The 424,329-nt window shown below is 40.4% G+C and overlaps 6 protein-coding genes across 12 annotated transcripts in view; 1 reads left to right on the forward strand and 5 right to left on the reverse strand.

The window, feature by feature from the left end:
- The window catches only part of ZPR1 (ZPR1 zinc finger), a 16,810-nt gene extending 14,510 nt beyond the window's left edge, over positions 1 to 2,300 (reverse strand). Inside the window, exons 1-2 of the mRNA XM_043998501.1 lie at positions 1,295 to 2,300; positions 60 to 221 (exon numbers count right to left, since the gene is read on the reverse strand). Coding sequence (XP_043854436.1) covers positions 60 to 221; positions 1,295 to 1,486 — 354 coding nt within the window. The 5' untranslated portion in view covers positions 1,487 to 2,300. The remainder of the gene's footprint in view (positions 1 to 59; positions 222 to 1,294) is intronic.
- A 7,373-nt stretch (positions 2,301 to 9,673) lies between these two features.
- APOA5 (apolipoprotein A5) lies at positions 9,674 to 14,643 on the reverse strand. Of its 4 annotated transcripts, none has more exons than XM_043993013.1 (4): positions 14,577 to 14,643; positions 13,990 to 14,046; positions 12,604 to 12,715; positions 9,674 to 11,848 (listed from the first exon to the last, which is right to left on the reverse strand). In XM_043993013.1, exons 2-4 carry the CDS (start codon positions 14,036 to 14,038, stop codon positions 10,888 to 10,890), a joined length of 1,122 nt encoding a protein of 373 aa, XP_043848948.1. In that variant the 5' UTR covers positions 14,039 to 14,046; positions 14,577 to 14,643; the 3' UTR covers positions 9,674 to 10,887. The 4 variants fall into 4 exon arrangements, with proteins under 4 accessions (XP_043848948.1, XP_043848951.1, XP_043848949.1 ...); XM_043993016.1 differs by having other exon boundaries at positions 14,565 to 14,609; XM_043993014.1 differs by lacking the exon at positions 14,577 to 14,643 and adding an exon at positions 14,516 to 14,563.
- A 19,381-nt stretch (positions 14,644 to 34,024) lies between these two features.
- APOA4 (apolipoprotein A4) lies at positions 34,025 to 44,080 on the reverse strand. The gene is made up of 3 exons (XM_043993691.1): positions 43,994 to 44,080; positions 35,591 to 35,717; positions 34,025 to 34,964 (listed from the first exon to the last, which is right to left on the reverse strand). The coding sequence occupies exons 1-3, from the start codon at positions 44,043 to 44,045 to the stop codon at positions 34,025 to 34,027; spliced, it is 1,119 nt and encodes a 372-aa protein (XP_043849626.1). The 5' UTR covers positions 44,046 to 44,080.
- A 2,006-nt stretch (positions 44,081 to 46,086) lies between these two features.
- APOC3 (apolipoprotein C3) lies at positions 46,087 to 50,442 on the forward strand. Its single transcript, XM_043997442.1, has 5 exons — positions 46,087 to 46,195; positions 46,942 to 47,070; positions 47,533 to 47,600; positions 48,538 to 48,655; positions 50,172 to 50,442. The coding sequence occupies exons 1-5, from the start codon at positions 46,101 to 46,103 to the stop codon at positions 50,296 to 50,298; spliced, it is 537 nt and encodes a 178-aa protein (XP_043853377.1). The 5' UTR covers positions 46,087 to 46,100; the 3' UTR covers positions 50,299 to 50,442.
- A 5,252-nt stretch (positions 50,443 to 55,694) lies between these two features.
- Positions 55,695 to 58,894, reverse strand: APOA1 (apolipoprotein A1). Its single transcript, XM_043994725.1, has 4 exons — positions 58,800 to 58,894; positions 58,424 to 58,488; positions 58,025 to 58,178; positions 55,695 to 56,726 (listed from the first exon to the last, which is right to left on the reverse strand). Exons 2-4 carry the CDS (start codon positions 58,464 to 58,466, stop codon positions 56,123 to 56,125), a joined length of 801 nt encoding a protein of 266 aa, XP_043850660.1. The 5' UTR covers positions 58,467 to 58,488; positions 58,800 to 58,894; the 3' UTR covers positions 55,695 to 56,122.
- Positions 58,895 to 66,180: 7,286 nt separating this feature from the next.
- Positions 66,181 to 363,837, reverse strand: SIK3 (SIK family kinase 3). 4 transcript variants are annotated; one of them, XM_043994326.1, is made up of 25 exons: positions 363,536 to 363,837; positions 205,033 to 205,149; positions 194,367 to 194,430; positions 175,088 to 175,249; positions 125,578 to 125,702; positions 124,928 to 125,051; positions 110,657 to 110,775; positions 110,006 to 110,116; positions 109,760 to 109,903; positions 109,205 to 109,282; positions 102,435 to 102,544; positions 100,512 to 100,665; positions 100,092 to 100,247; positions 98,624 to 98,694; positions 96,043 to 96,186; positions 91,559 to 91,709; positions 90,683 to 90,808; positions 90,272 to 90,357; positions 89,641 to 89,750; positions 88,880 to 89,210; positions 87,333 to 88,231; positions 75,214 to 75,377; positions 74,178 to 74,310; positions 69,370 to 69,540; positions 66,181 to 68,517 (listed from the first exon to the last, which is right to left on the reverse strand). In XM_043994326.1, the coding sequence occupies exons 1-24, from the start codon at positions 363,803 to 363,805 to the stop codon at positions 69,383 to 69,385; spliced, it is 4,107 nt and encodes a 1,368-aa protein (XP_043850261.1). In that variant the 5' UTR covers positions 363,806 to 363,837; the 3' UTR covers positions 66,181 to 68,517; positions 69,370 to 69,382. The 4 variants fall into 4 exon arrangements, with proteins under 4 accessions (XP_043850261.1, XP_043850260.1, XP_043850263.1 ...); XM_043994325.1 differs by having other exon boundaries at positions 100,032 to 100,247; XM_043994328.1 differs by lacking the exon at positions 96,043 to 96,186.
- Positions 363,838 to 424,329: the final 60,492 nt, after the last annotated feature.

Below are 424,329 nucleotides of genomic sequence, written 5' to 3' on the forward strand. Positions count from 1 at the left end.
AAGGCCCTTTCTAGGACACAATGTTCACCATAAGCATCTGCCCTCCCAATTCACCTTACCTCAGGGACCCTGACAGACAAGGTATAGCGCACACCCTGTTCCTGGATCCTGCCTGCAGACTGAATCTCTGTGTTGGACCAGCCACAATGCTCACAGGAAAAAGAGCTCACGATGATCTCTTTGAAGAAGGGAATCTTAGTTAGCAGAAGGCGAGTCATCCCCTAGATAGATTAGACACCAGACAAAGAAAAGTGAGGCCCCTTGCCCAAATTTCCTTTCCTCTCATATCTCCGGATTGGACCCCCAGGAAGCAGTCCTCAAAATAATCTCCCACCTCCACTCCACTGTCTTCTAAAATCTCTAATTTCTTCCATATCTTAATAAACAGGAATTTAAACCCTACCTCTCCCTCAAGCTATGCTCTGATACTTCTCTTTCACAGCAAAAGTCATAGGAAAAAATGTCTCAACTCATCACTTCTACCCAACCACTCTCTATTTCTCAACCCCTTGCAATCTGGCTTGTGACTTCTGTCCAAAATCATCAATAATCTCTTTATTGCTAAATCTAATGGCCCCATCTTACTTGCACATCTATCCTACACTTTTGGCAACACCTGACCCTGTATGTAGTCCCATACATTGTAGGCTACACATTTTAAAACATTCTTTTGAGGAGTCCATTGACTGTCAAAAGAACACGTAACACAAGAAAAGTTAAGAACCTCTACTGTAGGATAAAATGCAAACTCCTCTGTAAGGAATTTTGAACTCTTCAACAGGTGTGTTCAGACCGCCTTTCCAGGCTGATCATCCATCATTGTTCCTCATACACTCTGTCCTTCGGCCAAACTCCCTTTTTTGCTTGTTTTAGGTCCCATCCCTGTACCTTTGCCAGGGTTGCCCCCTCCCCAAACCCTCTCCCTGCCCACCTCCGATTCTACGAATTCCCGGTCCCCTCTTCTCAAAAGTCACTTCCTCGAAGAAGATGTCTTTCCAGACTCCCCTAGTTAATGCCAAACACAGACTCTCACACACCCCATTGTTTTGAATTTGTTTTGTAGAGACCTGTGTTTACTTAGGCATGACATACTTCCTTTGCGGACACCGCGCGTAGCACACAGCAACTGCTTAATAAATACACCTATGACCGCTCCCTTCTAACACCACCCAGACCCCGGCTACTACAGGGTTAGTCTCGGCACAGACGGAGGAGAGGGCGGGGACGATGCCTCTCTCTTTCGAAGCCTGGCCCTGGCCCCTGACCCCAAGCCGCCCCCAGCCCCGTGCCTCACGTTGCCATAGCAATTCATGCACAAGGACTCGATCTCCGTAGGCTGCTGCTCCTCATCCTCGGCGCTGATGGGCTGGAACAGATTCCCGGAGGCGAGGGAGGGATCCCCGGGAGGGCCGGAGGTGGCGGTGGTCGCGGACCCCGGCCTTACCCCGGCCCCGACACCAGGATCCAGAGCCCTGAGCGCCGACATCGTCACCACGTTGGTCCCAGCCACCTCCACTTCCGGCTTCCGCCCCGGGGCGTGGCCACACCCCCTCTTTTACCGAAACTTCCGGCGTGTGAAGGCACCGCCCCCTCTTAAAGGGCCCGCTAACATCTAAAAGCTTTTGACGAGGCGAGAGAAAAATACGTGTGTCCGCCGGAAGTGCCTGGGGGGGGGTGGGTGGAGAAGAAGGAAGCGGAAAGTGTAGGACAGCTCCGCCCAAAGCGGAGCCGAGCTCACCGCTTTTATCCGTCCACCAAGCATTTACCTCGTTCACCCCGATTCTGCCTCCAGTCCTGTGCCTCTTCCTGGCCTCCGCTTCCCTCTGGGGCTGCCCCCTCTCCCCGTCTCTGCCCTCGACTGTTGCCCTCACGAATAAAGGGGGGGTCCCCCTTTCACCCCCGCACTCCTTACGTTCAGGTTCTGGCCTGGCTTTTTCCTAAGGCCTCATCTCCAGATGTTCTTTCCCACGCCTGTGCCCAGCCCGGTGCAGGGCCGGGAGGGAGGAGCGGCGGCCTCCTCGCGCCCTCCTTCCGTTGTGCTTCTGACTTTATCAGTTAAGAGCCCACCCCTCCAGCCGCAGGTAGGCTGCTCCCTTCCGCGCTAGGCATCACAGCGAAGGGAATCGTGGATGGGACATGAGAAAGAGCTGAGTTCAAATCCTACCCATCTCAAAGGGTTATTGTAGGGATTTAAATGAGACTGGATTCTCCCTGCCTGCATTCATCTTTGATGGTTATCCTTTGCATGGGGGCACCCGTTCTCAATCTTGCAGGTCCTTGACACACAAACCCCCTCCCCCATCCTGTCTGCATCTCTTCTCCTCAATACCTCGGAGCTTCTCTATATCCCCACCCTCCTGCTCCTTCCCCTCCGTCAGGATGAGGACTTTGAAGCAGCCATCCTTCTTCCTGGGATCCTCTCCCTGTTTATTGGTTCCTTTCTTGCCCCCTTACGAATACGCTCAAGCCTTGCCCGTCCTCTCAAAACAAGGGGGGGAACCAAATTTCCCTTCCCTCTCAGCGGAATCCCTAGAAAGAGAAGGCTGCATTCTGTGCTTCTACCAGATATCAGACCATGGATTCAAGCCTCAGCTGCTTGGATTTTAAGCTTCCAGTCGGATCCCTCCAGCAGAACCACTCTCTCAGAGCCGCAGGCACCCCTTCTTTTCTCAATCAGACAGCTTTTTCTCAGGCTTCATTCTCTTTGACTTTTTCATGCCGAAGATGGTGATGCTATACGTCATAGCCAAAACGGCTAGAACACTGTCAGGTTTGTAAAGCATTTGATATATAATATCTTATCGGAGCTTCACCACAATCCAGTGAGGTGGGTAGTACAGATGGTTCCATTTTAGAGATGAAAAAACTGAGGCTCAGGGAGCTTGTGACTTACCCATGATCACATTGTTTCTTATAAGTTTCTTCTAAGTTTCTTATCTCGCTCTCGAAGTGAGATATAAGCCCTGTTCTCTCCTGACTCTATATTCTCCTTTCCTTTGGTTTCAAGCACATTTCTCAGACTAGTTTGTTAGTTCAGTAGCTTCACCCTATAAGTCTCAGCATCCCTAAAGACCCTGTCCTAGGCACTCTTCTTTATACTCTGACCCTTGGCCATCTTATCCAATGCCATCGGTCCACTATAAGCACTATGTGTCCGACCCCATTACAGATAACCTTATATCTGCAAATCCAGCCCTGATTTCTCTCCTGCACTCCAAGTCCTTCATTGTCATCTGCTTGCTGGACATCTCCATCTGAATGTCCTGGCATCACCTCAAGGCACAACATTTTTTTAACTGAAGTTATCTGTTCTTAAATCACCTTTTCCTGTCATCTTTGCTATTTCTGTTGATGGCACTCTGTTCTTCCTCCACCCCCACTTACCTACACTCCAGATTTGAGTCAGCTTTGACTCTCACTTCTCCTACTCTGCTCAAAGGGTTTCTTAAGTTCTATTAGCATAACTTCTCTTGAATCTATGCCTTTTCCATTCATATTGATGTTCAGGGCTTTATCATCTCTTGCTTATACTCTTGAAGCAAGTTCTTCACTATAGTGCCTCTCCAGTTTCTTTCCCTTTTTGACCCATCCTTCACAGAGGAGCCAAAATAAATTTCCTAAGGTACAGATCTGACTCTATCACTCTGACCCTAAAGCCTTCACTTTCTCCCTAATATTGTCAACTATGTAGCATTGTACAATAGAAAAAGGAGTGGGTTTGGAGTCCTAGGATCTGGGTTCAAATGTTGTTTCTCACCTGATACTTTGGTCCAGTCTCTTTCCCACTCTTGACCTCGGTTATCCCATTTGTAAAATGAGGGAGTAAGGCTGGATGACCTCCAAGGCACCTAGATATCCAAAGTGGTGAAGTGGGTAGAAGCTAGGGACCTCACTTCAGGAAGACCTGAGTTCAAACATGACCTCACACATTTACTAGCTGTGTGACCCTGGGCAAGTCATTTAACCTCTGTCTCCCTCAGTTTTCTCAACTGTAAAATGAGGATAATAGGGGCAGCTAGGTGGTGCAGTGGATAGAGCACCAGCCCTGGATTCAGGAGGACCTGGGTTCAAATCTGGCCTCAGACACTTAACACTTACTAGCTGTATGACCCTGGGCAAGTCACTTAACCCTCATTGCCTCACAAAAAAAAAAAATGAGGATAATAATAGTGCCATCTTCTCAGAGTTGTTGCAAAGATCAAATGAGATAATATTTGTTTGTGTTTGGGTTGGGTTTTTTTGCCAGGCAATGAGGGTTAAGTGACTTTTCCAGGGTCACACAGCTAGTAAGTGTCAAGTGTCTGAGACCAGATCTGAACTCAGGTCCTCCTGAATCCAAGGCCAGTGCTTTATCTACTGCACGACCTAGCTGCCCCAAAATGAGATAATATTTGTAAAGCACTTAGTACAATACCTGGCACATAGTAGGTGCTATATAAATGTCTTCCCCCCACTTTTTCCAGCTCAAAAGTCCATGAGCCCAATAATTGACTTATCCCTTAAAGACTTGCAAAGTTCTTATATGTATATATATATATATATATATACATACACATACATATATATATATAATCTCATTAGCTTGGAATTTATGGCCCTGCACAATCTGGTTCCAATCTACCTCTCCAGCCTTGTTCTATACTTCTCTTCCCTTGTGTACTCTGTGTTTCAACTGAACAGGGCTACTCCCAAACTCAACATGCCACTTCCCACCTTCATGCCATCTTTTTTTTTTTTTTTAATAAGGCAGTAGGGGTTAAGTGACTTACCCAGGGTTACACAGCTAGTAAGTGTCTGAGGCCGGATTTGAACTCAGATACTCCTGAATCCAGGGCCAGTGCTTTATCCACTACGCCACCTAGCTGCCCCCCATGCCATCTTTAGACATAGTCTCTAGTGGAGTCCTTCACAAATTTGTCCTTGGCCCTGTGCTTATCATTCATTTCAATTCCCCTGACTATGGTTATTCCCTTAGGTCCTAAACCATCTTCTCTTCCCTTCTATACCTTTTCATTCTTGGTAACCTCTTTAATTACCATAGGTTAGCTTGAATTAACATAGGTTTAATTTTCTCAGATACTTTCCCCATTTTTAGAATGTACAGCTTCCTTATCTCTTCATTTCAATATCCTTAAATTCCTTCAGTTCCCTAGCTGAAAGAACATGTTCTTTACCCTCTTAAATTTTCTTTACACACTTTGGATCTCTCCTTCGCACAGGTTTTATACTCATCTGTGTACATTTGGCATGTGCCAATTCAATTATTTAACAAGCATCTATTAAATATATGCTATGTGCGAAATACTGCAAAGAAAACTGTTAGCTCTGTAAAGGTAGGGACTATCAAGTGTTATTTTGTATTCCTAGCACCTAGTACACCTTATACATACATACTTATAGATGTCCTTCATTCTCCTTGCTCTAGCCTCAATTTCTCTCAATAAAGGGATTTGTTATAGGATTATTTATCAGGGTAGATGGGACATTAACAGACAATATGACAAGAAGATAGAAGTTTGCCACTTTTTCTGTGTCTAGCAACACAGTCCTGTTAAGGATGATCCTTGACCTAGGAAGGATAGATCATAAATGATTAACGGGAATTTGATACCTAAGATAACTGAGGAGATAGTAAGAGAAAAACTAGTTGCCCTCTGTGACTTGGAACCAACAGATTAGAAAGAACTTTGGTCCCAGGGCAGATATAAGTAAAGAGCTCCAGTAAATAATCCTTTGAATAATCCTGGGAAACAATAGAGTGCTTCAGGAAGAAGGACAAGCAAATGTTTTCCTAGTTTTCAAAAAGAGAAGTCAAATTATTGACAAGTGAGCTTAACTTCCAATCCTGGCAAAAATCTAGAACATATTATTAAAGCAATAGTTTGTGAAAGTATAAAGAGATAAATGTTGATTGCTCATAAGACTACATGGTTTTATTAAAAAATGGTCACGTCAGACTCATTTCCTTTTTTGACAGTTCGTAGATTAGAGGGGTTCCCTAGACCGAATATAATTGAATTTTAGCAAAATATTAGACAAAGTTATATGTTATCCTTGTGGACAATACTGGAGACACACCACAGTAAGATAGAAAAAGGCACTGGATTTGGAGTCAAAAGACCTGGATTCAAATTCTACCTCTGCCACTTTAACTTTTGTCGTACCTTTGGGTAAATCAATTAGTTCTCTGGGTTATTAGTTTCCTCTTCTATAAAATCAGGAAGTTGTACTAAATGCCCTCTAACACCCCTTCAAGCTCCAAATCTATGATCCTATGGAAAGATGAACTACAGTTAAATGGATTCAGAGTTGGTCGAATGACCCAAACTCATTAATGAGTATCTTTAGAACTACTCTCTAGTGAAGTCCTTCAGGAACTTGTCCTTGGCCCTATGCTGCTTATCATTCATGTCAAATCTTCTAACTGTGGGTATACCCCAAGGTTCTATCCTATACCCTCTCTTCTCACTCCAAACTCTCACTTTTATTAGCTTCCATGGATGGATCTCCATGGATCTCTATGCAGATGACTCCCAGATCTTTATATCAAGCCCTGGTCTTTCCCCTGACCTTCATTCACACATCACCAATTACCCATTAGATATTGCAAACAAGATGTCTCAAAGATATCTCACATTCAAAATGTGCCAAACCAACTCATTATTTTTCCCCTCAATAACTGCCCCTTTTCCAAACTTCACTACTGCTGTCAATGGCACCACCATCCTTCCAGTGTCTTCAGTTTGTAATCTTGTATTATCGTTAACTCCTCACCCTCCCTCACCCCAAATAGCAAATAAGTTGCCAGATCTTGTTATTTCTATTTCCACAATATCTCTTGCATCTAACACCATCTCTCTTCTCACACAACTACCTTAATTCAGGCCCTCATTTCCTCTTTCCTAGATTATTTCAACAGCTCAGTCTCCCTGTCTCCAGTTTCTCCCCATACCAGTCCATCCTAAACACTGCCACAAGAATGATTTTTCTTAAGGACAAATCTGACCATGTGACACCCCTAGTTAATTAGCACCAATGACTTCCCAGTTCCTCTAGGTATGGTAGTGTCAAACTCAAATAGAAACAGATCCCTCCTTCAGGCTTCATATTGATATGGTGAAGATGGCGGTGGTAGTTTGGTGTTTGACTCTTCATGACTCCATTTGGAGTTTTCTTGGCAAAGATACTGGAATGGTTTGCCATTTCCTTCTCCAGCTCATTTGACAATTGAGGAAACTGAGGCAAACAGGATTAAGTGACTTGCCCAAGGTCACACAGCTAGGAAGTGTCTGAGGCCAGATTTGAACTCAGGTCTTTGTGACTCCAAGCCCAGTGTTCTATCTACTGTGCCACCTACCTGCATATTGATTTAGAAAATCACAAATTAGCATTATGTTGTACTATATTTTTATTAAATATTTTCAATTATATTTTAACCTGGTTCCACTAATTTTTCTGGCTATATGCAGGCCACTGGGCCACAAGTTTGACATCTCTGTTCTGGGATAAAATATAAACTCCTCTGTTAGGCTATTAAAGCTCCACGAAACCTAGCCCCCACCTGTCTAGCCTTTCTGGTCATTACTCCCCTTCCCCCACTCTGTGGTCCAAATAAACTGACCTCTCTATTAACCAACACTCTATCCCCCATCTCCACGAATTTGCTCTGGACCCTATGCTAGATACACATACCTTCCTTACCTCTGCCTCATAAAGTCCCTCTCTTTGTCTAAGATGCAATTCAAGCACTATATTCTGCATGAAGTCTTTCCTGATCCCCCATCTGCTAGGACCTTCCCTCCCAAACTACCTTGCATTCAACTATTTTGTACTACTTTGTATTTTGGGAGGTTATTTATTAACTTTATATGTGTGTTTTATATACACACTTATAAAGCATGTGTGTATATATGTACGCACATATATTTACATATATATGTATATTATCCTAGAAGTAAAAAGGGATGAGTGGACAATAGGAGAGACAGTAATGATGTTAGTGCATTCATATAGTAACAAAACTCACAACATGAACAAATAAGCTTACATCATAAAAATATATACATATATATGTGCATATATATACATATGTGTGTATATAAATATATATGCATTATGTATGTGTGTCTTTGTTATTTTTCCTAATAGAAAAAAAGGTCATTTCGAGAAGAGTTTTTTTCATTCTTCAGTCTTGTAATCTCAGTTCCTAGTACAGTGCATGGCACACAGGAGTCACTTAATAAATGCTTGTTAATTGATTGATTGATGCAGAAACTGAAAATAAGAAGTTAAGACTTGCCCATGGTTGCATAGCTAGTGAGTGTGTGAAACCAGAGTCAAACATAGATCTTCTTGACACCAAATCCATTACCTCACCTACTAGGTACCCTGCTGCCTCTTTCAATAGCAGATAATACGTCCCTTTTGAACTCCCCTGGAAAAATGTTTTTCTGTCTCTGCTCCTCACCTGCTAGGACCCTAAGTGGGTGCTATTGAAAGTGGCTAAACTCAAATTCTCTGGGGCAAGGTTTAGTTTGGAGGATGGTCAGCAAGTTTCTTGTGGTAGCCCCAAGCCCCTAGAAACAAGACATAGAGGCATTCAGTCTGAAATAAAGGAACCAGAAATGAAATCTAAGGCCCAGAGTGTACAAAAACGGGTCTTAGGGCCAAATGCCAACTACTCTATCTTCTAGTACAGCCCATCAAAAACTGTCCCTAAATCTTTAAAGATGTTTTGCTTGATTAGCTAGCTGCAATGAATTAATAGATCAAAAGCCTAAAACCCCTAACTGCACTTACTGTAGTAACCAAGTGCCACCAGGTGGCGTACTAGCAGCCTTGGATCAGTATACTTATATAAATATTTGTGGCATATTCCCATTCCCATTCTGCATCAGTAGAGGGAATCTCTTGCCTGGAAGTTCCTCACACCAATAAAATTCCAGGTCTGGTCCAAAAACAAAAATAAATGTGTTATTCATGTGTCCCAAACACATGTATTTTTTGCTATTGTAGCATGTTTAAAAAACAACAACTTGGAAGCTTTTGCTCTGAGGATAAGAAGCTGGGGTTGGTTTCTACAGTCTTTGCTTCCCTCCACCAGCGTAACTGCTTTCAGGTTGGTCTATAAGGACCACCATGATGGTCCTGAGCAGAAGCTGGCGGGGGGGGGCAGGGAGACTTGAGGAGAGTCTTGAGAAGGTGCAATGGGACTTGATGGAGAACTAGGAATAGAGTCCTGGGTTCTAGTGAGAGCTCATCCACACTAACTAGCTAGCTTTTCTTCCCTGGGTGTCAGTTTCCTCCTCTCTATATTGAGGTATGGGGACAGATGGAGATGGCCTCTAAGTTCCTTTCTCTTCTAATCTCTAGTTCTGTGATACCTAAGAAGCTAAGGATGTTGAGAGGGGAACACAAGGACTAGGGAGATGAAGAGGGGACAGTCACCAAGAGTGGCCTAAGATACAATCACGATATAGGGGGACTGACTGTTTATGTTGCTGAGGAGAGCAATAATGGAGGATGCTACTTTTATCCAAGGGCAGCCCTAGGAAAGTACAGAAAATCCAGGAAGTACATACAGATCCTCTCTGAGGGCTATTGATTTGATTGCTATAAAGTATTATCAAGTCTTAGCACAGTGCCTTGGGTGTAGTAATCACCTAATAAAGGATTTTTTCATTCACTGATAGGATTTTATTGCAAATAACCACAATGAACAACAGGAAGAGAAGAGATAACTGCAGTCAAGACTGAGGGCCCTCTATGGTCCAGCCAGGAGTTTTTCCGGGCTGTATCAGACCACTCTGACATAGAAGGGACTCTGGGGGAAGCAAGAGAGTCATTATGGTACTATGGGAAGAACACTGGATTTGGGCTCAGAATCCCTGCTTTACCAGTAACTGGCTGTATATTGCCAAAGCTAGTCACAATTCTCTAAGCCTCAGTTGCCTTATCTGTAAAATGAGGGAGTTGCACTAGGTCATCTCTAATGTCTTTTCCCCACTAAATTTGTAATCCTAGGGTAAGAGGGGATGAGTAGACAAGAGGAGAGACAGTGATGATTTCAGTGCTTTCTTATATTAACAAAACTTATAACATGAAAAAAATAAGCTTATATCATAGGATATATTTCCTTGTAATGGAACCCAGATAGGGCATACAGTCTGTAACCCAAAAGGTTAACTAGTCCCAGGCAGCATACCAGGGGCTCAGTGACAGAATAGAAGTCCAGCTTCAGTTGTCTTTGAAATATCCAGGGCCCTTTTTATGTACAGAAATTAGGTCCATGCTGATCACCTTCAAATCCAACAGGGCTCATATGCAAACATATGGACACACACACACACACACACACACACACACACACACGCAAACCCATTCTCTTCTTCTTTAATTCTCCTAGAGCATCAATTTTCATTAAAGTCATCAAGTCAGTCCTGTGGACCAGTGGTGGCTAGAATCTGGCTAAAGGCAAGCATGCTGATCCAAGATGATCCCACTTAGGTAACACCTACCAACCGGGGGCTTAGCAAGCAGGCTTTCAGCTAAGCAGAAATCTTCAAGTAGCTGTTGTTAACAGCTCCCTCGGCTGAGACATCACTCCTGATTCATAAGTGGGGAGATGGAAAACATGGATTTGCAAAGCCTGACAACTGAAATGCATCTGGGCAAGAGAACCAGATGAAAGGATACTGATCCCACAGGTAAGGGCAACCTTCTAGGCTGAGGCCATAGCCTCAGACATTGGGATACATCTGTGTCTTGCTTAGAGTCAGCCACGTTTGGTCCCAACAATGGGATTGTTGAGAACTGAGTGGATACTGGAGACTTGGGTTTGACAACTCCCTACAAGAAGCAAAAGCTCCTGGGGCCTAGGGAAGGTCTTCAGGGAGCCCCTGACAGGCTATGCCCCTGATCTTGGAGATTATAATAAATGTCTTCCCAAAGATCATCAAGGCGGGATCTTAGCTCTCCCAGTACCTTCCTGCCCTCATCCCCTTGCTGCTCTAGAGAAAAGGCATTATGGGCAGGGGGAGGTGGAGCCAGCTGCTGTTGCAATTCTTCTGTTTCCCGGTCAATGGCTCTAGTGAAATCGGCAATCTCCTGGAAGGTATCCATCCGAAAGGCCTCCAGCCGCCGTTGTACCTCCTTTGTCAGCTCCTCTGAGGCCAGTCGGGACTCTTGCCCCAACCCTTCCACATCCTCCTCCTCCCCGGCCCCAGCATAGGCACTGAGCTCATCCCGTAGCTGGTCCAGGTTGTGCTGGATACGGGTGTGCAGGGCCTGGGCTTTAAGAGTCAGCTTTTTGGACAGAGCCTGGATATAGCGGCTGAGGCGAGCTGGGCTGGTGGCAGCATGTGGGGCCACATTGCGATGCAGTTCCTGGACATGCTGCCCAATTCCTGTCACCAGCCTCTCAGCATAGGGGTGGAACAATGCTTTTACCCTCCCTGTGTGATGAGCCACTTGGTGCTGAAATTCCTGAAGCAAGCCTCGGGCCTCATTCATACCCCCCAGAAATTGGTTCTTGGTGTCCTCCTTAACCACTTGCAGCTGCTCCTGCAGCTCCTGAACCCCTAGGGCCAGTTGCTCCATCAGCTCCATGGTATAAGGTTTGAGCTGCCTCCTCAGCCCCTCCAGATTCCAGCCTACACGCCGATGGACCTCCTGGGTGTAAGGAGCCAGCCTGGTCCTCACCTCCTCCAGCTCCTTATGAAGCTGGTGCTGCAGCGTTGTTGAGTCCAGAAAAGGTAGAAGAGGTTTTCCCTGTCCAGCCGAGAGCCCTAGCTTCTCCAAGAAAGCATCCGCATTACTGAGGTCTTGTTCAATGTTGGCTTTCAGGTTCCTGGAGAGGAGGAATACAAACATACACTGGCCCAGACTGCTGGTGTTCTGGGCATTTCTAACATATATACATATACCTGACCTCCACCTGCCAGGATCGAGTTCGTCTATCTCCCCCAGGGAGATTGCAATACCAAGCAGGAAAGGAAGTTGGCTCTAGAACCAATCTGACCTAGTCAGACTCCCCAGTCTGATTTTTTTTTTGGAACACAGATACAGATATAGACATATAAACACATGCCACAACCCTCTGAGGTTGTCCTTTTTCTTGCATTCTCACTATCATAGCTGCTGATGATCTGGGACAGAGAAATTGGTTGTTCAACTCCTCCAGCATTATGGCACTCGGACTAATGGGTAGGGGAAGGCTGTGTGGTCAGAGCTGAATAAGGTTTCAGTCCCAAAGAATTGATTCTTTGCTACCTATAATGTGTGACTGATTAAAGTCTAGGCACTTGGGTAGAATGGTGCTAGTGGGCCCAGAATGAGAGAGGGATGGCAGAAAACATTAGGTCATTAGCCAGGTTTGGGTTTGGGGGTGCAGGAAATCTGCTTTGACCTAAGGAGTTGGTTGAAGGGTGGAAAATACGATGGATTTAGTATCAGCCATCAGTGGAGAAGTGGGCAAGATGGGAAACAACAATCAATTATACCATTGAGGGATCTTCAATGTAGCTACCAAGGGTTTCCTTTCCTCTTCCCTCTCCTCTACCATCTGACCCTAACTTCTTAGAGCTCCTACCCCTGGTCACTCACGGGGGCTCCTTGCTGAGCTTCTGCTGCTCAATCTGTTCTATCCGGCCCTTCTCCTGGCCACTCTGGATGAAGTATTCCCAGAAGCCTTTGTGTTCCTTAGCTGTTGTTGACACTGTGGAGAAATCGGAATTGAGGATGGGTTGGGGAGGAGACACAGCATGGATCCCTTAACGTCATCCCTTCTTTCATAGAGGTCTACCCTCCCTTGAAGTCCTAGGAGGGAGAGAGTTTATAGGATAGGAAGAGAAAGAAAGAAGAGAAAGAGGCCACATTCATAAAATTATAGAATTTAGTGCTGGAAGGGAACTTAGAAGTCTAGTCCAGCCCTCTCATTTTACAGGGAAGGAAACTGAGGTTCAGATTAGGGGAAGTGACTTGCCCAAGGTCATAGAGTTAATAAGTGGCAGAGTCAGGATTTGAAGTCAGATTTTCTGATTCTCCACCAGTGTTCATTTCAGGCCCAGGAGCCAAAAACTCATACCTGGGATCTCTTCTTGTATCCTGACAGCAACATGGCAAATGATTTGATTCAATTCAATTTAGTTCAGGAGCTAGGGATCCAAAGACGTGGTACCCCCTGCCCTCAAGGAGTATATGTTGTAGTAGGGGAGATGAAACACACACACACACACACACACACACACACACACACACACACCCCATTTATGTAAGGCACACAACAAGGAAGACAAAAGCTTATTAGAGAGCACAGGGAGAGGTTCATTAACAAGTGCCTAAATCTGGGGTAGCTAGGTGGTGCAGTGGATAAAACACTGGTCCTGGATTCAAGAGGACCTGAGTTCAAATCTGGCCTCAGACACTTGACACTTACTAGCTGTGTAACCCTGGGCAAGTCACTTAACGCTCATTGCCCTGCAAAAAAATGTTTTAATTAAAATTTAAAAATAAAAACAAGTGCCTAAATCCAAACTAAAAGGGATTAAACCGAGCTGAATAGTCAAGTGAATTGAACTCACTTCTAAATGATTGGGATCCATGGAAGCTCCAAAGTGGAGCACTGACTTGATACTCCAGGACCCTTGGGAACAGACCCAATCATACATAATGTGTCAGACACTGTGCTCAATGCTGCAGATACAAAAAGAAATAAAAGACGGTCCCTGCCTTCAAGGAGCTTACAGTCTTGTGTATTAACCAACCAATAAGCATTTAGTAAGCTTTAGAATGAGGCACCATGCTAAGCCTAGAGGGAAAAAAGAAGTGAAAGAGTCCTTGCCTTCGAGGAATTTACATTCTAATAGGAGAGACACATGAGAACACACAGAGCATTAACACAAGGTAGTTTGGGGAGGGGGCGCCCTGGCAGAGGAACAAAGGAGGCACTTGTACCTCACCTCATCATTGTAGTCAGAAAGGAGCACCCACCTGAGAGGAGGGCCAGAACCAAGGCCAAGACTGTTGTTATCACTGCCATGATCCACCCTGAGAAGGAGGAAAAGTAAATGGAGTCAGAAGGAGAAGAGGGGACTAAAAATCAATGAATGTCAGAACAGAAAGGGTCCTTCAAGATCACCTAGCCCTAGAGCTCATCCAGAGAGCTGCTTGTAACCCTTCCCAGGGCCACAGGACATGGAGTTTCCTCCTCATTCCCATCCCAGAGCTACAGTCCTGAGAGGAGAACATCATGGGCAAGATGATGGAAAGGAAGAGGGTTTTCCCCAGAGATGAAGATGGCTTACCCACACAGAAAAGATTCACTTTGTAAACTATCTTACCATGGCAGGAGCCCCAAGAAAAGAAATAGACCTAGTTGGAAAGCTCTACTTGTGCCATTTACTCATCCGTCCTCTCACCCCAGCCTCCCATTTCACAGATGGAGAAGCTGAGGCATGAGGAAAGGGACAAAAGTACTGGGGGCCCAATTTCCTTGTTCCTGCCCCCGTTTCTTTACCATAACCACCTCCCTTGATCTTTCTCTCCTAAGATGCTGGGACACCAACCTTCCTTCTCACCTGCCCAAAATACCAGTTCTGGACATAAGGAGCAAGCATCCAGCTTTATATCCCAGTGACCTATGCCTTTGGCAACAGCTACTTCAGGCAAACACCACGTGGAGGTCTAAAGAAAAATGACCTCGACTACTGTCCAGCACTCATCTGCCATCCATGGAAAGTGCCAGTTAATTCTCCCCTGCCCAGAGATGAACTGACACTCACTCTGTGGCCCATTTCCATAACCCTAGCTTCTTTAAGGTTAATTGGCACCAACCCTTACTCTTTCTGGAAAGTCTGTTCTAGGGAAAAGACACATCATGGAAATTTTCACTCGTGGCAAGGACTGAGCTCCCTACCTAAGTTTCTCTATCTTTTTTTTCTGTTTCTCTAAACCCTAGGACCTTTAACCTTCCCTAATGACATCCTACTCAGCCATACATGCTGTACCCAGGCCCCAGTCTTACTCAACAGACTAAGTCACTGTGTCCCTAGAACAAACAAGTGACAAATTATCCCCACCCTCCCCCCAAGCCCCAGCAAAATGGGAAAGAAGGAAGGAAGGAAAAAAAAGGAAAGAAGGAAAGAAGGATGGATGAACAAGAATGTATAGAATTGAAAATCCTTCTTTCTCCTTCATGAAATGATCCCAGAACAAAAATAGGAAGTCAAGGGCCACATGACAGACTTTCTAATGAGAAGATAGTTGAGCATTTGAGATGGGAATTATGACTCTAAGAAGATGTAGCAGAAGTCCTCCTCCCCCGCCCAGATGAAAGCTAATTTCTACCCACAGAGCATCTCAGGGGAAGCCACCATGGCCAGGGATTCTCCAGCCCCATCCTCCTAGTCCCAACGGTGTCTTAAATTTATATGGGGATTGGCATCTTCTCCTTTCTCCCCCAAATCCCCCACTCTAGCCTTTTTCTACCTAAACTTGACTGAGGAAATCTGACAGTCAAAAAGGTTTAGTCACCTGCTTAAAATGACGGGGGAGGTAGAGAGGCACCTTGGATAGAGCACTGGATTTGGAGTCAGGAAGACTTGAGTTTGAATCTAACCTCAGATACTTACTAGCTGTGTGACCCTGGGCAAGTCACTTAACCCTGCTTGCCTCAGTTTTCTCCTCTGTAAAATAAACTGGAGAAGGAAATGACAAATCACTCCAGTATCTTTGCCCAAAAAACCCTAAATGGGGTCATGAAGAATCAGATGTGACTGAAAATGATCGAACGTGTTTGGGTAAGTCAAGATTTATGTCTGATTTATCTCAGATCGGGTGTGTGTGTGTGTGTGTGTGTGTGTGTGTGTGTGTGTGAGAGAGAGAGAGAGAGAGAGAGAGAGAGAGAGAGAGAGAAATAGAACAAAGACACTCCATTGAGAGACAAAGGACAGTTAGAAAGGAAAAGAAATGTAGGTATTTCTATAGCCTGGGCACCACAAAGAGTAAGAAGGCAAAATCATAGAGAATCTGAGCTTCTTGGCCAGAAGACTAATTCTAGGAGAATTCATTAGTGTTTGCCTGAATTGGGGCACTGCTGAATAGCTTCTCCCAACACTTAGTATTGAACTCATCTTTCTGGGTCTTGTATTGTAGCTCTTTGTGTCTTATGTCTCTAGACCACAGGCTCTTTAATGGCAGAGACCACATCTTTGTGGTATAGTAGCTAACACAAAGTCTTGAATTGCCTAGGTACTTGAATTGAATTGAGTCATTCACTGTGTGATTGATTGGCAGGACTCAAGAAGGGAGCCCAGGACTGAACTGTTGGCTCCTTGACTTGGAAACGATGTGAGTTTGGGGATCAAAAGATCTGGCCACAGTCCCGGATCTACCCAATGACCTTGAGTCAGATGCTGCACTTCTCTAGGGCTCAGTTTCTTTGTCTCTAAAATAAAGTAGTTGAACCAGATGACCTATAATGTTCCTTCCAGCTCCAAAATCTTATGAATAGACCTGCTGTTTTGAGAGCCAGGGAAAGCTAGGTCTTCGGTAGGATGTGGAAACCAGGAACTAGCTTTGTTTGGCAGGCTTCTACTCAAGAATTTTTGTGCCCATGACAAGTACTACAAACCACATACTGAACACTCCCTCATTCGAAGCTGCTGGTGTGCCTAGGACATCATTCTGGGATAGTAAAGCATAGATGTTGGGACTGTGGTATGAAGAATGTCATGGAGAGGCTACCATGCAGGGGTTGAGGGAGAGTGAGGAAGGAGCTCATCCTAATCTGATACATGGTAGCTTCCTATTTTAACTAATTATTCTTGCTAACTAGGTCCTCTGGTGTTGTTGTTGTTGTTTTTTAATATAGCTGATAAGATGCCCATTCTGTCAGCACCCACTAAACTTGACACCCTATAAATCTGGAACTGAGGCACACTCCCCAGTGGCTCTGCTGTTTGGGCAGCCAAGAGAGATAAACTTAGCCTTCACAGTGAGTAAGGAAGAATATTAGCTTCTCAGAAAGTCATAGAAGGGACAAGATGGTGGAGTAACAGGAAGTATAGCCTAGCTCCCCTAACACAACTCCCCTACAACAATCTAGAGAATCCATCAGACTGAGTCCTGATTGGGAAATCAAAGAAAAAAATCACAGTCACTTTTCTAGCCCAGACTGGCATAAGGAGATAGAGAGGTCTTTGGACACTGAGTACGGGGTCTAGCCAGAAACACAGGATCAAGCAAATAGCTTAGGTATTCAGGGACTAAAAGAGGACCAAAGCTGTGTACCAGGAAAGGAAGCACCAAAGCAAAACTAACACAGGGTGTGCGAATGGATGCCAACTGGCTTCTCTGTTGCTTACTACTCCTTCTGAGTCACAAATACAGGGCAGACTAAGAAGAGGACCTATGCCTAGGTGTGGCATGCCAGGATCGAGCAAGGAGCAAGTTCAGAGGCAAATAGTAGTTGTGTGGCTCTGACCCCAGCAGTAGAGCAAGGACTCTGTTGTAGCCCAGTTTGAAGACTACAGTGGAATAACCAGGAATCTCAGACCATTCTCAGGAATCGATGGAGCCTGTAGATCTGTCACTCTGAACCTACAGAGCTTTTCATGTGGCTGATAGTGATGGAGTCCAGCAGTAGTCTACAGGAACTTTCACTCAGGGACAAGCCCACAGGCATGTTCCTTATACCCTAACAGAGGTCAGGAACTTGCTAAATTCAGAACAAGAGGGCACTGATCCTTGAATCAGATAACTTTGGAAGCATTGAAAGCTCTCAGGTCCTTAGTCTGAGCTATCCTTAAAATCCTGGAATAGCACAATACTCAATACCTCAGGAAAGTAGCAGAAGAACCCAAAAGGACAAAAGCTCAACCCAGACATTCTCCATGGAATTATACAAAACCTGGCCCTAATATGAACTCCAAAGTCAAGAAGTAGGTTGGAATAATGAGCAAACAAAAACAGAATCCCACTATGATGAGATATTATGGTGACAGGGAAGCTCAAAACACAAACCCAAAAGAAGAGCATGACTCCAAAACATATACAAACAAAACCTCAAAGAAAAATGCAGTATTGACACAAATCCAACAAGAATTTCTGGAAGAAATAAAGCAAGTTAAAAAAAATACCTAAAGAGTTATTTTTAAAAAGAAAGGAGGGGGGCAACTAGGTGGTGCAGTGGATAAAGCACCTGCCTTGGATTCAGGAGGACCTGAGTTCAAATCTGGCCTCAGACACTTGACACATACAAGCTGTGTGACCCTGGGCAAGTCACTTAACCCCCATTGTCCCACCAAAAAGAAAAAAGAAAAAAGAAATGAGAGTGCTAGAAGAAAAAATAGGAGAAGTGAGAGCTACAGAAGAAAGAAATGGAAAAGAAATTAACCACTTGGAACAAGAGATTAAAAAAAAAAACTATACCAAAGAAAAAACTCCCTGAAAATCAGTACCAACCAAATGGAAGATAACAACTCCATGAAATAGCAATAAATATTAAAACAAAATCAAAAATCCTAAAAGAATAGAAGGAAATGTAAGGTATCCCATAGCAAATATAGCTCACCTAGAAAATAGATCAAGGAGAGGTAAACTAATAATCACTGGACAACCTGAAAGCCATGACCAAAAAACAAAAAGAATCTAGATATCATATTTCAAGAAACCATAAAAGAAATTGCCCACATCTCTTAGAACAAGAGAGTAAAGCAGAATTAGAAAGAATCCTTTGGTTATCTCCTTTTTTTTTTTTTTTTGGTGGAGCAATGAGGGTTAAGTGACTTGCCCAGGGTCACACAGCTAGTGTCAAGTGTCTGAGGCCAGATTTGAACTCAGGTCCTCCTGAATCCAGGGCCAGTGCTTTATCCACTGCACCATGTAGCTGTCCCCACCTTTGGTTATCTCTTGAAAGAAATTAAAAAATGAAAACTTTCAGGAATATTTTAAAATTCTAGTTTCCAGGTCAAAGAGAAAGCCCTGGAAGAAGGGAAGCAGTAGTGTAAAACACAATAGTACATTGTTCATCTTTTGTTCTTGAAGAGGACTTCATAGGATAATGGCTTGACTTGCTCTTGAATTGTACTTAAGTGAGGCAGAGTTGCACAGAGTTGTCAGCCTCCCTCTCTCTTCCAGAGTCATCAAAATCCAGGGGCAGGACAAAAGTCAGGATGACTGGCAATGGCCTGAGATGCAATGGATGACTTTGGTGTCTTCGATGTCTGACCAGGCTTTAAGTGCTCCACAGCACATGCTTCAGATGCTTTCATGGCTGCCTTTTCCAACATGAGAAGTGTTCATGTACTTGAAGTAGGCATCTTCCTAATTCAACAACAGGTTTGAATCCTGTCAGTTACTCTCAACCTAGCTTAGTTCATCTGCTGACCAGGGTGTGGCCACTGTGCATGCTACAGCTTCTTAGAGCCACAGGTGAGAGTTGGGGGACAGGGGTTCCCCAAAGGGGAATGAGTAACCCTGAAAAGGGCTTGACAAAACCTTACACCAGAGGTTCTTGTTTACCCTGAATACCCTATACTCCCCAAAACACATTAAATTGGGAATGAGAAGACCCAGATCTATCACTAACTTGCTGTGTCTCCTTGGGCAAGTGATTTTACTTCTTTGGGACTCATTTCCCTTATATGAATAATGAGGGTAGTATTAGATTAGATGATAATGATAATGATGATGTAATCTCCTTGAGGGCAGGGACTTTTGCCTCTTTTTATATCCCCAAAACTTAGCACGGTGCCTAGCACATAGTAGGTGCTTAATCAATGTTGATTGATTGATTGATGTCATGTTTCTATAAGTTTTCAAAGCACTTTCCTCGCAACAACCCTAATAAAAGCTTTTTTTGTATCAATAATTAGTAATAGCAGATAGTCACATAGCAGATTATGGCAATCAAATACATCCTGCACATCATTTTATTTAGTCATCATGATAGCCCTGAAAGGTAAGACAGGCACTGTGATCCTCTGGTGAGGGAGGGAGAAGTAGACCCAGAGAACAGAAATGACTTGCCCAATGTAACGATTGGAATGTCGCCACCTGCTGGAGACTTACTGTAGGAAAGCTCCACCATGAGGAGGAGGCCTCTGAGGGCAAGACCATGCAGCTTTTCTTTGGCATCAGGAAGTGACGTTGGCTTGGGGGCAGAAGAGGGGGTGAGGTTGGGCTCTCGCTCTCTTTCGACAGGATTCTCATGGAGAGCAGAGCAGGAGAACTGTAGCTCCCCAAGATAGATAGAGGAATGTAGGCCTTTCTCTCTCTCTTTCCCAAATTCTTATTCTCCTTAATAAATGCTTAAAAGTCTCACTCTTGCTAAAGCTTATAATTTATTGGCGACCACTTATGAGATATTTTAGACAGATTAGCTAGAATTTTAGCCCCTTACAGCAAGGCCATTCTGGGTGGGACACAGACTCAGATCTCTTGACTTGGAGCGCAGTGTTCTTTCTATAATGTCTAAGCACTCCTGTTCTGTGCTGGACCAGAAGCATCCAGAATGAACAGGGACTCAGACTTAATCCAGATCCCTAACTCACCCATGGTTGCAGGGTGGAGGAGGAAGGCTTTTGTTTGTACCCTCAGCACTTAGTACTGCTTCACACATAATAAGCACTTAATATATTATTTTTCATACATTCATCCATTTGAGTCACTAACCATTGCTTCCTTCCAGTGTCTTAGCTCTTCCTCAGATCTAGCCCCATAGCTCCTGGGCTGCCATTCCCCTGGGGTATCATCACTTCAATGTCCCTCTCTCTCTGGATGCCTTTTCCATCAGCCCAGGTGTAGGGGTTAGTAAGGGCCAACCCCTAGGTCAGGGATTCTTATCTGAGGTCCACTGAACCCCAAGGAGTCCACAAAAAAATTGCAGGAGATCCATGAAATTGAAAATGAAAATATTTCATCTTCATTTTGCTATAAGTGATCCCCTTTGAAATCCTCTATATTTTGTCATAGACACTAAAAAATATTCTGATAAAGGGTCCATACATAGGTTCCTCCAGAATGTTGAAGGGGTCCATGACACAAAAAAGATTAAGCACCCCTGCCCTAGGGGCATGAAGCAGCTCTATTGTCCTTTGAGCCACTGTGAGGCCTCCCTACTTTCTCCTCCCTTACCCCACTCAACTGGTCCTCAGCATACTTACAGATGCTTCCTGTAATTGCAACCTATAGAGTCTGTAGCTTCATAGGTCCACTTACAAATAGTAAGGGACTCTCTCATGCTTTTTTAAAAAAAATAGTTCCAGGGATATATTTCAAGTGGAATTATTGCAAGGAGAGGCCCAGTAAGTACAGAAGGGCTATGTTCTCCAGGTGCTAACTACCAGAAAGAGGCCCTAAAAAAAAGGGAATGCAGGGGAGGGATCCCACTCTGCAACCATACCGGAGCCATCTCTAATAGCTACCTGGTTGTCTAACAGATTCCGGGAAAGCCGGGTGACTGTAGTCATGACCTTAAGAACAAGATCCTGAAGGGGAAAGGGCAGCCAAGCCTAGAATGTTTTGGCCGATACACCCCCTCCACACACACACCCTGGAGTAGAGTCCAAACCACCCCCACCCCAACCCATATCAACTCCGCCCATTCAGTCTGGCCTCTATCAGCTTCCCTGACTTAGCCTCTGCATCCTCTGCGTGCAAATCCAATTGGCCTTGAGCTCTTCGTGCCCCAGGGCACGGGGGCTCTGGCCTCTGTCCTGGTGTTATGACTACATTTCCACATGGTGCCACTCTTTTCCCCTTTGATAAATAAAAGCAAACAAATCAAGTCATCCACCGCATGGATGCCTAGGATGGGAAACACTTGCTGGTGGCCTCCTATCCATAGGCAGAATAGAAAGTAGGCAAAAGGAGTAAGAACACGGAGCTTGGTGTGTCTCCAAGACCTAGGTTTGAATTCAAACTCCTTCATTTACTATGGGCAGGTCATTCAAAAAGATGCAGTATCATGGGCTTTGTGGATGCCCTGGAAGGACAACGTAACCTTTCTGTCTGATTTACAGCTGATGCCATGTATTGTCTCTCTTTTTCAAGAGCAAGGATGGTCTTGCTTTTCTATTTTTGCATTCCCACCATTTAGCAAAGTGATTTCTACAGTAGATAGAGCACCAGCCCTGGAGTCAGGAGGACCTGAGTTCAAATATGGCCTCTGACTTACTAGGTGTGTGACCTTGGGCAAGTCACTTAACCCCATTGCCTCACCCCTCTCAAAAAAAAAAAGATTTGTACATAATAAAGGCTTAATATTTGCTTTTTTTCATTCATTTACTCATTCATCCATTTAATTCATTAGCCAGTCCTAGTCTTGGAGTCAGTAGACCTGGATTTGACACTAGGGCTCATTTATCTACAAATTGTATGGTTGTGGGCAAATCATTTAACATCGTGAAAGTTCAGTTTCTAAATCCTAAAAAATGGGAATATTAATATTTGAGAGGTAATATGGGGGCAGCTAGATGGCGCAGTGGATAAACACCGGCCCTGGATTCAGGAGAACCTGAGTTCAAATCCGGCCTCAGACACTTGACACTTACTAGCTGTGTGACCCTGGGCAAGTCACTTAACCTCCACTGCCTTGCCAAAAAAAAGAGAGAGGTAATATGGCATAATTGCAGAAAAGCTGGCTTCTGAGTAAGGAAGATCTGGGTTTGAGTACTACCAGATATATACTATGATGGCTGTGTGACACCTGGCAAGTCACTTAATGCCCCCAGACAATTCTCTAAGATGCTAAATTCAGAACAGTTGATGTTCTCATTTGATGGAGGGAGTTTCCTCACTGAGAGCGCCCTACACCAATGACAGCACAACTCCAAACCCAAAGAAAATATTTACACTGTTACCCCACCAGGTGATTGTGAGGCAAATGCTTTGTAAACCTGAATAGGTCAATACAACAAGGACTTGGGATTTCATCAACCTGGGAATTTCCTCTATCCATCTGCAAAGCTTATGATCTTAGCTGCCTGAGGTTCAAAGACTTTAGGACCTAAGGTATAGCTGGTGAGAATTAGATTTGAACCCAGGTCTTCTTGACTCTAGGTCCCATATTCTATCCAATAAAACCACACTTCATCTCTATGAATTTCAAAGCATAATAAAAATGTAAGTTATTATTATTATTATTATTAAGCCTCAATCTGCTCATCTGTAAAATGGGGGTGATATTGTACTGGTGAAATTACATGAAGTGAAAACATATGTACTGACATATTGTAAAAGTACTTTGTAGAACATAAAATGTTATTTAAAGCTAAAATGTTCTTATAATTGCTTCTAATACCACAGTCCTGTAACAGTCACTGTTGTCTTGAATTCTGATGGAATAGCAAGATTTTATAATGGACTTGGAATCAGGAGAGACTGGGGTCTCCACCTTACCCCTACTCTACTCCTACCTACCTTGTGGCCATATGCAAGTCAGTGTCTCTGACGTTCACTTTCCTTAAAGGAATAATAATACCCAGAGTATCCACCTCATAGGGCTGTTATGAGAGTCAAATGAAATTGTGTTTGTAAAGCATTTTGCAAACCAGGAAAACTGGTGTATAAATGTGGTTTGGGTAAGCAATGCCCCTGATTGTTTCCTCTATCCTCATTCCCCTGTGACTATGACTCAGATAATTAGTGTTTGTATCAGGGTCACATTCTAGACTCGGACTCCTCAAAGCCATCAGGTCCTCCCTGCCCGATCATCACGTCATGTCATCTCAGGCCACAGACTCCTTTGACAAGCTACTTGCAGGTTTCTCTTCCTGGGGTTGGTTGTTGTAGGGATCCTCCCCTCTCTTGGAAGCACAGTACACCCAGAGATACACAAGAGGACACTGAGTTCCAAGCCCTGACTAAAGGTGCCTAGAAAAACCCAGGTCTTGAAGTCAGATGACTTGGGTTGGAATCTTTTTTTTTTTTCAATTGAAATAATTTTTAAAAGCAAGTGGAGCAATCACACTCTCTTCTTACCCCAAATACTTGGAGCATAAACTTGGAGATCTTGAACATCTTTCTGGTTTGCCCTACTTCATTTCACCCTCAACTGGACTGAACACAAAGACAGAGATAACATAGCACATCATAAGCTAAACCATGCCACAAGAAACGAATATCTCTACTTTAGAATTTTCAACAAGAGAGGCGTAGTCTGGCAGGAATTTTTAATTTCAGCTCTGTGAATTTGTTTAAAAATGTGTTTTTTATAACTTTAATTTTTTAATTTAATTTTTGTTTTTTCTCAATTACATGTAAGCAAAAATTTTAACATTCATTTAAAAAAATTTTGAGTTCCAAATTCTTTCCCTCTCTACCTTTCCCTCTCTTTGAAAAGGCAAGCAATTTGTTGGTTATACATGTGTCATATAAAACATTTCCATAATCACCATGTTGCAAAAGAAAATGCAGACCTTAAAAAACAAGAATAAAGAAAGTAAGAAAAGTATGCTTCAGGCTGCATTCAGTTCTTTCTCTGGAGGTGGATAGCATTTTTCACTGTAGGTTCTTTGGAATTTTCTTGGATCATTATATTGCTGAGAATAGCTAAATCTTTCACAGTTGATGATCATATAATACTGCTCTTACTGTGTATAATGTTCTCTTATTTCTGCTTATCTCACTTTGTATCAGTCCATGTAAGTCTTCCTGGGTTTTTCTGAAAGCATCTTGTTCATTTTTTATATCACAATAATATTCCATCACAATCATATACCACAACTTATTCAATCATTCCCCAATTCCCCATTCTCCTCAATTTCCAATTCTTTGCCGCCAGTACATATAGGTCCTTTTCCTTTTCCTTTGATTTCTTTCAGGTACAGATCTAGCAATGGTGAACACAATTTTATAACCCTTGGGCATAGTTCCAAATTGCTCTCCAGAATAGATGGATCAGTTCACAATTCCACCAACAATGCATTAGTGATCCAGTTTTTCCCCATTCCCCTCCAACATTTGTCATCTTTCTTGTCTGTCATATTAGCCAATTTAATAGGTATAAGGTGATACCTCAGCATTGTTTTTATTTTTATTTCTCTAATTAATAGTGATTTAGATAATTTTTTCATATGACTATACATAGCTTTAATTTCTTCTTCTGAAAACTGCCTGTTAATGTCCTTTGACCATTTATCAATTGGGAAATGACTCATTCTTATAATTTGACTCAGTTCTCTATATATTTGAGAAATGAAGCCTTTATCAGAGAAACTTGCTATAAAAATTATTTCTTCTGCTTCCCTTCTAATCTTGGTTTCATTGGTCTTGTTTCTGCAAAAACTTTAAAATTTAATATAATCAAAATTATCCATTTTACATCCTGTAGTGTTCTCTATCTCTAATTTGGTCCTAAATTCTTCCTTTCTCTATAGATGTAACAGGTAGACTATTCTTTGCTCTCCTTATGATCACCACTTTGTAACAGTTTGAGATGTGGCATAACTAAGTCACCTTCACTTTTTTTTTTCATTAATTCCTTTGATATTCTTTGGATTTTACCGCTATTTACTGCCTGTAGGATTTTTGTCTCTTTACCTCTCTAGGTTTCGTTTTCCTTTTCTGAATAGTGAGAGAATTGTGCTAGATTGCATTCTAGCCCTATGATCCTTGGCCCCTGCATGTTGCTTTTCCCTCTTCAGTAACAAGAAACCATAGGTGTGCTGGAGAAAAAACTCTACCCTACCTCCCACTCTATTGGTTTTATCAGGGCTCTTTCTCACAGAAAACAGCTTCTGAGTGAGTAGCACCCTAAATCTGGTCAGTCGGGGGCAGCTAGGTAGCACGGTAGATAAAGCACTGGCCCTGGATTCAGGAGGACCTGAGTTCAAATCCAGTCTCAGATACTTGACACTAGCTGTATGACCCTGGGCAAGTCACTTAACCCTCATTGCCCCGCAAAACAAAACAAAACAAAACAAATCTTGTCGGTCTACAGACTCATAGAATTTGAGAGTACTATGGGAGGGGCTTGGGAGGTCATCAAATTTGGCCCATCAAAAGAACACCTTGAAGACCCCACCCCCACCCCCAGACTGTAGACTGTGTGGGCTAGGTGCTGTAACAAGAACTGGGGATAGAGATGCAAACAAGCCCAGCAGTTCCTGCCTTCAAGGATCTTACATTTTGACAGGGAGCTGAAAGAACCCATCTGTATCATACCAACTACTATCCAACCTGACTAAGTCAGTCAGTCAATTTATTAAGTGCTAGGCACCGTGCAAAGTGCTGGCTTACAAAGAAAGGCAAAAAAAACCCCACAAAACAAACAAACAAACAAAACCAGTCCCTACCCTTCAAGGAGCTCACGATCTAATGAGGCAAACAATAGGTACAAACAAGCTATACACAGAACAGGAAAGAATTAACAGGGAGAAGGCACTAGATAATTTAAAAAGGATTGGGAAAGGCTGGGGTTTTGGTTGAGACTTGAAAGAAGGGAGGGAAGCCAGGAGGCAAAGGAGGGACATTGAAGGCATCTGGGACAGCCAGTGCTTTAGGAAAATCACTTGGGCAGCTGAGTGGACTCGTTCTCCAGTATCTGTCCTTTTAACATGTTGTCAGTCAGGCCTGACTTAGGTCATTCTCATAGTTGAAGTTTGAGATTGGAACGAAGTGATATATGTGTAATCCACTTAACAGTCAACAGAAAGAACTTACTTAGATGTAGCATAGAAAGGATTTTCAGCACCGGTTCAGATAGAAGTAGCTGCTCTCATCTCTATAGTCAGCATCAGCACAGTGTGATGATACAGAAGCTGGGCAGCTACCAAGTCTAAGGGATGCTGATTCCTTAGGAGTTGGCATCTTTTGTCTCCTTAGACAACCAGAAAGCTCCATCTGCATCTTAGGCTTTAGCCCCCTGGACCAATCAAGTTTTGGGGATAGCTGCCCTGACTTATTCGGAGGAAAAAGCCAGCCTAACTGACAAGTTAGAAACTCTAGTATTTATTACTCCTGTCATATGTTGAAGGATGTTAAGGGGTCCCCTGAACATGTCTTTTTAAGTCTCCACATTTTCCAGAAACACTGCACTCAGATCATGCAGGAGGCCCTGTATGTATCAAGGATGAAACTCCCCCTGAGTTGACATAATTTTCTGTTTCACCCCAAGCTAGACTCCCTGTGTGTCCTTGGGAGGCAAGACAGGTACCAGTCAATCTGTGCCAGGTTGGGATAATGCTTGTGCAGCTGAGGTCCTTTGCAGATAAGAGGATCCTCCTATCTTCATAGTTTAGCAGTTCCCAAGGTAGGGGCACAGCTAGTTAGTACAGTGGATAAAGCACTAGCCCTGGATTCAGGAGGACCTGAGTTTGAATCTGACCTCAGATGCTTGACACTAGCTGTGTGACCCTGGGCAAGTCACTTAACCCTCATTGCCCCACAAAAAATAAAATAACTGTGGACATCATAAAATATTTTAGAATCTACCTGCCAAGACACACACAGGAATTATATGAACACCATTGCAAAATGCTCTTCATACAAATATGGATCAAAGTAATTGGAGAAATATTATTTTGCTCAAGGGTAGGCCAAACCAGTATGATGAAAATAACAAATGCTACCTAAATTCAATTATTTATTGGGTGCTACACCAACATTTACTTATTCAGAGTGTGATAAAATAATGGGATTTGGCAGACACCCAGGGGCCCCACCTGAAGATTGATTTGGAATTGATTGAATTGGGTGAGACTGAGAAACTGACTGAGAACCTACTTTAAGAATGATTAAATTGAGACCACACCTGGCTGGCCCTGAGTGGGGTGATGTTCTCAGAGGCTGTGGACTACAACATCCCTTTTGGGGAGGGAGACAGGAAGTAGGAAGTTGAGGCTGGCTCACAGGATCTCTCTCTCTTTTCCTCTAGGAATTCGGTGTGGTGGCGGCAGAGGCAGAACAGAGTAAAAAGATCTACTCAATGTGTTCTCTATAGAAGAGTGGATAGCTAAATAAAGGTGGCTTTCTCAACTTCTCTCTCTTAACCAACTTCTAATATATTTTAATAAATCCTTAAAAGCCTAAACTCTTGCTGGATTTATCAGTAACCTTAGGCAGTTCCCCCCCCAAAACTGGAGGGTTTGCAGTTTAGGACCCACATTTAGATTTTAAACATCACAAGTGTCAATGACAATACTGAAGAATTATTTTATAGAATTAGAAAAAAATAACAAAGTGTGAATCTGCAGATTTAATGTGTGCTATTGGTACTTTTATATGACATTGTTTGAAGTGTGTGTGTGTGTGTGTGTGTGTAGAGGACAGGACCATTTTCCATAGGATTATGTATTTAGGGGTAGGAAGGATCTTAGAGGTCATTGATCCAAACTCTTCATTTTACAGTTGAGAAAACTGAGATCCAGAGAAGTGAAGTGAGGCTTGGCCAGGGTCATCAGCAAGAAAGTGACAGTGACCAGACTCAAAACCAGGCGATTCCACACCCTTTCTATTGCACCATCCTGCATTGAACCATTAGTGGCTCCTCTCAGGGCTCAGGATTCATCTTGCTCCCAATCTACCTAATTATTCTATCTGGACCATCATGGTATGTCTTTTCAGAGGAGTAGCATGAAAAACTTGGTCAAATACCTTGCCAAATTCTAGGCACGTGATGACTACAATACTTTCATGATCAACCAGTCTAGTAGGCTCACTGTCAAGAAAGGAGGTGGTGTGAGTCTGGTGTGACCAATTCTTTTTTTTTTTTTTTTGTGAATCAATTGGGGTTAAGTGTCTTTTTTGTTTGTTTGTTTGTTTGTTTTTTTGGTGGGGCAATGAGGGTTAAGTGACTTGCCCAGGGTCACACAGTTTGTAAGTGTTAAGTGTCTGAGGCCGGATTTGAACTCAGGTCCTCCTGAATCCAGGGCTGGTGCTCTACCCACTGCGCCACCGAGCTGCCCCTGGTGTGACCAATTCTTGATGAAGCCATGCTGGTTCTTTTTGACAATTGCTTCTAGATGCTCATTACCTATCCTTTTAATAATATATTTTAGCACCTCTAGAGAAAAAACATATATAGAAGTATGCTGTATATGGTTTCACATATACACACACAACACACACATAGACATGTATAATATATATTTGTATAGATACAAATAAACATATACAGCTAGGTAGCACAGTGGATAGAGCACTGGCCCTGGAGTCAGGAGGACCTGAGTTCAAATCCAGCCTCAGACACTTGACATATACTAGCTGTGTGACACTGGGTAAGTCACTTAATCCTGAATGCTTCAAACAACTGGGGCCATCTCCTGGTGTATATCTTGCCACTGGACTCCTATGACTCTGGAGGAGACAGTGAGATTGGTGACTTTGCATAGCACTCCATCACTTAAATCTGGTCAACTGTGAGTCATGACATTCCCTCCCAATGTCATGGTCCTATTTTGGAACAAAGGACAGACAACACACACACACACATACATACATACACACATATATACACACATATATAATTTGCATCAAATGGTGGCCTTCTCTGGTGTGAAGTAGGGAGAAAGGGAAGGAGGGACACAGTTCAGAACTTAAAATGTAACCAAAAAAATTAAATTAAATTTTAAAATAATAATACATTTTAGAATTTACCAGTAATCAAAGTCACTGGCCTATAGTATTCAGAAACCAAGACATCTGCACTAATCTAGTCTTCAAGCCCTTCCCTTGCTCACTACAGCCACTTAGAGATCATGAAATGAGGCTCACAGAATCTTAGAGACCTCAGAAGTGACCTGTGACATCTGAATTTAAGGAGACAAGACCTGGGCTCCCAGCCTCCAAAATGGCCTCTGGCTCTCCCATTCTAGGGATGTGGCACAGTGGAAAGAGCAATTTATTCTCAGTTCAGAAGATCTGTTATCAGACCCCTCACCCCCCAATAATTACTGTTTTTGTGACCTTGGGAAAGTTAGCATCCCTGTACTTTAGACTCTCCCTCTAGAGAATGAGGCAGGATGGGACCAGCTGGCCTCTGAGGCCCTGTCCAGCTTGAAATCCAGCTTCCTATGACTAATCTACCATCCAGACCAGGTGATCTTGGCGCCCTCAATTCTTCAAGCTCTTTTATGAGTCTCTTAGTGAAAATGGACTTTTCTCCGGGCCAGGCTAGTATAGGGAAGGGATCAGTGATGCCCTAGAAATTGGCAATGACAGGGCCCACACCAATTCAGTTTAATTCAGCAACATTTAAAGGATAATTGTATACAGTAGAGTAGCTAGCTTTAGATCCTAGAAAGGGCTGGAAGCTGGAGGAAAATAGTTGGAAGCCCCACAAAAAAATGAAGTTTAAAAAATGGAGCTGTGAAGGACAAGGACCACTAGATTTGGAGTCGGAAGACCTGGATTCCAATCCTGCCTGTTGTCTTTTTTTTTACTAGGTAAAAGAGGCCTTCCCAATTGATACTGAATCCAGGGCTCTTTCCCTTACTTTAATTATTCTGGGAGAAAATGAGGATCCCACCAGTCCTGGTAATGGTACCAGCCCAGACCTACCCTAAGCTAAGCTAGCCTTAATCACTGAATGGGTGTTGCCTTAGACAAACTGAGACTTGGGAAAGGCCTTATCTTAAAAGGCCAAGGTCTCCCACCACGTCTAGGACCATCTCCAGTCATCCGGATCTGTATCTTCCCACTGGACTCAGATGGCTCTGGAGGAGACAGTGAGGCTTGTGACTTTGCACAGCCTTCACTCACTCACATCCAATTCACTGAAAGTCATCACATCACCTCCCTGATGTCATGGTCCTCTTCGAGACCATAGGACAAAAGAAAACCAATTTAATGAGTCACCTTGGGCAGGTCCTTCATCTCTGAGTCTTATTCTCATCTGTATAATAAGAAGAATGACCTAGCTGTTTCTCAGGTGCTTCTGGCTCTGAATCATCCTATGATATTTGTCACCAGGAGCAAGTTTGGGGCCTAAGGTCTTTGGGTTATGCTTGATCCCATGCTGAGCTATGGAAGAGCTATCTAAAGATGTTTGTTTGGACTGAGCAATGATTGTGAAGGAACACTTCTCTCTCTCCTTACTCTTGTAGGGAATTATGTACATAGAAAAATCAATTTGATAGCTCTCCACAAGTATTTGAAAGACTGTTCTGTGGAAAAGAGATTAGTCTGTCTTGCTTGGGCTCAAAGTACAGAATGAAGTCCCAGAACAGCAATGGATGGAGGTTGCAGAGGGGCAGATTTTGACTCAACATAAAGAAAAACCTCCTATACTTAAAAAGGTATCCCAAAATAAAACAGGATGCTTTTGGAAATAGTGAATTCCCCATCACTGAAGGTCTTCAAAGAAAAGCTGGATGACCACTTGTCAGGTACCTTGTAGAGGCGATTATTGATGATAATAATAATAATTAATAATAATAACAATAGCTAGCATTTATAGAATGCTTTACAAATACTAACTCATTTGATCCTCACAATAATCCTCGGAGGTAGGTGCTATTATTATCCCCATTTTACAGATGAGAAAATTTAGAGGTTGAATGACTTCCTCTGAGTCACACAGCTAATAAGTATCTGAGCTCATCTTCCTGACTCTAAGTTCTGGGCTCTAGCTTTTCTGCCACACCTAGCTGCCTCTGGGGTCCCTTTCAACTCTAAGATTCTAAGATTGTGTTACATGTTTATAGAACCTTGGTGTTATAAAACAATCATAAAGAAGATTCTGAGAAGGCATCTATCCCCATTGGGGCCATTTGGGGTTAACAGTCATAAGAAAATATCAAGCATTGTGGTACAGTGGAAATAATTCTGAATTTAGAATCATGGGCTCTGAGTTCATGATCCCAGTTCAACCATTTATCGGCTATGTGACCTTGTTCTTCAATTCCCTTGGCCCCAGTTTCTTCTAGAAGGGATGACTTCTAAGATGCTTTCTACCAGTATAGTGGTTCAGTTCTATTCACTAGCCACCCAGCTATGACTTCAGATAAAGAGGGAGAGTTATTAATCTAGAATCAATCAAAGGATTTAGAAGTAGAAGGGTCCTTATAGACCATGAAGTCTAACCCCCCTCATTATACAGATGAGGAAACTGAGTTCCATAGACAAAAAGGAAATGACAGACCCAAGATTAGATATCCAGGCTAGACTATGGGGACTAGAATATGAGTATCCCAATTGATACTGAACCCAGGGCTCTTTCCCTTACTTTAATTATTCTGAGAGAAAATGAGGATCCCACCAGTCCTGGTAATGGTACCAGCCCAGACCTACCCTAAGCTAAATTTCAGAGCCTTCAGAGCTTCCTGAAGCAAGCTCACCTCCCTGGTGCCAGGCCTCTAGCTAAGCAGCCAAGGACTTTACAGCCTCCCCACTCCTGAAAATACAGCTCAACTCAACAAACACCAATGAAGTGTATGTGATATGCATGGGAAGGGGGATAAAATAGGCTGGTTGGTTCTCTCATGAGTCCTGAGGCAAAAATCCAAACTCTTCAGGGGAATCCCCCTACAGTTTCCAGATCTTCTTTACTCAGATATTGAGATTCCGATCAATAATTTTAGAAGAAACATGGAAAGATTTGCACGAAATAATGACGAGCAAAATGAGCAGAACCAAGAGAACATTGTATATACAGTAACAGTAACATTGTTCTAAGAACAACTTTGAGCAAACAAGTTATTTTATTGGGTATTATAAATACCCAAATTAAGGATAAAGGACATTTAAGAAAGATGCTATCTGCATTCAGAGAAAGGACTAATAAGTAGAAGTATGTATAGAACGATTTTACATATATATATATATATATATATATATATATATATATTCAGTGGTAGTCATCTCTAGGGTAGGCAGGAGGGAGGGGGAGAGGAAAAGAAAAAAAAGAAATTTACACAATAATTTTGTTGCATATTTAAAAGGAAAAAAGGAAAAGCAAAAAAAGGAATAGCAAGTTGTGCATAGATGATTTGCAGTTTCATGTTTCATTTGCAGTTTCATGTGCAATCACCTTTTTATTATACTATGTTATGGAAATACTTGTTTTATTCCATAAATTCTAATTTTTAAAAACATTTATTCCATAAATTAAAAATAAATTTTATCCAAAAAACCAAAACCACCACCACCACCACCATAACAAAAACCCAGCAAGTTCTAGCAGTGAGGACTAGGAAAAGGACAATGCCAACAAGAGAGAACAATAGAATTTCTGGGTCCTTCTTCTCCCACCTCAATCAAGGCACATAACCCTCTAATCCTACCGTATTCTCATTTTCTCCTAGAATACCATCCCTCCACTCTTTCAAATACAAGGCTTCCTTCTCCCACTCCACACACACACAGAAATAGACACAGACAGACTGACAGACAGACACACACACACACACACACACACATACACACAGAGTTATTTTGCCTTAGGGACCACTATACCTTCTCTTTTCTTCTCTCCCATGACTGAGAGACACTGAAGTCAGGCTAGGATAGTTGTTTGTTTTTGCTTTTTTTGTATTTAAAATAAAATTTTGTTGATGTATTATTTTTATAACATTTAAACTTCTCCACGTATCCCTCCCTTTCTGCTCTCCTGAGGAACCATCCCTTAAATGTAGGCAAGGAGGTACTTTAATGGATTCTCTTGGCCTCTCTCAGTTTCCTCATCTGCAAAATGAGGATAATAATAAATAGCACCTACCTTTCAGGGTTGTTGTGAGGCTCAAATGAGATAACAAACCAAGAATCATTTTGCAAATCTTAAGGACACGAAATAAATGCTAACTGTTGTTATTCTAACGAAGGATTTAAAAGGAGAAAGAAAAGAATTCAAAAAAACTGCTCCATACACGGGATAGTTGAGGTTGTTCTTTTTTTTTTTTAGTTTTATTCAGCAAGGACCATGAATGCTACTTTTCACCACAGCAACAGTGCCAGGGCTACTTGGGGTGACTGGGCAGACTGGTGGGTGGACAGAAAGCCCTGGGTGGAGATCTGAAGTCGGGAGGCAGTGGTGGTCTAAGGAAAGCTGAGAAAGGCTGCTCAGACATGGGGGCAGGGAGGGCGCCTAGGGCTTAGGGAAACAGAACATCTCCTCCTGGGTCTCCTTCAGGGTGTTGAAGAAGGAGTTGACCTTCTCCCTCAAGCCCTTCTCTAATAAGCTCAGGTGGTCCTCCACATCGCATGGGCGGGGTGGCCCGAGTTTCCGCTTGAGTTCTTCCAGATGCTGCACCAAGGCCTTGTTGAACTCCCCAAAGGGCCCCATATTCTTGCAGAACTCTTCGATCTCCTGGTCCACCTGACAGTTCAGTTTGGTCAGGGACTGGTGCAGCTCCTCGCAGCTTTTAGGCATCTTCCCCCGCACCTCCTCGGCAAAGGGCGTCAGCTTCTGCTTCAGGTCCTCTGTGTTGTCTGAGATCCTGGCCCTCAGTTGATCCACATTCTTCTTCATTTGGAAGGCCAGGCATTCGAGCTGGCGATTGAGCTGGTCCTGGGCACCCTTGGCAAAGGGCGTGAGGATCTTCTGAAGCTCTGCGATGTGCTGGTCGATCTTGTCCTGGAGCTGGTCTGCATAGGGGGTGAGCTGACATTTCATCTTGTCCACGTGCTGGTTGACCTTGTCCTTGAATTCACAAGCAAAGGGGGCCAGGGCCTTCTGCACGCAGTTGATGTTCTCCTTCATGGCTGCCTCCAGCTGATGGGAAAGAGGGGCCAGCTGCTGCCGGAGCTGCTCCGCATTGTCATTGAGGCTTTTTTGGAGCCCATTGGTGCAGGGCCCCAGGCACTGCTTCAGGACCTGCATGTTCTCATTCATCTTCTGGCAGACCTGATCTGAATTGGGCTGGAGCTGGAGTCTCAGTTCCTCCAGCTCCTGCCGGATCTGCTCCTTAAGTTTTTCCGAGTCCTGCACCAGACAGTCGGGCAATTCCATGGCAAAAGGCACTACCTTCTTCTTTATTTCGTCAGTCTGTGTGCTGGCTTCCCCACACTTATCCTGGAAAAGGGTGCTGCCCAGGGGAAGGAGAAGAAGGTGGTTGCTATTGTTATATGAGATAGTTATTTATAAAATACATTATATATCATATAATGATATATGACATTATAATATAGAATAATGTAGAATGTAATACATATTATCATTATAGTATTATATTACCAAAAATACTTCACTAAAGTTCACTGATGCCTCATCATGGTCTGGGGCCACCCCTGGGTTCCCCTAGGCTTTGCTAGCAAAACACAAACTCTAACAAGTCCTACCAGATTGAACCCCCTTCAAGTATGGGCCTACTAGTAATATATATGTGTATGGGGGGGCGGAAGGGGCTGGTGATGGGGTGACATGAAGCCCTCAGTATGTTAGTGGCCCAGGCAACATGGTAGTTCCTTTCTTTAAGTTTTATCCCCAAAGGTCAGAAGGGTCCCCAAATGTCTAGATGTAAAACTATGCTCTTGTGATTCCCTACCTCCCCTCTAAAAACTCAGCTAGGAATCTGCTTTAAATAAAGTGACCCAAGCCCTCATCCAGGACCCCTTTAGAACCTCCTAAAAGAGCTAAATCAGCTTTCTGTAGGAAGGGCCCCAGCCTCTTCCTGCCCATGACAGCCCCTCTCCCTAGGCCACCCCCTCATACTTGAGCTGCTGGCTGAGATCCGACTTCTGTAGCTGTTCCATGGCATCCTTGGCATTGGTGCTCAGCTTGTTGAAGTAGTCCCATACTAGCTTGGATACTTGGTCAGGCTGCATCTCAGCCTGGATACCTGGGGGGGGGGGGGGAAGAAGGACAGAAGCTAAGCACCAAGGATCAGACAGAGGCTGCCCCTTGAATCAGTTACATGGTCCAGGCTAGATTTAATGGAGGCAAACCCAACCAATTGTTTTTCTGGGCGGGGCCTTGCCCATTCTGATGTAGGGAGGGAGTGGAGGGGATTGGGGGAGCTGTTAGCCTGGGCAGGGAAAAAGCTTGGGTCAGAGATATTTCTCTAGTTTTAACATGAAATGAATACTGAACAGCATGTAAATGACATGCATACCTAATACAAAGGGTCCCACCATTGAGGCCACAGACCAGATTAACTAGGCAGTAGAAAAGAAGCACTTCTACCCTATCTCTCAACCTCCCCCCAACCACAAGCCCTTTCCAACATCCTCAGGAACCCTATCAGCCCCATCAGAATCCAATGGGGATAAAGAATCGCCAAGCCTGCCCTGTCACCTTAGCAGCCCTCCCTTTCCATTCAAAGCTTGGCCCAGAATCTCTGGCCTCATCTGGGGTTGTGTTCATTTACTGGCGATAGCCACAAAGGCCAGAGAGAAACATCTTGGCGTCTGTGCTGAGTCTGAACTGAGCCCCCTAGCACTGGATCCTAGGGGAAGAGAGAAAAAAGAGGAGGGAGTTCCACCTTGTTCCCTTTCTACCTTCTAAGCTCTCCCCCGACCAGCTCCATGGCGCTCGAGTCCCTCCCCCACCTACAGTAGAATATTCCACCAGCCAAAGTTCTAGGGAAGGGGCCAGCCGGGGCCAGAGAAGATGCCCTCCAGAGGCACCTAGGGAGAGCTCGCCAGGTCTGAGCTATCTGACTCCAGGATCCCCTCCCCATTCTGGTAACTCCACACTAGAATGCTGCTTGGACTCTGGTGACCCCACGACATGAAAATGATCAATCCTGTGGTTTGGGGTGGGGGGTCTGGGTAAGCCCTTATCCTCCCTGAGCCTTTGGGGAAGGAACATAATGGAGGTACTCCAGTTAGAGACTCAGAGCTTCCTAAATTCGGAGGAGAGAGACAGCTAGAGCCCCACCCATAGGTAGCCTTGGGTCCTAGCCGAGAGTGTCAAGGACAGAATCCATTCCCTCACTCCTGAGTGTAGAAAAAGAGAAGACCCCCCCCCAACTCCACACCCCACCCTCAACCCTAGACCTCATACCCTCAGCCTCTTTCCTCAACTTTTAGAACTAGGTAAGGGGTGCAGCTAGGTGGATAAAGCATTAGCCCTGGATTCAGGAGGACCTGAGTTCAAATCTGGTCTCAGACACTTGACACTTACTAATTTTGTGACCCTGGGCAAATCACTTAACCCTCATTGCCCCCCGGGGCGGGGGGGGGGAGAATTGGTTGAGGATGATGACCTCTCAGTCCAGATGTCGGTCCCCTGGATTACATCCAGAAAGCCAGGGTCTTGGTCAAAGCTCAAAGTTTGACTTGAAGGGGATGGGAAAAGGATAGAGACACAAAGACTTTTTCATTAAAGTGGGCAAAGAAGGAGGGGCTACTTGACTGGCACCGGATAGTGGGGGTGGTACGGGGGAGTTCTTCTTAAACTCACCAGCCCATCTTTCGGCACAGATTGCCCAGGACCAGAGGTGGGGGCGAGGGGAGGGTGGGGGTGATACCCTGCTAGGCTGCTTCTCTGTGGAGAGGGAAATAGCTCCATTAGGAGCTATTTCTTCTTCCCTTTTACCCCGCCAGGTTAAAAGTGACTTGCGAGATAAGGGTCACAAAGCTAGGAAATGTTCTTTCTGCCCTCCCTCTCCCCCAGTCCAGTTCTCCATCCACTTCTCCACAGTCTTCTCATATCCCATCCTACCCCACTTTCCCAACTAAGGGGCAAGTCCTGCCTGAACCCTCTATCAGTAGGGACAGGGGAGCTTCTCTCCATGTGGATCCTTGTAAAGAAAGGCAGCTCAGTGTCAGCAATCAAAAAGCAGGACAGTGGTGGGGCAGCATGGTTTTTTCTTCTCGTGTCCCTCTGAGGAGTCAGGTTTCCTGACTCTGGGGGTCTCCCCTATAGAAAGCCAACAGCCCAGCATGGTGGGAAGTCTCAGAGGTCACCCAGGCCCCTCTCCTGCCTCCCTCCACTCCAAGATGGTGGCTTCTCCCTCCTTGGAGATGTGCACGGCAAAATGAGATGAACACTGGGCAGGGATGGGTTAGTCTGGATGGCCCCTGACGGCTCTTCTAGCTTTGAGGTTCTGCGATTCTGGCCTCCTCAACTCCAGGAAGGTATAGCACAGAATGGTGCTTTGGAGTTAGGGCACCTAGGTTCAAATCTCACCTCTGATACTTAATACCTGTGTGACCTTGGGCAAATTACTTCCTGGGCCTCCGTTTCCTTATATGTTAAATGAGGGAATTTATTCAGGTATCTGATTGGTATAATGGATAGAGTGCTGAGCTTGAGTCAGGAAGACCTGAGTTCTAATCCTACCTCAGTTGCTTACCAGCTGTGCGACCCTGGGTAAATCACTTAACCTCTGTCTGCCTCAATTTCCTCAACTAGACAATGGAGACGATAATAACACCTACCTTACATGCTTTTTCCCCAAGGATCAAATGAAATAATTCACCTGCTGCCCCTGTTACCAGGCTTCTGGGGGGGGGGGCAGATTCCCTACTGACCTGCCTCTGAATTGCTCTGTGTGTGTGTGTGTGTGTGTGTGTGTGTGTGTAGAAGGGATAGGGTAGATAGGATAGATAAGTTAGATTCAGAGTATTGGCCTGGAGAAGCAGGAGGACAGGGGTCAGGGGGGCAGTAAGGAAAGTCCTAACAGCTAGATGCTTTACCCACAGACCAGTGGGGGACAGTATGGACACGTTTGTGTGTCTATATCTATCTGGATCCTTCTATCTTCATTGTATATGTCTTTGTGTACACATTCTTGTCTGCAATGATGTGTCTAAATGCATATATACCAACAGAGGAGATGGGCATCCTTATCTCTGAATAGGCTGTCTATCTCTGCATGTCTCGGAGCACACATGTAGACCTTAGACCTAGAGTGAGAAGGTGGGGGGTGGGGGTGAAGGCAGGGGACGATCTCTTGGAAGTACTAGGCACCTCGGATGTATGCCCTCTCCCTCCTGCAGAAGGCAATAATAACTGTAACAAACTCCTTTACAATGCTTTCAAGTTGACAAAGTGCTTAACATATAGTATCTCCTTTGATTCTCCCAACAACTCCTGAGGCCACTGCTATTATTATCCCCATTTTACAGATGAGAGATTGAGGCTGAGAAAGTTTAAGTGGTTTGCCCAGGGTGACACAACTAATGAAACACCTGAGCTAAGATCTGAACTCTTCCCAAATCCAAGACCTAGACACTATATCATGCTGCCTTCAAAGATGTCAGTCTGAGCTCTCTGAAGCCCCAATACCGGCAGAAAAGAAGTAAAATACCACTACTTTGGGTCTTCCTGCCTCTAGGCTCTTCCTTCTCCAAAGTATCATTTGCAAGGACTCAGGGAAGAATGCGACATTTATTATATATGTATATAAATGCATGTGTATACATATGTATTGACACGTACTCATATTAATATATAAGTATATGTGAGTATATATACATATATATGTCTGTATATCTTCGAACATGACTGATGCAGAGATTTGTTTTGCTTGACAATACGTGGTTGTAATAGGGATTTCATTTTTCATTCATTCTCTGTTCAAGGAGAGAGAAGGCAAATTTTTGCTGATTGAAAAAAGTTATGTATTTATTTAAATATATATTTAATTTTTATATATACATACACATTTATTTAAGCACCCTTCATAGAAGTACCAGGGGAATTTTCCTACTGCACAACTCAAAGCAATCACATTGCTCCCTGCCTCAGATACCTTCACTAGCTTTCCATGCCTTCCAGATGCCCTTAGCACAAAAGGCAGACAGAAACACTTCCTGCTCTCATAAACTCATACATTATCTCTGCCCATCCGGACAACATTCTCCCATGTCTGAAATGGACTCTTATTTTCAGCTCTACTTACATAGATCCTTTCCATTCTTCAAGGCCCAGGTGAGGGGCCACTACTTCCATGAAATCTTTCCTATTTTCCCCAAATATAAATGATCTCTCATGTCTTTCTGACTTCTCTTATCTATTTACCACAGGTTAACCTAGATTATAGTTATTTCTACTAAGATGTAAGTTCCCTGAGGGTAAGAACTATGTTTTTTTCTGTTCATATCCACCAACCCGCCATAGTGCTTTACATATATTGTAACTGCTTAATGAATGTTCCTTTAATTGATTTGAAAATTTCCACTAGGCGTTCCTTCATGGTTATCCTTAGCCCAGGTGATCCTAGCACTGAAGCAGAAGAGGAAGGAAAAAGTAGAGATGAGAAAATAGCCCCAGTGGAGGACAGACTCACATCTGCATGGCTCACACAGAATGTCCGAACTAAGGGAAGTGGGTAAACTATGCAGCCACTCAAAGCCTTTGGATTTATGCAGTTTACAGTACTTTCCTATTTGTGATTTGTCTTTGACCAAGAATCCTAGAATGAGAGAATAACCCCCATCCTCCGTTACAGGGAAGATTCTGAGAAATCCCAAAATCACACAGGCAGTTGAGGCAATTGATGTCTCCTTCTCTAGAGATGAGAAAGAATGAGAGGGGGCAGGGGGAGAGAGAGAGACAGAGAGAGAGAGAGACAGAGAGAGAGACAGAGAGAGAGAGAGAGAGAGAGAGAGAGAGAGAGAGAGAGAGAGAGAGAGAGAGAGAGAGAGAGAGAGAGAGAGATTCCTCTGGTTGGTCTGGGCTACTCTGCCCAGATAGGCAGGGGGAGAAATAAGATAGATTCTGGATTCTATGACTCTCCTGAACTCCATAACCAAGTTAATGCAGGGCTGGTGCTTACTCTTCTTCCCAAGATTAAACAGCCTCTTTCCCTTGTCGACGGATCTGGGGAGTATAGAAGAGCTAAGGGTAGGAATGGTCTGTGGAGAGAGAAGGGAGGATGAGCCTTTTTAATACTAGCCAGTGGAGGTAGCTTCTCCCATACTAAGTGCCCCTCTGAATCCATGCCCTGGCTCCTCTGTGAACTCAAAAGTGCTCCACATCCTATGTTTTAGCCAAATCTATCAGCCACAATGTTCTCTCAAGCACCAGCTTTCTGCTTGCTTGCAAAGAGGCTCTGGTTTACAAGAACTTCTGCTAATTCAGAGGACCTTCTGGCAAGCAATTTTCAATTCACGGTTCATAGTAATCACAGAACAAAAGATAAATTCAGGCAGGTTGTAACCCTAAGGTACAAGGTTTAAGTTGGGGGGGTTTCTGTTTACCAAGTGGAACAATGGTCATGGTAATGTTGACATATTCTTGGGGGAGAGATCTGTTTTCCATTGGGAAGCTTATAGTAAACAGAAGGAAGACAAAGGAGCTCTTTGGTTCATAGTAAATTAAGAAAATCGTGACTTTTTGGACTTTGACACCATAAGTCAGCTGCCTTTTCACCTGGGAACTACCCTCCCAGCCTGCAATATCCCTTTGCCCTGCCAGCCTCCCCCTTCTCTCATTGCTGAGTTTCTTCCAGGGCCTTCATTTTGGGGATGGGCCCAGGCCAGCCACATTTCACTCTCCTGCCAGCTGGGCTTCTTGACTTTGGGGATTTTGACACCACCTCCCCAGGTCTCCTCTCCCCCCACTCCACTGAATACTCGATCCACTTGAACAGCTCCTTTTCCAGTTCCCTTTTATGTATATCTTTCCCCATTAGATTGTAAGCCCCTAGAGGGTAAGGACTGTCATTTGGGAGGGGGGAGCTTGCATTTGTATCCCCAGTAGTTAACAATACAGTGTCTAGCTCATAGTAAGTGTTTGGTGGCCGGCCTGCCACTCTTGTTCTGGTTAATAAAAAGACCATCTAAGTGCTAGTTCTGACTTCTTTGGGAAATTAAATCACCCTCTGTCTTGATAAAGTCTCAGATTCAAGGGGGATTAGGATGACCAGACTGAGGATACTGTTATAACCTTAATTCTTAGTTTTTATAATATGAAGGAAGCCTTTTTGCTATTGGTATTTGCTATCTACACCTGCAAAGGGGAGAGAGGAAGTGAGGGAAGGGGAGGAATAAAGTGCAGAATATAGAATTTGGAAGCTAGAATGGATTTCAGAGGTCCAGAACAGGAATCCTCTACTTTGGTACAAACCTTGAGTTATTTTCCCATCTACTAAACAGTAGGGGCAGCTAAGTGGCACAGTGGATAGAGCACTCAGGAAGACCTGAGTTCAAATGTGGCCTCAGACACTTCCTAGCTGTGTGACCCTGGACAAATCACTTAATCCTCTTTGCCTCGGTGTCCTTATCTGTAAAAATGAGCTGGAGAAAGAAATGGCAAACCATTCCAGTACCTTTGCCAAGAAAACCCCAAATGTGGGCATGACTGAACAACAACAAACACTAGTGACATTTCTGCTGGGTGGGGAATAAGAGTTGGGGAATAGGAGGGGATGAACAGCAAGTGAGCGTGAAGGAAGGAATGCCTTCCACTCAATTCCCAATTGTCCTCCCAGGAGGTCTTCAAGCAGAGGTTTGACAGGGATCTCAAAAATACGCTCAAATGATGCCTTTTGTTGTACATCACAATGGACTGTGACTATAGACCTCCTCTCTCACCCTGAGCCCAGCTGCCCTATGGTCCTAGTGCCCAACCACTGGAATTGAACCCTCCCAACTCTGGATGTCACCTATCAGCATGTTGTCCACAGGATTCCTGTTGAGGTATGTTCTGGACAAGCTGATTTCTGAGCTCTTTCCCGGCTCTGAGCCTCTGGGATTCTAATAGGCGTGAAGGTCCTTTGAAAAACATTCAACAGCAATCGCAAGGGTTGGATGCTATTGGTAACAATGGCTAACATTTGTATAGCCCTTTAGGGTTTGCAAACCTTTTTCATAGATTATCTTATTTGAATTAATCAAACACACAATAACCCTGTGTGGAATCTGCTCTTAATTATTCCCCTAGCTGAAATTGTGAGGTTGACTTGCCCACAGTCTGACAACTAATAATAACATTTATATAGCACTTTAAGGTTTGCAACATGCTTTACAAATATCTTATTTGATACAATGATCCTGAGAGGTAGGTACTTATTATCTCTGTGTTACAGATGAGGAAATAGAGGTTAAGAAAACTTGTCCAAACTCCCACAGCTAGCAACGTTTAAGGCAGGACTTGAACTCAGATAGACCTGACCCCAAAGAATAGCACTCCATCCATTTGAACACCTAGATATCCCTAAAACATTTCACTGGTATGTTGCAACTACTAGCCTGGGAGTATAGAGACCTGGGTTTGATACTGAGCTTTGACACTACCTTGGCTATGTAACCATGGGCAAACCATGGAAGCCTCCACTTCCTTATAGGTCCAATGAAAATAGTCATTCTTAACACTACCTACTTCACAGGGTTCTCGTGAGGAAAACACACTGAACACTTTAAGATGTTGTTGAAATGTGAGCTATTCATTGTATATACTGTTAGCCTCCTTTATATCCATCACCTGTGTTAAAATGCTTTTTTTTCTTATTTCTTTTTCTCCTTTATTACAAGGAAGGGGAGGGAGATATTAGGAAATGAAAGCAACATAAAGGCAAAAGATGATAAAGTTTTTAAAAAGAAATAGAAATTGTTGTAACTATATGTTGTTTGAGAGAGAGAAGGGGGAGAGGGGGAGAGGGGGAGAGAGAGGGAGAGAGAGGGAGAGAGAGAGAGAGGGAGGGAGGGAGGGAGAGAGAGAGAGAGAGGGAGGGAGGGAGGGAGGGAGGGAGGGAGAGAGAGAGAGAGAGAGAGAGAGAGAGAGAGAGAGAGAGAGAGAGAGAGAGAGAGAGAGAGAGAGAGAGAGAGAGAGAGAGAGAGAGAGAGAGAGAGAGAGAGAGAGTTGTTGGCTAGCACAGTGGATAGAGTGCTGGGTCTAGAGTCAGGAACACCTGAGTTCAAATCCAGCCTCAGACATCTCTTGTGTAAGACAGACACTTAACCTCTGTTTGTTTTAGTTACCTTGACTGATGAAACTATCAAATGAGGATAATAATAATGCCTACCTTCCAGGACTGTGATGAGGATTAAATAAGAGGAACTTTGTAAAATCATTTAGCACAGTGCCTAGTACTTAGTAGGTGCTACATAAATGCTTCTCCCCCATCCCTTATAAGGATGGATTTGGTGCCTATGTACATATTAGCAAGAAGACTGCATGTTGGTTTAGGACCCCAGATACCTCCGTTTTCAAGTTCCCACTTACCATGACCCTGGGCAAAGGAACTAATCTCCCTGTTCCCCCTCTTCTCTACCATTGGGAGAAGGAGCCAGTTTCTTCACCAATTTCCCAATCTTTTGGGAGGAAAAATGAGATCAGAGATCAGAAAGTGCTTTGAGCTGCTAAACTCGTGGGGATGTGGCTTTGGGTGGTTCCCTCTTTCTTGTGCCTATCCTGGTTTTTGATTGTGGGGGAAGATGGCCTTCATACTCCTCTTAGGTCAGGTGGGTAGGCTCTACTGTCCTAGCAATGTGACCCTCCTTTCAGTCAATCAGTTAGTCAATAAGCATTTATTACACTCTTACTGTGTGCCAGGTGCTGGGCTAAGTGCTGGGGATACAAATAAAGGAAAAACTAGTCCTCATTCTCAAGGAGCACACATTCTAAAAGAGGAGGCTACCTGTAAACAGCTATGTACATACAGCAGAAATGAGAAGTTGTTGTTCGTCCTTCATTTTCAAAGAGAACCAATGATATCACAGGGTGATGGCTTGACTCGTGTGAATTGGATTTAAGTGAGGCAGAGAAAAGTCATCAGTTTCAATGTCTCTTCTAGTGGCTGAACAAAAGTCAAGATGACCAGTGATGGCTGGAATGCTGCTTCATTGTCTGACCAAGTGCCTGCTTTAGCCGCCTTCATGGTCATTGGAACAAATTGTTCTCATCCACCCATTCCACCAAGGGGATGCTTGGTGTAGACATCCTCCTAACTCACTGATGGGTTACCCTCAACCTGGTTTAGCCTGTCTGTCAAGATGGTTTTACCAGGGTGTGACCATTGTACATGCTTCTTGGAGCCACAGGTGACAGGTGGACACAAAGGTGGATGAGCAGCCCTGAAATGGGCTAGGAAGCCTGTCTCAAAGGGAAGGCACTAGCATTAGGGGGACTAGGAAAGGCCTCTTACCTAAAGTGGGATGTTAACTGAGAGTACCTGAAAATGACATATTTTTCATCCTCCTTGAGACTTGAGCACCTCCTTCCTCTACAACCCCCAAAGCTCCCCAGTGACTTCTCACCCTTTCTTCTCCCCTTTTCCAAACTTTCTCTCATGAAAGGATTAGAGAAATCCATTTGCACCAAGGGATCAGTAAGCAATAATACTTTTGGCTCATAGATTTAGAGCTGTAAGGGACTTGAGAAATTAAAGCCATCAGAGCTCAAGTGACTTGCCCAATGTCACAAAGGTTGCCTGACTCCTGATCCATTGCTCCTTCCATGAGGCCGCACTACCTACCACTTAATTTACTCCTCCATAGAGGATTTATATTTTCAGCAGGGGGAAAATCTCCAACTAAAGGAAAAAAGTTCTAAATTGTTGAGTTGAGGCAGTTGTTTGTGTGTGGGAGGGAAGCTCTAAACCCTCCTGAAATCATTTGTTGTTTCTGCTTTTGTGTTAGGCTTTGGACTAATTACTCCTGACCTCCTCAGGAAACTCCTCTCACCCTTTAGACTATTGACTCTAGTTGGGGCAGGAACTGTGGGTCCTGTTACCTTAGCCAGCATAGGGCACTTAAGACCTGGGTGAAGGGTTCTAAGTCTAGACACTGCCCTTACACGGTGAATGAATTTTTCCTTGTCTCCTCTACCCACCCCCCTCTATCCCATGGGGTTTTACTTGGAAACCTGCTTCCTGGGATGTGTTGATTGGGATAGGAAGACCCCCTGCGGCCTGTTTTATATTGCCCCCTGGGTGAAGATAAGGATGCCCCCCAGACCTTCTTCAGGACTCAGTTGTCCTCCACAGAAGCCCTTCCCCTTTGATTAGGGGATAAAATAGCTATTGTCTTCTTAGTAATACATGACCTCCATGAATTTATTTGATTGTGCTGAGACTCCTGTCAAGCAAACCTGATATCAACCTTTTACAAGTCCATTAATCTAAGTGAGGTAACTGAGCACAGAGGGAAAGATTTGGGCCCCATATTCTTTAAGAGTAGTGGGCAGGAATCTGGAATCCGGAATTCCAGCTTGGCTGGGATTTTCCTTTGCCACGAGTTGGATTCCTGCTGGGGAACACCTTATCACTCAGTCCAGAGGGCAAGGTGAGGAGGATCAATTGTTTGTGGTGACAAAGAGGAAGGGGGGACACATGGCTGGTAATGAAGGACTCGGGTTATCTATCAGACTGGCCTCCTCCACCTCCTACCCCCATCTCACTTGGGTTCAGCTAGTAAAGGTTTCTGGGTAAGAGGTACCACTCCAAGAAAGCACAGAGGAGGAGGGGAGGGGGAAAGAGGAGGGATGCTGAGGGTGTGGGGTGGGAGGTGGAAAGGTGAGTGTGTCGTGTGCCTACATCTCTGCCTCTCCACAGTCACAGGAATACTAGGCTACAGGCCTGATGGAGCAGGGCCTGGGACTGGAACACTGTCTCCCCTAATATCTCCTCTCTGAACTCACTGACCTCCTCCTTTCCCAGCCCTGGGAGATGGGAGGAAAAAGGAACGAAGGAGCAGCTCCCAATCTTCCAAACATATAGGTCCATAGATGATCCAGTGTCCCCTAGAACACCGCTGGGACCCAGTCTCTGTCCCAAAGTAGTCACTGAAGGCAAGTCCCTCCCCCCACCTTTGCTCCCCTTGACAATAGGAATTCTAGGAACAATATTTGAGGGATATCCCACAACACCCTCTCCCTCCCTCACCAGCAAGTTTGGCCTAAAACTTGACCCTATCTCCTGGATAGAAGGGAAGATGCTCTCCTCCCTCATCCTTAAGAAAACCGGGTTGCCATGGGGCATGGGAGTGAGGTCTTAAAAGGCCCTATCTCTGACACTGGCTCTGAGCCCAGCCAATAAGGAGCTAAAGGGATGGTGGGGGGCAGATGGCTTGTGTCTCTGTTTCACTTGGGATTTCCTAACTTAGCTGGCTTACCCTGGAAACTTCCATCCAGAGCTGGCTGCCTGGCTCTCTATTCTAACCCTATCTGGACAGGTCAACAGGTGACCTTTGCCCAGCTCCCTGGGCCTCCAGTGCCCACTGCCCAGCGGACAATATAAAACAGGCCACACAGTATTGGATCTTCCTATCCCAATCAGCACATCCCAGGAAGCAGCTTTTCAGGTGAAGCCCCCAGGGATGGAGGGGGGTGGGCAGAGGAGAGGAGGAAAAATTCATCCACCATGGAAGGGCAGGGCCTAGACTTTTAAACCTTGAGCTCTGAGTCCCTTTGGGGGAATGAGGTGGGGAGGGAAGGGAATACTCCTAGGGAGAGCATAGCATGGGACCCAAAATCTCCCCATTTCCTCTGCTAGACGGTGTCCCCAACCCTTAGAATGTCAGAGCAAGTATAAATTCTTAGTATCAGATTATCATCGTACTAGGATCCATCCACCTTAGTAATCGGCATAGCAGGAGTCAAGGTGCCTGGGTTCTGTTCTCTTTGGTCCTTTTTGGCTTTTGATCCTGCTTCAGTCTCTCCAGAAGAGGGCTGAGTTGACACAGATTGTGGAGCTGCTAATGCAGGGAGGTGGAAGGATTCCAAGGAATTGGGGGTCTCCACTCATCCGGGTCGTTTTCTCTCAGACGCAGAGTGGCCATGCAGCGCCGAGTTTTCTTTGCTTCTGTGTTCCTGACCCTGCTGGTCTTTGCTCGTAAGACCCTCTGGCACAGGGTGGGGGGTTGGACATGGGGGTGGGACTCTGGAAAGCATATAGGGAAGAAGGAAGAGAGTCCAGGGCATCCCTCCTTTCTACCTGGTCCTACTGTAACTCATAGATGAGGCTCAACAAAGCTATTGATATTTGCAGCCAAGGCAAGTACTACAATGGAGGGCAAATGCACTTCAGTTGATTGATGGTTGAGGAAGAATGAGGCACTGCTCCATCATGAGAGAGGATTGCAGAAGTTCTGGGACACCAGTGAAAAAAGACCATCACCAGGGATGGGGCAGGGAACAGCATGGGGAGGAGATAAAGACAACCCTGCATTTTGATGAATTATTCTTATTTGTTTTTTATTTGTTTATTTGTTTTTTTGGGTTTGGGTGAGGCAATTGGGGTTAAGTGACTTGTCCAGGGTCACACAGCTAGTAAGCATCAAGTGTCTGAGGTTGGATTTGAACTCAGGTCCTCCTGAATCCAGGGCCAGTGCTTTATCCACTGTGCCACCTAGCTGTCCCTTGATGAATTATTCTTGCTAAGTATGTGCTAAGCTCTGTTGTTCCTAGGGGATTGTCAATACCCTACAAATTCCAAGCCCTAGCACAGATGCACAATGGCCTCACCCTAGGTATAGCTCTGAGGATTGGGTTTATGTAGGGAAGGCACCAATTCTCCCCAAGGAGGGGCCTCCTGCCTGTGTCTCTTACTCCCTGTTTCCCACCACAACTATCCTTAGGGTCCTTCCTATCCTCATTCTCATGTGGGACGCCAAGAGAGAGCTAGAGAATGGTAGGAAAAGTACCTGGGATGGTTCTCAGCACCGTCTCTCCCTCTTAACAATTTCCCTAGTCAAAGGAAGGCTGCTTTCCCCCCATGGCCTGATTTCCAGACTCATGCCACTTCCCCTCCCCCATTTCCTTCCATGCAGATGCCCAGGCAGAGGAGACATTCTTGGACCGGGTCCAAGACTATGTGCAGCAGGCGGCCCAACAAGCCCAGGACGCGCTGACCTCGGTGCAGGAATCTCAAGTGGCCAAGCAGGCCAAGTATGCCAGGCCTTTCTCACCTCTCACAAACTTCCAATTCCTGGAAGACCTTCTTTCTTCCCCTTCCCGCCCCCCTCCCCCCACCACATCTCCTTTCTCTTTCCCTCTTTTTCATTTCTACCTCTTTCCTTCTCCACATCTGCCTCTCTTCTCCCCTCTGCATCCTCTAACCCCAATCTCTTTCATCCCTACCACTCTTTCTCTTGTCCCCTTCTTTCCCTCTTTTATTCTTCCTGCTCCTCATCCTTTCCCCCCCCACCTCTCCCTCTGTCTTTCTCCTTCCTTTCCCACTATCCTCATATCTTAATCTTTTTCTTCTTTCTGCCTCTGTCTCTTCTTCCTCATGTCAAAATTCTCCCTAATCCTTCCCTCCCTACCTATTCTTCCCCTTATTTTGGCTCCCCTCCTCTTTTCTAGCCTTATTCCCCTTTCTCTGGTTTTTCTCCCTTCTCACTTTATTCCTCCCTTGGAGGAAGCTTGAACCCTAATCTAGGTCATTAGGAAGCAGGAGCCCAGATCATGGAGATAATTTTTTTCAGGGGGGGGGGATTTCATACCTTAAATGCTGGTGAGAATATGCGTGGGAAGGCCTACTTTCTCTCTCCTTCTCTCTCTCCTCACCTCTTTTTCCAAGTGTCTCCTCCTCCCTTGTCCTTTTCTGCTTTTGTCCTCATCTACAATCTTTCTGCCCCTCTTCTACCATTGCCTTTTTCTTCTTTCTAAGGGCCCCCCGGAAACTTTCCCAATTTTTACTACTTATGAGCCATATATAGGCTTAAGAATAAAAATGCTTCGACTGTTGACTAAACTCCCTACACACCCCTCCCACTTTCCCCTGACCCCCCACTACATAAATTTGCTTCTGTTAAAAAAGGTGAGGACTAGAAAGTACCTTAGAGGTCCATCCACTCATATTACAGATGAGGATACTGTGGCCCAGAGAGCTTAAGTCACTGTTCAAAGTCACACAGCTAGTTAGTTGGCTCCTTCAATAATGAATGGCCAGTTAAGCAAAAACCCATCCATTGCCCCTGCTGTGTTAGGAGAACCTGTCTCAACAAGGGAAAATGGTAGCCCTCTTTGAGCTCCAATCCACATTTTCCTGAGCCCCTTCCCTTAGCTTCTACTCTGCTAGCGGATTCTGTGTGGTCTGGCAAAGTTGCCTAGGCAACCTTCCAGCCCCTTGTCCCTGTTCTGTCCAACACTCCCATAATTTCCTTTTCACTCCTAGTCCCCAGTCTTTCTCCTAGGACCTAGGAACTCAAGTCTCTGTTTTAGGAATAAGCCAGAGGAAATCACAGTGAGGCCGGTGGAATAGGATAAGACATCCCACCATCATCTACCCTCCTTCCAGATGGTTCTAACTATGACAGAAATGGGTCTATGGGGAGACTATTGAGGTGTGATAGGTTGGAAAGAAGGATAGGGGGAGAGGGCAAGGTGTTGAGTCCCAAAGTGGATTTCTCATACCTTTGGCCCTTCCACAAAGGTTTCCCCTTTCTGTTTAACCCCTTAGGGGCTGGATGGCTGAAGGCTTCACTTCCCTGCATGATTATTGGAGTACTTGGACAGACAAGTTCTCTGGCCTATGGGAGAAAAGTGAAAAGGCAGTGAAAGAAATTCCTGAAAGAGACGCACCTTGAAGACTCAACTCCATCATCTTCTGTATCCATCTGCCCATCTTCCTGCCTTCTTCCAGGGTTTTCTGGACTTTTCCACTATGTCTCAGGAAAAGCACTTGCCCCCTAGCCAAGCACTGCCCTTAAAATAAAGCCAGATGAAAAATACTGATGGTGTCGTGAATACCACATGGACTACTTTTGTTTGGGGTGTGGGAATGGCAATTGTGGGGGAGGGCTGGGGCTGAGAATTTCTAATCCATTTCATATTTCCCAAAGAAAGGGGGATTGGTACCCCTAGGAGGGGATGGGGCTAGTCCCTCCTGGGGGCTTAGGGATGGTTAACCAATGCCCTGAGAAATTTGAAGAAAAGCCAGAGAGTGACAAAAAAAGAGGGTCCTCTCCTGCCTTTTTAGCTTAGCAGAAAGGACTAAGGAATCTAAAAAATAGGGTTCTAGTCTTGCTATCTGTGGACCTTTTGGCAAACAATTTTCTCTATTGGGTCCTCAATTCCTTCATTTTTCAAAGAAAGGGTTTGGACTAAGTTATCTTTATGGGCCATTCCAGGTATAATATTCTGAGTCTGAGACTTCTGTCCATCATTACCAGCTGAGTCTAGAGGGGCTTTCTTCTTTACATCCCACCTTTGGATGCATCATTAAACCTCAAAGGATCTTAGAGGTGGAAGGATTGTCAGCTATCAGAACCAAGTAGATCATGCTCTAGTGGATAGAATCCTGGGCTTAGAGTCAGAAGTTGTTGTGTTCAGTCATTTTTCAGGCATGTCCAGTTCTTTGTGTCCCCATTTGGGGCTTTCTTGGCAAAGATACTGGAGTGGTTTGCTATTTCCTTCTCCACTTCATTTTTACAGATGAGGAAACTGAGGTAGACAGTGTTAAGTGACTTGCCCAGGGTCACACAGCTAGTAAATGTCTGAGGTCAGATTTGAACTCAGGAAAATGAAATCTTCCTGTCTTCAGGCCCCACACTGCACCACCTGGCTGCCTGAACTTGAGTTCAAATTCTACCTTTGCTATAAACTGTGTGATCTTAGGTGAATCACTTAAGCTCTGTGGGTCTCAATTTTCTCGTCTGTCAAACAAGGCAGTTGAATTCAGATCATTGCTCAAGACCAAAATTGATCTCTCAGGCCCCTCCAGCTGCAAATGCTATAAACCACACCCTCTTCCTCTCCCACCTCATTTTGTAAATGAGTTAACTGAGACCCAAAGATAGTATAACTTGCCCAAGATCACATGGCTAATAAGTGATGGAGCTGCCCCTTTGAACCCACATCTCTTGACTCCTCATCCTGAACTCTGAGTCAGATGTATAGTATCTAACAAATATCAAGTCAGGTTGGGCTGCATACAACGCAATGGGGTCCTGGCCCAGGACCTTTTTGGCTGGACTTCTCAGCCAGACTATTTCTACCCTGCTCCTCCTTTCTGTTCTGGCCTTAGCAACTTCCCATTGCCTCTAGGATAAAAGGTGAAACCCTCAAACTCCATCTGGCATTTAAGGCTCTCCGAAATCTGACCCCCACCCATTTCTGCAACCTTCATTCACATGACTACCCTTCACTTATTCTATATTTCATTCAAGTTGGACTGTTAGGTATTTCCCACACTCAGCCTTCTACCTCCCTTCCACAAGGAAAGAGAAGGGGAAAGGAACGGGCACTTATTAGTCACCTACTATGTACCAGTTACTTATGTACTAAGCACTTTACAAATATAATCTCATTTGATTCTCACAACACTGTGGGGTAGGTACTATGATGCTCATTCTACAGTTGAGGAAACTGAGGCAGAGAGAGGTTAATGACTTATCTAGGGTCACACAGCTAGTAAATGCCCGAGGCAGTATTAGAACTCAGGTCTTCCTGACTCCAGGCACAGTGCTGTATCCACAGTGCCCCTTAGCTGCCTCCTACCTCCCAGTACTGTCCTCCCCCATGTTTGGAATGCATGGTCCCTCCTCATTTCTTCATTTCTGAATCCTTATGCCCTTCAAGTCTTGGCTCAAAGACGTTGGTCCTCTCTCCTCCTCAAATCTCCTTTTATTTCTATATCCATGTCCATCATGCCATCAGATAACTCTACTTCTCTGGGTGCCATTTCCTTGAGGTTAGAGGTTAGAGGGCTTTTGTATTTCCTCAGGGCCTCCATGAGAGACCTGCGCAATATGTCTGGGGACTTGAATTTTCAAGGCCATAAGTATTAAGCTAAACGTTCAGTTCCTTTGAAGGAGGTTGTCAGACTCTTCATAAGATTTCCATCTTCATCCTCTCCCACAGAGGATGGCATGTAAGCTATAGTTATCTTTATGGCAATCGGTTTGCTGATGTTCATGAGCTGGGCAAGGTATCTTCTGATCAAGTGTTCTGTGAAATGATATCTTTGTTTCTTTTGGGTGTTCACCAAAACAGCTTTTCCCATCCCTTCATTCACCTCTTTGTTATTATTTTTTTGCAGGGCAATGAGGGTTAAGTGACTTGCCCAGGGTCACACAGCTAGTGTCAAGTGTCTGAGGCCAGATTTGAACTCAGGTCCTCCTGAATCCAGGGCCAGTGTTCTATCTACTGCTCCACCTAGCTGCCCCTATTCACCTCTTTGGAAGAACATGTGAGCCGTTCTTCAACCAATCGATCAATTGACAAGCAGTTATTAAGCACCTACTCTTTGCTGGGCACCATGCTAGAACATTGGAGATACAAATAAAGACAAAAATGAAGCAGTCCCTTTTTCATTCTATGGGGGAGACATTTTCATGGATATGCAAAATTTATATTAAAATAATCCAAGGTAATGGGGAGAAGGAATAGCTGGGAGAATCAAAGGCTTAATTCTTCCATTTAGTTACAATATCTTTACATCTTCTGGTTCCATTTAGAGTAAGAATGTTAGGGGCAGCTAGGTGGCACAGTGGATAAAGCATTGGCCCTGGATTCAGGAGGACCTGAGTTCAAATCTGGTTTCAGACACTTAACACTTACTAGTTGTGTGACCCTGGGCAAGTCACTTAATCATTATTGTCCTGGAAAAAAAGGTAAGAATGTTAATATGTATTCAATTTAATTGTCCAGTAGCATACATATCTGTTGGCCATCAGACAAAAGTTTCACATTTATTTAGAGTGTTAAGAATTATGTTAGTATTTGTGACTCCTGGCAACTTTTTTCCCCTTTTCTACCTCTCTAGCATCATCACTGTGAAATGAAAGGGAGCTGAGGAGGACTGAGGGTCATGTTTTATTTTTCTGATGAGCGAATTCCTGGATGTGAGCCTTTGCCTAGAGGGGAAAGAAGGAAGAAAGAGAGTCCAATACAAACCCCAAAGTTCTTTCTCAGTCTCCCAATTCCCTCAGCAGCAGTAAGCACTCCTCCCTATCTATAGGAAAGATTGTCATGAGTCACAGTCAGCTGTATGTGTATCTTGATGCTATACTTGATATATAAACTTTATACTTGATGTATAAACCCCATGAGGACAAGGGACAGTGTCTAGATTTTACATCTCCCTCAAAACTAAGCACAGTGTTCTAGACACAGGAGCCTAATAGACATTTGTTGATTTGAACTCAACCAAACTGAACTTATAGGGGTGTTACAAACATGGCAAATTCAGCATGTCTAAAGTGGAACTCATTATCTTTTCCACATACTCTCATCTCTTTTCCTTTTTCTTTCTTTCTTTTGTTTTTTTTTTTTTTTTTTGCAGGGCAATGAGGGTTAAGTTACTTGCCCAGGGTCACACAGCTAGTAAGTGTCAAGTGTCTGAATCCAGATTTGAATTCAGGTCCTCCTGAATCCAGGGCTGGTGCTTTATCCACTGCACCACCTAGCTGCCCCTGCTCATCTCTTTTTCAAAATTCCCTCTTTCTGTTGAAGCCACCACCATCCTAGTCACTGAAGTTTGAAACCTTAGGCTCTCCCTCAACCAAGCAATCACTAAATTTGGTTGATTCTACCTATACAACTCTCTTAGGTCTGTGGTGCTCTTCCCTCTCTCCCTTAGACTCTCATCACCTCCTGTCTGGATTATTTAAATAATTGGCTTCCCAGTTTCCGTTTTTCTATTCTTTCCTTTCTCCAATCCATTCTCTATTCAGTTCCCAAGATAATTTCCCTAAAGCACAGGTCTGAGTCTCTAATTCTGCTGCTCAAGATTTTTCAGTGGTTTCCTCCTGCTTTTAGGACCAAAGGAAATGCCTCAGTTTATAAGCAGTCTCTAATATACATGATCATCCCTAATCATCATTATTATACACCATTTTTATTCAGTCTATATTCCAGTTTAGCTGTTCCCTGAATTTCCTACCTCTTTGTACAGGCTATCTTTTATGCCTGGAAAGAATTTCCTTTTCAGATCTATCCCTTAGAATCCATTTCTTAGCTTCTTCAAGACTCCTAACTGTTAGTATTCTCTCTCCTCAAATTATCTTATATGTACTTATCTGTTTAGTTGTTTATATCTTCCAGTAGAAGTCAACTCCTTATAAGGTAGACACGGTTTTTAATGTCTTGTCTTTTTATCTCCAATGGGTAGCATAGTGCCTTTTGTTATAGTAGGCCCAAATATTTATTGAAGTAAATTGTTTAAATTTTATTATCCCTGTTTTTATAGTTAAGGAAACTGAGGCACAGAGAGTTAAAGGGACTTTCCCAAGGTCAAACATATAGTGTCAGAGGCAGGATTTTAATCCAGGGTTTCCTGACTATAAATTAGGGCTTTTCCTACTATATTATAATCTCTGTGTTAATTAGCATCTGATTATATGGTTTTAAAATTTTTAAACATTTTATTATTTCCCAATTACATGTAAAAAACCAATTTTAGCCTTTTTTCCCCCACAATTTTGAGTTCCAAATTCTCTCCCACCCTCTGTCCTCTCCCCCGTCATTGAGAAGGCAAGCAATTTGATGAAGATTATACATGAGCAGTCATGTCAAATATATTTCCATTATATGTGGTTTTGTCTAATTGTTTCGTATTCCTTCATCTTGTCTTTTCAGATCCACTGGATAGTCTTGCCTTTCAAGGACTGTTTCCCCTGCTTCTTTTGTGGCTCCCCTGGTGCCTAGCCCAGGGGTGGCCTCACAGTGGTCAGTTGGTTGTCATTGGTTGATTACCAAGAGCCAGAATGCTTGGGGTGATTGCAGAGCATGGAAATACATGATAAGTCTTTAGCAGAGTTATTTGGATTGGATTGAATCCTGAAGATCATAGAGCACAGAGAACATCTACTTCTTCCCTTGACCTGAACTCCTATCTGAAGCTGGATCAGACAAGAAGAGAACCCACCTGTGTCCAGGTCCTACCGCATAGCTCCTCCCCAACATTGCCCATGCTTCCCCTACCTCTCCTCCCTCCAGAGAGACATAACATCTGCAAAGCTCTCCAGTAAAGACACAGGCATTGCTTGATAACTTAGACATCTTTTATTCCACAAAATCAAGAGAGAAAAAAAAAAACCAAGCCTGAGAAAGGCAGAAAGGGACACTGAAGAGCCAGGAGAGAGGGTCACCCCCATCCCTCTCTCCCCACCGCATGTGCACACACAGCAACCTAGGGATGTGTCGGTCTCCATGAATTCCTCTCCAAATCCATCACTTCCCTGTGTTCCCAGAAATAAGGGAAACAAAGGAGTGAGAGGAACGCCGCTGGGGGCGCCGTGTGGCACTGATGGCAGGAGTAGAGTGGTAGCTAGTTGCGGCCTGCATTGGAAGCCTTATTTGTTTTTTGGCCGTGGCTCCCTGTCCAGATGTGGCCTACAGCTTTAAAAGGGGGAGTAATTTGGATTGGAGCTGGTCACTGAGGCAGTATTGAGGGGGAGGGGGATGTCCTCACTGGCTGCTCAAGGACTTCCGGGCTTCCTCCACCATGGTCAGAAACTCAGATTTGAATTTCTGTGAAACAGGCCCAGCACTTTGCTTGAGGTCCTCCAGGAAAGGCAAGACCTTCTCCTTAATGGTTTTCAGCTGCTGGGCCATCTTGGCTTGATAGTCAGAGGCAGAGGGAAGACCTTTCTCCCGGAGTTCCTGCAGCTTCTGGCTCAGGTTGGTCTTGAGCTTCTCTTGGTAGGGACTCACGTACTCCCGAAGGGTCTCAATGTGGCTCTGGGCACGATCCCGGATTTCTTGGCCCAAGGGGCTCAGCTTCTCATGGAGCTCACTGAACTTCTTCTGGGCGCCTTCCTTCAGCTCCAGGGTCATTGGGACGACCTTCTTGTGGTAGGTTTCTAAATCCTCTTGCCACTTCTTCTCAAACTCTTCCAGGTGGGGCTGGATGTTCTTCTTCACTTCTTCCAGGCCCTTTGTCATCTCCTGCCGTAGCTCCTCTGTTTCCTTAATGATGCTGTCCCTGAGTTCCTGGTAATTAGGACTGAGTTCATGATAGAAAGCAGTGAAAGCCGAGCCCAGGGAACTCAGTGTGTCTGAAATCTTCAGGCTGCAGGGAGGAGAGGAGAGAAAGGATGGGATGCTATCACACCTTGAGCAGGTCACTTCCCGGCTGCCTGCCTCTGTTTCCCCATTTGTAAAATAGGGATCAAAGTAGCACCTATCTCCAGGGGTTGTTGCAAGGATCAGATGAGACAATCATTGTAAATTGCTTAGCACAGTGTCTTGGCCCATAGCAAGTGCTACATCTGTGCTAGCTACCATTATTATGCTTATTAGCTATGCTAACCAGCTAGCCACAAAGCTCGGGTCTGACCATGTCACTTCCTTGCTTGGAGTATCAATGGCTCCTAATTACTTCTAGGATAAATTATCAACTCTCAAGCAACTTCCCAAGCTTCCAATTTATCTCTCTAGCCTGACTTTCCATGACTTTCCTTTTCCACATTCTACAACCCAGACAAAGAGGGCTCCTTTATGTTTCTCACACCTGGTGCCCTATCTCCTGTCCCTAGACACACTTAGAATCCCCTCCCTCCTCCCAGCGGCCTCTTGGCATCCCTACTTCCCTTCTAGGCTCTACTCAAGTGTCACCTCCTAGACATCTGTCCTTGTTTCTCCAATTGTTAGTGCCCCCCCCCCCCAAACCTACATTGTTTATCTTCTAAATACCATGTATTTACTTCTCCGAGTTTCTGTTTGTTTCTTCCCAGTAGAATCAAGATTCCTTGAAGGAAGGGACTATTTTTCTCTTTGGGTTCCCAGATTCTAGCCCCTTGCCCAGTACTCAATAGGTGTTTGTTGAATTGAAGTGAATTGAATTGCTTCCCAAATGAGGACTAGGGATTGGGGAGAAAGGGAAGAGTGGGGTGAAGCCCCAGGCACACTGCGCTCAGGCAGGTGTCTGACACCCTCGTTGTATCATCCCTTTTCCTGTTCAAGTCAGGTTTCTCCTAACTCAAGCTTCCCTTCTTTAGGATTAAAAAAATGCCCAGAAGAGGAAGCTGGCCTTGAGAGAAGCCTTGGAGGAAAGAAGGGGAGGAGACAACCTATCAAAGTGAGGCAGGGAGGCACCCCTGGATGATGCAGAGGTCCAGCAGTCCCACTTGGGGAAAGTGAGGACCCAGCAGTTTCCCCCCACTACCACAGCACCACAAGACAGACTGCACTCTGAGTCCTCCTCCCCCCCAAACAAGGCGTGGCGTCCTATGGTGTCCCGTCCTTCTTTGAGCCTGGATATTCTGAGTTTCTGTAAGCTGGGCAGCAAACCATCTAGAAGAGCATTCAGTCCTGAGTACCCCACCCCCACCCCAGCCCTAGGACAAGCCTACCCTTCTTTCCACTTACTCCAGTTCTTTGCCCATAGAGGAGGACTCGAGCTGAGTCATGTAATCCTTGCCAGTGTCCTTGAGGTTGTTCAGGTAGACCGTTAAGACATCCTTCATCTGCTCCAGGGGTGACTGGGGTTCATCGCGCTGCCAGAAATGGTTGGCCTGGCTCCCTTGAGGAAAGGAAGAAGACGGAGCCGGGTCAGTACCACCCTTTGTCCTGACCCTGCTCAGTCCTTTCTGGGTGGTTCCAGAGTGTCTATGGGGGTAGAGTTGCCCAGCTCAGCCCCAGGCCAATGGGAGCTAATCTTGTATTAAGTATTCCTGCCACCCCCACCCCCACCCCGTCCCGTCCCATCCAGTGTATTCTGAATAAAGGGGGAGTAAGGTACCTGACTTACTTGGTGTGGGCACCTACCTGTGAGGAAGACCAGGGCAAGGGTCAAAACCACCGCTTTCATCCTGAGGACTTTTTCCTATGACCTGTGGAGAGAGGAGAGAGGTTTAAACTGCGGAAGAGGAGGAGGAAGAAGGTACAAACATCAAGCAAGGCTAACCACATAGGATGGGGAAGGAATCCTGGGCTTCTGTTGACTCGTCTGGAAAATGAGGGGGTTGGATGAGACGGCCTCTGTGGTCCCGTCCAGGTCTGGACCTAGGATACCTCTGGTCCTTCCCGACATTAGCTGCATCCCTGGACATCCTACCTGGAGGTCAGCCAACCTCTAAGGCTTGGCCAAGCTCGTCCCAGTCAGGGCCAGCCAAATGGCCAACATGGGCTTGGCAGATCTTACCTGAATGCTCTCTCCAGGTGATCTGTTCGGGGTTGTAGCTCTCCTCAGGAGCTGGTATTTATGCTCCCAGTGGGGGCTGGGCTAACGCAGGGAGATAAGATGAACCTTCAGAAGGACATGTGGAGCTTAGAGTTCAAGGGTCAAACTTGCCTCTCCTCCCCCCACTCCCTGAAACACTGGGCCTAAGCAGGTCGGCAAACAGAAAGTGGGGGCAGTGATTGCCCAAGGGGGCCCAGCTCGGACTCTGCAATCCCCAACGGTCCATTGGGCAAGGGATAGACTGGAGGCAAACAAGAGTAGCCCCTGAAGGCAGTGCTGTCAGTCCTGCAGAGCTAGCTGGGGTTAGGGGGAACACAGCCTGGGCTCCTTTGGGGCCCGGCCTCCCTCTTCAAAACCTTGGGTGAGAAGCAAGAAAGACCCTGTCATCCTTCCCTTGATTAGTCCCATTACCCACTTAATCTCAAACACAGAAGGGAGGGGCTCACGCACAGAATGGGGGAGGAGGGAGATTATTTTGGCACAGGGGGATGGCTGTGTGGACATGACCCAAACCCAGATTTCTCCAATTAGGAGGGAAGAGGCACGCCCTGATCAGTTCCCACAAAGTCTCAGAAGGCACCCTGTATGCCAACCCTCCCCCTTCCCTCTTTCAGAAGCCGGGAATCTCTGCAAGAAGCACAGTTTTTGTCTCCAGACCTCTCATCCACCCCCACCCCAAAATCAAGGAAAGGGGAAAGGGAAACATTCTGGAGTCCAAAGCCAGGGAAAGTTGTAGCAGTGGGTTTTGAGTGGTTTCTCTCTAACTAACTAGTCCTGGTGGTTTGCAAACCTGACTCAAACACCTATCTTCGAGGAAATCTTCACCGACTGACTCATTGAACTCTGACTCAGAGTCCAGCTAATAACTCAGACTGACTTGTCACTAGCTGTGTGACCATAAGCAAATCACTTCACCTAAGTCTCAGTTTCCTCATCTGGGGAAAGCCCTACACGTAATACCTAATGAAGACTCCAAAAGACATCATGTATGTAATATGTTTTGCAAAGTTTGAAGGTGCTGTCAGTTGTCTTTCCCCCTCCTCATTTCTACGATGACCAAATGACCAAAGCCCTTGAGGGTCATTACCTAGGACCTTCACATCACAGCATCTAAACTTTCATCTTGTTCTGCCTACCTGCACTTAGGGAGTTAGTCCCCATAATGGGGATGGAGGAGTAGAAGAGAGAGCTGGGTTGCTTTGGGAAGTTAAAAGAAGGGGCTTATTGTATGGAATAATATGGTGAGTGGTGGAAAGAGAGCCACAAGACCTGGCTCTGACTTGGCGCTGTTCTATCTAGGTGACCTTGGGCCAATCATGTCACCTGTTAGGGCTTCAGTGACTTCATCAGTACAATGTAGGAACTGTCCTAGCTCAAAATGGATAACCCTGCGTGTCTCGTACAGCAAGGCATACTGTCGTCTGCCGTTATCTGTCTAGATTTCTCTACTGATTTTTAAGTGTCTTTCTCATGGACTAATTCCAACTAGATGGAAGGTACAGACGGTGTCTTCCCTCCTCCACGCCCTCCCTAGTATCCGGTAGCAACCTTTGTACACAACAGGTAACTTCATTAATGGTGTTGACAGCTGATTGCACGACTGGATGCTGGAGAAAACAACTTCCTGGGGGGAATTGTAGGGGCAAGACCAGCTAGGTGAGAAAAGCTCTTGGTTTGGAATCCAGAAGAACTGGAGTCTAGTAGCTGCTCGTTATATACTAGTCATGTGACCTTGCGAAAATTACTTATGCTCTCTGGGCCTCAGTTTCTTCTTCTTCTTCTTTTTTTGGTGAGGCAGTTGGGGTTAAGTGACTTGCCCAGGGTCACACAGCTAGTAAGTGTTAAGTGTCTGAGGCCGGATTTGAACTCAGGTCCTCCTGAACCCAGGGCCGGTGCTCTATCCACTGTGCCACCTAACTGTCCCTGGGCCTCAGTTTCTTCACCTGTAAAATGTCAGTAAGAATACCTGTCATCCACCTCACAGGGTTTCTGGGAAGATAAAATGGGATAGTATATGTAGTTAGGGCTCCAGACTGAGAATTTGCCCAAGACATTTCTCTTTGATGGAGGAATTAACAGTTAATACTATGTATCTACAAGAAAGCTCCCTAGGGAAAAGAAGCTGAGGTGGAGAGGAAGCAGCCAGTGCCACAAGCATCTTCCCAAATTCTTTCTCTCTCCCTTTTTCAGAGGCCTTTCCCTGAGGAGAACCTGGAGCCATGAGTCTGGAAGGCCAAATCCAGAAGAAGCAATCTCTCCTCTCCCAATTTCTAAACAACTCTCCCCCTCATCCAGCCACAGAGCATACAGTGAGGAAAGTCTGGATGCAAACACATTATTTCTGGCTTACATACAGATAACAAAAGCTCAGAATTCAAAGGAACATTGGAAGTCTTGGAATTCAACCTCATAGTGGTTATAGAGCTTCTGCTTGAATTCCAATGACAGGGAGTTCACTTTCTTTCAAGGTAACCTATTCCACTGGACAGAAGGAGGGAGATCCTCCTTATACAGGGTGTTCAAAAAAAATCTTAAGCTACTAAAGCACCAAGACTTTGGGAATGCCCTGCATTAAGCTAAAATCTGCTTCCCTGTATCTTTTACCCTCTGGAGCCAAGCAAAGCAAGTCTAATCTTATTTCTACGTGGCAGCCCTTTGAACAATAGTTTTTTTGTTTTGTTTTGTTTTGTTTTGTTTTTTGCGGGGCAATGGGGGTTAAGTAACTTGCCCAGGGTCACACAGCTAGTAAGTGTTAAGTGTCTGAGGCTGGATTTGAACTCAGGTACTCCTGAATCCAGGGCCAGCGCTTTAACCACTGCGCCATCTAGCTGCCCCTGAACAATAGTTTTAAAGACAGCCATAGTGTTCCACCTAAAGAAAGCTGCTCTCTTTAGGTTACATATTCTCAGTTCTTCCCCCCATTACTTATAGAACACAGTAGTCAGTCCTCTCACCACACAGGCCTGCTTCCCATCCCATGACAGGAAGTCTTCACTGCCCCTCCTAAAATGTGTTACCCAGAATTATATCCAGAGCAAAACCAGAGGGTCTACTACAGCCCACAGCTGCCTGGGAAGGAAAGCTGACTCGAGATCCATGGGAGTACCCAGAGAAGCTGACTCCTTTGGAAACTCCCATAGATCTTAAGAGTCAGAACAACCCCATCCAAGTGCTCTGTGTCAGCGCCAACGTTTATCTGTGCTAAGTGACTAGAGGGTAAGGGTTAGGTAAGGATGGATGAGTGGAAGTCTTGGTTCAGCTAAACAACTTGGGGGCAGAGGGAAACATGTGACAGTGTAGGGTGGGGAAGATGGAGAGGGACAGAAGGAAAGCAGGGGTAGTTGGAAGGTTAGGTGGAAGGAAATTTGGAAGATAGGAACTGGTTAGGATTATAAATATGAAGCAAAAAGAAAGACTAGTCCAGTTCCCTAATTTTTTTTTTCTCCAATTCTCTAACTTGACAAAAATAGGGCAGCTAGGACCTGGAGTCAGGAAGACTCATCTTCATGTGTTCAAATCCAGCTTCAGACACTTCCTAGCTGTGTGACCCTGAGCAAGTCACTTCACCTTGTTTGTCTCGGTTTCCTCATCTGGAAAAGGAGCTGGAGAAGGAAATGGCAAAACTACTCTAGAATCTCTGCCAAGAAAACCCCAAATGGGGTAATAGTTAGGCATGATGGAAACAACTGAACAATTTGACAAATGAGGAAACTGAAGGACTTGCCCAGTGTAACACAGGTAGTAAGCATCAAAGACAGGATTTGAAACAAGGTTTTTGTTTTTTATTTAAAAAAATTTTTTTTTTACTCCAAGAACTAGTGCTTTTTTCCACTGTACCTTGATGAACAGGAAGCCTGCAACCTGAACATTGCACAGCATTTTGGGCAACGGACATGGTCTTCTCACATAAGTCTAGAGATACTTTCTCTTTAGCACCAATTCATAGCATTGGAAGGGATCTTACTGATCATGTAGTGAGTGACTAGATTCTGGTCCAACTCCTTTTTATAGATGATGAAACTCTTGCCCAGGAAAGTGACTTAGTGACTTGTCCCAGGTCACCCTGATATGTATGTATGTATGTATATACCTATACAGACACATATATCTGCATGTATATATACAACATACATACACACATTTGCTCTGTATATACACATGTGCCTATTCCCAGATTTGCAGTACAATGTCAGACATATACATACATGTACATGTGTATGTGTGTATCTATATATCTCCTACTGCAGATCTGGGAGGTTTTCAAACACAGCATGGTGTAATTTCTACCTTACTATGCTGCCTCTCAGTTCAGTAGCTTGCATATACCACCACCACCACCATCACTCCACCCTTCTTCCTTGGGCTCTTGGGCAGCCACTGGAATGGGTCTCAGTAGTAACCTTTAGGGAAATGGGTGCACAGCTGATAGGCTGACTGTGGGTACTGACAACCAGCTAGTTGATGGAGTAGTCTACTGCTTAAAAATACCTCCCTCTTCCCCAATGTATATTTCATAGATTAGAGATTCATTTGGATGAACAAATTCCGTTAAAAAGATAAATCCTATTATATCCCGTACCAGTCAAATGCACCAGGACTGTTTACTCAGTTCTGGGCACCACATTTTAAGATGGAAATTGACAAACTACAGAACACGTAGAGGTGCTGGATCAGGATGGAGGGCTCAGGAAGTGATCCCGCAATAGTGAAAGGAACTCCAGATGTTTAGCTTGAAGATTCAGGAGAGTACACTCATAGCTGCTTTCAAATATTTGAAGGTTTGTGCTCTGGAAGTGATTTAACCTCTACTCTTCTACATGAAATAGGCTCCCTTCTGAAATACTGAGCATCTTCCTTCGCTGAAAATATTTAAATATAGGCTAAATGGGTATTCAAGCTTCTGATAGGGGTCACATTAGATATCTTCTGAGGTCTTCTCAATGACACAATCCTTGGAAGAAAGGACCACATTGTTTCAATCAGATAATCTCACAGAATGAATGGGAGATGGCACTGGGGCAGATTTTGATCAGGTTGAGTAAGAAATCTGTGTATGTGGAGGAGGGGTGCAGGAGAGAAGGTAGAGGAATTTTTTTTTTTTGGTGAGGCAATTGGGGTTAAGTGACTTGCCCAGGGTCACACAGCTAGTAAATGTCAAGTGTCTGAGGCCGGATTTGAACTCAGGTCCTCCTGAATCCAGGGCCGTTACTCTATCCACTGTGCCACCAAGCTGCCCCAGGAATTTTTTTTTTAAAGGCCAGGGGCTTTTAAACCATAGGAAATGAGTCAAGAGAAGGGGAGGAGGGGTTCTGAGCAGCTCTGGAGCACCAGCTATCATGGGTCAGGTAAGAGGGAGGAAGGGAGGTATATAGATAGTCACAAAGAACAAGATTTACTTCCCTGTAAGCTTTATGTTGAATCCTGGCAACGCGGAGGCTTGGGTCCCATGCTAGGCTCCCAAGAAGGCATTGTTCTTAGCACAAAATGAGGGTATCCCAAGGTAAGAAAAGTTCAGGCTTTGACCCAAGAGACTACAGGGAAGAGCAACCAATGTGGTCTGTCTGAATGCATGAGCTAGATTCAAGGAATGGGGTAAGAGGGGCAGCTAGGTAGCACAGTGGATAGAGCACCGGCCCTGGATTCAGGAGGACCTGAGTTCAAATCCAGTTTCAGATACTTAACACTTACTAGCTTTGTGACCCTGGGCAAATCACTTAACCCCAACTCTGCCTCACCAAAAAAAAAAAAAAAAATAGGGAATGGAGTAAGAGGGTCTAATAATGGACAGAAAGAGCCAGGGAACAGACCTGTAATTTCATTGGTACAGAGAACTTCTGGAAAGGAAACCCAGTAGAGACCAGTATGGGTCAGGGCCTGCTCTACAACTTCAGTCTTTTGGGAGTATTGAAAAGTTAAGTCATCTGCACAAGGTCATACAACCAGCACATGTCAAAGTTGGAACATTTACCCAGGTCTTCCGGGCTTGGGAGTGCAACTTTCTTCCCATTGTTCCATGCTACTTTTATATAAGGGACTTCTCAGAATTCTGGGATGTATGTTGTTTATTCTCCAAGCCGATTCTCCCCAGTCTCCAAGCAATTTGGGAGTGAGCCTTTGAGGAACTACTGGTCCATCTTAGAAATGACAGAAAAATCCCAGGCTAGGAAGGTCCTACATAGAGGGCATTTCTCATAAAGGAACAGGGCTGAACTAGTCCAGACTAGATATATAACAACAACAATAATAATAAATAAATGAGTAAATAATTTATATCTGATGTTTAGCAGAGCACCTCACCTGGTAGGTGCTTGATAAAGGTTTATTGAATTTATATAGTACTTTGGGATTTCTTTTATGTTCTTTGAGATCCCTAAGGGAAAGAGCAGTCCATCCTGACAGCTGCAATACAACTCATGCTTTTTCCCTGGCTTCATTCCCAGTTCCAGCAGTTTATTTTCCTATTGATCTTATTAATTTTTTTAAACCTTTGCTTAGAAACCTCTTGAAGTTCTCTGTGGCTCTCTGAAGTCTAGGTGCAGAAAGACCCCCTGGTTATCAAATAAAAATAGCTTTATGGTTCAAAGACAATGTTTAAGGTTGAAATATTTTCCTCCAAATCACTCCCTGAGGTAGTTGGTATATCATCACCCGCATTTTACAGATGAGGAAATTAATGGCAATGTAAGGAAACAATTCACTACAGTGCCAACTGAGCCCTCTGAATGGTCCCTCATAAGTCTATGGTGAGAACCAGTAGGGCAGCTAGTTGGCATGGTGGATAGAGCACTGGTCCTGAAGTTGGGAGGACCTGAGTTCAAATCTTACCTCACACACTTACTAGCTGTGTGACCCTGGACAAGTCACTTAACCCCAATCTGGGGCCATCTTCAGTCATCCTGATATCTATTTTGCCACAGGACCCAGATGGCTCTGGAGGAGAGAGTGAGGTTAGTGCCTTTGCACAGCCCTGCTTCACTTAAATCCAATTCACTGCAAAGTCATAACATCATGGTCCTCTTTGAGAACAACAATGGGGAGGACCCTCTGCCCCCTCACCCTCCAAGTGAGCATCCTCTTGAGGAGCCTCTTTTCTATTAAGCTGAACCATTTGAAACCATCTTTTCAGAAGGAAAAGCCCACTCTGAGTGTGGAAGACTCAGGATAAAGCTGAGTTCTGGCATCTCCAGACAGCACGTTTCCAAGGGCAGTGTGAAAGAATAGACTGAATATGCCCTGCCTTGTGGCAATGGCCACATATTCAGCCGCCTTGGTCTAACCTTGAGTACTGGCGCCACTGTGAAAGGTTCTTTCTCTAAATCACAAGGCAAACAAGAGACTGACATAAGATCATAACCAGGTTTTTATTTATCACGGTTCCCCATTGTTCAACTAGGTTATTAGTTGTAAGTGTCCCACAAAAAAACCAGTGGACTAAAGGTCTTCTGACTGCAACTTGGGTCTGGGGGTGGGTTTTGCTCAAATCTTTTTTTTTTTTCCTTTTTCAGTCCAACATAAATGAGAAAGAAAAAAATACTCATGACATTTCCAAATAACAGAAGTAATAGCAAAGTATATCAATATACATTCAACATATACTGCGCATATTGGTTACTACAATACAAAGCAATGATTAAAAAAAAAGTGTGGTATGCAAGATGGCACAGTTAATAAACTCACTGGCTTTCATCTGGATTTGCTAGAGGGGGGCAGTTTGCTTTCCCAGAAATACAATATCATGTAAACAAAACAGAGTGGGGGGGTGGAGGGGGAGAGGAACTACGAGAGAGAGAGAGAGAGAGAGAGAGAGAGAGAGAGAGAGAGAGAGAGAGAGAGAGAAAACAAACACAGATATGGAAAAGTCAAACAAATGCTTTCAGTGTTTTCTTGGTACCTTCCTGCTGGGCAGGCAAAGAAGTCACAATTAAGAGTAGAAACTGGGATCTCACTCCTGGACAGGTCAAAGAAATGGAACACGTGAGATACCCAAAGAAACTCCCCAAGCTGGAGAAATCCACCTGTGGGGAGATATTGCTAGGGCTCCAGGGTGTCCAATGTTCTTTTTCTACCTGAAGAATGGTTCAGTGCTGGCTAAAGGTGGAAGGGCGTGAAGGAGCAGGCAGGCAGGTTTGAGATTTGAAATGGGAGTGAGGAGAGGTAACCTGTCAGCAGCATTGCATCAGCCACGCTGGTCTCACATTTCCTTCTGTGCAAAGTCAGGAGAAGGTCTTGGGAAGGGACTAGGGATGTTTTCCTCTCCTTTCCCCGGAGGGAAAAAAATAACAGGATCAAGAGTCAAGTCTCCTTAAAAAAAAAATGATCCCCCCCCCCGAAATGTTCAAAAGGAGATGAGCCCATATACTCTCCCAGCCCCCGCCAGCGGAGAAGGCTTTGGTTTCTAATAGTAAAGCGAAGAGAAGAGGAGAAGGATGAACGGGAGCCACGGCGTATGTACTGTGTCCGCGGAGGGCACCAGTAAGAAGTGCTCACGATTACAGTGTCGTTAAAAGGAAATAAAAATACTTTTGAACAAAGGTGCAAGTCACAATTCAAATAGAACAGAATCTAGTTAAACATTTCTCTTTTAAACAGAAATTCCTTTTGTCTTTATTAATAATAATAACAATAATAATAATAATAACAATAACAACATTTACCAAAAACAATTCCTACATGATCAAGAAGAAAAGGGGGCTGAGGATGGTAGGAGGTAGGGACTGAGGAGGGATCCAAGAGAACCTCCTGTTCTTGCTGTGGCAAGGAGGCTGGAGGGAGGGCAGAGTTTGAAAGGAAAAGGTAAATATATATGTATATATACATATATGTATGTATATGCATGTACACACACATATATACATACATGTATATGTATGGAAAAACAATCCTTTTAGAGCAATAAAAAATAAGGAGAACAAAAGATGCCACAAAAAGCGGATTGCACCACTTCTGGGTGTTCTAACTGTCTGTGGGTAGAAGGGATGGTTTATCAAAGGGATGGATGGTAAAGACAACCAGCTCTGAAGGTGACAAGAGGGGTTCTGTGTGCCACAAACATGCCCCCTGAAGGAGGTGAAGTGAGGCTACCCCCAGCCTCAATACCAGGACTGTGGTAGGACTTTGGCTTTCTGTTAATAGCCTGCCAGGCTGGGCAAATCTTTTTGGAGGGTCTCAGCAGTGAAGACTCACAGGGCGAGGGTTGCCTAAGTTTTGCTTATTGCTTGCCAATGCTAGATCCCGCCCTGTTCCCCCTTCCCATCCATCCCCTAACATGTAGACTGTAGAGGTGGCTGTCCTCCATATTTGTTCCTGGCGTCTGACGACGCTGGCCAGGATGAGGGGGCCTCTTGGAGGACTGCTTTGGGCGGTGGCTCAGAGACCCTCGGCGTCCATCCACACCCCAATCATCCCTCCTGTCTCTGAGAAGGCAGAAAAGAAGAACCTCCGAAAGAAAACACCAAACTCAGATACGCATTTGCCAGGAGCGGAGAACTCGCATTTCCCATTTATTTCCTCGGTGGCGGGGTCATACAGGCAAACATGACAGAACACCCTCTGAACCCCAAGGAACAGCACACGGATGGACTGGATAGCCGGGGAAAAATACAATGGCAATTTGGCGCGATGCTGCTAGATACTGTGGGTTTAAAATGAAATTTTAAAATTCCCAAGCTGTACACAAAACCTGCAACAGAGAAGAAACAAAGACAAGTCAGAGTTGGTGTAAGAACCTGCAGTTTGTGGGCTCGCTTTGACCATCCAAGAAGCTTGCTGTGTGTGTCCACGGCACTGCCCCTGGGGTGTGCATGCCCGTGTTCTGGCTGCGATTCTCACACAGACCCCACCGGTGACCTTCCCCAAACCTCCTAGGCCTGCTCCTGCTTTCTCTAGAAATAAACTCAGACTGGTAAACTTACTGACTTTTGAAACATTAGCTGCCCCTGTTCCAGGCAAACTGTTCTACCCACTGCGTCTTACTCTTTTTCACTTCTGTATCTCCTCTACACAATAGATCTCCCTGGCATGAAACAGAATCCCTCCCCACTGTCATTGCCTAGCCAGACACTACCTATCTTTCAATGCAGGGACCAAATCTACCTCCTCCCTGACCAACCACCACCAGTTAAAATGTTGGTCAACCTCCTCTGAATGAGTATAGAATTCACTATCCACAAGCCACTCGTTTGGCACTTAGCACAATGCACTGATTACAATTCTAAGTTCTATTCAAGGGCCTGTATCTTGTCTCCCCCTAACCAGCAACTGGGGGGCAGGGAATGTGCCATCACCCCTTCTGTATCCCCCAAAGCACTTCATACAGCCTTGGGTGCCGAGTAGGCACTTAATCAATATTTGTGGATTGATTGTGAGAATGTGGAGAGGATGTGGGAAAGCTAGGGCGGGCCAGCCACGCAGGACGAGGACTCATTTCATTCTAAGTGATTCCGGCAAGACTCCAGTGAACACATACTTTAAACCTTGGGGGAGCAGGAGAGCTGCCAAATGCCAATCCTATGCTTGTCAGGATGATACTCACACCTAGCTTCCTGTTACACCCCAGCCTGCTCCATGCTGAAGGAGACCTCTGGATGCTTGTAGCTCAGCAGGATGTCTGTAATACATGTAGATGGATAACAAGAGTTGGGTAAGTGCTGGTTGCCGTCGGTCAGGTCTGAGGGCTCTTGACCTTCCAAACTCTCCCTACAGCCTGAAAGACCAAAAGGAACATTTGAGATTGTCAAGGAGGAAGAAGCATAAGGAAGAAGGACCCTTTTTTTGGGACCCAGGAGCTTACCTTCCACAACTGGGAGTTCTGAGGACCTCTAAAGAGGGAGCTAGACCTGAAGATTTAGGCCTGGGCTTGATGATTATGATAATTTTTCCTACTCCTTTGGGTATTAAAAAGATCTCTCTCTCCAAAAAAGAAAAAAAAAGAGAAAAGAAAAAAAGTGTTTCCAACTATTTCAGATACTATCACTTCTTTCTCTGTAGATGGGTTGCCATTTTCATAGTCCTTCAGGGTTATATTGGACCATTGCCTTGCTGAAAATAACCACATGCTTCCCAGCTTCTCTCTCTCTCTCTCTCTCTCTCTCTCTCTCTCTCTCTCTCTCTCTCACACACACACACACACACACACACACACACACACACACACACACAGATTGATCACTGGTATCTACACGCCCAGCAAAGAGCTGTCATTTTAGAAAAAAAAAATAGGGGCAGCTAGGTGGCGCAGTGGATAAAGCACCAACCCTGGATTCAGGAGGACTTGAGTTCAAATCCGACCTCAAACACTTGACACTAATTAGTTGTGTGACCCTGGGCAAGTCACTTAACCCTCATTACCCCCCAAAAAGAAAGAAAGACCGTCTTGGTATCCTACTGGTTTGTGAACATTTTATCTCCCTACTAGATTATAGACTCTTTGAAGGGAAGAACCATGTCCATTTCTAACAGCATGAAACTGTTCACTACAAATTTGCTCAGATAATCTCAAATGGGCCCTCATTGAGGCAAGGTAATCTTTTCATACTCCTTTATGTGATTCACCCTCCCATCCACCACATCAACTTTTTCAAACCTTTCTAAACCTTCTCAAGCCTCCCATGGTACGCTCTATATCTTCTTAGCTAAGTACCTCATCTCAGAAAGAATCAAGGTCATTTACTAAGAGCCCCCACTTCTCCTCATCTCACATCCCTCAGATGTCTTTTTTTTTGGGGGGGGTGCAGGGCAATAAGGGTTAAGTGACTTGCCCAGGGTCACACAGCTAGTAAGTGTTAAGTGTCTGAGTCCAGATCTGAACTCAGGTTCTCCTGAATCCAGGGCTGGTGCTTTATCCACTGCGCCACCTAGCTGCCCGCAAGATGTCTTTATCTTCACCTGTCTCACACATAGAGATTGCCATTCTCCTAGCCAAGGCAAACTTCCGCAACATATTCCTTTGATCTGATCCCCTCTATCAGATCCATTCTCTTCCTGATCTTGATCTTTAATCTCTCCCAATCTACTGACTACTTCCCTACCTCCTACAAACATACCCATTCTAAAAAAACCAAACCAAATCAACAAAAAACCCTACTTGGTCCAACCACCTCTGCTGGAGATTATTCTATGCTTCACATCATTTTGGTGGCTAAACCCTTTGAGAAAGCTGTTCATAGCAGGGGACTCTGTGTTCTTGCTTCTCCTTGGAATCTAAACCCTTTGCAGTCTGGTTTCCGGCTTCATCACTGAACTGAAGCTTCTCACTCCAAAGTCACCAGCGATGTCACAAGTCTCCCTGCCTTTGCTTTGACCATCTCCCATGCTGGGAACACACTCCCTCCTCACCTTAACTTCACAGAATGTGATCGATAAGCCAAAATACCGCCTTCTGTATGAAGTGTTTCCTCATTCCCTCCCAGCCTGTGGTAGAAGGGCAGTTTCTGTTACTCTGATACAGCTTCCTTCCCACATACAACTTTCTTTGGCCCCAGCTTCCCCAGTGACTTCCCCGGTGTCCCTTCCTACCACAAAACCTGATTGGGCCTACCTCTTAGACACAGCTTCCGGGCCTAGGGTCACTGAAAAGGCCCAGACACACAGAACCCTGCCTCTCAGACACAGTGGGTACTCAATACCACAGAACTGACTGACCAGACATGCCCCTGCATCCACATTTGCCGTGTTAGGACGAAGTAAATTCCCTCCTTTATTAAATGTTCAGTGACTTGCTAATGCCTCATTTTGTCTGAAGAGCAGAAAAAGAACTAAGAAGGTACTGGCTTAGGGAAATGCCGATAACACAGCCCCAGGTATTATTACTCTCCCATCTAAAGGAATTTGTATTTAACTCCTCCATATTGCCTTGCATTTCTTCACTTTCAATTTATTGTGTATATAATTATATATGTATTTGTTGTCTCCCCCCTTAAAATTTAAGTTATTTCATTCTGTAATTGTATTTCTAGCACTTAGCACGGTTCCTGGTACATAGAAGGTGCTGGTTAATTGAACTAAAGTACGTCCATGACACAAACAACCCCCCACCCCCAAACCACCACCAGGCACCAGTGATCCTCTGCATGGCAAAATCCCATGGCCCATTCTCCATCTGTGGCCACAGACCCTGCTGACTGCCCTCTTCTCTCCCAGTGGTGGGGAGAATGCTCTCTCCAAGTTCTCCTTGTACCTGACTGCTCCCAATATATCTTTGCTGGAGCTCCATCCAGATCATGCTCACTAACCAGGTGTCCTCTGAGGCACTGTGCTGGGCTCTCTGCTGTTCTCATTCTATACTCTCTTGTTTGCTGATAGCATAAGCTCCCGTGGAGTCAATCATCATTTCTATATGGATGATCCTCAAATCTATTTATTCACACCAAATAGGCAGCCCTAGAAGCAGCAAGTGATACACTGGGCCTGGAGTCAGGAAGAACTGAGTTCAAATTTAACCTTAGACACTGACTAGCTGTGTGACCCTGGGCTATCTCTTAGAGTTGTCACGATGATCATATAAGATAATATTTGTAAAACGCTTATATGGTGCTTGGCACACAGTAGGTGTTTCCTTCCTTCCTTAACCTTTCCACTGTCTCACATCACCAACTGCCTACTAGACATCTCAAAATGGATTATCCCATAGACACCTTAAACTCGATATGTCTAAAGCAACCCATTCTTTCTCACTCCAAACTCTTTCCCACCCTCCCACCCTCCCAGCCCCAATTTACCTATTATTGTTAAGGGCACAGCTATCCTCCCAATCACTCAGGCTTACAGTAGCTATCCTAAACTCCTCACTCACTTCACATGTTCAATCCCCTGATAAATCTTGTTGTTTCTATCTTCCTAACATCTCTTGATGCATCCCATTCTGTCAACTCACAGAGCAGCCAGCCTGCTAGAAATGCTCACCATCTCAAACCTAGACCATTAGCTCTCACCTTGGGAGTAAATAAACCCTAAGCCTCCTGGTCTGTCTTTCTGACTCAAGTCTCTCCCCTCCACTCAGCTGACCCTGTCATGCCCCTACTCCCAATAACCTCCCCAGTGCCTCTGGGATTAGATATAAAAGCAACCTTCACAACCTGGCCCCTTCCTATCTTCCAAGTCTTTGTTTCTCTCTAAATCCTTTGCCATTCAACTAAAGGGGCCTTCTTGCTGTTGCCTGCACACAACAGACCACTCGTGATTCTGTGTCTTTTCTTTTCACTGGCTCTCCTCCATTCCTGGAATACTCTTGACTCTCCCCTCTGTCTCCTGGTTTCCCTGGATTCCTTCACAACTCAGTTCAAATCCCACCTTCTGGAAGGTCTTTCACAATCCCTGACCTCCTCCCACTGCAAATGCCTTCCCTCTGGCATTCCTTCCCAGTTATGCTGCACATATCTTCTGGAAGCAGAGTTGTTTGCATACTGTCTTCTTCCAACTGTGGCCTTCCTGAGGGCAGGACCAGGTTTTTTCCTTTCTCCATATCCTAGCACTGATCAGAGTGCTTTGCACAAAGTGATAAAAACAGCCAACATTTAAATAATACTTCAAAGTTTATAAAAAGTGTTCACAAAGATCCCATTTTGTCCTCACAACAACCCTGCTAGGTAAGTACCATTATCACCAACATCCCCGAATTACAGACGAGGAAACTGAAGTAGACAGAAAACAAGTGACTTGCCCAGGGTCATACAGCTAGTAATTCTCTCAGGTCTTCTCGACTTTCAGTTTATTAATCCATTATTATCATTTACTTGCCTATGGACACTAAATCATTTGTTAATCTGAATTGAATTGAATCAAGTTCCTTTCCCATGAAAAAATCCAGAGCAGAAAAAATCCGAGATGTTGCCATGCCTAAGTGTCCTCCTTGCTCAGCTCTCTGAATTCTAAGAGAGTGGTCATCCTTGCCAGACACGGACAGAGGTCCTTATCTTGGTCTAGGTTACCATCATTAATAACAACTACAAAGACTCAGATTTTTACATTCCCCATCAAAGGGTCTGCCTCACAATAAACCTGTGAAGAAGAGCATGCAAGTACAATCACTCCACTTTACAGATGAGTAAACTGAAGCTTGAAGAGGTAAAGTGGTCTGTCAGATTTAGAGCTGGGAGCAGCAGAGCAGGGACACCGACCCAGCTCCCTGACTGTCTCCAAGTTCAGGGCTTCCCTCACTACCTGCTAGCAGTCTCTCTGTGTATTGGCTGGAGAATTTCTGACCAGGTGCTTGGCCTACAGCTTTGGCTTCTGAACATACTGTAACCCACAAAGAGAGAGTTGGCCCATGCACCCACCAGATCCAAAGCAAACCCGTGGGCTCCAAATGACAACTGTTGCCTAGGACCTCCAGAGGCCCCTTACCCTCACTTTCCCTGTCCTGAAGCTGCTGGCTCCCCATGAGTGAAGACTGACTGAGGACAGCATCAGACATCCGAGCAGAGCTTAGTGCTTTTCCAGCCATGAGACTCATTCCAGGCAGGTTATCCAGCTGCACCTGCAGGAGGCAATGATCCAGGTATGTAAGAACTGTTAGAAAAGAAGAACTCCTGGCCGGTAGGTGCTGAAAGAGTTAAGGACTCTAATCCCAAGTAACACCCCGCCCCCCTCAGACCCTGCATCTGTAAATCCCACAGGAGGGGCAGGTAGCTTGTTCTTCCAGAGACTTAGACTTTCCCCTCTACCCACTGACCATCAAAGCTCCACTGGCACTAACGATGCACATTTATGTTGCACCAGAAGGGTTTCAAAGGGCTTTTAAAAATAACCCTTTGAGGAAGGTATTGCAAGTATTATTAGGCCCATTTTACAGATGAGGCTCAGAGGGATTAAGTGCCAAGGCCATGGTCACTAACTCCAAGTGTAGTGGTCTTTCCATGCTTCCTGAGGGTCACTGAGGGGGTCAGTCACAGGATTAGATAGGGATAAGCCCTCTTAAAACATGGTCTTTCTAAAACCAGACCTCCCCAGCTCAAATCATGCTCAGAGTTTGCTCCTTTCAAAGGAAACCTGATGGTTACGACTATTTAGTCTAGAGTTGTGAGTTCAGATTTAGCTAAAGGGACAAACTCAAGGTGGCCATCAGGTTTCTCTGGTCAATGGACCCAAGTACCCTGTGGAGCTTAATGTAGTCAAGATGTCACATTAAAAAGCCAAAGCCTGGGTGAAACATCTGACACTTGTGTCCTTAGCTTGGAATTTGGAATAGGGAGCTCAGCAAGTTAATCTGTTAGAATCCTACTCTGTTAACTTCCTATGGGTGCCACCAGATGAGGTTGGACAGTCGATGAGGGAAACAGGCATTGCCTAGCACTGGTGCTAACGTGCTGCTTTTCAGAGTTCTCCAAGTTTCCAAGTGACTTTTAGGAACCCTTCCAAGGCAGGAAGGGTACAAACGTACATAGGCGTCATCGCTGTTCTGGATAGTGTGATGTCTCTGTAGGGTCCGGGGCCTGTGATGTTCATTGACAGGGGAGCGTGTTGAATAACCCAACCCGTTATGATCAGGCAGCTCCATAGCTTGTCCGGGAGAACTCCTGTCCATACAGTTCCCTATGACAGATTCTGGGGAGATAGAGTAAAAGAGGAGTCAGCAGCACCAGAGTTTCTCCCAGTAACACAAGCCTCTCCCATCACAAGCACCTAGCAGAGGACAATGTCGTAGTAAATATACACATTGGAGTAAAAGATTAATTGATGACACCCAACTGACCCATAACATCGCTGTGAGGGAAACTAGGCTTTAACTGACCCTCCATTCCCTGGCATTTGAGCTTCTTCTCTCAGTCTGTGAGGGCCCACTAAGAAGGAGTCTTGGTACTGGTTACCTTTTCCCTCGAAATGAGCCCATAGGAGGGAATCACAGAATGTTAGAACAAAGCCCACAAAATCCAACCCCCTCATTTTATAGATAAGGAAACTGAGGAACAAAAGAAGTTAATTGACTGCTCTGAGGTCACAGAATTACAGTTGAGGCTCCAGTTCTCTATTATACCATGCTAATGCTTACCCATTAATCTGGACTGGATTATTCTAAAAGTCAGTGATTCAGGGACCTCAGGGTCCAAGGTCCCGAGCTGAAGAGGGACAGTTAGTAGAAATCTATTTCTCTGTTCTCAGGGACAACCAGGAAGAATCTTGGTAGATGGAAGAACACCTGGACATACCTTTAATTTTCACCATCATAAGACTGGAATATTTTATTTGTTTTAAAATGTTAGATTCCTATGACACTTGTTAGGTCTTTTCTCTGAAGAATTAACTCCACTGACTAGGCTGATACTTTTAAACTTTCATATAAAACATTTGAATATGCAAAATATCTATGATTTCATCAGTTTGGGGAACTGCCAATGTGGGAAATCCCTCCACCAATAGACTGTAACCCATCGATGATTTAGGGGACAGTGAGCAGGCACTGCTCAGTCACACAGACAAGTATTGGGTATAGGATTCAAACCCAAGTCTTCCTAACTCTCTATTTCAAATAAAATATGGGGAAAAAATTAACTTTAATTCTAAACGGATGGTATCAAACAGCTATTTGATCAATGCAAGTGACCAACTGTACTGCACAAATGGTAAAGGCTGAGGTCCGTTAAAATGTAAGGTCATGGAAGGCAAATACAGTTTCTGCCTTTTCTTTGTGTTCCCAGTGCTTGACACAGTACTTGGCACACAGTAAGCATTTAAGAAATGCCTGTTGATTGATTAATGAGAACCATTCATTGGAATCAGGTTAGGGGTTAAACTAAGCGACCTTTTAAGAGCCTGAATCTGCCACTTACTACACGTGTACGACTTTGGGCAAGTCAACTCTGGGTCTGAGCTTTCTCATCTTAAAAATAAAGGGATCGAACTAAACAATTTCTAGTGTCCTTTTAGTCTTAAATTATAAAATGTCTTCCATAGAATCATGGATTCCATGATTCTAAGGCCTGGGTCCTTCTAATAGCGGGGTAGTAGAGAAGTTGCACCAGCTACTAATGCAGTTAATGATACAAAAATAATCTTGAAAAAGAATGCACTGTAGAAAACACACTGAGAGAGAAACTCCCAGCTAACCTCTATTTAAAATTGATTTGAAAAGTATTATCGAATGCCTACTATGTGCAGTTACTGTGCACAAATAAGGCTGGTTATGCAATTCAGATTGTGTTAATAAGGGATTTGGAAACCTTTCAATACTACATCAGTGAGTCATTTATAGCTAGATTTCTCTGTAAAGAAATCAAGTTTTGGGAGTTGGGGGGGGGAGGATGTAGGAAGATGGGTTTAGGGGAAAAGAAAAGAATAAAGCAGTAGATGGGAAGATTAAGAGTATGCAGAATTGTCCTGTAGAACCAGCAAACTCATTCCCTCAAAGTAGGCAGAGTCAAGAGATTCCAAACAAAGCAAAGTGGCCCAACATTGGAAGTGTGAAGCTGGAAACTAACCCTCCCTGTTCTGCTCTGCCAACAAATAACCCCATGCCATAATACTCTAGATTTGAAAAGCAGTTCATATTTTTCAAAGACTGTTTATCTTTGGCTTCAGGAAAAGGTAAGTGGAGATGTTTGCTATTTGATAAGTGAGGGAACAAAGAGACTGAATAACCTGTCTAAAGTCACAAGCTGGCTCATGGAATAGTTATGGCTAAAAAACTCATGCTCCGGACTCCTAGGCCCAAGTGGTGTTGTTTTGTTTATTCTATTAGCTCTCATTGCCTTATGCAGATGACTTATATCTGTTGCAATCACATGTTCAAATGCTATAATTATGTTAATGCCAGTCTATGAAAAAAACTACCAGAGAACCAACTGAATCATAGGAGCCTAATCCAGTGACAGCACTGATGCATTTGCACATGAACAAAAAGTATTTTGATATTTTAGTTTTCAGGAGAATAGCCTAGGACAGACACACACACAGACGACCTAAGAAAGTGTTTAAATAGAGGGTAAGCAAACAAATCGCCACGGCTATCTCTGTTCAAGCCTCAGGACATTCAGAAGGGCTGGTGTGTAATTTCTGTGCTTGGAAATTGGGAGTATAAATAAGGTGGGTTTTTGTTGTTGTTTTTTTGGTGGGGAGAAAGAATATCAAACCTTGAGAAAACAGTACCCATGGGACCAAAGTTGATAAGACTTCCTGGAAAATTACTGAGCAGTCATCAGATAAAAATATTAACTAATGAAAGGGAATGAAATTTGAACCCCAATCAATAAACATTTATTAAGAGCATACTATGAAGCAGTTTCTACCCTAGAGGAATTTACATTCTATCAGGAGAGATAACATGTATATCTAGAAGCATATAGTGGGGAGGGAAGGAGGGAGAGGGAGAGGGGGAGAGGGAGAGAGAATGAATATGAGGTAATTCTTTGGGGGAGGAGGACATTAACAGCTGGGATGAGCAGGAAAGGCTTCGGGTAGAAGGGATTGCTGAGAATTGAAGGTGTTTTTTTTTTTGGTGGTGCATTGAGGGTTAAGTGACATGCCCAGGGTCACACAGCTAACAAGTGTCAAATATCTAAGGCCAGATTGAACTCAGGTCTTCCTGAACCCAGGGCTGGTGCTTTATCCACTATGTCACCTAGCTGCCCCAGAATTGAAGGGATTTATGCAGTGGATCAGGTCCTGGAGTGAGGAAGACTTGAGTTCAAATCCTGCCTCAGGCAGGTCTGGGCAAATTACTTAACGCCTGTTTTCCTCAGTTTCCTTATCTGTATACTTCCTAGGGTCATTGTGAGGATCAAAGGAAATAATAATTGTAAAGCACTTGACACAATGCCTGGCACATAGTAAGTACTATATAAATATTAATTACTATTATTTGAAAAGAAGGAGCTAAGGAAGGAGTATACTCTGGACAAGCAAAGGTATGGAGATGAGGAGTAAGTGTTTGAGGATCAGCAAGGAAACCAGTTTGGCTACAATGTGAAGTGCATAAAGAGGAATAATGTATAAGGTTACAGCCAGGTTGCAAAGGGCTTCCCCTGCCCCCTGCCCTTTTTTTGTGGGGCAATGAGGGTTAAGTGACTTGCCCAGTTGTCAAGTTTGAACTCAGGTCCTCCTGAATCCAGAGCTGGTGCTTTATCCACTGCGCCACCTAGCTGCCCCACAAAGGGCTTTTAAAAGGAGTTTATTTTTGATAATAGAGGTAACAGAACTACTAGAATTTTGGGGGTAGGGTAATGATATGGTCAAACCTTCACTTCAGGATAATCATTTGTCAGCTGTGTGGAGAATGGAGTGGAGAGGACAGACCCTTGAGGAGCAGAGCCCCCTTGAAGGCCACTATAGCAGAGCTGGCTGAGGGTACGGAGGGCAGGGAATAGGGTAGTGGCCATGTGATAAGTGAAGGGGATGCATGAAGGTAGAATTAACAAGACTCAGCAACTGACTAACTATGGGGGCCTGAAGGTGAGGTGAAAGTAATGGCACCAAGGAAGTGGACCTGGGTGACCAGGAGGAGGGTGGGACCTTCAGGAGACGTGAGCATGTGGAGGCTGGGAAGAAGAGAATGAGGTCCATTTTAGACACACTGCAGTCAGTTAGAAACATCAGGGAAGCAGCCAGTGAAGCAGAACTGGAGCCTTCATCAGGACAGACAAGGGCTGGGCCTTACCTGCATAGAGTTGCAATAAAATAAACCCAGAGGAGTTGATGATGATGTCACTATTCTTTTAGAAAGGATGCCATTCCAAAGGCCTTCTTCTACTGAGAAAGTACAAGGCAAAGCATTAGAGGGAAGTGGATAATTCAGTAAAGGATACTGGAAGAGAGGTCAGGCAGGTAGGAAAAGGAGAGCAAAAATCATGAAAACTCAGAGCATATCCAGTAAAAAGTGGGCAACAATGTCGGTCAAGAAGAATGAGGGCTGAGAAAAGGCCCACAGACCTGGCGATGAAGACACTGATTACTTGGAAGAGAGTAATTCTAGTTTACTCATGAGGTCAGAAGCCAGATCACAAAGGGTTGAGGAATGAAGACAGAGACAGAGCCACTGCATATTGAGAGCCTTTTCTAGGCAATTGGTTGTGAAAGGAAAGGGGGATTTAGGGCTTGAGGTAATGCTACAATGAACTGAAGATTTCTTAAGGATGGGGAATAGGTAGCACAGAAGGATTCAGTAGACAGCCAGAGAATAAAGATTCAAAAGAGAAGGCATGACTGAAAATGATTGGGAGAGAATAAACTCAGCAGTAAGGAAACTGTTCAATCCTGGTTTGAAGACAGTTTGGGTCTAACTTTTTTATTGGTCTTTCCATGACTTCAAAGATCACCAAGGCAAACGTTTTAAATGAAGAGAAATGGCTAATGGAGTACAATGGCAGGTGTCTGCCTGAGCGAACTGAGAACATGCAGAGGCTGGAATGATCAGGAGGTGACCACACAATGGAAAAAATGATTGGCTGCCCTAATTCCACTTGAGAAATCACTATATATACCACCCACCTAGTGTATTAACTGGGGCAGCTTGCACAATGCCCTGTTGCATTTGTCAATGTTGACTTGTCTTTGTTCATTTGCAGAGTCTTCAAAAGCTGCTCTGGCCAAGGATATGACATGGGTACTTAACCCTTTTAGGGGATGTTAGTTAAATCTAATCTGTTACCGTTTTTTTCTTGCACCAAGCCCAGTAGTCCGTCCAAGTTGGAAGGACTAGTGATAACACAGCACAGTTCAATTAAAAAGAGAACGTGGCTTCTTCTAGAACATGACAAGCTGACAAAAATCACAGTGTGGACTAGTACTTCATAACAAGATAAAGAAACATGTAATTCAGTTGAAAATATGTACTGTAGTTCCTTGGCTGTGCCATCCCCAGAGAGGTGTACTGAAAAGGTAGGTCTATGCCCAGAGTCCCTGTTTGCCCACCCTTTTAGAAAGAATCTTCTAAAGAGGAAGCTCACAGACTCAGAGAGATGGAAGCAACCCCAGAAGTCATCTAGTTTAATTCATCCCTGCATGAGTGTTCTCTACAGCACCCTGACAAGTGGTCATCCAGCCTTTACTTGAAAAGCTTCAGTGCTGGGGAACTTACTCCTTTCTGAACCTGCTCAGTCCACTTCTGGACAGGTTTCACTATTACAAAGAATTTCCTTATACTGAAACAAAATCTGTCTCTGCCACTTCTATGTGGCAGGCTCCTGGTGCTACCCACTAAGGCCACCCAAACAAGATTATACCCAGCATTCCATACTATCTGATTAGATTTTTTTTTTTTTTGCTGGGCAATGGGGGTTAAGTGACTTGCCCAGGGTCACACAGCTAGTAAGTGTCAAGTGTCTGAGGCCGGATTTGAACTCAGGTCCTCCTGACTCCAGGGCCGGTGCTTTATCCACTGCGCCACCTAGCCGCCCCCTGATTAGATTTTTATAGTTGGGAATATAACAAAAAAAGAAAGTCTTTGAGCAAAGAAATAAACAACCCCTTTTTTTTGTTGGATCATTTCCTCCCTCCCAACTCCCAGCCTTGCCCCATTTGTCAGATATCTGGCCCAAAGTAATTCCTCTCCCAAAGTGAGGGCTCAGAAATATAGAAATCCATGTCATCCCATTGGCCAGGAAGTGAAACCCAAAGTTTCTATGTTACAATGTGGGTTTTTGTTTTTTTAAAGCATTTTAAATATTTAAGGGATCACCACTGTGAAATTTTCCAGTGTAAAAATGGGGGTTAGCCTAAATCTGTACAGATATACTATGAATCTGAGAATGGTATTATTAAAAAGCAAAGATAGCTATTGCCTTCCAAGGCCCTGAATGCCTATTATACTAGATTCCAGACTTACGTGAACAGTGTCACTGTTGTCAAAAGAATAAGGTGAACTGCATCTGAGTAGGAGAATACAGTCTAGGAGTAAAGTGGAAGGGGAAGGGAAAAGAAGACAACTAGAAGACTAGATTAGGTAGAGAGAACACCTGGAAGCTGAGGGCTGAGAGGCCAGCCTGTGTCAGTGGCCAGAAGGATGAAAGAGAACTTGGATTCCTAGATGGTGCCAGTGAGATAGCAAGTTACTGAGGGAGATGGCTACAAAGACACCAGTTGTGTCTAGAATCTAATAGAGGTAAAAACTGAGGCTAAAATAGGAAAGGCTCTAAATCCTTCATAGACCAAAGAGAAAACTAAAGACAAAGGCTCAACTTGAAGCAGGAGAGAAAAAGGAAGGTGGGAAGGTCAAAAGGACTCTACCCCTGTGGGTTAGAATTAGAGAAAGGGTAAATGAATTTAGAGAAAACTACTGGCAGGGAAGATTTGAAAAGGACTGTTAGTGCTCTAAACCTGTGCCAATAGAATTGAATAATGTGAACTGCAGTCAAGATCTCTCAACTGGATATAGTATGTACTCTGAAATTCATAGAATCTATGGGCTGACTCAGACCTAAGGTCATTTACAACATCCTTGCAGGTGATTAGTCAGCTGCTGATCAAATACTTACACCAACAACAATCCTATTATTTCATAAGGCAGCCACGGTTCTAGTTGCTAGAAAATCCTTCCTGGTACTGAGCTGAAACCTTTCACAGTCACTTCTATCCACTGGGACTCTCTAGAGTCATATGGAAATAGGTCTACTCCATTTTTCCAGGACAACTCTTCAAATAGTCTAACATAACTGCTCCTCAAAGCCAGTATGGTCCCATATATCTCTTCCTCTTCACAGCTAAACTTAAAAAAGTTGTCTACCTCCACTTCTAAGACTCTTGTCTAAATCTTTTGCAATCTGACTTCTGACCTCATCATACAACTGGAACTGCTCTATCCAAAGTCCCCCAATGATCCAATCTAATGGCCTCTTCTTGGTCCTCACTCTTCTCCACTTCTCAAAAGAACCTGATACTGTGAAGCACCTCACCTCCTAGATACTCTATTCTCCAGATTTTCATGACTGATTTTTCTTGGTCCTCCATACTTGCCTCACCACTCCTTCGCAGTCTTTATTAATACATCTCCATGTGATGCCCATAATTTTGACTGTGCTGTAAGTTCTGTCACGGGTCTTCTCTTTTCTCTCCATACAATCACTTGGTGATCTTATCAGCTGCCATTGGTTCAATTATCATTGCTATCTAGATGATTCCGGATCTATTACCTAACACCCAGTATTTGTAATGAGCTCTACTCCTGCATCACTAAGGGTCAACTGGACATTTTTAACTGGATGCCTCATAGGATCTCAAACTGAATATGTCTAAAACAAAACTCCCTTCTTCTGAACTTCTCTATGACTGTCAAGATCACCATCACCCTTCTGGTCATTCGGATTCATAGCCTGCATGAGGTACTTGACTCTGCTCTGTGGCCCACAGTTGCCAATATGAAAACCAATTAGTTGTGGAATCTTGTAATTTATTTCTCTATAATCTCTCTCTCCTGTGTGTCCCCTCTCTACTCACAAAGCCACCACCCTAGGTCAAGCCCTCATCACCTCTTCTCTGGACTAGTGCAATAGCTTTCTAATGGGTCATTCTGCTCTAAAGCTCTTCCTACTCCAATTGTTTTCCACACAACTGCTAAAGTAATTTGCCAGAAGTGTACATCTGACGACATCACCCTCCCATCCTCCACTCAATAATTAATACTATGATCGAACAAGAAGGAAGGTCCTTTGGCATTTAAACCTCTTCACAACATGGTCCCTTGTTTCCTTTCTCTCCTTCTTATTTTCTATTATACTCCTCAAGCTCTACAATCCAACTCTACTGGCCTGACTGCTATGCCTTACACTAGCTACTCCAAAACCCATGTCCATGGATGGAATGTGATCCTCTCTACGCTATCTTCCATAACTGGAATGCTCATTTCCCATGCCTGTAATGCTATCCCCTCTACTAGCCTCTGAAATGACTTTGAATCACTGACTTTCTTTAGGACTCATCTTAAATATACCATTCTCCAGGAGGCCTTTCCTGGTCCTCCCAGCTGCTAATGCCATCTCTTCTAAGGTTACCTTCCATTTACTCTGTCTTCGACTTGTATATTCTAATTTACATATGTTGTCTCCTGCATTAGAATGTAAGCTACTTGAGGACAGGAATGATTTTTGCTTTTGATTTGTAATCTAGTGCTTAGCACAGTGTTAGGCTGATAGAAAGCACTTACCGAAAGCTTGTTGATAGACTGATTTTCTCCTACAGTCTAAAAATCCCCAGTTTTCTTAGGGGTGCTTAAAGCAGCATGATTTCCAGATGCACCACTTTTTGGTCACCTTCCTTTGGACAAAATCAGTTTTTCAGTGTTCCTCTTAAGAAGTGGTGCTGGGAACTCACAATAGTACTCCGTGTGTTTCTGCATCCTGCATACTACATTACCTCCAGGTATGGGTAATCTGCTGCTGCTGCAGCCTCAGCCTGCATCACATACTTTCACAGCCATCTCATACTAAAGGCTCATGGTCAGTCTTATCACCAGTCAGCCTCGATAAATCTTTTCACGCGAATGCATTCACTTTGGCCAGCCCCATCCTTCACTTGTACAACTGACTTTTTTAAACCCGATTCCCTCACAAGTTTAGTTGTATCATTTGAACCAATGGTGCATGAGTCTGCAATGGACAGGAGAAAAAAAAATGGAAGCTACCTAAGAAGAGAGAGCGGGAAAGGCTAGGGTCCAGGGGCACGATTTTTGATAACACTATCTCCTCTACATTTATCTTTGACTGATGATAGCAGAAAGTTATTGGGGAGCATGGGGCAAAGGGGCCACAGGTCTTCTGCTACTGTATGAAGGCTATAACCAATAATCAAGAGAGAACATCATGTTTCAGCACTAGCCAACGAGAATAAATTCTTTCATTGTTTTAGGGAAGAGGGGAAGAGTAAAGCAACTGTCCTTTTTTAATGTCAGAGAAAAGAACATTTTCCCATAAGTGATAGAAAATGACACTGAGCCCTGTCAGATCCTCTGCTATTTGGTGTCTAACTTCCAAATCTCAGTCATATCATCTTCTATTTGTAAAGCACCTTAGAGTTTACCCAACATTTTCAATAGATATTATCCCAGTTAATCCTCCCAACAACCCTGTCAAGTAGATAAAAAAGATATCGTATCCTTCTTATTGAACTCTTCATGTTTGGTCTTTAAAGTCCTTTATAACATGGCTTCAACTTAGCTTTCCAGCCTTGTTGTACATTATCCCTCTTCCTGCAGTCTATGCTCTAGCCAAAACTGCCTTCACCCATGACACACTTATCTCCTGGGCCTCTGCACTATTATGCTTGGAATATACTTCTTACCTCAGCCTCAAACATACCCTCTCTTCTATCAAGACACAGCTTAAGCACCACCATTTTCATGGAGTCTTTCCTGATTCTCCCCAATTGTTAATTGCCCTCCCTCTCAAATTATCTTGCATTTATTCTCTACACATTGATTTTATTATTATTATTATTTTTTTTTTGGTGAGGCAATTGGGGTTAAGTGACTTGTCCAGGGTCACACAGCTAGTATGTGTTAAGTGTCTGAGGCCAGATTTGAACTCAGGTACTCCTGAATCCAGGGTCAGTGCTCTATCTACTGCGCCACCTAGCTGCCCCTCTACACATTGATTTTAACGATGTACCTTTGTCTCCCTGATAGAATGTAATCCATACTCGAAAGTAGGGATTGTTTCATTCTCTGCATGTGTATCTCGAGTCCCCTGCACAATGTCCGGCACATAGTAGTTGCTTACTATGTGCTCGTGTATCACTGTTGTTGTTTTAAATAGCTGGGAAAACTAAGGCTTGGTGAAGTTACAGACTCATCAAATCTCAGGGATTTCAGAGGTCATCTAGTCTAAACTGTACTGAAAACACACAATCCCCTCTTAAAATACCCCTGACGTGTAGTCAAAGGCCTCTAGTCGTGGGGAGCTAACTCCCAGTACAATCTATTTTCTCACAGCTCTGAGAAAGCTTTGCCTTCTGTTGGGTCACAATTGGTCTCCTCGTGACATCTTCCCAGCTTTGTCCTTGGGGAACGTGGAGAACAAGTCTAATTCCTCTTTATACCTGACAACACTTCAGATATCTAGAAACAATGATAATGTTCTCCCAAGTCTTTTCTTCTCCAGGCTATTGTCATAATGGTTTGCCTTCCCAATGCCTCTTTTATACTGCAATGCCCAGCACTGCATACCATATTTCAGATGATGTCTGACCAGGGTAGAGTGAATCGATAACTTCCCTTGTTCTGGCTGCCATATTTAAGTAAACTAACCAAGGTCACAGAAAGTCGAGGAGCCAGAATTAGAACTGAAATAGGCCTACTGACTTAGTCCAGCACTTTTCCATACTCCTCAGATCTCCTTTATAATGTTCATCTCCCTCACCCCTACTACTGAACCTAATGCGTCTTTTATCCTTGCAAATGCCATTCTTCTGGACTGAGGAATACAGGGCTAACATACAAATCCTTCAGTGTTGTATTTAAGGATCTCTACCATCTGGTTCTGACTTAGACCAATTCTGCCCTATTTCATACTACACTCCCTTCACAAAAATTTTCATTTCAGCCACCTCTGATTACTGGTTTCCCCTCGATCTCTATTCTTCTCTCTTGCATTCACAAAGAGGTCTTCCATGTCTTTCCTGATTCCCACTTCTGAGAATCCTTGTCTTACCTTCAAGGTTCAGTTCAGGTCTATATTATACATGAATTCTTTCCTGTTCTCTCCCATTGTTGTCACTTCCATATTAAATTGCCTTGTATTTACTTATCTTGGAATATGTCATATCTTTCCCAGTAGAAACTAAGTTCCTTGAAGGCAAAGATTATTTTATTTTTGTCTTTGTGGCTCCAGAGCTTTGCACAGTGTCTAACACAGAGCAGGTACATTATAAATGTTAACTGGGATGAATAGACTTGTATGTTGACATCCTTCCCAGGGATGTGTGATGGATATTCTATAGGGGGAGAAGGCAACAGAGCCAGTAAAGTGCAATCAATGGGATCTGGATAGGCTCTGATCATCTCTTAAAGTAAAATGCTATTTTATCTCAAAACCCAACTGGGCAGTTTGGGCAATTCCAGCAACAACTGAAATGTTGAGGCTCAGCTTTCTATTTCCACTCCTGGTTTACTTATAGGTATAAAAGAGAACTGAAATGAGAACTGTACAAGGAAAGGAACTTGAATTATTTCAAACCAGTCTTTTACTGATATGCTGTTTTCCATGGTCTTCTCTCACCAAAGATGGGAGTTCTAAGCTTTAGCACTACACCCATTTAATACTTATAACATTTGGGGTTTTTTTGGTGGGGGAAATGAGGGCTAAGTGACTTGCCCAGGGTCACACAACTAGTAGGTGTCAAGTGTCTGAGGTCAGATTTGAATTCAGGTCTTCCTGAATCCAAGGCTGGATCCACTGCGCCAGATAGCTGCCCCATACACCCATTTAATACTAAAGTATCTCCCAAAACCTTTCTTTGAATCAGCAACACAAGAGACTACCTGTCAACCCTGCTAACAATCAAAATCATGCCCAAGACTGGGCTTGCACGGATGGGGCATGGTGAACATAACTACTTTTCCATGAAGAAGGGGGGTCTTACCTCTGCTGGGCACTTTATTTCTACTGAATCCAGTCACTGGCTGATGTCGATATGGATGCACCCCCATTTCCTGTGCATGGCTTACAGTTCCTAGCAAAGATTCGGGGTCTCCAGGCCCACCTGTATTCAATAGCAGGGGGCTCTCATGGCAACCTTTGGTCAAAGTGTTTGAACTCTTACTGTCTGGAAAGCAATCCCTGGCCCCTTCACATGAACAGTCCTCCTCCATGCTCTCTGAGTGGATCAGCGCCGGCTGGTGTGCGTACCCATGAGCCGGGGTGGGCGAGGGAACCTGTGAGATACATTCTTGTGCCCTGATTTGTAAGAGATGCTGGGGGCTGGTATGGTGGTGGTGGTGGTGATGATGGTGGTGGTGATAAGAGTCAGTGTTCTGATAAGGCAAAGACAAAGCCTGACACTCTGACATACTCTGTCCCCCTAGGCTGGAAGTCAGGCTCCCAGCGTCCCCTTGGTTCATATGCCTGAACAATTCTTGTAATTCTTGCTGTTGCTGTCGCTGTTGCTGCCTTTTAATGAGCTGTGCAAACTCTGCCGGAGGCAGCCGAACGTCCGAGTGGCCTGTGAGCGAGTGCCGGGGAGATAGCAGTCCTTGGAGGATGTGGGGGACCTGCTGGTGTCTTGGATAGTCAGGCGGTGTTGGGGACAGCAGGGCCTGCTGCAGTGCCGATGTGGTGTAGTGCTGCTGCTGCTGATGTGCGCTTGAAGGGAAAGTAGGGAACTGGTCAAGTGCAGGGACTTTCAGGGCTTGGGTTGGAGGAAAGCCCACTCCTGTGGATGGGCTGTAGCTGGTGGGAGAGGCCCGGGACTGGTCCGAAAACAGTTGGGGGTGTAAATGTGCCTGGTCATAATTAGCAGGGGAAAACCGATTCATGTTCAAGCTGCAAATACAAAAGAAAGTAAACATACAAGATCCACGCTAGGAGTCAGAGATCTCAAAGGATGGCTATTATATTCCTTCAGCAGGGAGCATCTAGGGAGCAGGGCTACAATGCAAGATGGACCCCTGGGCTTGAAGTATCATTCTCCCTCAGCCACTTCTATTTTGTCACATTCTAGGCGATGGTCAAAAGGTACTATGGGGGCTAGAGACATAGGACCAGCTCCAGTGGGAGGAAGCTGTCGGTTTGTTTTGAAATGTCTTCTGGGTAAATAAGAAGCACTGGTTTCTTGAGAGAATGACAGATGGGATGGGAAGCTAGAAGAGATATAGCCCAAAGCCTTCTGAAAAGATGTCACTGCTGTTTTTTTCTTCTTGGGCAAAAAGGAATGTAGTGGTGCCATTTTCTCCCTTGATCTCATTAGAACCTTGACTCTGGATCACTAAACAATTTACAAGGAACCTCCTAAGCCTCTGGCCTGATCTTAGAACATACTGGGAGAATTTGGTCCAGGGGCATAGCTCAGTCAGATTCCCCCTTCCCCCTAATCATGCTGTCAGTAGGAGGTGAGGGGGGAAAGAGGGTTAAGGAGAAGAGTCTTCTCAAGTCATTCTAGGCCACCAGTTGGGTGGCCCTGAAGGGCCTTACCTGTGGGCCTCTGCACTGTCGGCACTCAGTTGCTTGGACAATGGGCGGTGCCCATATGTGAGGGAGGCCATCAGGTTGGCACGGTGCTGCATCTGAATCTGACTGGCACAGGAGTTGAGGGACATGCCCCGCCCAGTTGCTGATGCCCCTGGCATGTTGCTGAGCATGTCAGGTGGCTCTTGTACCTGGATGGTCACCTGCTGAGACTGGGCAGGCTGCTGTAGGCCCATGCAGGTCAGTGTCACATTGGGGGGAGGAGAACAGTTCCCAGGCTGCTGGAAGATTGCACTTCGGGATGGCAAGCCTTGAAACTGGGAAGGAGAGGCAGCACCTAGGGAGAAGGTACCTTCTAAGTATCTCAGCAACTAGGCTAGCAGTCAGATAGGAGAAATTGGGAGCTAATAAAGAATCCTAGTCTGACATCACCTAAAAATTTAGGTTTTTCCTAGATGCTGCTAAGGGGGTAAAGCTGTGTTGTTATTAAAGGACTAACATTTTTTGTAAAAACAAATCCTTAAGGGTTTTTATACCTGAAGCTAGTCAGAACAATGACCCCTCACCTCTCTCCAAAGTCTGACAGAATGTGGAATCAAATTGAGCCACGGAGAGGTGTGCTATGGCATAAACATCTTATTTCACAGAGCAAGTTGGGGTTTTGTTTTTAAAAACGGACACTAGTGTTCTTGGCCTAGAATTAACGAGAAATTCTGTCTCTCCTTTCCATGTGACACACAATGGGTCTGCCCAACTCTCCCACTCACCATGAGACTGGAGGATGGTACTGCTGACTGGGGGAGGGCTATTACTGGGCTGCCTGAAGAGATGGTTGTTGGGGTGGCTGGGGGGAGGACTTGAGGGCTGAATCCGTAACCTTCCAAAAGAGAAGCACACACATCACAATCATGAAGTTGACCTCAATCACTCAATAACACGACAGACAGAAGTTGCTTAGCTTTTTTAAGGCTTATGGCAGACACACATCATCTGGAGTGTACTCCAACCAATCACTTTCCCTAATTTACCAGACCCCTCAAAAAAGACAGTAGCAGAGTCCAAAGGAGGACTATGTTCAGTCTCTTGCACCAAGTCATCAAATTACCCATTTAATGGGAATAAGTAGAAATAAAGCTGCACAAAAGGCTGTAACTTCAAGGATACAAGTAGAAGAGTGTCTTGAACATAGTAGGCACTGAATAAGTAATTGTTCAATTGAACTAAAGGAGTCTGCTCTTTGAAATTTAAACAAATACCGTGTTAGCCACTCAGCTTTTAAAATGGAAACTTTCAGGGGGAATGCCTTAGAAAGCTAACAGTTTCTCCATGACAAATCAGTTAGCTCTAGAGGTCTTTACTGTTGAGATATCTTGGGTTTAAAGCAAAACAATCTGTCACCTCTGGAGCTGGTGGGTCAGAAGGGCTGGCTGGTTTTCACATGTAGCCTGAAGAGGTGGAGAGGGTTGAGGAGGACAGATACAATCCTAAAATCAATGAAGAAAAATCATTTTGAATTATAACATTACTGTGAGCTGTTCTCCTGGAACGAAAAGGTAGAAATCTCTGTGACTAAGATTTCTGCCTATCCCAGTTTAGTTACTAAAGGTTTTGCATCTCATCACACATGTCAACTCTTAAAATGTCACTAAAACGAGATGCTACATGTAACACACTCTGCAAACCTTAAAAGGGATATATAAATGTTAGCTATTGTTAATATGCCTCTAAAAAACTTCATTCAATGTTGATAGACAAATCAGCCGGAAATCAAAGCCCTCCTAAACCTGGTGGAAGCTTGGAGAGGCCTACCTGAATTTGCTGCTGGAGAATCTGATGATGTTGCTCCTGCTGGTATAACATATGTTGCTGCTGGGTCTTCTCAAGTGTTCTCTCATCAATCTGCCCCCCATACATCTTCTGCAGCTGCTCACACTCCTATAATGAATGCAGTTAATATGGATTCAATGGAGCCAATCCCATGCCATGCACTGATCACAACAGATGCTCCACAGTCCCATGGGTAGAAAGAGTCACAGGAGATGAAGTGTCCTTGTACAGAGAAACTGATATGTTTATATTTGTGTGCTAAATATAGTCCATCAGGTTCTGTCATACAGAAACATATGGAAAAAGCTACGCAAGTCCCCTCTTTCAGCCTGGATATCCCATGATAACTCAGGTAGCAGTAGAGATTATGGTCTGCTGTAAAACACATGCACAGCTCATGTGCTGTTCAAAGCTCGGTCATTTCGAAGGCTGAGGTTAAATCAGGGCCTTGTGTTGAATCTAAAAGCACATTTCTTAACTGAAGGAGCACCAAGGCTGGCCGGCTGGAGAGTGTGCCAGGCAGTAACCACAGGCTCACGCAGACCACTGACCAGTAGGGGAATGCCAGGGTTATTTGGAAGAAAAAAGTACAACCCAAATTCAAGCTATTCTCTCGGGAATCCTAGAGACAGTCACAGAGTTTTGTCTCTTGGTAGTGTTAGATGGCAAGGGGGTTATTAATTAGAGAGCAGAGACCCCTAACAAGAAACCTCTTATCTTCTTAAGCCATTAGCTGCAATCCTACTAAGGTGTATGGCAGGAAGGCCCCTGCATCCGTGTTTAACAGCCCTGGGGATACTGTCTGGGCGCCCTGTACTAATCACACTTCTCCAGGGGCACCTGCAGCCTTTCCTTTACCTGCTGCAACTGTTTGATGCTGCTGTGGTTGCCCATCTTCTCCAGGTGAGCTTTGAAGGCCTGGATGCTTGCTGCCCCATCCGAAAACCGGCGCACGGGGGAGAAACGCTCTGTGGGAAGGTGTAGGGTGTTGGAGTCCTTGTAGACAGAGCTGAGCACAAGGGAAAAGAAGGTTAGGTACTGAGTGTCTCCAAAGGCCCTGAAAATATCGTTTAGGTGGATGGTCTATCCCAGAGCATCTCAAATGCTCATCCAGGCACCAGGACGGCAGGTGGTCCGTAGGTGTCCCAGAGATAAGAACATTTCACAGGTGTGTAGTACACACCCCAGGAGCTGCCGTGCCCTTTCTGCAGGCTGAGTCGTCCTTCCAGAGGACGTTTACGCAGCTTCCTTTTCAACTTACCTGTGATGGGAATCAATAAGCATTTATTAAGTGGCTGCCCTACCAGGCCCAGAGCTAAGGGTCGGGGACACTGAGAATGGCAAGCTCATCCTTTCCCATTTGAGCCTCAGGATGCTGATAACGGTAACTTTCCCTTTACAGAGTAAAGCTCAGGCCTCCCAACAGCGCTGGGGGGCAGACAGCACAAATCCAATTATGCCCACCTTACAGATGAAGACTCCAAAGTCCAGAGACCTAAGCGGCCTCCTGGGGACCAGGGCCGGGACTCTGCCTTGGGCCTCGATTCTGAAACTCCGGCCTGCAAACTCTAGCAAGATTGGGATCGTGTGAAGACCAAATGGACCCAGTCTCTGCAAATCCCTGTGCCAGGGCCCTTGAGGGCGTGACTTCTGAATGTCCCCAGGTTCAACTGAGCTCAGGAGCTCTCGCTTCTATGACCAGGTCACTCAAGCAGTGTCTTCACACTGACTTGGCCACAAATTCTCTCAGAAATAGGTTCTGCAGTAAGAGGTCAGGGTCAGAGAACCGGAGTCAGCCATGTGTTTCGCATGGAATTTTTAAGTTCTTTTTTGGGGCTGGGGTAGTACTTGCCTCCCCCTTTAAGCACCTACTATGTACCAGGCCTTGTGCTGAGGGCTTTACAAACATTATCTCATTTGAGCTTCACAACATCCCTAGGAAGTAGGTGTTGTTATCCCCATTTTACAGATGGGGAAAGAAAAGCAGACAGGGGTTGACTTACCAGGGTCACACTCACACAGCCTGGATTTGAACTCAGGTCTTCCTGACTCCACGCCCAGCACTATACCCACTGTACCCTTTAGCTGCCTTAAGTATATATATATATATATATATATATATATATTTGTTTTGTTTTTTGCAGGGCAATGAGGGTTAAGGGACTTGCCTAGGGTCACACAGCTAGTAAGTGTCAAGTGTCTGAGGCCTTAAGTATATTTTAAGCACTTCCCATTTAGTGATTCTACCACACCATCCAGATAACTCAACTTCATTAAAACTATTGCCAAAGCTGAATGAAAAGCCAATAATTTCCTATGGGATTCAAGGCTGTGTACACAGCTCAAAGAAAGCTAGCCATGGGCTAAAACATTTGGCCCCTCAAAAAAGAAACCTCTCAGAGAAGGAGCAGGGCTCCTCTTCGTTCTCCAACCCTCCCCATTCTCTCCCCACAAAAGAAGGGGTCGCAGTGATGCGACTACTCTGCAAAGACAGGTACAGCTCCTGTGAGAGCCAGGCCTTCAGAATGAAGACAGACAAGAGCCTGGCTGGTGATGTCTGTCTAAGACAACATCGGGCTGAAGTGAATACCAACTCTTATTACCTAATCAGAAAGAGATGTTTATGAGTTTGAGGCATGCAGATAAAAGACTGCCGAGGCAGCATTCCAGCAGCCCATGGATGGGATCGGGTTTCCTAACTGAGGGCAGGGATGACACCATGCTGAACTCAGTGATATGATGCACTGCCTTGCCAATTACTCTTTCTGGACGGAAACAAAGCCACAGCCGAGGAGGCAGGTTAACAAGAGTTCAAGTACACTCCAGACAAGGGAGGGGCCAGGAATATGAAGACTATGAAGAGGTGTAAAGGGGATAGGCTTGGCAGGAACGGAAATCCCCTTCCCCTCTCAGTATGGACTTCTATTTAGACAATCTCTACCTGAAGCTTGATACTGCTGTGCAAATCAAATGTGAGTGAAGATCAGCTTTAGTATCATTACAAACACGATGTTTACCAGTGACAAAGTCCAGTTCTTTCCAAAATGATATCCTTAGTCAATTTTTATTTTCATTTTAACTTCAGAAAGAGGCTATGTCAAACTTACTAAGACAACTTCATGCATTTAACTGTATTTTTACTTCCTTCCAAAACTTTTATTAATTTATGACTCCTCAAAGTTATTTAATGATCAAACAAGTCTTATTCAGGAAGAAGGCCTACCTTTACTGAGTCAGGAGAGACCAAATCAGTCTTGCTGTAATAAGTGTTCTCTACCACCCATGAAGCCAGTCTGAAGATGCATTCTTTTGGAGCCTGAGATCAGCTGTTCAGGTGATGAACAGACTGAAACTCAAGTTCAACAGTCAACTTTAGACAAATCACTACTCTGGATTCCACGAGACTTGGGATGTTGTTCATTTTACTTACTTATTTTTCAATTATGTTTGAATGTGTAAGAAAGAATGAGGTTGAGTTAAGGGCACCTTTCTCCACTGGACAGTAGGCACACAAGGTTAGAAAAACAAACAAATCACAGACTTTCATGACAGAGTTCAATCAGACCCTTTCTTCTACCTCCAAGATGAACTACACCTAGATGATTCCAAAGAGATAGATGTGTAAAGTTGTCTTAAGATCTTTGACGGAGATCTCTTACTGACTGTTCACTTGAGTGTTCAGTAATTCTGGAATGTGTTTTTTTCTGATATCTAACCTCAATACCCTCTCTCTGATGTCATATTTCTCTGGTGACTCAATCCAAATTTGCACCCCTCTCCCCAATTCAAACTGATTTAGCTGCAAAAATCTCTTGAAATATTCTAAAAAGAATGTTTGTATTAGAGCAGGCAGTTTTCTAGAAGGCAAGGCTCTGGCACTGCTTTTAAGTACGGTGTAAACCAAATAAAAGTACCCCATGGTGTACTCTGAGTCCATGTGATTTTCCTCAAATAATATGAAAAGTCTATGGGAATTTGGACAGGCACCACCTGTAAGTAAATATAGGCTAATTTTCATAATTTCCTAATAAGGATACCTTCTCGGGAATTCAGAGAATCCAACTTGGATCTTGAAGTGCCCACGCTAAATGCAGTGATTTGATGGTAAAAGAGAAAAGAAGTTAACACATCTTTTTGGTAATGATAGAGGTTGAAGCTGATGAGTGAGGGGGTTGATGGAAAAAAGTAGCTACCCAACAAATCACTTCAAAGACTCCTAAGCGATTTTATGAAAAGTTATTGCCAGGAATGGGAGAGCTTATCGTTCTTCCGGAGTTCCAGCGTGGCAATAAGTCTGTCTTGGTCTGCTCAGAGTTCACCTGTTTCTGCTGATAACATCAGTGTTCAGCTCAGTACAGCACAGCACAGCAGCTCTCTCTTTATAATAAAAAACACTTTTCCAAGCTTGCTAGTGTGAACTGGTTGGAAGATTTCATAGCAACGGGTACGTCAACCTCATCTCCTTGGTAACTGTCTTGACCTAACCAAGGAAGAATGCCAGATAAATCTTGCAAATGAGACTTAGGCAAAATAAAAAGCTAGAGGCCTGAAGTTGGTTTTTAAAGCTTTGTCCATTTGTCTTGAGGCTGCCTCTTGGGTACACAATGCTATCGAGAAGAGAGATGGCCTTTCCGGAGGATCCTTCATTAGTCAAAGTCACTCATCTAGACAGTGTGTCTTGTCCTCCTCCTATCCCCTAAATTTGACTTGAATGTAAGTCTGTGAAGCTCTCTTAGAAAGGTGAATCCAATCAGTGCTTAAAAAAAAAATAATCCCAAGGAAACTGATCACAAATGAAAAGAGATGTGATTAAGGAGCTTTTCCTTCCAGAATACTGACATGATGATTTTGTGAATATGTAACAATGAGCAGGTGTCACAGTTCTGTTTTCCAAAGAGGAGTTGGTCTCGAAGTACAGTGTAACACTGTGAGATGACTGAAATCCTTGTTTTTCTGCTGGAGAATGGTCATTAAAAGTCAGGTCTGTTGATATTGCCATCAAACTTCCTGTATCAGGCAGATTTTCTGGGTGCTTCTCTGGTTGGCAGGTCTTAAGTTTAAACTCATCTCTGAGTCACTAGCTAGCATGTCAGAAATCAGCTGAAGACAATAAGGAGCTGTGCAAAGTACTTAGGAAAAATGAAGCTCACAGGTCCAAGGACCAGCTGGAAAACTTTGCCCTTTTCACTATTTAAAGAAGGGGACTGATCCCATTTCAGTTGAGGATGGCAGGTGGCTTCTATTTGAAGCCCTGCTGTTTGACACCATCTGTTCCAAACTCAGTTGGATGGTGCCTGTCAGCTGAGCCTCAAGGGTCTCACACAGCTCATGTGGCTACTCACCGATGCTGATCAGGTACCAGGTGAGGCGGCCAGACCCGGGCACGGAAAGGCTGCTGTCCTAGCTGCCGCTGCAGGTCCGAAGGGATCTCAGCTGTTGGGTTGGTCATGGCCAGTGTATGTCTTTTGGACCTATTTGCCAAGTATCTGCAACAAGCAGGAGCACATTTCATAATGAAAAAGAGAGATAGGAATACTCTCCAGCAAGAAGCATTAGAAGTTAATCCAGAGCACTCACAAGGAAAAAAAAATCGTGCTCTTTACTGCTCAAAAAAGGCTCCATGGCACAGATCTCTGAACTAGATGAAAGCAGAATGCACAGCTGGCCAAGCAAAAGTTGGCTCAATAGCTAAGTGGCTGTAGAACAGCAGCCACAGAAAGAAATATAGTGAGTAAGCCTAGTAGCAAGACAAGAGAATCTGTTTCTCTCTTTTATTTTGCCCAATAAAAAGAAACTTCTTCTTTGATTTTTAGCTTCCTTTCTGTTTTCCCTCCAACCTTTCAAAAGGCTTGGTGAACAGAAGCATCTAAGAAAGAATAAGTCCTTAATGGATATGGTTTCCAGATATGAGTATAGAGGGAAAGCTGAGAAAGACCCAACACAAGTCCATTTGATCAATAAGGCTCTGTGCCTTTACTCATAGAAAACTCATGGTTATATTTCACTAAGCTACAGAAAGCAGGTTGATGGTAAAGACTCCTTTATATGAGGTTAAAAGAGATGCTACTTCACATTTAAATCTTGTATTTGTTTCTGGATGTGTAGAGAAGAAAGTGGTGTTACACTCAAAAAACAACCACTTTCTCGATGAGAAGGAAATAAAGACATGGTTGGATTATGAGCACTGTCCATTTTTTAAAAAGAAAGTTTAAAAGTGAAAGGTTTTCAAAAGGTGGGGAAGCCCCCAACCTCATTAAGTTTTTTCTCAAGGTCTTTAAGGGCCACCATTAAGATGAAAGCATAATGAAGTAGATCCCTTACAGCAAATTAAAGGTTTTCTCCAACTCTACTGTAGATTTGAGGGTTGGAGTTTTTTCAAACTGACAGGCATGTTTTCCTGCAAAAAGTGTGAATAAAGAAGAAAGAAAGTCAGGAAGCAGAAAATGAAGTCCAAGACAGAGGGGATGACAGGACAATAGATGAAAGTATTTTAAGGAAGGAAGACAGCAGGTCCCCTAATTTCTCTTCTATAATCGAGTTAGTATGACCTGTCTGTGTGTGTCTCTGTTGGGTGGCAATTGTTTGCAACGTCCCCACACACACAAAAAGAAGAAAACCAAAAGTTGCAAAGATTGCCTTTTGATAGCAGGGATCCCCAATGATTTCTACACTACAGTAAAGAACTGCCTCACTCTGTGTTCTCTTTATTTTTCCTTTTCAACTTCAGACACAGGACAATCTTGTCTTTGCATTGCAATTCTCAAACACATACACTAGGAAGGTGGAAATGTGCACTAGCTACCAGTGGTCAGTCTCCATGAAAAATGGCCTTCTTTCATTTTTAGTTACTTTGTCTTTTTAAGCTAGAAAGCAATCAGTTAACAGACAGCAGGGTAATTAGTGGTGGGGTAACTTGCCAAAAGGAGCAAGCCATTAACAGTCTAATATTCAGTTTGATAAAAGGCACCCAAGCTTTCCCCAAGAGCTTAAGAAAATTATTTTGCACCAATTTCCCTTAGGGAAAACCACACAATCTTGAAAATCAGCTGTATCTCCAGAAAAAAAAGGAAGTGTATTAGCCATGTCCCATTCTCTAAGGGAAAAAAGCAACTTCAAGAGTTGGCACCAAAATAAAACAAATTAGAGTACAGTGTACATGATGGCCACAGTAGGCTTTCTGTGATGAAGCATCTAATCCGAGCTTACAAGCAACAAAGGTCTGTATCCCTTTCTTTTTTGGGGGGCGGGGCAATAAGGGTTAAGTGACCTGCCCAGGGTCACAGAGCTAGTAAGTGTCAAGGGTCTGAGGCAGGATTTGAACTCAGGTCCTCCTGAATCCAGGGCTGGTGCTTTATCCACTGTGCCACCTAGCAGCGCCCCCCCCCCCCCGTATCCCTTTCTGGGACTTTTTTTGGGGGTTATCTTTCATGGTATAAAGGGACAAAGAGAGCCCACTGAAAATATCACAAGGGGTATGCTTGCCCTTTGTATAGAAAACACTAATGCCATGGACACCATGAACACACAGATAGGATTCACCTAATCCAACACCTCCCTTTTGTGTTAGCAAATATACAGGTTACTGATATGTGGCAGGGGTCCTTTTGAGCCTTCTGAACAAGGCTGATGATACATTCAGAAGGTGGAAGGAAAAAGAAAGTGGGACAGCAGAGGCAGGCATAGTAAGGTGCTTATGGGTTATGGCTGTCAAAGAAGGAACTTCTAATGGCTCTTGTGGAAATGACATTTCCTGGGTAGTCGTCTGCTGCTTTCAGTGTCAGGAGGAGCATGCCATCTTGCACACACAGAGGCCACATTAGTGTTGAAGGCTGCACTGCACCACGACCTTGGGCAGAGGTGGCTGTTCATTGCCTCCCAGGAGAGGCTGCCCAAGGATGTCCTGCAAGCCAGATGTCACATTACCTCTGTACAGCTTCCTGATCTGGCTCCCCATCAGAGCTTTCCTCATCCACAGGGGTAACTGCTGGCACTGCCTAAAGAGAAATGGGAATGATAAGCACAAGAGAGATTATTTAGCAATTTTTCTTATTCTCCAAAACCTGACTCCTTGGGTAGCTCTTCCATTAAATTTCTAGGCTAAAACTTTTTGGGGGACTTCTGAGTCCCCTTTCCCCTGCACACTTTTTGTGTACACTTAACTTAAGCCCTTCTTAAAGGAAACATCCAAATCATTATTTTAGATCTAAACTCAGTGAGAGAGATCCACAGGATGAGGATAATCAGCAACAAATATAGAATAATATGACAACTCCTAACCATCAAGCACTTTATAGTTCACTAAGTGCTTTCCTCACAACACTTTACAGATAAAGAAACTGAGGTCCAGAGATTTTTAGACAACTTGTCTGTCACACACAACTAGTGAGCAGCAGAGCCTAGATGCAAATCCAAGACTCCTTACTCTCTTCCCCATATCACACTGTAAGAAAGGGGAAACAAAAAAGAAACTAAATGGTCTGGCCAAGAAACAACCAGATTTGTTGATTCATTTTTTGTTGACCCTTCACATCACTGTTCATCTTTCTCTCCTTTGGAACCCTAAGAATCCACAGTCCCCATTTGGACAAATAACCATCTATAGCTTTACATTGTATTTTAAAAGCTTCATTTATGTTCTTGTCTGCCCACCTTGATTATAAGGACAGTGGTGAGGCTTAGACCTCTTTTGTAGCCTCTATAGCTCTTAGCATAGTACTTTGCAGAAAGTTAACAGTCAGATATTTCCTGAATGAGATTACATGCCAGGAAAATGATTAAACAAAACTAGAGTTTAAAGGAGAAAAACAATTTGAAGGAGAAAATGCTAAAAACAAAGGAATTGCGGGGGCAAGAGAATTAGGGAGAAGATTATAATGAGAACGGAGGAATCATGTGATTCTAAATTCTATCACAGGGTGAAGTGTTACTGAAAAAGGAGAAAATGCATTTTCAGAAATCAATTTAAAAAACAAGTGGAGGGAACTACTGAGTTCAACTTGCTTTTACTGAAAAGCTGACTCCCAGCCAAGGGCCGTGAGCTGAGCTGCTGTTGATACTTGGAATGGAAAAAGACAGGTATGTAACACAAACTGACCTGGTACATCAGGAACAGGTTCACAGCTCACAGAACCAAGATGGGACTCTCCCAGGCAGGGTTCGGTTTAGGAAAATGTTGGGCAATAATCAGCAAGAAATGATTGGGTTAAAAGAGAAAGAGGATCGAGAATCATCTAAGAAATTCCAATCATCTTAAGAAAATTGGAAAGACATTCATCTTAAACCTAGGAAAAGGAACTCAGAAAAGCTGATTGGGAGGTTTCTGGAACACTACCTTTGTACGGAAGACCTCTGAAAAAGTCAGTGATCCGCCTGGCTCTGTACTACTACTCACTGGTGTCATGGTGACCAGAGGGGAGGGTCCCCTTGGGCGCTTCAGCAGTTGTTGGGCATGCAGCTGGATGTTAGCACCTCCATCTGATGCCCTCCGGCCAAGGGGGCCCATCCCATTCAGCAGTTGTAGAGTAGGAGGCTGCAGCAGGGACTGCTCCTGCCAGGGAGAAGGGAAGAACCATATGAAACTAAAGGTTCTTTTGATCACGGTCTAGAGGGAATTCTAGCCCCATCCCATATTCCTTACAGAGCTTTCTCAACCCAGCCACTAAGAAAGGAAAATCCTCCTTCTCCAATGGAAAACCATCTAAGTCTCAGTGATGTTAAGAGCCCACAGGAGTCTCAAAGGATGCCCTAGCTGGTTTTTCTGGGGTACTTCTCTTCAGTGTCTTAGACATTCACTTTTCCCTTGTTCACGTACCTTGTACTCTAACTGCCCAGTTGGTTGCAGATTTTGCATAGGGAGTAGGTTGTGCACGAAATTCATGTTAGGGGCTACTTGGAGGAATGGAGCCTGGGGGCTGACTCGAGGAAAGCCCGGAAGGAGCTTTTGAAGATCTTCTGTGACTTCCGTGCTGACAGCAAACAAAATAAAAGAGAGGTTCAGTTAGGCCCTTATTCAGAGGACCTTCTATGAGAGGTAGCATGGTATACTGGAAAAAGCTAAGCCTGGAATTAGGAAGACTTGGGTTCAAACCCACCTCTGCTCCTATCTCTTTGAACCTCCAAGCCTCAGTCTATTCAACAGTAAAAGTGATGCTTCTAATACCTATCTCATAGTGGTGTTGTGAGGAACAAATGCACTATGGGATGTGAAGGGCTTTGAGAACCTTAAAGTTCTAGCTAAATGTCAGCTATCATCACTATCTCCAAATCAGAAGGAGGCTAAATTCAGTTCGATTTCCTGTGGCTTTTGTCAGTTCTTTCCAGGGCAATGTGGAAACCCAAAGGGAGAAGTCTTTGGGCCTGGGGATTGTCATTCGCTGTCCAGTACTCATACATAACCAGCCTTCCTTACCCAAGAAAAAACCCTGGCAGCAGCCAGCATCAGGTTCATTTCTAAAGCCTCAGAGGTGAATAGAAGCTTTCTGGAGGATGCAGGCCATTCACTGGAAACAATGGTTACCCTACGTTGGGGCTGATCTACCAGGGGAAGAATGTAATTATGCTTGTCAGTGAGGCTGGGGAAGAGAAGCACTGCATATTTGGGGCTGTCATGCGACAATAGAAGCTTTTACAACAAACTTTAAAATAAGAAATCTTTCCACCTAAGAGAATGACATAGGGCTCCACCTCTTTGCAGCTGACATAGTTTGTGGAACCAGAATATGTCTCTGCTGACTGTTCAATCACAGCAATGTAGGCTAGGGACTAGAACAGGCAACATGGCAGTATGGAGAGGGTACTTCTTTGAAAATCTATTTGTAGAAAGAGAGTTGAAATTTTCAAAGACAAGCATGTCTTAGCTCTATGACCTCTGTGCTATGAAGAAAAAAGGAGAGAACTCAGATCCTCAGACTGCAGGGTGGAAGAAGACAGAGCTGATCACTGGGGTATTCAGGGTTAGGACTATACCTCAGATGTATGCCCCACTCTGGGGGGGTTCATAAGCAACCCTAACTCTCATCTATGTTTGCACCTCTTATTCAGTGAGTTACAAATTCTGAATGTGAGAACTTAATAGTGTCATGAGGGGGTGTCAAACTCACTTGAACATTGTGGGCAGAGGAGGGATGGGAAGGAAAGGAAATACTGATGAATTTTATGGATAACAGTAATCCTATGGTAATAAAAGAAAGGGACATGTGGCATTTCTAGTGGTAAGACACAGGAAGTTGGCATAAAGTGGTAGGATAGATGGAACGAGTATGCTATTCTCCACATGATTCCTTTGACATGCAACAGGACAAGATGACATCTTTCCAGCTTAATGTTTAAAACAGAACACAGTAGTGACTACCCACCCACAATCAACTAGACTGAGTTCAATATTAGATCAGTAAATTGTCTATAAGTCCTGCCTTAGATTAAAACTGGATTCGTGCATCCTAGCATAGATCTTTCCTGGAGGACACTATAGAAGAATGTTCATTGAAAAACAGCAATGTGGGGCAGCTAGGTGGCGCAGTGGATAAAACACCGGTCCTGGATTCAGGAGGACCTGAGTTCAAATCTGACCTCAGACACTTAACACTTACTAGCTGTGTGACCCTGGGCAAGTCACTTAACCCCAATTGCCTCACACACCCCCTCCCCCTCCCAAAAAAAAAGAGAGAAGAAAAATGGCAATGTAAGGAAAAATCCATTGTCCTGATGTGTATCTCTATACTAGTGAAATACTCACCGAGGGTCAGCTACGCCCACTGTGTGCCTCCTCATTGAAAGGTACCGGACCAGAGCTTCAGGAGATGGCTCCTCACCTTCATCACTGTCCAAGTTCATTGTCCCATCCGTCTAAACCAGAAAGGATAATCAAATTGAAAGAGCAAAAGGCTTGGTATACACCCCTTCTTACGAAGACATACACAATAATTATACAAATATAGTCAGTTACTGAGTACTTAGTATGTGCCAAGCACTGTGCTAAGTGCTAGAAGTATAAATATTTACATACAAGATACAGAAGCAGTGAAGGAGGGAATAGTGGATGGAGGAGAGACTGGAAAAGGCCTCTTGCAGAAGGTGGGATTTGAACTCAATACTGAAGGAGGCAAGAGAAGTCAGAGGGAAGAGGTGAGGAGGGAGAGAATTTTTTTTTTTTGGTGAGGCAATTGGGGTTAAGTGACTTGCCTAGGGTCACACAGCTAGTAAGTGTCAAGTGTCTGAGGCCGGATTTGAACTCAGGTCCTCCTGAATCCAGGGCCAGTGCTCTATCTACTGCGCCACCTAGCTGCCCCAAGGGAGAGAATTTTAGGCATAGGCCAGCCTATAGGAAAGCCAGTAAAAAGGCAGAGGCAGGAAATGAATTGTCCTGTGAAAGAAATTTCAAGCAGGCCAGTGTAGCTAAACTGTAGACTACGTATCAGGGAGAGACATGCAAGATGGGAAAGGTAGGAAGAGGCCAAATGGTTTAAAAAAACAGATAGACTATTTCATATTTCATCCTTGAGGTAACAGGTAGCTCCTGGAGTTTACATGATAGAATGCTTTAATGAAATCACTTTGGCAACTGAATAGAGGAATTGATTAGAGTGGGGAAGAGACCAACCAAAAGGCTGCAGCAACAATCTGGGTGTGAGGTGATGAGGACCTATGCCCGAGGGGTATCCCTGTGAATGGGGAGAAAGGGACAAGTGCATTGCAATGACAAGATCTGACAGCAGACTGGATATATGGGATGAGCATGAGGGATGCTGAAATTATAAGCTTGTGTGACTAGAAGGATGGTGGTACCCTCAATAATAAGAACATTTGGAAGAGCAGAGGGCTTTGAGTGAAAGATACTAAGTTCTATTTTGGACATGCTGAGTTTGAGATCCTAAGGAATAGCTTGTTCAAGATGTCCAAAAGGCAATGTTGGAGGGGATGTGGGAAAACTGGGACACTAATGCACTGTAGGTCGAGTTGTGACCTGATCTAGCCACTCTGGAGAACAATTTTGAACTATGCCCAAAGGGCTATAAAACTGCATATCCTTTGATCCAGCCATACCACTGCTGGGTCAATATCCCAAAGAGATCATAAAAAAAGGAAAAGGATCCTCATGTACAAAAATATTTATAGCTGCTCTTTTTGAGGTGGCAAATTGGAAATTGGGGGGATGCCCATCAGTTGGGGAATGGCTAAACAGGCTGTGGTATATGATTGTGACAGAATATTATTGTGCTATAAGAAATAACAAGCAGGATGATTTCAGAAAACCTGGAAAGATTTACATGAACTGTTGCAAAGTACAGTGAAACAGAACCAGGAGAATGTTGTACACAGTAACACAATATTGTTTGATGAAGAACTGTGAAAGACTTAACTACTCACAGCAATACAATGATCCAAGACAATCTCAAAGGACTAATGATGAAGCATACTATCTGCTTTGATATTGATTGAACACAGACAGGCTGAAGCATGCTATTTTTCACTTTCTTTTTCTTTTTCTCTTATTCAAGTCTTCTTATACAAAATGACTAATATCTAAATGTTTTACATAACTATACGGGTATAACCTATATCTGATTGCTTACCACCTGGGGGGGAGGGAGGGATAGAACTTGGAACTCAAAATGTTAAATAAAAATGTTTGTTTCTGTTTGTTTTGTTTTTGTGGGGCAATGGGGGTTAAGTGACTTGCCCAGGGTCACACAGCTAGTGTTAAGTGTCTGAGGCCGGATTTGAACTCAGGTCCTCCTGAATCCAGGGCCGGTGCTTTATCCACTGCGCCATCTAGCTGCCCCCAATAAAAATGTTAAAAACAAAATAAAAAGTGTGTTTCAACACAAACACACACACACACACATGGCAGCTGGTGATGCAAGACTCAAGTTCAGGAGAGACTAGGGCTAGGTATCTATCAATAGCCATAAAGATCTGTCTCATCCTTCTTGTAATCATTGGCCAAGAAATGATAACTGAACTCATGGGGGCTGATGAGATTGCTAAGTGAGATGGTACAGAGCAGAATTTATTAAGTTCTATTGTATCATGGATGCCTTTGGAAGTCTTTCTGAAGCCTTAGGAACCTTTTCTCAGAACCATGCTTTTAAATTATTGAAGGAAATGTTAAATTTCAATTAGAGGTTAAGTGAAAATAAAGTTGTAGTCCCCCCCGCTGCCCCTTGCAAGTTCAAGGACTCCAGGTGAAGAATGCCTGATATAGAGGAAGAAGAAGGGCCAGGACAGAGTGCAGTTAATTGTCATGAGCTAAATGAAGATCTAGGGAAGGAAACTGCGAGAGTGGTAAGACAGGTAAGAGGAGAATCAGAACAAGGGCAGTGCTGTGAAAACCTGGAGAAGTATCCCACAGGAAAGGACACTGAGGGCTTAACCAAAGACAAGAAGGATGAGGGCTAAGAAAAGAACATCATATTTGCCAGTGAAAGCAATGGTGTCAAAAATAGAAGTGGTTTCCCGAGGGCTCCATAATAACTTAGAAAACCACAAATTGGCATTACCTATGTTGAACTGTATATGAGCTGTACTTGGGAGCTATTCTAGCAGTGTAAGACATCTCTGAATAAAAAGATCAGTGATAACTTTGGGGAGAGGGGGAGAGAGAGAGAGATTGAGATTTAGTAAAGGCACCTAGCGTAGACAGTTTTTGCAAGGAGTTTAGTCACAAGGGGAAGACAAAAATTACAAATTGCATCAATTGAGGGTTTTTTTTAAAGGATGGGGGAAGCAGTGGAATGTTTGTAGGCAGCAGAAAGGCTCTAGTATATAGGGAAATATTAACAATTGGAGAGACAGTGGGGATGGTAGAGGAGAAATCTGATGGCAAAGATGGTATGGAATCAAGATTACATGTAGAAATTGCTACTTCTTGGCCAGGAGAATCGCTACTTCTTTAAGTGAGCTAGGGGAAAAAAGATGGTGGGAAAAAGTTATTAGAGTGATGAAAGATGAGGAGGAGGGAAGAAGAGGGAACTCTCAGAAAATGATAAAAATTTTTTCAGTGACATCTGTGGTGAAGTCCCCAAGCTGAGAAGGCAGGGGTAAGTGATACCACAGGAGGCTTGAGAAGGTTTGAAAGAGTCAGTGTGGTGAGTGGGATATTGAATTAATTAAAAAGGTATGAAAAGATATCCTTGCTGCTGTAAGGGCCCAGCTTAAACTATGTAACACAAATTTGTAATGGACCAAGTCATTGTTGTTTCATAACGTTCTCCAGCTCTGTTCAACACATGAATAGGAGTGAAGGAAGTGCAATAAAATTACAAAATATTCCTTACAGAAATAAATGAAAACTCAAATAAATAAATGAATGGATCATGACAGATCCATGCCAACATAATAAAAATGACAATGTCGGGGCAGCTGGGTGGTGCAGTGGATAGAATACCGGCCCTGGAGTCAGGAGGATCTGGGTTCAAATCTGGCCTTAGACACTTGACACTTACTAGCTGTGTGACCCTGGGCAAGTCACTTAACCCCAATTGCCTCTCTCTCTCTCTCTCTCTCACACACACACACACAAATTAAAATTAAAATAAATAAATAAAAAAGACAATGCTATCGACCTTTATCTCCTGTTGACCATCCTCTCCTCTTTGGGTTTTCTTGCCACTGCATTCTAGTTTTCTTCTTGTCTGACTGCTCCTTCTCAGTTGGGGAGATCTGGGCCCTCTGTTCTTCTCCTTTTATACTCTTGGTACATTCAATGTGAAATGTCCAACAAGCACTTAGTGATGCTTATAGGCGAGATGTCTGACCACATAGATAGACAGATATGTAGATATCTATCTATATAGGTAACTCCCAAATATAAAGACATCTTAAAATCAACATATCTACTAAACTCATTATCTTTCCCTTAAAGCCTCCCCTCTTCCAGATTTCACTATTGCTCTCAATAGTACAACCAACCTTTCCAGTGCTGAATTAATCTCAGTGTTAATTCTCAGCTTCTCATTCTCCCTCACCATATATATCCAATTAGTTGCCAAATCCCACAGTTTCTTCTTCCATAATATCTCTTGAAGCCACTTTCTTTTTTCCACTCACACAACTGCCCCCTTAATTCTGTTCCTCATCACTTATCTCCTCACATACTCCAACAGTACTAACTGGCCTCCTAATTGACCCCTTTGCTTCATGTGTTTCACCACTTCAGTTCAACTTACGCACTACGGCCAAAGTAATTTTCCATTAGCTTATATCAGGCCATGTGACTCTCTTGTTCAACCAACTCCAATGGTTTCCTATTGCCTCTAAGATGAAATAAAGACTCCTTTGTTTAGTTTTTAAAACCCCAACAACTTCTCCTTATTCCTGCTCTCCCCCTCTTCGATGCAGGCAAACTGTCCATCTATCTGCTCCTTACTCATGGCATGCTATCTCCTGTCTCTTTTCCTTTGTACGATCTGCGTCCCATGCATGCCTGAAACGCTCTCCTTCCTCATCTCTGCCTCTGCATAAGATGCAGCTCAGGCACCAACTTCTGCAGGAAGCCTTTCCTGATCCTGCCAACTGCCTGTGCTTTCCCTCTCACACTACCTTGGATTTAGCTACTTTGTATTTGCTAATTTTATAATGATACTATATCTATTTTTACGTGTACCTACTGTCTCTCCTATAAGCTCACTGCAAGTAGGTTATATCCTTTGCATTTGCATCCCCAGTGACTACCACAGTGCCTGGCACACAGTATGTGCTTAATAAAAATTTATTGATTGACTGATGGGTAAATATATGCTACCTATTGAGGCACTAGGAGATGGCAGGAATCACCTTCCTCCAGAAGGTGAGATTTATGTGGAGAAATGTGATGAGGGCTGTGTGGCTGTGTGGGTAAAGAGAAGGGAATGCATATACAAGATGTTGTCAAGACAGAAATGACAACACTTAACGATGGTTTAGTTTTATACGGTGATGACAAGTACAATTGTCAAGGATGACACTGAGGTTGTGGTCCTGGGGAAACACTGGAGAGTAAGAGGGAAGTAGGCAAGATGGGAGGGTTTGGAAAAAAGGATAATTTCTGCTTTGAACATAAGGACTTTGAGATGTCTATAGCACATCCAGCATTTAATCAGCAGCTGGTGAAGAGAAAGGTATGGGTAGGGTAAGTAAATCTGAAAATCATCTGCATAGAGAAGATGACAGAGTCTCTGGAAGTTAATGAGATCATGAGGTAAGATGATATAGAGCAGTCAGAAAGCTAGGAAGACAGGAGAAGACAGTGTCACAAAAGGCCAAAGAGAAGAGAGTATCCAGGAGAAGGTGATGAACAGCACCAAATTCTGCAGAGAGGGAAAGAAGGATCAGGATGGAGAAGATCACTCAACCTTCCCGTTAAGAGGTCATTAGTAAGATCAGAAGTCAGAATGCAGAGAAAAGCGAGGAAGTGGAAGCGCCCAATGCACATGACTTTCTCAAGGAATTTCAATCCAAGGGGAGAAGCTGTGAATTGGTCCATCCATTCTTCAAATTAATTAGGACCAGTACTTAAAAGTAGCTAAAATGTGCATATCCTTTGACTCTGCACTTCCTCAAAAGAGATCAATTACAGGGGAAAAGGACCCATGTGTCGAAAAGTATTTGTAACAACACTTCTATGAGAGCAACTAACTGGAGACAATGTGAGCACTCATCAACTGGGATGACTGAAACAAATCATGGTATATAAAGGTAGTAGAATATTTTCCTTCTCTAAGAAATGATGAAAGGGATAAATTCGGAGACATCTGGGATGACTTATATACAGATGCAGAACAAAGTAGACAGAACTAGGAAAATAACTTATCCAATGACAATAACTACAGTATTGTAAGGCAAAACTATAAAAGACAACTCAAGAGGAAGAGTATAGTGTTCTGGAACTGGAGTTAGGAAGATCTGGATTCAAACCTCGCCTTATTTACCTTAATAGCTATGTGACCCTAGGCAAGTCGTATAATTTCTCTACACTTTCCCCCATTTTTAAAGTGAGTGGGTTAGACTAGGTCCCATCCAGTTCCTAAATCCTGATCCTATAATAACAAATGCAACAATCAAACATGACACCAGAAGACTGATGATGTGAGCATGCCTCCCACCTCTTGGAAGAATAGAGATCAATTCAATGTACAAAATGAGACACCTTTTTGGATACAACCAATGTGAATTTGTTTTGCTTAACAATACTTATGTAGTAAAAGGGAGTGCTCTTGCTTCTGGAGGGAGAGTTATGGGATTAGGGGGATGTGAAAAAAATATTCAGAAGAGAAGGAAGGCCAAAAAGGTGGTAGTAGTATTGGTACTATTATGTTAAACTTCATATGTACTTAAAATGATAGACTAAGAGCAACAGTGATTCAGTTTCCTGTTTGTTTTGTATATGGCAATGCCCATGTTTGTTGCTGTTTGTCAAGATAATAATTTTTTTTAAAAAAGAAAAGGAAATTTGGGGAAAAAAAAAGGAAAGGTATAAGGGTGAGGGAGGAGGGCTCCTGCTGGAGTAGGCCAGGGATAGTTACTTGCCTCCACAATTTGGTTTTCTGGGTTGATAAGCTGCACCTGGGGAACGTTGATGCTTACAGTGGTACCTGCTTGCTCCGCCTAGAAAATAGGGGACACACGTTTGAGTGCATACACATATCCAAGTGTGCACACACACCATAATTAGTGGAGGAAATGAATACATTGTTCCTAAAGCTTTTGTTAGTGTCTAACCCTCTTGCTACTCAAAACCTGCAAGCTAGAAGCTACTGAAAAGAAATTCTCTTTAGGAGGTGAATCTCTTCCATTGAAAACAATATCCTGTAACCAAATATAATGCCGGCTGTCTAGCCTTTAACCCCCCTCCTTCGAAAGAGCACCAGCTCTCTCGACCTCTGAAAAGGAAGAGATGGTCTATGGCTTGGAGGGTGGGAGTGGAAGAAAAGGGAGAGGTAGGACAAGGGAGGGAAAAAAGATCTAACTGATTATAGCTGATTGTAGCTCTATTGGCTCTTCTCTTAGGCAGAAAGGACCTAACCTTACTCTTGGGATAGGTGTTGTCTATTCTAGACCAAGAACACTATGGTTGCTGCTCACCTGGATAGTAGCTGGTGCTGGGAAGGTCATGGTTCTAGGTACACTGGGAGGCGCTCCAATACGCAGATTCTTATGTCTCTTAAGCCGATCACACAGTAGGCTATAGATCGCACTGTAGTGATCATAGGCATCTGTCCTTAATGACTGTCAAGGGAACAGGAAAAGGCCCAGTAAAATATCATGTCATTGTCTAACCTCTTTATGTAAAACATATACCTCAGCCTATTTTCCATTCCCTGGAGTTACCTGTAGTGTTCGTTCCTTATCCAGTCCCATTTCCACCATGGCCAACAAAACGTCTTCATTCAGAGGTTCCATTTGTCTTTCTACCTTCAGATGCTGGCATTCAGTTATTAACTGCAAGGCATAGAGAAAGGCAAGTTACAAACCTTAAATTGTTCAGATAAGCACTCTAAACAAGAGTGCCCTTCATGCCACTTGATAGCGAAATTTGCTAGTTTGGCATATTTAGCCTCGGATAATGTTGAAATGAGAAACCTCTGCAAATAACAGTTTCCAGTTGTGGACAGTTTGTCCTGTGGCCTATTTTTTTTTGAAGGGGGTCCAAAGAGGATGTTTATGTATAAGTCATTTTTGACTGAAATGATGGAAATAAAGGGGAGATGGACTTGGTGAAGAACTCAGACAAGAGGCTGTATACCCCATCAAGTGTCAGGGAACTAGAATTAGGAGCTTAATGTAGGGAGCAAGAAGTCCTATCTTGAACTTCAGCAGCTCTGCTGTTTGAATGTCCTTTAATATCCTATCTTGCCAGCTCTCCTTGGCTTCCCCATGTCACACAATAGTTTAATTCCACTTCCTACCTTTTCAGGTCATGGCCTGATTACAAAAACATAGTGAGGAAACTGCAGCCACCCCTAGGCAGATGGTGCTCACCCTGTCGAAGTTGGGATCAGCCTCTCCCAGTTTCATCCATTTGTGCTTGCAGATCTGCTCCATTGAGAGGCGCTTACTTGGGTCTAACACCAGCATGTGGCGGATCAAGTGCTCACATTCTGCAAGACAGAAACAGCAGGCTATTTATTCTTTGGTCAACGAATTGAGGAACTATAGTCAAGCTCAATTTATGAAACTGTCAAGGTCCTTTGCTTTTCAACTTACTCCAAGACTGTTGCCATTTCACTGCTTACTCCATTCAAAGGGGTGAAATTCAAATTAGTCAATTTGGTTACTTGTTAGTATTTTCATTAAAAGTCTATTTGGGGAGGTTTAAATCTACTGGCTATAATGAGGTTGGGTAATAATCTTTAGACATTCTATTTTTTCATGCTTTCTCTGGCTCCATTCAATCCAGACAATGTAGGGTCTCATGAGTGTCCTCTGGAGATCTCTGGTCTCTTAACATTTCTCAAAATATCCATACATCTATTGTTTTGAACAGTATCAAACTTCTGGCTCAGCAATTTATTAGTTTCTCACGCTATATTAATCTTAAAACACAGGGATTTAAAGATTTGTGATGGGACACTGTGGAGTAAATGTGCAAGGTCAGAGAGAAGCAGTGAATTAATTCCCAAGCTACAGGATACTACCCCAGAACTCATAAAGACTCTAAGTATTCCAGTCAAAGTATTTTTAAAAAGATGCATATATTATTCTGTGCTGTGTAGCATGCAGTAGAGGTAAATAGACACCCTGACTCTTTAGGGCATTTTATTATAAATGATTTGGAAGAACAAAAATTGGCTGAAGAATCTGAGTTAAGTTCTACTGCTCAGGTTCTGAGTGAAAATGAGCAAATCACAGCCTCTGTGGGCCTCGGTTTCTTCATCTTTAATATGCAGGTACTATATAACCTTTCTCACAAGGATTACTATGAGAAATCTCATTTAACAGAATTCATCTATTTATTGTCTATTACTGTAAAATGAGAAAGCATGTGAAAGTGTGTTTTTTTTTAATTATTTTTTTTTAGTGAGGCAATTGGGGTTAAGTGACTTGCCCAGGGTCACACAGCTAGTAAGTAAGTGTTAAGTGTCTGAGGCTGGATTTGAACTCAGGTACTCCTGACTCCAGGGCCGGTGCTCTATCCACTGCGCCACCTAGCTGCCCCTTGAAAGTGTTTTGAGAAGTAATAACAGCATTAACAAAAACTAACATTTATAGAGTGCTTACTAGTTTCCAGACACTACACTAAGCTCTTTACAATTATTATCTCAATTGATCTTCACAACAACCCTGGGAGGTAGGTGCTATTATTATCCCTGTTTTTTTACAGATGAGGAAACTGAGACAAAAAAAGATTAAGTGACATGGCCAGGGTCATAGACCTAGTGTCTGAGACTGGATTTGAACTCTGGTCTTCCTAACTCCAGGTCTGGTCCTCTATCTACTGCACCAACTAGTACTCCTCCCACCCCCCACCCCCAATATACTCACTTACTCACTCACACACACACACACACACACACACACACACACACACACACACACACACACACACACACAAGCATGTAATAAATGAATGACATTATTTCATTAAAATAGACTGGTCCTCAGGGGGCAGCTAGGTGGCGCAGTGGACAGAGCACTGGCCCTGGAGTCAGGAGTACCTGAGTTCAAATCTGGCCTCAGACACTTAACACTTACTAGCTGTGTGACCCTGGGCAAGTCACTTAACCCCAATTGCCTCACTAAAAAAATAAACAAACAAAATAGGCTGGTCCTCTATTTTATTTGAAACAAAGCCCTAATGGGCTTTATATGGACACACGCACCCACTTGTCCATTCCACCTTCAGATCTCATGTCCATCCTGTTCCCTTTACTCACATGGCCACCACCTTAATTCAGGCCCTCATCACCTTTCACCTGGATTACTACAACAGCTTTCTGACTCGTCTCTTGGCCTCCAGCCCCTCTTTATTTTATCCAGTCCACCATACAGAACGATACCAAAGTAATTTCCCTTAAGTGCAAACTTGACCATCTGACCCCCCATTCAACCAACTTCAGTGCTTTCTTAATGTCTCTGTTGAGCTTTTAAAAGCCCACACAAACACAGTTCCAACTTATTTTTCCAGGCTCACTGAGCATTACTCCCCCTCCTATACTCAGCAATCCAGGCAAACTGGCCTTTCTGTTCCTCATTCACGGCACTCTATCTCCTATCAAATGAGATAATATTTTTTAAAGTGCTTAGGACAGTATCTGGCACATAGTAAGCACTTCATAAAAGCTTATTCCCTTCCTTCCCTTGTTCCTTTGCATAGGCTGCCCCCCAACTCCTTCTTTACCTATGTCTCACAGAGCCTCTTTCTTGGCTAAAGATGCAGCTCAGGCACCATCTTCTACATGAAAAGCCTTTCCTTATGCTCCCAACTCTTCACACCCCAAACCACGCCGTCCTCACCTAGTTTGTATATATTTCAATTGATCATTTTTATATTTATGCTGTATACATTTCTATATGTATTTGCTGTCTTTGCTATTAGAATATAAGCTCACAGCATGCAGGGATTGTTTCTTTCTTAGTTTTTGTATCCGTGGTGTCTAGCAAGGTAGCTGGCTCACAGCAGGTGTTTAATAAAGATTACTGACTGACTGCCTCTGTTGGGTATTCAAAGTCCCTCCCCAGCCTGGCTACAGGCTACTGCTTACACACCACCCTCCTTTCTACAACTCCAATGTCCAGTCAAACCAGCCTCCTTGTACATCTTCATTTATGACATTCCATTCCTTCTGAGCACAGGCTGTCCCCTAGGCCTGGAACACTCTTCTTTGTGAAGGCCACCCCTTAGAAGCTTCAGCCATACTTCAAAGCTCAGGTCAAGGACCACTTTCTGCATGAGGTCTTTCCTTATCTCCTCAGAGGTCAGTGCCACCCCCCCACACTTTATCTTTATTTCATATTTACATAAACACTAAATATGTATATTGCTTTCCAGCTAGAATCAAAGCTCCTTGAGGCAAAAGACTGTTTTATTTTTGTCTTTGTACATTCCTGGCACATAATAGCAACCTGATGACTGCTGATTGTCTTTTGTTTTTGAGATGAAATCATCTATGCAGTAGAATCACTTTTCATACTGCACTGTAAACACTGTATACAATTATCTTCAAAAGAATGGAAGAGGACATTACCTCTAATTTTTAATTTACTCTAACCTTAAATAATAAAAACATTTTTTAAAAGCCCACAAAGCTTTATTACACTGCTTGCATACCAGGCATCTGAAACTTGCCCTTGCTCTGGGATTTAAAATACAGTTCTGGTCACTAGGACTGTAGTTCTTACATTCCTACAGAATAGAGTAATTGCCTTTTCCTGCAACATTAAGCTTTTATTCCCACTTCTATTATGTTTCTGGGCCAGCCAATCTAAAACCCACAATTACAGCTTCTCTCTATATGGATGAGAAATGCCATTGACAGGCATATTCTGGGGTATGCAATTATTTGGGAGAAAATACTGTATTTCATTTGGCTAAAGTAGCGCATATGTATTTTAAACCTCTAGATGGCGCCCCTCGATTTTCTTTCAACTTGAGTCCAGAATTTCACACCTTAGGGCTAAATCTCACTAGCTTCAGCGAAATGACCAAATACAGACTTATGGCTGGAAGTGAAATTTCCCAAGCAACATCCCCATAAAAAATAAACACCATTACTCTCTTAATTTCTCATTTGTGACATATTCCATTTCAGAGATTTCATATCTAAAGGGCAAGATCCTTTGTTTCATTCGACATTCAGCACACTGGTGATCCATAGGAACCTAACGCTTTTCATAATGAATAAGAAAATGAAATACAGCAGGATGTAGAAGGATGTCACCGTCAAAAAGTAAATGATCGTTATCAATTTATATTTCCTGTTGGACAGTATATGAACTCAGCCTCTTTTTGAATGTACTTTTCTAATATGAAATATGGTTAAAAAGGTTAAAATGGAGAATAAACTACAGCTAAAAATGAAAATTCTGCTTAGAACAAAATTAGTCTATAAGATACACAATCCAAATAGGTGAAAAGAAACTGGAGTTTAGGATCAAAGAGAACAAAACACCAGCTTTTCCAGATGCTAAGGAAAGGCCCCCACACTGGCTTCCTCCCTGAGGGCAGGGCCTAGACTAGGAATAAAAGTGAAAAGCTCCCTCCGCAAGGGAGGGCCAAAGCACAGTGCTCCTTCAGAGGGCTGCTTTCATCCTTTCTGTGTGAGGCGCCAAGCTTTCTCTGTAGAGAAAATCACCATGGCTCCACCGAAACCCAATATACCAGCAGACTGCGCCCTGCCTCAATCTCCTCACAGGCATCTGGATGGCTGAGGAGAGAGCTGGCCTTGGTAGTGTCTTCAAGTTGGAGAGTTCCTGGGGTTAGAATTCAAGATGGAGGGAGGAGGGCTAGGTAGACAAGGGTTTGAGAGAATCTAGGATCCTGAGACTTGTTTCTTCATGAGTCTGACTATTTAGCCTGGAAAAGGAAAAATCTGAAAGGAAGGTAGGAGTAGGAAAAAAAACAACTCTTAAAAGCCCAGACCAGTGATTTTAATGGCATGGGGAGCAACGTGCATTAATGCAGATCCATAAGGTAGCTGTAACTCATAGTTACATAATGAGAGGTTAAGGGCCTTCCTTGTGGTCACACTGCTAGTGTGGGTCAGACTTGGACTCAACCCTGTTTTTCCAAATTCCAAGGTGATCCTCTATCCATTATACCAAGCAGCCTCCAAATTCAATTAGGACTGGAAGGTAAAAATATGCTGATAGTTCCTAATTTCCATAAGGAAGGGAGAAAATTGCTCTAAGAGCTTCCTGAGGGTAAACCTGAAACCCTATCACCTGAGAAATAGCTACAAGACGTTTAGCCTCAAAAAGTAAAGAGGGAAAGGAAAGGCATGATCGCTATCTTCAAAGATTTGAAGGGCTGTCATGTACAAGTAGAGAATGTATTCCGAGTTACTCCCAGAGGGCAGACTAGGACAAATAAGGAAAATTTATAGGAAAAAAGGTTTTGATTCAATATGAAGGAACTTCCTGATAACTGAATCTAATAATGGAATCTCATAAATTATTAAATGGAAATGCTCAAGCAGAGGCTACAAGATTATCATGAATAATATGGAGCTTATTCCTCTCTCAGATGGGCAGTCAGATTAAATAACCTCTAGAGTTTTGCCCAAACCTTGAAGAGGCTACCAAGTGATTATCTCTGAGCAAAGACAGGCCAGACAATCATCTGTCTATCTTAGAAGGGTTCTTAGAGGCACAAGACTGGACCAGATGACCTTGGTGTCCCCTACAGGAGTGAGAACTCTTTGACTAGACTGTTGCTATTCTGAGGCCTTATCGAAGGAATCTGTGAGCAACACTGACATCTGATAAAATGTCTGCAAGTGGTCACAGAATAACAGTTATCATGTGGTGAACTGAAACAACCTTTGGCAATGAAAAACGTCTCTCTAAAAACCATGCCCTCCAAATGCTAAAGGAAACAGAGCTGGGGAGAGACACAAAAGGGAAAAGTAAAAAGACTGGGAAGAAACATTCTGGAGAAAGGAATTCAAAGTCTATATGTTCATAGAAGACTATAATTTTAGGTGGCAGCTAACACAGAGGCAATTCCATTCAATGCAGCAAGCCTTTATTAAGCACCTACTAGATGCTAGGAACTCTGCTGGGTGCTAGGGATAGAAATGCAAAAAAATGAAGCCACCCCTGCTCCCCAAGGAATTTACATTATACTGGGCCAGAATATGCCTATAATAATATACAGTTTCCTTCTGACACAATATTTTTGGTCTTCCTTTGAGACTCTGATCCTCAGCTACCATTTCTGTGAAGTCTTTCCCTATTTGCTTCGGTTGCCAGGTGCTTTCTTACTTTTCAAATCATACCATATTGCACATACTGTAATTTCTTCCTAAGAATATAAAACTCTGGGGGCAGCTGGATGGCGCAGTGACCTGAGTTCAAATCCAGCCACAGCCACTTGACACTTACTAGTTGTGTGACCCTGGGTAAGTCACTTAACCCTCATTGCCCCGAAAAATAAATAAATAAATAGATGAGGCTCCTTTGCATATTCATCAACTAGTATCCTAAAAAATTCTTATTTACCTATTGATGGGACAAGGTCCCTATATTACAGTCATGCAAACCAGATTTGGAATTGGGAGATGTAGGTCTCCCAATGGGAGATCCAAAGATGGCCCATTCTTTGACACTAACTAGTGGTGTGACATTAGCCAAATTATTTAAACTTTTTGGTGTTCGATTTCTCATTTTGTAAAATGCAGGTGCTGGGCTCTATGATTGCTAAGGTCTTTTTTAGTTTCAAGATCCTAGAAAATAAAATGTAGACTGGGTAAGCTGGGTAGCTTTGGGACTAGCTAGCAAGTCTAGCTCCAAGGTAGGTGAATAATGGAGCTAAAAGCCACAATGAGAAAACAAGCAGGATTCTGCTGGGTTGGCAAGTTAGTTATCTGGGGAGAGATACACATGCTAAAAAGAAAAAAAATTGGCTTATGTAGTCTACTGAATGAGTGATGAAGGAAGTAATGGAAGACTGGAAACAGCAGGTTTTCCTCCTGAAAAATAATAAGGAAAAGGGGGTAATAGAAATTTGGGAAATACAACCACAAGATTCCTGAAGCTGATTCCTATGATGGAGTGAGAGGCCAACTGTCCTTCAAACCTTTTATGTGCTGCCAACTAATGGGACCTGGCACAGAAACTATTTCTAGCTCTGTGGGTAGAGGGAGTGGCCTTGGAAGAAATAGAGTCATAGATTCTTTTAGGCCACATGAAACTACTCAGGGTTGAGGGAAGCACTAGGCATCTGTTTGTCAGGAGAAATGAAAGGGGAGGCAAGTAAGAGGTAATTACCCAGCAAATTCAAACTTCTTACTTGGAAGAAGGGGGAAGACGAGCTTCTCAAGAGCTCTCTCCAGTAACTACCAAATTTATTTTAAAAAATTATTCCAGAGACCTCAGCTCAAGACTTCTACATCTATATTTTTTAATAAACTTCCTAGCAATGTGTTCTCTTCAAAGTGGCTCAGACATCAAAGAGGGCTCTAGTCTGAAAAAACACACAGAAGGAAACAGAAATAAAGCGGCTAATAAATCTCTGAAACATCTGTTCCTATGGAAAATGGATTGTTTATAAAATGAAAAAAAGGTATAAATAGCATTAACAGTTTAGATGATGAGAATATTTAATTATTGACTACTCCTGTATTCTCAGTTTACTCTAAAGCCTAGGCATTAGAAAGGAAAAAACAACATAATATGCTTGACAAATAAAAGACAACAGTCAAACCCATATTGGATGATGAACTCAGGACAAGGAGGGTCCTGCTATGGAGTTTACCTGTTGCATTAAGTATAATCATGTCTAATTTTTGTAAATATCCAGGTAAAATAAAAGAAATATTATTTACAGGTCAAATTTCATGACCATAAAGCCTGAGAGACTGCCTACATTCCTTAGTTGTACTGGCTATCACTTGAAACAATGGCAGCCATTGTCTGGGGCCTTAAAATCTTCTTATCACTCAAAAATTTAGGTAATAAAAATATTTTGGATTTGACCATTATATTGAAAATCTCCCAAGTCAAAGCTGATAGATTCATTACTCCAAGTAAAGTAACAGAAAGGTTTGAGTAGTACCTTACATTTTTTTGGGGGGGGGGTAGTACCTTATAATTTGTGTAAAGGAATTTGACCTTTAGTCTTAAAATGTGCCAGTATGTTGGCAAGTGAAATGTAAGTATATTATTTATATGCACTCATGTCTCTGTATTAAGAACACATGCTTACTTTGTTTAGATGTCAGAACAGTGACCACATGGAAGAGGTTTGACTTTAACAGATGGCTGACGTCAATAGCTTACTTTTATTGGATGTGCACTGAGGGTTCCACTGAAGACCATTTCCAGCTCTCTCTGCCCACAGGCATAGGATAAGACCTCTTTAGTTACTGAGGAAAGTGACACTTCCTAGCTCTGACCAAACCTCTTTCCATAGAACACTTACGAACTTGGTTTAAAAAAAAAAACAACAAACCAAAATCTACCTTTATTTCCTTGTGATTTACCTTTTAATCCTTTCAGCAATGAAAGATCTATCAAAACATAATCATGGGGATATTTTGATTGTGGCAGGATCAGGGCATTCTTTTTGTTAAAAAAAAAGTTGCCTTCTTTATAATTGGTTTTTATATTTGGAAAAGATAGGCAACATTAAAGAGGAACTTGGATGCAAGTGAGTGTTGGCACTGAGTAAAGTCTAAACACAAACACAAACACAAAACTCCACAATGTAAAAACTAACCCTCATTATATTTTGTTCTCAGCTTCTTGCAGGGAAAAAGAAAAATCCAAATCAAATACACACTAAGGTAAAACAAATTTTAACAGGACAGTTCCCAGCATAAAGCAGATAAGTTGGCCTATGATTTAATTTTAAGACCTAATACTTCTGTTTTCCACCATGGTATACATAGCCAGAACTTTCTGGAATAGAATATGAAAAAAAAAAAAAACTTTCTCATGAATTTGATAGACAGGCATAGTAGAAAAGAGAATTCTTGGGGACCTAGTTCTGGAGCTTTTGGCAAATAAGGATGGGGCTGAGGACAAAAGTTCCTGTTAAAATCCCAACAATTCAAGCTGAAATTACATTCCAAACCCCAACTACCCCATACCCATACCCACCCCTATGCCTCCCAGCCACCAGTGTGGAAGTCACTGAGGGGTAAATTGCTTGGCCCAGCAATCTCTACTTATTTGAAAAATGAAACTTGTTCCTTTTAAATGTCTATGTTTTCAATCAATTCCACTGTGTGATCCCAGCACAGTGAGCTAAGAAGGCTTGGAAAGACCCTTGCCATACTAGAAAACAGTCTTTTAGAAGACTGATCATTATACCGTGCCTGGATACTCTAAGCAAACATCTTCATGTTCTCATTTGAAGATGTGTTTTTTGGTGTTTGGTTTTGTTTTTTTTTTAAGTCCTATTCAGCTTATGGCAGTAGAGCAAAATCTAGGTTAAAGATACAGTCCAGAAGGTTCAATGAGGTACACTGGGCTACCCACCTAGCCGCATCTTTCTGCTATGGAAAATAATCCAGTAATGCCTGGGAAAAGACTCCTTTTGCCTAGCTGTTTCCTAAAACAAGCTGCTTTATCTTTCTGAGCTGAGAATGACAGAGTTAAAAGACAGGAGGAACAAAGACACAGGCTTTTCTCTACTTCTCTTCTCCCTTCCCTTATTATCTCTATCAGTTCTTATCAACTCTTCCATGAGACATTTCACTGGAAAACACACCAGGGTAACACCCTGAGGCCGTGCTCACCTATGACCATCTAGCTCTGGGAGCAGCACTGTGGCTCGCTAAGTGGAGCTGGATCCTTCTGTCATAACTGCTTTCACTGGGTAGGATTTATAGCCTCTGACTTTTCTCCTAGGTGTAGGGCATACACTAAAGGGCAGAAGAGAACTGGTGTGAAAACTCTAAATAGTGGTTATTGCATGTCTTTTTCTGTTCTAAGAGTCTACAAGCCTCCACTTACTATATGAGATTGAAGGGGTGACAACTTGATTTTTCCCAGTTCTCTCTAAAGAAAGTGATTTTAGCCATGAAGAATGCTGTGGTTCCTAATGAATGGACAAATCAAAGCCGAGCTGTTTTTCTCTAAGTGGAGGCTTTCTGGCAGTAGTACATTCTGCATTGTGCATTCTCCAGAAGCATTATATAAGGCTAAGTCTTGCATTCCCAGTAATAAAATGCTTATGTAGCATTAGAATTAATTAAGTCACAATGAAGTCTAATCAATAACGACTCAACAATATTGTCCACAAGAGATCTCTATGCACTCAGGCATTACAGTTTTTCACTGTAAATTAATTTTCCTTTAGCTAAATGGCTGCCTTCACTATATTTGCTTACAGGTGGTTCTCTGGGCAAAGGAACAAGCTAAGCTTTCAGAAGCAGGCTTCTGACGGTTGCTTTCATGTATCATAAGTGAGTTTAATGCTCAAGAAGAAAATATGCTTGCAAAAGAAACTGAGAAAGCTTCCTCACTATTCTTTGCAGCTGTATGAGTCGTTATCCTAATGTTGATCTCATGTAGAAACTTTAGCTAATACCAATTTTGATTTGTAATACCCAGAGAGATCTGGGCCCAATGGGTACTTTAAGGACTGTAATACTACAAAAAAAGAAATGTAATGAGATCGCCACACTACTTTATTTGGGGGCTCAAAGTCAAGCTTGAACCAAAAAAGTAACTTTTTAAACTCATTTATTTGGCCCTGTGACATATATAAAATAGAGGAATTAATCTTTAGCGTGTTATATGCACATAACACTTAAGTTTGTTAAACCAATCCTGAGACAAGTAGTATTACTGAAGGAAAAGAGTCTTGGACCAAAAGTCCAAATCTGGGTTCATTATTGCCTCTCTCACAAACTTTGGGATTCAGCTTCTTTGCAAGTAAAATTTGGGTTTAGTTCAAACTAATGATAGATGACTTTTAAGGTACTTTCCAGCTCTCAGTGTATAGATTAGTCAGTCAGTCACTAAGTAATCTTTACTATGTGCCAGGTACTGTGCTACCAGCTGCATTATTATAGAATTAAATTATCAGTGAAACCTCAGTACCAAAACAACCGAGATTAATTCTATTAAAAGTATAGTTTCTGCTTAACATTGAGTCTGATGTAAGCTTTCAAGAAGTGATGGTTGGTGTAATAAGTCATTTTTCAATAAGTAGTTATTGAGTATATGTTACTATTACTAGTATTATTAATAATACACATTTACATAATGACTGATCATTATACCGTGCCTGGATACTCTAAGCAAACATCTTCATGTTCTCATTTGACTCTTGTCCAAGTTCTCCCATAAATTTTCCAAAGAGATTCTATCCAACATACTGGAAACCTTCTTGACATTAAGTGAATACCAGTGAAGGATCTGACAAAACCTTGTTCTCATGATAGAACCAATCCAATTATTTTTCTTATGATACATCTCTTTGATGCTAACCTTTACAACACCTATCTTCTGTAGTTCTTTACTAACATAGTCAAGCAAAACAGATTCCTGCATGCTTATGTCTAAAAGATATCTTATTATGCACCTAAAGTCCATCACTTTTCTGTAGTAAATGAGCATCATACTTCATCATCACTGGTTCTCTGAAATCCTAGTTGGTCACTGTGTTGAACAAAATTCTTAAGTCTTTCAGAGTTGTTTTTCTTTATCATGTTATTGAATAAATTGCCCTAGAATCCTCTGAAAATGTCTTTTTTAGTAATTTCTTTTTTTTTCCCCTTTTTTTTCCCCAGGGCAATGAGGGTTAAGTGACTTGCCCAGGGTCACACAGCTAGTAAGTGTCAAGTGTCTGAAGCTGGATTTGAACTCAGGTACTCCTGAATCCAGTACCGGCACTTTATTTACTGGAACACCTAGCTGCCCCCTCTTTTAGTCATTTCTTACAGCAAAATAATATTCCATTATAATCATATAGTTATCATTTATCGAACTGTTATCTGATAGTTTGGAAACTTTTCATTTTAGGGTTTCTTTTTTCTTTTTGCGGGGCAATGAGGGTTAAGTGACTTGCCCAAGGTTACACAGCTAGTAAGTGTCAAGTGTCTGAGGCCGAATTTGAACTCAGGTCCTTCTGAATTCAGGGCTGGTGCTTTATCCACTGTGCCACCTAGCTGCCCCCAGGGTTTCTTGTGCTTTACTTTTTTTTTTTTTTTTTTGCAGGGCAATGGGGGTTAAGTGACTTGCCCAGGGTCACACAGCTAGTAATTGTCAAGTGTCTGAGGCTGGATTTGAACTCAGGTCCTCCTGAATCCAGGGCCAGTGCTTTATCCACTGTGCCACCTAGCTGCCCCCCCAGGGTTTCTTTAAACTTGTTGCTTCTCTTGGTTTTTACTTTACCCTTTGGTTCTAATGGATTAGGGCAGTTTTCATTTATGCTTTCACAAAATATGAACAATGCAAACATTTAGTTCCCTCTAAGTGAAAGAAGTGCAGTGTTAATCTTGATTGGTCCATAGGGAGGTCAACTGCACAATTACTTAGTCATTTCACTAAGACAAACCATTATGAGTGAATTCTAGTGATTGGTCAGACCAGAATACTTTACTGGATGAGCACGTTTTGGCGTGAGGAACTGAAGGCACCTCTGACTTATGAGTGAAGTTGTACAGCAAGGATTCTTAGCCTGGGGTCTACAGATAAATTTCAGGGGGTCCACGAACGTGGATTGGAAAACCATTATACCTTTATTTCAGCATAACGGGTTTCTTTTTAATCGAATGCATTTTGTGCAGTTAAAAGGATTCTTCTGAGAAGTGTCCATAGTCTTCACAAGAACACCAAGAGTCTGTAATACAGACACAATTAAAAGGCCGTGGTCCAGAAGGCCACTGAAGGACTAGGCCTAAAGGAATTCTCACACCCTCATGAAGCTCCGGCCACAAAGTCTTCTCCTGCCTTAGGAGCTTCCGCTGTACAAATTGTAGCAGAATCTATAAGCTCTGGCCAAAATAGACCACAACGGGCTTTGAACAGAGCAAAATGGGGCTGTCACCTATTTCTTTGTACTACCAATGTCTCACATGCTGAAGGTGCATTTACTAAATGGAATTAAATTTATAGTCATGTAATATAAATCTTTATCACACACTCTCCTGCAGTGTAGATACCTGTGCACATGACAATGACCAGAGGGCACAGTAGAGAGAGCATGGGACTTAAGAGCAAGAAAGACCTGAGTGAATCCAGTCTCACAAACTTCCAAGCTGTGTGACCCTGGATAAGTCACTTAACCTCTCTCAACTTCAGTTTCTTCAACTGTAAATGAGGATAATAATAGCACCTACCTCCCAGGCTTGTTGCAAGGATCAAATGAGTTAACATATTTAAAGTGTTTTGCAAACCTTAAAGTACAATATGCAGTTAATGCTAGCTCAATTCTCTATCCTTCACAACACACTGCACATAAAACGAGTGCTTGGTAAATATTTACTGAATGAAAGAAATGGAGGACAGAAAATCCAATTAAACTTTGGAAATAAGTTGAGAAGAATAAGAAAAATTCTAGATGCCTACATAGGGTATGACCCCAACCAGAGCAGTTTGCCACTTTGTCCCATTATTATGACCTTTCTTTTCAGGAGTAAAGTAGCTCAAAGAAGAGAAGATAGCATAATTCACTTGGGATACTACAGGGACCAGACAAGTAGAGAAAAAGTTGTTCTTTTATGCTTTTTCTACAAGTATCCTTGAAAGAGGCTGATCCCTGATGATCTTAAGAAACTAGGGCAGTTAAACCTGCCTCACCTTTCACAAAGAAGAATCAAAATAGGAAAGCTATCCTTCCCTTGCTCAGCAAAGATCCACATTTTTCAGTCATTAACTCCAGGGAAATAGCATTTCATTAAAAGTGAAACACGGCTAATTTTTTTCTACTTACTCCTATAGGGGCTCCATACCTGTCTTGACCTTTGTGTCTGAGTCAATAGGTATGGACATGTATCTTCTATGTTCTTTTTTAAAATGAACACAGATTATTCAGCAGAACTAAAAATATCTCTCGCAGCAACTCCTCTGGAACCCTTCCATATTTAATGTAAACATAAATGGTAAAATGCTTTAGATTCCAGGCACTGTTTTCAGTCTTAAAACCTTCCAAAAGCTCTTCACCTTCCTGCCCACTTACCCCAAACATCCATCCATCCATCCATCCATCCATCCATCCATCCATCCATCCATCCATCCATCCATCCATCCATCCATCCATCCATCCACATCCATCCATCCATCCATCCATCCATCCATCCATCCATCCATCCATCCATCCATCCATCCATCCATCCATCCATCCATCCATCCATCCGCTTGTTTATTTGAGCAGGGAGCAAGAAGATGAGAAATCCCAGGTTTCTGCAGGAATTTTCAGTGGAAAACTCACACATAAAGTCAGCTGACACCCTCAGCTTCAAACCAGGTTTCAGTGAATAGCAGTTGCTGACCAGTCACTATGAATATGAAAAGCGTCACATTGCTGGCGACAAATAAGCCAGCAAACTGGGATCTGAGGAAAGTTTGCTGTCAACTCTGCCCCACTGCTGGGCTCTTGATGCTAGTCAGAAGCCTGTGTGGTGTGTGCAGCCTTACCTGTGGACATGAAAAATGGAATCCGGAACTTTCCACTGAGCACCCGGGCCCGAAGATTCTGGAGGGTGCTCCCATCAAATGGCAGGGCACCACAGACGAGCACATATAAGACTACTCCAAGGCTCTGCATCCCAAACACAAAGTACACATCATTAGCCCACAACAAAGGAAACAAGATAGACCAATATAATATGAGTGTGAAGATGCTGGTCAGTGAGGTATGTGACAATGGAACATTCGTTCTTTCTTGGAGAAATAAAACTATTACTATGGGTCTGTGTGAATTTTCAGAACATGTTAACTCTCCTTCACTGATGTATTTCCATTTCAATGTAATAATCCAAACATTTCTCTAGCTATTACCCTTCTTAAGTATGGAGTGTGGCAACAAAAGGAAGAATGCTTTGTTCTAGGCAGAGCAATCACTCAAGCTAATTAGAATTTGTGGTATTTATGCAATTGTAAGGGAATTTCCATATGGTAGCTCATCATATGTGATGTCTATTAGGAGGCAAGCCCCATGGGGTGAAGATTTAACCAAGATTCTGCTGCTTCTATAAGCACAGAATTTGTAGGGTACTCTAAGGCGAGGCTACTATCACGAAAGATTCATTTGTGTCACATGTTAATTATACAAAATGACAACTTACCCAAATATCCACTTTGGGCCCATCATATTCCTTTCCTTCAAAGAGCTCAGGGGCAGCATATGGGGGACTCCCACACCAGGTCTTCAGTAACTGCCCTGGGGTAAAGATGTTACTGAACCCAAAATCTGGAAAGTAATTGAGAGGAGAAACCACTGTTAACTTTGGCTCTAGAAACAAACTCCAGTTTCTCTAAGAGAATACTTTACCCTGGTAAATCTGAAAGTCATCTGATAAAGATAAGGTTTAAAGAAGCCAAAGCCATCTCATTATGACAGTCAATCACTTAAACTAAAGGCTGAAGGATAAATGGAGAAATGTAGACCACAAGACTGCAGACTTCAAGATGGAAATACAGAGGATATCTGATCTAACCCCCTCTTTTAATAGTGGAGGAAACTGAGGCCTATAGAGACTGTGACTTGCCCAAGATCACATGGGCATCAATCATTCATTAACTGATCAGTGGAAATAAGCATTTATTAAGTGCCTGTGTGTCAGACACTGTTGGGTGATGGGTTAGAGGTAACAATGAAAAGTCCCTGCCACTGAGGAGCTTGCCTTCAGTCAAGGGAAAGAAGAACACACAAAATCTACAAATAATTGGATAATTTTAGGAGGGGAATCAGTAGCAGATGGGACTTGGGGAATGAAGAAAGGCCTCCATTATAAAGTGGCATTTAAGGTCAGATTAGTAGGAAAGTGGGGATTTTATGAAGAGGAGGCAAGGAGGGAACACTTTCACGGCATGGGAGACACAGTGTGTCACAGCACACTTACAGGAAAAGGAATGTCGTGTGAAGAGCAGCATGACAGAAAGTAAGAGGAGGAAAGAGGACTTGGACTGGGATCCTCTGATTCCAGATCCAGCACACATTCCACTGTGCCATGACCCCCAGGGTCATGTGAAAATGGATGCCTGCTATCTACATCTGCACAAGTGAATTCTATAAAGAATAACTTAATTCCAATATTCTATAAACTATTTGTAATACTGATAAAAGGAGGTACCCTTCTGAATTACTTCTACAGGACATATGGGATCTTGATACCCAAGCCAAGGAGAGACAAAGCAAAGAAAATTACAAACCAATACCCCTAATGGACAGTGATGCAAAGATTTCTAAATAAAATATTAGCAAGTAGGCTACAACACATTAAAATTTTTTCAATGACTGAATGAACAAGGTATTTATTACACATGACATTTATTAGTATGTGTAAATCACTGTGGATACAGATAGAGAAGTCAGACTGTCCCGCTCCCCAGGAGCTCACATTCTAATGGAGAAGACAACAAACACATAGTTCCAGCTGCAAGTCAGATGGAAAGGTCCCATGGTCCCTAGGGTACACACAGTACATGGCAATGACTCTTTCTTTAATTTCATTTCCACTGATAAAATCCTATCAGTTCTGAGACTGAACCATTTGACAGTACCAAGGGCTTTGGTGACAGGAATTTTCTTCTATGGGAGCAGTTGCCAGGATGGCTGTGAAGCAATGGGCTGGAAGCACTGCCACTCCCAAGGTTCTATCTCCATCGGGGATCAGGGTTTGAAAAGAGGTGATGACCAGGGCAGTAGTGGTGGTGGTCTGACTTGCCTGACATATGTTGCTTCCTGTCTCTCCCCTGGGGTGCCCCATGTGGCTTTACTAGGTTGGCTTGTCTGCTCTGACTGGCACCTGGTGGTGATGGCTGGCCCTTTGGCCAAAGGATTTCCTTCTCCAGATGATAGCTCTGAGGGCTGAGCTAGAAAAGGGGAGAACTGTTCTGGGGGGTGCCATTCATCCCTGGGCTCTTGTGCTTATCCGCCTGCTGGCAGTAGCTAGTTAGCAGTTATTACTGCTGCTGCTGCTGAGGAAAGTGAACCCCTTCTCCACAGTGATTTTTCACCTCATTGAAGACTACCAGGGAGGGGGAAGCTGGGCTGGAAGCAAATCTGGTAATCTGGAAGACAACGCTATTCATAAAGCTCTTGGGTTAGCAGAGTGTAAAGGGAAACAGTGGTCATGGTGGTGGTAGTGATAGTGCTTTAAACACCAAGAAAATGTTGCCTCCTGTGTGTCCCACAGGATGCTCTACTGCTTCACCACTATGTCCAGGCTGGGTTTACATCAGGAATGAAGGGTTGGTTCAACATAAGGAAAACTATAAATATAATAAACCACATTAATAATATAAATGAAAAGATTTCAAGAGAGTCTAAAAAGGGTTTTGATAGAATTTTATACCTATTTCTATTAAGAACTCTAGAAATCACGGGGAAAATGCTTTTCTTTAATATAGAAAATAATATCTATCTAAACCTAAGAGTTAACATTATAATATAATGGAGAAAAGTTAGAAACCTTTCCAATAAAATTGGAGGCAAAACAAAGATGCCCATTATTATCATTACTATTTAAAACAGTGTTAGAAATACTAGTAATAGCAATAAGACAAAGAAAAAATTGAGGAAATAAGTATAGGCATATGCTCATGTAAGCAAGCATATAAACCATCAGCATATGAGCTAAAAGAAGAAATTCCATTCAAAATAACTATCAAAGATATACAATATTTGGGAGTGCATCTTCTAGTATTTACCCAGGGGCTATTTAAATCTAACTATAAAACTGTCTTGGCAGAACTAAGATAGACATAAATAGCTGAAGGGGATGGGGGTGGAGGAGAAGTGACCATTAATTATTTATGGTTAGGTTGATTGGGTAAAAGAAAAATGAAAATACCATCTAAATAAATTATTTATTCAGTCCTGTACCAATCAAACCACCAAATTATTATTTTATATGCCTAGAAAAATAATGAAATCCATATGGAAGGACAAAAAAGTCAAGAATTTCAAGGGTAATAATGCAGGGAAAAGTGGGAATGATGCAGGGATAGGGGGAGGTTATCAGTACCAATTTTCAAAGCAGTAGTCATTACAATGATTCGTCACTGGTTGTAAAAGAGAAAGGTCAATCAGCAGAACAGATTAGATACATAACATACTGAAGCAAAAAACCCAACAGTATAGTGTTAGATAAACCAAAGACCTCAGTTACTGGCAAAAGGACTCACTAGTTGACAAAAACTGAAGGGAAAACTGGACAGTAGTTGGGCAGAAATTAGGTTTAGACCAACACCTCACATCAAACACCAAGATAAGCTCCAAATAGGTAACATAACCTACATATAAAAGGTAACATAATAAAGAAGTTAAAGGAACAAGGAAGAAATTACTATTTGGATCTATGAATGCATTTTCCAAATACAAGAGTCAATGACTTGCACAAGCAACTGAGAAGATGACACAAATTAAAATAGGCAATTTTGTTTATATAAAATTTAAAAGTTTTTGCACAAACTGAATGAAGTAAAATTAGAATGGAAACAAGTTATTGGGGGAAAATCTTTGCAGCAAGTTTCTATAATAAAGGTCTCAGATCCAATATATATTGAAATTATTAAAACTTATAAAACTAAGGACCATTCTCAAATTTATAAAACTAAGAGTCATTCTCAAATGGATAAAGATGGTTTGAACATAGAGTTTGTAAAGTAAGAAACCAAACTACCAACAACAATATGAAAAAAAAGCTCTAAATCACAAATAACTAAGGAATTGCAGGTTAAATAACTTTGAAGTTCCACCTCATAGCATTAGACCACCAAAAATGACAAAAGAGGAAAATGGCAAATTTTACAGGAATTATGGGGAAACAGGCACACTAGTGCATTACTGATGGAGCTGTGAATTGGTTCAACAATTCTGGAAAGGAATTTGGAACTATGTTCCCCCAAATTAATAAAATGTATATGCCCTTTGACCCAGATTATGCTGTTACTAAGCCTAAACCCCAACGAAATCAAAATGGAAAAGGATGTGTGTATGTGTATATATATATATATACACATATATATATATACACATATATACACATATATATACATATATATATACATATATATATATACACACACACATTATTAGGTCTAATATGAAAAAATTGCTATATTTTCATATATATATATATATATAATATAGCAATGTTTTCATATTAGACCTAAGTTAGAAAACTAAAGGGATGTCATATTGGAGAAAACAAATGCTGGCATGAGAATGTAATGGAATATTATTGTACCATAGGAAATGATAGCATGGACATTTTCAGGGGAAACTGAGAAGACCTCTATGAACTGATGGAGTGAAGTGAGCAGAACCAGAACAATTTATACAATGATAGTAACATTCTAGACAAAAACATTTTAAAAGACTCTAGAAATCTAACCAAAACAATTATAGCACACAAGTCCAAAAGAATGAAGATAAAATTAAATACTTAATTCCTGCAGAGACATGATAAACTTAAAATACAGAAAGGGATATTTTTCAGACCAAGTCAGCGTGAGAATTTGGCTTGTTGGACTATTCAGCTATGCACTGAAGGCTTTATTTATTTATTTTTGCTTGTTTTTAAAATTGTATTTACTCAGTGGGGGAGGGGAGAAGTGCAAGAGAAAGATTACTTTTAAAATAAATTTACATGTAAATATATTTATATGTAAAAAAACTTAACATTTTTTAAAAATTGAGTTTTAAATTCTCTTTCTTCTTCTCTACCCTTCCCCTCATTGAGAAAGCAAACAATTTTCTATAGGTTATACATATGCAGTTATAGAATACACATTTCCATATTAGGCATGAAAGAAAACAAACAGGAAAAAAACCTCAAACAAGCAAAATAAAATTAAAAAAAAAAAAAAGGATGCTTCAATTTGCATTCAGACTCCATCAGTTCTTTCCCTGGAGATAGATGGCATTTTTTAGCTTAAGTCCTTTGGGATTGTCTTGGATCATAGTATTGCTAAGAAAAAGCTAAGTTTTTCACAGTTGATCATTGTACAATATTGTTATTTTGTACAGCGGCCTTCTGGTTCTGTTCATCTCACTTTGTATCAGTTCATGTAAGTCTGAGAAAGATTAATTTTTTAAAAGAAGGAAAAAAGAATACTTATACTATCATAAACCACATATATTTCAATATAATTTATTGCTGTGGCATGACGTTGCTCTGAATTAAAATTCAGGCACTGAACCTCACTGCCAAAGAAGAATGGTGAAAACATACTGCTTTATCTGGTTGTTTTAAAAATATATTTCAAAGCATTGCTATTGATATTACTGATGAGAAATAAATGTAGAGTAGTTATTGAAAAAAATAATGTATTAAGTGATTGGGATTTTAATGGGATATCTGTATTTATTGTAGTGCTGATATCTATAAAGTATAATAAAATAATATTTAAGGAAAAGAAAAAAGGCAAATGGAGTAAAACTCTATTACATAAAACTGAAAAGTTCTGCTTCAACAAAATTGATGCAGTTAAAACTGTGATTGCCTGTTGACAAAACTAAAAGGAAAATAATTAATTGGGGAATAAATCTTTGCATTACATTTTGCTGGTAAACATCTGATATTAAAGATGTGTAGGGAACAAACTCAAATGTATAAGAATAAGACCCAAAGGTATGAACATGCAGTTATCAAGGAGGGAAAATCCAAACTATCAAAAGCTTCATACATGTTTCAAATCACCAATAATTGGACAAATATATATTAAAGCATTCCTAAGGTTCCATTTCATTCCCATCAGATTGCTAAAGTTTATGACAAAGGGAAATGACAGTGGGTGGAGGAGTTGTGGGAAGACAGACATATTAGAGCACTAGTCATGGAGCCATGAATTGGTCCAGGCATTGTGGAAAGAGATTTGTAACTATGTTTAAAAAGGGGGTACAGTAGATAAAACACTGGCCCTGGATTCGGGAGGAACTGAGTTCAAATCCAGCTTCAGACACTTGACACTTACTAGCTGTGTGACCCTAGGCAAGTCACTTAACCCGCATTGCCCTCTCCAAAAAAAAAAAAGTTCCTTAACTGTACATACCTTATGACACAGTGATATCACCACTGAGCCTATATCCCAAAGAAATTTTTGAAAAGGGGGAAAAAGACCAATATGTAAAAAAATTTTTTAACAGTTCTTTTTGTTGTAGCAAAGAAGCAGAAACAAAAGGGTTAATCATCATTTGGAGAATGACTGAACAAATTATGATATATAAATGTGATGTAAAATAGTTTAAACTTTAATAGCTTAAAACTACTCTAAGACTTTTGGGATACCCTGTATCACTGCATCATAAGAAATGTTTAAAAAGGTGGTTTCAAAAAAAGAAAGAAAGAAAAAAAGCTGGTTTCAAAGAAACCTGGGAACATTTTATGAAGTGATGCAGGATTAAGTGAAGAGAAGTAGTAGAACAATTTATACAGTAATAATACCTATAAAGAAAAACAACTTTGATCCACATAAGAATTATGATCAATTCAGTGAGCAAGCATGACTCCAGAGGTCTCGCTAGGGAAGCATGCCTATCTTCCTCTTGGAAAAAAGATGGCAGACTACAAATATGGAATGAAGCATATGTTATCCAAAGTGTTAATCTGTTATAAGGAAGGGTTCTCCAGAGATGGGCAAGGTGAAGGAGAAAAGACATTAGGAAATGACAATGATACATACACAAGAAAACTTCAATAAAATATTTGTTAAAAAAGTTACATCAGATTACCTCCAAGTTCTTTTCTGGGAGTTATTAAACTTGTAAATCAGTGAAATCTTGTAGATATAGTTAGCTTAGACTCAAGTAAAGCACTTGATAGAAGTTTCTCATACTATTTTTGGGAAAAACTTGGAGAGATTTGACCTAGATGACAGCACAATTAGCTGATTGAAAGGCTGAACACAAAAAATGGTTCAATGCCAAACGGAAAAGAAGTCTCCAATGGAATACTTTAGTGATCTGGGTTTAACCCTATGCTGATTAGCATTGTTAGTGACCTACCAGGTTTAGCTTCACCAAATATCAAGGCATATGTCACCACACCTGGCAGTCAGGCTCTTATTTAATCAAATAGTGCACTTGTTTTGTAAAGTCCACACAGTAGGGAGGGGGACTAATGGTGGTGAAGGGGGGTGGGTCCTTTTGTTTGTTTATTTTCTTGAAGAAAAGATTGTGACAGGCTGCACTAAGAAGTTAACAGAAGCACTTAAAGATTTTCCTAATAAACAGGTAAAAAATATACAAGATTTTTATTGTTAAATGAACCAGAAGAAAATCTATCCATTACTACTTGTTTTTCTTTAAGCAAGGAAGAAATTCAATTACATAAGATTTTCTTGTCCTCCAAATAGAAAATCTTTATAAATGAAACAGTTAACAAAGGGAAGAAGCTTCAGAAATGACTGAGTTTTGATTACTATTATGTATTTATACAAGAAATCTATGTTATAAAAGAAAGACATAATTATGGCAAGAGGACTGGGGGTGTGTATGTGGGGGGAGCACATCTGGGAAACCACATGGTTTCCATATTACTTTTCAGCTTAGCAGCTGCCTATCCAGGCTGGAAAAATTGAAAAAGACCAAGAAAGGCTAAATTTTTATGGGAACCTTGGGAAGCCTGGAACAACCAGGTGTTAATCAAAATTCTATCAGCTTACACTACCCTCTCTCCACTCTTTTCTCCTATACTACATGTCAATAGGAATTTATGCAAGTCAAGCTGGTCTTCTGTGGTTATCTCCAGCCTTATTCTTAATCCCATTTTCAAAACTTTGCCCAAGTATTCTTCCTCCAATCTGTCATGTCACATAACTTTTTCTTTTAGAATCACTTCCACGAAAAATCTCTTTTGGAATAATGTGCAATTTATTGGGTTTGTTTTGGTCTGCTTCAAAAACTTCCCAATAACTTTCAATTATGCCTCTTCTTAATCAAAGTAATTTTATGATATAATCTCTCCCCCTTTGAATCTTCCCCTTATAACAAAGTAACATTTGAGTAAAACCCAATTGATAAAGTGACTGTGTTTAACAACATATGCATATTTCCATACTCTCAGTCTCTACCAGAGTTATAATTCCCCTTCATTTTTCTCTGAGATCAAGATTGGTCTCTACAACTAATCCAAGTCTGATAGTATTTCAGTGTTGTTTCTGTTTATAGTATCCTAGTCATTTCATACATTGTTCTCTTAGTTCTACTCTCTCTTCTACCTCCATTTACACAAATGTTCCTACGTTTCTCTGAATCCCTCAATTTAGCACTTCTTATGGTGTAATAATATTCCATTATATTTATATACCATAATATTTTCAGTCCTTCCCCAACAGATGGGCACCCAATTTATTTTTAGTTTTTTGCTACCACAAAGAGTATTACTATGACTACTTTGCTACAATATGGGGACTTCTGTTTTGTAATTGACCTCCCTAAAATATATGCACAATACTAGGATTGCTCTGTCAAAGCATAAATACAACTTAGTGTTTTTTGTTGAATAATCACAAAGATATATACAACATGCACACATACACACAACACCTCCAATAATAATTTCTTTTTTTTTGTTTGTTTTGTTGTTTGTTTGTTTGTTTTAGTGAGGCAATTGGGGTTAAGTGACTTGCTCAGGGTCATACAGCTAGTAAGTGTTAAGTGTCTGAGACCAGATTTGAACTCAGGTAGTCCTGACTCCAGGGCTGGTGCTCTATCCACTGCGCCACCTAGCTGCCCCATCAATAGTAATTTCAATACAAGACAAAAAGGAATTTAGGAAATAAGCAATTCTAGCCTAGGCAAGAAATTATATTCTTAGCTGATATCTGAAGGATTAATATTAAGTGAATTCATTTGTAATTGTTTAATAATAATAAGAGCTAACATTTACATAGCCCCTGCTATGTGCCAGGCACTGTACTAAGTGTTTTATAAATATTATCTCATTTGATCTTCATAAGAACCCTGGGAGTTTGGAATTGTAATTATTCCTTTTTTACAGATGAGAAAACTAAGGTAAAGGAAAGGATAACTGACTTGCCAGAGTCACACCATTATGAAGTATCTGATAAGGCTGCATTTGAAAACAGGTCTTCCTGATTCCCAGCCTGGCACTCTATCCACTGTACCACCTAGCTTCAAAGTCAAGCAGTAAACATCAAAATAAAAAACAATCAACTTGGAGTCACACAAAGAATTTATATGAACTGCATTCTCCCAATCTAAAGAACTTAGAAGTCATCTTGAGTAATAAGAAATGAACAATAGGCTGCTTTCAGAGAACTCTCAGGAACACAAATATCCACTTATCAATTAATCAACAAGCATTTATAAAGTCATATGGCAGGCGCAGGGAAACAAAGACAAAAGCCAAAAAATCCCTGCCATGTAGGAATTTATATTCATACTTGCATGTATGGGATATCTACATTTCCTATTTATAATCTTATTTGTTTTACAGTAAGAATAAAGACTTATGATCCAAAGACATGGGAAAACCCATATAGACAATGAAAGGAAAGAAGAGATGAGAAATTCATTAAAATCAGTATTCTTCCTCAGACAACAGAAGCCATGATAGTGGTATATATTTTGTTCATGGAGCCTGAATTTATTTATCTCCTTCCTCACAAGTAGCTCTTAACATGATCTGTTAGATCTCTTTTCTAACTGCCAACATTTTGGTTGGTTAGGATTAGATTACAGGCTGAAATGGCAACTTGTGTTCTTTGCTCTTAATTCAGAGAAGTTAGCTCTAATTTGAATCACATTTCTATCTTCTAGGGATGATTTCAATACCAAAGAATTACCATCAATTTCAGAAGTTGGAGTTCTTTGTTAAAATCAAGAGTTTGATGCTATTAAGTACGTTAAGATCGGGAACTAAGTAGTAAAAATACATAAAAATTGTGGGGTGGGGAGGAAGAGGGAGAGGAGGGTGGTCTTGGTAGAGGAGGCAATGGTATGGAAAACAGGAGATCTCCAACAGGAAATTTTATTACTTGGTCTGCCACTTCAGGATTCCACTGATTCCATTCTGGGCTCATCAGGCTCAAATGGAATGGGACCAGCAAAGATGGCCAAGTAAGAGAAAGATCACCAGACCAAGTGATGATTGGGAAATGCAAGGAGAAATCACAGTGCAACATCATTCTAGTACAGGTCAGCACAAGAAGACAGGCAAAGACCTCTGGGCATTGGGTAGAAGAGCCATGAAGGTCTAGGCTAGGCCTTGTAGCCATACATACACACACACACACACACACACACACACACACACACACACACACACACACACACACACACGGCAGGGAGCAGTAACAGGTGTGAGGCTGCAGCTATGTTGCTCTGACCCAAAAGTGGAGTCAGGGATTCAGCTCCAAATCAGGCTGGGACATGATGCTATGTACCAGGGAAAGGGGCGCATACCAGTGGCAAGCTATAGTTCTGTCCCTCAAAGCCCTAAGCAGGATCTTGGATTTAGCACACAGCCAAGGGCTAGTGATAACTGAATCATCAGTGCAGGGAGCTCAGACTAGAAGTAAGTCTGCAGTTCTGTTGCTCTGAACCTGTATCATCTTCAAGTTAGCTCTTCGGGGATAGAGCCAAGCAGCTGTCTACTGGAGTTCCAAACGGGGTCAAGTCTGTACTTCTGTTGTCATGTACCAAAATAAGGCAGGTAACCTGCAAAGCGCAGGTCAAGAGGGCAGGAATAAGACTACATCCAAAAAAAAAAAAAAAAAAGACTGTATCCTAGAGCCAACTACTGATCAAAGTGCCTGGCAAGCATGCAGCTTTCTGAGATCCCTGAAGAACACAGATTCCCCACAGGACCCCAGATAATACAGATCAGGACCAAACAAGGGCCCAACATTCCTTCCAGAAGGAAGAAGACCATGACCTGAACACAAAGTTCTAGTTCCTAGAGTATGACTGGAGGAATAAGTAAAAGAAAAGAGAGACCAAAAATGAAGAGGTATTATATATCAATGGATGTCCAAGACACAAATCCAGGAAAGAGAATAACTCTACAACTCTACAAGCAAAGTCTCTAACAAAAATACAGTTTGACCACAAGACTAACTAGAATTCTTGCATGAGACAAAAGAAAAGAGTTTAGAAAAGTGATGTTAGAAGTAAAACAAGTCCAATTCAAGGGGAATGGACTAGAAATGAGAGCACTGGAGAAAAGAGAACTCACATTAAGACAAGAGGTACAGAATCTAATTCCATGAAAATCAGAATAGATCAAACAGAAATTAATGACTCCATAAAATAACAAGAAATATTAAAGACAAAAGACTGAAAAATATGAGATGTAATCTATCTCCTATCAAAAACAACTGTCACAGAAAACAGGCCAAGAAGGAAAAAAATTAAGTATTGATGGACCACCTGAAAGCCATGACACCACCACCTGGATAACATATTTCAAGAAATCATAAAAGAAAATTGCACAGACCAATCAAAATCACAGGACAAAGCGCCCCCCCCCATCTACTGCTTGCCTCCAGACAGAAACAACAAAATGAAAATGTCAAAGAATGTTATTAGCTAAAATGGAGAGCATCTAGGTCAAAGAAAAAATACTACAAGCAACCAGAAAGAGTCAAAGTACCAAGGATCGTCCCACATGTGGCAACTACAACTATTTAAGAATCCAAGAGCTTGGAATATGATATCCAAAAGGCAAAAGGTTTACAAAAGGCAACTTTCATTTACAACAAAGAAAAACTCACCCACTAAAATAGACTACAGTCCTATAGAAGAAAAAGGGATAATTAATGAAGTATAAATCTTCCAAGCATTATTGATGAAAAGAAATAAGCAGAATCCTTGAAATGAAAATAAAAACAATAATAAAAAGTCAAGAGAAGTTAAGTAAAAATACTGAAACAATTGGAAGGAATTATATAAGGATGAAGTGTTTACATTCTGATAGGGAAAGAAGAAACAAGTCTCTCCTCAGAAGCCTAAGGGATCACAGGGGAAGGTAAGGAAGACAGAGAATCTGGGGTTAATTTTTATTTGTTTTGATGACATTAAAATAAGAAAGGGAAGGGGAAAGAAAGAAAGGAAGCTTACTAACTCAAACAACTGAGGTGTATAAGTAGAAGACTATAGAAACAAGGAGACAGAAGTCCAGGCAGTAGATATTACTCAACTTTCACTTAAACTCACTAAACCTCAGACCCAGCAATACCATTATTAAGTCTGTAACCTAAAGAGAAAAAAGGAAAAGACTGTTATGTACAAAAATTGTGTAGCAGTTCTTTTTGTAATAGCAAAGAAGTGGAAACAAAGTACATACCTATCAAGTGAGAATAGATGAAGAAATTGTGATGTATTAATATAATGGAATATTACTGCATCATAAGGATTGATAGAATGGACCATTTTTTTTTTGTGGGGCAATGGGGGTTAAGTGACTTGCCCAGGGTCACACCTCTAGTAAGTGTCAAGTGTCTGAAGCCAGATTTGAACTCAGGCCCTCCTGAATCCAGGGCCAGTGCTTTATCCACCGCACCATCTAGCTGCCCCCAGAATGGACCATTTGAAAGAAAAATTGAAAGAACTGTATGAATTGATATAAAGTGAGCAGATCCAAGAAAACTATTTATATAATAACAATATCACAAAAACACAATTTTGAAAAACTTGAGAATTCTAAAAACATAATGGCAAACCAAGATTCCAAAGGACAATGATGCGTGCTACTCCACTTTGTACTAGAGAAAAGACAGAATCAAATTGCAGAATGAAATATATATTTTGGATACTGCCAATGCAAGAATTTGTTTTGCTTGAAGATACACATTTGTTATTTTATTTTTATTTTTCTTCAATTGAGGGAAGAAGGGAAGTGGTAAAGAGGAAATAAATGCTTGTTAACTGGAAAAAAAGTGAAAATTAAAAAAAAACAAAAACAAATTGAACTGGTCTAAAGAAGGTAGTGTATGTGTATGAATATACACAGAAATACATTTAAAAATGAACAGTAACAGTTTAAATTATTGGAGATTCTTTTCTTCATGGAGAAGTGTGGTCAAAGCTAAAGTATATCCTTACTTCTACTTTTAACACTTTCTGAGTGAACCTCCTGTTTGTGTTCAGTAAAATTATTACTGCCATCTGGTTCCAGGATATTGCCAATCTGGCATTTCAGGAGTCTGGAAGGAAGTAGCAACCATTCTCAAGTATCTTCAATATCATCACTGAAATGATATTCAGACTCATGCTACAGGCCCTTTTCATGATGTAGGGAATACTTATAAGTCAATTCTCAACCCATCTTGTTGGCCAATTGATCAGTCTCCAGCACATATCCTTTTCTCTACTTGCTCTGTTATCTTCATCATTGGTTCAACAAAGAGATTTAAAGGTACCAGCAATTATCCAATATTGAAAATAATTGGCCTCACTGCTTTCTAATTGATCTGCTCTTGTCCTTCCTCATAGCAATGAAGTCTGTTAACATCATCATTAGGAGGCAGCTAAGTAGCTTGGTGGATATAGAACTGGGGCTAGTGTCAGCAAGACCTGAGTTCAAATCCAGCCTCAGACTCTTAATAAGCTGTGTGACTTAAGCAAGTCACTTAACTTCTGTTTACCTTAATCCACTAGAGAAGGAAATGGCAAACCACTCCAAGTATCTTTGCTAAGAAAATCCAATGGACAGTATGGTCCACGGGGTCAGGAAGAGTTGGATGTGACTGAATGATTAAACAACATCAACAGCATCACCACCGCTCATCATCTGAGTAAATGAAGACTCCTCCCTCTTCCTCCTCTTCTTGGTGGTCTACTTGAGCAACAGACTCCTTCACAAGATGGTCTGCTCTAAGCAATTCAATCATTGCTGAGAAACTCCCTTCCCTACACATCACTTGCCAAACTGAAGGCTGCTATACTCTGTGAGCTTTCTCCAAAGGAGATGGGTTTGAGGAAGAGGGACCTGATATGCCAAGGGCCCTTTACACATTCTGGAATTTTATTATCTTGTGAGTATAGGCCAGAATCTTTTTGACACCAATGTGTTTATTTTTAACACCAATGCAAGTCTGAAATGACCATAGATTTTACTATAACTGTTTTTAAAGCATTTATCAGTTTCTATATTAATTTGAATACTTTGCTTATCTTCTTATCCCATTCCTCTCTTCCTCCTTTTCCTCTCTACCATCCTTGATGAATGGATTTTATAAATTCAACCGTTATGTTTTTGTGAGATTCACACATTTGATATAAATGGGAAGTAACGTAGCAATTCCAAATTACTTCCTTCTGTAGCCTTCACTGTCCATTTCTCCCTTCCTGCTTCATTGCTAGAAACAGAAAAGAGCCCAAAGATGTGGGACAAAGTAGGGAGTACACTTCACAGCGAGATATATTGGTTTGGGGAGGTGATATTTTCCCATTCCTTTGTTTTCAGGGAAGGAGCTCAGGGAAGGGGTGGATCACAAGAAAGGAGAGTTCTTATCACTGGTCCATTTCAGGTTTCCTAATCTTCAGGGAAATTATCAGCTCTGGATAAGTGCCACCATTAACACAGGATACCCTGAAAAGTCAAACTTTTCCTAAGCACCAAGTACAGCTCTGTCACTAAACAGTCAGAGATCTGAAATTGACTATGTCAGGGCCACTGCTAGTTATATCCCTTACTTTAAGGGGATTGCTAGGTGCTATGCATGACCAGGAAGTGCTATAGAAAACTTGGTGAAAAAATTCAAACTGGTTGGATTCAAATTGGGTTTTCCCCCCTAGTAAGATAGGAGGTCTAGGGCATGTCAAAAAATGTGTAATTTGAAAGAAGAAAGAAGTTAAACATATGGAAACCTGGTTTCTCATGGAACAAATGGGTACTGATTGGTAGAAATCATAAATTTTATAACAGTATTCAAGGAACATAAAGTCCTGTTTTGGATCAGAAAAAAAGGGAATTCAAAGTAAATGGGGGGGGGGGCAGCTAGATGGCGCAGTGGATAGAGCACCGGCCCTGGAGTCAAGAGTATCTGAGTTCAGGTCTGGCCTCAGACACTTAACACTTACTAGCTGTGTGACCCTGGGCAAGTCACTTAACCCCAATTGCCTCACTTAAAAAAAAAAAAAGTAAATGGGCAGTTTATTGTACTAAGCATAATTGGTTAGGAGATGGTTCTGCAAAGTATTCTTAAACTCAAATCTCATCTCTTTCATGGTTTATAGAGGAAGATTGGCTTATGTCCACTCATTCAATGGCTGGTCCTCAAAAAAGTGCTTTGAGAGTTTGGAACTGGTGAATTTGCCTTTGTCCATATAAAATGTATTTATGTATTTACATCTCAGCTATAGGCGTTTCATGAAGAAAGATCAATCTAGATTCCAGACAGAGTGTTCTTCATGCATTAAAAATGCACAAGGGAAGAGAAAGAGAGAAGCAGTTTTATGAAAAGCATTAAGAAAGCCTTCGGGGATGGAGATCTGTAACCACTGTTGACTAGCAATGAAGAATTAACTTATCTGTTATTTTCACAAGAAAATGTTAAAGAAACATTGTCATCCACAATTATGGATAGGAGATTACTAGTCTGTTTCACAGGGGAAGCACCAACTAGATAAAAAACTGTACACGATGAAAATCTGTTATGGGTACAAAAATTACCTCTATCCTTTATAAGTGTGTATGTATGTATACATAATACATAATAATACATGTATAATGTCTCTCTGTGTGTGTATATAAATGTATGTATGGATAATTACTTATAAAGTATATGGCTGAAAGACCTGTTGAGCTATTTAAGTACCTCTGATATACTCAAATAAGATCTTTTGTAGTTTTGACAAAACATTTTATATCAAACAGCATTACAAAGAACCTCTTCCAGGACTTTCCTAGCAGCTATCTGGCAGTCTGAGGGAAGAAAGTTTAAATAAATGTGCATTTTGTTAATTTAAAAATCATAATATAAATAAAAAGAACCCCTTTGGGGGAAAAGGTAATTAATTAGAGACTAAATAACTTAATTAATGAAATTTGTAGATCAAAGAACAAATCATATTTTCACCAAAGGAAATGACAGCAATGAAACAACATACCAAATTTTGGGGATGCAGTCAAAGCAATGATTAGGAGAAAACTTCTCTCTCTTAAATACTACTTCAATGAATTGTGCATGCAAGTAAAAAACAAACAACCATAAAGCCAAAAAACTAAAGTTCCCCAGCTAAACACCAAAACATAAATTCTGAAAATCAAAGAAGAGACTAATAATTTGGAAAAAGAAAAAGAACATAAAAAATACTGAATTAAAAATTACAATTAGTTACTGGCTTTTTGAGGTTAAAAACATCAATAATAGATATAACATTAGCCAATTTTATTTTAATGAAGGGAAAAACCTTGTTTAGTCTTCAGCTAATTCCAATTCCCCCTCATCTGTAATTTAGGGATGATACTTGTCCTACCTATCTCAGAAGTTCATGAAGAACACTTTCTAAATTGTAAAATCACATATAAATGTGAAGTATCATAGCATAACCAGACAAAGACTGAGATTAGAAATACTTACCTTTTTTGATTTTTTGAAAAACAAGAACTAGAAGAATGTGTTCCAAATATTTTTCCATCTATTTATCAGGTATCCTTGACAGACATGACTCGGGCAAAGATAAATTCTGGCATAAGGATACTATAACAGGATTATTAAAGTGAACATGACTAGTAAGATCTAGTTCCAATTTTTAAGGCACAGCGCTGCCTGCCTAAGAATCATGTAATTTAAAGCCTTTTTCACACTTCCATTTCATTGTAGTTCACAGAAGTGGGATGGTAGAAAGAATGTTTTTTCCTTGAAAACTGGAAAGGTAGGAAGGAGCCAGGTTGGGAAGAGCTCTAAAAGAGAAACAGGGGATTTTATATTTGATCTTGGAGGAAGCCACTGAATTTTATTAAGGTGTGAGGTGTGGGGGGTGGGAAGGGTATTGGAGAGAGAGGGTGACATGTTCACACCTATGCTTTAGGAAGATAGTTGAGTACTGGATGGACTGAAGTGGTGAGAGATCTAAGACAGGAAGACCAACTAGAAGGCTACTGCTATAGTACAGATGTGAGATGATGAGGGCTCACACCAAAGTAGAGGCATTGTTAGAGGAGAAAAGGGAACATATGCAAGAGATGATGTGACGGTAGAATCAATAGGAATTGAGAACCAACTGGATCTGAGTTGAGGATGACACCTAGGTTTTAAGCCTGGAGGGATGAGAGAATGGTAGTATCTAAAACAGTAATGGGGGAATTAAGAAGAAGGAAGAGTTTTGGAGTAAAAATAATGAGTTCAATTTTGGACATGTTGAATTTTAAATGACTAAGATATCCAATCTGAGAAGTCTAATAGACAGAGATGTGAGATTGGTGGTAGGGAGAAAGGTTAGGTCTAGACAAATAGATTTGAGAGTCATTTGCATAGAGATTATAATTGAAACCATGGGAGCTGATGAGGTCAAGAAGGACAGTAGAAAACAATGACATCCAAAGGATTAAAATAATGTCTGCTTTTTGGAAGAAGACAAGTAGAAACAGATTAGGACATGGCTTTTTTTTTTTGGGGGGGGGGAACTATTATTCTGCCATAAATGAGGCCCTCCCTAGAAGCCACAATCTTGACAGGATCCCTTAACTGTAACAGATCACATATACACCACAAGTATTATCTTCATGGAAAAGGGAAAGTCAATAAAAGATGTTTTGCCTGTAAAGAAGTAATTTCTTTCCATTAATGATTCCTATATTCCTTAACACAAAGATTTTTTTGACAACATTCAAATTGAAACACTCTTCTCCCTTCAACTATTTAACAATGAAATATTTTTAAAGTACTACTGACCACCTTTACATACAAACTAAAAGAAAAACTGAAATGCAAGATAACTTTAGTTTTTAAATCTTTAAACAGTATATTTAAATTATTTAACTTACAAAAATTCTAATCACCTAATTCAAGATAGCTTTTCTTCAAAAATAGTATTATATAGAAGGATCAAGGAAAAGGACTTTACCAGGATGGAATCTAGTCATTCCTTTGGGCACCTGATCTTCTGGAACTAACCAAAGCAATTATGTGTGAAGTGAGAAAAGCTGAGGTTGTGGTTCTGCATCTCAGTACTTAAGGTAAAAGAACAAAGAAGGGTATGTGTTGCTAATATGGATATACATACTATAATACGTGTTGTTGTCTCTTATATCAAATTAAATCAAAAACCTTCAAACCTTCTCAGAACAGACACTATGGATACAAAAGTGTTAGTCTTGAGCAGGCTCCACATAACAGAGTAAAAGGCTTCCTCAGACCTAGCATAAAGCAGTGCCCTGAGTGAAATGTCTTCTTTTCGACAATATATATGCTTTACAGATAAGCTGAAACACTTTGACCCAGATTCTGCAAACACTTTAAAAGGTGGCTCTGGTTCTATCCAAGAGAATGGTATTCTCTATTAAGAAGAAAGATACACAGAAGAGAAAGAAGGAAAACTAGGTTAAAAGAGATTTAGAGCTCAAAAAAAAGAAAAGAAAATACAGAAAGACAGCCCTCTTGCTGTTATTTGTTTTTTGAGTCTGAGTCTCACTCCCATGCCTGGGGTAGAAATGCAGTGGCCACTCACAACCCAATCCCGGTAACAACTGGTCCCAAAGCATTAACAAGATCTGTTTTCCAACCTGACCCTCCTTAGGACAATCTGGCGGCCATCTGCTCCCTCGGGGCTAACTGAATTGGTGCTAGACTTAGTGTAGACACCTGATAGGCCTTAGCCTACTGCAGCTCAGAACCCCAGCGGCCTCAAACTCCTCAAAAGCAAGGACTACCATGCCACCAAGTCTGGCTCTAAATGAGTTTAAATAAAGCTACTGACACAAATTACGTCTCACAGCACTGAACTTGTGCACCGTTTAAATCAGTCATCTAGATGAAGACGCTGATCTCACACCTATCAAAACTGGGAAAGAGAATGAAAAGCATAGGTTGATAAAAAATCAGTATCTACAAAGATTTGGAGTAATGGGCAACTCTAACAAGATGACATCAAAGAAAAACCATGCATTCAGATTTAAACAAGTAATTGCGTAAGTACAAGAAAAGAGATCTGGTTTAAGAGTAGTACACATGAAAAAAGATTTGGGGGTAGGTATCAATAAATCAACGAGATATGACTAATAAAGTGACAGCCAGAATTTGAACCCTCAGATTTTTAACTTCAAATCCAGTGTTTTTTAAACTATGTTACTCTACCTAAAAAAAAGCAGGTACTTACTTAATAAATATGGCTTTTAAAAATAAAACACGTGGTATAAAAACATATAGGCAACAAGCAAGATAAACCAGAGATCCTAATGCAGAGGCAAATTTAACTTCATAGATTTTGCTGAGACAGGGTACAATGAGATTTATGGCTAAATTATGACTTTAGATGGGCATAGCCATCTCTAGTTATACTGATCTGTCTTGTTGCTGGACCCAGATGGCTCTAGAGGAGAGTGAGGCTGGGGACTTTGCACAGCTCTGCCTAGCTTAAATTCAATTCACTTGCAAGTCAAGACATCATGCAGTCCTCCTGAGATCACCTGCCTGATGTCATTGGTTCTCTTAGAAAAGGACAACTGCCAAGTTCTTTTGAACAACATTGTTGATGTTGTTTGTCCTTCCTTTTCTAAGAGAACCAATGACATCAGGCAGGTGATCTCAGGAGGACTGCATGATGTCATGTCTTGTGTGTGAATTAGATTTAAGTAAGGCAGAGTTGTATAAAGTCATCAGCCTCACTCTCTCTTCCAGAGTCATCAAAATTCAGTGGCAGGACAAAAGGCAAGATGACTGGTGATGGTCAGGGATGCTGTGGGTGACCCTGGCATCTTCAATGTCTTACTCAAAAGAACTAGAATAGGCAAAAAAGGAGCACTGTAGATGAAGCTCTACTTATGTGGGAAAATAAAAGAATCAGAATGGAGAAGCATCTTGGAGAGCATTTGGTTGAAGATCAGTGTAGTTAGAAACACTGCTAATATTTTGTCAACAGAATAGAAAGAATAGACAAAGAGTCACTAGTCAACAGATTAGCTCCTACTAGCAGATACTATGCTAAACAGCAGGGATACAAAGGAAAGTTTAAAAATAAAAACAAACTAACAAACAAAACCAGTTCCTGACCTCAAGGAGAACAACTTCATTTAATTTAAGGATAATATGCTTCAAAAGGTAGAGAAACCAAAAGAAGAAAATTCAATTCTGAATGGAATTCTCACCAATTACTAGAATGTAAACTATAACTAACTTCATGAAGAATGATTGCTCCATCATAGAATTTGTTATAGAAGAGGAGAGGAAAGCCAGACCAATTCTGACATATAGCCTAGAATTTTAGAGAATAAATTTTATTTTTATTTTATTTTATTTTTTGGTGAGGCCACTGGGGTTAAGTGACTTGCCCAGGGTCGCACAGCTAGTAAGTGTCTGAGGCCGGATTTGAACTCAAGTACTCCTGAATCCAGGACCACCTAGCTTCCCTGAGAATAAATTTTAAAGAGTTGAGAAGATAAGTAGACAATTGTGGATTAAAATCCTAACAAAGAAGTTAGCATAGATTGGATAGGAAGTTCTCAAGCATGAAATTCTGAAAACACAAAGAGAAAAAATTTGGATGAGAAAAAGGAGATAACAAAAGACACTCAAGTGGAACTGCAGGAAATTCACCAACCAGTGAAAATATTAAAAAGGCATTTACAAAAGATAGAATTAAGAACTGATAACAGAGGATGAAAACAAAAGCCTACTACTCCTGAAAAAGTTCAGAATAGGTTGATAAACAAGCAAGGAAAGCTAAAAACATCACAAAGATTTTAAAAATAAATTATACTATGTAAAAAGAAGAGTAAAAAAAAAGAAAGGATACGATCATTGCTCAAAGTAGATATTGCTGACAAGCAATAACTGAAAAAAGGGAAAACTGTTCAATTCTGATTTTGCTTTTGATTTTTCTGCAGAGTTTGGTTTTTGGTCTTTGGACCAGAAAAGGCAGAAGTGGTTAGCTAATATGCAATTGATAACAAAGATAAGTAAGGAGATAGTAAAGAGATACTTAGCTGATTGTGAGAAATTCAAGTTACTGTCCTAGATGAACTATAATGGAGGGTGCTGACAGAAGTGAGAAGTATGATTAGAGTCACTATCTGTGACATTTAAAATATAGTGAAAAATAAGAACTCTAAGACTAGAGAAGGGCTAATGTTCAAAAGGGGAAGAGAATAGAATCTGCAAACTAGAGGCCCATGACCTTGACTTGAATTCCTAAAAACTTCTGGTGTCTATTGTTAAAAAGATTTCTAACAACTAAAATAATAATCTGTGAGAACAAAGAGCCACAAGAGCAGATAACATCCAAAAGCCAGAGCTAAGAAATGCAAAGGAAACCCTAGTGTCTCTAATCCTCTCTAATCTATCATTTCCGTGGCTCTCAAATTGATAGCCCCAAAACAGGCCTGATTTTTTTCATTTGCCTCTAGAATAAAATACAACTCCTCCAACTAGGCATTTAAAGCCCTTCATGATAAAGATTCTCACCTCCTATCTTTCCAGTCTTATTTCATGTTATTTCCCTTGAGTTGCATGAGATTCTAGTTAAACTGGCCTATTAGCTGTTCCTCACACATGACATTCCAAGTTGTCCCATGCTTCCTATTCAACCTCATCAATAAAATATTTCCCCCCCCCCCAAGTTAGCACTCGTTTACTTTTTTTGGGGGGTGGGGGCAGGGCAATGAGGATTAAGTGACTTGCCCAGGGTCACACAGCTAGTAAATGTCAAGTGTCTGATGCTGGATTTGAACTCAGGGCCTCTTAAATCCAGGTCCAGTGCTTTATCCACTGTGCCACCTAGCTGCCCCCTCACTCATTTACTTTTGAAACTTTTACACTTTGTTTTTACTTGTATGAATGAGTTATATCACTCCAGAAGAATGTACATTTCCCGAGGGCAGGGAGTACTGGTTTTATTTTTGTTGTTGTTTTATCTTATACTCATATAATGTTTAACTGAATCAAAATACCAAATACTCTAAGTAACTAATAAGAGAAATGCAAATGAAAACATTTCTAAAGTCTTCCTTCACATTTGAATAGGCAAAGATTAAAACTGATGAAAAGAATTATGAAGGGACTATGAGACAGCAGTGAGACTAATAAAATATTGGAGGTGAGGTGAGGAATGGGAGTTGTGAACTGATTCAATCGTTATAGAAAACAACTGTGCATTTTGTGAGAAAAGTCACCAAACCATTTGTTCTCAAACTTTTGGGTTTCAGGACTCCTATGTACACTTAAAATTACTGTGTAACCCCCCTAAACATCTTTTATATGTCTGGGTTCTATCTATCAATATTTATTATATTAGAAATTAAAAAGTATTCATCTGAACAAACAAAAGGTCAAGAATATCAAGGGAACTAAAACAAATGCACAGGAAAGTGGTCTATTTAAAACTATACTATATAAAAAAAACTATACTATAAAGCAGGAGTCATCAAAACTATTTGGTTCTGTTTAAGAAATAGAGAAGTGGATAGGTTAGGTTCAGGAGACATAGTAGTAAATGACTATGATAAACCCAAAGACTCCAGCTTCTGGGATAAGAACGTACTATATGACAAAACCTGCTGGAAAAAACTGGAAGACAGTACAGCAGAAACTGGGCATAGACCAACATCTTACACTGTATATCAAAATAAGGTCAAAATGGGTACATGATTTAGACATAAAGGGTGATAGCATGGGCAAATTAGGAGAGGAAGACTAGTTTACCTCTCAGATCTATGGAAAGGAGAAGAATTTATGAACAAACAAGAGACAGAGAATATTAAGAAATGTAAAATGGATAATTTTGATTACATCAAATTAAAAAGGTTTTGTACAGACAAAATCAATGTAGTCAAGATTAGAGGGAAAGCAGAAAGTTGGGAAATAATTTTTATAGCCAGTGTTTCCAATACAGGCATAATTTCTAAATAAGTTCTATAGAGAACTAAATCAAATTTATAAGAATACATGTCATTCCCCAATTGAGAAATGGTCAAAGGATGTGAACAGGCAGTTTTCAGATGAAGAAATCAAAGCTATCTATTGCCATATGAAAAAACTACTGATTAGAGAAATGCAAATTAAAACAACTCTGAGGTACCACCTATCAGATTGGCTAATATGACAGAAAAGGACAATGATAAATGTTGGAGGGGAAAGAACTGGAAAGTGCCTTCTGATTGATAGGAGAATGGCTGAACAAACTCTGTTACATGAAAGAATGTAGTTAATATACCATAAGAAGTGAAGAATGAGGGGCAGCTAGGTGGCGCAGTGGATAGAGCACCGGCCCTGGATTCAGGAGGACTTGAGTTCAAATCCGGCCTCAGACACTTGACACATTAGCTGTGTGACCCTGAGCAAGTCACTTAACCCCAATTGCCTCACCAAAAAAAAAAAAAAAAAAGAAGTGAAGAATGAGTTCAGAAAAACAAAGGAAGAATAACAGAATTTCAGGAATGGAAAGGACATTAGAGGATATCTAGGTCAAACCATACCAGAAAAAGAATCCCTCTGAAGCACACTTGCTAAGTTGTCATCCAGCCTTTACATGAAGTCCTCTGATGAAGGATCACATTTTCTGCCAAGGCAGCCCATTCTACTTAGGGAGAGTGTTGATTGCTCCTAAGCTTACCCATTAGACCTGCCTAAATTGACTCTCTGAAACGTCTATTCACTGTTCTCAGTCTTAACTTCTAAAGCCCAAGAATTCGAGTCTAATCGTTCATCTATGTATCCATCCAAGTATTTGACTAGCTTTTGCCTTGTTCCCTCTTGGGGCCTCTCTTCTCCAAACTAAAGACCTTTAACCTTCTTTAACTGATCTTCATTTGAAATTAATTCAAAGGCCATCACAAATCCAGCTGCCGATTTCGGTAGACTAATCAGTTTATCAATAAACTGTGGAAGTCAGCTCCAAAGACAATATTCCAGATATGATCTGACCATGTTAGAATACAAAAGGATCGTTACCTCCTTAGTCTTCATTTCTTTCAATGGAGACCAAGATAAAAACCACCCTTTTTGACTGCTACATCACACTGTTGAATCATACTGAGCTTGAAATCCCATTATTATATCTTTTTCCATAAAAATTCTAACGTCTTCTTTTTTTCTCTAGTTGTGGGGTTTATTTTATTTTTTTAACCAGCCGTAAAAGTTTACCTTTGAACACTCGTGGATTGTACATATATAACCTGATTGCGATCTTGTGGAGGGGGGGAGGAAAGGGAGGGAGGGAGAGAGAAAAATTTGGAACTCTAAATCTTATGAAAATGAATGTTGAAAACTACCCTTACATGTAAATGGAAAATAAAATAAATGTTTGTTGAAAGAAAAAAAAAGTTTACCTTTGAGTTTTTAAATGTTATTTTATGATATCTCGTCCAATGATCTACACTTTTTAGATGGCTGTCATCCAATGTGCTTACAATTTATGTCATCTCTAAATATGATCAGCAAGCCATCTCTGATTTTATCCAAGTCAATTATAAGAATGTCCAACAGGCATAAGGCCAAGCACAGATCACTAAGGAATTCCCCTCAAGACTTCCTTTTAAAATGACACTGGACTATTAATAATTAATTCTTTGGGTTTGGCAATTAATCTTGTTCTAAATCCAAATGAATATTGTCTATCCCAGTGGTTTCTAAACTTTTGTAATCACACATTCTTCCTATTAGTAAAAATTTTTGATCAAGTACTATCAATATATTAATACAAATTTATTTATGTTATATATAGATATTGCTATACTCATATATTCTGTACTTTATAAAGCATACAAAAATATGGAAATTAAAAGAAATTAGAGAAAAATATAAAAATATTTTGAAAAACTATTATTTGTTAGTGGTACAAAAATTTTTGTTCACACTAAAAGTGTTGCTAATGATATTTTTGGTGAATGCAGTGTGATTTATTAAGCTTCACAGTTTGTGTCTTTATATTTTACTTGTTTTGGTATGAGTGTGAAGAATAGCAAAAAAAAAGTGGATTTGTTTAGAGTGCTGGAAGGGGAATAATGTAAAATAAGGCTGGACATGAGGAGACAGAAAAAGAAATTCCATTCAAAATAACTATAGAATGTATAATAGTATTCTTTTTTTTTTTTTTAGTGAGGCAATTGGGGTTAAGTGACTTGCCCAGGGTCACACAGCTACTAAGTGTTAAGTGTCTGAGGCCGCATTTGAACTCAGGTCCTCCCAACTCCAGGGCTGGTGCTCTATCCACTGCACCACCTAGCTGCCCCTATAGAATGTATAATAAATCTGGGACCTGACAGAAACTATATAAATACAAATTACAAAACACTCCAGAAAAAAAGACAGAAGTAAATAATTAGAGAGATACTAGCTGCTAATGGTTGGACAAAATGACAACGCTATTGTCCCTCTCTCTCCCTCCCTCCATCTCTCTCTCTCTCTCTCTCACACTCACACTCACACACACACACACCACACCACACACACACAATTTATTTATTTATTCAGTACTATACCAAACTGCCAATAAATAATTTTAGACAGCAAGAAATAATAACAAAATTTTCCTGGAAGAATAAAAGATCAAGAATCACAAGCAATGTTAATATTGCTACATAATAATGCTGCACAAAATTGCTGACCATTTCTGACCTCCTGAATTTTCTCTCTTCTATGGTGTTTTTTCAACACTACTTTTTCCTGGTTCTTTACCTACCTTTCTGACCATTTCTTTGTCTCCTTTGTTGACTCATCATCCACATCATGCTCCCTAACTGTGGGTATCCCCCATGGTTCTATCTTGGTCTTTCTTTTCTTCTGCCGCTACATTCACTCTCAGTAGAATATCAGCTTTTACTGATTTAACTAACATTTCTATGCAGATGATTCATGGAGGGATATAGATATATACATACATACATACATAGATATAATATATGTGCATATACACACACATATAGAAAGAAATGCCTACTTATAGCCATCTAGTGTCAATATCTCCCTTGAGCTTCAATCTCCCATCACTAATTGCCTATTAGACACTTCAAAAAGGATATCCAGGAGATAACTTCCATTCGATACATCTAAAACTGAACTTACTCACTGAACCTTCTGAACCCTTTCCTCTTTCCAAACTTCTATTTCTGTTGAAGAAACCACCATTCTAACTCTAGTTCATAATCTCAGCATTCCATTAGAATTCTCATTCTCTCACCCCATATATCCACTCAGTTACTAAATCTTGTTCCTGCTTCCCCAATATCTCCTGCATCAAAACCCTTCTTACTACTCACAGAGATACTCCCATAGTTCAGGCTCTCATCACCTCTTGTTGGGATTGTCTTGTTTCAAGTCTTTCTGCCACCCCAATCTTCCCTATATACTGCTGCCAAAATTATTTTCCTTAAACACAGATCTGATAGTGTGACTCCCCTAACTTAAATCTAGTGACTTTCTACTGCTAGTACAATAAAATATAAACCCTCTGGTTTAGCTTTTAAAGCTAAATTCCTCATTGGAATTATTTAATCTCTATTTTCAGAAACTCATTCTTGAAAACTGACTTTTTAATTTCAATTGACTTTTCCTGTAGAATTTTGTTTCATGGAATTCGACCTATCCTTGCTCTGAATACTCAGTTCTGCTCTCTTGATATCTGGGATGTAAGTCCGATCATTCCCAGGGTTCTTCACCTTCTCTGTAACAAATTATAAGAGAGAATGGTCAGTTACTTCTCTTGCAAAGATCCCATCATATTTACCCCAGTAACTATCCACACCTTTTCATTTTTATAATCCTATTCGGAATGAAACTCTTCCTTGTTCAATCTTCTGCTTTTTGAAGGATGAAAATATCATTAAAACCAAGTCAAGAAAGTATTTTCTGCCATGCTTTTAGTAAAAAGACAATTCCAGCAAAGTCCCCCATAACTATTTTATCAAGCTTCTGTTCTATTATCTATTCTTTTTTGTTTTGTTTTGTCTTTTTGGTGAGGCAATTGGGGTTAAGTGACTTGCCCAGGGTCACACAGCTAGTAAGTGTCAAGTGTCTGAGGCTGGATTTGAACTCAGGTCTTCCTGACTCCAGGGCCGGTGCTCTATCCACTGTGCCACTTAGCTGCCCCTCTCTATTATCTATTCTGATCATTTCCTCTACCTGTCCAGATGGAACATTGTATTGTTTGATGATTAAGTCTCTTCTTTTTTTTGCCTAAATTGATCTTAACCTAAATACTATGCTTTCCCCTTCTGGATTCTGGATTTCTTTAAGTAGAACTTATTAAAATATAATACTATGTAGAAAGATTTATATAAAATGACAAGCAGAAATTACAGTAAGCAGAACCAAGAAAATATACATGACTATAACAATATAATCTGCAAAAGAACAAAACTGAACCATTAGTAACTAGAATGAACAAGGCTTAGACCTGGAGAAGACTTTAGAAAATGTACCTTCCTCCCTTCATTGCAGAGCTGAGGGACTATGGCAACGAAATATTGCATATACTGTCAGATATGCTTGTTGTGTTGGTTTTACTGAATTTCTTACCCCCCACTCCACCCTTTTAAAATCTTCAGTTCCAAGGGATGGTTAGCTGGGTAGGAGAAAGGGGAATGACATATTTAGAAACTAATGTGACGTAAAACAAAAATGTTTAAGAAGGTATTTTTAAAAATATACATAATCCTATACCCCTATACCCGGTTTTATATACGCAGTGGGGGTTCTTTGTTTTTGAAAGAAGGTATAACCCATCCAAAGCCCCATTGTAGTCACAGGCCTCATCTACCAAGTCACAGTGATACCAATAATGTCAAATTTGATTTTCTTGAAATAAGACCTCTAGTTCCTACTGCTCATTGCCTGCATGTTGTGCATTTGTATATAAGACGTTTGAGGTCGTACTTTTCACTCTGGGTTCCTTTCTTCAGTTTTGTGTCCTCTAAATCTGAGTGTTTTAACTGCTCTTTTCCTTTCTACACTGTAGCTATTTGCTACGGTTAATCAATCAACAAGCATTTATGAAGCACTTATTATGTGGTTAAGGGTTGGGGACACAGAGAAAGGCAAAAAAAATATGGTTCTTGACTTCAAAGAACTATTTTAATGAAGGCACATGAATGACGGGAAGGACTAGGAAAGGCCTTCCACAGAAGGTAGAATTTGGAGTGACTGAAGGAAGCTAGCAAAGCCAGCAGGCAGAGGTGAAGTGAAAGAGCATTTCAGGCATGGGGAATAGCCAGTGAAAAGGCACAGAGTCAGGAGATGGGGAGTCGTGTGCAAGGAACTACATGGCTAACAAATATTGTTAGATGTGAGAGTACGGTGTAAGAAGACTAGAGAAACAGGAAAGGGTCAGATTGAGAAAAGCTTTAAAAGCTAAGGGGTGGGGGAGAGAAGATTCTGAATCTGCTTACCACTGGAGTTTACTGGGGAGGCAGGAGTATAGGAGGGGGGACATGAAATAGTATAACATGATCAGAAGTACACTTTGGGAAAATTTCCAGCTTGGCAGCTGGAGAATAAATTGGAGTATAGAGAGACAAGGCTGAGACACCAACTGCTTAAGGATATGAGGCCCTGCCCCAGGGTGGTGACTGTGTTTAAGTGTAAAAAAGGGCCTGCAGACAAGAGATGTTGTAAAAGTAGAAATGACAAAACTTGTCCACAGATAGGATATGTAGTGAGGGAAGGGTAGAAGATGACAACAAGGCTATAAGCCCAGATAACTAAGAGAATAACTAAGAGTAGCACTTCTATAGTAATAGGAAAGTTTCAAAGAGTAGTGGGTGTGGAAGGGAAAGATAACATTCTCTGTTCTTGACAAGTTGAGTCAGAGATGCTTAAAGAACATAGAGTTCAAGATGTTCACAAAGTAGTCAGTGATACACTCAAGATCGAAGCTAAGAAAAGAGGCTATGACTGGGTATACAGAGGTTATAACACTTGCATAGAGATGACAATTGAATCCATGAGAGCCGATAAGATTATCAAGTGAGATAATATTGAGGAAGAAGAGTAGAGGGCTCAAGACAGAACCTCTGTAGGACTTCCACAATTAGAGTGTGACATGGATGGAGATCCACCATAGAAGACAGAGAGAAAGTGAACAGACGTGTAGGAGAAGAACTAGGAGAGAACAGTCAAAAAAACCTATGGAGGAGATAACATCCAGGAAAAGAGGGTGCTTGCCAATGAGAGAGGCTGTAAAGAGGTCAAGAAGAGAACAGGATATTCAACTTGACAACTAAAAGATCTCTTGTGATGGTAGTGAGTGGAGACAGTTGGACCAAGTGAAGATTTTTTTGAAGGATATGGGAGACAGAGGTATTCGCAGGCAGCAGGGATGGAGCCAGTAAATAGAGAGAGAGAGAGAGAGAGAGAGAAAATGGGAATGATGGAGGGGACAATCTAGCAGAAGCTGGAAAGGGATCAAGGCTGCATTATGATGGGTTTATCTTACAAAGAGAATGGCCACCTCTTCATGTGAGACAGAGGTGAAGGAAGATATAGCAGGGGTACATGAGAGCTGTTTCCAGACATCTGAAAGCTTGTGGCATGGAAGAACGATTAGACTTACTGTGCAGATGTCATAAAAAATAGAGTTAACAGATTCTCTGGGGAGGCAGCAGGTTCTCCTTCATTGGAGATCTTCTAGCAAAAGCCCCATGATTACCTGTCTGGTATATATTAGAGGGAATTTTTTTTGCAAGTATAGTTTAATCTACAGATGGCCACTAATCTAGGTCTCTGTTAAACTAGCGTACTCTCCATCCCATTTTTGTGTTGTCCTCCCTCTCCTTTCTGTAGGCCTTTGCTCATTCTGACCACCATATTTGGATAAGACCCTCTGCCTTTACTCATCTCCCATCCCCAGTAAAAGTCCCTCCCCCTTCCATGGCCAATTCAGATGTCACATCTCCCACAAAGTCTTACTTCTCTCCTCCCTCCCCCCATCCTCAAATGGACAAAAACCAATTGCTCTCTCCTCAAATTTTTCATAGCACTTTCTCTGGCTTTCCTTTGACCCATTCCACCTTGTAACATCTTGTAATATCTCATCTCTGCCCACCTTCCTGATCACCTTAATCCAAGAAACTTCTCCAGGACAGTGGGTCATTATTGTTTAATGGTTTTCTTTCTCTCATTCTTGTTAGATGGTTAGTTCAATTTTTTTTCCTGGTCACAAATATCTTGAACAATAAATCCTTTACTCCACTCCTTACATGAAAATCATCACTGGTATTTCATGATAGCCTTCCTATTCCTACCATATGTCCTTTTCATTGCCCTTTGAGTTGTTTGTAATATCCTACATCATGGTATCACTCTCAAGTTATAGCAACAATTTTCTGTATCTTAAAAAAGTAAGCGCTTGGAATACTCTTCACAGCAAACTGGCTTTTCTGCGGCTGTGCTTTAAACTTCAGCTGCTAACTTATTGCCAACCAAAACAATAATACCAGAGTGGGAACTATCTCATGGAGACCATTCTGGGAGCCGACATTTAGGGAGAATAGTTTCCAACTTCCTTGGGTTTTAAAAAAAAGTTTCCATCATTTTCAAAACATTCGCATAACTTCTCTGTGTTTGCAAGAACATTTCTTCAGGGAACAACCTACATTTAGGCTTTTTCCTAAGTAATTATTTTTTCTTTTTAATGTGGGAATTTCACCATTTCATCTTTGGATACAGGATTACAATTACTTTAAACTAGAAGAGAATAAGTCATTTAAAAACATAAGTAAAATGAGCACATTAATAATTTTCTTTGATAACTCCATCAACATAAGAGAATGTAACAATATCAATAAAGCTATTGTTTATTTTGTTATTACTGACAACAAACATTTATTTCATTTTTTCCAGTTACATGTAAGGGTAGCTTTCAACATTCATTTTCATAAGATTTAGAGTTCCAAATTTTTCTCCCTCCCTCCCTTTCCTCCTCTCTCCACAAGACCACAACCAGGTTATATATGTACAATCCACAAGTGCTCTTTTTTATCAGTTCTTTCTATGGGGGTGGAGAGTAAGCTGCATCATTAGTCCTTTGGGATTGTCTTGGATCGCTGCATTGTTGAGAGTAGTTAAGTCATTCACAATTGCTCATAGAACAATACTGCTGTCACTATGCACAATGTCCTCCCAACTCTGCTTACTTCACTATACATCAGTTCATGAGCCTTTCCAGGTTCTTCTGGGATCATCCTGTATTTTGTTATTACTGACAATGAGAACATGACTTCTCTTCTCCTGGAGTGATTTTAATCATCGATCATTCTTGTCAATTATCCTCATCTTATCCATTCTACCTTTACCATATCTTCCCAATTTATCTCTTCACTTTTCTTCTTAATTCCACCATCTGGGTTCCATAATCACTTAATCCACCTCTAATTCATAGTGCATTTCACTGTGAGATGGCACCCATGTGGAATGTCCTCTTTCAACCTTTCAAACTACTATCCCTTTCAAGAAATAGCCTGAAACTCACTTATTACATGTCTTCCCTTACTATACTGGCCTCAAAGTGACCTCTTTCCTCCTCTAAACCACAGTAACATTTATTTTCTATACAGATCATTTGGGAGTTAATCATGTACTACCTTGTGACATCTCTTTTGTTGGGTTTTTTTTGGGGGGGGGTGAGGCAATTGGGGTTAAGTGACTTGTCCAGGGTCACACAGCTAGTAAGTGTTAAGTGTCTGAGGCCGGATTTGAACTCAGGTCCTCCTGACTCCAGGGCCGGTGCTTTATCCACTGCGCCATCTAGCTGCCCTTTTTGTTGTTATTTTAAAAGTCTATTATTGCTATTTAGTTTTATGTTTTAGCTTGTGGTGCAAACTGGACTATATGATTTTAAAGGTCAGGAGTCATGTCTCACTTATACTTTTAACATAATAATAACAACTGCTGAATCTTAAACATCAAATAAAATTCTCCATTCTCTAATAATTTCATTTTTCAAAAGATTGATCTGTGATCTTATTATTGATTGTTTTCCCTCTACTGGTACGAATTGCAACTCCTTCATGACTTCCTATTTTGCAAGATTTCTGTCCGTGTTAGTCTGTAAATCTTCCATAAGACAGCCATGCTGGAGGTCTTCCTCTGGATCTTTTAATATTAAATAATCAGTATTTCTCTTACTGCTGATAGGTGTAGCTGTTTATATTTTCTTTGCTTAATTTAAAACAATTTCCTTCTCATGTCTAAGAAGACAGACTAATTCCATTAAGATAACATCACATATGCATGTTACATGGAAATTTATGTTTTCTAACCCAACATCTGCTTTGATCTCATAGCACCTGAAATATTCAAGAAAGCAAAGATGGGTAGCTAGTTGTGGATTAGTTTAACCTTTACAGGAAGAAGTAGGAAACTAGTACTGTTTCAGGAGTACTTGATGAGGCCTTCATAATAGCCTGATCTCACGATTTTCAAAAATAAGGAACTTTCATATGAAATATAAACTGTGATGCGAAATTCTCATTTGCAAGTAACACATAGCAAAAATGAAGGACTACAAACATAGACATCCTGAAAGCATTATCAACATATTCGAATTTTACAAACTCTACAAAGACAGCAAAACCATTTAGGCAAATGCTGGCAATAGGAAACGGCTTTCCCCCCCTTCCTATTTTGAATGTATATTAGTTGTAAGTTTATTTGTAATTGTTGTTTGGAGTAAAAATGCTTTGAGAAAATGATAAAATTTTCCTTTTTCTCTTATGTGATTTTCATATATCCTCTCCAGAATTTTTTGATTATAGGATATAATAGTTAATCAGACAAGTCAAAGCAGAATGTTACTTTCAACTGGAGAATTTACAATTGTCATTCTCCTGGCTACTGAATTCATCAAAAAAGCCCCTACTCTCTCTTTCTAGGGAAAATAGCTTAGCTATGATCGGCAAGAATGACAAAAAATATTACTTGTGCCTCTGAGCTCTTCAGGTTTGTGCGCAGAAATTCATAATCCCTAGTAGTAACCTTGATAGGTTACCAACATCAGGATCACTTGACTGGTAAATCTAACCTTTTCTAAATCTTTATTCCACTTGATGATCTCTCACCTCTCTGAAGTGTTTGTCACGGATAACCACCCCATCACCCTGGAAGTTCTCTTTCCTTGGCTTCTACAACATCACTGTCTCCTGGTTCTCTTCAACCTCTCTGACTCCTGCTTCTCAGTCTCATTGCCCAGAACATCATCTATCTCTGGCCATAGAGACAGGGTGCCCCTCAGTGCTCTGTCCTGGATTTTCTTCTCTCTATATACTTATTTCGTTATCTCAGAAACTTCCCACTGGTTCAATTATCATCGCTACACAAATTGCCAGGTCTCAGCTAAAATTCTCCCTTCTGCAAGAAGTCTTTCCTAGTCCCTCTTCATGGTAGTTAGTGCCTTCCCTCTGAGATTATTACCTCTCATGATATACTGTCTACACTGTGAAAAACAGCTCTGAAAGCTATAAGAACTGAATTACAGGGGCAGCTAGGTGGTGCAGTGGATAGAGCACCGGCCCTGGAGTCAGGAGTACCTGAGTTCAAATCCGGCCTCAGACACTTAACACTTACTAGCTGTGTGACCCTGGGCAAGTCACTTAACCCCAATTGCCTCACTTTAAAAAAAAAAAAAAGAACTGAATTACAAGCAATACAATGGAATTTGTTTTGTTTTTACTTTTTGAAAATTTTGAATTTTTTAAAATTAGATTTCTGTTCATTCAAAAATAAGGAAGTGGGGTATACTCTACAGAAAGGGAATGTTGCATGCACTTTCAGACAAGGTCACTGTATTGTTAGTTTTGCTTATTTTACTTTGTTACAAGGGATCTCTCATGGAGTGTGGATGATCTTCAACTGTTTGTAACAAAATAAAACACATCAACAAAATTTTAAAAAATGTAACGTACATATTGTTTATACTTTTTTGTATTCTGTCTCTCCTATTAGATGGTGAACTCTTTGAGGACAAGGATTGTTTTTGCCTTTCTTTGTATCTCCAGAACCTAGCACAATGCCGGCACGTAGTAGGCACTTAAAAAATTCTTGTTAACTTGACTTTCTCTCTGTGTCTGTCTGTCTGTCTGTCTCTCTAGGCTTCATGTCAGAAGTGAGATGTAAGCTAATGCTTGAAGGAAATTAGGGATTCTGAGAAAGGTGGCTTGGCACCATGGAGGAGAGCTTGGCTTGATCTCCAGAAAGAGGAGGTAAAATCCTTCTTGTGACATTTACTACTTGTTTGGTGAAAGTAATTTCACTCCTCAGAAGCTGTTTCCTCATCTGTAACAAGAATAATAATAGTCCTCTCCAGGGCTATTGTAAGGATTAAATAAGCAACTGTGTTTAACATACTTTGCAAACTTTAAATGTTATATAAATATCAGCTGATTTGTTATTAAGAGGAGATGAGGAGGGCGGGGGTGCGTTCAATTGAGGACAGCCCTCAAAGGCAAAGAGATAGAGGGAACATCAAACTGAGGAACTAGCGAGGAGGCCAGTCTAACTGTAACATCAAGTTCATAAAAGGGGTTAATACAAAATCAGTCTGGGAAGGTGGGTGAGAATGAGATTGTACAGAGTTTGAAATGCCAGCGTGGGCTCCACTCCATCCCCACATAGATGTCTCATCTCCATCTCAAACTCAACATGTCAAAAAACCAATTCATCATCACCCCCCTAAGCTGACATCTCCTCCAAATGTCTCTATTTCTGGGGAGGGTAGCATCATCATTCCAATCACCCAAGTTTGCCATTTCAATTCATCTTTTATTCTTTCCTCTCACTCATTCCCTGAATCAGTAAGATGTCAAGTGTTTCCAAATAGCTGCTGTTATCTGTCCCCTTTGCTCTACTTACATGACTTCCCCCCTCGTTCAGTCCCTCACCCCCTCTTACCTAAACTTTTTCAACAACTTCTTAGTTGGTCTGATTTTGGTCTCTCATCACTTCAGTTCATCCTCTACCTAGCTGCAAATTAATATTCCCAAGATATTTGTCTGACCATGATGTTCTTTTGCTCAAAGAGTTTCAAAGGTTACCTACTACCTCCAGGACAAAATGCAAATTTATCAGTCTGAAATCCTCTTAAAAATCTGGCTCCCACCTATCTTTCTAAACTAATTTCATATTACTCACCTTCAAACAATCTAATGTTCCAGACAAATTGACTACTGTTTTCTGAAGTTGACATTCTTATCTTTCACACAGGTTATGTATTATGCGTGGAATGCACTCCCATTAGTTTTCCTAGGTTCCTTTACTGTGTCACATTCTTCTACACTCTTTTAAAAATATATTAATATTTATTTTTAGCATTCTTTTCTTTTTAAAATTTGAGTTCCAAATTCTCTCCCTCCTCCCACTCTCTCCCCCACCCAACAAAAAGGCAAAGCAACATGATAGCAATTATACATGTGAAATCACGCAAAGCACAGTTTCTACATTCTGGTAGCATTTCTTCCATTCTCTTCTTTGTGATGAGCTAGATGAGGTACCGGCAGGCCTCCAGCCTTGTTCTCCTTCCCCTAGCAAGGAGATCACCCTACTTTTTGTTTATTCACAGTTGTTGCTTAGCGCTGATGGAAGCACACCACCAGGATTTCTGCAGATCACTTTTCTATACTTGCTGTAACCAAGACCCCCAGTTCTCCTTGGTCCTGGCTTCTAAATGCCAGGTCTACTTGGTGCACTGGTGGATGGGCTGGCTTAAGCCTCTACAGAGGCTTTTCTTCCCATGATTTTCTGAGACTTTCCAGATTTTTCTGACTGTACCTGGCAAAACTTGCTCAAGTACTTTTGGACTACAATTAGCACATTTTCCCAACAGCTTAACACAAACAGTAACTACCTTAAGCTGTTAATTGTGAGAAACTCTCCTGGAAATCTAACTTCCAGCCACTTTTGTTTGTTTCTTCTTGTCTCTTCTGCAACTGCTCATCAAAAATCAGAAGCTGTCTGCCTCTGTTTTCTGTACATGACTTCGTCTATGTAGGTACTAACTCCTTTGTTTCAACAACTACCTTATACAACTGGATGACCAATATATGTGGCTGCTCTATCAATACATAAATACTGATCAAACATTCCAAACGGACAATGAGCTGGTCCCAGAACTGAACAGGAAAAAAGAAAACTAAATTACTTTTGAGAACATACACAGATTCTTTAATGATCACCAAAACTTTGAAACAAAGGCTCGTGTTTTTACTAGCAATATTCTGTCAGGGGTAATAAACAGCTGAAAATCAGGGAATACCAACATCTCCAAATACAGAAAACTAAAGGTCACTGAAAGGGCAATGGAGAATTGCATGGTGGGCATGTATAGGCTGAAAAATCTTGTAGACATCAACCACCTAGACAAAGGAGAACATGAAAAATGTATCACTAGAAAAAAAATAGAGATCAGTCCCATAGAAGAAGTGGTATAAACATAATGTCAACAGATCTAGAGGAAGGCTCCCAGAATTCTCCAGGGAAACTGGGGTGGATTTTCAGAAGGATATGGATAAGAATTGCACATGGTCAGGGATTGATGGGATGTGATCTACACCTTTGCAGGGAGTACTTCCAATATTGAGATCACAGATTCATTAGTCTCAAAGAGAGTTCCACCACCCATGTGCATGTGCCTGTCATGTCTTAATAAAAAGTCTTCATGCATTTCTGTGTCTAACATTCTAGTGATGAGTCAGACAGCTCCAAACTGAGCTCCCTTTGCATTAAGTGACATCTGATTTTTCTCCCTGTAACATCATATTCCTCAAAGTTTCCTGAAAGTCACTCTTCCAGATGCAGGAGAAGCTTGGAGGAATCTGTGTATGAGTCTTTTCCTCTGGTGTTTGTGCCATCTAATTATACCATGATTCCCCATCCCTGCCCCCCATATCAATTCTATCATTACCATTCTTCAGGATATTCTCTCCTTTTATTTTTCTTTCTTTCTTTCTTTCTTTTTTTTTTGGTAAGACAATTGGGGTTAAGTGACTTGCCCAGGATCACACAGCTAGTAAGTGTCAAGTATCTGAGGCTGGATTTGAATTTAGGTCCTCCTGAATCCAGGGCCAGTGCTTTATCCACTGCGCCACCTAGCTGCCCTCTCCTTTTCTTTATTAACAAAAGCACCTATTTCACAGAAGTTTTCTCTCTACACTATACTGTGCTTTCATTCTCACATACACATGTGTGTATACACACATACACATATACACAAATATGCATATATGTATGCTATCAAACCCTGATTTTAGAACTCTTCATGAATATGCTTCTGTTACACCTCAGACCACTTAGGACTATAATAACTTCAAGGAACTAGATATTAAAATTTTCTTTTCCAACCTTCTATTCCTGCTCCTACCCCCATTTGAACCTGATTTTTATCTCCATCATGACCTCTAGCTCCTTGATTTCTCTTGGATTCTTCTCCTGCTTCCTTATCCAGCCTGAAACCCATAGTTAGCCACTACAGTGACTCATGATTGCTATTCTAGATTGCCTTGAACACTTGAAATTCTCACCCTGAGTGATGGAAACTGTCGCCATCTATTTTCTATGTTCTTCCATTCCCTTCTTGGCTCTGTTTCTGGCTTCTAGGCTTCCACACTAGGCTGGCTCATCCTGAACTTACCACACCTGGCTTCTCCTCCTCCTCAGAACATCCAATGACCCCATCGCATTCTCAACATGAAAAACTCCTCTTTGAGACGGTCTCTTCTCTGGCTGGTGAGTTTCTCCCACAGCCTCCATATGTAGAGGGGCACAGGATGTCTTTCATTTCCTCCTGACCCTGTCCCTGGTTTCTAACATTATCTCATCTCATCCTCACAACAATCCTGCAAGCCAGATGTTACTGTTATTCCTATTTTACACTAGAAGAAACTGAGCCAGAGATAAAGTTACTCGCCTAGGGCTACACAACCAGCAAGTATCTAAGGCAGGATTTGAACTCAGGTCTTCCTCACTCCAAGTCTAGTGCTCTAGCCATTATGTCAGCTTAGCAAAGTCTGCAGTAGTAAAATTTCTGACAAACCTAAAAAGGAGCCCAGAACACAATTAATGTATTTGTTAATCCATGAGGTTTTACCATGTTAAATGCTCGAAAGTTTTATCTAAAGATTTACTACTTATTTTGACTATTTACTACTTATTTTTAACTATTTGTGTTTGTTTGTGGACATTAAATTTATCTAAAATATATTTAAAAAGGAATGACTGTTGCTTGACCTGCCCTGGGTTCTCACTGATGCCTAGAAATTCTTTCACTACAATTTTCCTGATCTTCTTTCTCACACCAAATTTTACAAACCTGTTCCATACCACCCAAACTGCACTCTGAACACTCTCAGTCTGTCAGTCCATCCACACTGATTAAGCAGCCACTATGAGCCAGGCTCTGTGCTAAGCCCTGGGGAGACAAAGAAGGGCAAAAAGACAGGCCCTACCCTCAAGGAGCTCACAGTCTATTAGAGGAGACATACAAACATGCTCAAAAGAGTCATATACAGGATTTTATATGTGAACCTGGAAAAAATAAGAAATCAATGGAGTTTAGTGATTAGAGCAGTAAGGGGGTCAGTTCTTCACTTCAGGAGTAGAGAGGGAGACTAGGAGAGGGAGAGATTTGAAAATGAGAGACCAACCAGCAGGTCACTGCAACAGTCTAGACATTTCTATGGGATCTGGCAATGTACTTGACATGTGGGTTGTGAGTTTGAGGACCTGAAGATGTCACCGAGGTATAGGCCTGAATGACTGGGAAGCTGATGAGGCCCTTGACAATAATAGCGAAATTAAGAAGAGTTTAGGGTGTGGGCATAAAGATGATTAGTTTTCTTTTGGATATGATTAAGTTTGAAATTCCTATGGGCTTTCCAGTTTGAAATGACTAACAAGTAGTTGGTTATATAAGGCTGGAGCTTAGAAGAGAGGTTATGACTGGATACATAGATCTGGAAATCATTTGCATATAGATAATAACTGAACCTATGAAGATGATGAAATCCCTAAGCAAGAGAGGGAGGAAAAAGGAGCCAGTAGAAGTTTGAAGGACAGCCACATTTAGTGGGTATGACAAGGATAAAGATACAACAAAGGAAACTGAGGAAGAATAGACAGACTGGTGAAGAGAACCAGGACAGAACAATGTCATGAAGACCCAAAGAGGAGAGTGTCAGGGGATCAATAGTTTCAAAGGCTGCATAAGGGTCAAGAAAGACAAGGACTGAGAAAAGGCCATCAAATTTGGCAATTAAGAAATCATTCGTAATTAAAGAGAAGAAAGTATTGGCTAAAGGATGAATTTGGAAGCCAGATTTCAGAAAGTTTGGAATCAACTGAGAGGAAGAAAGTAGAAGCACTGAGTGTAGGCAGCTTTCTCTAGAAATTTATTAGCTCAGAGGACAATACAGATACAAGACAAAAGCTAGCACAGACAGGAGGATCAAGACTATGTTTTTTTAAGAATGTGAGAGACGTGGATATATTTATAAGCAGTAAAGAAGGAGCCAGTGGACAGGCGGAGACTGAAGATTAGAGAAAGAATAGAGATGGGGGGGGGAGGACAATCTGATAGAAAAGATGAGAGGGGATGGGATGGAGAGTACATGTTGTGGAATTTGCCTTATTAAAGAGAAAGCCCACCTTTTCATCAGAAATGGGAGGAAGATGCCTGAGTGATGTGAGATAAGGAGGGAAAAGAGGAAAAATTCTCAGTGAAAGGCCTATTTTTTGAGGGAAGTATGAAGCAGATCCTCAGCTACAAGGGAGGGATTCCAGGTACAGTGACTTAAAGAGGGATGAAATAGTTTGCAACAGCCCCTGTGTTAAGTGAAGAGAAAGGCAGGTAAGAAAATGTCTTGTTGCACTGATGGCCCAGTTGAAATTACACAACATGAATTTGTAGTGGATTAACTCAGTATAGTTTCACGATTTTCTCCAGCTCCACTTGACAGCACATGAATAGGAGGGAAAGAGGCAAATGGTAGGCAATCCAGGGTTAGGGTTGGGCAAGATGTGACCGAAACCAGAACAAGGAAGCAGGGTTTCCAGAGAAGAAGATAGTGTAGATTTGATCTGGGTCAACAAATGGTCAATACAAGAAAGGGAGAACTGATATCCTGAAAAAGTATTTTCATGTTGAAGGAATTGAGATTGCTATAAAGATAAAAAATAGGGTTAGGAGTCATAAGGTATAAGGAGAGACAGAATGAACAAATATGACCAGACAAAGGAATTATATAGTTCATGAACATGCAAGTGGATGACTTGTGGATTAATAGCAAGATCAAAGCTAGGACGTCTCTGTGTGCAGCTCAAGTGAAGTTGAGGAGTAGGCATTAAATGCATCAAGAAAGGAAAGAGAATGTCCTAGGGGGCTAGAAATCACAACTACCAGATTCCTAATTGAGTTAATTAATGTGAATGGAATGATCCTTAATGAAAAAGGGATTGCTGAATGATGGTAGTAGAAGGAGAGTCTGGAAGGGGCAATGGGGAGGTGTGGAAATTTATTTTGATTTGGGGACCCTACCTTTAGGCTGAGATTAGAAAGCCTTAGGCCCTCAGGGTCTCTTCCCCTCCTCCTCAGCTTCAGCTGAGCGAAAAAGCCCCGTGGGCTGTACAAGACACCAGGTCAGACAGCTGGGGGTAAAAAAAGCCCCCAGCCTCCTCCGACCTGAGCGGAGCTATCTGAAAGATCCCTGATAGCCTGTGCTGAGGCACGGGATGCTATCGCACCCCCACCCCCCACCAGCCGCAGCCCTGGCTAGCGGATTAGCTTGGTCTGTGGGGGTGCAGAAAGCCCTAAGATTTGAGTGGAGAGAAGAAAAGGTATATATAGACCTGGGAGTTGGGGGGGGGCGGACAAGGACGGAGGGGTTGGGTTGGACAAGGACTGATGAGAGAGGCTGAGAAGAGATTAGAAAGGAGAGACAGGGGGACGAGACGAACAGCAATGCAGGACTAGGAGCAAAGGCAGCAGAAGACTGAACAGGAGGCAGCGGAGAGCACAGAAGCGGTGAGCACAGGGTACAGGTTAGTGAAAGTGAAGATTAAGAGGAGTTAGAATAAAGTACCTGAGTGCCCTGAGGAGAGAGGTGGCTAAGGCCCTTATTGTATTCAAGAAGTTAGTGCAGCAGGTGGGAAAGAGACCCAGTGGAAAGCAGTCAGGTTGTACATTTTATTTCCCTGTATTCTTAATTTGAAATAGTATCTCATAAATAAACTCTGCTTTGATTATTTAGTTAAGAGGCTTCTTAATATTTTGCTTATCAATTTGAGAGTGGAGCAGTGTGGTGGAACTTTATATAAACGGCCCACATTAAATTAATAGCAGTCAGTAGCCAATTAGGCAACAGTCCTCAGACTAGTCCTCCAGTCAGATTAGCCCCAAAATTAGGCTAGTCATTCAAAAATATTCTTACAGAGGTAAGCAGAGATCTTCCACTATGGCTGTAGGGGGGATAGGGTTTGGCACAGGCTATGAGTGAAAGTGGAATCACTGCTAGAAGGTGACCAAGAGCTGGTTCCCTGGCATAGTCATCAGAACAGTGAAGATCATAGGGAGTACAGTCTGGAGGTGGCTGGGTCTGGTCCTGGGGATGACCACAGTGGTGCTAGAGAAAGTCCTAGAATAAAAGATTGAAGCCAGAAACCAGGAGGCACCGAACAAGAACCTGGGGCAAAGGGCCATTGCTTTCAGTTCTGCTTTTGCCTTCTGGAGCCAAGAAGAACAAGTCTAATCATTCCTTCTTTCACCTGACATCCCCTCATATGCTTAAAGATAACTATCATGCCCCTTCCTGAATATTTTCTTTACCTAGTTAAATATCCCTAATTACCTCAACAGATCCTTTTATGGCATGGACTCACTATCCTTTACCATCTTAGTTGTCAGCCTTGAAACATTCTCCAGTTTATTAATGGTCTTCCTAAAATGTGGGAACTCAATATTCCAGATATCGTCTGACCAAAGCAGAGTTCAGTAGTCCTATCACTTCCTTATTCCTGCAACCAGGGCCTTTTCTTAATACAGTCCAAGATCAAAGTAGTTTTTTGCCTGTTGTAGCAGTAACAATCCATATCAAGCCTGCAATTCACCAAGACCTTCCCGATTTTCACACCATGTTGCTTTAGCAAGCCTCCACCAATCCTGTACTTGTAAAACTGATCTTTTAAAACCGAAGCATAAGACATTACATTTAGCCCTATTACATTTCATGTTAGTAGATTTGACTCAACGTTCTATCTTGTCATGCCCTTTCTGGATTCTGGATTCACCACCCAGTGTGTTAGGTATCCCTCCCAGCTTTTCTTTATTTGCAGATATGAAAAACATATCATCTTGATCCATGTCACTGTGAAAAAATGTTAAAATGTCCAAAACCAAAGTCATCATCTTTTCCTCAATCTAGCTCCTCATAATGACTTTCTTATTTTCTTGTTAATGGTACCATCATTTTCTTAGTCCCCTAAACTCAAAACCTTAACCTTACCTCTGGTTTCTGCCTTTCCTTCCCACTCCTAATCTAACTGCCAAGTCCTTTCAATTTTATCTGCTTATGGTCACTGACAGTCTCCTATTTCACACACACACACACACACACACACACACACACACACACACACACACGTACCAATTCAACTTAAACGTTTATTAAACACATAACTACATACAAACCATTGTCCCAAATAACAACCTTACTATAGGTCTTCAAAATACCATCCTAATTCACATTCTTAATCCCTTCCAACTCTGAGATTCTGTGAACAATTTTCACCTACTACTGCCTCCTAACCAGTTTGTTCCCTTTCTAATCCATGCCATACATAGAGGCCAGTCAAACTAATTCACTTATTACTTATTATTATTACTACTACTCAAATCAAGTATTCTATCCTTGAGCTAAACTAGAAGACTTTCTTATCTCTATCTCCTTGCTCATATTGTTCTTTACATCAAGAATGTTGGCAGTCTCATCTCATTTAAATACTCTAAGACTGGTTTAAACTCCATTTCCTTGGAAAAACCTTTTCTCATGCAGGAATTTGTCCCTTTCTCATGCACTTCTATTCTAATTTACATCACAGTTATTTGTGTAAATCTCTTAACCCCCTACTGGATCATAAGTTTCTCGAAGGTAAGGATTGTCTTTATTTACTTATCATTCTCCACTGCCTGTCACAGTGCTTGGTACAAAGCAGGTGTCTAACGAATATTTTAAGAGCTGAATTTTATTGAATAATGCAATTTACTTCTTTAACATCAAATACACTTTTGATATATATGCTTCAATGGGAAACATTTCTTATACTATTCTAGCTGATTCAAAGAATAGAGAGGTAAGAATTCAATCTAATTTATGTGCAAATAGATTAGTCTGGATAGGAATTATGAGACTTTAATGACAGAATACAGGAGCAAAGGCAAAATTACAAAGCCAGGATTACTCAAGTGTCATATAATATATGCAATAAGATGACAAAGCACGTGTTACTCTGCTCATACTGCTTGCTAAGGTGTGTTTTGGCAGGTGAAGAGCCATAGGCTGGTTGCCAACAACCACTAGGAGTGTGTAATTACACACCAGCACGTGTCCTGGAGCATCTTGTTGTGACTACTTTGCTTTGTTTTAAATATTAACAAAGAAAAAACATTTAGAAACCTCTTACCCAAATCCCTTCGTCTGTAGAGATGCCAACCTTTAATTACCAATGATTGCTGCCTCCATGTTTGGTTTCTCAATGCAATAACTAAGGCCATAGAAATGTTCCTAATTAATTCAAAATGTTTCCTAAGTTCAAAAACAAGAATGGGGAAGCAAAAATAAAAATTTTAAGTTCTGGTCAATGGTGGGGGGGGGGGTAATAAAATTATACTATTTTCCACACACTTTCACATGTATTATCTAATTTGATCCTAACAACAACCCTTCAAAGTAAATGGGCAGGGATTCCCATTTTACAGACCAGAAACCTGGTACAGTTAAGTGAAATGCCAAAGGTCAAATAACTAAAAGGTATTAGAGCCAAAATGAAAACTCCACTCTGGTTTTCCAAGTCTGGGGCCCTTGTCACTCATCAAACATACTATCTTTCTGCCTACAAGGGAACCTTGTAATGGGGAAAGGGCTTTCCCAGAATCCCCTTCCCCAAAATTAAAAGAACCCAGGGAAATATCTCTTATATTGCATTTTTTAAAAAAGATTTTATCTTTTTTTTTTTTTTTTTTGCAGGGCAATGTGGGTTAAGTGACTTGCCCAGGGTCACACAGCTAGTGTCAAGTGTCTGAGGCCGGATTTGAACTCAGGTACTCCTGAATCCAGGGCCAGTGCTTTATCCACTGTGCCACCTAGCCACCCCCTCTTATATTGCATTTGTAACGATTGGAATAACGCCACCTGCTGGATACTTACTGTAGAAGAGTTCTGCCCATGAAGGGAAGGTCTTTGAGGGCAAGACCAGGAGTCTTTTCTTCAGGAGTCAGGAAGTGACGCGGACTAGTGGGAGGAGGAAGGAAGAGACTGGCGCTCAGTCTCGCGCTTTTTCCTTTGGACTCTGGTGGAGAGCGGAGCTAGAAATGTGCTCTCCCTTTAACAGATAGGAATCTAGGCCTTTCTCTCTCTTTACCAAAATTCTTATTCTCCTTAATAAATGCTTAAAAGTCTAACTCTTGCTAAAGCTTATAATTTATTGGCGACCACTCATTAGATATTTTAGACAGTTTAGCTAGAATTTTAACCCTTAACAGATGGCTGACCACGAAGAGGAAAGCTAACCCTCAGTCTTCTGATCTTCTGGTTGGGTAAGAAATTTCCCCTCCCTCTCCCTTTAACTGCTAAGTACTGGCGTACTGGCTGTGTTTTACCTTTAAATTTTTTCAAATGGACCTTTTAAACTCCCTAATTATCCTATTTTTGATTTTAGTCTGTTTAACCAGACAAATGGGAGATAAGATCATGTTAATGCTTTGTTTTTGTGGATTTTCTATTTTTCTTTTTATTTTTGTTAAAAGAGCCAGCAACTTACTCACACAAGGAAATATCACTCCCTCTCCCAACCATGCTTTTTCAGAGAAACCTGAAGAGATTCCTGCAGCTTTTCCCAATTCTAACACTAATTGTTGCTCTAATTTTGCATGCCTGGAGGCAATGACCCACCCTCTAGAAGCTTTTAATCCCCTAGCGCCTGGAGGCAAAGTGGGGGAAGAGGAATCCAGGCCTGAGTTCAAAATCAAGTCTGATTCAAATTGCGCTGGTCCCTCCCCTCCTCTCCAAACCCCACCCTCTACTCCTCCCATGGCCAAGCCCATTGCTTCCCCTGCCTGGGAAGTCCAGAGAACTGATGCGCATGCTCAACTTTCTCTAACTACATTTGCAGCTTCAGGCTCAGCTCTTCCCCAGCCTGGCTGTGCTTCTGAGACAACCTTAGAAAGCCCTTTAAATTCCAGATATGCTTGTTTTGTTCATAATTTTGCTAACCTGCTTTTGTCTTTAATTAGTAATCTTATAAAGCATTTGTATGGTGAAAAGCCCGACAGACAATATAGAGGGGTTAAAGAAGAAAAACTTAAGCTGAATAAGAATGACAATCAACATAGTTCAAGACTCTGCTTCTTTTGCCATGGAAGGGTATATATTTTACAGAAATGTAGAAGTAAGCAGCAAGGTATTGATATGAGTATTGGGGATTTTAGATATTGGAATCAAGAGTGTTCTGAATTCACTCAGATTATTAATGTCAGTTCAGAGGTTACATAGGATTTCTATGCTATTACATATACATTTTGAAATTAATGGTATGGGTTTATTTTCATAGAGATTTTCATGCTTTTGAGATTGTGTCATACTTAGTTTTTAAAACAAGGAGAATATTTGTAAAAGCTTTTTATAGTCATGTGATCAAGTTTATATTTTATAATACTCTTATTAATATTAAATTCATGCTCATTTAGATTTCCTTAGTTTGAATTTCACTGTTTTTTTATTGTTCCATGTGTATTTTCTTCTATTCATTTATCTAATTTAAAAAAAAATTGAGAGATGGTTTTGATTTCATAATACAATGTTAATTCTAGGAGTATTGTGCTCCCATATTCTGAGGAGTTTGTTTTTGTTATTTTTTCTCAACTGATTATTTGATCAAACTCTTTAAAGCATTTCCCTGGCAAATTGGTTGCCATGGCAAGTGTAAATTGATTCTAGAAGTATTATTTTTGATAAGCATATTCAAAAAAAAAAAAAAAAAGAGGGGAACATTTGTAAAAGTTGTATTTGAGATTGTGTTGTGCTTTAACTTGTATTTAAATATGTTCAGATTTTTCAAAAAAGTAATTGTATACTAAGTTAAAAAAAGGGGTATCATTTGAAATTGTTGCATAATTATATATTGTGTTCTGAGTCAAGATGTATTCACATTTTTTGCAATCATTTATTATCCTCAATTTAAAATCCATATGAGACTTGGATTATGGGAACTTATCATTTAAGACATTAATTGCCTTTATTCTGAGTTATCAGATGCCAGTTGGCCAAGATGCCATCCAATCACAAGAGGAATACATGCAAGAGCAGACACTGAACTGTCACATGAGGGGAGACATGCATGAAGTCAAGGTATGGCCGAGGGAACGGCTTTTGACAAATGTTGAGGTTGGATTCTCTTGGTTTAATATTTTATTTTATTTTTCCCCACAATATTGTACAGATGGCTGGAAGTATTCATCCCACCCATCTCACTTCTACACCTGGCTTCTATGCTCCCTCCTATATGCCTGATGCCATGGACATCTCAATCCCATGCATCTGATTAAGTCTGACTCAGTTTCCTCCAATATGTTCGGTGGCATGGACATATATTCCATCCACCTATTTTAAGCCTGGCATACTGCATGGACAGTACATATTGCTCAAGTGTGGGAATGCTCATATCCCATCATTTCTCTGTTCTTTTATGGTAACCCCCATAATTATCTCAGGTGTCATGATAAATAACAGTGTTGAATTTGGCCTTGACACCTGTTACCAATTATATTAGATTTTCTAATTTCTCATAATGGCATGAGGATAATTAGGCAGATGATGCAAAAAGTGATGAAACAAAGATAAAAATTATTTTTAATAATTAATATTGCAGCAATTGTCTTCTCAATTACCCTCCATAAGGGGGGGACTATAGTAATATTATAATTTTAAAGAATGTTTCAATTTTTGTTTTATTATATGTTTCATGTGTAACAACTAAGATTCTGTATTCCCTTAGACATGTTTTTGAGAACTTTCATTGTTTGATTTTATTATTGACAAAGCTATTTTAAAGTTGTGTTAAGCTCAATTTTGTAGGAAATTTCCTGGCTGATTACCAGCATCCACACATCAACCCCTGAAAAGACTTCCATTCCACGACTACACCTAGAGGACATCTGAGAAAAGGCTTTCAGAGACTTTAAATGAACAGTTTTGATTTGTTGTTTTTGTTGTTTTTTTCTCTTTCTGTTATAATATACACCATCTGTAACGTGTATTCTCTGCAGAGGCCCTCCCTTTGCAAGACTAATGTCAAAGCGTCGGTTCATGAGGACAAAAAAAAAAAAAATCGCCCCTCTGGACAAAACTTTCCTCTCTTCCTTTTCTATATTGTTGTTCACATATTATTAGTTAGCAATAGTTATTATATTCTACTGTTCCGTCAAGGAAACATTTTGTTTCTTGAGGAACAACAGGGGGGACTGTAACGATTGGAATAACGCCACCTGCTGGATACTTACTGTAGAAGAGTTCTGCCCATGAAGGGAAGGTCTTTGAGGGCAAGACCAGGAGTCTTTTCTTCAGGAGTCAGGAAGTGACGCGGACTAGTGGGAGGAGGAAGGAAGAGACTGGCGCTCAGTCTCGCGCTTTTTCCTTTGGACTCTGGTGGAGAGCGGAGCTAGAAATGTGCTCTCCCTTTAACAGATAGGAATCTAGGCCTTTCTCTCTCTTTACCAAAATTCTTATTCTCCTTAATAAATGCTTAAAAGTCTAACTCTTGCTAAAGCTTATAATTTATTGGCGACCACTCATTAGATATTTTAGACAGTTTAGCTAGAATTTTAACCCTTAACACATTTTTACAAATTTTAACCAGATACACAGGGTCAAGTTGTGAGGGAAATTACATTAACAGTGGTTATAAAGACACACAAAAAAAATAAGTTGGAATAAAAACAGTGAAGAGATTATTTAGCACCCATTTCTGCCACCACTGAGCTAGCTATGAAAAATCACAGTAGAGAAGAAGTGAACAGATTTGGGGGGAGGGTTAAACAAAAAGGCCTTTAAATCTATATTCTGAGCATCAGACCAAATAAGCAGCATGAGAAACTACAAAGAAGATGACACCCTGAGAGAGTTGATAATTTCAGTCACAATTCTAAGCAAAGAATGTACATATTAGCTTAACTCAAGTCAAGACTAAGTTCTGTACCTTTCATGTGAATGCAACACAAGGTGAGAAGTGAATCAGTAGCCAAAAATGATCAGCTGACTCCTTACTCCCCTTCCCCACCAAAATATTACTAATTATCACTAACCTAGATGGAAAAGAACTTCGCATGTTTCTTAACTCTAGAGAGCAATATGATTACAATAAAAAAAGACCTTTTCTCCAAAATAATGTCCTTCCCTATATCATCTAACAAACACCTCTCCCCAGTTTTCCCCACACAGCTCCATTCAAATATTTATTAAGTTCCTATCATCTACGCAGCATTGTGGTAGACAGTGTGGAAATACTAAGATGTACAATACCGGGCACAGACCCTTCTCTCAAGGAGCTTAAATTGGAGCTACCAAAGATGTTGTTTAAGTGAAGAATCACCAACTACAGTCATGGTTTTCTTCCTTCCTACTTTTTACAACAAATAATTTCTGGAACCGTGCAGAAACCAAATCCCAGAAAATGTTCCATTTCTCCCCGCATTCTGAAGAGTCACTTTAAAATTACCTCTTTTTTTTGGTAACTGATATGCCCATATTGGGAATGATGACTGGCTTTTTCCTGGGGGACTACTGAAGATATATCAAGGCAGTGAAAACGCAATAGAGATGATGTACTATTTTTAAGCACTGTTGGAAAATAGTTCTGTTGGACAAATAGATGAGCAAAATTTGAGTTTGGGGGGAAAAAGTGAAGATTCAAGTCTGAATCCATCTCCATCAGAGGAGGTTTGTTGATCCCAGTCTCTCTAGCAGTTTTACAGCTGAAACCTCCACCTTAAACCTCATTAACCAAAAGGTTCCCTGCCTCCCCAAACAGGAGGATTTCAAGCACCAATCTTTTCTTTCTCACATGTGCCCTAGCTCATACCTTTGTCGTGAGTTACGCAAAAGAGAACATTTTGTTTTAAACCTTACTATGGGCTGTGGGTCATACAGAAATCTTAAAATTTCCTCTAACTGCTCCTCATTTTCTCTTTCTGAACAGCTGGAACTGTGTTAGGGCCCAAAGGAAAATCTCCCTCATTATCACTCTTATGAGCCCTCTCACCTGCTATCTTGATGTTCAGATTGGCATCCAGAAGCAGGTTTTCTGCTTTCAAGTCCCTGTGAACAATGTTCCGGCAATGGCAGAAATGGACAGCAGCCACAATCTGCTTGAACTTCCGACGAGCTTCTTTCTCTGCCATTCGACCATGGGCAACCAAGTGATCTGTAAAAGAAGAACAAGGGCCCTTTTCATTTGGGGAACTGGGACAGCTTCTGTACTTGAGTGGGTTTGGGAGAGGGTTCTCCCATCCAAATTTGAAAGAATCCAACAGAAGTCATGTTTAGAGGCAGCACCAAATTTTTCCTTTTCTGAAAACCCAAATCTACAATTTCTTATGTGGAAGGAACTTCCAACAAAAAAACTTCTACCAAAACTTATCAATATGTGTTCTACAAATTTCAGTATTAGAGGTTTGCCTGTGGCACCAAGAGATTAAGCAGCCTTTAATCAGAGTCATGCAAGCAAATGTGTCAAGTTTGGACTTGAACTCGTCTCCTTGGGCCCAGGGCCATCTCTCTATCCTTTACATCACACTGCCTGACTCTCAGTTTTGTTCCTAGATATATTTATTGAGATATCTTAAATGAAGTTCCTTAATGATTAAGTCTTAGATAAATGAATATTTTTCAAATGAGATAAAAATTGTAAATCATTACCACAATGCCTGGCACAGATTAAAGGCTATATAAATGTTAGTAGTTATTATTATTATAATTATTTTGGGGGGGCAGGGCAATGAGGGTTAAGTGACTTGCCCAGGGTCACACAGCTAGTAAGTGACAAGTGTCTGAGGCCAGATTTTATTATTACTACTATCATTATTATTCTATCCTAAAATGTGTTTACTCTACTAGAACAGAGTTCTGAGGTGTGTAAAGATAGTCCTTTCAGACACCATAAAGTTAAATACTTTCTCTTTCATGTTCTTGCATAGGTATGTGTATATTTCATATGCACTTAATATTTATATATGTGTATACATACATAATACATACATACACACATACATAGGTGTTAGTACCCTGTGCTAAAGCATAAGTCAAATAATGAACTAAAATAGTCCATTTTAATGAAGAGATGTACAATGGGGATTAGTAGTTGCAAAGAAAATCCTGTAGTTAGTTCTGCTATAATGCAACATATGTATTTCCAAAAAGCATCACGACGTACACAATATACACAATATAAAACTATAAGGGAAATGGGTTTATGAGTATATAATAAAAAACATTGTCAGTGAAACACAAAAATGATAGGAACCTAATAAAAATAATAGCATAATTTAAAAAATGTCAAATGGTTAAAAATACATAAATGCTACAATAAATAGTAATTAATAAATTGTCCATGGCTTAGGCTGCTGCTCCTGACCCTGGAACAGGCAAAGTCTTGTATAAGTTGGGCAAGCTGCAACCGTGGTAAGAGGTATATTGGGGGAAGGGGGAAGAGAATGTGCCACATGCACATGGAGGAGGGGGGAAAGACAATCCTTCTCTACCCATAGCTCCAACTACACCAAAAGATAGATGTACAATAAATATGGCCCTTTACTCTTAGGAATGGGCCTAGAAAGGGGTGTGAATTATTGTAAAATAGTACAGTTTTCTGCATTCTCATTGTTTCTTACAGAAGAAATTGTACACAAGCTGACTGAAATCTGTCTTATGCTGAAAATATTTCCTAATATATCAATCATGTTGGAACAAATTTATTTATGCCTTCAAAACAAGTGTTAGGGCAGAACTGACTGTATTTGATGGGACACTTAGGTTGAGGTCTACTTTGACTACCAAAAAGATCTATAATCTGATCATTAAAATAGCTATAAATAAATATAACCTGGAGGGAATTGAATTTCTCATATATGTGCATATATGTATGTGTATATATACATAATACATACATACACACACATACAAACTGATAGGGGTTTTAAAGCTAGGAAACTATGTTCCCTTTTTTTTGAGCAGTAACAGAGTCAAATATACCCGCTATTAGTTGCAATTCAAGGTACAAGGTTGGTAAATATTTGTAAAGATCTTTTCTTATCAACTAAAATATTTCAAAAGAGGTCTGCAGGTGATACATTCTTTAATGATACAAAAATGATCCTACTGACCCACTATCAAAAGGATTAGGATGTTCACTTGTTTTTCCAACTGTGGGGATGGTTTACTAAAAGCTATACACCTAAATTCATTTTATGATAATAAATGTCTCCCTTATGACAACAAATAGCATTTATTGATACCTGGTAGTTGAATTGCAGCTATAGCAAATAGCCACGAAATAGTTTTTCCCCTGTACTAAGCTTAGCTTAACCTCATTACCATCTCATTTTAACTGAGCTAGTCCTGTGCAGATAAGGATATATAAAGTACTGTTGAAAACAAGGTTAATATTTTCAAGGTGTATTTTATGCAAGTAGAAAAGGACTAGCCGAAGCAACAAGTTCAGGTTGGCACCTTCTCTGCAACTGAGTCTTAGAGAGATTTCTAGAGTACTGACAAGTTGGGTGAATTGTCCAGGGTCTTATAGCCAACATATATCAAGGAAAAGATTTGAACCCAGGTCTGTCTGGTGTGGAGGACACTTTCTTATGCTGCCTCTCTTACACAGATAAGTATGCCATTATTAATGCCACCCTGCATCAATCCATCACTAAAATAGGTTAATGAAAATGAAATATAAAAACACCCCTACTATCCTAGTATTTAATAAACACAGAACACAGGGCAAAACCCCATTTTTTTTTTTAAAAAAGAGGGGTTTGGGGCAGGTAGATAGGACAAACCAGGGACATAATGAAAAGAGGTGATTCGAAATGCATCCTGACCCTAAAGAATATAAAAAACTGGTAGCAGAAATACTATTGTTAGTTGTAGGAGCATTAGTAACAAATCAACAGACTAACAAACAATAATACATTAAAGAAGGTCTACAACTCTATCCTACAATGCACATGTCTTTCTTAGCATTTTCCCTTTGAAGAGAAATAAACATCTATTGCACCAAATTAACAAGAAAAGAAGAAAAACAACTAAGTTTCCAGCTCAGTGTCCAAAACAACAGTTTCCTGAGGAATTGTGGGATGGTGACAAATGGACTCCCCAAATGGAATGCTGAAGTTTCTCCTATGACATGTCCGATGAAGCCTCCAACCAAAGAAGAGGCGCCTATGAGCTGTGGCACCGAGCCGGGCTGGCCAAGAACGCCAAACTCACCTTTGACCGGACATTCCTTTTCACTTCAAGAAACCATTAACTGTTGTTGCTCTGACCCTTGATTTTCCCTTTACCCAAGGCCTAATTATTCTAATCACATGTTTTAGTTGGTAAACTTTTTAATTAAAGATCTTTGAAGAGACAGCTATTCTTGAGAAACACAAAAATAAGCCTTTATGAAGGTTTATCATCAGGAGTTAATTTGGCCAAGCTACCCATTAATTAAAATGCCCAAGTGACAATTGTCTTGTAGTAAATACTAATTAGCAACAGACATCAAAATCTTTCTTGCTTGGGATTTCCTGATTTCTAAAATAATGAGAGAATTAAAAAAAAATCTCTTTATGCTTTCTATGTATCTCACCTTCCAAAGAGCTTCGAAAGGTCGCAAAATTGCTTACGTGGTTCAGTCACTAGTAACACTCCATGCTTAGCTCAATATTGATTCATTGGGTAACCTTGGAATAGTCACTACCCCTAACTCACCTCTCCTCAATCTGTTAAACAGAAAGAATAAAACAAACTCTGTTGTATGATACAGTTAGGAAATGGAGTACCATCCTTCTAATCTAATTTAATAATGGAGGTAAATTTTAAAAGAATCCTTATAAAATACATGACACTTAAAGAAAGACACCTGAATTTTTCTTTCATGTTTAGGAAGCATTTAAGAATGTGGCATTGCTTCAAGGTGACCATTCTGAATCTCAATTATCATTCAAGTACAGCCATGGTTAGTAGTGATTTGTGTTTGACAGATTGCTGGGAAACAAGGCTGTATCCCAGGAACCATAGGTGATATTTATACACCACTTTCCCAATTCTATAATTAAGGTGTTAATTACCAAGTATTAAGAAGAAGCTCTCTCTTAGACAATCTTCAGTGATATAATGTTCAAAATACCTTCATGTGGAGAAAAGTATTCTTCTCCAAGGATATGACATCATGTTAACTCAATATTTCTTATGTTGTAAATTCTACCTTTTTTCAAATCTAGTCACTTCACAATTCATCAGCTTTCTGCCCAAGGCTCCAGCCTGGTGGGTGTTTTAGGAAAGCAAACAGCCTACAGTGGTTTTCAGTCCCAGTTGAAAATGTCCTTTCAGCCACCCCTTGACAAATGGCTGGTTGTATTCATATATATTCTGTAGGCAGGATATAAAAATTCCTCAAGTTTAGATATGAAATTGGAAGAAAATTCAAGTGGTGGTCCAGATTAAGACTTAACACAGAGCACATCAGTTAAAAAAAAATCCGGGGCACTTTCTGGACAAGTTCTGAAAGTAATTAAAATTAAAACAATGTAACTACTAAATACCACTCCACACTGATGGTACTTGTGATCTAAAAATTGTCAGAAGACCCCTGAAGAGTTGGTTTGGCTACTGCAGGCAGACCAAGTGGGCTGGTTGAAAGACAGGATAGAAATGCTATTCAATGCCCTAAGTTCAAATTACTGTACCCAGAAGTTGTACTTCTTGTTCCCTACACTTCTATGGATTCTGGTGGGCCCTCTCAGTTCAATCCTCAATTAGACATCTGTTCTATAATGCTTCTCTCAACGGTGATTTTTTTTTCCATCAATAAATGTTTCTTTTTTAATCATCAATGGTTAATTACCATAAGATTAAAATTTTTCCACTAGTACTGCATACTCCCCAAAATATCTTATCAGTTAAAATATACATTAAACACAGTGCCAGTGCTAAGTGCTAGGAATACAAAAAGAAGTAAAAGATATAGTCCTGAAGAGAGATGAAGTTAATAATCAGTCATTTTAAAAATCTACCAATTTTTGTGGCATTTTCAGGTCAAATTTCTAAACAGGGACCACCTCAATTTTCTCTATCATTGTCTAATCCCTATAAACATTTAATGAATGAATGAATAAATAAATACGAATCTATTTCTCTAACTCTTTCTCATCATTCATTTCATTACAACTTCATAACATATTTTTCAATTACAATTGAAACCTCAGTATGAATGTTATTGGAGATTTGGGATAACTATTATGGCGGCAACAACAACAACAACAACAACACACACACACACACACACACGAACGACAAGGTCACTCAGTATTTCCCAGATGGAGGGAATGCATTTCATTTAAGTAAAGTAGTCCACAACGGGTATTTTGTCTTCATCAACAGGAGACTGGGAGAGAAACACCCTATTGGATAAGCAGACTGTTTTCTTTCAAAGAGGCCAAAAATAGGCAAACAGAGATGTATCAGTGTCAAAATCTTGCCATAAATGGGATAGTGTGGTATTGGGGAGCTCACTTTATTTCTTAAAATAATTCATTTTTCTACTAGAAACAGTGTCGTGAAAATGAACAGAAGACTAGCACATAGGTCAAATTCTGAGGGGATGTGGGAAGGGGGGGGTAGAGAATGGTAGAGGAATTCCTGCCCATTTTAAATGACAGCCTGAAATGAGGATTTCTGTCAATTCCCAGATTAACAACAGCAGGTAGTTAGTTCCTTACTAATCACTTGGTTCAACCATTTATTCTTTTTGCACCCATGGAAACAACTTCCTGTTTATCAAACAAATATTTCTTTCCAGAAGAGCAAGGGTGAGGCCAAGGTAACTCAGGTTCCTGATGAGCAAGTTAGGAAGAGCATACTCAATTGATACCACATTGTCCTTACATACACGCCCCATGTTGGCAATGCTGGGACTGCTGGCACTGCCTAAAGGAAGATTTGTTGCTTTCCTTCTTTGCCAAGAAACTCAGCCACCCCACAGCAGAGTTCTCTAGTTGTTGCTGCTCAGCGGTACCATCTTTCCACCTCTTGATCCTGATCCTGACTTTCTAAAATGGTCTTCTTGAACCTAGAGTCCACAGGTCAAGTCAATCCTGAACTGATTTTTACTCCTTGCCACAAGCAGTTTATACTTCCTTCTTCCTTCTTCTTCTTCTAGCAGGGCAATGAGGGTTAAGTGACTTGCCCAGGGTCACACAGCTAGTAAGTGTGTCAAGTGTCTGAGGTCGAATTTGAACTCAGGTCCTCCTGAATCCAAGGCCAGTGCTCTATCCACTGCGCCACCTAGCTGCCCCCACTTTATACTTCTTCAATGTAATCCAGGTTTCAAACTAACATTTACTTTACCAAGTACAAATGGTGCTCTGCTAGGTGTGAAACAATAGGAATAATTAAAAATTCTTTTTAAAAAAAAAAAACCTTTGTCTTTTTAATTCTTTTTATCTTGGGGAGGGGCGGGGCAATGGGGGTTAAGTGACTTGCCCGAGGTCACACAGCTAGTGTCAAGTGTCTGAGTTCAAATTTGAACTCAGGTCCTCGTGAATCCAGGGCTGGTGCTTTATCCACTGCGCCACCTAGCTGCCCCCTATTCTTTTTCTCTTAATCAGAACACTGTCTTATTAAGGGGAGATGATAGTGACATGGGGGGGGGGGGAGATAGAAATTTTATTTGTTAATAGTTACTAAGAGGCAATGTAATATAATGGAAAGAACTTGTCTTGGGACCATGGGCAAGTAACTCCACCTCTGAGGTTCAGTTTCTTTATCAGTAAAAATGGGGATAATAAAACTTGCATTACCTACACATAGTGTTATTATTTTAAAAGCACTCTGGGGGCAGCTAGGTGGTGCAGTGGATAGAGCACCGGCCCTGGATTCAGGAGGACCTGAGTTCAAATTCGGCCTCAGATACTTGACACTTAGTAGCTGTGTGGCCCTGGGCAAGTCACTTGACCCCAATTGCCTCACCAAAAAAAAAAAAAAAAAAGGCACTTTGAAAACCTTGAAGTACTATATAAATGTGATCTATCATTATGTCATATCACTTTTTTTTCATTCTTTTGGATCTTTCCCTTTCCCTGTGCTATCTTGCAAAATAAGCCCCTCAACATTTTCAAGAACTGTGCTTCCTCCTGCACAGATTTTCTCTGCATTTTTCCAGATGTTTTGGTCTAGTCAGTCAATGAACATTTATTACGTGTTAATTATGTACCAGTCACTGTGCTAAGAACTGGGGATACAAAGAAAGGTAAAAACAGGGTCCCTGCCTCCCATTCTAATGGGGAAGACAAGATGAAAATAACTAAATACACGAGATATACAGGACACAGAGAAGATAACCTCAGAAAGAAAGCGCTGGTTTGTTGAGGGGGGAACCACCAGGAAATCTTTTACAAAAGGTGGGAGCTGAGCTTGGTCTTACAAGAAGCCAGAGACAACAGAGATGAGTAGAGGGTGGATTCTGGGAATGGTGGCCAGTCAGTGAAAAGGCACGATCAAGAGATGTCATGTCTTGGGGCAGCTAGGTGGCGCAGTGGATAGAGCACCGGCCCTGGATTCAGGAGTACCTGAGTTCAAATCCGGCCTCAGACACTTAACACTTAATAGCTGTGTGACCCTGGGTAAGTCACTTAACCCCCATTGTCCCCCCCCCCCCAAAACCCAAAAAACAAAAAAAGAGAGATGTCATGTCTTGTGCAGAGAAAAGCAAGAAGTGCTTTAGTGTTGTGAGATCACAGGGTATGTGGGAGGGAGTAAAAATATAAGACTGGAAAGGTAGAAGGGGCCATTGTGTATTTAGTGTAGAGATGACAGATTTAGCCACTCCAGTCTTGAGTGCCAGTTTCACTTCCTCATTTAGCATCCTCCAATTCTTATCTCTCTTTTGGGTTCCAACCTAGCACCTACAATTATCTATGGAACATCTCTACCTGGAGGTTCCATCTACATTAAACATAACAGGGCCAAGAAGAAACTCATTACTTTTCGCTGAAAACCCAACCCACATTCCAACTTTCCTATTCAGTTGAGAGGCCTGCCATTCTTCTAGTCACCCAAGTTTGTAAAATAGGAGCCATCTCTGACTCTTCATTCTTTTACCTGCCATATACAAATCGTTTCCAAGAACAGTTGATTCCACCTCAATATCTCTCATTTCACTTCTGCATCACATGGCCAAACAAGATGGAAGACTAGACTTCTGTAATCCTCATGACCTCTCAAACCTCTCCAAAATTATACACCAAAGATAAAGTAATTTCAGTTGTCTTACTGGTCTAGGACAACAAGAACCCAAAGAAGGCAAAAAATTCCATGAACAAAATCTTAATTCAAGCTCACTAAGCACCCTCTCTCCCAACTACAGACAGCTAGATGGTTTAGTGGACAGAATGCTTGGTCAAGAATACCTGATTTCAAATCTGGCCTCAGAAACTTAGCTGTGTGGCCCTGAGCAAGTCACTGAACCTCTGTTTGCCTCAGTTTTGTCATTTATAAAATGGGAATAATAAAAGTACCTACCTAGCAGGTTTGTGAGGATCAAATAGATAATATTTGTAAAGCACTTAGCTCAATGCCTAGCACATAGTAGGCACTATAAATGTTTATTCCTTCTGTCACAACTATCCACCATGCTTCAACATGAAGGCCGCATAAGTTGTCTGAACCCATAAGCTTGCAAAAGACTGCAACACCACATGCTGACACCCACTCACCCTCAATCCTGTCCCAATCCATCTGGTGTCACGGAGATCCAAACTGCAGACTACAGAAATTTGCTGAGGTTGTGATAGGCCAGGGCACAGCATTCTGTGCTACAACAATGCAGGCATTCTGGTACGGTGGAGAGAACACTGGGTTTGGAATCTAAGGATTTGGCTACATGCTATATAAACCTAGCATCAAGATGAGAGAAACAGTTAATTTTGGAGGGGCTGCAAAAGAGCAGGTATACTAATATACAACTATTCTATCTGTGAAGTGGTCCAACCATTCTGGTAAAGCAACTTAGAATTTTGCTAAGAAATTAGCAAAAATGAAAATGTCTAGATCTCTTAGTCCAAAGGTCCTACTGATAGGCACAGACCCTCGAGAGGCAAAAGACAGAAATAAAGGTCTCATGTACCACAAAACATTCACGGAAGCACTTTTTTAAAAATAGTACAAAAGAACTATAAGTTAAGAAGATAATTCATTGATTCATGAATGATTGAACAGATTGTAGAAAACGAATGGCATGGGTAACCGCAACATAAGAAATGATAAAAATGAAGAATTCAGAAAAGCATAAGTACACATGATGCAGAGTGAAAAAAACCGAATTCAGAAAGTAATGTATGCATATCCTTAGATATGTCCAGAGTGTCTGTAGTGTCCAAAAGTTCTAGTGTGGTTTTAAGCTTTATGTATGTATGTATAAATAATTAGTACAACAATACGTGGGAAAGAACAGGAATAGAAAAAAGAGTTTGGTTATAAAGTATAACTGAATACTGTGTAATTAAAATGACCAAACTCGGCCCCTTACAAGAGCTGAGAAAATGTGCGCTTGCGCACACTCTCTCCCTCTCTCTATCCTCCCTCCCTCTTCTCTCTCTCAACTTTGCAGAGATAAGGGACTATGACTGTTGAACATTTCCTATGCTGTCAGACTCGAATGTATTAGTTTTGATGAACTATTTTTCTTTCTTCTTTCTAACAAGGGATGGTTTTCTGAGTAGGGGAGGAAAAGGGACATATTTGAAAATAAAGATATCAGTAAATATTTAAATGTATATAAAAACCTGTACAACCTGGGACAAATGACTTATCTTTTCTGGTCCTCAATTTCTCCACTTGTAAAATGAGAGGGTTGGGTCAAATGAAGTTTCTAAATTTCAAAAGATGCCAGGATGCAAAATCTTATAGTATCATAAATTAAAACCTTTGGAGTCATCTCATCGAACTCTCATCATGAGGAAAGTGAAGGGAACCTTGCCTGATAGGAAATCTGAAGGCCTGAAGGGGTTAAATACCTTGCCAGAGGTCAATAGGTGAGTGGTAGAACAAAGATTCATATCTTGCTTCTTATGGCAGCTCCCTTCTCAAGTATTTTTCCCACTCTAATCAGTGTAGAAGGAGATTTTTGTTCTGATCACTTCAGACAAAGACTCTCAAGGATCATATGGACCAGGAAGATCAGAAAGCCAATGCCCAACATTCCCCGGGGGGAATGACATTCTGACTCCACTCATGTAATGTGTGTGAGATTTCTCTGATCCTAGACAGAGTTCTGTGGGGGCACAGGCAGACGGTTTCACTCTTTTCCCCTAGTTTCTAGACATTTTGTTGGTTTCAAATCTAAACAAAGTAAAATACTTCTTTTTAGGTCTTAATCAAACTGTTGCAGTCTTTGTATGGGATGATAAAGATGTGATGGACAAAAACCATCACATTTCTTGAGGACGAGAAAAATGCTAAATGAGGTAGAAGATGATTCTGAGATACTGCCTTGGCTACTCTAATGCTCCCTAATCATACTCTGTTTTGGGGCTATTCTTGTTTTCCAAAGTTCCAAACTCTGAAACAGCAAATCAGTTCTGAAAATGATGACTTCTTCAACTCAAAGGTCAATCAACACATATGCAATGTGGGTCTCCGATTACATATTCTTTGACATACAAACCAATCACTATAAATAATATCATATTATATTAAAGATAAGCAACAAGTGAGTTTGTGTGAGTAGTAGCTTATGAAACTCACTCTGCCTCTTCTTTCCAAGGCATTTCAGTTCTTCATTATCTTTAAATGAAGAAACATTTGCTGTGGTGGCCATCACCACCAATAGCTTCCCCCTCTCCCCCCAGGGCAATGAGGGTTAAGTGACTTGCCCAGGGTCACACAGCTAGTAAGTGTTGTGTCTGAGGCCAGATTTGAACTCAGGTCCTCCTGAATCCAGGGCCGGTGCTCTATCCACTGTGCCGCTTAGCTGCCCTGGAATAGCTTTTTTTTAGTTGAGCTATGTGGGGAGATAATTTTCTAGTTTTGATAACTTATCACTGGATTCAAAAGGGCTCCAGTCTTATACTCTGATAAGGAAAAAATGAAATGGCAAATAAAATACTAAAGTAAGTAGAAGTTAAGTAGACAAAAAAATTAAATAGGTATCAATAGGTATTCTTATACATCTGTGACACAAGCCACAAATTTACAAGACTGGAGTGAAAAAGGTTTCATTAGGGCACTTAGGGGGCGCAGTAGATAGAGCACTGGCCCTGGATTCAGGAGGACCTGAGTTCAAATCCAGCCTCAGACACTTGACACTTAGTAGCTGTGTGACCCTGGGCAAGTCACTTAACCCCAATTGCCTCACCAAAAAGAAAAAGAAAAAGAAAAAAGTTTCGTTAAGGACTCCCTTAAGTTCTATGTAATGGCCACCAAGAGATATTAAAGACAGCATTGATCGAAAAAGGTTAGATTTAGATTATGTTGATCTTCTTATCTCATACTATCAGTGTAATCTAGGTTAACTTTTTTAAACTATGGGATGGCAAATTTTGGTGCTTGTTAGTTACTTTAGTAACAGTTGTTGATGGAAACAGAAATGTAGTAGATTCCCTCAACAGTTATCAGGAGCACCCAGTTGGCTAGTAACAGCCGCTAAAGCAAGATGAGAAATAGAGGCAGGCAAGTGAGAAAAATACTAGCCTTTTAGAAATACTTTATCAATGAATTAATTAACCCACCTCCCGAAAGCCTTAATAACTTTACAAGAACATTCTAATAATTTTTTAATTTAAAATTTTTAAAAATTATATATTACTAAATTTTTGTACCTTTAGTCAAAAGATAAACCTTTAGATTTATATTTTCCTCCAGCATTCAAAGCCTATAAAAAGGTCAGATAAATAAATGTAAATCACCTTAAATACAATGAACCTTTTCAAGTTGCCAAAATCTGACATGAAACATGTCTAAAGGCTGTCAAAAATTAAAATTATGCAAGTAATCCTTATATACATCAATTTCTCACCAAGTATTTTTTTTACTAGAATATTAGGATTATATTTTTCTCTTCCTGGAACCAATCTGAGTAGAGAAATTGAATTAACCAAAGAAGGTAGAGGAAAAATCCGCAGAGAACCTTTGATATCCACCCCCAAAAAAATGCTAATCACCGATATGTCTTTGGTGAGTATGTCTTGTCTTCTCTCTCTCTCTCTCTCTCTCTCTCTCTGAGGCAATTGGGGTTAAGTGGCTTGCCCAGGGTCACACAGCTAGTAAGTGTTAAGTGTCTGAGGCCAGATTTGAACTCAGGTCCTCCTGACTCCAGCCGGTGCTTCATCCACTGTGCCACCTAGCTGCCCCCTACTCTCTTAATAATATAATAGACTCGGGCATGTTACCTGGCACCTTCAGTTTTAAGCCCCTTTGGAGCTGACATGATAAATAGATACTTCTATGAATGGAAATTTTACCAGAGAGGTAATGGTAACAACCTAGAAGCTCTGTATCTCTTAAGAAGAGACATGTGGGGGGCAGCGAGGTAGTACAGTGGATAAAGCACCAGCCCTGAATTCAGAAGGACCTGAGTTCAAATATGACCATAGACACTTGAGACTTACTAGCTGTGTGACCCTGGGCAAATCACTGAACCCTCGTTACCCCGCAAAGAGAGAACGGGGTGGGATGGGGGGGGGGCACATAGGCAGAGACATGTGGATAGCTTGTCCAGATAAACTGATTAGATTACAAAGAGAAGTTTAAAGTAATTTCAAATATTGAGCAAATGAATTATCCCCAAAAAAGGGGTGGCAGAAAGAAAGCAAAAATTTAATAGATTTTCACAGTAGGTTTTATATGAATGATGAAAAATTGTTCTACAGTGGCAATGAATGTTAAGGTTCTTTATTTATAGAAATAAAATTTTAATAGAAATAAACCTTTAGGAAAAAGCTAGAGAAATAATCTCCAATCAATATTTAGGCAGCACAGACATATAGTAATCTGAAACTGAATTCTCAGTCCTTGGGTATACCACAGGTGCAATGTTGATGCCATTAGAAGAAAAAATATTTGAAATACTAAGAATACTAATGATCAATCATGAATACAAATACCTAAACAGACTCTAAATGCCCTCATAATAACTTTAAAAACTTTAGACAGCATTCCTGCTTGCTTGCTACTCAGGAAATATTCTTTTGATAAAATACTCTCAGGTCTTTAAATGGAAACCTTGGGATGTGTATCTAGAGGAATTAGCCTATGCAAGTTGAAAGTTATTACCTGAATGGTAAATGAATCGATCAGTTTTCCATTTTTATTTATGACATAATGTGCCCATATTTCCATGGTCAGCCTTTGATAATATACAACATGCTAGTAATAAATTGTCCCAATGAACTCAATTTTTCAACAGATAAAATGCTTTATATGCATTATTTTTAACATTTTTATGCAAAATGAATACTCAGACAAATAGGTTTCTTTCCAAGGCAAAAATGTATTTAAGAACACGTTATGGGAAACAGAGTAAAATATGAATTATATTAGGAGTGCTAAAGCCAGCAAACTGAGACTAGAAATGAATGCTAAGGACAACAAAAAGATTTTATAACCTAACAATAACAAGAAGTGGATCAAAGAAGGACAGGACCAAGACTCAGGATACAGGGGATAGTAATTGTCCAGGGGATATGGGAAGAGGTAAAGGTCTGAAATACTAACATTACTATCCTTTAAAATTTTCTGGCAAAGAAAATTATCTTTGGACTACAAAAAAATGCTTTTTAAAAATTGGTCACAGGGAATAGAAACCCAAGATAAGTGACAAGATGACTAGATTGAGCTGTGCTCAATAAGTTCAATTAATTAGGCCAATATCAACTATATACTGGGGTAAAAAAAAAAAAAAAAACTAGAAAATGTGATTGCTAATCTACTGGCAATGAAAGACCATGGAGAATGGAAAAGGACTAGGGTAGAGTAATTGCCCTGGTTTACAAGAGTTTGAGTGCAAGTGAAAGCCTAGTGAGCCTGACTTTTTTTCCTGGCAAATTCCAGTACTTAGGGATGTAGTGATCAATAAAAGCTTTATGACATCACCACGAATAATGCAAGCCAAGCTAACAAAAAAGTCCCGCAACCTGAAAGGAATGGGGTAGACAAAGGGTCATCAAAGAATAGACCTGGGAAGGGCCTTCAAGTTCATCAACTACTCCAACCTCCATCATTTTCCATAGTGAGGTGAGGTGCTTTAACTATGGCCACACACGCAGTAAATGGCGGAGCAGAACTCAAGCCCATGTCCTCTGGCTCCAAATCCAGTGTTTTTCCCATTGTGTTAATGCTAGCCCTGTATAATATACTTACCCTTCAGCAATGTATGTTACAGTCTTTATGTAAAAGATGAAGACACGGGCTAGATGACAATACAGTTATATAGATTTAGAAAGAGTTGAGTGGCGACACCCCAAAAAGCAGTAAATAATGGGTCAATGTCAACTTGGAATAAATAGGATCTATATACTGGAAATAATTCAAATTATTTTCAGTATTTCACAGAGTTCTTTGGGGCTTAATTAAGAATGCATTTTTGCAAATATTCAAGTGCTATATAAGTATCAGTGCTATATAATCATTACTATTATTTTTATTCTATCTCTAGCAGGATGACTCATGTATCTGTCTTTAACCCAGTGCTATTAATTTTAAAAACAATGATCTAGGGGCGGCTAGGTGGCACAGTAGATAAAGCACAGGTCCTGGATTCAGGAGGACCTGAGTTCAAATCTAGCCTCAGACACTTGACACTTACTAGCTGTGTGACCTTGGGCAAGTCACTTAACCCTCATTGCCCTGCCCCCCCAAAAAATCTAGAAAAAAGAAATAGGTGGCATGCTTTGTCAAATTTGCAGATGACAAAACTTGATGGAATTGCAAACACAGATGGAAAAGTTCAATCACAGAAAGATCTTTGATAAGCCTGAACAGGAAGAACCTAATAAGATAAAATTTAATAAGGAGAGATGCAAAATTCTATACTTGGACTTAAAAAAAATCAATTTTATAAGTACAAGATAGAGGTTATGGGGTGGTGGAACCACTATTTTCCAGAATAGTACACATCTGACTTGATAGAGTGAGTTTCTTTATAAGGAGTTGCCTACTCTGATGAAATCACAAATTTGGTCCAGAAAAAAGAAAAAAGAAAAGTCATGAAAGGATTATTTTATGATTCTGTTTTACTGTAGCAGATATACGACTCGCTCATTTCCATTCTTGCACATGCCATTCCCCACACCTGAAAGACCCTCCTCTTCTCTTTTTTCAAGAGTCCTGTGATCTCAAATCATAAGTAAGATTTTATAAGTACACCTGAACCCGATCACTCTTCTATTCTGGGTTCTTTCAGTAGATAGATTCAGTTATATTACACTTGTCGCTTTCTTTTGGCATGTGTATTAGATGTCAGCCTCCTAATTTACAGGGCAAGAGGCAGGGCGCTTTTTGTGAAAAGAGAGCCTCACAATAAGGAGTCCTGCCTCTCGCTGCGATTCTTATCACCCTAGGAAACTTACTTTCTTTTTAACCTATGTTTTAAAACATTCTTTTTCTTTTCATTGGAATTCCAAATTCTCTCCCTCTCTCTAGCCCTGCCCCTACTCATTGGGAAGGCAAGTAATATGATAGCCATTATACATGGGAAGTTATACAAAACAAATTTCCACATTAACCACGTTGTTAAAAAAAAGATCACGGTATTGATTAGAACAGCTAAGTCATTCATATAGGATCATGATACAGGGTTGCTGTAACTGTGTCCAATGTTCTGGTTCTGCTCACTTCATATTGCATCATGTAGGTCTTCCCAAGTTTTTCCAAAACCATCCCCCATCATCATTTCTTACAACATAAAAGTATTTCATCACAATCACATATTACAACTTATTTAGCAATTCCCCAAATGAAGGGCATCCCTTCAAATTCCAATTCTTGGCCATGAAAAAAAGAGCTGCTATACATATTTTTGGTACCTTTAGATCATATACCTTTCTCTTTGATTTCTTTAGGATATAAACCAAGCACACACTTGCTGGGTCAAAGGGTATGTACAGTTTCATAGCCCTTTGCAAATAGTTACACAAATTGTTTTCCAGAATGGCTGGACCAATCCTAGGAAACTTTCTATATAAGTTACAAAACATATTTAGAGCAGAAGTGAATTGATAAAGGAAATTTCCTCGACTGGGAAATCCCTATGCCAATGAAATCACAGATCCAACTCTTCTCTCCATCTACCCTCCTCCCAAACTCACATCAATAAAAAAACTGGTAAACTCTCAAAAGAAAAGGACTGTATATTTTTGCTCTACCATACAGAATATATTCCAGTGCTTATAGAATGTTTAAAATTAATGCTTTTTCAGTACTTTGAACGATTTGCAATTCTGCTTGGCTGTACCCTTTCTCCCCCTCAATTATGCATATGACAACCCATCTATGATTTAATAAGATGTCCTTGAAAGTTGCTATGGCCAAAAAATAAGTCAACCTCTAGCTAACTCAATGACTAATGCCCAAGGACTTCTCACTCCCTTCTCCAGCTCAAAATGACTTCAGTTCTTATCATGTCCTTATCACATTTCAATTCTCACCTGGATGCTGGCTGACTCTCCTCATGGCAACCCAAAGCCCTCTCTACCCTTACCCTTGGGGTCACTATCTCTGCTCCCATTAGGCACTATTTTGGCACTATCTTCCCTGCCATTGTTCACCATGTTTACCAAAGTCCATGGTACCTTACCATCAGTCCTGCAATGTTTTGCCTATTGAGCCCCATCACCTAGCTTTTATATCTACCATGAAAATTACCCCTACTCTGTTCTTTCTCCCTTAATTAGAATGTGAGCTCCTTGAGAACAAATATTGTCCTCACTTTTCTATTTGTAATGAAGCCATGAATTTCATCCATCATAGGGCCCATATTCAAAGCCATTCCTGCTTGGTAGGATCTACCTGAGATAGCACAACATTGGCACAACTTTCAAGAACCTCTGCCATGAAGGAGCACCAAAGGAGGGCTAGAGTAAAATAGATTAAAGTCTTAGTAATGATACTCTCCTAAGAGAATGTTAGCCTTGGCTTTTATACTATCGATCAGAAGACTGAAGATTTGAAAATATTTCTACAGATTACTGTCAATTACTTCTAATTAGCTCTTAAAATTTAAAAACCATTAAAATATGTATAATTAATTGAAAAACAAATGGTGAATGAAATTAATTCCATGACACTAACAATCACGATGCTTAACTAGCAGTAAGCATTTTAAACAGTAAGCAAAAATTAAAACTTTTTATTCCAAATTATGTAACAAAGGTGCCACATAAATCTATTAAACATGTAAACTTTATTTTTTATTAAAGGATTTTTAAAATATCTTTTGCTTTATTTTAGAAGTGGTAATAAATGGTTAAAGATATGAACAATTAGTTTACCAAGCAAGAAATTCAAACTATTGACAGATGTGAAAATGTTCCAAATCCCTAATTAGAGAAATGCAAATTAAAGCAAATGAGGTTCCCCATCACAGCTATCAGATTGGGAAAGTTGAAAAAAAAGAAAAATAACAAATGCTTGGAGAGGCCATAGGAAAACAAGAACATTAATGGACTTCTGGAGAAGCTATTAATTGGTCCAGCCATTCTATAAAGCAATTTGACAGTTTGTCCAAAAAGTTACTAAACTGTAAATACCCTTTGACACAGCTATACTGGTATACCCTAAAGAGATCAAAGAAAAAAGAACACATATGTGCAAAAAATTTTTATAAGAGTTCTTTTGTAGAGACAAAAACTGAAAACAATTGTACCACAGGAAAAAAAGATATGGAAAAAGGAAGATTTGTATGAAATAACAAAGAGTGAAGTGAGCAAAACCAAGAGAACAATTTATACAGTAATAACAGCATTGTAAAAATCAACAATTCTGAAACATTTTAAAACTCCAATCAACACAATGACCAACCACAATTTCAGAAGGCTGATGAGGAAATATGCTGTGTACCTCCTGACAAAAAGATGATAGATTCAGGGGGCATTAATCCAAAGTGTAAGCACAAGGGTATCATCAAAAGAACTGCCTTTCCTATCCATCACAAAAGTCAGAAGAGCAAACAAGTATGGACACTGATTCTATCTGTCCAGCTGAGGGTACAGTAAGACAACCAGTTAGAATCTGGCCAAAAGGATGCTGCTTTCTCTATAGGGTAATGATGATGTTCAGAGGTAAAAGCTTCCTATATAAGAACTTAGGAGAAAATGCAAACAATTAAAAGTCCATATAGCCACAAAGAAAACCTCCCTTTCAAATTCACATCACTTAAAATAGTTTGAACTCGTAATCTATCTATATCTATAAACTAATAGAAATATATTCCTATGATCCACATTCAAACAAAAACAAAAACTCTCCAAAAAAATTTTAAAGTCTAATATACAAAAAAAGATAATTTTTTCCAATAATGGATTAAAAAAAGATATTTATACTAGTCTACTTTTGTTTGCTTCACCTTTACTCCTTATTACTGGTGTTAAAAATATTTGTTTAATCACAGCTTTCTCCTCAAAAAACCAGACTTTCCTGTAACTATCACAGTCTCCTGTTTATTTCTGAGCTAGTAGTGCACAACATCCCTTTGTGACAGTGTCACTGAAATAGCTGGGGAAAGCCTCATTGTGAGGAAGGAAAACAGTTGCTAAAGGGGAAAAGAAAATCTTGAAAATTAGCAAGAGTCAAGGAAAACTGTGAACACATGGTAGAGAATATGGCTTTATGTTTAAATATAACATAGCTAAATGTTTCTGAGATTGACTGCTTCCAGTCTCTCATTCTCATTCATGTATTCTCTCCCTCAGCCTCTTCTTTCTCCCTATCCCTCTCTCCTCCACTCCCCTGTCTGTGCATGCACTCAACATGCACACGCATACACACATGCGCACATGTAAACACAACAGGAAGGGCTCTGAGCAGCTGTTAGAATGTATGCTTGGTTTTGGATGTGTTTAACCCAGATTGCTAAAAGCTGGCTGAAAGACCTAGATTCCATCATCAGGGAGATGTTGTGAGGCTGACAAAATGATTTTTCAGGTTGAATCAAAGATATTTTATACTGTACAGAAACCAACAACACTGAAGGGCAGTGTCAAGTGACACCTGCACTAAAGGGCCAAAGGCAGTGAGTATTACATCTATCCAATGCAATTTTTAATCAAAGAATGTAAAAAGGTACTTACCAAATATTTCTCCTCCACTAGCATATTCTGTCACCAAATAAATCATCCGCTCTGTTTCCATAACCTGGGTACAAAAGTAAGAAAATGACAATGACATAAATGATGAGGTGGTATGATGGGAAGGCAAACTAATGATTCCTCTTTAGCCATATGGAAGGCTGACAACCATTACTACTTGCAAGAAATTTGAAACACTTGTCTTTTTTTTCCAGAGATATAAATGCTGGTAAGAAGCAAGGGTTGTTGCCGGGTTGGGGTGGCGGGGGGGTTGTTGAGCTTCGTTCCTCAAAGTTGTTAAGTATGGAAAATTTATTAAAACTTACTAATTGAGAGAAACAGTCTCTCTCACCCTTGTTCCCATGAATGTAAAATTCCAGAGGATTGAGAAACACAAACTGCCAAGAAACAAAGCAGAAAGTTCCTATCCAACATCAATCACTCAATCTCAGAAATGCTAAAAGAGGAAAAAAAAAACTTAAAAAAACCCAGGAACTATAATTTTGTGCCTTTTCTAAGTGGAAATGACCATTTACTTCCAAACTATTAATTTATCTCCCAGCACAAGTTTAATGTAATTGGACAAGGTCTTGTTTTTGAAATGCCTTTCCCTCAGCAATCTATCTTGTCACATTGGTCTCCTTAAATGCCAAGTGTTGAGGCATCCAGCAGCCAAAAAATTTAATGGGATTTTTAAGCTTCCTTAGGAGAGACAGTGTTCAGCAACGGACAGGTGATAGTCCTGGTGTGTCTATACCACACCATGGTCCAATCATACATGGAAACACTGAATTCAGTTCTAGGTGTCACATTTTAAGAAAGATACAGACAACTGGAAGAGTGTCCCAGAAAATAACCACCAAGATACTGAAGAGTCTCTGGATTCTCACATCACTAAGAATTGGGAATGTTAAGGAGAAATCTGAGGAGGGACATAATAATAGGTCTAGTATTAGACATGTCATGCTTGGTCCCAAAAGGAGGAACAAGAAATGGGGTTAAAAAAGGCAGATTGGGGCAGCTAGGTGGCACAGTGGATAGAGCACCAGCTCTGGAGTCAGGAGGTCCTGAGTTCAAATCAGACCTCAGACACTTAACACTTACTAGCTATGTGACCCTAGGCAAGTCACTTAACCCCAATTGCCTCACCCCCCCCCCAAAAAGGGCAGATTTAGGCTTGGTGTAATGACAAACTTCCTAATAATTAAAGTTATCCAAAGTCTCCCACTGAAAGTTGGAAGACCACTTCTCAGGCACACTGGAGAGTAGACCCTTTTTCAGGTTCAGGTATGATTGTAAGGTCCTTTGCCACTGCTGGCCATTTTTCATTGAATTCTAGGGAACTCAACCAATACAATGGCAGCTGCCAGAGGGGATAAAATGAAAGCACCCAAAAAGATAAAGAGGGGAATTAAAATGTAACTAATATTGCATGTAAAATTTGGGAATATGGTTATGCGTTTAAAAATTTGGTGAGGTGATAAAATTGTGGGCAAGGTGGAAAGATTTTACAATTAAGATACAAGGCTGACCTACTTAAATCAATTTTCTGAGAAAGATCAAAAGAGGCTATATTATGGATTTAAGAGTAGTTTTGTTTTATTTTATTTTTAAAGATAAATTCAAAAAGTATAGATGGCTTGTCAGTAGAGAAGAGACAAACTGAGTCCTATGAAAGTTTAGAAAAAGTTCTTCCTTCAGAAGGCACCAGAAAAACAAAACCTCAGAGTGAGATTTACTTCTAGGGCAAGGAATGGGTGGGAACAAGCATAATTTAACCTGACCAATTTCAACAGGCCAATTCCTGCAAACATAATCTATTTCTCTTTGTAGGGATTAATCCTCATAAGAAGCCGTCTATATTGAAGTTTTAACAACATATACTATTAAAACATGGCCTTTCTTTAAAGTTGGAGCATTGTGCCCTGAATTTGCTTAAGTCTTAAACATTTCCTTCAGTCAAGCACATGCCTGGACCAGTAACAAGCAAGTATTACAGGATAATGATGACAAAGCTACTCATTTTAACTGAGAGTGGGGGTGCAGTAGAGGTGGAGGGGGTGTCCTATCCTTCATTACTAGGGAAGAACTGTTCTGACATACAGGCTTTTAAGTATGGCTGTTCTCTATTCCCATGGGGCAGCTAGGTGGCACAGTGGATAGGGTGCTGGGCCTATCATCAGGAAAACTCATATTCCTAAATTCAAATTCAGCCTCAGACACTTATGAGTTATGTGACCTTGGACAAGTCACTTAATCCTGTTTGCCTCAGTTTCCTCATCTATAAAAATGAGTTGGAGAAGGAAATGGCAAACTATTCCAGCATCTTTTTCAAGAAAATCCCAAATGGTGTCACAAAGAATCAGACACAACTGAAAAATAACAACAAAAACAACAAGCTCCCTATTCAAACAAAATATATGTTTGCCTATATAATTCAATGTCATAGGTTTCAAAAATGCCTTTTGTAAGCCAATGATAGAATTTTGTCCTCCACTTATACCTGGTCTGAAATTCCTGCCATTAGAGTCACTAAATTGAGTTGGGGTAGTGCTGTATCCAGAATATCATCGTTAAAATAAGGATTAAAATAAAGACTTGGAGGAGCAAAGCAGATAATGCAGCTTGTTGTCATTAAGACAATGATACAGAACCACAGAGTTTTAGAGCTGGAAGAAACCTTCGTGGTGATCTAGCATGATCTTTGTATTTTAAAAATGAGGAAAATGACTTTTAGAGAGGTTAAGGAATGTCCTAAAATGGCATGTGTAAGGAAACAACAAAGCTGGGATATGAACCCAGGAGAGGCGATATACTGGAGTAGAAAGTACTGGATTTGGAATAATAAGACAGCATTTTACTTTGGTTCTTCTACTTACAGTGCAAACCAGAAAATACAGTAAAGGGATACCAAGGAAACAGCTTCTTTTAATATGGGAAATAACATTACTGCTATGGAGTGTAGTTTGAGAGGTTCCAAAAGGCCCTGTCTCAGAAGCCTTCCCAGTGACTCTGGGCAACTGGTTTAACTCTGTTTGCCTCAGTTTCCTCATCTATAAAATGAGCTGGAGAAGGACATGGCAAACCCCTCCAGTATTGGTGCCAAGAAAACCCCGAATGAAGTCACGAAGAGGAGAACAAAACCGAAAATTGACTGAATTGATCACTAACAGCCAGCCCAGTTTAAGAGTCAGGGAGTGACAAACAACATGCTCTCTTTGCAAATCACTATGAAATTCTTCCAACTGTAAAAAATAAAACAAAATAAAATAAAATAAGGGGTCAGGGAGTTGGGGGAATAGCAGGAGTAGGAGAGAGCCCTTCAATTAGAAAATGGCTAAATACAAAAGATAAATATAAATTGTATAAGAATGATACATGAATGGGACAGGACGGAACATTATTGCACTGTAAGAAAGGAAAAATATGAAGAATTAAGAAAAGCACAGGGTCACATCTCCTGCCCAAAGCTGTGAATGGTGTATAATATGATTTTCTTCTAATTATTTTTAAATTGTTATCTTGTTTTTCCAACATCAGAATTTCTCCCAGTTTTGCTCTTTCTATTCTACTGCAGAGTCGTCCCATATAACAAATAATATATATTTTAAAGGAAACAAAAGATGACCAAAAATCCCTCACAAGCCCAACCAACATATTAAAAGAGTTTTGGGGGGGGAAAAGTTTGGCCTGTGGGTGTCCTACTTCTGCAAAGGAGTGGGCAAAGGTGTCTTCTCATTTTTCTTCTTTGGTTCCATACCTGTTATCTGTAATTTGAAAATATTAACTTTTGAGTATTTTGTGGTTGTTCTTTCCATTTTATATTGTTCTAGTCATTGCACAAGTTATTTCCTTGGCTGTACTTACAACAGTCTACATCAAATCATGGAAATTTTTCCATGCTTCTCCATATTCATCATGTTTCTTACTTTTAAAAGTAGAGTAATACTGTTACATTCATGTGACACCATTTGTTTAGACATACTCCAACTGATGGGCATCTACTTTGTATCCATTCATTTCTTTGCTACCACAAAAAAAACCACTACCATAAATATTTTGGTGTATGGGGACTTTCTTCTTATTCATGACCTCCTCAGGGTACAAGCCTAGTAGTATAATCTCTGAGTCAAAAGATATGGGCAATTTAGTCACTTTAGTTCCACAATTCTAAATTGCTGTCCAAAAGGGTAATACTGATTTAGAGCTACACCAAACATTGACTATGCCCATCTTTTGTCATATTTGCCAATTTGCTGGTTATGATGTTGTTTTTTCTTTGCATTTCTCTTCTTATTAATGACTTGAAGTATTCTTTCATTTGTAGGTTATAAATAATTTTTTGAGAATTATTTGTTCATCCTGCCTGACGATTTTTCTACTAGGGAATAAGAAAGGCTTTTGATATATATGTATATGTGCATATACATATATAAATGTGTGTATGTATATATTAAAAATAAATACATGATTTTAAATATTAAACATCAACTAAGACCTAGTCATGTCTTTGTATATGCATCATATATACAAGCATGCATAAACATACATATATAAATGCATATATATGTTCTTTTTATCTTGTATACTCAGCTCTTCTTATGCAAAGATTTTTATTCTCATTTGATCACTTTGCTTCTTATCCTAGATACATTAATTTTGTTTGTGCAAACACATACAACTGTGTGCATATATACACCTATAAATGTACATATCTGTTCCTTGTCTATTTATTGTGAATATTCAATTCTTATCTGAGAAATATGATACAAAATTTTTTTATTTGATAATTTTGCTTCAAATATAGATGAATTAATTTTGTTTATGTAAAAGCTGTTGTTTCATGTATTCACTGTTACATATTTTATCTTTTCTAATTGCTTTTATTTCTCATTTGGTTAAGAATATACTTCCTATATTCAGTGCCATACTGATCAGACCACCTAAAAATTATTTTATAGAGCTAGAAAAAATAATAACAAAATTCATCTGGAAGAACAAAAGGTCAAGAATATCAAAAGAACTAATGAAAAAAATGCACAGGAAGGTAGGCTAGCCATACCAAATCTGAAGCTATACTATAATGCACCAGTCATCAAAACTATTAGTACTGGCTAAGAAATAGATTGTTGGTTCAATGGAATAGATTAGGCACAGGAGACACAGTAGTAAATGACTATAGTAACCTACTGTTTGATAAACCCAAAGACTCCAGCTTCTGGGATAAGAACTCACTATTTGACAAAAACTGCTAGGAAAACTGGAAGATAGTATGGCAGAAACTAGGCATAGACCAACATCTTACACCATATACCAAAATAAGGTCAAAATGGATACAGATTTAGACATAAAGGATAATAACATAGGTAAATTAGGAGAGGAAGGGATAGTTTACCTCTCAGACTTATGGACAAGAAAACAATTTACGTCCAAACAAGAGATAGAGAATATTATGAAATGCAAAATGGATCATTTTGATTACATTAAATTACAAAGGTTTTACACAAACAGAAGCAATGCAGCCAAAATTAGAAGGGAGGCAGAAAGATGTGAAACAATTGTTACAGCCAGTGTTTCTAATAAAGGTCTCATTTCTAAAATATATAGGGAATAAAATCAAATTTATAAGAATGCAAGTCATTCCCCAATTGAGAAATGGTTGAAGGATATGAACAGGCAGTTTTTAGATGAAGAAATCAAGCTACTATCTATTGCCATATGAAGAAATGTCCTAAATCACTACTGATTAGAGAAATGGAAATTAAAACAACTTTGAGTTACCACCTCATACCTATCAGATTGTCAAATAGGACAAAAAAAGGAAAATAATAAATGTTGGAGAAGATGTGGAAAAATTGGAAGACTAATATAATGCATTGTTGGTGGAGTTGTAAACTGATGCAATCATTCTGGAGAGCAATTTGGAATTATGCCCAAAGGGCTATGGGACTGGGCATACCCTTTGACCCAGCAATAACACTACCAGGTCTGTATCCCAAAGAGATCATAGAAAAGGGAAAAGGACCGACATGTACAAAAAATATTTATAGCAGCTCTCTTTGTGGTGGCAAAGAATTGGAAATCGAGGGAACATCCATCAGTTGGGGAATGGCTGAACAAATTGTGGTATATGAATGTAACGGAATACTATTGTGTTATAAGAAATGATGAACAGCCAGACTTCAGAAAAAGCTGGAAAGACTTAAATGGACTGATGCTGAGTGAAGTGAGCAGAACCAGGAGAACATTGTACACAGTGTCAACAACATTGTATGTTGATCAACTGTGACAGACTTAACTCTTCTCAGCAATACAATGGTCCAAGCTAATTACAAAGGACTCATGATGGAAAATATCCTCCACATCCAGAAAAAAGAACTGTGGAATCAAGATGCAGACTGAACCATACTTTTCTACTTTTTTATTTTTCTTTTTTCTATTTTGAGGTTTTCCCCTTGTGTTCTGATTCTTCTTTCACAACATGACTAATGAAGAAATATGTTTAATGTGATTGTACATATATAACCTATATCAGATTGCTTTCTGTCTTGGGGAGGGCGGAGGTAAGGGAGGGAGGGGGAAAATTTGGAACTAAAAATCTTATGAAAACAAACGTTGAAAACTATCTTTCCATGTAACTGGAAAATAATAAAATAAAATACTTTTATGATTTAAATAAATAAATAAATGGGAAAAGAATGTACTTCCTAGAACAATTTGGAATTAGGCTCAAAGAGCTATAAAACAGTGCATATCCTTTGACCCAACAATACTATTACTAGGTCTGTATATCCCAAAGAGATCAAAGGAAAATGAACCACATGTACAAAAATATTTATAGCAGTTCTTTTTATGGTGGAAAAGAATTGGAAATCAAGGGGATGCTCATCAATTGAAGAATGACTGGACAAAAGTTGTGACATGTATTAGTGATGGAGTACTATTGTGCTTTGTGAAATGACAAAGGGGAAAATCAGAAAAACATGGCAGGACCTATATGAATTAATGCAAAGTGAAGTCAGAAGAACAAGGAGATCACTGTGAATATCAACAGTCAAGGTTGTAATGATAATCACCTGTGAAAGACTTAGCAACTCTAATCAAGACAAGGATCCAAGACAATTCCAAAGGACCCACGATGAACAAAGCTCTCCACCTCCAGAGAGAAAACTCATGAACTCTGAATGCAGACTAAAGTATGATTTTTTTTCACTTTCTTATTTTTCTTGCTTTTTTGGGAATGTGGCTAATATGAAAATATGTTTTGCATAATTTCACATGTATAATTGATATCACATTGGTTGCTTCCTCAGTGAGTGGGGTAGGGATGGGAAGGAAGAAGAGAATTTGGAATTCAAAATTTTAGAAGAAAAGAATCTTTAAAAAATATATCTACTATGTAGTCCTACTTCTGTCACATACTATTTCTGGCCATGGAAAAGTCACTTAACCTCTCAGTGCAACCAGGCAACTTTGTAAGACGATAAGTTATAGATAAAGTGATAATTTCTTTCAGGAGAGGTGGTTTCCACACTGAGAAACAATCAAAAATCAAAAAAACAAGCTTTATGTTTATTATGGATATTAGGTGAAATAAAGTATTGCAAGGGTATTCAAAACCAAAACACCTCCTACACAAGTATATGATCTGTTTCTTTTCTAAATTAATTAATTTCTAATTAAAACAATTTAGTTATTTTAATAATCTACACTTTACTTCCTTATTTATTGTGAAAAATTCTAGTTTATTCCCACTGAATATGATGCTTGCTTTTGGTTTTAGATGTTTTTTTCCCCACAAAATCTCACTAAGCATATATTTTGTAGGATTTTGATAATAAAGTAGAATTGTATTTTGTGAAAGACTTTTTCTGCACATTTTGAAATGATCATGTGGTCTTGGATGTTTGTTTTTAACACTATTAATTGCTTTGATTGCTTTCCTAATGATAAACTATCGCTATCCTTACATCAAGGATCCAATTTTTTTATAACATATGGTTTCTTGTATGAACTGCTATAGTCCATTTGACAAGATTTTCTTCCATATGTATGGGTATGAGTAACAAAAGGACAGAGTTGATTACAAAAGATAAAACAGATTAACTGATCACATGAAAATTAAAAACTTCAGCACAAATAAAATGTTAATGCATCTAGGATAAGAAGGGAAGTGATTAAATGGGGAAAAAAAGTTTTATCAAATTTCTCAGATAATCCAAGGTATCCAAGTTATAGAGACAAAGAAATATGTACATATGTGTGTGCACATACATGTTAATGACCAAAAGCCATTCCACAAGAGAAAAGTGGTCAAAATATTTCTCAAAATAGCAAACTATTAACCATTTGGAAAAACTACTGGGGGCAGCTTGGTGGCGCAGTGGAGAAAGCACCGGCCCTGGATTCAGGAGGACCTGAGTTCAAATCCGGCCTCAGACATTTGACACTTACTAGCTGTGTGACCCTGGGCAAGTCACTTAACCCTCACTGCCCCGCAAAAAACCAAAAACAAAAACTGCTCTAAATAACTAATAATGCACCATGGATAGAGCATTGTGCCTGAAATCAGGAAGCTCTGAGTTCAAATATAGTCTCAGCTACTCATAGTTGTGTGACTCTAGGCAAATTACTTAACTTCCATGTACCTCAGTTTCCTCAAGTGGGGAGGTGGGGGTGGGGAAGAGGAGAGAAGAAGAGGATAACAGGGTTTCCATGAGATTTATAAATTTCTTAACAGAGTGCCATGTAAATTTTAGAAATTGTTACTATTATCATGATTACTATCATTGTTATTATAAGGTTTACCTTGCACCCAGCAAATACACAAAGATGATGAAAGATGTAAATAATCAATCTGGGAGGGTCAGTAGTGAATTTCTGGTGGAGTTGTGAGTCAGTGAAGCTATTTTGGCAAACAAGTTAGAATTATATAAATAAAGTTACTACTCTAAATAAAGTCCATACATTAAGAATGATGTGGGGGCAGCTAGGTGGCACAGTGGATAAAGCACCGGTCCTGGATTCAGGAAGACATGAGTCCAAATCTGGCCTCAGACACTTGACACTTACTGGCTGTGTGACCCTGGGCAAGTCACTTGATCCTCATTGCCCCGCAATTAAAAAAAAAAATAATGCTGTGCTTGCCAGTAATCCCTGCTACTAGAAAGAACAAAGCTCGTGGAATTCTTGAACCTGGGGCTTGAAGATTTTAGTATGGATAAAGCTGATCAAGTGTCTGTGCACTCTGTAATATGGTGAGCCCCTGGGCAGAAGGTGTCACCAAGCTGGCTAAAGAGTGGTGAACCAGCCTACATCAAAAACAAAACAAGTCAAAGATTCTGTGCCATTCAGTGGGAAGGGGCCTATGAATGCTTTCTTTGAGTCTAGGCCAGATAGGAAGATCCAGTCTCAGAAAAATTAAGATAAAAGACACCTCCCCCTACTCTTCTGCAGAAGTGGAAGGTCCATGTTCATCATATAAAGGATGTATTTTCAGACTCTTTCAATGCACTGATTGAGTTTGCTAAAAATTTTTTGGTCTTTTCTTCCATGTTGTGTGTTTTTCTTCTAAAAAGTATGTTATTTGTTATATAGGATGGCTCGCTGGAGTGGAATAGAGGGAACAAAACTAGGAGAAATTCTGGTGATATAAAAAACAAAAGATAACAATAAAATGTATTAAAAACAAAAGCATGGGAATTTCTAGGACACAATATGAAAATGATGCAGAATAAAGTAAAGAGTAGAAAATATAGACTACAATGGCATAAATATAAAGATAAATAACACTGAAAAGTAGCTAATGACTGCTTAATTTTAATAACCAATCTTGGCCTCTCAGAGTGGAAGTGAGAAAAAAGTGAAAATTACATAAACTAAGATTTTGTTATGATATAAACAAAAGCTTACAATTTGAGTCAACAATGATATGTTCTACACTGGGAGGCAGAAAGTTTCTTGCAAATACTGAATGCTTAAGTGTCATAAGATTCCTGCTTGGATACAGTTGAACCAGAGGACCCCAGAGGTTCAGTCAACATTGAGATTCAAAGGACAGGTATACAGGGAGTTAAGTAACAAAATAACTTAATCCATAACAATCACCAACACAGAATGATGAATTCACAAGATCTCTGACTTTGTATAGAATCTCAAGGCATTACTTGGCCAAAATAAGATGTCTAAGTTTTCATCAAATTCTGAGCAACTGTAAAATTCATGCTATGAGGAGAAAATCATATTAAGAATTAAATACAACTGTAAACATTTCCAAAAATTTAGTAAAGGCCTAGGTAGGCTGAAGACCAAGACAAGCATGCTACTGAGAAGGCCACTGAGAAGGAAATGGCAAGCCATTCCAGTATCTTTGCAGAGAAAACCCCAAATGGGGTCACAGAGTCAGATACAACTGAACAACAAAAAGGAGCAAACGTTCAATAATAAGAATAATAATGATAGCTAGCATTTATATAATGACTGCTCTGTGTCCAGCATTTAGCTAAGTACTTTACAAATATTATCTCATTGGACCCTCACAACAATCCCAGCTGGACGAATACTTCAAATGTCTATGCTATTTGTTATCCACCTTTTTTCTTCAAAGGTGGCAGCAGTGCTAGGTGGCTCTTCTTGGAGCTCTGAGGAAAAACACTGTGATTGTTTGTACCTGGTACAGCCTGATGATATGTGGGTGACAGAGCATCTTCATAATCTGAACTTCCCGGAAAATCTTCTTGAGGTTTTCTTCATCCAGCTGCGTCTTATCTATGATCTTTATAGCAACCTTTAAAAAAACACACACATAGGAGGAAAATTTACTCTAAAGTATTATTAAAAGTAGTTGATTTAGGGGCAGCTAGATGGCGCAGTGGATAGAGCACCGGCCCTGGAGTCAGGAGTACCTGAGTTCAAATCCGGCCTCAGACACTTAACACTTACTAGCTGTGTGACCCTGGGCAAGTCACTTAACCCCAATTGCCTCACTAAAAAAAAAAAAAAAAAGTAGTTGATTTAACGGCAGAGCCAAGATAATGTAGAAACATTAAGAAATGCAGTGAGCGCTTATTCTCCTACCCTCCACTGCTCCAAACAGATCTAGGAAACACAACAAATCAAACCCTGATGAGGAAATCCAATAAAACATCAGAATGTGTCATTTTTTTCAGTCCAGGTCAACATAGACAGCCAAAGAGGTCTATGGACACTGGCGATGGGACCTGGTCAGAAGTGCTGGCCTTGGAAGGGTCAGTGGGATTGAATACAGTGGGGTCATTTAGAATCTTGAGGAGAATTCTAGGCCAGGGAAAAGCTGTACACCAGGACAAGAGGCGATCCTAGATGCAATACAAATAAGTCCAAATCTCTATAGGGGGCAGAAAGAGGCACACATAATAGCTCTGTCAATCACCATCAGGTCACAGATCAAGGGAGGAAGGAACCTGAGGTGACAGACAGTACAGGATAAGATAACTCAAGTTCTACCCTGTATATCAAGCAAGGAGCAAGTTCAGAATCAAGCAATAGCTGTGTGGTTCTGACTCCAGGAGCAGAGTGGGATCTCAGTTCTAGCTTCTACATCAACCTGAAGCACATAAGGAATACAGAGGGCAGGAATCCCAGACTAAAGGGAAGCCTACAATTCTGTCCCTCTGAACCAGCAGATCTTTCCAGCTGGCTTAGCTGACAGGGGTTGGGTCCAGTAGCTATCTGCTATTGTTTAGACACAAATGCAGCTCAGGAACTTGGAGAGCTCTGATCAGGGTGGCAATGATCATATGTTGTCCTGAATCAGACCACTCTGAAAATACTGAAAGCTTGCAGATCCAGAACCTGAGCTGCCACTGGGATCTTGGAATAACATAACACCCAATATGCCAAGAAAACAGTAGAAGGACTAATCCAGACATTCCCTCCAAAAGTACAAAAAGCCTGGCCCTTGGGGCAACTAGGTGGCACAGTGGATAAAGCACTGGCCCTGGATTCAGGAGGACCTGAGTTCAAATCCGGACTCAGACACTACATTTACTAGCTATGTGACCCTGAGCAAGTCACTTAACCCTCATTGCCCCGCAAAAAAAAAAAAAAAAAAAAAAAAAAACCAGAAAACAAAAAAGCCTGGCCCTAACATCAAGTCCTAAGTCAGGAAGTAGGATAAAAGAATGAGCAAACAAAAAAGAATCCCACCATAGAAAGCAATTGTAGTAAAAGGGACACTTAAGACACAAAACCAGAAGACAAATCATCTACAAGCAAAGCCTCAAAGAAAACATAACTTGAACGGAAATTTAACTAGAATTATTGGAAGAAATGAAACAAGAGTTTAAAAAGGAGTTTAAATAATTTTTAAATAAATTATATGAATGCTGTAGAAGAAAATATTGGAAAAGAAATGAGAGCAATGGAAAAGAAATAACAGCTTGTCACAAGAGTCACAACCTGGCTTAAGCAGCCAACTCCCTGAAACATTTGAATGGACCAAACAGAAGTTCTTGATTCCATTAAGACAAAAAGAAATGTTAAAAACAAGTCAGAGGACTACAAAATAGAAGAAAATGTATGATATCTCAGAGCCAAACATAGTCAAAACAAATCACCTGAAAAACAGATTGGGATAAGAATTTTAAGAAAAATTGGACTAAGGGAAGGGTAGCCAATGATCTCAGACAAAGTAAAAAGAAAAACCAGCCTAATTAAAAGAGATAATCAGGGAAACTACATTTTGCTAAAAGGTACTGTAAATAATGAACATCAAAAATTTTTATACCAAGTTTCTCTGCTAAAGGCCCCATTTATCAAATACGTAGGTAACTGAATTAAACTTAAAAATAAGAACCAATAGGGGGCAGTCAGGTGGCGCAGTGGATAAAGCACCAGCCCTGGATTCAGGGGAACCTGAGTTCAAATCCCGCCACAGACACTTGACATATACTAGCTGTGTGACCCTGGGCAAGTCACTTAACCCTCACTGGCCCACAGAAAGAAAGAAAGAAAGGAAGGAAGGAAGGAAGGAAGGAAGGAAGGAAGGAAGGAAGGAAGGAAGGAAGGAAGGAAGGAAGGAAGGAAGGAAGGAAGGAAGGAAGGAAGGAAGGAAAGAAGGAAAGAGAAAAGAAAAGAACCATTCCCCAATTGATAAATGGTCAGGGGATATGAACAAGAAGTTTTCAAATGAAATCAAAGCTATCTACAGACATTTAAAAATGCTCTAAATCGCTACTGATAGATATTTAAATTAAAACAACTCTTAAGATACCACCTCATACCTATCAGAAATGACAACTGCTGGATGGAGGGAATGTGGGAAAATAAGCACACTAATAAACAGTTGGTGGAAATGCAAACCTGTCCAACCATTCTGGAGAGTAATTTGGAACTATGCCCAAAGGGCTATAAAACTGTGCATATCCTTCGACCCAGCAATATTATTACTAAGTCTGCATCCCAAAGAGACCAAAGGGGGAAAGGTTCTATATATTTTTTAAAATTTATATCAGTTCTCTTTGTAGTGGCATATATTGGAAATTGAGGGAATGCCCATCAACTGGGGAATGGCTGAACAACTTGTAGTCTATGATTGTGATGGAACATTATTGTGCTATAAGTAATAGGGGAGTGTGGCTTCCCAGAAAAACCTAGGCAGATCTATATGAGCTGATGCAAAGTGAAGTGAGCAGAATGAGGAGATCACTGTACACAGTAACACAAAGTTATAATAATGAACAACTGTGAAAGACTTAGCTACTCTGATTAATACAAAGATCCAAGACAATTCAGAAGGACTCATAAGGAAAATTGCCATCCACCTCCAGAGAGAGAACTGATACTGAGAGCAAACTGAACTATAATTTTCTCTTTATTTTTCTTGCTTTTCTTTGCAACAAAGCTAATATGGAAATAATTTTGTGTGATTTCACATGTATAATTGCTATCATATTGCTTGTCTTCTCAGTAGGTGGGGAAGGGAGTGAGAAGGAGAGAAAATTTAGGGTTCAAAATTTTTTTAATTCTTAAAAAGAAATAATAAAAAATTTAAAAGGAAAGAAAAAAAAAGAGTTATTGGGGTAGTCTCACTGCTGTAATCCTGTAGGGCAGGCAAGTAGGCCACCAGAGCAGCAGGAAGGGCACAGAAGAATGTCAGAGCCCACTGGACACCACTTCTATGAACCCTTCAATGGGCATAAATTTAGTGCCCTTGGGAAGACCCTAGAAGCAAAATGGAGATGGTCACAGGGCAGCAGCTGCCCAACCTGGAGAACACAGAGGACATGTTGCTGGGCCTTTAGTGACAATTCAGTGTGACATTTGTGAAATAGGCCCTATATCTAGAAACATAAGGGCCAGGGGAAGGGGCCATAACCTTTGGGCAAAGGCACTGCCCGGTCATCTTCTCAACGAGAAGCTCAGAATGGATGGAGTCAGCAAATGCCCATAAAGGACAATGGCTGCTGCCTAAGTGGACACTGAGCCCTCCACTGACATCCCCATGACATCTGCTTCACAGTACATAATATTCAACTGTACCTCAGCCTATCTTAACACTAGGAACCTGAAGTGACTGCTGAAATCCAGGAGATTAACAAGAGGCCCAGTATAGGCTAGACCTTCTTGTACCTTAACCTGCTAACTCACAGGAAAAGAAACTTTGACCAAGGCCTTTAATTGGCTACCAGCATTTCTAATCAGGAAATGTGTGGACAACTGCTAACCCCATTCCCCACCCAATCCCTGTTACCGCCCCCTCCCCACTGCCAGATGAGTCTCTAAAGAAACTGCCTTCCTAATTCTCCTGTGCCCCACCCCACCCCACTCCACCCCACCCCACCTCCATAGAATATAGGAAAGAAACTTGTTTGCCCTTCATTCTAACAGAGTACCATGACAGACAGATGTCATGACTTGCAATGAATTGGATTTAAGTGAGGGAGGGCTGTGCAAGGTCACTAGCCCCACTCTCTCTTCCAGAGCCAGGGTCCAGTGGCAAGATATACATGTTTTAAAGGCAATTGGGGTTAAGTGTCTTGCCCAGAGTCACACACCTAGTAAGTGTCTAAAGGTGAGATTTGTACTCAGATCCTCCTGACTCCAGGGCCACCCAGCCGCCCTATGACTTGGGTGCTCCCTCCAGCCCCTCAAGTGCCCTCACCAGATCCCTACAATCCCCATGATGTGCCTAGATTCTTACTCAACCCCCACTCTCTGCCAGGTTCATGTGGAAAGAAGGACACCCCCTAGAAACACTCGGTTAAAATCCTTGAGGAATAACCCTTATGAAAAATTATAGAAAATGAATCATTCAAATAAGACATTCTTCTCTAAATAAGAAATTAAAACATAACAACACAAGAATTGGACTACCTGAAAGCCAGGCCCCAAAAAGGGCCTAGACATAGTTCAACAATTCATAAAAGAAAGCTCCCAAGAGCTCTCAGAACCATTAGGCAAAGTGGAAAAAGAAAGAATACACTAGTCACCTACTGAAAAAATGTTAAGATTTTTTTTTAAAAAAACTCCCAAGAAATCCAGAAAAATCCAGAGCTTCCAAATTAAAGGGGGGGGGGGGAATCTGCAAGCATCTAGGGGGAAAAAAATTAAGTAACAAGGAACCATAGTCAAGCTCACACATGATTTATTAGCCACTAGTAAATATGAATGGAGAACTGAGAATATGATAGTCCAGAAGGCAAAACATAAAGGCTTGCAACCAATCCTAACTTACTTAGCAAACTGAGTATAATCTTAATGGGGAGGAGGGAGGGGTACTGTATCTTTAATGAAATAAGGACCTCAAAGCATTCCTGATGAAAAATAACAAAGCTGTGTAAAAACTCTGAAGCTCAAACACAGAGAAACATAAAAAGGAAAACGAGTGAACTAACATCAGGGACTAAGCAAGGATAAACTGCTTACATTCTAAAATGGGGAGATGATACATGTGTCCTCACTGAATCCTATCATCCTTGGGGCCATAGAGGACATCTAATTAGGCAGAAGGCATGGGAGTGGTTTGGTTATGTCTGGATGATCCTGAAGAATGGAAAGGGAGGGGATGAGGAATAGGCCCGGGGGAGGGGGGGGGGTGCAGGCAAAAGAGGCTTAGGGAAGATTATATCACAAAATCAGGGTGCAAATAGAAGTCTATACAAGGAGAAAAGGATGGGAGAAGAGGCCTATGCTTAAACATCTCTCTCATCTGAATTAGTCAAAGGAAGGAAGACACCCCCCCACACACACACACACATTTTACTCAACAGGGAAAGAGAACAAAAAGAGAAGAGAAAATTAGAAAGAGGGTCTAGTAAGCAAAACAAAATCTAAGGATATACAAAAAATGTTTTGAGCTTTTTTGAGGTGGCAAAGAATTGGGGAGTGGCTGAACAAATTATGATTATATAAATGTGATGAAATATTATTGCACTATACAAAATAACAAACATCTCGGAAAAACTTGGGAACACAAAGAAGATTGAGGCAGAGCAAAATGAGCAGAAGCAGAACAATTAATACAATGACAAAAATGATTAAAAACAATTTTGAGAGAATTAGGAACTCTAAAAAGTATAATGATGAACCACAATTCCAAAGGACTAATGATGAAACATGGCTACCCAGCTCTCAAGAGAGAAGTGAAAGATTTGGAGTACAAAATCAGAAACACACGCACGCACACGCGCGCGCGCGCGCGCGCACACACACACACACACACACACACACACACACACACACACACACACACCCCTTGGTCAATGCAGAAATTTATTTTGCTTAACTACACATATATGGAACAGGAATGCTATTTTCTTTCACTCTCAACTGAGGGGGAGAGCAGTTGAATTTTTGCTTATTAAAAAAATTCAAAATTTAATTTTGAAAAGTATTAAAAATTATATTAATTCTTAAAATTATAACATGAAATACATATAGCTGTTACACTGTTCCCCACTACCACCAAAAAAAACCCAGTATGACAAGTGAATTCATTTTTTTTTTAAAGAAAAGTTGGCAAGTTGGTCTCAAAGGGGGAAAAAAAATCTATGAATAGATCTTCTACCATTTCTTCAAACTCTGATACTATAAAATCACAATAAAAACTTGTGATTGGGGGCAGCTAGGTGGCACAGTGGATAGAGCACTGGCCCTGGAGTCAGGAGTACCTGGGTTCAAATCCGGCCTCAGACACTTAACACTTACTAGCTGTGTGACCCTGGGCAAGTCACTTAACCCCAATTGCCTCACTTAAAAAAAAAAAAAAAAACCTTGTGATTATTCTTCATCCTCACAGATCCTTGGGCTCAATCCTACCCTTGAATATATAGTGATGGTAAGAAAGAACACTCACATATGAACATTGCCCCTGTTGCCAGAACAACTGAGGTTATCTAAATCTGGAGGGATTATAAGGGCCATTCCTCATTTCATAAAATGAGTAATTTGCAAAGGGAAAAATCCAAGCTATCAATGGTCATATGAAAAAAATGCTCCAAATTACTAATAATTCTCTGAAATTTTATCTCACACCTAATCAGACTGGTAAAGATGTCAAAAAAGGAAAACGACAAATGGAGGTGCCAAGAGCTGTGAATTGGACCAGCTATTAATTAAGCAAGACACTATTCCAAAAAATTCAGCCAATGATACAATGAGGCTTATACCCGAAAAAAAGAAAGAGAAAACAGAGAAAACAGAACAATGTGTACAAAAATATTTGGAGCTGCTTTTTAGTAATGGAAAAAGGCGCTGGGTGCAGCGGATAAAGCACTGGCCCTGTAGTCAGGAAGACCTGAGTTCAAATGCGATTTCAGACAATTACTAGCTGTGTGGTGCTGGGCAAGTCACTTAATTTCTCTGTGCCTCGGTTTTCTCAAGTGTAAAAGAGGGGAAATAACAGCACCTTCCTTACAGGGTTGTTGAGATGAAGAAAGAAATGTTGTGCTAATCCAATGGGCAGCTAACAGGAAAGTGACAGGAATAGCCAATACACTGGATAACTGGGATTCCAAAAATGTTCTGACAATACAGAACAGTGGGTCAAAATTAACAAAATATAGTTTGATATGGGTCAGCATAAATTTCTATATCTGGTTTTAGGAAACCAGCTACACTAACACAAGATGGCCAGAGAGCATTATTCTATAGCTTTTGAGTACTGGATCCAATTTGGGTCCGACATTTTTGAAGGCACCTTACAAACCTTAACATACCCGGTGTAGATGATGATACTGAGAAGCCTTAAACCATGTCATACAAAGAGTGCAAGAAGGAGGTGCCTGAAGAGAAATCTAAGGAAGGGTGGATATACAAAGAGAATATTTAAGGGAGAAGGATACAGAAAAGATATTTGATACCTGTCGTCAGAGGCATAAAGGATTGTATCGTGGAAGGGAATTAAACTTGTTCTTTGCCTTACAAGTGAAACTGGGACACAAAAGGAGGAAATTACAAGAAAGATGATTTCAGCTTAATTTTTTTAAACTGGAGCAAAGATGACTATAAATGGAATGAACATGATCACTTATAATGGCTATTCTAGTTAGTATTCCTGCTTTGAGTCTTACAGTCTACAATAATACAATGCATTCCAGACCACTGAAAGATTGCCCCTCCATCTACACCATAAGAACGCCTGAGCCTTTCCATCAGTTCCACAGCTGAACCTTCCTATGTATATTACTTGTCCCAGTTAGAATATGAGCTCCCTGAGGTCAGGGACAGTCTCATTTTTCTATTTCTATCCCCAGCACTTGCCCATTTCCTGGTATATAAATGCTTATTAAATGCTTTTTCATTCATTCATCTGGGCAGGGTTTGGGACCAGATAACTTTTAAGATCCCTTCTAAATGTGAGTGTATGTTTACTTTGGAGGAACATTTAACATTCCATTTAACATAGAGGTCAAAGTCAGTCAGTCAACAAGCATTGTTAAGTACCTACTATGTGCCAGGCACTGGACAAAGCTCTGCAAGAGAAAATCCTCTATTCTTATCCACTTTTCTAGAATCCAGTCATAAATTACAAATACTTATTATAAAGCTTAAATTTGCTTTAAAAAGCAATGTCATACCACAGATGTTGAAACACTGATATTTCCCTACACTAGAGAAAGCTGGAGAGCCAACTGGATACCCATCAATTTGTGGGTGTTTTTCAGAAACCAATGCTTTTTGCCAGCTGATGTGGGAAGATCAGGAAAGGATGGTAGCTGGAAAACATGCATTCCATTGAGGAGAGTCAGACTGAGCCACAGGATAGAACACATGGCATAATTTGCCCTAAGTTGGCTGGACCAGAAGGCAATGAGCTTTTTTCTTTACAAGAGAGATAGGCTTTTTCCCACCACCACCCCTCTAAAAAACAGACATGTGAAGACCAGCTAACTTATAAAAGCATAAAGATGCTATCTGGAAAAGGAAATGCCTAAACCTCACTAACTGGTTCACTTCAACAACGAACATTTATTAAACTTACTATGTGCAAGACAATATGTATGCTAAGTGCTAAAGATACAAAGATACAATAAGATTAGTTTTCATATGATGATAATGCATATTATTATTAAATAGTATATATTATATAATACACATATATATCCACACACCACTACCCCCCCCAAAAAAAGAGGGGGAGAGAGAATTACACCGACAGGGATATGTAAGACATAAACCCAAAAGAAGACAAAGAATTCAAATTATTTTACAAATAAAGCCTCAAAGAAAAAGACAACTGGGCACAGACTCAACTAGAATTCCTGGAAGATATAAAGCAAGAGTTAAAAACAAAGTTAAAAAATGTTTTTGTAAATGGAATGTGAGTGCTTGAGGGAAAAATTAGAAAAGAAGTGGAAGCTATGAACGAAAGAATTGGAAAGGGAATTAAGTTGAAACAAGAAGTATAAAATCTGGCCCAAGCAACAAACAAACTCCCTGAAAATTCAAATGGACCAATGAGATAAGAAGTATCAAAACTGTCAAAACATTGAAAAAAAATAGGAGAAAATGTAAAATATCTCACAGAAAAAAGCAAACTGACCTAGAAAACAGATTAAAGAGAAAAAAAACCTTAAGAAATACTGGACTATCAGAACATGAAGGTGATAAAAAATAAAGTCTAGACACCTTGTTTCAAGAACTCTTAAAAGAAAATTGCCCAGATCTCAAAAAAACAGAAGATAAAGTGGAACATCAACAACAACAATCTGCCATCGCTTTAAAGAAACCCACAGGGGCAGCTAGGTGGCGCAGTGGATAAAGCACTGGCCCTGGATTCAGGAGGACCTGAGTTCAAATCCAGCCTCAGACACTTGACACTTAATAGCTGTGTGACTCTGGGCGAGTCACTTAACCCTCACTGCCCCACAAAAAACCAAAACAAAACAAAAGAAATAGAAGACTTCTAAGTTTTCCTGATGAAAAGAACAGAACTGCAGAGAAACTATGATGTTCAAACAAAGGAGTGAAGAGAAACATAAAAAGGTGTGTAAGGTGCTCAACAAATATAAAATACATCCAACTATAGGGCAATGATATATGTGTGTCCTCTGAAACCTATGAGCATCACAGTTCACAAAGGGAGTACAATTGGGCTAGGCCTGGAAGTGTTTCTGTTAATGGGCCCCCCCCCCAAAAGGAAGGTTAGGGAAAACTGTCACATAAACAGTATGCAAATGGAAACCTATACTAGCAAAAAGGAGTGGTAGGAGACTGACCAGCTGACACTTTAACCTCATTCTAATCTGAATTGGTTCAGTGAAGAAGAATACATGCAAACCCACACAGTCAGGTATAGGAATGCATTCTATTTAACAGGAGGGAAGGGGGAAAGGACTAAAAGGGACAGCAGATTAAAGGAAGAATTATTCCTAAACAAAGCAAATTGCAATAATATACAAAAATATTGATAGCTCTTTTTCCTAGGGATTTTTTTTTTTTTTTTGCGGGGCAATGAGGGTTAAGTGACTTGCCCAGGGTCACATAGCTATTAAATGTCAAATGTCTGAAACTGGATTTGAACTCAGGTCCTCCTGAATCCAGGGCCAGTGCCTTATCCACTGTGCCACCTAGCTGCCCCCGATAGCTCTTTTTAAAGGAACAGGAATCTGAGGGGGTTCTCACAAACTGGAGAATGGATGAACAAATTATCCTATGTAATTGTCATGAATGTTATTGAACTGTAAGAAATGACAATGGTGATGGTTTTAAAGAAACCTGGGAAAACTCGCATGACCTGATGTATGGTGGAAGGAACAGAATCTAGAAAACAGTGTATATGATGATAACAGCATGGTAATGGTAAACAACTCTAAAAGAATCAAGAACTCATAGCAGTGAAATAATCAACCAGCATTCCAGAGGACTAATCATGAAACATGTTACCCACCTCCAGGTGAAAAGGCTCACTACAGAATGAGATCAATATTTTTTGGACATGGCTACAGGAAACATTTATTTCTACTGACTACATGTGTTTGTAAAAGGTTTTATTTTTTTATTTCTCAAATGGGGGGGGGGAGTCAGAAGGGTGATAAGGCAGATTTTTGCTAATTGAGAAAAATAAAATAAGATTTTTTAAATTAACTTATGAATTTCTTAGATAGGGGCTCTGGAAAAACAACAAGATGATGATGCTATGGAAAATATCCTCAAATTCAAATACTAGAAAACAGTATGAAAGAATTTGGCTTTATCAAGGTGGGGGAATGTTCTTGGGTCATTCAAATATCCAATTCCTGCTCTGCCAGGATGCCATATCACATTTTAACAAAAGAGGGAACTAGCACAGTCCAACCTACTCCATCTGAAAAAAAAAAAGTGTAACAAAAGACTGTTTGGAGCATTAAAGAGGGGTAATAGAACCTTTGTTTCAGAGAAAGGAAATAAGGGAAAGGGAAGGGGATACACATTTTTACAGAGCCTACTATGTATGAGGCACTTAACTAAGCATTTTTTGCAAATATTATCTCATTTGATCCTCACAACAAACTTTGAGGTAGGTACTATTCATATCTCCATCCTACAGTTGAAGAAACTGAGGCAAGCACAGGTTAAATGACTTTTCCACAGTATAACTGTCTGAAGCCATACTTGAAATCAGAACTTTTTAATTCCGGAGGAATTAAATTAAATTTTTAATTCCAGGTTCAGCTATATTTCCCTAGTTGGGGTTAATACATGTACAAGATTCCTTGAAAATGACCGACACTATGACTGTAACAAGAAAATTAATTCATGGCCAAACAGAGGAAATAGCTGATTTTTAAAAAGAGTTGGAAGTCACTAAGACTTCAAAACATTACATTCCAAATATTTATTCCCAGAACCTTAACTAGGGTACAGCAACTGGAGTTCTGGCACCAGGCACCAAAATTTAGAAGGTGCTGGCTGAACTTAAACTCCTTCAGTAGCACAGAAATAACTGAGCTTAGCACCTAGTTAACAAGAATAATGATTTGAAACAGAAAGCTACCAGATGGCTTGTACTTCCTCCCCTGGGCTGCCAGTGGTCCTGGGGTCTTGGCTCCCCCACCAAAGTGAATCTGTTTCTAAAAAATTGATTTAGCAATGCCTGTACTGTTACTTGCCTCAGTAAAGTTTTGTAAAACTTCCTGCAGAAATTTAAAATGTAAAGTATAGTCCAGTAATTAATGATTTGGAGTTAAGCTTAACCTTGTAAATTATACTAAGAAATAATACTCTGCATGCTTGCTCATGTAGAAGTTAAATACATTGCAGTATAGTGTCTATATTTATTATTTTGCTTTGGATTCCTTCCTAACAAACTTGGCTACCTTAACTGAGTTGCTTTATTGGCTCCTCTGTGTCTTTGAGAACAAAGTAAAAAACTAACTGCTAAAGAGAACTGGATTTTATTCTAAATCATAAATTACCTGGAAAAAAGGAGGGAAATTCTGACAGTGGCAGATATAACAAAACATACAGTAGATAATGCAAGAGGCCTCCATTTTTTCTTTCATAGAGATTAAGAACTTTTAGTTCTTTTTAGCGACGAAACTTAATTCTTAATTTCCTCTGGTCCTTGTAGCCACTAAGAAATGTTAGACGACATCTATTTCCCTCTAAGTTGGATTTTGAAAATATGTAAGCACCATACCAGCAATGATAGTCAACTCTTTATGACAAATCAGTTAGGCAAATCAGTCGACCTTTCTGGGGCTAAGCGTCCTTATCTACAAAAATGAAGAAGTTAGACTAGATGATTTCCAAGGTCTTTTTCATCTCTAACATCTGTGACTCTATGAATTTCTAAAACAATATTGAAAAACTTCCTACAGATATTTTTTCATATAAATCAGCCCTGATGTGTACTTTTTAATGATGTTACATACAGTCCTCTAAAAAAAAAAAGTTTCGTTCAGCCTATAGCCACCCTATTTCCATTCTCCCCATCAGTTTACTGAAGCAAATAGCTCATTTTGAACAAAGAAGTTCTAAATATGGCTTAATAATACTATGAAATATTTTGTTTCTGATAACTAAGCCATAAAATATGCCTATTGTGGACAATGACCCACTTTTTTTAAATTCAAAAATTCAAAACTGCCCAAGGAAATCTGAAGCCAAATGAAGTTGACCTGATTTGTAATTCCATCCCATTGGATTTCCAAATTCTAAACCTCAGTGTAAACTTCTATTTTAAGTAAATATAATTTCTGTCAGTACAAAATTCTAAATTAGATTAAGTTGGTAAGTGCAGAGTATATTAATTTTATAATAATAGTTGTGAACTTAATCTATTTCCAATTCAAATAATACCAAATTTTAAAAATTAGATTGGCAGTTTTTCAGGAACACAAAATATAGATTTAAAGAATCTAGATGGAAACTTTGTCATCTAACAAATAGAAAATTTCTCTACCAAGTAGTTTTTCTGTTTATTGATGTTTGCACTGGCTGTATATTTGTTCATGTAGAACAAATGACTGACGAATGAAAATAGAAATCACAAGGATAAGAGCTGTGGTGTAATGTGTAGTGGCCAGTGCACCAAAAATTCTAGTAAGCTGTATTAAAAGAGTAGGCTATTTCTGGATCAAGGACTTCCCTTTATGTATCTTTTTCAGGTATGTCAGAAAATTCCTTAGACTTTTTATATTATTTTTATCATATGTGGATTTTTTAAAAAAAGGTACCAATGGGGCAGCTAGGTGGCGCAGTGGATAAAGCACTGGCCCTGGATTCAGGAGTACCTGAGTTCAAATCCGGCCTCAGACACTTGACACTTACTAGCTGTGTGACCCTGGGCAATTCACTTAACCCCCATTGCCCAGCAAAAAAATAAAAAAAAATTTAAATAAAAAAAAAAGGTACCATGATTTATACTGAATTTAGTCCTTATGTAAAATGTATCTAAGACCACAATAAAAATACATTTTTTCTTATGCTGTATATCACGTTTATAGGGGTCCTAGGTTGGCTTTAAGATCCAAATGTTTACCAAGTCCTGAAATGAGCTAACTGGAACGGCTTAAGGAATCTTTAGCTCTGCTCTCAACATAGAAGAGTCTCATGCTTCTGCTTGGTAAATTATCTTTGCCATGCTTCTACTCTCTGACTCCACTAGAAACATAAGACTTTATCCCTAACCTCACTTGCCTGAAGTCTCCTCACCATGGCCCTACTCCCTGACCACCTCTACTTCCCCAGCTCTAATAGGTCAGTATTATCTTGAGGAAAAAGCCATACCCTCAGCATGCCCCTACCCCACCCCCCACCATGGTAAGTGTTGTTGTTTTGGGGTTTTCTTCATACTCAAAGAGGACCTTGACATTGAGGTGGTGTTATGACTTGCACTGAACTGGATTTAAATGAGGCAGGGCTGTGCAAGGTCACTAATCTCACTCTCTCCTCAGGAGCCATCTGGGTTCCAGTGGCCAAGGATCACACAGCTAGTAAGTGTCTGACATGAGATTTGCTCTTGGACCCTCTTGACTCCAGGGCCAGTGCTCTATCCACTGTGCCACCTAGCTACCCCTCCTGTGGTAAAAATCTAGAAAACAGACCAGCCCAAATTTTGATTGGGAAATCCAAGAAAAAGTCACAGTGAAACATTTTTCTGACTCTGGTTGGTTTAGGAAGACAGATAGGTCTGTATACATACAATGGGGAGAGGGTCTTGCTATGTGAAGCTGCTAGCATAGTATTCCAGAGCCCAGGAACTTAAAGAGTTAGTACTGAGCAACAAGGCAGGAAATACTGGGGCAGGAAGAGATCCTGAGAGACACCTGAACTCAAGAAGGGTGAAGGAATGGGTGCCATCTAGCAGCTCTAAGCCATTATCTAGTGTAGGTCAGACTTGGGGGGGAGGGGGCAGAGAACAATGGGGGAATCTGCACCTATGGTTGGAGGGAATGAGCAGTTGCAAAAGTGTGTCCTGGTGCACTCTAGCAAGGAGCAAATGCAGAAGCAGTTCAGAAGCAAACAGCAGCTGTGTGTGGCTCTAATCCCAAGACCAAAGCCTACAGTAGAATAAGCAGGACGGGAGTCCAAGACCTAAGAAGAGCCTAAAGGTAAGTTGTTCTGAATCTACAAAGCACCCCCACCCCCACCCCAGTAGGCTAACAGCGGCTGAGTCCATTAGTAGTCTTCTGAAACTCCCAACCAAACACAAGATAGTAGACCCAAACCCAAGTCAGGAACATGCAGAACTCAGACCAGGAGGGCAATGAGTAGACTTCACCCTAGATTATATCACCTGGAGGACACTGAAAGCTTGTCAAAAAAAAAAAAAAGTTACATACAGTCCTGAGCTGTGAAAGCTGCAAGACACAAGTGGACAGAAGAAGCTTAGAACAGATAGTCAGAATTGTGCAGAGTCTAGTCCAAAGATAAGAAGTAGGCTGGAAGAATGAGGAAAAAATAAAAGGAATCCCATGATAAAAAAAAACAAAAACAAAAACAAAACAATTACAGTGACAGAAAAGCTAAAGACATAGACCCAGAAGAGAATGACTCAAAAAGATCTACAAGCAAAGTTTCAAAGAAAAATGCATCTTGTACAGTAATCTAACTAGAATTCCTAAAAGAGTTAAAGCAAGAAGTTGTCATTATTGTTGTCGTTTGAAGAGCTTTAAAAAAAATCTTTAAAACCAAATGAAAGTTATATAAGAAAAAATGAAAAAAGAATTAATCGCTATAGAAGAAAGATGAAAAGATAAAGCCTTAAACACGAGTTACAAAACTTTGCCCAAGAAAGTTAACTCCCTGAAAATTAGAATTCTACAAATAAAAGCTAAAGACTACATGAGACATCAAGAAACATTTTTTAAAAATAAAAAAACTGAAATATTAGAAGAAAATGTAAGGTATCTCACAGCAAAAACAATGACTTGGAAAACAGACCAAAGGAGGCTTATTTACGCTCCTTGGAATACTTGAAAATTTTGACCAGCTATGAACCTGGACATCACATTTCAAGAAATCATAAAAGAAAATGTCCATCAGTTTTATTTTTAAGAAAAGAGGAAAAGAGGGGCAGCTAGGTGGCGCAGTGGATAAGCACCAGCCCTGGATTCAGGAGGACCTGAGCTCAAATTTGACCTCAGACACTTTATACTAACTAGATATGTTGACCCTGGGCAAGTCACTGCCCAGCAAAAACAAAACAAAACAAAACAAAAAACAAGAAAAGAGGAAAAGAAAAGAAAAATCTACTAATCACCTCTTAGGGGAAAAAAAAGAAAGAAGACACCTAGATATATTATATCCAAAGCTGCCAGGTAAAATAAAAAATACTCTAAGTAAGCCAAGATCAAGATCACCTAGGATTTAGCAGCCACAACTACAAATCAAAGAGAACTATGAAATTGCAGAAGGAAAAATACCTAGGCTTACAACCAAGAAAAACTGACCCAGAAAAACTGAGTACAATGCTATAGGAGGGAAAATGGACCTTGAATTGAAACAGAGGTCTTCCAAGAAAAGGCCAGACACAAATGCAGAAGTCAAGAGAATTATAAGAAGATAAATACAAACAAGTAATTATAAGGTAACAAACAAGGTAAAAACTGTCTACATTCCAACCAGATCTCAAAATACTATAATGCCAGAATCATCAAAACAATTTGGTACTAGTAAGAAATAGAAAGGTTAATAAATAGAATAGGTATATAATTACAGAAAGAAATGAATATAATAGCCTAGAGTTTGATAAACCTAAAGATTACAACTACTAAAGATTCCAATTATCAAGCACAGTTCCAGGAGACTGATAAAGTAACACATGTACTCACCTTCAGATAGAGAAGTGATAGATTCAGAATGCTGATTGAATGAATCACTGAGGCCAGGGAAGTGAGGAGAGGGGTGGTGGGAAGGAATGTCTAATAGAAGAATTTGCTTTGCTTGACTATAGATATTTGTAATAGGTTTTGTTTTATCATGCATTCTCGATAGGGAAAAAGTGAGGTAGAAGGGAAAGAATTCATAATTGAAAATAAAACCATTTATATATATACACATACACACATACACATATATACACATATACATATAAATATACATATAAACTATTTGAGGGCCAGAGGCTGCCCTGCTCAATTGTATTTCTATCTTCAGTGCTTAGCACAGTGCTTGCCACATGGTAAGCACTTTTAAAAAATGCTTTATCTATTTATCTATCTGAATGACTTTTCAACTCTGAAATTCTGTAAAGGTCATAAGTAGCGTATATAAAAACCTCTGTTTATTCAGGGCTGGATTTACAACAATGACGATATTCACCAAGTAAATCTGAGAAATGAATGCACACTGCAGAAAATGCTGGGCAAACAGCAGGAATTCACAGTAGGAATAGCATTAGAAAATGAGTACAGAAAAAGGCTTAAATTATAAGGAAATAGAAACTGGAAAAAATGCAAATAAGTTCCACCTTAAGGAAGTTTAACTGTGATATGTCTTACACTATAGCACAATGCATCTACTTGTTCATCTACAAGTAGATTGGGGGGGGGGGCAATGAGGGTTAAGTGACTTGCCCAGGGTCACACAGCTAGTGTCAAGTATCTGAGACCAAATTTGAACTCAGGTCCTCCTGAATCCAGAGGCGGTGCTTTATCCACTGTGCCACCTAGCTGCCCCCTAGAAGTAGATTCTTTAATTGGAAATATCTTACAATTAGGAAACAACTCATCTCTATTCTCTCAACTTTCTATTTCCAAAGTGAGGCGGCTGCCCCCTTCTCTTACTGAACTTTTTAACAAACCCAAACCAGAAGAGTAGCCAAAGAATAGTTGATACATTTGAAGAAATTTTAGATGTTATATTTAACATGATTGTAATATAAGTTGCTTCTGGCTTCAGGAGTGGGGAGGGAAGAGAGCGTGGGAGAAAAATTTGGAACTCAAAAAATATCTTTACATGTAATTGAGAAAAATTAAAAATAAAAATAAAGAAATTTTAGATGAGGGTATAATCACAGCTGAAATGTTTCTGAATGTCAGTATCAGAGAACAAGCAGGCAGATTCCTTCAATGCGGGCTAATAAAGCTCAGGCTCCAAATGTCAGGACAGCATTGTGTTACCTAGCAAAGCTGTTGGATTCACCACTAATGACCCCAGTCAAACCTTGTAGAGAGCAGATATTGTCAATAAATTCCAACACTTGGGCTCATTCTCTATTCGCCACATGCCAATAAAACTTTCCATCCACCCTCTTTGGGTATCATAAACAATGCTTGGTGGAATATCCTTTAGAGGCCACCCAACATCAATACCTAGCTTGGATCTATCCATTTAATTTAGCCTTTCCCTTTTGTCTGATGACAGAACATAATTCATAACCATTTATTAAAGCTCACGATTGTTGTCCATCTGAAACTAAATGCAAAGTAAGAAGTGGAATGAGGAATGGGAAGAAAAAAATATTTAGCACCAAACTAGTCACCTGAAATAAACCTTAACACCAGATAAAGGTTTTAAATATCAAATGTTAAGCCAAAATTAAAGAAAGGGGGCTGGGAGTAGGAATCACATCTGTTACATAACCCAAGTAGACCAGTTACCCATTTCCTATTTTCCCCATTCATGATAATGAGACTGTTACCTTAAAAGAAGCTTGACTATTATATTTTAACTGGTGAAACTGATGCCCAGAACTGTACCTTTTTTTAACTCCTTTTTAAAAATAATGTGATTTGTTTCTTTTTCCCCATGTTCTACATAAGACATCACACACACACACACACACACACACACTACACACTACACATACATATCATATTTATTCCTGGATCTGAACTATCATTAGTTGATTAAAAATAAAATTTCCCAAAATTCAGTACAGAAGACACACAACTTAAACCCTACAGATTAGATCCAGTTAATTCTAAAGGGGTTTAAAAAATAGACTCCCGAATGCTTAGTTTGAAATAAAACACTATGATTTTATTAAAATTATCCTAAATTAAATACCACATATGGGCTTTTCCCACCTTTAGCTTAATAATAGACCCTGTGCTCACTAAAAAAAAAAAAAAAAGTATGGGGGCAGCTAGGTGGCGCAGTGGATAGAGCACCGGTCCTGGAGTCAAGAGTACCCGAGTTCAAATCCGGCCTCAGACACTTAACACTTACTAGCTGTGTGACCCTGGGCAAGTCACTTAACCCCAATTGCCCCCACTAAAAAAAATAAATAATAGACCCTGTGTCTTTATATTAAGTGACAGTTTTCCATTCATCCAGCCATATTTGTGAAGCATATGCTGGTATAACCATGTTATTAGCTTGGCTACAGAATGGCATTATCTAAAATCAGCAAGGCTAACAGCATACCAAAATTCAAAGAAGTAACTTATTTCATACATTCTGATAACTGGTGACTAAAGATGCCTGAAAACATAATCTATTTCACAGCTCAAGCCACACTAAATGGAGCAACTCTGTGACCTCTTTTTGATCATCAAAAAGAGGGAGAAATCCACTCTGTTCTAGGTAATACCACAGATTAAAGAAAGAAAAGTAAGTAGAACATGAGGCTCTACTTCTACTACTTTGGACTGAAAAGTCACTGCCAAGTCTGTACATCATTTGAGTCATTTGTTATTTAAGTAAAGATTTTGTTCAATGTGAATATTATAAGAAAAACATGGGCAAAGGCTCTTTAACATGAGCAGTTAAAGAGCAAATGAACTTTGGAAGTAAAGCTGACATTGGTCTGGGCAGGTGCCAATTTAAAGTTCTGCCTTCATAGCTCTTTGCAATTATTTACATCTTCAGAAATTCCAGATTAAATAGTAACCCTATGACTACTTCCTAAACTAAACAGGGATGAGGCCACACCACATAACTACAAACTGTCTAAAGTGAGCCATGGAAACATTCCAAAAGACGGTGATCTGATTCAATATTGTTCAGTCATGTCTGACTCTTCATGACCCCATTTGAGATTTTCTTGGCAAAGATACAAGGGTGGTTTGCCATTTCCTTCTCTAGCTCATTTTACAGATGAGGAAACTGAGGCAAACAGGGTTAAGTGATTTGCCTGGGGTAAAACAGCTAGTAAGTGTTTGAGGCCAGATTTGAACTCAGGAAGTCTTTCTGATTCCAAGACCAGTGTTCTATCCAGTGTATCACCTAGCATACTATTTGATTCAATATATCCAATAATAAACAGATCATTTAAATTGCCTTAGATTAATACATTGGAGATGGAAACAAAGGAAAGATTCTCCTATGGATTCTCCTAAGTCTTTTAAGTCCCAACTAAGATGACAAATGAGGCTTTTACTAAGTTATACAAAAGGCCACGGTAGACTACAACAGGACAATGAACATCAGCAAATCATAACACAATTTTTGAAAGTAACAAATTCAAAACATGTAAAAAGTAGTACACAGTTTGAAACTTATAAAACTGGGAATCCCCTACACAACACCTATCCATACAGTCATTTTTTAGTCCGTTTTTTTGTCTTTGTAAATCCCCACACACACACACACACACACACACACACTCCCAGTGCATAGCAAGGTGCCTCAGACAGAGTAGGCGTGTAATAAATGCTTATCAGATTGAGGTGGGCCCAATGCTGCTTAAACCTGAATTTTAATTTTTCAATCTTTGACAAGACATTTCTTTTTCTTGTTTTGGAAATATGGGGTAATTTGTAGAAAAGGGACCAAGAGATTTTCTTGTTGGTATTTTGTATCTGCTTTAAGTATCTATTTGTATACACGTGATTCTCCCCACTGCCCTTAAAAAGTAAACTCCTCTTTGTATTTTCAAGAGGATGTTCTGAGTTCTGCTCCATGTCTAGTAACTTCTTCTCAGCCTCCTTCACTGGCATAGAGTGTAGACTCCAAGGTTCTGTCCTGGGCTCACTTTCTCACTGGGCTTTCATTTTTCGCTCAAGAGATCTCACTTTGAGTTCCAGTTATCATCTCTATGAAGATGATTCCTAGAGCTATATATACAGCACTAATCTCTCTCCTAAACTCCAGTCCCACATCAGCAGCAGCCTAGTTGATATTTCAAAATAGATAGACCATAAGAGTCTCAAACTCAACATATCAAAAACCAGAAGTCATTCTCTTGTATCTACCTAATAATTGTTTACATGTTGTCGCCCCAATTAGAATGTGAGTTCCTTGAGAGCAAGGACTTTTTTGCCTTTCTTTGTATCCTCAGAGCCTAATGAATTCTTGTTGCTAATTTACCTTTCCCCTAAGCCCAACCCTCTCTATTTCTGTTGAGGCACCACAATCTTGTCAATCACCCTAGTTTTCTACTTGGTGTCTTAACTCCTCACTCTCACTCAATCCACATATTGGGATTTGACAGTTGCCAAATCCCATCATTTCTAGTTCCACAACTAACTCTTCATTCACACAACCCTACTTCATTTCATCTCCTCTCACCCTTGCAATTAATATTTCCCTGCCTCGTGTTTCTTCCCACTCCAATATATTATCCACACAGATGCCAAAGGGCTTTTTATAAAACACATTTGACCATAGAACATCCCATCCTCCCAACCAACAAATCCCAGTGACTCTCTATTACCTCTGAAATAAAATAGAAACTTCTCTGCTTGTTACTTACAGTTCTTTACAAGCTAGTCTCTTCCCATCTTTCTAATCTTCCTCCTACACACATTCAGCTCAGTCATATTGTGCTACTAGCTGCTCCTCACACCTAAGGCTCCATCATACATCACAGCACCTTTGCATCAGCTGTCCTTCATGTGTGAATGACCCTTTCCTTCATTTTCTTCAGTTTCTTAGAATCCCTGACTTCCTTCAAGACCTAACTCAAATGGCCCTTTCTGCAGAAGCCCTTTCACAAATCCCTTCCTCTTGCCCCTAGATGCCAGGCCTTTCCCCTCCCCACCCCAAGTTTGCCAGGCACATGATAAGTCCTTAATACTGGCTGGCTGGCTGGCTGGCTGGCTGGCTGACTGACTAGTGACTTCATTCAAGTCTCAGCTAAAGTTCCACTGTCTGCAAGAAGCTTTTCCTATTCTTTTTTAATCTTAAAGACTTCTCTGAGGCTATTCCCAAATTATCCTATAGGCCCGGTTTGTTTATGGTCTGTTTGTATATAGTTGTTTAGTGTTAGCTCACCTCCACTACACTCTAAGCTCCTGAAGAATGAATGGGGACTGTTTTGTGCGTTTCTTGCGATCCCCAGCACTTAGCTGTGCCTGACACACAGTAAGCACTTAATAAAGGTTCGTTGACTTGATTTGGTGACATTAATACACAGGAAAAGACTGTAACTGAATATAGTAACTATGTAATCACACACCAGCAACAAAATGTTTGCCTATACCAATTATTTTTATGACCTTGCCTAATTCAATTCAATAAGCATTTATCAAGAGCCTATTTGGTGCCAAGCTGCTAGAAACACAAAGAGAACATTTTTGTTTTGTTTTTTGAGAGGCAATGAGGGTTAAGTGACTTGCCCAAGGTCACACAGCTAATAAGTGTCAAGTGTCTAAGGCTGGGTTTGAACTCAGGTTTTCCTAAATCCAGGGCTGGTGCTTTATCTACTCTGCCACCTAGCTGCCCCTAAGAAAACATTTTAAATAGTCCCTACCCTCAAGGAGCTCACATTCTGTTAGATCTAGACAATTAGTATCAGATTTACAGCATCTCCTGAAGGATGTATAAGTTTTCCTGAATAAAACTGCTACAAACATCAATAATGACTACATTTACATAGAACCCACTATGTGTACATGTGGTACAAAGTACTTTATTTTAACATCTGATCCACACAACAACCCTGGGAGGTAGGTGCTATTATCATATCCATTTTACAGTTGAGGAAACTGAAGCATACAGAGGTTAAGTGACTTTCCCAGAGTCACACAGTTAAGTGTCTGAGGAGCGACTTGAATTTAGGTCTTTCTGACACCAGGCCCAGTGTTCTATTCATTTGTATGCTAGCCCCTAGCTGGGAGGAATCCTTCCAGCTTTTGGAAACATGTCTGGTCCAAAAGGTAAACTTTCACCTTCTTTAAAGGGAAGAAATCCTAGGGGCATGCGTCTGATCAAACAAACAAGCCAGAAGGTTCAACATCAGAAATGGATATGATTTCCTCTTGTATCCTCAGCACTTAAGCATAGTGCTCTGCACATTTTTACTTAATAAAATGCTTTTTATTCATTCAAGGCTTTGGAAAGTAAAAAATGTAATATGCAAACACTAAGCAGGGAAATTAAAAAAAAAACCTCATTCATAATGGTTCCATTCAGCACATTATAATTAGGGCCCAAGGATCATTCCTGTAGAGTCAGAAACGATTTTATAATATCTTGTTCCCTTCTTTTTAGGGGAGAAAAGTGAATGAATGCCAGAATTGAAGAGACTGACACAAGGTAACTTGGCCATAAGGCAAAGCCAATACTCAGTTTCTCTGAATCCCAGTTGAGTGCTCTTTATCCTAGGCTGTACCAATACCTTTATCTAATACTAGTAGAGTATTCCTGATTCTCATTTACGTTTTTCAAAGGTTAACAAAATAAAGACCAAAATTCCATCCATCCTCTCAGTGTCTAGAGCACTTTACAGCCATTATCTCATCTGGGCCTCACAATTCTAAGATACATATGATGGTCTCCATTTTAAAGATTAGGGAAGAAACTGGGACATGGGGGATTGAAGTACTTGCCTACAATTCTCTAGCTCCTGGACTAGGTGACAGTCCAAAACCAAATCTACCTGCCTCAAGTCCAATACTCATTACCTTAATTAATTAATTACAATAATCATTACACCGTGGAATATTATTGTGTTGAAAGAAATTATGAGCAGGTGGATTTCAGAGAAATCTGAAAGGACTTACATGAACTGATGCTGAGTGAGATGAGCAGAACCAAGAGAACATTGTACCCAGTATCAAAAACACTGCGTGTTCTCAGGCAGTCTTTTGCGACTTCCTTTCTTCTTTAAGAATTCCCTTATTTGTGGAAATGTTTTGCATGATGACACATGTATAACATATTGAATTGCTTGAGTTGTTAAGGGAGGGGGGAGGGAGGGAGGAAGAGAATTTGGAACACAAAGTTTTAAAAACCAATCTTAAATTTTGTTTTTACATGTAATTTGGGAAAAAATAAAATCCTAAATAAGAAAAAAAAAAAAACATTGTGTGTTGATCAACTGTGATAGACTTGACTTTTCTCAGCAAGATACTTCCAAAGGACTCATGATGGAAAATGCTCTCCAGGGGCAGCTAGATGGCGCAGTGGATAGAGCACCAGCCCTGGATTCAGTAGTACCTGAGTTAAAATCTGACCTCAGACACTTAACACTTACTAGCTGTGTGATCGTGGGCAAGTCACTTAACCCCAATTGCCTCACTTAAAAAAAAAAAAAATCTCTCCAAATCCAGAAAAAAAGAACTGTGACATCTAGATGCAAACTGAACCATATTATTTCTATTTGTTTTTTGTTTTTCTTTTCTGAAGTTTTTCCCTTTTTCTCTGATTCTTCTTTCACAGCATTACTAATGCAGAAATATGTTTAATGTGATTGTACATATATAACCTATATCAGATTGCTTGCTGTCTTGGGGAGGGGGGAGGAGGGAAGGGAGAGAGAAAAATTTGAAACTAGAAATCTTATAGACAAATGTGGAAAACTATCTCTACATGTAACTAGAAAATAATAAAATCCACTGCGAGGTGGCACAGTGGATAGAGCACTGGCCCTGGAGTCAGGAGGACCTGAGTTCAAATCCGGCCTCGGACACTTAACACTTACTAGCTGTGTGACCCTGGGCAAGTCACTTAACCGCAACTGCCTCACTAAAAAAAAAAAAATCATTACAACATACTCCCCTCCTTATGGTAAACAAAATAACAGTCAGTAACCAGAGCAAAGAGGAGAAAACCAAAGACAAAAGGAAACTTAGTAAAGCTGCTTCCACATGTAATTGTATAGGTGGAGAATTGGGGAAAAGAGTAAAGCTAGGCTCTTGTTGAGGAAATAAAAAGTCCAGACTTTTTACCACAACTTTACTCTCCTGCCCCAGTATATCCATTATCCACTTGTATACGCGTATACCTCCCTACCAGCAGTACGGTACAGTGGATAGAGTGCCAGGCCTTGAGTCAGGAGGCCCCGAGTTAAAATCTGGCCTCAGACACTTACTAGCTGGGTGACCCTGGGCAAGTCACTTCACCCTGTTTGCCTCAGTTTCCTTTATCTGTAAAATGAGCTAGAGAAGGAAATGGCAAACCGCTCTAGGATCATTGCAAAGAAAACCCCAAATGCAGTCACCAAGAGTTGGGACACAATTACACAACAACATGCCTCCTTATGAATGTGCATATATACAAAAAGGTATTTGTGTATGTATGTCTATAGCATATTGTTATTGTTCCTGACTCTATTCCTTTCCTATATTAAATATATTTTAAATTTAGGAAAATATTTCTAGACATTGCAAGCAATGCAAAATACTTGTTTTAAGCAAATGCTCTGGCAACCAGCCCCAAAGGTATAAATCAGAATACTATAGTTTGCAGACACCTAACAAATATTTGGTGCTGCTAGTTATTTATTTCTATTTACCTGGAAAACACTGGGGGTAGGGGAAAACAAGTAGACAAATGCTGGGTTAGAATGATGCTGTATCTCTACAATATATTTAAATAAATCCACTAGAGGAAGATTTTTTGAGACTCAAAAGACTTAGGTGCTTACTATTATCAGGCACTAGGGATACAAAAAAATGCAAAAAAACAGTCCCTCCCCTGAAGGAGACAACAAATAATTAGGTACATACAAGATATAAAAATAGAGGAAGGCACCACATCTTGGCTGAGAGGAAAAGGCTTCCTGCAAGCAGTAAGTAGGTGGGACTTTAGTTAAGTCTAGAAGACAGCCAGCAAAACTAAGAGGTGGAAGTAAGGGGGAAAAGTATTCCGGGCATGGAATATGCCAGGGCAAAGGCACAGAGACAGAAGGTGGAGTGTCATGTGCCAGGAATAGCAAGTAAGCAAGTGTTGCTGTAGTCTCGAATGCATGGGGGCACACAAGCACTGGGCGGTGTTTTTAGAAGATTGGAAAAGTAGGAAGGAGATTTGAATGTTAGGAGTTTATATGTGATCGTGGAGGTAAAGGGGAGATACTGGAGTTAAGCACAGTGAGGGGGAGTGGGGGAGACAAACACAATTGCCCAGGAACTGACTGATCCTGACCTGGTTTAGATTCCCAGGCCAGTGAATTGCCTGGCCTAACCAGATGCTATTACTCTGTCATTATTCTGTAATACCCCCAAACTCTCCCCTCCCAAGCTTTCTTTAAGTACATTAGTTTGTTATGCAAAAGAACTTATCTGGTGAACCTAGGAGGTATTTACCCCTCCCAAAGGCAGTATGGTCACTCTCTCTTAGTACCCTGAGTAAACTTAGTCCCCTTTTGGGGTACTCCAGTGCATGCTTTGCAGTACTAGGAGCTGCAACTCCCTCTGCCCTGATTAAAGATCTCAAGTTTGCTGTAACAAATGTTTTCATTAAAAATTTCAGGTTGACAGGGACACCATCGAACCTGTGATGTAGAAAAATAATTTTTGTAGAGATGGGATTAGAGTTGAGAGAAACTTAAGCCTGGAAAATCAACCAAAAAGCTTTAGCCCTGAGGAGGGTCTTGATCAGGGTGACAGCTGTGGGAGGAAGAGAAACTATAAAGAAAAGATATTGTGGGGGACAGTGGATAGAGCACCGGCCCTGCATTCAGGAGGACCTGAGTTCAAATCCAGCCTCAGACACTTGACACTTACTAGCTGTGTGACCCTGGGCAAGTCACTTAACCACCATTGCCCCGCCCAAAAAAAAAAAAAAGATATTGTGATGGCAGAAAGGACAAAATTTGGCGTTAACTCTTATAGCAACCTCATGTAACCTCAGTTTATTAAATTGTAAGTAAAAAGCAACAACGTTTGCACTATTCTACAGGGTCTCAAAAGAAATATTTTGCAATCTTTGAAACACTTTACTCATGATCAGTGTGCTCCTATGCTGTAAATATGAATTACTGTTAAGTGTGGTAAGTGATTAATGAAAAACGATCAGGGGGATTTCAGAAAAACTGGACTTACATGAACTGATACAAAGTGAAGGGAGCAGAACCAGAACACTGTACACAGTAATAGCAATATCCTATGATGATCAACTATGATAATTTAGCAATTTTCAGCAAAACAAAGATTCAAGACAATTCCAAAGGACTCAAGATGAAAAATGCTATGTGGTTATACATATATAACCTATATCTGATTGCTTGCTGTCTTGGGGAAGGGGGAAGGAGGAAAGGGAGGGAGAAAAATTTGAAATTAGAAATCTTAAAAAAACAAATGAAAACTATCTCTAAATGTAACTGGAAAATAATTAAATACTCTTATAGGAAAAAAAAAACAACAAAAAATGCAAAATGCTATCCACATCCAGAGAAGGAACTGATGGACTCTGAATGCAGATTGAAGCATATTATTTTTCCCGTGTTTTTGTGTTCTTGGGGTTTTTTTTGGAGGGGGGGGAATCTGTTACTTCTTTCACAACATGACCAATATGGAAATGTTTTATATGACTACACACACACACACACACACACACACACATATAAAATCTTTACTTTGGTAGCCACGTTAAGAAGGCTATGAAAGCAATTAGTAAGATACTATGACAGACCAGATTAGAGACCATTTCTCCTTTCACTCCAACTTATAGGTCCCCAAAAGCTTAGCTTTAGGATACCTGTCTTAAATTAAGAAAATTCTGGGCATTAAACTAAAACTAGCTGTATGGACAACAGAAAAAATATAGTCTTTCATGGTGACATTACAATTTCACCAAAAACAAAGAAACTTCTATAAGTGAGTTCTCTTTTCACTTAGTTTTCCAATAAGAAAGAAGTATGTTCTCATATCTTTAACCCAAAAGCAGCAAAGGAAAAGTGCTAAAGTAAGCAGGTGGGAAGGAAGAGGGGCTAGAAAGACGTCAGCAAGGTGCTATGGGAGGCCAGGTTGCTTGGAAACCAAAACATGAAGCATAGAAGAAAAGCCATTAGTTGGAAAAGCTATGAAATGTTTTCAAAAGAGTAGAATCTCTAGCCCTAAGAGAAGAGAGAACAGCTATCGTATATAACAAAGAAAACCTAGTGCACGAATAACCATATGACCACATTTTCTGTAAATTATGTAATGTATACTACATGTTATTGTGGCCAAATTAAAGCACCAGAATAAGAAAACAATGCTGGGGCTTAAAACAAGTAACCCTCTCTATTAGCTATGAAAAGGGAATTACAGATATGAGAGAGTCCATATCAGCTGAGTTGGTGTTACATTCAATCAAATACATAAACTGTATTCACTTGCAAATCATAACATCACCTTCCTAATGTCATTGGTGCTCTAGGAGAAGAAAGCACAAATAATCTGTGAGTAGTAGTAGCTGACCCACTGGGGACCCAACCGACCAGTTCCAGTTGGGCATTGCTCTCTTCTTCCCTCCCTCCTTCTTTCTTTCCTTGCTTCCCTCCCTCTTTCCCTCCTGTCTTCCTTCTCTCTCTCCTCTCCTTCCTCTTCCTCTGTCCACATAGGGAATCATATCTGGGGGTGCTGTGCCCAAAGTCATTTAAATTTTGATCACTGAAACCTCACAAGATAATCTTGGGGTTTACAGGCTAGATTTCTTTTAAGAACCAAGCCACTTTTGGGTCTTTTCCCCAAAGAGATCATAAAAAAGGGAAAGGGATCCACATGTACCAAAATATTTATAGCTGCTCTTTTTGTGGTGGCAAGGAATTGGAAATTGAGGGGATGTCCATCAATTGAGAAATGGCTGAACAAGCTGTGGTATATGAATGTAATGGAATTCTATTGTGCTTTAAGAAACGATGAGCAGGAGGAGTTCATAGAAACCTGTAAGGACTTGCATAAACTGATGATGAATGAGATGAGCAAAACCAGAAGAACATTATACACAGTATCATCAACATTATGTGTTGATCAACTGTGATAGACTAGATTCTTCTCACCAATCCAATGGTACAAGAAAGTTCAAAAGGACTCATGATGGAAAAGGCTCTCCAAATCCAGGGAGAAAAAAAAAAACTGTTGAATATGGATGCTGATTGGACCATAGTATTTCTTTTGGTTTTGGTGCTGTTGGTTTTCTGTTTTGAGGTTTTTCCTTTTTGCTCTGATTCTTCTCTTATAACATGACTAATGCCGAAATATGTTTAATGTTATTATGTATATATAACCTATATCAGATTACCTGCTGTCTAGGGGAGGGGGGAGGGAGGGGGGAAGGAAGGGAGGGGAGGGAGAGAGAAAAATTTGAAATTGGAAATCTTATATAAATAAATGTTGAAAACTATGTAACTGGAAAATAATAAAATACTTTTATTAAAAAAATAAAAGAACCAAGCCTTAAAAACCAAATCACTGGGGCTCTCATAGACTGGCCAACAATAGATCCCAGGCCAAGCCTCACTTGGTCACTGTTTGGCATCTGATGACTCAAAGTCTGTGTAAATAGCAATCCTGTCTGTTTTAACCAGAAGCCCTGAAGGTCCTCCCCTTCCAGATTGATTATTTCTTTGCTGGGGTGGGGAGTAGAGTGGGGTGAGACTAGGTAAAAGAGGCCATTCTTTGCCTCATTTCTTACCTAGCCTTAAGGTCATCTAGGTGGCAAAGTGGACAGATAGAACACTGAAGTTGGGAGGTCCTGAGCTCAAATCTCACCTCAGACACTAGCTGTGTGACCCTGGGCAAGTCAATTAACCCCAACTGCCTTAAACATTCAGGGCCATCTCCAGTCCTCCAGATATAGATTTTGCCACTGGACCCAGATGGCTCTAAAGGAGAGAGTGAGGTTGGTGACTTTGTACTGCCCTGGTTCACTTAAATCCAATTCACTTGCAAGCCATGACATCACCTTTCTCATGTCATGGTCCTCTTCAAGAATGAAGGACAATAAATTGAATAGTTTTCATTTGTAACCACCATATGGATGCCAAAATTGAAAAATGAGTATGCTAGAAAAGTCTATAATACTGGTGTAGCCTCAAGTCATTGCCTTCTTTCTCTAAATTTTAAAATATGATTGAAAATGTTTTCCATCCTTTGTAGCTTATAGGATAATGTTTTGATAAGACTTGTCCTTGTACTAAGTCAATACAGAAACCAGTGGTCACTAAGGTCATGCTTTACCATAAAAGTAGAAAGAGATTATGACAGAAATTCTCAAGGTGAGATTCAGTCAAGGCTTCTACTAAAAACATATAGCACAAGTGAAGACTTTTTCTTTCATATCTAAAGATATTAGAAGGAAGGGAGGTGGAGTGAAGATGGCAGAGTGAAACCAGGAAGCTGCCTGAGCTCTCCCAAAATTCCTTCAGAAACAAGAAAGAAAATGTAAAATGCCTCTTCAGATAAACAACAGACTTGGAAAACAGATCCAGGAGGGACAACATAAGAATAATTGGACTACCTGAGGATCATGATAAAAAAAATAGCCTAGACAGACTATTTCAGGACATTATTATTGGGGGGGGGGGGGAGAGAATAAGAGCTAAGTGACTTGCCTAGGGTCACACAGCTAGTAAGTGTCAAGTGTCTGAGGCCAAATTTGAATTCAGGTCCTCCTGACTCCTGGGCCAGTGCTTTATCCACTGCGCCACCAAGCTGCCCCCATTTCAGGACATTATTAAGGAGAACTGCCCAGACATCTTACCATCAGAGAAAAAATTAGTCACTGAAAGAATCCACATATAATCTCCTGAAAGAGACCCCAAAAAGAAAACACCAAGGAATATCATTTCTAAATTCCAGAACTATCAAGTAAAGGAGAAAATACTGCAAGCAGCCAGAAAGAAACAATTTAAATATCAAGGAACAACACTAAGAATTACACAGGACTTGGCAGCTTCAACATTAAAAGATTGGAGGGCTTGGAATATGATAATCTGCTGTACATATATAATCTATATCAGATTGTTTTATGTCTTGGGGAGGGGGAAGAGAAGGGAGGGTGGGAGAAAAATTTGGAACTAAAAATCTTAAATGTTGAAAACTATTTTTACATGTAAAAGGAAAATAATAAAATGCTTTTATGATTAAATTTTTAAAAAATATATATGATAATATGGAAGGCAAAAGAACTGGGATTACAACTGTAAGGGGGGTTTTAAAAGGTCCCCCAGGTTTGTTAAGCCCCATACAGGCCACCAATCTGTAAGGGCCAAATTTAGTATGGGAAGAACTGCCCCCTCCCCCAACTGTCCCTCCCAGACTGATGAGAAACAAGATTAAAAAGCTGCTTTTCAAATAAACAAACAAACAAAAAAACAACAACAGGGTTTATTGATGGAAAAATATATAGAGAAATAAGGACAAAGAAAAGTAGGACATATGACCTATAAACTCGCCCACCGGATTCAGCTGCTTTCTATCCCCCTGCATGTCCACATTTCTCCCTCTCCTTCTCCCCACTCCTCGTCTCTTCTCATCTCCTCCTCCCGTCTTATCTCCCAGTCTCCACACCCCCTCTTCTCTACCCCCCAAATAAAAAACCCTTCTTTCACAGGAAACCTGGGCCAACCACGCACACACCCCAAGCCATTTCGCTGGCGTCTCTAGGGGCAGTGCCCAAGGCCGGCTGGAGTGTGGGGTTTCCTTGTGTACCCTCGCTTGGCAGAGCGAGCTGGCACTTAGGTTTTCCATGCATACCCCCGCTGGGCGGAGGAAGCCATGCGAGGCGCGCCCAAGGTTTGCGTGCCCAGGGCAGAGGGAGCCATACAGGGCACACCCGAGGATTTCTAATTTTAGCCAAAGATGGGGTCCCCAAATCACAATAAATTCTTACACAACCAAGAATGTACTACTCAGTAAAATTATGTATACTCTTTTAGGGAAAAAGATGGACATTCAATGAAATAGGAGATTTTAAAACTTTCTTAATGAAAAGTCCAGAACTGAACAGAAAATTCAATCTACAAATACAAGACTCAGGTGACACATGAAAATGTAAAAAGTGGAGGGGAAACCCCACGTAATTCAATAAGGTTAAAGTGTTTGCAACCCTACACTGGAAGAAGATACTTGTAATTCTTGAGAATTGTGTCTTGGGGGGGGGGGCGGCAGGGCAATAAGGGTTAAGTGACTTGCCCAGGGTCACACAGCTAGTAAGTGTGTCAAGTGTCTGAGGCCGCATTTGAACTCAGGTCCTCCTGAATCCAGGGCCGGTGCTTTATCCACTGCACCACCTAGCTGCCCCCGAGAATTGTATCTTTATTAAGGCAGATAGGTATGGGTCTAAGTAGATTCTGATGTGATGATATTAAATAAAGATACTTATCCACAGAGGAAAGACGAACAGTAAGGGTCACACATAAGAAAAGGACAATTAAATTACTTGTTTTGAGAGAGAAATATAGAATCATATATTTTAGACATTCAAAGAAATTTACAAATTATCTTCCTTCAATCCATTCATTTCATAAATGAGGAAACTAAGTTTTGAGGCATAATGAAGTAATAAAAATCATAAAAACTTTATACAGAATGGTTACAACATAAAAAGAAAGAACAAAAAAGAAACTAAATATTGTGTAATTGTAATGACCAAGTTTACCCCTAGAAAAGATTAAAAACTGTACCTCTGATCTTTCTTTGGAGAAGTAAGGAACTATACACATACTGTCACATTCAGTTCATATGTTGGTTAATTTCACTTAATTGTTTTTTCCTTCTTGCTTTTTTATAAGGATAGCTCTCAGGTTAAAAGAGGAAGAAGGAATATATTTGGAAATAATTGTGATCTAAAAGCAGAAGGTATTAATAAACACATTTTTTTAAAAAGCATCCTAAATATTTAACTATCAAAATAGTATTCCCAAATTTCTGCTCTCAGCACTCCCATTATTCAGGGTCAGTGTTTCTCCACTGCCTACCACATCAAACACAATCGCTTTGGCCTACATAAATACAATCATCAGCTCTAGTTCCCTTCTACATTTCTGACCAGTACACTAGCACCCTTTCAGTCACTCAACTCAGTCATCTTGTCACCCTTGTCTCACCATCAATATCCAATTAGTCGCCTAGTCTTGTTGATATTATGTCCCCATATTTCTCATTCATCTCCTTTTTCTCCATTCGCATAGCCATAACCCTCTGAGTTTCTCATCACCACTAGCCAGGCCTACTGCTACCACCTTCTGCTTTCTAATTATTTTTTCTCCTACAGAGTGTGCATCCTCTAAACAACTGCCAAAGGGCTATGTTAAAGCACAGCTCTAAGGCCATATAACTCCCTTGCTCAAATAATATCACAAATTCCCTCTTGCCTCTAAGATAGAATTAAAACTATTTGAAAGGTAAGGTTTTTCAAAGTCTGGATCCAACTTAGTCTACATTCCAAACAAGCTAGCTACTTGATGCTCCTTGTAGAAGACATCCCACCACCTGCCTCAGTGCCGTGTGAAGGAGGTGCTAGACACCTGGAATGTACTTCCTCCTCATTTTTGCCTTTTGGATTCCATGCCTCTATTCAGGATTCACATCAAGGGTCATGTTTTACAAAAGGCTTTTCCTGATCCTATCAGAGATCCCATCCACACTCCATGAAATTATTTTATATATAACTTTTCTCTTTGTATCTCCAGATTCAAGCAGTAGCTGGCACAGTAGACACTTTGTAAAATGACTACTGAATTGAACTAGGGCCCTATTAAATAGTATAGACAATAGTTCAAAGTTATTAATCAAATGTGCAAAATAATAGAAAATCCCTTTAAAAAAGAGAGGTAATACCACCCTTTCCCAAACCAAACTTAGTTCTAGATGTAAATAAGATTGTGGCCTTTTAAAAATTCCATTTGAATTAGGCATGCAGATAAGGTCTTATCCCATAGTCACATAATTCTGAATCACAAATCATCTGAAAATGAAAGCAGAAGCTATAAACAGCATCATTCTTAATTTTGGTATGTTACTCTCCAAATATCAGTTCTCTTCATAGCTCTTCACTGCTCAATGATAAGCATGTCCCTTAAAAAAAATTAATTATTTGACAAGATTGTTTTGAAGAAAGAACTTTATAAACCTTAAAAATACTGTGAAAATGTGGTTACCATTGTTATAGGACAGGACTTGAGAGTTCCCTGGTGTACAGAGCTTCCAGATGAACGAATTCCCTCTCCCAATTCAAGTTAGCACATTCTTTGCAACTTCTAGTATTAGAAGGTAGCCCAGAAAGATTAGGTGACTTGCTCAGAGGACATAACTAATACATTTTAGAGCAGCACTTGGACTCAGTTCTTCCTGTCTCCAAGGTCAGTTCTCTATCTAGCCTCTCTATTTATCATTATTAATAGTAATTCCAAAACAATCAATGCCAAAAAAATTAAACTATTCCCTGGTCAAGGTTTCTGCATTTTATATATATTAATATTTATTAAAGGAATAAATATGCCACATAGTAACACCTATGTTGGTACTATCCTGGGTACTATCCATTAAAAACAAACTTTAGGCAAGATAATTGTTTTTGCTACCTGCCTCCCATTATAAAAATAAACACAGGAAAGAATGAATAATATCCTGAATAATTAAATTATTTGCAATTTACCATGTGTGATTAAAGCTTATAGATTAGATCAGTCCGCTTGGGATTTTTATGTTTGTTTTTAACTACCTTCTTTTTTTTTTTTTTTTTTTTTTTGCGGGGCAATGGGGGGTTAAGTGACTTGCCCAGGGTCACACAGCTAGTAATTGTCAAGTGTCTGAGGCCAGATTTGAACTCAGGTACTCCTGAATCCAGGGCTGGTGCTTTATCCACTGCGCCACCTAGCCGCCCCCCTAACTACCTTCTTAAATATTCTTTTAAAAATCTTACATATATTTTAATACGGTACTGTGAAGAAGTCAAGGAATAATAAAATGAGGGAGTAAATTCTCTTTCAGGCTGTCAAATCTTACTAAAAACATTCATGATAAAGCACCATATTGAAGATTTATATCTTATTAAAGTAATCAGAACCCACTGAATTAGAATGAATTCATTCATTGCTTTGCCCAAGGCAACAGAAAGATGAAAAACTCCCATACAGAAGACTTTCCCTAATATGTTATATTTATTAAGCACTGCAAAATCCTGCTCACAAGTGTTCACCGGGCTGTTGAAGAACATGTTTCTTAAAGAATTCTAATTCAGTGGCTAATGTCAGCATGGCAGGAAGGGAGATAACTGGCTCAATGAGACCATAAGTCATTGACATTGTTTTAGAGTAACACCAAGTTACCACCAGGTTGCTATGCAGCAATTCTGCAAATGGGTCCACAGGAAAGAACAGATTCATTCTCATTGATGGTCAAGTACTAAGGTACTAGAAAATCAGAAGGAACTTAACGCCCACAGAATATGATCCTAAGTTTGAAAGCATAAACTCAGTATGTGATGATCACCAAAGGAAAACAAATTCATACATGTCAGGATTTAAAGAATCTTTTACGTCTTAGTAAACTAACCCCCTGAACATGTGAGTTGTATAAGAATGGGAAGAATGAAAAAAAGATAACAGATCTTACTTAAAACACAGATTCCAGTATATATTACATACCTCTCAGAATCCAATTTATATTAAAAAAGACGGTGAGTTTTCTTACTGCCAAATCTTAGTTTTTCATAGATGTTCCCAAGATTCTAAGACAAAATTTATTTTTTTTCTTTAGAGTATATATGTCTTGCTCCAAAGTGACTTTGTAACCTACCCATAGAGATTTAACAAAACCTTCCTAAATAAAATATACAAATCGTACAAATTATGACATGTTCAGATCTGCACTTTATGCTTTAATTTAAAGTTTGTTTTCTGAATGCTAATTAAATGTTAACTAAAAGTTGCACAGGAAAAGCTAACTCATGGGAAGATGGGAGAGAGGAAAGGAGAGAAAGAAGGAGGAAGGGAGAGAGGAAGAGAGGGTAGAAGAAAGAGAAGGAGGGAAGGAAGGAGGGAAGGGAGAAAATCAAGACTGCAAAGCAGGATGCTATAGCAAGAGAAATAAGAATAATCTTTTCTAAAACCTTGAAAAGATCAGTCTTGAGACAGAAAGGGAGGTACCTACAACAACCCTCTGGATTCTTGAGTTTTTAAATAAAAAGAAAAGCCTTTTATTAAAAAGTGGTTAGAGATCATAATTCCACATGGTTAGAGCAATGCTAGTAATATTTAACCATTTCCCTAGGTGCCATTAACCAGAAACTTCTACACAAACTGCTAAGACAACAAAACATTTATTCATCCATTTTTTCCTCCCTCTGGTAAGGCCACACACACTATGAAGCCCATAAAGAACCGAAGATTTGGTCATTCACTTCCAAAAAGTTGCTTTAATGTGGAAGCAGGTCATTGCCCCCAAGGAGATCAAAGAGAGAAGGAAAGGTTCCACATAGCCAAAAATATTTATCAAAGCAATTCCTGCACTATCGAAGAACTGTAAGGAAAATGAGTGCCCATAGATTTAGGAATGGCTGAATAAACTGTGAAATAGGAAAGAAGGAGAAATCATTGAGCCAGAAGAAATGATAGCTATGGATATTACAGAAAAATTTAAGGAAACTTGTATGTAATGAAGAGCAAAGTAAAAAGAACCAGAAGAACAATTTCTAGGATGACCACAATAATGTAAAGAAAAACAATATTAAGAGACTTCAGGACTCTTATCAATATAGCGACCAAAGCTGATTTCAGAAGAATAATGGTGCAGCATGTCTCAGTCTCTCTCTGTCTCTGTCTCTCTGTATGTCTGTCACACATACACACACACACACACACACACACACACACACACACACACATAGTGTGTGTGTGAGAACTATAAATGTAGAATGAAGGAATCATTTTTAGATATAGCCAATGTGTTGACCATTTTGCTTAACTATACTTATTTGTCACAAGGGAAAGCTCCTTGGGGGAAATGAGAAAGGGATAAGAGGAAGTGACAATGATATAAAAATAAGCATCAATAGAACATTTTAAAATCAGGAAAAGGAGTATCCACCAATTTTGAGAATGGCTGAGGAATTGTGTTAGATCAATGTAATGGCATGTTATTGCACCTTGAAAAATGACAAAAGTGATGGCTCCACTGAAAGCTGAGAGGGGGGTGCGGTGGAGGGTGGTCCTCAACTAATGTATAAACTAATTCTGAGTGAAATGAGCAGAGAAACAATTTATACAATAACAATATTGTAAAGACAAACAATTTGATCAATGGTGATGTGATCAACCATAATTCCAGAGGACTCCCAATAAAGCATACTACCCACCTCCTAGCATACAGGTGAGAGATTCAAAATACAAAATGAACCAAAAAGGCCATGGCCATGGCCAAGGTGAGAATTTGTTTTGTTGATTATGGACATTTTTAACAAGGGTTACCCCCCACCCCCAGCTCTGCTGGCCCCAACCCCACTGGGATGGAGGAAGGTAAAAGGAAGAAAAAAAATTAATGAGTACTAATTGAAAAAATCAAAATTTAAAAGCCAAAAAGGAAAAAAAAAATGGATCTTTAGAAAGTAGAATAAAACTGGCTTAACTAAATCAAATATATATTTTTAATATGCCAACAATTTAGTAATAGTTTAATTTTAACTAATTATGGGGGTTTATTTCTGGTATGTTCAATTTCTTTTTCTAAGACAGAATTATTTATTCTATTTCCTGTTCTATTAATCCGGGCAGTTTATATTTTTGTAAATATTCACCTACTTCATTTAGATTACCAGTTTTATCGGCATACAGATGGGCAAAAATAGCTCCTATAGCTCTGAAAAACTGATCATATCATTTCTTCCTTGGTTGTAAATAAACCTTTTTCATTTTTGACACTGGTAATTTGGTATCCTTTTTTAAAAATCAAATTAGCTTAATGGTTTATATATTTTATTAGTTTTGTAAAAGAATCAGCTCCTAGTTTTATTATTGGGTGAATGTTTTTTTGTTTTGTTTTTACTTTCTACTTGCTAAATCTCTCCTTAGAGTTTCAGGATTCCTATTTTGGTATTTAATTGGGGGGTTTTAATGTGTTGGCTTCCTAATTTTTTTAGTTGCATGCCCAATTTACTGATCTGTTTTTTCTCTTTTACTGATGGAAGGATTTGGGGACATAAATTTCCCCTAAGTACTGCTTTGTATGCAGCCTATAACTTTTGTTATGTTGTCTCACTGTTAATTATTGTTTCTGTGATTTGTTCTTTCATCCACCCATTTTTTTGGATTAAGTCATTTCATTTCCAATTGATTTTTATTCTATGGTTAAAAAGCTCTCTACTGAATGCAATCTTTATTGCATTAATATAAAAAACTATTTCATATTTCTCCTTTTCTGAATTTGTTAGTGAGGTTTTTATGTCTCTAATGCTTGATCAATTTTTGTGAAAGTGCTATGCACAGCTGAGAAATATATACACCTTTCTATTCCTAGTCAATATTCTTCAGATACCTATCATAGCTAATTTTCCTAAAATGATATTTATCTCCTTATCTTCTTTCTTATTTATTTTATGGTTAGATTTATCTAGATCTGCGGGGAGACTAAATTGAGGTCCCAAACTATTATACTTCTACTGTCCTAATTTCTATATATGTTCAATATTTATATTATTTGTCCATATTTTAGAAAAATGTAGTTTCCATATTTATCTCTTTTAATTAGGTCTATTTTTGCTTTTCCTTTGTCTGAGATCATGATTGCCACACTTGCCTTTTTCACTTTAGCTGAAGCTCCAGTTCTTTTTTTTTTTTTTAAACTCGATATATATCTATTTCAAATATGTTCTTGTAAACAACATATTACTAAATTCTGGTTTCTAATCCATTCTACTGCCCTCTTCTGTTTTGTGGGTAAGTTCAACCCATTGATATTCACTGTTATTATAAATTGTGTGTTTCCTCCCATCTTATTCTTTTAAACTTATCTTTCTCTTTTTTACCTTATCCTCTCTTTAAGAGTCTGTTTTACATCTAACCACTATCTCCCTTAAAAAACCCTCTGGCTTAATTTCCTCCCCTATCCTTTTCTCTTAGCCCTCCTGCATCTCTGTTGTATAAGCTGAGTTTTTGTACCCACCATGGGTATGTATGTTTATTCTTCCCTCCTTAAGTCAGTCAGATGAAAGTGAAGTTGCAGGTCCCTCCCTTCCCCACATACACCCCACTGCCTCCTCCACTGTATAAACTTTTCCTTAAGTGACCTATTTATGTGAGATATATTTTTTTGCCATTCTTCCTTACCATATTCATCCCTCTTCCCCACCCTACAATTCTTCTTTTGCGATCATCCAATAATAACAGAAGCCAAGACACTCTAATTAAACTCCTTCTCCTTGATGATGATAAAGTTCCAAGGGGACTTGTAGAATCTCCCCATATAAAAATGTAAACAGTTTAATCTCATTTAGTCCCTCATGATTTCTCACTGGTGTTTACCTTTTTATGATTCTCTTGAGCCCTTTGTCTAAATGTCAAATGTTTTATTGTACTCTGGTCTTTTTTTTTTTTTTTTGAGGCAATTAGGGCTAAGGGACTTGCCCAGGGTTACACAGCTATTAAGTGTCAAAGGTCTGAGGCCAGATTTAAACTCAGGGTCTCCTGAATCCAGGGTCGGTGCTCTATCCACTGTACCACCTAGCTGCCCCTACTACTCTGGTATTTTCATCAAAAATGCTTGAAAGTCCCCTATCTCATTAAAGGTTCATTTTTTCCCCCTGTAGGATTATACTCAGTTTTGCTGGGTAGGTTACTCTTTGGCTGTAATTCTAGATCCTTTACTTTCCAGGATATCATATTCCAAGGCCTCCTTTCTATATACTTGAATTCTTTCTTTCTGGCTGCTTTCAGTATTTTTTCTTTGACCTAGGAGCACTAGATTTTGGCTATCTATAATATTCCTGACAGTTTCCAATTGGGAGGTTTTTTCCAAGGGGGGAAAGGGGAGGGGGAGGAAGGTTAACCAGAAGATTCTACTTTGTCTTCTTGTTCTGAGATATCTGGGCAGTTTTACTTTATACTTTCTTTTCTTTCTTTCTTTCTTTTTTTTTTTTAGCAGGGCTATGGGGGGTTAAGTGACTTGCCCAGGGTCACACAGCTAGTAAGTGTCAAGTGTTTGAGGCCGAATTTGAACTCAGGTCCTCCTGAATCCAGGGCCGGTGCTTTATCCACTGCGCTACCTAGCTGCCCTCATACTTTATACTTTCTTAAAATGAATGATGTCTATGTGCTTTTTTTGTTCATGGCTTTCAGTAAGTCCAATGATTCTTAAATTATCTCTACTCAATCTATTTTTAAATCAGTTGGTTTTCTTGATATCGCTCTCACATTTTCTTCTATTTTTTCATCCTTTGACTTTGGTTTTATTTCTTAATTTTTGTGGAGTAATTAGCTTCTACTTGGTCAATTCTAAATTTCAAAGAATCATCTTCAGTAAGGTTTTGTACTTCTACCAAACTGTTAATTCTTTTCGTATTTTTCTTCCATCGTTCTCATTTGTCTTTTAAAATCATTTTTATTAGCTTTTTAAAAACTCTTCCAGAAATTCTAGCTGGGATTGTGTTCAATCTACACTTTCTTTGAGATTTTGCTTGTAGATATTTTCAAGTATCTTCTGTATTTGAGTTTTGTGTAACCAAATTGCTGTTTATGGCCAGGTTCTTTTTTTGTTTGCTCATTCTTCCAATCTACTTCTTGACTTTGTACTTTATGTTAGTGTTGGGTTCTGTACACTTCTGGGGAAGGGGGGAGGGGTGCCTAGCCTGAGCTTCTGTCCTTTTATGTCCTTCTACTGCCTTCACAATTCAATCTGGAAGCTGGCAAGTTTCCAGTGTTTTATAAAGTGATGTGATCTAAGAAATGGTCTGTTCACTGCCCTCCTGTTCTGAACTCTGCAAGTTCCTGATCCAGGTTTGGGTCTGTTGGCTTATGTGTTATTGAGCTTCAGGAGACTGCTGCTAGACTAAGTCATTTACCTCCTGGGAGGTTCTGCAAATGAACTGCAGTTTCCCCTTTGGTGCTGGTCTCCTCCCCTGGTTATTCCACTGCATGCTTATGTTCCGGGTTAAAGGTTATAAGTGAATTGCTGTTCTACCGCAGGGCTCAGAGCAACACAGTTCAGTTTCTGGAATTCGTTCTGTGCTAAGTACTTAGCCAGAGCCCTGCTTGTTCATGACTATTCCTCTCGGACCTAGGCCTGTGACTAGGAATGGGTGACAGAGCTACCAGATGGCATCTGTTCTTGCTCCCAGTGCCAGTTCAAGGGCACCCTAATTTTTCTGTCTTTATACTTTCTGCCCCTGTGCTCTGTCTTGAATCACTGCCCATACCCAGTTGCTAGAATGTTCTGTGGCCCCACTTCCACTGAACACTCCTGGTTAGCCCCTGCCCCAGTGTCCAAAGACTTCTCAACCTTCCTAAGCTGCCCTGGAATAGAAAAATAATGCATTCTAACTTTTTCTTAGCTTTCCTATAGAGACAGTCTGAGGTATTTTCTAGGTTGTTCTGAAGAAGGTATATGGGGAGCTAAGGCAAAAATGCTTCCAATCACTCTACCATTTTGACTCTGTCCCTAAATTATTTAATTATGACTAATACAAATGCTTCCATTAAAGTCTTACTTCAATGCTGTCTCTTGACAGGGGGCTAAATTTTCAAAAGATATGTCAACAGAAAACTGGTATTTTCTACCAAGCTGAAAAGGCTTTAAGCACAGTAACAGACTATGCCTATTTTCCAACCAACTTAAGTTTGAAGATGATTATCACCAAAATTAACCACCAAGTGATAGATGTTTTTGGTCATAAAAACTCATAAAACTATCCTTTGAGGACTATAGATTTGCATCTGGCAAAGACCTCTAGGAAATGGACCTATAATTCAATCCCTTCATTATACAGTTGGGAAAACCTGAGACCCAAGAAGTTAAGTGACCTGTCCAAGGGCACAGTGCTCTTTTTACTTTATCATACTTTCTCTCCCATGGAGGGGTTGTGATCTGCATTGGGTGAAGGAACACTCATGTGCATAAAATTGTGGATCCTTGTATTCTCTATTAATAATCATAACAAACTAGGTTAACTTTTTTGTAGTTTGAATAAATGTTGATAAAAGGAGATAAGGCAGTAAAAAATCACTCCAATTAGGAAAAAAATGCTTTTTTCCTACAGTAATCTACAAATGTAAGTACTAAAGGAGTTAAGAGTACAAAAAGATACAAAATTACAATAGAATGTAAGCTCCATGAAGACAAACATTTTATTATCCCCAGAGATAGTAAAGTACCTTGTAAACATTTAACAAATGTTTGACTGAATTTACCACAGTAAATAAACATTTCCAACTAACAAAATCCTTGTTTTTATTTAGCAGAATAATACAAAATGCTATTAAGGTAAAAAGAAAATTAGAGGAAGGAAAAGCATTATTTTAATAAAATGTATTAAGCAAGCAAAACAAAAATTTTAGAGTTATGTCACTCACAATATCAAGAAAAGGGTTCATCATTTAGTGGGAAGTGGTCTGAACTCATGGTTGTCAAATGCTTTTTGTTCCAAACAGTACAATACTTTACGTATATAAATTGCACATGTCAATTCCATATAATTCAAGTTAAAATTAGAGTGCAACTCTGGACACATGTTTGAGGCACTGGGGACACCGCTAGAGAGAAAAGTTTTCATCTTAGCTCTCTGTCACTCAGCTAGCTTTCTGACCTTGAGGCAAGTCACTCCCCTTCAACAGGCCTCAGTTTTCTCACCTCTAAAGTAAAGGGTTGGACTACATGAATTTTATCTACCATATGCATATTGGTCAAGGAAACATATAACTATTCCTTTTACTAAAGAGAATAATATCACCTTACAATTATATAATGTTTCACACCTTACAAAATGGTTTCATAAACATGATCTTATTTGAACCTCATAGCAATCTTATAAGATACATAAACAGAAGCACCGGCTCTGGATTCAGGAGTACCTGAGTTCAAATTTGACCTCAGACACTTGACACTCACTAGCTGTGTGATTCTGGGCAAGTCACTTAACCCCCATTGACCCACAAAAAAAAAGAAAAGAAAAAAGAAAAGATACATAAACAGAAAGACTTCATTTTAGAGATGAAGAAACTGAAGTTCTAAAAGATCAGCTAGATAACAAAAATGAAAGAAGGAATACAGGTCAGATGGACATAGATTTGAGGTCCCACTTGCCAGTAATTATTTGTGTTACCTTGGGCAAACCACCTAACAACTTAAGGTTTCAGATCCTTCAACTATAACATAAAGGCCTTGGATGAAATTATCTATAAAGTTCCTTTCAGTTCTAGAGGGTGGGCCAAAAGTCACTAAAGGGGTCTCAATATTTAATAACTCCTTTACTTTTTATTTTTAATTTATAAGACCACAGCATCATATATAGTATATAGGAAATAAATACACACATATAGGAAATAAAGGAAAAATAATTTTCAAAAAGTTATTAAGGGGCGGCTAGGTGGCGTAGTGGATAAAGCACCGGCCTTGAATTCAGGAGGACCTGAGTTCAAATCCGGCCTCAGACACTTGACACTTACTAGCTGTGTGACCTTGGACAAGTCACTTAACCCCAAATGCCCCGCAAAAAAAAAAAAGTTATTAAAACAGTAGACCTCTTCGTGACTTTTGGCCCACCCTGTAGAATTATTTTGTAGTTCACAGTAATTGTTAATTATTCCATTGTACTAAAGAAAATCAGCATCCTAAATTCTCTACCTAACCATTTTTCTTATATCTAGGAGGTGACATTCCCATATAGTACATAAATCAAAAAAGCCTTGGACTTGAGTCAAGGCAGACCTGTATTTAAGACCTCTAACTTATGCTAATTGTGACCATGAACAAATCTAAGACTCAGTTTTTGTCATATGTAAAATAGTATCTGTAGTGCTTTACCTTGTGGTATTGTGATAACAGCGCACTCATTGCCACTCTCTAAAAGATGTCTTCAGAAAACTACTACACAACGTTTGTAGACTCTGAGTTGGCTCCTAAGGTTTTTAGTATGAGTTCGTATCCTGGCCACCTTCTTGTCAAGTGGTAGAAAAAAATAATTCTGCTTAACTTTTTTTAACCAAGGTCCACTTGTATAGCCTTCCTGTATTTTCTTGGTACTTTGGGCTATAAATGTGAAAGATGCGCCATTTTGAGAATAAAGTTTAATAATATTCCCATCATCTACAGTATTCCTAAATATGCGATAATATTATTATTAGGGGGGCAGGGCAATGAGGGTCACACCAGCTAGTAAGCATCAAGTGTCTGAGGCCAAATCTGAACTCAGGTCCTCCTGAATCCAGGACCAGTGCTTTATCTACTGTGCCACCTAGCTGCCCCCTAATAATATTAAGCAGATTTCTTTCAACATCACAAAAAGCATGGCTTTTATGAATGTACAAGAGAAATGTTCATAATATATCATGTAATCATTAGTCTTAGAATCAGAAGCATGCAGCAGAAAAATGACAACTAACCTCACCAAAACACAAGTATCCCTAAATGAACTCTACTCAAAGGGAGGTGGAAGTTGTATTTTTCCTGTTCTAAAATCCAGTGTGCACACATTCCTTACAGGTAGCCAGAATTAGTAAAGTTAGGACTTGCCAGAATGAAAAGCAGTCAGTGTTCTACCTTAAAATATACCCTAGTTGTCATATAAATGCTGCCTTTGTAGTTTAAAGGAGAACTTAACAAAAATGAAGACAAGGAAGCCTACCATAGCATCGTCTCATCTTGAAGGCTGCTTGTTATGTTCTTGCTACATTATGTTCTTAATGCAGAAAGAAAGAAAGCCCACAAGTGGTTTACCAGGCCTGGTTCACTCAGGCTGCTGACATGTTTGACACAGAACCAAGTTTGACACATGCCCAATAATCAGTTTTGCTTCAAGAGTTTCATACTAAACCAGAACATTAACAGAAGACTTAATTCTGATTCTTGAATAGTTACATTAACTAGAAGGAAAGGAATCTGGGACACGGTTGTCTTCTGACCTTAGAAACAGTATATCTATTAATTTCTTGGTTTTAAATAAAAAGTCTCACAGTTCAAATTCTTCAAGTAGGAAAACCTCCATGAGCAACTTTTGACAATTTAAGTTTTTTTCTTAATACTTTAGGAACCATTCAGGAAATCTCCTTTGGGAAGGATTATTTAAGTGCAACAATGATTTGGAGAAAAAAATCCAGCTACCAATTTTATAAAAATCAGTTTAAAATTAAAACTACCAATAAAGGAATAAAAAGAAAAGGTATACATAGTGCCTACTTTTATGGGCAGAGACCATCTTAAACCTAATCTTGTCTTAAGAGGACTCTCACCTTGGCTACAGATTGATTATTACTGATTCCATGTGTTCTAAGGTTGCAGGAAATCAGTGAGTGAGCAACAAAAGGCAACAGGTAAAGTCAGAGGAAAAATCGGCAGCAAATAGTGCCACCTCCTTGTATCAGTAATCTTCTCTTAATATTATACATAAATTAAAAATATAGGGGGCAGCTAGGTGGCGCAGTGGAATCAGGAGGACCTGAGTTCAAATCTGACCTCAGACACTTAACACTTACCAGCTGTGTGACCCTGGGCAAGTCACTTAACCCCAATTGCCTCACTTAAAAAAATTTTATATATATATATATATATGTATATATATATATATATAAAATTCCATGGAAAGACCATAAACTAAACTTATTAAAGTTAAAAAAGGAATTGGCTCTTGATTAAACAGTGGGGGAAAAAATTAAGTCACACTTGGAAGTGACAAGATCAATACTGATGGGTCAGGAAGCTGACAACAGTAACGGTAACAATTATTTTATAGTAACTGACTAGGAACACTGAAAATATTTTGTAGATTGTTGAGGTGCTTATGACCAGATATTATCTAGGCATCCCAACAGAAAGAACTAAACAGTAAGCAAATGAAGAAAATTGTATATAAGCAGCTCCCAAATTATGAATACCCACCTTAATTATGTTTCTCAAACTGAAACAGTATGGGTTGCTGCTACAACACTTCTTCCTTACATCCACAACCACTAGGTATCTCCATTTCCTTTCCCCTTGCTCAGCAGATGCTGCCTTCAAACCCATCCTTGCCCTGTCAGGATCCCCACTCATCACTTATCACAGTCTTCCCCAAATCTCACTTTCACTTTTAATAATCTAAAAAACTGAAGAACTGTTGGATGAGTGAGTCCTTCACTAAGATGCTTCTATAACTGAAGCTTAGAATCAAGACTTTAATGGGGGAAATGACTAAAGAGATCATCTACTCCAGGGCTTCTTTAACTTTTTCTACTCATGACCCCTTTTCACTAGAGAAATTTTCATGCAACCCTGGTTACATAGGTATATAAAATAAGTATACATAATCTTTTATTGTTGCCAAAATTTTGTGACCCTTACATTCACTTACACGACCCCACATAGGTTGGTGACCCACAGTTTAAGAAGCTTTGATTTAATCTAGGGGTTAACCTTGTTTATATCAGATTTCTGTTGCAGTCTGGTAAAGCCTACTAAATCCTTAGACTGATGTGTTTAAATCTCAATGTGAACAATATACAAAGAGATAGGTTAACAACTCCCTGAAGAAATCCATCTCCTTCATTTTATAAATAAGGAAACTGACAGAGGTTAAATGATTTCCTTATTGTAACATAGCAAGGTAGCACCAGATTCCCATAGCAGAGTATTCTAATATCTCAACGGGTTGATTTTGTAAATCTCTTAAAGGATCATAACATTACGAACAGTTTTTGTTTTAATTATGTCCTTTATAGTATGCTTCCTTTCTTTGTAAAATGAATTAAGGGATCAGATCAGTACCTTCTTACCCTTATTACTGAAGATAAATGACTTTAAGAGGAATAATAGAATGAAGGGGGGGAGGGAGAGGGAGAGGGAGAGGGAGAGGGAGAAAGAAATGAAAATATAACATCAGATAAACAATTCCCAAATATGTCCCTTTTCAAAAACACAATCTTAAAGCCACAATTGTACTCTCTTAGAAGTGTATTTTAATACTACATTCATTGCTTGGTCTATGATCCTACTAAAACTAGTAACTATGGTCTCTGGCTTTGTTAGACAAGAGCTAAAATAGTTAAATAACTGACAAGAACACATATAACTCTGCTCCACTGTTGGATTATCATTTCCAATTTTAATCTCAAGAATGATGCTGGGGGGGGGGGATCTATTATCCTCCATTTTGCTTTCCTTTCTTTCACTTTCCTTACCCTATTTCTCTTTCATTTTCATTCCTAACCAGTAGAACTGATGACATGTAGAAAGCTGCAGCAAACAAGGTCCATTTAGAAATCTCATGGTTCTCTAAAAACTGAATCCAATTCCAGAGTCTTCACCATATACAGAGTGTTTTCAAATCCAATTCACAGGGCTTCTGTTGCCTTAGAGCACACGACTTCAAAACTGTCTTACAAAATTAAGTGGAAATGTTGAGAATGGCAGCCAACACCAGATCACAAGGAATATAATCCACAATGTGTTAACCCTCACAAGCCAACACTGAAATTCCAGAGAACTTAGACTCAGTCAGAACCATATATCTCAATGTGCTTCAAATTTAAAAGGGTCATATTAAGAATCTCAAGCCTTTACCCTGGAAAGACTTTATGAAAGTGACTGACATTCCAGCCACGTAGATATTTGTTTTTACTTAAACTGGCCCAACAGTCATATTTTCCAAGTCTATTAAATCAGTGGTCTTGAAACCCCAGAAAATTTACCATTACTTCAAAGTAGTAGAGTAATAAGGTAAAATTAAGATTCTATTGAATATAGAAATAAGTTTTAGATGACGTAGAAACAACTTTAAACCACAATGTGTCATTTAACTGCCTAGTCTTTAACTGCTCTGTACTTCAACCATACAAATACATAATTTAAAAGGACTTTGAGGGTTCATTTAGTTTTGCTTTCAGGAAGTCAACCCTAAATTACTATAGCCATCCATCAAGTGACTCTGACTTCTTTGCTGTTCCTTACACAGGACCACTTAATCTCCCTGGTCCAGGTATTTTCACTTACTATCCCCCATGCCTTCAATTCTCTTCCTCTACTTCCTCATCTTTGCCTCCTGGACTCCCAAGCTTCCTTAAAATCTCAGATAAAATGCAAACTTCTACAAAACGCTTTTTCCTGATCTCATTCAATGCTAGTGCCTTCCTTCTATTGATTATCTCCAAATTACCCTGCATTCATTTTGTTTGCACATAGGAGTTGGTATGTTTTCTACACCCATTATCAGACTGTGAGCTCCTTGAGAATATGGGGAGGGGGGCAGCTTGGTTGTTGTTTTTTCTGTTATCTCCAGCACTTTAGCTCACAGCCTAGCACACAATCTGTACTTAATAAGTGCTTTCTGACTAAAATTGTTTCTAAGCCCAGCAACTAGGTTTTTTTTTCCCCCAGCAACTAGTTCTTAATTCAAAGATCTCAAATAAACTGAATTAGTTATGCTTCTTTTTTGAATGAACTTTCTGTTAAATATCGATAGGCATTTATGCCTGTGGGAAATTTTTAACATCTGTTATAGTTGAATAAAATTGGGAGTAGGTTTCCAAAGAGTTTCATAAAGTGCTTATTTATTTACCAAAATGCTGATGTAAATCAATAAGAAGGCCCCAATTTGTAGATGGAAAAATTGAAATACTAGTCTCAATAATACATAATAGTCAGAGAGCATATCAAGGCAGAATTTTGGAAATATAGATAGATGGGTAGGTTCACCAGATGGACGCTGCTTCTAAAAATCTGAGTCCTCTCTCTCTCTCTCTCTCTCTCTCTCTCTCTCTCTCTCTTTCTCTCCTTCTCGAAATTAGACTAGATATCAAGTTGGTGAAATGATAACTGTTGATTCAAAGAAGGAAACAAACCCTACAGGGGAGCTGGTGGAAGAAGGAAGAGAGAAGCTTAAGGAAAAGAAATAGTCTTCATATTTGACTCCAGCTAACCTAATCAACCCTTGGATTTTTTTTTTCAATGATAACCTACCATTATTTTTTTTTACAGGGAAAAAAAAGGAATAGCTTAAGAACCAAAGTGGGAAATTCTTACCCCACCTATAGATGCTTAGGTCAGCACCTATGAACTAAAAGGTTCTGTGGAAAACAATAATGGAAGCTCTACCAGTACAGAAAACTAGAGGGAATTTCTTAGTACTTCTGTGCAGGGGAGAAGGGAGAGAGAATGTTCAACGGATGTTTTCATCCTAAAAGGCCAAAGTTTCCTCCTGGAGTCAACAGCAATAAGTCCAGGTAAGTCTAAAAAATGAGTATGCCTGGCCAACCCTGGCCTGGAATTTGTTCAGTGCTGCTCCTTATAAAAAACCCTCTTGCTCAGGGCCTGTTCAGGACAAAGCCCCTTTATGTGAGGCAAAGGAGAAAGGGGAAAAGGGAATGAAGTTTAAGAAACAGGATTTGACGTTTTCATAAAATAACTTTAAAATGCTAAAACTCTGGCACATAGCGTTTGTTACCCCTGAGCAATACAGACATTTAACTGAAGATATGTTAACACCTCACTTACCTAGTTTTTTAAAAGTAAATTTTAAAAAATGCACAGTTGGTGTTCTGTTCTTTCTTTTCCAGATTAACAAGAACAACTTTCATAGAAAAGCCCTTGTCCCAGATTAATCTTGTTATGGAATATAACATAGTGATAGTAAAGGGAAGAGAACTAAATAGACAATAACCTCAGAAAAGTCACCCCAGCAGCAAAATTAATCTATTACAAGGAGGAACAATGAATTGGGGACTTCAATCTCAAAAACGGATTATCCTATGCAATTCAATATAATGGCATTTTCCTTAACACTCCATCTGTTTCAATTAATTTTTGTCAAAAGGAAGAAAAACAATTTACTTTATGCTAAAGACCCAAATATCAGTGATATACCTTCAGGTTTACTAAATTCCAATCTGCTTTTTCTTCACCTAAATAGTTATTCTTACCCCTCCCCTTATCATTTAATTATGTAAAATGCTCAGATGTAAAGACCTCCCCCATTTTGAGCATGTATTTGCCTACTGTACAATGTCCCAGATGTATTGTAGTTGTCCCAGATACATCTCAAATTCAACTCATTAATCCTTCCTCCCTCCTCACCCCCAAAATACTTCCAAACTCTCCTGTTTCTGTCAAAGGCACCCCCACCAACCTTCCTGTATCCCAGGTTCATAACTTTGGCATTATCCTCAACTCCTCACTCCCCCTCACCCCACATATCCAACCAGTTGCCAAATCATGTCATTTCTACATCCACAACATCTCACACACCCACCCCGTTCTCTACACTCCCATGGCAACCACCTTAGTTCCCTTGTCCCCTTTCCACCTGAAATATTACAGTAGCCTCCTGACTATTCTTTCCCTGCCTCAAGTCTCTCCCCCACTCCAGTCAATTGTAAAACCGGAAGCCAAAATGATTTTCCTTAAACAAAGATCTGACCATGGAGCCTCCTCTACTCAATCAACTTCAGTGGATTCCTATTACCCCTAGGATAAAACATAAATTCCTTTGCTTAGTTCTTAAAGGCCTACACAACTGGGCCTCAACCTATCTTTCCAGCTCCGGCCGATATAGCTCCCCCCTTCCCTTAGTCTGTGATCTAACCAAACTGGCCTCCTTTCTCTTCCTCACATACTAGACTCCATCTCCCATCTCCGTGCCTTTGTACTGGCTTCCCACCAGGCCTGCAATGCAGTCCCTGCCCATCTGTCTCACAGAGTCTGTCTTCCTTCTGGGGGTTCCCCTGTTCCCTCTCTACCACACACACACACCCATACTATAGCTAGCACCCTCCCCGCCAGCACCCTTATATTTAACTGTGTTGCATTTATTACTATTTATCCTGTTTCTATTTCGGCTGCATGGACTGTTCTATGTACTTGTCTCCTCCATTAGAATGGGAGCTCTTTGTGAACAGTGGCTTCTTCCCTCTTGTACTGTGATCACCAGTGCCTAGTGCTATGCCTGGCACAAGGTTAAACAAGAAATGCTTGTTGGTTTATTGATGTGATGTAACCTATGGCAGCTACATGGGAAAGTGCTGTCGACGTTTCAAACACAGTCCTTTCTCAGCACTGCCTCCCAATAGCTATCTTTGCTCTACAAAGGGAGAAACTTCTCTTAGTCATATGCAGATACTACCTCCTTGTCACTTAGATGGGGGGAAAAAAACTTGAGGTAGGAGAAAGTTTAGCAAAAACAAACTCTCAGGTGTCAAGAAAGAAAAACTCTTAGGAGTCAATCAACTAAATTGTTCTAGATGACCCACAGGATTCCTATCCTCTTTGAGCTTTTCAGCTTAAATAGCTGCCAAAGCAAAGAAAACTTGTACTTAAGAAAACAAGGGGAAGAGGAATATAAGAAGAAAGGAAAATGCAAGACTCTATATGTTGTTTTTTAAATCCCCAATTCAGCAGCTCTGTGCAAAGGGTCAGACCCCCTGAATTCATTGTCAACCACACTGTGCACACATGGACATTCAATCACAAGACTTTGCTGCATAAATGGAATTGTGGTTTCAATTCTGTTTCTAAAAAGGATATTAATGCCAAACTCAAGGGTTACTTCAAAGCCCTGTTGACAAAGAGTTTAACTCTACATAGCTAAAGTACTTGAAAATTTTTTGGCAGGATAAATCAGAGCAGATATAGCTGAAATGGGCAAACTGAAACCCAGCAAATAGCTCTGGCTCTTAGACCAGAAGACTAAATTGCAGTGGTCTTACATTTGGTTAAATTAACTTCCCACATCATGAGTATGAGTGAGTCTGCAGTCACTCTAGTAAGCAAAAGAAGCAACCCAGCATTAAATTATTGCAAGCTGTCTATCTGTGTGTGTCTGTACCAAAACCTCAGATGAAATGACCTGAAAGGACCAGAAGATACAGGCCCTTTAACTGCAATTTTCAGGAAACTGTTATAAAGAATTCTAAGACTTAGCACACAAGAGGAACTAATTTTAGAAATATTAAATGTCATCACTGCTTTACTCACCTAATCCAAAGACAGTGATTGCTATACACCAATGTTTTTATCTAGGCCCCCAATTACGAAGCATAACAATCACTTCACAGATAACCAGGTAACATTTCCCATTCTTCCTCTGAGAGCTATTACTAAATTTTACAGCTCCTATAATTCAATCCACTCCTTCTGTCTTTTCTATAAGATCAGTAAAGGGTTTTTTTCCCACTCCGATTTTGCCCCAATTTTATTTCAAGGTGGATTCAACAGATCAAGAGTCTTAACTTTTTCATGCCTGCGGAAGACCCCTTGGTAATCTACTGAAGTTTATGGAGCACTTTAATGAAATGTTTTTTAAATAATTTAAGGAAATGCTAAACTTCAATTGCCAAGCATTCCCCAACAACCCACTTTTTTTCAAATCTACAACATTTGTTACATAGTCAGTGGAGAAGCAGCCCTGACCATCTTTCTCCTCTGTATTCTCTCAGGGCATTTCTTATACCACCTCTAACAGTGACCACCACATTTTCACTTGGACTGTGTTTATCTGTGTCCCACACTAGATGTAAACAGCCTGGGGAAAGGGAAGTGGGAGAATAATGAGTTCAGTTTTGGACATTGTAATGATTGGAATGACGCCACCTGCTGGATACTTACTGTAGAAGAGTTCTGCCCATGAAGCGAAGGTCTTTGAGGGCAAGACCAGGAGTCTTTTCTTTGGTGTCAGGAAGTGACGCGGACTAGTGGGGGGAGCAAGGAAGAGACGGGCGCTCAGTCTCGGGCTTTCCTTTGGACTCTGGTGGAGAGCGGAGCTAGAAATGTGCTCTCCCTTTAATAGATAGGAATCTAGGCCTTTCTCTCTCTTTACCAAATTCTTATTCTCCTTAATAAATGCTTAAAAGTCTAACTCTTGCTAAAGCTTATAATTGATTGGCGACCACTCATTAGATATTTTAGACAGTTTAGCTAGAATTTTAACCCTTAACAACATGTTGAGTTTCAGACATCAAACTCTGGGACATCCCATTTGAAATGTACTATAGGGGAAGGGGGAAAGGGGAAGGAACAAGGAGACACAGAAGAGAACCTTTGAGTGTACCCATAGTGAGGGTGAGTGATGCAGATGACAAGCTAACAAAGTAAATGGAGAAAGTACAGTTAAAAAAGAACCGAGGGGGAGCCATGTCATGAAATCCCAGAAAAGACAGAGTATCTGTCAGAGGGGCAGACAGTCATGTCAAAGATAGCAGAGTGGCCCAGAAGGGGTCAGCTAAGAAAATGCCATCAGCTGTGGCAATGAAGCAATGATGAGTAAGTAAAGAGAAGGCAGTTCCGCTTTAGTGATGAGGTGAGAAGCCAGACCACAGAGGCCAGTGCCGAGGAGAGGAACATGGGATGGAGGCAGTGACACCAGACAGCTTTCTCAAGGACTCTGGCTGAGAAAGGATAATTTGATGAGATGGCAGGGTGTAGGTAAGATCTGTATAAGGATGGGGGCACCACGTGGGAAAGAAGTTAGATTAGCACATAGTGTAATGAACTAACAGAAATGAGTTTCCTAAACACTGTCTGTGGGTTGGGGGGGGGGCACTTAGGGAGTAATAAAGTACAAGAATCCTCTGAGCACAGCCAGAACTAATTAAATAGGAGCCTCAAAAACCCCACCCAATTTTCAGAGCAACCACACTATAGATCACTAGTCTTATGTAAGGAGCAGTGAGGGTAAGGCCAACCCTCTTGGCACACAGAGAGTGCTCAATGAAGTAACCTGCAGGAATCTCCTATCATATTTCTGTCCTCCTCTACTCATTCATTTGGATCATTCTGCTGTGACTTTGGTCTACAGGGACAGATATTACTAGAAGCAGACACACATAATTTCTATTGACCTAAAACTATATCACTAACAAAATCTCAGGCTTAGTATGCTGGAGCACATTAATATTACTTCATTCTTTTATACAGAAAAAACGGCATTTCTTTAGTTGACTACAATAAAACTGATGATTACTGTTATCGGCACTACAATGGGAAAATCTGAAAATAATATCCCCAAACATATAATATAGTATCTGTTAGTAAAAAATTTAGTGTCTTTTTGTCATCCTTAAGGAAGATAAAATGTAAACCTGAACTTTGGAGGCCACTTCCTCTTCTTAGGAGTTCAAAGTGGGGCTTGCTTAAGGAAAAGCCCTGTTCTGCCGTACCAATTTCTAGCTGGCAAGCAGTATGCAAAACAATCCACACACTGGTGGGATATCTAGTGAGCTGAATTTAAGCTGAATATTCATTTGCTCAGAAAATGTAATGCCTAACAGCCAATCTGGTTCCATTCTTGCATAGCATATGTCCCTGAGAATGGCCTGGTTCACCCATGGTTATTTGGGCAAAGTTTCTACACAGTGAGAACAAGCCTGTTCTAAGTGTGGTGAAATACAAACATTAAACATCCAGAAATATTTGCACAAAAGAAAAATGGAACTAAGAGTCAAAATTAAAAGGGATGGTGCTAGTGACAAAGTTCACTTGGTGTAAATTTGCTCAATAACCCAAAGGAAAACTGCAGAGCACACATACAGAACCAAGATTCCTTATATAGCACTTTGCAAACATTAACTAACAAGTGCTAACAACAACCTTGTGACAGTTGGTAATATTTTACAGCTTGAGGAACTGAGTCTTAGATATGCAAAGGAAAAGCAATCCCAAACTCAGTGCTTAAAGTTAGCTCATCTTTTAAACTGGCATTTGGCCAAATTTTAAAAGACTGTGATAAGGGTCATTCAGTTTAAAAAGCATCTGTGGTAACCTATGTCCTAAGGAAAGTCCTCTCAACTCACCATCAGAAAACCTGCTTTTATACTGCTTATCTCAATTCCTTCACACTCACTTCTCAATGCCCTGCATTCCCACTATTCAACCTAAACTGTTATCTCCAAGATTACCAATGATCTATTAAATACAAAGACCTTTTTCTAATTTCTCATCCTCTGATGTTTCTCCACAGCTTTTGACATTGTTGGCCACTCCATTCTAGACTTTCTCAATTTACTCATTTCTCATGACCTACTCCTCCATCCCACCTCAGCCATACAAAACAGACAGTTATACCCTTGATCTTGACATTACCCATAAATGCTACACTTCCAATGTTCATGAAATTTAAATTCTCCTATCTGATCACAATCTATTGTCTTTCCACTTCACTCTCTGCCTTACACCCCCAAACCTTGTTCTTCTTCTATACCCTGACCTCCAATCCTTCAATCCCTCAGTTTTTTCCCCACACCATCATTCTTGCACTAACTATACTCTCCTCCTTTCCCCCATCATGACCCCTTGGTTAAAGAGTTCAACTCAACACTGTCCTCTTGTCTTGGGTCCTTGGCTCTTATCACCAAATTAACTTGGGCAAACCTCAGACTTGGATAACTCCCACTATCTGCTGCCTTCTTCCTGCATACATGCTCCTTAACAAAGATGAGAAAATCATAAAACTAGACTGAATGGGTCCACTACAAATTTAAGTTACATAACCTCAAGTGGGCTGTCACTATGGCAAAGCAATGCTTTGCCACATTCCTAATAAACTTACTATCCCCCTTACCTCAATGGCTCTTCCAATCCCTTTTCATCCATCTTCAGACCTTTAATAACTCCCCCTCTCACCACTCTCTAAGCTGAGAGATTTGTCTCACATTTCACTGAAAAAAATAAAGCTATTCACCAAGAACTACTCACTCTTCCCTTTCCTCCTTGTTTTATATCACTCGTTTGCCTTGTCACTATTTCCTCCTCCTCTTCCTCTCTACTGTAAGCAGGTATGATCCAATTCCATCCTGTCTTCTCCAGCCCCCTCTATCATCCCCACTCTCATTTATCTTCAATCTCCCTATCTACTGGTTGCTTCTCTACTGCCTGCAAGAATGCCTCTGTTTTCCACATCCTTTTACAACTCTCCTCCCCCTTCAAAAAAAGCCAACCCTCTCACTTGATCCATCTATCCCTGCTAACTAATGTTCTATATCTCTCCTCTCTTTTGTGGCTAAATTCCTTGAAAAGGCCACCCCAATAGATGCCTTCACTTTCTTTAATCACATTATCTTCTTTTCTTTTTAATCATAAAAGTATTTTTTTATTTTCTAGTTACATGTAGAGATAGTTTTCAACGTTTATTTTTATAAGACTTCTAGTTAAAAAAAAAGATTTCTAGTTTCAATTTTTTCTCCCTCCCTCCCCAAGACAGCAAGCAATCTGATATTGGTTATATATGTACAATCACATTAAACATATTTCTGCATTAGTCATGCTATGAAAGAAGAATCAGAGCAAAAGGGAAAAACAAAAACAAAAAAAAGTAGAAATAGTATGGTTCAATCTGCATCTAGATTCCACAGTTCTTTTTTTCTGGATTTGGAGAACATTTTCCGTCATGAATCCTTTGGAACTATCTTGGACCATTGTATTGCTGAGAAGAGTCAAGTCTATGACAGTTGATCAACACATAATGTTGTTGATACTGTGTACAATGTTCTCCTGGTTCTGCTCATCTCACTCTGCATCCGTTCATGTAAGTTCTTCCAGATTTCTCTGAAATCCACCTGCTCATCATTTCTTACAGCACAATAGTATTCCATTACATTCATATACCACAACTTGTTCAGCCATTCCCCAATTGATGGGCAACCCCTCAATTTCCAATTCCATGCCACCACAAAAAGAGCAGCTATAAATATTTTTGTATTTGTGGGTCCTTTTCCCTCTTTTATGATCTCTTTGGGGAAATGACCTAATAGAATCTCATTATCTTCTTAACCATTTAACAGCTAACAGCTTTTGACACTGTTGATCACCTCATTCTCCTTGACAGCCTCTTCTGTCTAGATCTCTGTAACACTAACCATCCTGGTTGTCTGCCTAAATGTCTGACCATTCTTCCTCAATCTTCTCTGCTAGATTTCTCATCTCCTGTCCTTCATTTGGCTTAATCACCTCTACTCACACAACCAACACTAATCCAGAGGGCCTCATCACCTGCCATTTGAAGTACTACAATAGCCTCTCAAGTCAACTCCTTGCCTCTAAGTTTGACCGCTCTCCAATTCAGCCTTCACACAGGTGACAAAATGATCTCCCTAAATGAGAGGTCTGAGGACACATCGCTTCAGTAGCTTCCTATTGCCTCTAAGATAACATACAAATTCTTCTGTTTGGCACTTAACACCCTTATAATCTAGTTCTAGACATCTTTCTGGCTGGCTTCACAATTCCCCTTCCCAATGCACTCTAACTCTGCCCAAAATGATCTACTTGTTTTGGGAAATTCCATTTCCCACTTCTATGTGTTTGCATAGACTAACCCCTCACTCCCCACAAAACAGGAAATGTGTATACTTTCAGATGAGGTGTTATGAGTTTTACTTTACTTTACTTTGATACAAGAGACCCCTCGTAATGTAGGAGTAATCTGTAACTATATGCAATGTAGAAACAAAACTGAAAATAAGTAACAAAAAAAGAAAGTCCAGCTCAAGTGTCAGAGCCTGCAGGTACTCTTTCCTGAGGTCTCCGAAGATTTCGTCCCCTATATGCAGTCTGTACTTATTCTTTTTATTTATTTATTTATTTTTAAGTGAGGCAATTGGGGTTAAGTGACTTGCCCAGGGTCACACAGCTAGTAAGTGTTAAGTGTCTGAGCCAGGATTTGAACTCAGGTCCTCCTGACTCCAGGGCCAGTGCTCTATCCACTGCACCACCTAGCTGCCCCTGTACTTATTCTTGTGCATATTTTGCATATGTTTACATGGATAAGGGATCCATCCCCTCAGGAGACTGGAAGGGCAGAGACTATTGATTTTTGTCTTTGTATCTACAGCAGCTAGTGCATGCCTACTTAGTAGATAGTCAACAAATACATGCAGAAGAAAATTTAATTCTACCATACAAAGTTTAACATTCAGGTGGTTGGTCTGTTTCCTTTGCTTCCATTGTGCCTACCACAAAAGGAAGCAGTGACAGGAAAGCACTGCTTCTTACAGGAGCCACACTTCCCACTACCTTTCTTCCTTTACTTAAAAGGCTGCCAATGTCAATGTACAAAGGTAATTAAGTATACTGCCAATCACAGAAAGGAAAGGTTTGGTCCTTCTGGTCTTGCTAAATGTAAATACATTTTTTACTCAAAGGAGTCAAGGTTTAAGTTCAAATCCTTAAGTAATGAAGTCCTTTTCAGAAGTAAACCCCAAAGTGACAAAGTGACAAAAGTTCCAATTAAAACATCAGCCTTTCCTGCTTTTGCCTGTTATCTTCAGTCTCACTCTCATCAAACTGCTACACACTAATTCTTTTTTATTTTAATTTTTTTCATAATAAATATTTTTATTTGAAGTTTTGTGTTCCAAATTCTATCCCTACTTCCCTCCCCTCCCCCCCCTTCCTGAGGGGGTAAGCAATCAAATATAGGTTATATGTGTGCAGTTATGTAAAACATTACCATATTAGTCATTTTGTATAAGAAAACTTGAAAAAAGAAAAAAATGAAAGAAAATGAAAAATAGCATGCTTCAGTCTGTGCTCAATCAATATCAGTTTTTTTTTTTAAGTGAGGCAATTGGGGTTAAGTGACTTGCCCAGGGTCACACAGCTAGTAAGTGTTAAGTGTCTGAGGCTGGATTTGAACTCAGGTACTCCTGACTCCAGGGCCGGTGCTCTATCCACTGCGCCATCTAGCTGCCCCAATATCAGTTCTTTCTTTGGAGTCCTTTGGGGTTGTCTTAGATCACTGTATTGCTGAGAATAGCCAAATCATTCACAATTCTTCGTCTAATAATATTGCTGGAACAATATTCCAGGTCTTTCTGAAATCATTCTGCTTGTTGCTTCTTATAGCACTATAATATTCCATCACCATCATATACCACAGCTTGTTTAGCCATTCCCCAATTTATGGGCATTCCTTTGATTTCCAATTCTTAGCCACTACAAAAAGAGTTGCTAGAAATAGTTTCATACAAATAGGTCTTTTTTTCTTTTGGGAGATGTCTTTGCTACACACTAATTCTTAAGGAAACATTTTCCTATGGAAGTATTTGAAACCTTTTGCCTCTCCCAAATAAAAAGGGGTACAAATATTAGTCTTGAGATTCCCTGGTAGATTCATAGGCAGAAGCCTATGAGAGCATGAAACCAAAAGCTATCAACTTCAATCGCATTGTCCTCAAACATCAACAAAACTAACGCCCTATTCATGTTACAAAGTCACATTGGAAAAGTCACCAGCTGGCATTTCCTGTGAGGGGTGAAAGGAAATTCCCTGAAATCTTCCTGACAAATAAATGGAGTAAATGACAAGTGCAGTTCCACAGTTCAATCTAATTATCTCTTTGTTAATGAAGCCATTCATATATGTCAATTAGAAATTTGTCATGGGGGAGGGGGAAGAATTTCATGGGGAAATCCACAGTGGCATATATAGAATTTATATTATGAAAGACAAATGCCACCTTCACTGGCTTTTAAGAAAGCTCCTAATTACTTCAGTCACACTAGACTGCTTTATTCAAGAAGAAATAATATTTTTTAAAAAGGGTGGTGGGTTACAAAAAAAAAAGTTCCTAAATATGGTCTCTGACTCTGGAGGAAATAAGCACTACTTGGTGATGGAATGCTGGGTTTAACCACTGGCAGAAAGACTGCAGAAAACAACAACACCCAAGATAACGAGTGTAGGCTCAAGTACAGCATGTTCGCTTTTTAAAATAACCACAGCGCAACTCTAAAGTAAGTCACTCTTGCTAATAGATCTTACAAAAAATGCATTTCCAGAAACTACCAAATGAAATATACTGCCAATGCTTATTTATGACATTTTGACTCTTTTCTCTAAAGAAAAGTAAATACAGCCTCCTTAGGGAGGAATGCAAAAATGATTTTTGAAAGACTCACAAGACTGCCTTGGTGCCCTGGGGGTCTAAAATGATGTAAAGTTGCAAGGAGTATATATAAAACTACTATGGATTTCTGGTAGCCCTTTCAAAGTTCAGATAACACTATTCACAAAAATCACGAAATTTTATGGCACAGAGATCAAGACCAAATTCCTCCTCATTTCAAAAATGAGGTAACTGAGACCCGGAAGTGAAAAGGGTAGCATGGCACTAGCGGAAAGAACAATGCACAAGGTGCCAAAAGACCTAATTTGTATGTCAGCTACAGCCACTGAACCTTGGCAAATCTGCCTGTGTCCTTACCTATAAAATGAGAACACCATCTACCCTGTCTCCTTCCTAGTATAGTTTGGAAGGGTTACATAGATGAAAATTATTTTTAATTGTTAAGTATGAAATAAATGTAAAGGAATATCAGGAACATTATATTATAGTTTCCCATAATCAATTCTACGGCTAGTGGCAGCCAGAATTAGAACCTAAGTCTTCTGACTTCCATTCCTTTGTCAAAAATTGCTTATACTCAAATAATTTTCTATAACTTAAAAAACACCCAAATAGAACAGTATAAATAAAATATAAATTAAAATATCTGATATCATAAAATAAATGTGTCAAAATAATTTTCCACTAAATTTAGTCTTACACTCCAATTGTGATATGGAAATAAGTGGGTTCTACAAGGCCCTACAACAATCTGCTCTATTACTGAAAGTTTCAATATACCATGAAATGTGTTATGAAATCATTCTCCTAACATTTTACTCCAATTGCAATATAAATTAAGTGATTATCTTGAGTTCTGGCATGTCTGACAAGCAAGAAGAGGTTCATCATCAGGAAACTATATACCAAGTGATTGTACCAAGTGTAGAAGGTAGACCAGATTACCAAAATCAATAAAACCACAGTTCTTTCTGAAGTATTAAGTATACAGGCTACAAAATATAAAGAAAATATAAATCATAAAAAGAATAAATACAAACTAACTGGAAGGGATGGGTAGATAAGAACTGCTGAAGTAATTAGAAACAGTTTCCTACAGAAGAAAAAATGTGTATTGAGACTTAAAAGGGAGGGAAGGAAGAAGAATATTTCAAATGCAAGGATCAATCTGTTCAAAAGCATGGAGGCCAAATACTGAATAATGTTAAGATAAATCAACCTAGAAAGTTAGTATTGATTCTGATTATAAAGGGAAGTCTTTCTTGATATTCCTACTCCTTAATGCTAGCATCTTCCCTCAACTGATAATCTACAATTTATCCTATCTATATTTTGTTTGTATATAACATTCTTTGTGTTGTTGTCTCTCTCATTAGACTATAAGAATCTTGTGGGCAGGGACTGTCTTCTGCCTTTCTCCTCTCCAGTGCTTAGCACAGTACCTAGCACACAGTTGGTACTTACGATGTGCTTATATAGACTGAATAACCAAGCAGAGGTGTGTATATTGTATACTAGAGAACAATAGGGAGATACTGGGGATCCTTGAGCATTTGAAATGAGCACAACCTCAGACCTATACAATAGTGATATCAATTTAAGAACTATGTGGAAAACAGATTCAAGGAAATCTTGGAAATGGAAGGAAAAAAGAAGAGAATAAACATTTATTAAGCACTTACTAGGCACTAGGCACTGTGAGAAGCACTTTATAAATATGATCTTATTTGAGAGATATTTTTAAAAAGGGAGAACAATTGGGAGCACATTGCAATAGTCTAGATGAGAAGTAATGGGGTTTTGAATTAGGGAAGCAGCCACGTAAATTAAAAGAAGGGAACAAATTCAAGAGATGGTGTAAAAGCAGATTTGACAGGATTTAGCAACTAAATGGATGAGGAAGAGTTAAGAATTAAAGATCAGTTAATTAATCAACCTGGCAACTAAGTAGCACAGTGGGTGGAGTGCTGGGACTGAAGTCAGGAAGACTCATCTTTCTGAGTTAAAATCTGACCTCAAGGGGCAGCTAGGTGGCACAGTGGATAGAGCACATGCCCTGGATTCAGGAGAACGTGAGTTCAAATCTGACCTCAGACACTTACTAGCTGTGTGACCCTGGGCAAGTCACTTAATCCCAATTGCCTCCCAAAAAACAAAACAAAACAAAAACCTGACCTCAGACACTTACTAGCTATGTGACCTTGGGCAAGTCACTTAACCCTGTTTGCCTCAGTCCCTGATCTCCAAAAAGAGCTACAGAAGGAAAAGACAAACCACTCCAGTATCTGTGCCAAGAAAACCCCAAAATGGAATCATGGAAGAGTCAGACATGACTGAAACAACTGAAGAACAACAATTAATCAACATTCATTTATTAAGCCCCAACTATATGCTAGGCATTGTGCCCAGCATCAGAGATATAAAAATGGAAACAGGGCTTGCAAGGATCTTTTTGTTTGTTTGTTTTGTTTTGTTTTTTGCAGGGCAATGAGGGTTAAATGACTTGCCCATAGTCACACAGCTAGTAAGTGTCAAGAGTCTGAGGCTGGATTTGAACTCAGGTCCTCCTGAATCCAGGGCCGGTGCTTTATCCACTGTGCCACCTAGCTGCCCCTGTTGGATCTTGCATTATTTTTTTAAAGTATATACAAGATTAACACACGAAATAGACACAATGTCCCCTCAGAGAAGGCAGTGGGGATGTGGGGGGAGGGAGAGAAGGTCAGGAGGACCAGAAATATTCCCCTACATAGGTGATATTTAAGCTAAGTCTAAAATAAAGCCAGGGATTCTAAAAGATAGAGGTAAGGAAGAAGAATGGATTCAAATTGGGGCGGGGGAGAAGAGATTACCAATGCAAAAGCACAAAAATAGGAGATAGATCATCGTACATGAGCAACAGCAAACCAGAACTGCTGACCTATAGTGTGTATACAGGGGGATTATTTGCCAAAAGATCTAAATAGAAAGGGGTCAGGTAGTGAAGAGTTTTAAATGCCTAACCGTTTTTATTTGTTCCTGAAGGTAATAAGGAGTCAACTGTGTAAGGGGGCACATATTCACACGTACAACAGTATGCATCACATGGGTGAAGATCCAGCAAAGGAAACCAATTCTTGGAAAAGGAGCAATAAGAGGTAAGAGAAGCAAGGAGCAATGATCTCGGGAAAATCCAGGGAAGAGTTTCTACAAAGGATAGATGGTAAATAATGTCAAATGCTGCAGAGGTCAATAAGAATGAGGACTGGAAAAAGGCTATTAGACTTGGCAATTAAGAGATCACTGCTAATTTAGGAAAGAGTGAGCAGATTCAAATGAATGATGAGATCAGAAGTCAGATTTCACATGGTTTAGAAAAGAGTAAGAGGAGCACTTGAAGAGTTTAGCTGAAAAGGGAAGGAAAGATATAGGACAAGAGCTTGAAGGGATGACAGGCTCTAGTGGGGGGTTTTAAAGAGTGGGGCTAGAGAGAAATTAATGTGTTTGTAGATAGCAAAATAACCAGTAGCAACAGACACTGAAGATCAGAGAGAAGAGATAACAGTGGAGACAATATGCTAGAAAAGATGGGAGTGGGTGGCATCAAGGGGTTGGCAAGGAGAAGGCTTCTCTCTTCATCAGACTTGAATGAAGGAGGTAATGACGGATGATATTGAGGGTATATAAAATGAAGAGAAAGGGAGAAAAGGGACCTCTCCAAGAACAGCCTCAATTTTTCCATGAAATATGAGGTGAGGATCTCAGCTAAGAGGGTGGAGGGCAGAATGAGAAGAGGTCTGAAACAGCAGTTGTAGTGAGTAGGATAAAGAATAGCTGAATTAAGAAGTAAAAGGATTGCCTGGCTGCAGTGAGACCCAGCTGAGATTAGATATCAAACTTGTAGTGGACCCAAGCAAGCACAGTTTCATGACTTCCCCCAACCTCCATGCAACAGCAAAGGGAGATTTGTAGACTAGCTGGAAGGACAGTGGTGCCCTTAACAGAAAAAGGTTAGTCAGAAGAAAGTGTATGTTTAGAGAGAAGGATAATGAGTTCTATTATGCATTCTATCTTCTATATATGCATTCTCTATTACCTACAAAAGTATGAATGCTCAATAGGTATCAAGGAACTAATATACTAATTTGTTACTATCTTGGGCAATTATCACAAAAACATTAATGCATTGGGACAAAGAAAAAAAAAAGCTATAGTGTTTACATGGCAACTTGAAATTCCACTTGGCAGTCATGGCTCAGCCTTGATTTTTAACAAATACAACTCCCAAAGTTAGGTTAAAATCCCAGGTCAAATGCAAAAACAATCTGAAAATGCAGACTAACCTATAAATGATGTGCTAAGAAAACTTCCCAAAGACCCAGTGAGCACATCTTTGGCAAAGGCCCCTGTCAAACAATGAACAAGAGAGGGCTGGATGCTGGCACGGCATTTCACTTTGGCAGTTCACTGAAGTCGTGTCTACAATGTCTCTCCAGTCAAGCTCTATCTTCCCCATTCATCTCTCTGTAAAGTGAGACGTCTCAGTTTTGTCTGTCTAAAGGAAAGCTGGCTCTGAGCTAAGGAGAGGAAAAAAAATATAAAAAAACAATGCACCAAGAAACTGGAGAGAGAAAAGGAAGGGGAAAATAAAGCCACAGACATCACTAAAATGGAATCCAACTTAAAAAAAAAAACCTATTTGAAAGAATTCTAGGGCCAACAGAAACCTGATTTTTACAGAAGACGTCGAAAATAGCATTGCTTTCATTTCAGACTGCAAGAATCTCCCAAAAAGTCAAGTTTATAAAGTCCATGCATTTCCATAAAATGGTGCATTTTGTAGGAATAAAGAATCATAAAAATTCAACGAAAGAAGTTACAGTTTAAAATGTTCAATCTTATCTACTCAGACTTCCTGAAAGTATATCAGTTATCATGTTTTAAACATAGAACTCTGTAAATAAGACAAAGAAATAAAAGCACTTAATAGTACACAACTCAGTCACTAGAAATAGCTTAAAAAAAAAAGTCAAACCTCATTAAGATAACATAGTACTCTACTAGGATCTACATACTTGCCCCCCTTGGAAAATTTATTTCCCTAGGCTACAAGAAGTATCTGCAAGGACTGTTTCGAGACAGGCTTTTTTCTGCCGAATACTAGAAAGCTATTTCTTCCTACCCTGACCCCTCTTCAAGGGTTGAATGAACCAAAGCTGCAGTAAGTAGGCAACAAGCTAATTCTGCAGACAAATTCTAACAAAGCTGGATATCTGGGTAAAGCATTAATGTATGTCAATAAAAAAGCTCTAACTGTGGTGCAGTGTTAAAGGAAGGTTTAAATGCCAACAACACTCTCCTGTTCCAGTGATATCAAAGTACGTACATGAACATAGCACATTTTCATTTGGATATTGTTTTTTAAGGATTCTTTGGTCCAGGTCAATGTCATTGCTAAATGTCTCTTTTCTTTTTTAATTTGAAGCCCTTTCATGCCATCCACTACAGGATAGTTAAGGAAATTATCATAATTATCATCTTAGTATTTTACATATTTTTTCAAGGTAAATGGCACTGATGGGGTACTACAGGGATTTTATGTGAGTAACAATAAGTCACAGTCCCTGCTCTCAAGGACTTTTTTAACATCAAGAACTATGGAAAAGATACAGGGTAGTGATCTGAACAAAAGCCAGATGGAGGAATAAAGTAAACTGAAAGCCACAACTATCTGATGGCTATTTATGGCATGAAATCACCTCCTGAAAGGATAAGAGAATTAGTGTTTGGAGATATGAAAGACTATAGGGAGGGGCAGCTAGGTGGCGTAGTGGATAGAGCACTGGCCCTGGATTTAGAAGGACCTGAGTTCAAATCAGACCTCAGACACTTAACACTTACTAGCTGTGTGACCCTGGGCAAGTCACTTAACCCCAACTGCCTCATGGAAGGAAGGAAGGAAGGAAGGAAGGAAGGAAGGAAGGAAGGAAGGAAGGAAGGAAGGAAGGAAGGAAGGAAGGAAGGAAGGAAAGAAAGAAAGAAAGAAAGAAAGAAAGAAAGAAAGAAAGAAAGAAAGAAAGAAAGAAAGAAAGAAAGAAAGAAAGAAAGAAAGAAAGAAAGAAAGAAAGAAAGAAAGAAAGAGATTATAGGAAAGGCATAAAGAGAAACATGTGATTTGTTTAGCAATACTACCATGTTGATATCAACAACCAAAGAACACAACTAATTTCCCACCATAAAAGATAAGCAGTTCTGGCAGATGAAATCTGAAGAGAAAAATTGTTCTCTATTCCAAGCAAATAAAATACTATTTTCCAGCAGTGCTAAATTCAGCTTAGAGCAAATTGGATAATTTCTACCAAATCAGCACTGTCATGAGGTCAGCATATTTACTCCTTTCCCTTTATTTTATTTTATTTGGTTGGGGTTTTTTTGTTGGGGGGGGCAATGAGGGTTAAATGACTTGCCCAGGGTCATACAGCTAGTGTCAAGTGTCTGAGGTCAGATTTGAACTCAGGTCCTCCTGAATCCAGGGCCAGTGCTTTATCTACTGCGCCACCTAGCTGCCCTGTCTCCTTTCCCTTTATAATATCCTTCCCTAGCAATATGTCTCCAGAAGCAACATCTATGCAAACTCTGATTTTGAAAAACTGGTAACCTCCTAAACTGAAAAGCAGGATTGTAGACCTGATTGTAAACTCCCCAATGGCAATGATCATATCAAATAATCAAAGATTAAGGGATTAGTGTCAGTGGAGATGGAGGCCTTTAGTGGTATATCACAAGACTCTCCTAGGGGGCAGCTAGGTGGCGCAGTGGATAGAGCATCAGCCCTGGATTCAGGAGGACCTGAGTTCAAATCCAGCCTCAGACACTTAACACTTACTAGCTGTGTGAACCTGGGCAAGTCACTTAACCCCAATTGCCTCACCAATTAAAAAAAAAAAACCTCTCCTTGGACAATCCTATACAGAACTTTTAACAATGACTCAAATGAAGCCTATGATAATCTGGTTTATTTAACCTGACTATACAAAACTAGAAAGTATAGCTAATAACTAACACACCAGATGCCAGAATCAGTATCCAGAAAGATCTCAGCACACCAGAATAATGAGCTAAATCTATTTAGGTTAAACTTAATGATAAGCATAAGGCGTGTGTGTGTGTGTGTGTGTGTGTGTGTGTGTAACAATAGACACACACACACACACACACACAGGAAATTAGACAATGTGTCCTTAAGAACTGTACCTTTTAAATACTTTATAAACTTTTCTTATGCCCTCTAGTTCTACTGTCCTCTGGCCTTTCAGCCCCGTATTTTAAGCCTCCTCAGAATTAGTTTACCTTCAAAGCAGCAATGGAAAAACAATTTAGGTAAGTCAAGAGAATTCTTCTTCATTTGAAAAGGACAAATTTAGAATAACTAGCCATGCTCAGGCCCATAATGGACTAAAAAAGCCTTTGTATACCTAATAGTTGTCATTGCTAAAATGCCTGGGATAGGCCTACTGAGAGGTCCCTCCCAGATCGATCAATCGATCTATCTGTGTGTGTGTGTGTGTGTGTGTGTGTGTGTGTGTGTGTGTGTGTGTGTGTGTGTAAAGTTAGAAAAGGAATTATTGGGTTTGGGATGGCTTTTTGGAAATGACAATGTAAGTAAACCGATGATACTCAGATCTATCCGGCAGTTAAGGGTAGACATAAGGGACCCCAATGGTGAGTGAATGCAAACCAGGGTAGTCTTTGGAATGTGAGGTGGTTTTTGTTTTGAGGTTTTTTGTTTTGGCTTGGTTTGGGTTTTGGCGAGGCAATTGGGATTGTGACTTGCCCAGGGTCACACAGCTAGTAAGTGTTAAGTGTCTGAGGCTGGATTTGAACTCAGGTCCTCCTGAATCCAGGGTTCCCCTGGAGTCCCACAATGATGCCAACTGTACCCCATTTAATATTCTAATGACAATCAGGGGTACAGCATCAGTGTAAAGAGTTTCCATTGTGCAGAACTTGTGAAGTCTGTCTGTCTGTCTGTCTCTCTCTCTCTGAAGTTTCTTGTGAGGGCCCCTGCAAAGGCCCCAGGCAGAAATGACTATTCCTTGCACATGGCAAATGTACCAGCCTAGAAGAACACATGGCTTTGTTGCTTTTTGTGCTGCTTTGTGATTAATATTCCCTGAGCACAGGTGAGCAGCCCTAAAATGGACATTTCAAAGTAGCAGGGAAGGAATCTTTGCATTGGAGAAGATGACCAAGGACAGGAAGAGAGACGCCCCCAACCCCCCACCCCCTAGGCTTGGCATGATTAGTCAGAACACTTCATCTCGCCTGTGGTGGGTCCTGATCTCATCAAATAAGGAGGCCCAGCCAGGGGAAGCCAAGTCCCAGCAGCAGCAGCATCACCCACAACCCCCCTAGGGAGCACAGTGTGGAAATTTATTTTGATTTGGAGACCCTAACCTTTGGGCTGAGATTAGAAAGCCTTAGGCCCTCAGGGTCTCTTCTGTGTGGGAGGTACTAGTGCCCCTCCTCCTCAGCTTCAGCTGAGTCAAAAAGCCCCGTGGGCTGTACAAGAAGCCAGGTCAGACAGCTGGGGGGTGGGGGGGGGAAGCCCCCAGCTCCCTCCGACCTGAGCAGAGGTATCTGAGAGATGCTGGGCTCTGGCATGGCCTGAGGCACATGAGGCTCGAGTGCACCCCCCCCCCCACCAGCCGCAGCCCTGGCTAGCAGATTAGCTTGGTCTGTGTGGGCGCAGGAAGCCCCGAGATTTGAGTGGAGAGAAGAAAAGGTATATATAGACCTGGGAGTAAGACAGCAAGGGGGTTCCGAGAAGGGATGAGATGAGGGGGAGAAGAAGTCAAGAGGAGGCTGACGAGATTAGAAAGGTTGGAGCGCGGCAGACTAGAGATGGCGCTACAAGGACGCAGGAGAAGATGAGAAGGACTAGGAGCAGGGAAAAGAGAGGCCGAACGGCAGACTGAAAGAGCAGACAGACAGACAGAAGGTCGGTGAGAGAGAAACACAGGGGTTCAGCAGTGGCAGTAAGGAGAGGAAAGTTAGAAGTGAGGGGATTTACAAAGTGAAAGGGGCTCAGAGTTAGAATAAAGAACCTGAGTGCCCTGAGGCACGAGGTGGCTAAGGCCCTTATTGTATTCAAAAAAGTTCAAAGCGCAGCAGGTGGGAAAGAGACCACAGGAACTCAGTCAGGTTGTACATTTTATTTCCCTGTATTCTTAATTTTAAATAGTATCTCACAAATAAACTCTGCTTTGATTATTTAGTTAAGAGCCTTCTTAATAGTTTGCTTATCAATTTGGGAGTGTGGTGGAACTTTATAAACGGCCCATATTAAATTAAAAGCAGTCAAATAGCTAGCCAAATAGTCAAGAGTCCCCAGATAAGTCCTCCACAGTTTAGTCCCCCAAAATTTAGGCTAGTTCATTTAAAAATTTTTCCACAACAGGAAGGCAGTGACAAACACAGGCACCCAGCAGCCCTCTGCACAAGGAGCCAGTCAGGCCTGACACAGGGGAGGCAGTTATCCCCCAGCAGTGGCAATGGACTAGTACTCAGGCTTACAAGTAACAATCTGCCCTAGCATAGGGCCAAAGAACTCAGGCTCTAGTAGTGGCAGCTATCCTACTCTGCTGATGGGGTAGAGCAAGCAGCACACACAGATGTGCCCAGCAATGGTGGGAAGAGGGCACTGGGCAGAGATGTGCATCCCAGCAGCCACTGAAGCAGCTCCCAGAGGCAAGGGCAACCCAGGCACAAAAGAGTGTCACTGGAATGTGCAGCAAATCAAAAGCAAGCCCCCCCCCCCAGCCTACTGCAATTTAAAGTGGACCGTCCCTCCCTGTTGCCAGTACAACACAGTGTACACAGTGTGACAATAGTCGCACACCTCTTCCCCAAGGAGGGTTTAGAGTCTATAATATACCTAAGGAGGGCCACCTGCCCAATGTCTGTTTTGTAAGCGCCCAGCTAAAAATATTTTTATATTTTTAAAAACAACAAAACTTTATTTGAAAATGTAAAAACCATTCTTAGCTCAAAGCCCTACAAAAAACAGCCAGTTGTTTGCTGACCCCTGGCTTAGAGGAACAAAAGTGGCATTGTTGGGAAGGGACTTGGTTTCTGGCAACAAGGGAGAGGTGAACGTGTCTAACCAGCCTCCACAAAATAAGGGGACAGTTCCTCAGAGGCTTTTCATTGGGCACATAGTTTGTATTTCTCCCTCCACCACGGGGCTCCAAAGGAGCCTATTATCTCTTTTGTGTTTCATAGTTAAACTCCTAGAAAAGGGGCTTCTTCCACGGTCTCTCCTCCCACTCTCTTCTTAGAATCTGGCTTCCAGTACCATCACTCCACCAAAACTGGTTCTCCAAAGTTACTAATGCTCTCTTAGTCGCCAAATCCAATGGCCTTTTCTCTGAAGCCTTTCACACTGTTGAATCACTCTATCCTTGATACTCTCTTCTCTCTAGGTTTTTAGGACACCACTCTCTCCTTCTCTGTCTCCTTTGCTGTATACTCTTACAGATCACAACTTCTAACCATAGGTATCCCTCACATTTCTGTCCTGAGTCCCCTTTTCTTCTCCCTCTAGACTACTTCATTTGGTGATCTCATCAGCTCCCATGGAGTTTATAACTATCTATGCTGATGATTCTCAAATCTACCTAGCCTACCCTCATCTCTCTGCTGACCTCCAATATCCAACTGCCTTTCAGACATCTTGAACTGAATATCCAACAGATATTTTAAACTCAACACATCCAAAACAAGATTCATGAGCTTTCCCCCTAAACTCTTCCCCACTCTTACCTTCCCTATTACGCTCATAACCTAGACTCCTCACTAAGAGTCTAGACTCCTCACTGTATCACCCATATCCAATCTGTTGCCAAGGCCTATTAATTTCACCTTCACAACATCTCTAAAATATGCCCCCTTCTCTCCTCTGACATCACCACTGCCCTCATCAGACCCTCATCTCCTCAAGCCTGAACTACTGCAATGGCCTACTGGTGGGTCCAATTGGCATTTAAACTCCTTCATAACCTAGCCCCCTCCTACATTTTCAGTCTTCTTACACCTTACTCCCTGACATATAATCTCTGATCCAGTGACACTGGCCTCCTGGCTGTTCCATGAACAAAAACCAACATATCCCAGATCTAGGTATTTTCTCTGGCCCTCATGCCTGAAACATTCTCCCTCCTCTGCTCCAACTACTGACTGCCCTGACTTCCTTTAAGTACCAACTAAAATCCTTCCTTCAACAGGAAGCCTTCCTCAATCTCTCTTAATTCCAGTGTTTTCCCTCTGCTAATTATTTACTATTTATCTTGCTTATAGCTTGCTTTATATAGATTTGTTTGCATGTTGTCTCCCCTACTAGACTATAAGCTCCTTGAGGGCGGCTGGCTTTTGCCTTTTCTTGTATCCCCAAAACTTAGCACAGTGCCTAGCACATAGTAGCCACTTAGTAAATGTTTGTCGATTAACTGATTGATTTGTTGGAGCACCAGGGAACACTAAGTAGGTGGGAAGATGGGAAATTCTCCTGATGAGGATCAGAAGCTATGAAAGAAGTGTCATCATCTTTGTTGTAGCCCTAATATCCCTGGTGCTGCTATTGTTTATGGGTATTTTTTTTACACTTAAGAGACCTCCTGTGAATTACAAAGATTTGACATCACTTACCATGTAGACCTGATTATTTAGCTATGGAATTTGGGTCTTCCTGGCACTCTCCCAAATTTGGTCTATCCTTCAGATGTTACATGTTTTATTGTCTGGACTAGTCATGTTTTAACTTCATTTCTCCTTTAGATTTTCTTTTTCCTCCTTTAATGCTGCCTTATTCAGGCTTCTTCAATACCTGAAGGTCAGAGTTAACCTTTAACAGCCCTAAAGTCATTTAAATGGTGGAAGGCCCTCTAGGACAATAGTATCAAACATGCTGCCAAAAACACTCCAGGTTGCTACTAAACCAGATTAAAATGTAATTGGGAAATATTTAACAAAATGAATAAAAACACAGCAGAACATAAATGATGTTAAAATGGGGTTTTCCAAGTCAATATAAATCCTTATAAAAATTTAGAAGGAAGCCAGCCTCCTTTTCTATCTGAGTTTGACACCACTTCTCTGGAAGACCTTCCTTAAGGCCTTTTCCACCAAGGAGTAGAATACAGTAGATGTGATAGCCTAACCTCTGCCCCCCATACAAGCTACGCTAGTTTCTCCTTAAAAAATATTAAGACTATCCTGAAGACTGGGTTGGCTATCGGGATTAAAGGCTCAAGCTGTTAATGTCACTTCCACTTTGCCTAGGGACAAAATAGTCATGAGATGCTCCACAGGTCAATATATCACAGAGGTCAATGGAAAAGCGCTCTCTGATGCTTGGCTGGTGGGAAATGATGGACTACTCAGGCAAGGTAGCTTCATTTAGCTGAATCAGTTTGAAGTATCCTCCATGCCTGTCCTTCCTGAAAGTCCTTCTCCTGCTATAGCTAAGTAAATCCCCTTCTGTCAATTGCTGAGTGAGTACATTGTCCATCAATGAAGATCTAAGCCAAACAACTTGAAGTTGTGAAGGTTTCTACTCCAGGATAGGCTGGACTACATGACCTCTTCAGCTCTGAGATTCTATGAGTCTAAAGACTCCTGAGACTAATCCGACTTAAGTCACTCAAGATTTTCTGATTCTTTTGTGTAATTAAGAGGACATATTCTTTCATATTCTGGAATGGCAGATAATACCTTCAGAGAAAGGTCCTTTGCCATAAATCTTCTTCACATTAAATTGAAACTAAAAATATTTTCTTTAGGGCCAGATGTATCCAGTAGAAATCCTGTGCAAAATAAAAATCTAAAGCCTTAAACAATACACACACACACACACACACACACACACACACCAGTATTACTATATCCTAGCATCAGATCCCTTTGGGGATCTCTCAACAGTCCATAATTCTACTGACAATCCAACAACATATTCTCAAGATTCTTGTCAAGAGAAAGGTTTAAACAGATCAACCAAACCGCTTACCAAACCTAGGCAAGGTAGGCCTAAAATGAGGCGGCTATCAAGCATCACACACAACCCATAACTTCCCCAAAAAGTCAGCATATGTTAAGAACACCCAAACATTTTCACCTCTGCTCTTTGCAATTAAACATGTGTTCTACACTCAGGCTGAAGAAAAAGTTCAAAGAGACAATCCTCATCTCCCCAAATCTTTTTACCTTATCAATCAGATTAATGAACTAAAGACTAATATAGTTTTACAAATTTTTCCTTTTTTATGTCATATTAACTATGTGCCTCCGTTATCTTACATGGAAAGTCATAAAAAGCTAGACCGCCTGCCAGAAATTAAAAACTTCCTTAATAACACTAAACTTTTCCCTGAAACAAAAACTCATCTTTTAAGGATCAACATTATACCACTCTCACTGTATGTCTGAGACAAGGAAAACGAGTTTTTGAAGAAATGATTATCACAAAATATCACAGAGGTCAATGGAAAAGCAAATGGTGAATGGGATTCAACTTCAGAGAATAAGAGCAAAAGATGTCATCAGGGAAATGTAGATGGGCTAGTTACATGTAAAGGAAATATGCCTGAACCCTGCATTAGTGTCCATGTGCATGATGTCAGTACTTAAAGAGGGCCTTTAAGCACAAGAAGCAGACCATCTGTGGCAAGCTTATGAGAAGACATGAACAAGCGTCACACAGGATGGACTTGCATGAAGTCAAAGAGAACACGCACTGATGAGATCAAAGATCCATATGAGTCATGAAATGCCTTATGGCAATACACAGCAACAGTCTGAAGTACAACAGTATTAGATCCAAGAGCTTACGGAGGGAGGAGAAGTGGGGAGTAGAGGAGACTGAAGTTCATATTATCTTATTGCCTTTACCACTGATTCCTTTTGGCCTATCCTTTGATTATTTTGGCCTATGCTGATTTGCATGGCTGGATGATACACAGATAAGTAATTCTAATTCCCAGGAAAATTACTATCAACATCAGCATCAAGTGTCAAAAGCAAAGCCCCAAACCAGTTTTCCTGATTCCAAGTGTAATAATAATTTAGCACAATAATACTACTTAGCAGAGTGATACCATATTTACATAACTTACTTAGTATAGTAATACCATATTTCTACCAAGAGATGCCCCAGAAAACAGAAGAAAAGGTCTATGGCAAATCAAAAGAAATTTCACAAAATCCAAGCACTTTATTCATAGGAAGAGTCCCTATGGCCTTTTCCCTCAGCACTTATTCTTGGTTAGCCAACTTCCCAGCCCACCTGGGAACCGAAATCAGCATATTCTTTTCTTCAGGGATAGGAAAAGATTCTTAGGTGGAGGCACACTAACTAGCAAAGTGACAGCTGACAATGGAAGAAATTAAAAAAAAAAACTTTTTAAAAACAGAAACAGTACTCAGAAGCATGAGTCCAAACCCATTTATTTTAGGGATTCAACAAAGTTTGAGGGCAACATAGGTGGTAACTGACACTCATAATAATTGTGAGCAATCAGATAATGGCAAAATGATAGTCAGTATAATCTGTTAAATAAGGGAAGAAAGTATAATACATTTCGGGAGGCTTTCCATTCCACATACTTAAACTTTTTTAAAAAATATTCTAAAAACAATAAGCTTCAGTTGTGAGAAAATCTACTTAAGTGGCACACCTTATGTCCAAATGAGACTGAAATTTAAGTGTTTTTGAAAATAGCTTTCTCAAGAAACAATGGCCATTATTGGTATTAACCTTATTAGGCTCTCACAAACATTTAAGTGAACAATTAGGTTTTAATTTGATTATAACTACTTTTTATTTCATTGTTATATACAGTTTTAAATCTCCAAAAGGAAAGAAAAAGTTTTCAAACTATAGAGACCCACAGCCTGCCCCTACAATTAATCCCTTGCTTGGAATTCTCTGTTCACTTAAGAACTAGAGTACTTTAAAGGTCAAGTAAAACCTAGTTCCTGCTCCAGGTGCTAAAAATCTTCTCCAGCTGGAGTTGAACATTACTGAATATTGAAAGAACACTGTAAACCATAAAGCTCTCTACACATTGCTTATTCCCTTCCCCCTCCAAGTCTATGCACTTACTTCAACTGTTAAGATTTACCTTGGGGGGCAACTAGGTAGCACAGTGGATAGAGCACTGGCCCTGGAGTCAGGAGTACCTAAGTTCAAATCTGGCCTCAGACACTTAACACTTACTAGCTGTGTGACCCTGGGCAAGTCGCTTAACCCCAATTGCCACACACACACACACACACACACACACACACACACACACACACACACACACACACACACACACACTATTTACCTTGGTTTCCAAAGCAGTTGTCCAGTCCATACTCCAGACAGCTTCAAAAGTCATTGTCCTTAAGCACAGAAAGATCTGACTGTTTCATTATCCTACTCAAACTCTATTGGGTCCTACTGCCTTTAGAATAAACTATAAAGTCCGGTTCAGCTTTTAAAGCCCTTCACAACTCTGCCCCAACCTATCTTTCCAGTCTGATGGGATATTACCCCTCACACACACCTCCTATCCAACAGGACCCAGCCCAACTGCCCTTCTTTCCATTCCTCACACCAGGTACTGTGTCCTCCTTCCACATTCCACAAATGTGCTCCCTCTTCACTATAAAACACAGAAGTCCTCTTTTCCAATGCCCTAAGTACCCTATATTTATTCTCTTTATAATTATTCTGTATATATTTATATGTGTCCTTGCTGATTCCCCAATTTAAATATAAGATAGGGAGTGGGGACTGTTACATACTTTTTATTTGTGAAGGTCCTTAATAACTGCTGATTAATAAAGTATTCTTCTTACTGTGTGTGCACTTACATGAAGCGCTGAAACTCATGCTATGTTGAATATTGGCAAGACGACTTTTCTTAAAGCAAACATATTCCAGGTCAAAAGTAACCATGACCAACAATTTTTGGCCCATTAAAAAGGGTCTTAACAACTCCCCGAGCTAAATAATGACTAAGGATTCTCAGAGCTCTAAAAAGATTCACAAAGGGTTTATGAACTCAGGATTCAGATTTTGGTAATCAGCTATTTCTAAGCACCTCTTTGGAAACAGCACTTCCAAAAACAACACAAAAAGTTATGAAAAATAAAAGGAATGTTCCCCCCCCCCAACCCTCCACAACCTGGTACCCCACAAACAGCAAGGTGTAATGATGATAAAGTGGAAAGGCCACTGACTCTGTAGTCAGAGGGCCAGGATTCAAATCCTGCCTCTGACGATTTTTAATCCAGTCTTCCTGGTCTATATCTTGCCACCAGACCTGGACATGCCCTGATTTTCTCTCTGATTTTTTTTTTTTTTGGCGAGGCAATTGGGGTTAAGTGACTTTCCCAGGGTCACACAGCTAGTAAGTGTTAAGTGTCTGAGAACAGATTTGAACTCAGGTCCTCCTGACTCCAGGGCCGGTGTTCTATCCACTGTGCCACCTAGCTGCCCCTACCTCTGATTTTTAATCATGCTGTTCCTTATGATCAGAATGCTCTCCCTACCTATCCAATAAAGCCTCATTTTGTCAAGGAAATCTTCCCTCATATCCTAGCTAATAATGACCTTTCTCCCTTAGGGACTCACACAGCATTCTATTTGCAACTCTATGTAAATATGGAATATATACATTCTTCTATGTCAAAGTTAATAATACATGTTATGGGGGCAGCAGCTAGGTGGCGGAGTGGATAAAGCACCAGCCCTGGATTTGGGAGTACCTGAGTTGAAATCCGGCCTCAGACACTTGACACTTACTAGCTGTGTGATCCTGGGCAAGTCACTTAACCCCCATTGTCCCCCCCCAATAAAATTAAATTAATAATATGTGTTATGTTCCCCATTAGACTTTATAAAATAAACTGAGTATGGAGGAACCATTTCCTACCTACAACCTTTATATCTCACCCAGGTTTTTGCACTTGGTATGTGTGGTAAAAAAAAATATGAAAGTTTTTTAACAGTCAGTTAGGATAACTGAAAGACGCCAGTTTTTTTTTTAAGGACCACCCTTTCGGGGAAGAGACCAACAGCATGAGCTACGCACACTAGTCCGCCTGCTGCGCACGTCAGACTGCCTGCTACGCACTCGACTTCCGGGGTGCGAGCTTAAAAGGCAAGGAGAGAACAGAAGTGGGGCTTTTTTCCTGCTCTGCTGGTCTCCTGACTGCGCTGCACAGGCTGATGCTGATGAGAGTTTCGACTGGGCCCAGCTCGAGATTAGCAGCAGCACACGGTCTCTCTCTCCCCAAAGGTGGCCTTCGGTTTTGGTGAGTTTTATACGGAATATAGACTAAGCTTAGACTTAAGACGATTTGTATTGTGTTTCTACTTTCCTATCCTTCTAATCAACATCACCTTGTGACCACCATACAATAAAAGCTCTATCTAGAAAACCAGAAGCTTCTTCCATTTACTAGTCTGGGAGATAAATTAAGGGAAAGGTTAAAGAGGGGAGATTTATGATCTAATATCCAATTTTAAATCTCACATATGACAAGGATCTGTGATAACATTAATATGGGAACTCCCTCCATGAAAGCAAAAACATATATGGGCCATTAGTAGTTGTCTTTCAGAGCCAGAGGCTAAGTGACTTATTCACGGTCATGGAACCAAATAAGTGCCAGGTTCCAAAAAGATTTGTCTAGTGTAAAGCATTCAGCTGAATCTAATAAAATAAAATTCAAAAGGGATAAACAAAGTCTTACACTGGCTACCAAAAAGTCACTTTCATCTGAGTATACAAGCTATGTATAAATATACTCCTCTGAGATCCTAAAATAGTTCCCTTTAAATGCAATTTTAGACTTTTTTCCCCTCCTCAAACAATAAAAAAAGCTGGTAATGTTTCCCTCACAACCAAACTGTATTCAATCTTAGTTCCTTTGGAGTCGTTACAAGCCAACGCATCAAATCCAATATGGAAAACACTACCAAAGTGGTTAGATAGCAAACTGTCTGAAAAAGATCCAGGGCAGAGGTTCCCAAACTTTTTCCATCCTGGTGCCATTGGTGTCTCCGTCATTTTTTTTTCCACAATGGCTATAGACTAAAAAGTATTATTAAATACTTAAGATGCAACTTAAAAATATCCCATGGTGGCCTGCGTTCCCTGTGACCCCCTACGGGGCCAGGGCACATAGTTTGGGAACTACAGACCTAGTGGTTTTAGCGGACGGCCGCCAACAGCAGTCTTGCTTGGCTGCATTATGAAAGAGGTAGCTCCAAGACTAAGGAGAGAATAGTTACTCAGTAACCTGCCTTTGTCAGTCAGACTCATTTAGAATACTGTGCTCACTTCTGGGGAACTCCGTTTAAGAAGGATATTGATAAGAGAGTGCACAGAGGACAACCAGGATGGAGAAGGGCCTTTAGTCCCGAGTCCTAAGAGGCTCAGCAGAAGGAAATAACCATGTTTAAACTTAGAGATAAGGAGAATCAGGGAGTGCCATCAAGAAGGGCCATCTAGTAGGAAAGGAATAAGCCTCATTCTTCTGTTTGGCTCCCCCAGGGACAGAAAAGGGAGCAGACAGGACGGAGTCAGGAAAAACTGGCTACAAATGAGCACTAGACAAGTTTCCCAAGAGGGGCTGGGTTCCCATTAAGCAGAGGCTTATCCATCAGTCATATTACAGTGGGGATTCCTTTGGGGTACAGCATGAGCTGGATGGACACTGAGGTCCCTTTTAACTCTAAAAGTCTGTGACCCTGTGACTCCAAGACTAGTACCCTGCACACTACACCACACCACACCACGCCATGCCATAGCTTACCACGCCACCTTTCTGTTCTGCTCTACACATAGTAGGCAGAAATGTTTGTTGAAATGCAATTGAATGGGGCAGCTAGGTGGCGCAGTGGATAAAGCACTGGCCTTGGATTCAGGAGGACCTGAGTTCAAATCCAGCCTCAGACACTTGACACAACTAAGCTGTGTGACCCTGGGCAAGTCACTTAACCCTCATTACCCTGAAGAAGAAAAAAGAAAGAAAGAAAAAGAAATGCAATTGAATGAAAATTAAGTGAAAATTTTTCACTGATAAAAGAGATAGGAAATGGCCATGGGATTTCATTGGTACTGAGAGGTCCCAAGTGAACAAGCTCATTCATTCTACCCCACTAGCTGTCACCTTCTCTGCAATTGATGGTTTTAGAGTTGTTTAGAGCACTGAAAGGTTAAGGGACTGCTCAGTCACACAAACAGTAAGAATATGTCAGAGGTGGGATCTGAACTCAGGTCTTTGTAGCTTTGAGGCCAACATTTTATACACTGTGGTACAGGTGTATCTCTAAGAGAGTCAAGTCAAAAGGCATTTATTAAGCACCTGCCACGGGCCAGACACTGTACAAAGCACTAGGGATACAAAGACAGACTAAGAACAGTCTTCAAAGAGCTCACGTTTTAACCAGGGAGACAACATGAAAACAGCTGTGTGTGTGCCAAACAAATATGAGCACTGAGCAGAGAGAAAGAAAGGATTCTTGCAGAAGGTGGGAGTTTAGCTGAGACTGTCACAGGGGAGAAGTGGGAGTCCTTAGGTCGTCCTCAGCAAAGAATGACACTGGCACACAGGCCAATTAGAATTTAAAAGTCTTTTATTTGGCACCAAGGAAAGTGACCTAGTGGGAAGTCAAAGACTTCACTCCTAGGGAGGAGGCTTAGAAACATTCTTCTGGAAGAGAAGGAAGGCAAAAGTTTTTATGGAGGATAGATGGAGCGTCCACTTGGAAATTGGAAATTTCCCTTTTGGGGTGGGGAAGGGAAAGCCTGGATGCTTGTCATATTCCTGAGAGTCAAAGGGGAATTTTTTGAAATGATGGTCCTGACCTTTGGGGTTATGTCAGACAGGTCAGGTAGTAGCCATGCCTGATTGACTTTCCTGCTTTAGAATTTTATCTCCTCATACTTCTCAGGTGTGTCTGTCCTGATATCTGGTAGGTCAATCTAAACTTTAATAGTCCCTTGATTCCTCAATATGTCTGTTGGTCCTGTTATCTGGTCATCTTTGGTTTTGCTTCTCACAGGAGAAACTTCTGATTTACCCTAAGCGCCATGCCATCTTGGAAAAAAAAAAAAAAACGAGAAGGAAAAGGTGAGAAAGAGCATCCCAAGCAAGGGGAACAGCCAGTAACAAGGCTTGGGTTGGTAGCAATAGCAAAGAGACCAGACCAGTATCACTGGATCATAGAGCATATAGCAGGGAATACAGTGTAAGAAAACTAGAAAGTAGGAGGTGGTCAGATTGGTTGTTTGTTTTTTTTTAATTAATTTTTTTTTTCAAACAAGAATCAGCCTTCTCTCCCTCCCATTCCCCTTTCCCAACGCTCTATTCTCATTGAGAAGCAGGAAAAACAAAACTCCTGTTACAAACATATACTCAAGCAAAATAAATTTTTAGCGCTGGTCATGTCTAGAAAAAATGTTTCAAACTGCACCGAGTCCCTGACCTTTCTATCAGGAGGTGGGCAATATGTTTCATCCTGAGTCCGCAGGAATTGTGGCTCATCACTGTGTACATCAGAATTCCCAAGCTGTTGTATATATGTTTGTATATATGTATATACGTGTGCATGTATGTGCATGTATAGACACATACATATATAAACACATTATTTTAATCAGACAAGATCTACCTCCTCACCCTCCCATCCCACTCCCACCCACTCAGAACACAAAGAAAAACAAAATCCAGTTCAAACATATATAATCAATCAAAAGAAATAGTATGGGGGGCAGCTAGGTGGCGCAGTGGTTAAAGCACCGGCCCTGGATTCAGGAGTACCTGAATTCAAATGCGGCCTCAGACACTTGAAACTTACCAGCTGTGTGACTCTAGGCAAGTCACTTAACCCCCATTGCCTGCAAAAAAAAAAAAAAAATAGTATGGGAACTCCCTTAACCTCTATGGCTCTGTACAACAACTGCAAATGGATTGCGGATACTTTTGCTTTCATGGAGGGAGCTCCCATACTAAATTGGCCATGTCCAAAAAAAATGTGTCTCATTTTGCATTCGGAGTCCTTCACCTCTCTATCAGGAAGTGGATATAGTGTCTTTCATCACTAGTCCTCTACAATGCTGGTAAGTCATTACACTGGTAAGAGTTCAGCATCATAGTATTCTAGTATATTTATATACAATAATTTGTAAAACAATTCACCAATTTAGGGGCACTCTCTCAGATTCCCATTCTTTGTGGCCTCAAAGAGAGCTATCAATATTTTTGTATATCCTTAGAGGTTGATTTAAGACTAATTTCTCCCTTAATCTAGTCTCCTAATTCCCACTCCCCCTTCTCCTGTTCCCCTCATCTTTCCTGGTAGCATGAAATATATTTCTGTACCCAACTCTAGGGGAGTGTGTGTGTGTGTGTGTGTGTGTGTGTGTGTGTGTGTGTGTGTGTGTGTGTGTGCGCGCGCGCGCGCGCTCATGCTTCCCTTGTTTTGATCAGTTCGAATGTGAATGAAGTTTAAATGTCAAGTCACTGAGGGTAGCTAGGTGGCACAATGGATAAAGCACCAGTCCTGGATTCAGGAGGACCTGAGTTCAAATCCGGCCTCAGACACTTGACACTTACTAGCTGTGTGACCCTGGGCAAGTCACTTAACCCCCATTACCCCACCAAAAAAAAAAAAAAAAGTTGACAAAAATGTCAGTCATTCCCCCAAACCCCTTCTTCCTTATCTGTATCGTTTTCTACTTATGTACCTTGATTATATGGTATATCCCAGCTTTCCTTTCCCTTTACCATCAGTGTAGTTCTCCTTGAGCTCTTTTCATGCTTTTCTCAAGCTCAAGACATAGCAAATGACTATCAAGCCTTGACTAATTATACTCCCAACAGCACCCCATGTAGAAGGGACCCATGTATCAACTCTCCATATCTGAATGTACACATTTTATCTTTGTTTAGTCCTTTATGATTATTCATTTATGTTTACCTTTTTATGTTTCTCTTCATTCCTTTGTTTTAACTTCAAAATTTCTCCACAGCTCTGGTCTTTTCATCAGGGATACTTAAAAGTCTTCTATTTCATTAAAGCTCCATTTTTCCCCTGTAGCATTAAACTCAGTTTTGCTCATTAAATTGTTCTTTTCTACTTAAGCCCATATACTTTGCTTTCTAAAATAATAATAACTAATGACAGCTAACATTGATAAAGTATTGACTATGTGCCAGGTACCGTGCTAATAATAAGCACATTACATTTATTATCTCATCTGATCCTCGCCACAGCCCTAGAACATAAGTGCTATTACATCCATACTGGTTAAGTGACTTGCCCATGGTCAACTCAGACACTTACTAGAATCCAAGTCTTCCTGAATCCAAGTCTGGCACTCTATGCACTGTACTATGTATCTGTCTAGAATATCATTTTCTAAGTTCTTTTATTCCTTTAAAGTGATGGCTGCTGGATTGTATGTGACCCTGACTATGGTTTTTTGGTACTTGAATTCTTTTTTTCTAACTGTTTGCATTTTTTCTTCTTTGATCAGGAAACTCTAGATTTTGGCTATAATGTTCCTGGGAGTTTTCATTTTGGAGTTTCTTTTGGGAGATGACAAGTAGATTCTTTCAGTTTCCACTCTGCCCTCTGGTTCTATGAGCTCTGGGCAATTTTCTTTTAGTGTTTCTTAAAATAGGATGCCTAGGATTCTTTTTTGGTTCATGGTATTTAGATAGTGCAATAATTCTTCATTTTTTTTTTCGTTTTGATCTGTTTTCCAGGTCATTTGTTTCTGCTGAGATATTTGACATTTTCTTCTATTTTTTTTAGCCTTTTGACTCTGCTTTAACTTTTTTTGTTACCTCATAAAGTCATTGGTTTCTACTTGGTCCATTCAAATTTTCAGGAAGTTTGTTGTTGGGGAACATTTTTTAGTTTAGTTTAGTTTTGGGGTTTTTTTAACCCTTGCTTCATTTTGTCCAAGAATGCTAGTTGAGCTCATGCCCAAGCTGTGTTTATCTTTGAGGCAATGCTAAAGGATATTTTGGAGTCATTTTCTTCTTCTCTGTCTGTGTCTTGAGCATCTCTGCTCCCATAATAGCTCATCACATTCAAGTTATTTTTTTGTTTGCCTATTCCTTCAGCCTACCTCCTGACTTTGGACTTGATGTTAGGGCTGGGCTCTCCCACACTTCTGAAGAGGTCAGGGCTTGTTCTGTTATTACTTTCTTAGGGTACTGAGAGTTGTGTTATTCCAAAATCTCAGTGCCAGGCTGGGGACTTGCAAGCATTCAATGCTCCCAAAGTGGTCTGATTGAGGGTAAAGTCTGACTAAAGCCCCCTCTGTCTGAACTCTGCAAATTACTGGCCTGGGTTTCTGTCTGTTCAAAAGTGGATTGTTGTTGGATTCCACACCCTATAGTCAGCTGAAAAGCCCTGTTGGCTTAAAGAGGCAGAATTGTAAGCTTTCTTTTAGTCTGGGATTCCTGCCTTGGTTATTATTCTGCAGGCTGTGCTAGATGCTGGAAGTGAGACCCTGCTTCCCCTGAGTTCTTGGCCTTACTCCTGTTGCTGGCTTCTGAATTTCTTCCTTTCTCCAAACACAGCTCAAGGCCTCCCTAGCCAGAATACCACTCTGCCACATTCCCTTCTTAGTCTGCCCTGGACCTGTGACTGGGTAGTGGGCATCTGCCCCTGCCACAGTGCCCCAGGATGGATCTGGGCACTCCTCTGGCTATGGTGCACAGCTTTTCCCTGGGTGTGCTCTTGGCCTGACCTATCCCCAGTGTCCACAGATCTCCCTGTTTCCTTATGCCAACTTGGGTTAGTCTTTAGGCTCCCTATGATTTTATATGGATTCAGTCTAGTGAATTTTGTACATGTCTAGCAGAGTTTGTGAGGAGCAACTCACCTATACTGCTGCCTATCACTATACCATATGGCCACTCCCGCCCCTTTGTTAAGGGTTTTAAAAGCCAAAGAAAAGATTTTCTATTTGATTCTGGGGATAATGAGGAGCAAATGAAGTTTACTGAGTATGGAGTGATATGGTCACCCCTGAATTTTAGAAAGATCACTTGGGCAACTGAAGTGGGGAGAAATCTATGGCAGGAAGACCAACCAGAAGGCCACAGCAATAGTCTAGGCATGAGATGATAAGAGTCTCTAAGGAGTAGTGGCTGTGTCAAAGAAGAAAAGGAAGAGTACACAAAAGATTTTGCAATAGAGGATAAGTAAGGGTGAGGAGTCAAGGATGACAGGTATGTTGTATGCATGGGTGATGATGTCCTTGAAAGTAATAAGGAAGTTTGGAAGAAGTTAGGATTTGGGGTGAAAGATAAGGAGCCGTTTTGAACATGCTACGTTTAAGGTGTCTATAGGAAAAAGAATGAAGTGAAAAGATAACAATGAAAGCAAAATCAAGATTTCAATGGTTAACAGTTCACATTTATACAACCCTTTACATTTTATATTTTTATAAAGTATTTTCTTCACAAGAGCCTGCTAAGGTAGGTAGTACAAGCATTTTCATGCCCGTTTTATAGATAAGACCAAGGCTCTGAATAACTATGTTCCTTTCCCACAGCTATAGGCAAAAGCAGCACTCAAATCAACCCTCTTGCCATCATGCCAGGCTGCCATTAATAAGTTAAAAAACCACAAACACACACACACACACACACACACACACACACACACACACTCCCTCTCTCGTTACAAGCATTTTTCTACGTTTCTCTAAATTTCTAAAGGAGCTCTTAATGACGTTCACCAACAAAATTCTACTCCTGCCTCTGAAGATAATTAGCCATGAAGCAAAGGAGGGCTACTTTATGACAACACAACAAGCAGGGCTGTGGTTACTACTACTTTTAACCTTAGAGTCTGGTTTCTCTTCTTAAGGTATTATTTGAGAAGATCACTCAGCTTCTGTTTACTAAAGAGGCAGAGCTGGTGAAGAAAAAGTTGCTAGAATTGTAAGATACCAACTGCCCTAAAAGAGTTTTTTAAGTTACAATTATAATTCAGCATCTATATATTCTCCTCAAATTGTTAAAAATGAAATTTGTTTTGTTAAAATAAATACTCTTTCAGGAGCTTCTTATAGTTTCTTAGAAATAGGGTAGAGCCAAGATGGCAGATTAGAGTCAGTCACCCAAATGAACTCTCCCAACATTCCCCTCCAAACAACTTTAAAATAACACCTCAAATCAAATTTTGGAGCAGTAAAGCCAGGAAAAAAGTCGGGGTGACAGATTTTTCTAGCTGAAGAAAACTTAGGAGACTAGCAGAAGTCTAAAACACTGGAGTGGAGGTCTGGTAGAGTAGCCACAGCAGCAGCAGCAGCTTCAGTAACTCTAAGCTCAGGGACAGTAAGGGGGTCAGACAATTGGTCATAAAGAGATTACAGGGGACTGTTTGTTGGCACAGGGTACATTTCTATAAGAAATGACAAGGGGAGTGGTTTCAGAAAAACATGGCAAGACCTATAATAACTGATGGGAAGTGAAGTGAAAAGAACCAAGATATCATTGTGCACAGTAACAGTGATGCTGTAATGATGATCAACTGTGAAAGACTTGACTACTCTGATCGATGCAATGATCCAAGACAATCTTAAAGAACTTATGATGGAAAAAAGCTATCTATCTCCAGAGACAGATGTGATATGTCAAATCCAATGTAAAATATACTACTTAATGGATCTTTGGCAAGACAAATGGCTGGCTCTCAGTAGGATAATGAAGAACAAAAAGAACAGTGATTAAGGTGGGAATGTTGTAATGAAAGGTTAATGATTTGGCTTTTTTTGTGTGTGTGTGTGTGTGTGTGTTTTTCTTTTAAAACAAGAGAGAGCCATTTTACTACTAAATAACTTATAGAGGTTTGGGTTTCAAGGGAAATTTTAGTCAAGGTCTTAACTTACAAAGAGTAAGAATAGGGGCAGCTAGGCGGCACAGTGGATAGAGCGCCGACCCTGGAGTCAGAAGCGCCTGAGTTCAAATCCGTTCTCAGACACTTAACACTTACTAGCTGTGTGACCCTGGGCAAGTCACTTAACCCCAATTGCCTCACTAAAAAAAATAAAAATAAAAAATAAAAACAGAGAGTAAGAATATAAGCCCTAATAGCAGAGACTGTCTTGCTTGGATTTGTATCCCCAGGTGTTAGCATTTCAGCCAGGCTTAACAAATGCTGGTCTCCTTCCTTTCTCCTAATGGTTGGTCCCTCTTTACCGTAAGAAAAAAAGATGAGACTGAAAAGGGCTGCACAGCGCCTGGCATATAATAGGTGTTTAATAAATGCTTACTGACTTGCTTATGTCACACAATTTTTTTAAATTCTGGATGTTTTGCTTTGATGGTTATCCAATTTCATAGATAAAGGTATTATTCCCTCCCAAAGAACAAATTGAAATTCATGCATGTCTTTTCAACATGTAAAATTATTGTTCATATGTTCCATAAATCATCTATCAAGGAGCTACCCAATATGCTGAATTTTAAATACTGAAAATAAAATCTACCCCATGAGTAATTACTGCATTATCTTTAGGAAAGGAGAGAAAGGAAAGGGAGGAGAAGGAGAGCTCTTAGAGCTATTTTCAGATTATAATTGAATATGGCAGTTTAAGTGCCCTGCCAAAGGTTAACAACCTCTGATATCTTCTCTCCAAACAAAAAATCTACTCAAGCTAGAAGAGATCTGGGGAGACCATGGTATCTAATCTTTAGCAGAACCTTGGTCATTCATATGCCTTAAAAGATACATATATTTTTTAAAACTACTTGCAGTGCTTGCTTACATGAGAATTCTGAGCATAGAAACTGAGTTTTTAGGAAAGGTATAGGAACCATGATTTATTTTTTTTTTAAGTAAGCCCTAGGCTAAGTTCACAGGACGTAGAGTCACTATGAAATATATTAGTATAATTTAAGAGTATAGAAAGAAAAACTACAGTGAAAACCAAGGACCCCAGTGCAAATGCACTATGCTCTTTACACACTTTTGGGCAGATAAGCATCCAATAAACTTAGAAATTCCTTTATAATCAAGAAAGCTTTCTTTTTTTCTTTTAAAATAATAAAGTTTTATTTGTAGTTTTGAGTTCCAATTTTTATACCTCTTTCCCTCCTTCCCCTGCCCCCTCCCTGAAGGGGTAAGCAATCAAATATGGGTCATACATGTGCAATTATGTAAAACATTACCATATTAGTCATTTTGTAGAAGAAAACAAATAAAAGGAAAAAATGAAAGGAAGTGAAAATAGCATCCTTCAGTCTGTTCCATCAATATCAGTTTTTTCTTTGGAGGTGGATAGTATGTATCATCAATAGCCCTGTGGGGTTGTCTTGGATCACTGTATTGCTGAGAGTAGTTAAGTCAGTCACAGTTCTTCATCTAACAATATTGCTGTCTCTGTGTGCAATGTTCTCTTGGTTCTGCTCACTTCACTATATATGAGCTCAGATAAGTCTTTCCAGGCATTTCTAAAATCAACTTGTTTGTCATTTCTTATAGCACAATAATATTCCATCACCATGATATACCACAGCTTGCTTGTTTAGCCATTCCCCAATTGATGGACATTCCTTTGATTTCTAATTCTTAGCCACTACAAAAAGAGCTCCTAGAAATACTTTTGTACAAATAGGTCTTTTTCTCTTTTGAGGAATACAAGGAAGCTTTCAAGAAGAGCCTCAGCAAAGTGTTTAAAAAGCAATACATCGGGGCGGCTAGGTAGCACAGTGGATAGAGCACCGGCCCTGGATTCAGGAGTACCTGAGTTCAAATCCGGCCTCAGACACTTAATACTTACTGGCTGTGTGACCCTGGGCAAGTCACTTAACCCCAATTGCCTCACTAAAAAAAAAAAAAAAAAAAAAAGCAATACATCCACCCAATTTCACTGAGCTAGTATTTGAATGCCAACCTCTAGATTCAAAGTCAGAAGACTGTGAGAAGTGCAGTTCTTTTTTATGAACAGAGACTGTCCATAACTGACAATCAAAATTTTATTATTTAATGTGCTTTTACTGTATAAAAGGCACTATGCTCGATGCTGTGAAGGACCCAAAAATGAGATCTCTCTCAAGAATCTTAGAACTTAACCGGGGAAACAAGGCATAAATATATAAAAAGCTAAATGTTACAAAAGTTTAAAATAACAATATAGTACAACAGAACAAAAGATATCACAGAACAGTGAATCATTTGCCAAATGAGTAGTATAAGTAAGAAATGCTTTAAGTTCAGAGGGACAGATCACTGTGGGCTGGGAAGGCTTCATGGGGGGGGGGGGGAGCCAATAAACAAGGCCTTGCTGAATAGGGAATATTTGGGTAAGGAGAAAAGAGAGGAGAAAGGCATTCCATTCAAAGTTACAAAAGGAATAACTTACAAAGCAATTATTACCCATCCTTCTCCAGGCAGAAAACTTGGCCATCAGTCCAAAAACAAAATAAAGTGGAGTAAGGCTTTACTCCTATCACCTGGCTGATCACTGTCTTTTGGAACATTTAATCTAAAGACTGTGAATTTAAGAGTTTTCTCCAGGCCTGAAAACTCTATTAAAGAAAGAAGAAAAAAAAATAATCCAAAGCACAATTTCTGTCACTCCCACACAAGAAAGAAAGGTAATCATCAAGATATATAGTGAAGAAAATAAACTCCACTGACTTCAAAGCTGTTTTGGTAAAAACAAATCTACTGGATTTGCATTTTCCTTCTGTTTTATAAGTGTCCCACATAATAAGAAACTTTTAGAGCCGAAATACTGATGATGAAGACCAAGCTGCTGGAAAAAGAACATCCCACTTACACCACCACTACGATGTCAGTGATTTAAGTGCTGCCTCTACTCATTCACCTGGCAAGGCACAAATTTATTCCTATAGCCAGTGCAAATGAAACATTAAGTGCTTACTATGTACATGGAGTTGTACTAGGCACAGGAAAGAAAAAAATTAAAAATAGGCAATCCTGTTCCCAAGGAGCTTATACTCCGATGGAGATCAGGGCATATACTAAGGACAAAGAGGAGGTCTAGACCAAAGCTTCTTAAACTATGGGTCACAACCTCACGTGGGATTGTGTAACTGAATGTGGGGGTCACAAAAAAAATGGCAGCAATAAAACATTACGTATACCTATTTTACCTATTATTATATACCTTAATTATTATTTATCTTATTACATACCTTATTTATACCTATATACCCGGGGTCATGTAAAAGTTTCTCGGGAGAAAAGAGAGTGGAAAAAGTTCGAGAAGCCATGGTCTAGACAAAATCCTATGTAAACAGGGGCAGCTAGGTGGCACAGTGGCTAGAGCCACCAGCCCTGGAGTCAGGAGTACCTGAGTTCAAATCCAGTCTCAGACACTTAACACTTACTAGCCGTGTGACCCTGGACAAGTCATTTAACCCCAATTGCCTCACTAAAAACAAAAACAAAAAACAAAATCCTATGTAAATCTTGAAGAAAACAAAACTAGTTTCACCAAGGAAGTATCAGGAAAGATTTCACAGTACATGTAACAGGAACTTAAGTAGATGAGCTGGGCCTTAATTCGAGAGGAATTTCAAAAGATAAGAATGAGATAGTATAAACCAGATATGGAAAAGAACCTGCACAAACACCTAGAAGAAGGCAGGGTAAGATCCAGTAATAGATAATAATAGTCCAATTTGGCTAGAATGTAGAGCACATGAAAGGGAATAGAATGAAAAGAGTCTGGAAAGGTAAACTGGTGCCCAAATGTGCAAGGATTCAAATACCTAACTAAGGGAGCTTGTTATCCTACAGACAAAGTAAAATCAGAGCAGGTTTCTAAGCAGAGATGGAGGCTTCAAAGAGTCCATAAAAGTCAACTAGTCTAATACATACCTAACTGGACTTCCCTCTTTAACATTAATTAGTAGTCACTCATCCTTTGATAGAAGACCTCTAATGAGAGGGCACCCATTATTCCCCAGGAAAATCTGTAAATAACTGTTAAAATAATTTTCCTGGCATAAAGACTAAATCTTGCTCTTTGCTAATTCCACCTACCACTACCCTTAGTTCTGCCCTCTAGGGACAAAGACAATCAGTTTAATCCCTTAATTTTTTTTTCTATGTGACAGCCCTTCAAATACATGAAGCCAGCTATCAAGTTCTGTTCCCCCTAAACCCTTTAGTCTTCTCTTCTCCAGGCTAACCATTCCCAGTTCCTCATATCACACAGTCTCCAGCCTCTTACCATCTTGGAGGACCTCCTTTTAACCCTCAATAGCTTATCAATGTCCTCTCTAAAATGTGGTGCCCAGAGCTGAAGTCCATTTGTGATCTGACCAGGGTAGAGCAGAGTGGTATAACCACCCTCATTTTGAACCCCACCTTCTTAATGTAACGTCATAACCTCATTAGTTTTCTGGCTGCTATACTGATTCATATTAGTATTCCTAGAGCTTTTGAGATTCACTGTTATCCAGCCATGCCTCCCCTATCTTGAGGTTAGTTTTTTAATCTTAACTTTTCTTACTTATCCCTATAATAACTTTATCTTTTTTGATTTGGCTCATACCTAAGCATTAAAATTAAAATTAAAATCTGGCAACTGTATGAAGAATAGCTTGTTGAAAGAAGAGACTAGAAGCAGAAAGACCAGTTAGTACGGTATTACAATAACTAAACCAGGTGGCAGCAGCATGTGAAAAGAACAGAATTGACTGTGATAGATGTTGTGAAGGAAGAATTGCCAGACCTTAGTTATTGATTAGATATTGATTAGATGTAAGAGATGGGAGAATACAAGATGACTAAGGTTTTCAAGTGTAGCTATCTAGGAGAATGGTAGCTTGAACAGAAATAAGTTTGCTGGAAGGAAGAACAGGTTTAGGGGTGAGGTCCTGAGTTCAGATCAGGACAAAATGAGTTTGAAGTGCCAGCAGACAATCCAGATGGAAATGCCCAAAAGGCAGTCAGAAATGCATAACTGGGGGCAGCTAGGTGGTGCAGTGGATAAAGCACCAGCCCTGGATTTAGGAGGACCTGAGTTCAAATCCGGCCTCAGACACTTGACACTTACTAGCTGTGTGACCCTGGACAAGTCACTTAACCCTCATTGCCCTGCAAAAGAAACAAAAAAGAAAGAAAGAAAGAAAGAAAAAAGAAATGCATAACTGAGGTTCAAAGGCTAAAAACATCAACTTTATAGATTTGGGAGTCATCTGTCCAAGTGTGATGAATGTAGCCCTGAGAGTGGATCAAGTCACCAAGAAAGAAGAATAATGATAAAACAAACTTTTACAAAGTGCCTATAATATACAACGTTTCTTCTGTATTTTGATATCATTTTCTCAACTGTTCTTTTTCTTCAAGAAAACATCTACAAACTTAAAGAAAAGTCTTGCAATTCCTTTCTCTCCTCTTGCTGTATATACTGGGGAAAAGAAATGTTACATCTTGTTTTACTCATCTTAAAAGTGCAACTGCAAACAAAATGAATTCCACCAGACGTGTGAATTAATATAACAAATAATATGTTTAAAAGTAGAAAGATCCAGTCTGGGAAGTCTCCTTATAGGATTTTGCTCATCTGCTTTGGCCTTCTCTCCCAGCACAGCATGCTATGAACCTGCTCAACTTAATACAGAATCATTCAAAGGAATCTTCACTAAATAGAAAGATGAATGATTTATAGTTTACATAAGCTGGATATTTGGGATATTGGGTTGCCACAAATCTTTTTTGTGGAGTCCATTTTTCTTGCTAGGTGGCACAGTGGATAGAGTATTGGGCCTAGAATCAGGAAGACCCATATTCCTGAGTTGAAATCTGACCTCAGACACTTATTAGCTGGGTGATCCTAGGCAAGTCACTCAATCCTGTTTGCCTCAGTTTCCTCATCTGTAAAATGAGGTAGAAAAGCAAATGACAAACCACCACAGTATTTTTGCCAAGAAAACCTCAAATAGGGTCACAAAGATTTGGACATGACTGAAATAACTCAATAACAACAAAATCTTTCTTGTCAGCCCCATTGTTATCAATACTAATTAACATAAACATTTTAGCTAAGGGGAGGCTAGGTGGTGCCAAGCCTGAAATCAGGAAGACCTGAGTTCAATTCTGACTGAAGAGACTTACTAGCTGGGTGACCCTGGGCAAGTCACTTAACTGTATTTTCCTCAGTTTCCTCATCTGTAAAATGAATTGGAAAAAGAAATGGCAAACCACTCCAGTATCTTTACCAAGAAAACCTCAAGCAGGGTCACAGAATTAGAGACATGATTGAAATGACTCAACAACAAAAATATTAAAGATTCACTCACGGTTCCTAAAATCAATCTACATCTGGGAAATTGAAATGGGGTTAAGTAATATCACCCAGTGTCACATAGAGAGAAAATGAAAAGGAATTTTTTAAATTAAAGTTTAGGGTTCATATTCCAATATTCAAACTATAACACTTATTGCCATGGGTAAGAATTTTTAACATTGGAACAATGCCTTCCCAAGAGAAAAAGGAAATGGACTTTGAAATGGAACCAAAATTGGTCATTTAGCCAGGAGGTAAAGAAAACCCAAGTTCAAAAAGCAGATCTTTACAGAAAGAAGAAATACTTACATTCAAAAGAATGTACCAAGTTTCTGAGGCTATCACCCATCATAATGGACATTCTCTGTCAACAAGGAAGGCAACAGCTTTTAAGTGTGTCAATGATCCTACAGTCTGCTTCAGGGGGCAACTCATCCCATGCAAGAAACCTTGCACTAGAAACAATTCTATTTTCATTTTCCTTTGCTGCTGCGGATTTACTTGTCATTTCTGTTGTTACTTCCAAAAAAGCTAAGATCATTTCCACCTAAGGGGAATCAGGGAAGGCTTCATGAAGGAAATGACATTTGATTTATGGCTAAAGGATAAGATTTTAGAAGAAGGAAGGAAAGAAGAAAGAAAGCATTCTAGAAAGAGGTTATGTTATCAATAAACAACCATTCCCTCATCACCTCCTATGTATAAACAAGAGATATAAAGGAATGACTAAACAGTCCCTGCCAAAAAGTATCTTACACTATAATGGGGAAGATAAAATGTGCATATAGAGATATATAAAAGATATATGCAAAGTAGATACAAGGTAATCTTGGAGGGAAAGATATTAGCAGCAGAGGATATACCAGGAAAGAAGCTTCTGTAGAAGGAGTTTGAATTGAGTCTTGAAGAAAACTAGGGTGATGTAGGGAGGTTAAGAAAAAATTGGCCCTACTGGTTATGTAGGATGAAATCCAGGATTACAATCCAGGATGACTGAAATGAGGGTGAAGCCTTTAACAGTAATTAATTCAAAAAGGGAAGATCTGGGGAAAAGATAACTAACAAAGGTATGGATTTGGAAGGTGGGAAGCAAGCCACTTTAGTTAGAATAAAAGGTTAGGTAGAAGACAGAAGGAAAAAGATAGGGATCAGATTTCAGAGAGCCTTGAACATCAGACAAAATATTTTCAATCCTAAAAACATGTGGAAAACAAATATTTATATTTCTAAGGTATTTTATAACAAGATTCAAATTAAATATAATAGCCAATGCTGGTTTCAGATAGGTGTGGTTAAAGCTTACAAACTATAATAGTGGAGAAAGTTACTTGAGCTATTTACAGTACTATATTATATAGTTTTACTTGACTTTTTTATGGGAAGACTGTGAGAGTGGGTTGTTTATTGAGAATTATAAATTCTCTCTTTCACACTCTATCACTTCAAAGTAGATAATATTACCCCTATTTTAATCATAGTGAAATTAAGTGAAATCATCACAGTGAAATTAAGAGATCTGGAAAGACAGGAAACAAGTAACCCCAAACGACAAAGCAAGTGAAAGGTCAGGCAAGGAAAAGAGACAAGACTTTCTGTTTCCTAGCATACATCTGACAATATTTCTCTCATAAAAAGAGGGAATGGATACAACTACTCCAAAACTACCTCTACAAGGAAAAGTAAGAAGAAAGTAAACTATTGGGGCAGCTAGGTGGCACAGTGGATAAAGTGCCAGCCCTGGATTCAAGAGGACCCGAGTTCAAATCCAACCTCAGACACTTGACACTTACTAGCTGTGTGACCCTGGGCAAGTCACTTAACCCTCACTGCCCCACACACACACAAAAGAAAAAAATACACCCAATGTTAAAAAAAAATAACTATTCCTGTTCTCAACTCCAATCTATTCTTCTCTTAGATGAGAACTATCAATATAGGTAGCCACTAAACCAGCAGCATCTTAAGGGCTTGAAATGGATAAAGCAAATGATCTCCTCTTCTGAAAAGCTTATATGGAACAGACATACAGACTGACATAATCAACCCAAAAGTTAAACACAACAAAAAGAAAATTCTACTAAGAAGAAAAGGCAAAAATCCTTGCCCTACAAAAAATATATATAACTAAATGAGTGCACCAATGGTAGGGCAGATTCAGTGAAGTTGAAATAAAGACTAGCCCTGCTCCCTGCAATTTTCTGTCAACCCTGAAAGAATCACAACATCTCAGAAAGGACCTCAGGGGCTATGTAGTCTTGCCCACACCTGAATAAGAAAGCCAACTACAACACACACACGAGTGGTCATTTAGATTCTACTTGAGGACTTCTAGTGACAATAACAAAAAGAAAGATCTCAATGTACCCAAATATTCAAAACAACACTATTTATAATAGCACAACACAGAAACAAATAATGTTCCCTACCATTAGGAATACCTGAACAAGTTGTGGTATATAAAAGTAATAGAATATCATAACACTGCAAGTAACAACTATAAGGAATTCTGACAACATAAACATAAGAAGACTTATGAATTAATGAGAAATAAAGAAAGCAGAATTTGATAAAATACACACGATTACAGTAATGTAAGCAAAGACATCATTAAAAGGCACAAATTCAAATCAAATACAACATCCAGTGTTGGTTTCAGATAAGTAGGGTGAAAACATACTTTCCAATCAGTTGCTAAATCCTGTTGATGCTATCTTCATAACATCTTCTATACAACCCCTTTTCTCCTCTAACATTGTCACCACCCTGGTTGTAGGCGCTCATTATTAGTGCAGTCTGCCATCTCATCTCCAGGCCTCAAAGTTCTGCCTACTCCAGCCTATCCTCCATTCAGAAGTCAAATTAATCTTCCTAAAACACTAACATGACCATGTGACCCCCACCTCTTCCCCTTCCCGCATTCAAAAAATTCCAGTAGCTCCTATTTCCTTTAGGATCAAATATGAAAAATCCCATTTGGCTTATAAAGCCCTTCAGAACTTGGTCTTCTTACACTATACTGTCTGCTGTAGTGGTGGTGGTAGTAGTAGTAGTAGTAGTAGTAGTAGTAGTAGTAGTAGTAGTAGTAGTAGTAGTAGTAGCAGGAGTAGCAGGAGTAGCAGCAGAAGAAGCAATTTGGAGCATTTTTTTCATCTGGCTATGAATACTTTGCAGTTAAGAATTGTTTCACATCCTTTGACCATTTATCTGCTAGAGAATGACAGCTATTTAATTTGGGGGGGGGGTAAGGCAATTGGGGTTGACTTGCCCATGGTCACACAGCTAGTAAGTGTCAAGTGTCTGCGGCCAGATTGGAACTCAGGTCCTTCTGAATCCAGGGCTGGTGCTTTATCCACTGTGCCACCTAGCTGCCCATAGCTTTTTAATTTTAAAAGCAAGTCACATAATCACGTGAATCTCTTTTTCAACTTACTTGAGACCACAAAAGTTTAATTCAGGTGATTAACTAGTCAATGATAAAAAATTTCTAGCTCAGGTTTACTAACTCTTATAACACCAGAAGGAATGTTATATTCCTCCTTCCCCCTGCCCCCACTGACCATGTTACTGAAGATAAGTAGCAGACAATACAACCAGAAGAGAGGAATAAAAGATACAACAAAGACAAACACTGAGGCAGATGGAGAAGGATAGCCACTCAAAGGATAAAGCAACTTTAGGGAGTATCACACACACCCACACACCCTAATGGCAAAGAGAAGTACAAACTATGGACCCTACAAAGACACTGACTCTTGGAGTCCAGCAGAAAGCTACAACTAATGGGAACCTCTTAAGGACTTTACAGAAGGAGAAAAGGACTTTGATGCTATAACTTCCAAAGTATTCTTCTGCCACCTGAATTCCCTATTGCCTTTGTACTTTAAGTTTGAACCTATTCTAATCAGAAACCTTGTCTGTATCGTAGCAAAGGTATCCCTCTGGTTTGGAAGGAATGTTTTGTACCAATTATTCTTATTATACCATCTTAGTAAATACCTTCTAAAAATTAATGAGGAGATTACCAAGAGAATACAGAGAAAAAAGGAGAAGAGGGCCTAACTCAGAACCTTAGGACCTAGTTGAGGACACAATATGAGTGATGAACCAGGAATGAGAATGGAAAAAAATGTCAGAGGTCCCAGGTCATGAAAACTTGGAAAGAAGAAAGTATTCAGAAGAGGATAGTAAACAGTTAAATGCTTCAAAGGTTTGGAAGAATGAGAACTAAAAATAGACCATGAGAATTGGTCATTAAGAAATTATGGAAGGTGGGGGTGCAGCTAGGTGGTGCCATGAATAAAGCACCAGCCCTGGATTCAGGAGGACCTGAGTTCAAATCCAACCTCAGACACTTGACACTTACTAGCTGTGGGACTCTGGGCAAGTCACTTAACCCTCATTGCCCTGAAAAAAACAAACAAAAAACGGAAGGAAGGAAGGAAGGAAGGAAGGAAGGAAGGAAGGAAGGAAGGAAGGAAGGAAGGAAGGAAGGAAGGAAGGAAGGAAGGAAGGAAGGAAGGAAGGAAGGAAGGAAGGAAGGAAGGAAGGAAGGAAGGAAGGAAGGAAGGAAGGAAGGAAGGAAGGAAGGAAGGGAGGGAGGGAGGGAGGGAGGGAGGGAGGGAGGGAGGGAGGGAGGAAGGAAGGAAGGAAGGGAGGAAGGGAGGAAGGAAGGGAGGGAGGAAGGGAGGAAGGGAGGGAGGAAGAAGGGAGGGAGGAAGGAAGAAGGGAGGGAGGAAGGAAGGAGGGAGGGAGGGAGGGAGGGAGGAAGGAGGGAGGGAGGGAGGGAGGGAGGGAGGGAGGGAGGGAGGGAGGAAGGGAGGGAGGGAGGGAGGGAGGAAGGAAGGAAGGAAGGAAGGAAGGAAGGAAGGAAGGAAGGAAGGAAGGAAGGAAGGAAGGAAGGAAGGAAGGAAGGAAGGAAGGAAGGAAGGAAGGAAGGAAGGAAGGAAGGAGGGAGGGAGGGAACCACTGGTAATATCTGAGTGAGCAGTTTCGGTTGAGTGATACAACCAATTAAGAAGAGAATAAAGAGTATCATGGGACCACAGTATCATAGATTTAAACCTGAAAGGAACTTTGGAGGTCATCTAAGGCTAACCCTTTCATTTTATAGATGCTACAGTGTTTAGAGGTCTGGGTCTGGAGCCAGGAAGACCTGAGCTCAAATCCAGCTTCAGACATTTACTATCTATTTGACCTTGGGCAAGTCACTTAACCTCTCTCTGCTTCAGTTTCTTCAATGCAAAAACGGGAATAATAATAACAGCACCTATCTCCCAAGGCTGTTGTGTGGATTAATTGACATAACTGTAAAGTGCTTTAGCACAGTGCCAGCAGCAAGTAAGTGCTATATACATGTTAGCTATGATTAGATATGATTGAATCTCCAGAGAGATTAGGAGACTTGCCTGGGATCACATAGCTAGTATCAGAGGCTAGATATGAACCTATGTCTTCCTAACTCCAAAATTATTCACTATACCATCTTCTACAGGGAAGTGGGAACAAGGTAGGAGGATAAAAGTACACATAAAGAAAATGAAGTACCATTAACACAGTACAGAGGCTGTTCACTGGTTTAACCATTGTGGAAAATAATTTTAAATTATGTGACAAAAAGTAATTAAAATGCCCACACCCTTTGATACTGAAATCCTACTGCCAAGGATACATTCCAAGGCCCCATTTATCCAAAAAAAAAAGTCATAGCAGCCTTATTTATGGTAGCAAAGAACTGAAGACAATGGACAATGACTCAACAAATTATGGTACCTAAATGAAATATAATATCAGTACTCTGGAAGACGAAAATGAGGAATTCAGAAAAAATTCAGAAGGTTTAAATGAACTAGAACAAAGAAGGAAAGATATACATACGGTAGTGAAGTGGGGAGAAACAGAACGTACACAGTGACACCAATATTGTTAGATGAAGAAATGTGAATAACTTAACTGTTCTCAGCAATACAATGACCCAAGACAACCCCAAAGGACTAATGATGAAGCATACTGTTCACCTCCAAAGAAAGAACTGATATTGATGGAACACAGACTGAAGCGTGCTATTTTTTACTTTCTTTCATTTTTTCATTTATTCAAGTCTTCTTATACAAAATTACTAATATGGTAATATTTTACATAATGCACATGTATAACCTATATCTGATTGCTAACTGCCTCAGGGGAGGGAAGGAGGGATAGAATTTGGAACTCAAAACTTTAAATAAAAATGTTTATTAAAATATAAAGGTGGGGCGGGAGAGGCGGGATAGCTTCCAGAATGTTTGGATAGACCTCTACTCTGCAGGACTTATAGGAAGGCATGGACAAGAAATGTATAGGATGAAAAAGGCATGGATGGGCTACAATCTGCACTCTTAGAGAGCATGCCCATACTGAGTTCCAGGAGCCAATGAAGTACTGAAGATATTAAAATAACGGGAAGAGAAAAGAAAGCTATATCTACACAAGGATTACAACAATGGAAATTAAATTCAAAGAAGGAGAAAACAAAACTAAACAGCGTATGATGACGATGACCAAGTTTGATTGGGGAACAGAGGTGAGAAAATGCATCTCCCTCCTTTCATTTCAGAGAAAGGACTATGGACGGGAAATACTGGCAATGCCGTCAAACACAGTTTTTGCTGAATTGTTGGGTTTAACGTTATAAAGGAAGATATTCAGAAAATGGAAGGAGAAATGGAAGGAAGGAATGATGAGGGATGGTCAATGAATTCCAGCCCAACCTCTAGAACCTGATGTAGACAGTAGAGGAGAGGAAAGAAATCTAGAGTTACAGACTCCACTGCAGGAGGATTGGATATTCTATAGATAGAAAAGGGAACAATTATTGATCCTTTTAACAGATTTATTTTCCTCATTTTCCCCTCAGTATCTCATAAATAAGATCAGAGACAAATAACTAATCATTCACCACACTATAGGCTCTATTCTCCACTTTAGAAATCAAAGAATGACCTTAGACACTAATACAACTAACTAATTTTCTTTCCTTTATAAGTCAGAGAATTATATAGGCAGAAATATTTTCCTTTAACATATCAAGAAAAGATGTCTGGTATAACCAGTTTATCCTTATTCTTAATGCTTCCCTCTCTAATCCTTATAGCTTTTGCCATTGTTATGCACTCTTTTCAATCGCCCAGGCAACATGTTCCCTTTCCTGGTTTGCCCGAATTTCTTGACTTTTCTTCTCTCCAGTGATGATTAAAATCTAATGCATGGGGCAGCTAGGTGGCACAGTGGATAAAGCACCAGCCCTGGATTCAGGAGTACCTGAGTTCAAATCTGGCCTCAGACCCTTGACACTTACTAGCTGTGTGACCCTGGGCAAGTCACTTAACCCCAATTGCCTCACCAAAAAAAAAAACACAAAACCAACTAATGTGTGTGTCCTTACCTGCCCCCCCCCCCACTGGGGGGGGGGGGACTAGCTAGGAATTACTTATAAATTAGGAGCTTCAGTTGAGGCTTTTAAGTATTTATTAAAGTATATTAGGGGTTAGCAAAGAGAGAGAGAGAGAGAGAGAGAGAGAGAGAGAGAGAGAGAGAGAGAGAGAGAGAGAGAGAAAGCCGCCTTCATCTAGGTATCCAAGAGACCAAATCCCCACTCAGTTCCATTGGAAGCCCCCTGTTGAACCAGAAGAGGGGCAGTCCCCACACAGTTCCAAGCTAATTGGCTGGTAGCATTCAAGTCCATTGATTGACATGACTTAAAGGAGGTCCATGAACTTCCCGGATGCCAGGATGACCTTAGAAAGGTCATGCTTTCTCAATTCTCACACTCCTTGTTGTCTCTCATCTTCAGACAGCTTTACAGCACTGACTACTATTATTATATAAGAAAGAATTCAACTAATAATACTCTGAACTATCTTACTTGAATCATTTAGGTTCTAACAGTTGAACTAAGAAATGCATCTACAAAGAGATCCTTCTACTTACTGAGTTGCTTAGGCAGAGAGCACATGATGTCAAGTACATGATGTCAAGTAAGGCCAGAAGACAATCTCACTGATGATTTTTACAAGAGTCTATTTTTTAAATGACAGCACACATATCAGAAACACTAAATATATCACCAAGCCATTTGTTAAAAATTCAGTATTACAGCCAAGAGACCCTTATTTATTTAACATACATCAGGGAGAATAAAAACGAGATACATTTTAACTAACTCACTTTCAAAGAACATGCCAACCCTGTATGCCCAGATGTTCATGGGAAATAATTCACTGTAAATTCTCCTTGGGCTAGTTCCCATCTATAAATGATCTAAATTCCCAATTAAAGAAATTCAAATAGCTTAGTTGCTATGATATCATGCCTTATTTCAGTTGATCAACTGAAACTTTCCTTTCTCTGCTCAACCAAGTGTAGAGATGGCAAAAATTGAGTCATAGGTGCTATAAAACCAATGCATAAGGCAGGCAAGCTGGACAAGCCAAATCAACAAGGTACCTTGAGGGAGAGACAGGATGCAAACCTGTCAAGTCAAACCACCACCATCACCTTGATTCCCATATATATCTTCAGATCCAAGTGGAGACAAACCAAGAGCCTTGGAAATAGCAACGTCCCCCAACCAGAAGACCTGCTTCCAGTCCAGCCCTTGTAACCATCACTGATTCTCTACGATTGTGTCATTGTAGAGAAGGGGACCACCTTCCTCACCAGCAACAACTGCTGGCCAACCGCCACACAAGTGGCTGAAGTAAAAAGGTACCATGAGAGAGACAGGAGATAGTATGTGCATGGCAATGAAACCAAACCAGCTTGACCTTGACCACTATCTCCCCTCAAATAGTGATGGAGATAGCCCAGAACTCTGAACCCAAGAGTTTGGGAAACAGCAATGCTTCCAACCCAGTGCCCTCAGACATCAGCCTGGAAAGGAACCCCTGTAAGAGATGTACAAGTAGCCATGGCTCCAGCAAGTGCTGAAGCCACAGCTACAGAAGAGTAAGAAAAGACAGTTCCTGTCCCCAAAGTCTCTGGTACACCAAATGATTCAACATCAGAAATTTATCTGATTTTATCACTGGAAGTAACATTAAAGAAAAGGCATTCCCAGCTCCTTTGCAGCAGCACCCTAAGAACCAGAAGATCTTTTCATCTGACTTGCAGCTAAAACCTTCCATGTGTGTTAGTTAACTCCCTCATTACAGTGTGAACAACTTGATAGTAGGGGCTGTTTTACTTTCCCATTGGTGTTCCAGAGCTTGGCCCAGTGCTTTGCACATAGTAAGTGCTTAATAAATGTGCTAATCATTCATTCATTCATCCACCCATCTACTCATGCTAATAAAGATTCAAAAATAAGAAATCTGTATTTTCTTATTAGACTCCAAGTCCTATATGGAAAATAACTATTGATGCAGTTGTGTAGCTTTGTCTCTCATTAGCTAATGAAGTGGCAGGTTATTTATTGTGCTGGGGTGCTATTTTGTTGAGCCAATAAAATATGAAATGATTGTCCTAAAGATGTATTTTGTAGACCTCCCAGAACTCAAAACCTTTTCTCTTCTAATACCAAGATAAGGGGCAGCTAGGTGGCGCAGTGGATAGAGCACCGACCCTGGAGTCAGGAGTACCTGAGTTCAAATCCAGCCTCAGACACTAAACTTACTAGCTGGGTGACCCTGGGCAAGTCACTTAACCCCAATTGCCTCACTAAAATAAAAAAAAAAAAAACTAATACCAAGATAAGCCCACAAGATTTTTTAAATCTTCAAATACACATAAATTGTTTTCTTAGTGACATTTTTTATTACACTTGCCATAGCTGAAAACAGTTTTTGATTCATCAGAAGGCATCACCCACACTGAAGGTATGTCATAAAACTACTCTTGAAACCAGAGGTAGGGAAATGTTAATGACTAAGTGAAAAAAAATTTTTGAAGAAAAGAATAAGAAGAATTTCTGAACAACATTTCACTTCTATTACTTAAATCCCAATGTTATAATCTACATTTACCATCTAACAAAAATTCCCTGAATCACATAAAAATATAATTAATGTTCAACCCTTGATTTAGGTATTATTCAGAAATCGATTCACTTTTAAATGAAGACAATGTAAAGTAATGTTAATTTGATCTCCAACTCAATAAATTATATATTCCAGAGCTGAAAAGTGTTATCACCTACAAAATCTACCCTAAATGACTTTTTTGGAGAGGCGATTGGGGGTTCCAAAAAGTGTGAATACTGTCAACTAAGAATTAATGTAGCTTAATCTTGTGCATTATATATAGCTATTATATTTCACTGCCAAGGTCAGCTGCTAAAAAAAAGAATTTTCTTTTACCATAAAAGGATGTATATCTCAGCTTAGTTCTGGATCAGAGAAACATTTTGCATCAAATCTTTGAAGCCAATCAACAAGTATTTATTGTTTGCCAATGTTGCTCTAGGCACTATCATGCAAAGACAAAAAAGATCTCTTCCCGCAAGAAGCTTACATTTTATCAGGGAAACATATATACAAAAATTGGGGGGAGGGGGATGTTGGAATAAGAGCATGGTAACTATAAAAACAAACTAGGAACCAAATGTCCTGAGTTAATGTGTTTGTTACTCCTAGTTCTGTGCAATTTTTCAAATAGCTTGGTACTTATTGACTAGCCTTTATTTCTTAAAAAAAAAATTAGCTCAAAATAACAACATAGCTGAGGACGTCTTGTTTCAAGCACTAGGGCTGTGATTTATGCATAAAGATGAAAAGCACCATCAGTGGCTTGGATTTAAGAGTGTAACTCTAATTTCATCTCCATTAAAGTTCTGCTGCAATGACCCCACATCCTAGAGGCTATACTTCCAAAGCATAAGCACTACAGGTCCTGACAAGCTGGAAAAGTTGAGTCCTGGTCCACTGACTGCTCTAGGTCGACTGTCTGAGGACCGGCTAAACCAGCTAAATTCAAAGAGGATTATTACACTTTAGGGTGATATGTTTTTTGACTACTTCAACTCCTGAGGAGGATGGAAATCTCTGTCGGGGGAGGGAGAAGAGGAGTCTCCACATCAACCAAAATACAGTTATTCAATAATGAAATAACTCAAATACTATTTTTTTTACTTTGTCTTGAAAAAAAAAATTTAGACTTTCACTTAAAACTCATCTCACTAATCATAGAATTACCAAATGTTACAACTGGAAACAAAGTAAATGTCTATCAATTGTGGAATGGCTAAATAAACCGTGGTGTAATGAAGCGTTTCTACATAGTAAGAAATAATGAATATGAAGAATTCAGGGGAGCAAGAGAACCCAAGTGAACTAATGGAAAGTGAAGTAAGCAGAATCAGGAAAGCAATAGAGTGTACACAATGTAAGCCTGAATACTGTAATATTATAACGACCAGGCTTGGTCCTAAAAAAGATACATAAAATTGCATCTCCCTCTCTTCTTTTCAGAAATGAAGGAATATGTATACAAAACATAGCATATCTGGCTGTTGTGTTGTTTCATTTTGATAAATCGTTTTTCCTTACTTCTTTTTTTCCTCTTTCTTACAGGTGATGGGTCTCTGAGTGAGAGAAGAAATATTTGGAACTGAAAGTGATTTTTAAAAAACCAAAGGGATCAATAAAATCCTTAAATTAGGAGCAGGGTTTATTTTATTTTATTTTTGCGGGGCAATGGGAGTTAAGTGACTCGCCCAGGATCACACAGCTAGTAAGTGTCAAGTGTCTGAGGCTGGATTTGAACTCAGGTACTCCTGAATCCAGGGCTGGTGCTTTATTCATGGCACCACCTAGCTGCCCCACCAGGGATTAAAAAAAAAAAACCTGAAAGATCATCTATTCCAATTCCCTTGTTTTACACTAAAGAAAACTTAAGTCCAGAGAACAGGAATGATTTGCCCAAGGTCACCTTGCTTGGAAATGGGACTAAAATACTAGTCTTTCCACACCGCAAAGTCCATCTATGCCACCTTAATATTGAATGTGGCAGGGTTCTCTATATTTTAAATCCTGTTTAGACAAGAGTATCTACTCCAATGACTATATGTTTTAATTATGAGTCACTCAGACAAGCCAAGACATATTACTAGACTAAAAGTAAAATGCCAACTTAAGAAATGTGCAGATAGAAAAACATAATAAAGTCTTCCAGGAAATAGTGTATTCTTCTTGAGTGTCAAAAGGCAATCCGGTCACTGGATATACTTCTTTATAAACACTGAAGGTTACCAAAAGTGAAAAATAAAAAGAAAGAGTCCTACCTAATCAGCCAGTTTCAGTGTCAACCTGGAATTTGTTCATAAAAAAATAGTAATACAGTCAAAACTACCTGATTTGGAGGACAGTAAATAGAAGATATCTCCAATACTCACTAAACTTTTCAGGAACCAAAAATAAAACAAAATGTTCAGGATTAAATATGGCAAATACAAAACAGGTAAACAAGAGCTGTATAATCAGCATTTGTATATTTTGTTTTATCCACATGCTGATCTTACAAAATTCAAGTTTCCTCTCATCTCCAAAGGCACAAAACAGAAGCACAGGAAGATTTATCAGTAACTAATCAAATTCTGCATACTGATAGAGAAAATCTGTTCACCTGCCAAGGGGCCTGAGAGAACGAGAGCTGCAGACTCTCATCACTGGCCTCCTAATCCCACTTCATCGTCATCCTTGAACTACAATGGCATCTGTTTCAGAATGTAAGCCTCAAAAGTCCCCTAAAGCCTTCCCAGTGGAATAAATCCAAAGAATGACACTTTAGTTCCCTAAAGAACATAAGAGGCACAATCCATGACAAGAGTGAATATAGTAATTCCTGTATCAACTTCTACCTTTGGCCTAGAAAGACTTAAGCCTGGAGCTGTCTGTAATCTAGAATCCATTGTAATGTCCTTATAAAATCCTGGGGGGAGGGGGATAGGGGGGAGAAGGGCTACTGGAGGCATCATCATGAAGCTAACTGAAAGCAGTCTGGTTCTCAACCCAATAACCCAACAGTGAAAAGACTAAATGAGACTCTCATTTCTTGAATAAAAAGCAGGTAAGGCAATGCCCCCAGAGTACAGAAGGCTTTTGGCCATCCTATTGCTACAAATACACCACTTTTTCTTTCAAAGATGAATCTTTGAACTGGAATGAGTCTCAGGATCGTTAGAATATCTACAATTTTTGCAAAATGCAATCCACCTGCTCTTAAACCATCTTTCTAATCAATTTTGTACCCAATTCATTGCCCATCTGTTCTGCCTATTTTTGATGTACTGACTCAGGCAGCAAGCTACACTTCAGAGTGAGGAAGACTTACTGATGAGAGTTACTTAGCCGTGTAGTCAAACAGCAAGTCACTTAGCCACTGTGAACCTTGGTTCCCTCATATATAAAGTGGCAACAAGCAAACCAGTTCTGCTTATCTCACAGGGTCAAATGAAGTCATTTGTGTAAAATGTGTTGCAACCTTAAAATGATCTATGTCGTTTTTTATGGATTGGCCATCCGCTAGAATATCATAATCCACACAATAGGTATTTTGGGTCCATTTAATTTTTCCTATCTGGATTATAAAGCCCATATCATTTGAATAATCACAGATGTCATTCTCAAGATCCTGTAATAATAAACACAGTATTATCCAAAAAAAGCCTCCATCTATAAGGAATCCCGGGATCACCACCCATGTTATACTTACTAATGGTGGCTATACCCTAACAGTGCCTGGACCCTCCTCTCTTTTCTCCCTGTGTTCTCATTTGATCGCATCAGCTGCCATAGGATAAATTATCTTCACATCTCCAACTGTCTTTCAAACATCTCCAACTGGATTTAAAGTAAATATGTACAAAACAGGACTCATTATCTCTCCCCCTAAACCTTCCCCAACTCTACCCCTATTATTGGAGAGGGTAACACTACTCTCCCAGTCCCTGAGGCTAACAACCTGGGAGTCACCCTGGACTCCTCACTATCTCACCCTCCATATCCAATCTGTTGCCAAGGCCTATAGATCTTACCTTTGTAACATTTCTCTCCTCTGACACTACCATCATCATCATGCAAACCCTCATCATCTCACCCCTAGACTATTACAATAACCTAACGGAGGGTCTGCTTGCCTAGTCTCTCCCCACTCCAATCCAAAAAGCCATCAAAGTGATTTTCCTAAAACAAATGTCTGGCCATCCCACTCCCCTACTCAATAAACTCCCTTTCACCTCCAGGCATCAAATAAAATGCTAGTTGGCATTCAAAGCCCTCATAACCTAGTCCCTTCTACTTTTCCAGGCTTCTTACACATCATTCCCCATTATACGATGTAAAACTCTTCATTCCACTGACACTAACCTCTTGGCTATTTCACAAACAAGACACTAGCTCTCAACCCTGAGCATTCTCTGACTGTCCCCTATGCCTGTGATGTCCCTCTTCTTCTCCACATTACATTCCAACTAAAATCCCATCTCTTCCAACCCCTCTTCATTCAAGTGCGCTCCCTCTGTTAACTGTATCCCATTTAGCCTGTATATTGCTTATTCTGGATAGATTTGTTTGCATGTTGTCTCCCCCATTAGAGTTTTGTTTTGTTTTTTGGCGAGGCAATTGGGGTAAAGTGACTTGCCCAGGGTCAGACAGCTAGTAAATGTCAAGTGTCTGAGCCCGAATTTGAACTCAGGTCCTCCTGATTCCAGGGCTGGTGCTCTATCCACTGCGCCACCTAGCTGCCCCCTCCCCCATTAGATTTTAAGCTCCTCAAGGGCAGGGACTATCTTTTGCCTCTTTCTGTATCTCCCTTACTTAGCACAGTGCCTGGCACATAGTAAGCACTTAATAAATGTTTACTGAATTGAACTTAATGAAAAAGACTCCAAGATCAATATACCCAGCCAGAGTTGTTCTCTTCATACACTACTAAACATTTTGAACCAATGTCCAATCAGCAACTCAAACTACCCATGTCCAAAATAAAAATCATTAGGTTTTCCACAAAACCTTACCCCTCTTCAAGTTTCCCTATTACTGGTGGGCACCAACATCCTTCCCAGTCCCTTGGGTTCATAACATCAGTGTTATCCTCAACTCATTCCTCTCTTCTTTCATCCAGTCAGGGGCTAAATCTTGTTATTTCTTTCTTTTTTTTAAATGGGGGGGGGCAGGGGAATGAGAGTTAAGTGACTTGCCCAGGGTCACACAGCTAGTGTCAAGTGTCTAAGGTCACATTTGAACTCAGGTCCTCCTGAATCCAGTGCAGGTGCTTTATCCACTGCACCACCTAGCTACCCCGTAAATCTTGTCATTTCTTGATCCACAATTTCTCTCATACATCTCCTCCACTCCACTCATACAACTACCCCTCTGGTTCAGACTTTTATCACTTCGGACCGTGACTATCACAATAACCTTCTAGGTAGTCCTCTCTCAGCTAGGGCAGCTAGATAACACTGGATAAAGTGCCAGCCCTGAAATCAAGAAGATTCATCTTCCTGAGTTCAAATCTGGCCTCAGACACTCACTAGATGTGTGACCCTGAGTGAGTCACCTCACCCAGTTTGCTTCAGTTTCTTCATCTGTAACATGAGCTGGAGAAGGAAATGGAATGCCACTCTTTGCCAAGAAAACTCTAAATGAGGTCATGGAGAGTCAGACACAACTAAAAAATGACCAACCAACAATCCCTCCCTCAAGTCTCTCCCCAATCCTACCTATTCTCCACACAGCTGCCAAAGTGATTTTCCTAAAGCCTAAGTCTCACTACTTAACCCTCCTACTCAAACATAAGTAACCCCCTATTGCCTCTAGGATTAAATATAAATGCTGTTTGGCATTTACAACTCTTCACAACCTGACCACTTCCAACCTTCCTTTTCCAATCTTAGCTATTTCTTCTACCCTCACACTTTACAATCCCCCCAGGTTGGCTTTCTCTGGGTTCTTCATATGAGACTCCACTCCTATCTCCCTATCTTTGCACTGACCATCTGCCATATCTAGAATCCACTCTCTCTTCACCTCTGTCTCATAGAATCCCTCTTCTCCATTAGTCAGTCAGTCAATAAGCATTCCCAGGCACTGTGCTAAGCACTGAGGATACAAAGAAAGGCAAAAGACATTGCCTGCCCTCAAGGAGCTCAGTCAGAGGAGGGAAACAACATGTAAACAACTATTTACAAACAAGCCATGTTTACAGAATAAATGGAAAGAACCAACAGAAAGAAGGCCTAAGCATTAAGAGTTATCAGGAAAGAGTTCCTGTAGAAGGAAGAATTTCAACTGGGAGTTCAGAAAAAAGCCAGGAGGCAGAGATGAGAGAGAGAGAATTCAGGCACTGGGGCAGGGATGATTAAGACAAGCCAGTCTTATTGGCCAGTCTTATTCAAGGAGCAGCAAGGAGGTCAGTGTCACTGAACTGCAGGGTATATGAGTAAGTGTAAGGTAAGTAAGTATAAGGACTGGGGAAGGTCCAAGTTTATGAAAGTCCTTGACAACCAAACAGATTATATTTAATCTTGGAAGTGACAGCAAGTCATTGGATCGAACTGATGGGAAGATCACTTTGACGGCTGAGTGGCATATGGAGGGGAGTGGAGACTTGAAGCAAGCAGACAAACCAGCAGGCTATTACAATACTCCAGGTATGAGGTGATGGGGGCCTGCACTAGGATGGCGATGTTAGATGAAAGGTATATTCAAGAGATGTTACAAAGGTAAAAATCAACAGGACCTGAGGGCAGATTGGATTGGGTGAGGGGTTGGGTAGGGTTAAAAGAGTGAAGAGTAGGTTTCAAGCCTGGAAGACTAGGACCACAATGGTACCCTGAACAGTAATAAGGATGTTAGAAAAGGAGAAAGTTTGAGAGAAAAGAGAAAGTCCAATTTTGGACATGTTGAATTTGAGATGTCTATGGTACATCAAGTATCTCTTGAGATGTTCAATAGGTAGTTGGAGATGTGAGCCTGGAGGTAAACAGAGACACATCTTTAAGACCTTTCAGAGGAAAGCACCATCATCTAAACAAAGCCTTTCTTGATCCCCTCAACATTCTAACTGTTATGTATTTATTTTGTATCATATACACATACACACATACACACATGCATGCACTGCCATCTCAAATTGAACATAAGCTCCCTGAGTAAAGATTATCTCATTCTTTGTATTTGTGCACCATGCCTAGAACATAGCAGGCCTTTAACAAATGGTTATTGACATCAATTGATTGGTTGAACGAGTCATGTGGCACAAGTTAAATACAACCCAAGTGCTCCTCTGCTATCTTTAAAATGTTGAAAGTCCTAAAGCAATACAACTGGCATGTCTGATAGATTCCACTGTGGAGGATTTATAAAAAACATGAACAAGATTCATTGTTGTTCAGTCGTGTCAGACTATCTATGACCCCATTTGGGGTTTTCTTGGCAAAGATACTGTAGTGGTTTACCATTTCTTTCTCCAGCTCATTTTACAGATGAGGAAGAACTGGAGCAAACAGGGTTAAGTGACTTGCCCAGGGTTACCCAGCTATTAAGTGTCTAAGATCGGATTTGAACTCAGGAAGATAAGTCTTCCAGATTCCAGGTCCAGTGTTCTATCCACTTCACCACCTAGCTGCCCAAGATTCATAGAAAGCTAGTATGGGTTATAATTATGGAAGGGATACCAACTTGAATGAGATCACAGAGCCATCAAATTATCAAAACAATCACCCAGAAATCAATGAATATTGAAAGAATTTAAAGGAATTAGGTGCATAGAGACACCTATTTATCAGTGTTGAGTGCAAAAGGCATTGTCAAGAGGTCTTTTGTCCATCTGGCCCTTAAAACAGATAATTCCTTTATACTGTGAGAATTGGAATGACACCCCCTGCTGGGGACATTGTGAGCTCTGGCCTGAAAAGATAGGGAAGTGATGTCTGCTACCTGTGGGTCCTGTCAATCAGTGTTACCAGCCAATTAGCTTGGAGCTGTGTGTGTGTGTGTGTGTGTGTGTGTGTGTGTGTGTGTGTGTGTGTGTGTGTGTGTGTGTGTACGGCCCTGTTTCCTGTTTCACAGGAGGCTTCTGAGAGAAGCCAAAGAGAAGCAAGGTCCTTTCGTTTCCAGACTTTGGCGTGGTGGGAGACTTCACATGGGAAGGTTTTTTTTTTCTCTCTGGCTATACCGAATAGATCTAAACTAGGATTTCCCATGCTATAAGGAATCTGTTCTCAATCTCTCTCTCTCTCTCTCTTCACTAACTTCTAATGCACTTTAATAAATACTTAAAGCTTCTAATTTAAGGTGACTACTCATTAGATTGTAGACATCACAGATAGAATTTTAGGCCCTTACAATACTCTAGATAAATGTTTATAGAAATGTTTCCTCACTTTACAAATGAGGAAACTGTGGCAAACAGAGTAAAGTGATTTGCCCAAAGTCACACAGCTAATAAGTGTCAGAGGACAAATTTGAACTCAGGTCTTCCAGCATTCTCTCTACTGATGCCCTCTATAACTTGAGACAATTCCTTTAATTTTGTTCAAATAAATGTACAATGTTTCACACATGGCAATATGATCTACTTGAAAACATATGCAAAGGTCATCTTGTTAAACAGAATCATACTCAAAAGTCACTATGCTTCACCTGATCCCATATCTATAATCATTTGCTATTCCAAACATGTAAGTCAATTTCAGACTTCATGTCTTGGCCAAAGAAGGAAGAAATTATCTCTTAAAAGCACATTTTTGGGGGGCAGCTAGGTGGCGCAGTGGATAGAGCACCGGCCCTGGAGTCAGGAGTACCTGAGTTCAAATCCGGCCTCAGACACTTAACACTTACTAGCTGTGTGACCCTGGGCAAGTCACTTAACCCCAATTGCCTCACTAAAATAAATAAATAAATAAATAAAAGCACATTTTGGGGGCAGCTGGGTGGCTCAGTGGATAAAGCACCGGCCTTGGATTCAGGAGGACGTGAGTTCAAATCCAGCATCAGACACTTGACACTTACTAGCTGTGTGAACCTGGGCAAGTCACTTAACCCTCATTGCCCTGCAAAAAAAAAAAAAATTTAAAAAAACGACAACACATTTTTAACACGTATGTGTGGGTCTAAGGCACAATGATTGACTTAGAGATGATAAAAAAAAAACAATTAAGGAACAGGATAAAAAAATGTTTAGTTATTATAAGACAAACTTCCTCCTCCCAAAAACCTAATTCAGAATACTGAAAAAACTTCAGTTTTTTCTATTGGGTCTAACAGTAAAACCTCCTTCAAGGTTTCTCAATGGGTAAAAAGTTTCAGCAGAATCAGAAAACAAACTTTTTGAGTCCACATAACTTTTAAAAAAATAGATACTTTCAATACATAGCAACTTCCTCCCAATAACCTGCTCTCTTAAATACTCACTATGAAAAACAGGGTCTGCTCAGCTTTACTTAGGTATTAGTTAAATTGATTTTTTTTATGCTAAAGACCATTCTTTCATGGTTTGTAATCCCTCTCCTTCCCCACTTCCAACCATACGATAGTTTAGGTTCTGCGCATATTAACTGCATCATAAAATTTTTGGAGCAATCTAATCTGATTTGTTTCATCTGCTATCCAGCCCAATGCTAGGCTTTCTGTGGCACTCAGCTGTTTCCATAGTATAAAACCTGACGCAAACATACCATTTTCCCACTAATGTTTTGCCCCAAGTGGAGCTAAGAAGGTATGAAACCATCCCCACATGTCCATCAAGTTCTGCCAAACAGGTACTTATATGCTGAACTGCATCCAAAAAAAAAAAAAATTTTGAATACAGCCTACCACGGAATAATTATTATAATAATTTCTTTCTTTCCATATCTTCAGCCTTCCTTAAATAAATGAGTTTGGAGAAACTATCTTCACAGCCTAACAACTTTAACATAATCTGAGAGCAACACATTTTAATAAAACATGCATTTTCCATAAACCTGATGTAAATATATTCCAGGCAAAAAGAATAGTGCAGGAAAATACATGGAGGCAAGAAAATGCAATATATGTTCAGAAAGGAAAGAATAATCTAAATTGGCTGGAACTTTGAATTCATATTGGAGAGTAGTAGGAGACAATGCTGGAAAGGCAGGCTGAGGACAGGCTCTTAATAGGATCATTTTTTAAAAATCAACTTACCATCTGTCTATGTCTATAGAACCGATACTCGAGGTATAAAGGAGTATTACCCCAAAAATTAAACCCTGCAACTCAGACAATTTAAGAGTGAAACCAAAAAAAAAAGAAAAGAGTGAAACCAGGGGGCAGCTAGGTGGTGCAGTGGATAGAGCACTGGCCCTGGATTCAGGAGGACCTGAGTTCAAATCGGACCTCAGACACTTGACACTTACTAGCTGTGTGACTCTGGGCAAGTCACTTAACTCCAATTGCCTCAGCAAAAAAAAAAAAAAAAAAAAGAGTGAAACCAGGAGGCAAGTCCTTCAAAACCTTTCATGGCTCTCCATTGCCTAAAGAATAAAACCTAAACTCCTCAAGCAGACATCCAAGGCCCTATATGATATGGCTCCACAAGCCAACCAACCTTTTCAGAATGAAATTCTGACTCTAGCCAATTTAAGCTAATCTCCCTTTCAACATATACAATTTAAGGAGTAATCTAAATTAAGAACCGGCCTTGAATGCCTGGATTAAAATAAAGGATGTGTATGGTCAGTGTTTGTTTGCCCCACTTGCTACTGGGAAACCTTGAAAGCATTTGATAAGAAAATGATCCAAAGTAGTATTTTAAAGAGATTAAAAGTTGTAGAAGAGATTAGGAGTAGTGGAGAAAAAGGGCCGATGAGGAATGCATACTAATAATAGGGTGTGCCAAGAGTAGGTATAGAGAAGGACTGGGATCACAGATCATGGAAGATCATCAAGAAAGCCTGGAAGGCCAGTAGTTGGAGAAAATTTGTGGGTGGTTTTAAAATTCGAAATGATACAAAATCTCTTCACCAAAGCAGCACACAATCCAACCTGTTTTCTATGCCAAATATTTATTTTTTTGAAATTTCCACCAGGAAAAACTAACTTTTTTTGTATTACACTAAAGCAAAAATAAGTCGCCCCCGATTCAATAAACTGCATGCAGTGACTCCTTATTTCTCCAGGATTAAATATTTTTTAAATCCTCTGGCATCTAAAACCCTCCAGAACCTTGGCCACCTCCTTCCACATATTTTATGATCCGGTGGCAATGGCCTCCTTGCTGTTCCTCATACAAAACACTCCCATCTCCCCTCTCCAGACATTCTCACTGACTGTCCCCCATACCTGGAATTCTTTCCCTCTCCTCAGCTCTGCCCCCCAGTTTCCTTCAAGTCTCAGCTAAGATCCCCCATTCTGCAAGAAGCCATCCCTAATCCCACTTAATGCTAGTGCCTTTCCTGGAAGACTACTCCCAATATATCCTGACCATTATCCTGTTTGGGCAGTTGTTTCCATGCAGTCTGCCCCATTAGACTGGGAGCTCCTAGAGAGCAAGGCCTGGTTTTTGCCTTTCTTAGTATTCCCAGCATTGAGCACAGTGCCTGGTACGTAACTGGTGCTTAATGTTTACTGATGGGGCTTCCTTGGATAATTATTTCACCTCAAAACACAAGTGAAACTTAGAACACGGAATCCTCGTCCATCAGAAAACAGCTGACTTCTCCTTAGATCGCTCCCTCTCCAAAAGGTCTTCTCAACTCAAATCTCCAAGGTCTCCCTGACAAGTTCTGATTCCAGCCTAATTCCAAGAAAAGGATGGGACCAATCCAGTGAGTCAACAACACTGTGACACACAGAGCTGGCCCAAACAGGACCAGCATGCCCCAGTGTGTCTTCTGTATGTCAACAGAAAACATTCAGGAAGCCAGGGCATTGTGGCTATCACTCTAATGTCACTTCAATTTAAACTACAAATGGCTTCTCAGTCACAGTCACCCTGAATAACATTCCAAACCATTTGTTACTTCTTACCAGATGCAAGCTTCCTTTTACAAATCATCAAGTGTGGGAGAAGTTACATCCTCATCAACAAATCTGCCAATATAAGAAGGGTTTCTCCAGAGAGGATGGTACACCCACACAGGCAAGAATCTTATGGAAATAATTCAGCTACTACTTTAATTCCCCAAACCAATTTGGAAATTATTTTAAATAAATGAGTAAAATCTAAAGAATATAACATAACATGGAAAGATCACACACTTATCAGAGGCATACACGACAGTTTAAGTTAAAAAGAAAAAGTCTTTTGCTAAAAATGGAAAATTAAATTCTTATGGTTCAAGATGAATCAAAAATAAGTTTTACTGGTTTCCCATTAAAAAAAAAACTTAGAAACTTTAAACTGCTAATTACATACACACTTTCTACTAAAAGTCTAAAGATATAATAATGTGGCCAGGTCTTCACACCACCTACTTGCTCTTAGACAAAAACTTATTTAAAAAAAAAAGGTAGAGGGTAGCTAGGTGGCTCAGTGGATAAAGCACCAGCCTTGGATTCAGGAGGACCTAAGTTCAAATCCGGCCTTGGACACTTGACACTAGATGTGTGACCCTGGCCAAGTCACTTAACCCTCATTGCCCCGCAAAAGCAAAACAAAACAAAACCCCCAAAAAGTGAATAGTTAAAAACTATAAACAGCACTAAACACCATTCCCTTAAATTATTCATTTAGAGTTAAAACTAAATGAATCTGCAACATGTCTCAGAAGATCAGTGACTGACTATGCTCAAGCCATTAAATTGGAATATTCCCCCAACCCAGATGAGAACCCAATAAAACCACTTTATTATTATCTATTACCCTTTCTAAGTTGTAGTGCTTAGGTTCCCAAAGCAACAATGCTTCAGAAGCTATCTCCTCAGCAGCACCCTCTCTCCAGCTCAAACACTAACTGGCAGGAAGTCTACAACAGAAATGCGACTTTAGGACCTAGTTTCTTTTCCAATAAATAAGCAACCCCTCTGGCATGGCCTACCAGTAGAACCAGATATATACCAGGCAAAGAGCATACCCAGGTCTAACCCTGTGCCTGAATATTACTCATCTTAAAAAGGGAAGCAAACCTGCTTGGGAATTATGCCATTGACTACTAAAGTATATCTGTTATACTTCATTCAGGAGATAACAATGGTTCTTCAGGATAGCTGATAACCTCCCCAAATGTCAATGAATGTAAAACAAGGCAGAGCCAGAATAACCCTGCCAATATAACAGCGTGGTACTAAGAATTTGCACAAACTTTATGAAAAAAAAGTAGGTTCAAAGCTAATGCTAAGACAGTTCAGTTCCGTCTCAGACATGACTAGCTCAAGAAGAAATTGTCAGTCATATAATAACAGCCAAGAGATTTTTAAAAGGCATTATTTGAAGTGGTTATTTATGACATTTTTAATTAGAAGTTTCATACTAACCCAATTCTAAAGAAGCAGGAAGGAAGGAAGGAAGGAAGGAAGGAAGAGAGGAAGGGAGGGAGGGAGGGAGGGAGGGAGGGAAGGAGGGGAGGAAGGGAAAGAGGGGAGGGGAGGAGGAGGGGAAGGGGAAGGAAATAAACAAACCTCAATCTCTCTACCATTCTGTGAAGGCCTCTTCTTGAAGATTTTAAGGATTTCACCTTACTCTCATTTTTAGCTCCTCCTCTTGATCCCAGAAGCCTCTCTAGTACTAAAGACTGGTCCAGTATTACTCTATTCACTTCAAAGATGTATTTGACTGGAACTGGTATGGTTTTTAAATCCAGGTCACATTTCTTTTCTCCTGATCAGGTCTGCCACAAATAAGAATTAACACTATAATTTAGCATATTATATTATCAACTTTTACTTTGCACATAATTATCCACTGTTATCCAGATTTTCATTTGTCAAGGAATATTCTTACAAAAGCTCATTTTTTTAAAAAAGACACCTTAAAATTTGAATTTAAATTTATTTTTGAGGCCTTTCAAGAAAATCAAAGTGTTTTACATATATTGTTTCATTTGATACAACAACAACAACAATAGGTGCTCTTATATACCCATTTTACAGATAGAAAAAGAGGGTGGATATTAAGTAAATTACTCAGGCTGGACACAAACTCAAGTTTTCTTGACATTAAGTTACACTCTCCAAGGTCAGTTCACTAGACAAACACCTGAATGACACTATACTTAGCAACTTTAAGGCTTCAAGAAACTGGCTCTCTCTTAATAAAACACAAGTAAATAATTAAGTTAGGAAATATACTTAAACTACATTACTATGACTAAAAAAAATGAACAAAAAATAATGAAGCAATGGGGTGGGGGGATGGAAGCACCAGCTTATTAACAAAAAACCATTGTTTCTTTCTAGAGCCTTACCCAATAAAAAAATGGAATGAAACCAGATCACAGATGCTCAGGATAGGCATTCTTTCACCCATACTTATTAAATCTTATTATGGCAAAGAACTAAACTAAAAGGGATTGCTAAATGAAAAAACACAAACTGACGGTTCAAATGATTTTAAATGGTAAGCAAAAACTCACTGTGAAGCTTTGGGCAAATAATTTCATCTCTCCACAGTTTCTGTTTGCAAAATGAGGGATGAAAGCTGAATAATAGCTAGAGATCTTTCCAGTTCTAACAGTCCATAAGAAGCATACTTTTAAGATAATCATAATAAATAACTGGTTACTTGGCCAAAGAAATATATTTTTACCCCACTTTATCATCAGGCTACCTAATACCTATTTGTAATAATCCATGAAAAACAATTCCATTCATCCTTAAATTCTGCTTTATTTGACAGTAAAGGAACTTAAGTATTTCAAAGAAGAAAAATATCTTTGGAAAGGATATTAATATTTCATGTGACCATAGGATTCAGAGTTGGTAAGAATCATCTAGTTTAACCCCTTCCTTTGACAGATTAGGAAAACAAAGCCCAGTTAATTCAGTGGTTTGCCACGGTCATACAGGTGGTAAATGTTAATGCATAGACTAAAACCTAGGTCCTCTGAAACTGAACCCAGTCCAAAAAGAACCACAATTGAAGATAGAGCTTCCAACTATTTGAAAATTGAAAGCTGGAAGACAGAAAAAAATTAAGAAAAGGTTTATATCCATACCAATAATAAAATCATCCCCACAATATACACATACTGTCAAAAATGTTCATAACAACTGAAGTAAGGTTACCCATGAGAAGCAGATGTCCTTAATAATTCAATACTGATCCAGTCAAGCTATGAGTATCCCATAAAATTGCTTTACTATTGTTTTGAAAGAACTTAACACACAAAAACCATCCCATTAAATAAGTATAATGCTTTTGAACAAGATTTCCTTGAACAAATAAGAAAGAGAAAGCCTTTTAGAAAATTAAATGTGAATACAAGATATCTTTTGTGAGAGGGAAAAGTTTATGTGGTCTTTATAAGCATTTTTTAAAGTGAAACCATGAATCAACTACTTGAATGTGTTCATTTGGGTTTAAATGGAATTTATTAGTTTGATGATGAATCAATATTCAAGCACTTTAAGAGTTTTCTTGCCAAAAGTCCTATCATATTACCTTCATATATAACATTAAATTCTCAAGGTTAGTAATTAATTGTGCAGATTCTCAAGAGCCTGGTTTTGCATTCATTTAGAGCTTGTTTTGCTTCCTCTAATTTAGTAAGTTATAAACACACCATGTAAGCAAGTCAATGCAAGCAATCAAGCAATGTAACTTTCTCCTTTAAAAATGTTTATACCTACAAAAACACATAGCTCCAAAATACTCATAATCCTAGTGCCTCAGTATTTAATGCTGGAAGTATAAGTACTTCAGCTTTCCTTATGGACTGGAAGAGTCAAATATTGCTGGTTCTAAGAGAAAGTGATCTGGGTAGACTAGAATTATGACTTACTTTTTCAAGTCCCCTAGTGCTGGGCAGCTAGGTGATTCAGTGGAAAAGCACCAGCCCTGGATTCGAGAGGACCTGAGTTCAAATCCAGCCTCAGACATTGGACATTTACTAGCTGTGTGACCCTGAGCAAGTCAGTTAAACCCTCACTGCGGCAAAAATTAATTAATTGATTGATTGATTAATTAATTAATTAAAATAAAGTCCTGTAGTGTAAAGGAAGGGGCTTTCGAGTCTTCAAGCTATCTTTAAGACAACTCATGGAATTACAACACAAATTCCAAATAAAGGTTTTTAGCAGAAAAAGAAAGAAAAGTAGTTGTTTCCTATAATACTTGTATTGAAAAGGCTTCACAGACCTCTTTCCAAAAAATTCCCTAATTAGTGCCCATCCCAGTGCAAATAGGGATCGAAGGAAAAACAGGGATGGGATAGCTTTTACCAGAAAAATGGTAAACAGGCCAAAAGGCAGATAGACAGTAGGCAACCTGGGCCTCAGGCAACTCTCTAAGGCAATAATAAGTTACAGATGAGGTGCAGATCTGCATCGGTAGAGTTCCCACAATGGAAACTTCCCTATACCAAAGGAAATCAATCAACAAAGATTTATTAAGTGCCTTCTATGCCAAGCACTGTGCTAAGTGCTAGGAATATCAAGGGGGAAAAAAAAAGCAAAAAAAGAGTCCCTCCTTTCAAGAAGCTTACAGTTTAACAGGAGAGACAACATGCAAACAGCTATGTACAAAGAGGGCCTAACAGGTTAAGTTGGAGATCATCGCAGAGCAAAGGCACTCAGATTAAGCAGGACTGGAAAGGGCTTCCTGCAGAAGGTGGGATGTGAGCTGAGATCTGAAAGAAGCCAGGAGGAAAGCAGAACCTTCCAGGCATGATAGTAAAAACGACCAAAGTTTTGTTTAAGGAACAGTAAGGAAGCCAGAATATTTTGGGGGTGGGTAAGAAGGCTATAAGGCATAAGAAGACTGGAAAAGTTGGAAGGGGCAGGTTTTGAAGGGCTTTAAAAGCCAGACAGAGAATTTTATATCTGATCCTGGAGGCAATAAGGAAGCAGTGGGGGAGACTTAGTAAGACCATTCTGACAACTGAGTGAAGGATGAACTGGACTGGGGGTTGGGGGAATTGGTTTCAGGGAGCCCAATGAACAGGCTACCTTCAATAGTCCAGATATGAGGCAGATAAGAGCGTACACCAAGGGGTGACAGTGTCAAAGGAAAGAAGGTCTTTATGAGATATGAGGAAAGGAGAAGTGACAGGACTTGACAACGGACTAGATATGGTGGAAGGGAGACTGAGGAGTCAAGGATGACACTTATATTTTGAGCCTAGGGAATGGGAAGATGGAGGTATCCTCCACAGAAGCAGGGAGGGGAGTTGTGGGGAAAAATACTGACTTGGACATGTTGAGTTGAAGATGTCCAATGCGCAGTCAGAGATGGGAGACTGGACATCAGCAGAGAGCACAGCAGTGGGTAAGTCAATTTGAGAATCATTACTAGCGCTGAGATGAGCATTTGGGAGCTGATGATTTCACCAGATGAAACTGTACAGAGGGGAAAGAGAACAGACTAGAGCACTGGGGAATACCTACAGTTAGCAGGTGTGAACTAGAGGAAGAGCCAGCAAAGGAGACTGAGAAGAAACAGTCAAACAGGGAGGAGAACCAGGATAGAGGAACCTAGAGAGATTAAAGGAGTTATTAATGCATCATGACTTTTGCACCTCCCCCCCCAACCCCCATGTAAGGAAGTAGGGGATTCAAGAGAAGAGGACATCTTGGATCATTGTATTGCTCAGAGTGGCTGGGACATTCACGGTTGATCATTGTACAGTTTGCTGTTATTGTGTACAGTGTTCTCCTGGTTCTGCTCACTTCATCCTGCATCAGTTCATGAAAGTTTTCCCACATTTTTCTAAAATCATCCTGCTTGTCATTTCTTATGGCACAATAGTATTCCATCACAATCATGTACCACACTTGTTCGGTCATTCCCCAGTTGATGGGCATCCCCTCAATTTCCAATTTTTGCTACCACAAAAAGAGCAGCAATAAATATTTTCATACAAAAAAAAAAAGAGAAGAGGACAGTGTAGAGCTGAAATGGTTCACCAAGGAGTCAAGAAGAAAAGAAGGGAAGTATAGAGAGGGCCAGACCAAAAAGATTAAAAAGACATTCTGCAAATTTAGAGAACAAAGTAGGGAATACAAGGGCAAACGAGGGGCACTACACCTAGCTGGTTTTATGGGCCTAGAATCTATAATAACTAAAAAGAAACAATGATTCCAAGAAAAGAAGGGGGGAGACTATCTAGTACTGCTAAGAAATCTAACTGGGGGGGGGGGGGCAGCTAGGTGGTGCAGTGGATAAAGCACTGGCTTTGGATTCAGGAGAACCTGACTTCAAATCTGCTTCAGACACTTGACACTTACTAGCTGTGTGACCCTGAGTAAGTCACTTAATCCTCATTGCCCCACCAAAAAAACAAACCAAAAAAAAAAACCCTCTAACTGGGACATCATAATAGATGAAAGGAAATACAAGTTGCAGAGAAGAGCAGGAATGAAAAAATAATTAACATAATATTTATGCAACATTTTGCAATTTTACAAAAAAAAAACTACAATATTTATGTAACATTTTACAATTTACAAAACACTTCCCTCACAACTACCCCATCTGGTAGAAGATATAAGAATTACAGTTTGTAAATATCAGAACTAGAACTACCTGTATCTGCTGATAACATTGTCTTATACCATATTGTCCTCTACACATATAACACCTTAAATAGAAAGAAAATTAGTAAAATCAAAAGCTGGTAGTATGGTTAAGTCGAAAGTTTTGGAATCAAGAAACATGATTCCATACAGTCACAGTTTTCCCACTGAATCACTAACTTGAGTGCCTAAGTTTCCTATTTTGTAAAACAGTAATAAAAATTTCTACTCAGATACAACCCTCTAGAAACATTTCAGACTAATGAGGTGAGATATGCAAAATTTTGTGTGACAAGAACAAAAGTAAGTTATTGGGGGGGGGGAGTTAATTTTTTAAAAAACTGACAAAATTATACTGCCAAGTTATCATTAGATAAAATTGACAAATAGTTCCCTCTGACTACAAGAACAATCCAAATCCCTGTTTTGGCACCCTAAGCCTTAACTCAATAGATTTCTACCTTTGATTCATTTCCCACTAATCTCCAACATCAATGCTCCAATCCAGTCAGGCATTTCTACTATACTCCTGAAATAATTTGTTCTTTGCAAATGTTACTTTTTTCCACCTTGAAAGTCCTTTTCACTCTTTGCCACAATTCAAATCCTTCCTTTTGTTAAAAGTCCAACTCAATTCATAGGATCAGAATAGAAGTCAGGTCATCTAGCCCCACATCCTCATGTTACAGAGGAGGAAAATGAGACCTGGAAAGATAAAATGGGGGCAGCTAGGTGGTGCAGTGGATAAAGCACCGGCCCTGGATTCAGGAGGACCCGAGTTCAAATCCAGCCTCAGACACTTGACACTTACTGGCTTTGTGACCCTGGGCAAGTCACTTAACCCTCACTGCCCAGAAAAAAACAAAAAGAAAGAAAGATGAAATGATTTGCCTAATGCCACAAAGTCAAGTGACAGTGCCAATGATTAAACTCAGGTCCTCTGACTCCAAATCCAGCCATCCAGTACAGTAAGGGTTAAAATCTGTTTGTAAGGCGTTCCCACACTATGTTTATAAAGGTTCCCACCATTGTGAATTCTCCAATGTTCCATAAAGGTTGAGCTCTACTTGAAGACTTTGCCCCATTTATCACATTCTACAGTTTCCCTCCTGAATGAATTCTGTGATGGTCAATATGGGCCAATATCAATCAACAAGAATTTATTAAGCAACTATGTGCTTAATAAGACACTTAAAGACACTCTGCTGAGCTCTGAACATACAAAAACAACAGTGAAACAACTGCCCGTGGGGCACAGTGGAAAGAGCACTAACTGGTTCAAGTCCTTCTCTGACAATCGCCAAATACATCACCTTGCAAAATCACTTAATTTCCCAGGTCCTCAGTTTCCTCCTGTACAAAGAAGTGTTAGATTATATAGCTTCTAAGATCCATTCCAACTCAAGACCTACAGTCATACATATCCCTCAAGGAGCTTATCTTGCTTTAGAGGTAGACAACATGTTCACAGATAAATGACATAAATTAAAAATTAAAAAATGTTTAAAGCACAGTGACAGGGAGTGGAGGCTAACCTGGGGAAGTCAAGAAAGGACGCTTAAAGGAGGTAGCACTAGAACTAAGCCCTAAAGGGAGGCAGAATCAAGAAGGAAGAGCAAGCATGGGGGACAGCCTACATAAATACACAGAGGCAGAGATGGAATGTCACAGACTGTGAGTAGTGTGTGTGTGTGTGTGTGATGTGGAGTAATGTGTAATCAGTGTACAAAGTCAGGCTGGAGCCAGATAATCAAAGGCTTTACATGCCAAACAGACAGTTCTATTTTAACTTAAAAGCAATGGGGAGCCACCAAAGGTGCTTGAACAGGAGTGGCAAGGGCAGATCTACACTTTGGGAACACCAATTTGGCAGCTGCATAGAGGATAGAATGAAGAGGGAAGATGGGATACACGGAAGCTAATTAGGAGGTGATTGCAACAATCCCGGCAAAAGGGGACAAAGAGGGCCTGGACCAGGATGGTCATGGTGTGAGTAAAAAGAAGGGTTGGATTCAAAACCTATGACATGAACTTGAAAGCTCTGTGACACATATGATATCCATGGAGTCTGTTTCCAGTAGGAATTCTGTGATGCCTAACCAGAGAAGAGATGTTAGCGAAAATTTTGTCCCATGAATTCTATCCCTAGGGCTTCTCAGTTGCAGGTTTAAGTCTGAAAGGCACTGAGGCCATGAAATCCAACCCCTTCACTTTACAGGTGAGGAAACTTGTCCAAGGTTTCCTAAGCAGGAAGTGCCTACATTCATCCTGGGGCCCTTACTTTACTATCCTAAACCACAGTGACTTTCTCCTCTGAATTGTACTACGTGAATTTAATAGGGCATAGAGACTTCCAATTTCATCAGAGGAGGAACTTCTACCAATGCAGATGGATACCCGAGAGTGTAAGTGATTTGCCCAGGGTCACAAAGAGAGCATATGAACCTAGAGCTCCCTAGTTTCAAAGCCAGCTCTCTAACCACTACCCACACTGCCCCTCTAGCTCAAACATTCCATCATTTTTAAGGAATTTACTAGTTTTGCTATTTATTTCTACATATGCAACTTTCATAAACAGAGCTAGAGGGGAGCCTTAAAGGTCTTCCAGTCTGGCAGTCACATGTTATGGGTTAAGACACCTGTGCAGAGTCACACAGGTCATAAGTGGGTGGGAGGGCACCGAGGTCCCTAGTACTCTGCCTTGAGATGCCAGAGACCATAGAAAACCCTAAGGATCCAGCATTCTGGAACTCCAAGATCCAAGAAACCTACCTCTGGAAGGGAAGTCCAACACTGAGGCAGAACCAGCCACCCCGCACAAAAGTGCAGCAGGCAACGGAGCCTGACCCTGGCACAAAGTCCCAAATGAGAAACCAAAGAACACTCCAAACAGCAGAATAGAAAATTACTAGAGACCTAGAGAGATCCCTAAAAAGTAGAAAATAAATTATAAACATCAAACTGAAGCAAAGGATAAAAATAAAATAAAACTCTAGAGGAAAGAAGAGGAAAGAGAATAAGCTGAACTAGGCAGCTTGTAAGGTCCCTCTCAGCTCCAGACTGATAATTCTCGGACCATCCCAAGATGTGTACACATCTAAATGCTAAAAATAACTTGGGCTATTCCCCCCACATTTTATTCAGTCTCTCCCTCTTAAGGAGGACTCATTATGAACATAAAAAAACAAAAAACAAACAAACAACAACAAAAAAAGACATTTTCCCCCCAACAGATTTTTTTAAGCCCCAAACCCGGAGGTACACTGGCTTTCCCCCAGCGATATTACAGGTAGCCAAAATGTCTAACTGATCTCTGGGTGGAGGCTACACAGCAGCACTCAGGACAGGCCCTCTGTCAGCTGCCTAACAAAGCTGCTGAGACTTAGCCACAAGGACTGAGACCACAAAATCAGCTCCAGGACAGCAGCCAATAACTAACAGTGAATCACAGCTCCCAAGTACTTATTTTACCAAAGTGTTTACATCTCACATTATAATTCCCCTTCCAATGGCAGCAGAGTTGAAAATACATCAAAGGAAACCTCCCCAGAAATGGTACACACTGGTTTTTAGCAGAAAGTAGGTAATGGAGTGGAGGAATATGGTCTAGTGGGGGCTGAAGTTTATAAGACAGCATTTGGACAGTGAGAAAATGGATCCTTCCTATCAGGCACTGGGAGCAGGAGTGAAAGGAGCAAGAACTTAGCACAGAAGAAGAACTCATATTTACACTGACTTCCTCAGTGTTACCTAGAAGTCATCTAGTCCAACCCCCCTTTTTATTTTTACAAAGAAGGAAAGTGAGACCCAGAGACGTTTCGTTACTTAACCAAGCACACACAGGAAAGTAGGAAGTGGTAAAGCAGGGACTCAAACCCAGGTCTTCTGACTCCACATACCATATCATCTCCCTAGTGGTAAATCAAAAATATTTGTTACATTGGGTTAAAAGTAAATCCAACCCTCCCTAATACTAGACAAGTAAAACCACAGTTCTCTAGAAACAAGATAGAATCACTTAGTAAAAAAGTCTGGGGGCAGCTAGAAGGCGCAGTGGATAGAGCACCAGCCCTGGAGTCAGGAGTACCTGAGTTCAAATCCAGCCTCAGACACTTAACACTTACTAGCTGTGTGTCCCTGGGCAAGTCACTTAACCCCAATTGCCTCACTTTAAAAAAAAAAAGTCTATATGTGCCATAACCTGAGACAAAACAAAGGTCTCCCATGGCTTTCCACCTTGTCTCTGTCCTCATGGGTTCTCTGTCAAGTCTCTCTGTGTCTTTGTCTCTTCTCTCTCGCCCTACCTCCACTCTTCCTTTTCCCATCTCTCTTCTGCTTGTCTCTCTCTTTCTCTTTTTATTCTCTCTCTCCCTCCTTCCTCTTTTCATTCCACTACTGACAAGACAAGAGGGCCTTTTCTTTCTTAAAGCCAAGGTCTGGGTTGTAGTCTCCCTTTTTCCACAACTCTTCACTAATGTACAACCACATTTTTACCAAGAAAGTGAGGAGATTCAAGGTCTGGCCTACTAACTCTGCTGATTAGGGTTAGTCCATTTGATTTTATTAAGGTTGCCAAACAATATTACTAGTCCTACAAGCATGAATTAGCCTCACAGGCATTACCTGTCTTCACTTTTTTAGCCCATCTTCGCCCCTACTTTCAGGCTTGAGTGAAGATATCCTTCTGTAATTCTTGAATCTGAAGAAGGAAAATTATTTCCAGCACTCATCTTTAGCCTTCAAAATAATAACCATACCCTACCATCAACTGTAAATCCCTGGTCTCAGCCCTTTAGGAAGTCCTGTCCTTCCCACTACTTCCTATCTCTTTAGCCCATGCCTCTTCATGGAATTGATGCAAGCTGCTAAATTCCACTAGAGTTAAATACATTGTATTTAGTGTTAAATCCCTACCCCACCCCATACTATACAATGTGCTTTGTAAGCTTAACAAATGTTTATTCAACGACTGAGTAAAGCACTCTGAATACTTGATCTGAAGTTTGTCCATCCTGTGGGGTTTAGCCCACAACCTAGGCTTATGGAATCACTATGCTCTAAGATGTGTCATATTATTTTCCTCCATTTTTCCCTCAGTCCAAACTATTCTTTTTTTTTTGGGGGGGGGGGAGGGCAATGAGGGTTAAGTGACTTGCCCAGGGTCACACAGCTAGTACATGTCAAGTGTCTGAGGTAGGATTTGAACTCAGGTCCTACTGAATCCAGGGCCGGTGCTTTATCCACTATGCCACCTAGCTGCCCTCCAAACTATTCTTCTTGTCTCATAAAGCTCCTGTCTGCCCTGCCCTCCAACCTAAAATCTTACAGCCCAGTTAGAGTCCACGTCCTGGAATGGCCACGTGTCTCAATCCTACTTTATCCCATTTTTCCTTCTCCTTACTCTATTTGCATTTTGACAGCAGATTTTCATTAGATCCTCATGTAGACATGATAGCTCTAAGACTTATACAAAGAGCTTTTCCTCATATTAGAAGTCTTAAAATCTTCAGTATCTTGTCAGTAAAGACAACAAATCCACTTCCTAGGCCAGTCTCAACATTCCAAAAAATACCACCTAAAGCAAACTATGTTGGCTTCCATGATCTCATTCTGTCAAGTGACTCAAGTTACTATATTGCTTCTATTCAAATTTGCAGGCTTGCTAATTATGCGTCTATCTGCTATGCTATTCCACATCCAATGCTATTTATAACTTTTAAATTCATTGTCACTAGGGTTTTACTGAAGCCTTTAAGGACTCTCTGAACCATACCATTTCACCCTTCAGCACAGGTCAGGGACTCAATCTAAAGCTAACTCCCAAGGCCAACAATGTAATGAACTAAAGGGTCTGTCTTTCACAACACGACCTAAGCAAATCATTAGTTTGTGTCACATCTAAAAAATTAGTATAAATGAAGACCCAGATAAATCAAGGCAAACACTAATCGAACAGTCCATTTTTTACCTTCTAGTAGACAGAAGATGGGACAGTTAGGAGGCACAGTCAGGAAGATTCATCTTCCTGAGTTCAAAGGCAATCTAGCTTGGTGACCCTGGGCAAGTCACTTTACCCTGATTGTCTCAGTTTCCTTATTTGTAAAATGAGCTGGAGAAGAAAATGGCTCTCCAGTGTCGAAAGATACTCCAGTATCTTCACCAAGAAAACCCCAAATGGGGTCATGAAGAGTCAACATGACTGAAAACCTACAGGAGACAGTTCTAACTCTACTATGAGAGGCAATTAAGACTTATCCAAACAACAATTAGTAAGCGCCTACTATTTACCAGGCAATATGTTCAGCACTGCAGATATAAAGACAAAAATAAAAGTTGTTCAAAGTTTGCTGTGTCCACCAAACCCAAATTTAAAGAGGCATTACTGAGGACAGGTTTTTTAATAATGTCAGACTGTCATAAAAATGGTCCACAAGCCTTACTCAAAAGAGCAACTATGTTCCCTCCCCTCTTGCCTTCCTACAAGTTATTTCTGGAATTGGCCTATGAAGCAGCACTTTGTGGACTATGAGTTTCACTCACACTCCCAGCCCTCCCCAATATTCCCTTCACATGCAAGCCTGGTCCTTTCTGGCTGAGAGCTCCAAAACCTCAATGGAATACTTAATGAAATGCTGGGTTACTTTAGAGCAAAAAGGTCAAATCTAGAAAAGCTTTAGAACTGGGTAATCCATTCACTGAAAACACACAGAATTCGACTAAACTTATTTTTCCCCACTTTCCCCTTTTCCAGAAGGTTTCTCCAACTACTTTCATCAGAGCAAAGCTTCAGCCCAGCTACCTAACAAAGCTCAAACACACCAACAGGTGTTCTGCACGCACAAATCTCAAAGGTAAGACGTAAACAAGAGATAACATCTACTAACAAGCTACCATTAGTGGCTCTGTGATAGGTAACTGTCTGAAAACCCTCTCCATTAAGATGAGGACTGAGAAAAGTAAGATTTGAAGCCAGAAAACAAATGACCACCTAGTCTTCTATCTAAAAGCCCATTTTCTACATTTTTCCCCTCAAGGCACTTAATTATTGGGTGGAATCCAGAGATAATCTAAAGAACATAAGTAAGAAATTCGGGGAAGAGTTCTATACAAACCTATATGTATATATGTATATGTCCTGATAACTCTAAATTCACAACCAAAATTAACATTTGTTAAAAGGTAATCAAAATGGACAAAACTTTACACACATGTGTGATGTTTAAAATCTAAATTGTGGTCGCCTTAAGTTAGAAGCTTTAGCACCAGTCTTTGGGCATTAAACATTTATTAAAGCATACAGGTATTAACATGGAGTTCAGAAAGTTAAGAAAAGGCCTATCTCCAATAGAGTTCTAGCCTGGTTGGGTTCTTCCTCAAGTCCTCCTCCACGAGCCTGCTTTAATCAGGAACTCTTTAGCAAACTGACTGTGGAAGCTTTTTATAAGTCTGGAACAGAGGCGGTCCTTACACACTGCTTCAAGCTGATTGGTTGGCATCTTCCAAATCCATTAAGGACTAGCCAGGTGTGATTACAATCTAGTTAACTTTGAAGTAGGCTAATCAGCAGTCAATCACTCTCACTTGATTCAATCAGTTTAGATTAATTCCAGGTGGGTCTTTGAGTATCTGCTAAATCCCATTATTTCATCACACATGGAAACAAACATCTGAAAATATACTGTCTCAGAAAGTAGTCTAGAAAAGTGTTGCAATTGTGAAGAAAATAGTACCAGTCTACAAATGGTCTTGACTCTTTCAAGTCAGCCTCACTTTCTATCAAGCCAAGAAACTTCTCCAATAGGTGGCTGACCAATCAATGGCAGTTCTTGTCCCTAATGGAAATCTCTCCGGCCTCTTCTCCTTCTCCTTCTCCTGACTTCCTCCAAGTCTCAGCTAAAAGCCTAGCCTATAGAGGCCTTTTCCTTCATCCTTCAATGCTCAAAGTGCCTTCCCTCTAAAAGCTTATCCAATTGATCCTGCATCCATTTGATTTTTATTTTGTTTTCTACCCTTTAGGCTGTGAGCTCCCAAAGAGCAGGAACTATTTTGTCTTTCTGTCTATCCCCAGCACCTAGCATGGTGCCTGGCATATAGTAGGTCCTAAAGAAATGCCTAATGATTTGTCATGAATAATATTTCAATACATGACAAGTTAAACTGCCAATCAAATCTTAAGAATTCATAGTGGTCAAAAGAGAAAGTTAAAAGTGTACACTTAAGGGGCAGCTAGGTGGTGCAGTAGATGAAGCAACGGCCCTGGATTCAGGAGGACCTGAGTTAAAATCTGGTCTCAGATACTTGATACTTTCCTAGCTGTGTGACCCTGGTCAAGTCACTTAACCCTCATTGCCCCCCCCCCAAAAAGTGTACACTTAAGAAAAACTAGTGAAGGGGCAGCTAGGTGGCACAGTGGATAGAGCACTGGCCCTGGAGTCAGGAGTACCTGAGTTCAAATCCGGCCTCAGACATTTAACACTTACTAGCTGTGTGACCCTGGGCAAGTCACTTAACCCCAACTGCCTCACTAAAAATTAAAAAAAAAAAACTAGTGAAAAGAAAAATAAACATGCTTGATATCCTTCATTAACAAATTAGTAAAAATTTTAATATCAGTCTGGAGTAGTTTGGTGGCACAGTGGATAAAGCACTGGGCCTGGAGTCAGGAAGACCCAAGTTCGAATCTGGTCTCGGACACTTACTAGCTGTGTAACCCTAGACAATTCGCTTTACCCTGTCTGCCTCAGTTTCCTCATCTCTAAAATAAGCTGGAGAAGGAAACAGCAAACCACTCCCTCTGCCAAGACCATCCCAAATGCGATCACGAAGAATCAGACACAGAACCAGTCTGGTACTGTGTGTAGCAGGAAGGAAATGTATGCACAAGGTGGAGCAATTCAGGCACGTTGAAAAGAGCTATAACCTCTTTTCCACTGCATTATTTACAGTCTGGAGTCAGCTGGTTGTCAGGCTTCTGACCTCCCCACTGCAAAAAGAGTCTCCACATTTCTGCCACCCAGCCCTCTTGCCCACTTTCTGCAGTGGAGACACTCTGATCTAAGTGTTGTGACATGTTTTCTGAGGATAACTAAATTTTAAAATGAGAAGGATAAAAGGGACCTTGAAGTCACACCAAACCAAAAGCATTATGTTTTATAAAAACTCTCCTGCTACAGGGTTGCATCTTTCCCCACTGCTCAGAGCATCTCAGGCTCTGTTAAAGCTTTTTTTTTTTTTGCAGGGCTGTGGGGGTTAAGTGACTTGCCCAGGGTCACACAGCTAGTGTCAAGTGTCTGAGGCCAGATTTGAACTCAGGTACTCCTGAATCCAGGGCTGGTGTTTTTATTCATTGCGCCACCTAGCTGCCCCCTCTGTTAAAGCTTTAAGTAACTAAGGGCAGGGCAGGGCAGCAGGTGGTACAGTGGATAGAGCACTGGCCTGGAGTCAGGAAGACTCATCTTCCTGAGTGCAAATCTGGCCTCAGACACTTAACTAGTTGGGGGACCCTGTGCAAGTCACTTAACCCTGTTTGCCTCAGTTTCCTCATCTGTCAAATGAGTTAGAGAAGGAAATGCCAACCCACTTCAGGATCTTTGCCAAGAAAACACCAAATGGGATCATGAAGAATAAGACACAGCTACAATGACTCAACAACAACTATGGTCAAGAAGCCAGAATATTAATTTGCAGTGGTCTGGGACCACTTATTTCTTCTTCAAGTTCACTAATTTAATCTCAAATATTCAATTGGATCCGTGATCTCACTGTGGGCTTTCTCTAAAACTTGCCTATCCTATGAAGCTAGGTGGTGGAGTAGATAGAGCACTGACCCTAAAGTTGAGAGGACCTGAGTTCAGATCTCACCTCAGACACTAGCTGTGTGACCCTGGGCAAGTCACTTAATCCCAACTGCCTCAAACATCTGGGCCCATCTCCATTCATCCAGATGTACATCTTGCCAGTGGACCCACATGGCTCTGGAGGAGAGAATGAGGCTAGTGACTTTGCACAGCCTTCCCTCACTCAAATCCAATTCACTGCAAGTCATGACATCACCCTGATGTCATGGTCCTCTTCAGAACAAAAGAGAAACAACAGTTTACCCTATGGGATTAATGTTCATGCCCTCCCTCCCTTAGGTTCTCCAAAGAAGGTCTGCCTAATGTGCTGAAGGCCTTCATCTTGTTCTCCTGGCATCAAAAGGAGAATCCAGAGTAGTAGTGGAGTTTGCAAGATTTTCACTGGTTATCCCCTGTGACTAATTTTCTTTTTTTCTTTTTTTTTTTTTTAAGTGAGGCAATTGGGGTTAAGTGACTTGCCCAGGGTCACACAGCTAGTAAGTGTTAAGTGTCTGAGGCCGGATTTGAAGTCAGGTACTCCTGACTCCAGGGCCGGTGCTCTATCCACTGCGCCACCTAGCTGCCCCATTTTCTTTTTTTAATCATACTTTTCCTTAATGATATCTTTTATATCACTTCTATGTCCTTATTTGTAATGCCTTGCAACTCATTCCCACCCTCTCCACTGCCCTCTCAATCTGATTCTCTATTTAAGTTTCTTCACAGACTATGGTGTTCCATAAGTCATGGCCAATACTGGAAAGATAACTGTTATCAAAAATACCATATGGACTTTTGTCTCAAAAAGAGGTTTGAGTCATGAAAAGAACTCAGGAATCTCCCTCAAGAAATTGAGGCTGCTCTTCTTCAAATCTGGCTCCAGCTCACTCTCCATCTGCAGTGTCTCACCGATAAATAAGTTCTATAGGCTGTCCATTCTAATGTATATCAAAGTCTAGGCAACAGTCATGCTTTTTCCACTTGGTTTTTCCTATGTGGTTAGTGAGTTCAAACTGCTATAAGTGATTATGGATCTCATTGAAGAGTGTTGCAATTTCCTGAACTTAATGCAATCAATCCAATGTTAACTGTAAACAGGAACATTTGGATGACCTCATCATCCATAAGACATTCCTTTTTGGTTTGGATTTTAGTACTGAATCTGCTTCACAAGAATGGTAAACAACTTTACTAAGCATTTCTCTTCCTGTTTTAAGGCATTGCTAAATATCAGTCATCAAAGGGTCATCGAACAAGGTTGCTTTTGTTGTCCTATCTTGCAAAGAATCTTGCATAATTTTAACATCTTATGGGAGAGAAATTATCGGAGAAGAGAATTTAAGGCAGCACTGTTCATTAAAGTATCAAATGCTTTTCTATAACCAACAAATAAATACAGTGGAATCCTGTATTCTCCACATCTTTCAGCTATTTGAGGGATAGGAAGATGCAGTCTACTGTGGACTGTGACTTGGAAAAAAGCCTGCCTGTTTTTTTCAAATACACTCATCAAGGATGCCCGGGATATGAGATTATTCTTATAAAATGCTATATAGGTGAGAAAAGTAGGCATATAGATCGACGTATAGGTTCTATTTTTATTGGTATTCTCCCAGTTGACTTTTTTTGGGGGGTAATAAACAATCCAAGACTGTTCCACACCTTGGGTATTTTCCCTTTTCTACAAATACCTCATTCCCTCACCTCAAGCAAAATTGTGTCAGCCCAGACTGCCTTTGTCTCTACTTGGTCTAGTCCAGCTGCTTTTCCCATCTTTCCTTCAGTGCCATTTCCACTTCTTCTATAAATAAATTAAAGGCTGTGATATTAGAATACAAAATGTTCCGCTGTTCTTAGGAGTGAAAAGAGTTTGTTATAAAAACCTTTGTAGATCATTTCCACCTTTGCTGTTCTTCTTCCAATTTCATCCTTAAATGTTCTCTAGATCATTTTGCTTAGCTGGTTCTCCCATCAAGCTTTCTTTACACTGGTTTTTCTCTTCATTGCTTCTCATGGTAAGCTCACCTGACAAAAATCAATTCACATCCAAACTGATTTACACTTATTGGTTCCACCTCTCTCGGTCACTCTCAATTCTTGCAATTTGGCTGCTGGCCTCATCAATGAGCTAAAACTGCTCTTTCAGGGCAGCTAGATGGCACAATGGATAAAGCACCAGCCCTGGATTCAGGAGGACCTGAGTTCAAATCTGGCCTCAGACACTTGACACTTACTAGCTGTGTGACCCTGGGCAAGTCACATAACCCTCAATGCCCTGGGGGGGGGGAGTAAAACTGCTCTTTCCAGAGTTACCAATTAAATGTCTTAAAATTTTAATTGTTTTCAATTAATATTCACTAGCTTTCATAGCAAAGTGCTTTGCAAATATTATCTCATTTGATCCTCACAATAACCCTAGGAGGTAGGGGCTGTGATTATTGCCAATAAATAAGGAAACTGAGGTAAACAGAGGTTGACTTGACCAGAGTCACACAGCAAAAAAGTATCTGAAGCCTAATTTGAACTTGGGTTTTCCTGACTCCAGGTCCCTATCCACTCAACTACTACTTACCTGCCTCTTTGTCTCACACATTAGAGGGGAGGGAAACCCTTTTACAATTATGCCTGTGCAAAGAAAACGAATTCTTACACCGGCCATAAATGTCTCAATCTGCCTCCTAAGTCCACTACTTCTCTGTTAGAAAATTGGTAAAATGTTTCATCATAGGTCCTCTGGAATCATCAATGATCACTGTTGATCAGATTTTTTAAGGCTTTCAAAGTTGTCTTTATAATGTTGCTATTGTATAAACTGTTCTTATTCTGCTCAATTCCCTCTGCATCAGTTCATTCAAATCTTCCAAGGTTTACCTGAAACTGTCCTTTTAATAATTTCTTAGGACACAAAAGTATTTATTACATTCATTGACCACAATGTATTGTTCAGCCTTTCCCCAAATGCTAAGCACTCCCTTGGTTTCTGGTACTTTACCACCACAAAAATTGCCGCTATTAATATTTCTGTACATACAGGTCCTTTTCTAATAGTGGTAAAGCTAAGTCAAAGGGTATTCACAGGGGCAGCTGGGTGGTGCAGTGGATAAAGCACCGGCCCTGGATTCAGAGGGAACTGAATTCAAATACAGCCTCAGACACTTGACACTTACTAGCTGTGTGACCCTGGGCAAGTCACTTAACCCTCATTGCCCTGCCCCCACACCCACACCTCCCAAAAAAAAGGGTATTCATTCACAGGTTAGTAACTTTGGGGGCATAATTCCAAATTGTTCTCCAGAATGGCTGGGACAATTCACTGTTCCACTAACAGTGCCTTAATGTTTCTGTTTTCCCACAGCCCTTCCAACAGATCATATTCCTTTTTTCACAACTTTACCAATCTAATGGGTGTGGAGTGGAATCTCAGAGTTGCTTTCACTTGCATTTCTCTCTAGTTATTAGTGATTTGGAGTATTTTTTCATATGACTATTAATAATTTGGATTTATTCCTTTAAAAACTGCCTATTCATATCCCTGGAACATTTATCAATTGAGGAATGAGTCTTACTGTTATAAATTGGAATCGGTTCCTTTCCTTACATGTCTTAAAAATGAGGCCCTTATCAAAGAAACTTTCTATAAAGATTTCTTTTCCCTTTTACCTGCTTCCCTTCTCATTTTACCTTCATTGATTTTGTCTGTACAAAAACTTTTAACATTATGTAACAAAATTGTTCTTTTTATCTTCTGTGACATATTCTCTCTCTTGTTTGGTCATTAACTCTTTCCTTGTCCATACAACCAAAAGGTAATTTTTTTTCCTTGTTCTGTGGATTTGATTATAATGCCACTCTTTACATCCAGGCAATGATCTCTTAGCAGCCAAATCTGGTAGTCTTTCCTCAGGTGTCAGCCTTCTGTACCTGTCCACTGCGTGACTGCTGATGACCTTCCCACCCTGGATACTCTCTCCTCTCCGGGCTTTTGCCCTGCTTTTCCTGCTTCTCCAACCTGACTGTTCCTTCTCAGTCTCCTCTGCTGGTGCATCATTTATATCCTGCCTTGTTAAGAGGCACGCATATATATGCACAAATATATCCTAAGGTTTTGTCCCAGGCATGCTTCTCTTTCTACATTCTCTTAGTGACTTCATGGACTCCCAAGGCTTGAATTATCTCAATGCAGATAACACAGAGATCTACATAAATAGCCCTAATCTCTGCAGAACTCCAACCCCACTTTATCAAATATCTATTTGACATTTCAAAATAAATTAACCAAGAGCCATTTCAAACTCGATATACCAATAACAGAACTCATCTTTCCCCCAAAACCCTTCTAACAGTCTTCCCTATTTCTGTTGAGGATACCTCAATTCTTCCAGTTTTCTAGGTTTTTTAATCTCAGCATAACCTTCAATTCCTTACTCTCATCGTACATTTCTAATCAGTTGCCAAAATTTGTTCTTTCTATCTCCAAAACATCTCTCATTATCTGACCCTTTCTACTTACACAATCACCAACTTAGTTCAGGCACTCTCACCTGTACTACTGCATGGACTCCTAGTTGGTCTCCCTGCCACAAGTCTCTCACCACTCCAAACCATCCTACATATGCTGCCAAAATAATTTTCCTTAAGCACAGATCTTACTATGTCACTCCTGTATTCAATAAACTTCAATGGCTCCCTATTGCCTCTAAGATAAAATATAAGTCCCTCTGATTAGCTTTTTTGTTTGGTTGGTTTTTTTGTTTTGTTTTGTTTTTTGCTGGGCAATGAGGGTTAAGTGACTTGCCCAGGGTCACACAGCTAGTAAGTGTCAAGTGTCAAGTGTCAAGTGTCTGTGTCTGAGGCCGGATTTGAACTCAGGTCCTCCTGAATCCAGGGCTGGTGCTTTAGCTACTGTACTACCTAGCTGCCCTCTCTGGTTAGCTTTTAAAAAGACCTTCACAATCTGGCCCAAATCTATCTTTCTGTGTTCTTTCTTTCTTTCTTTTTTTTTTTTAGTGAGGCAATTGGGGTTAAGTGACTTGCCCAGGGTCACACAGCTAGTAAGTGTTAAGTGTCTGAGGCAGGATTTGAACCCAGGTACTCCTGACTCCAGGGCCAGTGCTCTATCCACTGCACCACTTATCTGCCCCTCTGTGTTCTTTCTCTATTACCCTTTCCCTCCTAACTAGGCAAACTGGCCTTCTCCCTCTTCCTCACATATGCCATGCCATCTCCTGTTTCTATGCCTTTGTACTGGCCCTGGTGCTCAAGGACCACCTTCCACATGAAGTCTTTACTGTTTCCCCCAGCTCCTCATGCTTTCCTTCCCTTACCACCCTGTATGAATTTTGTATTTCTTCTATATAGATTTACTTCTGTACATGTTGTCTCCCCAGACAGAAGGTAAGCTTCCTTGAAAGCAGAGACTTTCGTTTTTATGTCCCCAGTAGTAAGGCCAAGTGATTCATTTAGGAGTCTTCAAAGTTAGAAAGTACCCCTGGAAGGTAGGGCTCGGGGCCTGAGATGGAAGCCAAAGCAGGGTAAGAAATAGAAAGACAAACACTCAATGGAAAGTAAAATCATAGATTTGTAGAGCTAAAAGCATTATGGGAGAAGGCGGGGTAGATCTGTTCTACCCTCCTCATTTTATAGACAAGGAAAGAGAAACCCCAAACGTTAAAACGACCTGTAATCACAAAATCGTCACTCGGACAACTAGGGCAAGGGCCTAAGGTGGACCATGGTCTAGTGGAAAGAACACTGGCTGAGAAGTCAAAAACCTATCTCTGGCTCCTACACCTGCTAACTGTGTAATCTTGAATAAGTCACAACCTTTCTACAACTTAGTTTCTTCAGCTGTTAAAATGAAAGTAATACCTGCTCTATCCGATTCATTGAACTGTTAAGGGAAGCATTTTACAAACCATAAAATTATATGTGAGCTATTATTTTTGCTGTTGTTAGTGGCAAAGTTGAACTGGAACTCAGGTCTCCTCACTTCCCTGTCCCAAGTGCTGACAAAAGAGGAAAAGCTGGAGCATGTCTAAATCAACATAAAAGGAAAGAAACATTGGTTTTAGGACAGGAATAGAAGAGAAATTAGGTATCAAAACTAAACTGGGACCTTAAAATACAGTCTGCTACCCAAAGGGGTTCTTGGTAAAACAAAACCAAACCAAACCAAAACCCAGTATGAAAACCATTGGTATAGACAGTGGTATAGGCAGTGCAATGGAACCTCTTGTACTTGGGATTATTTAGAATAAAGCACTGCATACAGCTGCTGACTCAAATGGAAGCAGCAAAATGAGCACACAGGAGGAACAAGCTAAAATCACTACCTACTCCTTCAGATTTTCCATAGACGATGATAAGCAACATGTAGTAAACAAATTCATTTCCTTCTTTAAAAATCCTTTAAGCCATCCTGAAATATACAATCTCAACTTCAGTTAGGAGAGGCAGAGGGAAAGACAGAAAAACAAAGAAACACAGAAAGAGACAGAGACACAGAGAGACCTACACTGTTAGTACACAGCTACACCATTTGAACAGAATAACAATACAACTAGTGATGTAGAAATGGGAAGTATGCCAAAAGCATAAAATAACTAAAAACATTTTAAGAATTAAAAAGAAAGCATTTGGAGGGAGAACTACTAAAATACTCATCCACTGTTGGTCCATTGCTTGCAAAACAAGAATATTTTGACAGAAAGAAGCAGCAACAGGACCTAGGAATCAGAAAAAGAAAGAAGTAGAAAAAAAGAGACCTTGCAAGTGACTAATGCTAATAAGAAACATACCACATCTTTCCTGTCCTCCACAATGAAAATTGATTCTCAAGCACATAAACGAAGATCTTTACCACCAGGAACAGAAAACTACAACATGAAAAGGTCCAATTGTTCCATGGAACAACCATACTTACAGTCTACAGACACAAAACCTTTTCAACTCTAGGGCTCTTATTTCCTTCTGTGGTTTTAACGTTGAATTTACCAATTCAGTCAAACAGAGCTGCAACTGGAGTGGGACAATCGAGGCTCTGCCCCAACTCAAGAAATTTAAATAGCAAAAATTTAACAAGTGCACTCCTTCAGCTACCGGCTGAGTAGTGAGGAAGAGGAGGTTCAGGTTATGGGAAGCTTTAATGAAAGATTTTTTTCAATCTTTTCCTCCCACCTATAAAGAAACTCTCAACTTGCCCCACCTATACCAGCCCCCACCAGGGTTTCACCTTCCTTCCATCCTTTCCAGATACAACCGCCTTTTTCTGGCCCTCCCTCAGATAATCCTGCAACCCTCCTCCTCCCAAAAGACTAATAACTCTACTACTAACTTTTATGTCTCACACTGTGTGAAAGGGAGGCTCGCCACCAAGGCAACTCTAATAAAATAGAATAGAAAGAACATAGGGGAAAAAAAAAAAGCTGAAAAGAAAGAACACAGGACCCTAAATCCTATGGGTTGGTTGATTCCTCTTAACTTCAAAATTCTATCTCCCCAAAATACTACAATAGCTAATCCTCTCTCCTCTCAATTGAATTTATCTTAATCACTTCTAGTATTATTTTTATATGATGCACTACAAAGTTGATTTGAGGATTCATTTGGTGTTGCTTGCCCCAGGTGCTAGGCTGTAATTGTTCTATAAATGCAAATTAGAATTTAGGTAATCAAAGATGACTCAATTATATATACCATAAATTGTCATATTCTATCAAATGCCATCAAATTTCTAGTAAATATGACCATTCCCAATTCAAAGCAGCTTTAAAAATTGTAACCAGGGGGCAGCTAGGTGGAGCAGTGGATAGAGCACCGACCCTGGATTCTGGAGTACCTGAGTTCAAATCTGGCCTCAGACACTTTTGACACTTACTAATGAACGGTGTGACCCTGGGCAAGTCACTTAACCCTCATTGCCCCAGAAAGGAAGGAAGGAAGGAAGGAAGGAAGGAAGGAAGGAAGGAAGGAAGGAAGGAAGGAAGGAAGGAAGGAAGGAAGGAAGGAAGGAAGGAAGGAAGGAAGGAAGGAAGGAAGGAAGGAAGGAAGGAAGGAAGGAGGGAAGGAGGGAAGGAAGGAAGGAAAAGAAAGAAAGAGAGAGAAAGAGAAAAATTGTAACAAAAATATAATTATCTTTGTAAGGTAAGGCTAAAATGGTATAAGAAGAATGCTATTTACTAATATCAGTTTCTTTATTTTTTGCTATCCTCAAAAAAGGTAAGGGAAATTATACAAACTTATCAATTTCAACAACTTTCATGCATCTTTGAGATAGAGTAGACTTGCCTACTAAAAAACTCAAGTTACAGAGCAATCAGAGGCAATTAATTGAAATGTAGATCTCAGCACTTCTTTCCTTCAGCAAATTCTCCAGCTCAGGTTTGTGCATATTAATTTGTGAAATGCTAGGATAGAAATATGATTTACTAATTACTGGAAGTAAAGTGTAATCATATGCTTCTATAAAAAAGCAATACTTCAATTCTGAGGCTTTGGTGCAGAGAAAAAAAAGGATACTTCTCATACAAAAGACAACTACTTTTGTCATACAACCCTGTACCTCCAAACCAGGAAAAGATGGGCAAAAAATATTGTAAGAACAAAACAAGTGGTGTGAGGCACCTTAGGAGGGAATAAAAGAAATGGACACTGATTTCACCTTGTTTCCCAGAGAACCAATGCATGATACCCACCTCTTGAGAGAGAGATAATGGAATCAAGTTGCAGAAAGAAACACATTTTCAAACAGAGTTACTATGGACAGTTGTTTTGCTTGTCTAGACATATTTGTTGTTTTTTATTTTTTCTCCTCAATAGGGAGAATAGGAAAAAGAAAAGAAAAGGAAAGAGTTACTGAAACATGTTTTAGAAATACCTAAAAAAGGTCAGAAGGAAGCATAATCAGGACAGCTCTGAAAGTAACAAGTTGAATTAATTATATACTTAAAAAGAAAAAAGCAAGCTGTAGATAACAGAGATGCAGTTTCATGTACAACTCTCCATTCTACCACATAAATAAAAGTGTTTGCATTAGTTAATTTTTTAAATGAGAATTTTTTTTAATTTTAGAATTTTTTTTTAAATGAGGTGAAAAATTAATCAGAAACCTTCTTATATTTCTCCACTGGGACCAAACTTGGTCAATATAATTAACAATAATAACAATACCTAAAATTTATATAGGCATTAAGGCTTATAAAGTGCTTATATATTATCTACTTTGTTTACACATCATTCAGTTTTTAAAAGTTTAAATAAATAATTGAAAGGAGTAGGTATTAACAATTACCCCTCTCTTCCCAACTGGTGCTAGTTATGGAAAAAAAAAAAGTCACTTGCTCCTTTAACCCTAACCCTTGGTCTAGGCAAGAACAAAATGTATTCTTCTCTAAAGTAGTTGCTGTTTAACTGCCCATGGTTAGGTCATGTCAATATAACAAAATTACAACACTACCCAAATTGATTTACAGATTCAGTGCTATACCAAAGTACCAAAAGATTACATCTCAGAACTAGGAAAAAAATAACAAAATTAACGTGGAGGAAGAAAAGGTCAAAACTCTCAAAGAAAATTATGAAAAAATAATGAGAAAGGACCTACCAGTACCAGATCTCAAAACTGTTTGCTATCATTTAAGGAATGTAAAAGGACATCAGTAGAACAGATTAGGTACCCCTACAAGTAATCAAACAGTAGTACATGTTCAATAAACCCAAGGATCCCAACTACTGGAATAAGGACTCACACTATTCAACAAAAACCATAGGGAAAGTGGAAAAGCAATCCAGCTGCAATTAGATTTAGAACAACACCTCATACCACATAGCATCAGAAGCTCCAAATGGATATAAGACCTAAAGATAAAAGGTCCTATCATAAACAGATTAGGAAAAGAAATGGTGACAACTTCTTGCAACTGTAGATAGGAGAGAGTTCTTGACAAGACAAAGGATAGAATCACAGGATATAAAATTGACAATTTTGATTACATAAAATCAGAAAGTTTCTGCAAAAAAGAAAATCAATGCAGTTAGAATTAAAAAGGAAAGTTAACGAAGGGGAAAAAAATCTGTGTAGCAAATTTCTCGTATGATTGACGTCCAAGATAAATAGAAAATTCAGGGAGAAAGAATTAATAATAGGAGCCATTCCACAATAGATAAATGGTCAAAGGACATTAAGAGGAAGTTCTTAAAAGACAGACAAGGAACTGCCATATGCAAAAAATACTTGAAAACACTAATAATAAAGATGCAAATTAAAACAACTGAGTTTCCACCTCACAACGATTAAATTGACAAAGATGAGAAAAATGACATCTATTAAGGGGTTGTGTGAGGCACTGTAATTTAATGCCTTTGATGGATCTTTGAAGTGGTACAACCACTCTGAAAACCATGCAATTGTACCCAAAATGTTACCAAACTGTGTATACCCTTTGACCCAGCAAATAATACCACTGGGCTTATACGTCAAAGAGATAAGTGAAAGAGGGGGATATCTCATATGTACAAAAATATTTATGGCAGCACTTTTTGTTACAGCAAAGAACTAGAAACAAAGTGGGTGCTCATCAACTGGGGAATGGCTGAACAAATTATGCCAGAGGAACATAATGAAATACTACTATGAAAAAAGGGGCAGATTCAGAGAGATCTGGGAGCCTTTTATAAATTAACTCAGAGTGAAAATGGAAGAAACAGCTGAACAATTTATATAATGACTATAACATTGTAAAGGAAAACAATCGTGAAAGACTTAAGTTCTGTGATTACCATAATGACCAATCATGACTCCAAAAGGATGATGATGAATCATCTTTCCCACCTCCTGACAGAAATGTGATGGACTAGAAGCACAAAATGAGACACCTTTTCAGACATGGTCAGTGTGTGAATTTGTTTTGTGAGATTCTACATATCTGTTACAAGGGAAGGCTTTAATTTTTTTTATTGAGGGGGGAGTTATTTAGGGGGATAGTGATAGTTACTAAAATAGGAAGAAAAAAGTAGAAATGAATCATTACAAATAAACAGTAGAGAACAGAAGGAAGTTCAGAAGGGGCCATAGACAAACAAGGAAGTATAAAACTATATCAAATCTGACATACCCACTTCTCCACCAATCAAATAAAACTCCAAGATTTACATAATAAAGAAAAAAACTATAGATAACAGTTCAGAGTTTCATCAATAATCCCTTTTTTAAAATTTATATATTGGGGCAGCTAGGTGGCGCAGTGGATAAAGCACCAGCCCTGGATTCAGGAGGACCTGAGTTCAAATCCAGCCTCAGACACTTGACACTTACTAGCTGTGTAACCCTGGGCAAGTCACTAATCCTCATTGCCCTGCAAAAAATTTTTAATTAAAATTTATATATTGAAATCATGTTGATTGATGTTTAAGTTTGTAATAAAAAAATGAAAATTTTAAAAAGCAGGTGCTATTTTGGGGGTGAAGAACAGGGACAGGATTATTCAAGCAAAATATTTCACTTGATTTTCTTCTCCAAATGGGGGGGGCCGAGGCGAGATGGGGGTACAATAGATAAGCACTGGCCCTGGATTCAGGAGGACCTGAGTTCTAATCGGCCTTCAGACACTTGACACTTACTAACTATGTGACTGACCCTGGGCAAGTCACTTAACCCTGATTGCCTCACCCAAAAAATAAAAATAAAAAATAAAAAACACACACAAATGTAATGGGGGGAAAATACAAAAGAGGAGAATAGAATACACAAGTAAATATAGTATTGTATTATAGACACCAACAAAGCCAAATAAAGATAACCTGAGTTATGTAGCATTATTCTTCCCCTACCAACCCTAAAACTACTCCATGCCCTACCTCAGCAGCCACAAAGCTCCCCTAGACAGATAGGATAACCAGAAGATCGACACAAGGAACTGCCTAACCCTGATATTCCTTACTATCTCTTTTATCACCCCTCAGAAGGATGGTATATAATTCCCACACTCTACCTTTCTTATCTTGCAAAGTTTAGTTAATTGACGTCTGGTAAAATTTTTCATACATCAACAGCCAGAAGCAACTAAATGACACAGTGGAGAGAGCATGGAACTTAAAAGTCAGGAAGAACTCAGTTCAAATCCTGTCTCAGATACTTACTGGCTATGTGCCCCATGGCAAGTCACTTAACCTTTCTTGGTCTCAGTTTCCTCATCTGTGAAATGGAGATAATAATAGCACTTATTTCCCAGAATTGCTGTGAGGACCAAATGAGATTGTATACGTATATATAAAACTTTACAAACTTTAAAGTGTTACAGAAATGCCAATTAACACTTTTATGATTAAATATCCTTTTTCTTTCACTGTCCTTCAACAGTTGCCCAATTACATTGAAAAACTTTCTCCTTTTTTTTCATTTTTAGCTCAAAATGACCCTAATCATGGCTTTTAAACATAATAATGCTAGTAATATAGCTACATAAAGGAAAAGAAAAATCAAGTAAATTAGACATGATAAAAAACCTATGTCACTAAACTCGAAAGTCCTGGAAAATATCCACCTGTCTCCTCCTGAATCTTTATAGAAAGCTCCTTTTACCTGTACATCATTAAGCACCAGAACTCAAGATAAATAAAAATACATTTCTATTTAATCTTTTTTAAATTTTGTTTAATTACTAATGTTACAATGGTACTGCTTTCTACTACTTTTCATTACAAACATGGTACTTCAGTCATGCTAGAGAGGCCTTTCAAGGCTAGCTTGGGATCCAATCCACCACTTTCTTATAACAATATGTCTATGGGAAAATAAAGACAACATAAATTTCTGGAACAAAAACTATTTGTAGGGCTGGACTTTTTTGTACAAATGGTTTCCATTTTTTAAGTAAAAAATTTTAAGGTGAAAGTCTAAGTGGGCATATGCTGCCTTTGAAGATTCAAAGACCCCATGAAATGAGAAAGTAAAGCCTGGAAGAAAGAAGTTTTTAAACAAACAAACAAAAAAAAAAAGCTGGGGGTGGGTGGGGCAGCTAGGTAGCACAATGGATAAAGCACTGGCCCTGGATTCAAGAGGACCTGAGTTCAAATCCAGCCTCAGAAACTTGACACTTTACACTTACTAGCTATGTGATCCTGGGCAAGTCACTTAACCCTCATTGCCCCTCAAAAAAAACAAAACCAAAAACCAAAAAGCTGGTGGAGGCTGGGGGAGTTGGGGGGAGTCACGGTTATTCATCTGCAGTTAAAGAGTACTGTTTAATTCTGGGTTCCACAACTAAAGGAGGACAAAAACTTAGAAAGTTTCCAGGAGAAGTTTCAAAGACAACTAAAGAGTTCAAATAAGTGCAGGGAGAAAAAGTTAAAGAAAAGAGGATGATTAAAATTAAAGGGAAAAAAGGAGCTTTCACTTTCTCACCTGTCTTCAAGGTCATTTCAAGTGACTCTGGCAACAACCCAAGCAACCTCGAGGTTGCTGTCCAGTGGGAAGCACTTTGTATGTCTGTGGCACATACTCAGACACTCGCTGTTTAAAACTCAGACGCTGTCTTATACAAAGGAGTTGTCTATTTCCAGTAAGGATACAATAAGTTAAGTGAATTTTAACTACTACATTTTTAATAGGAATAGTGAACTTTCTAATGCCAGGAGGTGAATAGGATGAAAATGCACTGCTAAAGAGTTTGTTAAGTCTCCTTCTCTGAAACATTTCAGGAAAAGGGTTAACAGTTTTCCGTATAGTTCTGTCAGGAAATGGGAATAGATGGATTTCTTGAGTTGCCTTCCAATAGAATGATCATATGGTGTATTGAGTAGAAATACAAAGTAGTTCTATAAGCACTAAAAATACTGAAAGTACATTTAAGTTATAATATCTTGGCATACTAAAGATAAGGAAAAGGCACATATTTTGAAGCTTTTTAACGTGATTGTTTCTTGGGAGAAACTCACAGTCAAAGCATTAGCAAGAAAACAAACAAGCTTCCTCTCAAAAAAGGTCAAGGAGTCTCAGATTTCAGTAACTAACCTACATTTTCTCAATACATGTTGCTTCTGGGGAGTTGTGAAAAGAAAGGGCCATCGCTGATAAACATGCTAAGTGCTACTAAATCTAGCCACAATTTGATAAAGTTATACAGACTTTCCTAATCAAAATCTAAATTTATCTTCAGATAACTGGCCAGCAGTATACAACTGAGTAGTCTACATACACAGACAGCCTAGGCAGGTGGTGGGTTTGCTTTTTTCATCTGTTCTTGAAAATGTGACTAAGTTATCTGAATTCTATTTCTTAGCACCAGAGAAATTCTGAAATGAATCCCTAGATCAGTAACCAGTTATCTTCTTGTTCAAACAGGGATAAGTTCCTGGATAGACTAGATGACAATAGCTGGGCATCCAATAGCTGGTCTACTAGCTGCTGAAATCTGATTCAGGGCAGATCCTGAATGGAAACACACATAATAAGGCACTTGAGGCTTCTTAAAGGCTCTGTTTGTAGTTCTTATTTGGCCTTTACCTACCATTTACTTACATGTGTATACACACACACACACATACACACACACACACACACACACACACACTTCTCCAATAAGATTACGAGCTCTTTGAGGGCAAGGACCACATCTTATAGTTACTTCAATTCAACATTTATTAAGCCTATTATGTGTAAAATATTCCATTGGGCACTGGGATATAAATATTTTTTAAATGACAATCCTCCCTTCAGGAACTTCACATTCTCCTGGAGGGAGGGAAGGAGTTACAACATATACACAAATAAGTAGAACACTATGTACAGAATAATAGGACATAAATCCCTAGATCAATAACCACTATCTCCATGTTCAAACAGGGGTATGTTCCAGCTAAACTAGATGACAACTCATCCAAAAGCTGTTCTACTAGCCACTGGAATTGGATTCAGGCTTGTGCTAGATGATCCGACAGAAAAACGAGAAGTGAGATCACACTTTCAGTCAGGGAGATCCCATAGTTTTAGGATGAAAAAATGGAGTAAAGTAAAAAGCACTGGACTGGGAGTAAGAAAACCTGGGTATGTCACTAACTAGAAGTATGACCCTGAGCTAGGCATTTACCTTCTCTAGACTACAACTTACTCATTTGTAAATTTAAGACATTAAATGAAATGATCTCTACAGTAAGTCCTCCTTACATTTCCAACAACTCCCAGAGAACCCACCAAAAAAAATATTTGGGGGACTAGCTAATCATTTATACATGAAAAGGCCAGATTAGAGGGGTAATTCCTCTTTTTCCTACTCAAGGCCTATTTTCCATTCCTCTTTATGCCCAAGTCTAGAAAACATTAGATTGCTGAAAGAAAATAAGCAGCACTTCTAATAAAAATGAATAAACTGGTTACTCTCAGCTTGAACAAGCCAGATATGCAACTTTCTAGGGACCTGGTAAAGAAAAGAGAAGGCCTTTTTTGAGGGGGAGAGGGGTAACATAGCTTCAGTGATTAAAGTGAATATTACAGTTTTGCCTTTGTAGATTCTAATTCAAACAGATCTCAGTTTATCGAAAGTTTTTCCAATCACAACCATATTTAAATGCAGTTATTCACATTATTCTCCTAGGAGAAATGTATATTAAAGCAAATACTGAGATTTTACCTCATGCCCAGCAAATTGAATTGGCAAAGATGATAAAACATGGAAAATCAATCTTGGAAGGACTGCAGAAAGATGGGCATACAGATGCTTTGTTGGTGGACTTATAAATGGTTTCATCCATTCAGAAAAGCAACTTGGAATCATATAAAGAGAGCAGTAAAATACACATATACTTTAACCCACAAATTTCACTGGATGAATGAATGAAGAATTTAAGCGCTTAATATGTGCAAAGCAACTCTGCTAAGCTCTGAGGATAAACAGAAAAACAAGACAGTTCCTGGTCTAAAGGAGCTCACATTCTACACACATTTGGAAGATTTTAGCTGCAAATCAGATGGAAAGATCCCATGGTCCTTAATGTGCAGCGAAGGGGGTGGTAATACCTCTTCTTTAATGTTATTTCCACCAATAAAATCATATAAAGTTCTGATTTTGAACCGTCCGACAGTGTCAAGTACTCTGATGATTGAAACATTCTTTTCCTGGTCTTCAAAAGATGTGGCAGTAAGAACCTGCAGGAGTATTTGCCAAGCTGCATCTCTACAAGGGTTGCTTGCCAAGATGATGTCTCAGGGCACTGGCCTGGAAGCACTGCTATTCCAAAAGTCCTTGAATCTGTATGCCCATCTGTATGTTCCTGAGCTGTGTCCATTGGCGTCTGAGCGGAGATGTTGGTCAAAGTAGTGCTGGTGGTAGTGTGACTTGCCCTACACAGGTTGCCTCCTGTCACACTCAAACTGCCTTGCTACTTCAGCTAGGGTGGTTTGCCTGCTCTGCGTTTGACAACTGGTTGGCAATCAGTAAGAATGGCTAGCCCCTTTTCCACAGGAACCACTTCCTTCAATGATGGCTGTGAGGGCTGGGCTAGAAACAGGGCCAGTGGTATGTGGGGTGATGCTACACTCAAAACCCCTGAGTCTATTTGCCTCTTGGTAGCAGTTGATCAGCAGTTGGTGGTGGTGATGAGAAAATCCAGGCTCCTTCTCCAAAATGATTTCAACATTCAATAGTGGCTACAAGATGTGGGGCAGACCAGTGATAAAGTCTCATATACACCAAAATATCTATAGCAGTAATGTTTGTGGTAACAAAGAACTGGAAACAAAGTAGATACCTATCAATTGAAGACAGGCTATAAACAAACGGTGGTACATGAATCACTATGCTGTAAGAACAATGATTATGATGAATAAAGAAAAATATGGAAAAGACTTCTACAAACTGATTCAGAGTGAAGTAGAGCCAAAAACACAACAAAGACAATAACAACAGTGTACATGAAAAGCATAACACCCCCCCAAAAAAAAAACCCCAAACTGAATGCACTGAAAAGTATAATGATCAAGGTTAACCCCTAGGAAAAGAAATGAGAAGACACTACCCCCTGCTTCTCTGAAGAAGTGACCCATGGTCCTTATTTCTTAGGATGGCTCTCTTGGAGAGAATAGAGAAGGGGTTCGATGGGAATTAAAATAGAAGATGAACAGATCATAGTAATAGATGATAAATGCAAAGTATTAGCAGTCTTTTTTTTTTTTTTGCGGGTCAATGGGAATTAAGTGACTTGCCCAGGGTCAAGTGTCTGCGGTCATATTTGAACTTGGGTCCTCCTGAATCCAGGGCCAGTGCTTTATTCACTGCGCCACCTAGCTGCTCCCCAGAGTCTTTTTTTTTTTTAAGTGAGGCAATTGGGGTTAAGTGACTTGCCCAGGGTCACACAGCTAGTAAGTGTTAAGTGTCTGAGGCCGGATTTGAACTCAGGTACTCCTGAATCCAAGGCCAGTGCTCTATCCACTGCGCCATCTAGCTGTCCCGTCTTTTTTTAATTAATGTTTTTCAATCAGTAAAAATCTGCCTTCTCTCCCTCTCATCTCCCTCTTAACTGAGAAAGAAAAACAAAATACCTGTTTATAAACATTCATCATCAAATAAAACAAATTTCTACATTGGCTATTTTCCCCCATCACCACCAAAAAAAAACAACCTTTCATTCTGCACTCTGAGTCTTTCACCTATCAAGAAATAGATGAAGGGGGGCAGCTAGGTGGCGCAGTGGATAAAGCACCAGCCCTGGATTCAGGAGGAGCTGAGTTCAAATCCAGCCTCAGACACTTGACACTTACTAGCTGTGTGACCCTGGGCAAGTCACTTAACCACAACTGCCTCACCAACACACAACCCCCCCCAAAAAAAGAAATAGATAACATGTTTCATCATTAGTATTTTGGAATCATGGTTGGTCATTAACACTGATCAGAGTTCCTAAATCTTTTCATGATTTTACAATGTTGTTGTCATTATGTACATTGTTCTCCAGGTTCCTGCAGCTTCACTATGCATCAGCTCATAAAGTCTCCTGTGGTTTCTCTGAGACGATCCCCTTCATTCCCTTCCTCCCTCACACACATATCTTTTATGGTCATCAAGACATAACAGAACCCATCCCAGGCCTTCTGTCTAATCAGACTCCTACACATTGCTGATGATAATTAATTTCAGTGGGGACATATACCTCCCCATATTAAAATGGAAACACTTTATCCTAACAGTCCCTTATGATTGTTTATGATCTCTTTATACTTCTTTTTTTCTGCTAGGTTTCATAATGGATACAAATGTACAAAAATATTCAAATCAGAAATGTTTTAGGAATGTGTACCACAGAAGTCAATACTCCTCACTGAGTATGTAAAAGTCTTTATATTTCTCTTGACTCTCATGTTTGCATTTCAAAGTTATTACACAGCTTTGGTCTTTTCATCAGGAATGATTGGAAGCATTCTACTTCATTAAAAATCTACTTTACATCTGTAGAATTATACTCACTTTTCCTGCATAAGTTATCTTTGGCTATAAACCTGGGTTCCGGGCTCTCCATTACTGCATAATGTTGGATGCTAAATCATGTGTGATACTAACTGTAGCTCCTTGGTACCTGAACTTGTTCTTTCTGGATGCTCCCATTATTTTTTCCTTCACCTGGAAGATCTAGATCTTGGCCATAACATTCCTGAAAGTATTCACTTTGGGGTTTCTTTCAAGAAGTGACTGTTGGGGGCAGCTAGGTGGCGCAGTGGATAGAGCACCAGCCCTGGATTCAGGAGGACCTGAGTTCAAATCTGGCATCAGACACTTAACACTTACTAGCTGTATGACCCTGAGCAAGTCACTTAACCCCAATTGCCTCACCAAAAAAAAAAAAAGAAGTGACTGTCAGTCAGACCTATTTCCAGTCTCAGACATGTGATAGTTGTATGGCCCTGGGCAAGTCACTTGTCCTTTGTTTTCCTCAGTGTCCAGCATCTACCTCCCAGTTATGACAATAAAATGAAATAATATTTGAAAAGTGCCTTACGAACCTTAAAGCACCATACAGGTACTAGCTATTATTATTGTTGTTGTTATTCCTTTAATCAATCTACACACAACATGGATTTGAGGCCCTTTACCATTCTGATTGCTCTCATTTGGACACTCTCCAAAGTATTCAACATTAATTCATTAAGCAAACATTTATTAAGCACCTACCTTTGCAAAATACTGCATTAGGTGGTGGTTGTTTGGGGTAGGAAGAAGGTAAGGATATTAAAATTTAACTAAGATAGGATTCCCAACCTCAAAGAACTTAAAATCTAGTGGTAAATAAGATACCAATAGCAATAACTAAAATGTGCACATTTACATGATTCATGATTCAATTTGACAAACATTAAGTACCTACTATGTGTCGGGCATTCTGCCAGGTGCTGGGGATACTGGCATTTACTTCCCAGGGTTGTTGTGAAAAACAAATGATCTGTAAGTATCTGTGAAATACTTAGCATAGTGCCTAGCACATACACAGTAGGTGTTTAATAAATGCTTGCATCCTTCCCTCTAGTTCTAAGAGGTATGAGCAATTTTCTTTTAGTATTTCTTGACATTTTAACTCTGCTCCGGTGACAATGAGCCTTCTCGATGTTCCACGTGTACAAGACCCTGCACGTCTCATCTCCAGGCACCTTCTCTGGCTGTCCCCAATGCCTGGAATGCTCTCCCTCCTCATCACCACTTCCTGACTTCCCTGGATTCAAGCTCCAACTAAAACCTCATTTTCTACAGGGAGCCTTTTCCACTCCTCTGAATTCTAGTGCTTTCTTTCTGTTCTCTATTTCCTATTTATCCTATAGGTTTTTTGTTTGTACACATTTGCTTGTTGTGTCCCCCATCAGATTCTGAGCTCCCTGAGGGGAAAAGACTTTCTTCTACCTCTTTTTGTCTCCCCAACACTTAGGTGCCTAGCACTGGAGACACTCAATAAATGCTTGTTGACTGATTGAAATAAAATGTCTAGGCTCTTTTTTTTTGGTCATGTCTTTCAGGGTCTTTCAGGTAGTCTAACCCTTCTTAAATTATCTTATCTTGATATGTTTCTATTTTGAGATGTTTCATATTTTCTCCTATTTTTTCAGCATTTTGACTGTCTTCTTGTCTCAGTAAGTCATTAGCTTCTATTTGGCCCACTGTTTTTTGTTTTTTTTTGCAATGAGGGTTAAGTGACTTGCCCAGGGTCACACAGCTAGTAAGTGTCAAGTGTCTGAGGCCAGATTTGAACTCAGGTCCTCCTGTATCCAGGGCCAGTGCTTTATCCACTGTGCCACCTAGCTGCCCCAAGCCCATTGCACTTTTTAAGGAGTTGTTGCTTGGGCAAAGTTTTATACTTGTTATGCCAAATTTTAATTCCTTTTCTTCCATGGCTTACATTTCTTTTTCAACTTTTTTTCCTCTAGAGTTCATTTTCATTTACAAAAACATTTAATTTTTTTTGACTCTCGCTTTATCTCTTTTAGCAATTCTAGTTGAATATGCCCAAGTCATATTTTTCTTTAAGGCTTTGCTTACAGATGTTTTGAAGTCACTATATTTCTTCTGGGTTGGTATCTTAAGTGTCCCTGTTACCAAAATAGCTTCTTATGGTGCATTCCTTCTTTCGTTTGCTCACTCTTCCAACTTACTTCCTGACTTCTGACCTGATATTCAAGCCAGGCAAACTTCTGGAGAGAATGTCTGGGATGGTCCTACTGTTGCTTTCTTGGGACACTGAGTGTTGTGTTAGTCCAACATCTCAAGGACAATGAAGGATGGAGACCTGCAAATTGCCTGGCATAGGGCAAAATCTGATCACCATCCTCCCCTTCACCCCTGAGCTCTGCAAGTTCTTGACTTGAGGTCCTAAGCAACAGGCCCATGAGCTTGCCCTGTTTGGAGTTTCAGGAAAACTGCTGTTAGAATCAGGCACTATCAGTCAGTTGAAAGTTCTGTTGATTCAGAGTCACAGAACTGTAGACTTCCACTTGGTCCCAGATTCCTGCTCTTGTTATTGTGATGTAAGTTTTGAACTAGAAGTTGGAATTGAGAGCCCACTCCACTCCTAAGACCCAAACCACACAGCTGCTGCTTGCTTCTAAATTTGCTTTTAGGTCAGTACACAGCTAAGGGGCTATAACTGCTCCTCACCCTGGAATGCCATCCCTAGGAGTAGGCCTACTCCTCAGTCCACCCTGGATCTGTGACCTGGAATTGGATAGTGTCACAGCTGCCAGTTGGCACCTGTTGCTTCACCCTGAACAAGTTTAAGCCCCTCTAAGTTAGATCTGGGACCTCCTCTTACCCTGATACCCAGCCTCACCCTAAGCTGGAATGATACACTCCTGACCAGACCCAGTTCCCAGTGTCCAAACACCTATCTCTCTATCATTCTTTGCCTACCTGGGCTGGAAAAATGATACTATGAGTATTTTTCTTGGATTTACTAATCAAGATTTGCTGTGGTACATTTTCTAGATCCATCTGGAGTTGGGGGAAGTTCACTGTACTTTCTCCTGATTAGCCACCATTTTGGCTCCATCCTCTAAAAGTGGTCTAGGCTTTTGATATGGTGTCAGGATCCCCAAAGTCATAGCTGTAACTGGCATAGGGCAAACTAAAATTTGAACCAGGGTGTCAAACTTGGGGAGTGCTGAAATCAATCAACAAACATTTATTGAGTACCAAGCATTGTGCTAAGGACTAGTAGAATACAGAAGTGATGCAATCTCTGGACCTTACATTCTACTTGGAGGATACAACATATTCACAAATAAATAGATAGAGGATATAAGCAAAATAAAATTACAGAGAGAAGGGAGGCAACAAGGAGATACCCTCAGCTGATTAAAAAAATAACAGGGGGATGTAAAAACAAAAGATAAAAATATAAATGTATTTTTAAAAATAAATGCATTGGGGGCAGCTAGGTGGCACAGTGGATAAAGCACCAACCCTGGATTCAGGAGGACCTGAGTTCAAATCTGGCTTCAGACACTTGACATTTACTAGCTGTGTGACCCTGGGCAAGTCAGTTAACCCTCACTGCCCCACAAAAATGAATGAATAAATAAATAAATAATGAATAAATAGATGCATGCATGCAGTTATTTATCTTTTCAACACAGCCAAATTTGTATTATCTACCCTTTTTGCAATTTATCCAAAATTTGCTTTTAACTTCTTCCTGACATAATGACCTCTTCCTTGTTTTATCCACAAGTATACCACAACTCATTTGCTTCAGTCAGCTATTCTTCATAGATAAAGATGATACTTACTAAGTCATCCATGCTGTAAGGTCACATTACCTCTGAAATTCACATCTCAGTATCCCCTTTGACTGGAGAGGGTGGAAGGTGGAGAATGAACACTGGAAAGTTCCTCCCAGATTCTCCACTTAAGAAGGGGGTCCAGGATAGCCATTTCACATGGCTGAAGGACTTCATCATGTCCCCTCCCTTCCTCCACCTCTTTCAGGTGTTTTTTTTTTTTAATGTGTTTTCCCTTATGAGAGCACAAGTTCCATGAGGCAAAGACTGTCTTTTGTCTCACTTTGTATCCCCAGGGCTTAGTAGTAGGCACTTTGTGTTTACTGATTAGCTAACTTCACATGTCAGTGGAGCATTTGAGTTGATTCTCTAATACAGTATATAGCTGTGTTTGCTCTGAACCTTCAATTCTCTTCCTAACCTGTTATAACTAGTGACAGTTTAAAGTGTAGTTTGTGGCTAAGAAATAGAATGAATCTCTGTTCTTAACTAAAGCTAAGAATGTATGACCTGGACCTGGAACTGGATAGTAAGTGTCACAGCTGCCAGTGGCCACCTGTTGCTTCACCCTGAACAAGTTTACACCCCCTCCCCACATTAGAGATAGGACCTCCCTTTACCCTGGTACCCAGCCTCACCCTGAACTAGAATGATGCACTTCTGACAAGACCCAGTCTCTAGTGTCTAGCAGCCTTTCAGTCTGTCACCCTATGCCCACTTAGGCTGGAAAAATGACTCGAAATTATTTTTCTCCTTGAAGTTACCAATCAGGATTTGGTCTGGTACATTGTCTAGATATGTTTGGAGGCTTGCCATACCTAGTACTATGTTCTAACAACTGAACTAGCCAACCCAAACAAAAATATGTTCTTAATTCTGTTAATAAATCTTTCCCATTTACCACTAACTAAAACAACTTTTTCTTTTGGTTCACCTATCAACAACAAATGATATAATAGTACTATTGCAAACTAGCTCAAACGAGAACTCAGTTGGGGCAGCTAGGTGGCACAGTGGATAGAGCACTGGCCCTGAAGTCAGAAGGACCTGAGTTCAAATCCGGCCTCAGACACTTGACACTTACTAGCTGTGTGAACCTGGACAAGTCACTAACCCCAATTGCCTCAACAAAAAAAAAGAAAAGAAAAAGAGAGCCCAGTGTCTAAGAAGCAGTCATTGTTAAGTTTTCATCAGATACTTTTTATTGTCAGACCTGAATTTTGTTAATAGCAAAGTAAAAAAAAAACCTGATATAATTAAAAAACTAACAGTTAACAATCTAATACAATTATACTAAATGTCTCGTATATGCAAAGAACTTGGGGGAAAATTCAATGCAGTGCCTACAATTACAATCAATCAAATAACTGGTAAATCAAAAGATGAAATCTAATTGAAAAGTATTTAACAGATAGCCTTATTTGGAGGAAAGAAGGAAGTCCGTCTAATTTATTAAATAACAAAATCTAATTACTCCTTCTTTAGTCCCAAAACTCAAAGGATCATTGGATCAGATATTAGTTGGAAGGGACCTTCATGGTTGTCCAGTCCAAACTCATTTTACAGATAAGCAGCCTGAGGCCCAGAAAGGTTAAGTGACCTGCCAGAGGGTCAGACAGCTAATAACTAAAAAGCACCCAAAGCAGGAGTCAAACCCAGGTCATTCTGACTCAAGGCCAGTGTTCTATCCACTACACAAAGTTGCCTCTCAATTTATTCCTACTGATCCATAAGGTTAAAAAAAAAAATTAGGCCCCAGATATTAGAGCACAAGCTAACTCTCCCTGAGGGAAAGGACCATATATTTTCCATTATTCTTATGCCTTTATGGTGACATGCTGTAAGGTGATGCTCAATAAGTATCTACTCATATTGCTGCACCTAGAGAGCCTCAGGCCTAAAGTCCTAGAGGAGGAGGAGGAATAATGGAGACAGGCAGGGCGAATGGCCAAAGCAATGTCCCCTGATGGGCATCCCCTCCTACCGGTCTTTCTACATGGACACTAAGCTCTATAGTCTTGGTTCCATTAAGTCTAGTCTAATAAATGCTGTGCTGCAAAAGGAACCTGCAGATGTGGGAAGGACCCATCTGCTCAGCTGATTTTATTCCTCACAGTGTCTCCAATCTAGGAACTGTGAGAGTTAACATAATAAATTAAGAAAGGTCTAGACTAACTTTTCTTTGTTCTGTGTAATGCCATGGTTTAAGCAATAAATTAAGCTTATTTTAGCTTCTTGTCCTCTACAATGAGCAATGCGTTCCTGAAATGTGAGAACAAAAATAATTCCACAGTTCAGAAAATAAATACTTATACCTGCCCCCTCTCAGAATAAGCTCTTTTCAACTGAGAACCAAAGTTCAATTGTTATACATGAAATCTACCAAAAAGTCTAAACTGCTCACCTCCAATTCTGGCCACATGAAAAAAAGAGAGAAAAGCCCTCACATGCTACATGAACTTCTCAAAGCCCAGACTAATTTAGGGAAAGATTATACAAATGCAGACCTAAAAAAAATGGCTATTTTTCATTCTGGGTTTCCTGACTAGGCAATTTGCTGCAGTGTATAGATAAAAATCTATCCACTTGAATAACACAAGCAGTAGTTTCTTCAACTTTTAATACCTGTGCACCTTTGATACCACTATATAACCATGGCCATAACAGGATATTATACTATAGATCAACATCTAAGTTGTCAACATTTGAAATCCCTTTCTAAGGTGAATTCAGATAGATGAGGAACAAGCCAAAATACATTCATCTTTTCCCTTAAATACATGGCAATCCTAAGGAAATACAATTCATCTATATCTTCAGAATAATTTAAGCAACAAAGGATAGGTCACTTGTAACAGTAACTCGGAAATTACTAGCTGCTATAGAAACACAAGGCTTACTGGTGTGGTCCTATCAAAGTATGCAAAACAGTGTCCAAGTCACTTAGGTCTCATTCAAGACTTTTAATATTTCCATACATAGGAATTGCTTAACTCTACACTACAAATAAGCAGAGATAAAAACCAATATAAACAATGACACCCATTTACAAATAATCTAATGTTTAAAATGTTTCGGACTTCTAAAAGATACCAAGGACTTAGAGTACAAAGAAAAAAAAAATACTGGAAAATTAGAAAGCAAGGAGACCAGTGATAATTGGCCTCCAGCTTTGCTGACTACTGAAGCCAGAAATGCCCATTATAAAAAAAAGAATAGCATATCTGCAAATATGTTTATGACATTTGACCCTGTTGTCACTGATTTAATCAATATTGAGGCATACCCAAAAGCTAGAAGATACAAAAATTTTTTAAATCGCATATACCATGGAACAAATTAGTTCACAGAGTTTACCCCACAAGGGCCAACAGAGTACAATATACTTGTTTAAGAGTGAAAAAAAGGAAATACTGAAACAAAATAACTGGGTATAAACTGCTAAAATTGTTTGTAAACATTGGGTTAGTAGGTGGTAAAGGAAACAATTGAGTTTAATTGGTCAGTTTCCCTGACCTGGGTTGCAACTCAAGTAAACCCTCCACTTAGAGAAATATCGTTAGGATTTCATTCTACTCTGACCTCAAGGGCCTATGGCCCAAGGATGAAAAGGAAGAAAAAGTTTGAAGGGAGTCCCCTAGAGGAAGTGAAACTGACCAATCAATTCTCTCCCAGCTATACACCCTGGAGAGGAAGGGCTCTTGTATTCTTTGACAGGAAAAAGAAAAAAAAAGGAACTTCAAGGTTGCAAGGGAGCTAGAGAGAAAAGGCCCAGATAAACCACTAATTCCTGAAAATAAACGTCCTCACTACACTAATAAGTAGAGAGAGAAAACAAGTGATGAGCCGAAGGGGATAGAGGAAAACTAGGCTTTGGCAGAAGAGTCAGCAGCCATGGGAGTATAACCAAGTCACAAGTCAAACCAGAGAAAAATAACAAACAGAATGACTTTCTATATTCAAAAGACCACTAGAAGTCAGGAAATTTGGACTCTGTCAAGTTATAGGACCTTAGGCAAATCATTCGGGTTTCTTTGGGTCTTAGTTTCCTCATCTCTAAAATTAAAGAGTTGGCCTAGATCAGGGATTTTTTACCTTTTTTGTGTGTCATGGACCCCTGTCAGTCTGGCCCTTCTCAAAATGCTTTTAAATGTGTAAAATCAAACACACTGGCTCAGAAGGGAAACCAATTGTACTGAAACACGATTTTCAATATATTAAAAGTTTTAAGTTCACAGATCCCCTGAAATGTATCCGCAAACCCTTTGGGGATTCATGGACTCAAGGATAAGAACCCCTGGCCTAGATTATCGACAAGGTCCTTTCATATGCTGAAATTATCTGCAGCAGAAAATTCAAGTGAGAATGACCCAGGAAAATGAGGACCTAGGAGACTGAGAGCCTCGGAGAAAAACAACAGGCTGTTTCCTGGCAACAGAAAAGATGGAGTTTGTAAGCTCTATCAAATTCAAAAAAATCCACCTGATTTCAGATTCAAACAATGCCCAAGAGAGGAGGCTGCAGGAAGGTGCTGCTCCTCCTTTCTCCAAGAGAGACAAGAAGAAAAAAAAAAGAAAACGTCAACCTAGAGGAGGTGATACCCGCAACACCAATACCCCTCTTCTTACAAATAGCCAAATACCTTGGTCTCGGTGAAACGATACTTCCCCCTACTAATACGCACCTCAACCCCAATGCCTATCTTCTCCAAGATTTCCTTTTCCATTCGACCCTGGAAGAGCCTTTCCTTCTCAAATTCCACCGCTATCTTCCCAGGCACAATCTCCTTGGGAAATCAAGAACCTATTGAGTGCCATTTCCACATTCCCTATCTCTGGGTTCTTCAGGAAGTGGTTACCCCCTTTCCAGACTGGTACAGTCAGGTACATCTCAAAACAGTGTAGTACCCCTCCATGAACCTAATCCCCACACCTATGCTTGACACCCACAAGGAGCTGACATTTTGGGTCTCCCCAAACCTCTTATCCCCTGAACCCGACTATATTGACATCACCCCAGATCCAGGGTCATGCCTCCCAATTCCCCAGAGTATGTATGATCCCCCATTCCCCACCACCCCATCACGACAAGGTCCAAGTTGCCCTGGGTGTCAGTCTCCCACCCCAATCACTTTTCAGGCTGGGGTGACCCCGGTACTGCCCCAGAGTCCCAGGGCCCCGTGGGGGGGATCTCCTCATTTTCTACTTGCCCTGGGAGAACATCCAACAGCCCCGCTGGTCTGGCTGTCCTCATCTCCTTCTCCCAGCCCCAGCCACCCGGTGGTCCTCTCGGTACCCCCCCGCCCCCCGCCCGGAGGAGTTCCCGGGCGCCTAGGCGTCAGCAGCCCCCTGGGGCTCCTGTGTGGACGCGTCTGCCGGCCCCCCGGGCTTCCCCGCTTCCTGGTCCCCAGTGACTTCCCCCTCGCGTCCCTGCAGCCGGCGTCTCTCTCGGTCTCTCCGTCTCTCGCTACCTCCCCCCACCCCCCCAGCCACGAGCGCCCCTGCTGCCCCCTGGCCGGCGCCTGCCCTTCACACCTCCGGCCGCTCGCCCCGTCCCCGCTGCCCGCCGCCCCCCGCCCCGGGGCGGGAGCGCCCCTGCCCCCGCCGGTTCTTCGCCGCTCCCCGCTTGCTCCGCCGACATTCGCTGGCCGGCTGCCCCAGCCGGCCCGGCCCGGCTGCACGCCCCGCACCGCCCCACGCCGCTCGCTACCTTGGCCTTGGTGACGAGGTGCGTGGCCCGCTTGACCACGGCGAAGTTGCCCTTGCCGATGGTGCGGTCGATCTCGTAGTAGCCGATGCGGGCAGGCATCGGCCCGCGGGGGGCCGGGGCTGGGGGGCGCGGGGGGCCAGCCGAAGGCACCGGGGCGGGCGCGGCCGGGGGTCCGGCAGCGGGCGGGGGCAGCAGGCGGGCAGCCGGACCGACTCCCCCGGCCCCGGCCCCCGCAGCCCCGCCAGCTCCGCTTGCCGCCGCCGCCGCCATCTTGTTGTGCAGAGAAACCTCCGGGACCGCGGGGAGCCGGGAGGGGGGCAGGGGGGCGGGAAAGGAGGGGGAAGCGGGGAATACGTCACTGGGGAGGCGGGGCACCCGCGCCGCCCGGCGCCCAGCGCCATGGCAACCGCGCGTCACGTGCCGATTCGCGTCACTGCCCGGAGCCATGGCAACCGTGACGTCACCGGCGCGCTCTGCCTTCCCGCGTGGGCCCAGATTCACCGGGCTCTTGCTCCCAAGCGCCCTCCTCTGGGGCCGAGGCTGCGGCTACCCGGAGCTTGCCAGCCAAGTTCGAGTTCCAGTCCGGCCTGTCCACGTGACCAGGCTTCTCCCAAAGCCCTCCCTCACCTCTTCCCCGACCCCACCACTCTTCCTGAAATCACACCAGTGTTTGACGCTGGTTACCACCCTCTCCTCCACGTGTGCCCTAGATTTCTTCGGGATCCTGCTGAGGCTTCTCAGAGTGATGTTTTGACTAGTGCACCGTCAGCGGAGGTTACACACCTTGGCCACTAGACTAGCCGTGTGACAGTGGGCAATTTATTTCGGCCCTCAGTTTCCTCATCCGTAAAATAAGAGAGTTGGAGGAGATGACCTCTAAGTTCCCTTCCTGTTCTAAAAATTCTGTCTCTCCTCCAGTGACTCACGACCCACTCACTCCTTAACCCCCTTGCAATCTCACTACCGCCCCCACCACTCTACTGAAACTGCTTTCTTTGAGGTCACCAGTGACCTAATTGCCAAATCCAATTACCTTTTCTCAGAGCGAACAGCATGATGTAATGGAAAGGGCTCTGTCACTTCACTAGCTTTGTGACCTTGGGAAAGTAACTACCTCTGATCTCAGCCTGTTTCTTCATCCGTAAAATGAGGACTATATTTAAGGGTCCTTCTATGTAGCCTACACCTCTGCATTACTTGACTCCGTTGACCATTACTCCCTGAAACTCCTCTCCCCCCTTAACTTCAAGAGCTGGCTCTTTTTCCTTCTCCTAATCCCTAAATGAATATATTTTCCAAAGACTCTCCCTCCCTCTTCCATTTTATTTGCTTACAGGTTCCAATTACGCCTTCCGTGGTATATGACTCCTCCCTTCATCTATAGTTTAATCTCTCCCCTGAGCTATATAACCTCACATTTTCTACAAAACACCTCTACCCGGTGGTCCCACTAGCACCTCAGATTCAAAATGTCCCAAAGGCATCATCTTCCCTATAAAACCACCTCCTGAATTCTGTTTCTGTTAATGTCATTTTCATACCCTTCGTCAGGAGACTCCAAATCATTCTTCACTCCGCTTCACATCTCTATAATCAGTTGACAAGTTCTGTCGATTTCACCTCTGCGATGCATCTCACAGCTATTTCTTCTTTTCCATTACTATTGTCATCATCCAAGCTAGATCTTCATCATCTCTCACCTGGATTGTCACCACTGGATCCTAACTGGTCTCCCTACAAATAATGTCTCCTTCCTTCAAGTCATCCTGCACCCAGATGTCAGAGTAATACTTTTTTTTTTAAGTGAGGCAATTGGGGTAAAGTGACTTGCCCAGGGTCACACAGCTAGTAAGTGTTAAGCGTCTGAGGGCGGATTTGAACTCAGGTACTCCTGACTCCAGGGCCGGTGCTCTGTCCACTGCGCCACCTAGCTGCCCCCAGAGTAATACTTTTTAAAGTACAATTCTGATCATGTAACTCTCTTCATATCTGCTCATGTTCTCTCAATAGTTTGCTAACTCATCTTCCTCAGTTCAAATCTGGCACTTTCTAGCTGTGTGACCCTGAGCAAGTCACTTCATCCTGTTTGCCTCTGTTTTCTCATGTGTAAAATGAGCTGGAGAAGGAAATGGCAAACCACTCCAGCATCTTTGCCAAGAAAACCCCAAAATGGGATCACAGAAGAGTCAGACATGACTGAAAACAACTAAGCAACAACAAAGCAAGGTAATTACTGCATGAGGAAATGAAATTGTGAGACACTAGGGATTAACAAGACCTTTATAAAGGAGCAGCAGGGATTCCCTATTTCCTTTTCCTTGGCCATGACAGAAACCATTGACCATCCAAGAACAAAGAGCCACTACAACTGGAGATGTTCCCTGAGCAGCGGCTGGTTTTGTTCATTAGAATACTGGGTTGCCATGTGAGAGACAGGAAGCAATAAGCTGCTGAGGTCAAGTTAAGCCTCTGAGACCAGTCTCCTGGGAGGTGCCGGCAGCCCCAGCTGCTTCTCCTCCTCCTCCTCTTTCTTATTCTTCCCCCTATCATGCCTATTTACTGAACAAACAGAGGACAAGACTATCCTCCAGGACCTCCTGCTGGACTCACTCACCAATCATGGCCTGAATTCCCTATTTCTCCTCTAAATATTAGTTTCTAAACTCTCTGACATCTGGTTTCTGACTTCATCATGAGAATGAAAGCACCCTCTCTCTCCAAAGTTCTATGTCACTTAATTACCAAATCAAGAGATGTCAACCTTCTTGATCACTTTGTAACATTTGATATTAACTACTTTTTTCCCCCTGTATATTCCCTCATCTCTTGGTTTTCATGAGCCTGCTCTCAGTTCTACTACCTGACTCTTTCTCTGTCTCCTTTGCTGGATTTTCATCTAAATCAAGCCCACTGTGGATGTCCCCCAAGGTTCTCTTTTGGGCCCTCCTTTTTTTCTCTCTATACTCCCTCATGATGATCACATTCATTCCATGGATTCCATTATTCTCTCTATGCAGATGATTCTCAGATCTACATTTGCAATCCTAGTCTGTCTCCTAAATTATAGTCCCACATTACGAAGTGCCCTATTAGTATTTCAAGTTGGGTATCTCTAAGGATCTCAAACTCAATATATCTAAAACAAAACTCATTCTTTCTCACAAAACCCAGGAGTAGCATCATCATCCTTCTAGTCCCTCAGACTCATAGTCTTAGTATCATTCTTGACTCCCCACTCTTCTTCATTTCTAATCAGGTGCCAATTGATATGATTTCTTTCTCAAAATCTCTCTTGTGTGCCCTCTACTCTTCATTAATACAGCATCCACCTTGGTTCAGGCCGTTATTACTTCTCACCTAAACTACCACAATAATCTTCTTTTTTTTTTTTTTACTGAGGCAATTGGGGTTAAGTGACTTGCCCAGGGTCACACAGCTAGTAAGTGTTAAGTGTCTGAGGCTGGATTTGAACTCAGGTACTCCTGAATTCAAGGCTGGTGCTCTATCCACCACACCACCTAGCTGCCCCCACAATAATCTTCTAATAGAATTCCCTGCCTCAAGTCCCTCCCTACTCCCATCCATCCAGAATATAGCTATTGAAACGGTTTTCCTAAAGCATGAGTCTGACCATGTCACCTTCTCCCCAACCCAATAACCCCCAATGGCTTTCCATTATGGTACCTCTAGGATCAAATATTAAGAAGTTTGTTTAGCATTATGAAGCTATTTACCACCCAGCCCCTTCCTATATTTCTGCTTATTCATCACTCCCCACCACAGACTATATAGTTCAGCCATATTGACCAACTTGCTGTACCTCACATGCAAGGCTCCATCTCCCTTATCCATGACTTGGGACTGTTTGTGCCCTATCCTGGATCCCTTCTCTCCCATCCTGTCCCCTTTAGAATTCCTAGCTTCCTTTCTTTTCCTTGTTCTCCCTCACCTCTACTTTCTAGTGTCTTCCCTTTAAGACTACCTTCCATCTATTCTGTTTGTATGTACCAAATTATGTATATGTGAAGTGCAAGACATTAAACTCACATTTCTAACCCACATAGATGCTAAAATAGCACCATAATGCAAAGAGGACTGGATCTGAAGTCAGAAAGATGCATCTTCCTGAGTTCACATCTGGCCTCAAACACTTGTATGTCCCTGGGCAGGTCACGTAACCCCGTTTGCCTCAGTTTCCTCTTCTGTAAAATGAACTGGAAAAGGAAATGGCAAACCACTCCAGTGTCTTTGCCACAACAACAACAACAACAAAACCAAAAAACAAGGGCAGCTAGGTGTCACAGTGGATAAAGCACTGGCCTTGGATTCAGGAGGACCTGAGTTCAAATCCAGCCTCAGACACTTGACACTTAACTAGCTGTGTGACCTTGGGCAAGTCACTTAACCCTTATTGCCCTGCGTATGTGCACGTGCGTGCACGCACACACACACACACACACACACAAACCCACAGGGATAGTTTCACAATGTCAGACACGACTGAAAAAAATAACTGAACTGAGTTATTGTCTCCATTATGTCATCAATACCATTAATTAGTTCCTCTATATCATTTAATCAATTTGTTTTTTAAAAGAGATATTTACTGAAAAGATATAGCAAAAATAGAAATAGAAACCATTCCCACACACACACCTAAAACCACACTCTCTCCTATATTTATTTGTTGGGTATCCCCTGGTAGGATATAAATCCCCTAAGGGCAGGGACCATTTATTTGTTTTGTTGTTGTATCCCTGGTGCCTACCATGATAAATGCTTATTGAATTTCACCCCTTCATCTCTTTCCACATCCTCTCCTACCAGTTCTGGTTCTTCTTTCTCTTTGTTCTTTTAACAATAGAATGTAAGTTCCATGCTCCTAGAAAACAAGATTGTTTTCATCTTGTCTTTGTTTTGTTTTTTTTAAATGCCTAGAGTCTAGCACTTCAGGCCCAGTACTCCATCCACTTACCCACCTTAGTATCCATGTGGGTTAGAAATACCAAGTGGCAGGAACCTTGATTCCTGGGGAGAATAGACTCAAACTTAATCTACAAAGCATTTGTCCCGCTACTTCGCTTGTTTTTTTTAGGAGGCAATCAGGGTTAAGTGACTTGCCCAGGTTCACAGAAATAGGAAGTGTCTGAGGATAGATTTGAACTCAGGTCCTCCTGACTCCAGGTCCAGTATCCTATCCACTGTGTCACCTGGCTGGCCTACCACTTTACTTTTTGTTTTGTTTTGTTTTGTGGGGCAATGAGGGTTAAGTGACTTGCCCAGGGTCATACAGCTAGTAAGTGTCAAGTGTCTGAGGTCGGATTTGAACTCAGGTCTTCCTGAATCCAAGGCCGGTGCTTTATCCACTGTGCCACCTAACTGCCCCCTACCACTTTACTTTTTTTTTTGCACAACCTATGCACAAATTGTCACTCCCTCTTGGCTGCCTTAGATCCACTGAATTTCCAGTAGGCTCAACTGTCAACAAAATATAGCATGGATACCAGCTCATACTTCTGGTGACTCACTTTCCCAACCATTCTAAGCTCATAAAATTACAGCCTATTTTAATATGCCTTCACCTAAGATAAGGAAAGATAAGAAACAGGGATACAGAAGATACCTATGCACACACATGGCCTGTATGTCAGAGACCTGAGTAGGGAAATAAAGGCCCAAGGCCTGCCCCTCCCTCTGCCCCTGTCTCTGTCTCTGTCTCTTCCTCCCTGCCCCCCTCCCCCTAAAACCTGGAGACTTACAGTACTACTCCTCATTGGAATGCAACCAGGAAGAAAAGAGATGGAATCATCTAGTTGATACCTTTTGCAAGTAACCTCAGTTCCAGTTCAAGAGTTGTTTAAAAGCCTTCTCTTCTTCATGTGGTAAGCACCCTAGAAATAATACCAGCATATATTCCAAAATTCACATGAGAACTTCATCAGGCATAGTATGCTGCATGTGCTCATGATGCCTAGGTTCTCCATAGCCAATCCCAGTCCTGTGTTACATACATGTTGTCTCCTCCATTAGAAGCTTGGGGGCAGCTAGGTGGCGCAGTGGATAAAGCACCAGCCCTGGATTCAGGAGGACCTGAGTTCAAATCCAGCCTCAGACACTCGACACTAGCTATGTGACCCTGGGCAAGTCACTTAACCCTCATTGCCTCCCCACACTCACAAAAAAGAATATAAGCTGCTTAAGGGAAATGACTGTCCTTGTTTTTAATTTATCCCCAGCCCTTCGAACAGTAGTAAGTAATTAATAAATGCTTATTGATTAAATGATTGATTGAGTCCACACACTAATGTTGGCCCTGGCCACAATTGTCCTATTATCTATCACCACTTCATCAGGAAGGGAAGTCAGGACAAATCCTTCTGTCCACTCTGGAGGCTGGGGGAGTGCAACCGTAGTCAGGTTTCCTAGCAACTGAACAGCCTCCCTTTTTCTCTTCAAGGGTAATTTAAACATCAGCTATCAGAATTTTTATGCTTTCCTGGAAATGATTAGAAATCAAGGCGCCTCTGGAAGAAAACAAAAGCAGGGAGTGCACGTCTAGTCTCCAAATAAAGGACACAGATAAGTTTGTCTCCTCCACCACCACCACTGTATGAACTGGGATGTATGATCATTTTTGGATAGGGGCATTTATGCCTGGTATCCTTATGTAATGAGAGTGGTAGGCAATGAGCTTGATTGTGACATATAAAACTAGGAGATATCTCCTGACCTCCTTAAGAAAAGGCCTTTCAATTCAATTGCATAAGCATTTATTGAGTACCTACCAGTCCGGGAGGCACTGTGCCAGACTCTAGACATTTTAAAAGACAAAACAAAAATAAAGTGAAATCAATCTTGTCTTATAGGAGAATTTACATACTACTGTTAGAGAGGGGGAGAGAGAGAGAGAGAGAGAGAGAGAGAGAAGAACCATAACTGGTAGGAGAGGATGTGGAAAGAGATGAAGGGGTGAAATTCAATAAGCATTTATTATGGTAGGCACCAGGGATACAACAACAAAACAAATAAATGGTCCCTGCCCTTAGGGGGTATATATTCTCCTGGGGGATACCCACAAATAAACAGAAAAGTAAAAATAAGATAATTTGAGTAGTGAGCAAGCACTAGGGACTAAGGGGATCAGGAGAGCCTCCTGAAAGAGGTGGAGCCTGGGCAAGAATCTTGAAGGAAGGTAAGAATTCTAAGAGGCAAGAGGTGAGTCTGTAAGCTCTGGGAACGGAGTTTGGCTGGGGAAGCAGGAAATGTTCAAAAAGAACAGTGAGAGAAATATAAAAGAGTTTAGATCACAAGAGAACTGGGACTGATAAGGAGTGATTTGTCAAGCATCTCAGGGAAAGGAAGCCCAGTTTAGACCCAGAGAGGGAAAATTATAAACTTTTTTGGAAACAGGATAGAGCTATCCTGTTCTTAGTTGTTGAAGAAAACATGTGAGAACTGCTGCCAGAATTGGGCACCATCTCCTGTGTATGTGGTTTTCTTAAGCTGTCACCAATGGACGTACCATCTACCCTCATTGGAGGCTTGAAGTAAGTAGGTATTGTTGAATTCGCTGTAGCAGCAGAGTGAGCCCTGATTGTCCAGTGAAAAGGAGTCAGGTTCAAAATTGAGCTGTTGCTCTTTTTTTTTTTTTTTTTTTGCAGGGCAATGAGGGCTAACTGACTTGCCCAGGGTCACACGGCTAGTAAGTGTCTGAGGCAAGATTTGAACTCAGATCCTCCTAAATCCAGGGCTGGTGCTTTATCCACTGTGCCACCTAACTTGCCCTGAACTCTTGCATCTTACTAGCTACATGACTCTGGGCAAGTCACTGCATCTCAGTTTTGTTTTCTATAATGTATTACCACCTCTAAATCCTAATCTAAATATTTCCTGAAACTGGCCTCTGTGTGTGTGTGTGTGTGTGTGTGTGTTGCTATCTTGACAACACTAAAAGAAATCACAGAAGATATAAGGGGAGTTAAGTGAGATAGTGGGGCATGAAGGATAAAGCACTAGACCCAAGGGGGAGTCAGGAGATCTGGGTTGAAATTCAACCTTAAATGCTTTTGAGTGATATGATTGTGAAAAAAGTCAATGTATGGGGGGCGCAGCTAGGTAGCCCAGTGGATAAAGCACCAGCCCTGGAGTCAGGAGTACCTGAGTTCAAATCCGGCCTCAGACACTTAACACTTACTAGCTGTGTGACCCTGGGCAAGTCACGTAACCCCAATTGGCTCACTAAAAGAAAAAAAAAAAGGCAATGTATGGGGGACTCATTTTCATCATCTGTAGAATGGAAGTGATAATAATTAAACTGCCTAATTGCATGAAGTTGTTATAAGGAAAGCACTTTACAAATCTTAAAGCACCGTCTAATTGTGAGTTACCTTTGTTTGTTGTTGTTTTTGGAGGAGGTGTGATGGTGTTAGTCTCTGACTTGTGATTTCATCCATATACTGAACTCCCTAAATATGGAAAGTTTATTTATTCAAGTGGAAATCATTGATTCCTTTTAACTTATGGTCTTAGAAAGTTGACTACTATAGTTTCCTAAGGAAGAAATCCCAACTATCAATAGCCACCTTTAAGAAAAATACTCCAAATCATTAATAATTAGATAAATGAAAATTTAAGAAACACTAAGGTTATACCTCACATTCCAAATTGACAAAAAAAGGAAAATGACAAGTGCTGAAGGGGCTATGGGAAAAATTAGGCACATTAATATACTTTACATGAAGCTGCGAAGTGGTCCAACCATTCTCTTTTTTTTTTTTTTTTTGCAGGGCAATGAGGGTTAAGTGACTTGCCCAGGGTCACACAGCTAGTTGAGTGTCAAGTGTCTGAGGCCGGATTTGAACTCAGGGGGTCCTGAATCCAGGGCCAGTGCTTTATCCACTGCACCACCTAGCTGCCCGGTCCAACCATTTTCAAAAGCAAATGGAACTATGTCCAAAAAGTTCCTAACCTGTGCATACCCTTTGATCTAATGATATCACTACCAGGTTTATATCCCCAAAGAGATCAAAGAAAGAAGAAAAGAACCATAAGTGTAAAAATGTTTATAGCAGAACAATTTGACAGCTGAGTGGAAGATGGACTAGAGTAGGGAAAGACTTGAGGCAGGGAGATCAACCAGCAGGTTTTGCAATCATTAGTTCAGGTGTGAAGTAATGAGAGCCTACACCAAGATGGCGGCAACATAAGAGAAGAAATATAAGAAAAATGTTATGAAGGTAAAATCAACAAGACGTGGCGAGAAATTGGAACAGGTCAGGGTGGAAAGTAAGGAGTAGAGGATTACCCCAGGTTGCAAGCCTGGCTGACTGGGAAATATATGGAAGCAAGGAAAGCATATAGAAATAACTTTACAAAAGCTCACCATTGCCAGAATTCATGGTCATAAAAGTATACATATGCTATGTATCCTCTAATACAGAATTTATTTGCTATTTGTAAATTCTATAATGAAATAAATCAGGAAATTAATTTATACATGTCTGAAAACATTCTTCCCAGGGAGAGATAGGTAGATAGACAGATGAATGGACAGACAGACAGACAGGTAGAGTTAAACTTCCTCCACAGAAACAGATGGATAGATGAGTAGATAACGTAATCTTGCTGTTATCCTTAACTCCTCATTCTCTCTCACTTCAAATAACCAATGAGTTTCTGAATTATGTTATTTCTACTGCTACAATTTCTGTTGCATCTGTCCCCTTTTCTCTTTTTACAGAACCACCATCAGGTCTCATCACTTCTGGCCTAGACAACTGCCCTGATCTCTATGGTCTGGCCAAGCTGACTTGTTTCCCACACAATTCCTTCTCCTTACACACTGATCCTCCACACAAAACTCAAAGTGATTCCTAAAGCACAGGCCTGACCATGATATTGCATATTCAATTAACTCCAGTGCCCCCCCCCCATTGCTTTCAGAGTCAAATAGAAACTCTGCTGTTTAGCCTTGAAAGCTCTTCACATCCTGACTCTAAGCTCCATTTCTTATTTTCTTACATGTTACTCACTTTCATGTGCTCTACATTATGGTCAAAGTGCCTTCTTGCTATTCCTCATTCATTTTATCTCCTGCCTCTGCTGCTCCTTTGTAATGTCTGTCTTCCATGTTTAGAATGGGCTCTAACTTCAACTCCATCTCTTAGAATTACTTATTTCCTTCAGAACTCTGCTCAAGAGAGACTTTCTGCATACTTTTCCTGAGCCCTATCGCTGCTAGTGCCCTCCCTCCTAAAATGTTACCTTGCAATACTTCCTTATATAAATGTTGTCTTCCTCAAGATAATGGATACTCCTTTAAAACGGAGTGTTTTTTTTTTCATTTTTGTCTTTGAATCCCCAACACCCCATGCTAGACTGTGCTATGGTAGGTACTGATAAAGACTTGTTGATTAATTGAGATAAATAAGTAGAAAGAAAGAAAATTCTCTTCACATAATTAGATCAATTATATAACCCTGGTTTCAAGTCAAGCATGGTATATTTTACATATGTGTGACTCCAAATTGGTGGAAAGAATACTGAGCACAAAGTGATGAGGAGGGTGGGTGTGACTACAAGAGCTTTGGGGGAAGAAAAGCATCCTTTCTTTGTGAGAGGAAAGGTTTGGTTCTAGACTCTCTTGGAGATTAACTCCAGACAAAGAGAGAGAAAAAGATGGGCTTTGGAAGCAATAGACATGTACGGGAAACTGGCTCCTCAACCTGTGCTTGAATTTCCAGCTTGCCTCTCTAGAGACTTTGGGGAAGTTCCCTTTGGGTGAGATCAGGGCTTCTCTGTTGGTTGAGATGAGATCTCATCTCATTCCCCTCTAACGAGTTAATTAACTATTTTCTAATCTGTATAACTTCTCTGGTTTCTGTTTACTATTGGCTTGGATACATGGGTTCATTTTTTTTGTTTTTGTTTTTGTTTTTGCAGGGCAATGAGGGTTAAGTGACTTGCCCAGGGTCACACAGCTAGTAAGTGTCAAGTGTCTGAAGCCAGATTTGAACTCAGGTACTCCTGAATCCAGGGCCGGTACTTTACCACTGCACCATCTAGCTGCTCCCATGGGTTCATTTTATATTTGCTATTTTTGATGTCCTTTTATATAACCAGCATTTGGTGGGAAGGGACAAATTGGTGGCTACTAGCTTTGGGTACCCTCCCCAAACCTTTAAGAGAAAGTGAACAAAGAAACATTTTTCTGAACCTAGATAAGTGATAGTTAGAGGGGAAATATATATAATTTTAGTCCAGTACCTCTCTAAGAAATTAAAGGTGACCATCCCTGTGATGCTGGAACTTGCCTACCCTTCCTCCAACTATTATAATGACTCTAGCTCAGGAATACATAGACATATCTTTTTTTTTTTAATTTTTTTTGGCTGGGCAATGAGGGTTAAGTGACTTGCCCAGGGTCACACAGCTAGTACGTGTCAAATGTCTGAGGCTGGATTTGAACTCAGGTACTCCTGAATCCAGGGCCAGTGCTTTATCCACTGCACCACCTAGCTGCCCCATACATAGACATATCTTAACACCATAGAGAGAGAGAGATTAGATGACATTAAATAAACACTATATTTTTTGGCGGAAAAATGAGGGTTAAGTGACTTGCCTAGGGTCACACAGCTAGTAAGTGTCAAGTGTCTGAGAACGGATTTGAACTCAGGTCCTCCTGAATCCAGGGCTGGTGCTTTATCCACTGCACCATGTAGCTGCCCCCTCATTATTTATTTACTGATCAGTTTTTATTTGTTACTTCAATTCAATTCAGTATTTCTACATAAGTTGTTGCCTTCAGCCCAGATCAAACTATCCATGTCTAAGAGCAGCGACTTCCCTATAGCACTAGGAAACAGATATGAGCAACCAAATAGTCTGCATGTCCTATTGCTATAAAATATCTTAGGCAGAGGGTTTGAGAGAAATGAAATGATTTTTCAGTCCAATGTTTACTGTTCAGTTAATCTTCAGTCATTGCCTTCCCTTTAAACTATTGAACCATATGCAAAGATTATATGCTCCCTGCTATTCATACATATTTTCTAACTCATTTTGAGCATTATTTTTATTTGATCATAAAATCATTTCCCCTTAGATCCATATGCCGTAAATATGTGATTTTTTCATAGCTAGTTCCTAGTGTAGGATAACAATTTGCATCTATAAATACCTGGCTTTTAAAAGACTTTTCTGATTTTATTTATTACTTCAACCTAACATTTCCCCCAGAGGAACATATTTCTGTTTTTGTGGAGGTTTTTTAAGATTAGTGAGAAAATAAGATATTATATATATTCTCTCATTTGATTTGATACTCACTACAAGCCTGTGAGGTGCTATTATAATCTCCATCATATAGATGAGGAAATGAACCTGAGAGAGATTAAGTGATTTGCTTAAAGTTATACAACTAGTAGGTGACTAAGGGAGGGCAGATCTTCATAATTCCAAGGTCAGCATTCCATCCACTACACAACTTAGAATAGATAACCTATTACACTGATCAGTGAATTAGATGACCAATGTACATTTTAGTTAATTCACTTTTTTTTTTTTGGTGACGCAATTGGGGTTAAGTGACTTGCCCAGGGTCACACAGCTAGTAAGTGTTATGTGTCTGAGGCCAGATTTGAACTCAGGTACTCCTGACTCCAGGGCCGGTGCTCTATCCACTGCGCCACCTAGCTGCCCCTAGTTAATTCACTTTCATACTAATGGAGTGAATTTCTTTTAAGTTTCCTCTTTTCCCTAAAAGCAAAATTGAGAGAATGTATAGAGATTTTGATTAGTGGAATATTCCAATTAGCTGAGCTATATTTCAAAGTTGGAAGAGATCTCAAAGGCCAACTAGTCCAACTTGTATCTGACTGACAGTGGCCTCCACAATATCCCACCTTCACTTGAAGAGCTCTAGTGAGAAGGGAACCTACAACTTCCCACGGCATCCCTTTGTTCTTTTAGATTGCTATAATTATTAGGAAGTTTTTCTTGCTCTTAAAGCCCTTTATCTTCCTTCAGCAACTTCTGCTCAGTGCTCCTAATTCTATATTTGATGAAAAGAAATTATCATGCTGCAGCCAACCTGGTGATGGTCCTTGAACCACAGACATAAAATTCATTGCTGGCCACACCAGAAGTATTTTCACTTTGATAGGGCCTGCTAGAGCTTACCCTCCATTGGCATAGCTTTTGGAGAACCCATACTATAATGAGACATCATAACAGGACTTTGATGGAGGCAAAATTGAAACTATTTCAAACAGAATTATACATTTATACTTTGAATATAGGCCTCAAGAAGCAGTTTCTACTTTTTAAAGTCTCATTTCTATCCATACTTTAAAGCCCAGTCCAAATGTCATCTCCTTCTCCTTCCCTGGTTCACCCAACCAGAAAGAATCTCCTTCCCCTTGGAACTAATATAGGGTTTTTAAATCTCTTATACTGGGCTTTCATGCTCTGCCTTGTATTATGTAAAATAACAATTAGTATCCATGTTTTATCTCTTTTATTAGGTTGTAAGCTCTGTGAAGATGGGAACCCTGTCTTAATCTTTGTAACTTCAATAGCACCAGGTAAAATGCCTTATTTGTAATAGATACCCACTAAATATTTTCTGAATTTAATTTAATTCTGTCCCTTCTTTGAAATCTCTCCCTTTTTTGTCCCTCTCTCAATGGATCCAAATGCCCCCTACAGGGACTGTCCCTGGGGATGGCCCATCTATTCCCATTAGTTTTTCTTTAGTCTCTGGGCTAGCCCAAATTTGGAGTGTGCCCTTTCAACAATCTCTGTCCTGAAGATTCTCTTTCCAACTCCCACTGACTTCTGCAGCGAAAGAACCTCTCTAACTTTTGTCCAGAATGCATTTTTACTATTAGAGTCCATTTTAATAACCAGCTATTCTGTGATTGTTTCAGTTCTCTCCTGTTCATAATTTCCTCTTGCTAATTTGGAGTTCAACTCTGTCTTCTAGTGAAGGTTTCCTAGTAACTCTCTCCTTTGTCGACAGTGACACCTAGTGCTAAAGATCCTGGACTACAGCATTTCTAGCTATGAATTCTGGGTTTTCCCTCTTCAATAAGCTTTTCCTTCCTGATTACACAACCCACACGCATACTAGAATAGAATTTAAAGCTGATAGAAACCTTAGAGTTCATCTAGGCTAACCTACTCCCTTTATAGATGAAGAAACTTAAGCCAACTCAAGAAGTGACTTGCCCAAGGTCAGTAACACAGCTCAAAGCCCAGGAATTAAACCCAGAAAGAAGTTGAAACAAACCAGAGATGAAACCCAAAAAGGAATCCAGCCATAAGGAGCTGGCTTTCTTTATAGAACACAAAGGGATATGGGTTAAGATGGTGTTTCCAAGCCACGATTTTGTACCAAACCAAGACTTTTTCCAAAAACTTTCAAAGCCAAATTAATTCTTATTGATTTAAATTTTAAAATAAATAGATTATATTACTAGATATAGAATAAAAGTCTCAGATGTCACACAAAACAAATTTTTTTTTGTTTTTTGCGGGGCAATAGGGGTTAAGTGACTTGCCCAGGGTCACACAGCTAGTAAGTGTCAAGTGTCTGAGACTGGATTTGAACTCAGGTACTCCTGAATCCAGGGCTGGTGCTTTATCCACTGCGCCACCTAGCTGCCCCAAAAAAAATGTTTTTTAACTGAAAATTACTAGAGATTAGGGCGAAGTGGCAGAAAAACGTAAAGAAGCCAGTAAAAATTAAAGGCTTTTTGCACCATCAATTAGAATTTTTAATTGTTGCTACTCTAAATATGAGAACTTTGCCCAGTGAATGAATTAATACATTTCTAGAGAAATTGATATGTCAACATTTTCATTCATTTATCACAGTCTTGTCAAATCTTCCCAGAATGAACATTTGACAAAGAAAAACAATTAAGCAAAATGTGAGAAGAGGCTCTGGCCTCCTCTAAAAAAGGAAGAGGTTTAAGTTTAGAGACTCAAGCTTGGGTCAAGTGTAACTTCCCTGAGATAATGCCAGGACATGGTAACATGAGACAATCCCAGTGGAAGAGGACTTAGAAGGAAGGAGAACGTGCAAAACCAATGAACTGAGAAATATTCTAAATTGATTGGATAGTAACAGATAGGATAATTATGTAAGTAGGTTTTCTAAATGTACCTTTTGACTCGCTAGACTTCAGAACCAGATTGTAACCTCTCTAGTAACTGGCCAACTAGGGAGGGACTTAATATGTGTTAGAGAAATAGGACAAAAGGAACTTGCATGGTCCTACTCTGCACTCACCTGCTTCAACACTGAATCACTGCTCGAGGTGGGTGTCCTTTCTCTGGAGAAACAAATAAAAGAGCCTTTGACACTTTGCTGCTGAGTTCCAGAAAATTATTGAGTAGGGGTCGTTTTCCTCTCACAAAAGCATTTGATAGTGTCTACATTCGAGAATTATACAACATTTTATCCTACTAGTCCAGTGCTAAATCATCAATATTGACATTTTCACTATAAATGTGTAGTGCCCTGGGCCCTGTTCACATGTAGGCCCCTAAAAGCTATCTGTTTGGGGCAGCTAGATGGCGCAGTGGATAGAGCACTGGCCCTTGATTCAGGAGTACCTGAGTTCAAATCCGGCCTCAGACATTTAACACTTCCTAGCTGTGTGACCCTGGGCAAGTCACTTAACCCCAATTGCCTCACCAAAAAAAAAAAAAAAAAAGCTATCCGTTTCCCAAGGCAGTTTATAGTTCTGAATCTCTCAAAACCATAGTTCATGAGATGCATTAATGTGTTGTTTTGTTTTGATTTGTTTTTCTAACTAGGTAAAACAAAGAATTCATCAGTTCAAAGCAAAATGCATTTGATCCAATGGTATAGCAAAATAAGTGGCATAGATCTCCTTTCCTCATATACATAGGAGTTCACTCTCCCACTGGTTAACACCCCACCAGTTGGAAGTGGATGTACTCTGGAAATACAAGTGGGCAAAGAATATATATGACCAAAACAATTCATATGTTTAATGTTACAAGGAGGTAGATTCTGTAATATTATTTTTTGCCTCTCTGAGGCTCTCCATGGAAAACTTACTTGAACTGCTACTTTACTAAACCACTATTAATTTCATCTCTGAAAAATGTAATGCTCCAGCTCTTTTGAGACTGATACCCCAGTCAGATGCACATAGTCAGCTACCTAGAAAAAAAAAACCCTTAGGATTTTGAACTCCTTTGTTCCTGGTATTGTTCAGATGATCTCATTCTGTACTTTTTATTTGACTTAGAGTGAGAAAATTCACTTTAACATCCCATGATGCCAATTAATTTTTGTAGATCACAGGAGCTGGGTGATGAAGACTCAAGGGGGCTGATAACTTTTGCCCTACTTCTCCCTGAAGCCAAACCACTTAACTGTACAAAAAGAAAGCAGAAGATGTAAAGAAGTTGCAGCTAAATGAAAGGGTGGCTCACTTGAGAACAGAAAGTCTTGATGTGTCTATTATTAATTGCAAAAAAAAGGCATTTAGCTTGATAGAGCATATCTGAGTCTTAAAAGTTTTCTTTCAACAAGGTGTCTCTCTCTGAAAAAGTAAATAAGGGACATGGCAGAATTAGTTTCACCTTGCATACAAAGGCAACAAAAAATATCACTGCATAGGTTACTTGATCATCTGACTTTGCAATGGTCATGATGAACACAAGGGGGAAAAAAACATGAAAATAATTGCAGCTTATGCCAACATCTGTTGCAGATATAAACAATTAGCTTGTTTTGACCCTAGGGACAATAGGTCCTTGTACCTATCTCTTCTACTGCTTTAGACAATCACAATTATTCTGAGGCCTTATTTAGGAAAACACTTTACATTTCCATAGATGTTTAGTTCTAGCCAAACATCTCTTTGTGGTAGTGGCAAAATTCAAGTTACTGGAACTGTTTGGGTAAAGGAGCAACAAATCCTATTACAGTGTCTGTTGATAGATACTTGGATGGAAATTTGGGAAATTTTTGTAACTTCCGTTTGTCCTTGAAAAGGTAAATACAGCTGGTGGTGTTCACCTGAATTTTCTGATCTAAACTTAGTGTAGGGCCAATGTTCCTTTCCTACATCTCCCTTCTCCACCATATCTCAATCTTACTTTCCCTTTCTCCTTTTTCTAGCTGCCTCTGTGATGCTGATTCTGAATCATTTTGATGTTTCTACTCCTTCCTTTCTTCCACTAGGCCCTTAAAATCTGAACCAGCTAGGGGCAGCTAGGTGGCACAGTGGATAAAGCACCAGCCCTGGATTCAGGAGGACCTGAGTTCAAATGCAGCCTCAGACACTTGACATTTACTAGCTATGTGATCCTGGGCAAGTCACTTAACCCTCATTGCCCTGCAAAAAGAGAGAGAGAGAGAGAGAGAGAGAGAGAGAGAGAGAGAGAGAGAGAGAGAGAGAGAGAGAGAGAGAGAGAAAATCTGAACCAGCTCTGATTTTATACAAGCTGTCCTGGATATAACTACATCCTTCTACCAATCAGAACAGATTTCCTGTCACTCTAATTAAAATCTATTTCATTTAAAGTGCCTGGGCTTTGTTTACACCCAGGTCTGACTGACAGATTCAATCAAGAAGTGTTCTTACCTAACAAAGGTAGTAACTATTAAGTGGAATGGGGTAATCGATGGATATCCCACCTTTATACAAAGCATGAAGAAAAAGAAAAATTATGCAAAGACTTTGGTGAGCTCCTTTAAACAAGTCAATATATACTCAGTGCCTTCAATGGAAGATGGGCACAGAAGAAGACAATGAAAAATATGTTAGAAAATGTGATTCGGGATTAAGAAAAGAGACTTAAAGTCTTTTACACTACTTATGTTTCATGGATACTTTCTTCTTTAAGAGAGGCAGAAGGCATGATGAACATCAAATATTCCCCCCCCCCCAATGAAACTGACTTCAGCTTAACAGACAGGAAACAACTAGATCCTGACATGAGAGGCATTTCCAAATCAACTGTCTTTGTGTGATCAGAACATTGACTCAGTGCAAAGGTCAAAATCAACAACAAAAATAAGGATAACAATGAGAAAAGGTCACTATATGCAATTACAGTGGTTCCAACCTGACCTATTTAAATAACTTGTTGGTACTAAAAATTGGAAATGGTTATAAGAGAAGATACCATTTCTAGGCCTTAATTTCTACATATATAAAATGAGGAGGTTGTACTCAGTGACCAAAGGAAGGTCCCTTCAAGTTCTAAATCTACAATCCTATGATATAACTTAGAAGTTTAATTGATTAAAAATATTTCTACAATCAGGACTTCAAAACATTCCAGAAGCTACTTTAGCCAGCACACACTTGATCTCCTTGCCACACTGTAAGACATGGCAATGACACTGATTTATAGCAGAGTTGTCAAACATGTATCCCAGGTGCATGTTCTCACTTGCAAAATTCCCAAGTGCTGCCAGAAGCAGATTAAAATGTAGTTGGGAAATGTTTAACAAAAGAAATAAAAATACAATAAAAATAGATAATGTTAATTTGTGGTTTTCTAAGTCAATATGTAGCCTGCAGGTATTCATTTCTCTTTGCTGACATCAGTGATTTATGGTACAAACCATTTGTAATACATTGCATAGAAAGATGGTGGAAGATTATTAACAGCTTTGCCTTACAAAATAGCAAAAAGCAATAAAGGGGAAAATGATTTTGAAGAAGGCTTGTCATGAGACCTAACTAAAGTACATCATCCCAAGAGAAATTATACATAAAACTAGGACAAGTAGAAAGAAAATAGAAGAAATTTTCCATATTTCTATAGCAATGCATTCTCATCATTAATGACAGCAGAACCACTTATACATAAGGAAGTAGACATGGCATTTAAAAGATGAGGAGTAGCTGGAACAAACCAAGTACACGGGAGAAATCTATGCTGGACATGACCCAATTTTGGAAGCACTGAAGGATCCAAGCTCATATCTCAAAGATGACATGAAATAACTGGGGGGAAAATATGAATAGTTTTACCAAAAAAGGCAACTGAGAAGCTATCAGCAACTAGTGTCCCTTATGCTAACTTTCTCATCTCTTTAAATATTTATGAGAATGACCTACTAATGTATTGAATGTATACATGAAAATATAAGAAGGGAACAGGGAGACTGCCAGACAATTTTCTATACCAGGCCACATTTTCAGTCATATAATTAACAGAAAGCTGTTGAGAATAGAAAATTTTGGTATGTTGATTGTTTAATTACAAATGTGTGTGTGTATAAACTTGATTGGAAGCTGGGTGGCACAATAGAGTGCCAGGCCTGGAGTTAGGAAGACCTAAATTCAATCTAGCCTCAGATACTTTGTAGCTGTGTGACTCTGGGCAAGTCACTTAACCCTGTTTGCCTCAGTTTCCTCATTCGTAAAATGAGCTGGAGAAAGAAATGGCAAACCACTCTAGTGTCTTTGCCAAGAAAACCCCAAATGGGGTCACAAAGAGTGGGACACAACTGAAAAAGCCTAAATGACAATTTAAGCTGTGTGAGAAAATAATAGGGTTTTGGGACTTCCCAAAGGTCCCAGCTTTTGAGGGGATTGATTGGATTGACTGACTTTGCTGATTAACTCACTTAAAGTTAATTCAATTAAAACCACACCTGCAGAGCTGTAAACTGATCCAACCATTCTGGAGAGCAATCTGGAATTATGCCCAAAGGGCTATAAATCTGTGCATACCCTTTGACCCAGCAATACCACTATTGGGTCTTTCCCCCAAAGAGATCATAAAAAAGGGAAAAGGACCCACACATACAAAAATATTTATAGCTGCTCTTTTTGTGGTGGCAAGGAATTGGAAATTGAGGGGCTGCCCATCAATTGGGAAATGGCTGAACAAGTTGTGGTATATGAATGTAATGGAATTCTATTGTGCTATAAGAAATGATGAGCAGGGGGAGTTCAGAAAAACCTGGAAAGACTTGTATGAATTGATGATGAGTGAGATGAGCAGAGCCAGGAGAACATTGTACACAGTATCATCAACATTATGTGTTGATCAACTGTGATGGACTTGATTCTTCTCAGCAATACAATGGTACAAGATAGTTCCAAATGATTCATGATGGAAAAGGCTCTCCAAATCCAGAAAAAAAAAGAACTGTAGAATATGGATGCAGATTGAATCATACTATTTCTTTTGTTTTTGGTGCTGTTGATTTTCTTTTTTTGAGGTTTTTCCTTTTTGCTCTGATTCTTCTCTTATAACATGACTAATGCAGAAATATATTTAATGTTATTGTGTATATATAACCAAATCAGATTACTTGCTGTCTTGGTGGGGAGGGAGGGAGAAAAATTTGAAACTAGAAATCTTATAAAAACAAAACTATCTCTACATATAACTGTAAAATAATAAAATACTTTTATAATTAAAAAAAACTGGGGCAGCTAGGTGGCACAGTGGATAAAGCACCAGCCCTGGATTCAGGAGTACCTGGGTTCAAATCCAGCCTCAGACACTTGACACTTACTAGCTGTGTGACCTTGGGCAGGTCACTTAACACCCATTGCCCCCCCCAAAAAAAAAAACCAACACACACACACACCTGCCTGGCACTAAAGAGGGTTGTATGTTTTTAAGAGGGTGTTAACTCTGACCTCAACATGGGACCACTCTCAAGTCCAGTAAACCAATAGATTTGCATGATGCTAGCCAATTAGCTTGAAGCAGTGTGTAAGGACCGCCTCTCCTCCAGACCCAGAAAAGGCTTCCACATGCAGTTACTCTCAGTTAGACTCTCTTGGAGATGCCCTTGGTGGAAGAGGACTTGGAGGAAAGAAGCAGGCCAGGCTGAGCTCTATTCTCTCATCTAGGCTAGATAGATCTTTTCTTAACTTTCAGAGACATGTGCGCTCTCTTTACTAATATTTAATATACTTTAATAAATGCTTAATGCCCCAGAACTGGTGCCAAAGCTTCTAATTTATAAGTAACAACTATATTAGGAACCCCAGCTAATTTTCCTTACACTTGGGACAGAAATAAGGTGACCACATATAGTTTTACTCGCCACGCCCAATAGAGCAAATCTCAGTCTTGTAGGTTTTCTTTTGACAAGGAGTCTCTCTCCTATCATGTTGATGTAGTATGCATAAAATATGAGCCAGATTCAAGGCATGGTGTTTGACTAGCCATAGTTGTGGAAATACGAATCAAATCCCTATCCTTTACATTAGCTACCAACAATCCAGGAAAAATAAGCAAATCTTTAATAAAGACTGAATGGCCAATTATATAACAAGGGAAAATTCCCCCATACACAAAAGGGTACAATATGCCATAAATCCATATGTCATTTTAGTAAAAGAAAGAATGTTCCCTGGACAGTTTATAAAACCAGGTTTGCATCCCAAGGGGAGTCACCTCTTATTGCTTTGTTTCCTGGAAACTGTGTTCCACTATATTCTGTGATGTTCTCAGCTACTGTTCCTTTCTGCCCCTGAAGTTTCCACTTACTACAATCATCTGCTCTGGGGCTGCTTCTCTACTGAGCTACTATTGTCATCTACTGCTGGATTTTTTTCCTTGGTAATATACAGATACTTCCTCGAACTCTCTTCTGATGCTGAGATTGCCTCTTTCTCAAAGGAAATGTTATCACTCTTTAGCGAAACTGTTCATAACTAGGGCTAATCAACATATGAAGAAGGAAAAGAGGCAGTTCATAGGATCATATATTAAGAGGGGGGAGGGACCTTGGAGGTCATCTAATTCAACCATCTCCTTCTATAGGTGGAAAAAATGAGGTCTTGAGAGTTTAAAAGACTTAACCAACGTCATTTTAGGTAGTATATTAAAGGTGGGATTTGAATTCAGGTTTCTAAATATAAATGTAGCATTCTTTCTTCTGCACCAGAAAAAAACTAACATATCACCCATTGCAGATTATATGCAGTGTTCTACACCCAGAGTTGCCCCATCTCTTAATTCTCTCTCCAGGAAAAAAAAAATTGCATTCTCTGCAAATTCCAGTACATAGTAACAGTTTGTAAATTGCACACCAAATATCCATTAATTTTCATGTGGTAGTGTTACATGAACTTCACCAAAATTATAGGAGACATGTATCACATGACAAAGTTTCATGTAGCTGACCAGTCATTCAGTCAATAAACATTTACTAACTGCCTATTATGTACCACACCAAAAGCAGGATGAAGAATTTCAGCAAAGGATTTCAGTGACCATCTAATCCTAGCCAACCCCCCACCCCTCCCAAAGAATTCCCTCTACAATATCCCAGAAGACTTTCAATAAGGTCACTACATCCCAAGGCAGGTTATTCCACTTTGGAACAAATAGCTATATATAATTGTTAAGAAGTGTTTCCTGACAAAAAGTCTAAATTTACCTCTTTGAGACCTCCACTCATTGCTCCTCCTGGGCCATTGCCAGTTGTCTTGACTTTTGTCCTGCCACTGGACTTCAAAGACCCTGGAGGAAAGAGCAAGGCTGATGACTTTGTGTAGGACCTTCATGATGTCATCCTTCCTCTTTAAGAACAAAGGACGGGGGCAGCTGGGTGGCACAGTGGATAGAGCACCGGCCCTGGAGTCAGGAGGACCTGAGTTCAAATCCGGCCTCAGACACTTACTAGCTGTGTGACCCTGGGCAAGTCACTTAACCCCAATTGCCTCACCAAAAAAAAAAAAGAAAGAAAGAAAAAAAGAACAAAGGAGAGGGGTGGCTAGGTGGCACAGTGGATAAAGCACCGGCCCTGGATTCAGGAGTACCTGAGTTCAAATCCGGCCTCAGACACTTACTAGCTGTGTGACCCTCGGCAAGTCACTTAACCCCCATTGCCCCACAAAAAAAAAAAAAAAAGAACAAAGGACGAGGGGCAGCTAGGTGGCGCAGTGGATAAAGCAATGGCCCTGGATTCAGGAGCACCTGAGTTCAAATCCGGCCTCAGACATTTGACATTTACTAGCTGTGTGACCTTGGGCAAGTCACATAACCCTCATTGCCCTGCAAAAAAAAAGAAGAAGAAGAAGAACAACAACAACAACAACAACAACAAAGGACGAACAACAACAACATTGCTTCTCATTCTGCCCTCTGAAGCCAAATAGAAAAATGCCTAATCCCTTTTCTATATAGCAGTCCTTCAGGTACTTGAACACAGATAACATACATAGGTCCTGTGAATTTCCTCACAGTGCTGAACACTCCCAGTTCCTTCAACCCATTCCCTCATGGCCTAAATTCAAGGCCCTTCACCTTCCTGGTTGCCCTTCTCTGTATTCTTTCCATTACATAAAACATTGAGATTACCTACAAAAACACATTACATACATACCACCAGTGGGAACCACTTGGTGATATGTGTAACTTTTCTACTCATTAACCCCTGGAACATCATGTGTCTGGTCACTGAACAGATAATTCTGCCTCAAACTGTTAACTTGTCATCAGTTCTGCCTCAGTACCCTCAGTTCATTGGCCTGTAATCATAGTACAATAGATTTGGAGCTGGGAAGAACTTTGAAGGTTATATAATCTCACTCTTTCATTTAGGAATGAGGATGTGACTTATCCAGAGTCACACAGTTCATAAGTGTCAGAGGTAGTCACCAAACACAAATCCTAAGTGCTAGTGCTCTTCCCAATGTACCATACTCCCTTCTGTTCTTGTCCAGGGCCTATAGATAGTACAGGCTGCATGTCATTAAATAATGAACTGGGTTTGGAAAATAGACTAGTTTCCTTGGTGGCTTCCACAGCTGGAGTATGAAGCAAGGAAAGGGTAGCCTCTGTATGCAGCTCTCCATCTCTGTCTGGGCAAATGGTCCACAAGCTAGAGTATTCCTGACAGACTTTCCCAATTCTTTTTTTTTTTTTTTAATTTTAGTGAGGCAATTGGGGTTAAGTGACTTGCCCAGGGTCACACAGCTAGTAAGTGTTAAGAATCTGAGGCTGGATTTGAACTCAGGTACTCCTGACTCCTGACTCCAGGCTCCATCCCCTGCGCCACCTAGCTGCCCCCTTTCCCAATTCTTAAGAGGATACCAGCATCTATATCTGATTGCTTGTTGTCTTAGGGAGGGGAGCGGGGAAGGAGGGAGGGTGGGAAGGAGGGATAGAATTTGGAACACAAAACTTTTTTAAAAAGAGTTTAAAAATTGTTTTAACACATAATTTGGGGAAAATAAAATATTATATATGTATGCATATACATATATAAACATACAGATACTCATATACTTATATATACAGGGAGAGAGAGAAAAGATACCACCATGATACCCTTTGATCCAGTAGGAGCACTACCAGGGCTATATCCCCCAAAGACCAAAGAAGTAAGGAAAGGATCCATATGTATAAAAATATTTATGGCAGTTCTTTTATGGAGTTAAGGAACTGGAAACTAACGGGGATTCCATCAATTGAAGAACAAATAAACAAATTATAACATAAGAATGTAATAAAATGCTATTGTGCCATAAAAAGAATGAGTTTCAGAGAAACCTGAGAAGACATATATGAAGTGGCACAGGATGAAATGAGCAGAACAAGGAAAACAATTTATACAATGGCAACATTGTAAAGAAAAACAACTTGGAAAGACTTAAGGACTCTAATCAATGCAATGATAAAGCATGCTACCAACCTCCTGACAGAGGGATGATGGACTTAAAGAGGAAAACATTCTTCAACATAGTTGTCACAGGGGAAAGTGGTGGTGATGCTTGGGGGGCGGGGCGGGGCTCTTAGGTATTCCTCTTTAAAGAATTTTACCCTCTCACACACAAATCCAATAAGAATAAAATAATCTTTTCTTTAGGCGCTAGAGAAAGGAGACCAAGAGAGAAGTCCAAGGACTTCTCTGGAGGGGAGATGGTGCAGAGACATTCTCTGAGGTACTTATCTCCTCAAACAGGAGAAAGACCATAGCTTTTATAGATGGTGGATGAGGTGACCCAATGGGGTGACCACCTGACAATCAAAAGTTCCTTTTGGGGGTGGAGAAAGCTTGAGTGAAGGCTTGAATGATAGGACTTCTGGAGTTATCTCTGTTCCCTGGCAGATTAGGCAGCAGCCATGCCTAATAGGCTTATCTTTCTTACTTCTCAAGGTGTGTTTGTCCTTTAGTTAGTAGGCCAGTTTCCCAACCCCATAACAATATTCAATATAAAACATATTGCCTTGACAATACATGTTTGTTACATAAATTTTGTTTTTCTTTTCCTTCCTTTCTTCCTTCCTTCCTTTCTTTCTTTCTTTGGTGAGAAAAAGGGTGGGGTAGTAATAGGGTTACCCTAAAAAAGAAGAGGAAAAGTAAAGAAAGAAAAGAGGATCATTAAAGCATTTTTTAATGAACAGAAGGGATTTCATTTGTTTGTTTGAGCTCCCATGTTCCCTCTGTTGTGGTGCTTCAGCAGCTAACTGAATAAAACAATCTCCACATCCCTTCTTTCTTCACATAGCATAACTAGATCTTTGTGTACCCTCCTCTTTCTCTTCCCTCTTTCCTAATCATACCTCCCCTCCAAAATCTGATCTAAAGAGGCAAAGAATCCAATCTAGGCCTGGATTGCTGGAGAGCCATAGCCATGAATCCCCTTTTTCCTCTTCCATCATTATCACATTATCCATCATTTTAACCAGATCTCTAAGGATAATGCAAGGCCTCTTAACTCCTCTACATTATCTTCTCAGCTCTGAACTTTGTCTCTATTGATTCGAGCAAAGAAACCTCAGGGGACCCAGGGACATAAAGGATGATCAAATGGCTCATCAGAACAACAAGAAGAAAAGAGGCAAAGCCTATCCAGGGGGTATAGTCAACCCCACTTTATGCTTTGCCCTAACAGAACCAGAGAAAGCTAGGTCTCCGATTCAATTCAACAAATATTTATGGTGCCTACTCTGTGCAAAGTAATAACCTAGGCACTGAGGGATACAAAGGCAGAAAAATGACATTTCCTAACCAAGCATATAGTGCTGAGAAGTTATAAGTAACCAGGGATTCTTGATTTCTTTTATGAAATCTTTCAACAGAGGGGAAAGAATTCCTTCTCCTTCTTTCAGCTCTTTTGCTGAACAAGCATCCTTACTTCCATCTCCTGTTCCCACATAAACCCAAGACCTTCAGTAGCTGAGGGAGCTGGTCTGAGAAAACCAGGAGGCCTATCCCAGGGTCCTTAGGGAACCAAACCCTCATAGTTATAAAAAGCTAATTTGGAAGAGAGGCAGTAGCAGACTATTTCTGCTTACTTCATGCCAGTCCCTTGTTGATAGACCTCAGGGGTTGTCAATTGGAGTCTTATTTTGGGGTGGTCTCATGGGCTGAATTATTGACAGTTACTAGGTGTTTACTTAGTATTGAGTTGTAGGCAGTGAATAGAACCCTAAGGAACCGGAATGTCATCCTGGTTGTATTCTCTTTTCCCACCCCTTTTGGCCACCAAGACTGATAGCAATTTGATTTTACAAAGGGATATTTGTATTTACTTCAAAGATACAGCATTAACAAAATTATAAATATATCACTTCAGTACTTCAGGGGCATATGCTCACCTAGCCCAGTTTGGTCTCTAGGGAGTGTGGGTTCAGATTTAGTATAGTGTCTAGATAGTATTGATCCCAGCAACTTTACGTGCAGATATAGCACCACTGCTCAAAGAGTCCTTGTCCCAGCTACCACTGAGACCCAAAGGTCATGGGGCTGAAGATTGCTCCTTTCAGCTTATATTGATGCTGGGCTGGCTACAAAATCTAGCGTATACTTGACTCCCAAATCTCAGGTGGCTTATTCTCCTGATCTTTCAAAACACAAAGTCATCACCTCCAATTTACCTAATGCAAAAAAAAACCCCAAAAAACAAAACAAACATCCAGGCAGGCCTCAGGGAGAGGCCCCAAGGCCTCTTCCCCTCCAACATTGTCTGCAACAAGTCAACATCAAGAAAGGAGTCAAACCAAGGGCAGAGATCTAACCAATAGAGACTCTGAAGCCAACTAAGGTCTCTTGAAAGTTTCTCTTGTTCCAAATCAGCAGTCAACACTTTCCACCACAGTTAGACTGTAACAAATTACAGGATGTCTATACATGTTCCAAAATCTCTCCAAGCCACTTCCATTATACATCATCACAACTCTCTTGGAAGCAGGCTCCCTAGCGTCTTCCACCAGCTAAGTAATCGTTGTTGTTGTTGTTTAGTCATATCCAACTCTTCATGACCCCATGGACCATGACATGTCAGTACTGTCCGTGGAGTTTTCTTGGCAAAGATACTGGAGTGGTTTGCCATTTCTTTCTCCAGTGAAATAAACCAAATAGCAGTTAAGTAACTTGCCCAGGGTCACAGGACAGATTTGAATTCAGGTCTTTCTGACTCCAGGCCCAGAACTCTATTCACTATACCACTTAGCTGTCCCAAGCACTCCATATAGGGGACTCAAGAACAGGGCTTATTGGCCAGTTCCCCATTACATGTCTGTTGGGCTTCCTGCTACTGTTTCATATCTATGACAATGTTCACAGTATTTGACAGAGCTAAGCGTAAGTAGTTTTCTCTCCTCTGTAAGAATTTAAAATCCAGGAAAAAGAGGACACTAGAATAGTTCTCTTCCCTTTTCCTCCTTCTGTAACAAGAACCTTGACCACCTCCCTACTCATAAAGGTTAAATATGTTTTGAGTTGAACTAGAAAAATAATTAATGAGAAGGAGGGGGTTTTAGTGGAAGCTGATCCAAAGTGTTTAGCCTCTTAGAAGACATGGGATAAAAGCAAAGCTTTCAACTTTAACACCATTTCTTCTTATACATCTTCAATTTCTGTTGCTAGAACAAATAATCATATTAATGAACCAGAAATTCATGATAAAAAGAATTTATTGGGGCAACTAGGTGACACAGTGGATAAACCACTGGCCCTGGATTCAGGAGGACCTGAGTTCAAATCCAGTCTCAGACACTTGACAGTTACTAGCTGTGTGACCCTGGGCAAGTCACTTAACCTTCATTTCCCCGAGGAAAAAAAAAGAATTTATTAAAGAACCTTGTATAATACTGTTCTAGACATTATATCATTGAATCATAGAATGGAAGGTCCTATAGGGCTTATGACCTTGAATATAGTAGCTGCTTGATGTAAAAAATTATAAGATCCTCCTGCAAAATTTTCTAGACAAGGTTAACTCCTTGATAAAAAGGTCAACAAGGCTTTATTCTGACACTGATTATGTCTCTTTGATAAAATGTTAATTTGTGTTGCTCTGGGTGTTCATTGGCCCTTTGACACAAATCTGAGGATGATTCCAGTCCTGATTGCCCAAAGATCTAAGAAATATCTGACTGCCAAATGACCGAGAGTAAACCCTACAGGAAACTCACCCATGGTACTCTTATAGAGCTCACTCCCCATTTGTCCCAGCCCACAATGGGGCCCAGATCCTAGAACCACCACAGAATTCCTTCCCCTAATGCCCCCAATCCCAAATCCCTACCCACTCAGATGCTATAATTATAGCCCCTCCCAGAGTACAACCCAAACATCCCTGAGACTGGACATCTACTCTATAGCTGAACTTTTCTGTATAGGATGTCTCACCTTATTGGAACGTCAGCTTTTTGAGAGCAGGAATTATCTCAATTTCCTATTTGTATTTCCACTGTTTGGTCCATAATAAGTACTTAATAAATGCTTTTCCATTCTATTCCATTAGTCAGTCATGACTAGTCATACCCTTAGACTTAGCCTTTGAAGGGCAAATAAATGCCTGCTGACCAAGAAAACAATATACAAAGAGTCAACAATGTGATTGGAAAAAACAAGAACCACAAAGCAATTAAAAGTGAATGTTGTGAAATTACAAAGAACTACTATGGCTCCAAAGAAGAGGCAGAAGAAACTACCTCCCCAACCTTAAGAAGGTGGGAGGTGGAGAATAGTACATAGATTTTCAGATTTTTCTTCTACTTGGTGATCAGTTTTGCTGGTTGTTTTTTCTCTTCCTCTTTTTCATTTAAAAAATATTCTTTGCTATATAGGATACCTTTCTGGGAGGGGGGAAAGGGAGGGTGCAGGGGAAATTTAGGCACTGTAAAAAAATATATCAATAAAACCAATTTGTAAAAATGTCTGTTGAGGGGCAGCTAGGTGGTGCAGTGGATAGAGCACCGGCCCTGGATTCAGGAGGACCTGAGTTCAAATCCTTGACACTTGCTAGTGACCCTGGGCAAGTCACTTATCCCCAATTGCCTCACCAAAAACAAAAATGTCTGTTGGATTAAATTTGTTGATTCTCCACAACTTCTTTATTTTATAGTTGCAGAGACTAAGGAATGGAGTGCTGAAGGTTAAATGATGAATGAATAAATGAAAGAGCATTCATTGCCACCATTAGGGTTAAAGAAACAAGACATTTAAAGAAAACATTGTAAAGAGCAACCAAGAATTGGTGATCGATGAAAAAAATGGTCCGGGGCAGCTAGATGGTGCAGTGGATAGAGCACTGGCCCTGGAGTCAGGAGTACCCAAGTTCAAATCCGGCCTCAGACACTTAATACTTAACTAGCTGTGTGACCCTGGGCAAGTCACTTAACCCCAATTGCCTCACTTAAAAAAAAAAGAAAGAAAGAAAGAAAAAGAAAAAAATGGTCCAGAATCCCAGAAGTTAAGTAAACCAAGATGACATGACTAAGAAGAATAAACATTTATTAAGTACCTACTATTTGCCAGACATTATGCTAAGCACTTTACAAATATTCTCTCATTTGACCCCTACAATAACCCTGGGAAGTAGGAGTGATTATTTACCCTATTTTACCATTGAGTGTGAGAATTGGAATTGCCCCCCCTACTGGAGAGATACTGTAGGGAATTTACAACATGAGGAGAAGGAATGTTAGGACAAGCCATGTGGCTTCAGCATCCTAGAAGCTGCCCGGAGTCCAGAACTTGCTTCTGTAGAGCTTCCTGTTAGTTCTGTCAGTCAGGGCTGCCAGCCAATTAGCTTGGGGCTATGTATGTGGACAGCCCTGTTTCTGGTTTTGCAGGAATTTTCAGGGCAGGAAGGGAGCTCTTTGGTGCCCAGGACCTCGTGGGGAGTAGAGCAGAGATGCTGGCTCCCTTAGGTAGATAGATGAAGGAATCTTGGCCTCTTTCTCTCTGATCACTAGATGCTAATGCACCTTTAAGAAATGCTTAAAAGTCTAAATTCTTGCTAAAGGTTCTAATTTGGGGTGACCACTCATTAGATCTTAGACATCATAGCTAGAATTTTAGCCCCTTACAGATGATGATAATACATGAGAAAACTGAGGCAGAGAGAAGTTATGTATCATTACTTATCTTAGTAAATGTCTGAGATGGATTTGAACTCAGGTCTTCCTGACTCCAGGCCCAGTGCTCTATCCACTGCACCACCTAGTTACCCTTAAGGCTTCTTTCATACTTTCTGCTCAGGGTAGATCCAAAAATTAATATAATAATAATGATAAGCTCACATTTAGATAACTTCTTAAAGTTTACAAAACATTTTCTTCATAGCAATCCGGTGGAGAAAAGCTACTTATGATATGATCTCCATCTTACAAATGAGGAAACTGGGTCTCAGAGAGGGAAAGTGACTTTCCCAAGGTCACACAGCTAGTAAAGTGGCAGAGCTGAGTCTTAAATCTGGGTCTTCTGATTCAGTACCATGTTCTTTCCATTATACCATGCTGCTTTTTAGAAAGAAGTATTTTCAGGCAGCTGGAAAGTAGGAGAATTAGGGCTAGAGGGTGTGCTCTGATTACAGGTAGGGTAGGTATTGGAAAGCTCAAAGTACAAAAGAAGGAAGAGACACAGTCCTAGTCCTCAATTTACCATCTTGTTGGGAAGATGACACCCACAGAACAATCTATGACAATATGCTAGACAATCGCCCAACTGTGGGATGCAAAGATACTTCAAAGTAGGAAAAGAATGTGGCAGCTAGGTGGCACATTGGATAAAGCACCAGCCCTGGATTCAGGAGGACCTGAGTTCAAATCCAACTTCAGATACCTGACACTTACTAGCTGTGTGACCCTGGGCAAGACCCTTAACCCTCATTGTCCCACAAAAAAAAAATAGATTGAGGTGGATTGGAGTTGTAGAAGAAAGCTTGGAGAAGGAGATGGGAATTGAATCTGGCCTCAGTAGAAAACCTCGTGTGGAAAAAAAATAGGAGAAACAGATAATTACCCCATAGGTATAGGGATATCCCCAATTGCCTATTTCTCCACCCTCCACCCTGTATTCCTGAAAAATGTTGTAGAACGTTAAAGGTGGGAGAGACTTGAATAGCTCTGTGTTGCTTCACTAGGCAAAGTTAAGGGATTGGAAGCACACCCTCCATGACTGGTTCAGTTCTCCCTGCCATCTCTGAGTCAGGCTATTTTAAAGGAGCTCAACCTGCCCAGTGTCCTGCTATTGCCTCAGGAAACCCAAAGGAAAGACAGAGCCCATAAAGAGCTGTGATGCCCTTTTCCCTGAGTTCCTTTCTTAGTGACGTTGTCTAGAAGGTCCCATCTAATTACACCATCCCAAACTAGAAGAGGGATCTGAAACAAGTAGCATCTGCAGATAAACTGAATCTAATTTATTCACTTCCCTTGTCGGCTGAAGACTTTTCTTGATAGCTTTGTTGCCAAGGTTGCCTGGGGAAACCGTTGCATTTAAAACCTCAAAGGGGTGGGGGGCAGCTAGGTGGCAGAGTAGATAAAGCACCAGCCCTGGATTCAGGAGGACCTGAGTTCAAATCTGGCCTCAGATACTTGACACTTAAAAAATATTTATTTATTTATTATTATTTTTTTGGGGGGTGAGGCAGTTGGGGTTAAATGACTTGCCCAGGGTCACACAGCTAGTAAGTGTTAAGTGTCTGAGGCCCGATTTGAACTCAGGTCCTCCTGAATCCAAGGCCAGTGCTCTATCCACTGAGCCACCTAGCTGCCCCGATACTTGACACTACCTGTGTGACCCTGGGCAAGTCACTTAACCGTCATTGCCTCACCCCCCCCCAAAAAAAAAAAAAAACTTCAAGTGGTCTGATGGTTGCCATGGGCAACCTTTTTTAATCTCCCCTGAATACAAGAGACAGGTGCTCTTCTTTCATCTTTAATAAGGTGGGGAAAAGGGGGAGGGATGCCACAGTAGGAAGAGGCTAGTTGTGAAGAATTCACTTAATAGATCATATTACTTGCTTTCTCAGTGGGAGGGAGGGAGAGAATTCAGTATTAATTTTTTTAATGAATGTCAAAATAGGAGGTGGCTAGGTGGTGCAGTGGATAAAGCACCGGCCCTGGATTCAGAAGTACCTGAGTTCAAATCCGGCCTCAGACACTTGACACTTACTAGCTGTGTGACCCTGGGCAAGTCACTTAACCCCCATTGCCCCGCCAAAAAAAAAAAATGAATGTAAAAATAAATCAATAATAGTTTTATTTAGGAAAAAATTTCATTTCATAGATGAGAATTTTCAGTGACTGTATTTCCTGGGGCTTCCTGATGTGTTAGCACTCACAGCCAAAAGGGAAGAGACAGTTATTACCCTGATAAATCAGGGACAAGATGAAGAAACTAGTAAGGTGATCACCATTTTCAAACTTATGAACCACTCCTTCAAAGTTTGTAGCTGCATGCCAATAAAAAAAAAAGGCATAAATAAATGAACTAAGTTGACTTGAGTTTGGGTTTGGGCTTGGGCTGGGGTATGAGAGGAGAGCTGTGCAGCAAGAATCAGACATCTGGATTCATCCCAAGCGTAGGGATGTGTACACAGGATCACTTGATTTGGTAGACAGCACAGCATTTGTTCCCACATACACACACATCTGAGTCATTTCTTAGGCTTTCTAACACCCTTTTCTTCATTGACATTTAACTGTAAACATATAACCAGCTAGTGTCCTAGTTGGTTACAGTTTGAGGTACTTACTTTTCAGGTCCAGTCTTCAGGTTAATTAGCCAAACTTAACATTTTGAGTAACTGAATCTTTTGTCTTAATTCCAAACTTAACAAACACCCAATAAAATTAGTATTTTCTTTCTTCTTTTTTTTCTGGGTAATGAGGGTTAAGTGACTTGCCCAGGGTCACACAGCTAGTAAGTGTCAAGTGTCTGAGGTCATATTTGAACTCAGGTCCTCCTGATTCCAGGGCAAGTGGTCTGCCACCTACCTGCCCCTTCAGCATATAACTTTCAATACTATGCTCTATCTGTTTTCTGCAGACCTTTCTTTTTTCTTTTGTGACTTTTTAAAAAATGCTTCAGTTAGGTTTTCTTCCCAGATTCCTAGATCATCTACACATGATCCCCACTTAGTCTTTATTGGAGTTGGCCTATCTCTTCTCTGAGATGCCAGTCCCTCTATCTCTTATGACCTTAGAGTTTGGAAGCATCTTAAAGGGAGTGAGAAGCGTGAATCAACTCGCCACCCACGCCCCCACTCCACACAAACTCAGCTGTAAACATTCATGCGTGATGACAGTCCATATTATGGTGCTTCTTCTGCCCTGAGTATCAACCCCCCACCCCACCTCCAGTGCCATAGTGCCATATCAGAAGAGGCCGGGTGTCTTACCTTGCTATCCCTACACAGATTTGACAGGGTCTGTGAATTTGGATGGGAAAAAGTTTTATCTTTATTTCAATATATTTGTTTTCCTTTGTGATTCTATATGTTATTTTATGCATTCAAAAATATCATTTGGAGAAAGAATCAAGACTGCCAAAGGTGAATGACATCAAATCAAATAGGTTAAGAATTCCTGGACTAATGAGTGTTTCTTGGAGGGACAAGAGTCAAGAGCAACAGAAACATCCCCTCCATTCTTCAACCAGCTCCCCTATACACAGTCATATCTGCCTATCATTCCTAATATTGCCTTATTGTTCCTAATATTCCTTTCTTCTCTCTCTATCCTTATTCCAATCAATCAACGAACATTTATTAAGACCCTACTCTGTGCTAGGATTTGTGCCAGGACCTAGGGCTATAGAATTAAACAGTCCATGCCCTCAAGAAGCTTCCATTTATTTTAAAGCACTTGATGCTGTCCAAAAGGCTGGAAATATTTTTACAATTTTCTAAAATGATCTGACAATCAGTCTTTGTACCCCAACAGAAAACTTCCAGGTTCACTTGCTACAATATTAACTCTATCCAAGGCCACTAGCCTAAGGAAAAATTGTGAAGGAAGTAAATGGTGGTATATGCCTGTAATCCCTGATAGTAGAAAAGGCTGGAGTTGGTGGATCACTTGAGTTTAGGAGTTCTGAGATGCAATAGATGCAAAAGTCAGTCAGCCTAGCACTAAGTCCAGTGCCAATGTGGTGAGCTCCTGGAAGGAGGGGGGCTCACCAGGCAGTCTAAGGAGAGACAATCTGTCCCTGGATGGAAATGAAGCAAGTCAAAATATCTATGCTAATCAGCAGTTGGGATTAGGCTGTGAGGAGCCATTATTCTACCAACCTGACTAAGACTGGGAAACCCAATCTTAAAACAAAAAAGGTGGAGTTTCTATTGCCATCTGAGGTCCCATCCCATACACAGCCCAACTTTCTATCTTACTAAAAGTCAGCAACCAAGCACTACAGTGTTATAGCTCATCATAGCTTTTAGGGTTCCTTTCTAAGATATTTGTATATTTGAACAGAGTAATATTAAAGATAAAGACCTCCAATGGTGGGATGCCAGGCCAAAAATATTAATTCAATATGACATCTAACTCACCTCCAGCTCCTATTCCTCACAGTTATGCTGAAGATATTTCATGGTGGGAGGATCCCTTTTCACCTCCAAAGGCACCACGTTAGCAGCCCCTGGCTCTGACTACACAAACCATACAGGTCCAACTCAAGGAAAAACAAATTTAGAGGCTACTACAGAATACCATGAGAAGAGTGTCTGTGACCTTTGTTGGAAGCTAAAAAGTGAGAGAAGGGTGGCTGACGGCTTAGGCTGGGCCTCATGAGCCCTCGACTGAATGATCTGATAAAATCCATGTAAACAATACACAGCACACTGATCAATGGGCATTGAAACAAACAGGCTTCTGGAAGGCTGACAAAGTATGACATCAACATGATAGTAAGGTCCAGACAAAATGATACTGATTATCAATTGATTTGATAATGGTATCGATAATAACTTACAACTATGCTACTTTAAGTCTTCCAAGGCAGTTTACATACACTATTTCATTTGAACTTCACAACTACCCTCAAAGATACTATCATCTCTATTTTATAGATAGGGAAATAGACTTGCCTCTGTTGGAACAGCTAGTAAAGGTAGGAGGTGAGTTTCAAACCCAATTCTTGACTTGAAACCCAATTCCCTTTCCTGTATTTTAAGTGTAATGGAAGAACTGGACATGTGCAAATATTTCCTTTCCTGGTTTCAGGCCAAGAAAGTTGGGGAAGCCTGTTTCTAGCCATATGTCTCGGAGGTAGTATAGTAGTAAGTATATGATGACCTAAAGTCTTTTAATTGGCTGAGGAGCCAGAAGTACTGATGATTTGGGAGAGGTTCAGATGTAACTGAGCTTCCATGTGAAAGGATAGCATTGATCTCTTGGTCTCATCCAGCTGGCAAGTGAGACAAGGAATATTATGAGCAGCTGAGTGCAGGAGTAGAAGCAATGTGCATCCCCCCTACCTGGACACTGTGTTTCTGTGAGAATATGGTGCTCTTGCTATTTTTGTGCTTGCTCTTCTCTGAAATTAGTTTGAACAAGTATCTGGAGATAGAATTGAATAGGTTACAATTTTGTGAAAAGCCATGAGTAGTTGTCCTGGTAACCAGAGGTGGTAGCAGTGGTTAATGAAAGAAGTGTCTAAGAATATTCTTGGGTTCCCAGGGGTGGGGCCAAGATGGCTGAGAGAAGCCAGGAAGTTGCCTGAGCTTTCCTGTGTTTCTCTCAAAAACAAAATTAAATCAAGCCTCTAAACAGATTCTGGAACTACAGAACCTACAAAAAGACAGAGAGACACAATCCTTCTACTTGAGATAATTTAGAGGATTTCAGGAAAGGTCTGTCTCACCTGGGTGAAAGGGGAGGGAAGGTCAGCAGGCAGCTCAACACAGCTGCAGCTTGACACAGCTGAGAGGGGGTCAGCTCAGAGCTGTAAGAAACTAGCAACAGTGACTCCTGTACCCCAGGAGAAGATTTCAACCTTATAAGTTTAAAAATAGGTTACAACATGAGTAAGAAACAAAAAAGGACCCTTACTATTGATAGCTTCTATGGAGAAAGGAAAGACCAAAACTCAAACTCAGATGAGTTTGTCAAAATGCCTACAAGTGAAGACTCAAATGGAAAAAGGATCTTGCCTCAAGACCAAAAAGCCTTCTTTGAAGAGCTCAAAAAGGCTTTTAAAAACCAAATGATAGAGGTAGAAGAAAAATGGAAAAAGAAACAAGAGAAATGAGAGTTATGCTGGAAAAAGAAGCACAAAAATTGACTGAGGAAAACAATTCCTTAAAAAATACAATTGGCTTTTGGGGCAGCTAGGTGGCACAGTGGATAAAGCACTGGCCCTGGATTCAGGAGTACCTGAGTTCAAATCCAGCTTCAAACACTTGACATTACTAGCTGTGTGACCCTGGGCAAGTCACTTAACCCTCATTGCCCTGCAAAAACAAAACAAAACAAACAAACAAAAAATACAATTGGCCAAATGAGAGAAAAAAACTGGCCAAATGGGAGAAAAGAATGACCAAAGGGAAGAAAAAATTGACCAAATGGGAGAAAAAATTGGCCAAATGGAAAAAGAGGTACAAAAGCTTACTGAGGAAAATAATGCCTTAAAAATTAAAATTGGTTATATGGAAGCTAATAACTCCATGAGACACTGAGAATCTGTCAAGCAGGATCAAAAGACCGAAAAAATAGAAGAAAATGTGCAATACCTCATTGGAAAAACAGCTGACCTGGAAAATAGATCCAGGAGAGATAATCTAAGAATTATTGGACTGCCTAAAAGCCATGATCAAAAAAAGAGTCTAGACACCATATTCCAGGAAATTATCAAGGAGAACTGCCCTAAAATAGAATCAGAGAATAAAATCATCATTGAAAGAATCCGATGATCACTTCCTGAAAGAGACCCCAAAAGGAAAACTTCAAGGAATATTGTAGCCAAACTCCAGAATTATCAGGTGAAGGAGAAAATACTCTAAGCAGCCAGAAAGAAACAATTTAAATATAATGGAACCACAGTCAGGATTGCACAAGACCTGGCAGCTTCAACATTAAAGTACCACAGGGCTTGAATTATGATATTCCAGAAGGCATAGGAGCTTAGATTACAACCAATAATCAACTACCCAGCAAAGCTGAGTATTCTCTTTCAGGGGAAAAGATGAACATTCAATGAAGTCGGAGACTTCCAAGGTTTCCTGAGAAAAAGACCAGAACTGAACAGAAAATTTGATCTCCAAATATAAGGCTCAAAAGAAGTATAAAGATGTAAATGAGCGGGGTGGAGTGGTGTTAAAGGTTGTTCAATGAGGTTAAACTGCTTACATCCCTATGATGGAGGATAATACTTTTAACTCTTGGGATCTGTATCTCTATTAAGGTATTGTTATTAAATTGACTTTGATGTGATGATATAAAGAAACTTAAGGGGCAGAATAAAAGGAGACTAAGGGGAGGAGAAGAAGGGGGAAGTTGGAATGGGGTTAATTACATCATATGAAAAGGCACAAAAAGAACCCATTACAATAGAGAGAAAGAAGGGAGAGGTGAACATCTATGTTTTGGCTCTGCCTGGTTTAGGTATCAACACCATATTTATGTCATAAAAGGAATTTGGTAGAACTCCTTCTTCACCTATTTTTCCAAATAGTTTGTATAGTATAGGAATTCACTGTTCTTTAAATGCTTGGTAGAATTCACTTGTAAACCCATCTGGCCCTGGAGATTTTAAACTACTGTTCTAATTATGCCTTCTCAGTAAATTCCTTTTTTAAACTAATGAAGTTCAACTATTTCTGTTTTGTTTTGTTTTGTTTTGTTTCAACCTTACTCTCATCAGATTTGGTTCAGAGAGGGAATAAAACACATTTCCCTTTGCATAAAGGAACTTAGCTTACTCTTTGTTTTTTGTTTTTGTTGGTTTTTTTGTGTGAAGCAATGAGGGTTAAATGACTTGCCCAGAGTCACATAGCTAGTGTCAAGTGTCTGAGGCTAGATTGGAACTCAAGTCCTCCTGAATCCAAGGCCAGTGCTTTATCCATTTCACCACCTAGCCACCCCCAACTTACTCTTTAAGGAAACAAAAGGGGATGGGGAAAAGGGTGGTATTGATAGAAGGGAGGACAGAAGGGGGAGGGAAGGGGCAAGAAAATGAAGGGTGCTGATAAAAGGGAGGGCAGATTGAAGGAGGCAGTGATCAGAAGCAAAACACTGGTCAGGAGGAATAGGGTGAAAGAAGGGAAATACCTCAAAGGGGAAAAGAGGATGGAGGGAAATAAACAGTTAATAATCTTAACTGTGAATGTGAATGGGATGAACTCTCCCATAAAACAGAAGTGAATAGCAGACTAGATTAAAAATCAGAATCCTGCAATATGTTGTTTACAAGAAACACATTTGAAGCAGAATATATTATGCTTTAGCAATTCATACTTTTAATGAATATCAATGCAAAAATCTTAAATAAAGTATTAGCAAGGAGATTACAGCACATGATCACCAGGATAATACACTATGACCAGGTGGGATTTATACCAGGAATGCAAGGCTGGTTCAACATTAGAAAAACTATCAACATAATCAACCACATCAATAACAAAACTAACCAAAATCATATGATTATCTCAATAGATGCAGAGAAAGCATTTGACAAAATACAACATTCATTCCTATTAAAAACACTAGAGAGCACAGGAATAGGTGGAGCTTTCCTTAAAATAATAAGCAGTATCTACCTAAAACCATCAGCAAACATTATATGTAACGGGAATAAGTTAGAGGCATTCCCAATAAGATCAGGGGTGAAACAGGGATGTCCATTATCACCTCTATTATTTAATATTGTACTAGAAATGTTAGTTATAGGGGGCAGCTAGGTGGCACAGTGGATAAAGCACCAGCCCTGGATTCAGGAAGATCTGAGTTCAAATCTGACCTCAGACACTTGATACTTACTAGCTGTGTGACCCTGGGGAAGTCACTTATCCCCTATTGCCCCATAAAAAAAAGAAAAAGAAAAAGAAATGTTAGCTATAGCAATAAGAAAAGAAAAAGGAATTAAAGGATGATGGTATACTTAGAGAATCCTAAAGAATCAACTAAAAAACTGCTTAAAACAATGAACAACTTTAGCAAAGTTGCAGGATATAAAATAAACCCACATAAATCATCAGCATTTCTATACATTACTGACAAAGCTCAGCAGCAAGAGATAGAAAGAGAAATTCCATTTAAAGTAACGGTTGATACTATAAAATACTTGAGAGTCTACCTGCCAAGACAAACCCAGGAACTCAATGAACACAATTACAAAACACTTTTCACAAAAATAAAATCAGATCTAAATAATTAGAAAAATATCAATTGCTCATGGATAGGCTGAGCTAATATAATAAAAATGACAATTCTACCAAAATTAATTTACTTATTCAGTGTCATACCAACCAGACTACCTAAATATTATTTTATAGAGTTAGAAAAAATAATAACAAAATTCATCTGGAAGAACAAAAAGTAAAAAATATCAAGGGAACTAATGAAAAAATGGACAGGAAGGTGGGCTAGCTGTACCAAATTTGAAGCTATACTATAAAGCAGCAGTCATCAAAACTATTTGATACTGGCTAAGAAATAGAGTGGTGGATCAATGGAATAGGTTAGGTACAGGAGACAGAGTAGTAAATGACTATAGTATAGTAATCTACTGTTTGATAAACCCAAAGTCTCAGGCAGCTAGGTGGCACAGTGGATAAAGCACTGGTCCTGGATTCAGGAGGACCTGAGTTCAAATCTGGCCTCAGACACTTGACACTTACTAACTGTGTGACCCTGGGCAAGTCACTTAATCCTCATTGCCCCACAAAAGGAAAAAAAAAACAACATATGATAAACCCAAAGTCTCCAGCTTCTGGGATAGGAACTCAGTATTTGACAAAAATTGCTGGGAAAACTAGAACATGGTATGTCAGAAACTAGGCAGAGACCAACATCTTACACCTTATACAAAAATAAGGTCAAAATGGGTTCAAGACTTAGACATAAAGGGTGATACTACAGATAAATTATGAGAGGAAGGAATAGTTTACCTCTCAGATCTATGGAGAAGAAAATAATTTATGTCCAAACAAGAGATAGAGAATATTATGAAATGGAAGATGGAAGACTTTTATTACATTAAATTAAAAAGATTTTGTACAAACAGAAGCAATGCAGCCAAAATTAGAAGGGAGACAGAAAACTGGGAAACAATTTTTACAGCCAGCATTTCTGATAAAGACTTCATTTCTAAAATATATAGGGAACCAAATCAAATTTATAAGTATGTATATATATATATATGTATATGTAAGTCACTCCCCAATTGAGGAATGGTCAAAGGATGTGAACAGGTAGTTTTCTGATGAAGAAATCAAAGCTACTTATTGCCATATGAAAAAATGCTCTAAATCACTATTGATCAAAGAAATGCAAATTAAAACAACTCTGAGGTACCACTCACACCTATCAAATTGGCTAATATGACAAAAAAGGAAAATAATAAATGTTGGAGAAGTTGTGGAAAAATTGGAACATTAATGCATTGTTGGTGGAGCTGTGAACTGATCCAGCCATTCTGGAGAACAATTTGGAACTATGCCCAAAGGGCTATGGGACTGTTCATACCCTTTGACCCAGTGGTACCACTGCTAGGTCTGTATCCCAAAGAGATCATAGAAGAGGGAAAAGGACCCACATGTACAAAAATATTTATAGCAGCTCTCTTTGTGGTGGCAAAAAATTGGAAATTGAGGGGATGCCCATCAATTGAGGAATGGCTAAACAAGTTGTGGTATATGGGTGTAATGGAATACTATTGTGCTGTAAGAAATGATGAGCAGGGGGTGGCTAGGTGGCGCAGTGGATAGAGCACCGGCCCTGGAGTCAGGAGTACCTGAGTTCAAATCCGGCCTCAGACACTTAACACTTACTAGCTGTGTGACCCTGGGCAAGTCACTTAACCCCAAATGCCTCACTAAAAAAAAAAAAAATTATACTTGGGGGCAACTAGATGGCGCAGTGGTTAAAGCACTGGCCCTGGATTCAGGAGTACCTGAGTTCAAATCCGGCCTCAGACACTTGACACTTACTAGCTGTGTGACCCTGGGCAAGTCACTTAACCCCAAATGCCTCACTAAAAAAAAAAAAAATTATGAGCAGAAGGAATTGAAAGAAACCTGGAAGGACTTACAGAATTGATTCCTCCTGAAAGGAGCAGAACCAGGAAAACATTATACACAGTAACAGCAACATTGTGTGATGAACAATGGTGATAGACTTGGCTCTTCTCAGCAGTGCAACAATCCAAAACAGTTTCAAAGAACTCATGATAAAAAATGTTCTCAACATCCAGAAAAAAGAACTGTGAATTATGAATGTAGATTGAACTATACTGCTTCTACTTTTGGGCTGGGGGTTTTTTCCCCTTCTTTTTGGAGGTTTTCCCTTGTGTTCTGATTCTTCTTTCACAAGATGACTAATGTTTAATGTGATTGTACATATACAACCTATATCAGACTGCTTTCCATCTTGGGGAGGAGGGAGGGAAGGGAGAGTGGGAGAAAAATTTGGAACTAAAAATCCTATGAAAATAAACCTTGAAAACTATCCTTATATGTAACTGGAAAATAATAAAAAACTTTTGTTTTATTTATTTGTTTGTTTATTTTATTTATTTTAAAAAAGAAGTGCGTAAAGGCAGATGTGGAAAGTCTGTTACCCTATGATGTTGATAGTTTCAGGGAGTATGATTCTTGAAGAGAGAAGGCCTATCAATGGATACTGGAAAGTCACCAATGCTTGAAGCTCAGTATAGAGATATGTCTAAGGAAAATTTCATGAGAACTCCATAAATAGAGGAGAGGACTCCCAGGGCCAGTAGTCTCGAAATAGCCCTTTACTCCACATATTCTCTACACATATGCCTGACTACTTTGGTACTTGACATTTGAGCCCGTTCTCCACAGAGACCTTCTGTATGTAAGAGGAAAGTATGTCCCCAGTTTGGGGAGAATTTTTTTAAACTACTGTTCTAATTATGCCTTCTCAGTAAATTCCTTTTTTAAACTAATGAAGTTCAACTATTTCTGGGTTTTTTGTTGTTGTTGTTTTGGTTTTTGCGGAGCAATGAGGGCTAAGTGACTTTCCCAGGATCACACAGCTAGTAAGTTATTACTGTGATTTTTGAATCACTCTTTTTTTGGGGGGGGAGTGGGCACAGCAATGAGGGTTAAGTGACTTGCCCAGGGTCACACAGCTAGTAAGTGTCAAGTATCTGAGGCTGGATTTGAACTCAGGCCCTCCTGAATCCAGGGCCGATGCTTTATCCACTGCACCACCTAGCTGCCCCCAGTTCAACTATTTCTCACTGATAATAGGGAGCATACTGGTGGAGTCTCAGGAGCTATAATCCCCTCCTCTTAGGGTTACCCTTACAACAGTGAGAAAAAGAGTGGTTAGCCATACTCTGAGACTAGTCAGTGAGTATGAGAAGGATAGATAGAAAGAGCATTTATTAAGCATTTACCGTGTTCTAGGCACCAGGCTAAATGCTAGAAATACAAATGCAAGGAAAAAGATAGTCCCTTTCCTTCAGGAGGTCAAATTTTAATGGGGGAAGACAACACAATAAAGGGAGCTGAAAAACCAGAGGAACTGGGGAGGAAGATACCCATGCAGACGGAAACTATAAAATTCCAGAGTCAAGAGTGGAGTCAGCAAGATGAAAAAATGCTATCCACCTCCAGAAAGAGAACTGATGAATTCGGCTGGAAAAATTGAAGTATAATTTTCTTCATTTATTTTTCTTGCTTTTTTGGAAATATGGCTAATATAGAAATGTGTTTTTCATGATTTTGTATGTAAAATCGATAGATTGCTTGCCTTGTCAGTCAGTGAGGGAGGGGTAAGGAGGAAGCAGATTTGGAACTCAAAATTTAAAAAGAAAAGAATGTTAAAAATAAATGTTTTGGTTTTTTTTTAAGTAGAGTCAGGTTGGAAGTGAGCAGGCTTGGCAGGAACTCACCAGACAAAGGAGGAAGACACAGGGGCAAAGGCACCTTCAGCTTGAGAAGACACCTGAAATAGAGACGTAAGAGTCCAGAGTCAGGAGCAAAGCACGATTAGAGCTAGGGAGTTGGGGAAATGGCATTTGGGGGCATGTGGAAAGTGGGTATGTGTATAAATATTATTATTATCCCAGTTTGCAGATCAGAAAAATGAGAATTAGACAAAGTAAATTTCCTGAGGTCACATAGCTATGAAATGTTAAGAGCTGTGACTCAAGGTAAGCCTTTTTGAGTACAAGCCTAGTCTCTTCCCATTATACCAAGCTGCTTCTCTTAGAAAAAGTTGTCAGATCCCTATTTCCTGGGGAGGAATCAAGCTGGTGCTTTTGATTAAAAGTATTCACTCAGATCAAGATCCAAGAGACCCATCCAAAGGCCATACTAGGCTAAGCCAACAATCTCTGAAAACTTCTAATCCAATAGATGTGGCAGTTGGAAAGCTGAATGGGATGCAGCCATCTAAAATGGATCCTGGTCACTACTGGGATCACAGGGCATCAGGCAATATTTAACCCATACACTTTTTTTTGTTGTTTTTTTTTGGGGGGGGGGTTGGTGAGGCAATTGGGGTAAAGTGACTTGCCCAGGGTCACACAGCTAGTAAGTGTTAAGTGTCTGAGGCCAGATTTGAACTCAGGTCCTCCTGAATCCAGGGCCAGTGCTCTATCCACTGCGCCACCTAGCTGTCCCTAACCCATACACTTTTATAATGCCTTTTCACTCATAGCAGCTTGGTCTCCTGGGTCCAAACTGAAATGGGCAGCTGTCAATCATTTTACCTCTGAAAAGGGATAGAATCACAGGGATACTCCCTCCTGCTGGGCTAGAACTGAGTCTGTGTTTTGTTTTGTTCTTAACAGAAGTCCCTGACTCCACATAATTGAGATCTATAATTTACAGTAACCTGAAAGATTAGTTTCAAGGATCGGGTACAAGTGGGTTCTGAGGATTATTTGTCCTGCAGGTAAATGGGGAGATAATGCTCTAGCATACATGGAAGGCCCCAAGCCAAGATGGTGCTCAGGTGTGTGAGTGGACAAAATGGGCAGGACCTAGTCACACCTACATAGCATTTACTCAGTTTGCACACTTACCCACCCTTGGTGGTCAAGTTGCCAGAAGGTCAGTCAGGGATATGTTATAGTATTCACTTGAGAGACTGCCACAGTTTTAGGCTGTGATTAAAAGCAGCACTAGATGTACAAACACATGATTGGGTGAAGAGCAGGATCCACTTACATCAAGGCTAATTCATTGAGTATGGATATATCTGATCCTTTAAAAACTTGATCCACTTAATGCCTTTTCCTCTGAATTCATGTGTCAACTGGCATACTTTGGCAAGGAGATGTTTGTTATAGGCTTGAACTGAGGGATTTACCTAGATCATGACCTCCAAACAGGACTCTGAACCTATGCATAACTGAGAGTGATGTTACTGCGGGATTATACAAAAAGAATAATAGATATTACCTAAGTCCTTTCCATCAATATTCACTGGCCCAGAAAACTGAAAAACAGTGTTCAGGATATGGGTATGAATATATCAAAGTGAACAGGAAGGAGAACAATAAGAAAATTAAGAGATTAAGGTACTGTTTATATTATCACTATGAAGAATAATCTTTTTATCTTAGGATCTTATGCTTTGATTCACTTGAAAGTCCTTACTGAACTTGGGTTCATACCATTAAGCATAAGGCATGAAATTCAAGCTTAGTGGTGAAACTTTGAACATGGCAAGATTACATCTTGTCACTTAATGTTTAAAAGTACTTAGAGGCAACAGATGCATGGAACAACTCAAGGAGATGATTTTATTTCTGTAGAAACAGAGCTAACCCAGCAGCAGAACCAAGAGGGTAGGGTAAAAAAGGTACTACAATCCAGATCTCCCAACATTCCCCTCCAAACAACCTTAAAATAATACCTCAAATCAAATTCTGGAGTGTCACAGCCAACAAAAGGCTGGACTAAGACATTTTTCCAACCCAAGTCAACTTAGGAGGTTGGAGGTAAAGGTGTGTGACACTGAAGTGGGGGCTGGCTCAGAGAACATGCAGCAACAACACCAGTGTCAGGCCTTGGAGGCAGAGGTGACAGTAAAAACAACAGCTTTAGGAACTCTCTGTTCAGAGACAATAAAGGGATTGGGCAACTAATCAGAAACAAATTACAAGGGATCCCTCTGCTAGCACTAGGCACAGGACCAGGTACTGTTTGGCAACTCCATTGCCCATGCCTACTTCCAGATCACAGTTCCAGGGTGGAGAGGAACACTAGCATTTGTGATTGCAAAGGAGGAGAGCCACTGGGGAGCAATAGCACTTGCAGCTGCAAGGGATCAGGGGCTCTTCCTGGGTAAGGGGCAGTGTGCAGACCAGTAGAGCAGTGACCAAACCTCTCCCCAGATCATACCACCTTGAAAGCAGTGAAAATGTATAACCCCCCAGAGCTAGTTCTGAAAACAGTAGCACCAAAAAGCATGAAGCTTGGTACTGTCCCCTTGCCCCGAAGTGAGCAGAGTCTAATTTTAACATAAAGTTCAAAGTCAAAAAATAATCTGGGAAAATGGGCAATCAATAAAAAAAAGAACTCGATCATAAAAAGTTACTATGATGACAGGGAAGATGAAGACATAAACTTGAAAGATGTAGAGGTAAAAAACAGATATAAACAAAACCTCAAAGAAATATGCATATTGGACACAAACCCAAAAAGAATTCCTGGAAGAGCTAAAGAAAAAGCCAAACAAAAATTTTAAAAACCAACTAAGAGTGGAAAAGGAAAAACTGAAAAAAGAAGTTAGAGTGATACAAGAAAATTTTTAAAAATTACAATTTGGTAGAAGATACAACAACAACAAAAGACTAAAGAAAATAACACCTTTAAAAATAGAATTGACCAAATGGGAAAAAAGGTACAAACCTCACTGAAGAAAATAATTCCTTGGTAATAGAGGCACAAAGCTTCACTGATGAAAATAACTCATTAAGAAGCAGAATTGGGCATATGGAAAACAAGGTACAAAAGCTCACTAAAAAAAAAAAGATTCTTAAAAATTAGAATTGGGCAAGTAAGAAGCTAATGATTCCATGAGACATTAACTAACCCTAACCCTAATCCTATAGGGCTAATCCTAGCTAAAACTATGAAATTGAGAAATATTGTCTTTAATGCAACCCCATCTTTTTCAAGACCTTTTTTTCTTATTTGTGCATGTTTTATTTTTAATGAAATATTTTATTTATTTTAATCAGCCAAAATCCACCTTCTCACCTTCCCACCTCAACCCCTTCCCCCACAACTGAGAACACAAGAAAAACAAAACCCATTACAAACATGTATAGTCAATCAAAACAAATTTCCACATTGGCCTCAAGTATTGTGGGAGATTAAATCCATAAATAAATTAAAGTTTTCATAACGTACCCCCCACCCCCATCTTTCTAGTCTCTTTATACCTTACACCCTTCCCCATACTCTTCCATCCAGTAACATTGGCATCCTTGCAATTCCACAAATAAGACATTCCATCTTTGGGCTTCAGGCATTTTCTCTGGCTATCTCCCATGCCTGGAATACTCTCATCTCCTCTCTACTTACTGACTTCCTTCAAGTCCCATCTAAAATCCCATCTTCTACAGGAAGCTTTTCCCAACTCCTCTTAATTCCAGTCCCTTCCCTCTCTTAATCATTTCCTATTTATCCTCCAAATAGCTTGTTTGTGCACATTTGTTTGCTTGTTTTCTTCCCCACTAGTTTGTTAGGTCTTTGAGAGCAGGGACTGTCTTTTCTTTTCTTTTTTCTTTTCTTTTTTTTTTTTTTTTGCGGGGCAATGAGGGTTATGTGATTTGCCCAGGGTCACACAGCTAGTAAGTGTCAAGTGTCTGAGGCCGGATTTGAACTCAAGTCCTCCTAACTCCAGGGCATGTGCTCCATCTACTACACCACCTAGCTGCCCCACCTCTTTTTTTTTTTTTAAATCTCTGGATCTTAGTAAAGCACATAGTATGCTCTTAAAAAAATGTTTATTGAGTTACTGACAGAGAAGCCAGAAAGTTCAGCCAAGAAAATAGATTAAATCTTAGCCTGGGGCTTCTGCTGGGTTTAGTTGTCCACCTAGCTTTGCCTGCCTAACAGTATACAGTTACCTTATGTTATATAGTTCTAGGAAAAGAGTTGGCAAACGTTTTCTGTAAAGGGCCAGATAGTATATATTTTAAGCAAAATTAAGAACATTATATAGGTACTTATATAACAAGAAAGAAAACAAGTTTCTACAAATTTTTTATTGATGAAATTTAAAATATAGTAGTAGTTGAGTACTTTTTTGTAATATAGGTCTACTACTGAGAAGAATGGAATTCTTTGGAGGATAATATTTTGCTTAATTGGGATTCAAAGTTAGTGTTTTCTATCATCAAAATCAATTGCAAATGTTCATCTGTTAATACTGATCAAAAATCTACATAGCACAGTGGATAGAGTACCAAGTCTGAAGTCAAGAAGACCTGAGTACAAATCTGGCCTCAGACACTTACTAGCTGTGTGATCCTGGGCAGGTCACTTAACCCCCTTTACCTCAATTTCCTCATCTGTAAAATGAGCTGTAGAAGGAAACCAGTATCTTTACCAAGAAAACCCCATTTACAAGGTCACAAAGAGTCAGACATGACTGAAAGATTGAACAACAATTTATACATTTCATCTTTGAAAATGTCTTTTCACGGGGGCAGCTAGGTGGCTCAGTGGATAAAACACCAGCCCTGGATTCAGGAGGACCTGAGTTCAAATCCAGCCTCAGACACTTGACACTTTACTAGCTGTGTGACCCTGGGCAAGTCACTTAACCCTCATTGCCCCCCCCCAAAAAAAACCCTGCCTTTTCATGCAAATATGTTCTGCCAAATACTGATATCTTGCTACCAGCTTGTGATTTTAACTGAGACTATTCATTACTTGAAAGGCATTTACAGAATTCTGTTGGGTTCTTCTCTTGATATCTATGTATATTATTACATTGCACATTAATCATTTCCAGTTGACGATTAGATGGAACCGCCTCAATTGCTATATAAATGCTAGCTACTACCACTACTATCATCATCAACTGCTGATTTTAAAGGTATCTGTGTAGCAAAATGAGTAGCACTGGAAACACAGTCAAGTTATAACTGTGTCATGTCGCCATTTGTAATACACCTGTTTTTGTTGTCTGTCCTTCATTCCCAAAGAGAACCATCACATCGGAGTGATGTCATTACTTGCAGTAAATTAGATTTAAGTGAGGGAGGGCTGTGCAAAGTCACCGACCTCGCTTTTTCCTCCAGAGCCATCTGGGTCCAGTGGCAAAATACAGATCAGCATGACTGGAGATGACCCCAGATGTTTAGGGCAACTGGGGTTGCGTGACTTGCCCAAGGTCACAGAACTAGTGTCTAAGGTGAAACTTGAACTCAGATCCTGCCAACTTCAGGGTCAGTGCTCTATCCACCTCGCCACCTATCTGCCCCTGTAACACACCTAGCAGCATTGTGAAGAGATGAGAGTACCACGTTCTTCTTTTTCAAAATTATTGAATTCTGCGTTGTAGTGTGAAAACAGGCATAGTAAAACGAGTGTGACTGTGTTGCAATAAAACTTTATGTATGTGTTAGAAATACTCTTCTTTCAATATTTTTCAGCCATTTTTTAAAATGTAAAAACTATTCTTAGCTCTTCAGATACAAAAAGAGGTGGTGAGCTGGATTTAACTCAGTAGTCACAGTTTGCATATTCTTTTGAGCTAGAATCTTCCTTCCAGGGGAAGAGACTTTCTAATAGCTACATCCCAGCAGATGGCAGCAGAGAGCAGTGAACCGTTCAGCTTGAGCCCTATGGAGCCGTCCTGTTAAAAATAATACTCATGGGGCAGCTAGATGGCGCAGTGGATAGAACACCGGCCCTGGATTCAGGAGGACCTGAGTTCAAATCCGACCTCAGACACTTAACACTACCTGTGTGACCCTGGGCAAGTCACTTAACCCTAATTGCCTTACTAAAAAGCAAAAATAATAATATTAATAATAATAATAACAATACTCAAGCCATAATACCTAATGGAGAATTGAGTGATGCGTGGTAGAGATGATACAGTACCCAAAGGAAAGCAGCAGACAGCAGGGCAATGATATCAACAGTCAGAAAATCTGGTTTGCCTTAGTCACATGTGGTCAGACATGACCTCTCTTTTCTCAAGATCTCAACAACTCTGCCCCTCACACTGGTGCAGAGAACTGAATAATCAATCTCCACCAATGAGAAGAGATCCATGCAAATGGACTTTGAGCCAAGGGTTACATAGCATAGTGCCTTGGACACATGGTAGGTACTTAATAAATGTTGAATTGTTGAAACCTGGCTTTATAGCCATGTAAGAGTTCTAATATAAATTAACAGCATATTATGGTTTCCCCAAAAGCTTGTGTAATTTTATGCTGTGTTAATTGAAATGCAGTGTGCAAGGGGCAGCTAGGTGGTGCAGTGGATAGAGCACCCTGGAGTCAGGAGGACCTGAGTTCAAATCCAGTCTCAGACACTTGATACTTACTAGCTGTGTAAATCACTTAATCCCAATTGCCTCACCAAAAAAAAAATTTTTTTAACTACTTGAAATAAAAATGTTTATTATGCAATTCAGTATGCAAAAACAAAGAAAGAAAATGATAGTTTTACTATGCTCTGCACTATCTACAAGATTGGGTTCTTTGAACTCTCCAGAAAAACCATGTTGTCCCCAGAAACTCCCTTCTTTTATCAAGGAGGCTGAGTCCCCAGACTCCCACCATTCAGTCATCTTTTCTCCATGGTTTGGGATGAGAGATTGTCCTACTCTCTTTTCATGGCTAAAGAAAAGAACTCGGGCTTCAAGAACTCTCCAAGGGCCACATGGTTGAAGGTTCTGATGTGCCTTTCTGGTTTTGTGGCTGAGAACATGGGCAATGTGCTTCTACCCCAAGGCTGCCATTGTGTAAAGTAAAATAAGGGAAGAAATTCATGGATGCAAAAGCTCCCTACTCACCACCCCACCCTCAGACCCAGGGTCTGCTCTTAGGTTTCTAGTTTCTGGGTCTTCACTTGATTCTCCTAAGATCTCTCTAAAACGGGCTGTGACAGAGGTAAAGCATATAGTTATACTTAGCAGGCATCTCAGATGACTCATATGGTAGTAAATGTTTAGCAATTGATTCTTGGTCGGGAGAATGTGTGTACCATATATAACCTATAACAATGTGTCTGCTCTCTCAAGGAGAGGAGAGGAAAGGGAGGGAGAGTATTTGGAATTCAAAATTTAAAAAAAAAACCCTCAAGAATGGGCAGCTAGGTGGCACAGTGGGTAGAGCACTGGCCCTGGAATCAGGAGGACCTGAGTTCAAATCCGACCTCAGATACTTGACGCTTACTAGCTGTGTGACCCTGGGCAAGTCACTTAACCCCAATTGCCTCCCCAAAAACAAAACAAAAAACTCATGAATGTTAAAATTGCTTTTAGAAGTAATAGAAAAAATAATTTAAAAAAAATTTTTTTTTTTTAGTGAGGCAAGTGGGGTTAAGTGACTTACCCAGGGTCACACAGCTAGTAAGTGTTAAGTGTCTGAGGCCGGATTTGAACTCAGGTACTCCTGACTCCAGGGCCAGTGCTCTATCCGCTGTGCCACCTAGTTGCCCCCCAAAAATAATATTTCTAAAAAGAAAATGTGTGAACAACACATTTTAAAGTTTGATCTGAGTCATTAACATTTTATCCATCTCTTAATCAACAAAACTATAATACATGCCAATTTCTGAAGTGTAAATACTTACACTGAAATTTTAATGATCAGCTCTCCCTATTTAGATCCAGCTCACATGCATCCTTAACAGGTGACAGGAGAGGTGCTGAAGTATCAAGGGCAGTCAGCACGCAGTTTGAATAGTTTTCTGTAAGCCTTTGGAAAGACAGTGTATTGCTTTACCCTTAACGAATAAGGGAATATCATTCACAATTGTACCCATCAGGTGGTACACTACTCCAGCTACTAGTCCAGAAGTATTATAAATGACAGCCTTGACATAAATACAAAAAGATCCCTCTTTGGGTATGTGCCAAGGACCCAAATCCACAAAGCAGCTGTGCAGTTTTAAAAAGGGATGCAAAGGGAAACCCTTGAGGACTGGGTTCTGAATGAATGTAAGCTATGGTATTAAATATGGCTCGGAATTATTAAAATGTGGAAATCTCTATGCCTTGCCCTCATTCCCCCTTCTCTTGGGAAATTTTCTACTCTCTGTGGACTTGCTATGCTGATGACTCACAGGTATTCATCTTTTCTAGAAACAAACAGTCTATTAAAAATCTTTTTTGGTCTGAACTTGTGATTTCATTGATTTAGGGAACTCTCTATATCAACACTTATCAGCAACTGGTTTTTATTTTTACAAATTATCACCTTGGAGAATTACCTGGACTGCTGAGAGATTAAGTTACTTTCCCAGGCTGACCCATCCAGCAAGTGTCAGAGCTCAGACCCAAGTCTTCCTGACTCCAAGACCAGGTCTTGTACGTGCTTCACTCCAGGCCAAAAGAATGACCATACTCAGAAGCTGGTGTAGGTTTGGGACAGAAAATAGGAAACCTTTTGTGTACCCGAATAGCCCACCCACCTGGGCACAGAGGGCCCCTTGGATAATTCACAAAAGCAAATGCTACTTCCATAGCCCTGTGCTGGTCCACCTAATTCTAATGGTCCCTGTCTCGAGACCCAGACTCAGTCAGCACTTTCCTCTTTTTCCTCATTCCCATTTCCACCCCTTTCTCTTCAGCATTTTACCAGGATAGGAATCTGGGCGGGGAGGAGGAGGGGAAAGGGGTGGAGGTCCAGCCCCAGATGAGCTAAGTGAGCCCGACTTAGAATGGGCCAGCCCCACAAAGCTCTTAGAAATCCTTTGAGCAGGAGGAATAGACACGAGGTTCATTTGTAACAGCAGAGTGCTAAATAGTTTTGTCTCCTTTGGGGAAAAAAATTCTGAACGTGAGTTTGAAAATGACATTCTTGTTTTTCCAGGTCTCACTCTCCTCATAGCCACTGAGGCCGTTGCTTCAAACCTGCCCTCAAGGAGCTTACATTCTGCTGGGGAAGCAACACATACACAGATAAAAAAATATGAAATATATGGGGCAGCTAGGTGGTGCAGTGGATAAAGCACTGGCCCTTGATTCAAGAGGACTTGAGTTCAAATCCAGCCTCAGACACTTGATAGTTACTAGCTATGTGACCCTGGGCAAGTCACTGAACCTTCATTGCCCTGTGGGGGGAAAAAAAGAGGAAAGAGGGGGCAGCTAGGTGGCGCAGTGGATAGAGCACTGGCCCTGGATTCAGGAGGACCTGAGTTCAAATCCAGTCTCAGACATTTGACACTTACTAGCTGTGTGATTCTGGGCGAGTCACTTAACCTTCATTGCCCCACAAAAAAAAAAAAAAAAAAAAAAGATGAAGGGATTGAACTACATAATCTTTAAGGTCCCTTCTATCTCTAAAAAGAGGAAAGAAAGAAAATATTAAATATAAAATAAGGTGTGGGGAAGAAAACTAACAACTCCAGGAATGTAAAAAGGCCTCTTGTAGCAGGTGGTACTTTGAGGAGCTAAGAATATATATATATTTTTTCAGGGCAATGGGGGGTTAAGTGACTTGCCCAGGGTCACACAGCTAGTAAGTGTCTGAGGCTGGGTTTGAACTCAGGTCCTCCTGAATCCAAGGCTGGTGCCTTATCCACTGCGCCACCTAGCTGCCCCAAGGAGCTAAGAATATTATTGAAGGCGCAGCTAGGTGGCACAGTGGATAAAGCACTGGCCCCAGATTTAGGAGGACCTGAGTTCAAATTCGACCTCAGATACTTGACGCTTACTAGCTGTGTGACCCTGGGCAAGTCACTTAACCCTCATTGCCCTCGGGGAAAAAAAAAGAATATATTTGAGTTACAAGTTTCTTTAGGGTTAAAGAATAATGAAATGAATAGTAGAAATTCCTTTACACCTACCAATCAATCACTATAATGCCTTTTAAAATGGCATTTTGTGTATCCTGGCAATTATAAAATCCTTCCAATTTCAACCTCAACAGATATTCTTTTTCTTTCTTTCTTTCTTTCTTTCTTTCTTTCTTTCTTTCTTTCTTTCTTTTTTTTTTGCAGGGCAATGAGGGTTAAGTGACTTGCCCAGGGTCACACAGCTAGTGAGTGTCAAATGTCTGAGGCCAGATTTGAACTCAGGTCCTCCTGAATCCAGGGCTGGTGCTTTATCTACTGCGCCACCTAGCTGCCCCCCCAACCTCAACAGATATTAAAATCCAAGTTTGAAATGAACTTAGCAGCAGACCTTTATCACAATGTTAAAACAAGATTTTAGGGGCAGCTAGGTGGCGCAGTGGATAGAGCACCGGCCCTGGATTCAGGATGACCTGAGTTCAAATCCGACCTCAGACATTTAACATGTACTAGCTGTGTAACCCTGGGCAAGTCACTTAACCCCAATTGCCTCACCAAAAAAAAAACAAACAAAAAAAAAACCCAAACAAACAAAAACCCCAAGATTTAAAAAAATACCAGTGAAATAAAATGATTATTTAAAAAATATTATTTATTGGGGCAGCTAGGTGGCATAGTGGATAAAGCACTTGCCCTGGATTCAGGAGTACCTGAGTTCAAATCCGACCTCAGACATTTAACATGTACTAGCTGTGTAACCCTGGGCAAGTCACTTAACCCCAATTGCCTCACCAAAAAAAAACAAACAAAAAAAACCCAACAAAAAACAACAACAAAAAAAACCCAAACAAACAAAAACCCCAAGATTTAAAAAAATACCAGTGAAATAAAATGATTATTTAAAAAATATTATTTATTGGGGCAGCTAGGTGGCATAGTGGATAAAGCACTTGCCCTGGATTCAGGAGTACCTGAGTTCAAATCCAGCCTCAGATACTTGACACTTAACTAGCTGTGTGACCCTAGGCAAGTCACTTAACCCTCATTGCCTTGCAAAAACAAAAACAAAAAATATTATTTATTGCTGGGCATCAGGGAGAATACCTGTAATTCAAACTTCCCGGGAGACTGAGGCTGATGCATCTTTGAGCTCATGAGTTCTGAACTACATGGGCTAAGCTATGAGCCTTGGGGAGCAGAGGGGCCACTAGGTTACCTAAGGAGGGGCTAACCTGCCTAGGTTAGAACTGAACAGAGTTAAAACTTCCATAATGATCAGTAGTGGGATTCAGCTCATGAGTAACCCCTGAACATCCAGCCTGGGTGAGTTAGGGATATCCAATCTTTTTATAAATATTATATATCTATATAGATATCTCTATATATCTATATTTATGTATATATATATATGAGAAAGAGGACGGAAGAAGACAGAGAAAGACAGAAAGACAGAGACAGAGAGAGAAAAAGGGAGAGACAGAGAGATTATTTCAGGGCAGGTAAACTGAACAATGGATAGAGCACTGGGCTTGGAGTTCAAACCCAGATTCCTATACTTACTAGCTTTGTGACCCTGGGTAAGTCATTTAACCTATTTCCTCTTCCATAAAATGAGCTAGAGAAGAAAATAACAAACTACTTTAGTATCTTTGCCAAGAAGATTCTAAATGGAACTATGAATAGTCAGACACAACTGAATAACAATAAGTCAATAGGAAATCCAGGAAATCCATTTCTATTTGAGTTCAACTCCCTACTGCTCCAGACCAGAGGTTGTTAATCTTTTTTTGTATCATGAACCACTGGCAATTTGATGAAGCCTATATGGACACCTTCTCATAGTAATATCTTTAGGGGCAGCTAGGTGGTGCAGTGGATAGAGCACCGGCCCTGGAGTCAGGAGTACCTGAGTTCAAATCCGGCCTCAGACACTTAACACTTACCAGCTGTGTGACCCTGGGCAAGTCACTTAACCCCAATTGTCTCACTAAAAAATAAAAATAAAAAAAATCTTTAAAAGCATAAAATAAAATAGAGGATTACAAAGGAAATCAATTATATTGAAATACAGTTAAAAAAAAGAAAAGAAAAAGAAAAAAAACAGGGCATCTAGGTGGCGCTGTGGATAAAGCACTGGCCCTGGATTCAGGTAGACCTGATTTCAAATCTGGCCTCAGACACTTGACCCTTACTAGCTGTGTGACCCTGGGCAGTTAACCCTCATAGCCCTGCAAAAAAAAAGAAAAAAAAAAGAAATACAGCTATAAACATATATAGTATATATGTATATACACATACATGCATACACACATACAAGTTCACAGATCCCAGGCTAAATACCATTGCTCTAGACACCTTCTAGTCTAAATAGTCGACTGTAAACTCTACAGGGCCAGCAACCTGACTTACAATTCTGATGTCCCCAAGGTAGAAGGTCGAAGTGGAAGGAGTACTCACTGGACTCAAAGTCAGAACACCTGAGTTTAGGTCCTGACTCTGCCACTTCTTAGTCCTCTCCCCTCCATCACCTCCTGCTCACTTGATGAAGGCATCAAGGAGTAAAGCATGTTGTTAGTTCTATTAACTGGGGTTGAGGGGTATAGGACACCTATCTCCCACCTCTTGTACACATGATACATTCATATGATCATAGATGTACATAATTTACAAATAAATAGGTATTAGGGATGTATGATAAAAAGATTTTTTATGATAGGATGTGAACCCCCCAAACTGTAGAGGTCAAGGTTCTCTTGAGCCTGATTGCCAGCTGCCAGCCACCCCTTAGCACAGGCTTGAGAGAGAGGAGGAGTGGGAAGAGGGGGAGTAGGCTGCTCACAGGTCTTGGGGACACCTCATCTGGGGGCCCCAAACTCTGCTGCACATTCTCAGCAAGCAGGTAGAGAATTAAAGCAGGAGAGAATATAGCCTAGGCAACATTTCTGCTTGCACCTCTAGTCTCCACCATTCCCACCATCAGTAAAAGAACAGAGGAAAGAAGGAGTTGAGTGTTTTGCCACCCTCTCAGGAGGAGGGACTAGCAGCTCTGGAAAGCAGGGGAAACTTGTCCCTGAAATCTTCAGGAGCTGCTCTGGCCCTCCAGTGGTCAGGACTGGGTTCTCCCCTGCAGCTTGGCCATTGGCTGCTCTGTATCCTGGGCTGAGCCAGCTCTCTCCTGACCCTGCCCGCCTCTGCAGAGAGGAATGCTGGTCCCAGAAGCTGCTGTGTGGGCTGGCAGCTCTTGGCCTAACTGCCATGACTTTTTCTGCTCCTGTACCCAGAGAGCAGCTAGGGAACTTCTCTTGGGTTGTGGTCACAGCACACAGCAGTGCTGTAGAGCCATAGTGTCTATTTGGTTGCAACTGGCTCCCATAGTGATTAGCCGCCAGGCTTCCCCTGTAAGCAGCCAAGTGTGTACATCTACCTATATGGTGAGGAAGGAAGTCCAGTTCAGATTTCACGAATCTAATCTGGTACCCCCACCCACCAGCCTCAGCACAACTCTGTCCTCTTAACAGGCTTTGGTCCACTTCTCAGATCTCCTCAGTTCTTGTTCTCTCCCATAGCTCAACCCCTCCCATGAGCAGGCATGGGTGTGGGAGCAATACTACTTCCCAGGAGAGTGGGACAATTTTTAGATGTGCTACATCAGTCCCCTTCCTATAACACCCCACCACCACCTCCTGCAACTTCCATGAACCCAAACCCTGAGATAAATGGTAATTGGAGAACAGATAAGGAATCTTGTCAAAGACATGCTGGTACCAGTGCCCTGATGTAGGCACCCTCACATGAGCACCATTCATGACATTTGTACCTTTATCTAAGGCCTTGATAACCATATTAAACAGCACAAGGTCACTTTGAGATCTTTCTCCAAGATGATATTAAGCCATAGATACAGGTCTATTCCTTTGGCTCTAATCATTCAACAAACTCTGAATCTACTGAACTATACCATTGTCTTGCCCACATCTTTCCATAAGGATAACATGAGAGAATATAGCAAGTGATTTGCTAGAAGTCTATGTAAACTATTTCTACAGAATTCTTTTTATTTTTTTTATCGGTCTAGAATTTCTGTCCAAAAAAGGATATGAGGTTAGTCCGTCATGACCAGAGTGGTTACCAGGATAGCACAGATAGAGCTTATCCCAGGTAATTCGGAATTTAAAGGCTGCCAAATTGGTCCCACAGGTATAGAGGATGGCTACAAGATTATACCTGAGAGGATGAAATTGGAGGGAGAAGGTAGGAGAGGGAAAAACCTGATTCATCTGCCAACACCTGCCTAGTTAAAGTAGAGAGGGCATATATGGGGCATTCAGGGAGTACTAACAACCCTATGTGAGGGTTTGCTGAGCCCTTTTCAGGGCTGCTTATCCACCTTTGGTGTCCACCTGTTACCCTCTCTCACCTGTGGCTCCAAGAAGCTTTGCATGAGCGGCAGCCACACTCTGGTAAAACCTATAATCATACTGGCAGATAGGTTAAATCAGGTTGAGGGTAACCAACAGGCCTCAGACTCATCAGTGAACAAGGGGGCTATCTATTCCAAGAATGTGAAGTCTTCACGAACAGATGAGAATAATTTGTACCAAAGGCTATGAAGCAGGAGCTGTGGAATGCTCAGAGTTTGATCAGACATCAAAGAAGCCAAGGTCATCACTGTATCCTGGGCCATCTCGACTTTTCTCTCGCCACTGGATTTGGATGACTCTGCAAGAGAGAGTGAGGATGATGGCTTTGTGCTACTCTGCCTCCCTGAAATCCAATTCACGTGCAAGTCAAAACATCACCTCATTTTAAAGTTGACAAAGGTCACACAGCTACTGAGCATCTGAGATTAGATTTGTTTTTTAAAAATTTATAGGGGGGAGGGCAGCTAGGTGGCGCAGTGGATAGAGCACTGGCCCTGGAATCAGAAGTACCTGAGTTCAAATCCGGCCTCACACACTTAACACTTACTAGCTGTGTGACCTTGGGCAAATCACTTAACCCTCATTGCTCCGCCCCCCAAAAAAATTTATAATGGGAATTTTTGTTTGGAGTTTTGAGTTCCAGATTCTGTCCCTCCTTCCCTTCCCCCCTCCCTCCTCCCTGGGGCAGTAGGCAGTCAGATATGGGTTATACATGTGCAATTTTATAAAACATTACCATAGTCATTTTGTATAAGAAAACTTGAGTAAGAGAAAAAAAGAAAGTTAAAAAGAAAAACATCATGAAGTCATTGGTCATCTTCAAAAATGAAGAATGAATACACTGAAGCTATGCATCTCTTCTTCCATCTGGTAGGCATCAGCTCCAATACTATGGCAGCTCCAAACCAAGCTAAGGCTTGCAGGGACAGTATAGGATTGGGTACAATAGGTGGTTTTCTATCTTTAAATCTCTGCTTAAAATGGGGCAGCTAGGTGGTATAGTGGGTAGAGCACTGGCCCTGGAATCAGGAGGACCTGAGTTCAAATTCAACCTCAGACACTTAACACTTACTAGCTGTGTGACCCTGGGCAAGTCACTTAACCCCAATTGCTTCACTAAAAAAAAAAAATCTCTGCTTAAAGAGTTAGCTTGTTACCTAATGGTGGGGGAAAGAGGGAAGAATTGAGTTGTCTTGCTTTAAGTATTAGGTTCTCGTGAGGTTTTGCCCATGTCACCCTAACCAGCCTGTCCTCAGCTGGAGAGCTCCCTGTGGAAGGGAGGTTTGGAGGGTGATGGGGAGAGAGCAGGACAAAAGAACTCTCCAGAATATCAGAATATGTTAACACGGAGGGAAAGGACATCCTCCTAGTGGGGTCACCACTATAAACTCTTACCACCTCCATTCTCGAGAAGGCCCTAGCCTTTTCTGCCTGTATCCAGACCTCCTCAAAGAACAGGAGGGTACTCAGGGATGCACCTTTGGGGGGACTGCACATTGTCCAGACACAATGCATTTTTTCTGTCACTTCTGCCTCTCTATCCTGTTCCTAGCCCACTAACAGTGTGAAGGTAAGACCACTCCAGCCCACATTTACTTTGCCTATGGCAGCTCAATATCTCACCACCTTCACATCTGAATGGAGGATTCTGGTCCTTCACTACCTTTTGTCTAGGTAAGGTTTTCACCTACTATTAGCAGGTGCCAGGGTCTATTCAGCCTCTCTGTGGGCAGGTATAGTGGTGATGATGATGGCTTTAACTTTAATTTGTTCATCCTTTGTTTTAGAAATTGGACCAAAGCCTGTTAAGAGGACAGAGTTGTGCTGAGGCTGGTGGGTGGGGGTACCAGATTAGATTCGTGAAATCTGAACTGGACTTCCTTCCTCACCATATAGGTAGATGTACACACTTGGCTGCTTACAGGGGAAGCCTGGCGGCTAATCACTATGGGAGCCAGTTGCAACCAAATAGACACTATGGCTCTACAGCACTGCTGTGTGCTGTGACCACAACCCAAGAGAAGTTCCCTAGCTGCTCTCTGGGTACAGGAGCAGAAAAAGCCATGGCAGTTAGGCCAAGAGCTGCCAGCCCACACAGCAGCTTCTGGGACCAGCATTCCTCTCTGTAGAGGCGGGCAGGGTCAGGAGAGAGCTGGCTCAGCCCAGGATACAGAGCAGCCAATGGCCAAGCTGCAGGGGAGAACCCAGTCCTGACCACTGGAGGGCCAGAGCAGCTCCTGAAGATTTCAGGGACAAGTTTCCCCTGCTTTCCAGAGCTGCTAGTCCCTCCTCCTGAGAGGGTGGCAAAACACTCAACTCCTTCTTTCCTCTGTTCTTTTACTGATGGTGGGAATGGTAGAGACTAGAGGTGCAAGCAGAAATGTTGCCTAGGCTATATTCTCTCCTGCTTTAATTCTCTACCTGCTTGCTGAGAATGTGCAGCAGAGTTTGGGGCCCCCAGATGAGGTGTCCCCAAGACCTGTGAGCAGCCTACTCCCCCTCTTCCCACTCCTCCTCTCTCTCAAGCCTGTGCTAAGGGGTGGCTGGCAGCTGGCAATCAGGCTCAAGAGAACCTTGACCTCTACAGTTTGGGGGGTTCACATCCTATCATAAAAAATCTTTTTATCATACATCCCTAATACCTATTTATTTGTAAATTATGTACATCTATGATCATATGAATGTATCATGTGTACAAGAGGTGGGAGATAGGTGTCCTATACCCCTCAACCCCAGTTAATAGAACTAACAACATGCTTTACTCCTTGATGCCTTCATCAAGTGAGCAGGAGGTGATGGAGGGGAGAGGACTAAGAAGTGGCAGAGTCAGGACCTAAACTCAGGTGTTCTGACTTTGAGTCCAGTGAGTACTCCTTCCACTTCGACCTTCTACCTTGGGGACATCAGAATTGTAAGTCAGGTTGCTGGCCCTGTAGAGTTTACAGTCGACTATTTAGACTAGAAGGTGTCTAGAGCAATGGTATTTAGCCTGGGATCTGTGAACTTGTGTGTATGTATGTAT

This window comes from Dromiciops gliroides, chromosome 3 (genome assembly GCF_019393635.1).
Source record: "Dromiciops gliroides isolate mDroGli1 chromosome 3, mDroGli1.pri, whole genome shotgun sequence".
Taxonomy (NCBI): domain Eukaryota; kingdom Metazoa; phylum Chordata; class Mammalia; order Microbiotheria; family Microbiotheriidae; genus Dromiciops; species Dromiciops gliroides.

What these genes read in the sequence shown, in the direction of transcription:
- APOA5 (XM_043993013.1), bottom strand. Translation starts at nt 14,038, where the DNA reads ATGGCAGTGATAACAACAGTCTTGGCCTTGGTTCTGGCCCTCCTCTCA. An exon ending in GGTTCTGGCCCTCCTCTCAG is followed by an intron (nt 12,716 to 13,989) that starts GTGGGTGCTCCT and finishes ATTTCTCCACAG; the next exon opens with TGTCAACAACAGCTAAGGAA. An exon ending in AAGCTCAGCAAGGAGCCCCC is followed by an intron (nt 11,849 to 12,603) that starts GTGAGTGACCAG and finishes CCTCCTCTCCAG; the next exon opens with GAACCTGAAAGCCAACATTG.
- APOA4 (XM_043993691.1), bottom strand. Translation starts at nt 44,045, where the DNA reads ATGGTAGAGAAGAGGGGGAACAGGGAGATTAGTTCCTTTGCCCAGGGT. An exon ending in TTCCTTTGCCCAGGGTCATG is followed by an intron (nt 35,718 to 43,993) that starts GTAAGTGGGAAC and finishes CCCCCCCCCCAG; the next exon opens with GTATCCAGGCTGAGATGCAG. An exon ending in GATCTCAGCCAGCAGCTCAA is followed by an intron (nt 34,965 to 35,590) that starts GTATGAGGGGGT and finishes TCCCCTGGGCAG; the next exon opens with CACCCTTTTCCAGGATAAGT.
- APOC3 (XM_043997442.1), top strand. Translation starts at nt 46,101, where the DNA reads ATGGCTGGTAATGAAGGACTCGGGTTATCTATCAGACTGGCCTCCTCC. An exon ending in CCCAGGAAGCAGCTTTTCAG is followed by an intron (nt 47,071 to 47,532) that starts GTGAAGCCCCCA and finishes GTTTTCTCTCAG; the next exon opens with ACGCAGAGTGGCCATGCAGC. An exon ending in CAAGTGGCCAAGCAGGCCAA is followed by an intron (nt 48,656 to 50,171) that starts GTATGCCAGGCC and finishes TTAACCCCTTAG; the next exon opens with GGGCTGGATGGCTGAAGGCT.
- APOA1 (XM_043994725.1), bottom strand. Translation starts at nt 58,466, where the DNA reads ATGAAAGCGGTGGTTTTGACCCTTGCCCTGGTCTTCCTCACAG. An exon ending in TGCCCTGGTCTTCCTCACAG is followed by an intron (nt 58,179 to 58,423) that starts GTAGGTGCCCAC and finishes CCTTTCCTCAAG; the next exon opens with GGAGCCAGGCCAACCATTTC. An exon ending in TCTATGGGCAAAGAACTGGA is followed by an intron (nt 56,727 to 58,024) that starts GTAAGTGGAAAG and finishes TCCTCCCTGCAG; the next exon opens with CCTGAAGATTTCAGACACAC.
- SIK3 (XM_043994325.1), bottom strand. Translation starts at nt 363,805, where the DNA reads ATGGCGGCGGCGGCGGCAAGCGGAGCTGGCGGGGCTGCGGGGGCCGGG. An exon ending in ACCTCGTCACCAAGGCCAAG is followed by an intron (nt 205,150 to 363,535) that starts GTAGCGAGCGGC and finishes GTTTTTTTAAAG; the next exon opens with GTTGCTATAAAGATCATAGA. An exon ending in TAGTGGAGGAGAAATATTTG is followed by an intron (nt 175,250 to 194,366) that starts GTAAGTACCTTT and finishes CTTCTTTTACAG; the next exon opens with ATCACTTGGTTGCCCATGGT.